This window comes from Rhinolophus sinicus, chromosome 18 (genome assembly GCF_057876585.1).
Source record: "Rhinolophus sinicus isolate RSI-liver-muscle chromosome 18, RSI-T2T, whole genome shotgun sequence".
In the NCBI taxonomy this organism is placed as follows: domain Eukaryota; kingdom Metazoa; phylum Chordata; class Mammalia; order Chiroptera; family Rhinolophidae; genus Rhinolophus; species Rhinolophus sinicus.
This window is the reverse complement of record NC_142518.1, coordinates 31,696,791-32,273,506: the sequence shown is the minus strand read 5'-3', so window position 1 is coordinate 32,273,506 and position 576,716 is coordinate 31,696,791. Positions and strand designations below refer to the sequence as shown.

At 37.9% G+C, this 576,716-nt stretch overlaps 3 protein-coding genes, 1 non-coding gene and 2 pseudogenes across 24 annotated transcripts; 2 read left to right on the top strand and 4 right to left on the bottom strand.

Annotated features, from left to right (window-relative positions):
• Positions 1-141,099: 141,099 nt before the first annotated feature.
• Positions 141,100-141,197, top strand: LOC141569771 (U6 spliceosomal RNA; annotated as a pseudogene).
• A 43,859-nt stretch (positions 141,198-185,056) lies between these two features.
• On the top strand, positions 185,057-546,587 carry CASK (calcium/calmodulin dependent serine protein kinase). Of its 14 annotated transcripts, XM_019747857.3 has the most exons (28): positions 185,057-185,249; positions 256,097-256,227; positions 307,133-307,238; positions 351,171-351,248; positions 356,329-356,401; positions 426,178-426,280; positions 432,907-433,082; positions 437,822-437,944; positions 448,132-448,215; positions 459,557-459,656; positions 463,355-463,372; positions 472,377-472,498; positions 490,447-490,524; positions 492,826-492,906; positions 499,125-499,313; positions 503,686-503,764; positions 509,591-509,676; positions 510,759-510,827; positions 513,511-513,579; positions 514,999-515,034; positions 516,737-516,933; positions 523,847-523,962; positions 530,029-530,109; positions 530,216-530,296; positions 533,399-533,601; positions 534,952-535,071; positions 540,998-541,081; positions 544,578-546,587. In XM_019747857.3, the coding sequence occupies exons 1-28, from the start codon at positions 185,191-185,193 to the stop codon at positions 544,752-544,754; spliced, it is 2,919 nt and encodes a 972-aa protein (XP_019603416.1). In that variant the 5' UTR covers positions 185,057-185,190; the 3' UTR covers positions 544,755-546,587. The 14 variants fall into 14 exon arrangements, with proteins under 14 accessions (XP_019603416.1, XP_019603427.1, XP_019603425.1 ...); XM_019747868.3 differs by lacking the exon at positions 534,952-535,071 and having other exon boundaries at positions 256,097-256,209; positions 530,044-530,109; XM_019747866.3 differs by lacking the exon at positions 534,952-535,071 and having other exon boundaries at positions 256,097-256,209.
• On the bottom strand, positions 370,112-374,924 carry GPR82 (G protein-coupled receptor 82). Of its 3 annotated transcripts, none has more exons than XM_088794923.1 (4): positions 374,557-374,924; positions 372,529-372,663; positions 372,082-372,151; positions 370,112-371,944 (listed from the first exon to the last, which is right to left on the bottom strand). In XM_088794923.1, exon 4 carries the CDS (start codon positions 371,908-371,910, stop codon positions 370,900-370,902), a length of 1,011 nt encoding a protein of 336 aa, XP_088651049.1. In that variant the 5' UTR covers positions 371,911-371,944; positions 372,082-372,151; positions 372,529-372,663; positions 374,557-374,924; the 3' UTR covers positions 370,112-370,899. The 3 variants fall into 3 exon arrangements, with proteins under 3 accessions (XP_088651049.1, XP_088651048.1, XP_019603438.3); XM_088794922.1 differs by having other exon boundaries at positions 372,529-372,650; XM_019747879.3 differs by lacking the exon at positions 372,529-372,663 and having other exon boundaries at positions 372,082-372,149.
• Positions 408,919-418,341, bottom strand: GPR34 (G protein-coupled receptor 34). 6 transcript variants are annotated; one of them, XM_019747876.3, is made up of 4 exons: positions 418,207-418,328; positions 417,467-417,559; positions 412,144-412,248; positions 408,919-411,484 (listed from the first exon to the last, which is right to left on the bottom strand). In XM_019747876.3, the coding sequence occupies exon 4, from the start codon at positions 411,400-411,402 to the stop codon at positions 410,272-410,274; it is 1,131 nt and encodes a 376-aa protein (XP_019603435.1). In that variant the 5' UTR covers positions 411,403-411,484; positions 412,144-412,248; positions 417,467-417,559; positions 418,207-418,328; the 3' UTR covers positions 408,919-410,271. The 6 variants fall into 6 exon arrangements, with proteins under 6 accessions (XP_019603435.1, XP_074179719.1, XP_019603436.1 ...); XM_074323618.2 differs by having other exon boundaries at positions 412,148-412,248; XM_019747877.3 differs by lacking the exon at positions 412,144-412,248.
• TRNAI-GAU (transfer RNA isoleucine (anticodon GAU)) lies at positions 505,869-505,942 on the bottom strand. Its single transcript has one exon. It is a non-coding gene; the product is annotated as a tRNA-Ile (tRNA).
• An 11,664-nt stretch (positions 546,588-558,251) lies between the features above and the next one.
• Positions 558,252-558,383, bottom strand: LOC141569815 (U4 spliceosomal RNA; annotated as a pseudogene).
• Positions 558,384-576,716: the final 18,333 nt, after the last annotated feature.

Sequence of the window (576,716 nt, the reverse complement as noted above, 5' to 3'; positions counted from 1 at the left end):
TGTCAAAATAAAACTTCTTACAGAAACTCATAGACACAGATAATAGTTTAGTGGTTGCCAGAGGGTAAGGGGGTGGGGGGTGGGGGGTGGGCAATGAGGGTAAGGGGGATCGAATATATGGTGATGGAAGGAGAACTGACTCTGGGTGGTGAACACACAATGGAATTTATAGATGATGTAATACAGAATTGTACACCTGAAATCTATATGATTTTACTAACAATTGTCACCCCAATAAATTTAATAAAATAAAATTTAAAAAAAAAAGAAAACTTCTTGAGACAAATGCCAGAGAATGAGGAAGAAGGAAGAAAAGGGAAAGTAACTGTCATGCAGGGACTCATGCGGGGTCTCAGCTCCTGCTCCCCACATAAGAACGCAGAACATGATGAGGCCAAAAAGGAACACCCACAGAGCCACAGATAGGGGAGTCATACCACTATAGTCTCGCTGGTGACTGCGTTGGAGACACAGGAAGCAGGAGCCACATGATCCACAACTTGCCGTCCGCTTCTCTCTGCCAACCAAACCCACTTGATAGCTGCAATCCGCTGTGCTAACTGCAATCCACTCTCGCTAGCTCAGCCACCATCTTCTTGCTAGCCCCCATTTTTCTGCTAGCGTAGCTATGGCAGTTATGTTAGTGGACAATGGCTCACTGGTTACAGCTGATGGCCATCCAATCACAGTTGATGGCCATTTACTACCCGAGTGAGCACCTTTCCACGTGAGAGCGAGAGCCTGGAAACTGCACTCCTGCCTCTGTCCCCACAGTAACACATATTGAGTATCTACAAAGTGCCAAAAGGTACAGTGCTAAACATCTAATATTAGTTATCTTACTTAAATTCTTTTATGCATCCTTATGAGAAAAGGTGTTATTTATACCATTTTACAGATGGAAAAACAAAGGCTCAGAGTGTGTAACTAATTTGAATAATATTATAGAGATAAAATGGTCAGAACCAGTGTTCCAATCCAACCTGCATCCAATAGTGAAGACCTCACTCTGATTTTACAACCTCAAACACACCTCCAGCTTAATTTTTAAGCACACTATAGAGTCAAAAAGATTTTCCTCTATTTTTTTTAATTAAAGTTTATTAGGATGACAATTGTTAGTAAAGTTACACAGATTTCAGGTGTACAATTCTGTATTACATCATCTATAAATCCCATTGTATGTTCACCACCCAGAGTCAGTTCTCCTTCCATCACCATATATTTGATCCCCCTTACCCGCATCTACCACCCCCTCCCCCCTTATCCCTCTGGTAACCACTAAACTATTGTCTGTGTCTATGAGGTTTTGTTTCTCATTTGTTTGTCTTGTTCTCTTGTTGTTTTTGGTTTATATACCACATATCAATGAAATCATATGGTTCTCTGCTTTTTCTGTCTGACTTTTATTTTGCTTAGCATTATAATCTCAAGATCCATCCATGTTGTCACAAATGGTCCTATTTCATCTTTTCTAACCCTGAATAGTATTCCATTGTGTATATAAACCACAACTTCTTTATCCATTCATCTATTGAAAGACATTTTGGTTGTTTCCATGTCTTGGCCATTGTAAATAAAGCTGCAATCAACATGGGAGCACACGTGTCTTTATGGATAAATGTTTTCAGATTTTTTTGGTAGATACCCAGGAGAGGGATTGCTGGGTCATATGGTAATTCTATTCGTAATTTTTTGATGAACCTCCACACTGCTGTCGTGCGGGAGACCCTGCTCTCCGTGCCATTTGTTGTGCGAGGCGGCCTGCGAGGTCTGTGGTCCCTCTCCCCACATAAGAACGCAGGACATGATGAGCCCAAAAAGGAACACCCACGGAGCCTAGGTAGGGGAGTCATACCACTATAGTCTCTCTGGCGGCTGGGTTGGAGACACAGGAAGCAAGAGCCGCATGATCCGCAACCTCCCGTCCACTTCTCTGTCAACCAACCAACCCCACTTGCTAGCTGCAATCCGCCATGCTAACTGCAATCCACTCTTGCTAGCTAAGCCACCATCTTCTTGCTAGCCCCAATTTTTCTGCTAGCATAGCCACAGCAGTTATATTAGTGGCCAATGGCTCACTGGTTACAGTTGACTGTCATCTAGTCAAAGCTGATGGCCATCTAATCACAGTTGATGGCCATTTACCACCTGAGCCAGCACATTTCCACATGAGGCCGAGAGCCTGGAAACTGCACTCCTGGCTCTGTGCCCACACTCCACCCCTACAGGGTCTCACCTCACAATCTACGCAACAAGCGTCTTCTGCAAGGGCCCCTGTGCAAGGAGCCTGGAGGTGAATGCAATATCCTGGGCACAGCAAGGGTTTCTCAGGGCACCACCAGTCTTTCTCGGCACAGCCAGACTTCCTGGGCTTCTTAGGGTACCACCAGTCTCCCCAGGCACAGCCAGGGCTCTCAGAGGACTGCCACTCTCTCTGGGCACAGCCAGACTTCCTGAACACAGCCAGAGTTTCTCATGGCACCAACAGTCCTTCTGGGAACAGCCAGACTTCCTGGGCTTCTTAGGGTACCACCAGTCTCCCCAGGCACAGCCAGGGCTCTCAGAGGACTGCCACTCTCTCTGGGCACAGCCAGGGCCTCTCACAGATTCTCAACAGGGGCCAGTCGAGACACGAAAGCAAACATCCGCCAGTTCCACTACATGATGGTACGTTCCCAAACAAACAGTCAAGCAGTCCATTAAATTAGGGATGGAGCCCATTCCCCACAGTCCAAGTCATTCACCAGGGCTGTCCTGGGAGTGAGGCATGACCTTTACCTCACCCTCAGCTCCCATGGAGAACTCAACAAGCATTTCCTCCTGGGACAAGTCCCACATCCCTAGTGCGTCAGCAAGTACTTCCCAGCCCAGAGGGCTGAAACAACCTTCGATTTCTCTGGCCTCTGCTGTTTGGGGAACACTCCACGTATTTCCACCCGTCCACGGGGATAGAGCTCTCCAGCAGGTGCTCCTCCTGGTCTTCCTGAGACTGAGTGTTCATACGTACAAACTGCTCCACCGCCCTTCGGAGAGCTTTGGCCGGCACCATACACTGCATACGAAACTGAGCTGCTTTTTTTTTTTTTAATTTATTGGGGTGGCAATTGTTAGTAAAATTACATAGATTTCAGGTTTACAATTCTGTATTACATCATCTATAAATCCCATTGTGTGTTCATCACCCAGAGTCAGTTCTCCTTCCATCACCATATATTCGATCCCCCTTACCCTCATCTCCCACCCCCCACCCCCCACCCCCTTTACCCTCTGGCAACCACTAAACTATTGTCTGTGTTTAATGAGTGTCTTCTCTCTTTTCACCTTAGTGAGTCTAGTCAAGGGTTTGTCAATTTTGTTAATCTTTTCAAAGAACCAGCTCTTTGTCATATTAATTTTTTCTATTGTCTTCTTGTTCTCTATTTCATTTACTTCTGCTCTGATTTTTGTAATTTCCTTTCTTCTGCTGACCTGGGGTTTCACTTGTTCTTCTTTTTCTAGTTCTTTAAGGTGTAACATGAGGCTATTTATTTGGGATTTTTCTTGTTTCTTGAGATAGGCCTGTAACGAGATAAATTTCCCTCTTAATACTGCTTTCGCTGCATCCCAAAAATTTTGGTAGGATGTATTTTCATTCTCATTTGTTTCTATGTATCTTTTGATCTCTCCTCTAACTTCTTCTTTGACCCGTCGTTCTTTAAAAGTATGTTGTTTAATCTCCATGTATTTGTTTTTTTTCCCGCTTTCTTTTGCAGTTGATATCCAATTTCAAAGCCTTGTGATCAGAGAATATGCTTGGTATTATTTCAATCTTCTTAAATTTGCTGAGACTGATTTTATGTCCCAATATATGGTCTATCCTTGAGAATGTTCCGTGTACACTAGAAAAGAATGTGTAGTCTGATGTTTTAGGATGAAATCCTCTATAAATGTCAATTTTGTCCATTTGATCTAATGTGTCATTTAGGGCTCCTATTTCGTTATTTATTTTCTGTTTGGATGATCTATCCATAGCTGTCAATGATGTATTTAAGTCCGCTAGTATAATTGTGTTTTGGTCAATTTCTCCCTTTAGTTCTGTTAGTACTTGCATGGTATTTTTCGGTGCTCCCAGTTTGGGGGCATAAATATTGATGACTGTTATGTCTTCTTGTTGTATAGTCCCCTTCACCATTATGAAATGTCCATCTTTGTCTCTTGTTGTCTTTTTCACCTTGAAGTCTGTTTCATCTGTTATCATTATGGCTGCACCTGATTTTCTCTGGGTACCATTTGCTTGGAGTGTCAATTTCCACCCTTTCACTTTGAGTCTATGCTTGTCCTTGTAGCTGAGATGTGTCTCTTAGAGACAACATATGGTTGGGTTTAATTTTTTGATCCAATCTGCTACTCTGTGCCTTTTTATTGGTGAGTTCAGTCCATTTACATTTAGGGTGATTATTGATATGTGACTTTATCCTGTCATTTTATCTTTAGTTTTCTGGTAAGGCTGTGCCTCCATTATTTCTTTGCCTATTTTTTTGTTGTCTATTATTTCTGTGTGGTGGTATTCTATGATGTTTGCCTCTGTTTCTTCTTTTATTACAGTATATATTTCAGTTCTGGATTTTTTTTGAGTCGTTACCCTTATGTTTATGTAAAGAAAGTTTGATATTTAGAGTATTCTATATTCTTCAGCATGCTTATTTCCTCCATTTCCATATTCCAGTTCAGGCCTTTACTCTCCCCCTTTTAATGTTTTGGTTGCCACAAATTGTCCCTATAAATGGTGGTCAAATAGCCTCCTTTAGTATTTCTTGTAGTGCAGGTCGTGTATTAGAAAATTCCCTCAGCTTCTGTATATCTGGAAAGGTCTTTATTCCTCCTTCATATCTAAAGGATATCTTTGCTGGATACATTATTCTTGGCTCATCATTTCTCTCTTTCAGTAGTTTGAATATTTGGTTCCACTCCCTCCTGGCTTGTAGAGTTTCTGCTGAAAAATCTGATGATAATCTAATGGGCTTTTCTTTGTAGGTTACTGTCTTCTGTTCCCTGGTTGCCTTGAGGATTCTTTCTTTGTCGTTGATTTTTGACAGTTTCAATACAAGGTGCCTTGGAGAAGGCCTGTTGGGGTTGAGGTAATTAGGTGTTCTATTTGCTTCTTTGATTTGAGGATCCAGTTCTTTCCACAAGTTTGGGAAGTTCTCATCGACTATTTGAATATACTCTGTGTTCCATTCTCTCTTTCTTCTCTTTCTGGTATGCCCATTATTCTTATATTGCTCTTTCTGATGGAGTCAGACAGTTCTTGTAGAGTTCTTTCATTTCTCTGAAGTCTCAAGTCTCTTTCTTCTTCTATTGTGTCATTTCCAGGTTTCTATCTTCGCTATCACTGATTCTTTCCTCCATCTCGTCAACTCTACTACCTAAGCTGGCTATTTCATTCTTAATTTCTTCTATTGTGTTCTTAATCTCCAGAAATTCTATTTGGTTCTTTTTTTAATATTTCTATCTCTTTGGCAAAATGTTCATGTAGTTCTTTAATTGTTTCTGAGTTCATTAAAGTGTCTTTCTGTGTTTTCTTCCATTATATTGAGTTTTTCACAACTGCAATCTTGAATTCTCTGTCATTTAAGTCACTTATTTCCATATTTTTAAATTCGTTTTTTGGAGACTTTTCACTATCTTTCTATGCTGTCTTGTTGCCTTGGTTTTCATGGCAATTATTTATTTATTATTTCTCTTCCTAGACATCTACAGGAGTGGGTTCTGTAACAGGTTGATAGGAAGAGGTCTTTCTTTTGTTTTCCATTACGTGTTTGTACAATGATTTATTTTCTCTCCGACTGCACCGTTTTCTTCCTCTCTCCCACTGTAGTGTTATGTTTTCTCTTCACTATTCCAGCTTCCCCCACAATGGGTGGATTCCCTGGAAGGTGACCTTCTCCTCTGTTAACAGTTTACCTGGGTCATAGGGCACCGCATCCCTGTGGGGATGCGGAGAGCTTTTGAAGTTCCAAAGCTCTTCCTGCACCAGTTTCAGAGCCTGTGTGTTTCAAGAGTTCTGTTTACCCCTGCAGGGATCCGCCAAGGTAGCTGGGGTAAGGGGCAGAGTGGCTTGTGAGAAGTGGCTCTGAGCAATGGCGGTGTCCACCATCACAGCCTATCCTGCACCCAAGGCTCCCTCCCCTTCGAGTCCATGGATTTGGGCTGCCGTGCTCAGAACTGCAAATATTCTGTTCTTTTGATCTGATTCTGCTACTGTTCCACCTCTAGCACCAGGAAGGTGAGGGTGGGGCAAGCTCTGGGGGAATGGGGAGGAGTCAGCTAGTCTCCGTTCCTATGCCTTTTGTCCTCTGCTTAGCAGTGAGGTCTTACACCACCATTTTTACCCTTCTTCCCTCAGTCTTTGCTCTGAGGTGTCTGCTGTGAGCGTTGGGTTTAGCCATGTTATATGCTGATCCCTCAGGCTTGACGTGGGCCATAAGGGGAATGCTAGCAGTTTGAATTCTTCCCTCTCCCACGACTGCTGTATCTCCAAGCTCTGAGCTCGGTCTGCGTCCTACAGCCAGCGCAGTCCATGTTTCTGTACTTCACCCTTCCCTCCTCCCCTGCTCACCGAATTTGCCCAGCTTAGATGATTTCAGTTGCACATCTCTTAGTCTTGCCTGTCTGCTGTGCAGGGAGTCCTTTGTGGAGTTATAGTTGTTGAATTTATTGTAAATTCCAGGGGGTTATTTCAAGTGGCTCACCTCATGCCGCCATTTCTATGATGTAATCTCAATTTTTGATGTTTGACTGCTGACAGCTTTCAAGCTTACCACTTCCCCTTCCCCTTCTGTGCATCTGGGCAAATCAATAAGAAAACCTGGCCACTTTCTCCTTTTGTGCTGGTCAACTATGTAAGCTCTGGTCCACGTGTGTGAACCCTCTCTCCAGCCCCATCTCCTAACCACCATTAAATTCCAAGCCAGTTTCTCCTCCCTGCTCTCAAGCCATTTTTGGACCTCCTTGGGGGCTTACCCTCCTCTCCCCACAACTCCTCTAATATAATATAATATAATCATATACAAGATTATATGAATAATCTTTTCAGATGCTCATGGTGTATGTGTGATATCATCAGTTTGAACATCAAAACCAACTTTTTGGTGGAGGTCAATCCTGTTTCCGTGATATGACCACAACACATACAATGGCCCCAACATAATAGAAGTTAATATATTGCTCAAATAACATTCCAAGTGGCTATTTCTCATCAATGGTTGGTTTTTCTCTATTTGCTGGTTTAGGGACCCAGGTTCCATCTATCTTGTAGCTCCAGTATTCCCTAGGACCTTATCTTCATTACCTGCATCTAACTGTGGAACGGGAATGAGAGCATGGAGAAGGTGCTACTGTTTCTTAAAAGTCTTGGTCCAGAATGACATATTTTAGTTCTGTTTGCATTTCATTCGTAACAACTAGTCATATGGCCACCCATCAATAATAGGAGTTTCTGGGAATGTGGTTGTGTGTGTCTTAATAACAAGTCTGTACTATGAAGGGGAACAAGAATTTTAGTATACAGCTAACCATTTTTGCCACAGGGACATAATCTAATCTACAGATGTCTGCGAACCTGAAAGGAATGTGGCCCTTTCTTCGCATGGGAGAGAATATGCATATGACAATCTGGCTTCCAGACTATGAAAAAACCATTTTTTAGGGTAGAGTTCTTGGGAATAGGTGTTTCGGGTGTTGTGGTAGCTTAATCTTTGCTTTTTCTTGAGCCCCTCCTTCTTGCTGCTTCTTCCTTTCCACTTTTCTCCTTTCACTGTCATGAATAAAGGCCAGAGTGGCAGGGGATAATGGGGTGGGGAGAGAGGAGCATGGATTGCTCTTGCTTGGCCATATTAACAGGGGTGTGGGTGAGGAGAGGAGAGCCAATCCATTCTCTTCTCTATTTCAAGTCCTAAGCCAAATTCCAGTGAGGCCTGTATGTGAAGGCTTTGGTTGCTGTTCATGTGGTCTTGAGCTTTCCAGCTACTTCAACAACTAATTCCAAACAACTAATTTTGAAATTAATTTGGTGATAAATATGCCTTCTATTGAGAAAAGAACTCAAAGAAATTTTTTTCTACTTTGGTCCTCCATGTTGATTCACACAGCTTCCACACTATCCTCTGCAATTTCTCTATTTTTCTTGAATTAATATATATATATATATGTGTGTGTATATATATATATATACATATATATATATGTGTGTGTGTGTATATATATACATATATACACACACATAATATATATATAATATATAATATATATAATATATATGTATATTATATATATTATATATATAATATACATATATATTATGATGGTCTAGGTGAGTTGATGATACCACGCAGATCATCCTTATGTTAGGGTGTTTGTTTTGGTTGTTATTCAAATAATTACTTCTGTGTTCATGCTTATGTACTGAATTTTAGCACTGTTCCATGAATCAAAATATCAATAGCAAGCTAAATAATATTGAAATGGGGTTGAGTGAGGGGAATCAGTGAGCCACAGGTCTTTCATACTCTCCCTTGGCATGTAGATTTAATATCACATCTGATCTAAATCCATACAGTAGTTAAACCTACCATGTGCTGTTTTCATTTTTTTGAAAAAAACTTCCTCAGACTCATCTTTCCAGGTCTCTTTTTCACTTTAATACCCTTTAAATGATTGAAAATAAGATTTCCCACTGAATGCCTTTTGTCACAAATAATAAATGATGGCTTCTGTCTCCTCTCCTCTCTGGTTCTGAACAGTGTTCAAAATAAGCCGGCTTTTTGCGGTGCATTTTTGCTGCTGTCAGGGGATTTGTGTAGGATGTGAGCTGAGCTATCGTAACTGCAGTGATTGGATAATGGCTCCTTCAGAGCTGTGTGCATAGCACAAACTATGGTGGGGCTTTTTTTGGTTCTTCCCCAAATAGCTGCAGTTCTTGTTTGGGGATTTAAAATGTTCATGTATTTCCAAGTAAGAAAAAGAATGGAAAAAAATTCTTGGTGATTTGTCATTTGGCAAATGAACCTTCATTACACTGGATGTGTGACTTTGGGCAAAACCTTTAACCCTTCTAAGCCTCAATTTATATATAAAATGAGGAGATTGATGCTGCATGAATCTTAAGGTTCTTTCCATGTATGAAATTCCATATTTGGGGTTCTAATACTATTTTTGGGGAGCCAAATGCTGGGTCAAATTGTCTTTAATAGCTTTTTTTTAAAATAGGGAATCTAAGAGAGGGATGGTATCCTTTTGTGCTCCATGTTCAGAAAGTAAACAAATGACATTCTCTCATGCTTAAAGTGTTCACTGCTCAATTCACTATGCTCTCCCCAAAACTCCGTCTTTTCCAGCATTCCCCATCTTGGGTAAGGCACTACATTTGCCCAGTTTCCCAATCTAGAAACTTCCAAGTTATCCCCAGTCCTCCCTGTCTGCTCCTTTTCCATCCCCTGACATTCGCTCTTGCAGCACTCAGCCACTGCTGTTATGGAATGGGCCCCTTGGAGGCTAGGCCCACCCTGCTGTCTAGGCTAGTCATGGAAGACAGAAATTCTTAGTGGAAAAATGCTTGCATCTAATAAGCCAGCCTGAACTCCCATCCCCGTTTTACCCCTTACAAGATCTAGATCTGTGACTTGGCCTAAGCTGAATGGGAGAGCTTGGTTTCTAGAATGCAGGACAGCCTGAGCCCCATATATGAGTTGTGGCACTACAACTTGCTAGCCTTATGACGTTTCTAAGCCATAGTATCTTCTCTGAAAAAAACAATTATAGTAATACTGCCCAGCTCTCAGGGATTTAACGTATATGAAGTGCTTAGACCAGTGCCTTGATGCATTATAAGTGCTCAATAAATGTTAATAAATGTTAGTAGTTATTGTTAGTGTTATTATGACAGGAAGCTCATTAGCAGCTTTAGCCTCTGTGTGCAGTGTGGCCTAGAATAAAACATTGCTGCCAAAAAACATCTCTCGGTATGGCCAGGTATTCACTGTGGAGATCGTGGCTACCATGAAGCCTTAGCTAACCTCTGCTGCTTTTCACTGTTTGATATGGTTCTGGTGAATTAATAGGCTTTGATTTCTCCATCTTTTTTTTTTTCAATTTATTGTGGTAACAATTGTTAGTAAAATTACGTAGATTTCAGGTGTACAATTCTGTATTACATCATCTATAAATCCCATTGTGTGTGCACTATCCAGAGTTAGTTCTCCTTCCATCACCATATATTTGATCCCCCTTACCCTCGTCTCCCACTCGCTACCCCCTTACCCTCTGGTAACCACTAAACTATTGTCTGTGTCTATGAGTTTCTGTTTCTCATTTGTTTGTCTTGTTTTTTTGTTGTTTTTGGTTTATATACCACATATCAGTGAAATCACATGGTTCTCTGCTTTTTCTGTCTGACTTATTTCGCTTAGCATCATATTCTCAAGATCCATCCATGTTGTCACAAATGTTCCTATATCATCTTTCTTACCGCCAAATAGCACTCCATTGTGTATATATACCACAACTTCTTTATCCATTCATATATTGAAGGACATTTTGGTTGTTTCCATGTCTTGGCCACCATAACCAAAGCTGCAATGAACATTGGAGCACATGTGTCTTTATGGATAAATGTTTTCAGATTTTTTTGGGTAGATACCCAGGAGAGGGATTGCTGGATCATATGGTAATTCTATTCGTAATCTTTTGAGGAACCTCCACACTGCCTTCCATAACGGCTGCACCAGTCTGCATTCCCACCAACAGTATATGAGGGTTCCTTTTTCTCCACAGCCTCTCCAATACTTGTTACTATTTGTCTTGTTGATGATAGCCATTCTGACTGGGGTGAGGTGATATTTCATTGTGGTTTTGATTTGCATTTCTCTGATGATTAGTGATGTTAACCATTTTTTCATATGTCTATTTGCAATTTGTATGTCATCTTTGGAGAAATGCCTCTTCAGGTTGTCTGCCCATTTTTCAATTGGGTTGTTTGTTGTTTTGTTGTTGAGTTTCATGAGTTCCTTGTATATTTTCGATACTAACCCCTTATCCGAGGCACTGTTTGCTAAACTCTTCTCACATTCAGTTGGTGGCCCCTTTATTTTGTTCATGGTTTCTTTTGCTGTGCAGAAGTTTTTAAGTTTCATGTAGTCCCATTCGTTTATTTCAGCTTTTACTTCCCTTGCCTTTGGAGTCAAATTCATAAAATGCTCTTTGAACCCAAGGTCCACAAGTTTAGTACCTATGTTTTCTTCTATGCAGTTTATTGTGTCAGGTCTTATGCATAAGTCTTTGATCCTTTTTGAATTAATTTTGGTACATGGTGACAGACAGAAGTCCAGTTTCATTCTTTTGCACATGGCTATGCAATTCTCCCAGCATCATTTATTGAAGAGGTTGTCTTTTCTCCATTGTATGTTTTTTGCTTCTTTGTCAAAAATTATCTGTCCATGTTTACGTGGTTTTATTTCTGAGTTCTCAATTCTATTCCATTGGTCTATATGTCTGTTTTTCTGCCAATACCATGCTGTTTTGATTATTGTAGCCCTGTAGAACAAGCTAAAGTCAGGGAGTCTGATACTTCCAGTATTGTTCTTTTCTCTTAAGATTGCTTTGGCTACTCGGGGTCTTTTTTGGTTCCAAACAAATCTGATCATTTTTTGTTCTATTTCTTTGAAATATGCCATTGGGATTTTGATGGGGATTGCATTAAATCTGTATATTGCTTTGGGTAATATGGCCATTTTAACTATGTTGATTCTTCCAATCCATGAGCACGGAATGTCTTTCCATTTCTTTGTGTCTTCTTCAATTTCTTTCAAAAATGTCTTACAGTTTTCAGCATATAGGTCTTTCACATCCTTGGTTAAGTTTCTTCCTAGGTATTTTATTCTTTCTGCTGCAATTGCAAAAGGAATTGTTTTCCATATTTCTTTTTCTGAGATTTCATTGTTAGTATATAGGAAAGCAACGGACTTTTGTATGTTGATTTTGTAGCCAGCAACTTTACTGTGTTCGTTGATTGTTTCCAATAGCTTTTTGGTGGAGTCTTTAGGGTTTTCTATATATAGCATCATGTCATCTGCAAAGAGTGATCATTTAACTTCTTCATTCCCAATTTGGATGCCTTTTATTTATTTCTCTTGCCTGATTGCTCTGGCAAGGACTTCCAACACTATGTTGAAAAGCAGAGGTGATAGGGGTCAGCCCTGTCATGTTCCTGAAAGTAGAGCAAAGGACTTTAGTGTTTCACCATTAATTATAAGATTAGCTGAGGGTTTGTCATATATGGCCTTTATTATGGTAAGGTACTTACCTTCTATACCTATTTTATTAAGTGTTTTAATCATAAAGGGATGTTGTGTCTTGTCAAATGCTTTTTCTGCATCAATTGATATAATCATATGATTTTTGTCCATTATTTTGTTTATGTGATGTATCACATTGATGGATTTACGGATGTTGAACCATCCTTGTGCCCTGGGAATGAACCCCACTTGGTCGTAATGAATAATCTTTTTAATGCATTGTTGTATTCGATTTGCCAGAATTTTGTTTAGGATTTTTGCATCCATATTCATCAGAGATACTTCTCTGTAGTTTTCTTTTTTTGTGTTGTCCTTACCAGGTTTTGGTATCAGGGTAATGTTGGCCTCATAAAATGAGTTAGGGAGTACTGTCTCTTCTTCAATTTTTTGGAAGAGTTTGAGCAGGATTGGTATTAGATCACCTTTGAAGGTTTGGTAGAATTCACTAGTGAAGCCATCTGGTCCTGGACTTTTGCTTTTGGGAAGGTTTGGGATGACTGATTCAATTTCGTTACTGGTGATCGGTCTGTTTAGATTTTCCAGTTCTTCATGGTTCAGCCTTGGAAGGCTATATGTTTCTAAGAACTTGTCCATTTCTTCTAGGTTATTGAATTTGGTGGCATATAGTCCTTCATAGAATTCTTGGATGATCCTTTGTATTTCTGTGGTGTCCGTGATAACTTCCCCTTTTTCATTTCTGATTTTCTTAATTAGTGTCTTCTCTCTTTTCACCTTAGTGAGTCTAGCCAAGGGTTTGTCAATTTTGTTAATCTTTTCAAAGAACCAGCTCTTTGTCACATTAATTTTTTCTATTGTCTTTCTGTTCTCTATTTCATTTAGTTCTGCTCTGATTTTTGTTATTTCCTTTCTTCTGCTGACCGTGGGTGTCATTTCTTTTTCTTTTTCTAGTTCTTAAGGTGTAACATGAGGCTATTTATTTCGGATTTTTCTTGTTTCTTGAGATAGGCCTGTAATGATATAAATTTCCCTCTTAGAACTCTTTTTGCTGCATCCAAAAAATTTTGGTAGCATGTACTTTCATTCTCGTTTGTTTCTATGTATCTTTTGATCTCTCCCCTAATTTCTTCTTTGACCCGGTTATTATTTAAAAGTCTGTTGTTGAATCTCCTTGTATTTGTGTATTTTCCTGCTTTCTTTTGGCAGTTGATATGCAATTTCAAAGCCTTGTTATCAGAGAATATGCTTGGTATGATTTCAGTCTTCTTTTCTTTTTTTTAATTTTATTTTATTAAATTTATCGGGGTGACAATTGTTAGTAAAATTACATAGATTTCAGGTGTACAATTCTGTATTACATCATCTATAAATCCCATTGTGTGTTCATCACCCAGAGTCAGTTCTCCTTCCATCACCATATATTCGATCTCCCTTACCCTCATCTCCCACCCCCCACCCCCTTTACCCTCTGGCCACCACTAAACTATTATCTGTGGATTTCAGTCTTCTTAAATTTGCTGAGGCTGATTTTATGTCCCAATATATGGTCTATTCTTGAGAATGTTCCGTGTACACTAGAAAAAAATGTATAGTCTTATGTTTTAGGATGAAGTGCTCTCTATATGCCCATTATATCCATTTCATATAATGAATCATTTAGGGCTGATATTTCATTATTTATTTTCTGTTTGGATGATCTATCCATAGCTGTCAATGATGTATTTAAGTCCCTAGTATAATTGTGGTTTTGTAAATGTCTCCCTTTAGTTCTGTTACAAGTTGCTTGGTGTATTTCGGTGCTCCCTGATTGGGGGCAAAAATATTGATGACTGTTATGTCTTCTTGTTGTACAGTCCCCTTCACCATTATGAAATGTCCATCTTTGTCTCTTGTTACCTTTTTCACCCTGAAGTCTGTTTCTTCTGATATCAGTATGGCTACACCTGTTTATCTCTGGATACCATTTGCTTGGAGTGTCAATTTCCACCCTTTCACTTTGAGTCTATGCTTGTCGTTGTAGCTGAGATGTGTCTCTTAGAGACAGCATATGGTTGGGATTAGTTTTTTTATCCAGTCTGCTACTCTGTGCCTTTTTATTGGTGAGTTCATTCCATTTATATTTAGGGTGATTATTGATATGTGAGGATTTCCTGTCATTCTATCTTTAGTTTTCTATTAAGACTGTGTCTCCATTGTTTCTTTGCCCTTTTGTTTGTGTCTATTATTTCTGTGTGGTGGTATTCTATGATGTCTCCCTGTGTTTCTACTTTTATTACAGTACATATTCCAGTTCTGAATTTTTTGAGTGTTTTCCCTTAAGTTTATGTAAAAGAAAGTTTGATATTTAGAGTATTCCATTTTCTTCAGCACGCTTACTTTCTCCATTCCCATATTCCGGTTCAGGCAACTAGTCTCCCCCTTTTTGTGTTTTGGTTGCCACAAATTGTCCCTGTTGATGGTGGTCTAATAGCCTCCTTTAGTATTTCTTGTAGTGCAGGTCATGTATTAGGAAATTCCTTCAGCTTCTGTATGTCTGGAGAGCTCTTTATTCCTCGTTCATATCTGAAGTGTAGCTCGGCTGGATATATTATTTTTGGCTCATAAATTCTCTCTTTCAATAGTTTCATATTTGGTTCCACTCCCTCCTGGCTTGTAGAGTTTCTGCTGAATAATTTGCTGATAATCTAATGGGCTTTCCTTTGTCAGTTACCGTCTTCTTTTCCCTGGGTGCCTTGAGGATTCTTTCTTTGTCCTTAATTTTTGACAGCTTCAATACAATGTGCCTTGGAGAAGGCCCATTAGGATTGAGGTAATTAGGTGTTGTATTTGCTTCTTGGATTTGAGGATCCAGTCGTGTCCACAAGTTTGGGAAGTTGTCATCGAGTAGTTGTTTGAATATATTCTCTGCTCCCTTCTTTCTTTCTTTTCCTTCTCGTATGCTGATTATTCTTATATTGCTCATTCTGATGAAGTCAGAAAGTTCTTGTGGAGTTCTTTCATTTCTTTAAGTCTCAAGTCTCTTTCTTCTTCCATCTGTGTAATTTCCAGGTTTCTATCTTCGATGTCACTGATTCTTTCCTCCACCTGGTCAACTCTGCTACCTCAGCTGGTTATTTCATTCTTAATTTCTTCTACTGAGTTCTTACTGTCCAGAAATTCTACTTGGTTCTTTCTTAGAATTTCAATCTCTTTCGTAAAATGCTCATTTTGTTTTTGGATTGTGTATCTCAGTTCATTAAACTGCCTTTCTGTGTTTTCTTGCATCTTGTTGAGTTTTTTCAGAACTGCAATCTTAAATTCTCTGTCATTTAAGTCACATATTTCTATGTCTTTAAGTTCCTTTTCTGGATACTTTTCACTTTCTTTCTGAGCTGTCTCATTATCTTGGTTTTCTTGGCAATTAATGATTTATTATTTCTCTTCCTAGACATCTACAGGAGTGGGTTCTGCCACAGGTTTATAGGAAGAAGTCTTTCTTTTGTTTTCCAGTAGATGTTGATAGAATATTTTATTTTCTATCCAACTGGAGCCTTTTGTTCTCTCTGACTCTGTAGTGTTATGTTTTCTCTGAACTATTCCAGCTTCTCATGTAATGTGGGGATTTTCTTGGGAGATGGGGTTCTCCTCTGTTAATAGTTCCCCTGGGTCACAGGGCGCAGTGTCCGTGTGGGTATGTGGAAAGCTTTTGAAGTTCCAAAGCTCTTCCTGTGCCACATTCCGGGCCCGTATGTTTCAGCAGTTCTGTTTACTCCTGCAGGGATCCGCACAGGTAGGTGGGTCCAGGAGCGGGGTGAGTTGTGAGAGGTGGCCCAGAGCAATTGCGGCTACCATTACCACAGCCAGTCCTGCTTCCACAGCTCCCTCCCCTTTGCTGGAACTAGTTGGGCTGCGAATCTGTGTCTGCAGTCTACAGTTCTCAGAATAGCAATTTTTTTCCTTTTAAGTTTTTTAAATTAATTAATTTTCAATTACAGTTGACATTCAGTATTTTCTTAGTTTCAGGTGTACAGCATCGTGGTTAGACATTTATGTAACTTATGAAGTGATCCCCCAATAAGTCTAGTACACATCTGACACCATATATATTTATTACAACATTACTGACTATATTCCCTATGCTGTACTTTACATCCCTGTGACTGTTTTGTAACTGCTAATTTGTATTTTTAAATCTCTTCACTTTTTTCACCCATCCCTTTAACACCCCTTGTATCTGGCAATTATCAGTTTGCTCTTCGTATCTAAGAGATTGTTTCTGTTTTGATCATTCATTTATTTTGTTTTTTGGAGTCCACATATAAGTAAAATCATATGGTATCTGTCTTTCTCTGTCTGGCTTATTCCACTTAGCACAATAACCTCTAGCTCCATCCTTGTTGTCACAAATGGAAAGATTTAATTCTTTTTTATGGCTGGGTAATACTCCATTCTGTATATGTATGGCATCTTCTTTATCCAATTGTCTATTTTTTAAAAAAATTTATTGGTATGACAATTGTCAGTAAAATTACGTAGATTTCAGGTGTACTATTCTGTATTACATCATCTATAAATCCCATTGTGTGTTCACCACCCAAATATTCTGTTCTTTTGATCTGACACTGCTACTGTTCCGCTTCTAGCACTGGGCAGGTGGGGGCGGGGCGAGCTCTGGGAGGGTAGGGAGGGGGTGGCTAGTCTCAGTGCCTACGGCTTTTGTTCTCTGCTTGGTTGTGAGGGCTTAAACCACCGTTTTCAGCCTTCTTCCCTCAGTCTTTTCTCTGAGGACTCTGCCGTGAGTGTTGGGTTCAGCCGTGTTATATGCTCTTTCCTGAGCCCTGTGAGCCATAAACGGAGCCCTAGCAGTCCGCGTTCTTCCCTCTCCTGCAGCTTCAGTAGTTCTGGGATTCAGTGAACTCGGAGCACTGAGCTAGGTCTGTGTCTTGCTCCCGCGCAGCTCCGTCTCCACACTTCTCCCTTCCCTCCTCCCCAACTCGCGCGATTCGCCCACCTTTAGGTGAATTCAGTAGTGGGCCTCTTCATCTTGCCTGTCTGCTGTGCAGGGAGTCCTTTGTGGAGTTATAGTTGTTCGATTAGTTGTAAATTCCAGGGGAGCTTTACAGAGGCTCACCTCATGCTGTCATTTTGTTTGGGTCTCCCATGCTGTTGTTTTTAATTTGTCTTTTTTTAATGTATTGATGTAGCTTCTCTTTCAATAAATTGTGAGTTTATATTTAGATCCTCACAGTCAGAGAGGTGCAGTACATTTCTCTCCTTGGATGCTGCGAGTTCATGCTACCATTTCCTGAGCTAGAACTTGATTGACTCTTCATTGAAAGTGAAGTGCATGTACCAGATATCTCCATAGCAACCTCTCTAATCTCACCAAGGGGAATCTACTCTCAAAGTAAACAGTACCCAATTCACTGAAGATTATGCAGGGGAAGCAGAGGAGAGACTTAATATTGCACGCCTTGCTGCAAATGACTTGAAATCTTCTTGAGATGTTTTGCTTACCTGCCAGCTCCTCTGTTTCCTGTCTGTGTTGCCCCAATGCCCAGGGTTTTCTTTCAGTTCTTCCCTATGTGTAGCACTTGATAGCACTAAGTTCTCCACAGACGTTGAATGTCCCTTTAATATCTCAGCCAGTTAGTGACCCTAATTTGTTAACAAGCCATGCCCTTTGAGGCTCTCACCCCCTACCCACCCCCAAAGGACTTATCAACATATTTTCTCATTAGGAGGGAGTGATTCTTATGTATCAGCTGCTAAGAGAACAACATTTTCTCCACATTGTTTCAAAAGCATTATGTAAATATTTTGGTAAAGTTAAAATGATGTTTCTTCAGATTCCCAGTTTTTCTCTGGGTGGGGAGTGCTTTCAGGATCAGCATTTGTAAGGGAGTGAGGGAAGCACGATTGGGCAGACAGAGAATTGAGCTGTGATGCAGTCAAAACAGAAGACTCTGCTGACTCTCTGGGGAGCTCTGAAACTGACATGACTCTTCAGAGTTGTCCCAAGTTGAATCAAGGAGGCTTGTCCTTTCTACCCCATACCCCAGAAGCAGTCTTTAGATGTGGCTGCCCTCAAGGGAATGGGAATAACTTTGGGCAGTTCCGGTCTACCAAGGGCAAATCCTGGAGAAGGACTCAGCTGGGAATATTCAGCAAGCAATACCCTTGGCAATGAATGCCTTGCTCTAAAGAGGGTTCTGGGTGGTTTTCTGAGGGGCTTTATTGTTTTTGAGATAGGCTTACATTGAAAATCTCTTTGACTCTAGAAGACACGTCATCAAAATGGCAGCATGAGGTGAGCCTCTGGAAATTAGCCCTAAAATTTACAACAAACTGAAAAACTGTAACTCCACAAAGGACTCCTTGCATAGCAGACAGGCAAGACTAAGAGATGTGCAAGTGAAATCATCTAAGCTGGGCAAATTGGGCGAGCCGGGGAGGAGAGAAGGGGCAAGTACAGAAACATGGACTGCGCTGGCTGTAGGATACAGACCGAGCTCAGAGCTTGGAGATACAGCAGTCGTGGGAGAGGGAAGAATTCAAACTGCTAGCATTCCCCTTATGGCCCACGTCAAGCCTGAGGGATCAGCATATAACATGGCTAAACCCAACGCTCACAGCAGACACCTCAGAGCAAAGACTGAGGGAAGAAGGGTAAAAATGGTGGTGTAAGACCTCACTGCTAAGCAGAGGACAAAAGGCATAGGAACGGAGACTAGCTGACCCCTCCCCATTCCCCCAGAGCTCGTCCCACCCTCACCTACCCAGTGATGCAGGTGAAACAGTAGCAGTGTCAGATCAAAAGAACAGAATATTTGCAGTTCTGGGCATGGCAGCCCACAGCCATGGACACGTGTCCCAACTAGTTCCATTGAAAGGGAGGGAGCCTTGGGTGCAGGATAGGCTGTGATGGTGGACACTGCCATTGCTCAGAGACACCTCTCACAATCCACTCTGACCCTGTCCCCAGCTATCTGGGCAGATCGCTGCAGAGGTAAACAGAGCACTTGAAACACACAGGCTCTGAAACTGGTGCAGGAAGAGCTTTGGAACTTCAAAAGCTCTCCATATCCACCCACGGAGGTGGTATCCTGCGACCCAGGTGTACTGTTCACAGAGGAGAAGCCCACCCTCCAGGGAATACCCCAATTGTGTGAAAAGCTGGAATAGTGCAGAGAAAACATAACACTACAGTGTGACAGAGAATAAAAGGCTGCAGTCGGAGATAAAATAAAACATTCTACCACCACCTACCGGAAAGCAAAAGAAAGTATCTTCCTATCAACCTGTTGCAGGACACGCTCTTATACATGTCTATGAAGCGAAATAATAATTCATTAATTGTCACGAATAACAAACATAACAAGGCAGCTCAGAAAAAAAAAAAAGTCTCCAGAAAATGAACTTAAAACATGGAAATATGTGACTTAAATGACAGAGAATTCAAGATTGCCATTATTAAAGAACTCAACGGGATGCAGACAACACAGACAGGCAGTTTAATGAACTCAGGAACACAATCAAAGAACAAAATGAACATTTTACCAAAGAGACTGAAGTCTTTAAAACAACCAAATAGAATTTCTGGAGGTTACGAACTCAGTAAAAGAATTGAAGAATGAAATAGCCAGCATATGTAATAGAGCTGACCATGTGCAGGAAAGAATAGGTGACACTGAAGATAGAAATATGGAAAAGACTGAGATGCAAGAAGAGAGATATTTGAGAGTTGAAGGAAATGAAAGAACACTACAAGAACTTTCTGACTCTATCAGAAAGAACAATCTAAGAATAATGGGCATACCAGAAGGAGAAGAAAGAGAGAAGGAAACAGAGAGTATATTCAAATAAAAACTCGACAAGAACCTCCCAAACTTGTGGAAAGAACTGGATCCTCAAATCCAAGAAGGAAATGGAACACCTAATTACCTCAACCACAAGAGGCTTTCTCCAGGGCACACTGTATTGAAGCTGTCAAAAATTAAGGACAAAGAAAGAATCCTGAATACAGCCAGGGAAAAGAAGACGGTAACCTACAAAGGAAAGCCCATTAGAATATCATCAGATTTTTCAGCAGAAACTCTACAAGCCAGGAGGGAGTGGAACCAAATATTCAAACTATTGAAAGAGAGAAATTATGAGCCAAGTATCATGTATCCAGCAAAGATATCCTTTAGCTATAAAGGAGGAATAAAGACCTTTCCAGACATACGGAAGCTGAGGGAATTTTCTAATACACAAACTGCACTACAAGAAATACTAAAGGAGGCTATTCCACCACCATCAATAGGGACAATTTGTGTCAACCAAAACATAAAAAAGGGGAGAGTAAAGGCCTAAACTGGAATATGGGAATGGAGAAAATAAGCATGCTGAAGAAAATGGAATACTCTAAATATCAAACTTTCCTTTACATAAACTAAAGGATAACCACTCAAAAAAATTCAGAACTGAAATATATACTGTAATAAAAGAAGAAACACAGGGAAACATCATAGAATACCACCACACAGAAATAACAGAGAACAACAAAAATGCAAAGAAACAATGGAGACACAGTCTTACCAGAAAACTGAAGATAGAATGACAGGAAATCCTCCCATATCAATAATCACCGTAAATGTAAATGGACTGAACTCACCAATAAAAAGGCACAGAGTAGCAGATTGGATCAAAAAACTAAACCCAACCATATGCTGTCTCCAAGAGACACATCTCAGCTACAAGGACAAGCATAGACCCAAAGTGAAAGGGTGGAAATTAACACTCCTAGCAAATGGTACCCAGAGAAAATCAGGTGTAGCCATAGTGAAATCAGATGAAATAGACTTGAGGGTGAAAAAGATAACAAGAGACAAAGATGGACATTGCATAATGGTTAAGGGGACTATACAAGAAGAAGACATAACAGTCATCAATATTTATGCCCCCAATCAGGGAGTACCGAAATATACCAAGCAACTACTAACAGAACTAAAGGGAGAAAGTGACCAAAACACAATTGTACGAGGCGACTTAAATACATCATTAACAGCTATGGATAGATCATCCAAACAGAAAATAAATAACAAAATAGCAGCCCTAAAGGACACATTAGATAAAATGGACATAATGGACTTATATAGAGCACTTCATCCTAAAACATCAGACTATACATTCTTTTCTAGTGTACATGGAACATTCTCAAAGATAGACCATATATTGGGACATAAAATCATCCTCAGCAAATTTAAGAAGACTAAAATCATACCAAGCATAATCTCTGATCGTTCTCTGATCTTTCAAATTGGATGTCAACTGCAAAAATAAAGCGGGGAAAAAAACAAATATACATGGAGATTAAACAACATACTTTTAAAGAACGACTGGGTAAAAGAAGAAATTAGAGAAGAGCTCAAAAGATACAGAGAAACAAATGACAATGAAAATACATCCTACCAAAATGTTTGGGATGCAGCGAAAGCAGTTTTAAGAGGGAAATTTATCTCATTACAGGCCTATCTCAAGAAACAAGAAAAGTCCCAAATACATAACCTCATGTTACACCTTAAAGAACTAGAAAAAGAAGAACAAGTGAAACCCAAAGTCAGCAGAAGAAAGGAAATAACAAAAATTAGAGCAGAACTAAATGAAATAGAGAACAAAAAGACAATAGAAAAAATCAATGGGACAAAGAGCTGGTTCTTTGAAAAGATTAACAAAATTGACAAACCCTTGACTAGACTCACTAAGATGAAAAGAGAGAAGACACTAATTAACAAAATCAGAAACGAAAAAGGGAAAGTTATCACGGACACCACAGAAATACAAAGGATCATCCAAGAATATATGAAGGACTATGTGCCACCAAATTCAACAACCTAGAAGAAATGGACAAGTTCTTAGAAACATATAGCTTTCCAAGGCTGAACCATGAAGAACTGGAAAATCTAAACAGACCGATCACCAGTAACGAAATTGAATCAGTCATCCCAAACCTTCCCAAAAGCAAAAGTCCAGGACCAGATGGCTTCACTAGTGAATTCTACCAAACCTGCTCAAACTCTTCCAAAAAAGTGAAGAAGAGACAGTACTCCCTAACACATTTTATGAGGCCAACATTACCCTGATACCAAAACCTGGTAAGGACAGCACAAAGAAAGAAAACTACAGACCAATATCTCTGATGAAACCCGATGCAAAAATCCTAAATAAAATTCTAGCAAATCGAATACAACAATGCAGTAAAAAGATTATTCATCACTGAATCACCTAGCCCTAACAATAACTTAGATTTTATATTCTTTCTGGAAAAAACAAACATAATAAAGAATTGATAAATCAAAAAAAAAAAAGACTATTCATCACGACCAAGTGGGGTTCATCCCCGGGGCACAAGGATGGTTCAACATCTGCAAATCCATCAATGTGATACATCACATAAACAAAATAAAAGACAAAAATCATATGATTATATCAATTGATGCAGACAGAGCATTTGAAAAGACACAATATCCATTTATGACTAAAATTCTTAATAAAATAGGTATAGAAGGAAAATACCTTAACATAATAAAGGCCATATATGAAAAGCCCTCAGCTAATCTCACAATTAATGGTGAAAAACTGAAGCCCTCTGCTCTACGTTCAGGAACACGACAGGGCTGTCCCCTATCACCTCTGTTTTCAACATAGTGTTGGAAGTCCTTGCCAGAGCAATCAGGCAAGAGAAAGAAATAAAAGGCATCCAAATTGGGAATGAAGAAGTTAAATTATCACTCTTTGCAGATGCCATGATGCTGTATATAGAAAACCCTAAAGACTCCACCAAAAAGCTATTAGAAACAATCAACTTAAAAGCTCTGCACAGCAAAAGAAAACATCGACAAAATAAAGAGGCCACCAACTGAATGGGAGAAGATATTTGCAAATAGTGCCTCCGATAAGGGGCTAATATCCAAAATATACAGGAACTCATGAAACTCAACAACAAAAAAACAAACAACCCAATTGGAAAATGGGCAGAGGACCTGAAGAGACATTTCTCCAAAGAGGACATTCAAATGGCAAATAGACATATGAAAAAATGCTCCATATCACTAATCATCAGAGAAGTGCAAACAAAAACCACAATGAGCTATCACCTCACCCCAGTCAGAATGGCTATCATCAACAAGACAAATAGTAACAAGTGTTGGAGAGGCTGTGGAGAAAAGGGAACACTCATACACTGTTGGTGGGAATGCAGACTGGTGCAGCCATTATGGAAGGCAATATGGAAGTTCCTCAAAAAATTACGAATAGAATTACCATATGACCCAGCAATCCCACCCGTGGGTATCTACCCAAAAAAATCTGAAAACATGTATACATAAAGACACGTGTGCTCCAATGTTCATTGCACCTTTGTTTACGGTGGCCAAGACATGGAAACAACCAAAATGTCCTTCGATAGATGAATGGATAAAGAAGTTGTGGAGAAAAAAGGAACCCTCATATACTGTTGGTGGGAATGCAGACTGGTGCAGCCGTTATGGAAGGCAGTGTGGAGGTTCCTCAAAAGATTACGAATAGAATTACCATATGACCCAGCAATCCCTCTCCTGCGTATCTACCCAAAAAATCTGAAAACATTTATACATAAAGACACATGTGCTCCAATGTTCATTACAGCTTTGTTTACGGTGGCCAAGACATGGAAACAACCAAAATGTCCTTCGTTAGATGAATGGATAAAGAAGTTGTGGTATATATACACAATGGAATACAATTCGGCGGTAAGAAAAGATGACATAGGAACATTTGTGGCAACATGGATGGATCTTAAGAGTGTACTGCTGAGCGAAATAAGTCAGACAGAAAAAGCAGAGAACCATGTGATTTCACTGATATGTGGTATGTAAACCAAAAACAACAAAAGAACAAGACAAACAAATGAGAAACAAAAAGTCATAGACACAGACAATAGTTTAGTGGTTACCAGAGGGTAAGGGGGGTAGGGGGTGGGAGATGAAAGTAAGGGGGATGAAATATATGGTGATGGAAGGAGAACTGACTCTGGGTGGTGAACACACAATGGGATTTATAGATGATGTATTACAGAATTGTACACCTTAAACCTATGTAAATTTACTAATAATTGTCACCCCAATAAACTTAAAGAGAAAATTGGGTCAGACCCTTCATTACATTTACACTTGATGGTCGATGACGGAACCATGCCATGTTTTATTTATTTGAATGAACTTGTGTAAGTAGGCCATTATAGTGCTCTATAAGGCCTGTAGCCTGAAGCCCACATGAAGAGTAAAAGTTCTATTGAATGTCTTGTCCAAGAGCTCAGTTATATATTTTGAGAAGAAAAATTTGTGCCTTGATCACTATCAATAATGTGTAGAATTCAGCAGGGATAAGGAATGTCTTGGTGAGGCCTTGTATTATTGCTTTAGTATGTGCTGAGGCAGGCATGACATTCATTTATACACTTGTGAGGCAACAGCTTCCCAGAGTTCTTTACCCCAAAGGGGATGACCTTGGACAATGAATTGTTGCCAGACAGCCAGACCACTGGTAATAGCCCATAAGTGTGTAAAATGAGCACATGGGGCCAATTGCTGGCCAGGGCATCCACTGCTAATATGATTGTCTGAAGTTCATTCAATTGTGCTGTAGTCTCATCCTTGATTGGGTAAAATCTGGCTAAGGGATGAAAAGCAGCAACTTTCCCACAAGCTCCATTGGATGTGACAATGGCAATACCATACATAAAGTATACAAACTCCCATTGTTTATTCAGTTGATCCCAAGGGGCTTCACAGTTAGCCAATAGAGTGTTAAAGAAAGGTGACCTCCTCTAGTACTATGTCACCTAGCAAAGAACTGAGAACTGGCGGGGCCATCCCCTCTTGCAGGTGGGATACACCAAAACACCCAGGTTTGGCTCCATCTGGTATCAAGGAAAGCTCAGTGGCCATTCCGATCTTGCAGGATGCTTCTTTTCTGACCCAAGACATAATGGTCAGCTGAGTACAGAGCATCACGTGCTCAAGTGCCTCTATCTTCAGAAAGGCCCAGTATGTGGCCAGTACTGTTTCTCTAATGGTGTATAGCATGTGGGTAAAGGAGAGCAGTTCCTTGCACGAGAAGGTGTTGGCAATTTATGACCATCATGGGGGGTCCAGAGGCTCCAGGAGGCACGAGAGGAGGTTGCTAAAGCATCTACAGAGAGGGAGTCTCGGGGGGGAGGGGCATTAACAGGAGTGCCTGTTTTATTGCAATTTGGACAGATTCTGGAGCTTTTCTTTGTAGGTAACCCCATTCAAAGTGGACCAATTTGTAAGTAACAGCATAAAAAACTTAAGTAAAATTTGTAAGTGAGAAATACATTGTATCCAGAACCCAAAAAGCCTAAAAGATGCTGGGCTTGTTTTAATGTTGTAGGTGCTGAGTAATTTCAATATTTGGTATAGGGGCCTCAATGGATGGAACCATGGAATTATGGTTGCAATAATCTACTGTAAGGTGCCATTCATTCTTTTCATGTTTAAGAATAGGCCAATTTGAGTTGTTAAATGGAGAAGTAGATTGGATAATCAACTCTTCTCTCAGTATAATGGGTTTCAATTATTGAAGACCCTGCTTTAATTAACAATAGGCCCCCAAACCAAACTCACCTTCATTTTGCATGGTTTGCCACAGCTGCAAAAGTGGAAACTATGAAAAGGCTCATTTAGTTTCCACAGCTGGTTGTTTGTATGATTACTTCACCCTATAAAGCATTCCAAAATCCAGACTCTGAGAAAGGGTGGTCTCTGAATTCACCAACAAGCTGTGTGTCAGCTTGTTTTCTGTTTCCTGCTATCCTTGTCTATGGTGGTCACTTCCAATTCCACTGGGAAATCACCATCCAAGGTAATTATTCCTTCCAAATGAGCTTGTAGTAGCCTTGGAAACTCAGGATGAGAAGGATTTTTAAAGGTGAAGAGAAAGGGGAGAGATTTTTTTCATTGTATGACTAATGCAACTTTCCTAAGGAGGAGACAGAAAGCTGATGACTCACTTTCTGCATTTGTTTCCTATTATAACATTTATTTATTGACATATGGCTAAGAGGTGTTGCCATTGATGAAGCCTTGGCCTACGGAATGAAGCCAGCCTAAAATTTTCAGCAGGGTGAAACTTCCAGCTCTTGAAATTGGGATCCAGACCAACAGCTTTTCATGGAGAACACCACTGACACAGGAAAGAAAGAAAAAGAACATTGCAAAAGTCAACCATGAAGGCTCAGGTTAAGTAAAAATAATGCTGACAAGAGCTTTTTTACATTTTTGCTTAATGTTTTCCTCTTGTTCTGCTGTTTGCATAATTTAGAGTATGGTAGTTAATTTTGAATTATGCAGGCTGCTTATTGTTCCTTTAGAAGATAAAGTAATAAAATAAAATAAAATACTGCCCCTGGAGTTGTACAGTTAAGAGGTATCCTTGCTGTATCTATTGTGTTATTTAATTCCCAACAAGGCCCAACCATTTAGGCTGCATGTTCTGCGTGTTTTGATGCTGGTTTTGTGTTTGTTTGTTTGTTTGTTTGTTTTTGACATTAGTTTTGACGTTGGCTCTAGTTGCCAACCTCCTTTCTCAGGAAAGTCATTTACATGGCCTATGTTTGCTGCTGGAAAATATGAGATCTCAAAACTAGGATTGCCAAAGAGCCTATTACTTGTTAAATAATGAAATTAATGCAGAGTTAATTTCGACAAAGCAATCACATCAAGTAGGAAACTCCTCTCTTCCTTCTGAGGATGCATGGAAGGGGCGGGAGGGGAACTATAGGCATAGGAACAGGCAAAACTGAATTTAAATCCTGGCTCTGCCACTTCATCACTCAGTAACTATTTGACCTTGAGCAACTTAACTTCTCTCTGAGTCTCAGTTTCCTCCTCTGGAAAATGAGGATGATAGGCAGATTCTCCAGAAAAATGGCGGCATGAGGTGAGCCTCTGTAAAGCTCCCCTGGAATTTACAAAGAAACGAACAACAAAAACTCCACAAAGGACTCCCTGCACAGCAAACAGGCAAGACGAAGAGGCCCACTACCTACTGAAATCACCTACAGGTGGGAGATTCGCGCAAGTGGAGGGAGGAGGAAAGGGAGAAGTGCGCGCAGGCGCAGGACGCAGACCTAGCTCAGTGCGCCAAGCTCGCTGCTTCCCGGAACTACCTACCGCAGCTGCGGGAGAGGGAAGAACTCGGACTGCTAGGGCTCCGCTTATGGGCCACAGGGCTGAGGGGGCAGCACATAACACAGCTGAACCCAACGCTCACGGCAGAGACCTCGGAGAAAAGACTGAGGAAAAAAGGCTGAAAATGGTGGTTTAAGCCCTCACTGCCAAGCAGAGAATGGAAGCCTTAGGCACTGAGACTAGCCGCCCCCTCCTTCTCCTTCCAGAGCTCGCCCCGCCCCCACCTGCCCGGTGCTAGAAGCAAAAGAGTAGCAGTGTCAGATCAAAACAACAAAAAATTTGCTGTTTTAAGAACTGTAGACCGTAGACAAAAATTCACAGCCCAACTAGTTCCGGCAAAGGGGAGGGAGCTGTGGAAGCAGGACCGGCTGTGGTGGTGGTCGCTGCCATTGCTCTGGGCCACCTCTCACAACTCAACCCGCCCCTGACCCCACTTATCTGGGCGGATCCCTGCAGGACTAAACAGAACTGCTGAAACATACGGGCTCTGAATCAGGAGCTGGAAGAGCTTTGGAACATCAAAAGCTCTCCGCATACCCACTGGGACACTGCGCCCTGTGACCTAGATGAACTATTAACAGAGGAGAAGCCCATCTCCCAGGGAATCCCCCCATTGTGTCAGAAGCTGTAATAGTGCAGAGAAAACATAGCACTACCGTGTGGGAGAAGAAAAATAAGTTGCAGTTGGAGAAATAATAAAACATTCTACCAACAAGTACTGGAAAACAAAACAAAGACCGCTTCCTATCAACCTGTTGCAGAAGTCACTCCTGTAGATGTCTAGGAAGAGAAATAGTAAACCAGTAATCGCCATGAACAACCAAGGCAACAAGATAGCTCAGAAAGAAAGTGAAAAATCTCCAGAGAAGGCACTTAAAGATACAGAAATATGTGACTTAAATGACAGAGAATTCAAGATTGCAGTTCTGAGAAAACTCAACGAGGTACAAGAAAACACAGATAGGCAGTTAAAGGAACTCAGAAACTCAATCAAAGAACAGCATGAGCATTTTACGAAAGAGATTGAAATTTTAAAAAAGAACCAAATAGAATTTCTGGAGATTAAGAACTCAATAGAAGAAATTAAGAATGAAATAACCAGCTTAGGTACTCGAGTTGACCAGATGGAGGAAAGCATCAGTAACATCGAAGATAGAAACATGGAAATGACACAGATGGAAGAAGAAAGAGACATGAGACTTAAAAGAAATGAAAGAACTCTACAAGAACTTTCTGACTCCATCAGAAAGAGCAATATAAGAATAATGGGCATACCACAAGGAGAAGAAAGAGAGAAGGGAACAGAGAACATATTCAGACAAATTGTTCACGAGAACTTCCCAAACTTGTGGACAGAACTGGACCCTCAAATCCAAGAAGCAAACAGAACACCTAGTTACCTCAATCCCAACAGGCCTTCTCCATGGCACATTGTATTGAAGCTGTCAAAAATCAATGACAAAGAAAGAATCCTCATGGCAGCCAGGGATAAGAAGACGGTAACTTACAAAGGAAAGTCCATTAGATTTTCATCAGATTTTTCAGCAGAAACTCTACAAGCCAGGAGGGAATGGAATCAAATATTCAAACTATTGAAAGAGAGAAATCATGAGCCAAGAATAATATATCCAGCAGAGATATCCTTAAGATATGAAGAAGGAATAAAGACCTTTCCAGACATACAGAAGCTGAGAGAATTTTCTAATACACGACCTGCACTACAAGAAATATTAAAGGAGGCTATTCGACCACCATCAACAGGGAAAATTTGTGGCAACCAAAACTCAAAAAGGGGGAAAGTAAAGGCCTGAACCGGAATATGGGAATGGAGAAAGTAAGCGTGCTGAAGAAAATGGAATACTCTAAATATCAAACTTTCTTTTACATAAACTTAAGGGTAACCACTCAAAATAAATCCAGAACTGAAATATATACTGAAATAAAAGAAGAAACAGAGGGAAACATCATAGAATACCACCACACAGAAATAATAGACAACAACAAAAAGGCAAAGAAACAATGGAGACACAGTCTTACCAGAAAACTAAAGATAGAATGACAGGAAATCCTCACATATCAATAATCACCCTAAATGTAAATGGACTGAACTCACCAATAAAAAGGCACAGAGTAGCAGATTGGATCAAAAAACTAAACCCAACCATATGCTGTCTCCAAGAGACACATCTCAGCTACAAGGACAAGCATAGACTCAAAGTGAAAGGGTGGAAATTGACACTCCAAGCAAACGGTACCCAGAGAAAATCAGGTGTAGCCATAATGATATCAGATGAAACAGACTTCACGGTGAAAAAGATAACAAGAGACAAAGATGGACATTTCATAATGGTGAAGGGGACTGTACAACAAGAAGACATAACAGTCATCAATATTTATGCCCCCAATCAGGGAGCACCAAAATACACCAAGCAAGTACTAACAGAACTAAAGGCAGAAATTGACCAAAAACAATTATACTAGGCGACTTCAATACATCATTCACAGCTATGGATAGATCATCCAAACAGAAAATAAATAACGAAATAGCAGCCCTAAATGACACATTAGATGAAATGGACATAATTGACATTTATAGAGCACTTCATCCTAAAACATCAGACTATACATTCTTTTCTAGTGTACACGGAACATTCTCAAGGATAGACCATATATTGGGACATAAAATCAGTCTCAACAAATGTAACAAGATTGAAATCATACCAAGCATATTCTCTGATCACAAGGCTTTGAAATTGGATATCATCTGCAAAAAGAAAGCGGGAAAATACATGCAGATTAAACAACATACTTTTAAAGAATGACTTGGTCAAAGAAGAAGTTAGAGGAGAGATCAAAAGATACATAGAAAAAAATGACAATGAAAATACATCCTACCAAAATTTTGGGATGCAGCGAAAGCAGTTTTAAGAGGGAAATTTATCTCATGACAGGCCTATCTCAAGAAACAAGAAAACTCCCAAATAAATAACCTCATGTTACACCTGAAAGAACTAGAAAAAGAAGAACTAGTAAAACCCAAGGTCAGCAGAAGAAAGGAAATAACAAAAATTAGAGCAGAACTAAATGAAATAGAGAACAAAAAGACAATAGAAAAAATTATTGTGACAAAGAGCTGGTTCTTTGAAAAGATTAACAAAATCGAAAAACCCTTGACTAGACTCACTAAGATGAAAAGAGAGAAGACACTAATTAACAAAATCAGAAACGAAAAAGGGGAAGTTATCACGGACACCACAGAAATACAAAGGATCATCCAAGAATACTATGAAGGACTATGTGCCACCAAATTCAACAACCTAGAAGAAATGGACAAGTTCTTAGAAACATATAGCTTTCCAAGGCTGAACCATGAAGAACTGGAAAATCTAAACAGACCGATCACCAGTAACGAAATTGAATCAGTCATCCCAAACCTTCCCAAAAGCAAAAGTCCAGGACCAGATGGCTTCACTAGTGAATTCTACCAAACCTTCAAAGAGGATCTAATACCAATCCTGCTCAAACTCTTCTAAAAAATTGAAGAAGAGACAGTACTCCCTAACTCATTTTATGAGGCCAACATTACCCTGATACAAAAACCTGGTAAGGACAGCACAAAGAAAGAAAACTACAGACCAATATCTCTGATGAAACCCGATGCAAAAATCCTAAATAAAATTCTAGCAAATCGAATACAACAATGCATTAAAAAGATTATTCATCACGACCAAGTGGGGTTCATCCCCGGGGCACAAGGATGGTTCAACATCCGCAAATCCATCAATGTGATACATCACATAAACAAAATAAAGGACAAAAATCATATGATTATATCAATTGATGCAGAAAAAGCATTTGACAAGATACAACATCCATTTATGATTAAAACACTTAATAAAATGGGTATAGAAGGAAAATACCTTAACATAATAAAGGCCATATATGACAAACCCTCTGCTAATCTCATAATTAATGGAGAAAAACTGAAGCCCTTTGCTCTACGTTCAGGAACACGACAGGGATGTCCCCTATCACCTCTGCTTTTCAACATAGTGTTGGAAGTCCTTGCCAGAGCAATCAGGCAAGAGAAATAAATAAAAGGCATCCAAATTGGGAATGAAGAAGTTAAATTATCACTCTTTGCAGATGACATGATGCTATATATAGAAAACCCTAAAGACTCCACCAAAAAGCTATTAGAAACAATCAACGAATACAGTAAAGTTGCCGGCTACAAAATCAACGCACAAAAGTCCATTGCCTTCCTATATACTAACAATGAAATCTCAGAAAAAGAAATACAAAAAACAATTCCTTTTGCAATTGCAGCAAAAAGAATAAAATACCTAGGAATAAACTTAAGCAAGGTTGTGAAAGACCTATATGCTGAAAACTATAAGACATTTTTGAAAGAAATTGAAGAAGACACAAAGAAATGGAAAGACATTCCATGCTCATGGATTGGAAGAATCAACATAGTTAAAATGGCCATATTACCCAAAGCAATATACAGATTCAATGCAATCCCCATCAAAATCCCAATGGCATATTTTAAAGAAATAGAACAAAAAATCATCAGATTTGTTTGGAACCACAAAAGACCCCGAATAGCCAAAGCAATCTTAAGAAAAAAGAACAGTGCTGGAGGTATAACACTGCCTGACTTTAGCTTGTACTACAGGGCTACAATAATCAAAACAGCATGGTATTGGCAGAAAAACAGACACATAGACCAATGGAATAGAATTGAGAACCCAGAAATAAAACCACATAAATATGGACAGATAATTTTTGACAAAGAAGCTAAAAACATACAATGGAGCAAAGACAGCCTCTTCAATAAATGGTGCTGGGAGAATTGGATAGCCACGTGCAAAAGAATGAAACTGGACTGCTATTTGTCACCATGTACCAAAGTTAATTCAAAATGGATCAAAGACTTAAGTATAAGACCTGACACAATAAACTGCATAGAAGAAAACATAGGTACTAAACTTATGGACCTTGGGTTCAAAGAGCATTTTATGAACTTGACTCCAAAGGCAATGGAAGTAAAAGCTAAAATAAACAAATGGGACTATATGAAACTTAAAAGCTTCTGCACAGCAAAAGAAACCATTGACAAAATAAAGAGGCCACCAACTGAATGGGAGAAGATTTTTGCAAACAGTGCCTCCGATAAGGGGCTAGTATCCAGAATATACAAGGAACTCATGCAACTCAACAACAAAAAAACAAACAACCCAATTGAAAAATGGGCAGAGGACTTGAAGAGACATTTCTCCAAAGAGGACATACAAATGGCAAATAGACATATGAAAAAATGCTCAACATCACTAATCATCAGAGAAATGCAAATCAAAACCACAATGAGATATCACCTCACCCCAGTCAGAATGGCTATCATCAACAAGACAAACAATAACAAATGTTGGAGAGGCTGTGGAGAAAAAGGAACCCTCATACACTGTTGGTGGAAATGCAGACTGGTGCAGCCGTTATGGAAGGCAGTGTGGAGGTTTCTCAAAGAATTACGAATAGAATTGCCATATGACCCAGCAATCCCTCTCCTGGGTATCTACCCAAAAAATCTGAAAACATTTAGAGATAAAGACACGTGTGCTCCAATGTTCATTGCAGCTTTGTTTACGGTGGCCAAGACATGGAAACAACCAAAATGTCCTTCGATAGATGAATGGATAAAGAAGTTGTGGTATATATACACAATGGAATACTATTCGGCAGTAAGAAAAGATGATATAGGAACATTTGTGACAACATGGATGGATCTTGAGAGAGTAATGCTGAGCGAAACAAGTCAGACAGAAAAAGCAGAGAACCATGTGATTTCACTGATATGTGGTATATAAACCAAAAACAACAAAAGAACAAGACAAACAAATGAGAAACAGAAACTCATAGACACAGACAATAGTTTAGTGGTTGCCACAGGGTAACGGGGGCGGGGGGTGGGGGGTGGGAGATGAGGGTAAGGGGGATCGAATATATGGTGATGGAAGGAGAACTGACTCTGGGTGGTGAACACACAATGGGATTTATAGATGATGTAATACAGAATTGTACACCTGAAATCTATGTAATTTTACTAACAATTGTCACCCCAATAAATTTAATTAAAAAAAAAAAAAATTCTAGCAAATCGAATACAACAATGCATTAAAAAGATTATTCATCACGACCAAGTGGGGTTCATCCCCGGGGCACAAGAATGGTTCAACATACTCAAATCCATCAATGTGATACATCACATAAACAAAATAATGGACAAAAATCATATGATTATATCAATTGATGCAGAAAAAGCATTTGACAAGATACAACATCCATTTATGATTAAAACACTTAGTAAAATAGGTATAGAAGGAAAATACCTTAACATAATAAAGTCCTTGTATGACAAGCCCTCAGCTAATCTCATAATTAATGGTGAAAAAGTGAAGCCCTTTGCTCTACGTTCAGGAACACAACAGGGCTGTCCCCTATCACCTCTGCTTTTCAACATAGTGTTGGAAGTCCTCGCCAGAGTAATCAGGCAAGAGAAAGAAATAAAAGGCATCCAAATTGGGAATGAAGAAGTTAAATTATCACTCTTTGCAGATGACATGATGCTATATATAGAAAACCCTAAAGACTCCACCAAAAAGCTATTAGAAACAATCAACGAATACAGTAAAGTTGCTGGCTACAAAATCAACGCACAAAAGTCCATTGCCTTCCAATATGCTAACAATGAAATCTCAGAAAAAAAAATACAAAAAACAATTCCTTTTGCAATTGCAGCGAAAGAATAAAATACCTAGGAATAAACTTAACCAAGGATGTGAAAGACCTATATGCTGAAAACTATAAGACATTTTTGAAAGAAATTGAAGAAGACACAAAGAAATGGAAAGACATTCCGTGCTCATGGATTGGAAGAATCAACATAGTTAAAATGGCCATATTACCCAAAGCAATATACAGATTCAATGCAATCCCCATCAAAATCCCAATGGCATATTTCAAAGAAATAGAACAAAAAATCATCAGATTTGTTTGGAAACACAAAAGACCCCGAATAGCCAAAGCAATCTTAAGAAAAAGGAACAATACTGGAAGTATCACACTTCCTGACTTTGGCTTGTACTACAGGGCTACAATAATCAAAACATCATGGTATTGGCAGAAAAAAAACAGACACATAGACCAATGGAATAGAATTGAGAACCCAGAAATAAAACCACATAAATATGGACAGATAATTTTTGACAAAGAAGCTAAGAACATACAATGGAGCAAAGACAGCCTCTTCAATAAATGGTGCTGGGAGAATTGGATAGCCACGTGCAAAAGAATGAAACTGGACTGCTATTTGTCACCATGTACCAAAGTTAATTCAAAATGGATCAAAGACTTAAGCATAAGACCTGACACAATAAACTGCATAGAAGAAAACATAGGTACTAAACTTATGGACCTTGGGTTCAAAGAGCATTTTATGAACTTGACTCCAAAGGCAATGGAAGTAAAAGCTAAAATAAACAAATGGGACTATATGAAACTTAAAAGCTTCTGCACAGCAAAAGAAACCATTGACAAAATAAAGAGGCCACCAACTGAATGGGAGAAGATTTTTGCAAACAGTGCCTCCGATAAGGGGCTAGTATCCAGAATATACAAGGAACTCATGCAACTCAACAACAAAAAAACAAACAACCCAATTGAAAAATGGGCAGAGGACTTGAAGAGACATTTCTCCAAAGAGGACATACAAATGGCAAATAGACATATGAAAAAATGCTCAACATCACTAATCATCAGAGAAATGCAAATCAAAACCACAATGAGATATCACCTCACCCCAGTCAGAATGGCTATCATCAACAAGACAAACAATAACAAATGTTGGAGAGGCTGTGGAGAAAAAGGAACCCTCATACACTGTTGGTGGAAATGCAGACTGGTGCAGCCGTTATGGAAGGCAGTGTGGAGGTTTCTCAAAGAATTACGAATAGAATTGCCATATGACCCAGCAATCCCTCTCCTGGGTATCTACCCAAAAAATCTGAAAACATTTAGAGATAAAGACACGTGTGCTCCAATGTTCATTGCAGCTTTGTTTACGGTGGCCAAGACATGGAAACAACCAAAATGTCCTTCGATAGATGAATGGATAAAGAAGTTGTGGTATATATACACAATGGAATACTATTCGGCAGTAAGAAAAGATGATATAGGAACATTTGTGACAACATGGATGGATCTTGAGAGAGTAATGCTGAGCGAAACAAGTCAGACAGAAAAAGCAGAGAACCATGTGATTTCACTGATATGTGGTATATAAACCAAAAACAACAAAAGAACAAGACAAACAAATGAGAAACAGAAACTCATAGACACAGACAATAGTTTAGTGGTTGCCACAGGGTAACGGGGGCGGGGGGTGGGGGGTGGGAGATGAGGGTAAGGGGGATCGAATATATGGTGATGGAAGGAGAACTGACTCTGGGTGGTGAACACACAATGGGATTTATAGATGATGTAATACAGAATTGTACACCTGAAATCTATGTAATTTTACTAACAATTGTCACCCCAATAAATTTAATTAAAAAAAAAAAAAATTCTAGCAAATCGAATACAACAATGCATTAAAAAGATTATTCATCACGACCAAGTGGGGTTCATCCCCGGGGCACAAGAATGGTTCAACATACTCAAATCCATCAATGTGATACATCACATAAACAAAATAATGGACAAAAATCATATGATTATATCAATTGATGCAGAAAAAGCATTTGACAAGATACAACATCCATTTATGATTAAAACACTTAGTAAAATAGGTATAGAAGGAAAATACCTTAACATAATAAAGTCCTTGTATGACAAGCCCTCAGCTAATCTCATAATTAATGGTGAAAAAGTGAAGCCCTTTGCTCTACGTTCAGGAACACAACAGGGCTGTCCCCTATCACCTCTGCTTTTCAACATAGTGTTGGAAGTCCTCGCCAGAGTAATCAGGCAAGAGAAAGAAATAAAAGGCATCCAAATTGGGAATGAAGAAGTTAAATTATCACTCTTTGCAGATGACATGATGCTATATATAGAAAACCCTAAAGACTCCACCAAAAAGCTATTAGAAACAATCAACGAATACAGTAAAGTTGCTGGCTACAAAATCAACGCACAAAAGTCCATTGCCTTCCAATATGCTAACAATGAAATCTCAGAAAAAAAAATACAAAAAACAATTCCTTTTGCAATTGCAGCGAAAGAATAAAATACCTAGGAATAAACTTAACCAAGGATGTGAAAGACCTATATGCTGAAAACTATAAGACATTTTTGAAAGAAATTGAAGAAGACACAAAGAAATGGAAAGACATTCCGTGCTCATGGATTGGAAGAATCAACATAGTTAAAATGGCCATATTACCCAAAGCAATATACAGATTCAATGCAATCCCCATCAAAATCCCAATGGCATATTTCAAAGAAATAGAACAAAAAATCATCAGATTTGTTTGGAAACACAAAAGACCCCGAATAGCCAAAGCAATCTTAAGAAAAAGGAACAATACTGGAAGTATCACACTTCCTGACTTTGGCTTGTACTACAGGGCTACAATAATCAAAACATCATGGTATTGGCAGAAAAAAAACAGACACATAGACCAATGGAATAGAATTGAGAACCCAGAAATAAAACCACATAAATATGGACAGATAATTTTTGACAAAGAAGCTAAGAACATACAATGGAGCAAAGACAGCCTCTTCAATAAATGGTGCTGGGAGAATTGGATAGCCACGTGCAAAAGAATGAAACTGGACTGCTATTTGTCACCATGTACCAAAGTTAATTCAAAATGGATCAAAGACTTAAGCATAAGACCTGACACAATAAACTGCATAGAAGAAAACATAGGTACTAAGCTTATGGACCTTGGGTTCAAAGAGCATTTTATGAACTTGACTCCAAAGGTAATGGAAGTAAAAGCTAAAATAAACGAATGGGACTATATGAAACTTAAAAGCTTCTGCACAGCAAAAGAAACCATTGACAAAATAAAGAGGCCACCAACTGAATGGGAGAAGATTTTTGCAAACAGTGCCTCCGATAAGGGGCTAGTATCCAGAATATACAAGGAACTCATGCAACTCAACAACAAAAAAACAAACAACCCAATTGAAAAATGGGCAGAGGACTTGAAGAGACATTTCTCCAAAGAGGACATACAAATGGCAAATAGACATATGAAAAAATGCTCAACATCACTAATCATCAGAGAAATGCAAATCAAAACCACAATGAGATATCACCTCTCCCGAGTCAGAATGGCTATCATCAACAAGACAAATAGTAACAAATGTTGGAGTGGCTGTGGAGAAAAAGGAACCCTCATACATTGTTGGTGGAAATGCAGACTGGTGCAGCCATTATGGAAGGCAGTGTGGAGGTTCCTCAAAAAATTACGAATAGAATTGCCATATGACCCAGCAATCCCTCTCCTGGGTATCTACCCAAAAAAATCTGAAAACATTTAGAGATAAAGACACGTGTGCTCCAATGTTCATTGCAGCTTTGTTTACAGTGGCCAAGACATGGAAACAACAAAATGTCCTTCGATAGATGAATGGATAAAGAAGTTGTGGTATATATACACAATGGAATACTATTCGGCAGTAAGAAAAGATGATATAGGAACATTTGTGACAACATGGATGGATCTTGAGAGAGTAATGCTGAGCGAAATAAATCAGACAGAAAAAGCAGAGAACCATGTGATTTCACTGATATGTGGTATATAAACCAAAAACAACAAAAGAACAAGACAAACAAATGAGAAACAGAAACTCATAGACACAGACAATAGTTTAGTGGTTGCCAGAGGGTAAGGGGGGTGGGGGGTGGGGGGTGGGAGATGAGGGTAAGGGTGATCGAATATATGGTGATGGAAGGAGAACTGACTCTGGGTGATGAACACACAATGGGATTTATAGATGATGTAATACAGAATTGTACACCTGAAATCTATGTGATTTTACTTACAATTGTCACCCCAATAAATTTAATTTAAAAAAAAAAGGTTGATATAAAGAGTCTGAAACGAATGTGTGTGTTCTTAGTCTTCCTGGGTTTGTCCCCTCTCCCACAATCCCATTCAAGCTGAGTCAGTTTTAAGTTCCTCACTTGCAGGAGGGGTAGGGAGAGGGACTAGACTGGACTGAAAGCTGAAATAATCTATAAGTTTCCTGGTTTTGGTTTCCAAAATCTTAATACCCTAGGGCCTATGAGAACTGAGAGCCTCTGGTATACAGAACAAAAGTTTGAGATAAAAAATTAAGGAAGAAAGATTTCAGGACCCAGACTAGAGCAAGATTCTTCTGGGCAGAGGTGAGGAGAGGGAGAAAACAGAGACACCAGACAATCGGGTAGTGTAGGCCCTGCACCTTGCTTCCCAGGAAGAAAAGACACTAGACATGAACCAGGACCTCTCCAGGGAGTGAAGGGTTTATCCTTCAAAGCAATCACACTTGTTTGTCCTAAACTATCTGGTCTAAAATGTGTTACATTCCTTCCTTTTTCTTAAACAAAGAACTTTTTCTTATTGACTTAGTCATTGTGCATTCATTGCCGTGAAGCTCCAGTGAGTAAAGCTCTCAGGTTCTTCCAAAATCTGTAGGGCCAATTGTCTGCATTCCATGGCCCTGGACTATTGTACTAATTGATGTTTGAATCTTATTCTTTCCATATTTTTTCATTTTGTCCCCTGATCCCAGGTAGTTTCTTATCTAATGTCCCTTCCTGCCTGTGGTCAGTTCATATGTCCCTCTATTGCAGCTCCTCTGCTTTATTCTCATTTGGTTTTACAAACTTTATGTGGCTTAGAAATGAAATTAAAATTTCTCAGAACCAATCATAGAATGAGGTAAACAGATTCTCAGTGAGGGACCAAGGGAGTTAGCAGTGAACTTCATAATATCTGTTATGACCGTGTTGTGGACTTTAATAGTGCCCCCCCAATCGGTGTGCTGAAGCCCTAACCCCCAGTGTGACTATTTGGAGACAGGGCCTATAAGGAGGTAATAAAGGTTAAGTGAGGTAACAGCGTGGAGCCCTAATCTGAAAGGACTTTGACCTTATAAGAAGAGAAGGAGACATCAGAGCTCCCTCTCTCTCTTTCTACACCCACACAGAAAAAAGGCTATGTAAGGACACAGAGAGAAGGTGAGGATCTGCAAGCCAGAAAGAGGTGCCTCACCATAAACCACCTTGATCTTGAACATCCAGCCTCCAGAACTGTAAGAAAATATATTTCTCTTGTTTAAGCCACCCAGTCTATGGTATTCTTTTTTTTTTTTTTTTTTTTTTTTTTTTGGCAGCCTGATCAGACTAATACAGACTGCATAAGAAGTTACTTTAGGAAATTCAAATAAACTGTAATAAAAGAAAAATTAATGGAGACACTCCATTATGTGACTTATTGAAAATATAAGGTCAAATTTCGGTGCCACAAGTGATCATCATGTGCATATTTGTGTATAAGTCCTTTTGATCAGTGTAAAGCACAAGTTATTAGTACTCTATTAATACAAATCTAAGTAGGAAAAAATACATTTGTACAAAGCCTTTTCACTGTCCATGTTTTAATTCAGTTCTAAATACATTCTTACAATTATCACCACTGGGTTTTCCCAATACACCATCAGGAAATGAAATCATTTTGGTTCTCATCGCAAGACCTTCCTGGAAAAGTGCAGAAAATGAACCCAAGCTCCAAGTATTGTCTGGCCACTTTATTTTCTTTTTTAAGAGAATAATACCAATGATTCAAAATAGGTATATTAAAATAAATGATATTAATCATTCAGAGGGGCCCCATCCTCACTGCCATGAATATGCCTTCTTGTTATTGTTTAGAAAGAAAATGGCTAATTAACCCTAGTCATTCATCACTTCACTCATAAAGAGAAAATAACAAACTTAATTTTCATCTGAATTTGTTCAGATAAAAGATGGCCAACTACAGAACACATGCCAAATCCAAATTCCAACTATAGCGTAGACCTAAGAAGGTTTTTAGATTTTTAAAAGAATGTAGACAATGATAATGGCAACAATGAAAATGAGGAGGAGGAGAAAGAAGATAGAAGTGGGGAAGGAAGTAGAAAAAGGAGGATTAGAAGGAGGAAAAGGGGAAGGGTAAAAGAAAGGCGACAGAAAAGGAGAGAAAGAGGAGGAGGAGAAAATATGCAACAGAAACCTTATGTGGCCCACAGAGCCTAAAATACTTACTGTCTGACCCTTTACAGAAAAAAAAAAATGCCTGATGGTATAATTATGCATTGACTTTTGGGCAAACTCTAGGAATGGTAGAATAATGGTATTTATATGAAATCACAAAATAGGGCTAAATGGACTCTGCACACATTCATTCCTCTTACAGTGGAAATACCAAATAATCAATCTCCACTGAAACAGTCTATGGAAAAGTGAAAATATGTGAGAAAAGTGTTTGTGGTTAATCATTGATATAACCCTGCCAATGCAGAAAGTAAGTCAATGGTTCCAACATCAGGGTAGGGAAGGGATACTGGGTAGAGAGGTACAAAGGGTCATGATACAAAGGGATCAATTAGTTGGAATTGATGGCAAATCAAAGAAAATTAGACCTAGCTGGACAATCAGCTCTAATGCATCTTTTGGAGCAAAAATTAATATTAAGACCAGGTATTTATTATATTATATTATATTATATTATATTATATTATATTAGGCTCAGTCTTACATTATAGTAAAATAAGATCGGTCTTATATGGATTAATTTTTGCTCCAAAAGTAGCAAAACATAGGTTTCAAGTGTACAATTCTGTAATACATCATCTACATATCACATTGTGTGTTCACCACCCAGAGTCAATTCTCCTTCCATCACCATATAGTTAATCCCGTTTACCCTCATCTACCACCCCTCTCCCCCCTTACCCTCTGGTAACCACTAAACTATTGTCTATGTCTATCAGTTTTTGTTTCTTTGTTTTTTGGTCTTGTTCCTTTGCTGCTTTCAGTTTTATATCCTTCATATCAGTGAAATCATATGGTTCTTGACTTTTTCTGTCTGACTTATTTCGCTTAGCATAATAATCTCAAGGTCCATCCATGTTGTTGCAAATGGCACTATTTCATATCTCCTTTTTCACTCTATATCTAGAACTTTATTTCTACTGAGAGTCTTGCTGAGCTAAGTATTTGAGAGTTGCCAGGCAGGCAAATAAATTCAGCTTTGTTTCAAACTGCCACTTAGTAGTCTATCTTATCCTTTACATCCCATTATAATGGGTTGTTTTCTCTAAAGCTCTCACTTAATGTCTATACCTCTCACTATTTTGGGGAAACTGTCTGTCATGGCAGTCCTCCTCTCCCAATAAGGACCACAATGACAATTTGACAATTGCACACTATTGGCTCCCGTGTGTTCCAGGAAATGGCGAGCCACATAAAATCCTCCACCTCAACACTAAACAATCGTTCCTCTTTGAAATGTCCCCAAACTGTTTGTTTGCCCCCTTGCAGCCAGCCAGAGACTGCTAAATATACCAAAAGACGATTAGAAAGTCTCCCCCACTTCCCAAAATCCCACCTTAGTACAATGCTTGCCAATTAGAAATTCTCAGTATTTCCTTACTTTCTGCTATAAAACTGATTCCTGTCTAACACCTTTGAACACCTGCTGAAACCAAGGTGACCTGAAGAAGAGTTCCCCTGCTGTAAGTTTATGAATAAACAGTCTATGTTAATTCTGCTTTGGATTTAGTTTTGTTTTTGACACTTTATTTTGACAGTTTTTCTAATGCTCAAATAATTAAGATGATACAATTGAGAAGGAGTATAAACCCAGTGGCTCTTTAGGATTATAAAACAAATCCCATTAAAGGAAACCAAAAGCCAAACTTTTAGTACTTCAGTTATGAAACAACCACAGATAGAGAAAAGATGAGGCAAAATTTAAAAACTTATGAATGTGAATTTTCAATCACCTCTCAAAACTATTCAAATTAGAGACATTTTACTCAAATCGTGGACAGTTAAGACTTCTTTCCCTCTGGACTCATCTAGAATTTCAACAAAGTCACTCAATTCCTATTTCCTTGTCCAATTACAGTTTCTCTGTCTTCTCAACCTCCTCTTTGTTTTTATGATCAAAGTGGCAGAGAATCACAGTGAGCAGCATACCCGCAGGCTGTCTTCTCTGCTACACCTCCACATCATGTCGCTGAAATTATGAAAGTTGCATCTAAAAGGAAGCCTTAAAGTACTTCCTTTGTACTAATCTGTAAGTAATTAGCAATAATTTAGCCCTAAACCTTGTTGTGGGTTCAACTGCATCCCCCAAAACAAATGTCAAAGTCCTAACCCTTAGTATCTGTGAACATGACCTTATTTGAAAATAAGGAATTTACAGATATAATCAAGTTAAGATGAAATCATATAGGATTTGGGTGGGCTCTATATCCAATGACTGGTGTCCTTATAAGCAGAAAGGGATTTGGAGAGAAAGAGACAGGGAAAAAGGCCATGTGACAATGGAGGCAGAGATTAGAGTGACGCAGCTGCAAGCCAAGGGAAGCCAAGCATTGCAGGCAACCACCAGAAGCTGGGGAAAAGACCTGGAATAGAGTTTCCTACAGAGCCTTTACCTCTGAAGGTGAACATGGCCCTGCAGACACTTTGATTTCAGATTTCTATCCTCCAGAACTGAGAGAGAACAAATTTCTGTTGCCTAAAGCCACTATATTTGTACTACTTGGTTTGAGCACCTCTAGGAAACTAATACAATCCTTTTAGATATTTGCACTTAAAAGACTTGCATACTGAATGACAACTATAATTTTACATAAATATACATGTATATTTATATATTTGTATGTATATTTTTACAGGAAGCGGAGTACAGCATTAGGAATAGAGACAGTGGAAATGTATTGGCTCTGTGCGAGGTCAGAGGGATAGTGGATAGGGGGAGGGGGTTCACACAGTGTGAGGGATATAAATGATAAACATCTAAGTTTTGCTTTGTCTTGTGCACCTGAAACTAATAAAATTTAAAAAAAAAAAGACTTGTAACTCTGATTGTAAGGTGAGTCAGCTAGTACGGAAGACTTTTGAAGGGACACAGCACCTATGAACAATCACCCTTAAGGTACATCGTGCATTTTAAGGCAAGAACCAAACCCTTGAAGGGCCAAAGGTATCAGTGTAGTCACCAGAGTTGTGAGGAGAGGGAGGAAAGGACATCTGAAGTGTTACCAAATGTTATTCACACCTGGTACCACTGCTCATACAGCTTGCTATCAATTATCAATTCAAGAACCCATCATTTATCTAAAAGGTAAAATTATCTTAGTTCCTTAAACTTCTTTACTTCTTTCTCTCTTCCTTTAACCATCTCACTAAGAAACTTCATTAGAGAATAGTCGAGGAGAGAGAAAAAAGTAGTCCATATAAACTATTAGTAACCATGGAAGGATTATTTATTGATAAACTCATTTGATTTTTTCACTGTATTTTTCCCTTCCCCAAAGAAAAGATTTGGGTATTTCTTTGTCTGGGGGATGGGGAGATAGTGTAGGCAAGTGGAGGAAGTGCTGTTACATGGCAGAAAGCCAGGCCGGAGAGATGTACATTTTTTGGTTTTTGTTTTCAAAGCCTTCAGATTCTTGAAGCTTAGGCTGTTACCCAGAAGCAGGTCCATCAGTTGAGGATTTGTGTGCAAGTGATTTAATAAGAATGTGCTCTCCAGCAAGGCCAAGAAGGAAGTGGGAAAAGCAGGACAGAGATGGGGAGGAAGCCAAGCAAGGGGGTGATTTCAGGCAAGTCCCTCGGACAATAACTGTATTCTGGCCCTGCAGGAGAACTCCTGAGTGTGAGTTACACCTCAGAGATGTCCAGCTCTTAGGCAAGGGAGCTGGGCTTTAATACTCCTAGGTGCAACCCCCGCAGTATAACATTTCTAAATGTATCTTAACTCTTGCATTTCATTTGTTTTTTTACTTTTTTTACATACAAAAAGTTGTACATAATTAATATATACAACTTGATGAGTCTGAAGATAATGATGCATCCATGAAACCATCGCCACAGTCTATGCCATAAAATTATCCATTACCTCCAAAGCTTTCTGCTCAAAAAACTAAAAATAAGACTACCATATGATCCAGCAATCCCACTTCCTGGTACATATCCAAAGGAATTGAAGTCAGGATCTCAAAGAGTTAAATGTGTGTTAACTCTTAACCCATTTGTCTTCTTTTTTTCTAATCTAGTGAGAGACAATTTGTCACGTGGGGAGCCTATGGGGTCTCTCCTCCCGCTGCCCACATAAGAACGCAGGACATGGTGAGGCCAAAAAGGAACACCCACGGAGCCATAGGTAGGGGAGTCATGCCACTATATTCTTGCTGGCAGTTGGGTTGGAGACACAGGAAACAGGAGCCACACAGTCCGCAACCCTCACTCTGCCGCTTGCTAACTCAGCCACCATCTTCTTGCTAGCCCCCATTTTCTGCTAGCATAGCCACAGCAGTTACATTAGTGGCCAATGGCTCACTGGTTACAGCTGACGGCCAACTAGCCACAGCTGATGGCCATCCAATCACAGTTGATGGCCATTTACTACCTGAGCCAGCACCTTTCCATGCGAGGCCAAGAGCCTAGAAACTGCACTCCTGGCTCTGTCCCCACACTCCAGCCCTACAGGGTCTTGCCTCACAATCTATGTGTGTCTTCCGTGAGGAACCCTGTGCAAGGAGCCTGGAGGTGAATGCAATATCCTGGACACAGCCAGTCTCTCTGGGCACAGCCAGGGCTCTCAGGACACCCTCAGTACTTCTGGGCACAGCCAGACTTCCTGGGCTCAGCCTGGGTTCTCACGGTACCACCAGTCTTCCTGGGCACAGCCAGTCTTTCTCACATATCTATGAGAAGGGAGTAGCAAGCAGCAGGGAAGAAAGTGTAGAGAGGCCATATCCGAATGAGACACATTCAGTGGATTTTAGTGATGAGGGCATTGTGCTAACCTTGGTAAGAGAAGGGTCCATCGATGGTTAGAAACTAGAAGCCACATGTCGTGTGGGACGTCATGCGGGAGACCCTGATAGCTGCACCATTTGTTGCGCAGGGTGGCCTGCAGGATCTTGGCTCCCGCTCCCCATATAAGAACGCAAGACACGGTGAAGCCAAAAAGGAACACCCACGGAGCCATAGGTAGGGGAGTCATACTACTATATTCTCGCTGGCGGCTGGGTTGGAGAAACAGGAAGCAGGAGCCACACTGTTCCCAACCCTCACTGCACCGCTTGCAGGCTCAGCCACCATCTTCTTGCTAGCCCCCATTTTCTGCGAGCGAAGCCATGGCAATTATATTAGTGGCCAATGGCTCACTGGTTACAGCTGACGGCCAACTAGCCACAGCGGATGGCCATCCAATCACAGTTGATGGCCATTTACTACCCGAGTGAGCACCTTTCCACGTGAGGCCAAGAGCCTGGAAACTGCACTCCTGGCTCTGTCCCCACACTCCGCCCCTACAGGGTCTCGCTTTTCAATAGCATCTTCCACGAGGGGCTCTGTGCGAGGAGCCTGGAGGTGAATGCAATATCCTGGACACAGCCAGGCTCTCTGGGCACAGCCCGGGTTTCTCAGGGCACCACCAGTCCTTCTGGGCACAGCCAGACTTCTTGGGTTTCTTAGGGTACCACTAGTCTCCCGGGGCACAGCCAGGGCCTCTCAGGGCACTACCACTCTCTCTGGGCACAGCCAGACTTCCTGGGCTCAGCCAGGGTTCTCACGGTACCACCAGTCTTTCTGGGCACAGCCAGTCTTCCTGGGACTGAGCTCTCGTATGCACAAGCTGCTTCATTGCCCTTTGGAAAGCTTTGGCCGGCACCATAGCCTGCTCACTGCGCCCTTTGTCATGCGGAGCAGCCTGCGGAGTCTCTGCTCCTTCTCCCCACATAACAACGCAGGACATGGTGAGGCCAAAAAGGAACACCCATGGAGCCATAGGTAGGGGAGTCATACCACTATATTCTCGCTGGCAGCTAGGTTGGAGATACAGGAAACAGGAGCCACACAGTCCGCAACCCTCACTCTGCTGCTTGTTAACTCAGCCACCATCTTCTTGCTAGCCCCCATTTTTCTGCTAGCCTAGCCACAGCAGTTATATTAGTGGCCAATGGCTCACTGGTTACAGCTGATGGCCAACTAGCCACAGCTGATGGCCATCCAATCACAGTTGATGGCCATTTACTACCTGAGCCAGCACCTTTCCATGTGAGACCAAGAGCCTGGAAACTGCACTCCTGGCTCTGTCCCCACACAATTCTACCTCATTGCATGATTTCCTCTCCCCTCCATTCTTCCCTGTTAATCCTCACTATCACTCTTTAAAATTTTCTTTCCTACCCCCTCGACATAGCTCAGACATATGTGCTCAATCATTCAACAGTCATTAATTGAGAGCTTGCTGTGTGCTAGTCACTGAATTAGGAGCTGGAGGTAGGAGACAAAACAAAGATAAACAAGGTTCAAACCCTCACCCAGCTCCCATCTCTGATGGTACCAGGATGTTGTAGCAACACTTCTAACTTTCTAATCAGATAGACAGAGTCCCTTACTTACAATTTTGAACCAATTCACTAACCTCTCTAAACCTCAGTTTTCATAAACTGTAAAATGGGGATACTAATTTATCCCTATAATGTCTACCCCCAAAGGTTTTTATAGAGATTAAACAATGTATGTAAAGCAAGTAGCACAATCTCTGGTACTTGAAAAGTACCCAGAAAAAAGTTTTGTTAATTGTGAGGAGTTTGGGGAAAAGGAGCCAACTGAACTCTCTGTTCACTTTCAAATAGTTGCACCAAAACAGCTATCACACAATGGAAAGAGTCATCACAAACTCAGAAGACCTTGGTTTTGAGTTTAACTCTAGTGCTTACCAGTGTCGTTGGACATGTAAACCACTTTCATCATTGTAGTAGATTTTTATTGATGGTTTAATGGCTTCCCAGAATCTGACCCCCTTTCACATTTGGCAGGGAACAGGGAGTCCCATTGTGTGAACCCTGGAGGAAGCAACTACAATAGCCACAAAGCCCAGCCCTTGCAGCTAGGACACAGGCACATGAACAGACTCAGCCAATCAGAGATCCCTGCTATGACTGAGCCAGAAATTGAGTACTCTGGCACAGTATAATCTATCAGTTGGTGGGAACAGTGACAGCAGCATCCAATGCCCCTGGCAGTTGTGCCAACAGAGGTAATGCAGGGTTCACAATCTTAAAAAATTCCCATGATACACTCTTCTCAAAAGAAGAGAATACCTATTTCACAGGGTTTGGGGGGAAATTAAATGTGGGGGGAAAAAATAATCACAGGTCCTGGAGCATAATAGATGCTTAATAAATGTTTCTTGAGTCTGTTCAGGAGGTTTTCCCAAGTTTCTCAAAAAATGGCTGAGAGATTCTGGGATGGCTCCACCTAAACATAGAATTCCCAAGGACTATTTTTTTCAACACTCATCCAAGTTACGTATTTCTCATTTCAGTTATGTATTTCTCCTTGTTCTCTATTCCAAGTTCAAAGTACACTTAACTGATATGCAGAAGAATTCAGTTCATTATCTCTAGTATTTGTACATTTTGTCTTGCTCTCTGGTTAAAAAGTAACTACTTTATCTAGTGCTTTCTGAAAGGAAAGATCAAAAGGCTTTGGAGATAATTTCCTGCTTCTAGTTTAAGGTCTAAATGAAGGAGAGAAAACTCACAGCCAGAGACACTGTCTCAGCAGCAGCTACAATGAAACACACAGCTAAGTGCTAGATGTGATCTGTGTCAGCAAATCTTGTCACAAAACAGTCTCGAGGGACAATGCTCTGTGCATATGAGCATTCACTATGAACTATTTCCCAACTCTCTTCCTTGGATCTATAAGACTTTTCGGGAGGAAATCTCTTTCATTTTTTCAGTTCCAGCCATCACCTCCAAGGTGGTGGCCCTCCAAGGCTACAATGACACATTTCCACACACATGTGGTGCTTCTTTACCTAGTTCCACCCACACCTCTACTCAGTACTTAAAACACTCAACTCATTATCTCCTACCTGGACCCTACACTTCTGCCCAAACCACTACCTCCTCTGAGATCTTTACTTTTATTTATGATACCACCATTCTCCCAGTCACCCAGGATCCAGTCCTTGGTGTTACTTCTATTCCTTTCTCCTCCTTCTTCTATAATTCATGCTTTGCATGAACATTCATATCCATCCCCTCCGTTCCATTCCTACTGCCACCACTCTGGTTGAGGCCCAACTGTTTTTTTAATCTCTAAATTAAAATAATAGCTCCCTAGTTAGCCTTTATCATTTCTACCTTCTTCTCTGGCTATGTGCTCCCCTCCTTAAAAACCTTAAATGACTGAACATTGCCTATGCAAGCCATCAAACATTTATTGCAAACCTAATTGTGCATAACACTATTCTAGGTGTTCTCTAAGATTCAATAATTGAAAAAGACAGACTTAAATTGACCAAAACACAATTATACTAGGGGACTAAATACATCATTGACAACTATGGATAGATCACCCAAACAGAAAATAAATAATGAAATAGCAGCCCTAAATGACACATTAGATGAAATGGACATACTTGACATATATAGAGCACTTCATCCTAAAACATCAGACTATACATTCTTTTCTAGTGTACATGAAACATTCTCAAGGATAGACCATATACTGGGACATAAAACCAGCCTCAGCATATTTAAGAAGATTGAAATCATACCAAGCATATTCTCTGATCACAAGGCTTTGAAATTGGATATCAACTGCAAAAAGAAAGCTGGAAAATACACAAATACATGGAGGTTAAACAACATACTTTTAAAGAACGACCGGGTCAAAGAACAAATTAGAGGAGAGATCAAAAGATACATAGAAAATGAGAAACAGAAACTCATAGACACAGATAATAGTTTAGTGGTTGCCAGAGGGTAAGGCGGGTGGGGAGTGGGGGGTGGGAGATGAGGGTAAGGGGGATCAAATATATGGTGATGGAAGGAGAACTGACTCTGGGTGATGAACACACAATGGGATATATAGATTATGTAATACAGAATTGTACACCTGAAATCTATGTAATTTTACTAACAATTGTCACCCCAATAAATTTAATAAAATAAATTTAAAAAAAAAAAGATACATAGAAACAAATGACAATGAATATACATCCTACCAAAATTTTTGGGATGCAGCGAAGGCAGTTTTAAGAGGGAAATTTATATCATTACAGGCCTATCTCAAGAAACAAGGAAACTCCCAAATAAATAACCTCATGTTACACCTTAAAGAACTAGACAAAGAAGAACAAGTGAAACCCAAGCTCAGCAGAAAAAAGGAAATAACAAAAATCAGAGCAGAACTAAATGAAATAGAGAACAAAAAGACAATAGAAAAAATTATTGTGACAAAGAGCTGGTTCTTTGAAAAGATTAACAAAATTGACAAACCCTTGGCTAGACTTACTAAGATAAAAAGAGAGAAGACACTGATTAACAAAATCAGAAACGTAAAAGGGGAAGTTATCACGGACACCACAGAAATACAAAGGATCATCCAAGAATACTATGAAGGACTATATGCCACCAAATTCAACAACCTAGAAGAAATGGACAAGTTCTTAGAAACATATAGCCTTCCAAGGCTGAACCATGAAGAACTGGAAAATCTAAACAGACCGATCACCAGTAACGAAATTGAATCAGTCATCCAAAACCTTCCCAAAAGCAAAAGTCCAGGACCAGATGGCTTCACTAGTGAATTCTACCAAACCTTCAAAGAGGATCTAATACCAATTCTGCACAAACTCTTCCAAAAAATTGAAGAAGAGACAGTACTCCCTAACTCATTCTATGAGGCCAACATTACCCTGATACCAAAACCTGGTAAGGATCACACAAAAAAAGAAAACTACAGACCAATATCTCTAATGAATACCGATGCAAAAATCCTAAATAAAATTCTAGCAAATCGAATACAACAATGCATTAAAAAGATTATTCATCACGACCAAGTGGGGTTCATCCCCGGGGCACAAGGATGGTTCAACATACGCAAATCCATCAATGTGATACATCACATAAACAAAATAAAGGACAAAAATCATATGATTATATCAATTGATGCAGAAAAAGCATTTGACAAGATACAACATCCATTTATGATTAAAACACTTAATAAAATGGGTATAGAAGGAAAATACCTTAACATAATAAAGGCCATATATGACAAACCCTCTGCTAATCTCATAATTAATGGAGAAAAACTGAAGCCCTTTGCTCTACGTTCAGGAACACGACAGGGATGTCCCCTATCACCTCTGCTTTTCAACATAGTGTTGGAAGTCCTTGCCAGAGCAATCAGGCAAGAGAAATAAATAAAAGGCATCCAAATTGGGAATGAAGAAGTTAAATTATCACTCTTTGCAGATGACATGATGCTATATATAGAAAACCCTAAAGACTCCACCAAAAAGCTATTAGAAACAATCAACGAATACAGTAAAGTTGCCGGCTACAAAATCAACGCACAAAAGTCCATTGCCTTCCTATATACTAACAATGAAATCTCAGAAAAAGAAATACGAAAAACAATTCCTTTTGCAATTGCAGCAAAAAGAATAAAATACCTAGGAATAAACTTAACCAAGGATGTGAAAGACCTATATGCTGAAAACTATAAGACATTTTTGAAAGAAATTGAAGAAGACACAAAGAAATGGAAAGACATTCCGTGCTCATGGATTGGAAGAATCAACATAGTTAAAATGGCCATATTACCCAAAGCAATATACAGATTCAATGCAATCCCCATCAAAATCCCAATGGCATATTTTAAAGAAATAGAACAAAAAATCATCAGATTTGTTTGGAACCACAAAAGACCCCGAATAGCCAAAGCAATCTTAAGGAAAAAGAACAATAATGGAGGTATCACACTTCCTGACTTTGGCTTGTACTACAGGGCTACAATAATCAAAACAGCATGGTATTGGCAGAAAAACAGACACATAGACCAATGGAATAGAATTGAGAACCCAGAAATAAAACCACATAAATATGGACAGATAATTTTTGACAAAGAAGCTAAAAACATACAATGGAGCAAAGACAGCCTCTTCAATAAATGGTGCTGGGAGAATTGGATAGCCATGTGCAAAAGAATGAAACTGGACTGCTATTTGTCACCATGTACCAAAGTTAATTCAAAATGGATCAAAGACTTAAGCATAAGACCTGACACAATAAACTGCATAGAAGAAAACATAGGTACTAAACTTATGGACCTTGGGTTCAAAGAGCATTTTATGAACTTGACTCCAAAGGCAATGGAAGTAAAAGCTAAAATAAACAAATGGGACTATATGAAACTTAAAAGCTTCTGCACAGCAAAAGAAACCATTGACAAAATAAAGAGGCCACCAACTGAATGGGAGAAGATTTTTGCAAACAGTGCCTCTGATAAGGGGCTAGTATCCAGAATATACAAGGAACTCATGCAACTCAACAACAAAAAAACAAACAACCCAATTGAAAAATGGGCAGAGGACTTGAAGAGACATTTCTCCAAAGAGGACATACAAATGGCAAATAGACATATGAAAAAATGCTCAACATCACTAATCATCAGAGAAATGCAAATCAAAACCACAATGAGATATCACCTCTCCCGAGTCAGAATGGCTATCATCAACAAGACAAATAGCAACAAATGTTGGAGAGGCTGTGGAGAAAAAGGAACCCTCATACACTGTTGGTGGGAATGCAGACTGGTACAGCCGTTATGGAAGGCAGTGTGGAGGTTCCTCAAAGAATTACGAATAGAATTGCCATATGACCCAGCAATCCCTCTTCTGGGTATCTACCCAAAAAATCTGAAAACATTTAGAGATAAAGACACGTGTGCTCCAATGTTCATTGCAGCTTTGTTTATGGTGGCCAAGACATGGAAACAACCAAAATGTCCTTCGATAGATGAATGGATAAAGAAGTTGTGGTATATATACACAATGGAATACTATTCGGCTGTAAGAAAAGATGATATAGGAACATTGTGACAACATGGATGGATCTTGAGAGAGTAATGCTGAGCAAAACAAGTCAGACAGAAAAAGCAGAGAACCATGTGATTTCACTGATATGTGGTATATAAACCAAAAACAACAAAAGAACAAGACAAACAAATGAGAAACAGAAACTCATAGACACAGACAATAGTTTAGTGGTTGCCAGAGGGTAAGGGGGGCGGGGGGTGGGGGGTGGGAGATGAGGGTAAGGGGGATCGAATATATGGTGATGGAAGGAGAACTGACTCTGGGTGATGAACACACAATGGGATTTATAGATGATGTAATACAGAATTGTACACCTGAAATCTATGTAATTTTACTAACAATTGTCACCCCAATAAATTTAATAAAAAAAAAAAAAAAAAAAAAAGATTCATAGAAAATGAGAAACAGAAACTCATAGACACAGATAATAGTTTAGTGGTTGCCAGAGGGTAAGGCGGGTGGGGGGTGGGGGGTGGGAGATGAGGGTAAGGGGGATCAAATATATGGTGATGGAAGGAGAACTGACTCTGGGTGATGAACACACAATGGGATTTATAGATTATGTAATACAGAATTGTACACCTGAATTCTATGTAATTTTACTAACAGTTGTCACCCCAATAAATTTAATAAAATAAATTTAAAAAAAAAAGATACATAGAAACAAATGACAATGAATATACATCCTACCAAAATTTTTGGGATGCAGCGAAGGCAGTTTTAAGAGGGAAATTTATATCATTACAGGCCTATCTCAAGAAACAAGGAAACTCCCAAATAAATAACCTCATGTTACACCTTAAAGAACTAGACAAAGAAGAACAAGTGAAACCCAAGCTCAGCAGAAAAAAGGAAATAACAAAAATCAGAGCAGAACTAAATGAAATAGAGAACAAAAAGACAATAGAAAAAATTATTGTGACAAAGAGCTGGTTCTTTGAAAAGATTAACAAAATTGACAAACCCTTGGCTAGACTTACTAAGATAAAAAGAGAGAAGACACTGATTAACAAAATCAGAAACGTAAAAGGGGAAGTTATCACGGACACCACAGAAATACAAAGGATCATCCAAGAATACTATGAAGGACTATATGCCACCAAATTCAACAACCTAGAAGAAATGGACAAGTTCTTAGAAACATATAGCCTTCCAAGGCTCAACCATGAAGAACTGGAAAATCTAAACAGACCTATTACCAGATGAGGGTAAGGGGGATCAAATATATGGTGATGGAAGGAGAACTGATTCTGGGTGGTGAACACACAATGGGATTTATAGATATGTAATACAGAATTGTACACCTGAAATCTATGTAATTTTGCTAACAATTGTCACCTCAATAAATTTGGGGAAAAAAAGTACTGAGAGATGAGCTGGGAAAAGTTAGGAAGTCATATAAAAGGGAAATTTGAATATGAAACTGAGAAGTTTATAATTCACTCCTTCCGCATTGTCTAATAGATTTGGGGCATTTTGCTTGTTTTTAAAGATTGAAGATGTTTGATCATGGAAGTTAACACAGTCAAAACTGTTAGTCTAAGTGATGCTTCATGGGAGATTTGGAGGGATTGTAATCAAAGAAGTTAGGAGCTTTTGCATTGTCCAGATCAGAAGCAATAAAGACCTGAACTAGGGCAGTAGTTGTAGAAATGAGGGGGAAAAAAAGGAAAATGCAAGAGGCATCATGAAGGTAAATCTGCAAGATTCAACAAATCATTCAAGGTAGACATACAAGGTCAAAGATTACGGAAAAGGAGAATCCAGGTTGACTTTGAAAATGGAAACTCCATTAATAAAAATATGGGTATTAGGATGTAGTCATGATTTAAGACGCTGTGGATAGGATGATGTATCAAATGTTAGCTTGGCATTTATGGTTATATCTGAGTCTCAGCAAGAAACAAAATTCATCCAGATTATTCAAATGAAGAGGCTTAATGATGGGACTGTTTACAGATGTTGTGAGAACAAACAATAGATGTTGAGACAGAGATAGCAACAATGGGTATTTGTTAGCACCCCTAATGCTGAAAAGACAAGGGAAAGGTATAGTACTATCAGAGCCTACTGAGAAATGGAGCCATGGAAGAATAGCTGTCTGGTGGGAACTGAGATTGAGGAGGTGTGCGAATATTGCACCAAAGCAAGGAAAGAGTGAGGGAGAAATATCCTGAGCTTTCTATTCCCTTCTGGTGCCTCCTATTGGAGATTTAGAGAGAAAGTTCCAGGGGCCAGCCTCCCTAAGCACAGAGGAAAGAGAAGAACAAAAAAGAAAACTGAGATAAAAATGAGAATAATACAGAGAAAAGGTCAACACAACAGTTTTCAAAAGTTTACCTTTAAATATTCTCTAGTGTGCTTATTTACTTCCCTGCCTCTATACATTTGTTCATGCTGTTCCCTCTGTCTGGAATATTTTCTATTTCTCTCTTGAAGTCCTACCTATTCTCCAAATCCTAAGCTCAAAAAATGCTTCCCCCATGAAGACTTTCCTGATTAGCTCCAATCAGAGGTGATCTTTCTTACCTCTAAATACCCAAACTCCTTGTACCATTGATTCCTGTGTTCCTTGAAGGCTATACCTTGAGTTAATTACTTATGTCCATCTTTTATTACCTTATAGAAAATAAGCTTGATAAGTATAAAAACCCTGTTTTGTTTATCATATTGCTTTAAAAGTCCACCATGTTGTTTTACTCATGGGAGGAACTCAACAAACAATTTTGGAATACATTAGTACGAATTTAACTCTTTGCTTTTATCCCAGCTATTTGGTTAGTAATTTCTCTTTAACTCCTTTATTCTTTCCTGTCTTGCGTATCCATTAATATAAGCTGCAGACCTCCCATCAAGCCTAAAAACAAAACAGAACAGCTCAAAAAATATCCAGGAGTTGGGAAATGGACATGGTTAGAGTAAATACTGAGTGGAAAACTTCCTGTTTCTTTTATTGAAGTTTTTAGCAGGAGCATCTAGTACAATGGTTACACAGAGTAAGCAAACAATAAATAGGTGGATGAATGGATGGATGGTTGAAAGAATGGTTGGGCAGGAACACTGTCAAAGAGTTTTTTCACTTCACAATTTAGTTTAGAGAGGCTGGATATCAATTCTGGTTCTTCATACCTTGAAGGCTAGGAGTGTAACGTTTTTATATATTCATTTTTAACATTCATTTCAATCTAACAGCTGAATATTAGGCAGGGCTCTAGAGATCTTACCTATTATGAAAATGAGTAGGTCCTGAGAGCCTGCCAAGTCAGAATGGGTTCAGGGTGAATGTTGAAAAGACAACTAACAGGGGTAACATCTATGTCTTCAGAAGAAGAAAGACTGAGCTACTCAGAGAGGAGTAGAAAGATCATTCCAGTGAAAGGAAACAGTGACTGCAGCAAAGATTGGTCTGTGTAGACTAATGAGTATGGTTGTATGCCTGGAGGCAATGCTACAAAATATTCAAAACGGGAAACCCTGGTAAATTGGGTTACTAAGCATAAAGGTAACTGTCAGCTGCTAGATTACCTTTCTGGCACTGAGAATGTTAGGTTAATAAGTTGAGAGAGATCTTTTCAGAAGTCCTCATCTAATGTTCTGCTTCTTTATTTCACTGCTCTCCTTATTGGCATTTGCACTCTGTATACAGCCTGCTTCAGATTTCTTTGTTTGTTTTCTTATTCTCATGAATCTTTGTATTCATCAGCAAATTCCCTAAATTTTGCTTTGTAAAGAAAGTAAAATTCTGACTTCCATCTGGTAGGCACTATACTCTAGGAAATGACTTCATGGCAACACTTTAAACTAGTCATTATACACAATAGAATGTGCATAAACTGCTGTCTTCATGAGTGTTAATTGTAACATGTCAATAAAAGACCCGGTTCCTAAGGCAGGCTGGCTGAGCTTCCTGCTACTGCCAAGTGCTGCAATGTTCAAGAGGGACATAATTTTTGACACTGACAGTTTAGAATTCAGTGATTGCCCTCACTAGTGTACTCAGAAAGACACAAAATAAGAAAAATATGCTAAATTTATTTAAAATGTATACCACCTGTGATAGGCAGAATAGTGAGGTGCATAGAGCACCAGATGGAAACATAGGATGAAACAAAGACCCTGTGTTTTAAGAATAGCAAGTGGCCCATTATGATTGAAATATTTAGGTACGGAAGTATTGGAGGATGAGGCAAGAAAGGTAAAATAGGACTGTATCCTTTGGGGGCTTGAGTACCAAGTGAGGAGCTGGTATTTAATTTCCCAGACAATGGGGAGACATAGATAGTAGGTTGTTGGTTTGGGGAGCAATTTAATGATATAATTAGAGCTGCTTAACTCATTATCAATGCATAGGCTAGATTGAATTAAGGAGATAGAGGAGACCAGAAAGCAAGTTAGGAAAGTATAAAAGAGACAGCAGGCTGACCAATAAAAATCTATCCATATGTTTCATGTCGTACAGTTGATGCTTGAGAGTGGCTCTCCAGATGGACTATATTAAACAGTACCCCCACATCCTGCATCTAGTTGGGACCATATGATTGATTCTTGCTAATGAAATGTGAGCAGAACTGATGCTCATCACTTCCAGATTAAAGAGGTTAAGTGTGCATGATTTTTATGCTTTCTTTTTCCACTATTTGCCAGCCTCTTTTTACCAGGCCAAATATAAAGCCACAAGATGGAAAAGCCATAAGATGGAAGCATAGATCTTTTCCACACACTTGAAAATTTTTAAAGGTATAGCAACCTGTCTGGGGCCACTTAGTTGAGTTATAACATGAGGTTCACAAGCCATAAATCATAGATTTCACTTGCAAGACAGCTAGTTTCTTTGTGCACAGAAAAGCTGGAAGCTACACTTTTGACAGTCTTATCTTTCTCTGTCCCAGGTCCATCTTACCATCTCCTACATTAACATCTTGTCGTAAGGAGGACCTGAATAGATAGTGTGCCTCAGTCATTAAAACCTTTGTAGAATTTACAGAATAATTGATTTTTTGTTCATTGATGATAGAATAAAGGGTCAATTAAACAGTTTGATGGTCAATCGGAAGGTCTCACTCTAAATACCTTCCTTATATTATCTGAACTTCAAGTATCTAGAGATTCATTTACTTGACACACAAATACATAAACACACACACACACATGTACACACTTTCATAGGTTAAACTTCAATGTGTCTGCCCTAACTTCTGAGAAAACCACATGGTCTGCAGCTCCACAGAGCTGAGCCAAAGTGGCCATCTACAATACCATTTATTGGTATAGTGAGTTGAGCAGGACAAGGAAGAGGGCCCAGATTGGTCAGGATATTAAAGACTCCGAGGCTTCAAGCCAAAATTCCCCAAGAAAATCAGAGTGCCTCACTCCATAAAGTGACTTGGAGAACACTGAGTACCTGACACGCTCATGGGAAGCAGAACTCTAAAGGAGGAAAAAAGCAGGTCAGAGTCGAGTCAGGACAGGCCCTTGAGTGAAGTGAAGATTATGCACAAAAAGATAAGAACTGAGAGAGAAAGAGATACTTGTTCATAGAACCATATCAATTGCTGATGTCTTTCCACTACTTCTAGTACATGGATATCCAAACAATAAATTCCCCCTTCTTCAAAGGTAACTTGAAGGAATGAGTTTAAAAGTCAAACTGGCACAACATTTAAACAAGCTTACGGAAAAAGCTCCCATAAGCTTAAGTCACCAATACTGATATTGCTTTAAATACTATCCCAATTTTTATCAATATACAGGAATCTATTTTTCACTTAGTTGTAACCAGTGTATACATCTTATTATTCATGCTTTTTCATTAACATTATTTTGTATGCATATTTCCAAGTAGCAACACACTCAACATAATTTTTCCATCTATGTATCATGCTCATATCTTCATGTCTAGTTTAAAATACTTGTTAGTTTTCTATGATTCATTATTATTAATAAACAGTGTTATAAACATCTTTGGACTAATTTCTCTTTTTTAAATTCATTGGATTTCTTCTCAATGGGGGGATAACCAGCTTAAAAGATACAAACAGTGTTTTCATTCTTATTATTTGGTGCCAAAATTATTCTTCATAAAGATGCACATTGTGTTCAAAATGCAAATAACCAGCTAAAAGCATACAATGGAGGAAAGACAGACTCTTCAATAAGTGGTTCTGGGAGAATTGGATAGCCACGTGCAAAAGAATGAAACTGGACTGCTATCTTTCCCCCTGTCCCAAAATTAATTCAAAATGGATCAAAGATTTAAGCACAACACATGACACAATAAACTGCATAGAAGAAAACATAGGTACTAAACTTATGGACCTTGGGTTCAAAGAGCATTTTATGAACTTGACTCCAAAGGCAATGGAAGTAAAAGCTGAAATAAATGATTGGAACTATATGAAACTTAAAGGCTTCTGCACAGCAAAAGAAACTATCGACAAAATGAAAAGGTAACCAAATGAATGGGACAAGATTTTTGCAAACAGTGCCTCCAATAAGGGACTAATATCGGAAATATACAAGGAATACATGAAACTCAACAACAAAAAAACAAACAACCCAATTGAAAAATGGGCAGAGGACTTGAAGAAACATTTCTCCAAAGAGGACATACAAATGGCAAATAGACATATGAAAAAATGCTCAACATCACTAATCATCAGAGAAATGCAAATCAAGACCACAATGAGATATCACCTCACCCGAGTCAGAATGGCTATCATCAACAAGACAAATAATAACAAATGTTGGAGAGGCTGTGGAGAAAAAGGAACCCTCATACACTGTTGGTGGGAATGCAGACTGGTACAGCCGTTATGGAAGGCAGTGTGGAGGTTTCTCAAAGAATTACGAATAGAATTGCCATATGACCCAGCAATCCCTCTTCTGGGTATCTACCAAAAAAATCTGAAAACATTTAGAGATAAAGACACGTGTGCTCCAATGTTCATTGCAGCTTTGTTTACGGTGGCCAAGACATGCAAACAACCAAAATGTCCTTCGATAGATGAATGGATAAAGAAGTTGTGGTATATATACACAATGGAATACTATTCGGCAGTAAGAAAAGATGATATAGGAACATTTGTGACAACATGGATGGATCTTGAGAGAGTAATGCTGAGCGAAATAAGTCAGACAGAAAAAGCAGAGAACCATGTGATTTCACTGATATGTGGTATATAAACCAAAAACAACAAAAGAACAAGACAAACAAATGAGAAACAGAAACTCATAGACACAGACAATAGTTTAGTGGTTGCCAGAGGGTAACGGGGGCGGGGGGTGGGGGGTGGGAGATGAGGGTAAAGGGGATCGAATATATGGTGATGGAAGGAGAACTGACTCTGGGTGATGAACACACAATGGGATTTATAGATGATGTAATACAGAATTGTACACCTGCAATCTATGTAATTTTACTAACAATTGTCACCCCAATAAATTTAATAAAAAAAATAAAGAAAGAAAGAAAGAAAGAAAGAAAGAAAGAAAGAAAGAAAGAAAGAAAGAAAGAAAGAAAGAAAGAAAGAAAAATGGGCAGAGGACCTGAAGAGACATTTCTCCAAAGAGGACATACAAATGGCAAAGAGACATATGAAAAAAGGCTCAACATCACTAATCAACAGAGAAATGCAAATCAAAACCACAATGATATATCACCTCACCCCAGTCAGAATGGCTATCATCAAGACAAATAGTAACAAGCATTGGAGAGGCTGTGGAGAAAAAGGAACCCTCATACACTGTTGGTGGGAATGCAGACTGGTGCAGCTGCTATAGAAGGCAATATGGAGGTTCCTCAAAAAATTACGAATAGAATAACCTTATGACCCAGCAATCCCACCCCTGGGTATCTACCCAAAAAATCTGAAAACATGTATACATAAAGACACGTGTGCTCCAATGTTCATTGCAGCTTTGTTTACGGTGGCCAAGACATGGAAACAACCAAAATGTCCTTCGATAGATGAATGGATAAAGAAGTTGTGGTATATATACACAATGGAATACTTTTTGGCAGTAAAAAAGATGATATAGGAATATTTGTGACAACATGGATGGATTTTGAGAGGATAATGCTAAGTGAAATAAGTCAGACAGAAAAAGCAGAGAACCGTATGATTTCACTGATATGTGGTATATAATCCAAAAACAACAAAACAGAAAGACAAACAAATGAGAAACAAAAACTCAGAGACACAGACAATAGTGTAGTGGTTACCAGAGGGTAAGGAGGGTAGGGGTGGGAGATGAGGGTAAGGGGGATCAAATATACAGTGATGGAAGGAGAAATGACTCTGGGTGGTGAACACACAATGGCATTTATAGATGATGTAATACAGAATTGTACACCTGAAATCTATGTAATTTTACTAACAATTGTCACCCCAATAAATTAAATATATATTTATTAATTAATTAATTTTAAAAATGCAAATAACCCAAATCCATAGCATTTAAAGGATTAGGGGCATCTATAAATCTATCCTAAGAATTACTCAAGGGCGGCCAATTGGTTCAGTTGGTTCGAGTTCGGTGATCATAACACCCAGGTCACCGGTTCAATTACCACATGGGCCAGTGACATGCACCCTCCACCACTAGATTGAAAAAAGAACAACTTGACTTGGGGCTGATGGGAAAAGCACACCGTCCCCCAATATTCCCCAATTAAAAAACAAAATCAAAGATACACATAATGATTTATGTAACAAGATGATTATCATAATGCAATTTATAACACTGAAAACACAAAACGAAACATTAAGACCACTGGGCAATGCCTAAATGAATTATGATATAATTGTAGATAAAGCATATATGTGGACTTATTATCAAAAAAATGTTTTCAAAGAATAATGAATGACATAAGAAATGCTTATGATATAAAGGCAAGTGAAAAATTCATTACCAACTCAATATGCAATATAACTTGAATTCTATAAAGAGAAAAAAATGATCTGCAAATATATGCATACAAAGACTGTAAACAAATACATTATGGCAACAGTAGTTATCTTTCAGTATAATCTTTTTATTAACATGGGTGCATTTTTTTTAATTAAAGTTTATTGGGGTGACAATTGTTAATAAAGTTACATAGATTTCAGGTGTACAATTCTGTATTACATCATCTATAAATCCCATTGTGTGTTCACCACCCAGAGTCAGTTCTCCTTCCATCACCACATATTTGATCCTCTTTACGCTCATCTACCAACCGCCTCCCCCCTTACTCTCTGGTAATCAATAAACTATTGTCTGTGCCTATGAGTTTTTGTTTCTCATTTGTTTGTCTTGTTTTTTGTTGTTTTTGGTTTATATACCACATATCAGTGAAATCACATGGTTCTCTACTTCTTCTGTCTGACTTATTTCGCTTAGAAGTATAGTCTCAAGATCCATCCATGTTGTCAAAAATGGTCCTATTTAATCTTTTCTAACCGCCAAATAGTATTCCATTGTGTATATATACCACAATTTCTTTATCCATTCATCTATCGAAGGACATTTTGGTTGTTTCCATGTCTTAGCCACCGTAAACAAAGCTGCAATGAACATTGGAGCACACGTGTCTTTATGGATAAATGTTTTCAGATTTTTTGGATAGATACCCAGGAGAGGGATTGCTGGGTCATATGGTAATTCTATTCATAATATTTTGAGGAACCTCCACACTGCCTATATAATGGCTGCACCAATCTGCATTCCCACCAACAGTGTATGAGGGTTCCTTTTTCTCCACAGCCTCTCCAACACTTGTTACTATTTGTCTTATTGATGATAGCCATTCTGACTGGGGTGAGGTGATAGCTCATTGTGGTTTTGATTTGCATTTCTCTGATGATTAGTGAAGTTGAGCCTTTTTTCATATGTCTCTTTGCCATTTGTATGTCCTCTTTGGAGAAATGTCACTTCAGGTCGTCTGCCCTATTTCAATTGGGTTGTTTGTTTTTCTGTTGTTGAGTTTCATGAGTTCCTTGTATATTTACGATATTAGCCCCTTATCGGAGGCACTGTTGGCAAAAGTCTTCTCCCATTCAGTTGGTGGCCTCTTTATTTTGTCGATCGTTTCTTTTGCTGTGCAGAAGATTTTAAGTGTCATGTAGTCCCATTCGTTTATTTTAGCTTTAACTTCCCTTGCCTTTGGAGTCAAATTCATAAAATTCTCTTTGAACCCAATGTTCGTAAGATTAGTACCTATGTTTCCTTCTATGCAGTTTATTGTGTCAGGTTTATGCTGAACTCTTTGATCCATTTTGAATTAATTTTCGTACATAGTGATAGATAGCAGTCCAATTTCATTATTTTGCGCGTGGCTTTCCAATTCTCCCAGCACCGTTTATTGAAGAGGCTGTCTTTTCTCCATTGTATCTTTTTGCTTCTTTGTCAGAAATTATCTGTCCATATCTATGTGGTTTTATTTCTGAGTTCTCAATTCTATTCCATTGGTCTACGTGTCTGTTTTTCTGGCAGTTCCATGCTGTTTTGATTATTGTAGCCCTGTAATACAACCTGAAGTCAGGGAACGTGATACCTCCAGTATTGTTCTTTTTCTTAAGATTGCTTTGGCTATTTGGGGTCTTTTGTGGTTCGAAACAAGTCTGATTATTTTTGTTCTATTTCCTTAAAAAATGCCATTGGGATTTTGATGGGGATTGCATTAAATGTTTATATTGCTTTGGGTAATATGGCCATTTTAACTATGTTGATTCTTCCAATCCATGAGCACGGAATGTCTTTCCATTTCTTTATGTCTTCTTCAATTTCTTTTAAAAACGTCTTATTTTTTCAGTATATAGGTCTTTCACATCCTTGGTTAACTTTATTCCTAGGCATTTTATTCTTTTTGCTGCAATTGCAAAAGGAATTGTTGTTGTTTTTTATTTCTGTGTCTGAAATTTCACTGTTAGTATATTGGAATGCAATGGAGTTTTGTACATTGATTTTGTAGCCAGCAAGTTTACTGTATTCATTGATTGTTTCTAATAGCTTTTTGGTGGAGTCTTTAGGGTTTACTATATATAGCATCATGTCATCTGCATAGTGACAATTTAACTTCTTAATTCCCAATTTGATGCCTTTTATTTCTGTCTCTTGTTGATTGCTCTGACAAGGACTTCTAACAATACATTGAAAAGCAGAGGTGATAGGGGACAGCCCTGTCGTGTTCCTGAACGTAGAGCAAAGAGCTTCAGTTTTTTATCGTTAATTATGAGATTAGCTCAGGGCTTGTCATATATGGCCTTTATTATGTTAAGGTATTTTCTTTCTATACCTATTTTATTAATTGTTTTAGTCATAAATGGATGTTGTATCTTGTCAAATGCTTTTTCTGCGTCAATTGATACAATCATGATTTTTGTCCTTTATTTTGTTTATGTGATGTATCACATTGATGAATTTGCATATGCTGAACCAAACTTGTGCCCCTGGGATGAACCCCACTTGGTCGTGATGAATAATCTTTTTAATGCATTGTTGCATTTGATTTGCTAGAATTTGGTTTATGATTTTTGCATCTGTATTCATCAGAGATATTGGTCTGTATTTCTCTTTATTTGTGTTATCCTTACCAGGTTTTGGCATCAGGGTAATATTGGCCTCATAAAATGAGTTAGGGAGTACTGTCTCTTCTTCAATTTCTTGGATGAGTTTGAGCAGGATTGGTATCAGTTCTTCTTTGAAAGTTTGGTAGAATTCACTAGGGAAGCCATCTGGTCCAGCACTTTTACTTTTGGGAAGGTTTTGGATGACTGATTCAATTTCTTTACTGGCGATCCGTCTGTTTAGATTTTCCAGTTCTTCATGGTTCAGCATAGGAAAGCTATATGTTTCTAAGAACTTCTCCATTTTTTCTAGGTTATTGAATTTGGTGGCATATAGTCCTTCATAGTATTCTTGGATGATCCTTTGTATATCTGTAGCATCCGTGAGAACTTCCCCTTTTTTATTTCTGATTTTGTTTATTAGTGTCTTCTCTCTTTTTATCTTAGTGAGTCTAGCCAAGAATTTGTCAATTTTGTTAATCTTTTCAAAGAACCGGCTCTTTGTCACAGTAATTTTTTCTATTGTCTTTTTGTTCTCTATTTCATTTACTTCTGCTTTGATTTTTATTATTTCCCTTCTTCTGCTGACTTTGGGGTTGATTTGTTCTTCTTTTTCTAGTTCTTCAAGGTGTAATGTGAGGTTATTTATTTGGGATTTTTCTTGTTTCTTGAGATAGGCCTGTAATGATATAAATTTCCCACGTAAAAGTGCTTCCGCTGTATCCCCAAAATTTTGGTAGAATGTATTTTCATTCTCATTTGTTTCTATGTATCTTTTGATCTCTCCTCTAACTTCATCTTTGACCCTGTCGTTCTTTAACAGTATGTTGTTTAATCTCCACATATTTGTGGTTCTTCCTGCTTTTTTTTTGCTTTGATATCCAATTTCAAAACCTTGAGGTCAGAGAATATGCTTGGTAAGATTTCAATCTTCTTAAATTTTCTGAGATTAGTTTTATGTCCCAATATATGGTCTATCCTTGAGAATCTTCAATGTACAGCTGAAAAAAATGTATAGTCTGATGTTGTAGGATGAAGTGCTCTATAAATGTCAATTATGTCCATTTCATCGAAAGTGTCATCTGAGCTGCTATTCATTATTTATTTTCTGTTTGGATGATCTTTCCATAGCTGTCATTGATGTACTTAGGTCCCGTAGTATAAGTGTGTTGTGGTCAATTTCTCCCTTTAGTTCTGTTAGTAGTTGCTTGGTATATTGCAGTGCTTCCTGATTGGGGGCATAAATATTGATGCTTGTTATGTCTTCTTGTTGTATAGTCCCATTTACCATTATGAAATGGACATTGTTACCTTTTGTTCTCTTGTTACCTTTTTCACCCTGAAGTCTGTTTCATCTGATATCAGTATGGCTATAACTGATTTTCTCTGGATACCATTTGCTTGGAGTGTCAATTTCCACCCTTTCACTTTTGACTCTATGCTTGTCCTTGTAGCTGAGATGTGTCTCTTGGAGACAACATATGGTTGGGTTTAGTTTTTTAATCCAATCTGCTACTCTGTGCCTTTTTATTGGTGAGTTCAGTCCATTTACATTTATGGTGATTATTGATATGTGAGGATTTCCTGTCATTCTATCTTTAGTTTTCTGGTAAGACTGTGTCTCCATTGTTTCTTTGCGTTTTCGTTGTTGTCTATTATTTCTGTGTGCTGCTATTCTATGATGTTTCCCTGTGTTTCTTCTTTTATTACAGTACATATTTCAGGTCTGGATTTTTTTTTTTAGTGTTACCCTTAAGTTTATGTAAAAGGAAGTTTGATATTTAGAGTATTCCATTTTCTTCACCACGCTTATTTTCCCCATTCCTATATTCCTGTTCAGGCATTTAGTCTCCCCCTTTTTATGTCTTGGTTGCCACAAATTGACCCTGTTGATGGTAGTCAAATAGCCTCCTTTAGTATTTCTTGTAGCACAGGTCGTGTATTAGAAAATTCCCTCAGCATCTGTATGTCTGGAAAGCTCTTTATGCCTCCTTCATATCTAAAGGATATCTTTCCTGGGTGTATTATTCTTGGCTCATAATTTCTCTTCAATAATTTGAATATTTGGTTCCACTCACTCTTGGCTTGTAGAGTTTCTGCTGAGAAATCTGATGATAATCTAATTGGCTTTCCTTTGTAGGTTACCTTCTTCTTTTCCCTGGCTGCCTTGAAGATTCTTTCTTTGTCGTTGATTTTTGACAGCTTCAATAAAATATGCCTTGTAGAAAGCCTGTTGGGATTGAGGTTATTAGGTGTTCTATTTGCTTCTTGGATTCGAGGATCCAGTTCTTTCCACAAGTTTCAGAAGTTCTCATCTAGTATTTGTTTGATATACTCTCTGTTCCCTTTTCTCTTTCTTCTCCTTCTGGTTTGCCCATTATTCTTATATTGCTCTTTCTGATGGAGTCAAAAAGTTCTTGTAGAGTTCTTTCATTTCTTTTAAGTCTCAAGTCTCATTCTTCCTCCATCCGTGTCATTTCCAGGTTTCTATCTTCTATGTCACTGATTCTTTCCTCCATCTGGTTAACTCTACTACCTAAGTTGGCTATTGCATTCTTAATTTCTTCTATTGAGTTCTTAATCTCCAGAAATTCTATTTGGTTCTTTTTTTAAATTTCAATGTCTTTCATAAAATGCTCATGTTGTTCTTTGATTGTGTTTCTGAGTTCATTAAACTGCCTTTCTGTGTTTTCTTGCATCTTGTTGAGTTTTTTCAGAACTGCAATTTTGAATTCTGTCATTTAAGTCACATATTTCCATATCTTTAAGTTCCTTTTCTGGAGACTTTTCACTTTCTTTCTGAGCTGTCTTGTTGCCTTGGTTATTCATGGCAATTAATGATTTATTATTTCTCTTCCTAGACATCTACAGGAGTGGGTTCTACAACAGGTTGATAGGAAGGGGTCTTTCTTTTGTTTTCCAATATGTATTTGTAGAATGCTTTATTTTCTCGCTGACTGCAGCCTTTCTTTCTCTCTCACACTGTAGTGTTATGTTTTCTCTGCACTATTCCAGCTTCTCACACAATGGGGGGATTTCCTGGAAGGTGGGCTTCTCCTCTGTTAACAGTTCACCTGGGTCATATGGCACTGCGTCCCTGTGGAGATGCGGAGAGCTTTTGAAGTTCCAAAGCTCTTCCTGTACCAGATTCAGAGTTCCTGTGTTTCAGCAGTTCTGTTTACTCCTGCAGGGATCCGCCAAGATAGGTAGGGACAGGGGCGGGGTGAGTTGTGAGAATTGGCTGGAGCAATGGCTGTGACCACCACCACAGTGGGTCCTACTTCCACAGCTCCCTCCCCTTTGCTGGAACTAGTTGGGCTGTGAATCTGTGTCTGTGGACCACAGTTCTCAGAACTGCAAATATTCTGTTCTTTTGATCTGACAATGCTACTGTTCCACTTCTAGCACCAGACAGGTGGGGGCGGGGCGAGCTCTGGGAGGGTAGGGAGGGGGCGGCTAGTCTCAATGCCTAAGCCTTCCGTTCTCTGCAGCAATGAGGGCTTAAACCACTGTTTTCAGGCTTCTTCCCTCAGTCTTTGTTCCGAGGTCTCTGTCCTGAACGTTGGGTTCAGCCGTATTATATGCTGTTCCCTCAGCCCTGTGAGCCATAAACAGAGCCCTAGCAGTCCGAGTTCTTCCCTCTCCCACAGCTGCAGTAGTTCCAGGATGCAGTGAGCTCGGAGCACTGAGCTAGGTCTGCGTCCTGCGCTGGGCGGCTCTGTCTCTGCACTCCTCCCTTCCCTTCTCCCCTGCTCGCACAATTTGCCCACCTTTAGGTGAATTCAGTAGTAAGACGCTTCATCTTGCCTGTCTGCTGTGCAGGGAGTCCTTTGTGGAGTGATAGTTTTTCAGTTTGTTGTAAATTCCAGGGAATATTTCCAGAGGTTCACCTCACGCCGCTATTTTGATGACTTATCCTGACATGTGTGCATTTTATAATCAAAAATAACAATGAATGTTATTTCAAAAAATAAATTATCAATATAGTGGAATTCGAGACACAAAATGATACAAAGTAATAGTGAAGCTAAAATAACTAAACAGACTACTGCTGAAACATAAGTGTGAACTTTTCTTCTAACTTAACATGAAAGTGTGTGTATATTAGAGCTGTTTGTACTAGGACTGAGGAACTAAGAAGATCTAGGATGCAGGAGAAAAATCTGAAAGCATGAGGAGGAAAGGTCTAGCGGACAAGCCCCAGTCCAGAGACTTTCTTTGGTCAATTAGCTCAAATCATAATTTTTTTACACTCAGAAGTTTGACATTTGTCATCACTATTATGATATAATAAAGAATATATCTGGTCTTTCCTGGCAGAGCTTCAAAAATCTTTGGAATTTTCTTATAGGAGTGTCTTATGTTTTATTAAGGAGCCCCTTTTATTCAGACCTGAGTTTATGCTAATGAAATAACCCATGGTAAGTCCCCTAGATAGCTTCAGGATGGGACTGGTAACCAGAAAGACCAAGTATATGATTCAAGGGTTGGAACTTTTATCCCCACCACACCCCACCTTTAGGGAGGGAAGGGGGACCAGAGATTGGGTTCCCTCATATGACTAATGATTTAATCCATCAAACCTGAGGCTGAGTAGAGCTTGGTGAATAAATTGATGTTCTTGGAAGGTGAGTGTCTTTATTCCACAAGGAGAGGGCATAGAATCTCTATGCAACCTGGTCCCCACACCTTGCCTATCCTTCTCTTCCATTTGGTTGTTCCTGAGTTGTATCCTCTCTAACAGAACTGTAATCATAAATATATCACTTTCAGTGAGTTCTGTGAGTCATTCTAGTGAATTATTAAACCTGAAGGAAAGAGTCATCGTAGGAACCCCCAAATGTGTAGCCGGCCAGGCAGAAGTATGTGTGGCTTGAGAACATCCACGACTTGTGGCTAGTATCTGAAGTAAGAGAAGCTTTGTGGGACTGAGCCCCATAACTTGCAGGATCTGGGCCAACTCCATGTAGTGTCAGAATTGAACTGAACTGTAGAACACCCAGTTGGTGTCAGAGAATTGCTGTCAGAATACAACCATCTACAAATACAAAGGACAAAACAGTTCTCAAATATATTTAAGGAGGAATTTTTAGTTAGGGTGATGCTAGCTGCTGAAGAGACAAATCCCATAATCTCAGTATGTGAATACAACAGAAGTTTACTGATTATATGAATTCCAAAATGTGCATTCCTAATTGAGTTGCCTTACACATGGTTACTCAAGAACGCAGGCTACTTCCATTTTGGGTCTCCTCCTCCTCCTGGGATCTCAGAGTTGTCCACACTCATCCAACAAATAGGAAACAAGCAGGGGAATTATACATGGGAAGTGTTTATGGGCCAGCCCTGGAATTTGCACATTCACCTTTTATTGCCTAGAACTTAAAAAACTTCTCACCAGAGAGGATCTTAGGAAATGTACTCTAGCTGTGAGTCCAAGAAGAGAAAATCGGTTTGATGAGCAAGCCAGTCTTTCTACCACAAAGATGTAAAATAATTTCTTTATTCCTGGAAACATTAATCACATAATCTAGATTTTAACCTGATTAACCTCAGTAGCCAAGAAAGGCAGCCATAATGAGGTAAGTTCTTCATTCCCAAGTGCCATTCTAAAATATTTCAAAATGGATCAGAATTAGTGTTGCAGTTCAGTACAAGAATGAATTCTTCAGCACCTAGTATCACCCAGATCCTATGATAAGCAAATGGGGTAGAAAGTTGACTAGATTTAGTCCTGCCCTGGAGGACTTTATCATCCAGTAGAGAAGCTTATGGGCCAATGAAACTTTCCATTCAGCTTTCATACATTAAAACTATATACAATCAATGCATACAGAAACTCCTTAACAAGTAAAAGAAGGACAGTTCAAAAGTAGAAATGTTTTATAACTGCTATATCAATAGTACACCTGAAATCTATGTAATTTTACTAACAATTGTCACCCCAATAAATTTAATAAAATAAAATAATAATAAAAAAATAGCACATTAAAAGTGAGCATATTCAAAGAAGTAGATGGACATATGGATGGGTGAATGGATAGATGTTCTGCTATAATTTCAGAGAAAATTATTTTAACTAATATAGTAAACTACATGACATAAGATTCAAAAAAGTATGGCTGACCTAAGGAAAAAAAAAATGGGAAAGGCCACTTTTTTAAAACAAGTAAATTCTTAGCTTCTAGAACAGGCAGTTCCCAGCACAGGCACTGGGTGTGTTTGGTTATGTCAATTATGTGGAACTCAGAGTGCATTTTTCCTTAGAAGCAATCTCATAAAAGGTTGTTTAGATTCCCAAACAAAAGCAGAACTATTTAACTGATAATGTATCTATCTGAATGGTTGCGATGCACTAAGGGTCCTATTTCAACTGTAACTGAGCACCGTCATTATTTCTATAAGAAAATGCATCTGGTCTTCAACTTAGACAACTGCTTCTACCATTACAGCCAAGAGAACAGCAGGTGAAGAAAGGGAGACACTGTAGTCTAGCTGTGGCTAAAGCAACAACAGATTTCTTAAGATACCAGAATTCAGCATGGAAGAAGTGAAGTTTCCAGCATAGAGGAAGTGGCAGGGGATAGATGTTTCTGGGTTTCTGTAGCTAGTTAACATCTGTTCTTCCAGTTTCTTTTGAAAGCCCAGAAGATCTCAGTGCACATTTTCACACAGCAAAACTCAGCTCTTTAGTTCAACCAGTCTACACCCTCCCTATAATCTTACACTTTCTCACTGCACTTATCTAAATTTCCTGTTCAGCACAGTCAGTAGAATTAAATGCTACAGAGAGCTAAAGTAAGGTAAAGTCCTAATTTTAACTGGAAAGTCCTAATTTTATAGAAATGGGGTGTAAAATTGAAGGACTCCATGCCTAGCATTGTATCTACTTTCTCCGTGGAGTTGTAGGTTTATTTCATCTATTGAAAGTAGAGGGGAAGAGCTGGGGTAGATGAATTGGCATGGGCAGTACAGGCCAGCTGAAGTTAGAGGCCATTGTTATCTTGACTCTGCCCCAAACATTGTACGACTTTCTTCAGCAGAGATTAGCAGCTTGGGTGTCAAAGTGAAAAACCCAGAAACATCTCAGTAGATTTTCATAAGAGAAGGTACATCTTGGAAAATCACTTCCCAAAAATATCCAAATTGGAGAGAAAGGGACAGATATATCTGAAAGGGAAAGAAGGATATACAGGGTTTTTCTTCACAGGCCACCTTCATTTGGTCTGTATGGGTCATCTTTCAATTCAGAGTTCCTTTATCAGATTTTTAATCTTCCCAAGCAACTTGAACCAATACCTCACAGCACATGACAGACTGATGGAAATAAAATGAAGCTATATATTTTTAATGAACTATTATATTGGGATGACATAATCTAAAAGAATTTATTTGGGTGAAAAATGCTTTGTTGGGGACTGTTGTAAATCTTTTGGTAGTTTCATATAACTAACAATTTTTTGGGAGAAACTGCTGAGCAAAAATGATCGAAGGTTTCCTTTTGGATTTTTTCCAGAAACAAATGAATATGACAGAATTATTATGAATAAAAAACTTGAAGAAAAGGTAGGTTACTCAAGGAATCTATATGAAAATTATGTAATTTTACTAACAATTGTCACCCCAATAAATTTAAAAAAAAGAAAAGAAAATTACTGTCAAATCAAATGACTCATTTGGAGAAAAAAACGAGTTCCAATTTGTAAATGGTTAATTTTAAATATTTTGTTTCCTTTTATATTTTTACATATATTTTTATACATGGAAAGATTAAATAAAATGTTAAATAAATTATAAGGCATAGGAATATAAGAAAAATTAATAAGATCACTAGTTAAGTACTATAATGTTGTAAAAAATTTGCATCTACTTATGTATTCTTCCCTAACCAATCCTCCTATCTCCCTACCAGAAGTATTTACTATCCTAAATTTTGTGTTCATCATTCTATTCCTTTTTTATAGTTTTATCAATTATATGTATATACACTTAAACACTATGTTACTGAGTTTCCTCATTTTTCAGTACTAAAAAGCTGTGTTTACCTGCACATAAACTCTTGGAAGTTGATTTTTTCACTTAAGATTATGCTTCCAAGAATAATCCATGTGCTTGCTTAGAGATATAGTTCAATATTTTTCACTGCTGTATAATATTTAATTTTATATACATACGAGTATAACACACTTTAATCCATCCTTCTGTGAATAAACATTTGGAGGTTTAAAGGATTTTTTCATGTGTGTTTATACCTTGGAGCACATATGAAAGATTTTATTTAGCGTATTTACATAAAAAGAATTGTCAGCTCATGGGATAAGTAAATGTTTAATTTTACAATATAAATGCTAAATTTTTTCAAGAATGGTTGCAGCAACTTATAATTCACCAACAATATATGAGCTTCCATCTAATCTTCCCCAGCACTCAGTATTGTCAGACTGCATTATTTTACAACTATAGTGGGTATAAATCATGTTTCATATTAATAGACAAAATAACATGGGTGAATCTCAGAAACAGTATGCTCAGTGAAAGAAGTCAAACACAAAAGATTAAATACTGTATGACTCCATTTATGTGAAACTCTAGAAAAGTTGACAGGAAACAGATTAGTGGTTGCCTGGAGATAGGAGGGGATCAATTGCAAAAGGACATTAGGAAACTTTTTAGGATGGTAGAACTGTTCTATATCTTGGTTGTGGTGAATGTTACATTAATGAATGCAATTACCAAAATTTATCAGGTTGTGCACCTAAAATGAGTGAACACTATTGTATGTAAAGTATACTTTGTATTTGTCAGCTCATGATGCCATAACAAAATACCACAGACTGGATGGCTCAAACAACAGAAATTCATTTACTCACAGTTTTGGAGACTAGAAGTCTAAGATCATGCTGCCATCAGGATTGGTTTCTGGTGAAGCCTCTCTTCCTGTAGAGAGCTGCTTTCCTCCTCATGTATGAAGAGAGAAGAAAGGAGGGAGGTGGGGAGGGAAGGAGAATAGAGATGGGGAGAGAGATAGTATTTCTTCCTCTTCTTTATGAGATGACAGCCTTATCAGATTGTGGCCTCACTCTTATGACCTCCTTTTACCTTCATTATTTCCTTAAAGACCCCATCTCAAAATACTATCATATTGGGGATTAGGGCTTCAACAAGAAGCCCTAATGTTGGGCTTCAGTCCATGACAAACCGTGATAAGAAGCTATAAATAAATAGACATATGAGAAAATGCTCAACATCACTAATCATCAGAGAAATGCAAATGAAAACCACAATGAGATATCACCTTACCCCAGAATGGCTATCATCAACAAGACAAATAGTAACAAGTCTTGGAGAGGCTGTGGAGAAAAAGGAACCCTCATACACTGTTGGTGGGAATGCAGATTGGTGCAGCTGCTATGGAAGGCAGTGTGGAGGTTCCTCAAAAAATTACAAATAGAATTACCATATGACCCAGCAATCCCTCTCCTGGGTATCTACCCAAAAAATCTGAAAACTTTTATACATAAAGACATGTGTACTCCAATGTTCATTGCAGCTTTGTTTACGGTGGCCAAGACATGGAAACAACCAAAATGTCCTTCAATAGATGAATGGATAAAGAAGTTGTGGTATATATACACAATGGAATACTATTCGGCGGTAAGAAACATGATATAGGAACATTTGTGACAACATGGATGGATCTTGAGAGTGTAATGCTGAGCGAAATAAGTCAGACAGAAAAAGCAGAGAACCATGTGATTTCACTGATATGTGGTATATAAACCGAAAACAACAAAAGAGCAAGACAAACAAATGAGAAACAGAAACTCATAGACACAGATAATAGTTTAGTGGTTACCAGAGGGTAAGGGGGGTAGGGGGTGGGAGATGAGGGTAAGGGGGATCAAATATATGGTGATGGAAGGAGAACTGACTCTGGGTGGTGAACACACAATGGGATTTATAGATGATGTAATACAGAATTGTACACCTGAAATCTATGTAATTTTACTAACAATTGTCACCCCAATAAAAAAAACCACCAAGCTAATTAAAGTCCAATTAACAATATTTATTTAATGGGACAGATAATATTTGATTTAAACCAAATTGTCATCTTAAACATAAGTGTGACACTGAATGATATGGCACAGATTTGTTTGTTTGCTGTTGTTGCCATTGTTTATGTCATACCTATATTTCGATACACCTGTGATAACTAAATCCTCCCACTTCTCTATTCAAACCCTGGGACATCTTCATTGTACATTGGTGATGTCATTTGGCTTCAACTGGGGCAAAGACATCAGGATCATTTACTTTCTCCAACTGCATCTGATTGCCTAGAGAATGCTAATAAAGCAACCCAGTGGTACTACATGTTTTATGCTAACTAATCACTGAAGCCAACACAAATTCTGAAATCTTATGACTATTCTCAGTTTAAAGGCAAATGTTCAGGTCATCCAAAACCTTTGCATTTTTTTAGATTATCATCTAAATGAAAACGTAAAACTTTATTCAGTTTTCATAGCCCTCATTTGGCCAATGAAATGCATCACTTCTGAACAAAAGCTTTAAGTGACATGGCATGGCTTTCCACATTCTTCTTTTCTTATGCTTTGCCAATCGGACATGTTCCAGATAGATGCTATAACAAGAGCTTGGGTCCTAGAATGAAGCAGAGCCACAGTTGACCCATAATGTAAATGTAATGTGAATGAGAAATAATCCTTTGTTGTAAAAATCTAAAATAAAAGACACAGATCTTGTAAAATAAGTCTGTAGATCTCATTTTAAGAAATATTGGCAAACAAAGCATTCACACTAGTATGTTTTAAAAGCCTTGGATATTCTGCCTCAGTCAACGTTTCCCAAATACCAAATACTCCCTCATTACTCCCCTGAGCAAGTCTTATATTTTCTTATCATTGAACTTTTTCTCATGGAATTATTTCTGCCTAGACATTCCTTTCCTCCCTCCTCACCTCTGTTCCTTATATATACTCAAATAATTCCTCTGCAGTTACTCCAGTGGAATAACTACTGTACTTTATACCTCTTTAATGACATGTATTACATCTTTCTTTCTGTTTTTACTTTTTTTTCTATGTATCTTATATTCCCTACTAGATTCTCTTTCTGAGACTTTCAGTGAGTCTTTTACATCCTTGTATCCTTGCCAGTGCCTAACATAATGTGTTCTTTATACTAAATGCTCAATAAACAGTTGTTTAATTAATGAGTTTATTTAATATTTATTAATAAATGTTAACAGCAACAACATTAAGATTAGTGGAGATGACAAATCCAGATCATGCAAGTTTCTTTGTAATGCAGCTTTAAAACTGCTGGCCTACAATGACTGATTAAGTTTTTGAACAGTTGTAAAACATTAGCTATGGAAAACGCCACAAAGACAAAACTAATTTATATGGTACTTACTTAAAATTCCACACAACTTGAGGCAAGAGATGAATCATTCTAAAAGCTCATTCTTATGAATTAATTAGTTAGCCCTATCTACCTATAGAACAAAATTAATTTGTAAGTGAATGTTGCCGGCAAAGTTTTTCAAAATGTAAACATTTTCAAAACCAGAACTATTTATTAAATTTCATAAGGAGATTCAAAAATAATGCAAAACAGTCCCCTTAAGCATCAAGATAATATTACATTAGCCAACTTTGGGAGGTGGAGGTAGTTCAAACAAGATGGGAAATACAAAGCCAGAGGATAGAAGAGGCTTTAGAGTCCAAAGCCTGCAACTCTTTGCCCTCCCATTCTTGCTTCAAAGCCCTTGATTGTTCTACAGTCAATTCCCCTCTAAACACTGACTTCTGGCTGTCTTGACCTTAGTTAATGACCAACCTGCTCTAAAACGTCCTGCCCCCATTCACTGTTAGCTTTACAAGAGTTGGAGCAGGAGCCAGAATAGAGAGCTCAGTCTTGCACTACATTTCCTAAAACACCTCACTGAAGCTAGCTGACACTCTGCTGCTCGGTGTTCACCCCCATAGTTACAGCTGGAGACTAATGCATCAACCCCCTTGGAGTCTCTGTTGATTCAGAACTGGGGAGATGGGATCCCAAATATTCGTGTTCTAGGGAAGGCCTGGGATTTAAACTGGGGCAGAAGGAAAGAGACACAGTATTTATAGGCAAAGAACCATCATGCACAAAGGTAGAGGCCACTGTTATATTTAGGAAGCCATCCATATGTTCAGTATGAATGGGGCATAGATGGAGATTAAGGAGTGATGAAAGACAAGGCTTGGAAATATCATGATCAGATTCTTATTTTGGAAAGGTCATTCTGGAATAGGAAGAGGCCAGGGAGATCAATTAGGAGGGGATTGCAATCATATGAATGAGAAGTGATGAAGGGAAAACAGGGACAGCAACAGTGAGGACAGAGAGAAGTGACAGATCTGAGGTGACAAAAGAGAAATTTATGAAGATACAATTTAAGAATTAATCGCTGTGGTGGGGGGGGGGAAGATGCCATGTTAAAACCAGGCTGAATGGTCAGGTGGACCAGAGCCAGTGTGTTATAAGGCACTGGATTCTGGATATGGCATGGGAATAATTTTCCTGTTACTGAAATCTGATACCATTTCAAATTGAATTTACTTCCCTGCCCTAAGTAATGGATCCTGGACATTTGCTATTCAATCCAAGTCCCAAACACTGTAACAGCTCTACTGCGCAATCACTTCAACTTCTGGCTCTTGATCCTTCTCCAATCTAAGTATCCGATGCACAGACCTCACCTGTGTTTCTGACCCATTGACTGTCCTGGCCCTTTCTCTACCTCAGATTAGGGAACAGAAGATGCTGATTTGCTTAAGTCAACGAAGGCCACCCCTGGAACTTGGAATAGAGTCTTATCTCCCCAACATACTTTATCTGTAACAGGGAAAGCTACAGTTAGAGGAAGGGGGAAAAGGTAATGTATCTCTTGTGAATATTCTCCTTCCTGCCAATTAAGATTCTACCGATTCTTCAGGTTAAGACTCAAATGCTACCTCTTTAAGGACGTCTTCCCAGACTCCACCAAACGTACCATCCTCCAAACTTAAAATGATTCTCCCTCTTTTATATTTTTAAAATTTTTTTCTAACTTATTGTTGGATACTTACATAGTCTATATTTTATAAGTCATTGAACTGAATGTTTTTCTATCTCCTACTAAATTATAAATACCCTGAAATTGAGAATTTTGTCTTCCTAATCTTTCATGTATTCATTCAACGAATATTTGAAAGATTGAATGAGCGAAGGAATTAATCTCTCTTTACTCCCCAGTGCATTATATATAACATTATCTTTCCTCAGCATATCTTCCCAGAATTATTAAAAGGCTAATTTTGATAGTAATGATGGTCACCTTCTTCTTCTGGGCTAAGAACAAAAGTGCAAATAGCAAAAAAAAGAAAAAGAAAAAAAGAATGAAAACAATAAAAAGAAGAGTTTGGAAGAGGGGCTTAGACTCAATAGTTCTTCCTCTTTCTTTCGCACTACTATTTCCAATTTTTAAAAGTAATTGCTTTGAACTGTTGATAAAAGTCCAAAGGCTTCAGAATTTTTATAGCCCAATTTAAGGTAAACAGTTCTTTTTAACCCTGTCAAATCTCTTCTCTATAAGTATTTTAAATATATTCACCTTTTTTCCTTCCCATCAATATAAGTGTATGAAAATGATTTTTAAATGATGGTATGTAATAGTTTGCCAATATGTGACACATATTTGAAACACTGTCATAATGGAATTTTTAAGTAATTAAAATTATTTCACGACTAATTAACAACAGTTTAAAACCCCATAAAGCATTCCAACTTAAGCATTTCTATTCATATTCCAGCTGCCAACTATTAAGTAGAACAGTACAAAAATAGAAGAGGGGAAGCCATTTCCTATTATACCCCCATTTTTTACTTATTTGGGGCAATAGCTTAACTCAGATTACTTCTCTTGATTAATAGCATTTAATATATAAAAATGACTATAAACATGCATTATGAATGGAGAAGAAACAGTTTTTTCTATTTAAAAACAAAGTGGAAATATCCTGGCTTTTATATTTATCTAAACAAAGGCCAATACTAGTTAGAAAAAAACATCTGTCTGAATAAAGTCAGAAAATTGCCAAGGACATACTTAACTACTTCTAAGCATGCCGTCAGAGCAGACCCACCCATGCACGTGTCCTGCAGTCCAGATGGAATGATAAAATTTTCCAGCCCCTCTGGCATTTATTTAAATGTTTAGCCATCCAGATACAAACCTCATCCAACAAAAGAGAATGACTGTTCCAAAAATAAGTGATTGAAGCCATCCTTTTACTTGTAGAAATAACAACTGTATTCTTCAGGCATTAAATCATTCTATGCTAATGCTGTTTCTGTTTTAGAATTTGAAGACCTTCAGTCGTTCAACAAACATCGATTGGGCCCTTGTCCTACATAAGCCCCTGTGCTAAATGCTGCAAGTATAGAAAGATGAATAAGACAGACACTTCCCTTCTTGGGTAAAGTGTCTTATTAAGAGGTGGAATTTAATTATGAATAACTATAACGCAATAGCAGGAAGTTATACAAGAAAAGAGAAAAGTTATTGGAGTAAGGATTTAAAACAAATGCTATGATGGTAAACAGAATGAGTGGTATCATTTGTAGTTGGGAATATTAAAGAAGAATTTCTGGCAGAATTAGTATTTGATACAGAATGTGAAAGTTGGTTAGGATTTCAAGAAGCATTATATGAGAACAAAGGAACAAAGACAGGAAACAAACAGTGTAAATGTGAGATGAATGACATTTTGCAATACTGTTTACATTATGTAGCTGATACTGTTGGCACCCAACACATATCCCCTTGGAACTAACTGTTCTCTACACACTACTCTCAGACACAGAGGCATGGGAGTTGGTTGGTAAGTTTCTCAGGTTCCTCACCTCTCAAATAGGATCCCTCTCTTAGAGGTCCTCCGCAAACCTGATCCCCAATTACCAACATTAACACACTCTGTATTGTCTATTTTCTTTTCCCTGTCTCACTTCCCTTTGTTCCCAGTAGATTTTTATTTTTGACATTACCTCTCAAATAAAATTCTCCACCACTCACACTTACTCATTAGATGTGTTTCTGGGGGAATCCAAACTGAAACACAATAGCTCAACCAAGCGAGAGATGTTATTGATGATTGACAAAATGATCTGTCTTTTACAAGTCACTAAAATAGAGCAATATTTTCCCAAACAGCAATCATTAAGCTACCTGTAACCACTGAGTTCCCCCTTTTGGATATTTACAATACACATTAGAATAATAATGGCATTGAAAAGTCCAGCAGCAAAACAGAAACCTATTTAACATTGTTTAAGATTAAAAAAAAAAAAACCTATAACACCCTCACTTGTTTCTTTTTACTTTTAAATAGACTTTACATTTTAGAGCAGTTTTAGGTTCACAACAAAATGAAACAGAAAGTACAGGAAGTTCACACACACACACACACACACACACACACACACACACACCTGCTTCCCAACATGCATAGCAAATAGAAAACAAAATAGCAATAATAAGTTCTCATCTATCAATAATTACTTTAAATGTAAATAGATTCAGCTCCCCAATCAAAAAGCACAGAGTGGCTAAATGAATCAAAAAACAAGATGCAGTAATATACTGTTTACAAGAAACTTGATTTAGATTGAAAGACACATGTAGGCTGAAAAGTGAGGGGATGAAAAAAATATTCCATGCAAATGGTACGCAAACGACATTTATATCAGACAAAATACAATTCAAATCAAAAATGTCTCTAGAGAAAAGTCATTACATAATAACAAAAGGGTCAATTCAACAGGAAGATATAACAATTGTAAATATATGCATACCCAACATTAGAGCACCTAAATACATAAAGCAAATATTGACAGACCTGAAGACAGAAATTAATAGCAACAGAATAATAATAGAGGACTTCAACAGCCCACTGAAAATAATGTATAGAACATTTAGACAGAAAATAATAAACAGCTGACTTAAACTGTACTTTACATCAAATAGATCTAATAGACATATACAGAACTTTTCGCCCAACAGCAAAAGAATTCACATTCTTCTCAAGTACACATGAAACATTCTCGAAGATGGATTACATGTTAGAACACAAACCAAACCTTAGCAAATTTAAAAAGATTGAAATCATTCCAAGTATCTTTTCCAACCACAATGGAATGAGACTAGAAATCAATAATAGCAAGAAAACAAGAAAATTCATGAATATGTGGAAATTAAATAACACACTCTCAGACAACCATTGGTTAAGAAGAAATCAAAAGATAGTTTTAATAGAGGAAAAACTGAGGGTTGCTAGATGGGCGGGGGGGTGGGGATAAGGGGGAAGGTGAGGGGTTTAGAAAATAGTCGGTAACCACAAGATGGCCACGGGGTTTTGAAAATTAATTTGGGGAACGTAATCAATAATGTAAAGATGTTGTAGGGTGTCCGATGGACACGTGTCCCATTTGGGAGACCACCTCAGGGGTGATGTAGATGCCTGATCTCTGCACTGTACACCTGAAGCTGAACAATAATGAATGCCAACTATAATTTTATATATATATATATATATATATATATATATATATATATATATATGGTTACAGGAAGTGGAGTACAGCATTAGGAATAGAGACAGTGGAAATGTAATGGCTCTGTGTGATGTCAGAGGGATAGTGGATGGGGGAAGGGGGGATCACACAGTGTGCAGGATATAAATGATAAACGTCTAAGTATTGCTTTGTCTTGTGCACCTGAAACTAATAAATATATATATATATATATATATATATATATATATATATATATATATATATATAATAAAAGACAGTTTTAAAAGTCCTTCAAGATCACAATATACCAAGTTATGGGATACAGCAAAAGCAGTACTAAGAGGAAAGTTTATAGTGATGAACACATAGATTAACAAAAAGAATCATTTCCAATAAACAACCAAACTTTCTACCTCAAGGAACTAGAAGAACAACAAACTATGCACAAAGTTAGCAGAAGGAAGGAAATAATAAAAATTACAGCACAAATAAATCAAATAAAGACCAGAAAAGAGGAAAAATAAACAAAACGAAGAGTTGATTTTTAAAAAATATAAACAGTCACCAAACTCTTAGTTAGATTAAGAAAAAAGAGAGAAGACCCAAATAAATAAAATCAGAAATTTAAAAAGGAGGCATTACAATAGATGCCTCAGAAATAAAAATGATCATAAGGAACTATTACGAACAATTATACACCAACAAATTGGATAACCCAGAATAAATGGATAAATTCTTAGAAACATACAACCTACCAAAGCTGAGTCAAGAAGAAACAGAAATCCTGAATAGACCAATAACAAGGAGATAGAATTGGTAATCAAAATCCTCTGAACAAAGAAAATCTCAGGGCCAAATGAGTTCACAAGTGAATTCTACCAAACATTCAAAGAAGAATTAATACCAATTCTTGTTTAACTCTTTTTAAAAATCTAAGAATAGGGAACACTTACAAACTCATTTTATGAGGCCAGCATTACCTAATACCAAAACCAGAGACAGAACAACAGTAAAAAAATTGAAACAATCGTACAAAATCTCCTCAAAAACAAAAGTCCAGGACCAGATGGCTTCACTAGTGAATTCTACCAAACATTCAAAGATGATTTAATACCTGTCCTCCTCAAACTCTTCCAAAAAATTGAAGAAAAGGCAATACATCCTAACTCATTTCATGAAGCCAACATTACCCTGATACCAAAATCTGCTAAGGATAATACAAAAAAAGAAGACTGCTGACCAATATCTGTGATTAATACAGATGCAAAAATCCTAAACAAAATACTATCAAATCGAATACAACAATACATTAGAAAGATTATACCTCACAATCAAGTAGGGTACATTCCAGGGTCACAAGGATGGCTCAAGATATGCAAATCAATCAATGTGATATACCACATGAACAAAGTTAGAGATAAAAATCATATGATTATATCAATAGATGCAGAAAAAGCATTTGACAAGATATAACATTCATTTATGATTAAAACACTTAATAAAATAGGTACAGAAGAAAAGTACCTCAACATAATAAAGGCCATATGTGACAAAACTTCAGCTAATATCATACTTATTGCTGAAAAACTAAAAGTTTTCCTTCTAAAACCAGGAATGTCCCCTGTCACCATTGTTATTTAACATACTACTTATTGGAAGTCCTAGCCAGAGCAATCAGGCAGAGAAAGAAATAAAAGTCACCCAAACTGGGAAGGAAGAATTTAAATTGTCACTTTTTGAAGACAACAAAATCCTTTATGTAGAAAACCCTAAAGACTCCACCAAAAAAGCTATTAGAAACAATAAATGAATATAGCAAATTTGCTGGATACAAAATCAATGTACAAAAATCCATTGCATTCCTATATATTAACAATGAAACTTCAGAAAAATAAATGAAAAAAACAATTCCTTTTGCAATTTCAATGAAAAGAATAAAGCACCTAGAAATAAACTTAACAAAGCATATGAAGAACCTATACACTGAAAACTATAAGACATTATTAAAAGAAACTGAAGACATAAAGAAATGGAAAAATCTTCTATGTTCATGGATTGGAAGAATAGACATAATTAAAATGGTCATATTACCCCAAGCAATATACAGATTTAGTGCAATCCCCATCAAAATCCCAATGGCCTTTTTTAAAGAAATAGAACCAGAAAAAGTCATCAGATTTGTATGGAATCACAAAAGACCCTGAATAGCCAAAGCAATCCCAAGAAAAAAGAACGAGGCTGGAGGTGTCACACTCCCTGACTTCAATTTGTACCACAAAGCGACAATAATCAAAACAGCATGGTATTGGCAGAAAAACAGACACACAGACCAATGGAACAGAATTGAAAACCCAGAAATAAACCTACATGTATGGGCAGAAATTTTTCAACAAAGGAGCCAAAAATATACAATGGAGAAAAGAAACCTTCTTCAATAAATGGTGTTGGGAAAATTGGAAAGCCACGTGCAAAAGAATGTAACTAGACTGCTGTCTGTCACCATATGCCAAAATTAACTCAAAATGAATCAGACTTAAACATAAGACTGGAAACAATAAATTGCATAGAAGAAAACATAGGTACTAAACTTACGGACCTTGGTTTCCAAGAGGATTTTATGAATTTGACTTCAAATGCAATGGTAATGAAAGCTAAAATATATGAATGGGACTGTATCAAACTATTCTGCAAAGCAAAAGAAACCATCAACAAAACAAAGAGGCAACCAACCATATGGGAGATGTTTGCAAACAACAACCTCTGATAAGGGGCTAATATCCAAAATATATAAATAACTCATACATCTCAAAAAATCCAATTAAAAAATGGGCAGAGGACCTGAAAATACACTTCTCCCAAGAAGTCATACAAATAGCCAACAGATACATGAAAAAAAATGCTCAACTTCACTAGCTATTAGGGAAATACAAATCAAAACCACAATGAGATATCACCTCACCCCAGTCAGAATGGCTATCAAGTAATAACAAGTGTTGGAGAGGCTGTGGCAAAAAGGAACCCTCATACACAGCTGGTGGGAATGCAAATTGGTACAGCCACTATGGAAAAAACTATGGAGGTTCCTCAAAAAATTAAGAATAGAATTACCATATGATTCAGCAATGCCTCTTTTGGGTATCTATGCAAAATCTCTGGAAACATTTATCATAAAGATTTATGTACCCTGATGTTCATTGTAGCATTATTCACGATGGCCAAGACATGGAAACAACCAAAGTGTCCTTCAATAGATGGTTGGATAAAGATGTGGTACATATATACAATGCAATGTTACTCAGCCATAAAAAAAGAATGAAACCTTGCCATCTGCAACAACATGGATGGGCCTAGCAGGTATTATGTTGAGTGAAATAAGTGAGACAGAGAAAGACAAATGTCGTATGATTTCACTCACATGTGGAATCTAATAAAAAAAAAAAAAAAAACAGAAACTGACTCATAGATACAGACAACAAACTGATGGTTGCCAGAGGGGTTTTGGGGGAATGGGTGAAAAAGGGGAAGGGATTAAGAAGTACAAATTGTTAGTTACAAAATAGTCATGGGGATATGTAAAGTACAGCATAAGGAATATAGTCAGTAACATTGTTATGTATGGTCTCACATGAGTACTAGATTTATTAGGGTGATCACTTTGTAAGCTATATAAATGTGTAATCACTATGTTGTACAACTGAAACTAATATAATATTGTATGTTAACTGTAATTGAAAACATTAAAAAATTTAAATTAAAAAAAAAAAAACATGAGACCTGAAACCATAAAAGTATTAGAAAAAAACATAGGGAGAAACCTTCTCGACACTGGTCTGGGCTATGATTTTTGGGGATATAACACCCAAAGCACAGGCAACAACAGCAAAAATAGACAAATAGGATTGCATCAAACTAAAAAGCTACTGCACAGCGAAGAAAATCAACAGAGTACAAAGGAAATCTAAATAATGGTGAAAATATTTCCAAGTTACATATCTGATAAGGGGCTAACATCCAAAATATAGAAGGAACTCATACAACTCAATAGCAAAACAAATAAATAACCCAATTAAAACATAGGTAAAGGACCTACGACATGTCTCAAAATAAGACATATAAATGGCCAAAGGTACATGAAATGGTGTTCCACATCGCTAATCATCACTGAAATATAAATCAAAACCACAATGAGATATCACCGCAAACTTGTTAGAATAGCTATTATCAAAAAGACAAATCTATCAAGTGATGGCAAAGTTGTGGAGAAAAGGGAATGCTTGTACACCATTGGTGGGAATGTAAAGTGGTACAGCCATCATGAAAAACAATATGGAGGTTCCAAAATAATTAAAAACAGAAGTACCTTATGATCCAGCAATACCACTTCTGGGTTGATAGCCAAAGGAAATGAAATCAGCACCTTGAAAATATATTTGCACTCCCATGTTCATTGCAGTATTATTCACAATAGCCAAGATATAGAAACACCCTAAATATCCACCGACAGATAAATGGACAAAGAAAATGTGTGTGTGTGTGTGTGTGTGTGTGTGTGTGTGTGTGTGTAATGAATTATTATTTAGCCTTTAAAAAGGAAGGAAATCTTGACGCAAAATTTCCTTGACGGAAGGAAATTTTCTACAACATGGATGAATCTGGAGGACACTACTAAGTGAAATAAGCTAAACATAGAAAGACAAATACTGCATGAACTCACTTATATGTGGAATCTAAAATGATCAAACTCATGGAAGCAGAGAATAGAATGATAATTGCCAGGGGCACAGGGAGGGGTAAGTGGGAAGATGTCGGTCAAAGGGTATAAAGTTTCAGTTATGCAAGATAAATAAGTTCTAAAGTACAGCAATGTGAATATAGTTCACAATACTGTATTGTATACTTGAAATTTGCTAAGAGGATAGATCTTAAGCATTCTTACCACAAAAAATTGTAACATGTGAGGTGATGGATACATTCATTAGCTTTATTGTGGTGATTATTTCATAATGCATACATAAATCGAAACATCAAGTCATAAGCTTTAATGAATATATAATTTATATTTGTCAATTACACCTCAGTAAAGATGGGAAAACTATAATAAAAGGAGATCATGAACAATCTTTTTAGAATGTAATTTGGCAATATTTATTTAATTGCACATACTTTTCTACTCAGAAATCCTATTTTTTGGACTCTATCACATAGAAATGAAAACACCAGTATGATAAACAAATCTCCAATATGTAAGAAATATATACAGAGATATTTACTGTGGTGATATTTGTAGTGGTGAAAAAAAGGGCAGCAAAATGTATGTCAATCAATTGTAGTACAGAATATTAGGCAGCCATAGAAGAAAATGATGCAAGTTCAATCAGAAAAGGAAGATTCAAGGAAATACATTACAAAGGTCCTGTTTTCATGGAACATTTCTTAACTCTGTATGTGTGCGTACATGTGTGTATAAAATTATATAATCATGGAGAAAGGTCTAAAAGAGTAAACACCAAGTTTTTTACATTGAATAACAAAGGTGTCAGTGAGAGGTGGGGTGGGTGTCAAAAAATTGAACAAAAATTATTTTTTCAAAAGTTTGACATGATTTAAAGAAACCGGCATATGTGATATTATCTCATTTAAGTAAAAGCACAGCTATGAATGTGCATGTGTAAATGTGAAAGGGTAGCCTCCCCAAACATTAATGGAGAGGTTTTGGGGTTGGTGAGATTTCAGAAAACTTTCTTTCGTACATTTTTCTAAATTATTTGAATTTTTCACAAGGCAAAAATCAAAACAATAAAGCTGTTTTCATTGTTAAGTGCAATAAACAATAATAAAGGTAGAAAGTTGAAGAGGTAAGAAGCCAAAGCAGAACTAGAAATTGAACCCTGGAGCATCCCAGAAATATGATAGGAAGACCACTGTCTTCTTTGATTGGATCCTGTCACCATGGCACCACAGTCAGAAGGATCCAAGATAATCTCCTCTATTGTTCCTTAAATCACCCTCACCTATATCTGAACCAGAGATGATTGACAATCTATACATGGATAATTATCCTTCATCCCGCTGATAAGCCAGGTGGAGAACCCAGGACATAGTGTTTCTGGCAGGCTCCCTTGCCTTGTCAGCTTTCTTTGGTTCCAGTTGGTATGGATCTGTGTAATTCTTTCCTTAGATTTGCTTATTCAAGATGACATCATGGTCCATTATGCCCAGGTACCAGGTTCCAGTATCCAATCTATCAACTTCTCTCAGTTTCTTGTGTCAGTGAAAACAACTCTGCCCCAGCTACCACCCACCCAGGCTATAAAACAGGTTTCAGGCTTTCACAGTGAATCATATTCCTGAGATGTTAATGAAGCCTAATTTTCCCAGACTGACATGTCTTTCCTTGAGGGTGACATCTCTCATTTTCCACCCACACAGCACCCATAAAAGTTCTTTAATCATCTTCAGTTCTGTTTGCTCTGAATAAGTCTTATTTGCAGTTCCTGATGGGAACATGGAGTAGGAGTGTGCTATCACTTTTCCTTTGCCCAATAGCAATAACTATTTTCTCTTTCCTAATAACTATTTCTGAGCTTTTCTTCAGCTTGAAGAAATGTGACTGAAATCATGTCACATTAACTCTGTTTCTTAATTCTCTCTACCTGTTTCCACTCTCATTTTGCTCAAGTTATAGACCTTGAAATCATCCTTAACTCCTCACTCTTTCACATCCCACATGCATTCCATTAGTAAATCCTTCTGGCTGTACTTTGTGCAACCTTAGTCATTAGAAAATGCAGATTAAAACAACAGTGAGATACAACTCCATACCCACTATAATGGCTAAAATAAATTATGCTGACAATACCAAATGCTGACGAGGTTGTAGAGCAACTGGAACTCTTATGTGTTGCTGTCAAGAATACAAACTGGTCCACCCTGGATAGAAAACAGTTTCGCAGTTTCTTATAAAGTTAAACAAAAACTTATCCTATATGCCAATCGCACTCCCAGATATTTATCCAAAATAAATGAAAATGTATGTTCATACAAAAACTTATACACAAATGTTTATAGCAACGTTATTCATAATCACCACAAACTGGCAACAATCCAAATGCCTTTCAGTTGGTGAATGGAGAAACAAACTGTGGTACATCTACAAAATGGAATTCTATTCAGCAATAAAAAGGAATAAACTATTAATTCACACAACACTAGGGATGAATGTCAAATGCATTTTGCTTAATGAAAGAAGCTGGATCCATAGGCTACCTAATGTATGACTCCATTTATGTGAAATTCTGGGAAAGACAAAAGTATAGGGACAGAAATATCTGAGCTTGGGGCTTAGAAGGATGGAGTGACCACAAAGAGCCAGCATGACACAATTTTTAGAATAATGGATCTGTTCAATATCATGACTATGGTGGTAGATATATGAATATATGAATTTGTCAAAATTCCCTGATCTAAGCCACCATTGACTTGCCCCTGGACTGCTACAATAGTCTCCTACTTTCTTACCTCCACTCCTGTCCACTTACAGTGCACATGGTAGCCAGAGTAACACTTTCAAACCTAAGTTATATCATGCCATACCCATAATCAATGGGCTTCAAATAAAAGCCAGTGTTCTTATTATAGTCTCCAAGGGTCTACACAATCTGACCCCTGCCTACTTCTATGGCATCATCACCAGTACTACCTCCCTCATATGCCAGCTTCACTGGCCTCTTTGCTTGTCCATGAACAGGCCAAAGACACTCCAACTTCAAGGTATTTACCTTTGCTGTTTCATCTCACTGGAATTTTCTTTGTCAAATACCTGCATGGTTTACTCCCTTGCTTAAAACTCTCTATAGCTCTCCATTGCCTACAGGATAAAATTCAATTCCTCAATGTGGCACTTAAGATCCTTTGTGATCTGGCCCATGCTCATTTCTACGTCTTAATCTGTCACACATTGAGTCCCAAACACAGTGAACTGTGTCTCTGAATTCTATCCACTTCCCCTTTTTCGCCTGGTGAATAAATATTTACTTGTTTTTTGAAACGCAGTTCAATCATCATTTTTAGATGAAACAAACAGCTCCCTCTTCATTCACCCACCGTTCCCTGCATGTGCTTCCTTGTTGGCATGTGTTTTTTATTAAATTGATTGGGGTAACATTGGTTAATAACATTATATTTTCAGGTCTACAAGATTATAATTCAACGTCTGTGTACTCTCTTGTGTGCTCCCCACATGAAATCTAGTTTCCTCTCTTTACCATATATTTGACCCCCTTTGCTCACTTTGCTCTCCCCTACCTACCCTCTTTCCCCTCTAGTAACCACCATTCTGTTGTCTGTATCTATGAGTTTGTTTTTGTTTGTTTTGTTAGTTTGTTTGTTACTTTTTATTTTACACATACAGGTGAAATCATATGGTTTTTGTCCTTTTCCATCTTACTTATTTCACTTGGCATGTGTTTTAATCAAGCTGTTCAGGTATTTCTTATGCATACTTAAGTTAAGAAACATTGGCCCAACATTTATTGTGTGTATTATATTTTATTATATGTCTATCTCCCCTTGCTGAACTGAAAAGCTCTGAAAATCTTTAATCTATCTCCACAGCCTAACACAATATATAACTACTCCCAGTAAGGGGTCCATAAATGTTAGATGAAAAAACACTTGAATGGATGTATGCCCATGCTTCCTTTCCTTCTACTGACAAAACAGACTTCTCTCCCTGTATTGACCACATGCCCAATCACAGATCAGAATGACACAGAAGTACAGTTTGGTCTGGCACATACTTGCCCTGTGTTGCTGTAACCAGACTGTAAGTCACCTTTCTTTTGTCTGCTGGCTCACTAGGCTGTTACAAACTTACTCACGTTGTTGTTTATTTCTATAGTATTTAGCCACAACACTTAGCCCCTAAAATATGAATTTGAAGGTTACATTTATTAAGTGTACAACCTTAGTGCAAAGGCCTATTGGGGTCATTGTAGATTTTTTTAACCTAGAGGAATTATTTCACTGACTAGTTTTCCATCTTTAATTAGAGGACACCATTTCTTAGATGTGGAAATTTTGATATATTTGTTCTGGGTTTTTGTTTTGTTTTTTTAATTGAGTTACTTCATGGCCACTGCTTATGATTGAAGTTCACTATTCTAGGAAATAGTGCTTTGAACAACATCTTTACCAATGTTGGTTTTCTATTGAATTTAATTTGTGCAAAGAGCTTTAAGCCGTAAAGTACTTGACCTTCACAGGTATTTACTGAAAGACAACATAGGTTCTCTCCACCCACCTGCCTTTTAGTAGTTCACAGCTGTTCCTTTCCTTGTAGGGATGATGTAGTGCTAATGCTGAACAAAGCCCTTGGCAATCAGGGTGCAGCACATATTTGCTCCTAGTAATACCATCAATCCAGAGAACTGCCTTGAGACTTGATTTCTTTCATCTAACAACTTACCACCACTGTTTCAACCACCAACTCCAACTCTAATGCTCTCCAGTAAAGCACAGAGCTAGAAGAAGTGGAAAGTGGAAGGGAGAGAAAGGGAGAAGAGAAAAGTGCCTTTCTGATTATTGTAAAGGGGATGAGCAATCATGAAGGAAAGGAGAGGGCTTCCCAGACATTTTGCTTGGAGTAATGTGCTCATGCCTACATCAGCCTGAATGTTTGGTTGATGTGGCCCAAGAGGAAGAAAAGATTTTTAACTGATCATGACTCACTTCCTGTCATGCAGGGTGTCAGGCAGGGTCTCAGCTCCAGCTCCCCACACAAGAACGCAGGAAGTGGTGAGTCCAAAAAGGAACACCCACGGAGCCATAGGTAGGGGAGTCATAACACTATAGTCTCACTGGAGGCTGGATTCACACGACATGCGACCTGCTGTCCGCTTTGCTGCCAACCGACCGACTCTCCTCGACTCCCCTCGACTTTCCTCTGTAGCCACAGCAGTTATATTAGTGGCCAATGGCTCAATGGTTACAGCTGACGGCCAACTTAGCCACAGCTGACAGCTATCTACTACCCGAGCCAGCACCTTTCCACATGAGGCCGAGAGCCTGGAAACTGTTCTCTGGGGCTCTGTCCCCACATTTCCATTCAGTTTACACTAATTAAGCTACCACCTACTTATTTTACCAGGAAAAAAAAAGTTTACAGCAAGATAGCCTTGGTTATCTGCACTGTTACAGTAATTTCTTTCTGTGAACCCCAAACTGCTATAAAATCCTAAAGGAATTGGGATCAAGAATCTCTAAAGTTGGGATATTATATATTAGTGGATTTTCTATCCCCAGCTGTGTTTACTCTAAGTCTTCCAAATAGATTTCTCTACTGGACATCAGGAGCACACACATCCCCTAAAGGGAGGAAACAGAATGAGTCAGAAGCATACCAATGCCATCTGACATTGTCCCTCTTGCATCTCCTTTATGTGGGCTTGAATAGGAGGGTATGGAACTCAGCTAAAACATGACACTGATTTTTCAAATTATTGCTGTATAGAATTCCTATTAAGACACTGTGGCTGAGACTGTTAATGTTACCCTAAATTCATTTACCTTGACTTGCATAGTGATAGCAATGGCACATGGTGACCCAGAATATGTTACCCAGCCTCCTCTGCAGGTAGATATGACAAAAGATCCAGTTCTGGTTAATGGAATATGAATAGAAGTATGTTCAACTTCCAGGTTGTGCTCTTATAGAGCGGGGCCTGCCCTCACCTTGCATTTGACCTCATTCCTATTGACTAGAATGTTAGCATAATGGTGGAAGCTGAAGCAAACATCTTGGACACAAGTTGGATCCAATGAATTAAAGGTGAAAGGGAAACAAACAAGACAGAAGATGCCTGGGCTATGATGATTGTGAAGCCACCATACCATACTTGAACCATCTACCCAGATTTTTATGTTAGAAAGAAACTTCTATCTTGTTCAAGCCACTATTAGTTTGAATTTCTCTGTTACAGCATATGTACCAATATTATAATTAGTATAGATACTTTCTTTTTGTTTTCTAAGTAGAATCAGTCCAGTAGCCATCAGAAGTAATGGAATTTGAGGTTAGACCAGAGCATGGTCAGTAATGGCAGTATAGGAGGAAAAGACAAGGTACTATATCTTAGATGGATGGACCAATGCCAGGACTTGAGGCAGGACCAAATTATCTCAGACAAAGGGAATGACAGCAGTCTCTGTGAGCAAGAAGGTGTGGGCGCCACAGCCTTTACTGGCTTGAGAGAAGGAAAAAAAAGGGGTGCGCCTAAGCCCCATGGCATGATGGGATTGGAATGCATCCTGAGGTTTCCCTTTCTTTATTGTAGGAGACATTAGATTCACTTGACTTCTACCTGTATCCCTTCTTGAGCAAAAATGACCAGGGTGGCCCAATTTAGGCCAATTTGAAGATCAAACTGAACAATAATAATAATAATAAATTACAACACATTGAAATTTTTAAAAAGTATCCACAAGTTGATAATGATACTTTAAAAAAGTAGAAAAAGCTCTTTTTTTGCAGAAGAATGTGAGCTAATAAACATAGAAAAATGGTAAAGATCGTAACCTGATTATTTATAACCACCATTGTAACAATTTATTCAGAACTTGGTGAAAAGTTGGTGCAGAACAGGATATTTACACAGTCTCACTTTTATGCTGCAGAGCACTTTCTAGAGTCAAAGGAGAAAAGATAAGATACAACAGAGAAATCTGGTGAGTATACCTCAACCAAGGGCTCAAATGTAGCACAATGAATAATGATAAAATGTGACACAATGTGCTTCCTATCAGGATGCACTGAGCAGGACACACTAACAAGTATTGCCAAAAATGTATAACCTGAATCTAATTATAAGGAAACAAACAAATCTAGGTTGTAGGACACTTCATAAGACAAATTGTCTGGATTCCTCCAAAGTGTAATTGTCATAAAGCTCCCCTCCCCCACCCAAAATGGCTAAAGGGATTGTTCTAGATTAAAGGAAACTAAAGACATGACAGCTAAGTGTAATTCATGGTCCTTGAAAGCATGTGTTATGATACGACAGAGAAGCAAGTCCATTTTCACTCTTCATATAGTCCCAGGGCACTCTCATGTATATCAATGGCTTGATTGCCATCTCTATGTGGTGCCAATTCCAAAATCTATGACTGCATCCCAGATCTCTCTCCTAAGCTTCAGACCCATATACCCGTTTGCCTAGATGACAGTTCTACTTGGACTCTACACTGTTCTCTCAAACTTCACATATCCAAATCTGAATTGGTGATGCATTCCCTTAAATCCTTCATCCCCTCCCTCAGTGAAAGGCACCATCGTTCACTCAGTTGTCCAACCCAGAAAGCTTAGCATCAACTGTGACTCTTCTCTCCCTTGTTCCCCACATCTGATCAATAATAAAACCTTGTAATTTCTGCTTCTTCTATATGAGATTGCACAATTAACTTCGCGAACTTAATTGTACGATCTTCGTATCTCCCAAATTTACCCACCTATTTCCATCCCTACTGTCAATTTCCGAGAACAGAACAGAAACACTCCCAAATAGATTACTGCCATTCCACTTTCTCCCTCTTTAAACCATTCGCCAAATTATAACCAGAATAAGTTTTCCAAACTGAAAATCAAATTCTAAGCTTCCCTTGCTTGAAACCTTTTAATGTATCCTCATTGCACTTGGATGAATTTCAGATTCCTTGGACTTAGAAAGTCCTACGTTATTGGACACTGCTAAACTTTTTCCAATTTATCTCTCACCAGCCAACCCTTCAAACTCTGTGCTCTAACAATATTGACCTTTCAATTTTTCAAAAATAACTTGCTCCTACCATGGGACTTGTCATACTATCTTGTGCATATTGACTGTTTACTCGTATGTATTCCTTCACCAGATTGTAAGCTCCATGAGGATAAGAACCGTGTCTATCTTCTTCACCACTTTGTCCTCGGCTCATATACAATGCCTGGTACATAGTAGTTGTTCAACAAACGTTTGTTCAGTGAATGGTGTGATTTTTCAGAGGTTTGACTATTTCACTATTCATTTATTCTGCTGAAGAAACTGAATTGGGATTTCCAAACGTACCTTTTCTCTTAATTTTGTTAGGGTGTTTGAGGGCCTACTTTCCCCTCCCAAGACTTAAACTGAGAAATGAGGCATAAGAAACAGATGGAAATAAATGTCAGTTTTATTACTAGCAGAGCTGACTTAAGAAACTCTCTTCAGAACTGCAGCCCAATAGACTGAACTAGACAGATGTAGGCCCTAACTGGACACCAGCATGTCTCCATCATAGGGGCACTAACCAGTAGAAAATATGTACATCCTGTGGTCAGGGTGTCTCCACAAGAGAGAACCTACGAAGAGCTAATGAAGTATGCTCAATGTCTTCTCCCAAACTCACCAATCAAGTAAGTTACTTTCCTCCTCTGAGAAGGATTGAATGAGAGGTGGGGAGGACAGAAGTATTACTCTAGCAGAAACTCCTAAATTCTTCAGTTGGTTGTTCACTTACTTTAATTGTGTCCTATTAATAATAATTTTTTAAAAAAACATATAAAGTTAAAAATTTGCCTCTGAGTATATCTGTAGCTACATTCCATAATGTGGGTTACCCTTAAGTTGTAAATGATAACTTTATTTATTTTTTGAAGCAAAGTAATTTAATAGAATAGCTTTAAATTTGAAATGTTTGGGGAGTTGCCCAAACTTTCATAGCAGTTATTTTCTACTTTTACTACTTCATGCCTAAGTGCATAGCCTGCATGTTTTCTGCTTTTTGAAATACACTGGAGTTTTCTTTGAGGCCTAAAAAAAATAATTTTTGTAATTAAGGTGTGGCTAATTGGAAAGAAAATACGTTCTATATAAGGTATAAAGTTCAACCTATTTTTACTTGTTTTTTTAATTTACTTTTTATTTGTTTATTTATTTTAATTTTTATTAGTTATTTTTTATTTGTTTATTTTTGTTTTGTTATTTAAATTTGACACATCCTCTTGTTTTTATGTTTTTTTCTGATAGAGTTATATTAAAGTCTCTAAAACACTATTAGATTTATTTGAGCTTGTTAATGAGTTTATGACAATTTCTGCTTTGTAAATATTGATATTAAATTATTTGGCACATAAAGTTCATAGTTGTTATATTTTTGCTTTGCATAATCCTTTTGCCTTGAATTCTACTTCGCTTAAAATTAATATTGCCACCTCTGCTTTCATTGTATTTGTAATTGCAAACAAACATTAATTTTTGTACACTTCTAATTTTTAAGATTTAGTATCTTTTTGTCTCTTATAAGCAAAATATAAATATCTTTTTTATTATAATTTAACCAGAGAATACTTCTACTTTACTTTTCTTTCTTTTTCTTTTTTTTAATTAACATTATTGGAGTGACAATTGTTAGTAAAGTTACATAGATTTCAGGTGTACAATTCTGTAATACAACATCTATATATATATCACATTGTGTGTTCACCACCCAGAGTCAGTTCTCTTTCCATCACCATATATTTGATCCCCTTTATCCTCATCTACCACCCCATACCCCTTACCCTCACTTCTTTTCAAATACAGTTGACATACAAACTCCGACAATTATGTTCATGAACACATCCTAGAAAAAGTGCTACATACCTCATTGCTGAATATCACTATGGTCACCTTGGAAGTACTCCCTTTGGGTAGCTATGCACCAACACCAGCACCTAATCCATCCTTCAAATCAATTGTGGAACTCTTTTTCTGGAATGGCCATCAGAGCTGCTGTCATATTACCCTTGATGTCCTGAGTGTCATCAAAACATCTTCCTTTCAATATTTCCTTTATCTTCGGGTAAAGGAAGAAGTCATTGGGAGCCAGATCAGGTGAGTAGGGAGGGTATCCCAATACAGTTATTTGTTTCCTGGTTAAAAACTCCCTCACAGACAGTGACGTGTGAGCTGGTGCATTGTCATGATGCAAGAGCCATGAATTGTTGGCAAAAAGTTCTGGTCATCTAACTTTTTCATGCAGCCTTTTCAGCACTTCCAAATAGTAAACTTGGTTAACCGTTTGTCCAGTTGGTACAAATTCATAATGAATAATCCCTCTGATATCAAAAAAGGTTAGCAACATTGTTGTAGCAAGGTCGTGAACTTAATTGTCAGCCCCCGTACACTATTATATTAGCTTCAGGTGTACAATATAGTGAATGGACATTTATATAACTTATGAAGTGATCATCACGATAAATCTAGTCCCCATCTGACACCATACATAGATATTACAATATTATTGACTATATTCCTTATGCTATACTTTACATCCCCATGACTACTTTGAATTATCAATTTGTACTTCTTAATCCCTTCACTTTTTCACCCATTCCCCCAACCCGCCTCTTATCTGGCAACCATCACTTTGTTCTCTGTATCTATGAGTTTGTTTCTCTTCATTTTGTTCTTTTATTTTGTTTTTCAGATTCCACACATAAGTGAAATCACATAGTATTTGCCTTTCTCTGCCTGACTTATTTCACTTATATACCCTCTAGGTCCATCCACGTGTTGCAAATGGTAAGATTTCGTTCTTTTTTATGGCTGAGTAATATTACATTGTGTACATGTATTTCTAGTTTAATAACAAGTTTTAATAATTTATATTTATTGTTTTTTATCAGCTTGTTCCTGTTTTGTTTGTTTATTTTGGTTTTAGATTCCACATATAAGTGAATCACATTGCATCTGTCTTTCTCTGACACTCCACTCAGCACATACCCGCCAGGTCCATCCATGACATCTGCGATGGCAAGAACCTATTCCTTTTCCTGGCCGAGCAATATTCCATTGTATATATGTACCACCTATTCTTTATCCATTCTTCCATCGACAGACATGCAGGCTGCCTCCACATCCTGACCATTGTAAACAATACTGCAATGAACATATGGATGCACACATACCCTCCAAGTAGAGTTTGGGTTTCTTTGGATAAATATCCTGATGTAGGATTACTGAGTCCTTCTTGTCTCTTGTTATAGCCTTTGTTTCTTTGTTTTAATTTATTGGGGTGACAATTGTTAGTATAATTACATAGATTTCAGGTGTTCAATTCTGTATTACATCATCTATAAATCTCATTGTGTGTTCACCACCCAGAGTCAGTTCTCCTTCCATCACCATATATTTGATCCCCCTTAGCCTCATCTCCCATCCGCCACCCCCGTTAACCTCTGGTAATAGCCTTTGTTTTAAAGTCTGTTTTGTCTGTATAAGTATTGCTACTCCAGATTTTTTGTTGTTTTCATTTCCATTTTCATGAAATATCTTTTTCCATGACTTTACTTTCTGTCTGTGTGTGTCTTTCAATTTGATATGAGTCTCTGGTAGGCAGCATAGGTAAGGATCTTGTTTTCTTATCCATTCAGCCCTCCTATGTCTTTTGATTGGAGCATTTAATCCATTTTATCCATTTACATTGAAAGTAATTATTCATAGATATGTAGCTATTGCCATTTTATTATTTATTTTATATATATATATATATATATATATATATATATATATATATATATATATATATATATATATATCTTAAAGAAGTCCCTCTAACATTTCTTGTAATACTGGTTTGGTGGTGATGTACTCCTTTAGCTTTTTTTTGCTTGGGAAACTCTTTACCTGTCCTTTGATTCTAAGTGGTAGCTTTTTTGGGTAGAGTAATCTTGGTTGCAGATCCTTGCTTTCCATCATGTTGAACATTTTGTGGCAATCCTTTCTGGCCTGCAAAGTTTCTGTTGAGAAATCAGCTGACAATCTTATGATAGCTCCCTTATAAGTTACAAGTTGCCTTTTTCTTGCTTCTCTTAGAATTATCTCATTGTCTTTAACCTCTGCCATTCTAAGTAGAATGTGTCTTGGTGTGGGCCTGTTTGGGATCATCTTGTTTGCAACTCTCTGCACTTCCTGGACTTGTATGTCTATTTCCTTCACCAGGTTAGGAGAGTTTTCAGTCATTATTTCTTCAAATAGGTTTTCAAGCCCTTGCTTTCTCTCTTCTCCTTCTGGTACTCCAATTACACAAGTCTTGATATGCTTGACGTTGCCCCAGAGGTCTCTTAAACAATCCTCATTTTTTTGGATTATTTTTTCTTTTTTCTGTTCTGATTGGGTGTTTTCTGCTACCTTGTCTTCCAAATTGCTGATTCAATCCTCTGCGTCATCTAGTCTACTGGTGATTCCTTCTAGTACATTCTTCATTTCAGTTATTGTATTCTTCACTTCTGACTGGTTCTTGTTTATGGTTTCTATGTCCTTTTTATGCTTGCTATCTGTTTGCTGAAGTTCTCACTAAGTTCCTTGAGTATCCTTATAACCATTGATTTGAACTCTGTATCTGGTAGGTTGCTTGCCTCCATTTTGTTTAGTTCTTTTTCTAGAGTTTTCTCCTGTTGTTTCATTTGGGATGTATTTCTTTATTTCCTCATTTTTGGAGGCCTTTCTGTTTGTTTCTATGTATTAGGTACATCTGCTACATCCCCTAGTCTTGGCCAGGTGGCCTTGTTTAGTAGGTGCCCTGTGGGGCCCAGTGGCACAGTCTCCATGGTCACCTGCACTGGGTACTCCAGGAGTGTCCTTTATTTGGGTTGTGTGTGCCCTCCTATTATAGCTGAGACTTGGTTGCTTTGGGTGCATCAGTGGGTGGGATTAACCCTCAGGCTGATTGGCTGTGGGGTTTGGCCATATCCACAGCTTACAGTTTGCTGTGCAGAGGGCTTACCCTACTGAGTGGGATTTGCCTCAGTGGGCTCTGGTGCCTGTTTAGACCGCCCTTTGTGTGTGCCACTTGTGGGGCAAATTGGGTGGTTCTCTGCTGTGCTCTGAATCCAACCTCTAAGTATGTTTTTTCTGGGGCCTCTTGGGAGGGGCTCTGGTGCAGACCCAGGTCAGCCACTGCCTGTGACCAGCCAGGGACTACCTGATAAGAACTACAACACAGTCCACACTTGTTTGCTGCCTGTGTTAACCCTGGAGGCACATGGGAGAGGCCACACTGTGAACTGAGTACAGCTGCCAGCAGTACCAGGTCTGCGGGAGCTTTGCAAAAAGCCTGGACAACCTGAAGCCTGCTGCCATCTGCCAGTTCTTTTAAGATTCAGCTGCTGAAAAAGCCTCATATGGTATGCAAGTTGGGTGAGGCAGGGTCTCGGATTCACTAGAGTGGGAATAGTTCTGGACACTAGGTTAATGTAAATTCTGCTTTGGTGCCTGTGCTGAGCCTGAAGCTACTCAGCAAAAGTCTCAGAGCACACTGAGGCCAATCGCTGCCCACTGGGGGCCTGCCAGGCTTTGACAGTGTTCCAAGAAAGAGTGCAATTTGGGTGGGGCTGGGTATTCTTGGAAAAAGTGCCTCCAGCACTGGAGGAGTTGGGTGGGGGTGGGGGTCCCAGTAAGTCAGCAGGGTGGAGCTGTGGAGCTCACTAGACCAATCAGATTCAGATTTGGATGTAAGCATAGGGAGTGGGTTCAACACGGGAAATATGGCACTCGCCTGCAGGCTGCACAGAAGGAGCACCTCCTCACAGGGAAATGGAGACTGTCCCCCAGCACTCAAGCAGAAGCAAAACAACTCAGTCAGCCCTCCGTATGTCTCTGACAACCCCTGAGTTACTGTCCCTCCTCTGAAACCCAATGTGAGTTCCTGAGAGTGAGAGAGTTTGTGGGCAGGCCTTTTAACAGGATGCCTGGGATTCCCGCCTCCTTCTGTCCCACCCAGGTGGTCAGAATCCCCACTGCTTTTCACAGCCAGAACCTCCATAGCTAAGATATCCCTCTTGATTCTCAACCACCACACGGAGGTTTGGGGTTAGCCAGTTCCGTGTCTCTGCCCCTCCTACCAGTCTTGACATGACTTTATGTGCTGAGTTATAAAACTTCTGTTCAGCCAGACTTCAGATGGTTCTCCAGGTTGATTGTTCTATAATTTAGTTGTAATTTTAATTTGTTCATGGAAGGAAGCAGTCACAGTGTTTATTCCACCATATTGAATCTCCAGCTATGTTTATTGTTATAACTGATGTTTCATTACTTTTATGCCATTTGTTAGTATTCTTGTTGTTCCTTAAAGACATGTATATTCTATGCAATTTTGTGTTTATCCCATTTAGTCACTTAGAAAATATAAACATAAACTTTTGCAATCCGTATAGTAAATGTTTACACAGGTGGAATAGACCTTCAAGTTATTTGTTTCAAAATGCAACATGGATGGCATATTTTCTGAGTCCATAATACTCATGTCTTTCTGTTGTCTTCATTCATAAATAAATATTGACTATTTGAACTAAATTTTTTCTCTCCAATTATTTTTGACATTGTCCTGTAGTCTTTCAGTCTTTACTTTAGTTAAAAACACTAGAGTTAGCCTGATTTTTCCTTCCTTTAGAAGTAAACTATTTAAATGACTAGATAGTTATAAGATATGTTTAAATCCTTATGATTAAAAATATGTCTAGACACATGCAAAAAGATGAAGCTGTATCACCTCCTTACACCACATACAAAAATAAATTCAAAATGGCTTAAAGATTTAAATGTAAGATCTGAAACCATAAAATTCCTAGAATAAAATATAGGAAGAAACTTCACAGACATTACCCGGAGTAAGATTTTTACTGATATATCCCCTCGAGCGAGGGAAGTAAGAGAAAAAATAAACATGTGGGATTACATCAAACTAAAAAGCTTTTTCACAGCAAAGGAAACCATCAATAAAACAAAAAGGGATCCTACTGATTGGGAAAAGATATTTGCCAATGATATATATATATGATAAGGGGTTAATATCACAAATTTATAAAAAACTCACTCAACTCAACTCCAAAAAAACAAACAACCCAATTAAAAAATGGGCAGAGGACATGAAGAGACACTTTTCTAAAAAGGACACACAGATGGCAAACAGACATATGAAGAAATGTTCAACCTCACTAACCATCAGAGAAATGCAAATAAAAACCTCAATGAGATACCACCTCACCCCAGTCAGGATGGCTATCATCAATAAATCAACAAACAACAAGTGCTGGCGTGGATGTGGAGAAAAGGGAACGCTGGTGCACTGTTGGTGGGAATGCAGATTGGTGCAGCCACTATGGAAAACAGTTTGGAGGTATCTCAAAAATCTGAAAATGGAACTACCTTATGATCCAGCAATCCCACTCCTAGGTATCTATCCGGAGAAATCCAAAACTCCAATTCAAAAATCTTTATGCACTCCTATGTTTATTGCAGCACTATACACAATAGCCAAGACCTGGAAACAACCGAAATGCCCATCAGTAGATGACTGGATTAAGAAACTGTGGTATATTTATACAATGGAGTATTACGCAGCCATAAAGAAGAAAGAAATCTTACCATTTGCAACAACATGGATGGACCTAGAGAATATTATGTTAAGTGAAATAAGGCAGAAAGAGAAAGACAAATACCATATGATCTCACTTATATGCGGAATATAAAGAAAAGAATAAGTGAATGAACTAATCAGAGACAGTTTTGGAAACATGGAGGAAAAACAGAGGGTTGCTAGAGGGGCGGGGGGGTGGGGATAAGGGGAAGGTGAGAGGTTTTGAAAAATAGTCGGTAACCACAAGATGGTCATGGGGGTTTGAAAATTAATTTGGGGAACGTACAGAGGGATAGTGGATGGGGGAGGGGGGTTCACACAGTGTGAGGGATATAAATGATAAATGTCTAAGTTTTGCTTTGTCTTGTGCACCTGAAACTAATTAAAAAACAAATTTTAAAAAAAATATATGTCTACATGAGGATTTATTTTTGTGCCTGGAGGATTCTGGACTTTCAATCTGCACAGTCAGATCTTTTATTGACTCATGAACATTTTCTTCAATAATGTCTGATTATTGCTTCTGTCCTAGTCATGCTGATCTTTTTCTCTACTGTATCTATAATTTTTAGGTTTGATAATTTTTCTTTTTACCCATGTCTTTTCATCTTTTTCTACTTGTTACCCACATTCTGGGAAAAATTGTTGTGCTTATTTTCTGCATTACCAATTCAATTTTTTAGTGTCAGTTCTGCTTTTTTCCATCTCTAGAAAGGAGTTTTGAATCCATTATTGCACTTCTAGTTCTCTTCCAATTTCTTTTTTAATTTTTTTCTTTATCTCAACCATTTCCTGGTTATTCTCCTACAGTTGTCTTCATTTCTACTACTACTTTCCCTAAGGCTTCTGCTCCTGTTTCATAGAAATTACATCTTCTTATAATTTTGAAGATATAATTTTCTATTGGTTTCAATAGTAAATCATTTCACCGTTGGCAATCTTTTCCTGAATCTTCAGAGTGTTGACAATCTTCTGTTGCTCTGCTGTATTTTTTTCACAGACCTCTATGTAAGTTATTTCTATTTACTCATCCCAAAAATGAAGAGAGACATAGTTTGACACAGTTCTTGCCAAAAGACAGACTTTTGTTGTCTTCATTTCCCCTGGGCATTGCTCACTTCACCTTCTGAGAGTTCAATTGTGTTAATGTGCATTATTCTTAATCTAATTTTCAGTACCCAGAAGATATTCATTTTGAGCAGCTCTGATGTACTAAGTTGGAATCTTCTCCCACTCCTATAGCTTGGTTTTATGATGCCCTAAATCAATAAAGAACATGGAAAACTATAATCACCAGCATGCACTATGGCAAGGATTCTTCTGGTTTCTTCAACTGCAGTGAGGTATTATCAATTCCCTCTTGACTTTCATGCAAATAGTTTTCTGGATGATTTCTGGTCTCTGCTAAATATAAGATATATACTAATAGAAAAGGATATAAGCAAGGAAGAGTGTTCTGGCTGTCTCATAAAAACTCCCAACTAGTAAGTGGATGGCTGCTGTGTCTTCTGCTAAGCTCAAACCCGACAATTTTGAGCCACCCAAACCCTCCATTTCATGAAGGTGTCATGAAATGGCCTCCTTTATCACATTGGCAGATTTTTTCTGTAACTGAAAGCAAAGCACCTGCAGATCACAAATTGTATTTTTCGAAGAAGTATATCACCCTTATAATTAGGTGAAATTCTAAACAGAATTGGCAAATGACAAAATGTTAGTTTGATTTTCTTTGTTATTGTGAGCTTTCACCTTTTCTGTGTTCATGATCATTTTACTGACAGGTTGAGATTATAGCTTCAGAGACCACCAGCCAGATACCACCTTAAGCCAGAAATTACACCTTGATTTTGACACATCATCCCCAACCTGTCCAAAAAAAAAGTAGCATTGAACCCTGATCATGCAACTTTTATTCACCAAGTTTAGCTTAGGATGACATTACATTTCCAAAAAGTTAATTCATCCTGAAAAGACAAAGTATTGATAGTATGGATTAAATCAAAATGCAGGCCACAGGCTCCCAAAAAGGAGTTCCAAAGATTCTCTGAGCCATGGTTGTATTGAAAGAATGAGTTGAAAAATACCCATGAAAGTATTCTGAAGAGAACTATTCTCATTTGTTTGCTGAAGTTCTAGTATTCTGTTAAAAATTCAACCACATTACTTCATAGCCCCCACCTCTACATAGGTGTTTCTTTCTCACTCAGATACTTTTCCCATTAACTGCCATTAATCAAGTATCCCTGTTGATGTTCCTAGACCTAATCTTTACTTTCCTTGGGATAAAAAAAATCTTACTTTTTTGAGTTGCCTGATTGTCTAAGGTTGGTGTGCCAGTGAGTAAGCTATTCTCTCAGCTCCAAACCCAACCTTCTATACTGTGCTTTATGATACTGCGACTGCAATTCTACAAATCACATTTCTGCTTGCCAGCTGTTCCCTTATAGTTTTTGCCCGCACAGAGTGCTAGAGAGAGAGATGCAAGGCTGGAGGAAGAAGAAGGGACATGCTCCTTCCTGTTTGCTTCTTGGGGTTTCCTATCTGCTTCCTGTTCCTGTGAGAGTAACCCCAACCTCACTTCTTAAACCCAGCAGTGGCAGTTCCTTTTTGCTGCAGCAGCTGAATCCAGTTTGCAGTTTATCCAACACTTGCAGAATGAGTTTCACCATGCCCCCATCCCAGAAACACTAGCACCAGTCCACCAGCACTACCTCCTCAGGTTTCTGAGTCCAGGAACCATGAGGCATTTTCTTTCAGCACAAAAACACCAGCACCAGCCAACAAGTGTCCCTTCCTCAAACACCTGTGTTTCAGCCTCATATTGTCTATCCTCTAGGTCTGTAAGTTTTAATAATTTCAACATCTTCCTTTTGTTCCCTCAGTGTTAGGTGTAATGCAGATTCTCTGGTCTTGCTCTCAGCGGGTGGACACAGGATATGGTGAGGCCAAAAAGGAACACCCACGGAGCCATGGGTAGGGGGTTCATACCACTATATTCTCACTGGTGGCTGGGTTGGAGATATAGGAAGCAGGATCAACATGATCCACAATCCACTCTTGCTAACCACAATCCACCAGCACCTTCTCTGCCAACCAACCACCTTGCCAGCATAGCCACTGCAGTTATATTAGTGGCTAATGGCTAACTGGTTACAGCTGATGGCCATCTACTACCCGAGCCAGGACCCTTCCATGAGAAGTCGAGAGCCTGGAAACTGCTCTCTGGGACTCCGTCCCCACATAGGGGTAGTAGCTATTTCCTGAAGTTATTCCCTCCATGATACCTTAAATATCTCCTTTTTCCCCTTCAGGTACTGTTATGGATTGAATTGTGTCCACCACCACCCCCCAAAAAAAAAAAAAAACAGATTTTGAAGTCCTAATTCCCAGTACCTGTAAATATGACCTTACTTGGAAATAGGATCTTTGAAGGTAAGCAAATTAAGGTAAGGTCATTAGGATGAGCCTTAATTCAATGATTGGTGTCCTTATAAAAAGGAGAAATCAGGACACAAACAAATATAGAGGGAAGACAATGTGAATACACAGGGAGAACACTATCTATGGGCCAAGGAAAGCCTGAGGTTATCAGAAACTAGGGGAGAGGCATGAAATAGATTCTCCTTCAGAAAAAAATCTACCTGATCAACACCTTGATTTCAGACCTCTGACCTCCAGAACTGTGAAACAATAAATTTCTGTTGTTTGAGCCAGCCAGTTTGTAGTACTTTGTTATGGCAGTCCCAGGAAACTAATACCGATACAAACTTAATTTTATATCTACTTAACAATTTTTATATTAAATTCTCCTGTTAAAATAACTGATGAGGTTTCTGTCTCCTGACTGGATCCTGTCTCTTGACTGAACCCTAACTGATATACTTGGGTCTCCCCCAGAAGCATACCCTGCAAAAAAGATATGAATGCAAGTACTTTATTTGAGAATAGTTTATTTTGGAGGTGATACCATGAAGAACTGGTAGGAGAGACAGAAAAGGGAAGTGAGGCAATACAGGGTGAGTTAATGAAGTTACTGCTGTGGACAATTAAGGCTTAAACCTACTGGGAAATTCTGGGTGACTCTATAGAACAGGGGAGTCCAAACTGCAGCCCGCGGGCCAACTGCGGCCCACAATCCATTTTTAATTGGCCCACAGCAAATTCCAAAAATATATTTAGTTTACTTAAATAAACCAGGTGAGGCAATACGTACTTCACCTCGAGTGAGTGGCCCAGCTGTTTGTGTATTTTACCGCATATGGCCCTTGGTAAAAAATGTTGAAAAAAGTTTGGACAACCCTGCTATAGAATGTGCCTCAGAATTGTCCCACACAAGGGGTGATGAAGCTGTAGTACTTCTCCACCAACTTCTGTCCTTCATTGTTTGAGGGCTAACCCTGGAAACATCAAGCATTTACAGCCTTCCTTGTACATACACCAAGTATGCTCCTGTGGCCAGAGAAAGCTCTTGGGCAGAGGGTCACTGCTGCTTACAGCAAAAAAAGCTGAAGGCATATACAGGAATGGTGAAAGCAAGAATAAACATAGGCACCAACAGCATCTGTTACACTGACTATTAAGTCTTTAAGGTCTACCTATTCAAAGCCCCAAAATGCCTTAAGGTGCACAGGAGATTATGAAATGTGGACACCTTTTACTTTGCTTAAGAACTGTAGTGAGGCAGGAGCACTACTGCCCTTGCAGATCAAAAGCATCAGCAGAGCTGCACAACACATTAGAATCAAGATCCCTTTGCACTTGCTGTCTGAACTTGTACAGTGCATGAAGGTAGATTATGAAGATATGTTTAAACTATTTGTTTATAGTCCTGAGACTGTAGCTTCTTTTCAATGTATTGACAGAACCACAGAATATAAGAACTGGAGGAAGTCTTAGAGATCATATAGTCTGAAAGTTAAACAATCTTTGTACAAACAAAATCTTGCAATATGAAAAAAAATTGATAAAAGTGGAATCACAATGGTTGACACTGTGAGGAGCAAGTGTTGAGGAAGCTTTACCTTCTGGGTACCCTCTCATCCACTGGCACCCCTGAAGAGAATTCAGAGAACCCCTAGTGCTCATATAGTCCAATTTAAAAAGCAGTGATCTATTCTAAACTTCTCATGCTAATGGAGAATTTTTTATTTTTCTCTCCCAAAGTCTACAAATTAATATCCATGTTATCTAACATTGACTTTAGATTTCTTTTTTTTTAAGCTAATCACACTAATTCAGAGTGGCTGAATGCTGCTAGTAAAAACAGGATTCACAAAGCAAATTATTTAGATTAAAATAAAAAGGTATGGGTTTCCGGAAAAATGGCGGCGTGAGGTGAGCCTCTGTAAAGCTCCCCTGGAATTTACAACGAATCGAACAACAAAAACTCCACAAAGGACTCCCTGCGCAGCAGACAGGCAACACGAAGAGGCCCACTACCGACTAAAATCACCTACAGGAGTAAACAGAACTGCTGAAACCTACGGGCTCTGAATCAGGAGCTGGAAGAGCTTTGGAACATCAAAAGATCTCCGCATACCCACCGGGACACTGCGCCCTGTGACTTAGATGAACTATTAACAGAGGAGAAGCCCGTCTCCCAGGGAATCCCCCCATTGTGTGAGAAGTTGGAATAGTGCAGAGAAAACATAGCACTACTGTGTGGGAGAAGGAAAATAAGTTGCAGTTGGAGAAATAATAAAACATTCTACCAACAAGTACTGGCAAACAAAAGAAAGACCGCTTTCTATCAGCCTGTTGCAGAAGCCACTCCTGTAGATGTCTAGGAAGAGAAATAGTAAACCAGTAATCGCCATGAATAACCAAGGCAACAAGATAACTCAGAAAGAAAGTGAAAAATCTCCAGAGAAGGCACTTAAAGATACAGAAATATGTGACTTAAATGACAGAGAATTCAAGATTGCAGTTCTGAAAAAACTCAACGAGATACAAGAAAACACAGATAGGCAGTTAAAGGAACTCAGAAACTCAATCAAAGAACAGCATGAGCATTTTACGAAAGAGATTGAAATCTTAAAAAAGAACCAAATAGAATTTCTGGAGATTAAGAACTCAATAGAAGAAATTAAGAATGAAATAACCAGCTTAGGTAGTAGAGTTGACCAGATGGAGGAAAGAATCAGTGACATCGAAGATAGAAACCTGGAAATGACACAGAGAGAAGAAGAAAGAGACTTGAGACTTAAAAGAAATGAAAGAACTCTACAAGAACTTTCTGACTCCATCAGAAAGAGCAATATAAGAATAATGGGCATACCAGAAGGAGAAGAAACAGAGAAGGGAACAGAGAATATATTCAAACAAATTGTCGATGAAAACTTCCCAAATTTGTGGACAGAACTGGACCCTCGAATCCAAGAAGCAAATAGAACACCTAGTTACCTCAATCCCAACAGGCCTTCTCCAAGGCACATTGTATTGAAGCTGTCTAAAATCAACGACAAAGAAAGAATCCTCAAGGCAGCCAGGGAAAAGAAGACGGTAACATACAAAGGAAAGCCCATTAGATTATCATCAGATTTTTCAGCAGAAACTCTACAAGCCAGGAGGGAGTGGAACCAAATATTCAAACTATTAAAAGAGAGAAATCATGAGCCAAGAATAATATATCCAGCAAAGATATCCTTTAGATATGAAGGAGGAATAAAGACCTTTCCAGACATACAGAAGCTGAGGGAATTTTCTAATACACGACCTGCACTACAAGAAATACTAAAGGAGGCTATTCGACCACCATCAACAGGGAAAATTTGTGGCAACCAAAACTCAAAAAGGGGGAGAGTAAAGGCCTGAACCGGAATATGGGAATGGAGAAAGTAAGCGTGCTGAAGATAATGGAATACTCTAAATATCAAACTTTCTTTTACATAAACTTAAGGGTAACCACTCAAAATAAATCCAGAATTGAAATATATACTGAAATAAAAGAAGAAACAGAGGGAATCATCATAGAATACCACCACACAGAAATAATAGACAACAACAAAAAGGCAAAGAAACAATGGAGACACAGCCTTACCAGAAAACTAAAGATAGAATGACAGGAAATCCTCACATATCAATAATCTCCCTAAATGTAAATGGACTGAACTCACCAATAAAAAGGCACAGAGTAGCAGATTGGATCAAAAAACTAAACCCAACCATATGCTGTCTCCAAGAGACACATCTCAGCTACAAGGACAAGCATAGACTCAAAGTGAAAGGGTGGAAATTGACACTCCAAGCAAATGGTACCCAGAGAAAATCAGGTGTAGCCATAATGATATCAGATGAAACAGACTTCAAGGTGAAAAAGATAACAAGAGATAAAGATGGACATTTCATAATGGTGAAGGGGACTGTACAACAAGAAGACATAACAGTCATCAATATTTATGCCCCCAATCAGGGAGCACCGAAATACACCAAGCAACTACTAACAGAACTAAAGGGAGAAATTGACCAAAACACAATTATACTAGGGGACTTAAATACATCATTGACAGCTATGGATAGATCATCCAAACAGAAAATAAATAACGAAATAGTAGCCCTAAATGACACATTAGATGAAATGGACATAATTGACATTTATAGAGCACTTCATCCTAAAACATCAGACTATACATTCTTTTCTGGTGTACACGGAACATTCTCAAGGATAGACCATATATTGGGACATAAAATCAGTCTCAACAAATTTAAGAAGATTGAAATCATACCATGCATATTCTCTGATCACAAGGCTTTGAAATTGGATATCAACTGTAAAAAGAAAGCGGGAAAAAACACAAATACATGGAGATTAAACAACATACTTTTAAAGAAGGACTGGGTCAAAGAAGAAATTAGAGGAGAGATCAAAAGATACATAGAAACAAATGACAATGAAAATACATCCTACCAAAATTTCTGGGATGCAGCGAAAGCAGTTTTAAGAGGGAAATTTATCTCATTACAGGCCTATCTCAAGAAACAAGAAAACTCCCAAATAAATAACCTCATGTTACACCTTAAAGAACTAGAAAAAGAAGAACAAGTAAAACCCAAGGTCAGCAGAAGAAAGGAAATAATAAAAATTAAAGCAGAAATAAATGAAATAGAGAACAAAAAGACAATAGAAAAAATTAATGTGACAAAGAGCTGGTTCTTTGAAAAGATTAACAAAATTGACAAACCCTTGGCTAGACTTACTAAGATAAAAAGAGAGAAGACACTGATTAACAAAATCAGAAACGTAAAAGGGGAAGTTATCACGGACACCACAGAAATACTAAGGATCATCCAAGAATACTATGAAGGACTATATGCCACCAAATTCAACAACCTAGAAGAAATGGACAAGTTCTTAGAAACATATAGCCTTCCAAGGCTGAACCATGAAGAACTGGAAAATCTCAACAGACCGATCACCAGTAACGAAATTGAATCAGTCATCCAAAACCTTCCCAAAAGCAAAAGTCCGGGACCAGATGGCTTCACTAGTGAATTCTACCAAACCTTCAAAGAGGATCTAATACCAATTCTGCACAAACTCTTCCAAAAAATTGAAGAAGAGACAGTACTCCCTAACTCATTTTATGAGGCCAACATTACCCTGATACCAAAACCTGGTAAGGACAGCACAAAAAAAGAAAACTACAGACCAATATCTCTAATGAATACCGATGCAAAAATCCTAAATAAAATCCTAGCAAATCGAATACAACAATGCATTAAAAAGATTATTCATCACGACCAAGTGGGGTTCATCCCCGGGGCACAAGGATGGTTCAACATACGAAAATCCATCAATGTGATACATCACATAAACAAAATAAAGGACAAAAATCATATGATTATATCAATTGATGTAGAAAAAGCATTCGACAAGATACAACATCCATTTATGATTAAAACACTTAATAAAATGGGTATAGAAGGAAAATACCTTAACATAATAAAGGCCATATATGACAAGCCCTCTGCTAATCTCATAATTAATGGAGAAAAGCTGAAGCCCTTTGCTCTACGTTCAGGAACACGACAGGGATGTCCCCTATCACCTCTGCTTTTCAACATAGTGTTGGAAGTCCTTGCCAGAGCAATCAGGCAAGAGAAAGAAACAAAAGGCATCCAAATTGGGAATGAAGAAGTTAAATTATCACTCTTTGCAGATGACATGATGCTATATATACAAAACCCTAAAGACTCCACCAAAAAGCTATTAGAAACAATCAACGAATACAGTAAAGTTGCCGGCTACAAAATCAACGCACAAAAGTCCATTGCCTTCCTATATACTCACAATGAAATCTCAGAAAAAGAAATACAAAAAACAATTCCTTTTGCAATTGCAGCAAAAAGAATAAAATACCTAGGAATACACTTAACCAAGGATGTGAAAGACCTATATGCTGAAAACTATAAGACATTTTTGAAAGAAATTGAAGAAGACACAAAGAAATGGAAAGACATTCCGTCTTTATGGATTGGAACAATCAACGTAGTTAAAATGGCCATATTCCCCAAAGCAATGTACAGATTTAATGCAATCCCCATCAAAATCCCAATGGCATATTTTAAAGAAATAGAACAAAAAATCATCAGATTTGTTTGGAACCACAAAAGACCCCGAATAGCCAAAGCAATCTTAAGAAAAAAGAACTATAATGGAGGTATCACACTTCATGACTTTGGCTTGTACTACAGGGCCACAATAATCAAAACAGCGTGGTATTGGCAGAAAAACAGACACATAGACCAATGGAATAGAATTGAGAACCCAGAAATAAAACCACATAAATATGGACAGATAATTTTTGACAAAGAAGCTAAAAACATACAATGGAGCAAAGACAGCCTCTTCAATAAATGGTGCTGGGAGAATTGGATAGCCACGTGCAAAAGAATGAAACTGGACTGCTATTTGTCACCATGTACCAAAGTTAATTCAAAATGGATCAAAGACTTAAGCATAAGACCTGACACAATAAACTGCATAGAAGAAAACATAGGTACTAAACTTATGGACCTTGGGTTCAAAGAGCATTTTATGAACTTGACTCCAAAGGCAATGGAAGTAAAAGCTAAAATAAACGAATGGGACTATATGAAACTTAAAAGCTTCTGCACAGCAAAAGAAACCATTGACAAAATAAAGAGGCCACCAACTGAATGGGAGAAGATTTTTGCTAACAGTGCCTCCGATAAGGGGCTAGTATCCAGAATATACAAGGAACTCATGCAACTCAACAACAAAAAAACAAACAACCCAATTGAAAAATGGGCAGAGGACTTGAAGAGACATTTCTCCAAAGAGGACATACAAATGGCAAATAAACATATGAAAAAATGCTCAACATCACTAATCATCAGAGAAATGCAAATCAAAACCACAATGAGATATCACCTCACCCCAGTCAGAATGGCTATCATCAACAAGACAAATAGTAACAAATGTTGGAGAGGTTGTGGAGAAAAAGGAACCCTCATACACTGTTGGTGGGAATGCAGACTGGTGCAGCCGTTATGGAAGGCAGTGTGGAGGTTCCTCAAAGAATTACGAATAGAATTGCCGTATGACCCAGCAATCCCTCTCCTGGGTATCTACCCAAAAAATCTGAAAACATTTAGAGATAAAGACACGTGTGCTCCAATGTTCATTGCAGCTTTGTTTACGGTGGCCAAGACATGGAAACAACCAAAATGTCCTTCGATAGATGAATGGATAAAGAAGTTGTGGTACATATACACAATGGAATACTATTCGGCAGTGAGAAAAGATGATATAGGAACATTTGTGACAACATGGATGGATCTTGAGAGAGTAATGCTGAGCGAAACAAGTCAGACAGAAAAAGCAGAGAACCATGTGATTTCACTGATATGTGTTATATAAACCAAAAACAACAAAAGAACAAGACAAACAAATGAGAAACAGAAACTCATAGACACGGACAATAGTTTAGTGGTTGCCAGAGGGTAAGGGGGTGGGGGGGGAAGGTGAGGTTAAGGGGGATCGAATATATGGTGATGGAAGAACTGACTCTGGGTGATGAACATACAATGGGATTTATAGATGATGTAATACAGAATTGTACACCTGAAATCTATGTAATTTTACTAACAATTGTCACCCCAATAAATTTAATTAAAAAAATAAAATAAAAAATAAAAAATAAAAAGGTATGATGACCATTCCCACTTAAAGTTTATTCCAATCACTTTAGACAATGGTTCTCAGTTTTTGTAAAAATGGGAAAATATCTCAGTGGAGGTGTGGAAATGAAGAGTGGATTAGCAGAAAGAACTGGGAGACACAGATGTAAGAATCAGTAAGCAGTTTTTTTTTCCTTTTCAAATAGTAGCTCTTTATTTTTTGTTTATTTTTATACTTTATTTATTTTGACATTCAACATTATTTTATGTTAATTTGAGGTGTACAGCATAGTGGTTAGACATTTATATAATTTAAGAGGTGATCCCCTGACTAGTCTACTACCCACCTGGCACTATACATAGTTATTACCATATTATTGACTATATTCTCTATGCTTTACTTTGCATCCCCATGAATATTTTATAACTACCAATTTGTATTTTTTAATCCCTTCCCCATTTTCCTTTACCCCCAACCCCTTCTCATCTGGCAACCATCAAAATGTTTTCTGTATCTATGAATTTCTCTTTTGTTGTTTGTTTATTTTATTCTTTAGATTCCACATACAAGCAAAATCGCCTTGCATCTGTGTTTCTCTGTCTGACAACTCCACTTAGCACAATACCCTCCAGGTCTACCATGCCACAGCAGATGGCAAAAACCCATTCCCCTTCATGGCCGAGCAATCTACCATTGTATATAGGTACCACCTATTCTTTATCCATTCATCCACTGACACCCAGGCTGCCTCCACATCTTGGCCATTGTAAACAATGCTGCAATGAACATATGGATGCACATATCCCTTCAAAGTAGCACTTTGGGTTTCTTCAGATAAATACGCAGAAGAGGAATTACTGGGTCCTTCTTTGACTGTCATAGCCTTTATTTTAAAGACTATTTTGTCTGGTATAAGTATTGCTACCCCAGCTTTTTTTCATTTCCATTCTGAAGAAATATCTTTTTCCGTCCCTTTACCTTTAGGCTGTGTGTGCCTTTCAATCTGGAGTCTCTTTTAGGCAGCATATGTAAGAGTCTTGTTTTCTTATCCATTCAGCCACCCTAAATATTTTGATTGGAGCATTTAATCCATTTACATTTAAATTAATAGTTGATAAAAAGTTTAATCTGAATTCAACGAGATGAAACAAACAGAGGTATCCAGACTGTGAAACACTTCACACTATAAAAGGCATGGATTTTTAAAAAATGTCAATGTCAAGAAAGACCAAACCTGTATTACATCATCTCCCTTACCCTCATCTCCCACCTAAAATCTATGTAATTTTACTAACAATTGTCACCCCAATAAATTTAATAAAATAAAATTTAAAAAAAATAAATAAAAATAAAGGTAATAAACAAGTTATGGCCAAAAAGAAAAAAAAAAGAAAGACCAAACCATTGCAAGGAACTGTTCCAGATTCTACGATAATAAAAAAACAGGCAATGCAGGAGCCTTGGGGCTGGGGAGATTACAAATAAGCTTCTGGGGACAATAAGGGCAATTTGAATATAGATGGTATGTCACTATTATTAAATAAATAAATAAATAAATAAATAAATAAATAAATAAATAAACAATTGTTGAAAGATAGTGATTGCCATTTTATTATTCATATGTTTTTATTTTTATTTTCCTCTTAAAGAACTCTAAGCTTCCATATGGTATTGGTTTGATGGTGATGAACTCCTTTGGTTTTTTTTCTTATCTGGGAAGCTATTTATCTGCCCTTTGATTCTAAATGATACCTTTGCTGGGTAGAGTAATATTAGTTGTAAGTCCTTGCCTTTCACCATTTTGATTATTTTGTGCCAATTCTTTCTTGCCTGCAAAGTTTCTGTTGAGAAAAAATTCAACAAGATGCAAAAAAACACAGAAAGGCAGTTTAATGAACTCAGAAACACAATCAAAAAACAACATGAACATTTTACCAAAGAGATTGAAATTTTAAAAAAGAACCAAATAGAATTTCTGGAGATTAAGAACTCAATAGAAGAAATTAAGAATGAAATAGTGAGCTTAGGTAGTAGAGTTGACCAGATGGAGGAAAGAATCAGTGACATCGAAGATAGAAACCTGGAAATGACATGAATGGAAGAAGAAAGAGACTTGAGACTTAAAAGAAATGAAAGAAATCTACAAGAACTTTTTTACTCCATCAGAAAGAGCAATATAAGAATAATGGGCATACCAGAAGGAGAAGAAAGAGAGAAGGGAACAGAGAATATATTCAAACAAATTGTCGATGAGAACTTCACAAACTTGTGGACAGAACTGAATCCTCAAATCCAAGAAGAAAATAGAACACCTAATTACCTCAATCCCAACAGGCCTTCTCCAAGGCATATTGTATTGAAGCTGTCTAAATCAACGACAAAGAAAGAATCTGCAAGGCAGCCATGGAAAAGAAGACGGTAACCTACAAAGGAAAGCCCATTAGATTATCATCAGATGTTTCAGCAGAAACTCTACAAGCCAGGAGGCAGTGGAACCAAATACTCAAACTACTGAAAGAGAGAAGAGCCAAGAATAATATATCCAGCAAAGATATCCTTTAGATATGAAGGAGGAAAAAGCCCTTTCCAGACATACAGAAGCTGAGAGAATTTTCTAATACACGACCTGCACTAGAAGAAATACTAAAGGAGGCTATCCGACCACCATCAACAGGGACAATTTGTGGCAACCACAACTCAAAAAGGGGGAGAGTAAAGGCCTGAACCGGAATATGGGAATGGAGAAAGTAAGCGTGCTGAAGAAAATGGAATACTCTAAATATCAAACTTTCTTTTACATAAACCTAAGGGTAAACACTCAAAAAAATCCAGAACTGAAATATGTACTGTAATAAAAGAAGAAACAGAGGGAAACATCATAGAATAACACCACACAGAAATAATAGACAACAACAAAAAGGCAAAGAAACAATGGAGACACAGCCTTACCAGAAAACTAAAGATAGAATGACAGGAAATCCTCACATATCAATAATCACCCTAAATGTAAATGGACTGAACTCACCAATAAAAAGGCACAGAGTAGCAGATTGGATCAAAAAACTAAACCCAACCATATGCTGTCTCCAAAAGACACATCTCAGCTCTAAGAACAGGCATAGACTCAAAGTGAAAGGGTGGAAATTGACACTCCAAGCAAATGGTATCCAGAGAAAATCAGTTATAGCCATACTGATATCAGATGAAACAGACTTCAGAGTGAAAAAGGTAACAAGAGACCAAGATGGACATTTCATAATGGTAAAGGGGAATATACAACAAGAAGACATAACAGTCATCAATATTTATGCCCCCAATCAGGGAGCACCGAAATATACCAAGCAACTACTAATAGAACTAAAGAGAGAAATTGACAAAAACACAATTATACTAGGGGACTTAAATACATAATTGACAGCTATGGATAGATCATCCAACAGAAAATAAATAATGAAATAGCAGCCCTAAATGACACATTAGATGAAATGGACATAATTGACATATATGGAGCACTTCATCCTAAAACATCAGACTACACATTTTTTTCTAGTGTCCATGGAACATTCTCATGATAGACCATACATTGAGACATAAAATCAGCCTAAGCAAATTTAAGAAGATTGAAATCATACCAAGTATATTCTTTCATTACAAGGCTTTGAAATTGGATATCAACTGCAAAAAGAAAGCAGGAAAAACCACAAATACACGGAAAATTGCCACTCAAAGAGCATTTTATGAATTTGACTCCAAAGGCAAGGGAAGTAAAAGTTAAAACAAATGAATGGGACTATATGAAACTTAAAAGCTTCTGCACAGCAAAAGAAACCATCGACAAAATAAAGAGGCAACAAACGAATGGGAGAAGATTTTTGCAAACAGTGCTTCTAATAAAGGGCTAATACCCAAAGTATACAAGGAACTCAAGAAACTCAACAACAGAAAAACAAACACACAATTGAAAAATGGGCAGACGACCTGAAGAGACATTTCTCTAAGAAGGACATACAAATGGCAAATAGACATATGAAAAAATGCTCAACATCACTAATCATCAGAGAAATGCAAATCAAAACCACAATGAGATATCACCTCACCCCAGTCAGAATGGCTACCATCACCAAGACAATAGTAACAAGTGTTGGAGAGGCTGTGGAGAAAGAGGAACCCTCATACACTGTTGGTGGGAATGCAGACTGGTGCAGACCTTATGGAAGGCAGTGTGGAGGCTCTTCAAAAAATTATGAATAGAATTACCATATGACCCAGCAATCCCTCTCCTGGGTATCTGCCCAAAATATCTGAAAACATTTATCCATAAAGACATGTGTGCTCCAATGTTCATTGCAGCTTTGTTTACGGTGGCCAAGACATGGAAACAACCAAAATGTCCTTCGATAGATGAATGGATAAAGAAATTGTGGTATATATACACAATGGAATACTATGCGGCGGTAAGAAAAGATGAAATAGGATCATTTGTGACAACATGGATGGATCTTGAGAATATAATGCTAAGCAAAATAAGTCAGACAGAAAAAGCAGAGAACCATATGATTTCAGTGATGTGTGGTATATAAACCAAAAACAACAAAAGAACAAGACAGACAAATGAGAAAGAAAAACTCACAGACACAGACAATAGTTTAGTGGTTACCAGAGAGTAAGGGGGTAGGGCGGGTGGGAGATGAGAGTAAGGGGGATCAAATATATGGTGATGGAAGGAGAACTGACTCTGGGTGGTGAACACACAATGAGATTTATAGATGATGTAATACAGAATTGTACACCTGAAATCTATGTAATTTTACTAAAAATTGTCACCCCAATAAACTTTAAAAAAAAATTAAAAAAATAAATAAATATAAGTAGAGTAAAAAAATATTCTCTCTTTGACTTTATTTTTGGCATTTATAATTCTGATGTGTCTTGGTGTGGGCCTCTTTGGGTTCATCTTGTTTGGAACTCTCTTTGCTTCCTGTGCTTATATGTCTATTTCCTTCACCAGGGTAGGGAAGTTTTCTGTCATTATTTTTTCAAAGCAAGTTTTAAATTCCTTTCTCTCTTTTCCTTCTGTTACCCCTATGATGAAATTGTTGGTACACTTCATGTTGTCCCAGAGGCCATATTTTGTGTGTGTGTGTTTTTGTGTGTGTGTGTTTTGTTTGTTTGTTTGTTTGTTTTTGTTTTGTTTTTTTTAATTTTCACTGATATGTGGTATATAAACCAAAAACAACAAAAGAACAAGACAAACAAGTGTGTGTGTTTTTTTATTCCTTTTTCTTGTTGCTGTTTTGAGTGTTTTTTACTACCTTATCTTCTGAATAGTTGATTCAGTCCTCTGCTTCATCTAATCTACTGTTGAGTCTCTCTAATGTATTCCTCATTTCAGTTATAGTATTCTTTATTTCTGACTGGTTCTTTTTTTATTCTTTTTATCTCAATTTTTATGTTTTCTATCTCCATGTTTATGTTTTCTATCTCTCTGTTGAAGTTCTCTCTGAGATCATTGAGCATCCTTATAACCAGTGTTTGGAACTCTGTGTCTGGTAGATTGCTTCTTTCCATTTTGTTTAGTTCTTTTTCTCAAACTTTGTTCTGTTGTTTTATTTGGGACATGTTTCTTTGCCTCCCCATTTTGGCTGCCTCCCTGTGTTTGTTTCTATGTATTAGGTAGGGCTGCTATGCCTCCTGGTCTTATTAGAATGGTCTTATGTAGTAGGTGTCCTGTGCGACCCAGTGGTACAGTCTCCCTGGTCATCAGAGCCGGGTGCTCCAGGTGTGTCCTTTGTATGGGTTTTGTGTGTCCTCCTATTGTAGTTGAGATTTGGTTGCTGTTTGCCCATCAATGGGAGGGATTGAACTTCAGGCTGACTGGATGTGAGTACTGGCCATCACTACAATGCAGGAGCTGTGGTGCAAGGGCTGACCCTACATAGCAGGTTCACTTTAGCAGGGTTCTGGTGTCTGTCCAGTCGGCCCTTTGGGTTTGTCATCCTTGGTAGTGGCCAAGTGATGGTCCACCTTGGTCTAAAGCTGGCCACCAGGCATGCCAGCCCTGGGGCTCCCTGGGAGAGCACCTGTTGTAGGCCAAGTTTAGCCACAGCCTGTGCACTGCCCATGGCCACCTGGTATGATCCACAAAGCAATCTACAGATGGCCACCACTTTCACTGGGCGTGGAGTTGCCATAAGAGGCCAATCTGTGAACCAAGGCCAGCCGTCGCTAGTGCAGAGTTTAGGGCTGCTCAGCCAGAGGTACGGGACACACTGAAGCCAGATGCTGCTTGTTTTAGGTTTGTGAACCTTTGAGAGATTTTATGAAAGTCCGCAGCATGAGCTAAGGTAGGTTGTATCAAAAAGCCACTAGGAGCAGTTTGGGTGTACCCGAAAGTTGGATTAGGCAGGGTCTCAGGGAATCAGTAGGCAGGACAAATGAAAGGTGATAGCCAATTTGATGGGGACTCAGATATGGGTCTGCAAGCAGGGAGGGGGAGGGTTCAACAAAGAAACAATGGCTTCTGCCACCTCCTCCCTCCAGGAAAAAGCCACCCCTCCAGCCCTCACCCGGACCTAGACGATTCAGTTCCTCCCTATAAGTCCCTGGCATCTTTTGAGCTGATGTCCCAGTGCTGGAGCTCAAAGTAAGTGAGTGCCTCAGTGAGTTAAGTCCATGCGTGGATCTTTTAAGAGGAATGCCTGGGACTGCAGTCTCCATAGTCTCACTCAGCCAAAATCTCCACTGGTTATCAAAGCCAGAAGTTATGGAAACCCTGGTCTGAGGAAGCTGTCGTGGGGCTCGGACCCCTCAGTCCTCCGGGGAGGACCTCTGCAGCTGACATGTCACTCCTGATTTTTAATGGTCACAGGTGGGTGTGGGATGAGCCTGTTCCATGTCTCTACCCCTCCTACCAGTCACAAGGTAGCTTCATCTGTATGTCCTTAGTTCTAAGGCTTCAGTTCAGCTAGACTTAAGGCTGAATCCTCAGTGATGGTTGTTCCTCAGTTTAGTTGTAACTGATGTGGTCCTGAGAGGAGGTTAGCATAGTATTTACGTACTCTGCCATCTTGACTGCAAATCCTAAAATTAGTAAGAAGTTCTTGAAGAAGGAGTAACTTAACATTGTATATGTGGATAAGCTCCCAGAAGTTATGAAGTCCACAATGAAAAGAACAGAAACCACAGGATGGGGCTTAGAGGACAATTAATGTATTTTATCCCCCCCCCAATATATTTATTTAGTGTAGCACAGTGATAAGTTAAGAATGCAAGTTAAATTAGTACACTGACTTTGGCCAAATGGTCTTAAGGTACTCTTTAACTATGCAATTCTAATGAATGGTGATGTAGATTCCACAGGGTTCCAAAGAACATAGATAGGGCCCCCTGTTGGGATCTTTACTAATAAAAAAAAACCCAAAAACTAAAAAACAAAACAAAACTGCTTTTTGCAAAGTTCCTTTTGAGGAATCCTTTGCTCATCCTCACTATTACCTATAGTCTGCATTTCCCCTTCATTTTCCTTGTAGCCAAGATGATAGGTACTGATTGTGATGAATTGTTGATTCACCTAGAGTCCCTGCCATTTTAATCTGCATAACTGCTTGTTTTCTTGGTAATGTTTATGGAATGCTAAGACTTCTTTCTATTAGAGCATTTTTTCCTAGATCCTCTGAGGATGGCTTTGTTCTGGACATAATTCTTTAATCTCATAATGTTTTTGGTTTTGTATTCATTGAACAATCATAATTTAGATCACTTGAAAAGGCTTACAGAAAGCATCAGTGATAGTTTTCATTATTTAACAGTTTTTCATAAAAATTCAATATGTTGGAATGCGTTCTTCACTGGCACTTCAATATACTCTATTTTAGAAAACTCACAATAATTATTGTGGGCTGGTCACCATTACTCAGGGTCAGCCTGGATGCAATAAATTGAAACTTGAATACTTTTGAGAATTCCAGTGGTGTTCCTCAGAGGGCTGAGAGTGTCTATCGAGAGACCCAAAGCAAGTCTTTCATCAAAATAGAAGGGATTGATCAAAATGGCGGCATGAGGTGAGCCTCTGTAAATCTCCCCTGGAATCTACAACTAATCAAACAACTATAACTCCACAAAGGACTCCCTGCACAGCAGACAGGCAGGAAGAAGATGACACTACTGAATTCACCTAAAGATGGGGGAATCGCACAAGCGGGGGAGAAGGGAAGGGAGACATGAGGGGACAAAGCCACGCAGGCACAGGACGCAGACCTAGCTCAGTGCTCCAAGCTCGCTGAATCCCGGAACTACCGCAGCTGCGGGAGAGGGAAGAACTCGGACTGCCGGAATCCGCTTATGGCCCACAGGGCTGAGGGGACAGCACATAAAAAGGCTGAACCCAACACTCACGGCAGAGACCTCGGAGAAAAGACTGAGGGAAGAAGGCTGAAAACAGTGATTTAAGACCTCAGTGCCGAGCAAACAACGGAAGCCATAGGCACTGAGACAAGCCGCCCACTCCCTACCCTCCCAGAGCTCAGCCCGCCCCCACATATCCAGTGCTAGAAGTGGAAGACTAGCAGTGTCAGATCAAAAGAACAGAATATTTGCTGTTCTGAGAACTGTGGACCAAAGACACAGATTCGCAGCCCAACTAGTTCGAGCAAAGGGGAGGGAGCTGTGGAAGCAGGACCGGCTGTGGTGGTGGTTGCCGCCATTGTTCTGGGCCACCTCTCACAACTCACCCTGCCCATGTCCCCACCTATCTGGGCAGATCCCTGAAGGAGTAAAAAGAACTGCTGAAACATACGAGCTCTGAATCTGGTGCAGGAAGAGCTTTGAAACTTCAGAAGCTCTCCGCATCCCCACAGGGACACGACGCCCTATGGCCAAGGAAAACTGTTAACAGAGGAGAAGCCCGTCTCCCAGGAAATACCCCATTGTGTGAAAAGCTGGAATGGTGCAGAGAAAACACAGCACTACCATGTGAGAGAGAAAAAAAAGCTGCAGTCCGAGAGAAAATAAAACATTCTACCAACAACTACTAGAAAACAAAAGAAAGACCTCTTCCAATTAACCTGTTGCAGAAGCCACTCCTGTAGATGTCTAGGAAGAAAAATAATAAATCATTAATTGTCATGAATAACCAAGGCAACAAGACAGCTCAGAAAGAAAGTGAAACGTCTCCAGAAAATGAACATAAAGATATGGAAATATGTGACATAAATGACAGAGAATTCAAAATTGCAGTTCTGAAAAACTCAACGAGACGCAACAAAACACAGAAAGGCAGTTTAATGAATTCAGAAACACAATCAAAGAACAACATGAACATTTTACCAAAGAGATTGAAATTTTTAAAAAGAACCAAATAGAATTTCTGGAGATTAAGAACTCAATAGAAGAAATTAAGAATAAAATAACCAGCTTAGGTAGTAGAGTTGACCAGATGGATGAAAGAATCGGTGAAATCGAAGATAGAAACCTGGAAATGACACGGATGAAAGAAGAAAGACACTTGAGACTTAAAAGAAATGAAACAAATCTACAACAACTTTCTGACTCCATCAGAAAGAGCAATATAAGAATAATGGGCATACCAGAATGCAAACAAAGAGAACGCAACAGAGAATGTATTCAAACAAATTGTCGATGAGAACTTCACAAACTTGTGGACAGAACTGGATCCCCGAATCTAAGAAGCAAATAGAACACCTAATTACCTCAATCCCAACAGGCCTTCTTCAAGGCATATTGTATGGAAGCTGTCTAAAATCAACGACAAAGAAAGAATCCTCAAGGCAGCCAGGGAAAAGAAGACGGCAACCTACAAAGGAAAGCCCATTAGATTATCATCAGATTTTTCAGCAGAAACTCTACAAGCCAGGAGGGAGTGGAACCAAACATTCAAACTATTGAAAGAGAGAAATTATGAGCCAAGAATAATATATCCAGCAAAGATATCCTTTAGATATGAAGGAGGAATAAAGATCTTTCCAGACATACAGAAGCTGAGGGAATTTTCTAATACACGACCTGCACTACAAGAAATATTAAAAAAGGGTATTCGACCACCATCAACAGGGACAATTTGTGGAAACCAAAACATAAAAATGGGGAGAGTAAAGGCCTGAACTGGTATATGGGAATGGAGAAAGAAAGCGTGCTGAAGAAAATGGAATACTCTAAATATCAAACTTTCTTTTACATAAACCTAAGGGTAAACACTCAAAAAAAAACGCAGAACTGAAATATATACTGTAATAAAAGAAGAAACAGAGGCAAACATCATAGAATACCACCACACAGAAATAATAGACAACAACAGAAAGGCAAAGAAACAATGGAGACACAGCCTTACCAGAAAACTAAAGATAGAATGACAGGAAATCCTCACATATCAATAATCACCCTAAATATAAATGGACTGAACTCACCAATAAAAAGGCACAGAGTAGCAGATTGGATCAAAAAACTAAACCCAACCATATGCTGTCTACAAGAGACACATCTCAGCTACAAGGACAAGCATAGACTCAAAGTGAAAGGGTGGAAATTGACACTCCAAGCAAACGGTACCCAGAGAAAATCAGGTGTAGCCATAATGATATCAGATGAAACAGACTTCAAGGTGAAAAAGATAACAAGAGACAAAGATGGACATTTCATAATGGTGAAGGAGACTGTACAACAAGAAGACATAACAGTCATCAATATTTATGCCGCCAATCAGGGAGCACCAAAATACACCAAGCAAGTACTAACAGAACTAAAGGCAGAAATTGACCAAAACACAATTATACTAGGGGACTTCAATACATCATTCACAGCTACGGCTAGATCATCCAAACAGAAAATAAATAACGAAATAGCAGCCCTAAATGTCCCATTAGATGAAATGGACATAATTGAAAATATAGAGCACTTAGTCCTAAAACATCAGACTACACATTTTATTCTAGTGTACATGGAACACTCTCAAGCATATACCATATATTGGGACATAAAGCTAACCTCAGCAAATTTCACAAGATTGAAATCATACCAAGCATATTCTCTGATCACAAGGCTTTGAAATTGGATATCAACTGCAAAACGAAAGCAGGAAAAACCACAAATACATGGAGGTTAAACAACATACTTTTAAAGAATGACCGGGTCAAAGAACAAATTAGAGGAGAGATCAAAAGATACATAGAAACAAATGAGAATGAAAATACATCCTACCAAAATTTTTGGGATGCAGCAAAAGCAGTTTTAAGACAGAAATTTATATCATTACAGGCCTATCTCAAGAAACACGAAAAATCCCCAATAAGTAACCTCATGTTACACCTTAAAAAACTAGAAAGAGAAGAACAAATGAAACCCACGGTCAGCAGAAAAAAGTAAATAATAAAAATCAGAGCAGAACTAAATTAAATAGAGAACAAAAAGACAATCGAAGAAATTAACGTGACAGAGCTGGTTCTTTGAAAAGATTACAAAATTGACAAACCCTTGGCTAGACTCACTAACATAAAAAGACAGAAGACACTAATAAACAAAATCAGAAATGAAAAAGGGGAAGTTATCACGGATGCCGCAGAAATACAAAGGATCATCCAAGAATATTATGAAAGACTACATGCCAACAAATTCAATAACCTACAAGAAAAGAACAAGTTCTTCGAAACATATAGCCTTCCAAGTCTCAACCATGTAGAACTGGAAAGTCTAAACAGACTGATCTCCAGTAACAAAATTGAATCGGTTATTCAATATCTTCCCTAAAGCAAATATCCGGGACCAGATGGCTTCACTAGTGAATTTTACCAAACCTTCAAAGAGAATCTGATACCAATCCTGCTCAAACTCTTCCAAAAATTTGAAGAACAGGCAGTACTCCTTAACTCATTTTATGAGGCCAACATTACCCTGACACCAAAACCTGGTAAAGACAACACAAAAAAGGAAAACTACAGTCCAATATCTCTGATGAATACAGATGCAAAAATCCTAAACAAAATTCTAGCAAAATGAATGTAACAATGCATTAAAAAGATTATTCACCACCACCAAGTGGGGTTCATCCCGGGGCACAATGATCGTTCAACATACGCAAATCCATCAATGTGATCCATCATATAAACAAAATAAAGGACAAAAATCATATGATGATATCAATTGATGCAGAAAAAGCATTTGACAAGATACAGCATCCATTTATGATTAAAACACTTAATAAAATAGGTATAGAAGGAAAACACCTTAACATAATAAAGGCCATATATGACAAACCCTCAGCTAATTTCATAATTAATAGTGAAAAACTGAAGCCCTTTGCTCTACGTTCAGGAACACGACAGGGCTGTCCCCTATCACCTCTGCTTTTCAACATAGTGTTGGAAGTCCTTGCCAGAGCAATCAGGCAAGAGAAAGAAATAAAGGCATTGAAATTGGGAATGAAGAAGTTAAATTGTCACTCTTTGCAGATGACTTGATGCCATATATAGAAAATCCTAAAGACTCCACCAAAATGCTATTAGAAACAATCAACGAATACAGTAAAGTTGCCGGCTACAAAATCAAAATACAAAAGTCCATTGCATTCCCATATACTAACAATGAAATCTCAGAAAAAGAAATACAAAAAACAATTCCTTTTGCAATTGCAGCAAAAAGAATAAAATACCTAGGAATAAACTTAACCAAGGATGTGAAAGACCTATATGCCGAAAACTATAATACATTTTTTTTAAAAATTGAAGAAGATACAAAGAAATGGAAAGACATTCCATGCTCATGGATTGGAAGAATCAACATAGTTAAAATTACCATATTACCCAAAGCAATATACGGATTTAATGCAATCCCCATCAAAATCCCAATGGCATTTTTTCTTTTTTCTTTTTTTAAATTTATTTTATTAAATTTATTGGGTTGACAATTGTTAGTTAAATTACATAGATTTCAGGTGTACAATTCTGTATTACATCATCTATAAATCCCATTGTGTGTTCATCACCCAGAGTCAGTTCTCCTTCCATCACCATATATTCGATCCCCCTTACCCTCATCTCCCACCCCCACCGCACACCCCCCTTACCCTCTGGCAACCACCAAACCATTGTCTGTGTCTATGAGTTTCTGTTTCTCATTTGTTTGTCTTGTTCTTTTGTTGCTTTTGGTTTATATACCACATATCAGTGAAATCACATGGTTCTCTGCTTTTTCTGTCTGACTTATTTCGCTCAGCATTACACTCTCAAGATCCATCCACGTTGTCACAAATGTTCCTATATTATCTTTTCCTACCGCCGAATAGTATTCCATTGTGTATACATACCACAACTTCTTCATCCATTCATCTATCGAAGGACATTTTGGTTGTTTCCATGTCTTGGCCACCGTAAACAAAGCTGCAATGAACATTGGAGCACACGTGTCTTTATGTATAAATGTTTTCAGACTTTTTGGGTAGATACCCAGGAGAGGGATTGCTGGATCATATGGCAATTCTATACGTAATTTTTTGAGGAACCTCCACACTGCCTTCCATAATGGCTGCACCAGTCTGCATTCCCACCAACAGTGTATGAGGGTTCCTTTTTCTCCACAGCCTCTCCAACATTTGTAACTATTTGTCTTGTTGACGATAGCCATTCTGACTGGGGTGAGGTGATATCTCATTGTGGTTTTGATTTGCATTTCTCTGTTGATTAGTGATGTTGAGCATTTTTTCATATGTCTATTTGCCATTTGTATGTCCTCTTTGGAGAAATGTCTCTTCAAGTCCTCTGCCAATGGCATTTTTTAAAGAAATAGTACAAAAAATCATCAGATTTGTTTGGAACCACAAAAGACCCCGAATACCCAAAGCAATCTTAAGAAAAAAGAACAATACTAGAGACATCACACTCCCTGAGTTTAGCTTGCACTACATGGCTTTAATATTCAAAAGAGCATGGTATTAGCATAAAAACAGGCACAAAGACCAATGGAATAGAATTGAGAACCCAGAAATAAAACCACATAAATATGCACAGACAATTTTTGACAAAGAAGCTAAAAACATACAATGGAGAAAAGTAAACCTTTTCAATAAATGGTGCTGGGAGAATTGGATGGCCACATGCAAAAGAATGAAACTGGACTGCTATCTGTCACCATGTACCAAAATTAATTCAAAATGGATCAAAGACTTATGCATAAGACCTGACTCAATAAACTGCATAGAAGAAAACATAGGTACTAAACTTATGGACCTTGGGTTCAAAGAGCATTTTATGAATTTGACACTAAAGGCAATGGAAGTAAAAGCTGAAATAAACGAATGGGACTATATGAAACTTAAAAGCTTCTGCACAGCAAAACAAACCATCGACAAAATAAAGAGGCAACAAACTGAATGGGAGAAGGTTTTTGCAAATAGTGCCTGCAATAAGGGGCTAATATCCAGAATATACAAGGAACTCATGCAACTCAACAACAAAAAAACAAGGAACCCAATTGAAAAATGGGCAGAGGACTTGAAGAGACATTTCTCCAAAGAGGACATACAAATGGCAAGTAGACATATGAAAAAATGCTCAACATCACTAGTCATCAGAGAAATGCAAATCAAAACCACAATGAGATATAACCTCACCACAGTTAGAATGGCTATCATCAACAAGACAAATAGTAACAAATGTTGGAAAGGCTGTGGCTAAAAAGAAACCCTCATACACTGTTGGTGGGAATGCAGACTGGTGCAGCTGCTATGGAAGGCAGTGTGGAGGTTCCTCAAAAAATTAAAAATAGTATTACCGTATGACCCAGCAATCTCTCTCCTGGGTATATACCCAAAAAATCTGAAAACATTTATCTATAAAGACACGTGTGCTCCAATGTTCATGGCAGCTTTGTTTACGGTGGCCAAGACATGGAAACAACCAAAATGTCCTTCGATAGATGAATGGATAAAGTAGCTGTGGTATACATACACAGTGGAATACTATTCGGCAATTAGAAAATATGAAATAGGACCTTTTGTGAGAACATGGACGTATCTTGAGATCATAATGCTAAGCAAAATAAGTCAGATAGAAAAAGCAGAGAACCATATGATTTCACTGATATGTGGTATATAAACCAAAAACAACAAAAGAAGAAGATAAACAAATGAGTAACAAAAACTCATAGACACAGACAGTAGTTTAGTGGTTACCAGAGTGTAAGGGGCAGAGGGGTAGTGGATGAGTGTTAAGGGGATCAATTATGTGGTGATGGAAGGAGAACTAACTCTGGGTGGTGAATACACAATGGGATTTATAGATGATGTAATACAGAATTGTACACCTGAAATCTATGACTTTACTAACAATTGTCACCCCAATAAACTTTAATTTAAAAAAAGATGGTGATCACTTCTTTAGGTATATAAATCTTGAATAACTATAATGTAACTTGAAACTAATATAATATTGTATGTTAGCTATATTTTTTAAAAAAATCTTAAAAATGAATGAAATTGGAACCTATCTTAGATCATATACAAAAATTAACTCAAAATGGGTCAAAGACTTAGTTAATGAGCTAAAATATAAACTCTTGTAAGAAAACATAGGGGAGAAGCTTCATGACATTGGATTTTGCAGTGGTTTCTTAAATATGACACGAAAAGCATAAGTGATAAAAAAATAATAGGTAAGTTTGATTTCACTTAAATTAAAAACTTTTGTGCATTGAAGGACACTATCAAGAGAGTAAAATACCAAAAAAAGAAATTTTTTTAAAAATTTATTGGGGTGACAATTGTTAGTAAAATTACATAGATTTCAGGTGTACAATTCTGTATTACATCATCTATAAATCCCATTGCTTGTTCACCACCCAGAGTCACTTCTCTTTCCATCACCATATATTTGATCCCCCTTACCCTCATCTCCCACCCCCCACCCCTTAAAAGAGAGAAAAAGGCCAACCCATAGAATGCGAGAAAATATTTGCAAATCCTATATCTATAAACACTTAATATCTAGAATATATAAAGAGCTCCTAAAACTCAACAACCCAAGACAAACAACCGAAGTTAAAAATGGGCAAAGTACTTGGATAAACATTTCTCCAAAGAAGATGTACAAATGACCAATCAGCACATAAAAAGATGTTCAACATCATTAGTCGTTTGGGAAATGCAAATTAAAACCACATTGAGATATACTTCACACTTATTAGGATTGTTATTTTAAAAAAGGAAAAATAGCAAGTGTTAGGATGTAGAGAAATTAGAAGTTTAGTACATTGCTGATGGTCATGTAAATGTTGCAGTTGCTGTGGAAAGCAGTTTGGCCTTTTCTCAAAAAATTAAACATAATATTACCACATGAGCCTGCAATTCCACAACTAGGTATTTACCCAAAAGAATTGAAATTGGGGAATCACACAGATACTTGTATGCAATATATGTAGCAGAATTATTCACAATAGCCAGAGTGGAAACAATGTAAGTGTTAATCAATAGATGAATAAATAAAATGTGGTATATACATGTGTCAGTATATTATTCAGCCATAGAAAGGAATGAAGTTCTGACACATTCTACAACACAGATGAATCTTGAAAATATTATGCTCAGTGAAATAAGTCAGACCTGAAAGGACAAATGTTGTATGTTTCCACTTTTATGAAATTTCTAGAATAGGTAAATTTATAGAGACAAAAAGTAAATTAGCAGTTACCTGAAAGGAGGGGGACGTGGGGAGTTATTTCTTAATGGTACACAGTTCATTTATTTTTTATTTTTTATTTTATTATTATTTTTTTATAGTTTATTTTTGAAATGGTGAAAGTGTTTTGGAAATGGATAGTGGTGATGGGTGCACACATTGTAAATATAACTAATGCCACTGAATTGAACACCTGAAAATTGCAAATTTTTTTTCCAGCACATTATTGCTAACATATTGTGAGATTTTAAAAAATTGTTTATTTTTTTCAGTCACAGTTTACATTCAGTATTATTTTATATGAGTTTCAGGTGTACAGCATAGTGGTTAGACATTTACATAATTTATGCAGTGATCCCCCTGGTTAGTCTAGTACCCCCCTGGCACTATGGTATACATTTACCACAGTAATAAAAAAAATGAAATACAGAAGCGATACTCTCACCTGGAGTCACTGTTGTAGACTGAATAATGCCTCAGACTCAAGATGCCCACACCCTAATCTCCAATATTGTACCTTGTATGTTATGTTATCTGACAAAAGGGACTTTACAGATGGATTAAGGTTAAGATTTTAAGATAGAGATTATTCTGGATTATCTGGGTGGGCCCAATTTAATCAGTTCAAAGTGGAAGAGAAAGGCAGTAGGGCAGGTCAGAGAGATGCTGTGGACAAAGTGGCAGGAGACGTTCAAAGTGTGGCAATGACTCGAACCATGTACCATTGATAGCTTTGAAGATAGGGGGAGGGATCTGTGAGCCAAGGAATACAGGAGATCTCTGGAAGCTGGGAACAGTCCTTAGCTGACTTACAGCAAGGAAATGGGAACTTAGTCCTATACCCACAACGAATTGAATTCTGCCAGCAACTTTATAATGCGACAGATTCTCCTTTAGAACTTTCAGAAAAGAACAGACCTGCAGACCCATTGATTTTAGCCTATTGAGACCTGTGTTGGACTTGCAGAACTGTAAAATAATAAATTTGTGTTTAAAAAAAGAGACTATTGTAGAGGTGGCTATTACTCTATGATTGGAAGATAGCCAGGGTCCTGAGGAGGGGTTTCATGGAGTAGTCAAAAAACAGAGAGCAAAACATCATCAAAAGTGTTGTAGCATATTGCTTTTTCAAAACATGGCTACAACAGTATCTCCCACACCATATTTTTCTCTGCAATGAGAACTTGCCACGCCCCCATCAAGAAGCCCCTCATCTTTACTGTGGTCTGGCCTTTGTGACTGACTTGGAACCAGTGGAATGTAATGAAAGTAATCCTGCATGACATCTAAGGCTACCATGTTTCCCTGAAAATAAGACCTAGTCGGACTATCAGGTCCAGTGCGTCTTTTGGAGCAAAAATTAATGTAAGACCCGGTCTTATATTACAGTAAAATAAGACCGGGTCTTATAATAATTTTTGCTCCAAAAGATGCACTGGAGCTGATTGTCCGGCTAGGTCTTATTTTCGGGGAAACATGGTGCGTCAAAAGAGAACATGGAGCTTCTGGCTGGTACCCTCGAAATACCCATTCTTTTCAGGACATTGTCTCTTGAAACCCAGGCTCCATGTCAAGCCACACAGACACACAGTAGGTGTTCCAGTTGATAGTTCCACCGGATCCCAACCTTGGAGTCATCCCAACCCAGGTGCCTGACGGGTGAATGAAGAAGTCTACAGATACTTCCAACCCACAGTAACTCGAGTCACCTTCAGCTGAACCTAAATTTATGAGCCCCCGAATTACAGCACACAGTCAAGCCATCCCGGACAGGCCCTGTCCAAATTCTTGACCCACAGACTGTGAGTGTTAAATGGTTATTATTTGGAGTGTCTTGTTACAGAGCAGTAGATAACAAGAATAAGTGTGAAAAAAGAAGAAATAGAATTTAATAGCAGCCCAGGGAGGCAATGGAGTGAAGAAGCACAGATCATTCTACAGTCTCTTGCTTGAGGGCTAAGGTAATGGTGATCCTAATTACTCATAGAATACGGATTACCAGGGATGAAGAAGAATCAAGGAAAGAAACATGATCATCCCTCTATGGAGCAGCATCAAAATAAGAGATCCCTTCTATATTTTTTTTAAATTAATGGGGTGATATTTGTTAGTAAAATTGCATAGATTTCAGGTATACAATTCTGTATTATATCATCTATAAATCCCATTGTGTGTTCACCACCCAGAGTCAGTTCTCCTTCCATCACCATATATTTGATCCCCCTTACCCTCATCTCCCACCCGCCATCCCACTTACCCTCTGGTAACCACTAAACTATTGTCTGTGTCTATGAGTTTTTGTTTCTCATTTGTTTGTCTTGTTCTTTTGTTGCTTTTGGTTATATATCACATATCAGTGAAATCACATGGTTCTCTGCTTTTTCTGTCTGACTTATTTCGCTCAGCATTACACTCTCACGATCCATCCATGTTGTCACAAATGTTCCTATATCATCTTTTCTTACCACCGAATAGTTTTCCATTGTGTATATATACCACAACTTCTTTATCCATTCATCTATCGAAGGACATTTTGGTTGTTTCCATGTCTTGGCCACCGTAAACAAAGCTGCAATGAACATTGGAGCACACGTGTCTTTATGTATAAATGTTTTCAGACTTTTTGGGTAGACACCCAGGAGAGGGATTGCTGGGTCATATGGCAATTCTATTCGTAATTTTTTGAGGAACCTCCACACTGCCTTCCATGATGGCTGCACCAGTCTGCATTCCCACCAACAGTGTATGAGGGTTCCTTTTTCTCCGCAGCCTCTCCAACACTTGTTACTATTTGTCTTGTTGACGATAGCCATTCTGACTGGGGTGAGGTGATATCTCATTGTGGTTTTGATTTGCATTTCTTTGATGATTAGTGATGTTGAGCATTTTTTCATATGTCTATTTGCCATTTGTATGTCCTCTTTGGAGAAATGTCTCTTCAAGTCCTCTGCCCATTTTTCAATTGGGTTCCTTGTTTTTTTGTTGTTGAGTTGCATGAGTTCCTTGCATATTCTGGATATTAGCCCCTTATTGCAGGCACTATTTGCAAAAATCTTCTCGCATTCAGTTGGTGGTCTCTTTATTTTGTCGATGGTTTGTTTTGCTGTGCAGAAGCTTTTAAGTTTCATATAGTCCCATTCGTTTATTTTAGCTTTTACTTCCATTGCCTTTGGAGTCAAATTCAAAAAATGCTCTTTGAACCCAAGGTCCATAAGTTTAGTACCTATGTTTTCTTCTATGCAGTTTATCGTGTCAGGTCTTGTGCTTAAGTCTTTGATTCATTTTGAATTAATTTTGCTACATAGTGACAGATAGCAGTCCAGTTTCATTCTTATGCACGTGGCTATCTAATTCTCCCAGCACCATTTATTGAAGAGGCTGTCTTTCCTCCATTGTATGTTTTTAGTTTCTTTGTCAAAAATCATCTGTCCATATTTATGTGGTTTTACTTCTGGGTTCTCAATTGTATTCCATTGGTCTATGTGTCTGTTTTTCTGCCAATACCATGCTGTTTTGATTATTGTAGCCCTGTAGAACAAGTCAAAGTCAGGAAGTGTGATACCTCCATTATTGTTCTTTTTTCTTAAGATTGCTTTGGCTATTCAGGGGTCTTTTGTGGTTCCAAACAAATCTGATGATTTTTTGTTCTATTTCTTTAAAATATGCCATTGGGATTTTGATGGGGATTGCATTGAATCTGTATATTGCTTTGGGTAATATGGCCATTTAAACTATATTGATTCTTCCAATCCATGAACACGGAATGTCTTTCCATTTCTCTGTGTCTGCTTCAATTTCTTTCAAAAATGTCTTATACTTTTCAGCATATAGGTCTTTCACATCCTTGGTTAAGTTTATTCCTAGGTATTTTATTCTGTTCGCTGCAATTGCAAAAGGAATTGTTTTTTGTATTTCTTTTTCTGAGATTTCATTGTTAGTATATGGGAATGCAATGGACTTTTGTACGTTGATTTTGTAGCCAGCAACTTTACTGTATTCATTGATTGTTTCTAATAGCTTTTTGGTAGAGTTTTTAGGGTTTTCTATATATGGCATTAAGTCATCTGCAAAGAGTGACAATTTAACTTCTTCATTCCCAATTTCAATGCCTTTTATTTCTTTCTCTTGCCTGATTGCTCTGGCAAGGACTTCCAACACTATGTTGAAAAGCAGAGGTGATAGGGGACAGCCCTGTCGTGTTCCTGAACGTTGAGCAAAGGGCTTCAGTTTTTCACCATAAATTATGAAATTAGCTGAGGGCTTGTCATATATGGCCTTTATTATGTTAAGGTATTTTCCTTCTATACCTATTTTATTAAGTGATTTAATCATAAATAGATATTGTAACGTGTCAAATGCTTTTTCTGCATCAATTGATATAATCATACGATTTTTGTCCTTTATTTTGTTTATGTTATGTATCTCATTGATGGATTTGTGGATGTTGAACCATCCTTGTGCCCTGGGGATGAACCCTACTGGGTCGTGATGAATAATCTTTTTAATGCATTGTTGTATTCAATTTACTATAATTCTGTTTAGGATTTTTGCATCTGTATTCATCAGAGATATTGATCTGTGATTCTCATTTTTTTGTGTTGTCCTTACCAAGTTTTAGTATCAGGGTAATGTTGACCTCATAAAATGGGTTAGCGAGTCCTGTCTCTTCTTCAATTTCTTGGAAGAGTTTGAGCAGGATTGGTATTAGATCACCTTTGAAGGTTTGGTAGAATTCACTAGTGAAGCCATCTGGTCCCAGATTTTGCTTTTGGGAATGTTTTGGATGACTGATACAATTTTGTTACTGGTGATCGGTCTATTTATATTTTCCAGTTCTTCATGGTTGAGCCTTGGAAGGCTATATGTTTCTAAGAACTTGTCCATTTCTTCTAGGTTATTGAATTTGGTGGTATATAGTCCTTCGTACTATTCTTGGATGGTCCTTTATATTTCTGTGGTGTCCGTGATAACTTCCCCTTTTTCATTTCTGATTTTGTTAGTTAGTGTCTTCTCTCTTTTTCTCTTAGTGAGTCTAGCCAAGGGTTTGTCAACTTTGTTAATCTTTTCAAAGAACCAGCTCTTTGTCACATTAATTTTTTCTATTGCCTTTTGTTCTCTACTTCATTTAGCTCTGCTTTGATTATTTCCTTTCTTCTGCTGACCTTGGGTTTCACTTGTTCTTCTTTTTCTAGTTCTTTAAGGTGTAGCATGAGGTTATTTATTTGGGAATTTTCTTGTTTCTTGAGATAGGCCTGTAATGAGATAAATTTCCCTCTTAAAACTGCTTTCGCTGCATCCCAAAAATTTTGGTAGGATGCATTCATTGTCATTTGTTTCTATGTATCTTTTGATCTCTCCTCTAATTTCTTCCTTGACTCGGTCGTTCTTTAAACATATGTTGTTTAATCTCCATGTATTTGTGGTTTTTCCCACTTTCTTTTTGCAGTTGATATCCAATTTCAAAGCCTCGTGATCAGAGAATATGCTTGGTATGATTTCAATCTTCTTAAATTTGCCAAGGCTGATTTTATGTCCCAATATATGGTCTATCCCTGAGAATGTTCCATGTACACTAGAAAAAATGTATAGCCTTACAAAAGTCCATTGCTTTCCTATATACTAACAATGAAGTGCACATTGGGAGCCATTATGGAAGGCAGTGTGGAAGTTCCTCAAAAAATTACGAATAGAATTACCATATGTCCCAGCAATCCCTCTCCTCAGTATCTACCCAAAAGATCTGAAAACATTTATACATAAAGACACGTGTGCTCCAAGTTCATTGCAGCTTTGTTTACGGTGGCCAAGACATGGAAACAACCAAAATGTCCTTCGATAGATGAATGGATAAAGAAGTTGTGGTATATATACACAATGTAAAAGTATTCGGCAGTAAGAAAAGATGATATAGGAACATTTGTGACAACATGGATGGATCGTGAGAGTGTAATGCTGAACGAAATAAGTCAGACAGAAAAAGCAGAGAACCATGTGATTTCACTGATATGTGGTATATAAACCAAAAACAACAAAAGAACAAGACAAATAAATGAGAAACAGAAATTCATAGACAATAGTTTAGTGGTTACCAAAGGGTACGGGGGGTGGGGGGTGGGAGAAGAGGGTAAGGGGGATCAAATATATGGTGATGGAAGAAGAACTGACTCTGGGTGGTGAACACTCAATGAGATTTATAGATGATGTAATACAGACTTGTACACCTGAAATCTATGTAATTTTACTAACGATTGTCACCCCAATAAATTTAAAAAATAAATTTAAAAAAAATGTATAGCCTGACGTTTTAGGATGAAGTGCTCTATATACATCAATTATGTCCATTTCATCTAATGTGTCATTTAGGGCTACTATTTCGTTATTTATTTTCTATTTGGATGATCTATCTACAGCTGTCAATAATGTATTTATGTCCCCTAGTATAATTGTGTTTTGGTCAATTTCACCCTTTAGTTCTATGAGTAGTTGCTTGGTATATTTCAGTGCTCCCTGGTTGGGGGCATAAATATTGATGACTGTTATGTCTTCTTGTTGTATAGTCCCTCTTTACCATTATCAAATGTCCAGTTTTGTCTCTTGTTACCATTTTCACCCTGAAGTCTGTTTCATCTGATATCATTATGGCTACACCTGATTTTGTCTGGATACCATTTGCTTGGAGTGTCAATTTCCACCCTTTCACTTTGAGTCTATGCTTGTCCTTGTAGCTGAGATGTGTCTCTTGGAGACAGCATATGGTTGGGTTTAGTTTTTGATGTAATCTGCTACACTGTGCCTTTTTATTGGTGAGTTCAGTCCATTTACATTTAGGGTGATTATTGATATGTGAGGATTTCCTGTCATTCTATCTTAGTTTTCTGGTAAGGCTGTGTCTGCATTGTTTCTTTGCCTATTTGTTGTTGTCTATTATTTCTGTGTAGTGCTATTCTATGATGTTTCCCTCTGTTTCTTCTTTTATACAGTATATATTTCAGTTCTGGGTTTTCTTTGAGTGGTTCCCCTTAAGTTTATGTAAAAGAAAGTTTGATATTTAGAGTATTCCATTTTCTTCAGCATGCCTACTTTCTCCATTCCCATATTCTGGTTCAGGCCTTTACTGTCCCCCTTTTTATGTTTTGGTTGCCACAATTGTCTCTGTTGATGGTGGTCGAATAGTCTCCTTTAGTATTTCCTGTAGCGCAGGTCATGTATTAGAAAATTCCCTCAGCTTCTGTATATCTGGAAAGGTCTTATTCCTCCTCCATATCTAAAGGATATCTTTGCTGGGTATATTATACTTGGCTCATAATTTCTCTCTTTCAATAGTAAGAATATTTGGTTACATTCCCTCGTGGCTTGTAGAGTTTCTGCTGAGAAATCTGATGATAATCTAATGGGCTTTCCTTTGTAGATTACCGTCTTCTTTTTCCTGTCTGCCTTGAAGATTCTTTCTTTGTCGTTGATTTTTGACAGCTTCAATACAATGTACCTTGGAGAAAACCTTTGGGGTTGAGGTAGTTAGGTGTTCTATTTGCTTCTTGGAATGGAGAATCCAGTTCTTTCAACAAGTTTGGGAATTTCTCATCGACTATTTGTTTGAATGTACTCTCCGTTCCCTTCTCTCTTTCTTCTCCTTCTGGTATGCCCATTATTCTTATATTGCTCTTTCTGATGGAGTCAGAAAGTTCTTGTAGAGTTCTTTCATTTCTTTTAAGGCTCTTTCTTCTTCCATCTGTGTCATTTCCAGGTTTCTATCTTCGATGTCACTGATTATTTCCTCCATCTGGACAACTCTATTACCTAAGCTGGCTACTTTATTCTTAATTTCTTCTATTGAGTTCTTAATCTCCAGAAATTCTATTTGGTTCTTTTTTAAAATTTCAATCTCTTTCGTAAAATGTTCATGTTGTTCTTTGATTGTGTTTCTGAGTTCATTGAACTGCCTTTCTGTGTTTTCTTGCATCTTGTTGAGTTTTTTCAGAACTGCAAGCTTGAATTCTCTGTCATTTAAGTCACATATTTCCATGTCTTTAAGTTCCTTTTCTGGAGATTTTTCACTTTCTTTCTGAGCTGTCTTGTTGCCTTGTTTATTCATGACAATTAATGATTTATTATTTCTCTTCTTAGACATCTACAGGAGTGGGTTCTGCAACAGGCTGATAGGAAGAGGTCTTTCTTTTGTTTTCCAGTACGTGTTGGTAGGATGTTTTATTTTCTCTCTGACTGCAGCCTTTTTTCTCTCTCACACTGTAGTGTTTTGTTTTCTCTGCACTATTCCAGCTTCTCACACAATGGGGGGATTCCCTGGGAGGTGGGCTTCTCCTCTGTAAACAGTTCGCCTGGGTCATAGGACATCGCGTCCCTGCTGGGATGCGTAGAGCTTTTGAAGTTCCAAAGCTCTTCCTGCACCAGTTTCAGAGCCCGTGTGTTTAAGCAGTTCTGTTTACTCCTGCAGTGATTCACCCAGATAGCTGGGGACAGGGGCAGGGTGAGTTGTGAGAGGTGGCCCAGAGCAATGGCGGCAACCACCACCACAGCCGGTCCTGCTTCCAAAGCTCCCTCCCCTTTGCTGGAACTAGTTGGGCTGCAAATCTGTGTCTGCGGTCCACAGTTCTCAGAACAGGAAATATTCTGTTTCCTTGATCTGACATTGCTACTGTTCCGCTTGTAGCACCGGGCAGGTGAGGGCAGGGCGAGCTCTGGCAGGGTAGGGTGGGGGCGGCTAGTCTCAGTGCCTATGGCTTCTGTTCTCTCCTAGGCAGTGAGAGCTTAAACCGCTGTTTTCAGCCTGCTTCCCTCAGTCTTTTCTCCGAGGTCTCTGCCATGAGCGTTGGGTTCAGCCGTGTTATATGCTGTCCCCTCAGCCCTGTGGGCCATAAACGGAGCCCTAGCAGTCTGAGTTCTTCCCTCTCCCACAGCTGCAGTAGTTCCGGGATTCAGCGAGCTCAGAGCACTGAGCAAAGTCTGCGTCCTGCACCCGTGCGGCTCCATCTCCCCACATCTCCATTCCCTCTTCCCCTGCTCGCACCTTTTTCCCAACTTTAGGTGAATTTGGTAGTGAGACTCTTCGTCTTGCCTGTCTGCTGTGCAGGGAATTCTTTGTGGAGTTATAGTTTTTCAGTTTGTTGTGAATTCTAGTGGAGATTTCCAGAGTTTCAACTCACGCCGCCATTTTGATGACATCTTGTGATCAGCAGCTTAAGTCCAGCAACCAACTTCATTCTTTTGCATGCTGATATCCAGTTGTCCCAACACCATTTGTTGAAGAGTCTCTTCTTTCCCCCATTGAATGATATTGGCACTATTGTTGAAAATCAATAGAACACTTCTCTATTCTAAAGCAAGTTTCATAGCATAATCACTACTTGTTTCTTCTTTAATTTTTCCCCTTTTATTCTCATCAGCCATGTTAATCCTATCCTCAGAACATCACAGTGGTTCCTCTAAATTATTGTCAAGACTGTACTTGACCAGTTCTGAGTGACCAGTGCTCAAGTCCCACCATAATGCCATGTAATTCTTCACTGTACTATACATTCTCCCCTGGTAGAGAATATCCTATTGACACACAGTCTATAAATTGTCCTCCTACTCCTCTTTCAATGGCTTTTTAAAAGGCCACCTACCCTCCTTTGTTACAATTCGTCAGAACTAGTGGGAAGAACATTTTCAGGCCCTGCCTCATATTTTTCTCTGAAAGGCATGGATTCTCATGGATTCCACTGTGGCCTCAAGTTAAAGACTCATTCATTCATTTATTTATTCGTCAACAAATACGTGTTAAATCCTTCTAAATGCCAAGCATTGAATTTCATGCTGGAATTTTCTATTGTCTGCCCAGTTTCTTTGGACGGATATTTCATTCAGGCTAGCTCTTTCGTTGTCTATTCCAGCTCTGCCCCATGGTTGTAGTGTATTAAGTGCTTTTGACTCTATGCCTACCTTTCCGCAAGTTCCTGACAGTCTACCCCGGGTTTGAACCCTGTGCCCACTGCTTGGCTAGAAACAGAGATCACATAATTTTCCTAAAAAATGTTACTTTTCTCTTCATGGTAATAAAAGTGGCTACCTTGTATTGACACCTACTATGTGCTGGATGTTGTGCTGGAGCACTTGCCAGGTTATCTCTAATGCTTATTTTGCCAATCGTTGTTCTAAGCATTGAGGATACAGTGGTGAAGCAAAACAAGGTTTCTGCCCAAAAGGAGTTTATGCTCTTTCACAGTCTTTGACATGATTCAGCAGGGTACAGAGAAGTTAAGTAACCTGCCCAAAACACACAGCTATTAAGTGACAGAGCTGGAATTTGAACCTAATTCTCTAATCCCAACAATTATACTCTCTCTATTAAATCAAGCTACCTCTTATGGTCTCACTCCAGGCAGTAACTCACATTTTCTAACACAAAATTTCTCAACACCAAAACTCTAACATTTTATAACTCTATTAAAAACTTGATGAATGATAACAACTGCAGAATGCATATTAGGGTACGTGTAATTTGGAGGTTAACTAGAAATTTTGTTTCAACCTTTATTGTTAATATCCTTTAAAATTATATTAGTTAACTTTCCTGATTTTATAAGTATAGTAATAGTGTTCCCTTAGACAATTCAGGGTTTTCTTTTATTGTAGAGTTATTATTCTAAGTAGCACTATAGATTCTCAGTGTATCACTAAGGAGAAAAAGAGCAAATTGGGTTAAAAATTCACTGATCCAAGGACATATACTGGAAGGTAATTTATAATTTTTTTATATCCTTGGTATAAATCTATTTTGTCTTTTGTCCTTTTTCTTTTTTCCTAAAAAGAGTAATTCTAAAAGAAATCTGTTCGAGTGTAAGTAAATACACCTTGAGTTCGTAGACAGTATTCTAGTCTTGGCTCTGCTCCAATGAGTGATAAACTTGTGCAACTTAAGTCTATAAAATAAAAGACAATGGATTGAGAGCAATACTGTTTGTGTAGTGCTTTACATTGTTCAATGAAATATTTGTATATTATCTGACTTGATCATAGCAACGACTTCATTATCCCAATTGTATATGTGCTTCAAATTAGGTTCAAGGACCTAATGATACAGACTTAATTTTAAACTTTATCTTCAGACTCCAACCCCATGCTCTTCCAGAGGTGAGAGGATCTCCAATGTCCCCTGCAATTCTAACAATCTAAAATTTTTACAGCCAGGCTCGTTGAGTTCTGATTAATCAAGGTTTTATTTACTCCAGCTCTATTTTATCATCTTTCTGAATATGTGCTAATATGTCCACCAGCATAAACAATATAATTATGGGAACATTTGTTGGAAATGTTGGGGTTCCTAGAAATCAAGAACATTTTACTTTACTTGCTTAGAAAATAGCTTAAGTATGAATAATTGATATTTATTGGACAATTACTTTGAGCCAGGCACTATTCCAACTACTTTATACATATTAACGCATTTAAATCTTCAAACAACCCTATGAAATAGATAGTATTATGATGCCCATATTTCAGATGATGAAAACTAAGGCACAATGAGGTTCAGCATCTTAACCATGGCCCCATGGTGTGTTAGATTGCATTATTTGCTAACAATTTTTCCTTCTTGCCTTCTGTTATCACTATGGAAGAAGTATTTTTCCCTGTTCTGTTGACATAGGCTTTTGCCAATTGAATGTTAGTTGGCATGACTCATGTAGAGATTTTAAATGTGCCTGTGTGGTTTGACTTTCTTTCTTGCACTTCTGCCATCCACCATGAGTAGCTTCTCCAGAATGAGGAGTTATCTACATATAGAAAACAGACCAAAACTCAACCTACAGCCTGGAACCAAGCCCAACTGATCCCAACAGAGCCACAGTCAATCCACTGGCTTGCAAGTGAGAAAAATATTAGAGATTTGATAGTTATATGTTGCACAGCATTATTTCAGCAAAATCGTGATTAATATTCACAGCTAAAATAAGGCACAACCAGAACTCAAACTACAAAACCTACATTTGATTTGAACCATTTCAAATCAATCCGAGCCACTGCTCTAAAGGTATTCAGCTCATGATACAGAGAAGATTAGCATGGCCCCTATGCAAGAATGACATGCAAATTTGTGAATCATTCCATATTTTTAATGTACAGCGTAGAGAATATAGTCAATAATATCAAAATAACTGTGTAGGGTAACAGACGGTTACTAGGCATCGTGGTAATCACTTCATAAGGTATATAAATGTTGAATCACTATGTTGTATACCTGAAACTATTATAATATTGCATATCAACTATAAATAAATAAATAAATATTCTCGGTTCACAACTATTTGACCTGGAATATAGGCTACCTGTGCTCAAAGTATTGCAACTTGAAAGCATGTCTAGGATATAAAGGGGATAATATTGCTACCATAAAGAGTACCTCAAGGCAGACAGGCTTGTGCTTATTTAAACTTTCTCTCACTTCACTAAAAATAACAGATAGGTTTTGCTCTTGGGGGCCACATAGCCCAATTCAATGTATTCTGTAAATTGACTTGGACAAAGAGATGGGTAGTCAATATCTTTCCTTAGATTTACTAATGGCTTTATTTTTCTTCTGTAATGGAATCATAAACTTGGGCAAGATATCTTGTTTTTATGATGCTGCACAAAGGACATGTGGTCTTGTAATGGTTCTTTCAAGTTTTTTTCTTCTGCTAGCACCTGAAACATTGCTATGAATTGTTTGATTCCATGTGGTAACTACAAAGTTCAATACTTGCCTCTGTCCTCTAGTCTGACTCGGCTTGTCTGTGTGGGGTCAAGTCGGATGGTGCCTTCACTCACAGATAATATCCCTGCCATGCCTAGATGCCTGGCTCCAGATTCCCTAAATCTTAGGTAATCAGGAATGTAAATCTATTCATTCACTCAGTAAATATTTATTGAGCATTTGCAGGATGTGACACTGTGCTAGACAGGCACTGAAATGTAATTTGCTATTTCTTCTACACCATAAATAGGTGACAAAAGAGGATGCAAAATTGAGATGTGGGCAGAGTGAGCCTGCAAAGCTTTCCTGCCTCTTCCCTTCACTTCTAGTGAGTCTTGGCACTGTCTCCCCTGACCCCCACCCTAGGTATCCTTCCAGTCTTTCCCAGCTCTTTCAGACCTCTGGCAACCCTCTTTCACCCCATACACTTATGCCCTTTTCAGGCAGAGGGTCTTTTACCTACCCCTTTAAACAATATTATTTCCCCCTTTACATGTGAATCAAATAGTCTTAACTCCAATTCAAGAATCTGACACTTAAGGACAGCTGATATTTCTGATATATGTAGATGGGGCATCACCATTGGTGAGATGAAGCTGCTGTTGACAATGTTTCAGAATACAGAGGCACAGAACATGGTATATTGTGGTATTCTCAGGCTGCCTTAACATCTTTTAGCTTCAATTCCCTCACTTATAAAATGAATACACACATAAAAGAACTCGAATGTCCACCAGCAAGATTAGTTAAAGAAAATATGGAATATACATACTTCAAGATTCTATGTAGCCATTTTTTAAATGAGGTAGACTTATATGAACTCACATGCTGAGATAACTGTAAGTTATTAAGAGTAAAAAGCAAGTCAGTATATGCATGATCCCATTTATAATACAAAACATGTATTATTAGGGCTTACTATAGTCAAGCGGAGTGCCTAACACAGGTCTTGACTATAGTAAGACCTAATAATATAGTTTCTCATTGTGTAAAACTTGTGCTACTAGACGTAGTAGAGATAATTTCAAGGATAGCTTTGGCAGGCCTCACACCCACCATTAAATAACATTAAGCCACGTAGTGGGAGCATTATACCCTGTATAATTCTTTGTAATCCTCTGAATACAACACTACCAAAGTTTCAACTAAGGGCTGGTCTTTAACAGCCTCTAACACTTGTTGATCTCCATTTTTTTTTCTTTTTTTCTTTTTTTTAGATAACACTTGCCTACTCAGAGCAACCACGTGCTCTGAGCAACCTCATGCTCTGAGCAGGCAAGTGTTATCTAGTTAGACTTTAGTAACTTTGTGCTGTTTTCATTGTATTTATGAGTATATCTATGGTTATCTTCTATTTAAGGCAAGTGATACAGGGTATTCATTTACGTATTGTAATGATAAACTGTTTACTCTTTTAAGAAGATGTAACTAAGACTTTTCTCCATTTAGATGTGTTAATTTTTAAAAATCTGAACTAGCAGGATAAGAGGTATACAAATATAACAAAAGTCAGTATTTATGACTAAAATATTAAACACTTCATTGTGCTAAATAAAGCAAATAGACCAAATAGCCATGAAACTGAACTTACCTGTCTACATACACCAACCATTTGTTAACCAGCTGATGCCAATGAGATAACACAAATAATACTTATTTTTATATAAACATAATTTAAACAATAAATTGTAAATAAAGTTTATACTGCTACTCAGGAACTCTAAGAAGAATGTAGTTAATAACATGATAATTGATGCTTATTTATCACTTAATACAAGCCAGACACTAGTCTAAGTATTTTACATACATTAACTAACTTTTTTATGTTACATATATTAATTAACTAAGTATTTTACAAATAAAACAACATTGTAAGATGGGTACCATTATCTCCATTCTACTGATGAGGAAATTGAGATGCAGAGAAGTTAAACAACATATCCAAGGTCACATAGATTGTAAGTCTGACTCCAGAATCTGTGCCCTTAATCATTATTCTGTACTACCTCTTGATAATAAAATTGCCCTAAATATTTGTGCAAATTCTCATTTTTCTTCCCAACTACTTACTGGAACTCCAGAAACTGAATCCCAACTTTCAGTTGACATGCCATTCATTACCTTGCCACCCATATTCTATTCTCAGAAAACCTGCTTTGTCTTCACCATAGAAGTGTTATGAGATCCCCATTCTAATCACAGGTGACTGGACCGAGGGTTTACAACCTGACTTTCTCCTGGGAATTTAGAATTGAAACACTAAGAAACTTAACTCAGAAATTGGGACACTGAAAGGCTGAATCTTGGAAATAAAATCAAGTAGAGACAGGGCAGGAGTCAGTGCCATGGCAAGCCAGTACCATGCGTGAGCTGGAGTTCTAGAGGTATGAAAAAGCCACAAGAAACAGGACCCAGAAACCCTGTCAAGAGAAGAAACTATGCTGTGGCTACACAAGAGTTGGCAGGACCCCCTACAGTGCCTGACATCCTAGTTCTCATTCCTCTGTGGCCTGGCCATAATCCAGTTCTCATCCTCCAGGAGCCGCGAGAATATAGCATTTGATATTCCAATCAATCCTGCTTCACTGCAAGCTAGAACGCATAGATTTCTATCTCTTGCTATCAAACATGCCTAAGCAGGAGTCAAGTTTCATACAGTAGATCTTCAGAAAAAACATGGAGTAATAGTAGGATCGGTGGTAATAAGGTGCCCTCAGTCCCAGGATGGGAAAATGGTAGTCCATGCACTGGTGGCAAAGCAACTGTTTAAGTCACAGCCAGCTGTCTTAAGGATCTCCAGATGAGTGCCTATCAAGGAGGAGGATTTGCAGGAGTTGGTAGCCAAATATAAGGATATCTGAGTGAGTTGGTTTCATCTTGTGGCTTAAATAAAGAATATCAAGAAAGAGAGAAATTCCTTCCAGAGTATCCAGCTGGAGGAAAGGAAGGAAAGGCAAGTCACTTGGGTAATTTTCATGGGCTGTTCTTCCTGTCTGTAGCAGTGTGGCCCTGGGCAATACTGGAAAGTCCCTAAGGTTTGAAATGGCTTCAACAGTAAACTATATCAGACTCTACTGAGTGATGCTTTCAAAAGTTGTTAGTAGGCCTGACAGTCATAAATAAATCATCTTGCAGAGATTATTTAAATTATATAGCATTGGTAATGATTATCAGGAATAATGAGTTTAATTGATTAGAAGAGTGTTTCTTTTTAAGATGATGTAATAACTGCCAGTGTTAGTTTGTTGTTTGAAGTGTACACCAGTGGGAATGATTTAAATTTTAAAGCATTTGATTTGCATTAGTTGTGAGAGACATTTTAAAATATGTAAACAGGATTGGTGTTCTCCTGTAGCCCTGGATTGCCCTGTCACTAAAAGATAAGGCTCTGGTTAATGTCCAAAGGTTCCTATTTTGAGGCAGTTACCTCAAGCAAATTCACAAAGGCCAGTTAGTTATTGGTTCTCGTCTACTGTCATGTAGGGTGTCAGCTCCCGCTCCCCGTACCAGAAGGCAGGATATGGTGAGGCCAAAAAGGAACACCAAAGGAGCCACAGATAGAGGAGTCATACCACTATATTCTCGCTGGTGGCTGGGTTGGAGATACAGGAAGCAGGAGCCACATGAGCCGCAATCCACCATCTGCTTCTCTGCCAACCAGCCAACCAGCCAACCAGCCAACCAGCCAACCAACCAACCAACCAACCAACCAACCAACCAACCAACCAACCAACCAACGTAGCCATGGCAGTTATATCAGTGGCTAATGGCTAACTGATAACAGCTAATGGCCAACTAGTCACAGCTGATGGCCATCTACTACCTGAGCCACCACCTTTCCATGTGAGGCCTAGAGCCTGGAAACTGTTCCCTGGGACTCTGTCCCCACACTCTACCCCTCCAGGGTCTTGCCTCACAATCTTCGCGACAAGCCTCTTCAGCGAGGGAGCCTGTGCCATATTAGCCTATAGGTACCTACAGGCAGAAAGAAATAGTAGTCATAGGAACCAACAATGGCAAATCCCTTCCATCTGGGAGGACATGCTAGTTTTTGTCCTGGGAAAGGAGGGTCGCTGCCACTGGCACCTTTCCTGGTTTGTGGTACCAGATCTTTATGGCACTGCTTGGGTCCCTTGCATAGTTTCAACATGTAGCAGAACAGGGGACCCCATAATAGGCCATAGTGAGAGCACATAGGTTCCCCGCAAAATCATCCCGACATCGGGACCTCCATATACCACAGTCACTTGCAGTAGCAACTCGGCTACCACCCCTGGCATCACTTGCAAATCATGGGTCAAACCAGCAAGCATGTCTTCCATGCTATGACACAATGCAGCAAAGAACATCCAGCCCACACGGCCAGCTGTACCCTTCCCCTCCTCTGGCAACCGCTCAGCCAGAACCTGCAGGGCCCTCTCCGTGGTGGCCGGAGAGCCATCCAAGTCCTCCCACCCCTGTCAGTGGTCCAACTCCTGAGAACAGTGGCTACTGGGCACCACACACTGTGTGGGGGCCACCTGTCCTCCTGCCCAGAGTCAGACACCATTCCTACCTGGCTGGAATCCTGCTTGCCGTGCCAGGCATCCTAGTAGATGAAGGCCTCTGAGTAAGACGTCTGCAACCCTCAGAGCCTATGCAAGCAGCAGACTACCAAAAAGCAGGCGACACCTGCTAAGGCCAACAGGGCGGCGTGCCATCCAGAGGCTGGAGAGGACCACCAATTCACCGAGGGGTCACGTTTCTCCCAGGCAGATTGCATTTCCTGCTCCTGGTGCCACTCCTTGTGGGCTTCCTGAGACTGAGTTTTCATATGCACAAACTGCTCCACCATCCTTTGGAGCGTTTTGGCCGGCACCATGCCCTGCTCACTGTGCCATGTGTCATGCAAGGTCTCTGGTCCCACTCCCCACACCAGAACGCAGGATATGGTGAGGCCAAAAAGGAACACCAATGGAGCCATAGATAGGGGAGTCATACTATTCTCACTGGCGGCTGGGTTGGAGATATAGGAAGCAGGATCCACATGAGCCACAATCCGCCATCTGCTTCTCTGCCTGCCAACCAACCGACTGACTGACCAACCAACCAACCAACCAACCAACCAACCAACCAACCAACCAACCAACCAACGTAGCCATGGCAGTTATCTCAGTGGCTAATGGCTAACCGGTAACAGCTGATGGCCATGTACTACTCGAGCCAGCACCTTTCCACGTGAGGCCGAGAGCCTGGAAACTGCTCTCTGGGACTCTGTCCCCACATCCATCCCAACCAAGGGGGAAATAAGAAAAGAGACCTTGCCACCAACCACTCCTCAGCCAGTTGAAGTCAGGCTGACATCCCCCAAATGCAGTGCACTATTACATAAGCCTGTCTTCCTGGTTCCTCCCTCCCCAACCCAACATGGACCAACCTGGAGACCCAGGGGTTAGTCTGTGGGGACACAGCCAAGACTGCATTTTCCAGGCTCTCGCCCTCACATGGAAAGGTGCTCACTCAAGTAGTAAATGGCCATCAACTGTGATTGGGTAGCCATCAGCTGTGGCTAGTTGGCCATCAGCTGTACCAGTGAGCCATTGGCCACTAATATAACTGCCGTGGCTATGCTAGCAGAAAATGGGGGCTAGCAAGAAGATGGTGGCTGGCAAGTGCTGGTTGCAGTTAGCAAGGAGTTGGTTGGTTGGCAGAGAAGTGGACGGCAGGTTGTAGATCGTGTGGCTCCTGCTTCCTGTGTCTCTAACCCAGCCGCCAGCAGGAATATAGTGATCTGACTCCCCTATCTATGGCTCCGTGGGTGTTCCTTTTTGGTCTCACTATATCCTGCGTTCTTAGGTGGAGAGCAGGACCAGAGACCCCACATGACACTGTCGTGTGGGGCGGCCTGTGGGGTCTCTGGTCCCGCTCCTCACATAAGAACGCAGGAAGTGGTGAGGCCAAAAAGGAACACCCACGGAGCCATAGATAGGCGAGTCATACCACTATACTCTCACTTGCGGCTGGGTTGGAGACACAGGAAGCAGGAACCACACTGTTCGCAACCCTCACTGTGCCGCATGCAGGCTCAGCCACCATCCTCTTGCTAGCCCCCATTCGCTGCTAGCATAGCCATGGCAGTTATATTAGTGGCCAATGGCTCACTGGTTACAGCTGACGGCCAACTAGCCACAGCTGATGGTCATCCAATCACAGTTGATGGCCATTTATTACTTGAGCCAGCACCTTTCCACATGAGCCTGAGAGCCTGGAAACTGCACTCCTGGCTCTGTCCCCACACACCTTGCATGACATATTCGAAATAACATTTCAATGAGTATGAATGGCAGTTATAGAGGTGTGCTGCTCATATCACCCTTCAAGAAAGAACTTGCTACTCAGCGCTAAGGAGCTCCATCAGCTGACAGCCTCCAGCTGTAACGCTTCAGGGTCCACTTCAGCTTTGGAGCTGAGGCCAAGCTTTTCTCAGGCAGCCCCATCCAATGACTCAGCATAGCAGAAGTCCAGGGACTGGCCGTTTCTGCCCAAAGTGAGACTCTAACAGCAACCTTTCTCCAGAGTTCGTGGTTGGGTGAAGATTTTGCTAGATCTGCTTCTCAACCTGCAAGTTTTTCCTGCCTAATCCTATTTCAGTCCCCTCTTATCTTTCATAAGCTTTACCCCTAATAAACCTATTGCACTCCTAACTCCATTTCCATGTTGACTTTGCAGAGGAACCACTGACACAATATGATTTTACTTTTAGCTGTTGCCATCCCTGAACCGAGACCAACACTATTTTCATGAGGAGTTGTTAGACAGGAAAAGAACTTGGATGGAAAATGTTCATAAAATCGTCCACTAGTGATTTTAAGTCATAACTGACCCAACATGCTGGAGGTCTGAGTCTCCTGGGATCCAAATGAGGAGACTGTTGTGAGCCTAGATGGATACAGTTGTGAGTCTGGCTGAACAGCACTATCTGGCTTCTACCGTGTTTCTCCAAAAATAAGAGCTACCCCAAAAATAAGCCCCAGTTAAGATTGTCAGCCAGATGGACACATTTAGCAAGTTATGACAATGTTCCAGAACATGACACAATTGTATTTGAGTAAATGTAGATTGTTGTACATGAAAAAATAAGATAGCCCCTGAAAATATGCCCTAATGCATCTTTTGGAGCAAAATTTGATATAAGATCTGGTCTTTTTTTTTTTTTTTTTTTAATTAAATTTATTGGGGTGACAATTGTTAGTAAAGTTACATAGATTTCAGGTGTACAATTCTGTATTACATTATATATAAATCCCATTGTGTGCTCACCACCCAGAGTCAGTTCTCCTTCCATCACCATATATTTGATCACCTTTACCCTTATCTACCACCCTCCTCCCCCCTTACCCTCTGGTAACCACTAAACTATTGTCTGTGTCTATGAGTTTTTGCTTCTCATTTGTTTGTCTTGTTCTTTTGTTGTTTTTGGTTTATATACCACATATCAGTGAAATCATATGGTTCTCTGCTTTTTCTGTCTGACTTATTTTGCTTAGCATTATATTCTCAAGATCCATCCATGTTGTCACAAATGGTCCTATTTCATCTTTTCTAACCACCGAATAGTATTCCATTGTGTATATATACCACAACTTCTTTATCCATTCACCTATCGAAGGACATTTTGGTTGTTTCCATGTCTTGGCCACTGTAAATAAAGCTGCAATGAACATTGGAGCACACGTAAGACCCGGTCTTATTTTCAGGTAAACACGGTATGCTGTGCTGGGTTCCTTGAGTTAAAATTAATGCTCTAATTGGATATGACTCAAATATTGGTCATTGGAATGAGAATGTTATGAAGGAGCCAAAAGAATTTAAAAACTCTGAATCCTGGGACTCCTTCAAAGCCCTGAGTCCTCTCAGCAGGACAAATGTGATGATCCCTCCAAATAAAAGGCCAAACCTGAGATGCAGCTGGGCTGGTTACAAGCAAAGACCACTGAAGCCCATCCTATGTGTCAAATACCAAACTAGGCACAGAAGACATAGCAAGGGAGAAAAAAATCCCTGCCCTCATTGGGCGTGCATTCTAGTGGGCAGGGTGGGTAGAGGGAGACAAATAATAAAAAGGTAAAGTATGTTGTATATTAAATGGTCATAAATGCTGTGGGAAAAAATAAAGCAGAGAAAGGGAATAGACTTTGGAAACAAGGCTACAATTTTAATAGGCTATCAGAGAAGGTCTCACTGGTAAGATGTCATTTGAGTAGGAGGTTCCTTAAGTGAGCCATGCATATGTAAAGAAAAACATTCTAGGCATAAAGAATAGAATTTGCAAAGACCCTGAGATAGAAATGTGCTTATCATACTTGGGAAATATCCAGAGTAGTAGGACATGAGCTTACAGAGACAGCTAAAGTCAGATCAGGTAAGGCCTTGTAGGCCACTATTAGAACTTTGACTTTAACTTTGATAAGAGTGAGGAGCTGTTGGAGCATTGTCATCAGAGGAGTGACATGATCTGGCTTATTTTAACAGATTCACTCTGACTGCTATGTGGATGTTAGACCATAAAGGAACTTGAGTGGAAGCAGGGAGGCCAGGAGAGAAATGACAAAATGACGACTTGGAACAAATGGGGTAGCAGTGTAGGTGAAAAAAAATGGTTGGATTCTGGATATATTTTGAAGTAGAAGCAATAGGATTTGCTGATTGATCGTATGTGTGGAGTATAAAAGAGAATTAAGGATCACTCCAGAAGTTTGGTCAGAGTAACTGGAAGGACAAAGTTATCATTTCTTGAGATGAAGGACACTGTAGGAGGAGCGGGTATAGAAGGAAGACCTGAAACTCCATTTGGGACGTGTTGCGTGTAATATGCCAATTACACCCAAGCAGACATGTCGAGGAGGCAGTTATAGCATCAGGAAATTCTTAGGATCTGTTCTTGACTCCAACCAACCCAGAAAACAGTCTATTTGAGTGATTGCTAGGCTTCAATTCAAAGGATGCCAACCCTGTCAAAAGGAAACCATTTTCATGATACATACCCCAACAAGAAAATCTTCCCCAGTTTTCTTCCTCCAGTGTTCCATATCTCAGTAAGTGCTAACACTATCCTGAAACCTTAGAAGTTACTATCCTCTCCTTAAATATACCCCCCACCATATACACATCCAATCAATCACTGAGTTCTATTTTTTCTCCCTCCTCTATATGTCTTAAGTCTATCTACTTTTTTTATCATTCCTATCCCTCTGGTCTAACTATCATCATTGTTCACTTAGACCACTGCACTAGCCTTCTTTCTGGTCTCCTGTGTTCTCTTACTTCCCTTCCATACATTCTCAATTCCACAAAGAAAGGGAAAGTTAACACATAAGTTTTCACAGCAGTGCCCAGCATGTCCCCCCTTCCCACCATCCCTTGGGCTCAAAATCTAGTGGGTGGGAGGGTTAGAAACTCCCATATAGTTGTGTAGGAATTTGCGTTGAATAGTGGCAAATAATGATAATTGACACATTTTTTAATTGAATAGTGACAAATAATGGTCATTGAATTTGTGGGAAAATAATAAATTGGTATGAGCATACTGGAAAGGGATAGAATAAGTTATGTGTTTTAGCTAGACAGTTCCTTGATATAAAGCTGAGTTTGATCACACAAAATAATATTTCTTTGCACATCTGCATCACAGTTGGTGATGTCAACCTGGCTCAATGGGCCTTTACCCTTTCATCTGTACATATACTCTGCCTGAGTCCTCCCTCCCCAACCCAAATGGATTGCTATTTATCCTTCAGATCTCAGTCTCAATGCTTTCCTCAAAGAAACCTTCTTTGACCCCAGATTAGATCAGTTACCCTTTATACCTGTTCTTAACGCCTTCGGCATGTCCTTTACAGCACTTATCTGAAGTGCAATTGTGCAATTACTCATTTAAGTCACTTTTTAATGTCTATCTCCTCTAGAGTGTAAGCACCTGAGCAGGGAATGTGCCTGTCTTGTCCACAGCAGATGAACAAGATACACCCTATATCCAAGGGCACAGCATGGGTTCTAGTATGTAGTATGTGCTCAGTATCTATGTGTTGACTGAATAAATGACTAGATATTTTGCAACAGTAATCTGGAATTTTTCCTTCCTTTCTCACACCCACCTTCAATCAGATAGCCAGCTCTGTGCTTCAGGGGAGGTAAGTGGCAGGGCAGAAAGTGGAGAAAGATTGCACATTTTTCTGGTTTTTGTTTTCTAAAAGCATCAGTCTTATGGGAAAGAATCATAGGTCTATACAGAGTTTCTTCAAGAAACATGTAGGGTAAAGGATTTCTCTCAGATTAGAAAAAAATTTCCCTAGACTGGCAGAGGTAAGTGTTGATGGGTTCTTAGAGCATGGAGGCCTGCACCTTACTTCTCAGCAATGCCTTGAGGAGGGAGCAAGACCCAAGAGAGGAATGGGTGCCACGTGGTCAGGGCCCACCTATGTCTCGGTGAAACCAATCACAGAGGACCAGATGGACACTTACACACAGACATACACACAGTGCCTTGACCCTGGGTGAGCTCCCAGGCATGGATAACAGCTTTATAGAAAGGGAAACCCCAAAATGACTGAGGTGACATTTTGGAAAAATGTAAAAGTCATTTCTTGCACGCATAGGTTTGCGGAATGAGATTTCTTAATATTACACCCTTGCTCTATCAAAGAAGTATTTATATAGTTTAGCTTTCATGTCATATGCAGTTTATTCTAGCCTAATAATTTAAAACTGGACCCCCATGAGTGGTATTGACAAAACCTTTTATACTTTGCAGTCACCTTTGTTCCTTGCAATAATAAATGAGATAGAAAAAACACGTATTACTCCCACCATCATCCCATTTTACAAGTGAAAAACCTAATTCAGAGAGATCAGATGAATGAACAAAAGGCACATAGCTATGCTAGAAGCAGAGTTGACCTTCTGACCAATAATTGCATAAATCCTTTATGTAATACCATGCTATCTCTATTAATTAACATGTTGATTTATAAGAATATTTCATTTCCTGACCACATTAAACAACTATGAGTTTTCTGTACTTTGGATTGATTTTTCCCAGCAAAGTTAATTTGCGTTTTTCCAAATTCAGTTACAATTTTCAAATATCCTTTATAGAACGGATGCCACATTATTTGTTAATTGTTGCTTAATTGTTCAATTTTCTTTTCTGTTGGTACAACTAAACTTTTTTTTTTCTTTTGGATAAAACACATTCTGCTAAAATTACCTGCTGTTGTTTGTGATTCTGGTGGTGATGCTGCCAGCTGGAGGGGAGGCAGCTTGAGTGACATTTTCATGTTTGATATCTTCAAAGTGGGGCCTGCAATTACTTCCCTCCATTTTAAATTTTATGGCACAGTGGGGCTACTCAGAGTGTACAATGTGGTCCTAAGGTTTTTTGATGTTCCCCCAAATTCTGAAACTTGTTTTATAATCATGACTGCACAAAAATTCTCAGTGGCTTAGCAGACTTACATGCTTACAAAGGAAGCTTGCTTCCGTGAAATGCTCATGGAATAAAAAATATTTTTTTAGTATACATCTATGTTAATGCCATCAGGAAGATGATCCCATGTTAGTCCTTCACCTTAACATTGTATGTTGTTATTACAAGAGCATTCCAAAGGCATTTGTCAAAAATGAAAATATGATGGGTAGCCAAGATGACTCAGTTGGTTAGAGCGCGAGCTCTGAACAGCAGGGTTGCCGTTTCGATTCCCACATGGTCCGGTGGGCTGAGCCTTCCACAACTAGATTGAAGACAACGAGCTGCTGCTGAGCTGCCAGAGGGACAGCTGGATGGCTCAGGTGGTTAGAGCGTGAGCTCTGAACACCAGGGCTGCCGGTTTGATTCCCACATGGGATGGTGGGCTGCGCCCCCTGCAACTAAACATTAAAAACGGCAACTGGATGTGGAGCCGAGCTGCGCCCTCCACAACTAGATTGAAGGACAATGACTTGGAGCTGATGGGCCCTGGAGAAACACACTCTTCCCCAATATTCCCAGATAAATAAAAATAAAAATATGATAAACCATTTCTTTCCAATATATGCATACAGAGAGACAAAAGGGGGGCCAGAGTACTGAACAGAAATGATTTTGTAAATACAAACATTGATCAGTGATAACTTGAACAATATGATAAAATCACTATGATAAAAGACCTGCTTTGTCTTGTTTTCCATTTTCATCCCAACAGTAAGCATGTGGTTTACAATGAAAACCAGTTTCACTGAGCACATGAGACAAAAGCATGATGGTGCAGAGAAGAGAATTCTGGGCCAAGAGGGCAGCCATGAGGGCTGTCAGCCCAGTTTTGTTGCTGGCTTGTCAGCAAATCATTAGCCTCTTTATATGTAAGAGTCTTATTTGTGAAATAAAGATTTCTCCACCTCTTCTTAATCAAGTGTAAATGGATGTTAGGAGGATTAATTGTACAGTTCCTTGAGCTCCAAGGGGAAAGTGAGGTGTGTAGGCAGCAGCTGAAGTCTTTTAACTGGATACTAATAGACCACTATACTAGCGGGTTGCCTGTACATTGACACTTTAGTTTCCTGATTTAGAAAAGTTAAGCCATCAAAAATGAACTTTTAAACAATCAATAGCTTTAGAGTAAAAATAATAAATATGAGCATTATTTATAATTATATTAGAAGATCTTCATTAATTAATCCATCAAGTTGACCAAGTATAAAAGCACCATCTAGAAATTTACTCCCCCCTTTTGAACCCTATATGAGAAATAGATATTATCCATGGACACATGTACACCAAATTCTTTTTTATGTCATACAAACAGCTCAGTGCATAAGATCTCATGTTACCATGTGGAACAGAATGCAAAATTATAAATATAAAATTTCAAAAAAATATTGTGTCCTAAAAAGTCAGCAATTTTTAAAATTAGACAAGCTATATTTGATCATTATACTGTTCTTATCATATTTTAATGAAAAATAATTGTTTTAATTTTCAGCCTTTTAAAAAACTAAACTAAGGCAGTAATATAAAAACTTAAGAAGTCTTAGCCAGCACACTTAAAACATTTATAGGATCTATCAGTTTTATCTCTCAGATAATTGTTACCATATAATCGCTGGTCTTATACCCCTCATAAACTTTCAAATTAAGCTTCTACACATTCTCCTGATTCATAATTTTGTTCTCATGGACACCACTGATATCAGTTAAAGTCAAGTCACCTAATGGCTTTCTCTTTAGGAAACTCACTACTAACTGTTCATCTTACTTAGAATGAATAATTTTCTTTATAAGACATTGAAAATGCACTAAATGCATACAAGGAGTGGATAATAAAGAACAATAACCAAATCAGAACATGGAATCCTCAGTCTAATCTTTGACTGAAAGAGGATTAGTTGTACCCTTCCTGGGTAATAGAATGAAACTTACCAAAACTCACATCCCTACTTGTAAAGTAAGATTTTGTCATTCACAACATAATAGTTAAGTTACTTACAAATTAATCAAAAATAGTTTTAAGGAAAAGGAAAAAAAATGTTTTCTTAGAATCAAGCAATGGCATTTAGTGAATGCCCTAAAAATGTAAAAGGGATATTAAGGTGTCATGTACATTCTTCTGCTTGGGGAAATTGGCTTCTGGGGAAAAGATAAGCATTGAATCAACTGGAACACAAATTAAATGATAGCAGTATAGTGTTAAAAGAAGGAAAATACTAATTTTTGTTTCCCATGGCCTCTATACAATCTCATCACTAGTTTATCTCACTGGACATAAGGATGCATATAGTATATTGGTTTCCTAGTGCAGCATAACAAGTTGTCACAAGCTGAGTGGCTTAGAACAACACACATTTATTATCTCACAGCTGTGTAGGTTAGAGCCTGGGCATAGTGTATCTGGATTTTCTGCTCAGGGTACCACCAGGCTGAAATCAAGGGCTTCTCACCTGGGCTCAGGGTGCCCTTCCAGGCTCACTGGTTGTTGGCAGAATTCAGTTCCTTGGAGTTGTAGGACTTAGTTCCCCATTTTGGAAATATTCTATTTGTTCTTCTTAATCCCTTTCCAGATAAGAAAAAGCTTTGCAAAAGGAGTTCATCACCACCAAACCAGTATTATAAGAAATGTTAAAGAGACTTCTGTAAGAAGAAGAAGCAGGAAAAAAAGATCAAAAGAGTGGAGTAAGTCAGACAGAGAAAGACAAATGCCATATGATTTCATTTATATGTGGACTTTAAAGAACGAAACAAACCAACAAACAAAACAGAAACAAACTCAGAGATACGTAGAACATTTTGAGGACTGCCAGATGGGAAGTGGGTTGGGGGGATGAGTGAAAAGGGGGAAGGGGTCAAGAAGTACAAACTGGAAGTTACAATAAAAAGAATGTAAATAAACAATGAAGCAGTGTAAGAAGTCTGATGGAACCAAGAGTGGAAATATGAGAAAATCATTTCAATGAAAGAAGTTACTACTTTTAGTTCATGCCAGGCAGGTAGAGTAGATTTAGTTTACTATCTTGAAACTTGTTTTCTATAAAGCTGATCTTTATACTTTTAACTAGAACATAGTAAATACTCATGTTTTTTCCTAAAGCAACTATAATTCTTGGGAGCTGAATCGGGTGTGAAGGCAGTCACTGATTTAATGGCAGAACATGGGATGGGAGAAGGAATTTAGACATCAGTCATTGTGCCCCACATGGTGCTTGTCTACTGCCAAGAAAACTAAGTTTATCCTCAAACCTTCAACATCAAGCCTGGGGCTTCTGGACAGCATCTGCATTAAAGACTTCCATGATTTGCACGCAGAAAATTCTCCAGATAGCAGTCTCTTTGAACCCCTCTCTTCTGAGGTTTTCTGGTGGTATTTAGAGTCACATGAGAGGGCCAGATGTGGGGAAAACAGTAACTGCAGAAAAAAAAAAAAACCAGGCCCAGAGGTCAGATAGGATGCTTCCCTTTTTCCTATTTGCTCTCTCCTTAAAAGTATCATTGCCTCCTTTCAGAGCCAAGAAATTGTGAGATTTAAATACAGGTGGATTGTGCCCTGTGTACCTAGGCTGACACCAGAGAGTGTCTAGCAAGTAAATTACTTGTTCTTTTATGCCTATGCTCTCCTCATAACTCTGCCTTTCCATTTTGCACCAGAATAGACCATCCAGAAGACCCTCACGAACCATTGGTAGTTTTCAACCTTATTGGGTGGACATTCTGCTCCAAAGTACTCTCCTCCAGCATTTCTTTTAAAAGGTCTTTCTTTTTCTTTTGAAAATAGAAAATTCCCCTGTAGGTGCAATGCCAACAATGGTTCAGGTCTCTGTTTACCCCTTAAATTGTATACATCATTTCTACCCACACTGTTTCTGAAGAACTCGGTTTCTGAAATGTGACCTTTATTTTTGTCCCTTTCTCTCCCTCCTAACCCTCAGGGGGTGAAAATTTAAGCAATTAAAGTCTGAAAGAAAAACTTTGCATTCCAGCTTTAAGATGAAATTATTTTGCTGCAGAAAGTGCCACTGCACTATACCTAAAAGTCATGACATATAATAGGACCTTCAAAGTTTTGTTGAAACAAATAACTCAATGTATTGTAGCCTCACAGTTCATAGGACAGTAGTAGCTTTATGGAATTCCATGTTTAATCAATCCACTGGGGACAAAGAAATCTTTTCAGTTTGGTCACTGACTGTTTATTTGGTGGGTTTACATTTTGAGAATCCAAATGAACTCTAAACATTTGCACTCACATTGCTTGGGCAAAATTAGGCAAAAGAAAGGAGACCATTAGGTCTTTTAAACACAGCAGTCAGGTAAGGCCATGGAGGGCTGCAGAGATTTAAACCTGGAGGCCATGTGTGCCAATTGTTGCATATTTAAAAATCCGAGAGGACAAAGGGTGCATGCATCTGTCATATCTAGGATGCTAGAAGGAGGAAACCCAACATTCAAATGAGAACAACGAAATCTATGCTTCATAGGAAGAAGATTTTGATTATGGGAGAATAAATAGCTTTGTGAATGTTTTGAAATTTTTTCTTTAATTATTTGCAACTAAAATCTCCACTGCTTATTATGAAATCTCTGCATTTGAGAGAGATTTTGAAAGTCTCAGGATTCTACTCAACTCTGCTGTCGTGTTTCTTAGGTTGTATATCGCAGAGAATATGAAAGCTACATATAGGAGTAAAAATTACAGAACAATTCATCAAAATAAAATATAGGTCAGGTATAGGCCTTAATTTGGGCTCCCCCAGAATCAGACCCTGAGACCAGGATTGGAGTATAAGTAGTTTATTTGGAAGGTGAATAAAACACCCAGTAGCAAGGTGGAGAGGTGGGACAGGGAAGGAAAAAGAGCCAACAAAGCTACCTGTTTTCACAGTGGGAATTTGAACTCATGTCCACTGGGAGCCAATGGAGCACATCCACCTCAGAGTTATTCTACCCAAGGGGCCAGGGAGCTGAAGTATTTATATACCAATTGCTGTCATTTATTGGCTGAACAACACTCCCAAGGGAGCATTAATTTCTTGAAACTTCTGGCCTGCTGCATGGTTGGCAAAGTCGACTCTGGAGGCCAGAGAAAACCTTCAGGCCTGTGTACTCGGAAGTCATAAGGGCGAAGGGATTTGGGCAGGGCACCATTAGCAACTGCTACTCTCTCATTGTCATTGCAGTTTTCCACTGAAATAGCGACTGTAACTGCATTTGTAAATCCTTATCCATGTCATTGCTGACCTCTAATCACCAGCCCTGCACATGGTAGCTCCTAAAACATACTGGTTGAATAAATCAACAAATGATTTATTCCATCCACTGTTATTATTATTACTGTGATTTCCAGGAAGCAGAATCTCATCACACAAGTTTGAAACTGTTTCCAAATTCGCTTACCTCCCAAAGCAGCAACTAAATAAAGTAAGCAGTATGGCCAAGGATGGGAAGAAATAGCAATTTGCGTACTGTAAGTGAGTGTGTAAATAGAAGCAAGCTTCCCAGAGACCAATTTGTCAATATTTATCAATATTCTAAAGGTACATATTTTCGCCTCCCCCCAACTCCGATTCAAGCCATTGTTTCTCAGTCTAGTTATGTAGGACACAGCCCCTGGCCCATGTTGGTATTATGAGCCTTGTACTCCACCCAGCTGAGGCAGTTGGTAGCCGGTCCTCGGTCACCGGCCAGCGGGCAGCTCTAGGCAGATCAGCTCCAGGGCTAGCCATTGTTCACGATCTTAGCTGTAGAGAGCGCAGCTCACTGGCCCATGTGGGAATCGAACCGGTGACCTCAGCATTAGGAGAACAGTCCTCTTACCACCTGAGCCACCGGGTGGCCCCAGGTACATATTTTGGAACTCAACAACTACACTAGCAGGAATTTATCTTACAGACACACTTGCATAACGGTACAGCGATATGTATATAAGGTGTCCACTGCACTGCAGCTCTCTTTGTAATAGTGAAACCCTGGAAAATAACTTAACTATACATCAACAGCATAATGGTTAAATAAATTATACTAAAGTCACACACAATGAAGTGCTGTGCATACCATGCAAGCATTAAAGGCACATAGTAAGCCCCCAATAAATGGGTGCTTGCTCAAGATGGGAAAATAAAAAATTTTGTTTTTCTTTTGGTTACAATGGACAGAAATTTAAACAAGCTTAAGCAGAAAAGGGCTTGGGCTGGGTCATGGTACCAAACAAAGAACATGGATAAGCTGGCCTTAGGTGACTGAACTCAGGGACTTTGGACACCCTCTTTCCACCCATCATTCCTGTATCTCTCTGTTTCATTCTTTGAGACATTCTTCAGGTGTCAGAGCCTGAGGCTGTAGCTGACTACTGATGGAAAGGGAGCTCTCTCCAGGGAAGGCCTCTAAGGGGTCTGTCTGGCTTTGACTCGTATACTCTGGACTAATTTCTGTGGCCAAAAAATGAGTGGTCAGTCCTGTGTCATTTACCCACTTACTGGGATGTGAAAAGGAGGCCTGCTACCAGCAGAAGTATGTAAAAGGAGTTCTTGGCAAACAAAAATCAAACCTGTTCATTTCTATTTTAGCAGTCATTATCATAGACAGAAATCACATATCCCTCCTTTATCCATGGTTTCACTTTCCGCAATTTCAGTTACCTGTGGTCAACCGTGGTCAAAAATATTAAATGGAAAATTCAAAAAATAAGCAATTCATAAGTTTTGAATTGTGCACCGTTCTGAATAGAGTGATGAAATATCTTGCTGGCCCACTCTGTCCCGCCCAGATGTGAAACATCCCTTTGTCCTGCCTATCTAAGCTGTGTACATTCCTTGCCCATTAATCACTTAGTAGCTGCCTAGGTGACCAGACAGACCACGTTCACATAACTTTTATTACACTATATTATTGTAATTGCTCTACTTTATTATTAATTATTGTTGTTAATCTCTTACTGTGTCTATAAATTAAACTTTATCATAGGTATATACGTATATGAAAAAAATAGTATATGAAGGTCAAACAATTAAGTTCGTGAACCTGTTGCGCGATGTTGCTAACTGTTTTTGATATTAGAGGGATTATTCATTATGAATTTGTACCAACTGGACAAACAGTTAACCAAGTTTACTATTTGGAAGTGCTGAAAAGGCTGTGTGAAAAAGTTAGATGACCTGAACTTTTTGCCAACAATTCATGGCTCTTGTATCACGACAATGCACCAGCTCACATGGCACTGTCTGTGAGGTAGTTTTTAGCCAGTAAACAAATAACTGTATTGGAACACTGTCTCCACTCACCTGATCTGGCCCCCAATGACTTCTTTCTTTACTCAATGATAAAAGAAATACTGAAAGGAAGATATTTTGATGACATTCACGACATCAAGGGTAACACAATGACAGCGCTGATGGCCATTCCAGAAAAAGTTCCAAAATTGCTTTGAAGGGTGGACTAGGTGCTGGCATCGGTGCATAGCTTTTCAAAGGGAGTACTTCAAAGGTGACCATAGTGATATTCAGCGATGAGGTATGTAGCACTTTTCCTAGGATGAGTTCGCGAACTTAGTTGTCAGACCTCAGATATAAGGTTCAGTACTATCTACGGTGTCAGGCATCCACTGGAGATCCTGGAATGTATCCCCCATGGATAAAGAGAGGACTACTGTAATAAAATTTAATGTTTAGAGCAGTTTTAAATATAGAGAAAAATTGAACAGAAAGTACAGAGTTCCTCCTATATACTCCCTCTCCCACCCTCTCACCGGTCCCACCCTCCAACCCCCATTTCCCTTACATTTGTTAAAAGTGACAAACCAATATATAAGCAATTAACCAATAGGTAACCTTATTATTTACTGAAGTCAATGGTTTACATTAGGGTTCATGCTTGGTGTTGTACAGTTATGGGTTTTGCCAAATGCATAATGTCATGGATCCACTATTAGAGTATCAAACAGAATAATTTCACCATCCTGAACACCCACTGTGGTCCATCTATTCATTCTTTCCTTCCACCCTTCCCCTAACCACTGATCTTTTCACTTTCCCTATAATTTTTACTGAAACACTGTTTTCAATAAACACCGGCAAAGGATTTGAAAAGTATAACATTTAGTTTAAACAAACTTTCCATGATTTTCAGAGCACAACATGGATACTGTTTCACAAACTGATACACTTGTGTGTGTGTGTGTGTGTCTGTGTGTGTGTGTGTTTTAATAGACAATTTCTATAGCAAGTTCTCACAAATCATCTTACCCCAATTTGCCTTTTCTCATCCTTCTGCAATTGAATACCCCTCTCCCTCGAGTTCTGGCAACTTTTCAGCTGCAAAACCCATTGCCTTTAGATTAATTTAGTGCCTGTTAATTAGAAATCAAAGCTGGTGTACTTGGCATGACACTAGATTATTGAATAGGTAACTTTGTGGCTTGGCAATGGGGGGGGGGGCTCTTCGGGAGGGTTTTGTTTGGTTTTCTTTTGATTTTACTTCCAATTTTATTCCCAATCCTAATTGCAGTGGGAACTGATTTAGCAGCTATAACATCACTCACAGCCTCATGACATTGCTAGCAATTTGTTTATTTCTTCTCTTCATTGCTTCTTTCAGTTCCCCCCAACCTAATTGGTCTTCTAAAGCATCTTGCTCAAAAACAAATAAGCAAAACAAAGATATATATATATATATATATATATATATTATACACATATTACATATATATGTGTATATGTAATATATGTATATTATATATATACACATATATGCATATATATAAAATGCAAAGATATATGTATATACACAAACTATATATATCATTTGTGTATATATATAATATATATATATATACATATATATATAGTTTGTATATACAGAGGGTGACAAAAAATGTATACACATTTTTAAGAAAGGAAAAAACTGTATTAATTGTAATACTCAATATATACCAATAACAAAAGATAAATACAAGTCACATTTGACTTCTGCAATTACAAGAGGTGCTCCAAGTGGTTACCATCAGCATCCAGACACTTCTGATTATGGCAAACTATTGCTTGAGATTAGATAACATCTCTTAAAATGTGTGTATATTTTTTGGCACCCACGGTATATATACAAACAAAACAAAGAGATATATAATGGTCACCTGTGACTATTTCATATATATATATATATATATATATATATATATATATATATATATATACCTATAACTAAGAATCCACACTGCATTCTTCATATTAAAAAGCACTTTGGGGATCGCCTTCATTTATACCAACAAATAAACATTTTCCCATGGCTTAAACAAAGGTATTGCTTTAACAGTCTATAAAGAGACTGGCAAAGTCTGATACTATATTAAAGTGCTGATGTTATCATGTTAAAAATTATACAGATAACACATAAAGATTATATTGGCTGAATAATTTGTTTAAAGACATTTCAGCACCACTTTATTACATTTTTTATTGGTGGTATGTTTAACAACGTTGAAAAGCTTCACAGTGGTTTTCATCACATGGTTCTCTGTGAAAGGGAGAGAGAAAACCAAGAATAATACTGTATTTTTTAAACCCATAGTAAACTTCTGAGTTCATGCAGCATAGATTTGGTGCATACTATGGCAAGTTGTCACAAATACAAAGGCATGGTCTGTGTCATAGATTGAATTCTTCAGAAGCAGACAGTGAGATGAAGTTTGGGGTACATGATGGTTATTAGGGATCGACACTTTGAAGGGAATGTCGGGGGTCAGGATTGGGCAGAGAGAGAAGTTGAATGCAATGCAAGTTTCACAGAGTCTACCCCAATCCGCAGGGAACACTGGAGCAAGAATTGTCCATCAGAATGGTCCTGAATATGGCTGAGACTCAATATCCAGAACCTGATCAGTCATTGATTGTGGGCTACCCAGGGAGAGGAATGATCTAGGGCCAAAGGGCTGTCTGCAGTGGAAGCACACCCCAAATAGGCTGACCACACTTCTTGCAGCTGGTCAGCAAATCGCTCAAGGGGATATGGGCAGCACATCTACATGTCTACTCATAGTCTGGGGGAAGACCACACCCAAGCATAATTGATCACAATGAGGGATAAGCTACGATAGGTGTGTGTGCAAGTTGTTTTGGAAGCACAGAGCAGAGTCTGGGCCAAGGAGGGTATCAAAAAAAAGCTTCCAAAAAGAGGTACTCCTTCAGCTATATATGAGCTAGGGGCTGAAGAAGTGGGGGAAGAGCTTATTTTAATCTGAAGCTCCCCAAGCTTTTACTTCATTTGGTACCTCACTGGATTGGGACGTAGATAAATTTAATTATTTCCCTTTCACAACAGGATTGAAATCAGTTATTCAAGATCATTTAAACACGGAGCCAGGAAGAAACTTCAGTAGTTTGGGGGGTCTGTATTTTAACTCAGGGACCAGACTCAAACAGTTCAAGTGAGTAAAATATTACAATCTGCTGAGGACAGCCTTAGTAGGGTAAAGGATTCTGGAAGCCATGCACTGAAGTTTAGTCATCAAAGATTGTGCTGCTTTTGTTTGTTGTACTCATATAATATGAAATCTCTAGCTTTGGGGAAAGATCCAGGTAACTAACTGAATGTTGCACAATTTTTATGAATTTTGGTATTCGTAAAAGGTAGACACAAACTAATAATTATCATCAAAACTGTACAGAGAAGGCCAAGATGGTGGAGTAGATAATCTCTGTGCTTGCCTCCTGTCATGACCACACTAAAATTAAAATTAAACTACAGAACAACCATCACTGAGAATCGCCTGAAGTCTAGCTGAATAGAAGTCCTATAACTAACGGTATACAGAAGAAGCCACCTTGAGACTGGTAGGAGGGGCAGAGACGAAGAACAGGCTGGACCCACACTTGTGTATGACCATTAAAAATTAGGAGGGCTATCTCAGCCGTGGAGGTTCCCCCCAGAGGAGTGAGGGGTTCCACCCCAACACTAGGTGCCAGGGAGAGAAGTCCCCATAAATTCTGCCTGTGAAAACCAGCAGAGATTCTGGTTGAGTGACATGGAGGGCAGCTGCAGTTCCAAGCACTCCTCTTAAAGGGATTGTGCGAGGACTTAGTCGCTGAAGGACTCACTCGCTCTGGGCTCCAGGGCGGGGTCAGCAGCTTGAAAGGCACCGGGAGGAACTGCATTGACTGCCTTCAGGGTAAGAGCTGCAGGGGAAGCTTTCTCCCAAACAGAAGTGCTGGCAGAAGCCATTGTTCCTTTGTTGAGCCCTCTCAGTGTGCAGATTTAGGTGAGTGTCATATCAGAGTCTCCATCAACCTGGCTAACATCGTAACATCAATGGATGAATGAATAAAAAAGCAGTGGTACATTTAAGAAACTGGAATATTACTCAGCCATAACAAATAATGAAATCTTTGTCTATGAGTTTCTGTTTCTCATTTGTTTGTCTTGTTCTTTTGTTGTTTTTGGTTTATATACCACATATCAGTGGTGAACACACAATGGGATTTATAGATGATGTAATACAGAATTGTACACCTGAAATCTATGTAATTTTACTAACAATTGTCACCCCAATAAATTTTTTAAAATAAATAAATAATGAAATCTTGCCATCTGCAACAACATGGATGAACTGAGAGTGCATTATGCTGAGTGGAGTAAGTCAAACAGAAAAAGACAAATGCCATATAATTTCACTTATATGTGAAACAACAAAATAAACAAAGAAAACAGAAACAAACTCATAGATACAGAGAACATTTTCAGGGTTGCCTGTTTGGAGGGGAGTTGGGGCTTGGTGAAAAGGGGGAGGGATTAAGAAGTAAAAATTGGTAGTTACAAAGTACTCATGGGGATGTAAAGTATAGCATAAGGAATATAGTCAATAATAGTATAAGAACTATGTATGGTGTCAGATGGGTATTAGATTTATCAGGGTGATAACCTGATAAGTTATATAAATGTCTAATCACTATGTTGTACACCTGAACCTAATATAATATTGTATGTCAACTGTAATTGAAAAATTAAAAAACTGTTTTAAAAAAAGAAAGAAAGTAAACTGTATAAAGAAAAAAAAACACCAAAAAGTGGCAAAGGTAATTATTACCACACATAAAGCTTGTTTCTCATCACTAAAATTTTCAGAAGCTAGTTCTAGTTCTCAGATTTTACTTAACGTGCTGAGAAGGCCACTGTATCTGTGTGTGACAATAATGACAACTATGGCTGGCTTCATGGGCTACCACCTATGCAATAGCACAGGACCCTGTGCTTAGAAGGGGGACCACACTTCATTAATGCTCACCTGTTGTTACTGTCTTAGAATTCTTAATTTTAGAATAAGGAACCTATTTTTTCACTTTCTCCTAGGCCCCACAAATTATGTAGTCAGGCCCGATTACAAACAATTGCTTAAATTAAGAAGCAGGTTTGCTTTCTGGCTCTATGCAAAAATCTAATTGTTACTACATATGAATTTGAATTTTAAGACCTGGACTGGAAACATTTTGCCTTTTTATCTTGTACTTTTGTTTAATTAGAAAACTACATAGTTATCATAGAACATTTAATAAGTAAAGTATAAGAAAATCACCCAGAAATATTCCTTCCTCGTGCCCCCTCTATGAATGCAGAGATATTATTAATAATATCTTTGATTAATCTCTCTGGACATGGAAAGGATATAGAGCAGACCCACAAGAATGCTGAAAATGTTTTTAGGAAAAAAAATGCTGAGAAATGGTTAGGGCAATGAGAACTTAAAGCTGAAATGGGTGTTTTCAACACAGCTCCAAGCAGTTAGTAAAAACCCACAGCTCAACTCTGCTCCTTGGGACTACCCACTCCCAAGTGTAAGCGTAGTGGGCAGGTTTCAGAGGGAACGGATATATTAGCAGTGTATTGTTCACCATTGCATCTCCAAGTCTAGAATGATACTCAAAAAACATTTGTTCAATTGCCACTGAATTGGAGGAAGATTTTGATGTGCAGAGAGGTAGTAGCACAACACTCAGGCTATAGGAACAAATAGGGTAAAGCTGGGAAAGAGGAGGTATGTTTGGAATAGACCAAGAAGAATGAAGCTGTGGTGGGCTGAATAATGTACCACAAAGATGACCATGTCCTAATCCCAGGAACCTGTGAATATGTTACCTGACATTGCAAAAGGGGCTTTGCAGTGTGATTAGGTTAAAGATTTTGAAAGGAGGAAATTATCCTGGTAGGCCCAATGTAATCACAAACTTCCTTATAAGAGGGAGGCAGAATGGTCAGACAGAGAAGGCAATATGATGATGGAAGAACAGAGGAAGAAGGTGGGGGAGGGAGGAGAAAGAAGAGAGAGAAAAGGGAGAGAGAGGAAGATGCTGTGATGCTGACTTTGAAAATGGATGATGGGCCATGGGCCAAAGGAGGCAAGAGGCTTCTAGAAGTTAGAAAGGCAAGGAAACAGATTATCCCTCAAAGCCTCCAGAAGGAACATAGTCTTGCCAACTCATTTTAGGACGTCTGACCTCTAGAACTATAAGAGGAAAAATATGTGTTGTTTTAAGTCACAAAGTTTGTGGTAATTTGTTACAGCAGCAATAGGAAACTATTACAAAAGCAGAAGTTTAACTCGGGGAAACAGGGCAAATAATTTTGGAAAGATCAAGTGTTCAAGTAAATGAAAATCTTTAATTTATAGTATAATGGTGAGTTAGTCTTAATACCCCCAGATATCAGGAAGGTAACATCACTGGGCATTTTCATTCATTAAAAAAATTGTGGCATCTTGTTCAGGAGGAATTTAAAAACTGGAGAAGTTTTATTTACTACTCTGGTATGGTTTCGGTGAACTCCCACTAAAAGCAGGGCCAATACTAGACATTTATGAGTTGCACAGATCACAAACAACCTTTCACTAGATTTGTTTGTATTTCCCTATGGTTGGAAAGGGTTTAGGAGCAGAGCCCAGGGGTTACTACAGGAGATATGTGTTAGAAAAATAGATAGCATCATTGGAGAAAGTCATTGCCTAGAGTTTGGATCTAGAATGATATGACTAGCTCCCCTGTTAAGGTATTCATCAACAGATTTATGGACAGGGGAAACAGGCAAATTCAGAAGAGAAAGGGAGGGCAAAAGTGGAATTGCCAAATATTACTTTTCCATCACTGTTGTCTCCCTTTTGCTATTGGAATCTTGCTGCTTTTGAAAATCCTAATTTCCGTAAATGACGGGTGAACACAAATATAATTTTTAACTAATAGTCCCTGGCACCTATTTTGTTAGTGGGAGAAATTAAAGTACTATTACTATAATATTTTACTTCTATAAGTAATGCTTTTTATAATCACCAATCCTGCTAATTTAACCTCCTAAATACATCTCTAATCTGTTCATTTCTCTACATAGCCTGACACCACCTATAACGGTGAGGGTACCAACAGGAAACATATGACACACTCAAATTACGATCATTGGAAGAAGAATTATTTACAAAGGGGGAGTGTAGAGAAACCACATGGAACAAAAATAGAGAAATTCTTGGCAGTAAGAGCAAAGCTATCACCACCCCTAGGCCTAAAGGGACCAGGGAACAGAGCAGTTACCTGGAAAGAGAGAGTCAGGCACAGAAGGTAGATTTTAAAGGAGTGTGGACTTCTGATGAGGAACATAGCCAGCCTGAGGCAACCAAGGAGGAAGGAAATAAATACCTTGACCTCATTCTCCTCCAAATTTCCAGTCTCATACAGGAGCTCCCCATTGGCCAAACTCAGCCAGAAGCTGGAGGGCATGGGATCGATCCTGTTTATGTAGTTCATACAGTTCAGCTTCCCAGGTCAGAAAACAGGATGGAGAAGGTGGAGAGTAAACTTGGAGGGGCAAAGAGTGAAAATCCAGCATATCACCTTCATACAATCTAATCTATCATCATCTCTCTACCAAACTAACGTCTAAGTGGTTTCTCACCATCCACTCTTGCTTCCCTCCAATATATTCTCCAAATCGCAGTTGAAGGGATCTTTTCAATATGCAAATATGATTAGAGCAAATCCCTGTTTAAAACCCATCAGCTGCTTCCCAAAGGAATCAAAATCCTTACCATGCCCCCCAGCTTCATCTGGGGTTGCTCTCCCCCTCATTCCCTTTGTTCCAACCACACAGGCCTTCTTTTGGTTTCTAAAATAAGCCACAAGGCCTTTGTAGGAGCTATATTTTTCGAACTGGACTTCTCCACCCCCAACCCAACCCTTGGCTGAGTCAATAACTCAGTAACTCTGCTGGGGAAGACTTATCTCTCCTCCCCCCACCCAGACTCCAAGTACAGGTTAAGTTCCCATTTTACACATATTAGTGACTTCTCTGACAGCACTTACCTTCATTTACCAGTCTACAGGCATCTTCTATGACCCTCTGATGATGCTGTCCTCCTCAGTTTTGTTCCCTCCTGGTGCCTCCAGTGCTCAGCACTGCGCTAGGCACTTAGTCAGCACAAAAAGTAAGCAAGAATGGCTAAATGACTAATATTAAAATTACTTAACAATTGAGTTTATTTCTTTGAATTCAAGCAGAAGCTAAAGTGGATATGGAAAAGAAAACTAATGTTAAAACCCAGTTGTGTAGGAACTTGCTAAAAACGCCATTTTTTCCTTGCCATAATGTGTTCTGTCCCTTCGTTTCTGAGAGCTATGATGCCTTCCATCATTCTCCTGTAACTGTTCCCTCCAGCAAAGCCTCAGTGCTTATCTCCCAGAGGAGGCAATACATCCCACAAGTCCCTGGTAAGGTACAATAAAACTGCCTCAGTGTTCCAGACATAAATGATGACTTAACTGGAAGTCTCTCCCCACCTCCTTCCTCAGCATTTGTCCTACCTCCCAGGTCACAAAGGATAAGGATTCATGACTCAGGAAATTTCAGCTTAGAGACCAGCTGCAGTGTTTATTCCTCTTAGTCAAAAGTCTAATATAGAAGAGATCATAGTGGTATACTTATTTGTGTATATGTTGATATGTAATGACTTTCAATGATGGGTTTTATAACTTCAAGTAACCCCAGGTTAAAAAATGACCCCTTATGTCTTAGAATTCTTTGAATTCTAAACATTCATGTTTAGTGGGTTTTTCCACAAGCCTATTACTAATTTAGTTGCCTTGATTGAACTATTCATAAGGAAATAGTCATCTTTCAGATAAGCCTGAGAGCCTTAAATTACTTTTATGTGATAAATCCACTCAAATGATATTCCTTGTCTCCTTAAAACATTCATTCCAAATTCGTGGATTCTAGTGTTCTTTTTAACATTTGCTATATTGCTTTCAGAAAAAGTAATTGTAAGGAAAATAGCTCACATGCTAAAGGGAAAGATAGTTTGCCCAGGTTTTACTTCTTATTGAAAGGATCACGTTGGATAGAGAAGCTACATTATGAAAATACCCAGAATTCTTTTCTACTCCTTTTTATATTCTCAACTTCATGGTCATGACGAATGTCTAGAGACTTTTACACCTTCTGGGAGTGCAGCTATAATTTGCTGGTTCAACTGCAAGCTATGTCTATCACCTCCATGTTACTTGGGTGTTTTTGAGCTTATGGCAAGGCTACATTCCTTCACTGGACCAAAGTTCTGTCCCTGTTTACTACCACTTAAGCAGGTAGTACTTCTGCCTACCTCCACATTCTTGCCACAGCTGCCTGGATTTTTCTACTTTGGCCTAGTGCAACAGTCCTCAAAATGCTATCAGCCTTGGTCGGCTCAACGGTATCAGCATGGAGCACTTTTTAATGTTACACTGGCTTTGCTCTGAAGTTCCTCCAAAGATTCAACAGGTCATAGCTTTGTCCCCAACCCCCAGCCCACAGGATCCTCCAGGCCCCAGAATCCTCTGGCCAGGGCATCTGTCTCCCTTTTTCCTCCTTTCCCTGGAAATAGTGCTCTCTGACTCACATCCACCAGTTACTTTATTTAGGCCAAAAGCAATCTGGGATTTAATTGGAACTCCAGGCTATAACCAAGGGCTTTATCTTGCCATTCTGTCCTGCCAAGAGGCTTGTAAGGCAGATACTCTACTAAAAATGTCTAGGTTCTGTCTCCACTTGGGTTTAAGGTGTTATCTTTGAGGGAGAAAGAAAGACATAGAATGTTTATAGAATAGAAATAAGGAAACCAAACTGCTATCTTGATTCCACACTTAGATACCGTTCTTGTTTGAGGGGAAGGGAAGGGAGAGGAACTGGCATAATTATGAAAGACAGGCCTTCGATCATGACTCTTGATGCCCACTGCTACCCACACTCCACTCTCAACTGGGTGCTCTGTGATTTCTCCAACCACAGTGACTGAACCCAGAAAGTGGTAGCTTGGTTCATTTGAAGACCTGGCTGAGTTGGGTAACAGTTTAGAGCACTAACTTTAGGCTCAGGAAATGGGCTTAAAATTCCATCTCCACCCATGAGATTGTGTCACCTTGGGCAAGTGACTTAGCCTCTCTAAAACTGAGTTTGGGACTTCCGGAAAAATGGCAGCGTGAGGTTAGCCTCTGTAAAGCTCCCCTGGAATTTACAAAGAATCGAACAACAAAAACTCCACAAAGGACTCCCTGCACAGCAGACAGGCAAGACGAAGAGCCCACTACCGAAGTCACCTACAGGTGGGAGATTCGCGCAAGCGGGGGAGGAGGAAAGGGAGAAATGCAGAGATGGAGTTATGCGGGTGCAGGACGCAGACCTAGCTCAGTGCTCCGAGCACGCTGCTTCCCGAAACTACCGCAGCTGCGGGAGAGGGAAGAACTCGGACTGCTAGGGCTCCGCTTATGGCCCACAGGGCTGAGGGGGCAGCATATAACTCAGCTGAACCCAACACTCACGGCAGAGACCTCAGAGAAAAGACTGAGGGAAGAAGGCTGAAAACAGTGGAATAAGCCCTGACTGCACAGCAGAGAATGGAAGCCTTAGGCACTGAGACTAGCCGCCCCCTCACTACCATACCAGAGCTCGCCCTGCCCCCACCGGCCCGGTGCTAGAAGCGAAACAGTAGCAGTGTCAGATCAAAAGAACAGAATATTTGCTGTTCTGAGAACTGTGGACCGCGGACACAGATTCGCAGCCCAACTAGTTCCGGCAAAGGGGAGGGAGCTGTGGAAGCAGGACCGGCTGTGGTGGTGGTCACCGCCATTGCTCTGGGCCACCTCTCACAACTCACCCCGCCCCTGGCCCAACCTATCTGGGCGGATCCCTGCAGGAGTAAACATACGGCTGAAACATACGGACTCTGAATCAGGAGCTGGAAAAGCTTTGGAACATCAAAAGCTGTCTGCATACCCACCGGGACACTGCGCCCTGTGACCTAGACGAACTATTAACAGAGGAAAAGCCCATCTCCCATGGAATACCCCCATTGTGTGAGAAGCTGGAATAGTGCAGAGAAAACACAGCACTACCGTGTGGGAGAAGAAAAATAAGCTGCAGTTGGAGAAAAAATAAAACATTCTACCAACAAGTACTGGAAAACAAAAGAAAGACCGCTTCCTATCAACCTATTGCAGAAGCCACTCCTGTAGATGTCCAGGAAGAGAAATAGTAAACCAGTAATCACCGGGAATAACCAAGGCAACAAGAAGCTCAGAAACAAAGTGAAAAATCTCCAGAAAAGGCACTTAAAGATACAGAAATATGTGACTTAAATGACAGAGAATTCAAGATTGCAGTTCTGAAAAAACTCAACGAGATACAAGAAAACACAGATAGGCAGTTAAATGAACTCAGAAACACAATCAAAGAACAGCATGAGCATTTTACAAAAGAGATTGAAATTTTAAAAAAGAACCAAATAGAATTTCTGGAGATTAAGAACTCAGTAGAAGAAATTAAGACTGAAATAACCAGCTTAGGTAGTAGAGTTGATCAGATGGAGGAAAGAATCAGTGACATCGAAGATAGAAACCTGGAAATTACACAGATGGAAGAAGAAAGAGACTTGAGACTTAAAAGAAATGAAAGAACTCTACAAGAACTTTCTGACTCCATCAGAAAGAGCAATATAAGAATAATGGGCATACCAGAAGGAGAAGAAAGAGAGAAGGGAACAGAGAATATATTCAAACAAATTGTCGATGAGAACTTCCCAAACTTGTGGACAGAACTGGACCCTTGAATCCAAGAAGCAAATAGAACACCTAGTTACCTCAATCCCAACAGGCCTTCTCCAAGGCACATTGTATTGAAGCTGTCTAAAATCAACGACAAAGAAAGAATCCTCGAGGCAGCCAGGGAAAAGTAGACGGTAACCCACAAAGGAAAACCCATTAGATAATCATCAGATATTTCAGCAGAAACTCTACAAGCCAGGAGGAGTGGAACCAAATATTCAAACTATTGAAAGAGAGAAATTATGAGCCAAGAATAATATGTCCAGCAAAGATATCCTTTAGATATGAAGGAGGAATAAAGACCTTTCCAGACATACAGAAGCTGAGGGAAATTTCTAATACACGACCTGCACTACAAGAAATACTAAAGGAGGCTATTCGACCACCATCAACAGGGAAAATTTGTGGCAACCAAAACTCAAGAAGGGGGAGAGTAAAGGCCTGAACCGGAATATGGGAATGGAGAAAGTAAGCGTGCTGAAGAAAATGGAATACTCTAAATATCAAACTTTCTTTTACATAAACTTAAGGGTAACCACTCAAAAAAAAATCCAGAACTGAAATATATACTGTAATAAAAGAAGAAACAGAGGGAAACATCATAGAATACCACCACACAGAAATAATAGACAACAAGAAAAAGGCAAAGAAACAATGGAGACACAGCCTTACCAGAAAACTAAAGATAGAATGACAGGAAATCCTCACATATCAATAATCACCCTAAATGTAAATGGACTGAACTGACCAATAAAAAGGCACAGAGTAGTAGATTGGATCAAAAAACTAAACCCAACCATATGCTGTCTCCAAGAGACACATCTCAGCTACAAGGACAAGCATAGACTCAAAGTGAAAGGGTGGAAATTGACACTCCAAGCAAATGGTACCCAGAGAAAATCAGGTGTAGCCATAATGATATCAGATGAAACAGACTTCACGGTGAAAAAGATAACAAGAGACAAAGATGGACATTTCATAATGGTGAAGGGGACTGTACAACAAGGAGACATAACAGTCATCAATATTTATGCCCCCAATCAGGGAACACCGAAATACACCAAGCAACTACCAACAGAACTAAAGGGAGAGATTGACCAAAACACAATTATACTAGGGGACGTAAATACATCATTGACAGCTATGGATAGATCATCCAAACAGAAAATAAATAACGAAATAGCAGCCCTAAATGACACATTAGATGAAATGGACATAATTGACATTTATAGAGCTCTTCATCCTAAAACATCAGACTATACATTCTTTTCTAGTGTACATGGAACATTCTCAAGGATAGACCATATATTGGGACATAAAATCAGTCTCATCAAATTTAAGAAGATTGAAATCATACCAAGCATATTCTCTGATCACAAGGCTTTGAAATTGGATATCATCTGCAAAAAGAAAGCGGGAAAAAACACAAATACATGGAGATTAAACAACATACTTTTAAAGAACGACTGGGTCAAAGAAGAAGTTAGAGGAGAGATCAAAAGATACATAGAAACAAGTGATAGTGAAAATACATCCTACCAAAATTTTTGGGATGCAGCGAAAGCAGTTTTAAGAGGGAAATTTATCTCATTACAGGCCTATCTCAAGAAACAAGAAAACTTCCAAATAAATAACCTCATGTTACACCTTAAAGAACTAGAAAAAGAAGAACAAGTAAAACCCAAGATCAGCAGAAGAAAGGTAATAACAAAAATTAGAGCAGGACTAAATGAAATAGAGAACAAAAAGACAATAGAAAAAATTAATGTGACAAAGAGCTGGTACTTTGAAAAGATTAACAAAATTGACAAACCCTTGGCTAGATTTACTAAGATAAAAAGAGAGAAGACACTAATTAACAAAATCAGAAACGTAAAAGGGGAAGTTATCACGGACACCACAGAAATACAAAGGATCATCCAAGAATACTATGAAGGACTATATGACACCAAATTCAACAACCTAGAAGAAATGGACAAGTTCTTAGAAACATATACCCTTCCGAGGCTGAACCATGAAGAACTGGAAAATCTAAACAGACCAATCACCACTAACGAAATTGAATCAGTCATCCAAAACCTTCCCAAAAGCAAAAGTCCAGGACCAGATGGCTTCACTAGTGAATTCTACCAAACCTGCTCAAACTCTTCCAAAAAAGTGAAGAAGAGACAGTACTCCCTAACTCATTTTATGAGGCCAACATTACCCTGATACCAAAACCTGGTAAGGACAGCACAAAGAAAGAAAACTACAGACCAATATCTCTGATGAATACCGATGTAAAAATCCTAAATAAAATTCTAGCAAATCGAATACAACAACGCATTAAAAAGATTATTCATCACGACCAAGTGGGGTTCATCCCCGGGGCACAAGGATGGTTCAACATATGCAAATCCATCAATGTGATATATCACATAAACAAAATAAAGGACAAAAATCATATGATTATATCAATTGATGCAGATAAAGCATCTGACAAGACACAACATCCATTTATGATTAAAACACTTAATAAAATAGGCATAGAAGGAAAATACCTTAACATAATAAAGGCCATATATGACAAGCCCTCAGCTAATCTCATAATTAATGGTGAAAAACTGAAGTCCTTTGCTCTACAGTCAGGAACACAACAGGGCTGTCCCCTATCACCTCTGCTTTTCAACATAGTGTTGGAAGTCCTTGCCAGAGCAATCAGGCAAGAGACAGAAATAAAAGGCATCCAAATTGGGAATGAAGAAGTTAAATTATCACTCTTTGCAGATGACATGATGCTATATATAGAGAACCCTAAAGACTCCACCAAAAAGCTATTAGAAACAATCAATGAATACAGTAAAGTTGCTGGCTACAAAATCAACGCACAAAAGTCCATTGCCTTCCGATATACTAACAATGAAATCTCAGAAAAAGAAATACAAAAAACAATTCCTTTTGCAATTGCAGCAAAAAGAATAAAATACCTAGGAATAAACTTAACCAAGGATGTGAAAGACCTATATGCTCAAAACTATAAGACATTTTTTAAAGAAATTGAAGACACAAAGAAATGGAAAGACATTCCGTGCTCATGGATTGGAAGAATCAACATAGTTAAAATGGCCATATTACCCAAAGCAATAGACAGATTCAATGCAATCCTTATCAAAATCCCAATGGCATTTTTTAAAGAAATAGAACAAAAAATCATCAGATTTGTTTGGAACCACAAAAGACCCCTGAATAGCCAAAGCAATCTTAAGAAAAAAGAACAATAATGGAGGTATCACACTTCCTGACTTTGGCTTGTACTACAGGGCTACAATAATCAAAACAGCATGGTATTGGCAGAAAAACAGACACACAGACCAATGGAATAGAATTGAGATCCCAGAAATAAAACCACATAAATATGGACAGATAATTTTTGACAAAGAAGCTAAAAACATACAATGGAGGAAAGACAGCCTCTTCAATAAATGGTGCTGGGAGAGTTGGATAGCCACGTGCAAAAGAATGAAACTGGACGCCGTTTGTCACCATGTAGCAAAGTTAATTCAAAATGAATCAAAGACTTAAGCATAAGACCTGACACAATAAACTGCATAGAAGAAAACATAGGTACTAAACTTATGGACCTTGGGTTCAAAGAGCATTTTATGAATTTGACTCCAAAGGCAATGGAAGTAAAAGCTAAAATAAACGAATGGGACTATATGAAACTTAAAAGCTTCTGCACAGCAAAAGAAACCATCGACAAAATAAAGAGGCAACCAACTGAATGGGAGAAGATTTTTGCAAATAGTGCCTCCGATAAGGGGCTAGTATCCAGAATATACAAAGTACTCATGCAATTCAACAACAAAGAAACAAACAACCCAATTGAAAAATGGGCAGAGGACTTGAAGAGACATTTCTCCAGAGGACATACAAATGGCCAATAGACATATGAAAAAATGCTCAACATCACTAATCATCAGAGAAACGCAAATCAAAACCACAATGAGATATCACCTCACCCCAGTCAGAATGGCTATCATCAAGAAGACAAATAGTAACAAGTGTTGGAGAGGCTGTGGAGAAAAAGGAACCCTCATACACTGTTGGTGGGAATGCAGACTGGTGCAGCCGTTATGGAAGGCAGTGTGGAGGTTCCTGAAAAAATTACAAATAGAATTGCCATATGACCCAGCAATCCCTCTCCTGGGTATCTACCCAAAAAATCTGAAAACATTTAGAGATAAAGACACGTGTGCTCCAATGTTCATTGCAGCTTTGTTTACGGTGGCCAAGACATGGAAACAACCAAAATGTCCTTCGATAGATGAATGGATAAAGAAGTTGTGGTATATATACACAATGGAATACTATTCGGCGGTAAGAAAAGATGATATAGGAACATTTGTGACAACATGGATGGATCTTGAGAGTGTAATGCTGAGCGAAATAAGTCAGACAGAAAAAGCAGAAACCGTGTGATTTCACTGATATGTGGTATATAAACCAAAAACAACAAAAGAACAAGACAAACAAATGAGAAACAGAAACCCATAGACACAGACAATAGTTTAGTGGTTGCCAGAGGGTAAGGGGGACGAGGGGTGGGGGATGGTAGATGAGGGTAAGGGGGATCAAATATATGGTAATGGAAGGAGAACTGACTCTGGGTGGTGAACACACAATGGGATTTATAGATGATGTAATACAGAATTGCACACCTGAAATCTATGTAATTTTATTAACAATTGTCACCCCAATAAATTTAATTAAAAAACAAAACGAAAACAAAAAAAACTGAGTTTGCTCTATAAAATGAGCACAATAAAAAGTTCTCTCGTAGAGTTGTTAAAAAGATTAAAGGGGGTGGCCGGTTATCTCAGTGGTTAGAGTTCAGTGCTCATAACACCAAGCTCGCCAGTTCGATTCACACATGAGCCAGTGAGCTGCACCCTCCACAACTAGATTGAAAACAACAGTTTGTGCTTGGATCTGAGTCAACAGTTGGTGGCCAGTTAGCTCAGTGGTTAGAGCGCAGTGCTCATAACACCAAGGTCACTGGTTTGATTCCCACATGGGCCAGTGAGCTGCCCCCTCCACAACTAGATTGAAAATGACTTGACTTGAAGCTGAGCTGTGCCCTCCACGGCTAGATTGAAAACGACTTGACATGGAACTAATGGGTCCTGGAAAAACACCGTTCCCTAATATTCCCCAATAAAAAAAAATTTTTTTTAAGATGAAAGGAGGTAAATCTTTTAATTATACATTTAAAATTTTTAAATTTCCAATTGTGTAAAATACATATGTATAAGAAATTTTACCATTTTAATCATTTTAAGTATACAGTGTTAAGTATATTCACATTATTGTACAATCAATCTCCAGAACTTTTTCATCTTGTAAAACTGAAACTCCACATTCGCTAAACACTAACTCCCCACTCTCTCTGCCCGCAGTCCCTTGCAACCACCGTTCTACTTTTTGTTTCTATGAGTTTACTCTTCATACCTCATATTTATGAAATCATACAGTATTTTATTTTTGTAACTAGCTTGTTTCACTTAGTATGACGTCTTCAAGCATGTGGAAAAAATCTTCCTTTTTAAGGCTGAATAATATTCCATTGTGTGTATACATGACATTTTATTTAACCTTTCATCTATGGATGGATATTTGGGTTGCTTCCATCTTTTGGCTGTTGTGAATAATGCTGCCATAAACATGGGTATACAAATATCTTTGAGACCCTGGTTTCAGTTCTTTTAGATATATACCCAGAAGGGGTATTGCTGGATCAAATGGTAGTTCTATTTTTAATGTTTTTGAGGAACTGCTATACTGTTTTACACAGTGGCTACACCAATTTACATTTGTACCAACAATACACAAGTGTTCCAGTTTCTCCACATCTTCACCAACACTTGTTATTTTTGTTCTAATAGCAGCCATCCCAATGAGTGTGAGATGATATCTTATTGTGGTTTTGATTTGCATTTCCCTAATGCTTAGTGAGGTTGAGCACCTTTTCATATGTTTTTTGGACACTTATATATCTTCTTGGGAGATATGATTATTCAAATCCTTTACCCATTTTTAAAATTTTTTATTAAAGTATAGTTGGCATACAATAGTGTATTAGTTTCAGGTGTACAACATAGTGATTCAACATTTATATACCTTATCATATGATCACCATACTAAGTCTAGTAATCATCTGTCACCGTGACAATTTATTACAATATTATTGACTATGTATACTGTGCTGCACATTACATCTCTGTGGGTTATTTATTTTATAACTGGAAGTTTAGACCTCTTATTCCCCTTCAGATTTTTCACCCATTTCTCCACCCCCAGTTATTTGTTTGGTTTTGTTGTTGTTAAGTTGTAGAAATTCTTCATATGTCCTTGATATTAACCACTTATCAGATAGATGACTTGCAAATATTTTCTCCCATTCTGTAAGTTACCTTTTCACTCTGTTGACTGCATCCTTCAATGCACAGAAGTTTTAATTTTGATATTTTATCAAAATATCAATTTATCTACTTTAACTTTTGTTGCCTGTACATTTGGTGCCAAATCCAAGAAATCAATGCCAAATCCAATGGCATGAAGCTTCTCCTCTATGTTTTCTTCTAAGCATGCTACAGTTTTAGGTCTTACACGTAGGTCTTTGATCCATTTTTAGTTAAATTTATATATGTTATAAGGTAAGAGTCCGACTTCATTCATTTGCATGCAGATATCCAGTTTTTTCCAACACCATTTATTGAAAAGACTGTCCTTTCCCTATTAAGTAGTCTTGGAACACTTGTGGAAATAATTACACATTTGTTTTTGTGATTATTTGATTTATATCTGCCTCTCTCACTAATTTATAACCTCTAAGAGGGCAAGAATCATGTTGATTTTGCTCACTATTTTACCCTCAGTGCTTAGTATATAATAAAGCCTCAATAAAGTTCAGTTGAATGAGCAAATAAATGCTTGAAAAACACTTAGCACAGTGCCTGGCACTAAATACAATTTTAATAAGCAGGAACTATTATTATTGTTGCTATTGCTATTCAACCCATTGTACCCTTTGCCTGAGGTACACTTTGCTTAATCTGAAAAAAAAATGAAAATAAATCTTACTGCTGCACAGAAACACAGGAGAGTCAATATTGGGGTGCACAATGATTCAGGCTTAGAAATCTGGCTTGGTTAAAACATTGACCCATCTCTTTTTACCTATCTAATCCTTGGCACATTACTCAACCTCTCTCCAAGTTTCAGTTTTCCCATCTGTAAAATGTGGGCAATAATATCTATCTCATAAAGTTTTTATGTGGATTAACTGAAATATGTGTAATGTCTGCATAGTGTCTTGCATTTATAATGAGCCGTCAATAAATGGTCCTTCTGTTATTTCTTTACAGATCATTAGAATCTCTATCCTTTTCTCTTAGTTTGGTTTGCTATTGTCTTTTAAAAGGTTACTTTCTTAGCTATTGTCTCCATTTACAAGACAATCTAAAATAGATAACAAGGGTAAATAAGCTTGAATGGGAAATACTTGATTAGACTACTTAAGGCAAAATATCGTTGAAGAGTTCCTATCAGCCCTCTTACCACAACCATCCTGTGAAAAAGTTAATAGTTTTTTTTCTTTTGACCAAAATGGAAAACATCTTATTAGTGCAGATCCTGACATTATAGGTTATCTCCATGAGAATTAAGATTTTTCAGGAAATGTGTCTCCTTCTTAAAAAAAAAAAAAAAAAAAAAAAAAGAAAGAAAGAAAGAACAAAAGAAAGAAAGAAAAGGAAGGTATGATTTATGAGAAAGTATGGTAAGAAGGAAATATCTCCTTAAGCGTTTTACAGACTCATACTGCCAGAAAAGACCCCCAGAAAGGATCTGCTCCATCTGTACCCTGAGGAGGGTAAATGATTAAACTTACCAGTGTTGATAGGCTTGTATTTCATATTAGTGACTTATTAATCACTTGACCTTTTCCTCAGTGCACTTAGCATAGTAAATTATACTTCTTTCTATTGAGCTTTGGGTGACTTACATGACTCTTTGCAACTTAACCAGATCTGGGCTCAATATAAGTCACCCATTGGACACACTGCAGCTGATTATGCATTTTTACCATGTAGTGTGACAGTTTAGTGGCAGCTTGGAAAGAAAGCACCAGGAAATACAGAAAAGGAAATTAAGGAGGAGGTACAAATTTAATTCCCCACTTTACCTTCAAAATCTCTCATAGCTAAGTCAGAAGGAAAAATTCTAAATGCTGTGTGAGATTTAAATTTGTTTTTTTTTTCTACACAAAATATAGCTCGTAGAACTAGTTTCAATTAGTAGAAATAAATCCAATGCCCCCTTTTCTGGCCCTGCTCTCTTGATACTTCTTCAGCTCTGATACTTTTGACTCTCCCTTCATCTGTGAAAATTGTATTTTTTCTGTTATGCATTTTCTTCCCAAGAATCCAACCACTTTAACTGTTTCTATTGGATCCTCAATCTCTTCCTAATTATGACTGATTCTCTAATCCAAATCAAGAAACATACAACTATTTATTTATTTAACAAACACATACGGAGTACTTACTATGTTCCAGACACTTTCTAGATTCAAGAGTTGAAGGAGAAAGGCTATAAACAAAACAAATAAAAGAGAATTCCAGGAAGTGATAAGGGCTATGAAGTCATTCATTCATTCATCATTCAACAAATGCCTTTTGAATACCTACTACATACCAGGCACTGTTCTAGATGCTGAGAATTCTCTTTCATAGACCTGAATTGGGCCTCTCCATGGTGAGCAAGATGGGACAAGGAGTTGGAGGCAGGAGCCCAGTGAATAAAGTGAGGCAACATCTAAGTATGGGTTGATGGTGTTGATTGGGGTGGAGACTGAAGAAGTCGAAAAGAAAGGCAGAATCCAAAAGAAATTTTGAAAGAAAAATTGACAGTCTAATTACTAGCTGAACATGGAGAAAGTAGAGTGCTAAGAAAAAGCCAATGCCAGCGCTTGGGTATCTAGGAGAACAGGGAGCCTTCCCATTATTCATTCTGCCCTTCTCCTATCAAAAAGTGTCCTGACTTTCCTTTGGGGACTTTTCCCATCCCTACATTCTCAGCCATGAGATTGACTCTCATGCCCAGCTTGAGGGTGGGGCCTGATTGGTTAAGTTATTCAGTGACTCATTCCATGACTACAGTGATTGGTTCAGGGAAGGTCATGTGCCTTAATACAAGTAAGAAAGAGTAAATCCTAGAACATGAGCAAGACCTACTGGACAAGACTCCTCTTTTCCTGGATGCTGATATATAAGACGGTGAAGTCTGGAAAAGTAGCAGTTATTTTGCTAACTTCAAGGGGAGAGCATGGAGCTTTGGGGGCCACCTTGTGAAACCTAAGGATGAAGGCAGTACCACAGAATGCACAATGATGAGACTGGGAGAAAGTGGATTTTCAGTGACATCATCTGAGTCCTAGATCAAGCCTCACATGAAGCTATTATACATCTCAACTTTTCAGTTACGTAAGCCAAGGATTCTCTGTACTGTTTAAGCTGGTTTAAGTTTTCTGTTACTTGTAACCAAAAGAATCCTGACTATTGCAGTCTCCATCAGCACATAGCAGAGTGTTGAGTCCCCAGGAGGCCAATGAGCACTTGTGATCTTAAGTGGCTCAATGAATGGATATCTTTTTATTTCATTTTGAGTTACAACATGTTCAGTGTATACAGGCACTGTGCTGTGTCCAAAGGCAATCTTGTTTCTACTGTCAAACAAAAGTTTCCAGTGACTTGTTCATTGATATTAAAGGAAGAAGGGTAAAATGAATCTTTAGACAGAGGTTTACAGAAGGAAACACATTTGTATTCATATCCTCTTCTGCTCCCTGAAGTGTTCTTTTGCATTTGTTATGGTTTCTCCACCCTAGTGATGAAGTCAGCCCTGGCTACTTTTTTCTTTTCAGTGAGCTTATTCAGAGGCCAGTGTTAGGGCAGTGGTTCTTAATTTTTAGGTGTACAAGACTCGTAAGGGAGCTTTTAAAAATATAGATCCCTGTGTTATCCTCCAGGAGATTTAGATTCAGTAAGTCTTGGGTAGGGCCCAGGAATCAAAAAGTTTTAACGTTTTTCATATGATCCCAGATGACATGGATGCAGTTGTCACTTTGAGAAACACCATTGACTTAGGTTGGGTTCCTCCAAAGCAGATCCTGATAAGGGGATTCATGAGCAAATGATTTATTAAGGAAGTACTCCCAGGAGAAACCTGTTAGGGAATGAGAGAGGTAGGAAAGGGAAGGGGAGGGAGCTAGGCAAAGTCCTGCGGAGGGTAGCTGCAACCTGATCCCACAGGGAAGCTCAGGATGTAAGTAACCCCTCAGAATTGTCCCCTCTCCTGGGGAAGGGAGCTGGGCTTTCACATTCCTGCACTAACAGCCAGATGGGGCAGACCTAAACTCCCAGGCACTTCCATGTAGGCAAAGTAATTCCAGTAGCTTGTGGAAAGTCCTCTGAAGTCACAGGCATGGGCTTCAGAAGCAAAAACATGCTGCAACTGGGGGAGGGGCACAGAGAAAGGTAAAACGGATAGGGGGGAATTTGAGTGGAGCACCTACAGTGTCATCTCCAACCATTTAAGGGACTTCAATATTTAGTACAGGAATATCTGCATTTTAAATGTAACTAAGGGAGAGAATAGTGTGCACCAAATGAAATGTGGGACCCTCAACAGAAGCAATTCTCAGGCTCTAAAGCTCCCTTCTCTAGAGAATGCACAAGCACTTTGGGAAAGGAGGAAAGTCTCCTCATACAATTATATTTTCCCTCTGATTTGCTTTCTTTTTTTTTTTTTTAAAAAAAAAAAGGTTTAGTACTCAAATCCTTAACAGTAGCAAATCTCTCAGCCTCTTGAGGGAGTGGTCAAGGATATGCACAAAACGTTTCTGAAGAGAAAATAGGCTGTGGGTCTCCACCCACCCCACACACTTTGGTAAATACTATCTTTTCTTTTTCTTTTTTTAAATTACCGCACTAAGAATTTTACCAGATGATTTCTAGAAGCTGACTTATGAACTAATTGGGCACTTCTGCTGTGCAGAGGAACAAAGACTTTTTTTTATTGGTCCTCAACTGAGCCATATACCTGTCTGATGGCGTTGGCTCATTCCGCACATGCTCAGTGGAACAGAAATCTTCATATTGAATACAACCTAGCACAGCGGCAACACCCAGAACCGCACTCCCTGGTTGACCCTGTGCATCCACTCCCTCTAGTTGAATTTTCATCCTGAATTGTCTAACATTTATAGGGAGTATAGGGAGCAGAGTAGGTCCTGTGGGCTTGACGGGAGGGGGAAGGAGGGAGCAATATACAAAGGGGCTTAAAGCCTGTTTGTTCCTGCCTTCCTGACCTCTCTCTAGGCTGTCTCGAGAGGGGGCAGGATCTGGGTCGATATTTGTTAAGTTTGGGCAGAATGCGGAAGAAGCTGTCTCTATAAATTGCCATTTGTTGTTGCACACCTTCGTGGACAGTTTTTGTTTGGTCCGTTACTTGTAGGTGGACGACCCCCCTTATCCAGCCCTCCTTTTCATTAAAGAACGACAGAGTGGCATTAAAAGCATTCGCCGCCTAGCACCGTCTAGAAGAGTGACAACCTCTCCACCTCTTGTTTTCCCATTCATTAGGACCCTTTCCCAGCAAAAACTGGGAAAGGCTTCCTGTGGTTACAAAGAAGGGGGTTAGAGCAACTGGGATTCCGAGCCTCTCGCCGCAGATAGCCAACAACATGCGTTCGGTCTTGGACCTTTTGTCCTGGCCCCTTCCGCGGCTTGGTCGCGGAGGTGACGACCCAGACCAGCCACCGCCTAAGCAGCTGCCACCCGCGCGCCCCGTGGGCCACCCCCCGCCCCTTCTAGATCCCCGGCACCCGCCCGTTCGCCGTGACGTGGCCCGCGGCGCGCGCATGCGCCACTCATCCCTGTTCCCTTTCCTTGGGCCACCGCCCCCCGACGGGCTGGAGTGGGCGGGGCCTGTGGGTGGAGAGGCAGCGCGGCTGTAGCGGGAGGAGGGCGTGTGTGCGCCGGGCGGGTGCGCCGAAAAGGCGAGCTGGTCGGCTGCTGAGGCGGAGGAGGAGGAGCTGAAGGCGGCGGCCACGGCTCCCGCCTGCAAGGAGAGCCAGTCCCGCGAAGCCCCCTCCCACTCCCAGGCAGGCGGCGGCGGCGGCGGCCGCGGCGGCGGCGGCGGCGGGAGGAGTAGAAGGAGGAGGGAGCGTCTCTGCCGCCGCCTCCTGGTCCCCAGCGCCGATCTGCCGCCGCCACCTCCCTCCGCGGCGATCCTCCCTCTATGGTCCTGCCGCGGCCCCTTCTGTAGCCCGAGCTGCCCCGCGCCGTGCCCGAGCCAGCCTCAACAGAGGGAGCGGTCGCGACCTCGCGGCCCGCGCGGGCTGACGAGCGGAGAGCCGGGCCGCGCGGTCCCAGAAGATTCGCACGCCGGGCAGCGCGGCCCGAGCAGCGCGAGGAGCAGCGGGCGGGCGGGCGGCGCCGGGCCCGGGCCGCCCTCGCTCCCGCGCCCCGGCCCGGCCGCCCGCGCCGGGGCAGTCGCCCGCAGAGGAAGGCGCCGCAGTCTCTGGGCCTCGCGCCCCACTCGAGCGTCCTCAGCACCGGGGGATCGCGAGTCCTGAGGGGAGGAGGCGAGCCAGGGGCCGGGCACTGAGCTCTTTGGCGCCCCCACCCCCGTTTTTGGAGCCCTCCACGCTGCGGCCGCTGTCCCCTCCGGACCATGGCCGACGACGACGTGCTGTTCGAGGATGTGTACGAGCTGTGCGAGGTGATCGGCAAGTGAGTCTTCACGCGAGGGAGCGGGAGTGTGGGAAAATGCATTTCAGTGATGCCCGGGTCCTCCCGTACCCGCACCCGCTCCGGGCCTGCCCCCTGCCCTCCCTCACCTCCACCGCCCTGGTCTTCCTCGCCCCCGAGCATTTATAGACGTGTACCTGGACCTCCTGCCGGGCGGGGGTCTGGGGAGTTCCCAGCGATCCGTGGAGGTGAACGAGCCGAGGTCGGCCACCCCTTGAGGCGTGGGGCCGGCTGAAATCTGCTGTCTGCATTTTATCTGACGGTTGCACAGGGACGTGGCCGAACCGATTTTATAGTAGCTTCCTGGGAACAGTTGGGATTATTGTTACCTTGTGTGTAGCACAGACCATTAACAAAAAGAGCAGCTTGCATTTCCTTTGCTTGCGTGGAAAGAAAGAGAACGTCCAGGGTTTTTAATTGTGGGGTGTGTGTCTATTGTGCAGCATATTAGATAGATGTCTTTGTGTTCACCCCATGCCCGGATCGGAGGGGGTCATTTGAGACGGTACGTTCTGTTTCAGCAAATTCCTCACCTGGTATAGACGAACGTGGAAAGAGTTGGGGGAATCCGAATTTTTAATGCCTCGTTATGCAATGACTGTTAAATCAGTGTTCAAGGCTTCCCTCGACTGTTGTTGGGATGGTGGTTAGCGTGGTAGAGCCGTCTGCTTTGAGTCACCGGGCTGGTCTAGAATATAGAACTGACAGTCCAAATGCTCATCCTTTCATCTGTGTTGTATAATTACACTAGGGAAAAGCAGGGAATCAGATTAATCACAGTGCTGATTGAGAATTAAATCTGCAGTTCCTCATCTAATTGTCCATTCCTTAAATCTGTTTTGAATAGTTTCCTTTTCATTCTTGTCAAACAGTATTCCAAGTGCACAATCCTCCTAATTTGCTCGTTTGGGAAATGCTGGCAATCTGAGGTTGATTTCGTAGTTCAACGTGTATTCTGTGGCTTTTGAAGTTGGGATAAAATTTAACAGCAATTCTTGTTTATTTATTAAGGATTACTAGATAGCTACCATTGAAATATTTCACCTCTTTTTGGAAGTGGTGCTTTATTGTCTATTTTAAGGTCTGTAGTTGGGAAATGAAACGAAGACCTTAGAGCAGTTGGCTCTCTTTTAAGTTGTCTTCAGGGCTGGATTTCAATTTAAGTGCTGATAACTCAGTTTTTCCCTTCCATGTTGAGGTATTACAGTGTTTCCTCACATGGTGAAATTGTGGGTAGAGCTTGCTACACACTTTCCTCAGACCCAGTTGATAGGAGGACATGTTACTCCTTGTCCCTATTGTTTGTTACATGACCAGACTGTCTACTATAAGAATATCCAAATGTGCCCCTGGTGAAGTAATTGTGGAAGTGCTCTAGAGCAGCGCTGTCCAAAAGATATATAATGTGAGTCACATGTAATTTTACATATGTAAATTTTGCATATGTAAATTTTCTAATAGCCACATTAAAATATTAAAAACAAACAGATGCAATTAATTTTAATACAATATTTTATTTAACCCAATAGATCCAAATTATTAAGATATTTTACAGCCTGTCATACTCAGTCTTTGAAATCCAATGTGTATTTTACACTAACAACACATCTCAATTCTGACACTAAGCTACATTTTCATAGGAAATACTTGATCTGTATTTAGGTTTCATAAAATTTGCATTTGCAAAATTAGATTCACATACCCAAGTTGTTCCAAACATACCTAAAAGTTTTCCAATAATGGAATCGAGTATCTTTCTAAATTTAAATTTAAATTAAATAAAATTCAGTTCCTTAGATGGACTAGCCACATTTCAAGTGCTCAATAGTCATATGTGAAATGTGAATAGCACAGTTCTAGACAGACAAATACGTAAAAAAAAAAAAAAATCCCCTTGGTTTCTTTATTCTTAGCACCCAGTGAAGGTGAATTAGGGTGTTTCCCCAAAGCCCCCAATGATTGTGTGTGTATGGGTGAATGATGTTTGTTATGTCTTAGTTATATTTTATTTAAATGAGCCAGCAAAGTCATAATTGGAATTTGTGAGATTAGAATGTTATGTTGTGATGATGGAATATAGCCATCATTGAATCAATGTTAGTTACTAGTTCTGATTCCTTAAGGTCTGGAAGAGTGACGATGTGATCTCTTTGAATAGCGAAAAGAAGTGGTCAGCATCACATTAGCACAACCAATATTCTGCTGACTTATAACTGATAGAATATTCTCAGGAAACACCTCTGATAGAAGTAAATTCATCTCTTCTGTTGCCTCAGAGCTGCATAAGGAGGGAGAGCAAGCTAATTTTGAGGTGATAGGTACTCTATGGATACCTTAACTAATGTGAATGTGAAATCTCATTCATATCCTACAAAATCTGACTTGGTCAGTGCCATTTATGTCATTCCATGAGATAATGAAATTCAAGGTAGCCTTTGTGGGAAAGCATGTAATGATAGTGTTCCTCACCCTGTGTAAAGGTTGAAGGTTTCTCCGATAAATTGTCTCAGCATATATTGATCTGGAAATTGAAATTCACTTGCGATTTTCTTACAGGAACCTTGACAGCATACATTTTAACTTAGAATTTGTTCAATTCTGGATTTAAACAGAAAGGCCTTGAAGATGTTCATTTGTACTGAAAACCTTTTTGTTGACTTCCATCCAAGTTCTCTGGAATTGTGGTTTTCTTTTATGCCAAATTAGTATCACAAGTTGGTTTTGACCCCTAGGTCTTAATAAGTTTAAATTTTCACTGAGATTCTTTAAAATGGATTTCACTTTTCAAGACCAGTTGACCACCTACTCACTCCCCTACCTCACTACTTATCTACCCGCTTGCTCATCCACTGTCTTCGAGAGAGTCATATGCCTGATTCATGATGAATATTGAAAGGATGTCATCTCTTTAAAAAAATTTAAATTTGTTCCCCCTGTGTTTATTTTTGAAAGTCTTACCAAAAAAGCTCCTTTGGATGCCTATTATTTCTATAGCATTTTCCTGTGTAACAGCTTTCAAGCCACTGAAACAAATCTCCAAAGATGGGACCTTATCATTGTCCCAAAACTTCTTGTCTTAAATGTAGCAATTACTGGAAAGGAAAAGTGTTATGCGAATATAGGTAATTGGCTAATTTTTGTCATGGTCATTCACTGTGTCTTTAGCAGATGTATAGTTTTTAGGTAAGTGTATAATCAGTAATATCACCCAAAGGAAATTTTAAGATGATTCATCCAAATTAAAACATAGAAATGCCTACTTCCTGTGAAAGAGAATAGCAAAATGCACACTGTTTTCACCTTGTCTAGGCTGAATATTTGTCTGAATATTTAGTAACCTGTAACTTCTGACTTTCCTGCTTTGGTAGGACATATACTAAAATTGGAATGCTGCAGCATGACCCCAGCTCAAGGATGACATGTAAGGCATGCTGTATTTGTGAGGCATGCTGTATTTGCTTACACTTCAAGAGCACTTATCATATTTAATTACAGTTACTTATTTATGGGTCTCTCTACCTAGCTAATAGAGAGCTTCTTGAGGGCAGGGAACATATCTTGCACACCTTTCTCCATTGCTTAACACAGTGTGTGCAATGTAAAAAAATCACTCATTAGCTGTGGAATGATTTGAATAGTTTTAATAAAATCTCATTAAAAGGCAAAAAGCATGTTTATCAACCTCAGAGAAATTATTGTCCCAAAAGACTATTAAAGTAGTGGTTCTCCACCTGGCTGCATATTAAAATTACTAGGGGAGCTTTCAAATAAGATCAATTGCTAAGGCCCTGTGTCAGAGCAATGAAGTCAGAATCTCTGGGAGTGTGTCCTGGTCATTGGTTTTTTTTTTTTAATTCTCTAAATGATTCTAATGTGCAGCTATGATTGAAAGTCATTGGTTTATATACGATATGCAATATTTGGGGACTGGCTTTTCACGGGCTTAGAACTTTTAAAAAGTAGTATGAACATTGTGGGGGGGAAGTATTGAAGCCAAAAGACCAAAACATGGATTTTATTTTCTCTATGCTGTGTTTCTGAGCCTTATTGTATAAGAATTCTGTTTCAGCCTGTGTTTGGCTTTGATTTCTTGGTTCTCTTAAGATTCACATTGACTCATGACACTTATCTAATGATAACATGGTGATTGTGTGATGTTTGGAACAACACAGAACAAGGATTGCTTCAGTAACAGTTGATGATGGCTGTCCATTAGAGTGACTCAGTTTAACAGTAAGAAATTTATTGGTTTAGTATGGTTTGTGTTTGCACATACACTCTATTAAGAGTATGGGTAAGTTACTTATATACTGTAAATTCCATACTTGTGATTCCAATAACAACACTGTTTACCAGAGAATTGAGTTAAATGCAGCCTTTATGTACATACTGGATTAATAATATGTAAGTATATAATTTAACGTAGAGAAAAATTCAGCTTTACTATTTATACTAATTACTATGGCTTTCACATATATCAATTGGCCCACTGATTTGGTTTTCTAGTACCACAAGGGCAAATATTATATTATGTTGGAACATCTTTCCTGGAAATTTTATTTAGATGTTGTAAGTGAACTAGTTTTTTAATGTTAGGAAAAAACCAAGTGTGACCCTAAAGGAAACTGGAATTGTCCAGAAATGAGTAGCTATTCCAAAGAAGTGCTTAATCGAGTAACGATCACATAACAAGGTGAAGGACACAATCACCAGCTAACCTGCTGGTGGCCCAGAAAGATCCAAGCCATGGGGGTTAAACTGAAGTTCCACAAGGAAAAACCTCTTAAACATGGGATGTGGGTTCCTACACATGGCCGGCCTTATTGGGAGTAGGTAGGCAGTGTTGATTCCTGGTGATAGAGTTTGATTCTGAGACCATTTTGGAGGGAACTGAACTATTTAGTTGCTTTTCTGCATTTGCACCACCTTCTCTGAGTCTCCTCATGTCCGCTTTTCACAGACTGCCTTAGGACTTGGAGTTTCTGGAAATGTGGTTTGCACATTGTCTTCATAAACACTTCCAGCGACTCCCTTACCTTCCATGACTATGACATGCTTCTATGTCCTTGACTTATGCAGCTCACTCCCCTCCATTTTCGCCTTGTATCTCCAACAGTTTCACCTGACAAACTATATCTCTAATGTTCTTTAAATTGTGTACCTGGACATTTCCTTTAAATTGAAAATTCACCATCTCCAGTTGTAGCTCTACTCTATAAATTAAAGAAGCAAGTATATCTTACTCTTTGAGATTGTTCTTGAATTACTGCATTTTTGTAAATGTTTTCACATTTTAAATGTGGCAGTACTGTTTAAGGGAACTTTAATGTAACAATGTTTAAAAGAAAAAAATATTTTACAACTTAACGCCTACTTCATCAGGGGAATTGACATGTTTGCCTTTTCATATTAGGCATTTTACATGTATTATCTCCTCTACTAGTACCCATTTTACAGAAAACACTTCAATTCAGAGATGGGTGACTAACTTGCCCAAGATTACATGGAATACCAACTGGTTCTCAAGTCCATTTATTTCATGCTGCGTTGAGGTTCTTAAAGTAAGGCACATGTCTTCATTTTCAGAGTTTATTTCCTGCAAATTTTAATTTTTCGACTTTCTAGTTAAATTTCTTATCTCTTTAGTGGAGGTTCCATACTACCATTCATTGTTTCATTGATTTTTCTTTTGTCTTTCTCTTTAATGAGTTATCACTGTTTGTCACTGATAAGTCTATGCATTCTTTAGTGATGAAAATATGGAATCTTGGCCACCCATCCAAAATATAATTTGTTTTGGAACTTTCTCTACCCCCTTTACCCGCCATGTTTTTCCTTCCAATTCCCCTGCCCTGAGAGAATAGTTGATTAATTACTCCTAACTTGCCAAACCAGAAGTAATGAGGTTTCAGAGACAGGTGTTTGTTACGAATGGTATGGGGTGGTTTCCACAGGGTAGTTATTCCTGTATCCTGTTATAAAAATACTAAAATTGTTCTATCTGACTGAAAACCATGTACTGAACCACAGCTGCTGAGTTGTGAACGTCTCAGCTGTCTGCCAGCACTACACACCTAAATAATCAAGTGACTGAATTACTACTGCAGAGCGGGTACGCAGAGCGGGTACCTGACCCCAGCCAACAAACTGATGGGGTGTGCAAGCTCTCACATTTTCGGTTTCATTTTTTAGTTGCAACTGACAGTGCAGATTCTAAAACCACCAACTATGACTCTGGATTTATGCTACAGGGTTCAAGGTGCTGTAAGACCTTCTCTCCATTCTTTCTGTCTTGGGGCTACCCAGTCTCTTGGTATCGTCTCTTTCAACTGAGTGAAATGTAATTACCCTGGTGGCCATTATGGTACTGTGGTATGATTGGTCATACAGCCCAAGTCAATATAGGGAGAGTCTCTGACTTTCTGTAACAGAAAGAGCCCAAATCAGTATAGGGAGAGTCTCTGACATTCTGTAACAGACAGATTTTGTTTCTGAAGCTAATTTGACTATTTTTCTATCACTTTCTCTATATCAAAGGTTTTTATTAAATAAATTGTAAAAATAACTTTAAAATATAGATGGTACAAAGTAAATAGTGAGTCTCTCTCCATTCTCCCACCATCCATAGCCCCATTCTCCAGAGGTAACCATTTTCAAGTTCTTATATATCTTTTTGAAAGTGTTTTATTTAAAAAGCAAAATGGGATCATATATGTATACTATACTAAAATATTCATTTTTTATTGAAAAGTGGTATATCTGATGACCTTTCCATATCCATTTATGTGTCCTACTCTGTCTCCCTTAAACTGCTGCCCAGTATTTCATGGTGTGGATTGGGACTTTGGCTTTGAATTGAGTGCAAGCCATTTCTAAGTAGACATTGCTGGAAATGCCAGACTGGAGTTTGGATGAGAGGTTTGGAATGACAGTAAAGATTTTGGAATTATCTGTGTGGAAGTGAAAGTATGAGTGAATGAGTTCTTGGGGGTTGACTAAACTGAGGGATTGTGGTTTGGAGTATAACTCGCAGAGTTAGAAGAATCAGGATAGCTGGGCATCACAGAAGTTCCAAAGTGAGGGGGAATCAATAATGTAAAACGACAACACACTCTGATTGAGGACCAAGAAAAGGCTTGTCTATAACAGAGAGACATTTAAAGCATCTATCAAAATGAATATGATGTTTAATGTTTAGTTCATGGTGTGACGGAAAAGCAAGGCTTCTTTCTGTGGATGTTGGTGATATACTATCTCTCTGAATCTTTCTCAGCCCCAACATACAAGTATTTAGGGTGGAAAAAAAAGAGTAGATATTTTTTCACTGTAATTATGTTTTACAGATTCTGATGGCTGGCTTTTAGGTAAAACCATTTGCTTTTCCTAAGATGAGGTATTTTTGATTCCTAAACTCGGTGCATAACTTTCAATTAAATGGAAACCTTTAATGAAATGACAAAGAAAATTTTAGATACTTTTTAAGTTCTTGATATTTGTCAAACCATTGTTATTTTCTTAAATTCTTCTCCGATAGGGTAAGGAATTCTTCCTCGTCTCAAGATTTTTGGTCCCAGTTGGATAAATGTAGTACTCCTCCCCTTTCACACTCCTCTTCCCTTCCCCCAACTAAATTTGTTCATTGGCTTTTTTTTACTTTCTACATCCATTCACCACAAGAATTTATTACTTTATTGCACTTAAGCCAATTTTTCGTATCTAAGTGAATATTATTTAATTTCAACCTCTTGTGTTCTATTACTGGGCTGTTGCACATTCTTTTTTTTTTTCAGTCTTTTTGGTTTTTTTAAATGCACTTTTTTTTTTGCTTACCATTATTTTAATATGTTAGACATTTATACCCCTCACACAGTGATAACCGCCCCCCCATCTACTACCCCTCTGACATTGTATATAGCTATTACAATACCATTGACTATATTCCCTATGCTGTACTTTATATCCTGTGAGTATAATTAAATATATATAATACATATTAAATTACATATTTAATTATAGTTGACATTCAATATTATTCTACTTCAGCTTCAGGTGTATAGCACAGTGGTCAGGCCTCTACACAGACCATGAGGTGGTTTCCCTAATAAGTCCAGTACCCATCTGGCACCCTACATAATCTTTACAACATTATTGATTATATCCCCCATAGTGTATTTCACATCCCTGTGACTACCAGTTTGTACTTTCTAATCCCTTCACCTTCTCCCCCATCCCCAGCACCCTCCCATCTAGCAGCCATCAGTTTTTTTCCCTATATCTCTGAGTCTACTTCTGTTTTGTTTGCTCGTTAGGCTTTTAATTTTAACCCTAAGTTTAGAGTATTCTTGTGTATTTTAATATAGGATGGAAGTGCTACCATTTAATGATATATAGATTTTAATGTTTTATTAAAACACTCTTGATGTTATTAATTCCGTTTCAGAGGTCTCTAGCCCACTATCATGTGCTGATTACCATTATACCGTGCTGTTTTATAGACTTTAATTTGTGTTTTTAGGAAACTTCATAGATTTTTGGCCTTTCTCCTTACACTTGGTATGTACTTTCCCCCAAAATATGGGTCAACATTGCTTTGTAGCTTGTAAGGCAGCCACCTAAGATCTGATCTGGTGACCTTTGGGCACAACATGGTCATTTTCCTCCTTATTTATAGAAGGAATGATAACTACTACTTCACAAGCCATTTGCATGGATTAGTGATTGTAAAGTGCAGCATAAGTATTTTTTATTTCTAGAATGTCTCTCAGATACTCAGATTACTTTTGGCAGCTATGTAGATAAGTTTCAACAGTTACCAAATGTGTGCTTTCTTAGTGCTTAAACACAGGCTCTATTACGTAAATGATATGGTGAAATGAACATTCTTTTCTACCCCATGCATAAAATTCTTAGTGGTGTTAACATTTATTCATTTGTTCATTTATGCATTCATTTTTAGCTGTGTGGCCCTGGGCAAATTAGTTGACCTCTCTGAGCCTCAGTTCCTTTATCTGTAAAATGAGGGTAATAGTATATACCTTGCAGGGGTGTTGTGAGGCATGAAGAACGTGATCTATGCAAAATGTCTAAAAGCTGTTGTTATTTTAATTGCCATTAATATTAATTATTCACCAAATATTTGACTTATCTAGCCTAAAGGAGCTCTCTGTCAATGAGAGAAGCTGACAAATAGTTCAAATCTAATCTAACTAGACCTGAAGTCCTGTTAAGGCCAGGGTCACATCTGACTTGTTCACGCGCTATCCTCAGCATAACTCAGTAACTGACACCTGGTAAGCACACGGGAGCTGCTGAAGGAGTGTGTTTAGTGAGCAGTCCATAAACTATGAGCACCTAGTTGAAGGAAGTTGGGGAAATCTTCACAGAGGATGTGAGGCAGGAATGACTTGTTGGTCTTCTTGGGTAACTCATTTAATCTTTTTAGGCCTGTTTCCTCATTTAGAAAAAGGAATAGAGCAGTACAGGTAGAGAAAATAAAGAAATCTTAAGGATGTTTTTAAACATATTTATCCTGTTTTATTTTTTTAAATTAATAAATCTTATTTTTAGAACAGTTTTAGGTTCACGGCTCCTATTTTAGTTTTAGTGACATAGGTAACATGTAAGAAATTCAAATAATAAGTATAAAGTTAAAGTTTTGAGGGACAACTTTAGGAATTCTTTTTTTTTCTTTTTGGTTCTCAAATTCCATGGCTTGAGTGCTCATTATATGCTGAACAAGGTGTTAAATGTTTGATATTTTTCTAATTTAACCTTGGCCACAACCCTTCTCTTTGAGGCAATCACTCCTTCCCCATTTTACAGATGAGGAAAAGGGAGATCAGTAACTTGCCCTGGGCAAAGTGGCAATAGGAAGTGGCAGCATTGGGCTTCACACCTGGGAATATGTGACCCATCTGAGCACCTGCTCTGCAGTACTTACTGCTTGTCATCTAGTATGAGCAGAGACAGGGTTTTTTTTCAAGATGTATTCCTAAGTATAAGACTCTAATATTTTGATTTTGGATGTTTTAGCAGATTAATAGAATGCCTTTTATTTTTGGTAACAGCTTTATTGTGATATAATTCACATACCATACAATTCACCCATTTGATGTGTACAATTCAGTGGTTTTTAGTATATTCACAGAGTTGTTCACCATCATCACAATAAATTTTTGAACATTTTCGTCACCCCAAAAAGAAACCTTGTATACTTTAGCTCTTACCTACCATCCCTCCCTAGCCCTAGGTAATAACGAATCTACTTTCTGTCTCTACGGATGTGCCTATTCTGGACATTTCACATAAATGGAATTATACACTATGTGGTCTTTTGTGACTGGTTTCTTTCTCTGAGTATAATGCTATGAAGGTTCATCCATGTTGTAGATGTATCAGTACCTCATTCCTTTTTAAGTCCCAATAATATTCCATTGTGTGGATACACCACATTTGTTGATGCGTTCATCAGTTGGGGAGCCATTTGGGTGGTTTTCACCTTTTGGCGATTATAAATAATCCTGCTATGGACATTCATGCGCACATTTTTGTGTGGACATATGTTTTTCTCTTGGAGTGGAATTGCTCTGTCAAATTGCAACTGTTTAACTTTTTGAGGAATGCCACTTTTCCAAAGTGGCTGCATCATTTTATATTTCTACCAGCAGTGTTTGAGGGTTAGAATGCTTTTTAATCAGGTGAGTACTATCAGAGTTTGCCTACAGAGTCTGTTCACATAAATGGGACATAAATTAAAGCAAATTTTATGAGTTGTTGGTCAAACTTTTATCTCATAGGTGTATCTGTAGTGATTTTCAACAATTTTAGGTAGTGTAGATGAAGGGTTGGCAAAATATCTAAACTACCAGCTAGTAAATATTTTAGGTTTTGCGGGCCATATAGCATCTGTCACAGCTATTCAACTCTGCCACTGTAGCGTGAAGACAACCATATGAGAACAAATGAGTGTGGCTGTTTTCCAGTAAAACTTTATTTGCAAAAATAGGTGGTGGCCTAGATTTGGCCCTTGGACTATATAGTTTGCTGATCCTGTTGTAGATTAAAAATGAAACTGGAGCTTATTGTCCAGTTCCCATTCTTGTTTACCCTCAAGGTTGGGATGTTCTTTCAGTGGTCTGAGTAGACCCATAGTGAGTAGGTTGTTTGTGCAAAATGTAAAGACACTGAGACTGGTCCATGGAACTGTTTTCACTGTTAAATGGGGGAAATGCTGTACATTTAATATTTTTCTTTCTTTTTTTAAAACTGCTTTTGGATTCTCTTTTTGATCCTAAGTTAAAGGGAAGAAACTCATCAAAATTCTTTTAAAATTGTCTGACTGGAGGCAATAGAAATGTGCAGTTCCTGAAAAAAATTATTTCCTTTATTGTCACTTATTGCCTATAGAATGGATAAAAATAGAGCTGAGAACATACTAGAAATTTTCAGAAATGGATGATTATTTAAAATATTGACTTTAATAAAGTTCGGAGTGGAATCACTAGCTAAATCTCCATCCCTAATTGGAGAATTGTGATGTGCCGTCTATGTATATTTTATGACTTCACCCAGATCCCCTGATAGAGTCATTGTTTGGGATTGGGGTGTGTGTGTGTGTGTGTGTGTGATATGTAAATAAAATTTCGAATTCTATTTTATGTCTGACATCCACTTTACTCAATATATTTTATGGTAGTAGACATATATACTATTTAGAGTGCTTTGTGTGTTTTTTTAATTGTCATTGCTTCTTAGGTACCTAGTATTCTTTGAGCTTATAGATTTCATAATTTGTTTGCAAGACTGTTCTAGATTATAATTATGTTAAAAGAGGAAATTTTGTATCACAGCTTTTGTCTTTGCATTTGGATATTTAACAGATGAATTAATTGTTCATAATGTGAAATTTCAGAACTGAAACAAGGAAAATGAGGTGGAACAATCCTAAAGTTGTAGTCTCTCATATGAGTGGGCACTGAATCTAAATTACCTAAATTTACAAAACAGCGTTTCATCTACTAGGTCACATTACATTTTCATGTGGAAGAGTGATCATATTGGAATCTATTTAGACCACTTCGATGAAAACACTTCTTAGTTTGGCTTCAGGGGACAGTCCTTGGACAGCATGATTTATATTGCATTATTTAGGTTAGATGATTTTGCTGAATTCCATCTGAGCCATTAGTTCCAAAGCAGAATGGTCAGCCTTTATTTATATAGAATCTTTACTGGTCTTCTTAGGCTTAATATAGCATCTTAACTGGGTTTTTGTTCCAACAGTAATATATGGCACTGAATTGGAAATTACCTTTTTAATAAATATTTTTTCTTTAATTTAGTCACTTGTAAAATAATTATATACTGGTAAAACAAAAAGGTGTTTTCACTGAGGTTTTTAATTATATTTCATATAAATTTTAAAAATTGTTACTGGAGTACTCAGATCACAGTTTAGAGTAATCTCACATTATAATCAATATACATAATACTTCTAAAAGCATGCTAATAAGAATGGAAAAAACCTCTACTGTATTGAAGGTTATGCTTCTTTCCTTCTTTCTTTTTTTAAACATGTCCCTCTTATAATGGATGTGAAAATGATTTGTATAAATATCTATTCAAATGAATACACTTTCATTATCATCATTGCAGAAAGAGCCTGTGAATCTGGAGAGGGATCTTCTAAGCTTGCTGCTCTACTTTTTGGCTTATGTCCATTAATGGTATTTCTCCCATTGTTGAGTGTTTTTATTGTACTACTGGGAGGGATCACCACACTTCGTAATCTATGACCCACTTGCACTAAAGGTCAAGTGTGCTTTAAATTGCCATCTGATTAAAGTTCAGCCTTCTTGGTTAGACTTGCCTGGGTGGCTTCAGAATTAGGTCCATAAATGTGAATATGGATTTGAAGATCTTAGAATGTTTTTCCCCATGAAGATGCATTCATAGACATAGTCCTGAGAAGATATGTATAAGTTAGATTTGATCGATACAGTTTAAAACTTATTAGGAAAAATAGCATTTTAAGGAAAATTTTTAAATGTGACAGATCACTACTTGCTTTGTTTTCCTCAGTTTCTTCATCTTGTAAAAGAAGGGTTGTAAAGGCTATATTATCTACCTCATGGGGTTCCTATGAACATAAAATTACACAATTCTTCAAAACTCTTAAACTACCTTACATATATTATTCAATTTTTTCGAAAGGAGGCACTTCTAATGAGAAATGAGATTTGTTGAATTTTCTTTGGTTTCTCAAGAATCATTTACTTTGTCTTTAAAACTGATTTTATTTTCTTGTTTGAATTCTAGAGCTTAATTCTTCTCAATTCTTTATAGGACTTAGAACATGTTAGGTGAAAATGTTGAGTAAAGAGATTTACGGATGAATTATGTGTATTTTACTGATGGGACAAAATTTACACTGAAGTCAAAGCAAAGAAAAAATCCTAACTAGTGTGTTTCCCCTTGCTTCTCTTTAAATTATTTAATTTTATTTGAGCTTTGAAGTTTGGAACGTACTACAAGTGATAAATTTTTGTGGCCAATCAGATGTGAACTTTGGCAGGTACTTAAAATGTTGACCTTCCTCTTGAGTAGTAAGGTCTAGAGCACTGACTCTCAAAGTGTGGACCTCATCCTGACCTGCAGCTGCAGCAGCATCCGGAAACTTGTTAGAAATGCAGATTATGGAGGCCCCACCCCAGCTGTAAAGATCGGAAGCCCTGAGGGTGGGGCTCAACACTCTCTTTTAACAGCCCCCAAGGGATTCTGAGGCACACTAAAGTTAGAGAACCACTGATTCAGAACACTCTAAATCAGGGCTTAGTAAACTATGGCCCATGGGCCAAATCAGCCCATTGTCTGGTTTTTGTAAGTAAAGTTTTTGGGACTACAGCCATTCTCATTCATTGAAATATCGCCTACGGCTACTTCCACACTACAAAGGCAGAGTTGAGTAGTAGCAGCAGAGACCATATGGCCCGCAAAGCCTCAGATAGTTATTTTCTGGCCCTTTACACACAAAAAACATTGCTGTTTCAATTTTTTTTAAAAAGTTTTCTGATCCCTGCTTGAGTTGAAGCCTTGGTACTATTTCTTCCCCGTAGTACTGAACTCCAAATATCCGAAATCAATAGGTAAACACCTATTTTTGCCTTTACACTTGGCCCTCTTATTTCTACAAACCCATTCCTCTCTCTGATCAAACTATTGTTCAGTTACTAGAGACTTCTGAATAAAAATAATATACTACTGTGCCCTTTCCTTCTGTGTTTGGTAATAGTAATAGCCTATTTAACAATTCTGTGACATTTCCTCACTGATTCTGCCCCGGTATGTCCTTGGTTTTTCTGTCCTCTGGAGTAACACAACTTAATTATCTATTATAGTCTTCATTTCTCGCAATTTTTACTGCCTTTTTATTTCCTCAAGAGAAAGCCCACCTTGGGACTGCTAAGCTTAGGAATTCATGGGAGCTGTTTGGTGTACTCTAAGCCATTGAAATAGTGCCATCCCATCTGGAAAATTTTTATCCTTGGCCTGGAGTGCTGTAGTCACTTGTACTTCACAAGAGCGTTTATGAGCACACAGATACTGAATATTGTGGGTAATCTTAGAATGGTTACCGGACGAGTTTTCATTAATTAACTGCTTCCCATAATCAAGGATGCCTATTTCTGTCCTTATTTGGAATATTATAATGCACTCTTGATATTCTTTTGTACTTGCTTTCAGTCAAGGTGATTGGGGTCAATGTCATATAAAGTATAAGAACTGAATTTTGACGTCTTTCTTGTTGTTGCACTTGGAATCTTTCTCTTTACCCACACCACTGAAGGAAGTGTAATAGCTTTTGAACAACAACCAAAAAAAAAAAGCCTTCTCACAGTCTCCATTAGTTCTAGTAGCAAGATTAGGCAAAAGTGTTGTTTTTGCAGCTGTGGTTCCATGGTTGTATATGACTGGTGTTTTCAGTTAAGAAACATGACTTGGCCAAATGATACCGAACTATATTACTGGTGAGTTTGTTTGGTCCATGATTTCATTCAGTAAATTTAGGTTGAATACATTGGTAGAGGATGCTGAGTAAGACACAGGAAATAGTGAGCTTGAAACTCAAAATGATTGAGTTAGACTTTCATTTAGGCTTTCCCAATCAACTTTATGCATACCTTTTGCCCTGCTTACTCATCGTGGAGGCGAGGTAACAATGAGAGGGGGTCAGGCAAAGGCCAACCCTCAGAATGTGGCTGCTTAGGTCTGTTGCCAAAAGTAACCCATCTGCAGGAGAATTTGAGCTTTACTGTTTTGTGCAATATAGTGTGGAAATGCAGTGTTGTTAAAAATCAAATTATTTATAGCAATGAATAAAATGTGAACTCTGTAAAAGAGAGCAGTGTTCTGCAGCCTTATTGTCCCAGTCAACACAATAGCCACCCACACGAATCATCTGAACAACCTCATCATTTCTGTTTTAGCTACCTGAAATAGGGGTCAGGTGTGGGTGGTGATGAAAGCTTGGGAAATCACGCCATACTTTAGGCAAGAGAAGTGCTCTGATGACTCACAGAGCTGGAGGTAAGCGTTAATAATTCCCTCTGTTCCTTGGCAGCTGGCTGTGCTTGGGAGCTGGGTGCTTCCTAGAAGAAACTGCTGGAGCAGAGTTCTGCCAAATATGTGGATTTTGAGCCATTTTAAAGGCTATAATGTTCAGACTCAGAATTTCTTAGTAGGCAGAGAGTGGTGTCATTTAAGGGTACTTATGCTGTAAGCATAAGGTTCATTATGAAATAGACACTGCAACAAGGCCTCCATGTGACATAAACTTATTGGAGCTTGTGTACGTTTAAAACCATATATTTCTTTAATATATATTTTAAGCTTCATTAGGTCAGGATTCATGGCTGTCATAGTCACTGCTGTATCTCTACATCTAGGGCAGCATCTGGCACATAGGCAACATTCATTATATAGTTGTTAAACCAGTTTAAAGAAGGGGAGGAAGTAGCTGAACATACTAGAAAAAATAAAATCTGGCCCATAATGCACAAAGTCAGGAGTTCATATTTTCATTTAGTGCTAAAATTTTGCTGCCTCAAAAACCATCTAATTCTCATAATGTTCCTTTGAAATAGGTTAGTAGATGCAGAATTGTACAGTATATGGTGAACATAATAGTGGAATCCTGAATAACACTTAGCTTCCCTAGTTGAGATCTGTAAGATCATTGCTGTAATTAAACTAAAAGAAGAAAGGAAGTTTCTAAAGTTGAAATGAAATGGAGAACTTTATAGTGAGTAAAATTACTAAAAGTTGTTTACCTGATCTAAAACTGCTTCCTCATTTGTGAAATAGAAAAAGTAGAATCTACCTGATAGGATTCTTACAAGGCTTAAATGAGACAGTGGGTACAAAGCACACTGTCTCATTTAAGTAGCCAAGTAGTTTCCTGGCTACTTGCAAGTGCTCAGTAAACACGAGTTGCTTTCATCATCAACAGTAAGTTTTGAGAGCATCCTAAAAGCCAGGTGTGGGGGCAGAGCCCCAGAAAGCAGTTTCCAGGCTCTCGGCCTCACATAGACAGGTGCTGGCTCAGGTAGTAAATGGCCAACTGTGATTGCATGGCCATCAGCTGTGGCTAGTTGGCCGTCAGCTGTAACCAGTGAGCCATTGGCCACTAATATAACTGCTGTGGCTACGCTAGGAGAGAGAAGGAAGAGAGAAAGAATGGGGGCTAGCAAGAAGATGGCGGCTGGGCTGGCAAGCGTGGATGGCGGTTTGCGGACAGTGTGGATCCAGCCTCCAGTGAGAGTATAGTGCCGCCAGAGAGAATATAGTGGTATGACTCCCCTACCTATGGCTCTGTGGGTGTTCCTTTTTGGCCTCACCATATCCTGCGTTATGTGGGGAGCGGGACCAGAGACCCCGCAGGGTCTCCCGCATGACACCAGGCTCTGTGCCAAGTACCTCCTCCTTCCAGGTGTTACACCAATGTCCCTTAACTCTCTCCTTGCTGTGTCACTCCTTGTCATGTGGGGTGGCCTGCGGGGTCTCTGGTCCCGCTCCCCACATAAAAACATAGGACACGGTGAGGCCAAAAAGGAACACCCACGGAGCCATAGGTAGGGGAGTCATACCACTATAGTCTCACTGGAGGCTGGATTCACACGACGTGCGACCTGCTGTCCACTTTTCTGCCAACCGACTGACTCCCCATTTGCTAACTGCATCTGCCTCTCTGCAGTCCACAATCCACACTCCGCTGCTTGCTAGCTCAGCCAACATCTTCTTGTTAGCCCCCATTTTCTGCTAGCATAGCCACAGCAGTTATATTAGTGGCCAATGGCTCACTGGTTACAGCTGACGGCCAACTAGCCACAGCTGACGGCCAGCTACTACCCGAGCCAGCACTTTTCCACATGAGGCCGAGAGCCTGGAAACTGCTCTCTGGGGCTCTGTCCCCACACTCCTGGTTCTATGTGGGGCATCTGGGATGAGTCATGAAGCTGGACTCCACCTTCAGTCACCTAGCCACTCCCACCTGACCTTCAGCAAAGGTAAGGGGACCAGATACTGAATCCTGCCATCTGCCTAATACTGCCACTAGCCAGATGTGGCTATTTAAGTTTCATTAAAATTAAGTAAAATTTCAAGTTTTTTCCCCAAAGAAGATTTATAAATGGCCAATAAACACATGAAAAGTTGCTCAACATTGTTAGTCATTAGGGAAATGCAAATCAAAACCACAGTGAGATACCATGTCACATGCACTAGGATGGCTGTAATAAAAAAGACGGACAAGAACAAATGCTAGTGAGAATGCGGAGAAATTGTATCTCTCATACACTGCTGGTGGGAATGTGAAACGTGCAACCACTGTAGAAAACACTGCTGCAGTTCCTCAAAAAGTTACAGTTTTTCTACAACCCAGCGATTCTACTCCTAGACATATACCTAAGAGAATTGAAAACATACATTCACACAAAAACATATGCATCAGTATTCATAGAAGCCTTATTCACAATAGCCAAAAGGTGGAAACAACCCAAATGTCCATTGAGTGACGCATGGATAAACAAAATGTGGTAGTTTTACACAGTGGAATATTATTCAGCCATAAAAGAAATGAGGTACTGACAGTTGCTACCACAAGGATGAATCTAAAAAGCATTATGCTAAGTGAAAGAAGTCGACCACAAAAGAGCACATATTGTATGATTCCATTTATATGAAATATCCAGAATGGGCAAATCTTTTGAGACAGAAGCCAGAGTAGTGGTTGCCAGGAGCTGGGGGAAAAAGAGGATGGGGAATGACTTCTAATGGGTATGGGGTATCTTTCTGAGATTATTAAAATGTTCTGGAATTAGGTGATGCTTGTTGACTGAGACACATTTGTTAACTATACTGAAAAAACACTGAATTGTATGCTTTAAAAGGGTGAACTTTATGTTATGTGTATTATATCTAAATGAAGATGCTATTTTTTAAAATGTAGTTCCTTATTTGCATCAAGCAGATTTCAAGTGCTCGATACTAGCTACAAGTGGCTAGTGGCTACACAGTGGACAGTACAGACTTAGAACATTCCCATCACCACAGAAAGTTCTCTTAGACAGTGATGACCTAGAGGAACTGAGTTTCTCAGTCTGGGACCAGAAAAGAAAAGAAAAGGAAAAGGAAAAAAAAAAGAAAAAGAAAAGAAAAGAAAAACCAGTCTAAAAATTGCAGAGACTGGAAGGCATTATGTAATTATGCCTTGGAAAAAAAGTTACTTTTGGATAATTTTAATCTTTGTTGCCTTCTGGCTATTCCACTGGGTGACCACAAGATTATTTTTTATTTAATTCTCAAAACAAACTCATGAAGCAGGTACTATTATTCTGAATTTTACAAGTGAATTAATTGAGGCTTTACTGAGTTTAAGAGGTTTGCATTGCTAGTGAGGGCAGAGCCAAGTTTCTAACCTAGGTTGTATTACTCCAAAGGTACTTCACTTCTGTGTTACATTGTTTCCCTCGTTTTATGGTATTTGGATTTCTTGCCATCCATCCTCCACTCCCCCTTTGTTGCTAGCCCAGTAGAGCTATTTATAGTATCTTAAACGCACAGTGCTTTTTGTGCCTCAGCAGACGCTAGCCAACCCTCCATCTTCCCCAACACTACATGTACCCCACTTACCTGAAAACAGCAGCTCAAATATCTCTTCCTTTGTGAAGCTATCCTATCCTTCCAGGTTAGCAGACTTTTTTGGTTTCCATTTCTGTAGTTAATTTCTAAATATTCCCCAAGTTAAAAGATATTTATCCACTAAGGAAGCAATTCTGTCAATCTGTTTTGGGGGCTGCGTGTCTCACCTGGTTGAGGTTTCATAACGGATTCTTGTTTGTGACACGTTGAGCCCTATTTATAGCTGCTGTGCTGGTGACTCGAACAAGGAAGTGGTCTTCTCGTCCAGGCCCATGGATTCCATGTATACATTACCTCCTTTCCACTACAAAGATCTGCAACCTCCATCCTCACTGCTATGGTACTTGACAGAACTTTGCTTTTTAATAGTTTCTGCTTAGGCTCTTTGCACTTGATAAAATAGTGCCATGTTTTCATATTTTTCTATCCACAAAAGTCAATCCTAAAAAAGATACCTGATTGAATTCTGGAGCTTTTTCATGGGTTGTCTGATTCTGAGGTCACCTTGTTCTAACTTTATGCTAACATCACTTTACTCTCTGGTTTGGGTAAAGCATGTCCTCCAGTATTTTCTGGACAAAGGTTGAATAGGAAGTAAATTTTGAGGTTGTATGTAGTATGCCGAACAAGATGTCCACATCCTATTTCCTAGAACATGTAAATATATTACTTTACATGGTAAAAGGGTCTTTGCAGATGTCATTAAGTTAAGAATTTTGAGGTGGGGAAATTATCCTTGATTACCCAGGTGAGCCCAGTGTAATCACAAGGGTCCTTAGAAGAGGAAGGCGGGAGGGTAAGAGTGAAAGGAGACATGACCATGGAACCAATCTGAGTTTGGAATGATAGACTTTAAAGATGGAGAAAGTAGCCATGAGCCAAGGAATGCAGACTGCCTCTAGAAGCTGGAAACGGCAAGGAAACAGATTCTTCCCTGATGCCTCCAGAAAGAACATGGCCAACACCTTGATTTTAGACTTCCAACCTCCAAAAGTATAAGAGAAAAAATATGTGTTCTCTTAAGCCACTAAGTTTGTGGTAATTTTTTACAACAGCAATAGCAATCTATGAATACTCCATGTAGGAAATGTCTTTATTATGCCCTTTGACTTGGTTGATAGTTTATGTAGACATAATATAGTTTATATAGATAATGTATAACTATAGAATTCTAGGTTGGAAATAATTTGCTCTCAGAGTTTTGAAGGCTCTGCTACATTGTTTTCTCTAAAGTTCCTAATATTATGTGACTTTTTTTCATGTTTCTCTTTGCCACCTTTTTAGACTTTTTCTTTATCCCTGGGGTTCTCAAATGTCATGATAATATACTTTGGTGTGGATCCTTTTTTATTGACTCTGTTGAGCACTCAGTGGGCCTTTCAATTTGAAGACTCATTTTCTTCAGTTCTGGAAAATTATCTTATATAGTTGGTAATTTCTTCCTTCCTATTTTTTTTTTTTTTTGGACTTCATATTACTTGGATTTTTACCCTCCAGTTTTATGTTTTCTCTCATATTTTCCATGTTTTCTCATTTTGTTTTACTTTCAACTTAAGGACCTAGGTCCCTTCAACTTATTTTCCAATTCTGTAATTAATTTCTAAGAGTTGATTTTCCCCCCTCTGATTGAGTCTGTTTCTTGGATGCTTTATCTAATGTCCTTAAAGAGAAGGAGAGGAAAGTGGAATTATAAATATTTTTACATTTTGTTTTCCCTATATTGTCTGTTTTTTCTTAGTCTTGGTACCTGTCATGTTAGAGGAATTCGAATGTATTTGGCAGGTTGTTTCTATTAAGGAAAAATGGATTGGAAACTCAGTGTTCATGAGTGGGGCTTGTTGACTCAAGCTTCATTCATTGTGGTGCAATTGGGACTGTGTGGAGGTGGGGGGTGAACCTAGGTATGTATGAGGAACTCCCTAATTGTCAGTTCTTTTTTCTTAAGCCAGTCAGTTTTTCTACATTGGACTTCTGGAATCCCTTGTGGGAGGGGATTTCGGGATAATAAGCTCACATCTGTTATTCAGAAGCCCAGCCTGCAAAGGGCTGGATCTTTCACCATTGGAGAGAAAAAACAGCAGTCTTTTACTTAGCCTTGTTTTCAGTAAGCAACCCATTTATGTTCTCAGTTGTGGCCAGTGTTCCTGAGTTCAGGGACCTTTGGTTCAGCCTCTCCAGAGAGTAATTTAAGTCTTCTGCTGTGTGGAGAAAAGGCAGTTGCCTGATCTCTGGTTGAGAAGAAGGAATCCAAGAGTCTTGCTGCTCTTTTAAAGGATTTTTCAGCACCCCCCTTTAAAAAAAATAAGTCCTCTATTTCCTTCAACTGTCTCTTGACATTTTCTTCAAATGTCTCTGCAATTCTTGAGTTTTTATCTCCTGCTTTTTCAGGGCCCTCAGAATGAACTGGCTGACCTGCTTCAGTTTAGATTCTTACTCTACAGGTACTTGGCAAAAAGAAGAAAGATAAAACCATGTTAGTTACCTCTTCCAAATGTTTTTCGTTTTAAATTTTATGGACAGCTCTCCTTTGCTATCAGATGGTCTCCCACTGTCTTGATCTTTTTGGTTTGTATCTTTTCTAATTCTTCACTCTCATGGTTTCTAGGGGGAGGTAGATAAATGCTTGTGTTCAGTCAGCTATGTGTAGTGCCTCCCTTGAAACCCTTTCTTGGATTTCCAATTACTTCTTGGACATCTGCTTCCACCATTAGAATATGAGCTTCGCAAAGGCAGGAAGGAGCAGGGGCTTTTATATCTCCAGCATTTGCATAATGTCCAGAGTGTAGTAGGATTATTATATGAATGAACTTTAAATGCGTGCCCCAACCCACACATTCAAAGTTCAGGCAGTTTACAAGTTGGCCTTGGCTTTTACTTTCTGCTTGTGCAGAAATTGCAAATCAAACAGTGAACTACTTCTGGTAGATAAGTTGGGAAGCTCTCCTTTTCCTTGATTCTTGCTTGTTTCTTATCCACAATGCACCGAATGCAAGGTCTCACATGTGTCCAGCCTTCCAGAACCCCAAGAATGTGTCAGAGCTTTAAGCCCCCTATGTCTGTCTCATCCCCCAGATCTCCCTTTTACACATTTGGCTGAAATCTTGTCACTAACCAGTATTGCAGGTTTAGGCAGCTGTGATGTTTGACTGTTTACTAATGATCCCTATTGTTTTCAACAGTGCGGCAGGGGGTGTCCCTTGGAGCTCCAAATCAGGTCAGCTCCCTTTAATGGCAGTGTCCACAAAGCTACAATGCCACAGACTTGTGTGTGCAGGGGATGGGGGTTTGGGGTGATGGAAGCAGCCCCAAGTTAAAATGCCGCAGACCCAGCTGGCCTTACCTAGGATCCTTAGTAACTGAGATCCTCACTGTACCATCAGAAGTCCTGCCCCCATCTTAGATTTTCAATGTATTTTTTATATCCATTTATAGTTTGATAGCTTTTCATTTATTATAAATACTTCCTCATGTCCTTGATAATTCATTATAAATAATTTCTGATGGCTGTGTATCATCTCATCATTTGGATGTCTCATAGTTATTTGATAATTCCCCTGTTGTTGGACTTCAGAGAATTACTTGTTTAATTTATCTCCCTTTCCCAACAGGCTCTGCAACTCAAAGTGTGTTGGGACTCTTTTGTTTTCTACTTCATCTTCAGTGCCTGACACAGTAATTTATGTTGAAAAAAGACTTTTCCCAAAATTTTGATATAACTAACACTTTGAGGAGTATCTTGCTGCCAAAGTTTTATCCAGATTTCAGATTATTTTCTAAGAATGGCGTTACAGAAATGAAATTGCCTGGTCAAAGGATATAGACGTTTTTAAGCCTCTTGACATAGGTCGCCAGATAGATCTCTAGAAAGTTCTACAAAAATGTCTTTCAGCAGCAAATGGTGTTCCTGTCTGTTGCACTGTGCATTTGGCAACATTGAACTTGCTAACTGCTTAAGTGTCATTGACTTAATGGTCAAAAAATGTTATCTCATTAAACTATTTTGTGTCTTTTTGATAACTAGTGAAAGTGCTCATTTTCCTCATGTTTAATTTTTTGTATTCCTCCTGTAAATGGGCCATTTTGGTTTTTCTTCCATTTTCTTAATGTTGCCTCGTCTTTTTCTTGCTAATTTATGTCAACTTTATATAGCAAACATATAAACCTATTATTGTCTTTCAAATATTTTTCAAGTTCACTTTTTTATTTTCCTGATAAGTGGATATGTGGAAACTGAAAATCATACAGAAGAAGCCTCTTTATTTGGTGTGATCAGATCTCATAGCTGGTCTGTTTAACAGGAAGGGGTATATTACAAAGCTTACTTTGTATTTTGAACATCAAAGCTTCGGAATACACATTAAGTAGCTAATCCTTTTATATTGGGCTGCCCTTTTCTATGACTTTGAGTCTTAATCGATTAGAAATCTGCTGTATATTTCTCTTTTACATCTCATCCAAAATGCACTGTCGTGCAGGGCGGCCTGGCGTGCAGGGTCTCTGGTCCCGCTCCCCACATAAGAACGCAGGATACGGTGAGGCCAAAAAGGAACACCCACGGAGCCATAGATAGAGGAGTCATACTACCATATTCTCGCTGGTGGCTGGGTTGGAGACACAGGAAGCAGGAGCCACACACTGTTCGCAAACCTCTCTGCGCCGCTTGCAGGCTCAGCCACCATCTTTTTGCTAGTCCCCATTTTCTGCTAGCGTAGCCACGGCAGTTATATTAGTGGCCAGTGGCTCACTGGTTACAGCTGACGGCCACTAGGCACAGCTGATGGCCATCCAATCACAGTTGATGGCCATTTACTACCTGAGTCAGCACCTTTCCACGTGAGGCCGAGAGCCTGGAAACTGCACTCCTTTGCTCTGCCCCACATGCACCATCAATGATCTCTAGTTTTGGTTTCTTTAAAGTAGAGTGACACCTTAATGAGCTATAATCAGTGAGGAATCCTTTCAGGTATTTTACAGATCCCCCCAGTCTTTTGCAGGTTTGTCATCCACATCTCACTCAGTACCATATCACCTTTATTTGGTCTTTCCAGCCAGTTCCTTTCTTTTTGTATTCCCGTTCAACTGATGTAACCTATAATTAAGAATTACAGTAACAGGTACACAACTAGGATGAAAAGGAACAAATTTGGGAATAAACATAAATAACTCTTGGTAAGTAAGCAACTTAATTTGTAGGGCTCATGGGCATGTGTACTACACAGTAGACTCTTAGCATAGTAGTCAGCATGCTGTGGGCATTCGTGAGATTCCTACACAGGGACTGGGGAATGGGACAGTCTGTAAAAGGGTTAGGTGGAGGTTGATTAGAAGAGCTTCTACTGTAGTCAAAATCTGTCAATCCTCCCTTTATTATTTCTGTAATTGTTTTGATGCTTAGAAGTCCTTTCCTTCCTGGGAGTCATGTAGAAATTCACTTACGTTGTCTCTTTGTCTTGATTTCTTATATTTAACTCTTTGATTCATCTGAAAAATTTTTTTCCAGTGTGGAGTAAGGATCTAAATAGATTTTCCATCCTCAAATAATGGGCCATTTTTTCTAGCATAGCAAGTGCTTTCTTAAAAGCGACTGATCAAAAGTGTCATTCTAGTTCTCCACAATTAGTCTGGTTTTAGGAGTGGAAGGTCAGTATCATCCTTGGGGTTAGGGCAAGGCAGGTAGAAAATAGAGTGGGATTTTATACACACTCACGGTAAGGAGAAAAAGAGAACTGGGAAATTGGGTAAGAACAAAGTTAGCAAGAAGTGGGTATTTTTCAAGGAACCCCTTTTAGAACCAAGGCCCTGCCTCTAATGGCGCTTTGAAGGGGCAGCTGGGCTCTATTTGGATACGAGTGAATTAAAGTAGTTTATTCACAGCGTAGTAAACATAAACAGTTAATAAGTAGTTTATTAATAAAGAGTATGCCAACAAGGAAGGAATTAAGCAAAGTCCTACAGATACTGTTAAACTCAAAAGCATAATTCACCCCCATCTATTTTGTCAGTTTCTGCTGGGAAATTCTTTATGATCATTTCTCAGTCCTTTGAATTATGGTGTGTTTTATGTAATGCCTTTCTCTGGAATAAATTGACCTCTCAGTGCAATTATTATTATTTTTTATTTATTGGGGTGACAATTATTAGTAAAGTTACATAGATTTCAGGTGTACAATTCTGTATTACATCATCTATAAATCCCATTGTGTGTTCACCACCCAGAGTCAGTTCTCCTTCCATCACCATATATTCGATCCCCCTTACCCTCATCTCCCACCCCCCACCCCACCCCTTACCCTCTGGTAACCACTAAACTATTGTCTGTGTCTATGAGTTTTTGTTTCTCATTTGTTTGTCTTGTTCTTTTGTTGTTTTTGGTTTATATACCACATATCAGTGAAATCACATGGTTCTCTGCTTTTTCTGTCTGACTTATTTCGCTCAGCATTACACTCTCAAGATCCATCCATGTTGTCACAAATGTTCCTATATCATCTTTTCTTACTGCCGAATAGTATTCCATTGTGTATATATACCACAACTTCTTCATCCATTCATCTATCGAAGGACATTTTGGTTGTTTCCATGTCTTGGCCACCGTAAACAAAGCTGCAATGAACATTGGAGCACACGTGTCTTCATGGATAAATGTTTTCAGATTTTTTGGGTAGACATCTAGGAGTGGGATTGCTGGGTCATATGGTAATTCTATTCGTAATTTTTTCAGGAACCTCCACACTGCCTTCCATAGTGTCTCAGTGCAATTATTGCTTTTTCTTAGGCCATAACATAGCATTAGGTCAATTAGTAAAATCCTGAGTTTAATACTGTTTAAGGCTGTGAACAGCTTACAAGTATTATGTGATAAATATGGGATTAATAAGAAACTGCTATGAAGCAAATGGTACTAGTGGAAATTTTTATTATACAGCGGTATTTATACTGGTTTTACATTGTAAAATGTTTTCTATTTAAATGACCACTGTATGAATTTTACTTTCAAAATATTATTGTTTGATGTTGATATGTTCTATTTAATCTTCCCAATGTTTATTTGTATTACAAGTCACTTCAAAGTGACTCATCAGCATTGTATTGAAGCAAAACAACCAACAAGCAATCAACATGGGAGATCTGTTTGAGCTGGAGGGCCTTATTCTCTTAAAGCTGTTTTCTTCCCTTGTTCTGGAAAGTACCAATTGCAAGCCCTTTTTCCCTCTCCCAGTTTTAGGTTATTGGGGTTCTTGCTAGTAAGCAGAGCATAGCACATGCAGCAAGTGTCCTCTAGTTTTTCAGACCATCTGGAGCTACCTGTGGCTGCTGTGTAGTCTAAAACTTCAGATGGCTTTATGATCTATTGGCAGGTGGCTAAATTGGAATCTTTGTGTCAGAGCTATAGTTTATCTTACTTTTTCATTCCAGAATAGAAGTGAAAAGTGAAATAGAGAAAGAAGGCATTGAAGGTTGTGATATTTTCTGTGAATTGGGGAAGTATTGACATTTCTCAGATGAATATGACTATAGATTGATGTTGTTACTGCTTTGGGTTTTTTCTTTAGAGTTATATTTCTTCACCTGGAATTAGCTGAGGAAAAGTGGCATTTGCAATGGATTGATGGTTTTGGTAGATTTGATTTTGTTTTCAGTACCTTCAGAGACATGGCTAAAACTAATTAGAAAAATATCACTGCTTTGTGTAAGTCTCAAAAAGAGTGTTGTTAAGCTTTTAATTCAATATCTGCTGAGCCTGCTGTGCCTGATACATTAAAATAAAACATTTTATGATTTACTGAAAAGGGTAAAATGGCCCTGATCTTAACCACTACCCCTTTTGAATCCAAGATGATTCTTCAAGGTGGTATGATCTACAATATTTAAGTGCATTTATCTTGGGAATGTACAGATGGATCATACCCAGTTTTATTTGCTTAAGTAGCAGATAAAGACTCCAGGAATTTTAAATATTTGAGTATTTGGTTAGGAATTTAACATTTGTGCAAAACAGCAGCAACAACAACATATGGACTCAGCTAGCCTGGAAAAAGATGAATGCCTCCTGGTCAGAAGCCAGGTGGGGGAAATTTATGAGAACCTGATTTGGGATTTACTTGTGGTGAAGAATTTGCCCTCTGTCATAGTCTGTTCAGGTTGTTATAACAAAAATACCATGAAGTAGGTGGCTTAAAACACGTTTATTTCTCACAGTTCTGAAATCTGGGAAGTCCAAGATCAAGGTGCTGGCAGATTTAGTGTCTGGTAAGGGCCTGATTCCTCTGTCCAATATTCTCATGTCCTCAACATGACAGATGAGGAAAGAGAGCTTTCTCTTTTATAAGGGCATTAACCCAATTGGTCAGGGCTCCACCCTTAAGGCCTAATCATCTCTCAAAGGCTCCACCTCCTACTGCCATCACATTGGGGATTAGGTTTGAACATATGAATTTTAGGGAGACACAAATAGCACTCTGATTTCTCTCCCATGAGACTGATCTTGACAATCATGTGGTATTTCGTTATGTTTTGCTACTTTTATTTCTCCACCATTTTCCTCAGAAGGTGGTAACTTCCAGTTTGGCAAAATCTAATAGAGATTATTAAGTAGCAGTATGTATAGGTAACTTAGTACAAGAGAATGTACAATATATTTTAAATCTTCTGGTTTTGCCTGTACAATTCTCTAAATCATCTCAGATGGTGCAACTTGGCCCATTATAGATAGTAAAAGCAAGGGAGAAAGATGTGAATATGACAGCTTCTAGCATCTCTCCTGATAGGGGGTGTATATGCCCAGTGTCAAAGGTATGCTTGCAGCATACCTGTTATATATAGTGCCTTTTAGAAAGTTACTGAGGCTTTATCCACATTAGCCAAGTAGGAGGATGGATTAGATGAAAGGATATATCTAGTACATTTATCTATGGCAGGTAGCTGTGTTTTTGAAAGAAGCTTTTATCTTCTCATCTAGCCAGAATGTTTTGATTTTTGACATGAAATTTGCTAACTCTGCTTGCATGTCTTTATTTGTTCATTTTTAAAACTAAGGTCCTTTAAGATGTGGCGAAAAGGTTGCACTGTTGGTGGGAATGTAAATTGGCACAGCCACTATGGAAAACAGTATGGAGGTTCCTCAAAAATTAAAAATAGAACTACCTTATGACCCAGCAATTCCACTTTTGGGTGTTTACCCAAAGAAAATGAAAACACTAATTTGAAAAGGCATATGCACCGCTATGTTTGTTGCATCACTATTTACAATATGAGCCAAAATATGAAAGCAACCTAGGTGTCCATTGATAGATGAATATATAAAGATGTGAGCTATATACATATATATATAGTATATTTTATGTAATATACATTATGTGTACTGTATTTCCTGGAAAATAAGACCTAGCCAGACAATCAGCTCTAATGTGTCTTTTGGAGCAAAAATTAATATAATACCCGGTCTTATTTTACTATAAGACCCGGTCTTATATAATATAATAAATATAATATAATATAAATACCGGGTCTTAATATTAATTTTTGCTCCAAAAGACGCATTAGAGCTGATTGTCCGGCTAGGTCTCATTTTCGGGGAATCATGGTATACACAAACACATGTACATACAGTGAAATATTACTCAGCTGTAAAAAAGAATGCAATCTTGCCATTGTGCAACAGCTTGGATGAACCTAGAGGGTATTATGCTAATAAGTGAAATAAGTCAGAGAAAGACAAATATCATACAATTTCACTTATATATGGAATCTAAAAAAACAAAACGAACAAACAAAAGAGAAACAGACTCATACATACAGAGAACAAACTGATGGTTGCCAGAGGGGAGAGTTTGGGGGAGGGGTGAAAAAGGTAAAGGGGAATAAGAGGGACAAACTTCCAGTTATAAAATAAATAAGCCACAGGGATGTGGTGTACAATACAGGGAACGTAATCAATAATATCATAATAACTTTGCCTGGTGATAGATGATTAATAGACTTACCATGATCACTTTGTTGTACACGTGAAACTAATCCAATACTGTAGTCCAAGTATAATAAAGGTTTTTAAAAATAAATTTTTAAAAGGTCTACAAACTAAGTAAGGTCCTTTAACATTTAGACATATTAATTTATAGCACTTGGGGAATGATCAGTTGTGCTAGCCACATATATGCCTTTTATTCTCTATAGTTGGAATCTGTTATATTTATATATTCAGTGTGTAAGGTATTCCAAAAGTGATCTGAGCAAGCTTGATCTTAAAGATGTCTTTGTAATTTGTTCCACATTGTTACTGTTCCCTTTGTAAAGTCTACTCAGTTTCCAAGCTTCTATAAGTTACATTCCTAGGCTTTCGGAATGGTTCTAAGTGGTTTCAGAGTGTTGAAAAGGAAATTCAAGTAAGCACTGGAAAAATTTAATGAATTTCAGCTGAGACTATGTATGTAGCACCTGTTTTAAAGACCACTGATAGTGAGATGTTAATGGGTACATTTTGTATGTTTACTAAAGCTTCTCTAAACATTGAAACTTCAATTATATTTTTATCCTGGGTAGTAAGACTTAGATCTCAGGGGTTATTTCACACCTCTTATTGTGGTTAAGGATCGTAGGTTATTCACTACTGTAGTAGTGACAAGTCGTTATATTTGGTAAGCAGTCAAATATTTGCTGATTTAATTAAGCTTGTCTAGTTATTTTTACCTTACTGTAAATTTTAGTCTGTAGAGTGGAAGAGATTTCTCCCCTTTGAGTTTAAAAAAATACACGTGTGATAAGTTCCCTCTCCCCCATAATGAAACTACTTTTTCTTTTAAAAAGATTAACCCACTAGGGTGAAAACTGAATTCTTCCATGAATGCTAATGTTATTTCTGCCTGGTGGAATTAAAGCTGTGGAAATAATTGGGATATATACCCTTGATCTTTTTGTGCTTCCCTCACCCAGTCCATTATTTCTTTGGTGTAAAATCAGAAGAATGAACCCTTAGTAGAATTCTCTATACTACTGCATAGGACAATATAACTGTGTTCTTGAAATGAATTTAATTTTAGATGTTAAGTATTTTTTTAATTGAAGTTTATTGGGGTGACAATTGTTAGCAGTTACATAGATTTAAGATGTACAATGTTGAGTATTTCTAATAGCAAATTATGCTAGTTGTAAAGAATAAATTATACATTGTAGACTTATTAATAATTTACATGTTCACAGTAATTTCAGGTTCAGTGTTTTTTTCACACTCATTTTGTATATGATCTTTTCACGTCAATCCTATGAGGTAAGTAGGTTTTCCTATTTTTTCCATCTCACAAATGAAAGAATATGAGGTTTTTTTGTTTGTTTGTTTTGAGGAAATATGACTAGCCCAGAGTTGTCGAATTATATAATTTGATCTGAGTTACTTGATAGGTGTAAAATCTTGACAATTTTTCTTCATTGTGAGGCCCGTAATTTTGTCTTTGAATCCTACAACTCTAGAGCTAGGAGAAACTGAATTGATACAAATGGAAAATAGGTTCTATATTGAGTGTCAGGTCAATAGATCAGTTGTAGTTGTTGAGACTTGAAGTTGAAACAGTTTTGTAGGTGTACCTCCAATTGCTTGGGAGAGAGTGCACTTATTTTTTAACCTTGCCTGAATTGGATGTGGAGGCACCATATTGATGGCAAATACATGGCAGTCAGGCTAAATAAACTTAAATTACCTGATATAGTTTTTTTATAGATTCTATTTTTACTGACATGAATTTGGAATAAATTTGGTTAATTCCTCACTGAGTTACAGGATTCTATGTGTATCAGTTAAGGAATTGAATTTCTCTATGTGGAACAGAAAACCCATAGAATAGTGCCATAAGTAAATTTGAGCTTATTTTTCACTCATGAAATGGGAATTCCAAAGTTAAGCATTCCAGGGCTGGTAGGGTGTCACCAAGGTACCATTAAGTGTCTTCTAGCCTTCTTCCCAGCCACCCTTAGTATGTACTCATTATTATAAGGTAGCTTCTGAGTCATCCCATCTGTGTCCTAGACAGTCAGGAAGATGGGGTGGGTGAGGGGGACAAAATGGTGCCTGCCAGATGAGTAAGCCATCTTTAAAGAACTTTCCTGTAAACCATATCCAGTGAAGTCTGCTTTTATATCATTGGCCAAACTACATCACATGGCTACTTCATGTATCACAAAGCTAAGATATGTATTTTTATTTGAGAGTAACAACTTTGGGCTTCTGATTGCAAGAAAGAAGGGGAGACGGATATTAGGTGGATGATTAACATTTTTGACTATTCCAATCCTTATTCAGTATTTTTCCCATACAAGGAACATGCTCACCCGCTCCTCAGTTGAAACACCTCCCAGTTACTGTATTCAGTCTCTAAGTTCTCAATTTCTTGGTGATCTGCACTCTTCCCCATTAGGTCTAGGTGTAGCTAATTGTGGTCTGGTGTCCCACAAACTGTGCCCTCCTCCATTGTTACATAGGTAGTAAAAGAATAGGATAACTATAGTAAAAGTTACCACCAAAAAAAATAGGGATTGAGAAAGACAACAGCGATCAAATCCTACTGAATGGGAAGAGCAAAGACTCCCTGTCCTGGCAATAGAGAAAATTCCTTCGATGGCCTATCTGGCAGTCCCTGCTTCTGCTCTCTAAGAGGATTTCCTTTGCCTAGGAAGTAAATTTGTGAGAGGAGTCCCAGCTCTCTTGAAGAGCTCTGTGATTGCTCTTCCCTGTAGATCAGAAATTTCCCTGGAGGTGGAAACTGTCACCACTGAATTGGCAAACCTAAATACAGCGGGGATAATTGGATTCTGAGGTGGCAGAGGCCAAGTGGCACTCAGTCACCAAAGGCAAGGTCAGCATGTTTTTATTAATGGACAGCAGGGTCAAAGCAGCAATCGGAATAATCTGAGTGATACAGGGGGATTTCTTTTGCTCCCAAACAGGCTCCTGACTGTTCTTTGGAGATTCTTTATTGTCCATTCTCCATGGCCCCATCTGAAGTAATTGTTGGGGAGCATAATTTTTGCGGGGAATTTCTGTTGGTGAAGGTTTGGGGCTATGAATTATTTTAGAGACTTAATACTTGCTGGCTGCTGCAGAGCAGTCTTGGGGTTTGTATAATATTATTTCTTCAAAACCTTAGAGCTTTTCTTATACTTTTGCTTTTAGTAAGCTCCATGGGGAAGAAGCCAGATGTAGACATAGTTTCTTAGCTTGAAAATTCTTCTGCTTACTGGCCTCTGTGCTCAGCCCTTTTCTGTAGCTTTTAAATTAATAGTCATCTGCCTTGAGGTAGGCAACATCCTTAAAACTGATTTTTGTTGGCTGGTTTTCTTCCTTGTCCTGAAGAGAACTCTTAAAACGGCTTGGGGCTGTGGTCTTATCCTGCTAAGACGGTTACTTCTCTGAGTTACTGCTTATAATCATCTCAATTTGAACTGCAAAGGCTGCTGATGTTTACAGCCCTACAAAGCTTCCAATTATGTGATTCTCAGTCAATCCATATTGATGACTGCAGGCATAGGATGGCTAGCTCTAGTTTGATTTGGTCTCTATAGGACTGGGCTCAAAAGCTGCAAGTAAAAGCCCTCATACACATACCCTGTTTCCCCGAAAATAAGACCTAGCCAGGCATTCAGCTCTAAGGCATCTTTTGGAGCAAAAATTAATATAAGACCTGGTCTTATTTTACTATAAGACCAGGTCTTATATAATAATATAATATAATATAATACAATACAATACAATACAATACAATACAATACAATACAATACAATACAATATAATATAATAATACTGGGTCTTATATTAATTTTTGCTCTAAAAGACACATTAGAGCTGATTGTCCAGCTAGGTCTTATTTTAGGGAAAACATGGTACAAAGTAAGTGTCTATCAATGGATGAATGCATAAAGAATATGTGATATGTGTGTGTGTGTGTGTATGTATACATATATACACATTACATGTATAATGAAATAAGTGCAACATTATTCATTATTCATTATAGTCAACATATGGAAACAGCCTAAGTGTCCATTAGTGGATGAATGGATATAGAAAATGCATACACACACACACACACACACACACACACACAATATATTGTTCAGCTCTAAATAAAAAAGAAGGAAATCCTGCTGTTTGTGACAATATGGATTAATCTGGAGGACGTTATGCTATGTGAAGTAAGCCAGACACAGATAGACAAATACTGCATTATCTCACTTAAATGTGGAATGTAAAATAATCAAACTCATAGAAGCAGAGAAGAATGGTTGATGCCAGGGGGTGGGGGAAATGAGATGTTGCTCAAAGGGTACAAATTTTCAGTTGTGCAGAATGCATAAGTTCTGGGGATCGAATCTACATTGGTGACTACAGTTAATACTGCATTATGTACTTGAAATTTGCTAAGAGAGTAGATCATAAATATTCTTCCCACAAAAAAAGATAATGGTAACTCTGTGACTTGATGGAAATCTTAATTGATTTGGTAATTTTACTTGGTAATTGTTTCACAATGTATATGTATACATATGAAATCATCACATGGTATACCTTTAATATATACAGTTTTTATTAATTATACCTCAGTAAAGCTGGGGGCAGGGAATACAACAATCCCTGGAGACAGGTGGTATTATCCTCACTTTATAGATATATGTAAACAAAGCCTCAGAGAGGTTTAAGTCACTCGATCAGGGTTACCAAGCTCTTGAGTGGTAAAGCTGGGAGCCTAAGGAAGTTTGCCTCTGTCATCTGAACTGTTCAGTCACCTTGCTATAATTATACAATTCTCTACCATTTAGGAATTTATTTAATAGCAGAAGTAATCACAATATATGTAAATCAAACCATCATGCCATATGCCTGAAACTTACACCGTGATGTATGTCGATTTTTTTCATAAAATTGGAAAAAAAATTTAAAATAGGGGAAGTACACCTGAAGCTGAAGCTGAAAAATAATGAATGTCAACTACAAGTTTGTATGTATATGTATGTATGTTTATATATATACATATATATGTATATATATGTACATATGTGTATATGTATGTAATTATAAGCAACGGAGTACAGTATTAGGAATAGAGACAGTGGAAATGTAATGGCTCTGTGCGATGTCAGAGGGTTAGTGGATGGGGAGGGGGGGTTCACACAATGGGAGGGATATAAAAGACTAACATCTAAGTATTATTTTATCATGTGCACCTGAAACTAATAAAAAGTAAAAAATCGAGGGAGGCGAGGAAAAATGGCGGCATGAGGTGAGCCTCTGTAAAGCTCCCCTGGAATTTACAATGAGTCGAACAACAATAACTCCACAAAGGACTCCCTGCACAGCAGACAGGCAAGACGAAGAGCCCACTACCGAAGTCACCTACAGGTGGGAGATTCGCGCAAGCGGAGGAGGAGGAAAGGGAGAAATGCAGAGATGGAGTTATGCGGGTGCAGGACGCAGACCTAGCTCAGTGCTCCGAGCTCGCTGCTTCCCGAAACTACCGCAGCTGTGGGAGAGGGAAGAACTCAGACTGCTAGGGCTCCGATTATAGCCCACAGGGCTGATGGGGCAGCATATAACTCAGCTGAACCCAACGCTCACGGCAGAGACCTCAGAGAAAAGGCTGAGGGAAGAAGGCTGAAAACGGTGGTTTAAGCCCTCACTGCCCAGCAGAGAATGGAAGCCTTAGGCACTGAGACTAGCCGCCCCCTCACTACCATACCAGAGCTCGCCCTGCCCCCACCGGCCCGGTGCTAGAAGCGAAACAGTAGCAGTGTCAGATCAAAAGAACAGAATATTTGCTGTTCTGAGAACTGTGGACCGCGCACACAGATTCGCAGCCCAACTAGTTCTGCAAAGGGGAGGAAGCTGTGGAAGCAGGACCGGCTGTGGTGGTGGTTGCCGCCATTGCTCTGGGCCACCTCTCACAACTCACCCCACCCCTGTCCCCACCTATCTGGGTGGATCCCTGCAGGAGTAAACATAACGGCTGAAACATACGGACTCTGAATCTGGTGCAGGAAGAGCTTTGGAACTTAAACAGATCTCCGCATACCCAAACGGACACTCCGTCCTGTGACCCAGGTGAACGATTAACAGAGGAGAAACCCATCTCCCAGGGAATCCCCCCATTGTGTGAGAAGCTGAAATAGTGCAGAGAAAACATAGCACTACCGTGAGAGAGAGAAAAAAAGGCTGCAGCCGGAGACAAAATAAAACATTCCACACAAGTACTAGAAAACAAAAGAAAGACCTCTTCCTATCAACCTGTTGCAGAAGCCACTCCTGTAGATGTCTAGGAAGAGAAATAATAAATCAGTAATTGCCATGAATAACCAAGGCAACAAGACAGCTCAGAAAGAAAGTGAAAAATCTCCAGAAAAGGAACTTAAACATATGGAAATCTGTGACTTAAATGACAGAGAATTCAAGATTGCAGTTCTGAAAAAACTCAAAGAGATGCAAGAAAACACAGAAAGACAGTTTAATAAACTCAGAAACACAAAGAACAACATGAGCACTTTACGAAAGAGATTCAAATTTTTAAAAAGAACCAAATAGAATTTCCGTCGGTTAAGAACTCAATAGAAGAAATTAAGAATAAAATAACCAGCTTAGGTAGTAGAGATGACCAGATGGAGGGTGGAATCAGTGACATGGAAGATAGAAACATGGAAATTACACAGATGGAAGAAGAACGAGACTTGAGACTTAAAAGAAATGAAAGAACTGTACAAGAACTTTCTGACTCCATCAGAAAGAGCAATATAAGAATAATGGGCATACCAGAAGGAGAAGAAAGAGAGAAGGGTACAGAGAACATATTCAGACAAATTGTTCATGAGAACTTCCCAAACTTGTGGCAGAACTGGACCCTCGAATCCAAGAAGAAAATAGAACACCTAGTTACCTCATCCCAACAGGTCTTCTCCAAGGCACATTGTATTGAAGCTGTCTAAAATCAATGACAAAGAAAGAATCCTCAAGGCAGCCAGGAAAAAGAAGACGGTAACCTACAAAGGAAAACCCATTAGATTATCATGAGATTTTTCAGCAGAAACGCTGCAAGCCAGGAGAGAGTGGAACCTAATATTCAAACTATTGAAAGAGAGAAATCATGAGCCAAGAATAATATATCCAGCAAAGATATCCTTTACATATGAAGGAGGAATAAAGACCTTTCCAGACATACAGAAAGTGAGGGAATTTTGTAATACACGACCTGCACTACAAGAAATACTAAAGGAGGCTATTCGACCACCATCAACAGGGACAATTTGTGTTAACCAAAATATAAAAAGGGGTAGAGTAAAGGCCTGAAATGGAATACAGGAATGGAGCAAGTAAGCATGCTGAAGAAAATGGAATACTCTAAATATCAAACTTTTTTTACATAAACTTAAGGATAACCGCTCAAAAAAATCCAAATCTGAAATATATACTGTAATAAAAGAAGAAACAGAGGGAAACATCATAGAATACCACCACACAGAAATAATGGACAATAACAAAAAGGCAAAGAAACAATGGAGACACAGCCTTAGCAGAAAACTAAAGACAGAATGACAGGAAATCCTCACATATCAATAATCACCCTAAATGTAAATGGACTGAACTCACCAATAAAAAGGCACAGAGTAGCAGATTGGATCAAAAAATGAAACCTAACCATATGCTACCTACAAGAGACACATCTCAGCTACAAGGACAAGCATAGACTCAAAGTGAAAGGGTGGAAATTGACACTCCAAGCAAATGGTACCCAGAGAAAATCAAGTGTAGACATAATGATATCAGATGAAACAGACTTCAGGGTGAAAAATATAACAAGAGACAAAGACGGACATTTCATAATGGTAAAGAGGACTATACAACAAGAAGACCAATATCGCTGATGAATACAGATGCAAAAATCCTAAACAAAGTTCTAGCAAATCAATTACAACAATGCATTAAAAAGATTATTCAACACGACCCAGTAGAGTTCATCACCAGGGTACGAGGATGGCTTAACATCCGCAATTCCATCAATGTGACACATCACATAAACAAAATAAAGGACAAAAATCATATGATTATATCAATTGATGCAGAAAAAGCATTTGACAAGATACAACATCCATTTATGATTAAAACACTTAATAAAATAGGTATAGAAGGAAAATACCTTAACATAATAAAAGTCATATATGACAATCCCTCAGCTAATCTCATAATTAATGGTGAAAAACTGAAGCCCTTTGCTCTACAGTCAGGAACACAACAGGGCTGTCTCCTATCATGATCTCTGCTTTTCAACATAGTGTTGGAAGTCCTTGCCAGAGCAATCAGCAAGAGAAAGAAATAAAAGGCATCCAAATTGGGAATGAAGAAGTTAAATTATCACTCTTTGCAGATGACATGATGCTATACATAGAAAATCCTAAAGACTCCACCAAAAAGCTATTAGAAACAATCAACGAATACAGTAAAGTTGCCGGCTACAAAATCAACGTACACAAGTCCATTGCATTCCTATATGCTAACATTGAAATCTCAGAAAAAGAAATACAAAAAACAAATCCTTTTGCAGTTGCAGCAAAAAGAATAAAATACCTAGGAATAAACATAACCGAGGATGTGAAAGACCTATATGCTGAAAACTATAAGACATTTTTGAAAGAAATTGAAGAAGACACAAAGAAATGGAAAGACATTCCATGCTCATGGATTGGAAGAATCAACATAGTTAAAATGGCCATATTACCCAAAGCAATATACAGATTTAATGCAATCCCCGTCAAAATCCCAATGGCATTTTTTAAAGAAATAGAACAAAAAATGATCAGAGTTATTTGGAACCGCAAAAGACCCCGAATAGCCAAAGCAATCTTAAGAAAAAAGAACGATACTGGAGGTATCACACTTCCTGACTTTGGCTTGTACTACAGGGCTACAATAATCAAAACAGCATGGTATTGGCAGAAAAACAGACACATAGACCAATGGAATAGAATTGAGAACCCAGAAATGCAACCACATAAATATGGACAACTAATTTTTGACAAAGAAGCTAAAAACATACAATGGAGCAAAGACAGCCTCTTCAATAAATGGTGCTGGGAGAATTGGATAGCCAAGTGCAAAACAATAAAACTGGACTGCTATCTGTCACCATGTACCAAAATTAATTCAAAATGTATCAACGACTTAAGCATAAGACCTGACACAATAAACTGCACAGAAGAAAACATAGGAACTAAACTTATGGACCTTGGGTTCAAAGAGCATTTTATGAATTTGACTCCAAAGGCAATGGAAGTAAAAGCGAAAATAAACGAATGGGACTATATGAAACTTAAAAGCTTCTGCACAGCAAAAGAAACCATTGACAAAATAAAGAGGCCACCAACTGAATGGGAGAAGATTTTTGCAAACAGTGCCTCCGATAAGGGGCTAGTATCCAGAATATACAATGAACTCATGATACTCAACAACAAAAAAAGAAACAACCCAATTGAAAAATGGGCAGAGGACCTGAAGAGACATTTCTCCAAAGAGGACATACAAATGGCAAATAGACATAGGAAAAAATGCTCAACATCACTAATCATCAGAGAAATGCAAATCAAAACCACAATGAGATATCACCTCACCCCAGTCAGAATGGCTATCATCAACAAGACAAATAGTAACGAGTGTTGGAGAGGCTGTGGACAAAAAGGAATCCTCATACACTGTTGGTGGGAATGCAGACTGGTGCAGCCGCTATGGAAGGCAGTGTGGAGGTTCCTCAAAAAATTACGAATAGAATTACCCTTTGAGCCAGCAATCCCTCTCCTGGGTATCTACCCAAAAAATCTGAAAACATTTATCCATAAAGTCACGTGTGCTCCAATGTTCATTGCAGCTTTGTTTACAGTGGCCAAGACATGGAAACAACCAAAATGTCCTTCGATAGATGAATGGATGAAGAAGTTGTGGTATGTATACACAATGGAATACTATTCGGCGGTAGGAAAAGATGATATAGGAACATTTGTGACAACATGGATGGATCTTGAGAGTGTAATGCTGAGCGAAATAAGTCAGACAGAAAAAGCAGAGAACCTTATGATTTCACTGATATGTGGTATATAAACCAAAAGCAACAAAAGAACAAGACAAACAAATGAGAAACAGAAACTCATAGACACAGACAATGGTTTGGTGGTTGCCAGAGGGTAAAGGGGGTGGGGGGTGGGGGGTGGGAGATGAGGGTAAGGGGGATCGAATATATGGTGATGGAAGGAGAACTGACTCTGGGTGATGAATACACAATGGGATTTATAGATGATGTAATACAGAATTGTACACCTGAAATCTATGTAATTTTACTAACAATTGTCACCCCAATAAATTTAATTTTTTAAAAAAAAGATGATATAGGAACATTTGTGACAACATGGATGGATCTTGAGAGTATAATGCTAAGCGAAATAAGTCAGACAGAAAAAGCAGAGAACCATATGATTTCACTGATGTGTGGTATATAAACCAAAAACAACAAAAGAACAAGACAAACAAATGAGAAACAAAAACTCACAGACACAGACAATAGTTTAGTGGTTACCAGAGGGTAAGCGGGTGGCGGGTGGGAGATGAGGGTAAGGGGGATCAAATATATGGTGATGGAAGGAGAACTGACTCTGGGTGGTGAACACACAATGGGATTTATTGATGATGTAATACAGAATTGTACGTCTTGAATCTATGTAATTTTACTAACAATTGTCACCCCAGTAAATTAAAAAAAAAAAACAAAAAAAAACTTTTGTCGCTGTCATGTATTTATAGAGTTACTCCAGAAGAAATATTTTTGATATTCTAATTCTGCATCACCTAACCAACTAGGAACAGGATGTTTTACACTTAATAGTGTAATCATTCAGCACAAAGGAAAATTTAGTCAATATATAGTGTTAACTTCACTTTTATAAGTGAAAATTGTTTTTAAACTAAATTTTGAATGAGATGCCTTCTACAAAATACAGTATTTTTCTCATATAAGTGAATGCTTACTATATACTAGTTAAAACGAAAACTGAAGTACTACAGAACATAAATAAAACACTTAAGGCAACTGAAGTCTGCAAAATTTCCTGATAAATACAACAGGTAAGTTTTCGATTCTGTAAAAGGGATAAAGATTGGTTAACTTCAGCAGGTGACCTTGGGCATTTGTCAGATTCAGGTGCAAGGTCGGGATGACATAGTGATTAAGAAAGTCATAGGCTTTAAATCTGGAATTTTTGGATTTGAATTCTGATTGAACCAGTTACTAGCTCTGGGGCTATAGCCAAGTTATTTAACTTCTCTGTATCTCAGTTTTCTCATCTGTAAAATGGGAATAAAGACACTGGCTGTCTTCTAAAGTAGTAATGAGAATTAGTTAATAATACCAGAAGGTCTTAGAAAAATGACTGGCACATAATGAGTGCTAGTACCTATAATACTAAGAATAAACTAATCATATATTTAAATATATACTTATATTAATACAGTACCTGTTGCTAATAATTTTATTGTTCTCATTGTAGCTCCTTTTGGAAGACTATGGTAAATGTGACATATGAATGGGTATTCCTTTTATGATTCTTTGATAAGTTCAGGACTTTGGGCCTATGGAAGCTTTTGACTACTTAGATATAAATATAAATATTTTAATCAGAATTAAATCAATATTAATGAGTTTTTTGTTGAGAAAGCATTTCTCAGCCCATATGGTTCCACTTAGCCAATTTATTTCCTTGGTCAACTTTCTGTACCATATAGTTAAAACGTTTTTGGGTTTTTTTTTCTGTTTTAGTATTTATTTTCCTGAAGGTATTTTTATTAGGATTGTTTTCTGTGTAAATCCTAAAACTAGGCTTTTAAAAATTTGGATGATTTTTGCTCTACCATTATAAGTTTCCTTTTGTACTGGAAATGTAACACGTGATTTTTTCCTCATCATTGTATACTAATATGCTAACCAATGTAGTTTTTTTAAAGGAAGCATTATTATGCCTTCCTGATTATTATGCTTCATTTCACATACATTCTTGTTTCCTTCGCAGTCCTTTCCGCCAACTTCCCCCACCCTTGATGTTGTTGTTAATACTACTTTCTTCAAAACATTTCAATAACTCTAGGGTCAAAGAACATAAGCAGAGGTGGATTGTGGCTCATTAAATGACTAGGAGTGAAGGTGTCCCCATAGTTATCTTTCTGATGACAAGGAGAGTAGCATGGCTAAGGCTGAGTGTAAACCAAGATGTTCTATATGGGGAGTTAAAGGGGGGAGAAAGAAGAAGGCTAAAGTGGTTTTGCAAATGCGCTAAAGAAACTGAGTCCTGAAGAGAGCAATACTCCAACAGGACAAGAAGGCCATAATGTTTAATTAGGCCGTAAAGGAGACTCACTTGAAAAACAAAAAGGATCAGTATGATTTTTTTCAAATATGCATTGTTTCTGATCAGTTCTACTCTAAGCAAAGATATAAGTACAGAATTTCATTTTTTAAAGAATGTGTTATTGAAACTATTCTCTTGCTTATCAGTGACCTCCTGGTTTAGGGTAAGAATCTCTCCAAGATTTTAGATAAAGCAATAAAAACAGATTTGCTCAAATAGGTTTAGCATGATGCACTGTGTTTGATAGTTTATTTAATGTTTTATTAAGATTGGAAAACAATAAGCATTGTATGTCTGAATCAAGTACTAGTGTAAACCAGTAAGCATCTGTTACCATTCCTGCTTGTCTCTGTTCTGTGAAAAGCAACATTACAGCAAGGTTGAGAGTATCTTGAGCAGTAGTTGAAATAGCCTTTGCTAATTCCACTGATCACCACAACCATCTTTATTTTCTGATCACTATAATACATTTTACCTGCTAAAGTTAAGATTTAAGCTGACTGATCTCTTTCAAAAAGAATTGGTCTTGATCAATCTTGTATTACCTGTAGTACATTTTTAGCCTAATGTTATTTCCTTAGCTGGTATTGAGATCCATTTTGCGTGTTCAAGAAATGAAAGCAGCAGATGTATATAGTACTTTGGATTGTTTGTATTACGGATCAGCTAAGTATTTGTGGTAAATCTGAGGTTAAAAAACGAGCTGAAAAATCCAGTCTGTTATATGGAAGTAACAAACTACAATCTTATTAAGAACAGTAACTGCATTTGTGTACTGTGGAAGTGCCACAATTTTTCCACAAATGGAAGGGTAATGGCTTTTTTGATGTGCTCCCCAAAAAGAATTGTGGTCCATCATTTTTTTCAACTGATAAACTGTTGTTCAGTGCTTTCAGTGTTATTTACTAATAATGTGACATCCAAAATAAAAATAGGACTGTGCAGTGGAACTCATTTCTTCTCTATTATAGCTGGCTCTGTGAAAGATGTTTGGAGAAACCCTAATTGCCTACAGCCCTACTATGAATTGCACACCAGATGTACTGTTTTAAAGTCTTGGTTCTTGGTATGCATTTTTCACCTTTTACTTCAGTACAAGCCTTTTGTTTGGAGCACTTAATGTTACATGGTATAAATGTCTTTCTAGGCAACATAATTGGATTCTCATTTTTATCCCCCGATGAAGAAAGCAAAGTCAGCATCAACTTTGCATTTTCTTCTAAAGCTGTTCCTTGAGTGAGGTCAGAGTTCGGTCAAGGTCAAAAATATTTCTTTCTTCTTTTGGCTAAAATTTAGTATTAGAATGACTAAATATTTTGGATAAAGAGCTCTTCTGAAATTTTATATTTTGGATAGTATTCAAATGGCTTCATTTCAATTCTTTTGTTTGTCATTGCTTCTGACAAAAGCACTTTTCTGTTTGCTTTTCCCTTATTTTACTCTTCAACTATGAAGTATTTGATCATATGAGGATATGGGAGGAAATAAGGAGTGAGCCCATGACCTCAGCTCATGTGTTAGATGTCTTATACAGAATTAGTTCTAGATGAGTCCCATGAAATGGATTTGAACTTTTTCAGCTGTTGGTAACATTTGTCCTTGTCAACAAATCTGCCCCCATCCTTCAGTCCTGTGGATTCTGATCTCAACTCTGGTTTGGCCCAAGAATGCCCATCTTCTCTTTGCAGTAGGGAGGTAAGTGGCTGACAGAGTGCTCTATGAGCTCCTCCTAGAGCAGCTGCCACGAAGAGCTTTCCTTCTGGAGTCTCTCTTTAAGGGACCAGCCACCTTTGAAGACTGTTTGTTTTGTCAGTGATTACTGGTAGCCAACACAGAGGAAGAGAGGGTCACTGGCCAGCTCCAAGTGAGGAGAGGGGATCTGGAATGGGAAGAGAGTCGGTGCCAAAAGCCAACTTTCTTGAATGCCTCATTTCACCCCAGGAGCGGCTCAGGGTCTGGCCTGAAAAGGATTAGCAAAAATTTCTTCCACTTATTTAGTTCACTTTTGTAATGATGCTTCAACAGCCAGGTCTTAGCTGCGAGGGGGATTTGGAGCTTCTGACCTTGATGTCATCGTGTTCTGGCCTGATTATCATAGCCCTAAGGAAGGTTGCCAACAAAGTCCAACATCACTTGACCAAGAGTTCTTAGTTTTTTTCTTCACCAAAACTTAATCTGAATTCATTTGCAGTTCATCAAGAGGAAAGTATCTGTTGGGTTATGAGATGGTGATGGCTCATCTACTTTGTACTACATGGGATAACAGTGCTAGACAGGAAAAATAGTCCAGAATCAGTCACATTTTGTTAGGCCTTTTGTATAAGGAGTACTTGTGGAAATTTTGACTTATTTAATTTGGAAATTATAAGATGTCTTCACTCTATGACATGCCTTAAGAAACAATGAATCTTTGTAAGAATTGCCATAGTACTAGGAATGAAAAAAATTAAAGACACTCAGTGTTAATTTCGTCCAAATATGTAAATGTAGTTTGTGTGGCAAGTAGAAAATTTTAGCTGTTAAATACTTCTTTTCCTTTTTACATGAATATTTATTTAAATTACTTATTAAAGTCTAATAACTAAGAAATAGACAGTACATGTGGACTGAACATAGCAACTTCCTTCCAAAGACTACATATGAAAAGGGGGGAAAAAAATAACTTTACATTGGAGAAACCTGACAAACACTTTAACCACGTGACCAATGTCAACATCAACCACAGTAAGTCATGTTGACAGCATAATACCTTTGATATGATGTGTTGAAAGTGGCACTTTACCTCTGTGGTCTTCCTTCCCAAAACATATAACTTCAGTCTGATCATTGGAAAAGCATCAGAGAAATTCCATTCAACAAAATTCTACAAATCACCTCAACAGTACTCCTCAAAACTGTCAAGATCATCAGAAACAAGGAGTCTGAGAAACTGTCACAGCCAAGAGCAGCCTAAGGAGACCTGACTAAATGCCATGTGGGATCCTGGATGGGATCCTGAAACAGACAAAGGACATTTAGGTTAAAAATTGAGGAAATCTGAATAAAGAATGGACTGCAGTTAATGCTGATGTATCAGTATTGATTCATTAATTGTAACAAATATACCATTCTAATGGAAGATGTTAATGATAGGGGAACTGCAGATAGGGTATATGGGAACTCTTTGAATTATCTTGTAATTTATCTGAAATTCCCAAACTGTTGTAAAAAATAAACTCTATTTTTTTAATTTATTGGGGTGACAATTGTTAGTAAAATTACATAGATTTCAGGTGTACAATTCTGTATTACATCATCTATAAATCCCATTGTGTGTTCATCACCCAGAGTCAGTTCTCCTTCCATCACCATATATTCGATCCCCCTTACCCTCATCTCCCACCCCCCACCCCCCACCCCCTTACCCTCTGGCAACCACCACCATTGTCTGTGTCTATGAGTTTCTGTTTCTCATCTGTTTGTCTTGTTCTTTTGTTGCTTTTAGTTTATATACCACATATCAGTGAAATCACATGGTTCTCTGCTTTTTCTGTCTGACTTATTTCGCTCAGCATTACACTCTCAAGATCCATCCATGTTGTCACAAAAGTTCCTATATCATCTTTTCTTACTGCCGAATAGTATTCCATTGTGTATATATACCACAACGTCTTTATCCATTCATCTATCGAAGGACATTTTGGTTGTTTCCATGTCTTGGCCACTGTAAACAAAGGTGCAATGAACATTGGAGCACACGTGTCTTTATGGATAAATGTTTTCAGATTTTTTGGGTAGATACCCAGGAGAGGGATTGCTGGCTCAAAGGGTAATTCTATTCGTAATTTTTTGAGGAACCTCCACACTGCCTTCCATAGCAGCTGCACCAGTCTGCATTCCCACCAACAGTGTATGAGGGTTCCTTTTTCTCCACAGCCTCTCCAACACTTGTTACTATTTTCTTGTTGATGATAGCCATTCTGACTGGGGTGAGGTGATATCTCATTGTGGTTTTGATTTGCATTTCTCTGATGATTAGTGATGTTGAGCATTTTTTCATATGTCTATTTGCCATTTCTGTGTCCTCTTTGGAGAAATGTCTCTTCAGGTCCTCTGCCCACTTTTCAATTGGGTTGTTTGTTTTTTTGGTGTTGAGTTTCATGAGTTCCTTATATATTTTGGATATTAGCCGCTTATCAGAGGCACTGTTTGCAAAAATCTTCTCCCATTCAGTTGGTTGCCTCTTTATTTTGTCGATGGTTTCTTTTGCTGTGCAGAAGCTTTTAAGTTTCATATACTACCATTCATTTATTTTAGTTTTTACTTCCCTTGCCTTTGGAGTCAAATTCATAAAATGCTCTTTGAACTCAAAGACCATAACTTTAGTACCTATGTTTTCTTCTAAGCAGTTTATTATTTCAGATCTTATGCTTAAGTCTTTGACCCATTTTGAATTCATTTTGGTACATGGTGACAGATAGCAGTCCAGTTTCATTCTTTTGCAGGAGGCTATCCAATTCTTCCAGCACCATTTATTGAAGAGGCTGTCTTTGCTCCATTGTATGTTTTTTGCTTCTTTGTCAAAATTATCTGTCCATATTTATGTGGTTTCATTTCTGGGTTCTCAATTCTATTCCATTGGTCTATGTGTCTGTTTTTCTGCCAATACCATGCTGTTTTGATTATTGTAGCCTTGTAGAACAAGCTAAAGTCAGGGAGTGTGATACCTCCAATATTGTTCTTTTTCCTTAAGATTGCTTTGGCTATTCGGGGTCTTTTGTGGTTCCAAACAAATCTGATGATTTTTGTTCTGTTTCTTTTAAAAATGCCATTGGTATTTTGATGGGGATTGCATTAATTCTGTATATTGCTTTGGGTAATATGGCTATTTTAACTATGTTGATTCTTCCAATCCATGAGCATGGAATGTCTTTCCAATTCTTTGTGTCTTCTTCAATTTCTTTTTAAAATGTCTTACAGTTTTCAGCATATAGATCTTTCACATCCTTGGTTAAGTTTATTCCTAGGTATTTTATTCTTTTTGCTGCAATTGCAAAAGGATTTGTTTTTTGTATTTCTTTTTCTGAGATTTCATTGTTTGTATATAGCAATGCAATGGACTTTTGTACATTGATTTTGTAGCCGGCCACATTACTGTATTCGTTGATTGTTTCTAATAGCTTTTTGGTGGAGTCTTTAGGGTTTTCTATATATAGCATCATATCATCTGCAAAGAGTGATAATTTAACCTCTTCATTCCCAATTTGGATGCCTTTTATTTCTTTCTCTTGCCTGAATGCTCTGGCAGGGACTTCCAAGACTATGTTGAAAAGCAGAGGTGATAGGTAACAGCCCTGTCGTGTTCCTGAATGTAGAGCAAAGGGCTTCAGTTTTTCACCATTAATTATGAGATTAGCAGAGGGCTTGTCATATATGACCTTTATTATGTTAAGGTCTTTTCCTTCTGTACCTATGTTATTAAGTGTTTTAATCGTAAGTGGATGTTGTATGTTGCCAAATGCTTTTTCTGCATCAATTGATATAATCATATGATTTTTGTCCTTTATTTTATTTATGTGATGTATCACATTGATGGATTTGTGGATGTTGAACCATCCTTGGGTCCCGGATGTCCCTTGTGTCCCTTTTGTCCCACTTGGTCGTGATGAATCATCTTTTGAATGCACTGTTGTATTCGATTAGCTAGAATTCTGCTTAGTATTTTTGCATCTCTATTCATCAGAGATATTGGTCTATAGTTTTCTTTATTTCTGTTGTCCCTTACCAGGTTTTGGTATCAGGGTAATGTTGGCTTTATAAGATGAGTTAGGTAGTACTGTCTCTTCTTCAATTTTTTGGAAAGTTTGAGCAGGATTGGTATTAGATCCTCTTTAAAGGTTTGGTAGAATGCCCTAGTGAAGCCATCTGGTCCAGGACTTTTGCTTTTGGGAACGTTTTGGATGACTGATTCAATTTCGTTGCTGGTGATTGGTCTGTATAGATTTTCCGGTTCTTCATGGTTCAGCCTAAGAAGGTATATGTTTCAAAGAACTTGTCCGTTTCTTTTAGGTTATTGAATTCGGTGGCAGATAGTCCTTCATAGTATTCTTGGATGATCCTTTGTATTTCTGTGGTATCCGTGATAACTTCCCCTTTTTCATTTCTGATTTTGTTAGTGTCTTCTCTCTTTTTATCTTAGTGAGTCTAGCCAAGGGTTTGTCCATTTTGTTAATCTATTCAAAGAACCAGCTCTTTGTCACATTAATTTTTTCTATTGTCTTTTTGTTCTCTATTTCATTTAGTTCTGCTCTGATTTTTGTTATTTCTTTTCTTCTGCTGACCTTGGGTTTCATTTGTTCTTCTTTTTCTCAGTCTTTAAGGTGTAACATGAGGTTATTTATTTGGGATTTTTCTTGTTTCTAGAGATAGGCCTGTAATGATATAAATCTTCCTCTTTAAACTGCTTTCTCTGCATCCTAAAAATTTTGGTAGGATGTATTTTCATTGTAGTTTGTTTCTATGTGTCTTTTGAACTCTCCTCTAATTTCTTCTTTGACCCGGTGAGTCTTTGAAAGTATGTTGTGTAATCTTCATGTATTTGTGATTCTTCATGCTTTCTTTTTGCAGTTGATATCCAATTTCAAAGCCTTATGATCAGAGAATATGCTTGGTATGATTTCAATCTTCTTAAATTTGATGAGGTTAGTTTTATGTCCCAGTATATGGTCTATCCTTGAGAATGTTCCATGTACACTAGAAAAGAACATATAGTCTGATGTTTTAGGATGAAGTGCTCTATATATGTCATTTATGTCCATTTCATCTAATGTGTCATTTAGGGCTGCTATTTCGTTATTTATTTTAGTTTGGATGATCTATCCATAGCTGTCAATGATGTATTTAAGTCCCCTAAGTATAATTGTGTTTTGGTCAACTTCTTCCTTTAGTTCTGTAAGTAGTTGCTTGGTATGTTTCGGTGCTCCTGGATTGGGGGCATAAATATTGATGACTGTTATGTCTTCTTGTTGTATGGTCCCCTTTACCGTTATGAAATGTCCATCTTTGTCTCCTGTTACCTTTTTCAGCCTGAAATCTGTTTCATCTGACATCAGTATGGCTACATCTGAATTTCTCTGGATACCATTTGCTTGGAGGGTCAATTTCCACCCTTTCACTTTGAGTCTATGCTTGTCCTTGTAGCTGAGATGTGTCTCTTGGAGACAGCATATGGTTGGGTTTAGTTTTTTCATCCAATCTGCTACTCTTTGCCTTTTTATTGGTGAGTTCAGTCCATTTACATTTAGGGTGATTCTTGACATGTGAGGATTTCCTGTCATTCTGTCTTCAGTTTTCTGCTAAGGCTGTGTCTGCATTGTTTCTTTGCCTTTTTGTTGTTGTCTGTTATTTCTGTGTGGTGGTATTCTATGATGTTTCCCTCTGTTTCTTCTTTTCTTACAGTACATATTTCAGTTCTGGATGTTTTTTGAGTGGTTACCCTTAAATTTATGTAAAAGAAAGTTTGATATTTAAAGTATTCTATTTTCTTCAGCATTCTTATTTTCTCCATTCCCATATTCCAATTCAGGCCTTTACTCTCCCCTTTTTTATGTTTTGGTTGCCACAAATTGTCCCTGTTGATGGTGGTCGAATAGCCTCCTTTAGTATTTCTTGTAGTGCAGGTCGTGTATTAGAAAATTTCCTCAGCTTCTGTATGTCTGGAAAGGTCTTTATTCCTCCTTCATATCTAAAGGATATCTTTGCTGGATATATTATTCTTGGCTCATAATTCCTCTGTTTCAATAGTTTGAATATTTGGTTCCATTCCCTCCTGGCTTGTAGAGTTTCTGCTGAAATATCTGAAGATAATCTAATGGGCTTTTCTTTGTATGTTACCGTCTTCTTTTCCCTGGCTGCCTTGAGGATTCTTTCTTTGTCGTTGATATTTGACAGCTTCCATACAATGTGCCTTGGAGAAGACCTGTTAGGATTGAGGTAATTAGGTGTTCTATTTGCTTCTTGGATTTGAGGATCCTGTTCTGTCCACAAGTTTGGGAAGTTCTCATCGACGATTTGTTTGAATATATTCTCTGTTCCCTTCAGTTTTTCTTCTCCTTCTGGTATGCCCGTTATTCTTATATTGCTCTTTCTGATGGGGTCAGAAAGTTCTTTTGGAGTTCTTTCATTTCTCTTAAGTCTCAAGTCTCTTTCTTCTTCTATCCGTGTAATTTCCAGGTTTCTATCTTCGATGTCACTGATTCTTTCCTCCATCTGGTCAACTCTGCTACCTAAGATGGCTATTTCATTCTTCATATCTTCTATTGAGTTCTTAATTTCCAGAAATTCTATTCGGTTCTTTTTTAAAATTTCAATCTCTTTCATAAAATGCTCGTTTTGTTCTTTGATTGTGTTTCTGAGTTCATTAAACTGCCTTTCTGTGTTTTCTTGCATCTCGTTGAGATTTTTCAGAACTGCAATCTTGAATTCTCTGTCATTTAAGTCACATATTTCCATATGTTTAAGTTCCTTTTCTGGAGACTTTTCACTTTCTTTCTGAGCTGTCTTGTTGCCTTGGTTATTCATGGCAATTACTGATTTATTATTTCTCTTCCTAGACATCTACAGGAGTGGCTTCTGCAACAGGTTGATAGGAAGAGGTCTTTCTTTTCTTTTCCAGTACTTGTTGGTAGAATGTTTTATTTTCTGTCTGACTGCAGCCTTTTTTTTCTCTGTCACACGGTAGTGCTATGTTTTCTCTGCACTATTCCAGCTTCTCACCCAGTGGGGGGATTCCCTCGAAGATGGGCTTCTCGTCTGTTAATAATTCTCTGGGTCACAGGGCGCAGTGTCCATGTGGGTACGCAAAGAGCTTTTGAAGTTCCAAAGCTCTTCCTGCACCAGATTCAGAGCCCGTATATTTCAGCAGTTCTGTTTACTCCTGCAGGGATCCACCCAGATAGCTGGGGACAGGGGTGGGGTGAGTTGTGAGAGGTGGCCCAGAGCAATGGCGGCAACCACCGCCACAGCTGGTCCTGCTTCGAAAGCTCCCTCCCCTTTGCCAGAACTATTTGGGCTTCAAATTTGTGTCTGCAGTCCACAGTTCTCAGAACAGGAAATACTCTGTTTCTTTGATCTGATACTGCTACTGTTCCGCTTCTAGCACCAGGCAGGTGGGGACCGGGGGAGCTCTGGGAGGGTTAGGAGGGGGCGGCTAGTCTCAGTGCCTAAAGTTTCCGTTCTCTGCTTGGCAGTGAGGGCTTTAACCACCGTTTTCATCCTTCTTCCCTCACTCTTTTCTCCGAGGTCTCTGCCGTGAGCGTTGGGTTCACCCTTGTTATGTGCTGTCCTCTTAACCCTGTGGGCCATAAACGGATCCCTAGCAGTCCGATTTCTTCCCTCTCCTGCAGGTCCTGTTGTTCCGGGATGCAGCGAGCTTGGAACACTGAGCTAGGTCTGCATCCTGCACCTGTGCGGCGCCATCTCTGCACTTCTTCCTTTCCTCCTCCCCCACTGTCGCGATTCGCCCACCTTTAGGTGAATTCAGTAGTGGGCATCTTCGTCTTGCCTATCTGCTGTGCAGGGAGTCCTTTGTGGAGTTATAGTTGTTCAATTTGTTGTAAATTCATGGGAGATTTACAGAGGCTCACCTCACGCCGCATTTTGATGACGTCCTCCAATAGACTCCTTTTTTTAAAGAGTGGTGTCATAAGATGTGCTCTGACTTTCTATTTACAATGATTTCTTGGTTACGAGGTGAATAAAATATTTTTGAAAAGCTAGAGGAATATAGGTAATGATATTTCATGAGATCTAGACTCTGATAATCCAGTATCAGTCCAGTATCAAGTACACTTCTTTATTCTAAGTAGAGTCAACATGCTGAATTTACCCATAACAGAATTGAAGAGGAACAAAACACAGTCATTTAGGATAATCTACAACCTTCACCCTGAACATGTTATGTGATTCAGATCAACACTGGGGAACATGTGAGGGCAACCTATTTCTATAAATTGCTATAAAATAAATATTTTAGTCTTTGCAGGCCATAAAGTTTCTGTCACAACCACTTAGCTCTACTGGTGTAGCAGAAAAGCAGTTGTAGACAATACATGTATGAATGCGTGTGGCTGTATTACAATAAAACTATTTACTGAAACAGGCGGCAGTCTCGATTTGGCTTGTGCCCTGTAGTTCTTTGACCCCTGACCTAAGTGATCCTGTTGCCCAGCTCTGTTAGGTATGCCATTATTTCTGCTTTAAGAATTCATAAAAGAATGCAGTCTGAGGAAGATAGAATAATATTGCTTTCAAGGAGAGTAGAAATGGCAGCAATGTAGGATTAGATGTACGTGGGTCACTGTGCCTTTAGAAGCTCCAAGGTGTGTGTTTGTGTGTGTGTGTGTGTGTGTGTGTGTGTGTCTGAATTTGTAGCAATTCACTAACCACATTCTTTTTAGGTTTAGTCTGATTATGGTCTTTTTGTTTGTTTGTTTCTTAACTGATTTTACTGTGATACGGTATTCAAAGTCCTCTAGGGAAACCCTATCGAACTTCTCTTTGAGTCCAAATTTCTGACCAGGGCTGAAAGTAGTATTTCCTAAAATGTGAGACAGATATTTTGGTAGGCTAAATGATTTTAGGTGATAACCCCCAACATATCCTTAAGTAAACAGTAATAAACAGGAAGAATTCACTATAGTGTTCTTTCAGTCTTTCTGATTAATAACTTTATTTGGTTTTAATATAGCATAAACAATCAACATAGCCTCTTTTTTTTCTTCCAGGTGAGAGTAGTCCTCAAGCTCATAGCATTTACAAGGAAAGCAACAGTACCTACCTAGAATTTTATAGTGCTATTATTTTAGTTCTATTTACTTTTAAGGTCACCATATATTTATGGTAAGGTAATACTGTTTTCTGTTAATTGAAGTGGTACAGTTTTTTAAAATTTATTTAAGTAAAAAGGGCCAATATACAGAAGATTTCCTAAAGGAAGAGATACAGATTGTGAGAGGGATTTGATGCAAGAGAGATTCTCCATTGCTGGCTTGAAGATGGATGGGGGCTGCCTGACAAGGAATGCAGGCAGGCTCTGGGAGCTCTGAGCCTGGCTAATGGCCAGGAGGGAGGTGGACCTTTAGTCCTATAGCCATAAGGAACTGAAGTCTGCCAACAACCTGAATGAGCTTGGAAGTGAATTCTTTCCCACAGCCTCCAGATAAGAGCCCAGCCCTGCTAACACCTTGATTTCAGCCTGTGAGATCCTAAGCAGAGAACTTATGTGAATCATCTGGACACCTATAGAAACTGATACCATGAATGGGCATTGTTTTAAGCTGTTAAATGTGTGATAATGTGTTGTGCAACAATAAAAAAAAACAAAAAACCTAATATAGCCGATAGGGTTCATTCTTATTTTTCTTCAATTAGAGAGCGTGCCCCCTCCCCCAGTACCACTTCTACCCCTAAGACAAAAGACTCAGTTCAGTAGTAGTCTGATTGTCGGTTTTCAGAGTACTTCTAGTATGGTTACAGTGATATCTCTTTTCTCTGGGTGTAGTATGGCTGGCTTGACAGAATTAGGTATTGCATAAGAATTTCTCAAAACTATTGTGCCTGGAGAAGTTAGTTCAACTTTCCTGTTTTTAGACTTTATATTTTTGTTGTTTGGGGAATATCATCCAGCATACAAGAATCAGAATCAAAACATTTTAACTTAGAGCATGGCAATGAGACAGGAAAAGAGAGTGTTGTCTATAGATTTTAAAAACTAAGATTTCTTGGGCATTCTCAGGATGACCAGAAGAAAGAAAAGAAATATTACATACCTAAGCAAGGCAAGAGGAAGACCAAAAAGGTGACAGGAGGCATACCTGTAGAAAGTGACTAAACTGGCTTCTCAATCTAGCCTATAAACCCAATTCCATGGGTCTTATTCTGTAGCTGGTCTTTGATCATAAAATTTCTTTGAATCCTCAGTCAGTCACATACTTATTGAATGTGTTTAATGTGTCTAATGGCACCTACTGATCATTTGCTGAGTCTTTCCCTTCTAAATTCACTTTTCCTTATTCTTGGCAATAATTGCTTGCACAGGATACAGCATGGATAGTGGAAAGCCAGTAGACATTACAGCCAGGCAGATTTTATGTTACAATCCTAGCTCTAGCCAGCAGATTAGACAATCTGGAAGAAATGGATAAACTCCTAGAAGCTTACAATCTTCCAAGACTGAATCAAGAAGAAACAGAAAATCTGAACCGACCAATTACTACTAATGAAATCGAATCAGTAATCAACAAGCTCCCAACAAACAAAAGTCCTGGATCAGATAGCTTCACAGGTGAATTTTACCAAACATTCAAAAAAGAATTAACACCTATTCTTCTCAAACTATTCCAAAAAATTCAAGAGGTGGGAACTCTCCCAAGCTCATTTTACGAGGCCACCATTATGCTGAATCCAAAACCAGACAAAGACGTTACAAAAAAAGAAAACTATACGCCAATATCCCTAATAAACATACATACAAAAATCCTCAACAAAATATTAATATTAGCATACCAAATTCAGCAATTCATTAAAAAGATCTTATACCACAATCAAGTGGGATTTATTCCTGGTATGTAAGGTTGTTTCAATATCTGCAAATCAATAATGTGATATACCACATAACTAAAATGAAATATAAAAATCATATGCTTATATCAATAGATGCAGAAAAAGCATTTGACAAAATCCAGCATCGATTTATGATAAAACCTCTCAGCAAAGTGGGAATAGAGGCCTTCAACATAATGAAGGCCATATATGACAAACCCACAGCTAATATCATATTCCATGGGAAAAAGCTGAAAGCATTCTTAAGATTAGGAACAAGACAAGGATGTCCACTTTCACCACTTTTATGTAACCTAGTACTGGAAGTCCTAGCCATAGCAGCGAGACAAGAAAAAGAAATAAAAGACATCCAAATAGGAAAAGAAGAAGTGAAACTGTGATTATTTGCAGATGACATGATACTATAATTAGAGAACCCCAAGGAGTCTACCAAAAAGCTATTAGAACTGATAAATGAATTTAGTAAAGTAGTAGGATACAAAATTAATATTCAGAAATCAGTTGCATTTTTATACACCAATAATGAACTATCAGAAAGAGAAATTAAGAAAACAATTCTATCTACAATTGCAACAACAAAAAATAAAATAACTAGGAATAAAATTAACCAAGTTAGTAAAAGACCTGTACTCAGAAAATTATAAGACATTGAAGAGAGAAATTAAAGAAGATACAAATAAATGGAAACATACCATGCTCATGGATAGGAAGAATTAATATAGTTAAAATGTTCATACTACCCAAAGCAATCTATAGATTCAATGCAATCCCTATCTAAATACCAATGGCATTTTTCACAGAACTAGAAAAAATAATCCTAAAATTTATATGGAACTATAAAAGACCCCGAATAGCCACAGCAATCAAACAGCATGGCATTGGCATAAAAACAGGCACATAGATCAATGGAACAGAATAGAGACCTGAGAAAGAAACTCATGCCTGTAGGGCCGTTTAATCTATGACAAAGGGGACAACAATATACAGTAGGGTAAACACAGTCTATTCAATAAATGGTGATGGGAAAACTGGACAGACACATACCAAAAAATGAAAGTGGACCGCCTTCTTACTCCATATACAAGAATAAACTCAAAATGAATTAAAGACTTTAAGACCCAAAACCATAAAACTCCTAGAAGAAAATATAGGAAGTAAACTCTCAGACATTACCCTTACTAATATTTTACTGATATATTTCCTCAGGCAAGGGAAACAAAAGAAAAAATAAAGAAATGGGACTACATCAAACTAAAAAGTTTTCACACAGCAAAGGAAACCATCAACAAAACAAAAAGACATCCTGCTGAATGGGAGAAGATATTTGTCAATGAGACATGTGAGAAGGACTTAATACCCAAAACTTATTAAAAATCTCATACAACTCAACACCAAAAAACAAACCATCCCGTTAACAAATGAGCAGAGGACCTGAATAGACATTTCTCCAAAGAGGACATACAGATGGCCAATATATATATGTATATTTTCACGGGTTTTAAAGTACAGCATAGGGAATATAGTCAATGTATTGTAATAGCTATATATGATGTCAGAGGGGTAGTAGACTTGGGTAGTAGACATCACTTTGTGAGAGTTGTAAATGCCTAATCACTATGTTGTTTTGTACACCTGAAACTAATTTTAAAAAAAGGAAGAAGAAAAAACATCTTGTTCTTTTATATGATCCCAACCCATCTGTTTTGTATCTATGCTAGATGTTCTTCATGCTTCATTCCTTAGTTCTTTTTTCCTATTGGTTCATATAAAATAAAGGGTTTTGTTAAAGGATAAGAAATAGTAATTGCATATGTATTGATGTTTTTATGAATTGATTAATAGTCATTGGTTAAAATGTTTCTAATTGTGTGATCTCATCCTATGTTTATTTACTGACTCAAGCTTGTGCTTAAAATTGTCAGTCTTCAATCCACCATTAATAGGAACCGTGAAGTTTCTTTGTCTTCTAAGACTTGAATGAGTTTATATACTTGTAATTTTACCAAAATAAAACAGGGATCATGTGGATAAAATAAGTAGTTTATTTCCATTTGGTTATATCTTGTAGTGGTCACGTATTGTAGTGATTGAGGCTTATATTTAATCTTGCCAGATCATACAAACTAAAATTTGGTTTAGTAAACTGTTTAAACATTAAAATAAGCAGAAAGATTGAGTTAATGTTGAGACAATCATTGTCACAGCTACAGCTCATTTTATCAACTTTTAGGTTGAAAAGTTTTCTGAATGTTAGGAGCTATGTTTCGTTCTCTGCCGTTATAAAATACTATTTTTGTAAAATACCTCAAATTTACAAGGCCTGTTTTAAATCATTAAAAAGTGTTTAAGAACAGATGTTAGTACATGTTAAAAGTAAAAGTCTGCTTTTTGAGTTTTAATTATGGTAGCATTAAAAGGATTTTGAGTTGGCAGTCAGCATCTCTAGTAAAACAAAAGAATTTATTTTTGAAGTATTAAAAAACTAACATGTTGCATGATTTTTACAACTTTTGTCTACCTTTCAGTAATTGACATTGAGAAATTAAATTTATTTCTATTAGATATGTGAAACTCTCTTCCAATAGATTAAAGAGCTATAAAAGCTATTAAAGAGCTATAAGTTTAGATTAACTGAAATATAATGTGTCTTAAAGATGAAACCCATCTGTGTGCATCCTAAAATGGATTTATTGGTCCATTTGTCCATCCAGAAAACATTTACTTGCGTCTTCACTAGCATGTCATGCATAGTTCTTCATGCTAGAGATACAGGATGGATAAGAGCACATCCCTGCCCTCAAAGAACTAGTAAACCAGTAGATCCTTTGTTAAAAAGCTGACTTTCAGTTATGCATAACCATATTTATGTAGATACTATAACCCCTAATTTTCTTCACTTTCTGTAATATGTAAGACCAAATAATGAGACTGTTATTTAAAATACCATTTCCCAGACAATGTGCCATGACTGAAATATGCTAAGTAGATGCTGGTATTTTGGATCTTTTTTTAGACTCGGGTAGGCTGTCAAGGTGAGTGAGTGAATGAATGCATATGCATGTGTATGTGTGCATACACACATGTGGGACAAAAGAAAGGCACCCCTCTTCTAGTATACTTTGGCTCGTTTGGTATTATTCAAACCCTAAAAGGTTGAGAAACATCAATTACTTGTTTGAGATCCTAAAATTCTGAGCCAGGAGTCATGGGAAATTTTATTATGGACCTAATAAGTTTAATGGCTACTATTTTTAACTGGACACATTGGATATAAAAGAACTGTAGCTTGTTCCCTAATGTTGAATAAAATAGACTCCTAACGCTAGCCAGAATGAAAGAAGTTGAAAATGCACAGACTCACATTTCTAGGACAAGGTGGTGTAGACTCACTTATCCCTGCCCCTCTCCTACAAATACAACTAAATGGCCTGGAAATTATTCAACTGGCAGCAATAAAAGGACTCTGAAAATTGAAACTAAGAAGTGTCGGGGGTAAGGGGGGTGGGGGGTGGGAGATGAGGGTAAGGGGGATCGAATATATGGTGATGGAAGGAGAACTGACTCTGGGTGATGAACACACAATGGGATTTATAGATGATGTAATACAGAATTGTACACCTGAAATCTATGTAATTTTACTAACAATTGTCACCCCAATAAATTTAATAAAATAAAATTTAAAAAGAAAAGTGTCGGAACCTCAGCACTTGAGGAATGACCATGTGGTGAGTTCACTGGGTTTTCTTTTTACCTTCTGTTTAGTCCTGGACTGGGTGCCAGAGAGACCTACTACCAGAACCACCAAAGGGCATAGAAAACAAAAACAAAACCCTGTTTTCTCGGGCCAGAAGACCAGGAGAGGGGAAGCCCAACAGAAACCTAGTCAGACTCCACACCAGGGGCCCGGTGGGCAGTCTGATCTGCCCGCATCCCCAGCAGGAACAGCAGAGCACCTGGGCATCCCAGCTCCTGCTCCACAACCTGGGCCCTGGTGGGTAGTTTGATCTGCCTGTAGCAGTAAAGACCTGACCATTTCATGTGACCATGCCGCAACCCTGGCCCCAGTTGTCTGGTCTACCAACAGCAACAACAAGAGCAAAGGTCAGGCAATACCAACCTCTGGTCCACAACCAGCCCTGGTGGGGGTCTGATCTGCAGACAGTGGTGGTGGTGGTGGTGGTGGTAGTATCAGTGGGAGCAGCAGCAGTAGCTGTGTGTCTCCCTGCATGCCACACCATGCAGAAGGAGACCCAGGCCCTGTAGCTTCTGACCCTCTCACTCTCAAAGTTACCCAGGGATAGCAAGTGGCCCCCCTGGGGCCACCTTTTGTCCCTGCAGATGGCGTCAGCAAGGATTGACTGGGAGCCCCCAGCAGTACCAGAAGAATGAAGTAGACCAAAATAGCATTGTAAAGTCTCAGAAAATGAAACTGTCATTGGAACTGACGCCCACAAAAGTAGTTTAGAACTTACACATTAAACCTAAACAGGGCAACTGCCTGCTAAAATAGAAGATCACATGATCAAGAGTCTCCTAACAATAACCAGAATATCCAGGATCCAATTGAAAAGCACTCATCATACCAAGCACCAGAGAGAAGACATTCAACTGAGGCCAGTCCCGAGTCGAGTCAGATATTGAAATTATCTCACGAGAGTTTTAATTCATTTGTCAAAAAATTACTTCAACAACCAGTTACAAATTTTCTTAAAACAAATGAAAACATAGAAGATCTCAGCAAAATAAAGCCAAGAGCATTTCCTAGTGAATTGGAATTGGAATGTGAAAGAAAGAAAGGGATCTAGAATGGCACCATATTTATTGGCTAAGCAACTGGAAGGAAATACGGAGTTGGCCTTCAACTGAGATAGGGAGGTGGGAGATCAGGAGTTCAGTTTCAGACATGTTGAGGGATATGATGGCCCTTTTTCTTCTTGTCCTCCATGCTCTATAGTGTGCCGTACTGTTTAAAATGAAGACCTTACATGAGCACTGAAATGTTGATTCGTCCTTGGGAAACTGGTCAAAAGTGAGCATTACTAATTTGCATACTCTATGTAACATACAGAAACTTGGGTTTCTTACCTAATGTGAAAAATTCCCCAACTGTTTGAATAGTCAGTTTTACTGTCTTGCTTAAACAGTTATATCCACTTATTTTATACTCTTATTTTCTGATTTTTTTCCACTAAAGCGGTTATTTTCCAGATCATCTACTTTACTTCTGTAGACCTAGAAACTGATTACTACAATTACGATTCAAAACCTATTTTCTGCTGCCCTGCACTGAGCTGGGTAATTGGGTGTAAATATGTATTTCCTTTGTGTGCTGTGCCTTTTTGTTAACTGTTTTTTGGTTAAAAGACCAGAGGTTGCATTATTGCCTGCTAAATATGCTTATATTAACAATTGTAAAAAGTAAATTACTTTGGGGAGTATTAATGAATAGATATTTAAATTGCATAGTTAAATCTTTTCCATCCTTCATGAAGCAAACAATTGAATTACTCCCATCTCTGTAAAAATTTAAACAACAATTTATATACCATGTTTGGGGGAGAATATTATTTCAGAAAAAAAGTTGTTTGAAATCTAAATGATTCATAGCCATTACAACTAAATAATTTGTATTTGTTGGTTATTTTAAATATTAAAATTTAAATCATGTTCAAAAGCATTTTTCAGGAAACGCTAAAGATTAATAGGTGCTGGTGGGTGATGAGAGTAGAGTGTGGTGGAGGAGATGCTTGTTTCTGAACTACAAGACTTGGCTGCTAATGTGCAATGTGAATATGGAGTGGAGGTGGGGAGTAGGTATTTTATATGATGTTTCCCAAGTTTACTTGACAGAGAAACTTATTCTTTAAGGACTCCACAAGATATCAATTTGGGAAACTCCAATTTAGAGTGTTAGCTAATTATTTTTGTTTCTGTGCTACTGTATAAATTTTGCATAATCCTGATGCAACTAAAATGAATAATAGAGAAAGGGGTATTGCTTGCTTTGAGATTTCTTTCACTAACTTATTTAATTTAATTAGACCATTTACTTTTATTAAATTCAGAAGTAGGTCTAACTTTTTATGGAGATCCATGAAACATGGTTCTGAATGGGATGGGATTAACAGTATTCTACAGAAGCATTATTGAAAAAATCTGTTAATGAAGACGGAAAATTCTGAGCTCAAATATTAATTCTCCTTCCCCCTCTTAGATGCAGAGTTGTAATTAATGGCAGGCCACAGTGCTATTATAGGATGGTGTAACATTTGGAAAACAATCTGTGTTAGTGACATTAACAGAACACATTCATTGTATAAATATGATTTACAATGTAATTTCATACTGCTAGACTTCCATAATTATTAGTTGCAGTTTATAAAGAGTAGATTATGCACATACAATTTGACAATTGTGATAATGTTAGTACTAGTTATAAATAATTAAGTTCATGAATACTAGTAGAAAAGGGCAGGAGTGAGTTTCTAAAAAGTTGTTTCTCTACTAACCATTTCCATTGGGCCAATTTCTGATATATAGTCCCACATTTCGAAAATAACAAAATGTGAATGTGCAGCTCTTAATTTAAAAGTGAAAATTACATTTGTCTAGTGCCAACCTTGAAAGGAATGGGGAGGAACCTCTTTGTTCGTGTCTAAGGTAGACCCTGCTAAGCACTTGTTCTTCATGTCTATATTTCTGCAAGATACTGTGTTCTAAAAACCTGCCTTTAGCTCTTCTTTCTTTCTGGGGGGATGTTTCCAGCAATTCCTTTGGGAGGGATTGGGGGGGTATGTTCATTTTTTCTGGGGCTCTGTCCTCTGTCCTTTTCGGTCTGTACTCTTTAGTACTCTCATTCACATCAATAGTTTCAGTTGCCTCCTGTTCACTCACACTTCCTAGGGAGTATGGAAACTGGGAACTTAGATTTTAGAGTTCAGTATGTCTAGGCTCCAATCCTGACTGTATCATTCAGTACTGTCTGGCCATAGGCAACCTGTCCTAGCCTCAGTTTCCTAATCTATAAAGTAGAACTAATAGTATATTAGGTATTATAATAAATAATGGTAAATTATGATAAATAATGAGGGAATATATATACCCTGTATATACCAGGGGTGCCAAATAAATGTATACAAGTGGACACTTTGGTCAGTGTTGCTCTAGCAATAGTTCATCATGATCGGAAGTGTCTGGACGCTGATGGTAACCACTGAGCACCTCTTGTAAATGCAGAAGTCAAACATGAGTTGTGTTCATCTTTTGTTATCGGTATATATTGAGTGTTATAATTTTAATACAGTTTTCCTTTCTTAAAATCTGTATACATTTTTTTGGCACCGTGTGTGTGTGTGTGTGTGTGTGTGTGGTAAAATTCTTAGCAGCATGCTTGGTACATATCTTGTAAATGGTAATTGAAGTTGTCTTCATCTACATGTTGACCCCGTCCTTGAACTTATCTGTTAAGTCATTCTTTAAACTCACCCCCACCACCCCATAGCTAATCATTTACTCTGTTTTCTTGTCAGTTTGTTTTCTTAAGTATCTATTAGTTGCCTCTACTGTATGGGTTTAGGTGTTTATCATCTCGTGTTTGGAGTAATGTAATAACTTTCTGACTGGCCCCCACCCACTTTTCAACCCATCCTCCAGTCTTTTGCCACAGTGATCTCTGGCCCCCTTTCTCCTTTTCCAGCTACTTCTCATCCTCCATTTTTTCATGCTAGCAATACCAAACTGCTTATAGTATCAGCACACACTGTGCTTTGCCTTGGCTCTAGGCTGTTGCACGTACTACCAGTTATTTGTGGAATCCTCCCCTTTCCCTTGTTGGCCTGAAAAACTCTTTTTTTTTTTTTTTTAATTAAATTTATTGGGGTGACAATTGTTAGTAAAATTACATAGATTTCAGGTATACAATTTTTTTTTAATTAAATTTATTGGGGTGACAATTGTTAGTAAAATTACATAGATTTCAGGTGTACAATTCTGTATTACATCATCTATCTTTCTAAGCCCTCCTTGGTGTCCCTGTTTCATAGGGGCCTTCTCTGACCACTTTCCTATCCACAGATAATAAACTCTTAGTATTGTGTTTCATTACTTTGTTCTATAACAGTATACTAAAATTAAGTATCTATACCAACAGCAGTCTATTAGATTGGGAGTTTTCTGAGGGCATGAATGCTTTATTAATCTTTTGTTGTTGTTGTTGTTCTTTGTATTTATGGTCTTTTTCCATTGGGAAAAATGAGGTAAACGAATAGGGTAAAATATCAATAGAAGTTTTTTAATGTCAGTGTGTCAATAGTTGTGAGAGTTCTTTATATATTTAGTTAAAAAGCCCTGAACATGTGCAACCAAGTCAGAGTTCTTACTTTGGAATATATTTATCTCACACTCCTTCATATGTTTTCTTTTTAATTTCTTTCCTCTTATGTCTACTCTTTTTTTTATCTGTTACAAAAATATTCCCACTTAGCACTCTGTTAGCTCATATATGCTCCATCATGTATGAGCTAACAGAGACCTAGAGTCCGTATCCCTCTACTTGGCTCTAACCAACCCCATCCCTTCAAACACACAGTCAAGTTTTCCAGAACTCTTGGATCAGTAGAGAGACTGCTGTGCATGCTCTGCAGTCCTCTCAGACAAGTAGTAAATGGTGAATGTATCATATGTAGACTCAGACCAGAGGATGGTGTGCTACATAAAATCTAAAGCAAAGTCTACTAAACTGTTCACTGAAGTATCAAGGTTTGACAGAGGTACTAATTATGCCATTACAAGTACTGAGTTAGTAAATGCTAATCTTAAAACTCTGAAGTATCAGCTTTGACAGTTGAGCCAGATGTGTTCTTAGCCTATTGGAGATCCATGCCAACTTTTTCAAATAAGCCTCCCCTTTCTATTTTCAAAGAACAATCGGAATTGTACTGAGTTTAATTCTTCTGTCAGGTCTCTTTTTTTTTTTTTTTAATTTATTGGGGTGACAATTGTTAGTAAAATTCCATAGATTTCAGGTGTACAATTCTGTACTACATCATCTATAAATCCCATTGTGTGTTCACCACCCAGAGTCAATTCTTCTTCCATCACCATATATTTGATCCCCCTTACCCTCATCTACTACCCCCACCCCCCTTACCCTCTGGTAACCACTAACCTATTGTCTGTGTATGAGTTTTTGTTTCTCATTTGTTTGTCTTGATCTTTCGTTGTTTTTGTTTTATATACCACATATCAGTGAAATCATAAGGTTCTCTGCTTTTTCTGTCTGACTTATTTCTCTTATCATAATAATCTCAAGATCCATCCATGTTGTCACAAATGGTCCTATTTCATCTTTTCTTACTGCCGAATAGTTTTCCATTGTGTATATATACCACAACTTCTTTATCCATTCATCTATCGAAGGACATTTTAGTTGTTTCCATGTCTTGGCCACCGTAAATAAAGCTGCAATGAACATTGGAGCACATGTGTCTTTATGGATAAATGTTTTCAGATTTTTGGGGTAGATACCCAGGAGAGGGATTGCTGGGTCATATGGTAATTCTATTCGTAATTTTTTGAGGAAACTCCACACTGCCTTCCATAGCGGCTGCACCAGTCTGCATTCCCACCAACAGTGTGTGAGGGTTCCTTTTTCTCCACAGCCTCTCCAACACTTGTTACTATTTGTCTTGTTGATAATAGCCATTCTGACTGGGGTGAGGTGATATCACATTGTGGTTTTGATTTGCGTTTCTCTGATGATTAGTGATGTTGAGCATTTTTTCATATGTCTATTTGCCATTTGTATGTCCTCTTTGGAGAAATGTCTCTTCAAGTCCTCTGCCCATTTTTAAATTGGGTTGTTTGGTTTTTTGTTGTTGAGTTGCATGAGTTCCTTGTATATTTTGGATATTAGCCCTTATCGGAGGCACTGTTTGCAAAAATCTTCTCCCATTCAGTTGGTTGGCTCTTTATTTTGTCGATTGTTTATTTTGCTGTGCAGAAGCTTTTAAGTTTGATATAGTACTTGGGGGCCATTTTAAACAGTGAAATCACCAACAAAGAGCACAAAATGCGAAAAATACATTAATGGATGGCAAAAAAGGGAGACTTGTTTATAGCTGGAGAGCTGAAACAAGTAGGCAGTTTCACCTTGTTCAACGTTAGCTGGTGACGGGCACATCAGGTGACTCAAATTTTTCACTGCTCTGCACACAACTGCCAATGACTATGAAAGTGCTGTGAGTATTGATTATGGGTTACAAATAAATTTTAGTAACGGAATTCACAGACATTTAATCTGCAAATGATGAGGATTGACTGTATATCAACTCTGTTGTGTGTGTGTGTGTGTGTGTGTGTGTGCGAATTTCTTTTTAGTCTTCAATACCCCCCCCCTTTTCTTTTGTTAATTGGTTGTTCTTGTTCAGTTTTCCTACATCTGTTGTGGTACATTGCACAATTCATTATAAATATAATGAAACTTTTAGGACTGTGATTTAGACAAGAAGTTCACCCCATTTATCAAAGTTCCTGAGACATAATGTGTTTTGTTTGTAAATCTCTTATATTATAGTTGTCACCCCAAAGTTTATGTGTAACAACTTAAAGTATCATTTTAAATTTAGTTCAGTCAGATGTAAAATTGCCATTTACATAATTCATGTTGACTTCATTAGGTTTGAGATGCAAACATTTTTTATTTATATTTATCAAGTTATTTAAAATAATTTGTATTATACAGATATGTATAAAACTTAAGACCTCCTTTGATTAGTGAGATCTTGGGAATGTACCTGTCAGCCATTAAAAATGTTATTTTTAACTGTTAAATAGATGTATTGGAGGAGTGTATAAAGTGTGTGTTTGTATGTATTATATATATATGTATATATTTTAAAGAATAATAAAATGAAAACTCATGAGTCTACCATCCATGTTGAGAATAGAATATTACTAGTACCTTTAAAAGCCCCTGTGTGCCCTTTCCCAATCACAACCACCCACCCCACCCCCCCTAACTACTACCCTGGCTTTTGAAGTAATCATTCCTTTTACATTTTAAAATAACTTTACCACCTATGTATGTATCTCTGAACAGTGTATTGTTTATTCTTTAAAAACTGAGTAGCAAGTGCAAACTTAACTGTGTAAGGAGAGGGCAATATTACCACTATTGTATGAAGACTTTCAGGAGAAGGAACCTGAACAGAAACTCTTATTCATAGTCTGGCTTCAGGTATCCTGAGAGCATATAGGAGCCCCTGCTGTGAAGTTGGTTGGCAAGGCCCCAGGTAAATCCCAGGACACTGGGCTCTTCACAGGCGGGATGGTGGTGCTGTAGTGCAGGGATGGTTATTGAACGTCCAGCAGGAATGCGGCCAGGGCATGCGCTGCTCTGCGTTTCCTGCTCTTTGGCTGCCCGAGCTCTCAGGAATAGGCCAAAGGAGAACACTGCGGTGGAGTGAAATGAGAGTCCTCTGCTGATCCAGGCTGCAGAGAAGAGCAGGAATCTAATCAGCCCCTGGTCAGTAAAAACAAAACGGAAGAACCTGGTCCTGGCTCACCTGGTCCTTCTGTTTTCAGGTTAAAAAGGTGACCAGTGTGGGAATCTGGGGCAGCTCTCAGTCTAGGCTGGTTAACCTCTGCCCGATAGATCGCTGTCAGCCTGAGGTCTCCCTTCCTTGTACTCCCAAGGGTTCCTTTTATGTGTCTTCTGTGTGGGATCTCCTATTTGCTGTCCCTTGTAATCCCATTTACTGGTCTACTCTCTTGTTTTGGCCAATACATCCTATAATTTCTTCAGAAACTATGTTTGAGCTCTTTCAGGTCTGCAAATGTCTTTATGATTATTGATTTTTCTGCTGGATGTAGAATTAAAGGTTAGAAAGAATTTTCCTTCATGGTTCTAAAGGTGTTGCTCTAGTGTCTTCTTGCTTCTCTAGTATTGCCATTGAGAGATTGGAAGCCCTTCTGGTCCCTGATCCATTGTGTGTGAACAATATCATCCTCCCCTCCCAGAGCACCCTTACCCCAACTTCTGGAAATTTGAAAATCTTCTGGCCCACAGTGTTCTTAAATTTCACAGTGGCATGTTTAGACATGGGTCTGTTATCTATTTTGCTGAGTATTTGGTGGGTCCTTTCAATTTGGGCAACTCAGGATCTAAATTCTGGGAAATTTTGTTAGATTATTCCTTTTAATTCCTTCCCTCCATTTACTTTGTTCCTTTGAATTCCTTCCCTCCATTTTCTTTGTTCTTTTGCTCTACTTTCTGGGAAATTTCCTCAACTTTATCTGCCAGCCTTTCTATTGAGTTTTAAATTTCTTCATGTCTTCATTTTTCAAAAGCCTTTTTTGTTTTGTTTTCTGAAAGTTCTGGTTTGGTTTCATAGTTATAGTATCTTTCTAAGGATATTAATGGTAGTTTGAAGTTTTCTTCTTGTTTGTTTTCTCTAAGTTGCTCTTAGTTGCTGTTTTGCTCTCTGTCTTCCAAATTGGAAACCTCCAGATGTCTTCGGGAGTTTGGCTGTCTACTCATGATTGGGAATAGGACAGTCCTTCTTGATCAGGCCACTTTTGCCTCCCAGGGGACATTTGATAATGTCTGGAGATATTTTTGCTTGTCAGAACTGGGTGAGGGAGTACTACTGGCATCTAGCAGGTAGAGGCTAGGGCTGCTGTTAAGCATCCTACAAAGCACAGGACATCCTCACACAACAAAGCACTATCTAGCCCAAAATGTCACTAGTGCCAAGATTGAAAAGCTGCAGTACAGGAACTGAAAGCAGACTGAGAGCTCTGAACTTGCAGGCAGAACTTGCTGACTTTGGGTTTCAAGTGAGGATAATCTGGTTGAACAATTTGAAGAACTTCCTGTCATTGTCTTTAGGTCTTTGCTTCTGGGATGGTTGGATATTCAATAGAATATCTTTCCTCTCCTGCCTGAAAGATAAAGATCTAGCTTCTAATATTCCCCCCTATTAAAGGGGAAAGGGGCTGGGACTGTCTGCATTCATTTTGTATGTGATCACATAATCCCCTTGCTTTCCATATAGTACCCAGTTCTTCAACTGCTTTGTGTCACTATTCTAAGACCCAATGTTTTACCCTCTCTAGAGAATGGACCTCTGTGAGGCTGAGGGTGGGGCAGTTACCCAGCGGCATGGGGTAAGGAGGGGCTCTAGGACTCTAACTGCTTCTCTAATAGATTTCATTCAAACCTTGTTGTTTTAGCCCCACCCTCTCCCTCTAGTTCCAGAGTTATCTACTGCTACCTGTTCAAATGTTTCTTGAGGAGTCTGTAGTGTAAATGGGTTTAGTTCTGAACTTTCCTTCTTTTCTCTTTACAGTTCAGCTTTCCCAGGTATGGTAAGCCAGTTACCGTTACTCCATCTGCCTTTTTACTTCACCAATTTGATTATTACTATTGTTGCCTCTCATTCTCCTAGTCCTTAAAAAAGAAAATTTAATGCCTTGGTATTGTTTTAGTGGGATTTGGGGAGGAAAATAAATTAGATGCATTGTGCTATATCTATCCTGTTACCTGGAAACCAACATACTGCATTCTAGGATAATTTTTTTTTTTAATCCTAGTCACCTTTTTGATATATTTACTTTTGGTCTCAGAATTGTTCATTTCCGAGACCTAACCTTCCTTCATATAAATGAAAACTACAGATTACTCTGTGTCTGAATAAAGACAAAGCTGCATTCTTTTCAAAACCTTAGAGGTGTTATAGCTCTATTCACTTGTAACATATTTTGGGTTTAATTGACCTTTTACTTAAAAACAGAATTCTGCAAGCAGCCACCTCAAGTAGAAACTTCTGTCACAATCATAGTCAATATTCGGTATTCTTAAAGAGTTGAATAAAGAACATATATTTCATAAAATCTGAAAAGCCATCAATTATCTTATTCCATTTTGATTAATACCTTGGCCAGAATTTTTGGAAACATGAGAAAGATAGTAGTTTATCATGATGGCTTACAACTATCTCTATCAATACTTCCCCCCACATAAATACTCAAGAACTGATGGTACCACAGACTAAAGAATTTAAGCATGAAATGTCAGCTGCGAAAAGAAGTTTAGGCGAGACTGAAACTTGGGCCTTCTGAATTTTTACTGCTCCTTAAACCGAGTCCTGCTAAAATTGTAGACACTATATACTCATTTAAATGTTTATCAGTTTCCATTGAGTTTCTAGTTGATGGATTGAATCATACAAAAACTTAAAGTATATTTCAGTGTCTTTTTAGTGTACTAAATTTGGTTCACCTTTGCTAACCCCCTGGCTGTCATTGAAGGACCGAAGACTCTTGAAAATGCTTTCCCTGTGACCTCTCTTTGGGTCATCAATAATTCATAGCTAACCTCATTTTCTTTGCCTCACATTATAAAATTAGCCTAAAGAATTGAGGCTTTGATTCTATTTTTATTCCCAGATTTAAATATGTTTCTGGTGGGTGTTTTTTTTTTTTGTCTTAGTATTCCCTTTTCACTCCCTTATCCCTTTTCACTCCCTTATCCCTGGCTTTCTTCACTTTACTATTATTAAAAGGGTGGAGGGAAAAGCTATGCTTTCTTCCTCACCTTTGTTCAAACAGGAAAAAGTAAAAAATTGACTCGATTGACCACAAATAATCCCACATACAGATCTTGGAAAGTTTCCAAAAAGATGGGGTGAATTGAAGCATACTATACAAGTGTATACAGAGTCCCGAGGGTTTATGTGTGGACAAAAACCAAAAACTGTTAAGCTTTTCTTGAAATTGCTATTGTTAGGATAAGTGATCACAAGTAAGACCTCCCAGATTGAGAGTGAAAACATTTGTGGGAGTCCTGTCTCACTTTGTTATATTGTTTTCTCACAGAGAAAAATCTTTGAATAGTTTTGAGTGATTATCAAAAAGGTCCTCTTTCTATAGAGTTCTGAAAGGTATATTATTCCCATTTCTTTTCGTTCCGATTTAGCTTTGTTAGGTTGCTTCAGGAGAAGAGATTTGAAGCTCTGGTGTAATTGATGTCCTGATGATGGCATGGTGAAATCAACTAATTTATGTGACCTCAGAGAAATGTTTAAGTCTGGGTTAGATTATATTCTTTTGCTTGTCCTCTAGTTGAAAGAAAAAGGACAAACTTATACTTTAAGACAAGCAGTATCATAAGTATCCTAGTATAAATGGAGAACCTGCTCTATCTGCTGTTTGACAACACGTATCTAGGTGTACTGTTTTTACCTGTAAAAGCAAATGTTTTGTTTCATTCTGTTCTTTTCCTGAGGAGGGGGAAAATACACACAGGTGTACACATACATGTGTGTATTTAGTGCCTTAAACCATACTAGCCTTCAAATAAACTACTGTAATACATTGGTATTGCATTCTATATTGTTCAGTAGTCTGTTCAAGCATGAACAAATCTATTTTTTTATCTTTAGATACTTATTTGATAACTATTAATCACAAGGAACAGTGTGTGCATGTATGCAAATATGTGCGATTTAATGCCTGGGCCTGAGCATTGGTGTTTTGCCAGTCATCCTAGTTAATTCAATTGTGTGGCCTGTATTGAGAGCCACCAGTTCAGATTGAGGAGAGGACTGGGTAAGCAATTGACTGGACCAGTGGTGCTTTGCTGGTAGAAATTACTTCCTTTCCTATGGCAGTTTAGAACAATTCTGATTTGAAGTTTGAGGAGGATGAAGGATTTCTCTGTGACTTCTCGTGGGACTGAAGAGCTTGTTAGAGACCAAATCATGCAGGACTTTCTCTTTGTCAAGTGCCTATTCAGGTGTTTTGCCCAGATTTTATTAAAGCACATTTTCTTTTATTTTACTTAGGAATGATTTATATATTTTAGTTCTTGATTAAATATATGTATTGCACATACCGTCTCTCTCTGGGATTTTAAGCAGAAACATAGTGCCAGATTTTCATTTTTAAAACATCACTGCAAGAATGAATAGGAGAAACAAATTTTTCAGATCAGGTAGAAAATGGTAGTAGCTTAGATTAAGGTGTGAGCCATGGAGAGAAGTGGACAGGATTAAGAGATATTTGAGATAAACTAAATAGGACTTGTTAGTGAAGATTAGAAAAGTGGTGGGTGCAATAAGAGGAAGTGGTCAAGAATAACTTAAGTTTCTAGTTCAAAATATAAAAGCCATGTATATTGCCAATGATTGACAGCTTCTTTTATTTAAGATGTTCATGTGGTCGGTTAGCTTAGTTGGTTAGAGCATGGTGCTAGTAATAATAGCACCAAGGTTGCCGGTTCGATCCCCGCATGGGCCACAAAAATAAATTTAACAATGTTTTTAGAAGTCTGATAAGATGTTCATAATATAGATAGAATATTATAAAGATTATTTGCCTTGAATATAAGAATACTATTTAGAATTTTTAAAAGTGATTTTAAAATGCAAATTTGTTTTCTGTTTTTCTTTTTTAATAACTTTAAATTATGAATTATAGAAAAATATGTTCAGAATTACATTACTTAAATTTGATTTGAAAGCTATAGCTAAAGTAGACAGTGAAAAATATTAGTAACATGTTGAAGGGAAATGGAAACTTAATAAAATCAATGAATTAAACTTGGCTTTTTTTTTTTTAGGGGTCCCTTCAGTGTTGTACGACGATGTATCAACAGGGAAACTGGGCAACAATTTGCTGTAAAAATTGTTGATGTAGCCAAGTTCACATCAAGTCCAGGGTTAAGTACAGAAGGTAAGAGATGGATTTCAAGTAAGTTATTTGATGTCTGGCTTTATTTCATCTCCCAAATCCATTTATCAACCTAACCTTCATCTGGGGGGTGGGGAAGCGGAGGGTGCAAATGTAGTGGGAAGTGGGTGGAGACAGTTTAAACTCCATTCTGGTTTGTCAGAATTCTAGAACATAGTATTTGAAAGATAGCCAGAGTGATTTATAGGGTTATAAAGTCATCTAGGATTGCTTATAGGCCTATGTTTTTTGACTAGGTAGAAAGTGAAATCAGACCATAGATTTTTTTAGAGTCTAATTTTGAGTCCTGTGGTATGGGACATGGGATGAGAAGTGTGGGAGGGGAAATAATGGCAAAGATATGATAATTGTAGAATCAAAAGATACTAAGATGAATTTTCTTCAGGTACCTAACTTACTACCTTTAGGAATATGATCTAGTAGAACTGAAAGACTCATATTCATATATCACGTTTGGCTTTGAAAGACTCGTATATCACATTTGGCTTTCGCGTAAGTCACTTATGGTGTATATGTGAAAATTTGAAAGATTTGTACTGTTAGGACTTGCAGGACTTAAAATTTTGTTTCAAAACATTGATATGGGTGATAATATTTATGTATCAATATTTATAAACAGTATGTAATCATATTAGTTATTTACTTTTTACAGTTTTTAAGCCCATAGTTTCATAGAGCCATGATTCACATATGCTCACACTTCACATGGCACAATTATTATATTAATTTTTCTAATTAGCCTGTCTTCTAACTTTAGGCTTTTTCACAGTCCAGTAGAAGACATATCCTGCTTTAGTCCTTTCCTTTTTAATCCCAAGAGCCATGCAGTCAATAGTTTAAATTGGGGAAGCTAAAGCAGACTAGCCTATTTATATTTTAACCAGTTATCTTACTTTGGGAAGTAGAAGTCCACATAGTATGAGCTCCAAGTTGATCTGTTCCTGCAGATCTTTTTTCAGGATCGTTACTTTTAAATACTTTTATAACCCTTTGAATTATTATTCATATATGATTATAAAAGATTCTTGGAGGTTGTTACTCATAAAGAATCACTAATTGATTTTTTTTAGTGCCCTAATCTTTAAAATCTTATGGTTAGATTTAGAGATTTTATATTTTATGGTTTCATATTCTGGAATTGGCTATTATTACTTTTGCATAAAAACTATTTTATAAATTTAGCAGAATTTAAAATTTACGTCTAAGCAGATTTTTACAACTAAATTATGTTTCTTAAAACTTTTTAACTACATTTAAGTTTATTATGCTGTATTTGATTTTCTATACCTCAGTTGTCAACTAATAAATAAAATCTTCAGTATTGAGATAATTTTGCATATACCTAATTTATTAAACTTATAGATGTTTTTAATCTTTATTTCTCTTAAATGTTCTGATATTGTTGATGAACTTAGTAAGATTCTAGTTTAAAATCATGTCTAAATCAATTACTCAATATACCTATATTACATTGATTTAGTTCAGCATTATACCTAATTTTGAATCTCTCCAGGCTAAAGAGAATTCTCAGAGAGACAATTAATTACTTTCTCAGCCGCCTGAGGTTGTTTATTGATAGATTTCTTCAGCAAGGGTTCTCTGGAGCTATAGACCCAGACTGCCGGTCTGAACCTGTTTTGATTGTTACCTAGTCAGAGAGTCAAACACCAAACTTAGAAGGAAAAAAAAGAAGGGATTGGAGACTTCCGGAAAAATGGCGGAGTGAGGTGAGCCTCTGTAAAGCTCCCCTGGAATTTACAAAGAATCGAACAACAAAAACTCCACAAAGGACTCCCTGCACAGCAGACAAGCAACACGAAGAGGCCCACTACCGACTGATATCACCTACAGGTGGGAGATTCGCGCGAGTGGAGGGAGGAGGAAAGGGAGAAGCGCGCAGAGACGGAACCGCGCGGGCGCAGGACGCAGACCTAGCTCAGTGTGCCGAGCTCGCTGCTTCCCGGAACTACCGCAGCTGCGGGAGATCGGACTGCTAGGGCTCCGCCAGGGCTCCACAGGGCTGAGGGGACAGCATATAACACGGCTGAACCCAACGCTCACGGCAGAGACCTCGGAGAAAAGACTGAGGGAAAAAGGCTGAAAACGGTGGTTTAAGCCCGCACTGCCGAACAGAGAACGGAGCCTTAGGCACTGAGACTAGCCGCCCCCTCCCTACCCTCCCAGAGCTCGCCCCGCCCCCACCTGCCCGGTGCTAGAAGCGAAACAGTAGCAGTGTCAGATCAAAACAACAGAAAATTTGCTGTTTTGAGATCTGTGGACCGCAAACACAAATTCACAGCCCAACTAGTTCCAGCAAAGGGGAGAGAGCAGTGGAAGCAGGACCGGCTGTGGTGGTGGTCGCCGCCATTGCTCTGGGCCACCTCTCACAACTCACCCCGCCCCTGACCCCACCTATCTGGGCGGATCCCTGCAGGAGTAAACAGAACTGCTGAAATATACGGGCTCTGAATCAGCAGCTGGAAGAGCTTTCGAACATCAAAAGCTCTCCGCATACCCACCGGGACACTGCGCCCTGTGACCTAGACGAACTATTAACAGAGGAGAAGCCCGTCTCCCAGGGAATCCCCCCATTGCGTGAGAAGTTGGAATAGTGCAGAGAAAACATAGCACTACTGTGTGGGAGAAGAAAAATAAGTTGCAGTTGGAGAAATAATAAAACATTCTACCAACAAGTACTGGCAAACAAAAGAAAGACCGCTTTCTATCAACCTGTTGCAGAAGTCACTCCTGTAGATGTCTAGGAAGAGAAATAGTAAACCAGTGATCGCCATGAATAACCAAGGCAACAAGATAGCTCAGAAAGAGAGTGAGGAGTCTCCAGAGAAGGCACTTAAAGATACAGAAATATGTGACTTAAATGACAGAGAATTCAGGATTGCAGTTCTGAAAAAAAACTCAACGAGATACAAGAAAACACAGATAGGCAGTTAAAGGAACTCAGAAACTCAATCAAAGAACAGCATGAACATTTTACGAAAGAGATTGAAATCTTAAAAAAGAACCAAATAGAATTTCTGGAGATTAAGAACTCAATAGAAGAAATTAAGAATGAAATAACCAGCTTAGGTAGTAGAGTTGACCAGATGGAGCAAAGAATCAGTGACATCGAAGATAGAAACCTGGAAATGACACAAATTGAAGAAGAAAGAGACTTGAGACTTAAAAGAAATGAAAGAACTCTACAAGAACTGTCTGACTCCATCAGAAAGAGCAATATAAGAATAATGGGTATACCAGAAGGAGAAGAAAGAGAGAAGGGAACAGAGAATATATTCAAACAAATTGTCGATGAGAACTTCCCAAATTTGTGGACAGAACTGGACCCTCGAATCCAAGAAGCAAATAGAACACCTAGTTACCTCAATCCCAACAGACCTTCTCCAAGGCACATTGTATTGAAGCTGTCTAAAATCAACGACAAAGAAAGAATCCTCAAGGCAGCCAGGGAAAAGAAGACGGTAACTAACTTACAAAGGAAAGCCCATTAGATTATCATCAGATTTCTCAGCAGAAACTCTACAAGCCAGGAGGGAGTGGAACCAAATATTCACACTATTGAAAGAGAGAAACCATGAGTCAAGAATAATATATCCAGCAAAGCTATCCTTTAGATATGAAGGAGGAATAAAGACCTTTCCAGACATACAGAAGCTGAGGGAATTTTCTGATACACGACCTGCACTACAAGAAATACTAAAGGAGGCCATTCGACCACCATCAACAGGGACAATTTGTGGCAAACAAAACTCAAAAAGGGGGAGAGTAAAGGCCTGAACCAGAATATGGGAATGGAGAAAGTAAGCGTGCTGAAGAAAATGGAATACTCTAAATATCAAACTTTCTTTTACATAAACTTAAGGGTAACCACTCAAAATAAATCCAGAATTGAAATACATACTGAAATAAAAAAAGAAACAGAGGGAAACATCATAGAATACCACCACACAGAAATAATAGACAACAACAAAGAGGCAAAGAAACAATGGAGACACAACCTTACCAGAAAACTAAGGATAGAATGACAGGAAATCCTCACATATCAATAATTACTCTAAATGTAAATGGACTGAACTCACCAATAAAAAGGCACAGAGTAGCAGATTGGATCAAAAAACTAAACCCAACCATATGCTGTCTCCAAGAGACACATCTCAGCTACAAGGACAAGCATAGACTCAAAGTGAAAGGGTGGAAATTGACACTCCAAGCAAATGGTACTCAGAGAAAATCAGGTGTAGCCATAATGATATCAGATGAAACAGACTTCAAGGTGAAAAAGATAACAAGAGACAAAGATGGACATTTCATAATGGTGAAGGGGACTGTACAACAAGGAGACATAACAGTCATCAATATTTATGCCCCCAATCAGGGAGCACCGAAATACACCAAGCAACTTCTAACAGAACTAAAGGGAGAAATTGACCAAAACACAATTATACTAGGGGACTTAAATACATCATTGACAGCTATGGCTAGATCATCCAAACAGAAAATAAATAACGAAATAGTAGCCCTAAATGACACATTAGATGAAATGGACATAATTGACATTTATAGAGCACTTCATCCTAAAACATCAGACTATACATTCTTTTCTAGTGTACATGGAACATTCTCAAGGATAGACCATATATTGGGACATAAAATCAGTCTCAACAAATTTAAGAAGATTGAAATCATACCATGCATATTCTCTGATCACAAGGCTTTGAAATTGGATATCAACTGTAAAAAGAAAGCGGGAAAAAACACAAATACATGGAGACTAAACAACATACTTTTAAAGAAGGACTGGGTCAAAGAAGAAATTAGAGGAGAGATCAAAAGATACATTGAAACAAATGACAATGAAAATACATCCTACCAAAATTTTTGGGATGCAGCGAAAGCAGTTTTAAGAGGGAAATTTATCTCATTACAGGCCTATCTCAAGAAACAAGAAAACTCCCAAATAAATAACCTCATGTTACACCTTAAAGAACTAGAAAAAGAAGAACAAGTAAAACCCAAGGTCAGCAGAAGAAAGGAAATAACAAAAATTAGAGCAGAACTAAATGAAATAGAGAACAAAAAGACAATAGAAAAAATTAATATGACAAAGAGCTGGTTCTTTGAAAAGATTAACAAAATTGACAAACCCTTGGCTAGACTTACTAAGATAAAAAGAGAGAAGACACTGATTAATAAAATCAGAAACGTAAAAGGGGAAGTTATCACGGCCACCACAGAAATACAAAGGATCATCCAAGAATACTATGAAGGACTATATGCCACCAAATTCAACAACCTAGAAGAAATGGACAAGTTCTTAGAAACATATAGCCTTCCAAGGCTGAACCATGAAGAACTGGAAAATCTAAACAGACCGATCACCAGTAACGAAATTGAATCAGTCATCCAAAACCTTCCCAAAAGCAAAAGTCCGGGACCAGATGGCTTCACTAGTGAATTCTACCAAACCTTCAAAGAGGATCTAATACCAATTCTGCACAAACTCTTCCAAAAAATTGAAGAAGAGACAGTACTCCCTAACTCATTTTATGAGGCCAACATTACCCTGATACCAAAACCTGGTAAGGACAGCACAAAAAAAGAAAACTACAGACCAATATCTCTAATGAATACCGATGCAAAAATCCTAAATAAAATTCTAGCAAATCGAATACAACAATGCATTAAAAAGATTATTCATCACGACCAAGTGGGGTTCATCCCCGGGGCACAAGGATGGTTCAACATACGCAAATCCATCAATGTGATACATCACATAAACAAAATAAAGGACAAAAATCATATGATTATATCAATTGATGCAGAAAAAGCATTTGACAAGATACAACATCCATTTATGATTAAAACACTTAACAAAATGGGTATAGAAGGAAAATACCTTAACATAATAAAGGCCATATATGACAAGCCCTCTGCTAATCTCATAATTAATGGAGAAAAACTGAAGCCCTTTGCTCTACGTTCAGGAACACGACAGGGATGTCCCCTATCACCTCTGCTTTTCAACATAGTGTTGGAAGTCCTTGCCAGAGCAATCAGGCAAGAGAAAGAAATAAAAGGCATCCAAATTGGGAATGAAGAAGTTAAATTATCACTCTTTGCAGATGACATGATGCTATATATAGAAAACCCTAAAGACTCCACCAAAAAGCTATTAGAAACAATCAACGAATACAGTAAAGTTGCTGGCTACAAAATCAACGCACAAAAGTCCATTGCCTTCCTATATACTAACAATGCAATCTCAGAAAAAGAAATACAAAAAACAATTCCTTTTGCAATTGCAGCAAAAAGAATAAAATACCTAGGAATAAACTTAACCAAGGATGTGAAAGACCTATATGCTGAAAACTATAAGACATTTTTGAAAGAAATTGAAGAAGACACAAAGAAATGGAAAGACATTCCGTGCTCATGGATTGGAAGAATCAACATAGTTAAAATGGCCATATTACCCAAAGCAATATACAGATTCAATGCAATCCCCATCAAAATCCCAATGGCATATTTTAAAGAAATAGAACAAAAAATCATCAGATTTGTTTGGAACCACAAAAGACCCCGAATAGCCAAAGCAATCTTAAGGAAAAAGAACAATAATGGAGGTATCACACTTCCTGACTTTGGCTTGTACTACAGGGCAACAATAATCAAAACAGCATGGTATTGGCAGAAAAACAGACACATAGACCAATGGAATAGAATTGAGAACCCAGAAATAAAACCACATAAATATGGACAGATAATTTTTGACAAAGAAGCTAAAAACATACAATGGAGCAAAGACAGCCTCTTCAATAAATGGTGCTGGGAGAATTGGATAGCCACGTGCAAAAGAATGAAACTGGACTGCTATTTGTCACCATGTACCAAAGTTAATTCAAAATGGATCAAAGACTTAAGCATAAGACCTGACACAATAAACTGCATAGAAGAAAACATAGGTACTAAACTTATGGACCTTGGGTTCAAAGAGCATTTTATGAACTTGACTCCAAAGGCAATGGAAGTAAAAGCTAAAATAAACAAATGGGACTATATGAAACTTAAAAGCTTCTGCACAGCAAAAGAAACCATTGACAAAATAAAGAGGCCACCAACTGAATGGGAGAAGATTTTTGCAAACAGTGCCTCCGATAAGGGGCTAGTATCCAGAATATACAAGGAACTCATGCAACTCAACAACAAAAAGACAAACAACCCAATTGAAAAATGGGCAGAGGACTTGAAGAGACATTTCTCCAAAGAGGACATACAAATGGCAAATAGACATATGAAAAAATGCTCAACATCACTAATCATCAGAGAAATGCAAATCAAAACCACAATGAGATATCACCTCACCCCAGTCAGAATGGCCATCATCAACAAGACAAATAGTAACAAGTGTTGGAGAGGCTGTGGAGAAAAAGGAACCCTCATACACTGTTGGTGGGAATGCAGACTGGTGCAGCCGTTATGGAAGGCAGTGTGGAGGTTTCTCAAAGAATTACGAATAGAATTGCCATATGACCCAGCAATCCCTCTTCTGGGTATCTACCCAAAAAATCTGAAAACATTTAGAGATAAAGACACGTGTGCTCCAATGTTCATTGCAGCTTTGTTTACGGTGGCCAAGACATGGAAACAACCAAAATGTCCTTCGATAGATGAATGGATAAAGAAGTTGTGGTATATATACACAATGGAATACTATTCGGCAGTAAGAAAAGATGATATAGGAACATTTGTGACAACATGGATGGATCTTGAGAGAGTAATGCTGAGTGAAACAAGTCAGACAGAAAAAGCAGAGAACCATGTGATTTCACTGATATGTGGTATATAAACCAAGAACAACAAAAGAACAAGACAAAAAAAGAAGGGATTGGCATGTAGTCCACGTCTCTTAATTTAAATCTTATCTTTACCTAGTATAATATATGGGAAATTATAGCTTGCTCCTTCATTAATGTGACTATATAAATGTCTTCAAGTCCTGTTCCGAAGACAAGGCCAGGTTTTTCCATTGATCCTGTGTGGTAGGGCCACAACCTATAGATATTAAATGATTTCCAGTTGACTTCTGTATATTACTCATGACTTTGTCTGATTTTCATCAGAGTTCAGTGTTATTCAAACGAAAACGTGCAATTGGTCCTTGATATTTATGGCACCAAAATGTAGCTTCCCCTTCTTGTTTAACATAATGACTCATAATAACCAAGAAGTAGAATCAAAATATCTCTATCTTTTCTTTCTTTCCTTTTTTATTTTTTTGTAATGGAGTTACCATATCTTCCACTACTCATGTTCACACTACTTTATTCTAATTTGGACACATTTAATATAAGATATATTATATATAAGATAATAAATTATTTCATTATATAAAACCTCTTTGAACAGTGTCTCCCACTCCCAACTTCTTTCAACTCTTTTCTAGTCACTACAGGCAAAACATTTTATCCCCTTTGCCCTTCCAGTCCATTTACAAATTGCTAGGGTCCAAAAATGACCTCCCTCATGGCTAAGCATAGGCGATACTATATCATGAAGAAACATATTTTAAAGTGAAATTTAACACAGCAAAAACGAATATATAAGTTCAAATAGGAATATCTAGAAATAATTGTATTTACCATTACATTCTATTCTAATTAAGACTGTGTCTCAATCAAAAGATAGTTTAAAATCTATTTTATTCTATATTCTTTCCTTCTCCTATTTTTCATTTTACCTTTGTCTTTGTGGTTTATTTGATCTTTGTCATTGCCTCAATATTTTTTCTTGTTTTCTTAGTGCATTTCCATTTAAATACATTATTGACTAAAATAAGTTTTGTAAAGGGTCACTTGGGAGCCTAAAATATCCTGTTTATTTGGATAGGTCATTATAATACAAAGACAAATAAAAAGCACCTACCCTTAAGAGACTTACAGTTTAACAGTCTCCAACCATTGCTTCTAACATTGGTTTTTTAAGAAAAACATGTAATAAATTCTAAATACACAATGTGCAAATTAGCTTTTGAAATGGAATGTCTACATTAGTTGGAGACCACTTATATATGTTTTTGTATTTTAAATTCCCATTGCTCTACTGAAGAGATGTTGTAATTATTTAAATACCTGTTCTCTATTTTTCCCATTAAAATCATAATTCTTTGTTCAATAGGGGTTCTTACAGATTGCAGAATATCGAAGAACCCCTTAAGTTATAAGCAGAATTATATATGTATGTTCATTTTTCCAGGAAGAGGGTCTATAGCTTTTGTCAAATTCCTACAAAGGTGTATTACTCCTAACTGGTGGAGAACTACATTTTTCACATGTATGAAAAAGTGAAATTGATGCTTACAAACATGAAATGAATAAGTGTCTATGAAATGAAATGTGGTTGATTTATATTAGGATATTATTTCTGATTGGGGGATATTTTTGTACTTACATACACAACTCCCATTAATGAAATTCCTTGACTATTATCTTAAACTTTTAATTAAACACATTTTATCTCTTACTCTGCTGAGCCACTAATTAAATTTGACTTTTTTGTTTTAAAAATAGGTATCAAAATTAATTCAGACAAATTGTTATAAGGAAATTTAAGGAAAATGTATAGAGATGGAAACTGAATTGACAGACTTCTGAGATCTTGAAGGGACTCAATTCTTTACTCAAGTCTTAATTTTAAAATTTCAAAAATGACAGTTTTTATTTTGGAATATAAATTGTCTTCTAGAAAGAATATAAATTATGTTCCAGTTTGCTTAGTCTCCAAGAATAGCTCATTCTGAAGGTCCCAGATAGCAGATGATGTCAGCAAAATTGGAAGAGTAAGGGCCTTCAACAGTTCTCATCTCCATAAAAACAAGGGGAAAACTGGCAAAAATTGTCATAATCAACTTTTTCAGAACCCTAGAAATTAACCAAAGGCAGCTATCCAAGAAGAATTTATTCAAGAAAGAAAGCTGATTATCAGTAAGAACAGTGAGCTTTGTGGCATTTTAACTTAGCCCATTCCCATTCCCCTCTCCCCAGCTCCACAGTAACCTTGAAAACGGACAGGTCACAATCATGGTGAAAACCTGGAGCATGGCTGCCTCCAGAGAAGGCAGAACAGAGATGGAACTCCTTCAAAGCCTCATGTCATTATTTGACTTTTCTGGTAGCTTCCTAGAAGACATCCACTTGCAAGGCTAGTCTTTATTTGGCCTGACTTGAAATTACCTGATGAAAAAAAACCTTTATTCCAAGGGAATTTGTTGAAAATTTTTAGAGGCTGTTATTTTACTTCACAGCTGAGGCAGTAGATAACAATTGGGGCAAACAAAAAGCTAACTGAGAAGTTTAAAAATAAAAGCTGGGTAATGAGGTGTTTATAGGGACCCTGAAAAGCTACAACGTACTTACGGGAATCAAGAAAGCAAATGCACATGTGTAGGATTGTATACATGCTCATAAAAAACATGAAAGACCTTAAGCAGTCAACTCTGGCTGACCTTCAGGCTGTGCAACCAGGAATTGAATGCTAAGGCAGCGTTGTCAACTCCCTAACTTAGACTTGAAGGTGTGCTACACACATAGAGCCCATGAACTAAGACTAAGCTAACCAAGCAGAGAATTAGTGGCCACAAACAACAAAGGATTCATACTTTAACAATTGGTCCCAAAATCTCACTAAAAAAGTACACAGGAACAAAAATAAACAACAAGAAATAACAACAAATCCTGGAGGAGCAGAATTCTGATTTCCAGAGTTGACACATTATTTAAAATATCTAGTCTTCAAGAGAAAGTTATATGATATGCAAATAAAGAAGAAATAGTGGCTCATTAGTGGGGGTTCGGGGGTGGGAAACAATCAATAATAACTGTTGCTGAACAGTCCCAGGTGTTGGACTTATTAGAAAAATAGTTTAAATCAGCCATTTTAAATGTGTTCAAAGAAATAAAGGAAACCATGTCTAAAAAACTAAGGCAAAAAGTATGAGAATGAGATATCTCACCAAATAGAAACTATCAGTTAGGGCACACAAAACACTTAACAAGGGACATTCGAGGAGCACCTAGCACAGGTGACCAGGGAGACTGCACTACAGGACCCCACGAGGACACCTAGTACATAAGGCCGCCCAGTAAAGACTGGGAGATGTAACAAATCTACCTAATACATAGAAACAAACACAGAGAGGCAGCCAAAATGAGAAAACAAAGAAATATGTTCCAAATGAAAGAACAGGAGAGAACCCCAGAAAAAGAACTAAATAAATTAGAGGCAAGAAACATAGCAGATAGGAAGTACAAAACAATGGTTATAAAGATGCTCAATGAACTTAGAGGAAGAATAAATGAACCCAGTGAGATCTTCAAAAAAGAGATAGGAAGCATGAAAAAGGACATAGAAACCATAAAAAACAACCACTCAGCATTGAAGAATACAATAACAAATGAAGAATATACTAGGAGGAATCACCAGCAGACTAGATAAAGCAGAGTATCGAAACAGTGATTTGAAAGCCAAGGTTGCAGGAAACACCCAATTCCAACAGCTAAAAAAAAAAGAATAAAAAAGTGAGGATAGTTCAAGAGACCTCTGGGACAACATCAAGCATAAAAACATGCATCTCATAGGAGTACCAGAAGAAGAACAGAGAAAGCAAGGGATTGAAAACATATTTCAAGAAATAATGACAGAAAACTTTCCCAACCTGGCGAATTAAGTAGAAATACAAGTCCAGGAAGCACAGAGACTCTCAAACAAGATGAACTCAAACAGGCTCACAGCAAGACACATTATAATTAAAGTGGCAAAAGTTAAAGACGAAGAATCCTAAAAGCAGCAAGAGAAAGGCAACTAGTTACTTACAAGGGAGCTTTCATACGATTGTCAGCATTTTCTCAACAGAAACTTTGCAGGCCAGAAGAAATTGGCAGGAAATATTCAAAGTGATGAAAAGCAGGGACCTACAACCAAGATTACTCTACTCAGCAAAGCTATCATTTAGAATCAAAGGACACGTAAAGAGTTTCCCAAACAAGAAGAAGCTAAAGGAGTTGATCACTACCAAACCAGTGTTACAAGGAATCTTAGAGGGATTTCTTTAGGATGAAGAGGAAAAAGACCAAAATATGAATAATAAAATGGCAATAACTGCATATCTATCAACAGTTACTTTAAATGTAAATGGATTAAATGTTCCACTCAAAAGATAGGGTGGCTGAATGGATAAGAAAACAAGACCTTTACATATGCTGCCTAAAAGAGACTTCAGATTGAAAGACACACAGACTTAAAGTAAAGGGATGGGAAAAAGATATTTCGTGGAAATGCAAAAGAAAACAAAAACAAAAGTGCTGTGGTAGCAATACTTACACCAGATAAATAGACTTTAAAACAAAGGCTATAACGAGACAAAGAAGGACCTCATAATCCCATATCAGGGTATTTATCCAAAGAAACCGAAAATGCTACTTCAAGGGGATGTGTGCATCCATGTGTTTATTGCAGCATTGTTTACAATGAACAAGATGCAGACTCAGCCTGGGTGTCTGTTGATGGATGAGTGGATAAGGAGTAGGTGGTACATATATACAGTGGAATCTTGCTCAGCCAGGAATGGGTTCTTGCCATCTGCAGTGGCATGGAAGGACATGGAGGGTATTGTGCTGAGTGGAGTATGTCAGACAGAGAAAGACAGATGCAATGTGATTTTGCTAATATGTGGAATCTACAAAACAATATAAAGAAACAAACTAAACAGAAACAAATTCATAGATACAGAGAACGTTTTGATGGTTGCCAGACAGGAGGGGGATACAGAGTGATTGGAAAAGGGGAAGAATTAAGAAGTACACATTGGCAGCCATTATGGAAGGCAGTGTGGAAGTTCCTCAAAAAATTACGAATAGAATTACCATATGACCCAGCAATCCCTCTCCTGGGTATCTACCCAAAAGATCTGAAAACATTTATACATAAAAACACGTGTGCTCCAATGTTCATTGCATCTTTGTTTACAGTCACCAAGACATGGAAACAACCAAAATGTCCTTCGATAGATGAATGGATAAAGAAGTTGTGGTATATATACACAATGGAATACTATTGGGCGGTAAGAAAAGATGATATAGGAACATTTGTGACACCATGGATGGATCTTGAGAGTGTAATGCTGAGCGAAATAAGTCAGACAGAAAAAGCAGAGAACCATATGATTTCACTGATATGTGGTATATAAACCAAAAACAACAAAAGAACAAGGCAAACAAATGAGACACAGAAACTCATAGACACAGACAATAGTTTAGTGGTTACCAGAGGGAAAGGGGGTTGGTGGGTGGGAGATGAGGGTAAGGGGGATCAAATATATGCTGATGGAAGGAGAACTGACTCTGGGTGGTGAACACTCAATGGGATTTATAGATGATGTAATACGGAATTGTACACCTGAAATCTATGTAATTTTACTAACAATTTTCACCCCAATAAAGTAAAAAAAAAAGGGGGATATCATATGGTTCTCTGCTTTCTCTGTCTGACTTATTTCGCTTAGCATTACACTCTCAAGATCCATCCATGTTGTCACAAATGTTCCTATATCATCTTTTCTTACCGCCGAATAGTATTCCATTGTGTATATATACCACAACTTCTTTATCCATTCATCTATCGAAGGACATTTTGGTTGTTTCCATGTCTTGGCCACCGTAAACAAAGCTGCAATGAACATTGGAGCACACATGTCTTTATCTCTAAATGTTTTCAGATTTTTTGGGTAGATACCCAGGAGAGGGATTGCTGGGTCATACGGCAATTCTATTTGTAATTGTTTCTCATAGCTTTTTGGTGGAGTCTTTAGGGTTTTCTAAATATAGCATCATGTCATCTGCAAAGAGTGATAATTTAACTTCTTCATTCCCAATTTGGATGCCTTTTATTTCTTTCTCTTGCCTGATTGCTCTGGCAAGGATTTCTAACACTATGTTGAAAGCAGAGGTGATAGGGGACAGCCCTGTCGTGTTCCTGAACGTAGAGCAAAGGGCTTCAGTTTTTCACCATTAATTATGAGATTAGCTGAGGTTATATCATATATGGCCTTTATTATGTTAAGGTATTTTCCTTCTATACCTATTATATTAAGTGTTTTAATCATAAATGGATGTTGTATCTTGTCAAATGCTTTTTCTGCATCAATTGACATAATCATATGCTTTTTGTCTTTTATTTTGTTTATGTGATGTATCACATTGATGGATTTGCAGATGTTGAACGATCCTTGTGCCCCAGGGATGAACCCCACTTGGTTGCGATGAATAATCTTTTTAATGCATTGTTGTGTTCGATTTGCTAGAATTTTGTTTAGGATTTTTGCATCTGTATTCATCAGAGATATTGGTCTGCGGTTTTCTCTTTTTGTGTTGTACTAACCAGGTTTTGGTATCAGGGTAATGTTGGCCTCATAAAACGAGTTAGGGAGTACTGCGTCTTCTTCAATTTTTGGAACAGTTTGAGCAGGATTGGTATTAGATCCTCTTTGAAGGTTTGGTAGAATTCACTAGTGAAGCCATCTGGTTCCGGACTTTTGCTTTTGGAAGGTTTTGGATGACTGATTCAATTTCGTTACTGGTGATCGGTCTGTTTATATTTTCCAGTTCTTCGTGGTTAAGCCTTGGAAGGCTATATGTTTCTAAGAACGTGTCCGTTTCTTGTAGGTTATTGAATTTGGTGGCATATAGTCCTTCATAGTATTCTTGGATGATCCTTTGTATTTCTGTGGTGGCCGTGATAACTTCCCCTTTTTCATTTCTGATTTTGTTAGTGTTTTCTCTCTTTTTATCTTAGTGAGTCTAGCCAAGGGTTTGTCAATTTTGTTAATCTTTTCAAAGAACCAGCTCTTTGTCACATTAATTTTTTCTGTTGTCTTTTTGTTCTCTATTTCATTTAGTTCTTCTCTAATTTTTGTTATTTCTTTTCTTCTGCTGACCTTGGGTTTCGCTTGTTCTTCTTTTTCTAGTTCTTTCAGGTGTAAAATGAGGTTACTTATTTGTGATTTTTATTGTTTCTTGAGATAGGCCTGTAATGATATAAATTTCCCTCTTAAAACTGCTTTCACTACATCCCAAAAATTTTGGTAGGATGTATTTTCATTCTCATTTGTTTCTATATGTCTTTTGATCTCTCCTTTAATTTGTTGTTTGACCCAGTCGTTCTTTAAATGTATGTTGTTTAATCTCCATGTATTTGTGTTTTTCCCTGCTTTCTTTTTGCAGTTGATATCCAATTTCAAAGCCTTGTGATCAGAGAATATGCTTGGTATGATTTCAGTCTTCTTAAATTTGCTGAGGCTGATTTTATGTCCCAATATATGGTCTATCTTTGAGAATGTTCCATGTACACTAGGAAAGAATGTATAGTCTGATGTTTTAGGATGAAGTGCTCTATATACGTCAATTATGTCCATTTCCTCTAATGTGTCTTTTTGGGCTGCTATTTCATTAGTTATTTTCTGTTTGGATTATGTGTCCATAGCTGGTAATGATGTATTTAAGTCCACTAGTGTAATTGTGTTTTGGTCAATTTCCCCTTTAGTTCTGTTAGTAGTTGCTTGGTATATTTCGGTGCTCCCTGATTGGGGTCATAAATATTGATGACTGTTATGACTTCTTGTTGTACAGACCCCTTTACCATTATGAAATGTCCATCTTTGTCTCTTGTTATCTTTTTCACCCAGAAGTCTGTTTCATCTGATATCATTATAGCTACACCTAATTTTCTCTGGGTACCATTTGCTTGGAGTGTCAATTTCCATCCTTTCACTTTGAGTCTATTCTTGTCCTTGTAGCTGAGATGTGTCTTGGAGACAGCATATGGTTGGGTTTAGTTTTTTGATCCGATCTGCTACTCTGTGCCTTTTTATTGGTGAGTTCAGTCCATTTACAATTAGGGTCATTATTGATATGTGAAGATTTCCTGTCATTCTATGTTTAGTTTTTTGTAAGGCTGTGTCTCCATTGTTTCTTTGCCTTTTTGTTGTTGTCTATTATTTTTGTGTGGTGGTATTCTATGATGTTTCCCTCTGTTTCTTTTATTATAGTATATATTTCAGTTCTGGATTTTTTTTTTGAGTGATATCCCTTAAGTTTATGTAAAAGGAACTTTTATATTCAGTGTATTCTATTTTCTTCAGCACGCTTACTTTCTCCATTCCCATATTCCGGTTCAGGCCTTTACTCTCCCCCTTTTTATATTTTGGTTTCCACAAATTGTCCCTGTTGGTGATGGTCGAATAGCCTCCTTTAGTATTTCTTATAGTGCAGGTCATGTATTAGAACATTCCCTCAGCTTCTGTATGTCTGGAAAGATCTTTATTTCTCCTTCATATCTAAAGGATATCTTTGCTGGATATATTATTCTTGGCTCATAATTCCCCTGTTTCAATAGTTTGAATATTTGGTTCCACTCCCTCCTGGCTTGTAGAGTTTCTGCTGAAAAATCTGAAGATAATCTAATGGGCTTTCCTTTGTAGGTTACCGTCTTCTTTTCCCTGGCTGCCTTGAGGATTCTTTCTTTGTCGTTGATTTTAGACAGCTTCAATACAATGTACCTTGGAAAAGGCATGTTGGGATTGAGGTAATTAGGTGTTCCATTTGCTTCTTGGATTCGAGGATCCAGTTCTGTCCACAAGTTTAGGAAGTTCTCATCAGCAAGTTGTTTGAATATATTCTCTGTTCCCTTCTCTCTTTCTTCTCCTTCTGGTATGCCCATTATTCTTATATTGCTCTTTCTGATGGAGTCAGAAAGTTCTTGTACAGTTCTTTCATTTCTTTTAAGTCTCAAGTCTCTTTCTTCTTCCATCCGTGTCATTTCCAGGTTTCTATCTTTGATGTCACTGATGTTTTCCTCCATCTTGTCAGCTCTACTACCGAAGCTGGTTATTTCAATCCTGTTTTCTTCTATTGAGTTTTTAATCTTCAGAAATTCTATTTGGTTCTTTTTTAAAATTTCAATCTGTTTCATAAAATGCGTATGTTGTTGTTTGATTGTGTTTCTGAGTTCCTTAAACTGCCGTTCTGTGTTTTCTTGCATCTTGTTGAGTTTTTTCAGAACTACAATCTTGAATTCTCTGTCATTTAAGTCACATATTTCCATATCTTTAAGTTCCTTTTCTGGAGATTTTTCACTTTCTTTCTGAGCTATCTTGTTGCCTTGGTTATTCATGGCAATTACTGATTTATTATTTCTCTTTCTAGACATCTATAGGAGTGGCTTCTGCAACAGGTTGATAGGAAGCGGTCTTTCTTTTGTTTTCCAGTACTTGGTAGAATGTTTTATTTTCTCTCCTACTGCAGCCTTTTTTTCTCTCTCTCACATGGTAGTGCTATGTTTTCTCTTTACTATTCCAGCTTCTCACACAATAGGGTGATTCCCTGGGAGATGGGCTTCTCCTCTGTAAATAGTTTGCCTGGGTCACAGGGTGCAGTGTCCATATGGGTATGCGGAGAGCTTTTGAAGTTCTAAAGCTCTTCCTGCACCAGATTCAGAGCCCATATGTTTCAGCACTTCTGTTTACTCCTACAGGGATCCACCCGGATAGGTGGGGTCAGGGGCAAGGTGAGTTGTGAGAGGTGGCCCAGAGCAATGGCGACGACCACCACCACAGCCTGTCCTGCTTCCACAGCTCCCTCCCCTTTGCCGGAACTAGTTGGGCTGCGAATCTGTGTCTGTGGTCCACAGTTCTCAGAACAGGAAATATTCTCTTCTTTTGATATGACACTGCTACTGTTCCGCTTCTAGCACCGGGCAGGTGGGGGCAGGGCGAGCTCTGGGAGGGAAGGAAGGGGGCGGCTAGTCTCAGTGCCTAAGGCTTCCTTTCTCTGCTTGGCAGTGAGGGCTTAAACCACCGTTTTCAGCCTTCTTCCCTCAGTCTTTTCTCCGAGGTCTCTGCCATGAGCGTTGGGTTCAGCCATGTTATATGCTGCCCCCTCAGCCCTGTGGGCCATAAGCGTAGCCCCAGCAGTCTGTGTTCTTCCCTCTCCCGCTCCTACAGCAGTTCCAGGATGCAGCGAGCTCAGAGCACTGAGCTAGGTCTGCTTCCTGCGCCCGCTCGGCTCCGTCTCTGCATTTCTCCTTTCTCCCCTCCCCCTCTCGCGCAATTCGCCCACCTTTAATAGTGGGCCTCTTCATCTTGCACGTCTGCTCTGCAGGGAGTCCTTTGTGGAGTTATTGTTGTTCGATTTGTTATAAATTCCACGGGAGCTTTACAGAGGCTCACCTCACGCCGCCATTTTCATGACGTCCGCTTGATGGAATCTTTCAAGAAGCAGAATTATTTAATTTTGATGATGTCCAGTTTACCATTTTTTACTTTCGTGGGTCATTGTTTTTATATCTTAAAATTTTACCTACATCAAATTTGTGAAGATTTTCTTCTACATTTTCTTATAGAATTGTAGTTTTAGCTATTATTCTAGGTTTATGCTTTGTTTTGACATAAGAGTTGTGTATGGTGTAAAGTAAGAGTTGAGATTTATTGATAGCCAGTTGTTCCAGAAGCATTTGTTGAAAAAGCTACCCTTTCCCTATTGAGTTGTTTTGGCACCTTTACCAAAAGTAATATGTTGGTTATTTCTGTGCTTTCTATTCTGATCTATAGGTCTATCTTTATATCAGACCCAGAGTGTCCAGATTACTCTATATTACATTTTAAAATATGGTAGCCTAAATCCTATATTTATTTTAAAAAGCATTGAGGCTGTTCTGGGCCCTTTACATTTACCTAAAAAATGAGTAAGTTTGTCAATTTCTGCAAAAAAAAGCATAGGATTTTGGGCTGGGGTTACTTTGAGTTAATATATATAAATTTAAGGAGAAGGGAAATCTTTACAGTCTTCCAGTCCATGAATGTAGTATATTTCTCCATTTATGTAGCTCTTTACTTTCATTTTACAATATTGTGTAGTTTAAGAATGCATGTTACATTAAATTTTAGGGCCTCATGGTTTTTGTTTGTTTTTTTTCTTTTTTCTTTTTGTTTTTAGTATAGTAGTTCCAGGTGTACAAAACAACGTATAAATGTAGGTCTGTTCCAAAACTCTGTATTCTGTTCCACTGACCTGTTGGTCTATCTTTAGGGCAATACTACACCCTGTCTTGATTAACACAATTTCATAAGTCTTGAGGTAATTATCTGTACTACAACTTCATTCTATGTTATCAAAATTGTTTATGCTTTTCTAGGTCCTTTACATTTCCATATGAATTTTAGAGTTAGTTTTTCAACTTCTGTGGGGGAAAAAAAGCCTCCTAGAATTTTGATGGGAATTATGTTGAATACAGATAGCCTTACCTTTGCATGGTACTGTGTTAATTGAAACATGCATGTTGTAACCAAAGACCTCACCTTGCATGGTTCTAATATGCCCACTTTTCAGTTAACACAGTACTGTGCAAAGTAAATACAGTCTTATATGCAATAATTTGGGGATAACTGCTATGGTCCAAATGTTTATGCTCCCCAAATCCATATGTTAAAATTCTAATGGCCCGTCTTATGGTATTTGAAAGTGAGGCCTTTGGGAGGAGATTAGGTCATGAGAGTGGAGCCCTAATGAATGGTATCAGTGCTCTTATAAAAGAGACAACACAGAAATCCCTAGCCTCCTTCCATCATGTGAATGCACCAGGAAGAGGGCTTTCACCAGAACATGACCATGCTGGTGCCTTAATCTTGGACTTCCCAGCCTTCAGAATTGTGAGGAATAAATTTATGTTGCTTGTATACTACCCAGCCTATAGCATTTTTTTTATAGCAGCATAAATGGGCTAAGATACCGACAATATTAATAATACAGTCTTCTAACCCATCAACCCAATATCTCTCTTTTATTTGTGTTTTCTTTAATATCTCTCAGCAACATTTTATAGTTTTTGATGTAAAAGTGTTTTTTACATATTTTGTGAGAGTTATCTCTATTTCATATATCTGGTGCTATTGTAAATGGTCCATTACATATAATTGATTTTTTATATATGTCTTGTATTCTGCAGTCTTGCTAAACTCAGTAGTTCTAGTAGCTTTTTTATAAGTTCCATCTGATATTCTACATGAATATCAATTATATCATCTTTAGTACAATCATCATTATGTCTTCCTTCCCAATCTAGATTCCTCTTGTGTAGTTTTCTTGCCTTATTGCACTGGCTAGAACATCCAGTATAACCTCCAGTCGAATAGAAGTCATAAGAGCAAACATTGTCTTATTCCTGATCTTGGAAAACATTTTGATCTTTTATCATTAAGTGTTATGTTAGCTGTATGCTATTTGTGGATGTCCTTTTTTAGGTTGAAGAAGTTCCCTTTTATTTCTAATTTGCTGGGAGTTTTTGTCAACAATTGGATATTGGATTTTGTCAAAACCTTTTTCTAACTTTATCAAGGTGATCATTTGTATTTTTCTCTTCAGTTTATATTGACTGATTTTGCAGTGATAAACCAACCTGTATTTCTGGATATTTTTATGTATTGGATATTTATCTATTTTATCTGTATTTATCTATTGGACATTTGTGTGTAGTTTTCTTGTAGTTTCTTTATCTGGTTTTGATACCAAGGAAATGGTGACCTTGTGGTATGAATTGGGATGTGTTCCTTCCTTTTAGGTTTGTTTGATTGTTTTGTGTGGTTTTTTTTTGGGGGGGTGAGGTTTGTGTAGCATTGTTATTACTGTTGACCTTGAACAACATGGGGGTTAGGAGCGCCAACCCACCATGCTGTCAAAAATTTGCATAAAACTTAAGTCGACCCTCTGCATAGGTGGATCCTGAATCTAGGATCAAAAATATAGTTGACCCTTGAACAAGGCAGGTTTGAACTGTGTGAGTCTACTTATACATGCATTGACCCAGGCAGTTCAAATCCATGTTGTTCAAAGGTCAACTGTATTTGTTTATTATATGTTTTGGTAGAATTCATCAGTGAAGCCATTTGGGTCTGAAGTTTTCTGTGAGGTATGGTTTTTAACTAAAAATTCTATTTTTAATACAGTATAGAACTAGTCAGTTTATTCCTTCTTGAGTTTGATAGTTTGTGTCTTCCATAGAAGTTGTACATTTTATCTAAGTTGGTGAATTTATTGGCATGAAGTTATTTGTAACATTTATCATCCTTGTTATGTCTAAAACCTTTAGTGATGTCACCTTTCTTTGTCCTTAGTATTGTCAACTCACATCTTTTCTCTCTTTTTTATAATCCTGATCAGTCTGGCTAGAAGTTTATTAATTTCATTGACCTATTTCTAGAACCAGTATCCTAGAAATTATATTTGCCTATCATTTTTCTATTTCATTTATTCCTGCTTTGGGCCTTATTTTTTCCCTTTTTTGGCCTTATTTTAATTCAATTTGCTTACCTGTTTTTTAGTTTCTTAACTTGTAAACTAAGATCATTGAATTGAGATTTTTCTTCTTTTCTAATGTAGGTGTTTAATGCTATAAATTTCCCCCTAAGTGCTGCTTTAGTGACATTCCATATTTTTATTCAGTTCAGAAGTCTTTCTGTTTTTCCTTTTGGTTTCTGCTATGAGCCACAGGCTATTTAGAAGTGTGTTATTTAATTTCCAAATATGTTAACTCAAATATTGTGTTCTACTTTCATTTTATTATGAACAGAGAACATATTTTTTATGACTTGAATCCTTTTAAATTTATTGGGACTTTTTTATGGATTTTTTCTTTTTTAAATTAAACGTATTAGGGTAATTTGATAACATTATATAATTTTCAGGTGAAGATTATAATTTGACATCTGTGTAGTCTGTTGCGTGCTCATCTGAGACTTTTTTTTAGTAGCCCAGTATATGGCCTATCTTGGTAAATGTTCCATGTGCCATTAAGTAAAAGGTGTAATCGCTCTTGTGTGTAGTGTTCTATGAATATTAATTATTTCAAATTAGCTAATAGTATTGTTCAACTCTTCTATATCCTCATTGATTTTCTGCCTATTTTTTCTTTTTATCAACTGTGTGTTTGTCTATTTCTTCATGTACTTCTGTTTTTTTTTTTGTCTTTCATGTATTTTGAAGCTCGGTTATTAGTTGCATATACATTATATGCCCTCTTGATGAGTTGACCACGTTGTTACTATGAACTGACCTTTTATTTTTGTTATTCCTTTATGAAGTCTTTTTTTCTCTGACTGCTTTTAAAATTGTATCCCTGGTTTTATGCAGTTTGTTGATGATGTGTTTTGAGGTTCTTTGAGCTCCTTGTATGTGTGGGTTTACAGTTTATATAACATTTGGGGAAAATTTGGACACTATTTTTTCTGTCTCCACCTGCCTCTCCTCTCCTTTCGAGGCTCCAATGTTAGACCCCTTAAGATTGTCCCACATGTCATTGAGCTTCTATATTTTAATTTCAGTCTTTTTTCTCTCTTGAGAAATGTTCATTACATTTGGGGAAGATCTGTTGCTCTGTCTTAAGGTTTATTGATTTTTTTCCATGTATTTTTTAACTCTAAAAGCTCCTTTTTGTTCTTTTTTATTTCTTCTATTTCTTTTCTTATTCTGTTCATAATTTCTTTTAAATCCTTCAGTATATTCCTAAGCTATTTTGAAGATCATGCCTTGTATTGGCTTCATATCTGTTGTTTATAGATCTGTTTGTATTGATTAGCTTTTCTTTTAGTTATGTTTTGCAATTTTCTGCTTTCTTTATTAGTCCAGATCTAGAGTAGCCTTTATTCCAGGACTTAATTTAGTACCAGTACTTAGATGTGACCTTTCTAAGGTCTCTACTGATTGTCTTTAGTGTTCAGCAAAGTGACTGGTGAGAACTCCACTGTCTCCTTGCTCTCTTTGTCCAGCCTCATGGAGTTTCAACCTATGCATGCAGAAATTATTATTAAGATAAAGACCCATAGTGTTCTTTGTGAATATTTTTGGAGTTTTTTCTATACCTAGCTCTTTTGTCTCTAGTACTCTGAATATTCCATTTCTTTCTCATCCTCCCTAAACTGTGATCTCTGTCTCCTCAACTCAGTAACACTGCCATGCACTGCCCTGATTCCCCTCCTTGGGCTGCGAACTGGAAAATCCTTCCAGGAAAAAGTCAGGCCTATCTTCAGTCATTCACTCCATTAATTTCCTTTACCGTAGGAATCATAGTTCTTTACTGCTTGTTGTCCCAAAGACTGAAAAATATTCAGTTTTCTAGTTCAGTGGGAAAAGAAAATTCTATTCCAATTAAACTTTCATGGTTTAGTGGTTACCAGAGTGTAAGGGGGGAGGGGGGTGGTAGATGAGGGTAAGGGGGATCAAATATATGGTGATGGAAGGCGAACTGACTCTGGGTGATGAACACACAATGGGATTTATAGATGATGTAATACAGAATTATACACCTGAAATCTTTCATGGTTAGAAGCAGAAGTCATTATCTTGTCTTTAATGTGAATTTAAAGAATTATAGTGACTTCACTTTCAGATAGGGACAGAATGTTACAGAATTTTGTTAAATATAATGATAGAACTTAGCTTATTTTAACTGATGCTTTGGTTGGAAGACTATTGCTATATTTCTCGTGTGGTTAAGAAAGAAAGATTGTGAAGTTGAAATAGAAGGATAGAGTTTTACAGTGACAAATTAATAATACAATAATATACCAACAATAGCTAACATTTATTTAGCATTTTAGCGGTGTGTGGCACCTTGCTAAGAGGTGTATCAGTTCTCATTACAGTCTTATTATATAGTTTCTATATTATGCCCATTTTATAGATGAAGGAATTGAAGCTTATAAGAGTTTAAGTAACTTGTTTAAGCTCAGATATCAATCAAGGAAATGGCAGAGCCCACCTTCAAACTCAGTTCTGTCAAACTTCCAAGGCTGTGTTGTTCATCCTCACTATGCTATGCTGCCTTCAAAATAGATGGATGGGCAACTGGACTACTATAGAATCAGTTTCAGAATTGGGAGTCTGGGATTTAATACTTTTGGGGCCCATTTCCATGTTTGGTACAGCAGTCTTTCTTGGGTCACATTTTCACTGCTTTTAACTTCAAAAGGTCAAGTCAGGTATCTTTTAAGCAACACTTATGAGGAGGTTCTGATAGCATCTTCCTTTATCTGCACATGATTGGAAATCTACAGAGAGTTTGGTGATTGGAAACCTTGTCATTGACCATCATTTTTATTGTAACTCTGCATTAAAACAATTTTTAAGAATGAAGAACTACCATGAGAACCGAATTACATGACTAGAAAATTGGTGGCTAGTGAAAAATTTCTTCAAAATAATTCTTCTCTTCGTGGTTTAAGCCACCAGCTTAGTATATTATCAGGTTATTTGTTTCATTTTGATTTTTATTTCTAGGTACTGGGGTTTTTTAATTTGATTTATTTTTTTAATTATGTAAAACATTTACATGGTTCCAAAGGCAAACTATAAAAAAAAGACATGTATTTTCTACCCCTGTTAACTCCCTCCTCCATAAGTAATTATTTTTGTTACCTTTTGGTTTATTCTTCATTGTCTTTTCTTAAAAATTACAAATGTGTATATGTCTGTACACTTCTTTCTTGCATAAAAGGTGGCATATACTACACACTATTCTGCATCTTCTTTTTTCACTAAATAATTTATATCCTAAAGTTCACTCCATATAACAAAATATACAGATTGTCCTTGTTTCTTTATATTCCATTGGGTTTGTGTTCTTTAAAATCTTACTTGGTAAACATTTATTATCTAATACATACCATCTATTGAGCGTAGTGCATGGCATTTTGGAGTAAATCAGGTGTGTAATATATAGTCTTCACCCTCAAGAAACTTAGGGAATTTTTAAATACTTTTAAAAATATATACCTCTCCCTAATATACAGTAGCTGATCCAGTCATACTTATTTTTATTTTTACCCGTCTACTTTTAGAAAACACTGAGTAGGTTTTTGTCATCTTTTGTTTCTCCATTTAATGTCATTTCAGTATTTGTAAGCATCCTAGTGAATGCATTCCAACATATAATTATTTACATATCTGATCATGAAAAAATGTGGCAGAGAAGTAGCCACACAAAAGAAGAAGCCTCACATAAACCTTTTTTAGTTCAGAAAATTAATTCCATGCTTACGTGAATATATGTCATGTGAATATATGCTATTTCTAAATATTCCCTATTAATTTCAGTCTCTATAAAGTCAGGCTATACCATATAGCCTGGATTACTATAATTATACTGTCCTTTTAAAAGCCCAGCACCCCTTTCTTCCCTGTATTACTCTAACCACTATTTTTTGTGCCAGGATCCTATTCTGTACCTCACCTCTCTGCACTGTTCTCCAATATTCCTTATTTCTTTGACAGCCCCACCTCATAAGGTGCTGAACTTCCCTTTATAGACTTAAGCCACAGCCATGTGGGAGTACCAGCCCAGACTTTTGAAAGCAACTCATCTACGGTACTTCGTCACAGCAGTGGTCAGATCTGTGCTAGGCAGTGCCCTTCCTATCTGTGTTCTTATCTCTCCTGGGAGTATTGTCTTCACTCTGTCTCAGGGTCCTGGGTTGGACTTTGCTTTTTCTTCTTTCCTTTTTCTTTTTTTTTAATTCTCCTCCCAGCTCTTCTATCCTGAACCTGTTACCTAGTCACTCCTAAAATCTTCATATGACACCCTCTTTCCCTTTTTCCTCCCCTTTTTCTACCTGCCCTTTCAGTTTCCCAATCTCTTTTCACTCACTATACCTCAGAATGTATTTTTATGCTTCCTCATGCATTGGAGGTTGCAACAAGGTTAAATGGCTGAAATCAGTGAAGGAACATGTTTCAAGAAGTTTCATATGATTTCATTACATAAGTGTAGATTTGGTAATCTGCACCTACCACAGCGATTAAAGCATTTCCTACCGTGAAGGTTTCTGAGAAAATTAATACTATGTAAGAAGTAGCCTCACAAAAACCTCTTTTAATTCAGAAAATTAATTCCATGCTCACGAAGTCAGCATTTTCTCTCCGCAGGCATTATAACTAATGACATTAATGAGACCCATGCCATATTTTTTTTTTAAATGAGGACAGAATAAAAATGGGTAAAACTTAAAAATTTAAAAGGGAGTTATTTCCAGTGGTCTGTTTGAACATTGTAATTAACCAAGAAATAAAATAAGAGAAAAACAATTTTAATTGTGGTTTTTAGTACTCCATTACCAGTGGATCAAATCACTTATAAGTTGGGATAGTGTAAAATGAGTGCTTATGTTAAAGTGAGAGAACCATCAGCCTATAAAACAAAGCCTCATGTAGGGTATCAGATGGACATGTGTCCCATTGGGGAGACCACCTCAGGGATGATGTAGATGCCTGATCTCTGCATTGTACACCTGAAGCTGAACAATAATGAATGCCAACTATAATTTTATATAAATATATATGTATGTATATGTATATATTTGTATGTATATGGTTACAGGAAGCGGAGTACAGCATTAGGAATAGAGACAGTGGAAATGTAATGGCTCTGTGCGATGTCAGAGGGATAGTGGATGGGGGGAGGAGGGTTCACACAGTGTGAGGGATATAAATGATAAACGTCTAAGTTTTGCTTTGTCTTGTGCACCTGAAACTAATAAAATTATATATATATAAAAACAAAGCCTCGTATTTAGTTAACAGTATCCAAGACCTTATCTTAGAATGTCTTATCACCGTTTAGACAATATTTTTTACATTTCTATTATTTTAACAAAAGATTTTTTTCTTTTAACATTATAGAAAAGAATACAGGTTACGTTGCCTAATAAAGTTTAAACAATGAATGAAACAGCTTGAGATTGCTTCCTTTTGTTGGTGGTGAATATGCCTTTGCAGCCCCAGCGCATCACATCAGCTTTGTTATCCTTTGTAAGGAGCTTTATAATTTGGAATATATAAAATAACTATTTCCAAAAAAGAGAATAGCCATGACTGGTATTGAACGTCTTACAAAGCAAGCTTATCAGTGATCCCTTGTGTCACCTTAGTAGTTTTAGTTAGAAAGATGGACTTCCTAAGAACACTAGCTCACAGCTATACTCTTTTGTGTCTTCTATGACTTTAAGGTTTTTTGTTGTTTTATTTTAAATGTGTGTGTGTTTCCATGTGTATAGATATAAATAAATATCCAGCAAATGGTAGGTTGACACCTGTGTAAGAAACTGAACCTAGCTTCAACAATTCTAAAGTTCAGTATATCATAGGGAATTGGTAGAAGACTGCTACTGATTGAATATTTTTTCCTGAGTCACTTGAAAATCATTGTTACACATTTTTTCTTAATATATGGGTAATTTATGCTCTGTAAATTGGAGTGCATCTTGGAGCACAAGAAATGGGTTACGGCACAATGAAAAAAGTATGTCATATACTTTATAAATGAAAATTCCAAAAACCGATAACTATATGTTTCCCATCTTTAACATATTTGTGTATTTTTTTTGTAGTGGCTGTTATAGCAAGTAACACTTACTTTTCCCTCATAGTAAAGTTTTTGTTCTGTTTAGTTTTTAAATTTGTAAATGTTCAAAAGCTCACTCACCTTAACTCTACTTACGTCTTCCCTTTCTTCGATAATCATAAATGTGTGGTTTTTGATGGATTAAATATTAAGTTGTATTCTGGTTATTTATATATTTGAGTTTTACTTTTATCTAAGTAATATATGCATGTAGGTTTTAAAAAATAAATCATACTACCTCTATTAACAACAACAGATACTTTCTGACATAATTCATTCCAACCCCACCAGTCTGTTATCTGAGGCAACCACTTTAAGCAATTTTTTTTTTGCTGTTTCTTTTGTAACTAACGAGATACGTTTATTACTATTTCTTGATTTCATAGTTTTAGATACTACCAGTTATTGACTTACTGCTATGAAAGATGTGTCTCTCTTATGTTGCTACCCCCGTCCCTCCTCATCTTCCCTCCCCCATTTTTATAACATTTATATTTGAGACATTGGTGTAATATGATTATATTTCTTGTGTAATTTATTGCTATACCTGGAATAAATAGTTGACTTATTTTTTTATTGCTTTATTTTTCTAATTCATCCCCAGACTTTCCCACTGAGCTATACAACTTCTCTCAGTACATTTAACCCTATTGGATAATTTATCATATTTCTCTTTTTTTTTCCTTGACAACAGAGCCTTTTATCTATATCTGTTTCGTTCTAAATTAGTTGTCGTCTTGTTCTGTTGAACTGTCATCATGGGAATTCTCTTTGCCTTTCATCTGTGCTGGATTCCCTGTTTCCTAGATTTCCTAGACTTGGGTTCATATCATACTTACCAGCTGTGTGGCTTGAGCAAGTCACATAACCTCTCTGTGCCTAAGTTTTCTCATCTAAAAATTGGGCACACTAATCTTAGCTATTTCTAGAGTTAATGAAAAGATTGATTAATATAAGTAAAGCACTTAGAATAGTGCCTGCCTCTTTTTCTTTTTCTGAAAACTTTATTATTCTCTTTACTCCGATACCCCAAAATTTCACAATGCCACTCTTTAGTGCAAGCCCTTTTAAAAGTCATTATGCTGGGTTCTTGGAAATCTTTTTAAATCTGGAAGTTCATTGTTCTTCAGTTCAGAGAAAAAGTTTCTGTATTTCTTAGATTAGTTCCTTCCCTCCAGTTTCTCTGTTCTTTCTTTCTAGAGTTGCTGTTATTCAAATAATATCAGGGTTCACAGGCTTGATCTTTATCTGTAACCTTTTCTTCCCTATTTCCATGTCTTTTTCTTTTTCTTCTACTTTGAGTATTTCCACAACTTGACCTTCCAATGCTTCTATTTGAGTCTCCTGTTTTGGCTTTCATTTTGTATTTTCAAGGGTTTTTTTTTCTCCCCCTGAGTGTTTCTCTTTTAAATTATTAGTATTATATAGGTTCCTGGGTTTCGTATGATTCTTATCTATCTCAAAATAATATATTTTTTGAAATTATCTTTGCCTTCTTTATGTAGGAAATGGTTTCCTCAGAAATATTTTTTTCTATTTATTTGTTCTAGTCTCTTTCTTTTTAGAGACTTTCCTCAAATGTTTGGTGATTCTTGGCTGTTCTTTTATTTTTAAGAAGGAAATATTAAGTAGTTGCCTGGAAACTCTGTATATAGGTAACTTAATTATAGGTGATACAACAAGGAATGGACCATTTTTCAAGAGCCCCGTGGATGTCAGTATCTGTAGGTCTTTTGTTCTTAAGCAGGTCAGTTTGACAGAGAACAATCTTCCAATCTTATACCTTGGGCTAAGGGTGTGTGTATTTGGAGGGCGGGGGGTGCCGGTACACAGGCATAAGCCTTATTGCAATGGTTCCAGGAGCAACCTCAGGGAAGGAGGCTGAGGGTCTTTATTTTAATATGCTTATTTAACATGCAAACTTTACAAATAATCCTCCTAAGTACAGCACCTCATTTTGACCTGAGCTATGAGTCTGATGTCCAAAGTCTTCAAAGAGTGGGGGAGGGATAATTTGCTTGGTGAAGCATATCTGTTTGTGTAAAGGTTGAGCCAGTCGTCCTGTTGTCTGCTTCACTGTGCACCTGCCTTCAAAGATACCTGATGCTTCCTTTTCCTTAAACCTTTCTTGGGGACATTTTGGTAGGTATATCAGCTTGCTTGTTACTGGCTTGCCTTGTTGCAAGCCTGGTGTATTAGTTCAGGTTCTACAAAAATCAGATGCCAAGAAAGGATTAGATATGCAAGAAATATATTGGGAAATTAGCTGTGAGTGAAAATGAAAGGGGAGGGAGGTGGAGGAGGCTGGGAGAGCCAGCACAGATTATCTGCATAATCTGACTCCTTTGGAGGAGAAAGGGTAGGGAAAATCTGAGACTAAGGTGCAGTTCCAAGCAAGTTTTGGTGAGGACTATTGGAAGTCCCTGAGCCAATGTTAGCCATCCGAGTCCCATATTCATAGAAATGAGCCTGCCTTAGTATTCCTGCTGCTGTTAGTCACTGGCTGAGTGTAGCCTGGGGAAGCATGATGTTCGTGGGAACACAGTGATGGATTCATAGTCCTGCATGTGGGGTTGTCACTTATTCGCAATCCCTGCAGTTAGAGATTGACAGTAGCATCTTCTTAATGGCTGCCACATTTGGATTTCAACTTTCTCTGATCTGCTAACTTTGTCCCTTTACTTTCTGTCATCCAAGATTTTGTTTACCTACCTAGTGTGCTGCTACCTCCTCTCTCATTCTCTTTATCTTTCTGGGTCTATGCCTTGTTTAATGCCTTTGCTAAAATATTAGTTGGGCTTCAAGAGGTAACAGAAAATTGCATACATTTAGACCACGATGTTTAAGTGGAAGTATTGGTTTACTTATTCATACAGTTGAATTATGATTCCTAAATCATTATGTATTATATATTTATTATAGTGTGTGACTCTCTGGTTAACCTCTCCTACAATATAGCCCTTTCTGGTCACATAGTGATCACCATTTGGAACTTTCTGGGAGCAACAGGAGCGAAAGATAAAGACATAAGCAAGGGCCAGTTCACCGTGGTTCTGATTCTTCACTGTGGAGAACAATTGTAGGAGAGGAAGGTAAAGGTATTGCTTATTTAGAGCAGTGATTGATCTTTGGGCCCCTTCTTCAGTGAATCTAATCCAGTAGGTATGGGGTGTGGGCCAGGAACCTTTAAAAAAAAAATAAATACTGTAATGATTCTGAAAAGCTCCTAATGGACCAATAAACCATGTTGAAAAGGAATAGGGTTTGAGTGTGGGATGGGGGAACTATAATCAGACATGATTGAATTTTCATTTTAGAAAGAATTCTTTGTAGTATGAGGAAGAGATTTGAGTATTTTTACAGTAATCTAAACAAGATAAATGATGGCCTCAACTAACTTCCAAGTGACAATTGGGATGGACAAAGAGAAACAGAATCATGAATTCTTAGAGTAGAATCAGGTAACCTGGTTAGTATTTGAATATCTTCTGCATGGGAGGTTTGTCTATTTTCCCCCGTTATTTATTTGTTTAATCTTTATATCAATATTTTTTTCAGCTCTTTTTTGTCTTTCCTCTCCTTATGGTATTGTTATTATGTATATATGTGTTAATGGTGTCCCACATTTCTCTGAGGCTCTGTTCATGGTTTCTTCATTCTATTTTCCTCTGTGTTCTTCAGATTGCATAATCTCTATTAGTCTGTCCTCAAGTTTGTTGATTCTGCCAGCCCAAATCTACTTTTGAGCCCTTCTAGTAGGTTTTTCATTTTGGTTGTTATATTTTTAACTCCAGAATATGCATTTTGTTCTTATTTATCATTTCTGTCTCTTTACTGATATTTTCTATTTAATGAGACATTGTGTCACACCTTTCTTTAATTCCTTAAACATGAATTTCCTTTAGTTCTGTTAAAATATTTATAATAGCTGCTTTGAAATCTTTTCTGCTAAGTCCAACGTCTGGGCCCCCTCAAAGGTGGTTTGTATTTTCTGCTTTTTTTTCCGAAACCTATATAAGGTTCACACTTCTGGTTTTTGTCTCATAGCTTTTTGTTATAGCAGCTCTGAATGCTGCTATCCCTCCCACACTCCAGGGCTGGTTGTTCTTGTTTGCTTGTATATTTTTTTAGTGATTTTTCTGGATTAGGTCTGTGCAACCTCTGATGTCCCTCTCCAGAGGGGTCAGCTTTGGGCATAAGCACAACCTTCCTGACCGTCAGGAATGACTGGCTTTAACTGGCCTCTCTTTGACTGTCTCTTCCCCTGATCTCCCATTAAGATGATCTACTTCTATTGGTATCACAATGTGTTAAGTGCTAGCTGATTCCTCTGTTTTTGATAATGCCCTGTGGTATAATTTGTGCCATAGTCTGATGCAATTCAAGTTGAGCCCCTTGTCAGAGGCAGGGTTTGCTAGTCTGTGCTTCTTACTATATCCTCTGCTTAGCAGAATCTCTTCACTGTGGAGCAAGAGCTGGGGAGAATAGGGAATTCACTCCTCACTGGCTGTTCTTCCCAGATCCTCCTTATGGAGCAGTACTTTGTGTTTTTGGAGGGGGCAGGATGATGCCCCATTCTGGCTGCTACTTCCACACCCAAAGTCAGGGAGGATGACATCTGCCAGTGTTCACCAGGTGCTAAATGTTCTTGAACTAGTTCTTATACCTAGGAAGTTGAAGGAGATGGGAGATGCCACTCGGCTGCCAAGCCCACCTGTCGTGCAGGGTGTCATGCGGAGTCTCTGGTCCCACTCCCCACATAAGAACGCAGGACATGGTGAGGCCAAAAAGGAACACCCACGGAGCCATAGATAGGGGAGTCATACCACTATAGTCTTGCTGGTGGCTGGGTTAGAGACACAGGAAGCAGGAGCCACACGATCTACAACCTGCCATCCGCTTCTCTGCCAACCAACCTCACTTGCTAACTGCAGTCCACTGTGCTAACTGCAATCTGCTTGCTAGCTCAGCTGCCATCTTCTTGCCAGCCCCCCATCTTCTGCTAGTGTAGCCACAGTAGTTATATTAGTGGCCAGTGGCTCACTGGTTACAGCTGACGGCCAACTAACCACAGTTGATGGTCATCCAATCACAGTTGATGGCTATTTATTACCTGAGCCAGCACCTTTCCACGTGAGGCTGAGAGCCTGGAAACAGCACTCCTGGCTCTGTCCCCACACCACCTCTGTAGCTCTCTTGCAGCAACAGAACAGTGAAGGGAAAGGGGGACTACACTCTTTACCAGCTACCCCATCCAGATAATCTGTATTTAGCTGGAGTTGGGGGTGGGAGAATAGGTACTGCCATCTGGCTTCTATCACCCACTCAACATAGGCCTTCCATAGCATGGAACTGTGGAAAATAGGAGCTACCCATGTTCACCAGCTGCAAGAGCTACCATAAATATCTCTTCCACCTCAAGGAGCTGATCTGCCACTCAGCTGCTGGCCTTTAGAACAGGCCCTCCATAAGGCAGAGCTGTGGGGACACTGATGCCCCCCAACCCTGAATGATGAACAGCCTCCCATTATCCTTATCAAGTTTCTGTAGATTTTATTGAATAAGGACTTCTCAGTTTATTGTGAGCCTTTTGATCAATCTCTAAGGACTTTGAATGATTATTAATTCTGACCAGCTAAATATATGTCTCTGGGGGCAGAGGACGTTTCCCTGAGCTCACACATTCTAGAAGCCCTGCCTAGTCATTGTATTTTTTAATGATTCTGTATCTTATAGCAAACTAGTTGTTCAAAAATGTAATCAGGTGACTTGAAAGGACTAGACTAACATTTTTTAAAGGCATTATGATTTTATTACTGAAATTTGCTCTGATTGAACTTTAATCATGATTTTATACTTCAGTTTTTAGAAATAATACAAAGAAATAGCTTACCTATAAAGTTCATTTTCAGAATTGAGTAGTTGTAGACCTAAGAAGCAGTACAGCATGTTAACAGCATAGGTACTGTCTGGTTCAAATCCTTGCTCTGCGGCTTACTAGTTCTGTAGGTGAGTTACTTAACTGCTCTCTGCCTCAGGTTTCTCTTATATAAAATGAGTATCTTCTGCCTTTTAGGGTTGTAGTGAGGGTTAAATGAGTGGAAACATCTAAAATAGAGCCTGACTCATAAAAGGAATGAGAAAATGTTAGTTAATGATTATTGTTCTTGTTAGACATGTCAAAGGCAAATAAAAATCTCATCTGCGTATTGTATTATATTATTGAGACCAATAATATTTTTATCTGTAGCCAGAGATATTGGTGATATAACTTATATAACTAGCTATAATATGATCCGTAGTGTTCTCTAGTGGAAGAAAATTAGATGTGCTCTTTTCATAAACAAGCTTCTTTTGGAGTTGTGAGCATTTAACCTAATAAAATTATTCCTGAATAATTAGCCAAAGACAAGTTCCACATATATAAATGGATTTCAGAAATAGGTTAAATTTATATGAAACTTTAAATCTTAATTATTTTTTAAAACAAGACTTTTTGGCCATGTAATTTATGATATTAAATAATGCAGTATATACACTATACAGTGACATAGAAGTGTTAGGTATATATTACATTTGTTTAAAGTTACTGCATTCAGTAGTGGGAGTACCTTGAAGTTTTTTATTCAAGTCATGGTAATATACACTACAGGATAACATTAACACCCAGTTATCTGCAAGTAGATAGCATTTTTTTGGGGTGGGGGGATCATTCTCTGAAAATTCTTTAGTCAGTGTGGATGTTCTACCTGGAGTTGATTGCCTCAAATGTTGGACATTTTTAAGAGTCCTCTTCCAGTAGAGTGTGGGGTAACAGAAAGACTGCTAGATTGGGAATCAAAGACCTGGGTTCATCTTCCAGTTTTACTGCGAACTAGCTGTGTGACTTTGGGCACGTCACTTGCCTTTCTAAGGCATCATTTCTCTTAAGAGTAAAATGTAAGGATAGAGAGGCACATGTGATGATGACTCTCTTACTGTCCCTCCCATTTTTATTACTCTCTGATCAGTGATCCATATGTGTTGATGTGAAACAGAAGATGTAATAGATATTGGTTGAATGAGTTCTGAGTGTTTGGTGCTGCCTTCAGTAGAGTTCACAGGAGTGTAACTCACCAGCAGTAGTACAATTTGGTGAATGCTGAGATACTGGGGCTTATATAGAGGGGTGTTGTTAGATCACAGCAGGGTGTGCCTACCTTAATTAGGAGGAGAATGCTAAGGAGAATTTTGAGGCAAAGTATAAGTGGAATTTTCATGAATGAGTTCGGATGTAGCAGCAGAGGAGGAAACACATGGAGTCGAACAGAGGGAGCAACATTTTCAGGAGCATAGAGAGCATGGCAGGTGGTACAAAAGCTGCAGGTAGGTCAGGAGGGGGTCAGTGAGGAAAGGAATGTAACGTGTGTAACATCCAAACAAAAGTAAACCTATATTACCTGACTAAGAAGCAGGAAAACTAGGTTCCATTTCCATTTATGTTGTTAAATAGCTCTGAGGACCCCAGTTATTTGACTTAAAATGACATTTTTGGAAGGCTTTCAAAGCCAAGTTGAGGGATTATAACATCTTGGTGTATGGAATGAAGAACAATGAAAGTTTTTGGAGTAATACCATAATACCTTGTTTTAGAGTAAAACTATGAGGACACTTTGATGAGTAGAATGAAAAGAAGGAAGTAGAGGCAAAGAAACCTATTAAAAGATCTTCAGTGTGATCCAGACAAGAATCTGTGGAGGCTGAAACTAGGGGAAAAGCAATAGGGGCATCATTTTGACAGGTGTTGCAGAAATAGAATGGACAGGTTTTGGCAGCTGCATATAGGAAGTGGAAGAGCAGTAGTAGCTGGTCAGAGGATGTCTGGAAGAAGAATGATGCTGGTAGTCAGTAGGCCACACACATGTAGCCATGTAGATTCTGTTTTACTTTTTTTAACCAGTGTCATTATTATTAGACACTTCAACTGTACCTGGTTTTTACTTTTCCAAATAATCCTATGATCAACTTCAGATTCAGTTCTTTATGACCTGTACTACATGCTTCCAAAAAAAACTTTATAAATGAAAAATGTCAAGGTAAAAGTAGGTTTAGAACTCTATAGTAGTGTGGTTAAATAATTGGATGTTCAATTCACAGCATAAGTAGGGATAACTCGTGACAACAAAAACATAAAAGGGGAGAGAGTAAAGGTCTGAATCTGCAAAGGGAAATGGACGTAAGAAGCCTGCTGAAGAAAAAGGACAACTGTATATATGAAACTTTCTTTTACATGAACTTAATGGTAAACACTCAAAAACAAGAAATCCAGAGCTGAGATATACAACGTACAAAAAGAAGAACCAGGGAAAAAATCATAGAATACGACCACATTAAAATAACAGACAGCAACAAAAAGGCAAAGAAACAATGGAGACACCAAGATACCAGAAAACAAAACAAAATGGATATAGGAAATCCTTATATATTAATAATCACCTGAAATGTAAGTGGACTGAACTCACCAATAAAAAGGCACAGAGTAGCAGATTGGATCAAAAAACAAAACCCAACCATATGCTGCCTCCAATAGATGTAGCTCAGCTACAAGGACAAATATAGACTCAAAGTGAAAGGGTGGAAATCGATACTCCAAGCAAAGAGCATCCAGAGAAAAGTGGATATATCCATACTTACATCAGACGAAACAGACTTCAGGATGAAAAAGGTAACAACAGACAAAGATAGACATTTCCTAATGGTAAAGGGAACGATACAACAAGTAAACATAACACTTGTCAATATATATGCCCCCAATCAGCACCAAAATATACAAAGCAAATACTAACAGAACTAAAGGAAGAAACTGACCAAAACACAATCATAGTAGGAGACCTAATACATCATTGACAGCTATGGATAAGTCATCCAAACAGAAAATAACTAACGAAATAGCAGCCCTAAGTGACACATTAAACCAAGTGGACAAAATTGACATTTATAGAACACGTCATCCTAGAACACCAGACTATACATTCTTTTCTAGTGTACATGGAACATTCTCAAGGATAGACCATATATTGGGACATAAAATCAGCCTCAGCAAATTTGAGAAGATTGAAATCATACCAAGCATATTCTCTGATCACAAGCCTTTGAAATTGGATATCAACTGCAAAAAGAAGGAAAAAACACAAATACATGGAGATTAAACAACATACTTTTAAAGAATGACTGGGTCAAACAACAAATTAGAGGAGAGATCAAAAGACATATAGAAACAAATGAGAATGAAAATACATCCTATCAACATTTTTGGGATGCAGCAAAAGCAGTAATAAGAGGGAAATTTATATCTTTACAGGCCTATCTCAAGAAAGAAGAAAAATCCCAGATAAACAACCTAACATTATACCTGAAAGAACTAGAAAAAGAAGAACAAATGAAACCCAAAGTCAACAGATGGAGGAAAATAATAAAAATCAGAGGAGAACTAAATGAAATAGAGAATAAAAAACAATAGAAAAAATTAATGCAGCAAAGAGCTGGTTCTTTGAAAATATTAATAAAATTGACAAACCCTTGGCTAGAGTCACTAAGAAAAAAAGAGAAAAGACAAATAAAATCAGAAATGAAAGAGGGTAACTTATCACAGATGCCACAGAAATAGAAAAGATCATACAAGAATACTATGAAGGACTATATGCTACCAAATTCAATAACCTAAAAGAAATGGGCAAGTTCTTAGAAACATATAGCCTTCCTATACTGAATCACGGAGAACTGGAAAATCCATAAAGAGATCCATCAACAATAAGGAAATTGAATCAGTCAATCAAAATTTTCCCAAAAAAAAAGTCCAGGACCAGATGGCTTCGCTAGTGAATTCTAGTAAACATTCGAAGAGGATCTACCACCTGTCCTTCTCAAACTCTTCCAAAAAATTGAAGAAGAGACAGTACTCCCTAACTCATTTTATGAGGCCAACATTACCCTGATACTAAAACCTGATAAGAACAGCACAAAAAAAGAAAACTACAGACCAATATCTCTTATGAATACAGATGCAAAAATCCTGAACAAAATTCTAGCAAATTGAATACAACAATGCATTAAAAAGATTATTCATCACAACCAAGTGGGGTTCATCCCCGGGGCACAAGGATGGTTCAACATCTGCAAATCCATCAATGTGATACACCATATAAACAAAATAAAAGATAAAAATCATATGATTATATCAATAGATGCAGAAAAAACATTTGACAAGATACAACATCCATTTATGATTAAAACACTTAATAAAGTGGGTATAGAAGGAAAATACCTTAACATAATGAAGGCCATATATGACAAACCCTCAGCTAATATAATAAGGTGAAAAACTGAAGCCTTTTGCTCTACATTCAGGAACAAGATACGGTTGTGCCCTATCACCACTGTTATTCAACATAGTATTGGAAGTCTTAGCCAGAGCAATCAGGCAAGAGAAAGAAATAAAAGGCATCCTAATTGGGAATGAAGAAGTTAAATTGTCACTTTTTGCAGACGACATGATTCTTTATATAGAAAACTCAAACACTCCACCAAAAAACTATTAGAAACAATAAATGAATAGAGTAAAGTAGCTGGATACAAAATCAATGTACAAAAATCCATTGCATTCCTATATACTAACAATGAAACTTCACAAAAAGAAATTTAAAAAAACAATTCCTTTTGCAATTGCAACAAAAAGAATAAAATACCTAGGAATAAACTTAACAAAGGATGTGAAGAACCTATACACTGAAAATTATAAGACATTATTAAAAGAAATTGAAGAAGACACAAAGAAATGGAAAGACATTCCATGTTCTTGGATTAGAAGAATCAACACAGTTAAAATGGCCATATTACTCAAAGCAATATACAGATTTAATGCAATATCCATCAAAATCCCAATGGCATTTTTTTTAAAGAAATAGAACAAAAAATCATCAGATTTGTATGGAACCACAAAAGACCCTGAATAGCCAAAGCAATGTTAAGAAAAAAGAATAAGGCTGGAGGTACCACACTCCCTGACTTCAGCCTGTACTACAGAGGAACAATAATCAAAACAGTGTGGTATTGGTAGAAAAACAGACACACAGACCAATGGAATAGAATTGAGAACTCAGAAATAAACCCACATAAATATGGACAGATAATTTTCAACAAAGGAGCCAAAAACATACAATGGAGAAAAGAAAGCCTCCTCAATATATGGTGCTGGGAAAATTGGAAAGTCACATGCAAAAGAATAAAACTAGATTGCTATCTGTAACCATATAGAAAATTTAACTCAAAATGGATCAAAGACCTAAACATAAGACCTGAAACAATAAACTGCATAGAAGAAAGCATAGGTATTAAACTTACGGACCTTGGGTTCAAAGAGCATTTTATGAATTTGACCTCAAAGGCAAGGGAAGTGAAAGTGGAAATAAATGAATGGGACTATATTAAACTAAAAAGATTCTGCACAGCAAAAGAAACCATCAACAAAACTAAGAGACAGCCAACTGAATGGGAGAAGATGTTTGCAAACAACACCTCCGATAAGGGTCTAATATCCAAAATATATAAGGAACTCATACAACTCAACAAAAATTAAATCAAATTAAAAAATAGGCCAAGGACATGAACAGACACTTCTCCCAAGAAAACGTACAAATGGCCAACAAACACATGAGAAAATGCTCAGTTTCACTAGCTCTTAGGGAAGTGCAAATCAAAACCACAATGAGATATAACCTCACACCTGTTAGAATGGCTATCATCAACAAGACAAATAGTAACAAGTGTTGGAGAGGCTGTGGAGAAAAAGGAACCCTCAGACACTGTTGGTGGGAATGTAGATTGGTGCAGCCTCTATGGAAGGCAGTGTGGAGGTTCCTCAAAAAATTAAGAGTAGAATTACCATATGATCCAGGAGTCCCTCTCCTGGGTATATACCCAAAATATCTGAAAGCATTTACCCATAAAGTCATATGTACTCCAATGTTCATTGCAGCTTTATTTATGGTGGCCAAGACATGGAAACAATCAAAGTGTCCTTCGATAGATGATTGGATAAAGAAGATGTGGTAGGTATATATACACAATGGAATACTACTTTGCCATAAGAAAAGATGAAGTACTGCCATTTGTGACATCATAGATGGATCTTGAGATTATTATGCTAAGCGAAATAAATGAGACAGAAAAAGTCAAGAACCATTTGACTTCAGTTATCATGTAGGATATAAAACTGAAAGCAACAAAGGAACGAGACAAACAAGTGAAAACTCATAGACACAGACAACGGTCTAGTGGTTACCAGAGGGTAAGGGGGGGAGTGGGAATGGTAGAATAGGGAAAAGGGGGTCAAATATATGGTGATGGAAGGAGAACTGACTCTGGCTGGTGAGCACACAATGTGATATATAGATGATGTATTATAGAAATGGATACTTGAAACTTATGTCATTTTACTAACCATTGTCACCCCAATAAATTTAATTTTTAAAAAATAAAATAATTGGATGTTTACATTACCAACTTCTTGTCATCAGACTTGGTTTGATTGACATTTGGTAAATGTAGGAAAGAATTATTTCCACCAAAATTGTCAAAGGAAAAGGAAACAAAACTGTATATGCTTGGTGTCACTCACCATGGCAAGCAGTTTCTCATACTTTATTAATCATCCAGGGCAAACTACAACCCGGTATGGGAGCTATTTTCTTACTCTTTCCCTTTTATAGATGAGGGAACTGATGTTCTAAGGTTATACAGCTACTAAGTGATGGAGACAAAATTTAAAGACAGGCCTTTTGACTACATGTCTGTTATATAATAAGTGCATCCCTGCAAAAGATTGTTAGCATTTGAAAGTGTAAGTGCCAGATCTGTGGAAATACGGTGCCTGGAACTGAGGGTAGCTTCACAGGACACAGAACTTTCAGTGCTACAAGCGCAAAGTCCCTGGCAAACATGGATGAATTGGTACCCTTTATGGAAAAGTCACATATATGAAATAAACCATTATCTAGAATTACCTAAATAAGGTATTGGTTGTCTTTGTTTCCCATAATACTGAGACATGAATTAGGCCTTTTGTTACTACTAAGTGACGATTCTTAAGTATAGATGGGTGAAGGCCCTGCTTGACTTCCTTCTACTTGTTTTCACTGGCTCTGAACATCCTGTCTTGCTGGGATTGCACTCAGTTGTGTGTGATTCAGAAGCTAGAAGCCTCTGCTTCTATCTTAAAAGCAAACATATTTTACCCACATGCAAGTTTGATGAAATGGTAGAAGAGCTATTGAGAAAAAAATCGAGAAAGAAGGCAGGTTGATTATGAATGTACATTCTTTAAAGAGTAAGGAAATATATTTTCTAGAAGCAAAAAACATACAATGGAGAAAAGACAGCCTCTTCAATAAATGGTGCTGGGAGAATTGGGAAGCCACATGCAACAGAATGAAACTGGACTGTTATCTGTCACCTGTACCAAAATTAATTCAAAATGGATCAAAGACCTAAGCATAAGACCTGAAACAATAAACTGCATAGAAGAAAACATAGGTACTAAACTTATGGACCTTGGGTTCAAAGAACATTTTATGAATTTGACTCCAAAGGCAAGGGAAGTAAAAGCTAAAATAAATGAATGGGACCATATGAAACTTAAAAGCTTCTGCACAGCAAAAGAAACCATCGACAAAATAAAGAGGCAACCAACTGAATGGCAGAAGATGTTTGCAAACAGTGCCTCCGATAAGGGGCTAATATCCAAAATATACAAGAAACTCATGCAACTCAACAAAAAAAAACCAAACAACCCAATTGAAAAATAGGCAGAGGACCTGAAGAGACTTTTCTCCAAAGAGGACATACAAATGGCAAATAGACATATGAAAAACTGTTCAACATCACTAATCATCAGAGAAATGCAAATAAAAACCACAATGAGATACCACCTCACCCCAGCCAGAAGGGCTATCATCAACAAGACAAATAGTAACAAGTTTTGGAGAGGCTGTGGAGAAAAAGGAACCCTCATACACTGTTGGTGGGAATGCTGACTGTTGCAGCTGCTATGGAAGGCAGTGTGGAGGTTCCTCAAAATATAAAAATAGGATTGCCATATGACCCAGCAATCCCACTCCTAGGTATCTACCAAAAAAATCTGAAAACATTTATCCATAAAGACACGTGTGCTCCAATGTTCATTGCAGCTTTGTTTACGGTGGCCAAGACATGGAAACAACCAAAATGTCCTTCGATAGATGAATGGATAAAGAAGTTGTGGTATATATACACAATGGAATACTATTCGGCGGTAAGAAAAGATAATATAGGAACATTTGTGACAACATGGATGGATCTTGAGAGTATAATGCTAAGCGAAATAAGTCAGACAGAAAAAGCAGAGAACCATACGATTGCACTGATATGTGGTATATGAACCAAAAACAACAAAAGAACAAGACAAACAAATGAGAAACAAAAACTCATAGACACAGACAATAGTTTAGTGGTTACCAGAGGGGAAGGGGGAAGGGGGGTGGGAGATGAGGGTAAAGGGGATCAACTATATGGTGATGGAAGGAGAACTGACTCTGGGTGGTGAACACACAATGGTATTTATAGATGATGTAATACAGAATTGTACACCTGAAATCTATGTAACTTTACTAACAATTGTCACCCCAATATACTTTAATAAAAAAAAATATATATATATATTTTTTTTTTCTGGCATTCAACCTACAACAAATGGGGAAAACCCTTAGCATAAATATAGAACATATTTATGTGTGTAAACATTATACTCTAATAAGTAAACAGTTTGTATTGTTTTGATATCAAGATGGGAAGCAGGAAATTGGGCCACATGGACTGTCCCCAAGGGAACTTTCTGTAATTTTTCAAAAAAGAAGAAAAACATACTCTATCGTGGTTTCATGCGTTTCACACAGTAAAGTTCTAGGTTTGGGGCAGAGGCTAAAATGATATGGGGAATACACTTATGTTTTTTGGTCTAACTATTGGTGATCCTCAAAATGTGCCCATTATTTGGGTATACATGGAAGCACTAGCTTCTGTGGCTTTCCAGTCTCAACAGTGCTCTGTTGGCCTCAAGAAGATGGCTTAGGTGATTGCCTGTCATGATCTTCATCCTTGGACATCAGTATCTAGATAAGTCTCTTGGGTTTTTGTGCTTCCCTTAAATTTTACTGTAAAGTCTTTTGGGGCAGAACATCTATTACTTTAACAGATTTATAAAGTTGTTTCTGGCCCCAAATCAGTTAAATATTGCTGATCTAGATAGCTGCCACATTTTCAGGTACTTAAAGATGCTGCCTCTTGGTTTTGTAGAAAAAACTAAATGAAGACAGTGTATTCTAGGGGTAAAGCAGTGTATTATTTGCTTAAAATTTTATTGAAACGAGAAATACAGCCTTTTCAGAATTCCCTATTTCTGAGTCCATGAGTTTCACTGTGTACAAAAAGTGTCCTCTCTGCCACTTTCAGCTACTATCGGTGATTCCACTTTGGTACAAAAAAATTCTACTACTATTCTTTGAAGCTTCTTGATCAGTTTTTTTTTTTTTTTTTAATTAAGATTACATGGCAAGCTGTTTAAATTCACACACCTGTTAACCATTTGCAAACTATCTTTACAAATCAGGAGTTTGGCAGTAGACTGACAAAATAAAATATAAAAATAATTTGATGGTTGAGGCCATGAGCCTGCAAGATTATCCATAATCCCTGATTTCAAATTGTTATTTATCAAAACAGCTTATTATTGGGCCGGCCCGGTAGCTCAGGCGGTTGGAGCTCCATGCTCCTAACTCCGAAGGCTGCCGGTTCGATTCCCACATGGGCCAGTGGGCTCTCAACCACCAGGATGCCAGTTCAATTCCTCAAGTCCCGCAGGGGATGGTGGGCAGCGCCCCCTGCAACTAAGATTGAACATGGCACCTTGAGCTGAGCTGCCTCCCGGATGGCTCAGTTGTTGGTTGGAGCGCGGGCTCTCAACCACAAGGTTGCTGGTTCGACTCCCACAAGGGATGGTGGGCTGTGCCCCCTGCAACTAGCAACGGCAACTGGACCTGGAGCTGAGCTGCGCCCTCCACAACTAAGACTGAAAAGACAACAACTTGACTTGGAAAAAAGTCCTGGAAGTGCACACTGTTCCCCAATAAAGTCCTGTTCCCTTTCCCCAATAAAAAAAAAAAAGCTTATTATTTTTATTCATCCTTTGCAAAACAAGCGTCACACATTGGTACTTACTTTTTACTGTAAACTTGTTTTATACTAGTTTTATGAGACTTGTTGACAAGATTCTACTGCTGGATGGGGAAACCCATATTACTTTTTTTTAACTTCGATAATTATTTCATTAGGCCATACAGAATCTTGGCCACAGTCATTCATTTATTTATATATTAAAACAGACTACAAATTGCTTTCTGGGGAAACTTTCGTTCCTGCTGGTAGTATTTCCTGGGCTGGCCCCACCCTAGAGGAAGGAGGTGTGGGGGGAAGTGGGTAATAAGAAAGCCTATCCTGCCACATATACTCGTAGAACTCCTCAGCTATCAGTAAATAAAGAAAAAGAGAATGTAAATATATAATAGATAGATAACACAATTACGAGAGTATAAAATACAGGTTTGTGAGTAACATTTTTGACTTAGACATATTAGTTGAATCCCTGACTTGTTGCAATAACTTTTCTTTTTAAACTTTATTGAATAAAAATTTGTGCACAATAAAATGAGCCTGTTTAAGTGTACAGATCAATGTTTTAGCAAGTATATACACTATCATCCCACAAAGTTCCTTCATGCTCCTAACATGTATGTTTTTTAAGGCTTTAATATTAAAAAGTAATTGAAGTATCAACTGGTATTTCTCCAATTTTGTTTTACAAAGTTAAGAGTACCATTTTGAAATAGGTGTCTGGTTTTTATGATAGAAAAATGCCCCATCTTCCTCCCTTTTTGTAAAGCTTTTTGGTTTACATTTCCCAAAATGAAATGCAACAGAGGAATCGTGCCTTCTAGAGATGTATTTCTATTTTTATCATGTAAAAATATGACCTTAATGGTGGTCATTCATATATTTGAAAATAACTCTAATGCTGGAACTTTATTTGATTTAGATTTCAGTCACCTCTGCCTTTTCCTTTTATGAATATAATTAACATCTTTCTATTTTACTAGTTGAGTCTAAAACAGATTTTCACCAAATTTATGGTTGAGTAACAACTTGAATAGAGGACTCAGTTATAGCTTCTAAAAGACAAGTAATTTGATTTCTTTTTAACCTAATGTTGGCTTTCATCCACAAATGCCTTTTAAGCAAGTGTTCTCCTTTCAGGACATTTTAACACCTCAGAAGATAAATATTAATAAAGATCATTGAATTGGTCGCCTGTAATGTTTCTTAATATCTAATTAGTAAGCTCAATGATTTACTTCAATATTGATAAGAAATGACCTGGAGTTTTTCAAATGTAAAGCCCTAGGAAATAAATGGCACTTTAGATAATTATTTACTAAACCCATCCGAATGAAGAGTAAGAGGGGAAACAAGTAGTTCTCACAATGATTGGCTTTATTATGTTTTACAGTTGATAATTGTTTACAGATATAATGTTGAGTTTAGTTTAAATTTGGTATTCAACTGGGCAAGCTGCTTTAATATATACATTGCACCTATCAGAACTGAAAATTCCTTGGGAAATATAGTACCAAAACCCTAAATGCTTAATGCAGAAAAGATTGATTTCTAACTAATACTTTTGCCTACTTAAGAAAAAATTTTACATCAAACAAACATTCTCAATTAACAGTACACTGCTTCCTTTCTTTATTCACTTGATAGATAAGATTTTAGGCCATAGGATTTTTTAATGGGCAAGAATTCAAAGAAATTAGAAGTTGCTTGGATTTCTTTGTATGTGAAAAAAGATAATAAAATGTATAGGGTGGTAGTAAAATGTGTAAAAACATCAAAGAAATAATTAGTTTGCAGTTAACCCAGATTGGTGTGTGGGCCTGTCTGGGCCTCTGGTCATCCACTAGTTGAGAAGGTCAGCTCTCCTGATTTATAGGAAGATAGCCTCATTAAAGTCAACCTGACCTGTATTATTGCCAAAGACAGCTGGGATCTTTAGTCTTCAAATTGGTTATTAGTCAGCAGTGTAGCTTAGCAACAGAATTTGACTTTGCTATAATACTATAATCCTTCCAAGGTTCTGCTTGGATTCCTTTCTTAAAACATGGTCATTAATTTCAGTACACCAAGGAAAAAATATTGAGTCAATAATGACTTTCATTTACTTATTTTATTAATATTGATTCAAATGAACACATTAGTACTTGTCCTAATTATTTCTATGACTAGATTAGAATATTCTTTACAAGCATTTGGAGGGTCAGCTCTTAGTGAAATTTTTTTGTGTGTGTGAATTTTAACTATTGAGTTTCTAACACAACCTGGAAATTATTTGGAAATGAATGAGAATACTTATGTATTTGTCAGGAAAAGATTAGTGTCTAGTTTCTGGTCATCACTGGTGACAGTGCAGCTGAAGTAAGCTGGTTCTGTAGGAGTCTTGATAACTTTTCACACAAGTCGGTGTTACCACATTAACACTGTTGTGTGATTGGATCTTATGCCTGGATCATAACAACTGCATAACCCCAGGAGGCATTGTGGTGCGATATAAAGAGCACTGGACTTCGGTTATTAGTCCTGCTTCTTCTACTTACTGTTTGTGATTTCAGCAACTTGTTTATCTCACTGAACCTGAGGCCTCAGTTTCTTCCTCTGTAAAGTGGGAATAGATATATTTAATATTTAACTCAAAGGGTTATTATAAATATTAAATGAGGACTTACACAGTGCCACTTAAAATCTCAAATGTTGTATTGTAAACTCTCATAAGTTGCCCTGCATAGTCTAAGGTCAGTCAATAAATTTTGAAGTGTACAAAGGGCACTGTAAAGTGGATGTTGACTACCCTTTGCGTGTTTGGTAGGTTAAGCAAGATAAAATCATTAAAAACTGCTGAACAAATAAAGGGTGTAGATTAAGAATGTTGAAGAAATTCCAGTGATGGATTTGGGTTATTAAAGAAGCTGTAGCATTTCCCTCTATGGAAATGTTTTTAAAAAACACATCTATTTGAGTTTAAATTTTTTTTTTGAGTGACTGAATGACTTTACAAATATCTGTATAAGAAATGCAGAAGAACTCATATTGGGAGAGGATAAGAATTAAAGCAAGTCTATTTATCTAGAGCTGCACCATTCCAATTTGGTAGCCTCTAACCACATGTGGCTATGGAGCACTTGAAATATGGCCGACCAAATTGCAATGTGCCATAAGTATAACACACACACTGGGTCACAAAAAACTTAGTACAAAAAGAGAATATAACACATTTCATTAATAATTTTAATATGTTATATGTTGAAATAATAATACTTTCGATATATTGGATTGCATAAAATGTGTAAAAACAAATTTTCCCTGTTTTTACTTTTAATGTGACTACTGAAATTTTTAAATTATGTATGTGGCTTGTATTATAGATATTTCTATAGGACACTGCTGATCTAAATCTTTATTGAATGGTTCTGGGCAAGCTAACTCTTAAATTTAGATCTCTTATATACTGAGGTTGAGATTGCTAACCCAGTGCTAAGAATGTCAAATCATTCCTTCAATCGTATTTGTAAATACCCAGATTATTTTTGACCCAAAGTCAAATTAATTTGTTACAGAATTGTGGCACTCTGAAATTAGCATCCAACTTTTAAAAGACATTATAAAGGATTCTATTACAATAACAACTAATAGTGAAATGAACTAATAGTTCACTATAATGAACTAATAGTGAATAAATGCTTCCAGAAAACTTCTTTTTAAAGCATTTTAGGCCCAACTTTCTTAGGAAACTAGTAGTAGTGCAAATAGGAATAAGAGTAGGAGGAGGAGTTCTTATGCCATATAGCAGTTTGATTTAATTTGTGTGTTTCTCCAATTTTGGTCAGAAAATTAAATATTACTTTCCATATTACTAAAAGTGCCCCTTGTAAAGGGAAATAAATTGATTAAATATAGGCACATAGTTAAATATAAGGGCACTAAACATAGAAACAGATTATTTTTAAAATCTTTTAAAATTTCGCTGAGAAATTACAAAGTGAAAGAAAAAGTACAAGGGACAATGGAGTTACCAGTTACTGTAGACAAAGCAGCGCTTTCAAGCAGCATGGTAACTCTGGGTCAGGTCCCTCACAGGAATGTTCTGTGCTAGTATCTCAAAGTAGTCAGATAACCACTATTTCAAATCAGTTATTACCATCTACTTTCTAATTCCTTCCTACCCTGCTTCATGAGTTGATTTGTAGGCAAATACAGGCATACCTTGGAGATATTGTAGGTTCGGTTCCAGACTACCGCCATAAAGCAAGTTGTAATCTTTTTGCTGGCAGAGGATCTTGCCCTCAATTTATAAAAAACACAACATCTTTGAAGTGCAGTAAAGCAAAGCACAATAAAACAAGGTACGCCTCTACTATTTTTAGTTTGCTATATCAGCAAGGAATTAATAGCACTTAATACATATATCTTTAATTCGCATTCGCATCTAAAAGAAACATTTTGAGTTTAATGTTCTTGGAATCTATAGTTAGAATGCATACATAATGTATTTGTGTTTTTTAAACGATGATTTCCTATTTGGGCTTTTTAATACACCCATTTAATCAATATTTGGATTATGGAAAATAGTGCCACAATTATCCTAGGTGTAAGCCATCTTTTGCATTATTGCCCTTGTAATTTCAAATACATTTCATGTTGTTAGTTTTTGTTATTCAATCAGTGTTCTGATTTTAGTCCCTGAAATGTTAGATTTGATGACATTTAAATGGTTTAAATCTTTGAAGCCAGTGTCCCCAGCAATTCTGCCTTCATTTTGAGGGTGGTTAGATGATAGAGACTAGACCAGCAGTTACATGAAATGGGGAAAATAAAAAATAAACTGAAAATAGGAGAAAGACCAGTTTTCACTGTGGCAAACACTCAATCTCTGTTTACTTCTTGACTCCAATGTCAGAGCATTGAGTTAAAATCAGTTTTTATAACAGAATAGAAACAAATAGAAAGAGAGAAACTAAGGTGAAAACAGAGGCATGAAAAGGGTGACTTCTAATAAAATGAGAAGGTAGAGACAAACAAAAATGGGTAATAAAACTCCTAAGCTTTTCATAGCATCAAGAGGCAGAACATTCTTGAAGGGAAGAGAAAAACTGTGCAGGCATCTGATTTATGTGATCTGGCTTCAGCCTGGCCCTCCAGCACACTTGTCAAAAGCTTTCCTCATAGTTATGAATTCCCAGCACAAAACCCACACCTGATTCACACCTCTCCTCCCCTGCATGTCCTTTCCAACCACTTTTAGAGATGGAGACCATCTTTCGTGTACCTCTGATCTCTTCCTTTACAGTGAACACTGAGCCACCTTGCCGCACCCGTAGTGCTGTACTCTACACAGTCCTTTCACATCCATTTTCTCATTTGAATCTTATCACTGCCCTCTGAAGTCGATTTGGAAGACTCTGCAGGTCCCGCATCACTTATCACCCTCCCCATTTCATTTGCAGTAAGGAAGGTATTGGTAGAGCTTGGCAGTCAGCTGGTATACGAGTATAGCAGTGACTGAGACAGGACCGGCACCAAGTTTTCCCGACTCCAGTTCCTGTTGGGCTTTTCATCACTGCCACTTATGAACACACAGTGTTCCCTTTAAAACAACAGCAAAAACAGACAACCAAATCAAACCTTCTTTGACCCTGCTAGTCCTTTCCTACTGCCAGATTCTTCTAATCTGATCATGTCTAAACCTGGCATGGTGGAGTTGGACAGGAAAGGGCTCAAACCTACCCCTTTGTGATAGCTATGTGATCTTGAACACATTTCTAAGCCTGTTTCCTCATCTGTAAAATAACTACCTCACAGGGTTATTGGGACAGTATATAACAATGACTATGTTAAGTAATTAGCCCAGTGAGAGACACGATAACTTGTAACTTATTATTACATAATGGTCTCCTGCATACTGACCTCCAACCTCACTTCTCCACAAAACTTGATCTTGCCCGGAATGCTAATGGTCTTTTCTGGCTGAATCTTAACAGCCTTTTCTCCGCCTTCTCCAACTGCTCATGCTTCAATTCCCTCTATTCCCTTGACTTTCTTAATATTGTCTTATTGATTCTTCCTTTTCTGGTGGTTTCTGTTTCTCTAATTTACTGACTTCTTTTCCTCATTCTTCCTTTACATAAGTCTTCTACAGTTCCCTCTGCAGCCATTGGTCTTGTTGACAAGACTAGGTTGAATTAATAAATCAGAGAGGAAATAATGTTATCTCTTTTGCTTTAGGCAGTATATCCTTAGCCTTTGTTCTTTACCTGTCTCCCTTCTACTTCCAAGTATAAAAATGTCATATTGGATTTTATTCATCTGCAAACATAAAACCCCAGCACTATTAACATAGGAAGGCTTTAATTCCCTTGTTCCATGTAGACATGGCAGATGATACCTATGCCCAAACTTTTCATGTGATGATGGTGATGATGATGATGATAATGATGATATTAGGTTGGTGCAAAAGTAATTGCAGTTTAAAAGGTTAAAAATAATTGCAAAAACCACAATTACTTTTGCACCAACCTAATATTAACATTTTTCCAAATAGTATTACAGAACTTACACACTAGTCTTACTTTCATTATCTGAATTTGTTCTTCAAAATAACACAGTAGGGTAGTGTCCTGAATTATCCAACACATTTCATAGATGAGGTAAAAAAAAATTTCTGACTTTGATGCTGGGAGTAGTGTCTTTTCTGTCTAAACCACACTTTTTTTTGCTCCCTATTCCATATAACTTCCCCGATGTATGTCTATAAATGCTAGATTTTAGGCTAAAGAATAGATATTCTTAGCCAATTTAGGGAAAACTAAGAAAAAGGGGTAAAATTCAAAATAGCAAATTGAGTTACTTATTGGAAGATCAAGAAAGAGTTATAAATTTCAAAAGTTGATTATAAGAGTTTGGGGAAAATATTTGTGCTATTTACATTTTTATTAATAAGAGCTGACTATAATGTATATAGATGTAAGCTGGCAAAAAAAATGCGGAAAAGTTATGTCAGGATTTTAATGGGTAAAAAGTTAGGCTTAGCTTAAATGGGGGATTTCATCTTTTTAGTGAGAGAAGTCTTCATGTTACCATAGATCACATCCATTCATTCATCATTCACTCTGATTGTCTCTTGTTCCTACCTAATAAAGTATGTTGTGTGTTTGTTTTGCAGATCTAAAGCGGGAAGCCAGTATCTGTCATATGCTGAAACATCCCCACATTGTAGAGTTATTGGAGACATATAGCTCAGATGGAATGCTTTACATGGTTTTTGAATTGTGAGTGTACATTTTATTTTCTTAAGGGTTAAAGTTTTAAGCAACATTGGTTTTGGATAATGCTAATACTTTCCTCTTAAAATTTAACAATAGTTGTGAACTTATCTGTTTAGAAAGACCTTAAGTAACAAAAATAAAAGGATTATCTCATCTTAAGATTTACAATGGCTGAGGAAGCAGAAGTTGGTTGTATTTTATTACTCTCACATTTTTAGCGTGCTTTAGAGAAGAGGCTCTAAAAAGAAAGAGTTCAAAGAGGGGAGGGGAGGAGGCCCCAAAATAGAAAATTCTGACCACAGGAGTCTTAGTGAAAAGAAGTGGGATAGAAATAGAGTCCTTCATGTAACAAGCCTCTAGCAACTAAAAACAAGTAATAACAGGCTCAACTTCCTCTTTTCATATAATCACCATATTGGCATATGGAGGAAAGTTTATAGGTAACAGTGTATCTTGATTTCAATAAGCCACTTGACATGTTTCTCACAGAATTATTGTTGGTAAGATGGAGGATTATGAGCTAAGGATCAGACAACTTGGGAAGTTCTAGAGCTGGTTGGCTGATTGTGTCCAAAGAGATTGTATAAAGCTTTATGGGATGGCATCCTATTCTGTTCAAATTTTTTTAATCAGTGACATTGATTAGGGTCTCCCATAAGGTGGTAATCAAGGGGTTAGCTGGGGCTGAAGTCATTTAAAGGCTCTCACTACTGGGGATGGCCCTGCTTCCAAGCTCACTCACATGGTTGTTGGCAGCAGGCTATATGACTGAGAGCCTTAGTTCCTCATGAGCTGTTTGCCTGAGGCCACCCTGGGTTCCTTGTAACTAGTACTCTCCACAGAGCAGCTCACAACATGGCAGCTGGCTTCATCAGAGTGAGCAAGCAAGAGGGCAAGAGTACGAACAAGATGGAAGTCAATCTTAGAACCTAATCTCAGAAAGCATACACCATCACTTCTGCCATATTCTGTTAGTTAGCAATAAGTCACTAGATCCAGCCCACACACAAGGGGAGAGGATTAAACAAGGGTGTGAATACCAGGAGGTGGTGACCACTGGGAGCCATGTCAGAAGCTGCCCCCCACAGAGGGCTAGCCAATACATTGAATTTCTAGATCAAAATTTTAAAATATTTTATAAGTTTATAGCAAAGGAGCTGAAACAAAGAAGATAAAATTTAAGACCAAGTAATATAAACTCATTCATTCAAATATAAAACTGTAAGAAAGATCACTGTGAACTTAGTTGTAACTGCTATGTGAAAAAGATGTAAACGTTTTAGTTGTTTCAATAGCTTTAAAAGCCCTGAATGGAACCTTTGGCTACATTAATTAGAAGTACCGTATATATTATTCAGAACCAAGCCACACTCCCACTGTATTGTATACTACTAATTCTCCTGAAGTGTTCATAGTAAGCAGAACACTGGCATGCTTCAAGAAGGGGATAACCAGAGTGAGAAGGAGACTAGACATTCTGTCACAGAGTCACAGCCTTCAAAATCTTTGTCAGCAAACCTACTAGAAGAAGTTTTAAAACCATGTACTTGCTCCCATTTTTTAAGTTGATACACAAAACTTTTATTGTGAGCTTGTAATTTTCAGTTTTGTATATCCTTTTAAATATATTTTCTTCAAAACTGTAGAGCTGCACCTTTATCTCATTCCATTTTTGGAAAATGCCTGCTATGTGACCTAAATGGCAAAACTAGTCATCACTGTCAACCCAGTCAGCCAAATCAGACTCGCTTTCTGTCAGAAAAAATTCTGACTTCATTTTTCAAATAAAATTAAAGTCTTAATAGACAACCCTGTGACAATCATGTTACTATTGATTTCTAATTCTAAAATAGATAAGACTTTGCCATGAATATGTTGTCTGGATGAAATAAGATGGCTCTCCCCTTTCTTTCCCAAGCTATGTTTTGCTCTCAAGGTTCCCTCCCTCCCTTAGATTTGTATTCCCCAGTTGTCTCTTTGAAGCTAAGCAGACTTCTCAGGATAGGTGAGTGGTTTGTCAGTTGAGATGGGTTCCTGGGAGTGGAGATGTAAAAGGAAAATCAGCAGATCACAGACTTGTTTTCAGATCGACCCAATTATGGCAAATGAAGATATGGAAATTGATTGCCTTAAAAATATCCTAAGCCCTTGGAAAGACTTTGGGTATTCTCAGATACTGGAGTCCCGGTTTGAAAACCACTGGCATGGAAGAGCTACTGAAAAGACTGGGAGGCTTTAGTTACCCAAGAATCTATTGATTTTCTTTTTCTGCTAAAAGAATTCTCAAAGCAGAAGCCCACGATAAAACATAATGGATGTCCTCAGTTATTTGAAAGATTGTTGTCTGTTAAGAGGATTATATGTTTTTTCAGTGTAGGGTCAGGGTTGTAAGTAGAATTAACAAGTGGCAGGTAGATTTCACCACTAAGCAAAGAAGGCCTCTTTAATGATTAGACTGAGTAAATGAAACGGCTGTCTCGGAGTATGCATTCCTCACTAGAAATGCTCAAGCTGAAGCTGGATCCATCTAAGGGGCTAAAGATAAGGCTTTAATTTTAGACTAGAGAGGGCCTCCAACGTCCCTTCCAAATTTAAGATATTATAATTCTTTTAGTCACTTTTCCTAGTTAAATTTTATTCTTTATTCAAGAAATCTGTTTCTGTCCATATTTTTATTCACTGAGAAAACTGAAAAATAGGTTTCATCGTATGCTATAAAGTAATGAGCATGGAAAGCAAAATTTGAAAATTAGCCTAAATTTCACCCTGTTTGCTATTTGTTTCAAAAAGGTCTAAGTGACAATATAGTAGAGAGAAGATGGTCTTTGGTGTCATAAAACTTGGTTTAGTATCTGAACTCTGTCACTTTTACTCATTATTTGACTTTGGCCAAGTCTTTTAGCTTCTCTGAGCCTCAGTTTTCTTACGTTTAAAATCTTCATAAGATTATGAGAACTAGATGAGAAAACTATGTGAATTTACTTTATGTAAAATGATAAAGTGCCCTACAACTGTAAAGTTTTGTTCTCAGTAGATTGAACAGGTTACTTTAGTTTCTCTGTTGAATCTATATAGGATTTTATATAGCTCATTTTATATAATTCAGTTGTGATTGAATTAATTCCTCCATGGCTATGTATTGAGATGAAGCCTCATTAAAACTGCATATTTACCAGTCACTTAAAACCAGTCTTAACCCAAATCACTAGAACATGGATTTCTATTTGAAATTTTTTAACCTTTTATTTTGGGAATTTTCAAATAAAAAGAGAGTAGTATAATGAACCTCAGTGTACCTGTCATCCAGCTCAACCATTATCAACATTTTGCCATTCTTTTTCTACCTATCCTTTACTGTTGTCTTTGTCTCCTGGATATTTCAACCGTGCATACTCCTCTTTGTATTTCTAACAGATAAGGACTTTAAAAAAATATGACCATAATACTATTATCATGCCTAGCAAAATCAAGTGTCTTAATATCATATCATATTCAGTTGATTTTCAGTTTTATCTGATTGAACATGAATTTTAAAGGACATATTTCTAAATTTAGAATTGTTTTATTTGCTCTAGGGATCTGGAAGTAGATTATAAATTAAAACAGTTAAAATAACTTAGTTATTTCTCAAAACGGCCAGAAACAAACTAGAAATATAAAATTGTTCTTTGTATCATGATTTTTCATAAATTCATCCCAGTATTTTTGCATTCTCTTTGATCTCCTGGGTTTAAAACAAACACAAAGGAACCCAAACTATCCATTACTGTAAGATTTAAGGACCTGTGGATCAAAGAGCAAAGCAGTAAGTTTGTGTGTGCCTCCACCTACTGGCTAGGTAAGAGATTGCTTATCTATAGCTGCATGTAGATGAAGCTATTCCAGAAGTAGTTCCATATTTCTGGCAATAGAATAGAATTACCCCCAGTACACGGGGACTCATTGTGCAGGTTATGCATAATCTGGATCCTTTCCACAGTTTTTTGACATGACACCAATACAGAGTGGACAAGGAAAGGGGAAACAAATAAAATAAGGTCAGTTGACTCTGCTAATTTGTTGGCTACTTGGAAACAGCTCTGATAATTTTTTTTCCCTTTTTCCGCCTCCCCCCGCCCCTGCACTCCGGTTCAAGCCGTTGCTTCTCAGTCTAGTTGTGTAGAACACAGCTCCCTGGCCCATGCTGGTATTATGAGCCTTGTGCTCCCCCCCTCCGCGGAGGCAGTTGGTCGAGGGTCAGAGGTTGGCGGCTCTCGCCGGCTGCCGGCCGCTCACACTGGATACTAGCCACTCCTGGCAGCCCACGGCAGCACACAGCAGCCCACAGCAGCTCACGCCGACCTCCCGCTGCTCACGGTAGCCAAGTTCCAGGGAGAGCCGTTGTTCACAATCTTAGCTGTAGAAGGTGCAGCTCACTGTCCCATGTGGGAATCAAACCGGTGACCTTGGCATTAGGAGCATGGCGCTCCAACCACCTGAGCCACCGGGCCGGCCCAGCTCTGATAATTTTGATGGAGAAAAAGCTAGACCAAGCAATAGATTTGGGTTATCAATGAGTTTCTTAATATGGTATCCATATCTGTCTTTGCCACAAACTATAACTAGCTCTCCCTTGTTTTTTCCTAAACTGAAGTCATGAAATTATATAGCCTAATCATGTTACATATGTTAGAAAATCCTTGGAATGAGTTGCTACCCATTTAATTACAAAGGGTTTATAAGTCTAAAGCATACTCAAATACAGAGACTCACAGAACCAAAGTTTTTGGGCTGGAAAAGATTAGAACAAGTAGATTTCAAAACTTAGCATTGGAAAATCCTGAGTAGAGCTTCTTAAATAAGCTTATACCCAGACCCCACCCCTAGATTATCAGTTTCAACAAATGTGGGTCCTAAAGCGGGAGGTCAAGAGACGCTTGACCTTTAAAGTGGGGGTAATATTATTTAGAGACTATGTTGTCACTTTCCCCAACACACTTAGTAGTTCATTGGAAATCTGCATATGTTTGCACTATATCCATTGCTTTGCGATTACACTTAAATTTGGATTTGTCTATAGCAATTTACTGAAACATTTTTTTTAATGGAGGTTCAATTTTGAAGACAGAGCTGTGTTTTGTCGTCCCCCCAAAAAAATAAACTTTAAATGTTTATTTCTAAGTATCACATCCAAGCTTGTCTTTAGTAGTGTCTGATACTTGAATTAAGTTATAAATCCTAAATTGGCTGGCCAAGGAATTTTAATTACCTTATTATAGAATGATTACATATGCCACGGGGAGGCTTTTACCATAATTAAATATGGATTTAAAACATATCTGACATGAAAACAGTAGTTTGTATCTTCTAAAATAATATTAGCAGTTTGTGTTTTTGAGCCCACAATGGAGATAAATAGACTGAAGGAGCTTTTATTATTTTTTTTTTTTAATTTGCCTTTTGGTTTGGTGTTTATGCTTGGGGAAGGGAGTGTTTGTGGTGGAATTCATTTATACTGATAAGAGTGGAACTGATTACTACTTACCAGCAAACTTGCCACATAGAGGAAGATATATTTGTTTCATATCAAGCAAGAAAAATTTAGACTATAGCATTTTAATTTATATGAAGATCTGAACATATTTTTATAGCTAGTCTTATCTGATCTATTCCGATTTTTCATTTTTGTGTGTAATGACATGAATTGATATTCATTTATTCAGCACATGTTTATTGAATGCCTACTTAAGTGCTGGGTAATAGGAAATGGCTGGAAAATATTGTTTGGTCCTAGTAAACATTAGAAACTTGATACTTAAGGTAATTCAATAAGATAAGATATATGAAAGCACCTAGCTGGGTGACTATGTAGGCCTTTGGCAAGTACTAGTTGAGAGAAAAAAACTTCTGTATCATTATGAACATTTTAAAATTAAACATTTCTCTACAGTATGAGGAATATAATCAATAATGTTGTAAAGACTATGTAGGGTATCAGATGAGTACTAGACTTACCGGGAGTATCACTTCGTAGATTATATAAATGCCTAACCACTGCACTGTACACCTGAAACTAATGTAAAATAATATTTAAAAAATAATTAACCAAGAAAATAAAATTAAACATTTCTCTTGACTAGCTTTACCACTATATTAAATGTATAGTTGCATTTTAGTTTTAAGAACTATGTGTCCTCTTAGTGAAGAGGATTCATAGGACTCAGCATATAGTCATATTCAAAGCTATGATTTATTACAGCTGAAGGATATAAAGCAAAAGCAATAAAAGGAAAAGGTGCATGGGTTGAAGTCCAGGGGCAACCAGGCACAAGCTTCCAAGAGTCTTCTGCCAACAACCAGTTGCGACAGTACATGTGAAACGTTGTCAACCAGGGAAGCTCGTTAGAGACTCAGCACCCAGGGTTTTTATTGAGGGCTTGTCATGTAGGCACCCTCTGCCTGGCACATACCAAATTCCAGACTCCCAGAAAGAAAGCAGGTGTTTAGGATAAATCATATTGTTTGCAAAAATAGTTTAGACACAGTGAGCCACTCTTTTCAGTTACGAAGGAAAGAATCCATCCAAGTTCCCAGATGCCAATCAAAAGCCAACCTTGTAAGCAGGCCTTTCGAGCTTTTCAAAAGATAGTAGTTTGAGCCTGCTATGTTAATTCTTTTCTGCACAAACTAAAACAGAGACAAATAGGAGGGTTTTGAGTTGATAAACTCCTGGATCTGCAAACAAAATATAATTACCTATAAAGATAATTGCAGAGTTTGAGCTTTTTTTAACTTTTAACTGTAATTACTATATCATTTTGACATCTATTGAAAAAAAAATTTTGCCCAATAAAATTTTGTGCCCAATTTTTGTATAAAATAGATCCTAGATTGAGAGGTTACAGTATAGAATAGATTTTAAGTTTTGAATGCCACATTTGAAAACAAGCTACATTCTGATGACTGCTATCTCAAAAACGCACTTGAAATTGTCACTCTGGTAATTTTTTTTAGTATATGAAAGCTGATCTTCAACCACTAATATAATTTTGAATAAATTTATATACACATAAAATAGGAAGAAAATTCAGTTCACATTCTGTTGTTTAAAAGAAGTAATTTGTTCATTTAAAAATAAAAATTATAAGTAGTTTTTAGTGTCAGCAACCTTTATAATACACATACTTTATAACTTAGAAATTATGGAAAATTATGATAAAAGTACCACCATTTGCAAAAGTGAATCACAGTGAACATTTCAGAACATTTCCTTATACTTGTACTCATCACAATTGCACTAAATTGAGATCATTTTATATATGCATTTTGTTTCCTGATTCTTTTCACTTAATAATTTTAAGCATTTTGAAATACCACTAAATATTTTTTAGATACAGTGTTTTAATGGCTCTATTAAGATGTCTAAACTATACGCATGTGACATATTTAATTTAATAATTTCCCTATTGGGACATTATTGGATATTCACTCTGTTTTCTGTTTTTCCCTATTAAAAATAATGTTATGATTAACAGTATTCTTGTACATAAATCCTTGTTTACACCCTCTGATTGCTTTATTTCCTCAAAATAAGTTTTTAGAAGTAGAATTACTGGGTAAAAGAATATATGAATATGTATAAACACCTGCATCACACATAGAATTAATCTTTTTATAGGCTACATTACATTTAGAAAAATGCATAAACAGAACTATACAGCTTAAGGGATTATTGTAAAGTGAACAACCATGTAACTACAACCCAGGTCAAGAAATGTAAAAACCTGCCAGCATGTCAACAGCCCTTACATTCCCCTTTCTGATCACAACCCCTTGCCTCTCTCAGAATTATCTTTAATCTAGACTTCACTTCCATGCTTTTATGTCTATACCATCCAAATAGGTATCCCTGAATAATATAATTGAGTGTTATCTGTCCTATTTAAATGGTATCATACAGTATACACGTTTTTGCTCTGTGAGATTGATCCAAGTTGCTTTGTGCTCCTTCATTTCTGACCCATTACCTATAGTCTCTACCTCTCTAAGGTGATCCAGGTCCTGGGTTTCCTGGCTCTGCCCCTGCTTAAAAACCTGTTGTTGGTGCTTATTAACAGCACCTTTCTTTTATTCTCATGGTTGCTTATTACCTCTGCTGCACACCCTTGCTAATACTTAGCATTGTTAGAATTTTTTATTTTTGCCAATTAGTGTGTAGTAGAATCTCACTGTGGTTTTTCCTCATTACTCTTCCCTAATTGACACCTAGTGACCCATCTCATCATTCTTAAAATGGCATTTTTTAATTAACAGAAGTTTGTAATTTTAATATAGTCTGATTTATCAATCTTGTCTTTTATGGTTAGTGTTTTTGTGCCTTGTTTAAGAAATGTTTACCACTCTGAGATTATGAAGATAGCCTTCTATGTATCATCATCCATCTGGAATTGACACGGTGTGAGGGAGCAGTCCAATTTCATTTTTTTCCACGTGGATATTCAATAGTCTCAGCAAAATTACTGAAAAAACTGCTCTGCCATACCACTTTTGCCATAAATCAAGCATCTATACATGTGCGATTGTTTCCAGCCTCTGTGCTGGTCCATTGGCCTGGCATTGTGCTGAGAGCACCTTGTCTTATTTACTATAGCTTATAAGGCAGGGCCTTCCTCCTCACTCTTCAGACATGTCTTGAGGGATGTACTTGTCTGTGCACTTTTCATATATATTTTAGAATCAGATTGTCAATTTCCATACACAAAAAAAAAAAGCCTGTTGGGATTTTGCCTTGAATTATTATATCACATCTTAGCAAACGAAGAATAATTGACATGTTTACCATATTAAGTCTTCCAATTCATGAACATGGTGTCTATCTTCCCATTTATTTAGGTCTTTGATTTCTGTCAATAATGTTTTATGCTTTTCTCTGCAGAGGTTATATACATCTTTTGTTAGATTTATTCTTAGGTATTTGCTTTTATTTTTTATTTTTTTCCTTCCGGAGTTATTTATTTTTCTTATTTTTATTTGAAACACTGGGATGGAGAGAGAATTAAAAAGAAGATCTCCCATTTTTGACACATATTATTAACTTTCTTTTCTTTTTTTTTTAAATTAAATTTCACTGGGGTGACAATTGTTAGTAAAGTTACATAGATTTCAGGTGTACAATTCTGTATTACATCATCTATATATCACATTGTGTGTTCACCACCCAGAGTCAGTTCTCTTTCCATCACCATATATTTGAGGTATTTGCGTTTAAAGGTAGATCCGTCTCTCTCACTCTCCTCTCTTTCTCTCCTTCCTTGTAGTGACTTTGTATTCCTTTCTATTCATCAAGCTTCATCAATCCCATTAATTTATCTGTAGAATTATTTGGATTTTAGGCATACCTGATCATATCACCTGTGTGTGAAAAGGATTTTATTTATTCCTTTCCAATTCTTTACATTTTGTCTCTTTTTCTAGCTTTTACTGCAGTGGATTAACATCCAGAACAATGGTGATAGCAGTTTTCTATGTTTATTTCTGATCTTAGAGTTTGCTAAGCATGAATGGATGGTGAATGTTATCATCCATACACTTTATTTTCTGTGTATGTTGAAATGATCATATGATTTTCTTCTTTAATCTATTAAAGCAATGAATTTCATTGATTCTTCAGTTAACCAAATTTGGTCATGATGTCTAATCCTTCTAATCCTTTTTATATATTGCTGGATTTGGTTTGTTTTTATTGTTTAGACTTTTTGCATTATGGGAAGTTTGTACTATAATTTTCATGCACTGCCCATATCAGCTTTTCATCTGTAGATTATGCTTGTCTTATAAAATGAATTAAGGAAAGTTCTATTGTTTTTTGTTGTTGTTCCCTTTTCATGATTGGTAGAACTCATCTATAAACCTATCCAGGACAGACTTTCTTGAGAGACGGGTTATCACTGCTGATTTAATTCCTTAAATATTTATAAAAATATTAAGGTTTTCTATTACTGTGTCATTTTTGGTGAATTGTATTTTGCTAAGATTTAGTGCATTTTATCTGAATTTAAACAATTTTGGCATAAAGTGGTTTATAATATCTCTGCAGGATCTTTTTCATTCTTGATACTGGTAATTTGTGCCTTTTCTTTTTCTTTCTCAGCCTTGCCAGGCATTTATTAGTTTTTTAAACAATCACTTTTAGCTTCATAAATTCTTTTTACTGCGTGTTTATGTTCTATTTCAGTAATTTCTGCTTGTTGTGATTTGCATCCTTCTACTTTGGGTTTAATTCTCTGGGTTATTTTTTTTTTCCTTCCTTTTAATTTTAACCTTTTTGTATCCTTTTAGATGTGTCTCTTGTTAAAGGCATATAGTTAAGTTGTTTCTTATTCTAGACTTTCAATCTTTGTCTTCTATTTCAAGCACTTAATCCATTTACATTTAATTATATTTGGGGATAGTTTGATTTACATCTGTGGTCTTTTTATGTGCTTTCTGTTTGGACCACCTATTGCATGTTTCTTTTCCTTGCCTTCCCTGATTTATCAGGACCAACTGAATACTTTTTATCATTCTGTTTTTCCTCTATTAATTTGGAGGTTTATGTACTCTTTTCTATTATCTTGGTGTGTACCCCAGAAATAACAGTATGACTTCCTAATTCATCTTATTCTAATATTGATACCGTTGTTGTCTTCCTGAATAGTACAAGCACTGTAGAACACATAAATTTCATATAATGCCATCCTTGACTTACAGGCTATTGTTTTCATATATTCATATTACTTTTGTGTGTATAAATACATAAGTTACATGTATTTATATCACTAAATTATTTTATTATCTTTATGCATTTAGATATACCCTCAATTTGTCCTTTCTTTGTTCTTTATCTTTTCAACATTTCTAAGGTTTTATCTGGATTCATTTTCCTTGTGTCAGTCTGCTGAGTGCAAACTCTCCTTTTTTGTTAGTTTTGGAATTTCTTTATACCCCCTTCAGTCTTGAAGGACATTCACTGACTAGAGAATTCTAGGTTGGCATTTTCTTTCCATTAGATATCATTCTACTGTCTTCTGACTTCCATTGATATTGAGAATTCAGCTAACAATCTGTCACTTGTCTGAGGGTAATCTGTCTTTATTTCTCAGGGTATTAAAAACAATGTTTTCTTCATCTTTTTTTTCTGTAGTTTTCTCTGTGATGTGTCGTGGGGGTGTGTGTGTGTGTGTTAATCCTGCGTTAGGCTCTTTAAGTCTCTTGAATCCATGTATTGATATTATTCATGATTATGGAAAATTCTCAGCAATTATCTCTTCAAATATTGCCTCTACCTCTTTCTTTCATCACCTTTGTGACCCAATTAAGCATAGATATAGGTATACCTTATGATATTCTCCATATCTTCTACCTTCTTTTCTGTATTATGCATGTTTATCCTTTTAAAATCTATATTACTTTTTATTATTTTCATTTTGAAAAAAATCATGCTCAGCTTTTATGTTCTGAGACATAGTAAGCTTCATTATTTAATAATCTGTGTTGGATAATTTCGGCATATGAAGTCCCTGCGGGTATGTTTTTATTGTCTTGTCATTTTTGCTGGTCCTTGATCAAGATCTCTTATTCTCTCATGTACCTGATTCATTTTGACTGTGTGCTGGAAATTATTTTGAAAATTACTGGTCGAGAATGATGCTGTCTTCCTCCACAGAGGACTTTTATTCACCTTCAGGCACTATCATTTAAGGACTGTCTTAATTAAGATTCAAGGCTTAGATTTTCAGAGCACTCCAAGGTAAAAACAGATTGCAAGTATGTGAAGGGGCTGACTACTTCCAGTTTATCCCTAGCTCTTTAGGATCCTAGCTCAATGTTGGAGAGTAGTTTATCAGATTCCCTGAATTCTGACTTGTTTTCCTTTAGAAATCTTTTGTATAAACAAATGTCACCAGGCCAAAAGGGACTCTGATTCTTGAGTTCTGTGTTCCCATTCTTTCCCAGATTTCAGCCCACATTCCTGACAATTTGGTTAGTACTTGGATGCCTTCAGGAAGTTTTTTATCCAGCTTTTTTGTTGTCTTCAATGGGAGACATCCCCTGGCAGAAGTCTAGCAATATAGTTAAAACTGCTTTTACATAGTGTCATACTACTTTCCGTAAAGATTATACCAATTTATATTCACACCAGTGGTAGATGAGAGCACCCAAGTTTACAGATTGATAGGTAACAATGATGTTTAGGTTTTATTGTTATTTATTTTGTTACTAGTGTGGTCAAATATTTTTAAGGTATGTTTACCCATTTCTTTTTCATATGTTCACTTTTTTCAGTTTTTAACCATTTTGTAAGAATTCTTTATTCATTAAGGATATTTACCTTTTTAATGTATTTGCAAATATTTTCCCCAAATTTGCCTGTTTAACTTTGTTTATGGTATTGGATTTTTTGTGTATTTATTTTTTAAATATGGAGAAGTTTATAATCCTGTCAGAGAAAGAAGTTACAAATAAGCAAGAGTGGGCGCTAGAATGAACCTGTGGTGCCAGATTGGAGTTGAAAATGGAAGTATGACCTCATGTTTAGTTTAATACATGTACATACACATGTGTACATATCTGTGTATGTATGCATACATGTGTGCATGTGTACACACAGATAGATACAGGAACAGATATATGTGCATGGGTTAGTACATATATCTCTTAGCTCTGTCCACTGAGAGAGCCTCGAAGCAGTGAAACCTCAGTAGTAATGAGCACACCCACACCCAGATCGTCATTTCTAACTGTTGTTCTCTAATAGAAGGAGCCACACTCCTTAGAAATATGATTATTCTAGGACTGGGGTAGAGAAAATACAAGATGAGCCTAGAGCATTTTATAGTGCCTGAAAGTAAAGAAGTGCTCAAAAAAACAAAAAGATGAGGTACATTAAAGTGTCACAGGAACCAACCTGAAAGAGTTCCCAGTGTCCAAACCTGGAACAACTGAGGCAACAAAATAAATAATAATAGTATCGGATTGTAACCCAAAATATAAAATAAAGATAGTAAGTACATACTGATGTAAATAAATTTTAAAATGGGAGAGAAGGAAAAATACCTTCCTTATAGAGTTCCAAATGATATCTGTGGATATCTCCCCCCCCCCCCCAGGAGATGCAGATAATCCCCCTTCCGCCTTAAGTGTGGGCTGAACTTTTAAAGAACAGAGCTTGGAAAGGGGAACATAGTAACTCTACAGTGAAGAAACTTGGCTGACCCTCCCTTAACCAAAGAATCAAGTTATTAGGTTGGTGCAAAAGTAATTGCGGTTTTTGCAATTATTTTTAACCTTTTAAACCGCAATTACTTTTGCACCGACCTAATATCACTAGTGATAAGTCATGTGGATGTCATGTGCCCCCCTAAGGTGATATGATGAGAAAAGCACTTCATCTCTGTGGTATCCTTCCCCAAACACCCACAACCCTCAATTAAAAATGGAAAGGAAAAAAACCTTCAGGCAGATCCAAATTGAAGAGCATTCTATAAAATACTCTGTCAAAGTCATGAAAAACAAGGAAAGACTGAGAAATTGTCACAGACCAGAGAGGACTAAGGAGACTTGACACAATACAATGTGGTATCCTGCATGGGATCCCAGAACAAAGAAAGTACATTAGGCAACAAACTGGTGAAGTCAAAATACAGTCTGGAGTTTAATTAACAGTAACATACCAGTGTTACTCTCTTAGTGTTGACAAATGTACTATAGTTACCTAAGATGTTAACATTAGGGGAAGTTGACTGAGGGGAATACAGGAACTTTCTGTACTACCTTTCCAATTTTTATGTAAGTCTAAGATTATTCTAAAATAAAAACTTGTCTTTAATCAAAATAAAACAAACAAGGGTCAGCTGGATGGCTCAGTTGGTTAGAGCGTGAGCTCTGAACAACAGGGTTGCCGGTTCAATTCCCACATGGGCCAGTGAGCTGTGCCCTCCACAACTAGATTGAAGACAATGAGCTGCCGCTGAGCTGCCAATGAGCTGCCAGACGGGCAGCCAGATGGCTCAGTTGGTTAGAACGCAAGCTCTCAACAACAAGGTTGCAGGTTCAATTCCTGCCTGGGATGGTGGGCTGCGCCCCCTGCAACTAAAGATTGAAAACGGCAACTGGACTTGGAGCTGAGCTGCGCCTTCCACAACTAGATTGAAGGACAATGACTTGCAGCTGATGGGCCCTGGAGAAATGCGCTGTTCCCCAATATTCCCCAATAAAGTTAAAAAATAAAATAAAATAAAACAAACAAAACTGAAAATATGAGTTTATACTATCATTTCCAGTTAAAGTAAAAATTGCAGATTTTTATTTTTAAGACATTTATTAGATGATAAGGAATTGTTCATTTTTAACATGTAATTTTATTATTGCGGTTATTGTACTGAAAGAGTCCTTACCTTCTAGAGATAAGTACTGAAATATTTATGTATTAAGTGATATTGATGTCTGGGATTTGCCTCAAAATCAGGTGAGGGGGTGAGCAGTGGGTTCTGGGTTGAAGTATAGGTAAAACAAGATTAGCCGGTGAGTTGTAGTTTTTCATTGTCGGAGCAGGGTGATAGATATATAATACGGTTTCATTACTCTATGCTTTCTATTTTTGAAAATTTCTTTAATATAAAGTTTTTTAAGTGAGAAAGAAATTACACAGTTTTTACTTAACTTTTTAAATTTTATATTGTACATCTTTTCTCTGAAAATCTGCGTTCCTTGACACATTAACATGCTTACTTCATCCTATCAGTTTAAATATATAATAAAAGACTACTGAATGCAGATTAGAATTTTTCTTTTTTAAATGTATTGGGGTGACAATTGTTAGTGAAATTACATACATTTCAGGTGTACAATTCTGTGTTACATCATCTATAAATCCCATTGTGTGTTCACCACCCAGAGTCAGTTCTCCTTCCATCACCATATATTTGATCCCCCTTACCCTCATCTACCACCCCCCGCCCCCCTTACCCTCCGGTAACCACTAAACTATTGTCTGCGTCTATGAGTTTTTGTTTCTCATTTGTTTGTCTTGTTCTTTTGTTGTTTTTGGTTTATATACCACATATCAGTGACATCATATGGTTCTCTGCTTTTTCTGTCTGACTTATTTCGCTTAGCATTATAATCTCAAGATCCATCCATGTCGTCACAAATGTTCCTATATCATCTTTTCTTACCGCCGAATAGTATTCCATTGTGTATCTATACCACAACTTCTTTATCCATTCATCTATCGAAGGACATTTTGGTTGTTTCCATGTCTTGGCCACCGTAAACAAAGCTGCAATGAACATTGGAGCACACGTGTCTTTATGTATAAATGTTTTCAGATTTTTTGGGTAGATACCCAGGAGAGGGATTGCTGGGCCATATGGCAATTCTATTCGTAATTTTTTGAGGAACCTCCACACTGCCTTCCATAACGGCTGCACCAGTCTGCATTCCCTCCAGTAGTGTATGAGGGTTCCTTTTTCTCCACAGCCTCTCCAACACTTGTTACTATTTGTCTTGTTGATGATAGCCATTCTGATTGGGGTGAGGTGATATCTCATTGTGATTTTGATTTGCATTTCTCTGATGATTAGTGATGTTGAGCATTTTTTCATATGTCTATTTGCCATTTGTGTGTCCTCTTTGGAGAAATGTCTTTTCAGGTCCTCTGCCCATTTGCAGATTAGAATTTCTTTGCCCTTCTTTTCATCCTCAGAGTGTATCGCACTAGGGATGCACGATCAAAACACTGAATTTTAACATCACTTAAGTAATTCTTCTCTTTGTGATTATGCCACAAGCTTGATATAGAATTAGGTTTGTTTATTTCAGTTTGTTTGTTTTTAATACAGTTTTTATTGAGATAATTGTAGATTCACCTGCAGCTATAAGAAGTAATATAGAGAGACCCTTGTAGACAGTGCCCAGTTTCCCCCACTGTTAATATTTTGCAAAACTAGTATAATACACAACCAGGATATTGATACACTCTGCTGATTTTATTCAGATATCTGCATCAGTTGATTTTAATTTTAGGGATTGCCTCTTTTTTTCCCTGTTGATTCAATTTTGGTTTTAGATTATGAAAAACATGTACATGATTGCAAAGTCAAACTTATGAATAGGGTTCATTCAAAAAGGTCTGGCTTGTATCCCTGTCCCCATTCACTTCCTACCTTAGAGCAAATTATTTTTTTAACTAGTTTCAATTTTATTTTCCATTATTTCTGTTTGAAAATATAAGAGAATATGTACGTATTTATGTTTTTATGCCACCTCTCTTCTTACACACTCTGATATACTCTCTTTTAAACCTTGTTATTTTTTATTTAACACTATGAAAACAACGGGATTCTCTCCATAGCAGTATGTGGACATCTTCTTCATTCTTTTTTATTCCTGCATAGCACTCCATTATGGATATAGAATAGTTCATTAAGCCAGTCCCTGATTGATGGACATTGGATCATTTCCAGTCTTCTGTTACAGTAATAAACTTGCGCATATATCATTTCACACTATTGCTAATGTCAAATTCCTTCCATAGATGTTGTACCACTTTGCATTCCCACCAGTACAGTATGAGAGTTGTAGACTTTAATTTTAAATTGTCATCTAAAGAAATGAACTGATCTCTCAGTCATATTAATTAGTAAATGCCTTATTCTAAAACTGCTTATATGTATAAATCTGGACAGAGAGTCATAGATAAATTCTGATTTATTTTTATGGCCCTCATCTGTATCTGTGGACTTGACCAGAATGGATTTCATATTATTGCGAGGTCATTGGGCCTAAGAGAATTTGTAGCACTCAGAAATAAAGATAAGGTCATTTGTCCCTCCATCAATTGTTGACTTGAGTCAGTAGACAGTGTCTTTAAATATTAGTATGGGGATGTAAAAAATATATTAGTTCTATCTTTTCTATACTCCTGAAAGTATGGCCTATCTTAAAGATATTCTTCATATTTCTCATGCACATCATCAAGGGCTTAAGAGGTTTACAAGAAATAGGGGTAAAATCTTGATAGGCCTTTAATGACGTGACAGGAGTTTTGGATTTTATCTTAAAGATGTGCATGCCATCACAAGCAAAATTATTTGATCAGATTTCCATTTTAAAAGCATTCTTTGGCTATAGTATTGCCCTAGGGTTGGATTTGGATGTGAGGAGAATTAGGAAGCAATTGCAGTAATTTAATATGAACATGGATGGCCAGGATAAATAAGTATCAGTAGAGATGATTGGAAGTTACTAGACCCTGAAGATATTTGGTAATTAGAATAGACAAAATTTGATAATTGGATAAAGGAAGTAAGCAAGCAGGAGTAAAAGTTGACTCTGGTCACTGGCTTGAGCACCTAATATATGATGGTGCCTGGAAATAAATGGTGAAATACGTTTTGGGCATGTTGAGTTTGAAGTTTATGTGAGACATCTGAGTGTAGTTGCTCAAGATGAGGTTGGATATGTAGATTAGGAGCGCAGAGAGAGGGAGCTTACATAGAGACAGAGATTCGGGGATGGTTGCTATTTAGATGGTTTAGAAGAGTATATAGAGAGAGGGAGATGAAAAGAGAACTTGAGGACTAAAGGTCTCCCAAAATTGAAAAGTTATAGAACAGGAGGAATAGCTGAAGAGATGGAAGGGAAATCATGACAGCAAGGTGTCACAGAAGCCAGGTAGAGTATATCAAGAACAATATGGTGGGGAAATGAAGGGTTTGGGCATTTCTTAGTTCCATGCTTCACTAAACTCCCTTATTCTTCAACCAGTGTCCAGTGCGTATGCTCTGCAGGGCTCCCATTCTGTCTCAGTTCTGAGACATGTTCCCTATTTGCTATCTCTTGGTATCATTTTGCTGTCATTTGGTATCCCTATTTGGTAGCTCATTCCCTTAGTGAGAGAGACAGTGAATGAAATATTAGAGGACAAATGGATTGACCTGTACTATTGTCCTAGCTCTATCACCAACTTTATTCATTTAGTAATTTTGTTTCTTAATGCCTATTATCTGTGAGATACAGCTAGAAGATCAGGCTAGAGATAGATAGACATGGAAACAATTACAATGAGAGGGAGGGAGAAAGGAAGAGAAAGAGCCTTCATAGAGGAGGTGATACTGAGACTTAAAGGTTGACCAGGAGTTTGCCAAGTGGTAATGGCAGGGATGAAACAAGACAAAAGTAGTAAAGATGTAAAGATATACAAATCTCATGAAATTTAAAGAAAGAAAACAGAATGAAGCCAGGCCTCATACGAACTAGAAAGAAAGACCTCAGGAACCGAAGTCACTACTCCCTTGATCCCTCAGTGGTTTTCATCTGCTTTGCTCTGGAAAGACCAGCTTTCTCTGTTTACACAGGGGCTTGCACATAACCCCAAAACATGCTCCCTGGTTCCCAAATCTTCATAACCTTCAAGGCCAAGTTATTTCTGCTTCTCTTACTTCACATTCCAGACAGACAAGCAGACAGAATACAAATGAATGAGTGAGTGAATTTATCTGATTGTTTCAGTTTCCCCCTTCTTTTCTAGAACCCTAAGTATCCTAAATCGTTGACCTGATCCCTATGGATAACCTCCTCTTGAATCACGGATCTGTTCCATGTCCAACCAGGGAAAATAAAAGTCCACTACTCTTTCCATGCTTGGGCTGGGGTTCTAGGTAGGGGAGTTTAATAGAGTATGGAAGGCAAATTGACTATATGAGTAGTAGGAAAGGAGGTAAGCATTACAGGCAGAGCAAAGAGCATGTGGAATGGCCAGAAATGTGAGTCAGCTTATATGGTTGGGGCACTGTTAACAATGTGGTGGGCTATTGATTACTTTGGAGCAAAGTACAAGATCAGAGAAGGACTGGCGATGAGTTTGGACATGCAATAATAAAAACCACTCATGACGTGTGTACTGCATGCTACACCTTATGTTTTTTATTGTCTCTTAATTTCTCTCAACAACCCACGAAGGTTAATTACTATGCCCATTTTACAAATGAGAAAAGTGCATCTTAGGCAGTTGTGACTTGCTCATAGTCACAAAACTGGTGTACCGTAGCTAGGATTCCAACCGTCACTCTTAATTGCTCTGATGTCTAGGGCTTTTGATGCCATGTTAAGGATTTTCATTCATCCATTTACAAATATTTATTGAATGCCTACAATGTGCCAAGCGCTGTTCTAGGTGCTCAGGATTGAACAATAAGTAATTCAAAATCCATGCCTACATGGAAGTTGTATTCTAGTGGAAAAGACAAACTAACTAATAAATATGTGATAATAATAGTGAGTAGTGATAATTGCTATGGAGGACAAGGCCAAGGCCAGGTAAGGGCTATAGAGTGATTAGGATGCTACTTCAGATAGGGTGTTCACAGAAGCCCTATCTGAGGAGGTGACATTTGATCAGACTGTAAATTTTATTCTGTAGGTGAGGGAAATAATTTACCACAATACTATAATCAGATTAGAGAGAGACCCATAGAGTTGATATGAAAAATGTAGTAAAGGGTCAAAACTAAAGTCAGTAAAGAATTTCAGGCAAGATGGAATTTGGAGTTCAACTTTTTCATTGTAATAGTGACTGACACCCCCCCCCCCCCATCCAGAGAAGGGACCCGAACTGGAGTCCACCTCACCACCTGAAATCTGGAATGGGACAGAGACCCTCAGCATCAAACAGTGGCTGAGAAAAGCTCTAGCCATCATCTATAATGGTATCGCTCAGGGAATCAGATGGAGAAAAACAAAAACAAGAAATCCCCATTTAGGATTAGTGTTCAAATGAAAATTTCAAAGTACACAAGGAAAAACTAACATCCTGAAACAAACTAAACAGATAGGAAATTTGGTCCAAAAGAAATGGACATAATAAGAAAACAATCTGAAAGGGACTTCAAAGTCCTCAACAATATTAAGGGAGTGGGTAACATCCATAGAACAAGAGGCTGCTGTTTCATTTGGTAAATGTTGAAAAATCTTTAAGGGAGCTTGTGCATGTGTGCACTGTGTGTTCTCTTTGGGAATAATATGGCCAAGTTGAAAGACAGTATTGAAGAACCAGTATAGAAGAAAGCACAGTTAGACTGAGATGGGATGGTAGGTATGAAAGTGAAGCTAAGAGTCAGGGAGATCAGATTAGAAGTATCCAACAAACACGTGAACAGGAATTTTTATAGAAGTAGAGCATGGAGGGAATGATGAAGAGGAAAGGCCTTACTCAAAGAGATAATCGCTAAAAACTTTACCAAATTGAAAAAAGACTGTCCCCTCAAGGGAGAAACAAGGTTTGGGGAAGAAAATTACTAATTAACTTTTGAATCATCTGAGTTTGTAGTGATTGTGAGGCACACAGCTGCCCAGAAGAATCTGGGCTAGAGATGGAGTTTAGGAGTCATTACCATTAAGACCAGGCCCATTTCACCTGTTGGCACCTCATTTTCTACCCAACCAGCTTGTGAGAATGAAATTAAATGTGAAAGTACTCATAATCAAAACATTAGATAGTCTTACAATCACCTTCATTGTCATTGTCATAAATTCTATGTATTGTAGAGCTTCAGGATTGGAGGTTAAGAACTCAGGATTCTGGAGCCAGATTGCTTAGGTTCAAATCCCAGCTCTGCTACTTTCTAACTGTGTGACCTTGGACAAGTTATAAAACATTTGTCTTAAACCTCAATTTCCTCATCTGCAAAATAGTAACAGCCAGCATGTGACGATCGCGTGAAAAATCCTTGTGTTGTTATGAGGATTAAATAAGTTATTACATGTAAAGCACTTAAAATGGCACTTGGTGTGTAGTTAAATACTCATTAAATCTTTGCTATTAGCTATTAACTTATGTGCATTTAACAGGAATCTTCAGTATCTTATCTCAGAAGAGGGACTAATGTGAAAATCATAGGCCATAAGGGCTATGTGTCTTCCTGTAATACTCAAAGGATCTGTTTAGTTAACTGCTGACTTTTATTTGTCTACATACAGAGTTTTTGTTTGCAAATTGGTCATGATGTTATTTGAACATTCGAGAACTCCTGTTTTTTTTCTGTCATGTTTGAAACTTGTACATAATTTATGGGCATATGGAATCTTCTCATGAGGGCAGAGTATAATTCCATTTTTCTTGCTAAGTTGGAACAATTCAATCTTGGGCAGATACCTATGCTCTATGCTTCTGTTTTTGTTTGTATCTATACAGCTATAATTTTATTTAAAAAAAATAACTTTTTCATGTTCAGTAGGAACTTGCCTAGAAGTAAGAATTATACCAGCTAGTTTGATTTCAGAGTACAAATGGCAGTAAAAGGAGAACAGAAAATGAATAAACTGTGTGGTTAGTTTTTAATCCGGGGTGTGTTTGTTTAAGATGAGATATTTTTCCAGATTAGCCTACCTTCCTCATCTGCGAGACCACATCAGGGTTTGGCATGATTGTTTACAGTTCTTTAGGTGTTCTGAGAGACAGATAAACGGGGGACATGCCAGAAATCAAAGTGTCAAAGAATAACCTTAAATCTTTGAATTCCGCAAATGGCTACAAGGACCATGGAGTTTTCGTATCTACAGCATTTGAAGGTGTACTCCCTCCCATAGGCCAGGGGCTTTGCTGTTAGTGGGGGCAGGGACTGCCTCCGAATGAAAAGAAGGTGCTGAAGAGCACGAGGGAGAACTGTATTGTAGGGAAACGAGTCAGAAGGAAGAGCTAGACAGACTTAGGAAGAATCATATGTAACATGTTTCCCCAAAAATAAGACCAGGTCTCATATTAAGTTTTGCTCCAGAAGATGCATTAGGGCTTAGGTTCAGGCATGTCATCCTGAAAAATCATGCTAGGGCTTATTTCTGATTGGGTCTTATTTTCGGGGAAACATGGTACTCACCCACACCAGAGTTATAAGAACTTAGGCAGATTAGAAAGTAAACTGATGCAGTGCAGTGCTCATGACTGATTTGGTTTTGAGTGGCAGTGGTTCTATCCCGGCTCTCACCTGCAAAAGTAAGTGGGACTAGACCAGAGGTCTAAGAAACTTAAAAACAAAGAAATAAATCACAAAATGTGCTTAAACTAGCTGAATTAACACATCCAGAATTTGCAGTAATTTTTTGAAAAGCTCCATGAAGAAGTAGAATATCACTGTCCTCTCAACAACCCACATAAGTCCATGTTAGGACAAAGGAAAAATATACCCTCCTCCTTAAAAAAGGTGAGCAGAAAGCATGGAGTTATACAAGGGGCTGAGAATCAAGAGGCTGAGGTTCTAGTCCCAACTGCCATTAATTAGTTACTAACCTAAAGCCAAGTCTTTTCATTAAACTTCCATTTCTAAATTCTGTGATGTGACTCATGGTGATTTATATCTGAAGACCCCTCTCCCTCTCCCCCACCCTTCAGAGCCTTAACTGAAAGAGAGCGAATACGCATGTGTATATGTGAATGTTGAAGGTTGGGGAGGTGGATGTTTGGCTGTAAGGATTACTGAGAATACTGAGGGCTAAGAGTAAAGTTCCTACATACCAAACATAACAGGGGTTGTTGCTCCCAGCTGTCTTCCTTTCTTTTCTGGGAATTTCAGGACATATTAACATGAACAACCATCTCCTATCTTAGGATCATTTGCTATTTCTTGTAGCTGTGGTTTCCTCATCCACCAGGAGGCACCATTGTCAAACAATGTTGATTAGGGGTCAAGAGATCTTGGTCCTTTAAGCAATTAGACAGAACAAATGTTGGAACAAAGAAAACGGTAGTGAGTATAGCACCCTGGAAATGGTGACAAATGAACCTTTGATATCTAGACCGGCATTAGAACAATCTTCAGTTTCTAAAACTTGATAAACAATATCTTAGACTACATGTCAGTTTTAGAGGTGCAGATGCTTTCAAGCCCTTTTTTCCCCAAAAAAATAAGAATTCTGTGGGTATCAAGAGACCTTAGAGATTACTAAACCAAATCCTATCATTTTATTGAGGAGTCATTATGAACCCAGAAAGGTTAAATGGCATGATCAAGGTCCCACGAGCAGTTAAAGGTAGACTTGAGAATAGAACCCATATGTAGAGGATATTTCTCATTGTTTTTGGCTATCCAACAACTGAACCTTGTTCCAGTATTTGGAGAATTTCCTATCTTGAGAGTCTCGATAGAAGACAAAGCTGACCTTCTACTTGTAGACACTAAAAAATGCTAGATATTTGCTCTCCTTGACAGTTAGGATATGGGCATATGACCCGTGATGTAATAATAGCTAGTGACAAAACAGGGACCATGTAGAACTCTCAGGTAGGGGGATATAGGATGAGGGCTTCCAACACCTAATATTAGCAGGGACAGTGTTGCAAGCTGCTGCAGCTGGTGTCTGACAGCTGCAGTGGTACCCTCATCAGATCAGTTCAGGGTTTTTTGTTTGTTTTGCTTTTAATTAAAGTTTATTGGGGTGACAATTCTTAGTAAAGTTACATAGATTTCAGGTGTACAATTCTGTAATACATCATCTATAAATCCCATTGTGTGTTCACCACAGTTCAGGGTTTTGTTTCTGACTGCGTAGCACCAGTCTTGATTTTACAGGCCTCCCTACCATTCTGAGCAATCCAGTGTTCTATTAATAAATTCTCTTTCTGCTTAAATCATCCAGAGTTGGTTTCTGTTTCTTGTAACTAAGACCTTTAACTGAGTCAGCATTAAGGAACAGGAATGAGTAGAGGAGGAGTGGCAGAAGACAATTATTCTAAGAAGAGGAATCAGTGTCCTTGTTAAGTGGTTGTAAAATCTGCAGTTGGATAGGAACTCTTCAACCTTGGAATATCACCCATGGTCTAGAAAGGCTGTAAGATTAGGCATGGAGCTGGGGGCAGGGTAAAAAAGGAGGGAAGGCCAAGGGCCAGATATCCCAAGATGCCATGTTCTGGTGAAGAATTCTGAGGAACCCAAGAATTTTTAATATAACCTAACCTTCCAGGTTCTTATGAATATATGTGTTTCAGGGTAAAGGGGTAGAACATATTTAGCAATTTGTAAAGTTTGATATGTAACTTTTAAATATTTTGACACATGGTACCATGAGTTCAGTCCCTGCAAATGTTAGGGGAGGGCCTAAACTAAGGGAAATCATGCACAGCATGTAAGCCAAAACAAGTTTGAATCTGTACCCTGCTAGTCCCAGGCAAGGTTGTGAGGTAGAAGAATTTGTTTGATGCACTCTGCCTTCCCTCTCGATAACTTTGCCCTGCTTGGTCTCCGTGTGTCTACTCATCCTTAGTTGAAGACCTTGGTACATTCATTCCCTCAGTGAGCTATAAGAAATTCCGTTCAGGTGTTACCTAATCTACAGCCCCCACTAGTGGGGGTTGTCTTCTTAGGCACTACTAAGTATTCTCAGACCCACAAAACTACCATAGGCCATACTTGGCTTCACATCCACTTAGAGGGATACAGGACAGGAAACACTGCTTGCCAGCCAGGCAGCGCTACATTCCTCTTCAGTAGGAGTCCTTTCAGCAGGATGTACAATGAAGTGCAGTAAATGTAATAGGGGAAAGAGGGATTTTTAAATAGTGTTGAAAAAACCAATTATCAATTCAGATGTCAATTTAGATCCAACCCTCCTCCCAAAAAAGGACACCACAGGCAGAATAGAGTTTATATAAACAAATCAAATCATAGGAAATCCAGACAAAAAATAAAATTATTTAACGGATCTTTGAGGAGCTTTTATTAACTTCAAAGGACTGGTATTCACAAAGGAAAACGTCAGTAGATTTAACTAAAATTGGAAAAACTAGAAAATTAATTTATGTCAATATAGACGTAAAATGGTTACATTCTACTGAACATAGTTAAAGAGGGTTCACACCAATGGAAGGGACAATACTAAGCTTCATATACAAATGGGCAAGGACAGAAATAGATAGTTCCCACCAAAAGAAAATAAAGAAGAATTAAAGTTCTTTTTTTCTAATCACTAGAGATTGATTTGTATATGCAAAGATTAAAAGCATTTATCAGCAAACTTATTAACTACAGAAAGTTCCTTTAAACCGTATCAACAATACAGCATTCATATGTATTATCTGGGGGATGGGGATGGAAGCTCTGCATTTTGAAGATTCCCCTAAGTGGTTCTGGAGTATGGGGCCCCCATGACAGGCATAAAAATGGATTTGTTATACAGAGCCCTCCCTGTGCTATGATTTTTACTTACTTAGCTGTAATCTCTTATGTTCCATTAAGTAATTTCAACCCTTGAGCAGAAGTTAGAACTTTCCTTCTTTGTAACTTGAACATTTTAAGGAGGACAATGCATGGACTCTGAAGTCAGACTGCTTGAGTTTGAATACTGGCTCTGCCACTTGCTAGCTGTGTGATCTCTTGGGCAAGTTACTTAACCTTTGCTGTCTCTCAGTTTTCTCATAAGTAAAATAGGAGTGATAATAACACCTACCTCATAGATTTATTGTAACCATTCAATGAATTAATGCGTGTAAAGCACTTAGAAAATGCCTTTTACATAGTAAGCACTCAATAAATGCTAGTTTTAATTATTCATCACAACAAAATAAGATTATTTCTGGTTTTGAACTATATATAAAAGAAATCAGACAATTAGTGTTCTGCTGTGTCTGCTTCTTTCACTCTGGTTTATCTTTAGGAGTCAGCCAAATTCCTTTGTGTAGCTGTAATTTCTTTTCTTTGCTGTGTAGTACTCTATTATATGAATATACCTATGCTTTATCCATTCTACCACTCATGGACATTGGGGTTGTTGGACACTTGGTGGCGGCTGGTGAACAGTGCTGCTGTGAACAGTCAGACACACATCTCTTGCTTCACATAAGCATATCTTTATTTGACAAGACCATCTTTACCCAATACTCTGCAGTCATCTCTTTGTCATCAATCAAGCATCCATATATTTATGGCTCTGTTTCTAGTAGGGTTTCCAGGTGGGAATTCTCACCCATTCTCGGGAATTTTTTTTCATTTTTCCGTTTCCGAATCCCGAGAAAAGTTGGTCAGGAAATCAGGAAAATCGGCTCCTTGAACCCAGGTGGTTGGTAGTATCGGCCGTCACTTTGTAGAAACTATTCATCGTGGAGAACAGAAAACAGTTTATATCTCGGGATTCGGGAACAGGAAAGCAAAAAAAAAAATTCCTGAGAATGGGCGGGAATTCCCGCCTGGAAACCCTGATATCTAGGTTCTCTGTTATGTTTTACTGTCCTGTTCATCTTAGTGTTAATAGCATGCAGTCTTAGTTACTAAGCTTTATATAATTTTGAAGTCAAGTAGAGCAAATCTTCCCACCTTAACATTCTCCCAAAATATCTTGGATCTTCTTGTCCTTTTGCAATTCCATACACATTTTAGATTCTTCTTGACATTTTCACAAAACCTGTTGGCATTTTGATTAGAATTCCATTCAATTTATGCCTCAATTTGGGAAAGATTGGCTGTTTATAATATTGAGTCTTCCAGGTTGTAAACAGTATATTTTTCTCTCCGTTTATTCTACTTAATTAATTTATCTTATTTTTTTCTCCCTAGAAGTTCTATACATCTTTCTGTTATATTTATTTCTCCATTCTTAAAAAACTTCCTTTAAAAAATTTCATTTCAGGGTGGCCGGTTAGCTTAGTTGTTTAGAGTGTGGTGCTGATAGCACCAAAGTTGCCGGTTCGATTCCCCGCATGGGCCACTGTGAGCTGCACCCTCCTTAAAAAAAAAAAAAAAAAAAAAAAAAGTATCATTTCACTTATGATCAGCTTTTGCTAAATTCCAATTAATTCTAATTTTTCTTTTGATTATTTTGGATATTCTATATATGCAATTGTACCATCTGTAAATAATGACAGTTTGTTTCTTCCTTTTCAATTTTTATACATTTTATTTCTTTATCTTGCCGTTACTACATTGGCTGGGACCTCCAGAATATTGGTGAATATGAGTTGTCAGAGTGGACATTTTTGTATGTCAAATATTCAGAGCTATATTAATTGAATTCCGAATGTTCAAACAGTTTTACATTATTCTGGTAAACCCAGCTTGGTCCTGATATAATTTTTATATATTGCTATTTTGGTTTGCTAATGTTTTGTTTGGGTTATTTGCATCAATGTTCATTAGTGAGATTGTCCTTTAATTTTCTCATGCTGTCCTTAATGGGTTTTGGTATCTAGGTTAAGCCAGCTTCATAAAATGAATTGGAGACTGTTCCTGCTTTTAATTCATTTTATTTCTCCTCAAAATGTACAGTAGAATTTGTCAGAAATTCCATCTCGGCCTACAGTTTTCTATGCCAGAAGGTTTTAAATTACTGATTCAGTTCCTTTAATCAGTAAAGAATTATTTGGATTTTCTAATTCTTTTTGTGTTCTTTTTTATGAGTTTTATTTTTCTGGGACTTTGTCCATTTCATATAAATTTTCAAATTTGTGGTGTAGAGTTTCAATACCATCTTTTTAATGTTGGTAGGATATGAAATGATAACTCCTTTTTCATTCTTAATATTGGCTTCTATGTGTGTGTTCTCTCTTTTTTTAAATCAGTCTTGCCAAAGAGTCATCATTTCACAGGGAACAACTGTTAGTTTTGTTTATCCTTCTAATATCTGTTTGTTTTCCATTTCATTAATTTCTTTTCTTATTTCCTTCTAATTTGTTTGAGTTTAATTGATGATCTTTATGTAACTTATGGAGAATGGATGCTTAGTTCATAAATTTTCAGCCTTTCTTCTTTTCTAATATATGCATTTACAACAGTAAATTTCCCTCTAAGAACTACTTTACCTGCATTTTATGTTTTAATGTGTTTATGTTTATTATTCAGTTTTAGATATTTTCTTATTTTCTAATGATTTATTTTTGATATCTGTGTAATAAAGGTACAAGGTGTGATCAAACAATACAGTGAATGTTTAAATAAAAAAACTAATTACAGTAGAAGACATAATTGCCATTAATCCTCCTCAAAATACTCACCCTCACTTCGAACACACTTATCCCATCATTCTTGCCACTTTCTGAAGTAGTTCTGGAAGTCCTCTTTCAGTGTCTTCAATTGTGCTGTCATGGCTGCCTCGATGTTGCATGGTGCCAGATCCAGTGAATAAGGTGGATGAGGACACACCATAATGTTTTTATTTAACAGAAATTGCTGTACCAGAAGTGATGTGTGACACGGAGTGTTGTCATGATGGAGGATGATTTATGGCACACGTTCAAACACAGCTACTCTCAACCCTAGTTCACACCTGACTGACTGCACCATACTGTTACTAAGGCTCCAAGTGACACTTCCTATATTGAAGATCCCTGCCTTTCTATTGGATGGCACTCAGCAGCAGCATTCACCATATTTTCTGATCACAACAGAAACACTCTGTGTCACACATCGCTTCTGGTATGGCAATTTCTGTCAAATATAAACATTATGGTGTGTCCTCATTCACCTTATTCACCAGATCTGGCACCATGCGACTTCTCGCTCTTCTCCAAAATCAAAATGAATGTGAAAGGTAAATGTTTTGAATCAGTTCAAGACATCGCGGCAGCCACGACTCGAAACTAAAGACACAAAAGAGGACTTCCAGAACTGCTTTAGAAAATGGCAAAAACAATGGGATAAGTGTGTTCGAAGTGAGGGGGAATATTTTGAGGGGTTTTAATGGCAATGTGTCTTTTACTGTAATAAATTCTTTTATTTAAACATTTCACCATATTTTTTGATCACACCTCATATGTTCAATTTCCAAACGTTGTGTATTTTCTAGCTCGATTTTATTAATCTTTTCAAAGAACCTGTTTTTTACTTTTCTCTTGCTCTGTGTTGTTTGATTTTTCTTCATTAATCTCTACTCATTATTATTTCCTTCTATCTTCATTGGATTAAATTTGCTGTTCTTTTACAAATTTTTCTTCTGATGGTATCTCACTGACTAGCTTTTCCTATTTGCTAATATTTGACATCAATATTTGTAATATTTTCATTAAATTTCAGTAATTTAAAGTTTTAAAACATAAATTATGGATACAAACTGCTTTGTAAATACTATTTAAGCTGCATTCTGATTCAGTATTTTTTCTTTTTTTAACATTTAGAACTGCTTTTCATATGACAATGGTGGTAGTACCTGTTTATTTTTTAAAAGTAAAAAGAAAAAAAGAAAAAATTCCAAATACAGTCCTACCTACCCATTGTTTAACACCCTATTATAATATCCAAAAACTATTCAGTGCATCTGCATATATACATATATGTGTATTAAATGTTTATACATCCTAACATACCGTGAACATCTTTCTAAATAAATATACTTCTATAGCATCATTTTAATGGCAGCATAATATTCTACTCTGTGGGTTTACCACAATTTATTTAACCGTTCTCCTATTGCTGGGCATTTAGGTTGTTTCTGACTTCTCCCTATTATAAATAGCTATGATAAACCCTGCTCATTAAAACTTGACAAACATCCCTGATTATTTCCCTTGGAATGAAATTATTGGGTCAAAGGACATGCAAATTTTTAAGGCTTTTGTCAAGCACTATAAAATTACCCTCCAGAAAGGTTGTATTGATGTGTTTTTCCATCAATAGTAGATTACCTGATACAACAAAAGTTTCTCCAACACTGAGGTGTGTGTGTGTGTGTGTGTGTGTGTGTGTGTGTGTGTGTGTGTAACATTTCTACTTGAAAGAATGACTAACAGACAAACCACAGTCATTCAGACTTGGGTATGTGACAGACGTTTAATCAAAAATGAACAAAGTGAGCCTGCTACTTCAAGGGAAACACCCCATAGCAGTTGTCGCCAGTGATGAAATTGTAATTTTCAAGTCAAAATTAGAATTTGGGAAAACTCATATCTGCCACCATGAGCTTAACAGCTTCCCAGGTTTTAAAGAATGTTTCTAATGTAATCAGTGGTGGTATTAATAGATGTGGGTTTTGATATGTAATCAAATGTGTCAATATTTGGAAAAATCTGTGTAACTCAGTGCACCAATATTTTTCAAATGACTAATGAATTATGTTACAAAATCATGCACAGGTAAAAAAAAATTTATTCAAAGAAGAAGACAGAACAATGGATTATAGTATAATAGTACAAAAAGTTCACTGATGTGGTTTCAGATTTCATATTGCAATTTACCTTTAAGAAACTACCACTTCTTGAGTCTTGGTGTAGTATCAGAGAAGAATATTCACAAATATCTGTAAGGGCTATTAAAATATACCTCCTTCTTCCAATTATATATGTGTGAGGCCAGATTTTCTGCATTTACTTCAACCAACTAACATTGTAACAGATTGGATGTAGAAGCAGATATGAGAATTTAGCTGTCTTTTATTAAACCAGAAATAAAGCAGATTTGCAAAATGTAAAACAATGTCACTCTTCTCATTAAATTATTTTGTTTTAGGATATATATTTTCTTTTTTTAAAATTAAAGTTTATTGGGGTGACAATTGTTAGTAAAGTTACATAGATTTTAGGTGTACAATTCTGTATTACATCATCTATAAATCCCATTGTGTGTTCACCACCCAGAGTCAGTTCTCCTTCCATCACCATATATTTGATCCCCTTTACCCTCATCTACCACCCCCCTCCCCCCTTACCCTCTGGTAACCACTAAACTATTGTCTGTGTCTGTGACTTTTTGTTTCTCATTTGTTCATCTTGTTCTTTTGTTGTTTTGGGTTTATATACCACATATCAGTGAAATCATATGGTTCTCTGCTTTTTCTGTCTGACTTATTTCGCTTAGCATTATAATCTCAAGATCCATCCATGTTGTCACAAATGGTCCTATTTCATCTTTTCTTACCGCTGAATAGTATTATTCCATTGTGTGTATATACCACAACTTCTTTATCCATTCATCTATCGAAGGACATTTTGGTTGTTTCCATGGATATATAGTTCTTTTCCATGAAAAATATTATTTCTGTTAACATGTAATGGGTTTACTATTTTTAAATAAATGTTTTTTACATTTCTGGATTTAAATTTTTGATACAGTAAATATTGATAGATAAAACCCACACAAACACAATCCCTTTGGGCTTCTCAATAATCTTTAAGAGTAGAAAAGAGCCCTGACATCAGAAAGTTAGAGAACTTAGTGGTTGTCCTAGAAATTGCAGTATGCCTCCTGACTTACATGTTATTGTTGTCAAGTATTTTTATTTAAAATCAATCCATTCTTTCTCTCAGAATACTTGTTTTATATGGTCTCTCTCTCCAGAGAGAGGGTGAGAAAATGGTTGTTTTATCCAGTCATTGTTCATTTAGATTCATCTACAGTCATGCACTGCATAACACCGTTTCAGTCAAGGACAGACCACATATACGACAGTGGTATACCATAAAACCTAGGTATGTAGGTTGTATACCACCCAGGTTTGTGTAAGTACATTCTATGGTTTTCGTAAAATGTTAAAATTACCCAACAAAGTATTTCTCAGAACATATCCCATTGTTAAGTGGTGCATGACTGTACATATTTACCACATTTTTTCATGCCTTGCTGCATCTGAGTGTTTATTTGACTTTAGTTTTCTTCTACATGAGGACTACCCTTTTGTATTTCCTTTAGGGATAGGTATGCTGGTAGCAAATTCTTTTTTTTTTCTCTTACCTGAAATAATATTTTTACCTTCATTCTTTAAGGGTTTATTTGGTGGAAAGAGAATATTAGGTTGGCAGTTATATTGATTTAAGATAACTTTCCACTGTATTCTGTAATTATAGATTTTTTAATTTATCTTGCTTGATATTTATTGGGCTTGTCAAATCAGTGAATTGGTATCTTTAATTATTTCTGGGTAATTATCAGCTGTTGTATTTTCAGTATTGCTTCTGCTTCATTTTTTTCACTTTTGAAACATCAATAAAATTTATGCTGACCTTCTCACTGTAATCCTTTGTTTCTTATGCTCACTTTTATATCTTCCATGTTTTGTCTCTCTGTGCTTCAACCTGATAACATTTTTTCAGGTAACTGATTTTCTCTTCAATTATCTAATCTGCTTAAGTTCCTAATTTTGGTATTATACTTTTCCATTCTGAAATTTCTATTTGCTGCTTTTTCAAATCTATACTGTCACATTTTATAATTTCTTGTTTCTTGCTGAAGTTTTTAAGTTCAGCTCTTATCTCCATGGTAAGCATTGGGGGTTTTCTATGCAACCAATAAGACATACCAGAATGTTTTCTGTACCCTAGTTTTCAAAATGTAGCTCTTTATGGCCACACCCCAGAGCGTGGTGTGTTTTATTAGGGCCTAAGACTTCGGCAGGTTCTTCTGGGGTCTGCCAAAAGAATAGCTCTGTCTCTCCTTTTGGATCACCCTGGTACAAAAGCAGTTGGACCCTTTCAGTCTCAGTCTGACTGATCCCCGAGTTCCCTAGAAGTACAGCTACCACCCCCTCCACAGCTGCCTTCTTTCCATAGCCCACTCCCTACCTCCAGGACAGAAGCAGCACTTGCTCACTACTTTTACACTCATTATACTGTTAGTTCTTTATAGCTTTAAAAAAAAATTTTCATTTCATCCAATTTTTGTAGTTATTTTTGTTTGTTTATTTTGTTCTTTTTGTTTTTTAAGTTTTTCATTATATTTATTGGGGTGACATTGCTTAGTAAAATTACATAGGTTTCAAGTGTACATTTCTATAATATATCATCTATATATTGCATTGTGTGTTCGCCACTCAGAATCAGTTCTCCTTCTATCACCATATATTTGACCCCCTTTTCCCTCTTCTACCACCGTCCCTCCCCCGTTATCCTCTGGTAACCACTAAACTATTGCCTGTGTCTGTGAGTTTTTGTTTCTTTGTCTTACTTGTTTGTTGCTTTTGGTTTTATATCCCACACATGAGTGAAGTCATATGGTTCTCAACTTTTTCTATCTGACTCATTTCATTTAGCACGATAATCTGAAAATCCATCCATGTTGTCGCAAATGACAGTATTTCACATTTTCTTACAGCCAAGTAATATTCCATTGTGTATATATACCACATCTTCTTTATCCAATCATCTATTGAAAGACACTTTGGTTGTTTTCATGTCTTGGCCACCATGAATAACGCTGCAATGAATATCAGGGTACATATATCTTTACGGAAAAATGTTTTCAGAGTTTTTGCATAGATACCCAGAAGAGGCACTGCTGAGTCATATGGTAATTCTATTCTTAATTTTTTGAGGAACCTCCGTAGTGTTTTCTATCGTGGCTGTACCAATTTACTTTCCCACCAGCACTGTATGAGGGTTCCTTTTGCTCCACAGCCTCTCCAACATTTGTTATAATATTACTTGTATTGTTGATAACAGCCATTCTAACAGGTGTGAGATCGTATCTCATTGTAGTTTTGATGGATTTCCCTAATAGTTAATGAAGTTGAGCATCTTTTCATATATCCATCGCTGTTTGGGTGTCTTCTTGGGAGAAGTGTCTGTTCAGGTCCTCTGCCCATTTTTTAATTGGATTGTTTGGTTTTTTGTTGTTGAGTTGTATGAGTTATTTATATACTTGGCTATTAGCTCCTTATCGGAGGTGTTGTTTGCAAATATCTTCTCCTATTCAGTTGGTTGCCTCTCTGGTTTGTTGATGGTTTCTTTTGCAGTGCAGCTTTTTAGTTTGATACAATCCCATTCATTTATTTTAGCTTTTACTTCTCTTGCCCTTGAGGTCAAATTAATGAAATCTTCTCTCAACCCAAGGTCCATAAGTTTAGTACCTATGCATTCTTCTATGTAATTTATTGTTTCAGGTCTTATGTTTAGGTCTTTGATCCATTTTGAGTTAATTTTGGTACATGGTGACAGATAGCAGTCTAGTTTCATTCTTTTGCTCATGTCTTTCCAGTTTTTCCAGCACCATTTATTGAAGAGGCTTTCTTTTCTCCATTGTGGAGTCTTTAGGGATTTCTATATAAAGAATCCTGTCATCTGCAAAAAGTGACAATTTAACTTCTTAATTTCCAATTTGGATGCCTTTTATTTCTTTCTCTTGCCTGATGGCTCTGGCTAGGACTTCCAATACTATGATGAATAACAGTGGTGAAAGGGGGCATCGCTGTCTTATTCCCAATTTTAGAGGAAAAGCTTTCAGATTTTCACCCTTAAGTATTATATTAGCTGAGGATTTGTCATAATATGGCCTTTATTGTGTTGAGGTACTTTCCCTTCTATACCCATTTTATTAAGTATTTTAATCATAAATGTTGACAGGTGTTGTATCTTGTCAAATGCTTTTTCTGCATCTATTGATATAATCATATGATTTTTATCTTTTATTTTGTTTATGTAGTGTATCACATGGATTGATTTGCGTATGTTGAACCATCCTTATGACCCTAGAATGAAGTCCACTTTATCATGATGTATAATCTTTTTAATGCATTCTTGTATTTGATTTACTAGTATTTTGTTTAGGATTTTTGCATCTGTATTCATCAGAAATATTGGTGTATAGTTTTCTTTTTTTATGTTATCCTTACCAGGTTTTGGTATCAGGGTAATGTTGGCCTCACAAAATCAGTTAGAAAGTATTGCCTCTTCTTAAATTTTTTGGGAGCGTTTGAGGAGGACAGGTATTAAATCCTCTTTGGGCGGGCCCGGTGGCTCAGGCGGTTAGAGCTCCGTGCTCCTGACTCCGAAGGCTGCCGGTTCGATTCCCACATGGGCCAGTGGGCTCTCAACCACAAGGTTGCCAGTTCAATTCCTCGACTCCCGCAAGGGATGGTGGGCAGCGCCCCCTGCAACTAAGATTGAACACGGCACCTTGAGCTGAGCTGCCGCTGAGCTCCCGGATGGCTCGGTTGGAGCGCGTCCTCTCAACCACAAGGTTGCCGGTTCGACTCCCGCAAGGGATGGTGGGCTGTGCCCCCTGCAACTAGCAACGGCAACTGGACCTGGAGCTGAGCTGTGCCCTCCACAACTAAGACTGAAAGGACAACAACTTGAAGCTGAACAGAACCTTCCATAACTAAGATTGAAAGAACAACAACTTGACTTGGAGAAAAAGTCCTGGAAGTGCACACTGTTCCCCAATAAAGTCTTGTTCCCCTTCCCCAATAAAATCTTTTTTTAAAAAAATCCTCTTTGAATGTTTGGTAGAATTCACTAGTGAAGCCATTTGGTCCTGGACTTTTGCTTTTGGGGAAGTTTTGGATGATTCTATTTCGATTTTCAAGTTCTTCGTGATTCAGTCTTAGGGGAGTTATATATTTCTAAGAACTTGTCCATTTCTTCTAGGTTATTGGATTTGGTTGTATATAGTCCTTCATAGTATTCTTGTATGATCCTTTGTATTTCTGTAGTATCCGTCGTAACGCCGCCTCTTTCATTTCTAATTTTGTTTATTTGTGTCTTTTCTCTGTTTTCCTTAGTGAGTCTAGCCAAAGTTTTGTCAATTTTATTAATCTTTTCAAAGAACCAGCTCTTTGTTATAATAATTTTTTTTCTCTCTATTTCATTTAGTTCTGCTCTAATTTGTATTATTTTCTTCTGCTGACTTTGGGTTTCATTTGTTCTTCTTTTTCTAGTTTTTTAAGATGTAATATTAGGTTGTTTATTTGGGATTTTTCTTCTTTCTTGAGATAGGCCTGTAGTGATACAAATTTCCTTCTTAATACTGCTTTTGCCACATCCCAATAATTTTGGTATGGTATATTTTCATTCTCATTTGTTTCTGTGTATCTTTTGATCGCTCCTTTTATTTCTTCTTTGACCCAGTCATTCTTTTATAGCAATTGTTTAATCTCCATGTATTTGTGGTTTCTCCCCCCTTTGTTTTTACATTTAATTTCCAATTCCAAAGCATTGTGGTTGGGGAATATGCTTGGTATTATTTCAGTCTTCTTAAATTTGCTGAGGCTAGTTTTGTGTCCCAACATATAGTCTATCCTCAGAATGTTTCATGAGCACTAAAAAACAATGTACAGTTTGGTGTTCCAGGATGAAATGCTCTGTAAATGTCAATTATGTCCATTTCATCTAATATGTCATTTAAGGCTAATATTTCCTTACTGATTTTCTGTTTGGATGATCTATCCATAGTTGTCAGTGTCTATTTAGGTCCCCTAGTATAATTGTGTTTTTGTCAGTTTCTCCCTTTAGTTCTGTTAGCAGTTGCTTTATATGTTTTGGTGCTACCTAATTGGGACATACATATTGATAAGTGTTATGTCGTCTTGTTGTATTGTCCCCTTTATCATTAAGAAATGTCCATCTTTGTCTCCCTTTTATATCCTGAAGTTTGTTTCGTCAAATATGACTATGGATACACCGACTTTTCTCTAGATGCCCTTTGCTTGGTGTATCGATTTCTACCCTTTCGCTTTAAGTCTACATTTGTCCTTGTAACTGAGATGTGTCTCTTACAGGCAGCATATTGTTGGTCTTTTTTTATTATTTAAATTTATTGGGGTGACAATGGTTAGTAAAATTACATAGATTTCAGGTGTACAATTCTGTATTACATCATCTATAAATCCCATTGTGTGTTCATCACCCAGAGTCAGTTCTCCTTCCATCACCATATATTTGATCCCCCTTACCCTCATCTCCCACCCCCCACCCTCCTTACCCTCTGGTTTTGTTTTTTTAATACAGTCTGCTAGTCTGTACCTTTTTATTAGTGAGTTCAGTCCATTTACATTTAGCTTGATTATTGATGCATGAGGATTTCCTATAGCCATTTTATATTTTGTTTTCTGGTAGCTCAGTGTCTCCATTGTTTCTTTGCCTTTGTGTTTCTGTCTTGGTGGTATTCTACGATTTTTTTCCTCTGTTTACTCTTTTTTTCTGTTATGTGTCTCAGTTATGGTTTGTTGGGTTTTTTTGAGTGATTACCATGAAATTTATGTACAAGAAAGCTTCACATATACAGGAGTCCTTTTCTTCAGCATGCATCTTATCTCTATTCCCCTTTGCAAATTCTGACCTTTATTCCCTCCCTTTTATGTTTTTATTGTCACAAATTATCCCTATTTATGCTGTGAGTTGATTTCTGAGTTGCAATAGCAAATTGTCTTCTTTTTTTTAATGCTTTTATCTTCTTTACCCTTTATGTTATGTTTAAGTGTATAATGCCTATTCTGTGTAAGGGTTGCCATCTCCTGCTTCTGTCTGTCTGCTAGTAATCTTGCTCATAGTTTTGTATTATTTTATCTTTTTGTTTCAGGTTGAATAGCCTCCTTCAGTATTTCCTATAATGCAGGCCTTGTGGTGGAAAATTACCTCAGCTTCTGTATATCTGGAAAGGTCTTTATTCCTCCTTCATGTCTAAAGGATAACTTTGCAGGATGTATTCTTGGCTGGTAATTTCTCTCTTTAAATAGTTTGAATATTGGATTCTACTCCCTCCTGGCTTGTAGAGTTTCTGCTGAAAAGTCTTTCCTTTGTAGATTACTGTCCTCTTTTCCCTGGCTGCCTTGAGAATTCTTTCTTTGTCATTAATTTTTGACAGCTTCAATATAATGTGCCTTGGAGAAGGCCTGTTAAGATTGAGGTAATTAGATGTTCTGTTTGCTTCTTGGACTCAAGGATCCAGTTTTTTCCATGGGTTTGGTAAGTTCTCAACGACTGTTTATTGAATAGACTCTCTATGCCCTTCTCCCTCTCTTCTCCTTGTGGTATGCCCATTATTCTTATATTACTCTTTCTGATGGAGTCAGATAGTTCTTGTAGAGTCCTTTCATTTCTTTTAACTCACAAGTCTCTTTCTTCTACTATCTGCCTCATTTCCAGATTTCTATCTTCGATATCACTAATTCTTTCCTCCATCTGGTCAGCTCTATTTTCTAAGCTGCCTATTTCATTCTTCATCTATTTTATTGAGCTCTTCAGCTTCATAATTTCTATTTAGTTCTTTTTAAAAATGTCAATCTCTTTGGTGAAATATTCATTTTGTTCTTTGATTTTATGAGTTCATTAACTGCCTATCTGAGTTTTCTTGCGTCTCATTGAGTTTCTTCAGAATTGCAATCTTGAATTCTCTGGCATTTGAGTCACATATTTCCATATCTTTAAGTTTATTTTCTGGAGGTTTTTCATTTTCTTTTTGAGCTGCCTTGTCACCTTGGTTATTCATGGCAATTAATGGATTATTTATCTTCCTGAGTATCTACGGGAGTGGATTCTGCAGCAGGATATGAAGAGGTCTTTCTTTTGCTTTCCAGTAGTTGGCATTGGAGCATTTTATTTTCCCTTGCAGCTGTTCCAGCATCTTGCACTGTGGGAGATTTCCTGGGGAGGTGGGCTTCCCCTCCCTGACCAGGTCACCTAGGTCTCAGGGCACCACCCCTGTGTGAGGGTATGGTGGGTAATGGGGTTCTAGGCATCTGAAATCCCAGTGCTGCCCCTGCAGCCAGATGCAAAGCTGTGCGCCCTGGGTGTCCCCACTGTGATCAGCACAAAACATGGAGGTTGGGTGGGCTGGAAAAGGTGGCTGGTGTGTTTGTGGATTTGTTCTCTTCTGAGTAATGGCAACTGCCAGACCACTTTGGTCTGTCTTACCCCTGTAGCCTCTCCCTCATCATTGGAATTAGCGGCACTGTGCATCTGCTGCTCAGGAACTGTCTCTTCAGTTCTCGGGACTGTAGATATTCTGCTCTTTAATCTGATACTACTACCGTTTTCTGTTTTGTTTTTTCTGGGACACACTACTAATACTGTAATGGTGTGGGAGAGGCAAGGCTCTGTGGCTTTGTTTTCTGCCTGGCAGTGAGGGCTGGTAGACTACAGTTGTCACACTTCTGTATTCAGTCCCTGCCCTGATGTCTCTGTCCCGATTGTTGGGTTCATCCGTATTATACACTGATCCCTCAGGCAGAATTGCTGGGGCCAGAGAATATACCTGCAGTCTCAATTCTCCCTTCTCCTCTCCTGGGACCACAGTGAGCTCCAGGCTGCGTCCCACAGCCTCCGTCTTTGTACTTCTCCCTTCCCACCTCCCCTGTTCATCCTGATTTGCCCACCTTCAGACATTTCAATGCACAGATCTCTCAGACATGTTTGTGTGTTGCATAGGGAATCCTTCATTGAATTATAACTGTTCGATTGGCTGTAACTTCAAGGGGAAATACCAAGGAGCACCCCTCACACCACCATGTTTCTGACGTCACACCTCTTTTTGTTGTTCTTTTTGGTCTCCGTCAGAGAAAATGCTGGTCAGAGAAATCTAGGTTTGGTCTGTTCTTTACACTGTTCCTCAAAGAATAATTTGCAGATGTGTGGCAATCTACCAACTTTTACCAGTCTATTGTAAGTATAGAAATTGAGAGTAAGCATTTAGAAACTGTTAGAGCAAGTTGATATTGCTGTGAAATCATAGCACATGATTTTGTATTTTATAAAATATTTATAATGTATCTGAGGAAAAAAGACTAGTTTTCTGCCACAGTTAATTTGAGAAGCATTTTCATATTATTGGGTGCTGGTCTCCTACAAGCCCCCTCCTTCTCTGGCTTTTACACAATACATCATAGAGGAGGCTATAACCTCTCCTATACCCTCTTAGGTTAAGTTTCTGACAAATGACAGATTAATAAGAGAAAAGATTTATTTCATATGCATGCATTAGGGCAGGTGGGGCCACACAGAAAAAAAAAAGTGAAAACCACAAAAAAGGCAATTAGACCCAGAGGCTTATATGCCATTTTAACAAAATGTGATAAAATGTGGAGAAGAGACTATACAAAGAAAGGGTGGTGGTGAGTTTGGTCGTCAGGGGTTGGGGGTAGGTTGTGGGAAGATGAGCACGAAATGTACAGCAAATAAGAGTTGTTTAGTAAGGTTTGTTGTGTAGATAAGAGTAGTTCTTCTCTTCCTGGTGCTTGAGAGGGGAACAGCTTTACAAAAGGAAATGTATGCCCTGCTTGGGGGCATAATGGAGGAGAGCAAAGAATTCTTCCTGTGTCTGCTGTTTTTCAATTGCTTTCAGCTCAAAATAATCCTATACCAAAGAGACCTATTTTGGAGTGTCATATTCTGATCCCTTCAACATACAGCCAGCCATACCTTGTGTCACCAGACCTGTGATCTATTTTGCTTGTTTGGTGCATTTGTTTTTGGATATTTTTTAAAATTATATAAGTAATGCATGTGTGCTTTAAAAATGGATTAATTTTTTAATTCAGATAAAAAGGAGGAACTGCTAAGATCATTCATAATCCCATCACTTCTCAGAATTCTAAGTAAACCTCCCACAGTTTTTCCCTGCATCTAGTATGGAAGCATTCCCCATACTCGTCCATAGCAGGGCTTCTTTTCTCTCTCGTTTCACTCGCTCAGAATGAAACCAACTGGAAAAATTCAGAAAATGCTTTTTAAAGCTTCTTGGTCATCCCCGAAACATCCTAAGATAGGAAGCCAAAGAGAAGAGCAATAAAAGAAGCTTTATAGTTGTTTTTAGAAGCATTATATTATCAAATAAAGTTTATCAAGATTTTTTTTTGATTTTTTTTAAATTTATTGGGGTAACAATTGTTAGTGAAATTACATAGATTTCAGGTGTTATCAAGAATTTTGACATCAAACTATTTGTTCAAGGTTATTATATTGGGATTGTATATATTATGAATATGTATATTTTAAATTTATGTGATGAGCGAAATTTGCATAAATAGCAGGCTTTTTAGTTTTTATTTCTGTATCTCACAAAATTTAAAATTAGTAGACTGCCTCTTTAATAGCAATTAATGTTATGAATAATTGATTAAATAGCTTTAATAATAGAAAATTACTTTCACAGTAATGACTTACGTTCATACTAACTCCTCAAAAATCATGCCTACATATTTTAAAAGTTAACACAGGTGATTTTGTTTGAACCTCCTGGTTATGAACCATTATATTAAAAATTGTATAATGGCAAAAGGAGCCCATTTATAATAGCAACTGAAAATATAAAATGCCTCAAGGGAAAAACCCAATGGTTCCATATATGGAACCAATATGAAGAGAACTTTAAAACTATAACTTAGAGACATGAAAGGAAATGGAGAGGCATATCATGTTCATGGATGAAATTATAAAAATGTTATTTTCTAGAAGTTAACCTATAACTTTAATACCATCTCAGCTAAAATCTAAAGTATTTTTTAGCATTTAACAAACTGATTTTAAAGTTTAGCTCGGAGGAAAAAAAATGATGAGAAAATGTTGACGAAGAATAATAACGAAATGAGACACATTTTGCCAAATATTAAAATATACTATTACAGTACTGAAAATGGTATGGTACCAGATACAAGAATAGACAGGACAGTGGAAAAGTATAGAAACCTGAAACTACCCGTGTGTGTATGTGCATGTGTAGAGATTGTCATTTCAAATACTAGTGTTTCAGATGTGACCAGAAAAATGGATTGATCCATGTTGGTAATTATAGCACAGGGCAGTAAATAATTTCCAGTTATGTCTCACTAACTAGTTTTCTCCATAGGTTGGCCTCTCACCACCTTACTACCTTCTCTTACCCAAAAGACTCTTTGTTTCCCTCTTCCTGGTGCCTCCAGTAAAACATTCATTTAGCTCTCAGGACAGCTCCCAGATTCTTATTGCTTTATTATGCAACCAATTTAGCTCTATCCTTTGCCTAACTCCTTTCTCATCTGAGTTGAATAGTGCTTATCCTCACGTTTCACAATTAAAATGGAAAGCAGATGAACAAAACTGTAATTTTGTCTCTGCGAGGTGTATTGGTTGGTTGATCTGGTCCTCTTAGATCAACCAACCAGCTTAAGCTGCAGCCAGCTTTAAAAATAGTATTTTTTCTCCCCACCATGCAAAGAAATGAAGAATATTCGGCCTTTCTAGTAATCCAGGAAATACAAATTAAAGTACTCATGCATGACTTTTTTTCCTGCTATCTGATTGGCAAAATGTTTTTTAAAATAGTCATTCTAATGGAGGCAAGATAGAGGAAAGCACACTTTCACACTCGGTAGTGGCAGCATAAATTGTTAAAATATTTCCAGTAGTGTGTGTATCAAAAGTATTATTGCATATGCCTCTTGACCTAACAGCTCCACTTGTAGGACTTTTACTATAGCAGATGATCAGGGTCATTCGCAATAATGCATGATCGTGTTCATCTGGGCTTTATTTCTGATGGTGGAAAATGGGCACTGCTATACTTCAGAGTAGACTAGGGCATCATAAAAATTATTTAGAGAAGAATCCTATTTGACATTGGAAAATGTTCATTAGCCGTGAAATGGAAACTAGGTAAAATTTGTAAAGCCTTGTATAAACGTGAAAGTATTTTCATTTACATAAAAACACACCAAGATTTAAATAACATAATCAACTATTCATTAAATATTTACTGTGTGCTCAGTCTTCTGCTGGATATTGTGGGGGAGAGGTATGTTGAAAGTATAAAATATTGTTGTTCTTTGGGACTTTACCCTATTGTTAAACTGTTGAGCTTGAATATGTGCATTTGGTCCTTGCACACCCTGTAAGTATACCTCTAGATAATAGAAAAAGCACTGAACATAGATAGACAGGGATTTGAATGCTGCCCTTGTCACATACTTGTTCACTCACTTAGATAAATTATTTGACAATGAGGATACTGACCTCATGGGTTGATTGTAAGAATAAAGGGAGATATAAGCAGGAGTGCTACCCATGATGCTTGGTAAATAGTGATATTAGTAAAGATTACTAATTATTATTATAACTATTTAGTAATTATTAGTAATAGTAATGATTAGTTAGTTACTTTCCCTTCTAGAAATTTCTGTTTCCTCAGTATAGTACCAGCAGCAGATACATTGAAGCCTGAGCTACTGAATAAACAAATAAATGAGATACTGGATTTGAAAACACTTTATAAGCCTTAAAGCATTATGAAAATGTTAGTTAACTATTAATATTTGAATAATTTCATTAATATTTGTAATAATCTGGCAAAAGTTTCATGTTTACATATATATGTTTGTATGTAAATGCTAAACGTTATGATATGGGATTTTTGTACAATTTAAGCAAAAGAAGGGCTTATTTTAAAAAAAAGAAGGGCTTATTGTGGCTGATAATCATTTAGAGGGTTCTTGGGGGAAGGTGGGGTTAGAGTGGAACCTTGAATTAAGGTAGATTTTGAATATGAGAAGCAACAGATACAGAAGCATGTGGCCAGAAAAGGAAAGAAAGAAAATGTAATATTCAGAGAGTAGTAATAAGACCAGTGTGCTTAGAGAGTGAAGTATTCTTGAAAAGTCATTAGAACAGGATAGGTAGAAGTGGCAAGGTGTGGCCAAGACACGAGAACTTACTGATCTGGTGAGAAATAGAGAACCATTTTAAGTTTGGGGACAAGATAGTGACACTGTGTCACCAACACATCACTCTGTTACAATATGTTTGTTGCAATTAACTTTAGTAATAAAACTGTAAACAAAAATAAATTATGGATTAGCTAATTCTTTTTTTCCTTGCACGGTATATAGCTTAAATTCCCATTTAGTGGTGATAATTATGGCTAATGTTTTAGAATCCTTGATGTATTCTTAAAATATCACATGACATGACTAGATATAGGTAATTTCAGAATTTGACTCAAAAATATTCCCATAGTCCCCCAGCATTGCCCTTTTTTGAGACTCCTTGTTGTGATAACCTAAAGAAAATTCAATCTTCCATACCTTATATTATTTGATGCTACCATTTCCTTGTTCTTCCTGTTTCTTTCCCTGTAGATTTTCAGTGTTAAGATTATAATGTCCTTTATAATTTATGTCTATTGTTCACTGAAAGATAGGAGATTCAACTAATTTATTACAATCATTAGCTGTAAGTCAACTAATAACTTAGTTATAATGTATTCGCTTTCAGTGTTTTCTTCCTGGAATATCCTCTTTTCTTACATTCTTTTTCACATTTCTCTACAGTATGGATGGAGCTGATCTGTGTTTTGAAATCGTAAAACGAGCTGATGCTGGTTTTGTATACAGTGAAGCTGTAGCCAGGTATGTAATTTGTACCAATTTCCCAGAGGTCAAGATGCAAGTAAAAGAAGGAAATGACCCAAAAAAATCATATGCAGTGGACTGTTCTTTGAATTGATGAGGCGCAAACTGCTGCTCTCCTACAGAGAGCATTTCTGTTTTAGTGTGCATTCGTGGAACCAAATAGTGACTGGAAATGCAAAATACAGAACAATGAATTTATCTATTAATATGTGTTTACAGTTTTACATCAATATTGCTATCTTTCCCATTTCTGATGACTTCTATACAAGGAAGGATTTGATAGCTCAGGAACCATGTAGAATTAGGCTTGGGCTTTTTGTTCATGTTTGATTCTTGTTTTTTGACAGACGAGCCTCATTAGTTCTTCATTTTGCCTTTTACTGACAGCAAATTGTTATGTGACCAGTTAATCTGAGGAAAAGCACGGAGCAGTAGAAAGAACAGTACAGTTTTTCTGTTGAATATATTTGCTTCAGGCCTTTGTGTGACCTCAAATGATGACCAGTCAAATGATGGCCATTGTTCTAAGTGGAAGAGTTGTTGTAAAGAACTAATGGCTCAAAATAAGGAGCAAATATGAGAAATCACAGGAACTATGCACTGGGCCACTTGTTTATAGATTTAGAGCAATACAGCTTTCTGCTTTGGTGACAATTATATCATAGATATCCAGCCCAGTGGGTTGCCTTTTTAATACATGGAATATATACATTAATGGGGTACAGCATCTCTCCTCAGTCACCAACCATAATATGTTGAAGGATGTAAACCCACACAGCCATTAGGATTTATTAAAACTTTCTACCATTTCAGAAACAGTTACCATGAAATGATTGTAACTTCTTCTCTCCCATCATTCATTTTATAATTATGGCATTATGGACAGATATAGCTGGAAACAGCTTAGAAGAGTACCTAATACAACTCTGAGCTCAGAGTGGCTTCACTTTCTTCAATCATTGCTCTGCCTTCTCCTACCTGAGGAGCAAGGGCTCCAGTCTCAGGAGACCGAGCAGTCATAGCGGCAGCACAAGGTAAAGAATATACTCAATTTCAGATAGCTGCTGTTTTGTACTACTGGAGCTAGGGAGAAGAAGCAAGTGAAAGTTTATATTATTAACTATAATTACTTCAAATTCCTGATGTATTCATGTTAGAACTGACGCTAAATATTCTCTTTTCTTTCGAGTTATGCTTGTTCAAGCACATTCTAAGGTTCTTTAATCCCATTTTTCTGCTGTTTTGAGTTCTTATCATAATTTAAAATTTTTATTCTTCAGAATTAAAAAGCATTGTTTAATACCAAAAACAGTCAATGCCGTCATGATTTTTCTTATGGCAATAGTGGTAAACCACTGTATGCAACTACATGAAACTCTCAGACTTTTGCATATTATTGTTTGTATTTATTTCTGCAAGAATTTGAAGCAACTTGCTTTTTGTACTTTCCCATATTGATATCTTTCAACGGCAGCATCAAGTAGGGAAAATAAAAACTCTCAATGTTGATTTTATAAATTAGTGAAGCTTGGTGGAGGAAGATGGCTTTTTCCGTGTTGAACCACAACACTGGGGTACCTGGCATATATGCTGGCAGGGTTGATGTTAAACCAGTACCACTTTTACTGTGTTCCCACTCATCCATATTGCTTTTCCTTAACTTCGAGCCTGTCTCTGCCACTGGGCTGGGTATTGGGATAGGGAGAATAGTAGAGTGTAGAGGTGATGTCATACAGTGAAATGACTTGGGGTCTCTCCAAATCTCGAGTTTTATAAAAAAGATAGATGTTTATGTAAATCCAGGTGAAAGGCTGTTGATTTTTAAATCCACCTATATTTGCTGTTAAAGTGGTGATTTTATAAAAGGAACTTTTCACAATTGACCAGAAAAGAGTACCATTTGGAACCAGTAAGTGACACTGCAAAAAGAAAGGTTTGGCACAATTTATTAAAAACCCTTCCTGCAAATGACCAAAGTGGGGGTGGCTCAGAAAGTATTATTAGGTATGTTCCCTATTGCAGAGGATCAATGACCATGTAACGGGGCACACAGAGCCTTCCTTTTGGTTAGACAGTTCAACCAGATGACTTCTAACCTTCCTTCCTTCTCTTCGATTCTGCAATTCATCGTTGGGAAATTCAGCTTATATCAGTATTCTAATGACACCAATTGCAAGAAGACTCTGAGACACCAAGTCATCAAATTGATAATGTTTTTATCCAACTGGCTGAGCTTCAAGAGGAGCAGCAAAGCATGGCTAAAATAAAACTGCGTTCAGTCCTTACAACCCAATTAGCGATTACCTCTGTTCTTTCAAGGGTGACGAGTTGTGGAGTGAGCTAACATACAGGATCAAGTTATCAAATCTAAGTCTCACAAATCAGAGAGATATTCTTACCTAGTACAAAGCTTTACTGAATAATTACAAGGATACAGGCAATCAAAAGGCTCAGCTGAAGCAGAAAGAGGTCTGGGCCTTCAAGGGCAGCTTGCCACATCATGCCTTCCCACATCAGAAATGCACCTGTGCCCCAAAATAGGTGAGGTCTCTAGATGAGAATTGTGGGATTACACACACAGAGGGGAGCATTTCAGTTATGAAACCTCTCCATTGTATACCAAGTAAGTTGTGGAGCTTACATGACATCCTCCACAAGGCCATCCATGCCTCAAAGATCCTGGGTTCTGTTTATCACAGGTAATCCTTAGCCAGGAACATTCTGTTAAGGGCATTTCAGAGGTAAGGTCTCTTCTGCCTAGCAAAGAGCATTAATCATTTTACCCAGGGTTGACAAAGAAAGTATATTGAGTCACCTCCCTTCTTTTCTTCCACCACCCCTGAACTGCCTCCTTACAAAGGAAGTGAATGGATTGCTTGCCAGCTCTTTCCTTCCACAGAGTTTTCATCATTCCTGATCCTTAGGGAAGATGGAGACAAAAATATATTGCTAATCCACCCCTGGGTGGATTTTGGTGCTCTCATTATTCTGCTTGTTTGCACACTATTCACATGCATAGCCTCCAAGGGTCATGACTGGCAGGGTGGAGAAAGATCAGTTTAAATTGGTTATATCTGGGGAGAAAACAATTCTACCCCCACACACACACATACACACCCCAGAAATTCTGATGTGTATGTATATTTGGATCATATAATTGAATACTCTGATATTCAGATTTTAAAATGCTCATTCAGTGAGTAGTTTTTTAATGAGGCTTTGAGATAGGAATTTTCTTTAGGCTAAAGATATAAGCAGCCATCTTAGTACCATGTATCCAAAGTAGTTCATACTGAAGGTGTAAGCTGTGCCTACATTTCTTAGTTTAAACTTACCTACTACAGTGTTCACATAGGTGCACACATAGATTGTTCCTAAATCTTCGACTAAGTGTAACAATAATAATAAAATTGTAATAATATTGACTTAACTTTTATAGCATGATTTAGAGTGTACAAAGCACTTTCACATTTGTTGTTTCTGACATTTCAGGGGGTCACAGATCCTCCAAAGACTGATGTGAACCAGGAAAGGGCCACACCACCAAGTTAAGAACCCCTAATTCAAACAGAAACTTAATTACAGGCTTCAGTGGCCCACTGTGACCACAACCCCTTCTTTGTGCATTTGCAAAGTAAGAAAAATGGAACATCTACATCTAAGGGCTGCGTGAGCCTAGCTCTCTGTTGAGAGAGCCCAGTTGTGAGGAGACAATAAGTACAGGAACAAAGTCTGGGTTTGTTTGTTTGTTTGTTTGTTTGTTTGTTTGTTTTCCTACCTATTAAAAATGGAAACTTCTGGTCAATAGTAATACATGAAATAATGTATATGGTAATTAGAGGGACATTCATATTGAGTTTGGTTAGATAGTAACATACCAAAGAGGGAATTTGATGGAAATGTCTTTTAATTGTAAAGCAGGAATGGGGAAATTTTTTTCTTTTGTCTTGAGTCACAAGCACAAGCACAAGGCCATTTATAGGTACTATTAAATCATTTTGTTTTTATTTTAAAGTATGTGGTACATAAGATCTGGAAAGACAAAACAAAATTCAATAAATTCTGTGCAATAAATAATGTTAAGTATATTGCATTTCTGTGTCATAGATGATTGGGGAAAGAAAAGGGGGAAATGAGAAAGGAAGAGGGAAAAAGGAAAAAAGAGAAAGATATGAAGGCAGTAAAATGCAGAGGAAGAAAGCAGTAAAATGGCAGAAACAACAAATGTGAATTTGTTGCATTTCGTCTTTGATTTGGAAGATGAAAAAGTCACTCAGAAAGAAATAGCGGGATTACAGAAGAAGAACTTTAGAGTTGAGGGAAGGAAGTCAAATAAGTTCTGAAGGAATACTAAATAAACTACTCTTGTCACACCCTAGTGCTAGTGGACCCACTTTTTAAAGATTGTTCTTCAAAATGCTGACTCTTGCTGGACCCAGTGGGAAGCTTCAGCAGACCCTTGCCGGCCACGTGAGGAGTCTGATTTCCTAGAACTTAGGCCCAGTACAAAGTCTGCTTTGTTCAGGGATGTCCCAAATAAAACTCGATTATGTTGCAAAAATGAAATTGTAGGCAGAGGGGGTTCTCCCCTCTTGTTCCTCCTTAAAGCTAAATGGACATAAGGCAGAGAGCCAGCCTCTGCTGGCAGATAAAGCGATAGTCAGAAACCTTGGTATATCTCTGACCACTGTTCACTTAATAGCAATCCAACATAACTACATGAGTGGTATTAACTGAGTGTCAGAGAATTGGGTTTTTTCATGTTTTAAGCTTGAATTTTTAGTTTGCAGAGCTATTTTTCTTATAAACTGTGTGAAATTCTTTTGACTTATAGATATCTTAGAAAGATTTCTTCATGAAGCTCATGAACGTATGAGTCTGCCAACTTTTCATTCTTAAGCCTCACATTCCACCTATCTTGTCTACTCAAATGAAAAGTGTCCACAGGCGGCGAATATGAAGATAGGAGTTACATATCATCAATTACATACAAAGTAGTTATTATATACAACTGTGTAGTAAGTTTGAAAAATAAAAGTTTTTTTTACAGCTTTAGATTTCTTTTGTTTTTCTACAGTCATTACATGAGACAGATATTGGAAGCTCTACGCTATTGTCATGATAATAACATAATTCACAGGGATGTGAAGGTAAGTCATTTTTATCACTAACTTTAATAGTTGAAACTTATGATATGAATCAAAAATTTTTCTTTAATCTTAGGGAGAGCATCTTAAATTTTACTTACAAATAAAATTTTATATAACTGCTTTATATTTGGGGAGTCACTGTACTAATTCTTAAAGCAGCATTTTTATAATTTCGGTTTCCTTATTTTTATTAAAATATACATGCATTCTGAAATTCTGTTATTCTTCTTTTGACGTGTGTTGTGTGAGAGAGAGCAATGAAAAATCCAACAAATAGGAAAAACCAAATAATATCCTATGCTAAGTTAATTGGGGGGCGGTGAGAATTTGGCTTATATAGTAAAAGTTCATCATACACTTATATTTTTGTAATGTTGCAATGTAGAACAGTTAGCATTTTATTTCTTTGCAAATAGTTTTTAAAAATAGTCTGAAATCATAATTATAGGTGTAATACAGTTTATACCCTTAGAAATAGGAATATTACCATTATTCAGTCTTTCTTCCTGTTTGATCCCAGTATTAAGTCCATGAGAGCTGTCAGTCCCTGACTCCTAACAGTGTCAGGCAAAACATGAAGACATGCAAGAAAAGAAACCAGTGGGTTGCTGATCCCCAGCCCCTTCCAAGGCCTCGAATCACTAAGAGCCCCTGAGGTCTCTCTGGCCCTGTTGTCCCCTTTCGCACTCTGATATTTTGTCACTGGCCTCTCTCACCTGCAGCATCCACAGACGTGGTGCTCTCCTTCCCTCAAGACATATTATCAAAGGCCTGGCTTTTTCTGTGTATTTTAATGGTTAAGAAAATCAAGTAGAGTTTAGTTAAATTCTCTGTAATGTTTGGGAAATTTTCACTGAAATTCTTATGGTTAAAAGCTGAGGAAAAGTACGAGCAATTCCAAGACAGTCCAGTGACAAGTTATAATAGCAAATGAAAAAACTCCAATGAGAAATGTACAAAATACACATTAGTGTAAAATTTGTTGTAAAATATCTTATTCATGCTTTTCAAATGTGATGATAGGAAAATAATGCTATTGTTATCAACAGTCAACACTGAACAACCTAACAGATACCTAGCACTTTTATTTAAACAGTGTTCTTCAGTTATGCAAACAAAGAGAATATGAAGTGTGAAAAGATAAAAGGGGGGAATTGCAATGATAGTAGCATGTTATTCTTTTGCATTAAATTAATATAAGAAAGTGCATATGGACAGAGTAAAATATATTTCCTTATATATTTTACAAACTGTATACAAGACAAAAATACCATTTGAAAACTTAAAATGGGTAAAACAGATTCTCCGTTCATGTAATAGCATTGTGTTAAAAATGCCTTTGCTCGAGAGTCCATTTTATTTTGAATCTGTTCTTGAAAGTTAATTATATCAATATCATATAATAAATAATGATTGACAATATATTCTATTGTAATTCTTTCAATAATATATTCAGCTTTTGAATATCTAGGCTGTTTGATATGACAATCCAAAGCCAAATAAAATCCCAAAGTAGCTATATTTGACTTTCTTATATATCTTCTGATTGATTTATTCAAATATTTGAGTGCCTACTTCATGTAGAATACTGTGCTTGGAGCCCTAGAGCTATTATGGTCTCAGTAGGGAGATATGAGGCAGTGTATCTGTTAACTACTGCTTCGGATCAACACACCCCAAAATCCAGTGACTTCAAGCAACCATCACCATTTATTTGCTCACAATTACGCAGTTTGGGCAGAGCTTGATGCGGCCTGCTCAATTCTGTTTCACAGGCTGTGGGCTGAGGTGACATGGCTAGTATCCATGAAGGCTCCATTCATTTTTCTGATATCTCAGCTGAAGTGACTAGAACAGCTGGGAGCTAGCTGGGGCCTTTTCATAATCGTTCATTCATGGTCTCTCTCTCTATCTCTATCTCTCCCTTGCTTTTCTCCCTCTCTTCCCCTCTCCTCCTCCTGCCTCTCCCTCCCTCCATCTTTCTCTCTCCCTGTCTCAAGCCCTTTCTCTCTCTCTCTCTCTCTCTCTCTCTCTCTCTCTCTCTCTCTCTCTCTCTCTCTCTCTCTCCTTATCTTTCTCTCACTGTTTCTGCCCCTCCCTGTCTCTGTCCTGTCTCTTGTCTCTCTCTTTCTCCAAAAGAGTAAAAATGAAAGTTGCCAGATCTCTTGAAGCATAGGCTTGAATTGGTACTGTGTCCTCTGCATTCTTAGTCAAAAGGTCACAATCCTAGCCTAGACGCAAAAGGAGAAAAAATAGATTGCGCCTTTGGTTATAGGAGCAGCATATGTGCACAGGGATGGTAAAATTTGGTTGTGGCCACTGTCACAGGCAAAACGAATAATTATTGTCCACAGTGGAAGGTGGGAAATATCACTAAAAGACAAAGTCGGGGAAACTTCATGGAGGAGGCCATGTTTGAGCCTGGTCTCAAGTCATGTGGGAGTTACATGGAGACAAGAGGATATTTCAAACAAAAGGAACAGTGTGTGCAAAGGTTCAAGATCAGTTTTGCATGGGATTTTATTCAATTAGCTTATTATCTCTAAGGCACATGCCAAATAATTTTGAGGAAGCACCCAGAAACATGCTGAGGAAGGGGAGACAGAAATAATTCTCAAACTACAAATTAATACAGAGAAACCACTAGAAAAGGCATTATTGTTCATTTGGCAAGTGAACTCAACACAGAGCACACATTAATGAGATTCTTTACATTTTGGTACCTGAAATTTATACTTTTTGCATGGGTAGGTGGAATACTCACATTTAGCTACTTGGTAATTTTTAATTTAGGAGTATTTTTCTTAAGACATTCATCCAAACAATATGTATTTGTTACCCACCTTGGCTGTTCATCTCCTTGAAGGAAATAATTCAATCAAGACACAGAATTTTGTACAGCATGAACAGTAGGAGTTTACTAGTAAAAGAAAGTACACTTCCAGACTTGGAGTGGGCTGACCCAGGAGAGGGAAGCAGCCCTGCCTTACATTGAATGAAGGCTTTTATTGCCTCCCCCTTCTCCCTTCTCTTATCTCTCTCTCCCTGAGGTGCCTGGTCCTCTGGCATTTAGCAATGCATTTCTTTGATTTGGGGGCATGAGTAAATATATCCCTTTGATTCAAGAGCTGAGTAAACACATTTGCTTAATTTTGGGGAATATGTAAACACATCCCTTAGAGGTCTGTGAAGAACCTGGAATCCTGTTGGGCTAGTGAGGTATTGGTGACTAACAGGATGTGTTGATAAGCAGGATGTCCTCTCTTCTAATGCATTTCTTTGATTTAGGGGCTTGGGTAAACACATCCCCTTGGTTTGGGGGGATATATAAACACATCCCTTAGAGGTATGTGAAAGAAAATCTGGAATCCTGTTGGGCTAGTAAAGTTTTGGTGACAAACAGGATGGGTTCCCCCTTCTCTGACTTTCAACAACACATCTCTTTGGTTTAGAAGTACGTGTAAGACTGGAGTCCTGCTGGGCAGCTGCCAGGCGTCTTGACCCACATAGGAGCTGCAGCAAGGGGCTTTCTAATGGGGCTAAATTTCTCCTTCTGCTCATTTCTATCTATCTACCCTACCATATTGACTGCCTACTGTGTGTAAGACACTATTCTAGGAACTGGAGCTACATCAGTGAACAAAACAGACAAAATCACTGCCTCCTTGAGCTGACTTGTGTAGTTCAGGGAGACAGACACTAATCAATGAGCATAAATAAATCAACTATATAGTAGGTTAGAGGGTGAAAAGGACTACAGAAAAAAAATAGAGTGGTCAAAGGAATAGGGACTGCAAGAGAAGGGGTTGCAATTTTAAATAGGGTGATCAAAGCAGGCCACATTGTGAAGATGACATCTGAGTAAGAACTTGAAGGAGAAGAGAGAGTGCGCTAACTGATACGAAAGGAAGAGTGCTCTGGCTAAAAGGAACAGCCAGTGTAGATGTGCTAAGGCAGGAACATAACTGGCCTGTGGGGTTAGGGATGCCGACCTCACCCACCCACCCCCAGCACAGTCAAAAATCCTACTATAACTTTACAGTCGGCCCTTCACAGGTGAGGATTCAACCAATCATGGATTAAAAATAGTATTTTCAATCTGCAGTTGGGAAACTCCAGCTGGGAAAGTGAAAATACTGTTTTCGATCCGCAGTTGGTTGGATCTGCAGATGCGAAACCCATGGGTATGGAAGGGCCCACTGTATTTATTGAAAACGTTTTCTATGTAAATGGACCCACGCAGTTCAAACCCATGTTGTTCAAAGGTCAAGTGTAAGTTGTTTTGTTGGTAATACACTGAATAGGGACTCAAGGGCAGATGCAGGAAAACAAGAAATGGAACAGAGTGGTAGCAGTGGAGGTGGCAAAAAAGTAGATTCCAGATATATTTTGAAGGTTGTGTCAACAGGATTTGCTAATATAATTTTGGTAACTTAGTTAACCCAAAGTAGTTTCATTCAGGACCTTGTTATAGGTGATTTCCAATGTAGTGGTCATTATGAAACTTTAATAACAATACATTTCACGTGACTAATAATGTAAAATTTCACTTGAGGTGTTGTTAATATTTCTGCTAATAAAGCAGCCTGTTAGCTTTTCTTCACATTCAGATATGTAGTCAATGACTTGAATGTAAGTAGGTTTTGGTTTCTGTAGTTAAAGTATTTTTTGTCAAATTTTCTTCCATTATACTTAGTACAGAAGATAGAAAAGCATTGCAATGTTTCATTCCTTTTAAGAAAAAAGTAGATTATTTGATTACCTGTTCCATCTAGCCAAGAATATTCTCATATTTTCTCCCTCCCTCCCCAGCTCTCGCTCATAATTCTTGGCATTGATCCAAAAGCATTAGGGTTCCCAAAGGTCCTAGCATTATATTGATTAATAATACTTTTTTCTTTATTTAGTAGGCATTTCTTTTTGAAATCATCATAATTGAGTCTAAGATCTTTTTGTTATATCAAGTTAGATTTGAGTATATGATGCCACATAACCTGTAATGGAATGGCTTGCTTTGAAGAAGCCGTTTCACATGAAATTGAAAAAAAAAAAATAGTAATTGTGTAATCCTTTGAAATTTGGGGAAGTGTGTTATCATAGTACAGCGTCTCCCAACAGCTAATGATATTTTAGGCTTGAGTACTTTGTTGTGGGAGGCTGTCCTTTGTATTTTTGCCTCTACCTAGTCTGTACCCACTAGATGCCAATAGCATTTCCCCCCAATTGTGGCAATCAGAAATGTCTCCAGACATTGACAAATGGCCCCTGGGGCACAAAAATCACCCATGGTTAAGACCCACTGTCATACTACAATGTTATCTTTCTCGTGCTTTGCCTCCATACTGACATTCATTAAGGCATGCATGAAAATTCCTATTTTTCCTGTCACCTTCTTCCATTTTATTCCTCTTTTTCTTGTGAAAGGATGTGAAAACTTTCCTTATATTTCAGTATTTTTTTCTTTTTTTTCTCTCACCTCTTACAGTAAAAAGTACTTTAGAAAGAAATAGTACAGTTGTCAAGATAAATGTAACTCCTAGTTCCTTGCCTGCCTCATTGGCTCTGTTAAGCACTGAGAGTTGGTGGAGTTCTCTTGTATCTCCTAACTCCTGGAGACAGCCTCACAATGCGTCACCTAGGCGTCGACAGACAAGCAATCCTTAGACCTTTCTGTGTCTCTGACCTATGGATGTACAATTTTCATAACTGAAGTTGAAGTTAAGCAGCTTCTCTGCAAACTGCTACACACAGTCACTTTCTATTCTGAGTGGGGCCTGTGTCCAGGAGGTTTGGGGGCTCAGTTTTTAGTTCTCAGAATTGGGCAAAAACCGTAGTCACACAGACACTCAGTCAGAAGTTTCCGCCCAGTGTTAATGTGTGTGCTTCCTTTAAATGGTTTTCCTCACTAACCCATGAACACGCCTGGCTACTCTTTGGTCCCTTTCTGATCTCAGTTCTTCTTTCACCTGCTTCAGGCCAGACTCGATTATAAACAGGCTTTCATCATCATACTAGTTGCCATGGTATTGTGGATTTCTTAACAATATTTCTTCCTCTATTGCTCTTGGTTGGTGATGTTTCTTTTACATTTCTTACCACAGCTCCTAAAAGTCCCTGGTGTTGTATAAAGATACTGAAATTCTCATTAAACTGAAAATTTATTTTGTTCTTTATGATAAGAAGCATACTGGTTAATCTGCATTACCTTTGTAAGGTTGTTGAGCATAATGTGCATGTTCAACTTGAATGTGGGGTTGTAATAATTGTACTTAGAAAAATGTCATGAATTATAAGATCATCTTAATTTTATCTTGTATTTCTAACTGCTGTGCTTCTCTCTCCCACCCCACCCTGCAAAAAAAGAAAAACCAACTCCTTGATTTCAAAAGAAAAAGGAGTTGCTTAGTAGACATGAATCCTTTCACTGCTCCTCTCCTTCTGAGCCAGGGTAGCAAGATATAGCCAAAGCGATTTTTTTCTGTCAGGTGTAAGACCTTTCTAGCTGTAGTAACTCTTCCCACTGATGTCAATTCAATTGGAATTTGGGGGCCGTCAGAGGAAGGTCCATGGCATTAGGCTGCACAATTGAAATGCTTGGCAAATGACCAGTGTTGCTCTGTGCTCCCTCCCTTTGTGGTTTGCAAGCAAGGTTGCCTTTCAGCTTGTCTTCCCACATCTTTTCATAACAACTCCACCCTACACATTGCAAGAAAGTCAGGGATAGACTACAGGAGTCCTTACCAAACCAGAACAGAATTGACATCCTCCGCTTCTACCCAGGGAGTAGAAACTCACTTCCAGGTTGAGTAGCCTATCCTTAATAGTTTATGTTCCTAATTAATAGTTTGAATGCTGCCTTAATGAGAGGTATGTATATGGAAAGGATAAAACTGGAAATAAACATTTGTCATGCCTGTTTTAAGATATAATCTCGTTATTCTGGGGGGTTGGGGGCAGGGTCAAAAAGGTGAAGGGATTAAGAAGTACAAATTGGTAATTACAAATTAGTCATGGGGTTGCAAAGTAAAGCATAGGGAATATAGTCAATGATATTGTAATAATTATGTATAGTGTCAGGTGGGTACTAGACCAGTCAGGGGGATCACTTCTTAAATTATATGGATGTCTAACCACTATGTTGTACACCTGAAATTAATATAAAATAATAATGAATGTCAACTATAACTGAAAAATGTGAAGGACAATAAGTGATCCAAATTGCCAGATATAAAACAAATAAATCACAGGAATGTCATGTACACCCTGGGGCATACAGTCGATAATATTGTGATGGCATAGTATGGTGTCAGATGGTTGCTGGACTTATCATGGTGATCACTTCTTTAGGTATATAAATGTTGAATAACTATGGTGTACCCCTGAAACTAATATAATATTGTATGTTAGCTATATTTTTAATAAAAACTTAAATATACAAAAACAAACACAAAAACATTTTTATTGTGATATAATTTGCATACCATACAATTAAACTATTTAAAGCATATATTTCAATGGCTTTTTAATATTCACAGGTATGTGCAAACATCATCACAGTCAATTTCAAAACATTACATCACCTCAAAGAAACCCAATACTGTTGAGCTATAGTTCACCCCTCACCATTCACCCCTTTATTGCCCTTCCTGCTCAGCCCTAAGTAACCACTAATCTACTTTTTGTCTCTATAGATTTTTCCTATTCTGGGCACTTCATGTAAATGGAATAATATAAATATGTGGTCTTTTGTGTAGCTTCTTTGACTTAGCGTAATATTTGCAAGTTGCCCATGTTATAGCATGTGTCAGTACTTCATTCCTTTTTGTGGCCAGTTAATATTCCATTGTATGGATAGAACACATTTTGTTCATCCATTCATCAGTTAATGGACATTTGGATTGTGTCCACTTTTTGGCTATGGTGAAAAATGATGCAATAAACATCCATGTAAATAAACAGCTCTATATAAGTTTTTGTGTAGACAAATGTTTTCATTCATCTTGGGCAAATGCTTAGGAGTAGAATTGCTGGGTCATATGTTAACTCAGGGGTTAATCATTTCAGGAACTGCCAAAAATGTTTTTAAACATGGCTGCACCACTTTACATTTCTACCAGCTATGTATATCCTCATCATCGCTTGCTATTACTTGGCTTTTTAATCTATCCATCCTAATGAGTGTGAAGGAATATCTCATTGTGGTTTTGATTTGCATATTGTGCATCTTTCCAGCTGCTTATTGGCCATTTGTATGTCTTCTTTGGAGAAATAGCTATTCAGGTCCTTTGCCCATTTTTAAACTGGGTTGTCTTTTTATTACTGAGTTATATCAGTTCTTTATGTAGTCTAAATACAAGTACTTTAATATATGATTTGAAAATACTACCTCCCATGCTATGGGCTGTCTTTTCATTTTATTGAGAATGTCCTTTGAAACACAAAAGTTTTTAATTTTGATGAAGCCCAGTTTATCTATTCTTCCTTTTGTTGCTCATGCTTTTGGTGTCATATCTAAGAAGCCATTGCCAAAATTGAGGTCATAAATATTTACCCTTGTGTTTTCTAAGAGTGTTATAGCTTTGGTTTAATTTAGTTTAGTTCTTTGGTCTATTTTTAGTTAATTTTTGTATATGGTGTGAGGTAAGGGTCCAACTTCTTTTGCATGTGACTATACAGTTGTCCCAGCACCATTTGTTGAAAAGACTATTCTTTACCCATTGAATAGTCTTGGCATCTTTGTCAAAAATAAGTTTACTATAGACACATGAATTTATTTCTGGACTCTCAATTCTATTCCACTGATTTATACTTCTATTCTTATGCCCATACCACACAGTCTTCATTACTGTTGTTTTGTAGTAAGTTTTGAAATCAGGAATGTGACTCTTCAAACTTTACTTCTCTTCTTCAAATTCTTTTGGCCATTCTGAGCCCCATGAAATTTCATATGAATTTTTAAATCATCTTGGCAATTTCTCCAAAGAAGTCATCTTGGATTTTGATAGGGATTGCATTGAATCTGTAGATAATTTGGGGGAATATGCCATCTTAACAATACTAAATCTTATAATCTATGAAGATGGGATATCTTTCCATTTATTTAGATATTCTTTCATTTCTTCCAACCATGTTTTGTAGGTTTCAGAGTATAAATTTTGTGTTTTTGTTAAGTTTATACCTAAATATTTTATTCTTTTTGATGCTATTGTCAGTGAAATACTTCAAATATTTCCATTTCTGTTTATTGCTAATATAAAGAAAAGCTATTTTGTTGTTGCTTATTTATCTAGCATCCAGCCACGTTAGCTTTTTTTGTCTTTATTGAATTACTTGAATTTTCTAAATACGTAATTATATAACCTGCAAAAAAAAGACAATTTCATCATTTCTTTTCATGTATTTAAATTGTCTTTTTGTTCATTTTTCTTTCCAATTGCATTAGCTAGAGCAGTGTTGAATAACAGTGATGAAAAGAGGCACCCTCTCTTGGTCATTATTTAATGACACTGGCTTTAGAATTTCTCTTTGCTGTTTAGTTTGAGTAAAAGGGAAGTATAGTACTTAAAAAGTGTGTATTCTGGAGTCAGACAGTGTAAGTCTGAATCATAAGTTATTTACTAGATTTGTAACCTTAAAGAACTTAGCTAACCTCTCTGTTCCTCAGCTGTAAAGTGAGCGTAAGAACAACACTGACTTACAGGGTTGTTGTAATGATTACGTTATTCCCCTGTCTTCTGACTTTCAGGGTGGCAAATGAGAAGTCTGATTTTAGTCTAGATTCTCTTAGTAAGTTAGCTTGTTTTTTCTCTGTCTGGAATTTTGAAAGCTTTAAAAAAGTTTTCCATGGAATTTAGGAATTTCGCCAGGCTAATCCTGCCTGAAACTTGGTGTGCCCTTTCGATCTGAAAATGTTTGAGATTCTACTGGCGGTGGAAGAAAGGCAATGACCTCAGACTCCTGTACTTGGCCATGATATCATTCATATATGAGTGCAAAAATTTTTTTTTTAATTCTAGGCAATGATAATATCAATTATTGACAATAATGTGGAACAAAGGGAACTTTATGCTGACAGGAGTCAAAATTGCCAAAGCCTCTTTTCATATTATGGAATAGAGTGAAAGAAATGAACACCTGTGACCCACAAATCCACTCCAGGGTGTATATCTTAGAGGGTACTGGCCCATGAGCACCAGAACACTGGCTTTGTACAAGCAGCACTGTTACGATAGCAAAAAAACGAAAACTGGAAACCACCCAAATTTCACCAGCAGAAGAATGAATCCATAAATTGTGTTTTATTCATGACAATGCTACACAGCAGTGAAAAAGAAGGAACTGTAGTGTGCGCAGTCTGGACAATCTTGGGAACATCACATTGAGGGGGAAAAGGCAGAGGACAGAAGGATATACACAAAATTACTCAATTGCATGAGGTTTGAAAACATGCAAACTAAACAATGTCATGTTTAGGGCCACAAGCATGTAGTACAACAATAAAGAACGGCAAGAGAATGATAAATGAACAAAAACTAAGGGGCGTGACTGCCTACCATGTTTCCCCAAAAATAAGACCTAGCCGACAATCAGCTCTAATGCATCTTTTGGAGCAAAAATTAATATAAGACCCAGTCTCATATTGTATTATATAAGACCCAGTGTTCTGTTCTGTTCTGTTCTATTCTATTCTATTCTATTCTATTCTATTCTATTCTATTCTATTCTATTCTATTCTATTCTATTCTATATTAAAGACCCAATCTTATATTATAGTAAAATAAGATCGGGTCTTATATTAATTTTTGCTCCGAAAGACGCATTAGAGCTGATTGTCTGGCTCAGTCTTATTTTCAGGGAAACACGGTATGAGGGACGGAGGGTCAGGGATGGGACCTGGGAGGATTCTTAGAGGGCTTCAAAGTTGACGTGCGAGGTCTGACAACTAAGTTCACGAACTTGTTGCAACAGTGTTGCTAACCTTTTTTTGATATCAAAGGGATTATTCATTATGAATTTGTACCAACTGAATAAACAGTTAACCAAGTTTACTATTTGGAAGTGCTGAAAAGGCTGCATAAAGAAGTTAAGATAACCTGAACTTTTCGCCAATCCATGGCTCTTGCATCATGACAACGTACCAGCTCACACAGCATTGTCTGTGAGGCAGTTTTTAGCCAGCAAACAAATAATTGTTGGAACACCCTCCCTCCTCACGTGATCTGGCCCCCAATGACTTCTTTCTTTACCCAAAGATAAAGGAAATATTGAAAGGAAGACATTTTGATGACATTCAGGACATCAAGGGTAGTATGATGACAGCTCTGATGGCCATTCCAGAAAAAGAGTTCCAAAATTGCTTTGAAGGGTGGACTAGGCACTGGCGTCAGTGCGTAGCTTCCCAAGGGGAGTACTTCGAAGGTGACCATAGTGATATTCAGGTATGTAGCACTTTTCTAGGATGAGTTCGTGAACTTAATTGTCCGACCACGTAAGGTCCTGTTTCTTAAGCTAGGTGGTGGGCACACAAGGGTTCCTATATTGTTCCTCTTTATACCTTATGCATTTTCACAAATACTCTTATTAGTCTCACTATTAAACTAAGGAAAGAGGGTTTACTGTGAAAGGAGGCAGTAGCTGGAGGGGCATGTGGGCTCGGGGTGATGGCGTACGCAAGGTGGGAGTGGTAGAAGTGGTCCAGCTAGGTGCACTGTTTGTAGAGAATTTAAAACAGAATAAAACCAACTAAAAGTGAAAAAAAGAAGGAGAAGAAGGAGAGGAAGAGGAGGAGGAGGAGGAGGAGGAGGAGGAGGAGGAAAAGGGGAAGGGGAAGGAGGAGGAGGAGAAATAATCTTGTTGCCCTAAATAAAAATTTGGGGTTTCTGAAGCTGTGTTTGACTATAACTCACAAACACATTAAAAACACTGCTTTTCTGAAATCCACACTTTAAAGTTAGGGTAAATTTGGAAAGTGATATTTCATATAAAATATTTAAATGACATTAAACATCAAAAAATTCAACATGATTTACAATCACCTGTTCAGGAAAGCATCTGTGGTGTAAAGCTAAAGATGGTAAGTTTAATAAGCTCAGTACAGAGAATGAAAATGCAAGTTTTCTGTCAGAATGAGTAACTTAAAGAGAAATTGCATAACTCTATTTCTTTTCTAAATGCAGGAAACTGACAATATCTTTTTTTTTTAATTTATTGGGGTGACAATTGTTAGTAAAATTACATAGATTTCAGGTGTACAATTCTGTATTACATCATCTATAAATCCCATTGTGTGTTCACCACCCAGAGTCAGTATTATCTTTTTTTATTTAAAAGTAGTAGCAATGTAAAGTGATTTTTTTAACTAATAATCTTTAGAAGTTTATATACATATAATCCTAAATGCAGTGAGATTTAATGCAATATAGCTTATGTTAAATGAAAACTACTGATCATCTTCTCAGCTCCTCTTAGTCTAATGAATTTTGGTTTTAAAACTTGTGTAAGAATAAAAGCACTGGTAAAACTACTGGTATAACTGATGTCTCAGGAACTCTACTGGTCAACTTTGAGTTACTCTGTGTTTATCATGTCTATGAAATTTCAAGATTGGACACCTCTGTTTACATCCAGCGCTCAGGGAGTCACCTGGAGTTGCCGGGTCTGTCTTTGTTTCAGCAAATCAATCAGCCAGAAATCAGATTGCTACTATAAAAGAATAGGTGTACATTGTAAATATTTGAAGCCAGCATGTGTTTTTTTCAGACTTTTCTCTGAACATTTTCTTCTCTCAGTTAAGCATTGAAGTAAAAAATAGAAAACTGTTTGTTTTCTATTCTTTTTAAATTAAAATTATGCAGATGTGTTGTAAAAACCTCTAGTGATTTTAAACACATGGCTCTTGGGGAATCTGTACAGTGAATTGTTTCTACATTTTTAATTCAGGAACAAAACATGCTCTGAGATTAAAGGCTTGGAAGTAAGTACTGTGTGAACTTACTTGAAACTTCTTTTTGAGCACTGAAGAAATTACCATGTAGAGAATAAATGAGTTTTTAAGTGGTCTCTAATCAAGTAGCAGGTTACAGTTAATGTTTATTCAACTTCAATTTTATTCAACTGTTTTTGTTTGGTTCTTATCTGAGCAGAGAATGCAAATACCCTGGGAGTAGAAACGGAAAACAGACTGTAGCTCCAAAGGTGCTTATGGTCTCTTTGGGAAGATAAAACACATATTTTGTTTAATTATAATGTATGTAATTCAGAATATAGTCACCATCATTTGTCTTACTGACAAGATTACATAGAAGAAAGAAGTGATCATTAAGAAATGCTTACTTTTTAAATATTTACTTAGGTATTAGGGAAAATCTGGGTAACTTACTTAACTATGCACTTCAGTTTTTCATCACTAAATTGGCGTACTTTAGGGTGGTGATGATTAAAATAATACAAGTAAAGCATGTAAGTAAAGTGCCTAGCACATAGCAAGTGCTTAGTAAATGATAGCTACTCATAATAATAACATGATCTGATTTAATAACAGTACCTATGAATTATGTAGTATTTTTCCATTCTACAAATGAAGAAATTAACACTTAAAGAGGGTAAGTTGCCTATGATTGTCTGGCTAAATAAGAGATGGAGCTAGGATTGAATCAAGGGATTCTAATAATAATTCCAGAGACCAGTCTCTCAACAATGATACTTTTAAACTGCCTTATCATTCATTCGTTTATTTCACAAAAATTAATTGAACATATGTACATGCCAGGTACTGTTTGTCATTAATAACATTATTTATATTGAACGCAGAGGAAAATATACAAAATGTGATGGAGATTGGCATGTAATGACATTGTATTGGCTTTTTACTTTGACAAAGCCTAATCCAAATATTTAACTATATTTATAAATAATATCTGCTTAATAAATGCTAAAATCAATGAATATTGCTTCTCCTAGTAACATGAGCCAGATAATACCAAATAAATTATTTATAAAACCTTGGATTTTTACACTGTGTTATTCATACATTTAGATAGGACTTAAGTGAAGAAATTTCTTACTCGCTTTTTTCTTTTACTTATTTTTAAAGTTATCAACAAAACACTATCCATAGGTGAGCTCTTGTGTTCTAACTACTCACAGCAGAAAAGTCATAAACCATTTGCTTCTTTATCCTCAGTCTTGAAATATTGTGTTCTGAATAGAAGCATCCACAGTTGAGTTTAAATAGGAAATGGTCAGTTGGTTTCATATGCAGTGAAATCCTTTTAATATGCTTGACTTTTTCCTCTGAAAGTCTCTGCCATCTCAACTTTCAGTATAGGTGGAACTGTAAAGTGAGTTTTATGATTATTTATTTATTTATTTTTAAAAACCAAAGAGGTTTTCTGGGTGCCTATTATTAACCAAGCTATGATCTGTTGATCATGTAGTTTAGTGTCCTCAATAAAATCATATGAATACTTTTCTATTTGGTGGTGGTTTCCATTCAGAAGTCAACCATAGGGTTGTATATGTGGTGAATCAGATTTTGAAAAGAGATTATATAGTGTCTTCTTGAACGTTTTATCTAAGAAAAGAAATATAATGGGGTCTGTGCTACTTCTGGCTGATGCAAGACAGGTGAGGATGTTTTTTATTTCGATTAAATAATTCAGTTGCTTGCAATCCTGTCTTTGGTGTAGAACAAAAAAAATCGGTTTAAAAATGCTATATGGAAGGAAGCAAACTATTAGTAGAATCTGAATGACCAAAAGATGCCTTTTCACAGAACTGTAAGTCAAATCTTTCTCCATAATGGATGTACAGGTCCTTATTTTTCTCAGATGGCTGACAAAAGAGTAGTATGATGTTAGTACGACCAGAAATGAAAATCCAATAAATGTGGTTCCAATGAGACCTGCAATCTGAGAGATCATGGCTCCTAGTTCCATCTTCCGGTTATAACACAGGATCTCTTCTCCTTCCGTAGCCTCTACAACTGAGTAGTATATAATAACTGGCATAATTACTCCTAGTACAACTCCCCATATGTAAACACATAGTTTTCTAGCAAAGTTGGGCTGGCGGAATTTTTTCAGTAAATGGCCATAAAATATTTTCTCGTACCATGAAGTGGTCTCTTGTGTGGAATCCTTTTTCATTAAGGTAGCATAGCGGCTTATGGCAATCCAACTTAGAATTAAGAGGCTGACAAACATACTTATATGCATGGATAGAGTTCCCAAAAAATTGACCACTCTGCATTGTGTTGATCGATATTCCCATTGCAAGCCTTTCAGGAAATAGACACCCATGAAAGGCATAGCACTGCACACAAGTAAGTTTGCAGTCACAAGATGTGCTAGGTAGATGTGAGTTGAAGTTTTCTTACCTATTTTTGTTAAAAATACCCATTGAGAGAGAGAATTTCCGAAGAGACCAATGATACAAAGGAAGATGTAAATGATTGGTAAAGCCATGGAGGAGATCATGGATGGTTGAATACATGTTGAGTTGTTATTCATTTATATCAGATTTTCTTGAATTTTGTCACAGGAGCTAGAACAGAATTACAGATATTTAATATAAAATTATAGATGGTATTTAAACTGAATGGTTTGTTGTTTTTTTAAGCATTGAATGAAACAAAATAGGAACATAAATGTGTTGGATGGAAAGTATAGATGCCGTCTCACCTTTTCTAATCACGATTGTCCGGTTGAAATAATAGCAAAAAGTTGATTATCGTGGATAGTACCTTTGTCTAAAAAACAAAATTTGATACAAACAGTTAAATGCCTGAGATTTCTCAGTTTATGCTAGAGGAATTTATAGTTCTTATATAGATTGTAAAGCAATTTGTAAATGACAATTGACTTTTGCCTAGAAAGGAAATTTTTTCAAAAATAAGGCACATGTAAGCAGTACATACTGGCCAAAGGAAAGTGTTGCAAAAGCATTTTGTGGCCTCATTAATAGAGAGAAGACTGATTTTTTATTATCACCTTAATTGTACATAAATACTTTTCAAAATGGTGCCTTTTCACGGGTAGGTTAAAGCATTTCTCCATAATCTAATACTATTAGAAGAGTGTCTCTTCATATTTCAGAAGTAAACTTAATTCGGGGGCGGTCGGTTAGCTCAGTTGGTTAGAGCGCAGTGCTCTCTTAGCAGGGTTGCCGGTTTGATCCCCGCATAAGCCACTGTGAGCTGCGCCCTCCACAGCTAGATTGAAACAACTACTTGACTTGGAGCTGATGGGTCCTGGAAAAACACACTTGAAATAAATAAAAGTTTTTTAAAAAAAAAGAAGTAAACTTAATTCTACACAAACAAATACTCAGGCAAGATCCTGAATTGAACAGAATGAAAGTGTAGTAACCAAGTATAAACAACAAAATCCTAGGGTCTTTCCCAAAGGGCATCAGTTATTTCATATTGCAATTATTTAATGCTTAACTATCATATTTCAATAAAAAGTTTACTTTAAAATTCTATGTCAAAACTGTAGTTGCTGTACTTGTTGGTTAGAACGCCTTCATGTGTCTTTTTGTGTAATTGAGTATCTTGCTTTTTCAGAGAATATGTTTTTAGAAGCTATTTTAATCACAGCATAAATGCAGGTGTGGTTTTTGCTTTTTTATGTCTTATTTTTAAATCTTTCTTCTAAGGGTACACATGAAGTGTTGAAGAGTCACATAAAAACTCCTTTTCCTTCTTATTGTTCTCATTTCCTCATTTCTTTCAGGTGGGAATAATAAAAGTTATTGGATTCTGGCCAGATAAGAAGCATGAGCTCTATTCAGAATGTGCCACACTCTGTGTTTTTCACCATAGCTTTCTAGGTACCGCATTCTTCACTCTTTTATAATCTAGAGTGGGGATTCTCAGTCTTATTTTTTTAAATCATATTCTCTCTTTTGATAAACACAAAATTTTTACCATAAACTGCCTTCTGAAATTCTTATATGCCCCCAGCCCTTCAGGGCTATTTCACTCTCTACCCCTCCTCAGAATCATGGTTATAGTTTAGCATCTTGGTTATAGAAATAGTGTATGTGAAAAAACAATCCCTATTATATGTTTGAAATAACTTTTTAAACCAAACAATATCCACCCAAAGACTTGAAAGTTTGAGGGCTGTGCAGTGTCTCTAGGTTCAAATACCAAGACTCTTAGTGTCTACCAGTGTCTTTATCATTTTATTTTATTTCTTTGCAATTTTTATTGAGAAAATAGTCCAAATGCTTCACAGTGAATGTATTTGAATCCACAGTCTGGCAAATTGGAATTTGGTTGTAGTTAGTGTATATCCAGTTGTAAATGTATAAAAACCTAATCTGTAACTTGACTGATTTTTAAATCAGTCAACTAAAAAGTGAAATTAGCCAGTTTATTTCTTAAGAAAAATTTACCTGGTCAAAGTAGACTTTTATTTTCCATAATGAATAGAGCTTCCTTTTATGATGATATTAAAGAAAATACTAGCCCCTGCCTTATGTAGATAATGCATTGCATACTAAAATCTGTAAAGGTGATAGTGCTTATGTATTAATAGATAATATTCCTTTTCTTAACTAGACCACCTCATACAGCAGCTCGTATCTCATAGTACTCATTACCATTGCCTTGCTTTTCTCTTTCACATTAGCAAATGCTTCAGAACAGAAGGGAGGTAAAAAGACTCACAGATTCTACCATTATCAGACAGATGACATTGAGACTCTATAGGAGCTTCACTGTAACACAAACAACTAGCTCACATCTTTAGCTTCCCAAACATCAAACTTGTGTCTCCTATGTACCTCTCCTTTAAAAATAAACTTTAAATGATCAAACCACTAGATAATTCTTTTCTAAAATTTGGAAAATACTGTAAAGCTTAAGAAATCAAATAAAAATCACAAGATACATATGCAGAATTGCTCTCCAGAAAATGTCTACAAGTGTGCATTTTCCTCAGCAGTGTCTGTCTTGAGTCACTCATGCACACATTGTGTCTCTGAAAATCTGACAAATGAAACTAGTTCTACAACTTTAACTTCAGTTGATAACGATTATCTACATAATTAGTATGCTGATTTTCTTAATGATCAAAATTTAAACATTTTAGTTCTGTTAGAATTATACAGAGTTCAATTTTAAGCTAACAGTAAGTGATCAGTCTTACCTGTACAAGTAGTTTATGCCAATCAAGGCCTGGGTATTCAGGCCAGTGATGCTAAACTTCAGACTGAAAATTCTCTTCCAGTATCCTTCAGTGTTTGTCAGTGTGAACAGATTCTTATATGACACCAACAACAGTGGTGTTTTTAAAAAAAAAAAAAAAAAAAAGGAAATTAAACAGTATGAAGAAACTCAATAGTTATGGTAAATGTAGCAGTGCCTCCTCAAAACAACTCATTTCTCTATTTCTGTCATGGGAGGAAGTTGGTTGACCATATATATACTTCCTTGTGATTATTTCATGACCCGGTTACACCTCAGTTAGCTTTATTAGCATGCTTGACTGAAGTTAAGTTTAGAGGTTTAATCCCCATGGCTAGTTTTATAAACACAGTGATAGAGGGAACCACTCTGTATTGACCCAATAAAATGTTGGTAAAAACTTATCTGTAAAGTCATTTGTGGATGGCTTACTAGCAATGCAACTTTATCAAGAATAAAGAGAAACAAAACTCAAAGTTTTCTTACCTGCAGCAGCTTACTGGAATCAAATACCATAGAGCTAGAATAGAACTTCATGATCACATATGGGTATAAACCCTTTGTTTTAAGGACAAAGAGGTGAAGCCCAGCACGGCACACTGTAAGTACAGACTGCACTCAGGGGTTTGGGTCCCAACTTGGTTACTAAGAACTAACCATTCCTACTTCGAATTGCCCTGTGCTGCCTCCATTCAGATTTAACGTTGATTTAGAGCATTTCATAATGGATTTGGGGAATCCTGGAAAGTACTAGAATCTGAAGACCAAATATGCTTCCGACAAAATGAATAGTTAAGATATAATGTACTGTGAAACCAGTTTTACATATAGAATTGTTTAACGAGTCTGAACTAGTCACTAAATGAAAGTCAAGTGCGTGCAGCTGGGGAACCAGACCTGCGTCATGCACTACCCTTTCTTGGAAGTTAAACCAGTGGGAGTCTGAGAATGGGAACATAATTCTAATCTCATCAAATCTGAGTTATCAGTAAATCTTCATTTAAAATTAATACAAGTACTTTACCATTTCCCAGTGCTTACCTTATATCATGTTTATTGCATAAATTCTCCCTAATGTCTGCTAATATTTGTCTCTAAAACAAAATTGAGAACTACCTTAGTGTCTGGATTTTGTTCTGCTTCTGCTCATCTTCGCCATGCTTGCCATCATTTAATTAAGAACAGCAATTCACCCAGATTATATGTCCACAGTGGCAGAGTAATTTGGCCTCTGGAATTTGTATCATTTTTACTTCAACAATTTTTCATGTAGGAAGGAATTACTTAGAACAAAAAAAAAAGTTTGAAGTAATTTAGAGAAGAAAGAAAAGAATGCCGTTTATAAGTGATTGAAAGATGATTTTAATATTACCGTTTTGAGGCTGAAGCACCTTTGGTCCAAAAAAAGAATGTCCTTGTTCTCCACAACTTTTCCTCCATAGTCCCCAAACTCACTAAATGATACCATCACTTCTTTAGTTATTCAAGCCAAAAACTTAGGAATTATCCTTGGTTCCATTCTTTCCTTCACATTTCACTCCACTTGCTGCTACTGTAGTTTCTACCACCCCTACCGCTGATAAGGAGACATTTGGTCCTATCCAAACGTCCATGAGCATATTTGGTCCATGCCAACTGGTACTTGATATTTGGTCCTGTCAAAAACGTCCACACTTAGGAAACATCCCTGGATTCAAACAGCCTATAATGTTTATTTATACTTTGGGTTTATAGGATGAATACATTAAAAAATACTATCATGTTTTATTGGTCCAATAATTGTGTTGTGGCTGTATTGCAAGTAATAACCCTTCTAGCCTCAGCAGCCTAGCTGGTCTTGGCACATAGGGTTAGGTAGATGGGTTGGTGTGAACCAAATATCTCTGTTTTGGACAGGACCAAATATCATACAAGGCTACCACCACCAGTATTAGCCACATTTAATGAAAGCTTATTATGTGTCAGGCATCCTGCTGTGTGCTTTACATGCATGTCTTATTTAATCTTCACAATACCCTGTGAAATAAATACTATAAAATAAATATCTTCATTTTAAAGGTGGGGAAAACTGAACCTCAGAAAGGTCAGATAAGTTGCCCAAGGTCACACAGCCTTCTATCCTCACAGCATGGTGGCAGGTTCCCTCCAAAGCAAGTGATTCAAGAGAACAAGGCCATATAGCTGCAGTGCCTCTTTAAAAATATATATAGCCTCTGAAGTCAACACTGTCACCTTTGCAGTATTCTGTTGGTCACACAGAGCCAGTATGGGAGGGGTAGATATCAGGAGGTGATGAGCGTTGGTAGCCATCTTGGAAGCTGGCTACCACAGATGTCAACCATTGAACTAAGAAAGAGTTGGAAGTGCTGCTTAAAATGATTGTCAGACAACTGATAGTTTATCAGGCAAGAATGCCTGAATAAGTGTAATTTTTGCCATTTCTTCCCCTATTTTGACTTCTAATGCTTTCTATTTTTCTTAAGCAGTACAATTCATTTAACAAATATTTATTGGAGTTTCTACTATGTTTCTAGTGGTGTGTGGTAGTCACAGAAGAAGTATATTAGCCACAAGCTAACTTAGGGTCTCTGGATATTTGAGGGATTCCATAAGCAAGCCAAGAATTCAGTTTAATATATGATGTGTGGTACAGACTTTAAATGCTCTTTGAGTTAGAAAAGGCTGAAAACAGTAAATCAGAAGGAACTGGAAGGAAAAAGAAGAGAACTCATGGTGAGCAACAATTCTGTGCTGGTCCTGGGCAAGGCTTTTTACATATAAGAACCCTGGTGATGGGTAGTGGTGGTCCCATTTTACGTATGAGGAAACTGAGTCTTAAGGAAGTTAAGTAGCATGCCCACAGTAACATAACTAGTAAGTTAATTTTAAAGCATATGTCATTTTTTTCAACCTCACCCTCTGCCTTAGAAAGCAGAAATTATTGTTTTTTTCTCAAGGGTCAATAAGGGTACCTTATGATACTTATGGTAAGTAAACTGGGATCAAGTTTTGAATTATTTTAACTTCATCAGACAGGGTTTCCTGATCGAGGCTGTCAAGTAGCAGGATTGACTGGAAGAAATCAAGCCCAATTTTTTCCTATCTTTGAAAACTTTGGACTTCGTTAAGCTAATTTATCTCATCGATATCAGTATAAATTCTTTATGATTTAAGTGATTTGGAGTTCTTTGATTGAAATATAAAGAAATTTTTATTTATATTTTTCTAAGATACTAAGAAAAGCTTAAATGTTAGAGAATACGAGAGTAACAAAAATATAACTTGTCAGGCAAATTTTTCAAGAATAGCAACTTTTCTGTAAAAGTGGCTCTTGGGACTTTTCTCATTTGAGTCACCAATAGTTTTCTTTGATTCTCATTCATCTTTCCCATCCTTCTCCTCTTCAAAGTTCTGCTTTTGTTGTCCAAGTCCAAATGCTCTTGCCTAATAGTTCTAATTATTTCCTATAATATCTGTCAAATACTGATCTCCTAAGTGTTCTCCTCTGACCCTTACGATTTACTCCTTGAGGTGTTAAGAGTAGTTCCCCAAAATATAAGTCCTGCCTTGTGCTAAGTTTCCTGCTTTTGAGATAATTGTGTGAATATCGACTTTGTTTTTTACTCCAGCCCCAGAATTCCTTTGGAGTGGTTCAGTAAGAATGGCTCAAAGGGCAGGCATGTGGTAATTTTTTTTGACACTCCATGGTTAGCTGTATACAGCAGGGGTACATGAGAGCTTTTCTAAATCACATGGATTACTGGGGTTAGGATTAGCGTCCCTTATTGACTTCCCTCAGAGCCAGAACCCAGAGGACACAGGACAGCTCAGTTATACCTGAACCTTTGTGCTTCAACTAAACAGTTATTTTAGGCTATCCAAGCTAGTAACTAAACTGACTACAGTTGGGCTTTTAGTAGTTTCTGACCAATCATGAGCTCATGGCACTGGGAGGCTGGTGTGCAGGAAGGGAAGACATACCTTCTATAGTCCACACTAGAACAGCACATTCAAAAAATAATTATTTCTCCAAAGGGCAGAGGTTGGGTGGGAAGGTACAGTGGAAGCCTTTATCCAGTTCAGTGCATACCCACGCCAGTGGTTGTTTTTAGGAGGATTGAAGCACAGACCTGGTACTTGAAGTTGTGCTTTGTTCAAGGTTCGCTGAGCCCCCTGCTCTCTTCAGGATGTGGTGTCGGGCCACAGTCCTATCGTCAGTAGTACTTCTCTCAGCCCTAACCACCTGCTGTGAGCAGCTGTAATCAGGGCCCTACCACCCATACTCGGGGTGTGAAGAAGAACCTCTACTTGCTTCTAAGAGTGGGTTTCTCAGCAAACCACAGAAGTATTTCCCTCAAGAACTATTAAAAACAGCAGAAATTACAGTCCAAAGTTTGGAAATTTATAGTACAGAAAATTGATTAGCTTTGTTTTAAAAAGGTCTAATGACAAAACATAAATGGACCTGCTAATCAGAGTTTCACCATACTTCATCTTTGGCTTTTGTCTTTTCATACAGGCTTAAATGCACTGGATAGACATTGTCTTCTAGAAATGCACACCACAGAAACACTGTAGCAGTGGCAGTGGCAGTCGTAAGAATTGGAATGACCTCAGAGGTGGCAGTTGGAAAATAGATGGGAAATTAGCAGGCTTAGGGAAGGGAAGAAACTTTAGCATTGGGTTAGATGAGGCAAAAAAAAATTTTTGAGGACAGCCGAGTTTTGAATTTCAACATCCTTGAGTCAGTCAGTTTTGTTCATATCGTGCTTCAGAACCTACCATTCTTTTTTCTTTTTTTTTCTTTTTTTTTACAGGTTCTTAGAAAAGCCAAAAGTAGATAAAGGAGTAAAGCATTTGAGCATAGAATTCTAAAAATAATTTAGGCCATCATATCACCATAGGTACAAACCACATATACCTATACCCTTGAAAACAACCACTTGAATTGCAATGGGGTTTAGAGAATTTAAAAGGCATTGTATATACCTGGCCATTACCAATCACTTCTTTTGCATTTCTAGATAACATTGTCTTGAGGTTAAGTCCCCTGCTCCATGTCACTTCCTGTCCTTCAAAAGACAAAAAGAGAGCTGGCAAGGGAAAATGAGGAAGAGTTGGGTTTATGAAATGTTGCCTCCTGTACCTGTTAGTGTCTATATTCATTTTCTCTTATTAAGAGCCCCAAGTACTGAAGTAGCAAGTTTTGCTGAGAATCCCTTTTACAAAATTTGTAGTAATAATAAATGGCAGCCACTGGTATGCTTTTATATAAACTCATTTAATTTAAAAATTATCGCTGAAATAGATACTATTATTACTATCATTTTCTGGAAAGGAGATTTAGGTCCATAGAAGATAAATAGCTTGCCAACGGTAATATAATTGGTATATTGTGGGGCCTAGATTTGAACCCAGGTAGTCTGACTTCAGAGCCCATATTCTTAGCTGCTACCAGCATCAAATTTATTGTTTTGGATAAGGTGACAAAGTATCCCCCCCTCCATCGTGACCAAAAATGTATCTCACTTATATACCTATTTCCAGTTTTCAATCTGGAAATTTATTAATTTCTGCCAGCTCCCCATTGTAAAGATATTTCTTCCTCTTTGTAATTGATAAGTAATCTGAGGGTCATATTTTGAGACTATGAATATAGTGTTTCCCTTTCACGCGATGAATTTTAGCATTCATTGATGATCCTCGCCTAAATCAGCTCTTATGTTGGTGGTTGCATCTTGATAGTCTTTGAATGAATGGAGATATTTTAGGCTTGAAGTAGTCATCATAAGGCATCACTCTAAAGAAATCTTGGTATTTAGGTATTTCTCAAATTGCACTATACGTGGCATAGCTTCTAACATTGTCATGTTGTCTCTTCTTTCTTTTCCTCCATCCAAAACCAGCCTAAAATGTATTTTTACTAAATCTGCAAATAAAGTATTGAAGCCAGGAAATGTAAGTTCTCTGGAGTTTTATATCTCCAGAAATATCTGGTAGAGAAAATTGGAAAGAAGAAACGACAGTTAAATTTTAACTCAGAGAAAGTCTGTAAGAGACTCATTTCTTTGTTGGTGCTTTGTCCAGCAGAGGGCAATGTATTACCAGCCATAGTTAAATCTCTTGTTATCAAAGGCCTAAGCATAGTAGAAAATAGTACTATTTTCCAGCCAGAAACTTGAAACAATTTAAAAGTTTAGTTTTTTTAAGCTCTAACAAAATGATATTTTTCTTTATTTTAGTAGCTGAAAAACACTTTAAACGTTACAGAATAAAAGTAATTGTATGGACAATGGATTTCTGTCCTTAAGATGAAAACCCAGTGTCACTGGTCTGCCTTTAATAGGATATATCCTTTGGGGAATTGTTTTGTTTTGTTTTGTTTTGTTTTGTTTTGTACTAGTTTCTATCACAGAGTCACCTTTGTAAAACCTTCGCAACTATAATTATCCTACTGGTAAAAAGAAAGTCTGACATTTGTGTATGTGAAAGCTTTTGTCATATCTTTTAGTTTTTCTTTAATTATTTTTTTAGTCATAGCAATTCATAGACAGTTTTAAAAGTCAAATAATACTAAAAGGCTGGTAATAAAAATATGTCATGTCTATTAATAAATGTAATATAGGGCTGCTGGTTGGCTCAATGGTTAGAGCGCCGCGCTCATAACACCAAGGTCACCGGTTCGATTCCCATATGGGCCAGTGAGTTGTGCCCTCCATGACTAGATTGAAAACAACAACTTGACATGGAGCTGATGGGTCCTGGAAAAACACACTGTTCCCCAATATTCCCCAATAAAAATTTACAATAAATAAATAAATGTAATATAAAGCATATTTTATCTAATGAAGAAAGTATAGGAAAAATCACCTTCATCCTCCACTGTAGTCATTTCCTCCTGTCAACAAACTGCAGATCCCTCCATCGTCAACCCCCTAACCGGTTGCCTCATTTTTCAGCTATCTCCATCAGGGGGAGCATATGCTTGTTTTTATCTCTAAGAACACATGGTTTGTTACCAAATCTTCAACAACCCTGCCACTCTCCACCCTGCAGTAATTTCGAAAATTCTTCTCTCTCTCTCTCTCTCTCTCTCTCACACACACACACACACACACACACACACACACACACACTGAACACTATCAAGTAAAATAATTCCAAGCATTGTATTTTTTGGTAATAAAATTAACTATATTCGTTGTCACCTTTTTAGAAATCAGTGGTACACATACTTTTCATTTATATGCATCATTCATCTATTGCTGCATACCAAGCCACCCCCCGACTTGGTGGCTTATGATAACAACCATCTTTTCACTGTCAATTCTGCCATTTGTTTTGGGCTCAGCTGGGCAGTTCTTCTGTCAGTCTCACCTCAAGTCATTCATTTAGCTTCTTAGTTATCTGGCAGCTCAGCTGAGCATCTGTCTCCATGTGACTTTTCCCCTGGGTTTATTTACAACATGATGGTCTCGGGATTCCAAGAGGGCAAAACTGGAAGCTGCAAGGCCTCTTGAGGTCTTTCTCAGATGTCATACAATGTCCACCACATTTTATTGTCCAAAACAAGTCACAGCACCTGCCCAGATTCAAGAGGTGGACAAAGACTTCACCTCTGGATGGGAGGAGCTACAGAGAATGTTAATACCATGTTTTATCTACAATATATATTTTTATTAATTAGCTTCAGATGTATAAAACAATGTAATAGTTAGATATTTATCATTTATATCCCTCACACAGTGATAACCCCCTTCCCCATTCTATTACCCCTCTGACATCATATATAGCTGTTACAGTTCCACTGACTCTATTCCTTATGCTGTACTCCACAACTACTATATATTTTTTTAATGTTCATGCAATTGTAAAGTTCTAATGAGCTTTTTATATTTTTCTCTCAAAGTGCAGTGCATTGGCTCTTTCCTTGGGGATTAATATAGTGTGTATACCTCAGTGACCATTGTTTCTTGGATAATATTTCAAAAAGAAAAGTTAGGTTTACTTTGCAAAGGGATGCCCGCTGTGTCCCACCGTGGTCTTGGAGTTTTCTTTTCAATTTGGTTGCTCTTCTAAGTAACGTGATGAAATTTTGTGCTGTCCCACTCTGTTCTGCCCAGGACGTGAATTATCCCTTTTTCCAGCATCTCCACACTGTCTACACTCCCCACCCATTAGTCACTTAGTAGCCATCTTGGTTATCAGACAGATTATCAGAGAAAGGGAGAGAGTGAGACCATATTCACATGTCTTTAATGCAGTATGTTATGATTATCCTGTTTTTTGTTAGTTACTGTTGTTAATCTCTTACTGTGCCTAATTTATAAACTACACTTTATCGTAGGTATGCATTATAGGAAAAAAACATAGTTTATAGAGGGTTCAGTACTATCTGTGGTTTCAGGCATCCACTGGGGATCTTGGAACGTATCCCCCACAGATAAGTTCAGGACCAGTGTAGAATGATGATCATTCTTGCTTTTCCCCTTGGTAGCATTCCCCCCCACACCATGCTAGGTTGTACTCATTTCTCAAAGTTTCATTATTTTCAGGATCACAAATGCAAACTATCAGAGCATGAGACCCATGTTTACTTACTTAGCTGACTTCTCTCACTACTTGCCACATATATTTGGAACTCTGTAATCCCTCCTGACAAGAGCTGACCCTGTGTGTTCCAGTGTTTTTCAAGCCTCACTGGCCACAAAGGGGAACTGAATATGAACATGCATGCAAACCTCATCAGTTCCTTTTGCAGCCAGCTAAAAGTTTTTTTAATATAGAGGAAACAGTATTTTTCTTTTGACTACAAACTGAATATCCACAGACATGAAGCATTTTTGCTTCTGACAGATCAGGGGGTACACAAAAGAAGAGGGCACTAAATTGTGAGAAAGGTAATTAAAAGAGAAAGTAGGGAAACAAAGAGACAAAACTGAATTGGAGAAGAGAAAGAGATGCTACTGAGTATAGGAAAGGAAAACAGCTGAGGTAGGGGCTACTGGGGGGTACTGGAAAGTCTTGGCAAGTAATAGAACACAAGAAGAGGCAGGAAATCTAGAAAGGAAATGTCTGTAACAGGAAAGCGCTTATACCTGTGTTGCCAGCACTATTAATGGAAGGCAATAAGATCTTTCAGTCCAGAAGTTTGCCACCGGATAAAATATGAAAATATAACACATCAGAGTGATTACCATTTCCACTTGAGTTCATACTATTGAGCCAGGTTTACAGCGAAGGTGCCATGTCCCTATCTCAGGATGCAATGTGGTGACCTGTTCGACCACTCTAATTACACAGAACAAAGCCCAGAACACCTAACATAAATGTCACAAAGCTCCCAGAATCCACCAACTTGTTTTAGATATAGTTTAAACAATCTCTCTAGCAATAAATATTAATGAATGCCTACTATGTGCTGAGCAAGGGACATTGGACAAATTCACTACAAAAGAAGATTCAGGGAAACTGCTTGGGGACCATGGACCATATTATAGCAAGCAGCCTCCTTCCCCTAGCAGCACACATCTTAGTACAGCTGAGGGTGTTACTGTATTTGGCACATGATCTCAGGTGGCCTCCGGTTCCCAGTCATTATAAAGCCACTGAACATTCTATAAAACCCAAAACTACTATTAAAAGGATCTACAGAACATCTAATCCAAACTGTATTAAATGCTTGAAATGCTTTGCTACCTTCCCAGCCTTCTGGGGATCCATGCTATATTGAAACAGTTCTACTAGCAAATAATTCACTGGCTTTCTACTCCGTTTGAGATCTGTAATTATTAGAAAACCTTCTCGGGCCAACCCGGTGGCTCAAGTGGTTGGAGCACCGTGCTCCTAATGCCCAAGGTCGCCAGTTCGATTCCCACATGGGCCAGTAAGCTGCGCCATCTACAGCTAAGATTGTGAACAACAGCTCTCCCTGGAGCTGGGCTGCTGTGTGCTGCCAGGAGCGGCTGGTGGCCAGCAGCCAGCGAGAGCAGCCATGAGCTGCTGTGAGTGGCCAACCGACAACTGGAGACCGACTGCCTCAGCTGGGGGAAGCGCAAGGCTCATAATACCAGCATGGGCCAGGGAACTGTGTCCTACACAACTAGACTGAGAAACAACGGCTTGGACCGGAGTGCGGGGAAGAGGGAGGTAGAAGAAAGAGGGGGGAGAAAAAAACCTTCTCTTACAGTCTGTTGAAACACTCTGATTGCAACTCCCATCCTTCACTGATCCTCTTTCTGCCTGCTCCCCAAGGCTACACACACATTTTTGCTCTAATGTCATTCCTTTAGTCTTAACGCTTTAAGGCTAAATAATCCCATTCTTTCAACTGTCTTTCTAGCATCCTGCAAGGTGCCTTCATTCTCCTCTTCTACATGCTCAAGTTTCAGAGTATGGTTCTGAGCAGCACAAAATAAAATGAAAGCTAAAGTTAAATTACCCTTTATGAGTTATTTCCTCCCCATCTCATTTGATCCAGTTCGGCTTGGCTTCCACTGCATATCTTCCTAGTTCTGATGCTTACCTTCAGCTTCTTACCATCCCATTTTATGTATTTCCCCTGCTTTCCCATGGCATTTGAGTATTTGAATACCATACATTGAATGTTTTCTACTGGCCAGGTATATTTATTAACTTAGTTAGCCCTCATAACAACACTATGAGTTATTTGCTCCTATTGTATTCTCAGTAGAGGAAAGAGAGCTTGTCCAAGGTTACATAGTAAGTGATGGAGCCAGAAACTGAACTCAGACCACCTGGTTCCAACAGTCTAGCCTCTCTTTTAACCTGTCTGTTATGTTGCCTCTCAGTTCATTATTTAATAATATTTAATGTCACTGGGCTAAAAAGACCTATTAGATCCAGCTCCACCATAACCCTTGCCATAGCCATACGAATGGGATGAAAACATTCCTGGTCCATTGGTCAAGACTCTTCCCCTGGACTGTGTTTGGATGGGCAATACCAACATCTGCCTAGTCCCCCTCCTCCCTTTTTTTATCTAATTTTCCTTCACCCCTAGTGAATGGCCAAGCTTTTTCTTTAAATATATTCACATATTTAACAGGTCAACTCCTGGTCTATGGGATTTTCTGTGCTTTAAAATCGTTTGCATATCTGTACTCAGATGTTTGAAATTTGTAATTTAACTCTCAGAAAACATTTCTATGTCCTCAAGGAACACCTCATTTGGATTCCTATGCACTATTTATTACTGAAATGCCAAGCTGTCTAATCATAAGATCTGCAGATTCTTTAGCTTGGTATTTGAGGGGTGTATATCAAAGGGCCAGTGTTGATCTAGAGTGATTAGAAAATGTGTTACTTTGCTTATGGTATCTGGCAAAAGAAACCATAAACAAAGTAAAAGACAAGTCTCATACTGATAGAAGTTATTTGCAACCCATATAAACAATAAGAGATTAGATCCACAGTATATAAAGAACTTTTTCAACAATTTGAAAGAAAAAGAAAAAGAATAGACAAATAACTTGGATGACATCAAAAAAAATGGTGTGTGAGGTGAGCCTCTTAAAATCTCTCCTGGAATTTACAACAAACTGAACAACTATAACAACAAAGGACTTCCTGTGCAGCAGACAGGCAAGACTAAGTGGCACACTACTGAAATCATCTAAAGGTGGGCAAATTGCGCAAGCGGGAGAGAAGGGAAGGGAGAACTGCGGAGACGGAGCCGTGCAGGCGCAGGACGCAGACCTAGCTCAGTGCTTCGAGCTCGCTGCATTCCGGAACTACCGCAGCTGCAGGAGAGGGAAGAACTCGGACTGCTAGGGCTCCGTTTATGACCCACAGGGCTGAAGGGACAGCATATAACACAGCTGAACCCAACACTCACGGCAGACATCTCGGAGTAACGACTGAGGGAACAAGGCTGAAAACGGTGGTTTAAGGCCCCACTGCCGAGCAGAGAACAGAAACCGTAAGCACTGAGACTAGCCATCCCCTTCCTACCTTCCCAGAGCTCGCCCCGCCCCCACCTGCCCAGTGCTAGAAGCAAAACAGTAGCAGTGTCAGGTCAAAAGAACAACATTTGCAGTTTTCAGGCCTGTTGCCCACAGACACGGACTTGCAACTCAACTAGTTCCGGCAAAGGGGAGGGAGCCGTGGAAGCAGAACTGGCTGTGGATATGATTGCTACCATTGCTCTGGGCCACCTCTCACAACCCACCCTGCCCCTGTCTCCACCTATCCGCACAGATCCCTTCAGGAATAAACAGAGCTGCTGAAACACACAGGCTCTGAATCTGGTGCAGGAAGAGCTTTGGAACTTCAGAAGCTCTCCACATCCCCTCATGGACGCAGCACACTATGACCCAGGCGAACTGTTCACAGAGGAGAAGCCCACCTTCCAGGGAATACCCCCACTGTGTGAGAAGCTGGAATAGTGCAGGGAAGCTATAACATTACACTATGAAAGAGAATAAAAGGCTGCAGTCAGAGAGAAAATAAAACATTCTACCAACACGTACTGGAAAACAAAAGAAAGACCTCTTCCTATCAACCTGTTGCAGAACCCACTCCTGTAGATGTCTAGGAAAATAAATAATCATTAATTGCCATGATTAACCAGGTAACAAGGCAGCTCAGAAAGAAAATTAAAAGTCTCTAGAACATGAACTTAAAGACATGGAAATATGTGACTCAAATGACAGAGAAGTCAAGACTGCAGTTCTTAAAAACCTCAGCAAGATGCAAGAAAACAGAGACAGGACGTTTAATGAACTCAGAAACACAATGAAAGAACAAAATGAACATTTTACCAAAGAGATTGAAATTTTAAAAAAGAATCGGATAGAATTTCTGGAGATTAAAAATTCAATAAAAGAAATTAAGAATGAAATAGCCATCTTAGGTAGTAGAGTTGACCACATGGAGGAAAGAATCACTGACATCAAAGATAAAAATATGGAAATGACACAGATAAAAGAAGAAAGATACTTGTGACTTAAAAGAAATGAAAGAACTCTACCAGAACTTTGTGACTCCATCAGAAAGAGCACTATAAGAATAATGGGCATACCAGAAGGAGAAGAAAGAGAGAAGGGTACAGAGAGTACATTCAAACAAAGAGTCAACGAGAACTTCCCAATCTTCTGGAAAGAATTGGATCCTCAAATCCAAGAAGCAAATAGAACACCTAATTACCTCAACCCCAACAGGCCTTCTCCAAGGCACATTGTATTGAAGCTTTCTAAAATCAACGACAAAGAAAGAATCCTCAAGGTAGCCAGGGAAAAGAAGACAGTAACCTACAAAGGAAAGCCCATTAGATTATCACCAGATTTCTCAACAGAAACTCTACAAGCCAGGAGGGAGTGGAACCAAATATTCAAACTATTGCAAGAGAGATATTATGAGCCAAGAATAATACATCCAGCAAAGATATCCTTTAGATATGAAGGAGGAATAAAGATCTTTCCAGACATACAGAAGCTGAGGGAATTTTCTAATACACGACCTGCACTACAAGAAATACTAAAGGAGGCTATTCAACAACATCAACAGGCACAATTTGTGGTAATCAAAATATAAAAAGGGGGAGAGTAAAGGCCTGAAATGGAACATGGGAATGGAGAAAGTAGGCATGCTGAAGAAAATGGAATAGTCTAAATATCAAACTTTCTTTTACATAAACTTAAGGGTAACCACTCAAAAAAAATCCAGAACTGAAATATATACTGTAATAAAAGAAGAAACAGAGGGAAACATCACAGAATACCAACACAGAGAAATAATAGACAACAACAAAAAGGCAAAGAAAGAAACAATGGAGACAGTCTTACCAGAAAACCAAACATAGAATGATAGCAAGTCCTCACATATCAATAATCACCCTAAATGTAAATGGACGGAACTCACCAATGAAAAGGCACAGAGTAGCAGATTGGATCTAAAACTAAACCCAACAATATGCTGCCTCCAAGAGACACATCTCAGCTACAAGGACAAACAGACTCAGGGTGAAAGGGTGGAAACTGACACTCCAAGTAAATGGTATCCAGAGAAAATCAGGTGTAGTAGTCATACTGATATCAGATGAAACAGATTTCAGGATTAAATGCGTAACGAGAGAAAGATGGACATTTCGTAATGACAAGGAGGACTATACAAGAAGACATAACAGTCATCAATATTTATGCCCCAAATCAGGGAGCACCAAAATATACCAAGCAACTACTAACAGAACTAAAGGGAGAAATTGGCCAAAACACAATTATACTAGGGGACCTAAATACATCATTGACAGTTATGGATACATCATCCAAACAAAAAATAAAGAAACAAAAAGCAGCCCTAAATGACATATTAGATGAAATGGACATAATTGACATTTATAGAGCACTTCTTCCTAGAACATCAGCCTATACATTTTTTTCTAGTGTACATGGAACATTCTCAAGGATACACCATATGCTGAGACATAAAACTAGCCACAGCAAATTTGAGAAGATTGAAATCATACCAAGCATATTCTCTGATCACTAGGCTTTGAAATTGGATATCAACTGCCTAAAGAAAGCAGAAAAATACCACAAATATGTGGAGATGAAATAACATACTTTTAAAGAATGACCGGGTCAAAGAGGAAATAAGAGGAGAGATCAAAAGATACATAAAAACAAATGAGAATGAAAATACATCGTATCAAAATTTGGGGGTTGTAGCAAAAGCAGTTTTAAGAGGGACATTTATATCATTACAGGCCTATCTCAAGAAACTGGGTTATTTATCTGGGTTATTTATCCCAGATAAATAACCTCACATTACACCTTAAAGAACTAGTAAAAGAAGAACAAATGAAACCCAAGGTAAGCAGAAGGAAGGAAATAATAAAAATCAGAGCAGAACTAAATGAAATAGAGAACAAAACGACAATAGAAAAAATTACTGTGACAAAGAACTGGGTATTTGAAAAGATTAATAAAATTGAAAATCCCTTGGCTAGACTCTCTACGATAAAAAGAGAGAAGACACTAATAAACAAAATCAGAAATGAAAGAGGGGGAGTTATCACAGATGCCACAGAAAGACAAAGGATCATCCAAGAATGCTGTGAAGAACTACATGCCACCAAATTCAATAACCTGGAAGAAATGGACAAGTTCTTAGAAACATATAGCCTTCTTAGGCTGAATCCCGAAGAATTGAAAAATCTAAATAGACTGATCACCAGTAAGGAAATTGAATCAGTCATCCAAAACCTTCCCAAAAGCAAAAGTCCGGAACCAGATGGCTTCACTAGTGAATTCTAACAAACCTTCAAAGGGGATCTAATACCAATCCTGCTCAAACTCTTACACAAAATTGAAGAAGAGACAGTACTCCCTAACTCATTTTATGAGGCCAACATTACCCTGATACCAAAACCTGGTAAGGATAACTCAAAAAAAGAAAACTACAAACCAATATCTCTTATGAATACAGATGCAAAAATCCTAAACAAAATTCTAGCAAATCATCCCAGGGGCACAAGGATGGTTCAACATATGCAAATCCATCAATGTGATATATCATGTAAACAAAATAAAGGACAAAAATCATATGATTATATCAATTGATGCAGAAAAACCATTTGACAAGATACAACATCCCTTTATGATTAAAACACTTAATAAAATAGGTATAGAAGGAAAATACCTTAACATAATAAAGGCCATATGTGAAAAACCCTCAGCTAATAAAAGTAACAGTGAAAAACTGGAGCCCTTTGTTCTACATTCAGGAACACGACAGGGCTGTAACCTATCACCTCTGCTTTTCAACATAGTGTTGGAAGTCCTCACAGAGCAATCAGGCAAGAGAAAGAAATAAAAGGCATCCAAATTGGGAATGAAGAAGTTAAATTATCACTCTTTGCAGATGACATGATGCTATATATAGAAAACCCTAAAGACTCCACCAAAAAGCTATAGAAACAATAAACGAATACAGTAAAGTCGCCAGCTACAAAATTCCATTGCACCATACAAAAGTCCTTTGCATTCCTATATACTAACAATGAAATCTCAGAAAAAGAAATTTAAAAAAACAATTCATTTTGCAATTGCAGCAAAAAGAATAAAATACCTAAGAATAAACTGAACCAAGGATATGAAAGATCTGTATGCTGAAATCATAAGACATTTTTAAAAGTAATTGAAGAAGACATAAAGAAATGGAAAGACATTCTGTGCTCATGGATTGGGAGAATCAACATAGTTAAAATGGCCATATCACCCAAAGCAATATACAAATGTAATGCAATCCCCATCAAAATCCCAATGGCATTTTTTAAAGAAATGAAACAAAAAATCATCAGATTTGTATGGAACCATAAAAGACACCAAATAGCCCAAGCAATCTTAAGAAAAAAGAACAATGCTGTAGGTATCACACTCCCTGACTTTAGCTTGTACTACAGGGCAACAATAATCAAAACAGCATGGTATTGGCAGAAAAACAGACACATAGAACAATGGAATAGAATTGAGAACCCAGAAATAAAACCACATAAATATGGACAGATAATTTTTGACAAAGAAGCTAAAAACATACAATGGAGGAAAGACAGCCTCTTCAATAAATGGTGCTGGGAGAATTGGATAGCCACGTGCAAAAGAATGAAACTGGACTGCTATTTGTCACCATGTACCAAAGTTAATTCAAAATGGATCAAAGACTTAAGCATAAGACCTGACACAATAAACAGCGTAGAAGAAAACATAGGTACTAAACTTACGGACCTTGGGTTCAAAGAGCATTTTATGAATTTGACTCCAAAGGCAATGGAAGAAAAGCGAAAATAAACGAATGGGACTATATGAAACTTAAAAGCTTCTGCACAGCAAAAGAAACCATCGACAAAATAAAGAGGCCACCAACTGAATGGGAGAAGATTTTTGCAAACAGTTCCTCCAATAAGGGGCTAATATCCAGAATATACAAGGAACTCATGCAGCTCAACAACAAAAAAACAAACAACCCAATTGAAAAATGGGCAGAGGACCTGAAGAGACATTTCTCCAAAGAGGACATACAAATGGCAAGTAGACATATGAAAAAATGCTCAACATCACTAATCATCAGAGAAATGCAAATCAAAACCACAATGAGATATCACCTCACCCCAGTTAGAATGGCTATCATCAACAAGACAAATAGTAACAAGTGTTGGAGAGGCTGTGGAGAAAAAGGAACCCTCATACACTGTTGGTGGGATTGCAGACTGGTGCAGCCGTTAAGGAAGGCAGTGTGGAGGTTCCTGAAAAAATTACGAATAGAATTACCATATGACCCAGCAATCCCTCTCCTGGGTATCTACCCAAAAAATCTGAAAACATTTATACATAAAGACACGTGTGCTCCAATGTTCACTGCAGCTTTATTTACAGTGGCCAAGACATGGAAACAACCAGAATGTCCTTCAATAAATGAATGGATAAAGAAGTTGTGGTATATATACACAATGGAATACTATTCGGCGGTCAGAAAAGATGACATAGGAACATTTGTGACAACATGGATGGATCTTGAGAGTGTAATGCTGAGTGAACTAAGTCAGACAGAAAAAGCAGAGAACCATATGATTTCACTGATATGTGGTATATAAACCAAAAACAACAAAAGAACAGACAAACAAATGAGAAACAGAAACTCATAGACACAGACAATAGTTTAGTGGTTACCAGAGGGTAAGGGGGGTGGGGGGTGGGAGATGAGGGTAAGGGGGATCAAATATATGGTGATGGAAGGAGAACTGACTCTGGGTGGTGAACACACAATGGGATTTATAGATGATGTAATACAGAATTGTACACCTGATATCTATGTAATTTTACTAACAGTTGTCACCCCAATAAATTTTAAAAAAAATGGAAGTAAGACCTAAGCATAAGACCTGAAAGAATACACTGCATAGAAGAAAACATAGGTACTAAACTTATGGACCTTGGGTTTAAAGACCATTTTATGAATTTGACTCCAAAGGCAGCGGAAGTAAAAGCTAAAATAAATGAATGGGACTATATCAAACTTAAAAGCTCTGCACAGCAAAAGAAACCATCAGCAAAATAAAGAGGCAACCAACTGAATGGGAAAAGATTTTTGCAAACAGTGCCTCCGATAAGGGGCTAATATCCAAAATATACAAGGAACTCACACAACTCAGTAACAAAAGAACAAATAACCCAATTGAAAAATGGTCAGAGGACCTGAACCTGAAGAGACATTTCTCCAAAGAGGACATGCAACTGCACATACAAATGGCAAATAGACATATAAAAAATGCTCAACATCACAAATCATCAGAGAAATGTAAATAAAAACCACAATGAGATATCACCTCACCCCAGTCAGAATGGCTATCATCAACAAGACACATGGTAACAAGTGTTGGAGCGGCTGTGGAGAAAAAGGAATGCAGATTGGTGCAGCCACTATGGAAGGCAGTGTGGAGGTTCCTCAAAAAATTAAGAATCGAATTACCATATGACCCAGCAATCCCTCTCCTGGGTATCTACCAAAAAAATCTGAAAACATTTATCCGTAAAGATATGTGTGCCCCAATGTTTATTGCAGCTTTACTTATGGTGGCCAAGGCATGGAAACAACCAAAATGTCCTTCGATAGATGAATGGATAAAGAAGTTGTGGTATATATACACAATGGAATACTATTCGGTGGTAAGAAAATATGAAATAGTACCATTTGTGACACCATGGATTGATCTTGAGATTATAGTGCTAAGCAAAATAAGTCAGACAGAAAAAGTTGAGAACCATATGATTTCATTGATATGTGGTATATAAAACTGAAAACAACAAAAGAACAGGACAAACAAAGGAACAAAAACTCATAGACTTAGATAATAGCTTAGGGGTTACCAGAGGGTATTGGGGGAGGGTGACTCTAGAAGAGGGTAAACGGGGTCTAAGATATGGTGATGGAAAGAGAACTGACTCTGTGTGGTGAACACACAAGGTGAGATGTAGATAATGTATTACAGAATTGTACACCTGAAATCTATGTAATTTTACTAACAATTGTCACCCCAATAAACTTTAATTTTAAAAAAAAGAAAAAAAAGAATAAAAGATACGCAACTCATTAAGGTGCAAAGGGGGAGAGGTGTAGATAGTAGCAGGTCATTTACCCAAGAAGAAACTTGAACGGGGGAGAAAAAAACATGAGATGATGCTCCACTTCACTTGTAGTCAGGGAGGTGCAAATTCAAACCACAGGGAGATGGCATTTCACACCTACCAGATTGGCAAAAGTTACTAAATCTGACAAAACCAAGCATTGGTGAGAATGTGGATAAACAGGAACTCATATCTTACTAGTGCTGGGATAGGTGTATAAATTGATTAAATTATTTTGGAGAGAAATTCATCACAATGAGATAAACTGAAGATCTGCGTATCATACTACCAAATATTTCTACTTCTTGTTGTCAACCATAGAGAAATTACACACATGTTTGCAGGGCAGACAAGAGATCTCACTTGAGCATGTGTGTCTAATAGCGAAAAAGTGGAAACCACCTAACAGCTCATTCTTAGGAGAAATGGAGAATTGAACTATTTATTTTTTTGCACATATGAAAAGAACACTGCACATCAGAGGAAATGAATGAATGAGCACTATATGTATCAACGTAAACAAAATTTTTTAATAATTGTTTTATTTTTCAATTACAGTTGACATACAATATTATATTAGCTTCTGGTATACAACATAGTGATTAAACGTTTATGTAACTTAGGAAGTGATCACCATGATAAATCTAGTACCCATCTGACACCACACACAGTTACTACAATATTATTGACTACATTTCTTATGCTATACCTTACATCCCCATGATTATTTTGAAATTACCAATTTGTACTTCTTAATCTCTTCCCCCTGTTCACCCAGCTTCCCAACCCCCACTCCTATCTGGCAACCACCAGTTTGTTCTCTATATCTGTGAGTCTGTTTCTGTTTTGTTTGTTTGCTTATCTTGTTCTTTAGATTCCATATGTAAGAGAGATCATATGGCATTTGTCTTTCTCTGTCTTACTTACTACACTCAGCACAATACTCTCTAGGTCCATCCATGTAGCTGCAGATGGCAAGATTTCATTCATTTTTATGGCTGAGTAATATTCCATTTTGTACATGTGTACCACCTCTTCTTTTATCCATTCATCCATTGATGGACACCCAGGATGCCTCCATATCTTGGCTATTGTAAACAGCGCTGCAATGAACATATGGATACACGTGTCCCCTTGAAGTAGCGTTTTGTGTTTCTTCAGATAAATATCCGGAAGTGGGATTACTGGGTCCTTCTTTGTCTCTTGTTATAGCCTTTGTTTTAAAGTCTATTTTGTCTGGTATAAGTGTTTCTATTCCAGCTTTTTTGTTTGTTTGTTTCCATTTTCATGAAATACCTTTTTCAATCCCTTTAGTTTCAGTCTGTGTGTGTCTTTTGATCTGAAGTGAGTCTTGTGTAGGCAGCATATGTAAGAGTTTTGTTTTCTTATCCATTCAGCCACCCTATGTCTTTTGATTGCAGCATTTAATCCATTTACATTCAATGTAGTTATTGATAGATATGCAGTTATTGCCATTTTATTAATCATATTTTTTATCTTGTTTCTTCTTCTTAAAGTCCCTTTCACATTTCTTATAATACTGGTTTGGTGGTGGTGATCTCCTTTATCTTTTTCTTGTCTGGGAACCTCTTTATCTGTCCTTCGATTCTAAATGGTAGCTTTGCTGGGTAGAGTAATCTTGGATGTAGGTCCTTTCTTATCATCAGGTTGAATATTTTGTGCCAGTCCCTCTGGCCCTGAACGTTTCTGTTGAGAAATCACCTGACAGTCTTATGGGAGCTCCCGTATAGGTAACTAACTGCTTTTCTCTTGCTACTTTTAAGGTTCTCTCTTTGTCTTTAACTTTTGGCATTTTAATTATGGTGTGTCTTGGTGTGGGCCTCTTTGGGTTCATCTTGTTTTGGACTTTGCACTTCCTGGACGTTTATGTCTATTTCCTTTACCAGGTTAGGAAAGTTCTTCATTATTATTTATATATATATATATATATTATAATTATATATATATTTTATTAGTTTCAGGTGTACAAGACAAAGTAATACTTAGACGTTTATCATTTATATCCCTCACACTGTGTGAATCCTCCTCCCCCCATCCACTATCCCTCTGACATCGCACAGAGCCATTACATTTCCACTGTCTCTATTCCTAATGCTGTACTCCGCTTCTTGTAAGTATATACATACACACACACACACACACACACACACACATATACATATAAACTTGTAGTTGACATTCGTTATTGTTCAGCTTCAGCTGCAGGTGTACAATGCAGCGATCAGGCATCTACATCATCCCTGAGGTGGTCTCCCTAATGAGACAAGTGTCCATCAGATACCCTGCAAAATCTTTATAACATTATTGATTACATTCCCCAAATTGATTTTTAAAACCCCGTGACCATCTTGTGGTTACTGACTGTTTTCTAATCCCCTCACCTTCCCCCTTATCCCCATCCCCCCTCCCATCTAGCAAGCCTCAGTTTTTCCTCTATGTCTCCAAAACTGTTTCTGTTCAGTTCATTCACTTATTCTTTTCTTTAGATTCCACATATAAGTGAGATCATATGGTATTTGTCTTTCTCTGTCTGACTTATTTCGCTTAATATAATGTTCTCTAGGTCCATCCATGTTGTTGCAAATGGTAAGATTTCTTTCTTCTTTATGGCTGCGTAATACTCCATTGTATAAATGCACCACAGTTTCTTAATCCAGTCATCTACCGATGGGCATTTCAGTTGTTTCCATGTCTTGGCTATTGTGTATAATGCTGCAATAAATATAGGAGTGCATAAAGATTTTTGAATTTGAGTTTTGGATTTCTCCGGATAGATACCTAGGAGTGGGATTGCTGGATCATAAGGTAGTTCCATTTTCAGATTTTTGAGCCATCTCCATACTGTTTTCCATAGTGGCTGCACCAATCTGCAATCCCACCAGCAGTGCACCAGGGTTCCCTTTTCTCCACATCCGCGCCAGCACTTGTTGTTTGTTGGTTTATTGATGATAGCCATTTTGACTGGGGTGAGGTGGTATCTCATTGTGGTTTTTATTTGCATTTCTCTGATGGTTAGTGAGGTTGAGCATTTTTTCATGTCTGTTTGCCATCTATATGTCCTTTTTAGAAAAATGTCTCTTCATGTCCTCTGCCCATTTTTTAATTGCATTGTTTGCTTTTTTGGAGTTGAGTTGAGTGAGTTTTTTATAAATTTGTGATATTAACCCCTTATCAGATATATCATTGGCAAATATCTTTTCCCATTCAGTAGGATCCCTTTTTGTTTTATTGATGGTTTCCTTTGCTGTGAAAAAACTTTTTAGTTTGATGTAATCCCACGTGTTTATTTTTTCTCTTACTTCCCTTGCATGAGGGGATATATCAGTAAAAATCTTACTCCGGGTAATGTCTGTGAACTTCCTATATTTTCTTCTAGGAATTTTATGGTTTCAGATCTTACATTTAAGTCTTTAAGCCATTTTGAATTTATTTTTGTATATGGTGTAAGGAGGTGGTCCAGCTTCATTTTTTTTGCATGTGTCTGTCCAGGTTTCCCAGCACCATTTATTGAATAGACTGTCTTTACCCCACCGTACATTCTTTCTTCCATTGTCGTAGATTAAATGGCCATATAGGCATGGATTTATTTCTGGACTCTCTATTCTGTTCCATTGATCCATGTGTCTGTTTTTATGCCAGTACCATGCTGTTTTGATTACTGTAGCCTTGTAGTATAATTTGATGTCAGGTATCGTTATACCTCCCACTTTGTTCTTATTTCTCAAGATTGCTGAGGCTATCCGGGGTCTTTTATGGTCCCAAATAAATTTTAGGATTATATGTTCTATTTCTGTGGAAAACGTTGTTGGTAGTTTGATAGGAATTGCATTGAATATGTATATTGCCTTAAGCAATATGGACATTTTAACTATATTAATTCTTCCTATTCATGAACATGATATGTGTTTCCATCTATTTGTATTTTCTTTCATTTCTTTTTTCAATGTCTTATGATTTTCTGAGTACAGATCTTTTACTTCTTCGGTTAAATTTATTCCCAGGTATTTTATAATCTTTGAAGCAATTGTAAATGGGATAGTTTTTTTAATTTCTCTTTCTGATGTTTTATTATTGGTATATACAAATGCAACTGATTTCTGAATATTAATTTTGTATCCTGCTACTTTACTAAATTCATCTATCAGCTCTAATAGTTTCTTGGTGGTCTTTAGGGTTATCTATATATATAGTATCATGTCATCTGCATATAATGACAATTTTACTTCCTTCTTACCAATTTGGATGCCTTTTATTTATTTTTCGTGTCTGATTGTTGTGGCTAGAACTTCCAGCACTATGTTGAATAGAAGTGGAGAAAGTGGGCAACCTTGCCTTGTTCCTGATCTTAAGGGGAATGGTTTTAGCTTTTCCCCATTGAGTATGATGTTAGCTGTGGGTTTATCATATATGGCCTTTATTATGTTGAGATATGATCCCTCTATTCCCACTTTCTTAAGGGTTTTTATCGTAAGTGGCTGCTGGATTTTATCAATGCTTTTTCTGCATCTATTGATATGATCATGTGATTTTTATTTTTCATTTTGTTAATGTGGTGTATCACATTAATTGATTAGCGGATGTTGAACCACCCTTGCATACCAGGGATGAATCCCATTTGATCATGGTGTATGATCTTTTTAATGTATTGCTGAATTCTGTTCGCTAATATTTTGTTGAGGATTTTTGCATCTATGTTTATTAGCGATATCAGCCTGTGGTTTTCCTTTTTTGTGGTGTCTATGTCTTATTTTGGGATCATGGTGATAGTGGCTTCGTAAAAACTGTTTGGGAGCCTTCCCTCCTTCTGGATTTTTTGGAAGAGCTTGAGGAGAATAGGTGATAATTCTTTTTTGAACGTTTTGTAAAATTCACCTGTAAAGCCATCTGGTCCAGGGCTTTTGTTTGTTGGGAGATTGTTGATTACTGATTCAATTTCCCTGGTGGTAATCAGTCTATTCAGGTTTTCTGTTTCTTCTTGAGTTAGCCTTGGAAGGTTGTACGCCTCTAGAAAATTATCCATTTCTGTCGCGCCCAGCGCAACACGGGCAGTGAGGGTGCGAGAAGGGGTGGTTTGGGTTAAGTTTTTAAGAAAGAAACAGAGACTTAATGCAGTTAAATCTCTCCAAAGGCCAAGGGTCTCTCAGTCTCAGAGGACTGGAGCCCAGAATAAGGCGGACTGGGGGTTTTTATTGAATAGGTATACAAAAACAAGAGAAAGCAACATTGTTTCTTACATGGTCTCTGAAACTCACACATCATAACAGAAAAATGTTTATCTCAATCACCCTTTGTCAGTCAACAGCTGAAGCACAAGGTCCCACAATGTCTTAATTAAGGTATGTACCTTCTCAGGGTCAAGTCTCTCATTTTGTAACAGTTCCGTTGACCTAAGTGGAGAGAACTGATCTTTATTGTTTTTGTAACTTCTCTCACAAACAGGTGCCAGGGAAAAGCCAGAGCCGGCAACAGCTTTTCCCAGGCAGGGGGAAGGGGAGGCAAGGCCCCTTTCCATATTTTTCTAAGGCAGCTCATTGGGTGTCCCCACTCGGTTCCACCTGGCTTAGGTTGTATCTCCCATGAGATATCTTACCCATCTTTGGCTGCAAACCTTCTTTTGGAGACTAGACAGAGAGACATAAGGTGTAAACATAAGGATGGAACAAAGTCCCAGAAAGGCACAGTCTCACAGACTCTTCTTTACTTAAGGAAAGGCACGGGGGGGACAGTTGGCTAGGCTGTTGTGTGACTACACATTTCTTCCAGATTGTCAAATTTTTGACATATAGTTGCTCATAGTAATTTCTTACATTTTTTCGTATTTCTGCATTGTCTGTTGTCACTTCTCCTCTTTCATTTCTGATTTTATTAATTTGGGTCCTCTCTGTCTTTTTTTTATGAGTATGGCTAAAAGTTTGTCGATTTTGTTTATCTTCTCTAATAAACAACTCTTGGATTCATTGATCTTTTATATTGTTTTTCTGTTTTCCATTTCATTTATTTCCGCTCTGATCTTTATTATCTCCTTCCTTGTACTCCCTTTGGGCTTATTTTGCTGTTCTTTTTCCAGATCCCTTAAGTGTCAAGATAAACTGTTGATTAGTGATGTTTCTTGTTTCTTTAGGTAGGCCTGCAATGCTATGAATTTCCCTCTTAGGACTCCTTTTGCACATCCCATAGATTTTGGGTCATCTTGTTTTCATTTTCGTTTGTCTCGAGATATCTTTTGATTTCTTCCTTGATCTCCTGGTTGACCCATTCATTACTTAGTAACATGTTATTCAGCCTCCATGAATTGGTGTGTCTTCCAGTTCTTTTCCTGTAGTTCATTTCTAATTTCATAGCACTGTGGTCAGAGAAGACAATTGGTATGATTTCAATTTTCTTAAATTTATCAAGACTTGTTTAGTGGACTAACATACAGTCTATGTTGGAAAATGTTCCACGTGCGCTTGAGAAGAACGTGTATTCTGCAGCTTTGAAGTGAAATGCTCTGAAAATATCGATTAAATCCAAGTGGTCCAATGTGTCATTTAAGGCCGTTGTTTCCATATTGATTTTCTGTGTGGAAGACCTGTCCCTTGTTGTCAGAGGTGTGTTGAAGTCCCCTACTATGATAGTGTTACTGTTGATCTCTGTCTTTATGTCAGCCAATATCTGTTTTATATATTTAGGTGCTCTTATGTTGGGTGCATAGATGTTTACTAGGGTTATGTCCTATTGTCGGATCGATCCCTTTATTATTATATAGTGCCCAACTTTGTCTTTTAATATGTTTTTCATTTTAAAGTCATTTTCTCAGATATAAGTATTGCTACTCCAACTTTTTTTCTCATTTCCATGTGCATGAAATATCTTACTCCAACCCTTCACTTTCAGCCTGTGTGTGTCTTTTGATCTGAGGTGAGTCTCTTGTATACAGCATATACAAGGGTCTTGCTTTCTGATCCACTCAGCCACCCTGTGTCTCTTGATTGGAGCATTTAATCCATTTACATTTAAAGTGATTATTGATAGGTACATAGTTATTGCCATTTTTAAATTTGTAGTTAGATTGTTTTCATCTTCTATTTACAGAAGTCCTTTTAGTATTTCTTGAAATGCTGGCTTAGTAGTAATAAATTCCTTTAGCTTATTCTTTTCTGGGAAGCTCTTTATCTCTCCATCAACTTTAAATGATAGCCTTGCTGGATAAAGCAATCTAGGTTGTAGGCCTTTGTTTTCCATCACTTTGAGTATCTCCTGCCACTTCCTCCGGGCCTTCAATGTTTCTGTGGAAAAGTCATTTGATAGTCTTATGGGAGTTCCCTTGTATGTAACCCTCTGTCTTTCTCTTGCTGCTTTTAGGATTCTTTCTTTGTCTTTAACCTTTGCCATTTTAACTATAATGTGTCTTGGTGTGGACCTGTTTGGGTTTATCCTGGTTGGAACTCTCTGCACTTCCTGGGCTTGTATGCTGGTTTCCTTCATCAGGTTAGGGAAGTTTTCAGACATTATTACTTCAAATATGTTCTCTACCCCTTGCTTCCTCTCTTCACCTTCTGGTATTCCTATGATGCTCATGTTGTTGCACTTGATGTTATCCCAGAGGTCTCTTAAACCATCTTCATTGTTTTTTCTTCTTTTATCTTTCTGCTCTTCTGTTTGGGTGATCTCTGCTAACTTGTCTTCTAAGTCGCTGATTCAATCCTCTACTTCATCTAACCTGCTGTTAATTCCTTCAAGTGAGTTCTTTATTTCAGTAATTGTGTTCTTTAGTTTTAACTGATTGTTCATTATGATTTCTCCATCCTTTATGTCGTTTCTAAGCTCCTTAAACATTCTTATCATCAGTGTTCTGAACTCTGTCTCTGATAGGTTGGTTACCTCTGTTTCGTTTGGTTCCATTTCTGGAGGTTTCTTGTGTTCTTTTATTTGGGACATGTTTCTTTGTTTCCCCATTCTGGCTGACTCTCTGTGTTTGCTTCGATGTATTAGGTAGATCCCCTAGAGTTCTTAGTTCTTGCTGGGTTATCTTATGTAGTGTGTGTCCTTTATATTTGACTTGCACTACTTCGTTCTCCTCTGCGTGTGCTCCAAAGGTGACTCTTGCATTGTGTATATTGTCCTGTTAAAGAAGATCTTTAATTGCTTTTCGCTTGTGAGTAGGTGGGGTTAACTCCTAGGCTGACTAGTTGTGAGACTTGGCTCTGCCCACCACAGGGTGTTTTGCTGCGTGAGGGTTGACCACTTAAATGTGGTTTGGCCTCTATGGGCTCTTGTGCCTGTAGAGAATTCCCTCTGGGTGTGTCACTTATAAGTCAAACCCAATAGTACTCTGGTTTGGTCTGGAGTTGGCCTCTGGGTGTGTTGAATCTTGTGCCTCTTAAGCTGGGCCCTGGTAGGGCAATTTCAGAACAAAGCAAATCACCAAGCACAACAACAACAAAGAAAAAAATCAAATACATTCACATGTGAAAACAACCAACAACCCACACTCAACACAGGCAAAGATATCAAAGATATAAAGACAAAACAAAACCAAAAAAAGCAGCGCCAGTCTTGGCTTAAGCCCACCAAGTAATCTCCAGGTTGTCCTCTGCTGTTCCAAAGAGTCCTCTGTGTATTGTGCAGGCAGAGCCGGTCACCTCGTGCCCAGAGTGACGGTGGGACTGCAGATTTAGATGCGTGGGGCTGAGGGGTCTGGATGGTAGTTTCTACAAAGTCAGTGCAGTTTCTGCCCTTGCCTGCACATATGTGTACTGAAAGTAGTACCACCAGCCCTGTGCCCAGTTCTTCTGAGTCTTAGGACACTTAGGGGTGTGTGTGTGTGTGTGTGTGTGTGTGTGTGTGTGTGTGTGTGGCGGGTGGGAGATTTCTGAGCTGCTGAAAGCCCAGAGCTGCATCTGCTACCTACTGCTGATCCCTGGGAGTGCCTCCGCAGTTGTAATTGCCGTGCCCTAGGCAGTCCAGAAAAGATGGGGTCTGGGGTTGGAGGGGTCTTGTCTCTCCCAGCCCAGCCATGTCACACTCTTCCCGCAGGCCAGAAAAGGTGGTGGCTGAGCGTGAGGAATCTCTTCTCTCCTAGCCCAGCAAAAATCACACTCTTCCCAGCCTCTTCCCTGGGTTAGAGCTGCAAGCCAGTCTTCCCAGAGCCTGAGCACTAAGGCTCTTCTGTAATCTGACACTACTCAGTTCAGGGCCCAGTTTAAGTCTCTGGAAGGGCGGGGGTAGGATTGGAAGAGTGTAGGGAGGGGCCCAGGTATGGAGTTTGTGTCCTTTGTCCGACCTAGGTCCCAGCTGGAGTTCTCAGCTGAGGTTATTGCCTCAAATGCTAGATATGCTGCCCCCTCGGTGGGAGAGATCAGCTGTGGGATGCAGGGAAAGAGCCCACCTCCTGACTTTTATGTTATCTGTTCCGTCCTGGGATCCCCTATGTCCCTGCAGCTGCGGATGCCGGCTGCGTTTCCACCGCCACAGATGCGGGGCCATGTCCCCACAGCCGCAGGTGCAGGCCACGTCTCCACAGCCTCGGATGCGGGCTGCATCTCCACTCCGCTCCCTTCCCTCTTCCCCTGCTCGCCCAATTTGCCAACCTTCAAGTAATCCTTGCACGAGTCTCTTAGCAGTTCTGCGTGATGAGCAGAGAGTCCTTTAATGGGTTATAGATGTCCCATTTGTAATAAGATCCAGAGGAGAACTCAAAAAGTGTGCCCCGCTGCTGCCATTCCTATGACATCAATCATTATTTCTTCAAGTAGGTTTTCAGTTCCTCGCTCTCTCTCTTCTTCTTCCAGTACCGCTATGTGCAAATGTTACGCTTGATGTTGTCCCAGAGGCCCCTTAAACTATCTTGGTTTTTTGGATTTATTTTTTCTTTTGCTGTCATGATTGGGTGTTTTCTGCTACCTTATCTTCCACATCACCCATTTGATCCTCTGCTTCATCTAATCTACTGTTGATTCCCTCTAATATATTCTTTATTTCAGTTACTGTATTCTTCATTTTTGACTGTTTCTTTTTTATGTTTTCTGTCTCCATTTTTACGTTTCCTATCTCTTTGTATAAGTTCTCCCTGAGATCACTGAGCATTCTTATAACCAGTGTTTGGAACTCTGCACCTGGTAGATTGCTTGTCTCCATTTTGTGTAGCTCTTTTTCTGGAGTTTTGTTCTGTTCTTTCATTTGAAACATGTCTCTTTGTCTCCCTATTTTGGCTGCCTCCTTATGTATTTTTCTTTGTGTTAGGTAGAGCTGCTGTGTCTCCCAGTCTTAGTAGAGTGGCCTTATGTAGTAGGTATCTTCTGGGGCCCAGTGGCACAATTTCCCTGGTCACCTAAGCCAACTGTTCCAGGTGTGTCCTTTGTGTGGGTTGTGTGTGCCCTCCTGTTGTAGTTGAGCCTTGATTGCTGTCAGGCACATCAGTTGGAGGATTGACCCTCAGGTTGATTGGTTGTGAGGACTGCCCATGACTACAGTGGAAGAGCTGTTATGCAGGGGCTGACCCTATGGATCAGGATTCACTTTAGCAGGGCTCTGGTGCCTGCCCAGTCTGCCCTTTGGGTGTGTCATTTGTGGAGGTGGTTGGGTCTAAAGCTGGCCACCAGGTATGTTGATTCTGGGGCCCCTTGGGAGGGGCTCTGTTGCAGGCCAAGTTTAGCTGCTGCCTGTGCCCTACCTGGGAATACTTGGTATGTGCTACAAAGTAATCTGCAGGTGATTGCCACTTGTGTTAGTCTTGGAGGTGCCTGGGAGAGGCAAAGCTGCAAACTGAGGCAGGTTGCCACTAGTGTCGGGCTTGCAGCTGCTTAGCAAGAGGTATGGGACACGCCAAAGCCAGATGCAGCTTGTTTGGGGCTTGTGAACCTTTGAGAGATTTTAGGGAAGTCTGCAGCATGAACCAAGACACCAAGCTGAACATAAACATAATTTGAGTGAAAAAAAAAGTTTACAAAGGGGTATCATAGTAAGATACTATTTGTGTAAATTTTTAAAACAACAACTAAGACATATTGTTTACACATGCGTATGTTATAAAAGCATAAAAATATATATCACAATGATATATACTAACTTCAGGAAAGAGAGTACCTTGGGATGAGCTTTAGTATAGATGAACTTTTTGATTATTTGTGGATACAAGATTACAGTTAAGCATATAGGGCCAAAACGTTAACATCTGTTCAGTTTGGGTGATGAGCGCTTAACTGCCCGTTAAGTTCTGTTTTCCCTTTTTCGTATGCATGAAATGTTTTATAAAAAAACATTTTTATATATTTTGTATATTTGAAATGTTTTATAAAAAGCGATTACATGTGGAATTACCAAACCATAATATAACTATAACAGCTAATTGTTGCTCCTGAAACAACTGGCGTGGCTTACTAAAGCAAAAAGTGATTCCATGCATCATCAACACCTGTATCCAAACCATAATTAGAAACCTTTTCCAGAGCTCATCTTTTGATAGTTCTTTATGTATCTCCTGGGCCAGAAGCAAAATTAATAAGGGTAAGATACTCTTATTTGATTTCTTTTTTTTTCTTCTGCTCAACCTGAATCCGTTTGTACTGGATTATTGTCCATGTTTCAGGCGGAGCTTTCACAGAATGTACAAATGTGTGATAGCTAGAAAACTAGTCTTTAAGATTTTGGTTTTATGACATCACACAATTTTGATGAGTGATAAACAGAATTTTTTGTCCCAACTATATACTAATGCCAATTTATGTTTTTTAAAAAACAAAAAACATCTCAGTAATTACTATTGTGCTTGGGCAAAATGAAAGGAAAATAAAAAGCATTGTCTTAACAGAGATAATGTCTATGGAATAAAAGTCTACCAACTTGCATCCCTTCATATGTAAAGTACAGTTGATACTTACATCACAGTGCAATGAAGAGTAAATGATAATAACGCATGTCAAGCACCTTGCATAGTAAAAGGCCTGTAAATACGTGTTTTACTTTGCTTCCCATTTCCTTGCATGTGAACTCGATGAGGGGAAATAAGAAACAAGGTAGAAGTTTATGACAAACCTAGTACTTGCTTGCCAGTTCTGAGTCTATTGTTACCACCACCCAATCAGCCCTCCTCATCTTCATCTGAAAATTAGACAACTGAGGCAGTACAGCAGCCACTTACAGGAATGTGTTTTCAACTGGGTCATGTAGCTATAAAAAAAGACACTGCATCAACCAATATGAGAATGTGCCTTAGTTTCTATCTCGAGTTGACATAATTCAGATTGTATTCTGGGTTTCAAATGCTTTCTTCTGATCAAAAGTACAGGTTTCTTTACAAGTTCATGGTGTCTTCTGGTGCCTGACATAAAAAACTCTACAGTAAATGTCATATCTGTTGTGAATATTTTCCAACTTTGTGCTTTTGCTTTTATTTTTATGGTTTTTGACCAAAAAAAAAAAAGAATCTACTTCTTTTAGTTCAAATCTATGCATTTTTCCTGTGGTTATTTCTAGTTTTATTAATAGAAAGTTCTTTCCCATTCACAGATGAGTTAGTCGCTTACATATTTTTAAATCTTCTAATGGTTTCATTATTTACATTTAACTCTTAGATCCACTTATAATATGTTGTGTATGTGTGTGAAACAATGTGAAACTATGAATTGGCTTTTTATTTTAAATTAGCACAGCGCTGTTTGTTAGTCCATTCCTTCCTTCCCTGATGCTTTTTGTGGCGTCTCCTTTATTTGCAGTGATCGTCTCTGAGGGAAGAAAGTGTACCAGTCACTCGGGAAACTTAAAAATTTCACTCAACCTCACTTTACAACATTCTAGCACATCTCAAATTAACAAAATCTTAGGTTTCCCTCTGAATTGTTCCTGCTCCTACCCTTTTGAGAGCCATTAATTTGAATATAATCTTCTCACGTGCCATTGAGGGTCTGCTTAGAGATGTGTATTCTGGTCCACTGATAAGTTTATCCTTGTATCTGCTCCACAATGTTCTCCTTATTAAAGGATAAAAATATATTTTAATATCTGGTAAAATAAATTTCCATTTGTATATATTTTTGAACTTTTATTTATTTAAGTGTGTTTTTCCAGGACCCATCAGCTCCAAGTCAAGTAGTTGTTTCAATCTAGTTGTGGAGGGCGCAGCTCACAGTGGCCCATGTGGGGATCAAACGGCAACCTTGTTGTTAAGAGCACCACGCTCTAACCCACTGAGCTAACTGCTGCCCCTCCATTTATATTTTGAAAGGCTAAAAAATAATTAGTCTGTTAACATGTTTCTGCAAAACCCAGGTTGCCTGTTGAGAGAACTCAATTTCATGCTGTTTTTTTCTTGTGGATAACTTTCAGTAAGGCTTTGCCTCAAAGAGTTGTAATTATATTAGTTCTGCTTTTATATCAGCAGGACTGAAAAGTCCATTTTAAAGAGAAGTTGAAGATAAAACCTTCTGTACTAGAACAAAATTTTCTTTTTCTAGTGACCTGATCTTAGAAATCCAACCGCCATCAAACCCAGCTCTCCACAGAGTACTTTTTCAAAACTAACAGCAATACTCAGCATTTAGGTCTCACTCTGGCAGCCAGGCAATTAATTTTGCCCTTGTTTGGTTTTGCACACATGGGGTGTTATTTAGAAACTTGTTCTGAAAATCTTTTGCAAGATGAGAATACAGTACTTCTGAATTTCCTTCTTCTGTATACTTCTAGAACTAAACCTGAGGTTGGGGAGGTAGGGACAGTGTTTGTTGCTTGCATACATTAATGCTTAGTAAGAAATAAAAGGTTATATATAGTAAATAGCCTTAAATTTGTTAAGTCAGCATCATGTTGTTCTGAAAATTTAGAAACATTCTCAAGATTCAGGTTACTCAAAGGCATGTTGTTAGTGAAACTTCTGTCACTAAACAAAATCTGTTATGAGCTTATAAGCAGGTTGACTTTTATCAAAATCTATCTTATCACGAATATTACACCAATAATTAACTCAATGTACTTTTTAATTTTTTAAAGAATGCCATTGTGCAGGGTTTTATAGGAATCATCTCATTTAATGAAATTATGAGACAGCTTCTAGAACTATGAGTGTTTTTCTTTTACTAGTCCATAAAACTAATAATAATAAAAATGTAATTTAACCACTCAAACTGTATGTTTACAATAGACACATGTAGGGATATAAAATATTTACCAGTAATGTAAAAGAATAATTTTGAGAACATGAGGGAACATCAGTATTATCATGATATTTAAAATCATATAAACAGATCTGCTGAATTTCAGTTAGGTGGTATTTGTAAACTTTGTCAAAGCAAGGTAATATAAACTTTATTACTTTTTTCTGACCCCTCTATTTTTTCTGCAAATTTGCATTTTCTCTGCAAATTTGCATTTTCTCAAATGTTTCTCATTTTTTAAATATAATTCTGCTTTGACCTATTCTTTATTCAACCAATTGTATGCACTTATTGAAACATGGCTAACTGAGCACTAATTGTATATAAGCCAAATCTCATTAAAATAAATTCAACCCTAACAAAATTCTTCATACTCCTGAATATCGGTTTCTCAGTCAGTGGCCTACCTGAAGTTTGAAGAAGTATTTTGATTATAAATAATTGTCATACTCTGACAGAAACTTATGAATGGATCCTTGGAGTTTGTCATAATAGGCTTTTACATATTCAGTCAATGGCATCCTGCTTCTGTGTGTGACCAAAGAACAAATGCCAGCCGAACTTTTGAGAGTGGTTGCCTTAATGACATCTCCTGATTACAACTGTATGATGTTCTGCCATGTTTCCCCGAAAATAAGACCTAGCCAGATAATCAGCTCTAATGCGTCTTTTGGAGCAAAAATTAATATAAGATCCAGTATTATATTATATATTATATTATACCCGGTCTTATAGTAAAATAAGACCGGGTCTTGTATTAATTTTTGCTCCAAAAGATGCATTAGAGCTGATTGTCTGGCTAGGTCTTATTTTCGGGGAAACATGGTATGCAGCTATGTCCAGACACGTTGACTAGGAAAAAAATGAAATACACTTCTTCGATTCTGTTAAGCACCCTTTCCTCCCGCCTCCCTGTCTCGTTCAGCCATCCACTCATTCGCTCATTCATTGAATTGTTCAACAAATATGTATTGACCTCTTGTGTATCAGGCAAGGCACTGAACTCTGGGGAGTCAGTGATGAATAAGATCCTTTTCTCTTAGAGCTTACTCTCCATTTATTTTTGAACATACATGAAAATTTCAGAATTTGCACCTTTTAATTCTAGTCTACAGGTTTTCTTTATTATTATGAAATATTTCAAACCCTCAGAAATATACCAAAAATAACATAACAAATACCCACATGCTACCACACAAGTTTAACAGACATTAACATTTTGCCACGTTCGCTTCAAATCTCTCCAGATATAACCATTAACTTCCAGTTGATATGCACATAGTGTATATTACCGTGCATTTTTTTTTATTTTTATTGCATATCTATAGATCCATAAAGAATACGGTACTGTTTTATGTGTTTTTGCATTTTACATAAATGATTTCATACACTTTTGCAGTTTGTTTTTCATTCAATGTTGTCTTTGAGAATTCTCCATGTTGATACATGCTGGTATAGTTTATTTCATTGAAATGCTGTATAGTATCCCATTTTGTGAATAAGCCACAGTTAATTTCTCCATTCCTTTGCTGATGCATAATCACTTAGGCTGTTTCCAATTGTTTAGTATTATGAACAGTAGTTCACTGAGCATCATTACGTATGTTTTCTTGTGTGCGTGTTTCAGTGGTTCTGTAAGATGTATACCTAGTAGCGGACTTTCTGGGTCATAGGGTGTGCACATCTTCAATTTCACTCTGTCAAAGTGTGGTTCAAGGTGGCTGAATTATTTATAAATGTGTTTTAAGTAAGGTGCAGTTTTAAGTCCTGTTGCTAGGCTATTGAATTCTAAGCTCATCTGTTCTTTGATTTTACTATACAGTGCTTAAATTCTTTCCATTTTATCTAGGCAGTGATAGATGGTGGGTGATTTCATTTTTTATTTGAAGTTTATTATCATTTCATCTGTTATAGAGGCTTAGGCATCAGTGAATTACAGTGGCAAACTTACAAGCTTTTTAAATGACAATCAACATGTTTTCTGACACTTTAAGTCGGTTCTCAATCATTTAGCTTACTTTTAAACACACTTAAAGTTAGTATTAGGTGCTTAATTTTGAGTAACTACTTTAGTGACTTGAGAAACTATGACATTTTCTTTAATTCTGTTGTTAAAGTCATAAATTTCACTTAACTTTATAATCTGTGTCAACAGTGTTAGCTTAATAGTATTATTTTGAAAATATTTTACATACAGAATTAAAATCTAGTGATGAACATAAGCTTTTCTTTTTCTTGAAATATTTTATAGTTAAGCAAATGAAATGTCAAAAGCAGGAAAATAGCTTTGAGAAGATCTGAGCTTTGTAAATGTTAGAGCTTTGTTTTGTAACTTTTAGTTCTCCAAGGAATTAAGAGGTTTTTAATATGTTCACCTCAGATGCTTTAAGAAGTAGCCTGAATTTTAGCTGCCGCAGGCCCCTCGTGCAGGGAGTATCCTGGTTTAAATTCTGACGTGCTTTCACTCCTGCTCGATTCCCCTTGAAATCGTCTAGAAAGAAGTTGGCACATTATTTTGCGGATATTACTAGACATCAGGAAATACATGACTGGATCTAAGCAGCTATTGAAAGATGAAAAAACCAGCATGATCTCATTGGTTTTGTGAACGATTTCCTTCCAATAACAAGATGGCACATTTAGCTGTGAAGAAATATAGACAAATCGGAAGGCATGATATGGAACAAAACATATGGTAAAAATTATAAGCACAATAAAGGAATTCCGGGCTGTAGTGGCATATTTACCAGAATTAGGAAATTTTGACCTCCTTTTAGAAATCCTCAATAGATTCTTACCGATCTTAATATATGAAAGGATTATCAGTAGGAAAATTAGCCAGAACATAACTACAAGAATTAAATTAAAAATTGCTTCTCCTTTTGCATCCTGCTTATCTCTATAATGGAAACACATTGTGGAATTATGACCTCCGTTCTTAAGAGTTAAAATAATCATCATTAAAAATCCAACAAGAGCAACTGTCCATACCGTGCAGCAAACATAAATACTTTGTTTGGTTGTTATTGCCTTCCGTTGTTGAATAGACCGATTGATTTTTATGTAGCGATCCAAACTAATGAATCCAAGCAAAATAATGCTAATGTACATGTTCATATAAAATAGTGTTCCCACAACCTTGCAAAGAATCACACCTAGTGTCCACTTGTTTTGGTTAATGTGATACATTATTCGGAAAGGGAGGCAGAAGATAAGTAAGAGGTCTGCAATGGCTACATTAAGGAGGTAAATCTGAATGGAATTTCTTTTGCGGTGGATACCCAGAAATACATAGAGGGCAATTATATTTCCAACCAGTCCCACAATGAAAATCACAGAGTAGAATGCTATTAACACACTAGAGAGTAATTTTTCATCCATGGAACAGGCAGTAGAATTTGATGCTGAAACATGTGATGATTGGATGCTGTGGTTAGTTATAAAGCGTGCTCCCTGGGAGGAGTAGGGCCAGCTGCTGACTGAAGTAGTTGTCATCGTTATGATACGACTTCTCATCGTCTTCAGTAGGGATCAAAAAGTGAAGGTGCCAAATGGCATGTTCCTCATGTGTAGCTTTTATAAGGTCTTCAGATTTTTCCTACAACAGAATGCCAAACATTGAGTCATCTCTTATTTTAATAAGTCACTTGAACACCAAGCATAAATAATACATGGTTTCTTTTCAAACACTGTGAGAAACTTTACTTTCATCCTACTTTGGACCATTTGAATATCGACACTATGTATGTAGCAGCATTATGGTATCACAAAACAAACAGCAAATATAGTAGTATCTTATGGAATGTCCTGCTCTAACCTTTCCTTTGGCTGTGGTATATGTTCAAGGTTTGTTTTATTTATTATATTTAAATAACTGAACTATGAAATCATCTTCCTTTAGGGAAGTTGTTATGGGAATAGAGATGGAGGTGAACAGAAATGACATGTCATATTTTTCAAAGATGAGCATCAGTTTCCCTAAAGGTAGTTACAGCCTTAAGTGAGCTGGGCCCACTGCCGGCCCCTAGCCAGCTTCCTGCCTTAACTGCTTCCCTCATATGTGGTGTTCATTTATTTTGACACATGTCGCCACATGGTATGTGACAGATAAACTGTGGCAGTCTCTCGTTCCATGGTAGGAATAGAGGAAAGGGTCCTAGATTTCTTCCTTTTCAACCTATGACCAAATGAGGCGTATTAAAATCACCTGCCTACAGGGGCATGCAATTAACATAACAGACTGAGAGAGCACAGCACCTGCCTCCTAGGCAGACTTGTACCACTGCACAGGAGAGCGAAGTAGCCCAACGAAACCAAGTCAGGTGGCAGCACTGCCACTGAGTCCGGTCAAAGTCTTCGGACCTAGAAGCATAGAGCATAGAGTGATAATGTAGATGGGAAACAGATGTGCATCCAAGACTTTGAAAGTAACTAACTGCAGCTCAAATAATGCCCTGAGTTAGGTAATTGGAGACTAGAACCTTGTAAGAAGATAGTGTGTGGATTCCACTTGCTTGTGACAGCAGAGAATGTTAGCAGTGCTACTTGTTATTGGCCCTTTCCTGGGCATTGCCTGCTATGCTATAAAGAGCTCAGTCTGAGAGGTCATCATCAAGAGCTAGAAGACATGAGGAGAGAGTTCCAGGAGGTCTCACCACATTCCTTTCTAAGTGTGACTGCCCTTTTTCTCTATAGCAGCCTCTTAGCAGGTATAGCATCAAGACATTCAGAGCAAGGTTATCAAAATCGGACGTAACTTTACTAACAATTGTCACCCCAGTAAACTTTAATTTAAAAAAACTAGACCTGGGCCGGCCCAGTGGCTCAGGCGGTTAGAGCTCCATGCTCCTAACTCCGAAGGCTGCCAGTTCGATTCCCACATGGGCCAGTGTGCTCTCAACCACAAGGTTGCCAGTTCAATTCCTCGAGTCCCGCAAGGGATGGTGGGCTCCGCCCCCTGCAACTAAGATTGAACACAGCACCTTGAGCTGAGCTGCCGCTGAGCTCCTGGATGGCTCAGTTGGTTGGAGCGCGTCCTCTCAACCACAAGGTTGCCGTTTTGACTCCCACAAGGGATGGTGGGCTGCGCCCCCTGCAACTAGAAAACGGCAACTGGACCTGGAGCTGAGCTGCGCCCTCCACAACTAAGACTGAAAGGACAACAACTTGACTTGGAAAAAAGTCCTGGAAGTACACACTCTTCCCCCCAATAAAGTCCTGTTTCCCTTCCCCAATAAAATCTTTAAAAAAAATAAATAAACTAGACCTAACTAACTGTGACCTTGGGAAAACAATTTAATCTTTTCTAAGCCTCAGTTTTCTTGTTTGTAGAAATGAAAACTGCATGTGAAGAACTTAACCTTGGCATATAAGTGCTTGATGAAAGTTAGCTTTTTAAAAAACACCTTTTGATTAATCTCATTTTAGTAAATATAGAGGGTGTCAAAAAATATATACACATTTTAAGAAAGGAATAAACTGTATTAAAATTTTAATACAGTGAATGCTAGCATCATTTGATTAATGCCATCTTTTTTTTCTGGTTTCTTAAAATTTTAAGATTTTTTTTAAATTTATTGGGGTGACAATTGTTAGTAAAATTACATAGATTTCAGGTGTACAATGCTGTATTACATCATCTATAAATCCCATTGTGTGTTCACCACCCAGAGTCAGTTCTCCTTCCATCACCATATATTTGATCCCCCTTACCCTCATGTCCCACCCCCCACCCCCCTAGCCCTCTGGTAACCACTAAACTGTTGTCTGTGTCTATGAGTTTTTGTTTCTCATTTGTTTGTCTTGTTCTTTTGTTGTTTTGGTTTATATACCACATATCGGTGAAATCATATGGTTCTCTGCTTTTTCTGTCTGACTTATTTCGCTTAGCATTATATTCTCAAGAGCCATCTATGTTGTCACAAATGTCCCTATGTCATCTTTTCTTACCACCGAATAGTATTCCATTGTGTATATATACCACAACTTCTTTATCCATTCATCTATCGAAGGACATTTGGTTGTTTCCATGTCTTGATTAATGCCATCTTTTGAGCGAACATCATACTACACATTGCTATGTAATTCAATTCAACTTTGAAAAGTAATACATAGATAACATCTCTTAAAATGCGTATGCATCTTTTTCGCACCCCCTGTATTTCATACCTGGCTAAGTACTGCTTGGAAAACAGGTGAAATAAGACAGAGACCCTGGTCTCGATAAACATTTTTGCAGGCATGTGTATTCAAGCTCTGAATGCTGTAATGTAAAGTGGATTTGAATTACAGTAATTAATTTCCTGATTTGGCATTATACACAAAGAGAAATATTTGGAAGAACTTGGCCTTTCTTTACCTATAATTTGATCAAGAAGAAACCATTTTGGTAGAGGATAAAATTCAGGGTTTAAAATTTTGTAATGGGAGAGAATTGTTTACAGGGAAGAGGAACTGGTAAAGAGGAAGTTATGTAATCCTTAGTAAGAGCCTTTCCACAGGGTTCAGGGCAGTGGAGGGAAGGAGGCAGGAGAACAGTCTGTCTAGTCTGCCGTGTGCCTCAACTGCAGGAAGACAGATTTCATAAAGTTGATAGAAACTTTCAGGCATGTTTTTTGCATTATGTAATTCTAAAAGGAAAGGGCAATCTAGGAAGAATGGCAGGCTGCCAGAAATGAAACTGATAATGCAATCTGAATTATCAGGAAGGGGAAATGGGCTCCTGTAGAGGGACCTACGTTGTGTGGTTACATAGGGAGCTGGTGGAGGCTCAGGTTTTATAGAAACATCTCATAGCCACTGATGAAAGGGAACTGAGGCATGACAAGTGATGTGATTTTGAGAGTTTGGATGGCTGAAATGACTTTAAAAACTATAGTGGTGTTTGTTTTTTTCCTTCTCCCATGCTATATTTTAAACTCCGTTAGGGTTAAGAACCAAGTCTATTTTGTTTGCCTCTGTGTACCAAGTGCTTAGCACAATAAATATTCTTGAACGAAGGAGGCAATTTAGTAGAAAAGTATGTAATGTTCTACATGTGGATATTAAAATCAACTGCTTAAGTACAGGAAGACCTTTAGCTTCATTAACAGAAATACAATTGCAATTGACTGCAGTTGCCATATCGGTAATGTGATGTGGCAGCAACAAAAACTAACCCCTTCTTTGGTTGGATTCATAGATATGAAGTGTCTGAAATGAAGATTGTTACTGCTAATCTGGTTCTGTCCCAAACTGGAAAGGTTCCACCTGGAATCCAGTGTTTCATCCTCAGCAGGACACTTAGAAAAGGCCACAGAGCCAATGGGGAGAAAAGCCCAAATCCAGTCATAGGGGTGAGTTAAAGGAAATAGGCACCTTATCCTGGAGATGTGAACACGTTAGAAGGCCGGAAGAAACGCATTTTACCTAGTGATAAGTGTCTTCAAAAAGCAGAACAAAAACCACTGAGTAGAAATGGCACAGACAGATGTTGCCTCCTTTTGAGGAAATGCTTTTTTAGAATGAAATGATCTATTTGGGGAGGCAATAAGGCTCTTCCCACCAGAAATTGTCAAGATTTTCACCAACTAGATACCTTGTAGAAGAGATTCTCATTGTTTCTCAATCCTGGCTGCATGTTAGAATCCCCTTGAGGACTTCTTCAAGATACCAGTGCCTGGCTTCCTCTCCATATCTTCTGATTTAATTGGTCTGGAATGGGTCCTAGGCAAGGGTTTCCTTTAAAAACTCCTCAGGGGATTCTAATGAGCATTCAGAATTGAATCCTTGAGCTAGACAGCTGAACCATCAACTAATATTTATTTAGCGTTTATTGTGTGCCTGGCAGTGTATTAAGCATAGTTGTGTTATTTCATTTACATAATCCTTATAATACCATGTTAGGAAGGTATTACAAAAGAGGTCATGAAAGATCAAGAGGTTAGGATCTTTCCCCATGACCACATGACCACACAGCTCTTAACTGGCAGTACCCAAGTTGGGACTCAGATCTGTCTAGTTTTTAGAGCCTAAGATCCTTTTCACCCAATCTCACTCCTCCTAATCACATACAATCAGCGTTTTCTTTATTATTGAAGAGTTCTGTAAGCAGTATTTTCACATGAGTCCTTTAACATAATCCACATTAGCAATTTTAAGAAGAAATTATGCCATCTAGCTTCACTCTTGGAAAAGGCATTAATCTTTTTATATGCTATGTCCATTATAGTTAGTAATTAAGTACAATTTATAGAATCACAAATCATTCATCAGAATGTTTGGCACTTCCCCCAGAGCATATCTTTTCTAACTTACTTCTAGGCCTGATAGCCTTAATCAAGATGTTTCTAGAAAGCTGTTAGCACAAAGGACATATCCTGAAACCATTTGCCTCGCCTCTAATCTGCAAATAAATAAACAATAGTTGGACAAGATTGCCAATAAACCTTTCTGAGTTTGGTTTATTTTCAAGTGTAAAGAGAATAAAGCAAAAGCAATTCATTTCTTTCAATAGTCATAGTAGCCATCATTTAGAACCATATATTAAATGACTAGTGTCCAGTCATTTATTAACAAATTAACAGGTTAGATTCTGTTTTAAATTTAATGGCTGATTTTTGCCTCCTTTACAATGTACCAATCACTCACTGTTCGTAAGGCGATTTATTGGTGTCTTAAAAAACCACTTACTTTCCTTCGATAGATGAATGGATAAAGAAGTTGTGGTATATATACACAATGGAATACTATTCGGCGGTAAGAAAAGATGAAATAGGACCATTTGTGACAACATGGATGGATCTTGAGAATATAATGCTAAGCGAAATAAGTCAGACAGAAAAAGCAGAGAACATATGATTTCACTGATATGTGGTATATAAACCAAAACAACAAAAGAACAAGACAAACAAATGAGAAACAAAAACTCATAGACACAGACAATAGTTTAGTGGTTACCAGAGGGTAAGGGGGGAGAGGGGTGGGAGATGAGGGTAAAGGGGATCAAATATATGGTGATGGAAGGAGAACTGAATCTGGGTGGTGAACACACAATGGGATTTATAGATGATGAAATACAGCATTGTACACCTGAAGTCTATGTAACTTTACTAACAATTGTCACCCCAATAAACTTTAATTTAAAAAAAACTAAAATCCAAGAAAACTTTACATAAATAAAAGAAGACCTTAATCAGGAGAAAATAAATAAACAAAATAAAAACCACTTACTTAATTTGTTAAGAATGGCTAGTGAAGACAGGAAACAAACCACTGTGTTCACAAAGTAGACTAATTTCCCATTAGAATTACTTGTGACTCATATGCTATACTGAAGTAGTCACAATGGTTTCCTGATAACAGATGATAACCGATTTCATAGTGTTGTTACTTGGCAAATCCTGAAGTTTGCAACCCTGTGTTCGTGTAGTAATGGACCCACCACCACCACCACCCTCCCCTTGCCAATATTTTTCAACTGGTTCATGTAGGAGCTTCATGAACGCAACAGATTCCACTGTGGCCTACAATGAGCAAAGCTTTTTAAATGCAGTTTGGGTATGTTTGTGGAAACATCACACTGCTATGTTAAAATACATACCTATTTGGCAATGGTAGCAACCTTTCACTGTTTGTAGTTTGACTTGATAATGACTGAATCATTCAGTCCATGCTTCAAAAACTGCATTAAATGCTGCATACAGAATGAAAATTGAAAGCATCTTACTTTGGAAATAATACTATTAGTAGTACATTAGGTTTTGTTATAAATATAACTATGTCTGAAAACACATTTTTTTAATTTTAGGTAGTTGAATTAACTAAAGTGTATTTTGCTTTTGCTTTTCTCTAATATTCACCTTATTTACTTCTGAAACACAAAACTTAAAGTTCAATTGGTCTGGTAATTACTATAAAATAGTAACAGTATAATAAAGAAAATACTATCATTGAAAATAGGGAGACAGCGTAATTTAATAAAATCAGTAAGTTATAGATCATTTATAATACATTGAAAATAAAATTTGTTGTATATGAAAACTTTTAATTGATTGAAGTACGTCTGCAAGTCTTTATGGCAATATACAAAATGTAATCAATGTGACAATATTGGTAGTATGAGCTTAAATACCTCCAGTGTCCTAAAGTACTTCAAGTAACTAAGACACAGCCACATTTTAAAAGTCAAGTCAAAGCAGAAGAGGCATCATTCAGCCCATTTACTCAAGGTTCTAAAACCAAAGTGTCACCATGAAGCAGGTTTCACTTTTAGTATTCAGATAATCACATTTTAACTAAAATAAAGGATCATTTATGTAGTTAAAATCAAGGAATACTCACAGTTCAAGCTCTCTGAAGTAAAAGGAGCTGAACCCCAAGCTTCCCTAGACACAGAGACTTGTCTTGGTTTGTCAGCTAGGTTCCTCCATCCGGTCGAGGTCCAATTGGTTAGGGTTTTCTTTTTTTATGTTTGCGTGTGGTAATAGGTTTTTTTCCCCTTTTTTTTTTCCTTTTTCAATATGACAACCCTCAGACTCCTTCTGAAAATATTTAAAAGTCCCATATCTAAGCAGAAATATGCATTTTCTATTTTTCATAAGAAATGATATGTAAAAATGCTATATGGACTTTTAAAACACAAGCACTGACTTTCTGTTCTTTTCTGTATTGGTTTTAGAAATTTAGTTCTTCACATAAAATGGCATTCCTGTACTGACTGATACTAACAGTAGTAATGAATTATTTTATTCTTTAATTTTTTTAAGTTTTATTTTCTATATATAATATTTTAGTATATTTTCATGTATTCCTTTAAGACCTTGGATTTATTTTTTAAAACAATCTTATAACTTTAGGACTAGATGAGACTTGTGATGGTATTCTCCCTATTTTGTCACTGTGATAAATTCTCCCAAGTAAAGTGAAATATCTCCTATATTTTTAAAAAATGATGAAGGAATTCTGCAGTTTTTGTTTTCATCCTAATCTAATATTTAACCACTGTCTGTCCATTTATGTAATTACTGGCCCTGCAATTTAATGTCATTTTCCTTTTTTTGGTTGTCATTTGAAATGAGGAAAAGTTAGTTTGTATTTTCCCCATAATTGTTACCCAGCAGCTTTGTTTACACTAAATAATATTTAACTTATTGGGTTTTATCTAACTCTAATTATTTCTGGTACATACACTTTTCTGAACATCATATTCTCCAGAGCTTTTAGTTTGTTATAAATATGATACATGGGATAGAATATTTTTAAATTACTAGAATAAATTATTTTGTAGCTCTTAACTCACCTCCTAGAACCTCTGAGAAGGAAGATTACTGTATTAGTCTGGCAAGAATTTTGTGTGTGTGTGTGTGTGTTACAAACAAAACAAAACAAAACAGAAAAAAAGCACATAACGTTAAATTTTACCATCTTAATAATTTTTAAATATACAGTTCAGTAGTGTTAAGTATATGTTGTTGTTTTAAGTATATATTGTTGTTTTTCATCTTGCAAAACCGAAGCTCTATACCCCCTAAGCACTAATTCCTCCTCCCTCTTTCCCCCATCCCCAGGAACCATCTTTCTACTTTCTATGATTTTGACTAGTTTAGATGATTTTGAGCGGAATCATGTATTGTTTGGCCTTTTATGGCTGGCTTATTTCTTTTAGCATAATGTCACCAAGATTCACCTATGCTGTTGCATGTGACAGGATTTCCTTCTCCCCCCCCCCCCCGCCTTTTTTCCGTGCCCCACCCCCACTCTGGTTCAAGCCGTTGTTTCTCAGTCTAGTTGTGTAGGACACAGCTCCCTGGCCCATGTATTATGAGCTTTGCGCTACCCACCACCCCCCCCGGCGGAGGCAGTCAGTCACCAGTCACAGTGGCTCATGGCCACTCTCGCTAGCTGCCGGCCACTCATGATGGCTGCCAGCCACTCACACCAGTGGCAGCACACAGTAGCCCGTGGCAACCTCAGCTGCTCATGGCAGCCCAGCTCCAGGGAGAGCTGTTGTTCACAATCTTAGCTGTAGAGGGCACAACTCACTGGCCCATGTGGGAATCGAACCAGTAACCTCGGCATTAGGAGCACAGCGCTCCAACCACCTGAGCCACCAGGCCGGCTCAGAACCTCCTTCTTTTAAGGCTGCATAATATTCCATTGTATGTCCACATTTTCTTTATCCATTCATCTGTGATGGATGTTTGAGTTGCTTCCACCTTTTGGCAATTGTGAATAATTCTGCAGTAAACATGGGTGTGCAGATATCTTTTCAAGATCCTGGCAGTGTTTTTTTAATGACCAAATAGGTGTTTATATATTAGCTTTCTATTTCATAAAATTGAATATAAATATCTTCTATGTTGTGGTAGTTATTTTTCCACACCTAAGCCATCCCTTTTCTTTTTTTTTTTCTTTTCTTTTTTAAATTAAATTTATTGGGGTGACAATTGTTAGTAAAATTACATAGATTTCAGGTGTACAATTCTGTATTACATCATCTATAAATCCCATTGTGTGTTCATCACCCAGAGTCAGTTCTCCTTCCATCACCATATATTCGATCCCCCTTACCCTCATCTACCACCCCCCACCCCCCGCCATCCCTTTTCAAAATACTAATTTTGTTTTTTCAGTCTTCAGTTCCCTGGCCCTAATGTGACCAGATTTGAGTGTAATCTTTTTCTAGTTTTTCCTTTGTGTGAGCTTTTTCCTATTCATTCTGAACTTTATACTTTTTGTCTATATTCTTACCTCATTCCTATATATCCCCTTCCCCTCACCCTTCTGCTTCCTCCTTTGTTGGTATCTTAGCTTTTTATTTATATAAAGATAAAAGTAAAAAGGAAGAACTAAATGGATATGCTTGTTTGGTGCCCTCTATTACTGATATCACTGTCCTCTCTTTATCTAAATCCCAACCCTGGTTAAATTCAGCTCACCACTTACTTACTCCAGGCCTGAACCCTGCCAGCTCAAATGAGGACTGCTAGGTTCAAACACATAATCGTGCTAATCGGTCTCCCTACAGATTTGTGACCACAAACTTCAAGTGGGCCCCTGAGCTGCCAGCAGTCTTGCTATATTTCCTTAGTCTCAAAGGATGGTTCCCAGGCCAATAGCATCAACATCACTCAGGACCTTGTTAGAAATGCAGATTCTTGACCTCATCCCAGACCTTATGAATCAGAAACTCTAGGGGGTGGAGGCCAGCAAATCTGTGATTCTGATGCTAATGTTTGAGAACCACTGCCTTAGTCAATTCATGTTCCTGTTCTTTGAAAATACTTTTTCACTTCGTCACTCTTCTCAAACTGCCAACAGCCCCCACCCCTTTCCTACTCCCACCTGATGGTCATTTTCTATTTCAAAGTAAATGGAAAATAGAAGCGCTGAGAAGAGTACTTCCTCATCTTCCTATGCACACATCCGTCTGCCATCTACAGGTGCCCCAGTACCCCGCCTTCTTCGCTGTCACCAGGGCCAGTCCCTCACCCCATTTGTGCATTACACCCCATCCCTTCTCTCTCCTGGGGTCATTTTTCCTCTGTACAGGATCTTTCTTTTAAAGAGAGCACACAAATGTCTCTCTTTAAAAAATGAAACAACAACAAAACCTCCCTGAAAATCTCTACGTGTTCCTATGGAGCATATTTTTATGTGAAAATTTTGAGAATTTACATGTATTTTCTTATTTTCAGAAAAAAAAAGAATGGAAGGATAAACCAAAAACAAATACAAATAGTTACTTATGAGGTGGGAGAGATTGGGAATGAGGAGAGGAGACAAAAACTAGACCTCTCTGACTGGTGTCTATGTACCGTTTTGACTTGGGAACTATGTACATATTTTATATAATTAAAACACCAAATTAGGTCAAAATGTAATTAAAACAAATTGACCTCATTGTGTAACAAATTGAAAGTATAACCATAAGGAGAATTCTTTTAAGTGACTTTAAAATAGGGTGGGTTGTTTGTTTTTACGTAATTTTAGAATTACGGAAAAGTTAAATAGTAAAAACAATTCCAGATAGCCTTTCACTCAAATTCTCCATACATTAACCTTTTTCTACTTCGTTTTATTTTTCTCAATCTCTCACTCTTATCTCTTTACTACCTATCTATATATTTCCTTAAAATAAAACATTCTCTTAATAGCCACAATAAAATTATCAAAATTAGGGAATGTATATTGAAAGAATACTATCATGTAATCTCTAGAACTTGTTCCAATTTCAATTATTTTAATAATATCCTTTATAGCAAAAATAAAAACAAGATCATGTGTTGCATTTTAGCTGTTAAATCTCTTAGGTCTCCTTTAATCCCTTTAATCTGAACAGTATTTGAAGAACCTGGGCGGGTTACTTTCTTGCATGCCCCTCAGTTTGGGTTTGTCTGATGTTTCCTCATAATTAGATCCAGTTACATCCTTTGGCCGAAACACCACAGGAGTGTTACTGAGTTCTGCTCAGTGAAGGAAGCACATGCTATCAGTCCCATCTCTAGCAATAGTAACTTTGGTAATAGTGTCTGCCAGGTTTCTCCTCTGTAAAATTACTATTGTACCTTTTGTAATTAGTAAGTATCCTGTGGTGAGCTACTTTGAGATTTCATAAATATCCTGTCACTCTTCAAACTTTCACCCACTAGTTAGCATCCTTTGTTGGTTCTAACCTGAATCAGTTAAGATGGTGATAATTGCCAGATGGTGATTTTCTAATGCCAGAATTTCGTATACATTTATTAATTAATATTCTACATAAAGGAAAGCTTTTTCTCCCTCCGCCATTTATTTACTTATTTATATCAGCATAGACTCATGAATTCTTACTTTATTCAACAGTAAAACAGTATTTTAACCAGGAATCCCTATTAGGTTATATCCTAAGGACAAAAAAAAAACACAAAGAAATCTTAAACAGCATACGGTTTTTGTTTTTGCTAGTAATATAAGCATTGTTATTTTTAAACTTTTTTATACACACACTAAAGGATAAAGCAAATGAGTAATTATGTTAATGTCATCAGGTACCAACATTACTTGACAAAAATCGAAGAAGTAAAGACTCTATAATTGAGCAGGAAGAAGCATCAGTATGAACTGGTGGTTTATTTTTCTCCTCCTAAGAAATATATATGTTTTTTAGCTCTGTCCACTGAAAAGTCAAAACTGATAATCCAGTAGTAATGATATACTTAATACCCATATCATGGATTTATATACCTTTCTCCACTAAACAGAAATGGGACTGTTTGGAGAAATGGCTGGTTCCAGATCTGGAGCAAGAAATAAAAAAGATAAGCCTCGAACATCTTGTGCCTAAAAGCAAGGAAGTGATCAGACGCCTAGAGTCTTACAAAAAGACGTAAGAGCTGACTTAAAGGGGTTCCCACTGGCCAAAAATGGGACAATTTGAGCGTCAAAATGAATAATGGCTGCAACTTATCAAACCACATCAAATATATAAAAATCTATAAGTTCATAATAATATAAAGAACTCTTCATTGTTCACCTTTGGAGGTTGCCTAAAACCAACTTATTATTCTGAAAATAGTTCATAGCAGCTTTACTCATACTATCCAAAAACTGGAAACATCCCAAATGTCCATCAATAGAATGGACTAACTAGTATATTCCTGCAGCAGAATACTTGCTTGGCAATAAAAAGAAATGATCTACTGATCACAACAAAATAGATGAGTCTCAGAAACATGCTGAACAAGAGAAGCCTTACGTGAAAGAGTATATACCATATGGCTTTGTGTATATGAAGTTCTAGCAGACAAAACAAACTTATGGTGAAAAATATCAGAATAATGGTTTGTACTGGGAGCATGGCAGCAGATATTGAATGGGAAGGGGATGAGGGAGATTTCTGGAATGAAGATAACATCTTGATAGGGATTTGGGTTGTCAAAACTCTCTAATGGTACTCTTGAAATTTGTGCATTTCACAGTATGTAAACTTTACCTTAAACATAATTTTAAATAAATATTAAACTAATGATATGTGTGCTGAAGTGCAGTGGAAAGATGAATTAAATGGTTGGATAGAGGGATGAATAGATATTTGATAAAGCAAATGTAGCATAATGTTAATTGTAGAATCTATGTGGTGAATATGTCTATTGTACAATTCTTTCATTTTTCTCTAAATTTGATAGTTTTCATAACAAACTGTTGGAGAGAACCTCCATTTTGAAATCCGTAATTATGGAGCTAGGCATCAATGGCTGCTAAAATAGATACACCACCTATGAAGTATTATTGCAAAAAAACTAAAATTGAATGTGAATCTAATCAAGTTTCTATATATGACTACCAATTTGCAGGAAATACAGGAAATTGAGGAACATATTAAATGAAACAACGTAGGTACCATTAGCCATGTCCAGATCATAGGGGATTCCACAGGGGAAATTACCTAGTATCCTATCAAATTGATGGCATAAATATTTTTAAAGAAGGTGTAAGGAGGATATGTTCCAGAGTAAGAGACTTAAGTGATATAATCATCAAATACAATGTATGGACCTTAAATACTATTTTGAACTAACCAACTGTAAAAAGACATTTTTGAGACAGTCAAGGAAAAATGAATATAGATCTGTATTAGATGATGTTAAAGAATTGTTAATTTTATCGGATGTGATAATGATATTGGGTTTTTTTTAGAATCGTCTGTTAGAAATACTGAACTATTAACAGGTGAAATGATATGACTTGTTTTAAAATACTTCAGCCAAAAAATAGTAAATGGAGATAGATGAAGCAAGAATGGCAATAACTGTTAAAGCTGGGTGACAGGTACATGGATGTTTATTAAGCTATTGTCTCCAATTGTAAATATTAAAAAGTTTTTTAAAAAAGAAACTTCCTCGGCTTTACATTCTCTTCTAGTTACATCCCATTTCTCTATTCCTAGTATTCTAAAGTTTTGGAAGATATCTGAATTTACTATCTCTGTATCATCTTTCCCATTCTCTATCTCCGTCATGGAAAAATGCTGCTATAAATATTCATGGTTCTTGTGTGAATGTAAGTTCTTATTTATCTGGGATAAATACATAAATTTTCAGTTGCTGGGTTGTATGGTAGTTGCATGTTTAGTTTTTTAAAAAACTGCCAAACTGTTATCCAGAGTGGCTTATATTCTTACTAGCAATGTATCAGTGATCCAGTTGCCACATTCTCACCAGCATTTGGTGGAGTCATTTCTTAAAAATAAATCAACTTATTTAAACAAAAAAATAAAAATGAAAGAATAAAACATTCTCAATCTCTCTTGAACCTGGTCCAATGGGAATTTTTTTGGTCTCTATTATACCACTAAAACCCCTTTTATCAAGGTCACTAGTGACATCGAAATTGCCAAATCTAATGGTCACTTCTCAGTTATCTTAAATGACCTCTCAGTAACATTTCAGGACACCGAACTCCTCTGATTTTCCTCCTGTTTCACTGTCTAGGCATTCTGTTTCCTTTGCTAGAGTGTTCGCATTTTTCTAACCTCAAACATTGTTGTGCACTAGGTCTCAATCCTCCGACCTCTTCTCTTCTCTATCAGTAGTCACTCCCTAAGCAATTTAATGTGTTACCTTAAGCTGTAAATGTGGTTAATCCCAAATTTATACCTCTAATCCCAGCCTTCCCTCTCCCATTTTATACACTCCCACACTCAATTTGTATGAAACCAAATTCTTGATCCCTCTAACAAACTCCTCCCTATTTCCAATTTCAGTAAATAGCATCTTCATTTTCACTTAGTTGCCCAAAACAAAATCCTAGTAGTCATACTTGACTTATCTTTTTCTCACACCCCATATCCAGCAGCATTCCTGTCAGCTTTACCTTCAGAATATTTTGGCAGGAGGTGTAAAATATATTTTTCCTTAAACAAAGGTAGACTGTTGCTCAAAGGAAGAGAATATTGCTTAAAAGGCAGAAAATGTATCTGTCTTTCTTGAACATCCATGCTTCCTGAGTAATTATTTTTTAATTATAGTTGACGTATAATATATTAGTTTCAGGGGTACAATACAGAAATTAGAATCCTGAGTAATTCTTAACACCATACCCTAATCTTTGAAGCAAATAATACCTGAAAAATGTTGGCTAGAACAGGTAAGTCTTTGGAGAAATCAGCCAGAAGTAAGAATAGGGCAAATAATTCAAGCATCCAAAATAATTCCAGAAGTTTTTAATGTATTACTATATTGTTGTGTTACTCAGTTTTGCGTAAATTGTTCATCTTCAATTAATCCTTATCTTTAGTTTGTTTTTTATTTGTTTGTCTTGTTTTCTTTTCAGCCGCACTGTGTTCTCCTCGCCTCAAAAGAAAACTCGGCACCTGTTAAACTTGGGGGCTTCGGGGTAGCTATTCAATTGGGGGAGTCTGGACTTGTAGCTGGAGGTAAGAACACGTTTTTTTAAATAACCTTCAAAACCTAGTCACTTTCAGGCTGGTGTAAAACTCTCAAACTAAATGTTAATCTATCTGCAGTGTTTCATGCTCCATTCCACCCAACCCTACTCCACCACCTAAAAGTGCCATCATATAGTTTTGAATTTAATAACTCTGTAGTCATAGCTAAAATTTTAGTCCCTTAATTTTAGTGTCTTTTTACTTTGTATCCCCATCACTTAGTAACAGAAAAGAGAGCCAACATACAGAGATTAAAACAGTGTTGGAAGAAGATGGTACTTGAGGCAAAGTGACTTTTAAAGTGGAACTGACCACATAAAGTCAAATCTAAAATGTGTGGATTAACCACATAAAATTCAGGTTTACATCTATGGCTAATTTTTAATTTCATACTGTTTTCCTCTTTCCATTTGTCAAAGAATCCTACTCAAGCCATAATCTGTGTATTTGGGGAAAGCAAGCAGATGTGAATGCAGACTGATTTTATTATTAGCCAAAGCAGAACATAATAGAAAATTCCCATGCCAGAAAACAAAGAAGAAAAGTTAAAACAGAAACTTTCTTCACCAGTGTACATAGGCGGATGCTAATTACAGATTCAAGTATTTGGTTTTCTGTTTTTTGCTTTGAATAGACTCCAACTCAGAATGCTGTCCTATTTTTAGCTCTCTTTCTGAGTTTTGCAAAGTATTTAGTTCCCCATTCTACAAATTATCAGTCTTCTAGTCACTGCCTCCTATTTTCTATCTCCACATACTGCCAGCCTTCACAAAGAGGAAAAATATGAAAAATGTCAACAGAACCTTTTTAAACTTATCATCTTTCAAGAATGCTTGTATTAAATTCAAACACCTGACAAATGATAAATATCAAAGTAATAATCTGTTCCACAGGTTATTTCATTTCATTTCATTCACTATTATTAAAACAGAAAAGCAGTGTTAACACAGACCATCTTCTGTAAAATGAGCCATGAGTCATAGTTGTATTCTTTAAATCATTATTTCACCACATTGCCCTCTAAAATTAGATTAGATTTAAATTTTCTTCTAGTTTTGCATTTTCTTCCAGCTAATCATTTCCAATAATCTGAAAAACTGCAAGTTGAATATAGCTTCAAAAAGTGATTTTTTTTCCTAATTCAAAACTTTTCACCTGTGATTAGAAGAATGACCAAAGGGTCAGATAGTAAAGTATAGTTTAATCATAGAATGATTGAATGTCAGGATTCAAAGGGGCCTTAACTTCTCCAGTCTTGTAACTAATGAATGAATTCTCTCATAAAATTCCCAGCAAAAGCTTGAGCGCTAGTTTAATTCTTCAGATGGCAAAAAATTCACTATGTCCCAGCACAGTTCATTCCATTTTTGGAAAGCTCCTTAAGTACCGAAATGTTCATCCTTGCATTGAATAGAAATCTCTCTTCCTGTAACTTCCACCCAGGGGTCCTAATTCTGACTTTTAGAGCCACACTGAACAGTTTTAATCCTTCCACATGATAGCCATTTTGATGTTTGTAGATAACTGTCATTTTCCTCGAAGTCTTGTCCAAGTCAGCTTGCATAGGTTAAATTAGCCATTCTGCATATAAACTGGGTCAGACTCTCCTCACTATGCACAAAGTATGAAGCCAGGACTGAACACAACTACAGGTACAGTCCAGCACACAGGAACTTGGGGCTATCACTTCTTTTGCTGTGGGTCTTAAATCCCTATCAGGGTCCCTGAGTTGAATTAGCTTTTTGGACAACCACATAACACTGCTCGCTCAAATTAATCTTGTAATCAACTACAAATCCAAAGTTGTTGTTATTGTTTTTAAATAATTGTTGCTGTTAAACTGACATTCAAATATGGTATTTGTACAGATCACCCCTGTGTTAAGACTACACAGTTATAACAAATAAATTCTGATGATTACATCCCCAAGGTTGATGGAATAAAATTAAATGAAACTAATCCTTTTATCTGTTATACAAGGTGTAATCAAACAATACAGTGAATGTTTAAATAAAAAATGTATTATAGTAAAAGACACATTGCCATTAAAACCCCTCAAAATACTCCCCTTCACTTCGAACACACCCCATTGTTCTTGCCACTTTCTGAAGCAGTTCTGGAAGTCCTCTTTCTTGAGTGTCTTTAGTTGCCCTGTCATGGCTGCCTCGATGTCCTGAATCGATTCAAAACGTTTCCCTTTCATGGTCATTTTGACTTTGGGGAAGAGCCAGAAGTTGCACAGTGCCAGATTCAATGAATAAAGTGGATGAGGACACATCGTAATGTTTATATTTGACAGAAATTGTCGTACCAGAAGTGATGTGTGACATGGAGCATTGTCAAGATGGAGGATGATTTACAGCACACTTTAAAACACACCTTCTCTCAACAGTAGTTCACACGTGACTGACTGCACCAAACAGGTTGAAACTTGTCCCACACTGTTACTAAGGTTCGATGTGCCACTACCCATATTGAAGATCTCTGCCTTTGCATTCGGCAGCAGCGTTCACTGTAGTTTTTTATCACAACCGAAAGGCTCCATGTCACAAATCACTTCTGGCTCCATGTCACACGTCGCTTCTGGTACAGCAATTTCTGTCTAATAAAAACATTACAGTGAGTCCTCATCCACCTTGTTCACTGTATCTGGCACCATGCAACTTCTGGCTCTTCCCCAAAGTCAAAATGACCATGAAAGGTAAACGTTTGAATCAATTCAGGACATCGAAGCAGCCACGACAGCACAACTAAAGATACTCACGAAAGAGGACTTCCAGAACTGCTTCAGAAAGTAGCAAGAATGATGGCATAAGTGTGTTTGAAACAAGGGGGAGTATTTTGAGGGGGATTAATGGTAATGTGTCTTACAGTAATACATTTTTTAGTTTAAACATTCACTGTATTTTTTGATCAAAAATACTGGCCATATAGAATGACTTTGTTTCTCTTAGTCTGGATCTGCATCCTATTAGTATGCAGAAAGGCATGGCTTCATATTTTATTGTGCATCTTGATTTTGGGGGAAAACAGATTCATTAATTTACCTGGACATTTTCTACATTTTAATCTATTTTATGAAAGTCCAGGAACCTTCCTCCTTAATTGCATATTTTTAAAGGTGATTTTGAACTAACAGTGTGTGAGCCATGCAAAATTTATTTTTCTCAGTACTTCTAGAATTAAAATACTTTTTGATGATTGAAATGTTGTCATTTCTTAACCTTTCCTTACAGTCTTGAAATAACTACTTCAAGCATTACAATGTCTTTAAAAATATGATATGTGTACTTAAGAGATAAATGATTTCTCTTATTAAAAGCTTTCCTGTTGTTTCGGGTGCTTTTGAAAATTTTGCTAGTATTTATCAGTTAATCTGCTAGCATTTAACAGAAAGCTATTTTCCTGTCAGTTGGAATCTTTGGTCACGCAGTCCTCCAAATAGAAAGGAATTTCCTCCTTTATATGTTCCATATAGTAAAAAACATTTACATATATTTACACTTCTCCTATCTGAAACTCAGCTATTTGGAAAACTCACTTATCCAGAAGATAACTGGGAACCTAGAAAATCATTATAATAGCAGTATTCTCTTTCCTCCCTTTAAAACCCACTGGTTATCCTCTCAAGTGAGAATGTGAAGACACTCTCTCTGAGGCTGACATGCTCCCTTTTTTTCAAAAAGATTTGTGGATTTGTTCCTTTATACCTTGCACCTGCTATTCACCCTGGTTGAAATGCCTTTTGTCATTTTATCTAGCCAGTTAACTCTTACTGTTCTTAAAGCCTGAGCTAACAATCATCTCATCTTAAAAGCAGGCTGAACTTCACCATCTCAAGTTCGGTAACCTACTCCTTCTCTCCCATATTACCATACCTATCTGAGTTACATACCTCCATGTATCATTTGATGTAGGGATTTATAATCATATCAAAGACTAAGCTTTGTGAGTGTCCAGGGGGACCATGGCTTGTCCCTCTGTACGTCCACAGCACCTATCATGATGTCTAGGACCTAGCAGGCACTTCAGAAGTTGTTATTAAATGAAATATTCTGGTTGCTAATTAGTTTCTGGTTAATAGCAGGTTTTATGCAACAAATTATGAGGCTGGAGTGAGCAAAGTGAGAGCAAAGAAATGAAAGCCTAACAAAAAAATCTGTTGATCAAATACCAAAACTGGGAAAGCACAGCAGCCTTTTAATACTGAAGTCCCTGAGAATGTTTCCTGTTCTATAGCATAGTTCTTTAATTGATATCCACAATGACAATTCTGAGTCATCAAGAAAAGGTTAAATTGAATACCTCTGAAGTCCCTGAGAATGTTTCCTGTTCTATAGCATAGTTCTTTAATTGATATCCGCAATGACAATTCTGAGTCATCAAGAAAAGGTTAAATTACGTGCAGCATCTTGTGTAAAAGAAGTCAGGAAATTGTAGGAAGGTAGCCATCCAACAGTGTTAAAAGTAAAAAGGTTTGGGTGCATAAAGATTCAAGTCTTACAGTAGTGAATATGTAGCTATTCAGAACAATTCCCTCCCTGGGGTTCTAGGTAATGAGGTCTTATTATATTATCAGAAAACATACCATGTAAGTATTTAAATGTATATCTGATGTATGTCATATACAGTGACATTTAATTTGGTTTCGTAATTGACTTCCTGTTCTTAGAATTTTGTGGTCAAAGTCATGAAAATCAAGTGACTACAAAGAAGGAAAAGTTTTAAGAGATTGCAAACAAGGAGTTTGGGGAGATCAGTGTAGGTTAATTTCTGTCCTTTTACATTCCATCCATCTGCACAAAATTAAAAAGATCATTCCTATATATTCTTTCTACCATCGTCTTTCTATCATCTATGAGCAAATTCTTGAACCAAAAGACATGCATCTTCCTCTAGGATAAATACTAATTCTCCACATCAGGGTAGTCTTCAATCCAGATAAATGGACAGAACCTCCTCAGGAAGGCTGGGGCTGGCCATGGTGGCTCTGACTAATCCCAAAGTGAGGCCCCCATTTTGAGCTGCTTGGCCCTTTTTTTCGTGGGAAGGAGGAGGAGGTAAGTTGAGTTTCAAAGCATTATGCAAACTGTCAGCAGGTACCCTGATGTCTTAATCTGCTCGTCCCTACTCATGCCAGCTCCTGACCATCAGAACAAGGTGAATTTCCAACATCCCCGCTCTGCCCAGGCTGTTAATGACGTAGGAGGCTTAGGTCTCATCACTTCATCTTCTTTATGTTACTTGAGGAAGCAAAAGGGGGCAGTACAGAAATAAAAATGTTTCCTTCTAACCAGCAGAGTTTTCACTGATCTACTACTGCACATTTTAAATGAAAATATTTTCATTCTCTGAATCCTGAACTTAATCTCTTTTATTATGAGGAAGGGAGGGGAATCATAATGATCGGTAGCAAGGGAAATCCCCTGCACACACACTGAGAGCTGCTTTATCTGTCTCCATCCCAAATGAGTTTGACAATCACTAATAGGACTTTATGATACAGTCTCTCTAGCTGGATTAGAAGATCTCTACAGTCTTTTTAAACTCTGAACCACAGTTCTGAGCTCTAGATAAGGTATTATGCAACATTCAAAATAGAAATAAAAAACTATCTTGGAGTCAATATGATGAGAGAGAGAGAGAGGAGGGGGCTGGGCCTGCATACAGCTGAAAGAGCTCCCAAGTCTGATGGGCAGTGCCCCCTCCCACAATAATTGCCCTACAGGGTACAAGCCTTTCATTCTACAATAGTAGAAAAGACTCCCTTTGGGATACTGAAAGATGCTTACTAGCATGTAAACAACTGCTATCAGATTCTTTCCCAAAAGATGGTTTTGATAGGGAAAAAAGAAAATTCTTTAAAGAAGATGAAGGTCAAAAAGGATTGAATGGGGGCAGCTTCATCACTTTGTTTTATGTTATGCGTTTGCCTCATTCTCTTCAAATGTTAGCACTAGGAGGAAGCTTTAAAAATCCTATTATAATAAAATACTACTAACCATTGTTAATGGCTGTAGCCAACTCCTAAAATCAACTGAACAAGACTTCAGATTCACATTCATATTCCAAATAAAAGTTCTCAGCATTAGGTTTAGTTTGAGAATTTCCATTTGGCAGTCAAAAGTAATCTTTTCCTCCACAGATTTTTTTTTCATTCCTCCCCAACCCGTCCCCTCCCTGCCCCTGCCCAGAGTAGGCCCTCCCATTCTTTCCTGGGCAGCTGCAGACTTTGCCTATTGACTCTTCCACCTGCCTCTGCTCTATATTTTTAATGATTTTCAAACATGTGAAAATTAGAAAATTTAAACAACTTCTTCATGAAGCAAAAAGTAGGTAAATAATTACCGTGTGCTCTGCTGAATTCAATAAGAAGTACCAATGGTAGGAAACAAAGTACCTATCCTGGGCTCTATTTTCAAGAGGTGATCAGATAAATAATTTATTTCTTTCTGTGAACTTGATTTTATGGAAGAGGGGAGAGGTGGTGAGAGAATATATTGTTAAACTTTTTGTTCAGACTGTTATTGTTCTATTATTTTCCGTTTTCAAATAGGGGGAAAAGCCCATCTTATGTAAACATTTTTTCCTTGATGTTATTGTTTTAAATGTAGGACGTGTTGGAACACCTCATTTTATGGCCCCAGAAGTTGTCAAAAGAGAGCCTTATGGAAAACCTGTAGATGTCTGGGGTTGTGGCGTGATCCTTTTTATCCTGCTCAGTGGTTGTTTGCCTTTTTATGGAACCAAGGAAAGATTGTTTGAAGGCATTATTAAAGGAAAATATAAGGTAATATATTATGAATGTTTTACTTTTTCCATTGAGATTCAATTATTCTGAAAAATGTGCTTTGGAGTAATTATCTGTCTTTGAATTGCTTAATGATTGCCATGTAGTTACCAAGTCAGAGAAGTTCTTTGCTCCTATCATTGACCCGCTAGCCTCGGTAGGCAACATAGGCCTCAAGTAAATTTGAGTCTATCAGCTGAATTGTCATCGAGTTGAAAGAGAGGTAGTGGCTTTAAAACAACCATTGCCTTGCCCCTCCCTTCTCCTTCCCTCTCTGCGACAGCTGAAGTCCGTCCCATGTTTGGATTCCGACTCTGTTTTCAGGCTAGAAAACAGGGACCCTCATCCTCTTTGATATAGTGTGAAAACCAGAGACCAGATGGATGTGCCCCTTTCCCCCACGTACCAGTCGACAGTTTAAGAGTCCTGGGCCCTCAGCGTCACAAACCATACTACAAATCAAATGTATTTTACCACAAATACATTCTTGCAAAACTGCTCATTTAGCTAGGTGAAAGAACGTGTTTGGTTAGTGCCCTACTGATTTCAAGTAAAATTTTAGTTCAGGGAAAGAATTTGAAATGGTACTTGGAATTTATTGTGGTAGAATTTAACTTTTTATTTTACCGTGAGTAAGGTATTTGTGACAGACCTGGGCCCAGATTTAAAAAGTATCCATTAGCTGTCTGGTGACCAAACCCATTTATTCAGGCTAAAGTAGAAAATGAATTTCTTTGACCCTTTTTTGTGTAACTTGAGGAAAGGGCTTCATTTTTAAAGCTTTTTGCTTAATTTGTAAAGCTAAAATAGAAATTTCATCCAGGTAATTTTAGTAATTCTTTATTTTATATTTAGTGTCTATCAGCCTTTATTTGTTTTGCTTTATCACACGTTATTGCATTTTATGTAGTCATCCAGCACAGCTGAAAATTCTGTCATTTACATTCCAGGATAATCTGAAATGCCAGTATCACAACTGCAGCCCATAATATAATTTAGAGCCATCTTGGTGTGACTTAAACATTCACATTTTTCTTTGGCTAATGTGGATTGGTAATTACTTGTACTATTCATAGACTTCTGGTTAGTAAATTATTAATTTCATTATTCAAAAAGTAAAATGTCATTACTGGCATTGTGACTAGCTATATCAAAAAGACCTAAGGAATTCTTGTAAATCAATAAGCTTAAAGTTGTTCTCCCTACCCCGGCTTTTTTGCCCTACATCACCACGTATGGCTGACAGAATGGAGTGCTGTATATGGGAAGTATGGGGGAGTGTGTCTGGATATCAGACCAGGGCAGCTTATGTCGAGGAAGTTCATTTTCCTCCCATTATTACTAAAATCTGTACTTTCTACTCAGCAGAATCACTGTTTCATTTTCAGCCATGCCTGGCAACATAAAACCAAACACACTGGTTTATAAAACACTAAACTCCAAAACTGTGAGGCCCCTAAAGTCTTCTTTTCAATTCCTCAGTAATGTTAGAATTTTATATGGGACTTGGAAAAAAGTAAAGAAAAACAGAAGAAAAAGAAAAGAAAGGTAAAGTAAGGTAGTTTGAGCTGCAGCCTTATTCTTCTAAGCCAAAACTGAAGCTTATGGAGATAAAAAAGTGAGACTTTTATACTTTGTTTTTTGGCCTGTGCACCATCAGCTTATAAAGGTATACAGGTTGTCTTTTATTTTATTTGAATTAAAATATATGCCAAAACTCTGTTGACAGACAAAGACGTTTTAAGTATAGGTTTTTCTGCTTCTGTTAGAGTCAGTTGGCCACTGGGGAATAAAATCAATCCTTTCAAGGTAACTCAGTATCTCAGGAAACTGCTTATAAATCATCATCCCGCTCCAATCCCAGGAAATTGTGAGCAGCTATCAGGAATGCACACCGTGGCTTTCTGGTTGAATTTTGCCAAGTGAAATTACAGATACTAACATATGAAAATAAACACAATTAGTAATGCATCAGCATAATAATAATACTAGCAATAAGGATGGTTAACTCATACATAGCACTTACTTTGTGCCAGGAACTGTTCTAAGCACTTATATTAACTCATTTCATCCTCACAGTGACTTATGATGTAAGTACCATATAATAAAATCTTCCACCTGCCTTTTTGAGTTATAAGCATTTGCTAATAATAGAATTCTTCTTTTGTGTTTGTTCAGTTCCTAACTTCCCTGTTTCTAAGACAATGTGCTTCATTCCAACAGCTTCTGGTATTTGATTTTGTCTATATTTAAAGCATTGGGTAGTTTGTTTGTTTTTTTCTTTGTAAGAAACTTGGACTGTTCACACATGTCTAAAAATTGAATTATTTTTAAATTCCCTAGTCTTAGTATTATGGTAAGTTAGATGGATGGTGGCAGCTGTATCATAATTTCTGTACCTGGAGGTTTGAAGCTTTGAGGTTAACAACTTATTTACTCTTTTACTTTGTTTACCTCACCTCTTGTTTATATTCATGGCTCTTCCTACAAAAGCCCCAGGTTTTCAGCAGCTCAGTTTGAAACATAGATCCATCTCTACCATCAATGATGAACCTGGCTTATCTTTTTTAAGAAAAAATACTGTGCTATGATTCTTTCAGCATTTATTTTTACATTTTTTATCGAGAATTTTCAAACAAAAACAATAGAGGTAACAGTATAATGAATCCCCAGCTTCAATACTTATCAACATGTTTATCCATATTCCACATACTACTAGATTATTTTGAAGCAGATCTCCAAAATATCATTTCATCATTCTTGTGGTTCTTAACACAAGAACTATTTTTATCGCTTCTCGGCCTTTTGGCTAAGATCAAGTGAAGAACTATTTTAAAAATCCTTGATCTCTATGGGTATTTTCAAGAAAATTTTGATGATAACTTCTAAATGTAGTTCATTTAAATTGTTGGTTTATAAACTATTACTGGTTTTAAGTAATTGTAACTTTTCATTCTCATTTGCTAGCTTACTTGATCTTCTAAAGTAGATGTGAGAGAATACTATTTAACGGGAATATGTGCTAACATTTAATTTCAATAAAATTTTTTATAAAGGACAAAAATATATTTTCCAAAGTATATAAAAGATACAGTATCATCTTATATCATTGTTAACTCATGGCCAGATGGTGTATATCTACACAGCAGAAGTCTAAACTGGGTGGTTTTTGTATTTAAATAAGTGGCTGCTATTACAGCCTTGTTTTGTTCCCCCTTTATATACTCAACCTCCCAAATTAATTTCAGCTACTCTTCTCAGCTGAAGAAAGAGAAAACCCTAGACTGGGCTCCGTCATTAAAAAAGAAGGGGGAGTATACTTCTCAACTTCTACTCACTTCAGAAATCTTACCACCACTTTCAGAGGATTTCTCAACCTCATTCCCAAAGACCAGTGATTCAGACTTTAAAGAGTGCATCAGCTTTAGGATCGAGAGGAAGGAGCAAGGCTATCTATCTAAGCCTCCTCTAATCACTCACCTTATTTCAAACTGGTCGATTGATCACACTTTCAGTAGGATGACAATATTTCAACAGTCTCCTGGCATTAATTTTAATGGGCTCTGACAAGCAGAAGTGACTATCGTGTGGAATTCTGCCTGTTAGAAAAAGAAAATGGAACACCCTCCAATTTTAAGAGTTATCCCTAACATGGAGACATTTTCTACTCCCCATCTACAAGTACAAAGCCTCACATTAGCCAGACAAAATTGTAATGATTCATATGTACTGTGATGCAAGTTGTGATTTCATTTGGCTTTAAATTGTTGTGGACTTTATTCTCCATCTTTCTCCTTTAGAAGGTGACATAGGTTCTGCCAGTTAAAGCAATGGCATTGCCTAAAGCTCCTGGCACCCGGCCACTTACTTAAGCTCACCGATCAGCTTCCTGATATTAAATAGGGAACGAGACTGTACTCGTCTCTATATTCCTGTCCCCACTTGCCTTCCCAACCCTAAGCCCAAAGTATTCCTGTGCCCTTGTTTTCTGGTTCCTGGTCTGAGACTTACCCCTTTTCCCAGGAGACTTCCAGTTCTTATCCTCACAGATCCAGAATCTTCCTCACAAGTCCTGTGTCTTTTGAACAACTCGTACTTTTTTTTGTTTGGTCAGTTTATCTTGTGGCTTAGTTGTCTCTAAAAGGGGGACAAAAGTAATCTTCACTAAGGACAATATACAAGTGAATTGGTTATTTTGTAGGGCTTATGGTCATAATATATTTTTTCCAAATACTGAAATTGATATACAGTGACCAAAATAGCCTATTAATAACTTTGCATAGCTTCATAATTACTGCTAATCCCAATATTTAAAAAGAAAATATTAAAAATATTTCTTTAAAACTTTTAACTTTTAAATGTTTTTTAGTCCTTCTTTCTAAGTCAAACAAGTCTAGCCCCTTTAGCTAAGGTAGAAACTGGAATCATGAACAGTCCATTTTTCCATTATTAAAAATATTTAACTTACGGAACAAGAACATATGTAAGCAATATTGACTGTTGCAAAAATCTCATACAATGAGCAACCACACAAAAAAATTGCATTTGTCCTCTTTTCCTTAGAACACAAACCTTTTTTTTAATGTGGTGTTTTTTTAAAAACAAACCTTTAGAATCAGATTTCTGTTCTTTGCTCTGAGAATTTCATTGACATTGCAATGGTATAGGACTATTCAATAACAGTAAATGTTAACTTTTCACTGAAAATAGCTATGTCATTTTCCTTCCCTCCTCTTCAGATGAATCCAAGGCAGTGGAGCCATATCTCTGAAAGTGCCAAAGACCTAGTGCGTCGCATGCTGATGCTGGATCCAGCTGAAAGGATCACTGTTTATGAAGCACTGAATCACCCCTGGCTTAAGGTACATGAGCTCATAGATGGCCTTCTACACTTAACACTTAACACTTCCAGTGACAGGAATGTGTTGGCTCTCTAAGGTGCCCTTTCCACGTAATCTTTTTTTCTGAGCATTTTTCATTACATTTTTGTTCCTCTGGTTTGCTGTTTCTGCACATCCTCTGTCAAAATATCTGAGTCAAGTGACATTCCGCTATCAGACAGAGGGTACAAAAGCAGATTGAGACAGAATATATCAGGAAGAAAGGCCTTTTTGTTCTCTACCAATACGTGTTCCAAAGATGTGCAACATGAATAACTGAAATAGTACTGTATTAAAATACATTGATTATCTTTATTTTGGGTGTGACTGCGTGGTTTGTAGCATTATTTTTATTTCAATAGATACAAATAGGGATTTACTGTCCTAGGGAAAAGGCAGATTTTTAAAATTCTTTTTTCTATACCTTCTTGCCAGTGAATTTAAAGAAAATTGCAACTTGGGACTTCCATTAAACAGTACTATTTGACGACAACATTACACAGTTCAATAATTCATGAAATTCTAACTTTACAGGTGAGAAAACTAAGGCTCAGAGAATCTTGCCCCAAGTCACAGAAGTTGACAGCGGTGGAACCAGGGTTTTAATTCTGCCTGTACATGAGATCCCACCCTTTTCACATACTTAAGGACGTCGCTCCAGCCATTTTCCCCTTTCCTGTGTGATCAGTTTCCTACCTCTGTTGAATCTAACATGCTACAATTTATTTTTATTATACACACACATACATCTTCTGCTGACCCGACTACTGCCTCCAGCTTCTATTACTCTTCTCTGCTCTCCTTGACAGCAAAAGTCCTAGAAAGAGTTGTCTGTGCTGACTTTCTCCAGTTTCTCCCATCCCTTCTTGAACCCACTCTAGTGGGTTGCAATCCTACCAACTCCACTAAAACAGCTCTTGTCAAGTCACTAATGACCTTCACATTGCTCACATCCAGTGGTCAGATCTCAGGCTTTCTACCTCTTGGCATCTCAGCAACAGTGGACATCCATCCACCTGAAACACTGTTTTCTTTTGGTTTCAGGGCACCTCACTCTCCTGGTTTCCCTTCTGCCTCTGTGCCTGCTTCTTCTCAGATCGTGCTGATTCTTCCGCATCTCCCCTCACCCCACCCACCTCTTCACAGTGCAGTGCTACAGGCCTCTGTCCTTGTTCCTTTTCTCTGTTTACACTCAGGCCCTTGGAGACCTCACTTAATTTTAATGGCTTTAAATGCTGTCTGTACACTAATGTCTCCTGAATTTATACCTTCTGGTCAGGCCCCTCCCCTGGTGTATTCTTTCTTAATCTTATATATATAATTTTGCTCCCTGATACCGCTCTGATTTCACTCCTTATTGTTCTCTTCTCTCATTCTCTTCCCCTCATATTGTCCTCTGACAGCTGACATATTCTTGCCTCAGCACCCCTGTTAGTCATGCCCTTTCCCTAGAACACTCTTCCCCAGGATATCTTCATGGCTTATTCCCCTACCTTCTTCACGTCTTTGCTTAGATATAAGCTTCTTAGTAAGCTCTTCCCTGAGCACCCAACTTAAAATTTGGGAGAAGGAATGCCCCCTGCTGCCAGTATTCCCTATCCCCCTTCCCTGCCTTAGTTTTCTCCATAGCATTTGTCACCATAAGGCATACTTATATTTTACTTGTTGTCTGTTTATCTCCATAAAATATAAGCTGCATAAGGGTGGGAGTTGGGGGCTATTGGTTCACTTCTGTATAGCACCCTAGAGAGTGTCGGGCTCACTCTCTAGTAGGTGTAGTAGGTGCTCAATAAGTATTAATTATTTAATGCATGAACAAATGGATGTTCATTATATTATATCATGCTACATCCCCAGAGATTATGCAAAACAATAAAATGTATTAAAACATATGTTAATAATATATCTTAGTGGCAATGGCTTGAACAATAATGTTGCAGAATAATTTTGAGATTCCAATGGATCTTGATTCTCCTTAAGAATATTACTTCTCAAATCTGCATTCCATCCTCTGATATTCAGTTCTAGTTACTCTTGACTTGACATGTCCGGTTCTAGTTATTCCTGATTTCCCCTAGAAAAGAGTCGGTACAGTTCTTAGATACTTTCTTAGTACAGGAATACCTTGTTTTATGGCGCTTTGCCTTATTGCACTTCACAGATACTGCATTTTTTCAGAAATTGAAAGTAAGACCCTCCACCAGCAAAAAGATTATGACTTGTTAAAGCTCAGATGATGCCTAGCATTTTTTTAGCAATAAAGTATTTTTAATTAAGGTATAAATGTTGTTTTTTTAGGAATAATGCTATTGCACACTTAATAGACTACTGCAGTACAGTGTAAACATCATTTATATGCACCAGGAAGCCAAAAAATTCATGTGACTTGCTTTATCATGGTGATCTGAAACTGAACCTGCAGTATCTCCGAGGTCTGTCTGTATTTCTCCCAGAAATGAACACTCCTGTTTCTGGGAGACATTCCTATTTCTCCTTTGCCTTTCGCAGTTTCTCCATAATGGGGATCTTTTGTTCATTAGAAGCTAATTTAAATGGCAAATAACAATGAAAATGGCAGCCAGAGTAATCGTTGTTAAGATCCTTTAGAAAATTTGGCTTTCATTATCATGCTTATCTTGACTAATAACATTTATTTTTAGAAACCCTTGTGCCTGCAATGGTTCTCATTTGAAATAACCTGAGCTTAATACATAATATCGATTTCTGGCCCCAGAAAGACAGAAGACAGAAATGTCAATAACTTAAATGAAAAAGGTCCAGAAACTGAGGTCAGCGTCGTGTGTCATATAGGAACTACAGTTTACCTTCACTGCTTATGTGTCATCTGAAGATGGAAGAATTCAATGAGAATGTTATCTAGCTGATGAGAACAGACTTGTTATATTTAAATACTTGTCCATGTAAACTTGTAAATCATTGCTGTGGATGTAGTGGTATTAATTTAGTAATGGCTAAAATTTAAGCTATGGTTTAAATATGAAAAACTGCTGAATAACTGCAAAGTGAAGGAATAAGATGATGAAAATCTTTCTAATGCAGAATGCCCAAAGTCATAATACCATTGCTTTATGTCAAAAAAAAAAAAAAAAAAAAAAAAAAAACCCCACAAAAATAAGAAGAATTATTTCTTTGGTGAAAAAAAAAATGATGTCCTTTCAATCATTTCATATCAAAAAAGAATTTCATGGGATGGCCAGTTAGCTCAGTTGGTTAGAGCGTGGTGCTGATAACACCAAGGTGGCTGGTTCGATCCCCGCATGGACCACTGTGAGCTGTGCCCTCCTTAAAAAAAAGTAAAAAATAAAACGGATATTTAAAAAAAAAAAAAAAAGAATTTCAGTAAATATACCAAGTAATATGTGAATGTCTCATGGTTGTTAAATCATACCAGTGTTTAACACCTTTATCTGTCTAAATTAGTGATGCTTGCTGTGAATATTCATTCCAACAAAATTAGGACCAACTAAAATTGTACTTTCCTCAGAGATGGCTGAGCTCTTTTCACAACTTTTGTAGCATTAACATGTAGACCCTAAAGTATATTACTGTACTAAAACGTGAAAAGAGTATTTCTGTCAGGCTAAATCAATTTGAATTTTGGAAAAAATCAACCAACACACTAATTAAATGTATATTCAGCAGCTAGTGTGTAAAAAGGACAATGAATCAAGTATTTCATTAAAATGTAAGGCACATTCTGTAGAAATTTTTCTGAATTCATGTGACATTACTGTTAATTTCAGGTAGGATTAGTCCAGAACAATTTGTTTTTGTTCTTGTGTCTCATTTATAATGCCTTAGGGTTCTGTTATTGTTTGCTGTTAAGAGATTCCTTAATAGATAGTTTTTGAATCTCATGATTTCATCTGCTTAGAAAATATCAGAAATCATAATTTTATAAACAAACATTTTTTACTATGCCCTTATCTCTCCACTTCACTTTAGTGAATGGTGAGCAGAAAAGGTGTTCACTGGAAATAGAGTTCACAGTCTGCTATGGACTAAACTTCCCAATCTATTACAGAAAAGCATAGTTAGGCTATGAAATGGATTTTCAAATGATAGTAATATAACATGAAGACACAGAAGGAGAACCTCAAAGAGTCACATGTGAGATGCACCACACAGGAGTACAGAAGTACAGGCTCAGGAAGACTAATGAGGAACGTGAAAGATCACTAAACTGGAGCTCCAGGGAAGGCTGCACGTGTTAGTGGGACTGAAGTGGGCCATGAGCTCCATGTGGGAAGTACAGGAGAGCACGGGCAAAGCATCACAAAGTGTTCAGTGCGTGGTAGGGGCAGGAAGCAAACTGGCATAATATAGTAGTCCTCCCTTATTCTAGAAGGATACGTTCCTAGACCCCCAGTAGATACCTGAAACCGCGGATAGTACTGAAACCTATATATACTATGTTTTGTCCTATACATACATACCTATGCTAAAGTCTAATTTATAAATTAGGCACAGTAAGAGATTAACAACAATAATTAATAACATAAAACAGTTGATCTGATGACCAGGGTGGCTACTAAGTGATTAATGTGCAGGAAGCATATAGAGCATGGATATGCTGTACAAAGGAATGATTCACATCCAGGGTAGGACAGAGTGGGATGGCGCGAGATTTCATCACACTACTCAGAATGCACACAATTCAAAACTTATGAATTGATTATTTCTGGAATTTTCCATTTAATATTTTTGGACCATGGTTGACAGCGAGTAACTAAAACCATGGAAAGTGAAACCATAGATAAGGTTTCTGTACAAATGTCAGCTATTTGAAGGATTGTAGCAGTAGCAGCCTGGAAATTTTTGTTTGAGTGAAGACGATATACAGTCTAGAATGCAAAACTAAGTACTTTGGATATTAGGATATAGAGAGTAAAAAGCTGCTGCCAGCTTTTGTGCAATGGTACAGTGCAAGCAGCATGCTTATATAATTCCTTTGGACACTGTGAGCAGGTGGGTTGCCTGTCGGATGCAAGCAGAAGATGCAAAGAGATCTTATAGAAGCTGTGGGTGGGTGTCCAATCAGGAGGCGACAGGGGCCTGGACCAGGGAGTAAAAGTGGGAGCGGGAAAGAGGTACCCGGACTGAGAGATTTTAAGGAAAGAAAATTGACGGGGCTCAGCGAGTGATTCGAGGTATTTAGAATTAAGAAACCCATAGGAGGGTTAAACACGTAGAGTGAAAGTGATGTATTTTAAACTTTTACTTTTGAAATAATTTCAGACTCACACAAAAGTGGCACAAATAGTACAGAGTTCCCACGTACTCTTCACCGTTCTTCCCCCAATGATAACATCTTATAAACCATAACACAATGATCAAAACTAAGAAATCAGCATTGGAGCACTACTGTTAACTAAACTACAGGCTTTTGAACTTCACCAGTTTTTATATGTATTCCTTTTTGTGTGTGTATGTGTGAATAGTTCTATGAAATTTTATCACATGTATAGAATTGTATAACCACCACCATGATCAGCATATAGAACTGTTCTGTCACCTCTCATGCTAATAATCATATCCTCCTCCCGACCCTAACCCCTAGTAACTACTGACCCATTGTTCATAACTATAATTTTTGTCCATTCGAGAGTATAATAAAAATGAAATTATACAATATATAAGTGCTTAGGGAAAACTCACTTCTGTGTGTTTCTCCTTTGCTCTTACACTACTACCACACTCACAACACTTCTGACATCAGATGTATGTGCCAAGCAATTCTTTTGACACCAGCAGGGTGTCCTACATTTCAATTCAATTCTGACACTGCCTGGAGTTAATGCAGACCCCACAGGTTAAGGGCTCAGTCCCACAAGACTGCTCCCCACTTCAGATGCCATTTGCAAGTAGTAGGTCCCCATGTTACTCACAACTTGTATCCAACTTGGCTACAAATTGGAGTTTTCCATGACCCCCCCCTTCCCTTGGATTTGATTATTTGCTAGAACAACTCACAGAACTCAGGGAAACACTTTATGTCAATTAAACATCACCAGGCATAACAATTAAAATTTATAATCCATAATCAGTAACAGCAATCCATTAAAAGATCCCATTGCTTCTAAAATAGCAATTTTATCCTTCTCTCTGCTAATTATTTGATAAATTCTTATGTCTTCTGTATTTGTGAACCTGTTTTGGGGTTGTTTTTTTAACTTTTATTTATTAGTGTGTTCTTCCAGGACCCATCGGCTCCAAGTCAAGTAGTTGTTTCAATCTAGTTGTGGAGGGCACAGCTCACAGTGACCCATGTGGGGATCGGACCGGCAACCTTGTTAAAAGCACCACACTCTAACCAGCTGAGCTAACCAGCTGCCCCCTGTGAACCTATTTTGGCTCAGTGCAGGGAAAGGAGGTTAAGTCCCTAAAGATAATGAACTCATTTCCAAGGTATTTAGCATAGACTCTAGCAGAGTTGAAACTTGTAGTCATTTTGACATTGAGTGTTGTGTGTATACTCAAGAAAGATATAATTTTGCTCTCCAGTGGAACTCTTGTTACTTTTTAGTCATTAATATAGAAAGTAAATTTTTGAAGTGTTTGTATTCATTCCTTAGGAGTTTTCACTGATAATATGGCGAAATTTTGAAAGGGCTAACTGTAAAATTCTACATTTAAATTCAAAAATAAATTATGTAAGTACATGACACCAAAACATTGATTTTAGAAGTGGCTCATATGGAAACAAGAATTTTAGTTACAAAATAATAATAATAATAATAATAATAATAATAATATCACCTTGAACTGAATTTACAAATATTATGTAGTGTCCAGATCAAGAAAAGTTAAAGGGCCACTTCTCTCCATACTAATTAATCTTCATCTGGTATAATGCATCTCATTTTTCTCAACTATGTAATAGGGTAATAATGATGTGTACTTCATAGGATTGCTGTGAGAAATGAGTAATATAAACATTTAAATCACTAGAACAGTGTCTGGCATATAATAAGACCTCAGTAAATGCTAGCTATGATGATGACAATTATGTCCAGTTTGAGCCATTATGTGCCGTTTGAGCATTATTCTACTATCTTATGTAGTTGTTTTAAAAAATAAATGGGATAATGCCTGTGAAAGTCCCAAATTCAGTGCCTGGAACATACTGTAGTTAAGTACTAACTTAATACTTACTACCTTCTAAATGTTTATGACCCCCCAGAAAAATTATTCCCAGCCCAGACCTCTCCTGAACTCTGGGCTTATTTGTCCAAGTACCTACTTGAATCTCCACTTCAACTTTAGGTATCTCAAGCATAACATATCCAAAACTAAAGCCCTGATCTCATTCCCATCTCACCATACCCCCCCCAAAAAAAAAAAATCTATTCTGCCTTCAGTCTTCTTCTTCATTTCATTTGGTGTCAGATTTCCAGTTGTTCACACTGAAAACCTTGGTATTGCCCTTGACTCCTCTCTTTCTCTCACACCCCCCATCCAATTCGTCAGAAAATCCTGTTCTCTCTACCTTCAAAATATATTCAGAATTAGGAACTTCGGTTCTTTGTAAGACACTGTAAAAGAATGAAAAGACAAGCCACAGGGCAGCTGGTTAGCTCAGATGGTTAGAGCGCGGTGCTCTTAACAACAAGGTTGCGGGTTCGATCGCCACATGGGCCTCTGTGAGCTGCGCCCTCCACAACTAGATTGAAACAACTACTTGACTTGGAGCTGATGGGTCCTGGAAAACCACACTTAAAACATAAATTTAGGGAAAAAAAGAAAAGACAAACCACAAATTGGGAGTAAATATTTGCAAATTATATATCTGATAAAGGACTTATGCCCAGAATATATAAAGAATTCTTAAAATTCAGTAAGAAAACACACAACCCAAGTTTTAATATGGGAAAGGATTTCAACAGACACTTCAACAAAGAAGACAAATGGATGTCAGATAAGCTCACACAAGTTGCTCAACATCCTTAATTATTAGGGAAATACAAATGAATGCCACAATGAGACATCTATACACACATGTATCAGAATGGCTAAAATCAAAAAGACTAACCACACCAAGTATTGGTGAAGATATAGAACAACTGGAACTGATACACTGCTCTGGAGATGTAAAATGGTGCAACCACTTTGAAAAACAGTTTGGCAATTTCTTAAAAAGTTAAACATACTCTTATAATATGACCCAGTCATTCTACTCCTAAGTATTTACCTAAGAAAAATGAAATATATGTCCATACAAAGACTGGTACATTAATGTTGGTAGCAGTTTTATCTCTGATAGCCAAAAATTGGAACCCCAGGGTCCATCAACAGATGAATGGATTAAAAAATTGTGACGTATCCTTGGAATATGGATCCTTGGAATGGAATACCACTCAGCAATAAAAAGGAATGAACTATTAATACAGCAATGTGGATAAAGTTCAGAATCCTTATGCTGAGTGAAAGAAGCTGGACAATAATGAGTACATACTGTATGATTCCATTTATTAAAATTCTAGGAAATGTAAACCAATCTGTAGTGATAGAAAGTAGGTCAGTGGTTACCTGGGGACTGGGATGGGGATGGCATAGGAACATGAGGAAACTTTTGAGAGTGATGGATTATTCGTTATCTTGATTGTGGTGATGGTTTTATGGTTATATACATATGTCAAAACTTATCTAATTATACATTTTAAATGTGCAGTTTTTATATGTTAATTATACCTCAGTAAAAGTTTTTGGGGAAAACAAAACAAAACATATTCAGTCTACCTCCTTTTACCCTTTTTATTGTTTCCGTCTGATTTCATCCATCATCTCTCCCCTGGATTACTGTAGTAGCCTCCAAACTGGTCTTCCTGCTTTTTTTTTTTTTTCAGTCCTTGTCCCCTTCCAATCTAATCTCAACACAACCAGCAGAGTGTTCCTTTAAAGCTGTCAGATCATGTCACTCCAGCTTGAAACCCTCCAATGTCTCCCTCTTCCACTCAGAATAAAAGCCAAAGGCCCTTTAAGGCCTATTCCCAGCCTTATCTTCTCTCTGAGCTAACCTACTCTTTACTCCACACACAAGGCTCTCCTCGCTAGTTGTCAAATTCCAGGCACACTCCCTCCTTTGAGTCTGCATTGGTTGTTCTCTCTGCCTAGAACACTCACTCACCTCTTTTGGACGTGACTTTCTCAACTGGACCTACTTTGGCCACCCTATTTTAAGTTGTAGTGTACCCAGTCCCTCTTATTCTGCTTTATTATTTGCTTTATTCTGTAGCACTTTTAACATACTCTACGATTTAGCTTTGTTGGTTTTGTTTACTTATGTATTCCAAGTACATAAGAACAATGCCTGGCACATAGCAGGCTCTCAAGAAATATTTCTGAAATTAATACTGATAGCATATAAATCTTTAGGGTACATTGACAAATTAGAATAGAACCAAAGGGGAAGATAGAAGAATGACAAAAGAGCTCTGACATATGCATGAGGAATAGTTGAGGTGACTGGAGACATTATCACAGAATAGATTTAGTGGAAGCATGATTCTCCCTCTTAACTACTGAAGGGTTATTATATGGAAGAGGTGATGCCCAAACAAGCCAGATATGGGCCCAGGCTGAGTAAGAACTTTCTCACTTTCTTAAAATTGTAGTGGTCTGCCATAAAGAAATGATCCACTATTGGACAAGGTCATACAGAATGGTCTTCCATCCATCGGGGATGGAAGGGGATCCCACATGGGGAAATGGTTGAATTAGATGGCCTTGAAGTTTGTTCTAGTTCAAGATACTGTGATTTTTAAAAAAAATCCAGTTATTCCTAATAACTCAGAATGCTGAATAAGTTGTGCAGTTAATTTTTCAAATGCTTATTTTACCTGACAAGATCATATCAAAGGTAACTTCATACCTTCATCACATTATGATTAATTATTTTAGCCATATATCTGACCCATTATTTCGTCCCTTTATTATTGCTAAAAATAAAACATTATTTTACTATTAGTTTTGACCTTCATATGCCTTGTTTGAGAATGTTTACCAGTATCATGGAATAAAATCTCCAGTCTCCTAGGATTCAATCTAAGTTTTACATTTAATAATTAGGACTTTATTGTTTGTTTTAGGTTAAGCTTCTTCACTTTTTTATACAGTTATAAGTGTTGATTATCTTTCTTCTTTTATAGGAGAGGGATCGTTATGCCTACAAGATTCATCTTCCAGAAACAGTAGAGCAACTGAGGAAATTCAATGCAAGGAGGAAACTAAAGGTAAATTAAAGAAATCATCAAAAAGCCAGACAGATACAGTTGATGATCATGGTTTTATTCTGTTTCAGGGCCCATAAATATATCCTGGTGTTGGCCATTATTTTTCTTATAGCTAAATTCTCACTTCCAAAAATTACCATCTTTTCAATAAGATTTTGGTTTTTTAAATCATGTAAAGTAATATCTAAGTATGAATCCAAACAATAAGTTATAATAAATGGAAGATTAATGATATTTTATATGTTATTTTTAAAATTCATAGCAGAGATAAAATTGCTTTAAAAACTAATTTACTATTATTATCCATTATTTTCTTTTAATTAAAGTTTATCGGGGTGACAATTGTTAGTAAAATTACATAGATTTCAGGTGTACAATTCTGTATTACATCATCTATAAATCACATTGTGTGTTCACCACCTAGAGTCAGTTCTCCTTCCATCACCATATATTTGATCCCCCTTACCCTCATCTACCACCCCCCACACCCCTTACCCTCTGGTAACCACTAAACTATTATCTGTGTCTATGAGTTTCTGTTTCTCATTTGTTTGTCTTGTTCTTTTGTTGTTTACATAAATCTAGGTCATGTTTTCTCAAACAAATATTTGACAAAAAAATGTAGTTTAGTTCAATGGAAACAATACCGAATTAGAATTGGAACTAGAATTGAACAACCATCAGAAAGCAGTAAAAATCCCCACTACCTTGGGATACTAGAAAATGTTTTCAAATTACTTTTCTTATCTTTTCTTTGTTCTTTCTAGGTACGTTTCTCCTTTTACTACTCTCCCTATCCTCCACCTCACACACACACACAAAATTAGTAATTACCCCATATAGGGAGCCCATTTGACTTTAAAAAATTTTTTTAAATACTCAGTATAAAATAATGGAGTCTTTTCAGCAGTAGGCAAACATTTTATAGAATAGCATTTCTCCCCTCCCCCTCAAAAGAGGATACTCTATTCTTTTACGGTCTTAAAATAAACTTATGTTTGGCTTGCTTTTGATAACTGTAAAAAAAATTTAACTCTTTCCTCTATGTGGTTGATTGGATAGTAGTCCCTCTTAGCCACACAACTCCTGCCAACTATAAAACTTTTATTTGTATTTTCAGATATGTCATAAGTTGCAATAATATTGTTCATTATTATTCAATCCTTGAAATATGTGAATAGTTGTGTATAACTCTAGATTTATAAGAACATTTATATGAATTTTAGGAAAACTATATAGGCCACAGTATTATCCTATACAGCTGAACTTTCCAACATAGTAGCCACAAGCCACATGTAGCAATTTAAGTTAAAATTAATTCAAAGGTCAGTTCCTCAGTCACACTAGTACATTTCGAGTGCTCGGTAACCATATGTGGCTAGTGGCTACTATATTGGATAACGCACATACAGGACATTTCTATCATTGCAGAAAGTTCTCTTGGACAGCTCTGCTACACAGAGCCAGGGAAATTTTATTTTAAAGATTTTATTGGGGAAGGGGAACAGGACTTTATTGGGGAACAGTGTGTACGTACTTCCAGGATTTTTTCCAAGTCAAGTTGTTGCCCTTCCAATCGTAGTTGTGGAGGGCGCAGCTCAGCTCCAGGTCCAGTTGCCATTGTTAGTTGCAGGGGGCGCAGCCCACCATCCCTTGTGGGAGTCGAGGAATTGAACCGGCAACCTTGTGGTTGAGAGCCCACTGGTCCATGTGGGAATCAAACCGGCAGCCTTCGGCGTTAGGTGCGTGGAGCTCCAAGCAGCTGAAGCACCGGGCTGGCCCCAGAGCAAGGGAAATTTTAACATGCCATTGTTGGGTGATGGTTATTCCCAGTCAAGTCTTTCTCCCAGTTGTTTTTAGAGCAGAGATTCAAACTGGCTCTTCTCTCTTTGCTTTAAAAGTCTTTGGCAAAAATAGTTATTAATATGGCGCCCCAAGAAGTTTCCCAGGACTTTTATTTCTTTGTTTTGGTATACACCCAAACCAGTGTCGCCTACAAAAGAAAAAATCTTATTATCCAAAGTGAATTTTGGTCAGCTGTTTTTAAAGTTAGTTTCCTCCCTACCCCACAACCCCCGCAAAGAATCCATTAATTATGCTTCTTTTTCAGTTCTTCCCTAAAGTCTTCGTAACTCTAATGCTGCTTTGGCCTATGTGACATTACTCTCTTTGGGGCTGAACGTTTCATTGACCAAATACAGGGCTCAGGTTTGCTCCATCACAAGAAACATACGCTGTATTTCTCCCAGTGCCACAAAATCAGACTTGGGCCTAAAATAGCCAAAGTGGTGACTAAGATTCATTTGGACAGGGCCAAGCTGTCACAGCAGAAAGGGGTCATGTGAATTTACCACATCCCTTTGGAAGGATATTTAAAGTTTCAAGACCCACCAAACAATCTAGAATTAGGAACATCAGCATTTACTGTTTTTCCTTCTGCCACGGCTGTGTTCCTTTGAGTGATTCAGCCACTCTGGTTAAAGCATGTTACACTTACCCTCCTCAGGGAACTAATTCTCCTCATTCTGCCTCTCCTGTAAGCTTCTAGAACAGAGATTGCAATTTCCCTGGCTTCCAGAGCCCACCACACAATTTATTTTCACAAACGAACGGCTAGGCACCCATCCTTCTATCCAGACACTATTTTCAAGCTTCTCAAATGGTGGGCAGCAACTAAATTTTTATGACTCCCTTTGAAATGATTAAAAAGAAAGTTCTCAGAAAGCAGGAGAAAATTACTTTTGTTACTTAGAGGTAGGACATTTTTATTGTTGGTGGCAAGAAGAAAGAGAAGGAATACAGTATTATGGGAAGGAGTGGGCTCTGGACCTACATTGCCTGGGGTGAATCCTGGCTCTGACACACGTTGTATAACTTTGAACAAGCTTAAATTCTCTGTGTCTCAACTTCCTTATCATAATGATAATAGCTAACTCATAGGGTTGTAAGGTTTTAATGAATTAATATTACAGCAATTAGCATACTACCTGTTAGTCATAAGTGCTCCATCGAGATTATTGGCTATTAATATTATTATTGTTTTTATTTGTTTTATTATGATTTTAGTGTTAATAACTTTGATTTGGTACTCTATTTATAAATAACTGTAATTCTTCAGTGGACACTCCACACCATTTTAACTTTTTTCCCAGTCATTGACGTTAACATTTTGAGGTTTTTTTAAAGGCTATTTAAAAATGTGTAGACCACGAAAACTTTCACTGGATAATCTCTATTTCTGTATTTCTTCCAAAATATTAATAACTATGCTTAGATTTTTCTGACCATTTAGATCATTTTCCTTCACAGTATCTAGAAAGAAAGGATCTTATACTTGTGATATAGCATTCACTTCTCTTCCATTATTCTCCTCTAGTATCATATCCATTGTGTGATATACATTCTTTAGAGCACTGGCTTTCCAAGTGCAATTCCCCAGACCAGCAGCATCACCATCACTTAGGAACTTAATAAAAATACAAACACTCAGGCTCAAGTGCAGTCAGGCAAGAAAACAAAATAAAAGGCATCCAGATTGGAAAGAAAGTAAAATTGCCTTTGTTTACATGATGACATGATCCTGTATATAGAAAATCCTAAGGAATCTTCAAAAAGAAACTATTAGAAATAACATGTTTAGCAAGGTCATAGGATATGAGATCAATATATAAAATTGAATTGTGTTTCTATATATGAGCAATGAACAATCTTAAAATTAAACAATTCCACTCACAATAGCATCAAAAAGGATGAACTACTTAAGAACAAATTTAACAAAAGAAGTATAAGCCTTATAAACTAACATTGCTGAGAGAAATTAAAGAGAATCTAACTAAATGGAGCGATATTTAATGTTCGTGAATCGGAAGACTCAATAGTATTAAAATAATAGTTCTTTCCAAATTGATCTATAGATTCAACACAATCCCTATCAAAGTTTTAGCAGATATTGTCAAACTGATCCCAAAATTTATATGGAAATGCAAAGGACCTAGAATAGCCAAAACAATCTGTAAGAAAGAACAAAGTTGGAAGACTCATACTTTCCAATTTCAACACTTACTATAAAGCTACAGGCATCAGGACACTGTGATGCCAGTATGGTATGAGGATAGGCATGTAGATTGTGGAGCAGAATTAAGAGTTCAGGAATAAACACATATATGTGGTCAGTTGATTTTCAACAAAAGTTGCCAAGGCAATTCAATGGGGAAGGTAAAGTCTTTTCAACAACTGGTGCTGGGGCAGTTTGATATCCACATACAGTAAAAGACATAAAAGGCTACCTATTGGATGATTCCATTAATTTGTAATATAGAGAATAGGTATTTATATCTATAAATCCATAGAGAGAAAAAGCAAATTGGTAATTTCCTGGCACTGAGTAGTGACTGCTTAATAGGTATAGGGATTGGGGTGGGTGGGAGATATAAAGATGTTTTGGAAACTAGACAGAAGTGGTGGCCACATAGCATTTTGAATCTATTAAATATCACTGAATCGTACCCTTTAAAATGGTGACTTTTATGTTATGTAGATTTCACATAACCCACATTTTTTAAGCCATGAGACAAAATATTCTTAAATACTGGCTTTCACTTTGGCACACTTGAAGGATATGCCGCGGTACCATAGTAACAGTGGCTAACTACACCACTCAGCTCACCCAAGATGTCACCCCTCCCTCCCTCAGCCCTAGGCATGCAGGAGGTTAGAGGGGTGCATCTTTATTGGAAAGCCCCTTAGGTGACTGTGATATGTCCACCTTATTGAGAGTTACTACTCTAAAGAACAAACTGTAATGGTTCCAGAAAAATCCATCATATGTGCTTACGACTATAATTCAATGACAAGGAGATCGCTTCCAGTTTTTCATGGCCATAAATACTGTTGCATTGGCTATTTTCATTAATAAATCTTTGTACAGCTCTGATTATATTCTTAGGGTAAGTTCTCTGCTACTGAAATTGTTGGCATCAAAGTTTATACATGTACTTAAGGGTTTTTTTGGGGGTTTTTTTTATTGGGGAATATTGGGGAACAGTGTGTTTCTCCAGGGCCCATCGGCTCCAAGTTGTTGTCCTTCAGTCTAGTTGTGGAGGGCGCAGCTCAGCCCCAAGTCCAGTTGCCGGTTTCAATCTTTAGTTGCAGGGGGCACAGCCCACAATCCCATGTGGGGAATTGAACTGGCAACCTTGTTGTTGAGAGCTCGCGCTCTAACCAACTGAGCCATCCAGCCGCCCCAAGATTTTTTATCTCTGTAACTAACTTGCCCTCCAAAAGGTTTTTACCCAAACAGGTATTTTTGATGGTGAATTTATTGTTTTCACAATTGAACCTTTTTCTCATTCAGTAAGTTTTGTAAAACTAGTCTATGCCAAAATATAACACATTATTCATTTTACTTTGCTGAAATTTCAAGATGATTACTTATGACTGGTTATAGTAGTATCAATACTAAACAGTCAGAAATTGTTCCTTTCCATATTTGTACTTTGATTTTGGCATTTAATCTCTTCAGCAGGCTGCAGGAGACAACAAATCCCTAATGAGAAAATTATTTGGATAATTAGAAGCATTAACATCATTTTCAGACTGTGTTTCAAACTGTAGATTTAAAAAAGTTTATGGAACCCTGCATGTGATTTGAATTATTATCACACACTTCTTTTTATTTTTCTTTATGTCATTATTTTATTTTTGCATCTGTAAATTACGATGGAAAATTTTTTCCCCATTTTGGTTACCAGACATTTCATATGTTGGGGTTCTTTTTTTTTCACTCTTTTATTTCATACTAAGCTCTAGAATTTCAATATTTCAGTTTTTAAAAATCCTTTAGAAACAATACTTTCTTTAATAAACTACATAGGCCTGAGCAGGGGACTAGATATGAAGATCATATTTTCTCAAACTGAGGGGGAAAAGCCCCGTTTGAGAAAATGCATGGGACAGGCTGTGCAGTCTAGGCTGTCTAGAAAATCTGTGCTCTGTGTGTTCCTTAAGGAGCCACACCTGTACTCACCCTGGCTGTCCTCTACTTGAAGGAGTTGCTGAGCAAGGGTAGGATGGAAAGGTGGGGAGAGCACTAGGGGCGTGTCTGTGAGGGTCTGAGCATGTCTACCTAGGGAAGAGGCTCAGGAGGGAATCTGTTCTAGAAATCATGCCTTTTGCTTCATGAGTTATTTCTATGTCTAGAGAGCAGATTTCCCCACAGTGAAGTATGTTGAAGAAATTCTATATAAATAGAAGCAAGATTCTTTATTTGGGTAAGTTTATTGCAATCAGTTCAGGACATGGTGAGTTGAATCCATGTGATTCAATTTAAGGGAAATCATTTGTTCCTTGTATATATAGAAAGTGAGGGAGATTTCTGATGACTTTCTATAATTTTCCTTTATTGATTTTGCAAATTGCAAAAGTATAGCCTGCATGCTTCTCTGACTTACTCATTGGTCTCTTGGATTCCTGAGCTTTGCAGAACTAGAAAAAGGTTGTTTAAGGAATCCTGTTTTCCAGTACTTTATAGAGCTGCACTATCCAATGCAGTAGCCACTAGCCATATGTAGCTACTTAGATTTTAATTTTAATTTATTAATATTAAATAAAATTTTGAATTTGATTTCTCAGTTGCAGTAGCCACATTTCAAGTGCTCAGTACCCCATGTGGCTTATGACCACTGTATTGGATAACACAGGTATAGAACATTTCTCTCACTGCAGAAAGTTCTAGTATTGTACAACACCGCTGTCTGGAGTATTGGCACCTCTGAGAGCAATGATTACGCCTGTGCAGCACCTTTTGAAAGGTCAACCAGGAAGCTCTAATAGCTGCCTTTTGGCATTTGTCCCCTTTCTATTAATTCGACGAGAACTAACTTAAGGATTTCTCAAGGACCTTTGTGCCCTAATAAAAGCCAACATTTATGTAGTCTTTTCATGTCATGAGGGTTTGTGTAGAGGCAGTAGGTTAGCATAGCAGTTGTGGGCTCCAGCTACTCAGAGCAGTAAATCTAGTATCTGAAAGGCATCTTTGAGTCTAAAAACTGAAAACTATTATTCTGATATGAGCAGTTGCATAAATCATAATTAAAGTGATTTTGATCCTCCTACATTGATTTTACAAAGCAGTTCTATTAATTTGATTCTGAAACGTAGAATTTATTACTTCCTAAGTTAGGCAGTGTGGCTTCTAAAGACCATCTTTATAAAGTACTTTTTCATAGACTAAAAGGATTCCTAAGATATCTATGCCATGCAATTGCTCTTAACTATAGCCATGTCTACTACGCTTATAAATCTCATTTTTAGTTTTCTTCAGAGAAGATAGCATGGCCTCCTTCATTAGTATATCCTGACTTAATGTTATGAAATTCCAGGTTTTAGACCTGTGTTTAGGTTATGCTTGAGTATCATATCTATATAGGCTATGCTGACTATGATAACTTCATAGTCTCTCCATATAGTTACAGCCAAATGATAACTTTGGCTGTAATTATGTGGAGAGAGATCAAAAGTTCTGATTGAATCTATGATCTCATCATCTAGGACTTAATTCTTAAATGTAATCGACCCAAATCCTTTAACATCTCTACCTTGAAATGATTTTCTAGCCTTTTAGTTACCTCTGTTCAGCCTCACCCTTTCCAAGTTTAAGGCTTTGAGTTCAGTGTTCTGCATCCTATTAAGATGACCCTCTCTTGAATTCTGTGTCACATTCATATTTGTATGTCCCTGTGCTGGGCTTTTCCCCCTCAGTATATTATATTATAACTATGTGTTACCTTGCCATTTGGGTACAATGCCAGTTATTCTACATCTTATACTTGTGTATTTTGTATTTAGACTTGTTAAAGTGTACCTGCCCTGTGTCTATCAAGCTTCATGGTGCTTGTTTCTGAGCTCAGTTAGGGGGCACCAAAAAGGGAGTACACATTGGTTTTTTTGCTGTTGTCTTCAAGTCAGTTATACGTGTGTTCAACTCCTGTGTTCCTTACTTAATAATTTTGTTGCCTTCTTAAGTTCATTTAGTAGTTTAACATAGCAGAAGTCTGAGCTAACCCATTTCTTGTTTTCCACTTCCTTAAATGAGACACACAATCATCTAGCTGAGAGCATTCCATTTTGATGTTTGGCATATGAACTATAATTATGATTAAGTTAAGAATTAATTCCTTGTAGTTCTCTTTTTCTTTGCATTTAGAATCTGCCTTCTCCTTTCTAGGTTAATTGGCTTAGAAAATTGCATCTTTAGTATTAGTTATCTTAACAGCTTGTGAATAGTCTCCTTAACTCGAAATTGATATGTTTTACTCTCAGAACATACTAAAGTATACCTACTAAATTAGATAGAAAACTTATTTATTAAGGATTTAATAAAGTAGGAAGTTTGAAGAACTACTTGTATAAGATCTGAGCTCTTTAATAGTAGTAATGTAGTACAAGGGGTTAGCAAACTCCTGCCTGGAAGTCAAATCTAGCCCACCACCGATTTTTATATATAAAGTTTTACTGGAACACAGCATGAACATTCATGCACATATTGTCTATGGCTGCTTTTCACACTACAATGGCAGAGTTGAGTCATTGCCTTCAAGCCTAAAATATTTACTGTCTGACCCTTTACAGACAAAGATTGTTGACACCTAGAATAGTAAAAACCCTTGAACTGTGGAGCATAGTTAGAGGACCTCAATTCTGCCTACTACTGATTCTATCTCAAAGTTGGCAGCAACCTTAACAGGTTGCTAAGCCTCTCTGAACCTGTTTCCTCATCAACAGAATGAGTCTCTTAGAATGAATCATCTCTAAAGTTGACTCCAATTCTAATAAAATTCTCAAAATCCATAAAGTGTTTTGGAACCATTTTGCCGTATTACCTAATAGCTTTGTGTTGAAAATTCAAACCACATGCAGTCACTGAGTTTAAAGAACTAAATAAACAAAACTGCTAGCCATAAAACAGATAAATTAGGAACTTGCTACTATTATTTCAAAAGAATTTACCTCTCAGGGCTTTTTTAAATAGTGCTTTTCTAGTAGTATAAGTATTTCTAGATCTTTGACTACAGTAGTAACTAGAACAGGCCTTGAAACATAAAACTACCATATACCAGAGGGAAAGGGGGGATGGGGAAGTTGAAGAGGGCAAAGGGAGTCAAATATATGGTGAAAGAGGGAAACTTAACTTTGAATGATGACCATACAATACAATATACTGATAATGTATTATAATATTGTACACTTGAAACTTATATAATCTAAGTAACCAATGTCACCCCAATAAATTTAATTTAAAAAAGAAACTCAATTGAATCTTCATTTGGAAATAAAAATAAAACATCTCTAAAATTTTAATCTCAGTGTGTGGGAAGCATATGATTTGATTTGTAAAAATTCCATTCCCACCCACTTTTTAGGGAACATGTATAATACGTAAAGTGAAATAAGCTTCTACTGTAGAAAGAAGAACTCAGCATTCAGTACTGTTTTTTATCGTGGTAGCTGACCATAAAATTCCACATAAGAACCTCTCCTGCATTAACCCTAGACTTTTGCAAATCTAAAAAGTTGCCTGGCACGGTATCAAGATCACTTTTCTGCTTTTTGCTCTTCCCTTTCTGCAGTCTGTCTCTTTTTCAATTTCTGTTTATAGAAAGAAACCCTAACATGCCCCCCAAAAAAATTTAATTTTGTGGAAATGTATTTCTATTACTGTTTCCATGTATTTAATAAATGCCTACACACATGAAAGATTTATCTTCCTTTTCAAAAAATAATCCAAGAGTTCAATATTTAAAATTTAGACTTAAGATTACTTCAGTGAACTGATACTTAGACTACCTAAATGAGCAATTCTTCCTAGACCAGAAAAAGGCTGTGCTCATGTTCTAGCAGTAGATTAGTAGGGTTAGTAATCATTTGCATTTACAAAATGCTTTACAGTTTACAAAGCATTTTCATATACATAATGACTTTTGACAATCCTATAAGGTAAGTTAAGTCGGTTTTACTATTCTCACTTTACAAAGGAGAAAACCCCAAAAGGTTAAATGATTGACTCAAGTAACATCACGCAGCTGGAAAGTGCCAGAGCCAAGGAACACACCCAGATATTTTGCCCTACACCTAACACTCGCAGAATTGAACACTTTTACAAAATAACTGTTAGCGTTCTTCTTGTTACTGAAGCAATAATTCCCAACGTTTTTCCACCCAGCGTCCTAAGGGATGTCCTGCACTCAATATGTCAGTGATTCTCAACTAGGAATCAGGGCAGGCTATGCATGTGGTTTAAAAGAGTCACGTGTAGTTGATTCTGCTCTGTGGCCTGATTGAGAAATACTATACAGGAGTAACACATAGTCATTGTTAACAAAAAGAAAGGGGGGCTTTAAAGAAAAATGACTCATATTCCTACTTCCCAGAGATAATTAATACTACAAACAGTTTGGTGTATATGTTCAGCCTTTTATATCTATATTAATCTTTTATTCCAAAATAAGATCATAATGTAGATTGTTTTAAAACCTTTTTTTTTTTTAAGATTTTATTGGGGAAGGGGAACAGGACTTTATTGGGGAACAGTGTGTACTTCCAGGCCTTTTTTTTTTTCCAAGTCAAGTTGTTGTCCTTTCAATCTTAGTTGTGGAGGGTGCTATTCAGCTTCAAGTTGTTGTCCTTTCAGTCTTAGTTGTGGAGGGCGCAGCTCAGCTCCAGCTCCAGCCACCGTTTTCTAGTTGCAGGGGGCACAGCCCACCATCCCTTGCAGGAGTCGAACCGGCAACCTTGTGGTTGAGAGCCCACACTCCAACCAACTGAGCCATCCGGGAGGCAGCTCAGCTCAAGGTGCCATGTTCAATCTTAGTTTCAGGGGGCACTGCCCACCATCCCTTGTGGGACTCGAGGAATCGAACTGTCAACCTTGTGGTTGAGAGCCCACTGGCCCATGTGGGAATCCAACCGGCAGCCTTCGGAGTTAGGAGCATGGAGCTCTAACCGCCTGAGCCACTGGGCCGGCCCTAAAACCTTCTTTATGTAGTTCATCACAAGCCTCTTTCCATTTCATTAGACATCCTTCTGCATCATCATTTTATAGAGACATTGTGTGGTACGTGTTTGAATTCAAGATGTAATTGGTTTCATATACTTTTGCACCTCCAACAGTATTATTCTGGCATATGCATACATGATTGATTTGAAGAAATCCAAAATTATTTAAAAGCTACCCCTTTTCTAGCTGTCATCTGTGTATTTGACTTTCTGAGTAATCCTTAAATAACCATTTGTTAACTTTTTATATTTATATATTTGTTTTAATGTTTTTTCATCTCTGCTTTAGGGTGCAGTACTAGCAGCTGTGTCAAGTCACAAATTCAACTCATTCTATGGGGATCCCCCTGAAGAGTTGCCAGATTTCTCAGAAGACCCTACCTCCTCAGGTAATTGGATCATTCATTCATCAGTGTGAATCATTTGGTATCTACATCCTTTCTCCTCCATTGTGAATAAACTTTTTTCTGTGACTCTACTCAGCTCCTCCAAGGGATGGTAAGGAAGTTTGTCAGCAACCAAATCCCATCTACATATGTCTGGTTCCTTTTAATTTTAATACCAAAGTTGCTCTCCCCTCCTGCTCCAAAACCAACATTTCATTTTTTTCTTTTTACCTCAGAAATACTTCTTCCCTTTTTCCCTACTTCAGACCTAATGTCGCACTTCATCCAATCCAACGTTGTAGTCGATTTTTTGGAATCTTTCTGATTGTCTTCTGCCTCAACAAAATGTTCTGATGTAAGATTTTCCCCACATCAACCATAACAGAGCAGACTTTGGGACAACATTGCTTTTAATTGAATCTTTCAATGTAAATCTTATGAGTTATCTCTTGAAACAATTTACAAGTTCTCTTTTTATAAAGTCTATAACACAGGTATACAAGCATTCAAGGGAGAAGAACATAGAAGAGTTACCTATGTTGACTAAATGAATGTAGATATTCCTGAAAAAACCCACCAGTGTTCACAAAATTATATTATAAAATGCTCAGATTTTCATCAAGTATCATTCACTAACAATCCATAGGATCCATATATATGTACATGTAAATGCATGTATGTGTGTTACAGTTTTTTTATTTTATTTATGTATTTCTTTATTAATTTAACTCCTGCATCATATGTCCTCTGCCCTAGGTTTTTCTTTTTTATTAGAGTCCCTCAGTATTTGCCATGTAGTTGACATGATACTGTTGATTTGATTTTTGTACTCTTGGACTGGCTCATTCAATATTCATGTATTACCATTGGAATCAAGGCCAGGCCATTCCTAAACATGAGTTGTTTGTCCTTCACAATTAGCAATATAAAAGGAATGGATGTGCTAATAATGCTTCTTTCCTGTTGGAACCATGAGCATTTGTCAGTATTTATGCTTCTTCCTTCATCTGTTTATACACATATGTGCACATACACCTTCACATACACATACACATACACAGAGAGAGTTTCTTACAAATTGGCATGTGTTTATATCTTGTACAAAATAACTGGATTAAGTTTTCCATTCCAGCAGCTATATAGTTCCTCATTTTGACTTTTACCAATTGGGATGTGAGTCTTCCTCTTTTGAGTGAAGGTGATTTCCAAAAACATTCAGAAATGGGAATCTTAGAGAAGAGACTCTGAGGAGAAGACCTTGCTGTTTTCCTCTTGTTCTGACTCAGTAATTACCCAGAGCCCTTACCACATGAAAGGCAAGGCCATGGTTGAGTTTATAGGTATGTTCCCCAGTGCTCCCTATTGTTTCATATCTTTCCTCCTGGTCATTTTGTTCCCTTCACCTGTAGCTTTTTGTTGTTGTTTGTTAGCTAGGAACCTCTTTCTTCTCTCCTCATACTTAGATTACACTTGACCCTATCTAGGGGGAGTGGTTCCAGTAATGATTTTATATTGTGCTGTGACTACATGATATAGTTGCATATTTGGAATATATTTAATACCATTTTCACCTTTAGAAATGGGCCTACAGAGCAGTATGATCCTTGCAATAGCTTCACAGACCTGATCTTTAATGTTGCCCCTTAATATGTGCCTCTGCCTAGTAAGTAAGAGTTTAATGAGCTCTTAAGTGTTCCTTTCTGTGAAAAGTTGGGTTTTTCTTTTAGGGAAAGAAATTGTCTATAGTTATAGACATGCTTATTTTCTATTAAATGCATTTTTATTGCCCAATTTTTTCTGTTTTTTAGTATAACTTCTAAATGATATGGCTGAAATAGTTTCTGATAACAGTACTTGCTTTTTAAACAAACAAAAAAAAAAGAAATGTCTTACACTGTCTTACAGGTAGCCTGAAAGCCTTCAAATGTGTTGCTCACAATTTCGCGTTTCTTCTTCCCTTTCTTGCAGTCACACACTATTTTTTTTTTTTTTTTTGTCTTTTAAAAAAATTTTCTGGATCTTAATGATTTTGTAAGTAGCCTATATCTTCATTTGATATGCTAAAGGTCTGTCTCTGAAATATCTTTAAGTAGCACTGTCCAGCTGCTACAGATAAAATATAGATGAATTATTATGCAATGTACATGCCTGATCACCTACCCTAAATGACGAGAAAGTTTGTATATACTCAGAAGTCAAAGAGGAAAGAAAATTTTGAATAAAATTTTAATATTTCCCTAACTTTCACATAGCTATCAGGAATTATTTGTATGTTCCTAAAATTAATTTTTAATTCCTAAGCCATTTAAAGGGAGGCATTATAATATTTTATCAGCATAATTTATCAAATAGCTATCTGCCAGCAAGTTTCCTGTTCTGCAACCAACAGTAATGGTTGTATGGTCAGTTGCAAAAAGACCTATTATGTATTTTACCTGGATTCACATAAGAACTTTACAGTTTCATAAATTAACACATCTATATTTTTATTTTATTTTTACTTTTTTAATATTTTCATTAATTTTCAAACCTAAATTCTTCTCTGTTTAATTCTAATCTTTAAATTCTGCATCATTTATTTTAAGTTCCCTACATTATCATTTTCACTGTCTTCCTTTTTAAATTGGCATGGGTTTGTTTTACAGTACAAAACACAAAGCACTTTTCATCATTTCCCGAAAGTTCTTTCAAGCCCATGGCAAAAAAAGAAAACTGATCATAGAGCATGTGCTTGTAGGGAGCGAGTGAGAGCATACGGAAGGAGGGGTTAGAGAGAGAACAGTGTAAGGTGACCAACTACCCTTTCTTGAGATGGACTGTCCGTTTTTCATCTTTAAATAAAGCCTTTTCTGTTCTTTCTATGAAATGATGATAAATGGTAGGTTGTGAGATATATTTAATGACCTTCTTTGACAAAATTAAAAGCTGACAATCCTATTTCGGTCCCCCCAAAATTCTATTTAAAATTACAATTTAAAAATGAATTTAAAACAAACTAGCTTCCTAATTTGTCATATATGTTCAGGTATGCTGTTTACATTCTAAAACAATTTTTTTTATTTTTTAAATTTATTGGGGTGACAATTGTTAGTAAAATTACATAGATTTCAGGTGTACAATTCTGTATTACATCATCTATAAATCCCATTGTGTGTGTTCACCACCTAAAACAATTTTTATAAAAGAGATTTTTTTCTTTTTTTGCATTTGATGCTTTTTATTTTATTTTTTATTAAATTTATTGGGGTGACAATGGTTAGTAAAATGATATAGATTTCAAGTGTACAATTCTGTAATACATCATCTATATGTCACATTGTGTGCTCACCACCCAGTCAGTTCTCCTTCCATCACCATATATTTGGTTATTGCAATTAGTCTGTTATACATTCACTGTAATTTGTTGAGTTTAATCTTATGATAAACAGTACATTGACGCTCTGTTACTTAATAGTCCAAAGTGGAAATATTCTGTTCTCATATTTCAAATCAAAGAAGTCAGAATCAGAACCCAGTGTTTTGACAACTGAAACCCTGAACAGTCCCAGTGAATGTGCTCATGGAACACAGGGGCTCACTTTGGGCTCAGCTGGGGAACCACGCTTCCTGGGCTCATCTACTGGGCCCAACTGTGGCTTGATAACCTGCTTGCTCTAAAATCATACTGTTTGTTGTTTGTCCATATGCTGCCTTCCTCCTAGGACTTCTAGCAGCAGAAAGTAGGTATCCCTTTGTTTTCCTCTAAGGTTTAATCTTTTATGCAGAAGTGTTTGGCTTTGCATGGTTTATAATCAGCTTGACTTTTTCCTTGGCTGTTTGTGTTTAGATGTTTAATTATGAATTTTAACACTGCCTGATCATAAACTAAAAACTTAGATATGTTGATTTCCTGAAGCATTGTTATACAAATAATATTAACTTCTCACTTCTTTCATAAGAGGAAAAAGAGGCAGTGTTAAAATTTTAACTGTACTTAATATTATTTCACATCTCAATTTCAAGCATAAATACATTAAATCTGGGGAGAGGGTAACATTTTATTTTGTAGTTTGCTTTCAAGAAAACTGTCAGGGTAAGTGAATTTTCCTTCGACAATTACATAATCTATAAGCAGTTTTTATTACTCTCTGTTACTATTTTCAGTTTATTAATATGGCGCTATGAAATAAACTCCTGAATTCATGTCTCTTAAGTTTTACCATCAGAAAGAATATTGATAAAGAATAATGTAATGGCTAGATTTATATTACAAAGGGATATAATTTGAGTATGTGAGAATATAAAGTAAAAAGTATGGTAGAAATTACACACACATGCACAAATGAATACAAGTAAAACTAAGGCAATCTGAGTAAGATGGTTGGATTGCATCCATGTCAGTATTCCAGTTGTAATATTATACTGTAGTTTTGTCAAATGTCACCAGTGGGGAAACTGAGCAAAGTATACAAGGGATCTCTGTATTATTTCTACAACTGCATATGAATCTATAATTATCTCAATAATAATTTCAATTAAAACAAAAGGATAAACTTTACCTTAACATTGTGCTTCCTGGAGGAAAAATATATAAGAAACAAAGATAAATTAGAAAATCTGGAAGCTAATAATTGAATTCATTGTCCCATTTTGTTGCATTAATTACTTGTAGCTCAAATTGCTGCAGATTTAATACAGTCATGCATGGATTAACAATGGGGATACGTTCTCAGAAATGTATCATTAGGCAATTTCATCGTTGTGCGGACATCATAGAGTGCACTTACACAAACCTAGGTGTAATAGTGTGTGCTATACTTTTATGTGACTGGTGGCACAGTAGGTTTGTTTACACCAGCATCACCACAAACACATGAGTAATACGTTGCACTATGACATTATGACAGCTGTGACGTCACTAAGCAATAGGAATTTTTCAGCTCCATTATAATCTTATGGAAGCACCATTGTATATGTGGTCTGTTGTTGACCAATACATCGTGAACTAGCATATGACTGTATAAAAATATCACAGTATATTAGTTATCTGTTGCTATGCAATGAATAACTGCAAAGCAGCATTTAGCATCTCAGTTTCCATGAGTCAGGAATCTGGGCATGGCTTAGCTGGGGGCCTCTGGCTCAAGATCTCATGAGACTGCAGTCAAGCCTTCGTTCGGAGCTGTGATCTCATGTGAAGGCCCAACTGCAGGGCAATCCTCTTCTAAACTCACTCACATGGTTGCTGACAGGCTTCAGATCCTCACTCGCTATTGGACCTCTCCGTAGGGCTGGCCACAACACAGAAGCTTGCTTCCCTCAGCATGAATGATCAGAGAAGGAGGGCGAAAGTAAGAGAGAGAGGGCCCAAGACAGAAGCCATAGTCTAGAATCTCATCTCAGAAGTGACATCCTATCTCTTCTGCCCTATTCTGTTCATTACAAGTGAGGTAGTAAGTCCAGCCCACACTCCAGGGCAGGGATTGATTATACAAGGGCATGAATACCAGGAGGCAGGGATCTTGGGGGCCATCTTAGAGGCTGCCTGCCACATAAAAGTTAATGACTGTTGAAGTGTAAGGCTCTTCCCATATGTAACTGCTTTTGTTTCTCCAGATTTAGCACCCCTCTCCTTTTAAAAAACACAAAGTCAGCAGACCTATCAAGTCATTTGGGAATGAAAGCATCTTGGAGGTAGCAGGTAGTGCTTTTCCTTAGTTGTGAAGCTTTATTTGAATGGGCATTAACAACCAGCAGAATGTTATTTCAAGTATTTTGACAAATTTGTGCCCAATGATGTTATTGTTTGGAAACAGAGACTATTTTAACAAGCATAACGGTATTAGAATTATAGCATCTGTACGCTAACAGAATATATTTGGAGAGTTTACTTCTTTTAACTAATAAATTTTAAGTTATCTGTACTATAATCTATACATAAAGAATCTAAAGCATTTATCACCATGTATAAGTTTTAATAACTTCAATTAGATACAGCTCAGCTGCTTAAATCCAAAATACAATTTCCATTACAGAATTGCTTATTGCTTATAACTTGATTGATAGCCAGAATTTGCTTTGTACAGTGGGAATAAAAGGTGTTGTCCAGGGGGTAGGGGTAGAGGGAAGAGATTGGTTGCAAAGGAACATGAGGGAACTCTTTTTTTTTTTTTTTAATTGGGGAATATTGGGGAACAGTGTGTTTCTCCAGGGCCCATCAGCTCCACATCGTTATCCTTCAATCTAATTGTGGAGGGTGCAGCTCAGCTCCAAATCCAGTTGCCGTTTTCAATCTTTAGTTCCAGGGGGCGCAGCCCACCATCCCATGCGGGAATTGAATTGGCAACCTTGTTGTTGAGAGCTCTCGCTCTAACCAACTGAGTGAGCCATCCCGCCGCCCCTCCGGGCAGCTCAGTGGCAGCTCATTGTCTTCAATCTAGTTGTGGAGGGCACAGCTCACTGGCCCATCTGGGAATGGAACGGGCAACCCTGCTGTTCAGAGCTCATGTTCTAACCAACTGAGCCATCTGGCCGCCCTGAGGGAACTCTTTTTGAAGTAATGAAAATGTACACTTAAATTGGGGAATTTTAACTTAATAAATTATACCTTAGCAGATTTTTTTTTTAATGCTATTGTGCTTGCAAAGAGGGGGCTTTGACTGAGTGGGTGATATGAATGTCTGTGTAGAGATTCAGTGTTGTAGAAATAGGATTGCTAACATGGTAGGAAAGAGAGGTTACTAATAACTCTTCAGACGAAGCTAGACTAGATTCAGATGCTGAATTTTCTCAGTGATACTAGCTTTTATAACTATACATATAATTTTTTAAATATACATATACAAATCTTTGTTACTGAAAAAACTGCATACATGGGTAGGCAGTGTATATATTTATCAAAACTCATTGAATGGTACACTTAAGATTTGTATATTTCGCTCTACGTAAATTTTACCTGAAAAAGAGAGAAATATTAAAATCCATGCTAAAGTGTTTAGGGGTGAAGTGTACTGATGTTGCAAATATCACAAACTGTTAGCAATTGTAGAATCTAGGTGGTGAGTACAATTCTTTCAATGTTATATGTTTGAAATTTTTCATAGTAAAACATAGAGGGAAATAGTTTTAAGACAGACCCACCCTACTTTGAGAACTTTTTTGTTTAAACATTCTACTATTTATTTTTCTGTCCTCCCTTCAGGTTATTTTTACTCAGTCAACTTTTTTATGAAATTTTTTCACTCTTGTAATGAAATTCTTTTAGACTCAATGTTTTTATTGACCTTAAAAGCATATTCCTCTTTAAAGAAATAGACTCAGGGACAGTTTTACAACATTTGACAGATTTATGCCTTTTTTGACTATTATTTCATAATAGCAGCAGAAAACTTTTGAGAAACTTGTTTGTATCAGTGAGATTTTTTAGAAAAAATAGAAATGTTCACAGTTAAAATGTTCGATTATCAACCTAATTTTTAGATACAAACTTATTACCAAATGAGTCATGCAGAAATTAAAGTACTGTTCTGAAGGCAAGGCTTGATTGCTTTCTAATAAATTTATCATTGTGAAAGTTTGGACCAAAGTCTCAGAAAATAAACCTTATATGGTAAATAGAATTGAGATTAAAGAGAGAATAGAAATTAGGTATCATCTCATTACCAAATGCAAATTATTCAGCTGCCTTGTTGAGGGTGCGATATGGTTTCAGGGGGCGCCAGTCTAGAGTGGATTGTTAGAGACCTGAGTTCTAGGTCTCACTCTTCTGCTCACTGCTGTGGCCCCAGGGTCATTTAACCCTGCTGAGCCTCTGATTTTTCAAATATAAAAATACTTACTTGCAGGACAGGGTTATTGTGGAATCATATAAGGTAATAAGTATAAAAGCACTTTGGAAATCATAAACTGTTATACAAATACAAGTATTAAAATAATCTTCACTATGACTTTAAGGAAACTGCTATAAAATTAAATGTTTTCTGTGATTTTGTTATAATACTTTTATTTTTAATTTTTCAGAATTTGCTCAGGAAAAATCATTTTAATTAAACATGTTTTTATTGTGTTTTTTTGTACAAAGCACTCTGCAAGTGAAGCCTGGAATGCAAATGTGAATAGGATACCTACATCCTGCCATTAAATAAATTGGCCTCTAAGGAGGTGAACTCGTGCTCTTTATTTATTGATTTTCTTCAAGGTAGTTACAAGTTTATACAAAGGTCTTATAGAAAAAAACACCCTATTCAGTTTTTGAGAAAAGTGAAGAGTTCTTTCAGATATGACAGTAATGATCAACAAAATAAATATTAGTAGCAGCTTAAGTGTGTGTGTGTGTGTGTGTGTGTGTTGTATTAATTATTACTGCTGCCTCTGTGTTTAAAACAAATAGCAATGGGAAAGCCCTAGAAATGTCTTTGTATACATTTATATTTTATAATGAATTGGAAAAATTATGGGACTTTTTGATGGACTTGATACTGAACTACAGAAATCAATTACACACGCCTATCAGACTAAGAATGTATTCTGTGGTTCTGCTGGTCATACCCAAAGAAAGAAATAACAGAACTAGAAGAGGTGTCAATGGAAAGTGTTAAAATTATCAAGGGTGAAGAAAGATTTTGAAGTTAGACCAAAAATGTGTTCACTTTTAAACGAGGAAGGAAAAATTGATTAAAAACCAATTTTCCTACCTAATTACAGAAACTTAAAATTAGGGGCACATTTCAGAGTTTGCAATAGGCAACTTGAGTACAGCTATGGAAATGCTTCCTTTCGTGATTGGAAATTCACAAAGTTAATCACATTAGAGTACAAGATAAGACTATAAATCAGTTCAGAAAAGGTAACAGATTCAAGGAGGTTAAATAGAACTGTTGACCTGCTGGGTCTTGCCTCCTGGAAACATAGGCTAATAGATGCCTTTGTGCTTTCCAACAAAGCATCCCCTGGGCCCTTACAAGCAGATTAGACCCTAGGTGAAGGTGTTGAATTCCTGCTCATCCATCTCCTCTCTGAGGCTCTAGGAAGCCTTCTTCAATGCCACTTTGTTTTTACCTCCTCTATGTCACATTTACATCAGGGTATAGAATAGGCTGTGCACTTTACACAGCAGCCTGAAAGTCCCTTCCTCGAGGCCAGAGATTACACCTGTTTTCTCTGAAGCCCCTGCCTAGCATCTGGCAAAAAGCAGGAACGTTCAATAAAGGTTTTGGTTATTGCCTGACCCGATAGGGTTCAAGTTCTTTTTTCACCTCCACATCCATGCATAAACCACGTGTAGCTTCTTGTTAAAGGTTTCCCCTGTGTTTCCTGGTATGTCCAATTAGTAAGTCAGTTAAAGCATAGACTTCGGAGACAGACACACCGGAATTGAGTCCTGACTCCGCCACTTAGAGCTGTGACCTTCCTTGGCCTCTCTGAAGCGCAGTTCCCTGTCTGGAAAAGTCGGGTAATATATCTACCTTACTGTGTTGTCCTGGGGATGTGCCTGGCACATAATAAATAAACACTCAAGAATTGGGAGCTGCTGTTATTATGATGTTTCTTTAGTACTGAATTAATTCAGTGAATACTTTGTGGATGTTATAAAATGAATCAAATATAGACCTGCCTTATGGACCTCACATGAGACAGAGAAAAGAATAGTGAGCAAGTGCACACATAGGGTTACCAGTGGAGTGTGTTAGTGGGACAGGAATAACAGAGCTTTGGGAGTTCACAGACCAACAAATGATACGTCCCTGGTCTGGTACAGCCCAAGTTACTTCACAGCCATTACACTTGCCATCTTAGTATTTGCTAGATACAGTGTCGTTTTATTTTAATCTTATAGTATTAATAAACTGCTACCTAGACTATATCAGCATCAGCGATGCTGGAAAGAAACAATAAAAACTAGATAAGATTTCACTAAGATAACTGAGTGAAAATGATAACTAGGTTTCTGATATACGTTGAATTTTTTTAATATACAGAAAAAATTTTCACTAGTATTTTTTTATTGTAGTTTCATAAGTTCAGAAGTTTAGAACTGACTTTAGTAATTTTATAAACCTGGTACCATTTAATTGTGTGGTTGATAGTGTGTTGGTGTCAGAAATTCAGTGGGACATTTGGGACTAATTTCTTCACATCATCTCTTGCTTTCTAAGGCTCTCAGTAAGGGATGACGAATGAGCTGGCTTTGATCTAATTTCCAGGTTTTCTTTCCTACTCAGAACAAAGTAAAAATCTTGAAAGAGTAGGTTGAAGGAAGTCGATTAGATTAATCTTTTCAGGAATAGCAGGGGAAATGCGAACTGATTTCCACCTTATAGGTAAGTGTAATTATTCAAAATTTAAAAGCATCCACAGTCCCTTCAACAGTGAATGGTTAAACTATGGTACATCCATGCCATGGACTATGACCCAACATTAAAAAGGATTAAACTATTGGTACATGCAACAACCTGGATGAATCGCCAGAGAATTATGATGGGTCAAAAAAGCCAATCCCAAAAGGTTACACACTGTATGTTTTCATTTATTTAGCACACTTGAAATGACAAAATTTTAGAAATGAAGAACAAATTAGTAGTTGTTAGGGGTTAGGAGGGGTTGGATAGTTGGGAAATGAGTGTGACTATAAAGGGGCAACAGGAAGGATCCTTGTGGTGACAGAAATATTCTGTAGCTTGACTTGTATCAGTGTCAGTATCTCGGTTGTGGTGTTGTATGAGTTTCACAAGATGTTACCTCACCATTGGGGGAAATCGGGTGAAGGTACATGATGAGAGATCTCTGTATTATTTCCTTCAACTGCATGTGAATCTGCAATGATCTCAAAATAAATAGTCATAAAGTTTTTAAAAATTAGCCACAGTAATTCCCACATGGATAACCACTTGACTTGTGGCTTAAGCTCCAAATCTTTAATATAATTAAATAGTACTGCACAAAGCAGTTGCTTATATAGCAACTTTTATTTTCTAGTGTGGAAAACTTGGAACATATGGATGAGAACAAAATGAAGTATAAATAGGAAAATAAAGATAATTCCTGTTACCCTTTTGGTGTATTTCATTCTGGTTTTTTTCTGAGTTTGTGTATGTGTATTTTTTTCAATCATAATTGGGAATATGTAGTTTATGTGGTTTTCTATTCTGCTTTCTTGAATTTTATATCATGAGGTTTTTTCTATGTCTTTAAAATTCTTCAAAAACAATTTTCATTTGGCTATATATTCCATTATATGGATGGTCTATAATTTATGCAATCATTCTCTATCAGCTATTTTTCCATCTTATATGATAAATATCCTTATAAATAAATATTTTTCTACATTTTCTATTTTTTTCTTAAGTTGGGTGTTTGTAAATGGTATTTCTGAAAGTGCATGAGCATTTTTAAGGCTCTTGGGTGTATGTTACCAGATTGCTTTCTGAAACAGTGGTACTCATTTACATTCTCACCAATAAGTGTATGCAAATGGATAAAGTCCAAGACCAGAAGTAATTAGAAACAGCACAGAGTTCTAGAACAGAAAGATTCGAGATTTTTATCTTTATCTAAAGCAGGGTTTCTATTGACATTTTAGGCTGCATAATTCTTTCTTGGGGGTAGGGAGCTGTCCTTGGCATTGTAGAATGTTTAATAGCATCCCAGGTCTCTACCCACTAGATGACAGTAGCACAACCTGTTCCCCACCACCACAATTGTGACAACCAAAAATGTCTCCAGCCATTGCCAAATGTCCCCCCTGGGGAGCAAAATCGCCTCTGGTTGAAAACTACTGATCCAAGACTTAATTGTGTAATGAGGCTCTTATTGTTAGAATTTCTCTAACACCATGTATGCTAATATTCTGAAGCCTCGCCTCTCAGAGTTCTTTTCTTTCTCTGGAGTATGTATGTATGTACAAGTTGTCTGCAGAATACATAGCCTAATCATTTCTTTAAGTCTGTGTAAGTGACTTCGTTACTATTCAGTATGTATCTTGCCAGCTGATACCTCTCAGAATTCCTGGTTATAAAAGGAAATGTAAAGAAAGTGACCACACTACCATTTGCTTTGCCATGCAAAAATGATCTGCCCTAATATTTAATATGATATTTGGAAGTGTCAATCAGTGTACTTACCCTTTGTCTTTGTCTTCTGAATAAAAAAAGGCCCAATGGACTGAGAACAACTTGGTTCTTTTGACTTTATATGCAAAGGAAGGAAAAAGAATGGACTAGGATATTTGTTAACTTAAGTTTGAGCCTTAAAAATCCTAAGAAGCCTGTTTTACACCACAGGAGCTCCCGTTTTGAAGGTTTGTCCCTAAGATCTACAGTTAGCTTTACCTTCCTTCTGTTCTTGATGGAATGCATGTGTGTGAAAGGTTCACCTGTGTTATTTCTGTAATACTGCAAAACATCATGGGGTCATGGAACCCACATTCTTCTGATGTATATAACTTGCTGCACCCAGATCTTCTAACTCAATTAGAGTTGATGAATTTCCTTAATTCGCGTAAGACAAGCTTCCATTTACTTTGAAAAATGAGGAGCATACAATACATTATTAAGAACGTAAACTCACTGAAAATACTCTCTCCTTCAGTGATATGAAACTCATTTAAGTCTATCCTTCACTACAGATACTAACCTTTGAAGTTCTGTTTGTTAGTCCATTGTTCCGAAGTGCAAGATTTAGGTTACAAAGGTTAGTTTGACATTGACTTTCTGTACTGGCTGTTTCTTTTCTGTTTGTTCCCCTTAGGAGCAGTCTCACAGGTGCTAGACAGCCTGGAAGAAATTCATGCACTTACAGACTGCAGTGAAAAGGACTTAGATTTTCTACACAGTGTTTTCCAGGATCAGCATCTTCACACACTACTAGATGTAAGTCTTTCTTTTCATTAATTTTTTGGTAAGTTGAATGTTTAGCATACCGTTTTTACTTTACATGAATTTGCAGATGTCCATCATAACAGTCCTTTTCAGTTGCCTTAAGTCTGAGAGAAATGTGGGAAATCATCCATCACAGATTCATAATTGAAATAAAGTGCTATGTTGTATATAGCACAAATGCAATACAGCCTAACAAGTCACAGTGAAAAATTATGTGTATGTATGTGTGTGTATCTCTGTTAAAAGAATCCATTGACCTTAGCTTTGATTACTTTTTATTGCTTTAAACATTGTTTTAAAACACTGCACCTCAAGCATGAATATAGGAGAGAGAAAAGACAGTAAGATATTGTGCAATGGACTGTGTTCACACATTTCATATTTATTATTGCCAGTTTTCATAGACTCAGTGTCTTCTTAAAACATAAGAATATACTCCAATATTAAATTTGACAGGCTACATTGACAGCGGATTGAGATGCAAAGAAAAATCAGAAGCTGACAATTCACATGTACCTTCATTTCAGTCACATTTAAGGAAAATGCCTTTCTGAGAGAACTTGGTCCACTTCAGCAGTGAAAAGTTTCTTAGCGTATATTAGTCTACTAGTACATATTAGTCTTTTTACAAGAAAAATGTTCCTTAAGAGAATGATATTTGCTTTGGGGTGCCTGTAATTTTTGGTGTCAACTCTGATCAATGCACCATATGATGCAAATTAAAGGAAAATTTTCCAGAATGGATTCTACAGAATATTGCTCTGGGAGATGGTGATGGGTGTTACCATTGGGGGGGGAGTGATCTTAAATTTATTGGCTAAATTATTGATTGACTAAATAAGTGTGGGAAATGCTACGTACTTTATTCCCTTTGTATAGATTTACAATGGATGTTAGTATATTAACACCCCTGATATGTCCTGTAGCAAAGAAATCTGATTAAGAGTATTTTTCAAACTAATTTTGGCACAGAACTTTTATTCACAATCCTGTCAAATTAATGAGGACTAGTTTGGGGAAAACTAAGCTGAGAGTGTTGCATTACATTTCAACTTCCCCCTAAGCGCAGTCATAGGAATCTAACTAGCAATTGTTTCTTTCCATAAATTTGGTCAAATCAAATTAATTATCAAATTTTTAAAATTAGTTTGACTTTTTTATTTTATTCTTGCTCACATCACCGTCTAATGCAAGTGGATGAGGGAGGTCTCTTCCACATAGTCATTCATGGATTCAGGTATCTTCCACTGCCATCCCCCAGGGCTTTGGAATCTTCCACTGCATTCTTTACACCCAGCTAGCTAATGAAAGAAAATGGAGACTTTTTCAGGGTCAAGGCTGGAAATGGGCTATATCACTTTTGCCCACATTCCATTAGCAAGTACTAGTTACATGCCTACGCAGCTGCAAAAGAGCTGGGAAACATAGTTTTTAAAAGTAAAATAAGCCATATAGAGAAAGACAAATACTGCATGGTATCACTTACACGTAGAATCTTAGGGGGGGAAAATGGAAACAGAGTAGAATTGTAGAATGATGGTTGCCCCTGGCTGCGGGGATAGGGGAAATGGAGAAAAGTTGGTAAAAGGGTACAGACTTTCAGTTATAAGATGAATCAGGCCTGAGAATCTAAAGTAGCACATGGTGACTATAGTTGACAATACTGTATTGTGTGATTGAAATTTGCTAAGAGAGTAGACTTAAGTGTTCTCATCCAAAAAAAAAATATGTGAGGTGACGGATGTGTTAATTAACTTGATTGTGGAAATCCTCTTATAATTGTATTTGTCAATTTTGCCTCATAAAGCTAAAAATGTGCTCAGGAAGATAAGGAAATAGCTCTTCTCTTTAGTGTAATTTATCTCAAGTAATTTGAGGACATTTCAGATTAAGTTCATTTCAAATAACTGTTACTTAGGTACCAAAAACCTTTGAAATTCGTTCTATTTTATGGATAATTGCTAGCATTCCTCCTTCTTCTCCTCCTCCTTCTTTTTCATCATCATCATCATGGTTGTCATTGTTATGTGCTATTTGAAGCAAAGTTTGACCTCTATTCATTGGTTGTTTAAATATCTATTGTTCTTTCATTGCTTCATATGATGCAGAAAGTTTTCCCAATTGTCAATTTCCCATAGAAGTCAACCCTTTACTAGAACTCGTATGCAGGATATATGACAGAAACTGCAGCAGAGCATGGAGATTTGGGTTATTTAAGTATAGTCAGTGGTTAGGTCTTTGCTAAGATTCACTGACCTTCTTTAGATCAAGGACTTCTTGTCATTTAAAGGCTCAGAGAAGCCCAAATTGGTTTTTGAAGTTGCATTTTTCTTACTAACGTAACAACGTGTCTGAGCACTGCAAGCATGAAACCGCAGGGGAAATGCAAGAACATTGCTAGTTTTTACAAGGAGGGGAGGATGGTCGGACACAGACTGGACTGTGGAGCTGAGCCAGGCTGCCAGTTATTGCCCAATGATGAACTTCGCAGACCTCACTGGAAACATTTATTTTTGAATAACTGCTGCATTCTTGGGTAGACACTGTTACAACTTCAGAAGAGACTCAGATTTTAGTGAGGAAAAACATGCTTAAACTTCTCTTGGATGTTTATGAATTGTAAAGTTGTATCTGCAGTATCAGCATCTGCTCCTTGAAAAGGAGATGGGGGACTGAAAATGAATTGTGCCCAGTAAAGTGACACCATGTCTGCAGAATTTGGCAGACAAGTGCTGCATGGGAACCCCTTTTCCCTCCTGAAATGACTGGACAGGGTTGGGATGCATTTGGTTCTGAAGAACGAAACTGAGCTGTCCTTCAATGAAAGCTTAATCATGAATGACCTAAGCCATCATTAGAATATGCCCTCATAACCAACAGCCCATAAATACAGTTCATTAAGCTCTTGTTGCAGAGCTAACAGACTGCATTACCAATAATGTAATCAATGAAGAATTCAAGTGGCTGCCACATACAGAAATCTAGCTATTAAATTTTTTTTTAATTTCTTTTTTATTGGGGAACAGTGTGCCCTTCCAGGACCCATCAGCTCCTTGTCAAGTCATTGCCTTCAATCTAGTTGGGGGGGGGGGGCGCAGCTCACTGGCCCATGTGGGAATCGAACCGACGACCTTGGTGTGAGCACTGCGCTCTAACCACTGAGCCAACCAGCCGCCCCATTAAATTCTTTTTAATTTAAATTAATATTTAAATGTTTAGAGTAGGCACAAAAAAGGAACATGATATGACCAACTCTTGAGAAGAAGCTTTTCCAACTTTGACCATTAGTTTTTCTTCATTCTAATGTTCTATATCCCAAGCTTAGATTTGCATTGTTTCGGTTTTTTGTTTCGTTTTGTTTTGTTTTCAGTTTTTATTAAATTTATTGGGGTGACATTGGTTAGTAAAATTACATAGGTTTCAAGTGTACAATTCTATAATACATCATCTGTATATCACATTGTGTGTTCACCACCTGAAGTCAGTTCTCCTTCCATCACCATATATTTGACCCCCTTTACCGTCTTCTACATCCCCCTCCCCCCTTTCCCTCTGGTAACTACTTATTGTTTTGTTTTTGCAAAATCAACGTTGCTTCCTTTTTAAGGATTCCAAGTAGTGACACCTAATGCCACAGCTTTGTGGACCATGGATTGATTGTTACTGAGCCATGTTATGAAATATCTTTATTACATTTAAATAATTCCTATTAATTCAATGATACTCTAAATAGCTAAGTTTGAAGCCACAATTTTTAAGCTGACGAAAAGAACTAGTATTAAGTTCCTATGGAAGACTAAAAGTTCATCAAGTACTTTATTTTTTCTAATTGTACTTTTAAAACAATAACAAGCTCAAAATTCGAGGAAACATTGTTAGCATTTGTTTGGAGGAAACAAAACATCTGTCAGGTTGAAAGAATTTACAGTAAAACCAAAGAAGAAATACTGTGGTTCCACTGAAGGGGGAAATGCTTCTTATTTAAATTCTAGTAAAATATACCTAGTTTAATCTGTAGTTACAAATAGATCCAGAATCTCTAAATATTTGCTACCCAACCAGTTCCACCTGCTGCTCCACAAGACATGCTGCTTGCTCATCATTTTGTGGGAAGAAATAGAGGCTTGAGGAGGAGCTGTGCTTGGCCCAGCTTATTCCAGTGTGTCTACTTTCAGAAATTAAAAGCACTGTGCAGAGATGATCTGTGTATGAAATACATAGATCAATTGTAGTACGATAGAATTTGATAAAGCTGCCATAACAAAGTACCACAAACTGGGAGGCTTAAAATAGTAAAAATGATTCTCTCACAGTTCTGGAGGTCAGAAATCCTAAATGAATGTGCAGTAGGGCCATGCTCCCTCCAAAGCCTCCAGGGAAGAATCCTTCCTTGCCTCTTCCAGCTCCTAGTAGTTGCCAGCCCTCCTTGGTGTTTCTTGGCTTGTAAATGCATCACTCCAATCTCTGCATTCATCTTCATATGGAGTTCTCCTCTGTATGTGTGACTCTGTGTCTACACATGTCCTTCTATAAGGACATCAGTCATTGGATTTAGGGGCCACCCTGCTCCAGTATGACCTCATCTTAATTATATCTGTGAAGACCCTATTTCCAAATAAGGTCACATTCTGAGGTTCTGGGTAGACATTAATTTTGAGGGGACAGTATTCAGCCCAGTACAGCATGGAAAACTGACTTTGCCCAGAACTGATTCTTCAGGTGTGAGTGTGAATTACCCACATCTAATATAAAATAGTGAAATGTGACCCTGTTGTTCCTTAATCAGGCTTTCTTGGGAATTGGTGTTAAACTATAATTGTATCTTTTAATGATATTTTGAATCAGTTTTGGGCTGGAACTTGTATGTGATAAATTGGATGGTCAGATGATGGACGTATTTTTGATGGACTGAAAAATCAAGTTTATTTTTAGATAAAAAGCATTTTGCAAGTGTTACTTGGTGGTGATTCTCAGTCTTCTCAATTTCTTATGGAAATGTTCTTATTACAGAATAAATGTTTATTTTGTAAGTCAACAGTGTTCTAAAACATTGTTAAATGACATTTATCTGTCTCTGCCAAACTCTGACAACTAAGTTTTAAACATTTACCCACCATCTGTCATACATCCGAACAGCTGTTAACATTTATTACATACTGCTGTTTCCATAGTAAATGTGATACCCCACCTAATTAAGATTATTTTTGTGGGAAATCCTAAAATTATTTTTTCTAAAAATATAATCAGTGATTAGATTAATAAAACAAAAATTAACTGCAGTAACAACTCAATTTAGCAGTTTTATATTAATTTATAAGTAGATTTTTATAATAGATCAAGTAATAGTTTTAAATATTGCATTAGAAATAAACATATCTGGAATCCTCCATATTTAATATTACTGACATCTATTTTTATAATTGTTTACTGTTTAGGGAAAGTTAGAGAGATTTTCTATCTGACCTGGAGTTAGCACTGGAAAATTACAACTCTTGATTTACTATTTTGCTTTTTTGAGATGATATTAAATTAGTAGTCATATTTGGGAACAGCATATTTTTAGAACTTAGAAGTTTCCTAAAGGGAAAAAAATGGAACTTCTGCAGTAATTTGATGTTTTTGAGCCAGTTGGGGTCTGAGAAATAAGTTGATACACTGTTAAATTTGGATGTTTAAATAGATTACCAGTCAGGAAATGCCAAAGTTAAGTTTCCCATGAATTTATAGTCCAGTCGACTGGCACTTAAATGTCTGGAATAATAAAGCCTATCTGAGGACCTTCAAAGACTGAGCTACTGGTACCTTCTCAGGGTCCCATGCCGTCTTAAGAATCCGCTTTGGCAAATATGAAACCAGCTGGACAGTGGGCCAGTGGTGGTGGTTCTTGTATTGCTTACCTCCTGGGGCTGGAGATTGAAGTGCGCTGCTGCTCACTTTGGGTACTGGGCTCTCTCATTCCACTGTTACTAACTGGATGGGCAAAATCTCCCATATCTGTTTCCATCAGTGTATGGCAGTATCAGTGTCAGTAGAAAAGTACCACTTAAAACAAAATTCCGGGGGTAAAGAGAGCTAGCGATATCATATGTCCTGAATATTTTCAAAGTAGTTTTTCTTCATTCTTAATGTAGATATCAATAAACTTAACTCCCTCCCCCCCAAGAGCTACTAAGGTATATGGTCATTTGTTAAGCAGCAATAGAAAACTAATACAAGCAGAAACAAAACAAGGACTGTCCACTCCTACCACCTCTATTCAACATTGTACTGGAGATTCTGGCCAGTGCAGTAAGGCAAGAAAAAGAAATTCAAGGCATGCAGATTAGAAAGGAAGAAGTAATACCATCTTCTTGCAGAGAAATTTTTTTAACTTTTTATTTTAATTGGGGACTATCGGGGAACAGTGTGTTTCTCCAGGGTCCAGCAGCTACAAGTCGTTGTCCTTCAGTCTAGTTGTGGAGGGTGCAGCTCAGCTCCAAGTCCAGTCACCGTTTCAGAGCTCATGCTCTAACCAACTAAGCCATCCGGCCACCCCTCCGGCAGCTCAGCGGCAGCTCGTTGTCTTCAATCTAGTTGTGGAGGGTGCAGCCCACCGGCCCATGTGGGAATCGAACCGGCAACCCTGCCGTTCAGAGCTCATGCTCTAACCAACTGAGCCATCCGGCCACCTGAGAAATAGTCTTGTATGTAGAAAATCCTAAGGAATCTATGAATGATCTACTAGAACTAATGGCAAGTTTATCAAGATTTCAGGGTACAAGATCAATATATAAAAATTAACTATACTTCTATATACAAGTATTGAATCATGTGAAAATAAAATTAAAGAAATTCACAATGCTATCAAAAAGAGTAAAATATTTAGTGGATGGCACAAAAGAAGTATAGGGCATGTACACTAAAAACTACAAATGTTGCTGAAAGAAAATCTAAATAAATGGAGAGAGATATCATATTGTTGGATTAGAGGACTCGATATAGTTAAGATGGCAGTTTTCCCCATATTGATCTGTAGAGTCAATGTAACCTTTATCAACATCCCCACAGATTTTTCTTTTTGTAGAAGTTGACAAGCTGATCTTAAAATTTGTATGGAAATGACAAAACAGTTTTGAAAACAGAAAAACAGTTGGAGAACTGATTTCAAAGGTTACTATAATGCTACAGTAATGAAAATAGTATGGTATTGGTGTAAAGATAGACATAGATCAATGGAACAGAATAGAGTTCAGAAATAAATCCTTGTATGAGGGTTTGTTTATTTATTATTTATTATCAATTAATTTTCAACAAAGGTGCCAAAGCAATTCAGTGGGGAAGGAATAGTGTTTTGTTTTTTAAACATGGTACTGGAACAACTGGATGTCCATATGGCAGAGAAATGAACTTAGACCCTTAACCTCACACCATACACAAAAATTTCCACAAGATGGATCATAGATCCATTGTAAACTTAAAACTATAAAACTTTTAAAATATAGGAGTAAATTTTCATTACCTTGGATTAGGCAGAGAGTTCTTAGATATAACACAACGGAACTTTCAGAAATGAAGGAAATGTTCTAAAACTGGATTGAGATGATGGTTGTATAACTGTATGAATTTACCAAAAATCATCATCCACTTACACAGGGACATTGTACAGTTTATAAATGATATCTCAATTAAATCTTTTAAAAGTGAAAAAATGAAAAGTAACATATTTCTTTTTATTTAAGAAAATCTGTTTTACCCTTTTTGTGTTATTTTAAGGGAAAGCACTGTTGGCAGTTTCTTCCATGTGCTATGGGTTATTGTGTACTGTGGATCCCATAGTGTCATTTAGAATCCATTGCTGCCACTACAAACATCGGTTTCCAGTGTCTCCTGGCATTGTCCCTGTGTCCTAACACCTGTCTAGCAAAGCCAAGCTGCCTGCCCTCTGCAGTGCTCACAGAGCCCACTGAAAGGGTCATTCCAGTAGCTTTCACAGGGTCATTACACTGATTTCCCCATCTCAATATTTACTTCTATGGCTAACACTTTACTTTTTACTGACTTTAAAATGTTGAATTTGTTCTTCTTTCCCAAGAACTGTTTTATTAACCAACATGTAGTTGTGCCCTGTGGAAGAACTCCAAATTATCTTTTTTGTTTAAAAACATGATGAATTACATAGTTTTATGTATTTTGCAATGGGGGGGTACCTTCTCAAAAGGACAGCTTTTAGTTTATTCTTTTAGTTAATTTCTTCTACATTCAAATACATGTTTGTCATTTCCCAAAGTTCACAGCTTTTCTGTAGATTTTATTTGACATAATATCAATCTTTTTGTCTTTTTCTGTGGTAAAATGTGCATAACATAAAATTTACCATTGTGAATTTTTAACTGGACTGGACATTTAATTTTTAAATGTCCAGTTCAGTGGCATTGAGTGCATTCACACTGTTGTGCAACTGTCACCACCATGCACCTCCAGAAGTTTTTCAGCTTCCCCAAATGAAACTCTGTACCCCTTAAACACCAACTCACCATTTCCTTCTCTCCCAGCCTCTGGCAGCCACCATTCTACTTTCTGTCTCAGCGAATTTGACTACTGTAGGTACCTCACATTATAAGTGGAATCATACCATATTTGTTCTTTTGTGACTGGCTTATTTCACCTAACATAGTGTGCTCAAGGTTCATTCATGTTGTAGCATGTGTCAGAATTTCCTTCCTTTTAAAGACTGAAAAATATTTCATTGTGTATACCACATTTTGTTGTTTCATTCATCCAATGTCAGTGTTTTATGGTAGACAGTTATGTAATAGGAGAAACCAAATTTTCAAAGTAAAGCTGTCTGGTAGTAGGGAATTCAGCCTTATTAGTTCCATCCCCAGGCAATTGCTCTATCTGGGCTCCAAGTTAGCTCCTATATTCTACATCTTTGTAAAAGGAAGGTGTGGTTTTCACTGAAAGTATTATTAACTACAGGAGTCCCTCTAGTTCCCTCATTTGTTCAGATGAATTACTCCTTAAAACAGGGATTGGAATTTACTCTGAAATACCAAGAATAATGAATCGGCTTATCCACGGTACCAGTGTTTCCCACCGGGTGCCATTCTCTTTTTATGACATCACAGCCAACCTTACCAGAAGGCAAAGGAATGTTCAAAAAGCCTTCAGAGTGCTGCAAGCACTGATTCTTCTTCATGCTATTTTCAAGGAAAGGAGGGGATTTCCCCCTAGAAAGGAATGCAGTATAGGCTTTTTCCTCATGCTTTCTTTTGTTTGCTCAAGAATAAGCATTATGATTTGTTTCTTACAGGGTTCAAAGGAATTCAGTTAAAGAACATTCAATGGGATTGGCTTGCAGCATTCACAATCCAAGAACTTAGCTGTTTCTTCTCTTTGTGGCCCTTCAAACATTATACCATAAAACCACTTCTGCTAGACTGTTTTTGTTTTCTTCTCTCTTAACTTTCCACAACAGAAATTCATTTTTGCTACAGCTACTTGTACCAAAGCTTGGTGTTTACCTATGCAAAATAAAAGTCATATCATAAGTCAGAAATTATTGTACTGCATCTGTAATTACATAAAATAGTATATGACAGACACACCTAATGTAAATGTTTTCTTTTAAAGCAGCAAATTATTAATAGTATATTCATTTAGTGTAAATATCATTTAAATATTATTGCAGAAGAGCTCATTAGGAAATGAGGTTTTAACACTTTAAAAATGTTTTTAGTGTGTGTTTTTTTTAATAATTGTTTTTTTAGTTTCAGGTGTTATTGGGTTTTTTTAATAGAAAAGAAATTTATATCATAGTGAAATTTCTCAGTTGGGCAAACTCTTGTATCTAGTATTAAAAAGTGCCCCATTTCAGAAAGTTTTTTATTAAAAGCAAAATAAACCCTGCTATTTCATCTATATAGGCTTTTTCCTCATGCTTTCTTTTGTTTGCTCAAGAATAAACATTATGATTTGTTTCTTACAGGGTTCAATTTTAGCGTTATTTGGCAACTGCAAAAGGCCTAGAGAACAGTCAAGTTAGGTCATCTGAGGCCAGGGTTTGAGTTTCTCAGAAAGAGCTGACAGAAATCCGCCACAGTAGCTTAACACTGTTAGTCCACCAAAGGGACAGTCTTTTTAGATTGAACTAAAAGGTCAAGGAAGTCTTAATTTCCTAAATTCAAAACTAAATCCCCGTAAGTACAATGTTCTAATGGGACTTAAAAGCAGGTCTATACACAGACAAATAAAACGTAAGCCAAGCAAGCCTCCTTAGGGGTACCTTCGCTTACATAATCCCAAGTATTTTTTACAACTCTTTCATGAAATCTTCAGATGGCCCAGATACACTAATTTTTAGTTTCCTATTTGCTGTCAGAAGAAAACTGTCATAATGGATTTAGTTACAGTAGCATATTACTAAGCCAGCGGGCCCCTTTTTAAGATTTCAAGTAATCACCCCATCGTAATTTTCTAAAACTTTTTTTTAATTAAAGTTTATTGGGATGACAATTGTTAGTAAAGTTACATAGATTTCAGGTGTACAATTCTGTAATACATTATTTATAACTTGATTTAAGCTAGCATTGCACTGCTGTACTCTTAGGCTAAAGCTTTCCTGGGATGTCTAACTCAAGGGCTTCCAGGAACATTCTTATTGGCCACTAAATACAATATGCAGTATATCGGGTGTCCATTTCTGACTTGAATTGCCCAATATAAGCTGGACCATAGTATTGGTAGCAGCCCTGAACCTTCCTCCAGAGAAAGTCTAAATGCCAAAGTGAGACTCCTGCTACTTTAGTACGGTCACTAGATTTGTGGAGTTGATGCCCGTTTTTTAAATGTAAGAAACAAGTTTAGTTTAAGAGTTATAAAATTTAGCTATTTACACGTTTTCAGAACTTCTAGAGGGAAAGTTAGCACGTAGTACAAATGGTGAAGGATAATGTGCAAATAAAATGGAAGTTCACTCTTCAGATGAATGTGGCTTTATCTCCATCCAGATGAAGAATCATCTGCATGACAAATCTTTGAGTGCTTTCTTCAGCTATTTGTTAAAAACTGATTTTCAGAAATTTTGTAGAATCTAAATTTTTAGGAAAAACAATTTTTAGTGCTGATAAGTAGGCATTTTTGTATCTCATAAAAAAGAAAAAATGTCCTAGGTGATTTTAATTTTTTTGTAAATCATAATATCCCAATGACGCATAATTGTTCATAGATTTGTAAGATGGGCAGGTTATGTCAGTTCCTCCCAAAGTTTAATTATAGCTCCTTAAATTTTTGAAAATGCCATTTTAAATTTTGTAGTGTGTTTCTTTCACACTTATATTTCTCATCATGCAATCTTTAAGCCGCTGTTAAATATACTGCTCTTTTCCTAGTTTGGACTGTGTCATGTTTAATGATGCCAAAGATATTTAAAAGGGCGTTTTCATATTTTTAACCAAGAGACAGCAAGTTTATATATAAACTTGAGCAGGAGACAAATAGATTTTAGATCTCAGAAGATTTCTCCGATCTCTAATTTCTGAAAATCAGCTCCAGTGCAGTAGTTGGATATCAGTTCCTTATATTTTAGTAATAAATCTTCTTTCCCTAACATTTTGCTGGGTTTCAAATGTATTTTTTTAATTCTGTTGGATATGACTGATCTGCTGGGTTCACTGAAAAGATGTGACATTGGAACTTTGTTCCTAATCACATAGGTTCTTCAAAACAATGTAGTCTTAATAAGATAGTCTCTATTTCCAGTATAAGTTATTTCAATTCCATCATTGTTGTGCAGTGTAAACTTGTGATCTGTGTTATTATCTGTTTTACTAGGGTCACAGGCACATTTCATTACATACTTTGTAACTATTTGACTCTTGAACACTTCAGTTCTTCTCCAGCAAGGAGCTTCTTCAGTATCTTCAGGGTTCCCTGCAACTCTACAAATCCATTCATTATTTAGCCCATGTCTGCAGTCTAGTTACAAAAGTTACAATCTTTCTCAACAAATATACCTTCTGGTCCTTGGATTTGGTTTTCTCTGTACTAAAAACCTAGTGGGACACATAACCCAGTGACAGTAACTTTACAGGTTCTCTGCCAGCCGTCACATTTTAAATGTTGATCTTGCTAAAAGCTGGGTATAAACTATGAGCAAAACAAAGGTTTCTATTTGAGGACTAGAAATCAGAGAAGACAGTGAGATATAATGAAGTATGGTAACACATGAAACGATTTAGTGTTTTGAATGTAAATAAAAAGTGACATATAAACTGATTTCATCGTCTTTATGTTTGAAAGTACAATCTCAGGAGAGTTGAATTTAACGTTACCACTCACTTTATTCTGCTTTGTTTAAAACACCCCGTCTCAAATACAGAATGTTCCCTCCTAATGGAACTGTGCTCGTGCTCCTTGACAGAAAGATAAAGCGTGTCTGTAGCTGTGTGTGGTCATACCTGACCCAGTGCCAGAGACTGGCCGAGAGCAGGCCTGCCTGTGAGGGAGACAGTGTGAAACAGTCTGTTCCCCTTGCAGCTGTTCATATTTCCTCATTTTGCCTTTTTCTTTAAATAAAAAGTGCTGAGGCTGGGTAAATATAATTTCATTTGAAAGAGAAAACAAACAATAATCAATTCATTCTTGTTTTCTCTCTGGGGATAATTTATTAATATTCTTCCCTCCCTCCCTCTGCCTCACCCTCCATACCTCAGCTTTACAAATACACGTGATATCTTCAAATTTCAGGAAAGCAAATAGCAAAGGAAATATATTTTGTCATTTCAATCAACCTTGAATTTAAGCTTCTAGAACAGCCAGATGCAGCTCTCAGGCCAAATCCAGCCAGCCACCTGTTCTTGTAAGTAAAGTTTTATTGTAACCCAGCCATGCCTATTCACTTATGAGTTGTTAATGGCTGTCTTCTCATACACAGCAGGATTGAGTGGTTGTGACAGAGTTCAAATGGCCTTCAAAGCCTGAAATATTTACCATCTGGCCCTAAAAGGATTAGGATTCTAACATTATTTAACAGGGCAAGGCTTATAGTTGATTGGTAGATATCCTTCAAGTCATATTTAGTGTATTTTTTTCCTACAACCTGTAAATGGCATTTTCTACAGTTCTTTCCCCAAGTATTTGCTAAGATATCTCCCTGACATGAGACTTTGTGTATTACTGAATTCTAATCTGGTACAAAAGAAAGGACAGCTCACCAGGCGGCCACGATCTAGTCACTGCTGCTCTGGCTGCAGGACCCTGAGCTTGTCACTTTGCCTCACTGGACCTCAGCTTTCTCCTTCTTAAAATGGAGGATTTGAATCATGTTAATATCTAAGATCCCTTCTACCTTGAAAACTTGTGAAGTAAGCCATACTTGAAACATACAAAACAAAAAACAAAAAAATTAAATGTGGTCAAAATATAATTTCTTAATTTTGCAGGAAATTTTTTAACTACACAAGCAGGACTGAAGATAAATGATATCTGGCTCCTAAAGAAACAGGCTAAGAAATAAGTATTCCCACTGTTTATTTTTATGTTACTCTGAATTTTTTAAAAAGTATGTCTATTTATAGTTCCTATGCACCAGCTCAAATACTCATTTGTTTTTTAAAGAAACATGTATTAAACATCTACTGTGTACTCAGTCCCATGCTTAAGTACTGTTACAGAATATCAAAGAATTCAAGAGTCTGTTTGTGGAAAAAAGAAAGAAGTGCTTAAACAGCATGTTCTATAATCTTGTCCCTCATGCAGCCATTGCCCCCCTTGTCTGTTAATGCCTTCGGTGTGGCAGACATCCAGATGTTGACCCTGTCCTGGGTTGCTTCTGCCCCCAGCTGTTACCGCACAGCTACTTAACTTCTGGGTCCACTTACTCTGTGCAGACAGCTTTCTTGGGCAGGTTCCATCAAGAAGGCTCCAGCCAGATTACTTTCTGAGACAGCAACTTGACTCAGTGAGAAACACACACATTCTGGCCCCAGCATACAACACCAGTGTGGACTGCCCTCATCCTGCCATCAAGGGCTGCCCCTGGTAGCCTCCAGCCAGGAAAGAGGCAACAGTCCCTTTTCACTTGGAACCCCAAACACCACATATCAAGCTGCCCCCAAGCACTTTCTCACACCGGGCTCCTTCCTGGTGCACGAAGACAGGCCTTGTAAGTTGCTGCAACTCAGCAAGCATCCCTCCAAAGAATGAGATAGTGAGCTCTCCTTGCTGGCACCTCCAGTTTCCGTGCTTGATTCTTTTGGAGCATCCACCATCCTTCACTTGCACGAGGAAGGGGGCAACTCCCTCTCCTTTCTTCCCCATCAGGAAGGGAAAGGGAAAATCAAATACATGCTCTCCTCATCCTGTGATTCCTACAGATTCCAGGCTTCAGCTTCTGTAGGCAGAATGGGTGCTGGGATGAGTGTGGAAGGACCATTTTGGCCACCTTTCAGCAAGCCCTAGAGGGATGATCTGGCAGTTTCCTAGCCCACTTAGTGCCACTTACTTCCTACTGGCCTTGCCTCTGGACTTTAGCTGAAAGTCCAAAACAGACAAAGTCCCAAATCACATTATTCTGTATATTCTTTATACATAATGGACTCAGGGAGGAGGTAAAGTGTGCTAAGAAAGAGAAGCTGAAGCTTTCATTTGTTCTCAAAATCCAACCACCTATCACTTGCCCCCAGACCTTAACAAAACTCCACCTGGATTTGAACTTCGAACCCTGAATTTCACCTCATAGGCAACATACAATATGAAGATGACCCATAGGAATGAGAAGTTGAAAAGCTGCATATTTCTGACTCCTGTTTTAAAAACTTTTAAGTTACATTGCGTTCAAATTTCCATCCGTTGATGACTTTTTATTTACCTGTTTCACCATGTTTCTCAAACACTTTGTATTATGGGTATTCTTAAAATATTTTGAGTCCCTAAGGCAAAAATACAGTCACAGAAATTGAGGGGGAAAATGAAGGTTGGCATGTTATACATACACATAACTTGGTGCTGCTCACTGAGATCCTCTCCAGTTGATACTGCTGGAGCCCAAACTACTCTCCGGTCCCCAAAGGGACCAAGCTGCCATACGTTTCTGGTCCTTTGGTTATACATGTCTTTGGAATTTGTGAGTTCTTTGAGGACAAGAATTCTCATCCTTTTCATCTTCATAACCCTAGTAAATAGAACCCGAATGCCTAGTGTATAGTAAGACCTCAATAAATATTCAATGCGTGGATGCATGGATGCATGGATGGATGGGTGGATCAACAAGGGGTCCCTCCTTCCCATTGATAGTAGCCTGAGCCCCTTCCCTGCCCCTTCCTGCCTTGGCTCTTATTTCCCTTTTTGGTTAATGAGCGGGCAGTGGAGATTCACCATCTATTCTTAGCCACATGGACACCACCCATTTCATCCAGTGCCTGCCTTAAGAGCTCCAGTCCTGTGCTCTTCCTCGGAGCTGGAGGGGCAGAGCCCAGTGCCCCCAATTCAGGCAGAAGGCCCTTTTTTTTAATTGCTTCTTACTGTATCTGCCTTTGATAGTAAGCATCCCACCTCGCCCTCATCCCACCACTAGTTCAGTTGAACTTTGGGTGAGTGTGTGATGAACTGGATCAGGCCAGACCAAAGGAACAGAGGAAAACTTAATCTGAGCACTTTCCACAGAGCAGGGCCTTGAAAGCATCTGCAACCTGTGACATTCTAAGGCCAGAATGGTGGTTCTCACTTTACTTAGCTCTATGTCTCGGTTCTCTCATCTGTAAAGATGGGAAGTAGGGGTGTCAACTTTATAGAGTTGTTTGAGGTTAAATGAAGAATATAGGTGAAGAACTTTAAGTAGTACCTAGCATCTAATAAGTGCTCAATAAAAGCAATTGTCATTGTTATTATTAGTACTACACCTCTTACTCTCAGAACTTAACACTGGGCATAAAGATTTACAGCTACCTAAAGAGTTTGTTAAAGCACAGATTTCTGGACCCCCTTTTCAAATTCTGATTCACTAAGTCTGAAGTGAGGCCAAGGAATCTGTATGTTTAATCACCATTCCAGCTGATTATGCTATGAGTCTTCAAGAAACCACACTGACATAAGACCTAGGGAACCGTATTTGGCATAGTAAAACCAAGCCAAAAATAAAAAGTCTCCTGACAGAGAGAGAGCAATTCTGGGAGCTGTGGAATTTTTGTTGCTTTGTGAGTAAAAACAAATGTGCATTTATTAAATGTGTAAATAAGAACTAATCCTAATCATACTTGAAGTTTTTGAAAGTAATGCTAGTAATAGCCCTTCGTGAAAAAAAAGGCAATACTTTTTGTGATGAAATGAGGTATTATAAAGTGATAGTGCCGTCAGTATGTAAAGCCTTGAGTTAAATTTGCTTTTTTTTCAGAGTAGCATTCAAAAGTTTTAAAAATATTTTTATTATTCATGTAGCTTTTTTAATTGTGTTTAATTATCAATATTATGACATGTCAGGTGATGACTGTATTTTTTACGTGTTGTGTATTTTAAATGTTTTTTATTTAACTTATGGTTCTTTACTTGGGAAGGGGGTCTCCTGTTTTTTGCTGTATATGTACAGTATTGCTTTCATCTCTATAGACTAATCTAGGAGCCTAACACTGTGTATAACATCGTTTCTATGGGAAAATATATTCCCTAGTTCCAAAATCCAAAATTTACAATCTTTAGAAATAGAAACCAGTCAGAGGATGGAGACTTCCCACCTGTATTGTACAGAGATTTGGGCAAACTTTGGTGGAACAGCCACACATCACTAGCTGTCTAAATGTTAATATAATATTTTAAATAGACCAGCGTTTTACTAACCTACTTACACCATACAGGTTTCTGTTTTAGTAGTGCTTTCTTAATGCCATCATTTAAAAATAGTCACTACTCTATCCTCATATTGTTTTCATTAGGCATTTTTAAAATAAATTTATTTATTTGTCATTAGGCATTTATTTGTTTGTTGTTAGGCATTTTTATGTATGGTGTAGCCTAAATATCTACAAATCGTAAACCTTTGTCTTACATGAGTATCAACAAATCTAACTGTAATCTGAAGAATGCTTAGTCAATATTTGACCTCTCAACTAGCATAGTTGTGCATAGTAGGGGAGGTAAAAAAAGACAAAACCAAAACCAACCCCCCTAAAATCCCCACCTGTTTTAGAGAAGTTAGGAAATAGAAGTGGCAGACTAGCCAAGATCATTTTTAACTTGTCACTTTTCAAAGCAGATTGTTGAATGAGACATTTCATCTAAGGTAGAAAGTAATATTTTAATTGCATTTTCTACACTATAGAGATTTTTCTCTAATGAATTAATTTTCTTCAGAAAGTTAAATTTTGGATCATTTAGGTGTGTGGGGTTTTTAAAATAGATTTATATTCTTTCACAGTCTTCTCATACTCTGAATTTCAAATACAAAAGGAAAAAAAGTTTATGTCCATGATTTCCTGTGGAGAATGCCAGCACTGATACTGTTAATGACCAGCCCTAGTAAAATAAGCATAAATCTTTTGCGAGAACATTCCTTCCTAGAAGGAGTTGGGTTTGCCCTTTCCCAAGATTTAGATTTCCGTGAAAATTCTTTTAGGCATCTTGGCCAGAAACAGTTCTTTAATTTTACTCTGTATTCATCTTATTAAATGTTGCTTATATCAGAGGAAAACAATACTGTGATTACTAAAATATTGATGAATTTAAAATAAGGAAATTGCCACATTGACAGAATTTTGGACCATCTATTCAAATATGATTTTAAAGAAAGGTATGCATACAGCTCGTCTTCTGACAAGTTTCCTTGAATAAGAGATGATTAACAAGAAGATCCCACTGAAATCGTCAGCCATTTTAAGATGAAAATATTGTTTGGTGAAATAATAAATATGAAGCTCTGGATTTTAGCAAAGACTGATAAATGTTAATTGGATTTTCTCCTTTGCTTTTAGCTGTATGACAAAATTAACACAAAGTCTTCACCACAAATCAGGAATCCTCCGAGTGATGCAGTACAGAGAGCCAAAGAGGTAAGTGATATATTTTGTAAATGTATCAGGGTATCACATTTGCTACCTTTATTGAAAACATTTCTCCTGCACAGGAAGAGGCAGTTTCCTTAGAATCACAGTTGGACCATTATACTCAGATTTAATATTTCTAAGTTGATCACTGAGTATTTGCATAGAGAAAAGAAAAAAATCTCAGCAGCAGCATTGTCTAGATTTCTGGTTCTGGTTCTGCTGTGTAAACTTGAACACGTTAACATATCAATTTTGCTTCTCTTTTTTAAAAAAATTATTTTACTGCACTTGGTGGAAATAGGCATGCTCTGAAAATTTGAGTTGCTTTTTTAAGGTGGTAATGTTTGAAAGTTAATTAAATATCTACATCAACTAAGTTCAGATATAAGTCATTTTTATAAATTGTCAGTGTACATCTGTCATAGACGTTTTAAAACTTTTTTAATATAGACACATAACATTGCAAAAAGTTTGGAAAATAAAAATTCATTTATAACCCCATCACCCTAACACAGTAATTTTCATTTGCATATCCTTTTCCAGTCACTACCATTTGCATATAAATTTTCATATAGTTTCAATCAAAATGTATCTTTCATTTACCTAACATTACATAATGAGCATTTTTCCATGTGTCTACTTGGTCTTTGTATATATAAATTCTAATGACAGCATAATTTTTCTTTGTTATTACTAAATTATAATGAATTAGCAATTCCTCTATTGTTAGACACCTAGGGGTTTTTTTTCACTTGTTGATGTTATAAAAGTCTTTTTGCAAATATTTCCCTTTGAAAAAAATGTTTCTTATAAAGTGAGATTACTAAGTAAAAGAATATGAAAGACAGAATTCCCTCCCTATCAGATTTTAAACCCATACTGGAAAATATCGTATATTCACTGAGAAACAAGACCAGGGATGTGGGGTCTGCTAGGCCTGCCCATGTGGTCAGGACACCAGCCTGGAGCAGTTCTAACTTAGGAGACCACACGTCAGTGTTTAAAATCATAGACTGTGAAAGTAGTAGGGGACCAGAGAGAGTATATGGTTTCATCCTTTCATTTCACTGGTAGAAAAACTCAAAGCATAAAATACACCAAAAGTTGGCTTATCATCATTAAACCGTATGAATTACCAGCATAACCAGTCACTTGGTAAAGATGCATTTAGATAAGAAAGAAACCATGTAGTTTCTGTCTGTTCATTCATTCTACCTTGAGGAGGTGGTTCGATAGCACAATAAGTATGCTGCTGAAATCTAAGCCTTAGGCTAAATGACTTCATAATATCCCTTCCTGCCCCAGTATTAAGAGTCTCCAACTTGAAGTGATAGGTTCCTACTGGATGGATGACTTTTGTGCCCCTGACATCCAGTCCTGCTGAAGCAATCCTTGGTTGGATCCACTTTTGGGACTGAGTGCAATGTGTATAACCAACCACTCTGTGAGTCCAACCACCTGCTGTTAAGAATCTAACAGTATGTTTACTCTGAAAGAGAACAAAGGCTTTCCCCAGGGCCAATATCACATAACCAAATTTTAAATGGGTAAAGTCCATCCTGGTGTTGAGGAATAACTTTTGAAGAACAACTTCCCTTGAAAACAACCATTTCACCTGTACAGAGAAAATGTTAACACCTATAATTAGTGAAGAAAATTTGAGTAGAAAGAGAAAAGTTTGGGTTTTTGGTTTTTTTAATTATTCTCTTGGATTCCCTGACAATTAATCCTAGGAACCATTGGCAGAGGTGTGGTTCTTTCTATGTGGGGAGATGTGTATGGAAGATAACATTGATTCTGCCAGGTTGCAAGGAAAATTATCTGTGTTTTTCTTCTTTAAATTGTTTTTATTTGATCTATGTCATTTTAATCATTCTAAAAGGAATTGACAGTTTTGTTAATATAAAAGAAAGCTGTTATTAAGTTTTATTAGATTCATTTTGGTGGTGAGTTTGGAAAAAAGGTTTGTGGAGATATTTTTCCATTAACTGAATTAAAGTTACTTACACCTGTAATAAATATGTGCTGTGGACTTGTTTTGTTTTGTGTTTTTCAATAACCCTTTGGGTTATAGTTGGATAATATAGGCAGAGTCTATTACAGCAATTTGTTTTATTTTTGTTGCTATCAATACAGTTCTCTCATATATTAATAACCTTTGAATAAAATGATGAATTTTTCCAAAATAATTGTTTTGCCTGCCATTAAAAACTCATTCATAGTTTTTAACTTAAAAGAACTCTATATTTTTAAAATCTGACATCCTGTTTTCACTATTATATAGCTTGCTTATTTTTTATGTTTCAGGTATTGGAAGAAATTTCATGTTACCCTGAGAATAATGATGCAAAGGAACTAAAACGTATTTTAACACAACCTCATTTCATGGTAAGTAACTATTAAACTTCCATAGAACTAAAACCTTATTTTCAGAAGAAGTTTATAATATTTTTTTTAATTTTTATTAAAGTATAGTTGGCATACAATATTATATTAGTTTCAGGTGTACAACATAGTGATTCAATATTTATATACCTTGCAATGTGATCACCACAATAAGTCTAGTAACCATCTGTCACCGTGCAAAGTTATTCCCTGTGCTGTATATTACATCCCCATGGCTTATTTATTTTATAACTGGAAATTTGTACTTCTTATTCCCCTTAACCTTTAAAAACAGCTTGTAATATTCCTCATAAAACAGCCATCCTCATCAAATGCATTTTTATATGTATAATATCAGACTGTTAAGATTACAGTACCAACTAATACCAAATACATTAAGATTCGTTTGTTTACTTTGTGTCACAGTTGTAAATATGCTATTTTGAGGTGACTCTTCAAAGACTGCATTGTCATCAGACAAGAGATTTGCTTCCTGATAAGACAGTCCCTAAGTCACTGGAACTGTTTGTGTTACTTAAACCACAGGAGCTCAGATTGGAGACAGTTTTCACTAACAAAGAATTCTCTGAACCTAGGTGATATATTGGAAGAGTTATATCTCCTGACAATGCAAAACTCCTGTTTTCTTCATTCATTTCTACTATATGGAAAATAAGGATAACACCTGTATTTGGCAGATTATTATAAAACTAAATGGTTAAGCAGAACTCAAAATAGATAAGATACCTTTCTGTAGAAGAAGGTCCATAGTTGTCTACTTAACTGCAGTTCGAAGGCACAATTACAGATGGAAATTCATGTTGAATATAACATTTTTAAAACATTAGCCACATCAGTATATGTGGAATATATATGGAGGGTGGAAAATCCAGGTGACTGCCCATTGGGAGAAAATCTGACTTAAATCTATGTTATTACTACTATTGAGGTGATATTTTTAAAATAACAATAGCAGTATATAATAGGTGAATCATATCAGTTACTGTGAGTTTTGATGTACATGATACTTTATGATACAATGTTTTTAAAACTTTTACCCAGTCATTGAAATAGAATATTTCCTCAAAGTGACCACCTAAAAAGAAGCAATTACTGTATTCACCCTAACTCTCCCACCTAAACATGAAAGGCTGAATTCAAGTATAATCCTTGAGAATATTTGACTTGATTCCATGTGATAGCTGCACTCTCCAGTTACAGGAAGCCAGGTTCAGTCTAAACTTGTTTGTATTCACCTATGTCACATTCTAATACATGCCAGCCTGCTGGCGCAGACCCCTTCCCCAGTGAATGGGCACATCTCACTTCAGCTTGCATATTCTTATTGAATTTATTATCTCATTTAATTGTTATTATCTGTTTCATAGACAAGGAAAATGAAGACACACCTTAGTAGTATCCTCAAGTTTGAGAAATCACAAATATCAGGAGTTAATTACCCCTACTTAATATTATTGTGTTCCCTGATTGTTTCATATGTGTAGGCCACGTTTCCCTAGATTATAACTAATTCCCCTTTAGCCATCATGTCTTATATAGTGTAAAAGTGGTTAAAGCTAGATTCAGGTGGACCTGGGATTGAACTCCACCTTGCCACCTCCAGTTCTGTGAACTCTGACTCTCTCTGAGCCAACCTCATGGAGTTGGAATAAGAATTAAGTAGATGGCACATCTACCGTGCTTAGCGCAGTACCTGACATGTGCTAGATGCCTAATAAATGTCAACTGATGAACATTATTAGTTACTCCATGGTGTCCGATCATGTGTAGGGTCCATAGTATATTCTCAGTAAAACACTGACTAGGTTAGGAACGTGCCCATTAGCAGATAGGTTAGCGTTGCCTCAACTATTCTGTGCAGTGTGGTTTCCATAGATAGAAATCTGCATGTTTTAGACAGACATGTCTATCTATAAACTGCTAAGTAACCTCAGCTCAAGTCAGAGAATGACATACGACCATTTGAAACCAGAAGACCTTTCAGATTTGCTATCAACAAAATAAAGAAATTACCATACACCCAAATAAGAGCCGTTTTTAAGGTTAAGAAATTTTTCAAAATAATTAATTCTCTGATAGCCCTATGTCTGACAACTTACCTACGTTTGAAGCCTTGATTTATTTTGCTTTTCTGAAGTCAGAAGTTAATATGTGCATTGCTCTTGGTAAACATTTTCAGAAATAATAATTCTTATAATTTCTGAATACCTAGCTAGATGCTTAAAAGACATTTTCATTCATTCGTCAAATACATAAATGCCTACTATGTGCCAGACACTGTGCTGGGCACTGAGGAGAGTGGTGAATAGGACAAACAAGGTCCCTGCCCTCATGGAACTTCCATTCTAGTGGGGGTGGGGTGGGAGTGGAGAGGTGAGCTAGAGACAGACAGTGAGCATGTAAACTAACAAGATAATTTCATATGAACTATGAAATTATGAAGAAACTATGAAGAAAAGAAAGGATAATGGGGCAGAGATGACAGTAAAGTGGGAGCTACTTTAGATAGTCAGGGAGAAACCCCTGTGAGAAGTGAGTTGAGATTTGTTAGATGAAAGAACCAACCTTCTGATGGTCCAAACCTGGGGAAGAGCAACTGCAAAGGCCCAGTCCAGAGGCAGGAAGGACCTTTGTAGGTCCAAGGTACAGAAGTAAGGCCGTTCTAGCTGGGATATAGTAAACAAGGGAGCAAGTGGTACAAGAAAATCTAGAAGAGGTTGGCAGAGGCCCCACCATGTAGGGCCTTTCAGGCCATTGTAAGGAATCTGGATTTTCTCCTGATTGCAGTGGGATGGCACTGAGTGATTATAAGCAGGAAATATTATCAGATCTGTGCTTTAGAGATTGTTAGGGCTGGTGTGTAGAGAATGGACTGTAGAGGGGATGAGAGTTAAAAGGAAGAGACCAATTAAGAGACTGTTGTGAGAGGTGGTAAAAGCTTGGAGAAGGATGGGGGTGGTGGGAAATGGGCAGATTGAGATCCTACAGTAGAGATGGTTGAATGCAACAGGACTTGCTGATGGTAGGGATGTGAGGTGGTGTGACTAACCCCTTTTACAGTTCAGAGAGGAAACTGTGCCCTAGAAAGGTAAAGAGGCTTGCTTGAGGTCACCCACCTAGTAAGTAGCCTCCTTGAGATTCAGAACCTAGATCTTGCTGGCTCCAAAGCCCATGCTCTTAAAAGTGGGTTGACTTGTAATGAGGATCCATTTTCTTGTAAATTTAACTTGAGCTCATTGGTCATTCCCAAATAAGCATATGTTTAGATCATGTCCTATGTGGGAAATATAATTCTGAGCTATATATACTATGTTAAATAAACTTTTAAATGCTGGGACTTCATATCTTATAAGCATTTTAAAATCATGGTTTCAAAATCATGGTATTTTTAAAGAAATATTAATAGCTAAAGGGAAATATTTTAATGCTTATAAGATGTTTTAATTATACCAAGGTTTGGGAATTGTTCTTAGTTTATTTATAATTTCACACTTACTTGTTCAATTATCTGGCTTTTTCTTTACTTCCTGATCATTAAAACATGAGGGCTTAACATTGAATTACCTGACACTTAAAAATACAGATAATTGTAAATATTTACAGTAATTAAAGGAAGAGTAAATAAGTAGATTTAAATGATTTTTTAAAGTCTATATTCTAAAGGTCATGGTAAAAAATGTTATCACACTAATCCCTTTTTTAGTTATTCCATTTGAAAGATTGATTTTTTAAAAAGAACAAATCCTTTGCTTATTACAATTGTAAAATAATAAAACATTAAGGATAAAGATAAATATTAATAGAATAATTAGTTTTTTTCTTTAAGAAATCAGATTGGAACAGAAGATTTTAAAAGTAAATTTGTATCCTACTTTCCCCAAAAACAAGATGGTTAAAATCACCTTAGGTTGTCATGAAAACTACATTAAGTGGTAAATTTTATGATTTGTAATTAAAAAGCCAGCGGAACCACTTTGTGAACCTAAAATTCATATTTTTCTTATTCATTTTAAAATAGTCAGTTTTTTTCACTCTCATCTGAAGTTGTTAGTTGTCTTGTCCATATCCTTACTGCAGTACAAAGTGTTTCTTTCCTATTACATGATTCTTATGTAGTTTAAAATAACAGGTATTTCAGCTTAGTAACAATTGCTCAATCATACCTCATAACGTATTTGAAGAAAAATATTCAAACTTTGATTTTCCTATTTTTTAGTGGGCATACTCGTTTTTAATGGCTTTTTAAACCACCTGTAAATAACCCTTTTTTTTTCTGTTCACATATGCATTGGAGCTTTAGATTAAATTTTATTTTCTGGTAACCATCTTTTACAATGGCAAATTGTGGTTAATATCAAGTATGACCTTATTTGGTGACATAAGTTGAGCATTTTTCTTTTAAAAGTCAATTGAGGTATTATTTTGTGATTGTGGGTTTATTCTTGCTTATAAGTGATACATTAGACACAAGTGTTTGCTTACATATTTAAAAGGATGAATAGAAATCATTTGCAAAAAACAGCATAAACACTTTCTCCAACCCATGTAACTGACATTGTAACCTGATAAAAACTTGGTTCTCTGTGTTTACCTGACTATATATCCTCCAGTCATACAAAGCATGATTTTTTAAATTTACTAATTATGGAAGACACGGCTATTAGTTGATACAATTGACATATCTTTAGCAAATGAAGTTTTCGGTTTGTCTATTATTGGTTCTTGATTTTTACCCTAAATCTTACTCTCTTAAGTGGTCACAATTAAACCAGAAAAAGAGGGATTTACCCACACAGCACAACCTCCACACTTGGACTTGGGGTACCAGTGCAGTGTGTAGTCAGGCAACCGTCAGGAAACCAAGGACCCCAGGGCCATTGTAGAGCCCTCCTCTCAAGCTGCATTGTTTAGTGCCCCTCGGGGCCCCTCACCAAGATGCCAGTTTAGACCAGCTCTCTGAGATCCTGGAAATACCTGCCATTTCGTTAGAAACCCAAATGCATATACTGCTCCAAGTATATGCTGTATTGATGACAAATCAACACCATCTTCTTTATGATTTGACTGCGTTGTTACTTTATTTTTGGCTCATATGCATGCCTTTACAATTAAAATAGCCAAGTCATAACTTTGATAAGCCTTCTAATTAAATAACTTAATTTGAGATGCTAATTATACTTTTAAAGCAATTTTAATTGCATTTCATTATCTCCAGATATTTCATCACCACATAGATCACAGATTAAATTGAATTTATAGTTAGCACACAAGAAAATATCTGTGTAAAGCTCCAAACATACTGATATTCAGCAATAAAACTCTCTTTGAAGTTCAAATGTTCAAGCCTATTAAAAACTTTTTGTGATAGCACCAAATGTACAGTAAATGGAAGAATATCCTTTTTTAGGGAAACAAGGGATATTTGTTATCCAGTTTCACCGAGATGACATATGCAGATATCAATACAAAGAAATCACTTTTTCTTTGTTAACAGGTTTTTCAAAAAGAAGTCATAATAATAAAAGTCAACTTATTTTTCTTTTAGTCAAGTGCTCCAAAAAATATAAATGAATAAAAATATTAGATAGTTTTAGATTTTGAGCTCCATATCGTATATGATATTTCGGAAAATTACATTTTTTTCAGGTGCACTTGTGTTTTATTTTTATTTCTTTTACTAAGTCATATGTTATAAATTCTCTTCATCCTTCGGATTGTATAAGAGTTATTGTTAATGCCACCAATGAAAGATATTTGCTCAATGCACAAATTATTGCACTGATTCTTTTTTAATTTGTTTCCATTATAAGGCCCAGCACAAATTTGCCACCTCTATTTACAGATGATTCTTTCTGCTAAATTATTTGAAATTGCATTATGTCAGCCTTTATTTGAACAAGTTAGTTGGTACTTTCTCATAGCGTCAGACAACACCTCTAACCCAGGTAATCAACAAACACACCCATTCATTGATTTTTCTCATTCATTCATTTGTTCATTCAATTTTTGAATCCATCTGTCATGATTATTTGTCACAAAGAAATCAGGATATGGTTGTATCTAGGTGTAATGTGTTTTGAGTTATCTGTAGATGAGAGATAACTTTGAGAGGTAAATAATAATTTTATATATGTTTATATAATAGATTTCTGCTAGAATAGTACTGTTATTGATATTTCACTTCCTTCATAAAATACCAGGCCTTACTTCAGACTCACGATGTAGTGGCACATGAAGTTTACAGCGATGAAGCATTGAGGGTCACACCTCCTCCCACTTCGCCCTATTTAAATGGTGATTCTCCAGAAAGCGCCAACGGAGACATGGATATGGAGAATGTGACCAGAGTTCGGTTGGTCCAGTTCCAAAAGAACACAGATGAACCAATGGTGAGTGGGAAAAGAAAATGTTTTCTATACTCTCATAAAATCCCAGCATGAGTTAGAGCACCTAACTTCAACCTGTACTACTAGGAAGTGGGGAGGGGAGGAGGGCATGGATAGTTTCAAAGAAATCACTTCCCAGATCCTCATTTCACCACCATCACCACTACCACCACCCATAATTGTTATGCTGACATCATGTCTGAGGCATATTGGTTTTCCTTCCCACCTTTCCTTTCACAATTGCTATTCAACTTTACAAAGAGAGAGAGAGAGACATATCTGGTACTTTACGCCAGAGTGTGAAAACCTCTGGGGCAGCAAAGAAAGGGACAATTTGAAATGTTGTTATTGGTTTAAAGTGCATGTCCAATGACATTGTAAAAAAACATCCTTTTATAAGTCCCGTGGTCTCCAGATCTTTTGCCTTCAACAAAATTAGAGGAAGACTACTTCAGAAGGCATTCAAAGAGTTGAGTAACATTGCTAAAATAAAATTCCTTCCATTCACATCTATGAATTAATTTTCTCAGTGCTTAGGAATAGGATTGGAATTGAATAGATGCTGACCCCAGCTCATTCTCATAGAATTAACATAGGTTGAGAAGATCAAAGAAAGGCTCCTTGATGTTAACTGAACAAAAGCAGGGTGCCAGGTGGGTAGGATGGAGTGGAGACCACCCAGGGAAACCAAGTAGCATGTGTAGAAACGCTGGTAGTAAAAAGCCTCTTAACATAGTTTCAAAATGAAAGGAAGGCACCACAGTTGAACTGTAGAAAACAAGGTGAGTGGCAGGAACGGGACCACACAAATGTTGAAAGACATGTTAAGGAGTCTGTTTTTTATCTTAAAATCATCAGGAAGCTATTAAAGAGTTTTAAGCAGGGAGATAAGATCAGATTTTTATTTGAGAAATAATGACTCTAGAGAATGGGTTAGAGGGGAACAAGAGTGGATATGGAAGACCAGTTATACAGGGGAGAGATGATGGAAGTGTGAACTAGAGGGATGGATATCAAATGGAAAGAAGTGAATGGATTTAACAAAAAAGTAAAATCAAGAGACCTTGATAATGGATTGACCGTGCAGATGAGGGAGAAGCAAGTATCAAGGATGACCCTAAACTCTAGGCTTTCACAACTAGATAAACAATGATGCTACCTACTGAGACGGAATATTGGGAAAGTTCCAAGTTTGGGGGAGGAATCATATGTTTAGGGGGAAAAAATTCAAATTTAATGCATTTGTATCTTTTCCTCAGAGCACAGGAAGGGGATATTGGGATATAGAGAAACAAAGACCTACTTAATAAAGTTGCCCAGTTGCTCTCCACATTAAAGGAAGAGTTACAGAGCAGTGATTCTATGACTGCGATTTCTAGAGAGCCCTCAACTGTAGACATTTCAGGTTATAATTCTCATTTACTGTTCTTTGCCAGTTATACTTTATTATCCCAGCATTTGCAGCAGGCAGGGGATATGCAAATCACCTCACCCCTTCTGGTGCTCTCCAAGCAAAACCTTTGGCATAAGAGCACGGGCAGTAGCAGCTTTGGGGTTCCTTGGGCAAATCACTTCATGTCAGTGGGCCTCAGTTTGCTCATATTTTGCTTAGCAAGTATTGCCAAAAGCATACTTGAGTAAAAAATCCTCAAGATCCCGCCCAGCTCTGAAAGTCTAATATTCATTCATTTTTATATATTCATTCACTCATTTAGCAAATGTTTGTTAAGTGCCTACTGTGTGTAGATACCTATATTAGACGTCAGTGACGTAGTGGCAGATAAGACATGGGTCCTTCCTGGAGCTCACTTTCCACAGGGCTGCCTACATCAAACAAGCAAATAAGCAGTTTAGCACTGTGTGTTTAACAACAGTCATGACAGAGCTATACAGGAGAGAAGTCTGTGTCAGAGGCAGGAAGAAGGGGTGATCAGCCAAGCAAAGCAGACAGGAAAGTGAAATTGACCACAGGAAGGCGGCACAGAAGTGTCTTGTGATCCTCATATTCTAAAGCAGTCCAATGACAGTTACTTGGCCTTTTGTATGAAGACTGAAACATATACTGAGGGAATGCGTAAAACTACATCCCTGAGTTACTTTTTTCAGAAAGTATCAAATGGCCTTGAATCTCCCCTAAAGTCTCCTTAAAGAAGCCTTTCTCTCTTCTGTCTTCTATGACCCTAGTGAAGGTGTATATTTCTTCTCCTATCGACTGGGTGCCATAAAAATGGGAATTATTTTATGGAAAACATATACCTTCAATACTATAGTTCTCTGTTACATTTGCTACAGCTTCATTTGCTTGCTTTGCTGTCTTATTCAAAGCATTACATTACTATGCAAGATATACCCGTATGTTCTCTTTTTGCTTTTTGGAACTTCTACAATGTGTCCAACTATGCTAGGTCCACCCCCCAAGGATGATATGCTCCCATTACACCCTTGTTTTCCCATTTGTAACATCGCTCTTGTAATCATTTCTCTATTGATTGGAACTTTCTTAGTTGAAAGTGATAAAGACCAAACTTGAACAATCGGGGAAAGGCTTATGTAAACAAGGAAAGGCCAGGAGTTTACCCCAAGCTGAGGATGGTTCAGGAGTAGGCACCCAACCCAAACTGGGCCAATCCTTGCCCTAGAATTTGGGAACTTGGGGACAGAGGGAGCATGAGTCAATTCCTCTCTGCAGAGAAATTTCTGGGGCAGACAGAATGGTGATTGTTAACTCCAGTTGGTTTGCGGTGAACTTACCCTAGCCATGAGCGACCCTGTCTGTCTCATGCACTTGTGCCTAGCAGAGTATTTGCCACATAAAGGTTCACAGTAATGTTGGCTGAATGAATACACTGATTTATTAATTTCAAGGATGGAACCCCCATCGTACTATCATTTCTCTTATGAAATTACACATTAATTTACAACATTTTTCCAGGAACACCTCTCTTGGTAACCATACCTGTTGATTGAATGTATAAGTTGGAAATGAAACAAGTCTTGCCTGCCACTTCTAAGAACTACAAAATAGGAACCATGCAAGGTTATATTTTGTAGAATTGTACAAATTCAGACAGAGTCTAGATGATCAAATCTCAAATGTTTTCATGAAGCTTTCTAACAGAGTGTTATTCTCCAATGAAGAAGATAAGACAGAGTCCCCTTACCCTTAATCATCTCAAATTCAAGACCAGTTTTCACCAAGAGCACTTTTTAAAAATGTAAATGTCTGGGCTCCATTCCAGACTTCTTGAATCTAAATCCAAAGAGTGAGTTTAAAAGTCAGTATTATTTAAAATGCCCCCATGTGATTCTTAGAATCAACCAGGTCTAGTGCAAAAATATGTTTATGAAAGCTTGTCTTATACTCATAATGATGAATTATTAGAAAACCAAAAGCAATCTATTTCATAGAATAGTATTCTGACATTAAATATATGGAGCTTCTGGCCAGATTTACCCTCTCACTTGAAACCACCAAAAAAAATTTTAAACAGACAAAATTACATGAGAGAACACTTTTCGATATTGAACATCAAGCAACAAAGGACAGTGATCCCTAAGAGACAGGAAGCAAACAAGATGAGCCCGATGATTGCCCCACCTTACTGACTTGAGAGTTTCCAGGCCCCAGCACAGAGAGGGGGAACTGAGGCAGAGCAGACAGACTCCCTGAATGAAGGAGACAGAACTGAAAATCTGGGGAGACCAAGGCATCTAAAGTTCATAGGAAAGAGTATTGAAGAAGAGAGGGCTGCACAGAGAGAGAACCCCAGAGATCTATAGAGGATCCCCTTCAGGTATTATTCTGAATAGTGATCAGCACATTTATGAGAGAAAACTACCCAGAGCCAAGGAAAGACCACCCAAAAGGATTAGAGAGAACAGTGCCCAACACTGACTGCCTGTTCCCACCCGCCAAACTGGAAAAACCAATTTGTGGGGCATTGTGGAGAGTGCTCAGGAAGGTTTTGCCTCAGTAATGAGGAATAATTAGCCCTACACAGAGAATTGCTCCAGACTTGCCTAACGAATCATGAAAGCAAGACCCAAAGGATCAAACTTTCTAAGTAACTGAACTGCGTCCCAGAACAAAGCTTAAGAATATTTATAGGAATAAAAATAGCATCTAGCATGCAACAAGGCAAAATTCACAATGTCTGGCATCTAATCAAAGATTACTATTATTATAGCAATCAAAATACCAAAATACCAAAAATAATTTGTCATGGCGTGGTGGGGTAATGGTTTTCCCCTCCATTTTCCATATTTTCTCTACTGTTTTCCTAACTTTTGTAATTAGAATTATCTACAGCAAAATCACAAATATAGAAACAAGTACCATCTCATAGTAATTCTATTTTTACTTAACTTTTTACAGGGAATCACTTTGAAAATGAATGAGCTAAATCATTGTATTGTTGCAAGAATTATGCATGGGGGCATGATTCACAGGCAAGGTAAGTTTTACAGATAATTCTTTCTCTCTTTTCTTAACTTTTTTTTCCCTGTGGGCTAGTGGAGAAAGTGTTTTTTATGATCCATATAAAAGATCTGTTAAATTTATGTTCCGTATAGATGATCTATCTTTGGTTCTAATCACTGTTGGCCTCCATTTGTTCTTACTCATCTGCACATGCTCCAGCCTGTAGATAATGGAGGGAGGGTATATTACAGTTCTGTTGCTGGGGCATCTCTGAATCACTGTTTAGATCCTGACTTAGAGACCGTGGAGAATAAAGTAGAGTGCCCTATCGAGCCCCACGATATATGGAAGACATCTATTCTGGGATATAAGGTATATATTTAAAAAGTTAAATGACAGTTCAAGAATTGCTCTCTCTCATCCATTTGGGAACAAGATGTACTATTTATAAATTAGGAGATTAGAGTTTGATAAATAATATAAAAATTCAGTGGTAAAATAAAAGATATGAAATCTATGATTAAGTTCTTAATGCCTGCTACAGTAAAGTACAGTCATTCTGGGTAGGGAATTCACTAAGAACTGAAGTAGACTAAGAATGATTTTTTGAGAAAGTGGAACATTCATTAAGCTTCGGGTGGGCAGGATTTGGACATGTAGGGTTAGGCTCCTCTTTGAAAGAAAGGGCTGAGTTATATGCACTAGTATTTAGAGTCTGATCCAAAAATGGTTCTCCTGTCCAAAAATTAGACTTCCTTTCTTTGCTATCAGGTTATTTTTGTATTTAATACCTCTTTCCTTAACCCCAGAGAGCAAGAAGTAGCACCGTAAGCATTTTAGTGCCTTCCTGTCCTCTTAGAGATGACTGCTGTGTACACAGATGGTGTCTGACGTTACTGCTGCCTTCGGGGAGCCTTTATGGGCTTAGGGAGTGGACAGCACTCACACAGGAGGATGTTTGGTTTTAGATTCCAGTATGATTTTTTATTATTTTTCATAATTTGCTGTAAATTTAGTAAAGTCACAATATCATTATTTATTTAATCTCTTATATTACTGCACTTTCTAGACCCTGCCATCTCTAATAGAAGTGGTATGGTGGACATCTTGTCTTAGTCTTGTTTTTAAAAGGTAGCTTTCCAATTTTTTTCCACGAAAAATAACATTTACTGTCGATTTTTAGTAGATAGCTTTTATTAGGGCTGAGGAAGTTCCCTTATATTCTTAGTTGCTGAGCATTTTAATTATGATAGGGTTTTGAATTTTATCAAGTTTTGTCTGTGCATGTGCTGAGATAATCATTTGGTGTTATTTTCTTTTTATCTATTGTGGTAAATGACTTTTAAAGATTTCCTAATGATAAACCCCCTTTGCGTTTCTCACATAAACCCAACTTAGTCATTATGTATTATCTTTTGTATGTACTGCTCCATTTTATGTGCTAATGTTTTGTTTAGGATTTTGTATTTGCAATTATAATTGAGACTGGCCTGTAGTTAATTTTCCTTTCTGTGTTTCTCTGTCTGGTTTTAGTATCAAAGTCACATTGGGTTCATAGAATGACTTAGAGAGCCTTTTTTCTTCATGACTTCTTTAAAAGACTTTGTATGATATTGGAATGATTCGTACCTTGAAAGTTTGGTAGAACTTGCCTATAAAACTATCAGGGCCTAGTGTTTTGTTTGGTTTTATTGTTGTTTCGTTTTGTTCTGTTTTAAAAGATTTTTTTTTACAACTGCCTCAATTTCTTTAACATTCATAAGGCTACTCAGGCTTTCTATATCTTGAGTGAGTTTTGGTAAATTACATTTTCCTTAAAAATCTTAAATTTTTAAAAATTATTTCAGTAAGCTTCTTCATAGTGTTCTGTTATCTTTTAATTCTCTGTCATCTCTGTAATTATGTCCCCTCGTTCATTCCTAATATCACTTATTTGTGCCTTGTCCATTGTGCCTTGTCCATTTTCTCTTGATCAACTTTGCCAGAGGTTTGTTCAGAAGCCAACTTTGGGTTCTGTTAATTGTATGTTTATTTTCTATTTCATTGTTTTATGACCTAATTTTTATTATCTCCTTCTTTCTTTCTGTTGGTTTTATTTAACTTTTTTTTTTTTTTTTTAAGGAGGGCACAGCTCACAGTGGCCCATGCAGGGATCGAACCGGCAACCTTGGTGTTATCAGCACCACGCTCTAACCAACTGAGCTAACCAGCCACCCCTTTATTTAACTTTTTTTAAACACTCATTCATTTATTCCAGTCTTTCTTCATTTCTAATACATGCATTTAAGACTAAATTCTACCTCTAAATACTGTTTTATCTGTATCCCACCAGTTTTGATATGAAGAATTTTTATTGTAATTCAGTTCTAAGTATTTTTAAATTTCTATTGTGATATTTTTCATCGACCCATAAGTTATTTAGAAGTGTTTTTGACATACAACATTTAAGAGGATTTTCTGTATTTTTTTCATGATTTACTTCTAGCTTAATTGCATTGTGGTCGGAGAATGTGGTCTGTATGACACCATTTCTTTGAGGTTTGTTGAGACTTGCTTTGTGGTATAGCACTTTAATCATTTTTGTAAATGATCCGTGTGTACTTAAGAAGAATATTTATTCTTTAATTGTATGCAGAGTTCTCTATATGATGATTGGCTTGGGGTTAATTTTTTGTTCAAATCATCTATATCATGACAAATTTTTTTGTCTGTTTGACCTATCAATAATTGTTGAAATATCTCATTATCATAGTAGAGTTTTTCAGTTTCTACCTATAGATCTTTCTCCATTTTGGCTTTATGTATTTGAAGCTGTTTTATTAGATGCATAGAAGTGCCTGGTAAATATTTCTATCCTGAATAATACTTTCTACTTAAAACCCATTTTATCTAATATCAATGACATTACTCCAGCTTTATTTTAGTTTTTGGTAGTATGTCTTCTTTCATCTTTTTATTTCCAACCATTCTATGCTTGTATGCTTTAGTGAGTCTCTTCCAAACATTTACAAAGCTGAGTTTTTCATTTTTTAATGCACCCTGATGATGACTATATTTTAATGAGCGAGGTTAGTCCATTAATATTTATTGTGATTTCTGTCATCGTACTTTTTTATTTCTATTCACTCCATTTTTCAGTTGATCTCCTTGTTGATTTTTTTGTTTCATTTTTTTCCACTGATAGTTTAGAATTTCAACACTGTATTTCTATTGTTTAGGTGGTTACCTTAAATTTTTTTCATGCATATTTAAATTTACATATAGTAAAGTGAAACAGTGTCTTACTCCCATTCCCAAAGAATACAAAGATATTGAAACAGTAATTTGATCACACTCCTGACATACATTATTCTTTCCTAGGTCTGTCCTGTTTTAAATCCACAAGTTTGAAATTACCATTAAAATATATGACCATTTTTGTTTGGATTTACAGAAATGTTTATGACTTTATTTGTTCACCCTTCCTTCTCACATCTCAGACCATCCATTGGGGAACATTTTCCTTCTTCCTAAAATATATCTTCAGAAGTTCCTTTAGTGCTAGTCTCTTGTTGGTAGTGTTTATTATAAATATTTTACTTCAGCCTCAATATTAAAGATTACTTTTGCTGAGAGTGCAGTTTTAGGTTGATGGTAACCATTGTCTTTTGGCATCCGTTGTTTGATATTGAGAAGTCTGATGTCACTACAATTGTCCTTGTTTTATAGGTGATCTCTCCTTTCTCTCTGGATGTTTTAAGAGCCTTGTCTTTGATGTTCTGTAGTTTCATTACCTCCCAGCATGGATTTCTTTTTATTTATCCTGTTTGGGACACATTATTCTTCCGGGATCTCTGTAATCATGTTTTCATCAGTTCAAGAAAATTTGCAGCTCTTATTTCTTCAAATATTGCCTTTTCTCCATGCTCTCTATTCTCTCCTTCTGAATTCTAGGTAGATGTAAGTTCAGCATTCCCTCCATATCTCTTAATATCTTTGTTCTATTTTATTTATTTCTTGTTTCCTATTTTCCTTATTTTGCTATTTCTCTGACTGGCAGTCTAGATAGTTTATTTGGTTGTATATTCCAGTTCACTAAAACTCTCTATCTGAACTCCTGTTTAACTCATCCATTCATTGACTTATATCACCAGTTATATTTTTCTTTCCTAGAAGTACTACTAGACATTTGTTCTTATTTTTATTTTCCAGTCTGTCTGTTCATGCCTGATAATCTCTTGTTGCTTGCTCATCTTTGCCATTGGGTCCTTTATTTTTTTCTAATATCTAATATATAGCTATTTTATATTCTGTTATCTGACCATTCAAGTATCTATCCTCCTTGAGGATCGAAATCTGTTTTTCCTGTTTCTGATGACTCGCATAGTAGTTTGCCTATTGTATGTCTGGTGATCTTTGATTTTGAGCTCATTGCTTGTTCTAATCAATGGAAGGCCTGTGGGCCGAAACTGGGTGCACTTTCCTCCAGAGAAGGTTTGTTCCTTGTTCTGCCAGTTGCCATGGAGTGCCACTGTTCTGGGTCTTGGCTCCCCACGAAGTCCTAGGCTCAGTTTCTCTTAACTTTCTGTTAACCCAATGCTCAGAATCCAGCTAGCAGGCATTGCTGCTATGGCATTCACCCTTCCCACTATTTCCTTCTACCCTTAGTTTGCCACCACTCTGGATCTAACTCATGGGGTTCTTTGCATGAAGGGGAGGGTAGGGATGAAAGTAGGAAGTGTTCTTAGGGATTTGCACTCCTTTTGTGAGACCAGTAACATTTCAAGAGGTGTGTCCTAGGCAAGATACAGTTGTGAGAAATTCTTTGACTGACCAATCAGCCATATTGGAAGCAGAAGCCTCCAAATTTGGGTTTTTGTATTATGTTAATTTTCAAACATAAATAGAGGACAGTGCAGTGAGTTCAAGTGGAGAAAAGCACAGTGATCGCCCATGTACCCGTAATCCAGCTAGAATTATTGTTAATTCATGGCCACACTGGTTTCATCTGTACTTGCCCAACTGCCCACCCCCTGGATTATTTTGAAGCAAATCCTAGGTGTCTTATTTTATTTATATACATTTTAGAATATGCCTCTAAAAGATACTGTGAGCTTTTCATAATATCAGGTCAGTATATAAACATGTGCACAATTTATAAATAAGGAGGTAAAATTTTACATAACATTCTATTTAAGCATTGGTTCTCGGTCACTTTTTCCAGTTAAAAGTATTACAGGATGCTGAAATGCCTACCAAATTATTATAAAAAGATTGCAATATGTCGAATATACGTTTATTATTACATAAGTATTATCATATCACAATTCTTTGAAAAGCAATAGCCATTGTATCATATTTGGTAGATAATAATGATAATAATAATAACAGGAAATACTTAAATGGTACTTACTATGTGCCAAAAACTGTTCTGAACCCTCATATGTATTAAACTCATTTAATCCTCACAACAATCCTATGAGATTGGTACTATTTTCATTTTCATTTTACAAATGTGAAAACGGAGACACGGAGGGTTTTCAGAAACTTACCCAAGATCTTAAAGCTAGTAAGTGCTGAAGCTGGGATTTTAACCCACACAGGCTGGATCTAGAAGCTGTTCTTTTAAAGCCCTATACACACTGCCTCTCTCAGAAAAATAAGCAGATTTCCACAGCCATCTTTCAAAACTGTGTCTTCCATAAGTAGATGTATCTGTTTTGGTCAGTTTACTACTTAAGCCGAACTTGTACCTGTTTCTGAAATATTGGCCTTCAATATTCAGCTTAATTTTAAAAAATTATTTACATTGCTGCCTTTGGATTTTATTATTATAAAAGTGTATATTACTTCATGTTTATAATTGTGTGTAATTTCTTAGGTACACTTCATGTTGGTGATGAAATTCGAGAAATCAATGGCATCAGTGTGGCCAACCAAACAGTGGAACAGCTGCAAAAAATGCTTGTGAGTAAATGAAAGTGTCTTTTTCTTTGTCTAAGTTTGACTTTCAGTTTGTCAGCTTGTTTTTTAATGCACAAATAAGGGATGTTTGTAACCAGAGTGTCTCTGGTACCATCATTTGTGTTTCAACTTATGTAACATTCATAAAAACTGACAATTAGGAAAATGTTTACATGCAACAGAGTTTGGAAACATTTTGCCCATCTTTAGCAGTGTGGGCTTTTCACACTCTCCTGTCATTCTTTATCTGCTGTTTCTTACCGGGCAAATGTCTAAAGAAAACCTTTCCAGTTGTGCATACCTGTGAACTAGTTTCTCACTGACTTCAACTCTGCTGACATCAACAATGTCACAAACCTCGCTCCTATTCAAGCTGACTCATAGCCAGCTCTATTGGATTTGTCCACAGCAGAGCTTAGAGAAAAGTCATAGTAGACTAGGCCATTTCTGACCATAGGTATCCAAAGTCTGTGTTCAAATTTGGCTTTGGATTAAAAAAAAAAAAAAAAAAAAAAAAAAAGCAGAAGGACAGGCCCTAGTGAGCAGAGGGAAATGTTTTGGACATCTCGTCCTGGACCTACTTCCCACCGCAATGTGTAATAGCAGCCTCCCGTGTTACAAATATCTGTTAAATGTGAAATAAGCACACAGACTCACTATAGTGAAAAACAAGGTCAAAATTATGAAATAAAAAGCAAATTTTATGGAGTATACCATCATAATGTAGTCTACCAAATATAATTTTTATGTAATTACTTGTTTTATTGTACAGTTTGATTTATAGTCTCTTATGAAAGACATGTCACTTAGAGTTTTTTGTATTCATGTCTCTAAAACGGTAACTGTCAGTAGTCTGTTAAACCACTGCTACAGGAACAAGGCGATCAGCCTTAACTTTGCAGGGCTTCTTCCAGGAACAACTTGATTGTTACTGTGAGCAGTCCCTGCTTTATAACTCGGTTTTGTTTTAGGCCCGTGTCCTCTCAGCTGGCTTGCATTAATTGCCCTCACACATTTTGAGTGGTTTCTTATGTGTTTTGTGTGCAACATTTGTGTGTTAAGAGAGCTCTCTTTTCTTCCTCCAGCGGGAAATGCGAGGAAGTATCACCTTCAAGATTGTGCCAAGTTACCGCACTCAGTCATCGTCCTGTGAGGTAATAGCTCTAACCAAACTCCCCATCTCCTCTGGGTTCTTAACTAACTGTCTGCTGATGGCTGAATGTTTTGGCTTTCTGGGAAATTGTTTCTGCCTGTGCTGTTGATCACTGCACACCAATTTTACAACAAAGATAACGGAACAGAGTAGGTCCCATCCACCTACTCAGCCCTACTTCCATGGGGATCTCCTCAGCACTTGAACTTTCTGCAGGCCAGAATTAAAGCAAAATATAGAGAAGCTACACATAATAACATAAGGCTTATTAAAGAACAAGTAGAGTCTCTGAGGGGGAAAAAATAATGATCATAATTACAGTAATATTTCCAGGAAGTACATTCACTTCCCTTGTTAAGAAATCACATAAATAGTTCTTCTTTCCAAGAATCTGAGAAGCAATCTATTTCTGTCAAGATGGAGTGGTTCAAATAATTGTGACAGGTCTCTAGAGGGGTATCTGTGAGGAATTGATAACTGGCATTATTCGAGGAATATAGGCTTTTGCAACCTTTTGTGAAATTACTTAAACTTATAATGATACATGATTTCATAAACAAGTAAGTTTTCTAGAGTAATACAACTGCAGAGTTTCTTTCTTATAATAGGCTTAGCCTATAAAAATTGTAACTTTTCCAACCAGTATTACTCAGTTTTATGTTGGTTATTAGGTTGAGATTAAAAACTCTATTCCTTTTATGTTTGGAAATACAAACTGGCATAAATGGTATCATCCTTCAGTTATCACACATTCAGCGGGAGTATTATTTTTTGAAGCCTGTTCTTTCATGTGCATCTTCCAAGTATGTGTACATCAATATGAAGTACACATTTCCTTAAGACTGACGGGTAACTTACTGGAAGTCGTCTAGAAAATTGAATTTGTACTTAGGAGAAGTTGAGGGAGAAATTATAATGCTTTTTTCAGTCTCTAGTAGTGCTGTAAATTTCACACGAAAAATCAGAGGCTTTGTGTTTTTTTCTAGACCTATTGAAGATATATATAAGAATTTGTAGTTTTGTCAAATATATTTTCAGTAAGCCATGACAATTGGGGTTTCTGTTTATATCAGGTCTTGAGCTCCTCTTGGTGGCTTTTTATGGAACTTCAAGTAATACTGTATTTCAAAAGACGATGCAAAACTATTTCTGCTCCAGGATTCGTAGTTTTGCGATTTGTTACCTAGAACACAAACGTGGCTGGGAAAGAGAATGGCATACACACACTTTATGTAAAGCATTTTAATAATCTAAACTCACAGATGGTCCTCGTGCCATTTCTCATCTTTGAAGAAATTTAGTAAATACATTGATTTTTGTCTTTTTGGCTAACTAACCAGAAGCTACTGTTAGTTATTAATATAACATAGGTTTCTCTTGTGATTTTTTTTAAGTAGTTGAACTAGTTTTTGGGGTGGAAGCAGTATTACAGATGTAAATTCTACATTATTGAGTAAGAAGAGCCCCCCTCTTACTTTCTTTACCTCTGTCTGAATAGAAGGAAAAATGATACTCTCCTCCCAGCCCCACCCAACCTGTTTGACCCTCCTGTGCTGTGGCAGAATTCAAGCCCGTGGTTGGACTTTTCCCAGCTGGGGCAGTACTTCCCAAAGGAAGACTCTCTGGCCCCCTGCATCAGCATCTGCCCTGGCCCTTGATAAAAGAGAGGATCCTTGCCCCTCACCCTGGCCCTTCTGACTAGAGTCTCTGGGGGTGGCACCTAGAGATCAGTCTGCTCACTCACATTTGAGAATGCTCATCTAAGGGATCCCATTATTTAAAAGGCTAATGATTTCCAGAAGTTTTCTTTAAATCTTCTAGGAAAAACAAAACAAAAACATGTCTTTTGAGCAGACATGCACATTTCAAAGGTTTCAAAGAACTCTACTAAACCAAAAAATGTAAAACTCTTTCTCCCTCTTCTTGGCCTTATCATTAAAGTTGATTTGGACAATAAGGGAATGGAGCTTGGAAAGGGCTTTGAGTGTGTCGATTAGTATAGAGAGTGCAACTGAGGAGCATGGATCTAGGGCTGTGGCCCCTGGCTTCTTTGCCGGAAATGTAATATTTTTAAAGGCTCAAGATTATTGTTTTAATCAATCTGCTAAAATGATCTAACGAATAAAGGTTTCTTCTCTGATGTGTATGTTATCTTTTACCCTTATTAGTAATATTTGCCCTAGAAAGATTTCAAGGTGATTACAATGTGAGAAGTTTTTTTTTAGATTTGTTTCATTTCAAATTGAGTTATTCAGTAATTTTTGACATTGAGATACCTAAAAACTACTAAATGCTTTTCAAAACTAATTTTTAATAAAGATTAGGCAGTTGGGATCTTCAGCACAATAATTTATAGTAATATTTGTCATTTTACAGTACTTGATAGGATTTTAATATCAAGTCACTCTTCTGGGTCTCACTTAAAGAAAGCAAAGGTTAGAGAATGTTGGAGACAGGAAAGAAATGCTTAATGAATGACACGGTCATCACTTACAATATGTGAATCTGTAAACGGCAAAGTTTTTCTCATACTTCTGTGAAATCATGCAAGTAAGTCAGTATGGCACCTTTGCAGCTAAAACCTCAGAGGAAATGGTTGTCAGACTGTGGTTGTGACTGTTGATGTAAATATCTCTGTTTCTGTGCTGGTGTTCTGTGTTAATGAACCTTGTGTCTTATTTCAGAGAGATTCCCCCTCCACTTCCAGACAGTCCCCAGCTAATGGTCATAGCAGCACTAACAATTCTGTTTCGGTAAGAACTCTAGTTTCACACGGCAAAGTGTGACAATTTTGTTGGTGCCACCTGCCATAAGTGTTCTAGTTACATGTGTTCAGTGGAAATACTGTCTTCTGCCGATATACGAGGCTACTACAGCTACAATGCAGTTTACTCCCAGGAAATCTTTTTCAATATTTTCTTCTCAATAAAATCCCTTCCATTAGTTAAATTTGAAGAAATGTAGTTCAAGACGGCTGTGGTCGTTCTCAAAATATTTCTCTGTCATCCCGCTAGTATTTATGACTTTGCTCAAACTTATGCAAAGGACGTAAATGGAAATTTGTGGAAATTTCTAAATATTTTTTTTAGTTTGAGGAAGATAAAGAAATGTACGGATTTTGCAGAGTAGGCATTTGGGTCTTCTCGGGCTTCGTAGTTGTCTATTCTGAGTGATATCAGCAACATGTTTTAGTTTCCGCTATCTAAGTTTACGAATTGGTGTGCCCTCTGTTATTGTGGTACGTGCACATATTTTTGTGAATTTTAAGCCTTGCCTGGATATGAAAAGCAAAAGGAACTGGCTTCACACTGCACTTAAGCCACGCTGTTATCACATCTTTAACACAAAGTACTTTATATTTTGATTTGAACTTGGAATTTTACATTTTTTTCAGAACCATCCATTTTGAAATATAAAAAGAACTGTTTTTCACTTATTTAAACAAATGGAAGCACTTACAGGTGCAAGTATGCAATATTTTGGGGTAACAAAATCTTCCATAAGTTGCTGATATTGCTGTTAAAATTATTGAGAGTTCTAAGAGTGCAGCAGTATCACTTTTTTTACTATTAATTTGCCCTTTAAAAATATATCAACTTTTTTATCAAGTAAAATTTTAAATAATTTAGACCATCTCAAATGGAATGATATCAGTAAGTGAAATTATGGAAGAAAATTTCCTATGACTTTTATTTTCAACTTTAAAATAGGCTACCAAAGGAATTCATTTGTAACAGTTAACATTTAATACTTTTAAGATGGTGAAAATCCATATAACCGTTGAATTTTTCAAAATCTAAATGGTTGCAGTGACTAAGTTGAAAAGTGCAACAGCTCTTTTTAGTTTGGGTTGTTTTTGTTTTTGTTTTTGTTTTAATAGGCTGTTTCACTCGCAGTGGCTTTTGTGTTGAAGATGCTGAGTTGTTTCTTAAGAACACATTTTCTCTCTGCTTAAACTTACCTGCTTTCTTCAGCTTGCTGCTAAATGGCCTGGGTTTGATTTTTTTTTTTTTTAATAACATTTCTGAGAAATGGAATAATGTATATTATCTCTTTACAACTTAAATCTAGCTCATTTTTTTAAACCATATTGTAACAGAACACACAAATTACCTTGTACTCTTGAAAAAGTAAATGAAAATTTTTTCTCCTGGGTTGGCTTTATTCTACAGGACTTGCCATCAACTACCCAACCAAAAGGACGACAGGTGAATAGATATCCTCTATAGAAACTTCTCTAAACTGAGCTGCTAATAGCCAATCCTTTATTAACCCTTTCCATCCCATAATGTCTGCATTTTGGACCATAACATTTGAGCATTGAGAGCTTGTACCATTTCATTTTAACACATTAAACATGACTAATTCTCTATAAAGATTTCCCCTTCACATCTTTGTAGTTGTGATGGTTATTGTAATTTCAACCTGACAATCTTACGTCGATAGATAAGAATTCAGCCTTTCAGGGGTCTTATGGGCCTGCCTCTGGGGTGGAAAAAATTGTTTAAATGTTACAGATTTCTTAGAATTCTAAGACTAACTAAAATGTACATGCTGATGAACATTTTTAAGCAATAATTTTCTGAAATTTAAAGGCTTTTTCTGAATTTGTATTTGCATGTGTATTTATAAAAGCCATTTACCATGAAAACCAAGAACATAAATATCCTGGCTTTACGTCCTCACATGCCTCTGTTAGTTCAAACATGAAAAGCTAACTGCTGCCTAACAGTGGCAGGGAACTGTCAATTTGCCAGCTCCACCGAAGTATGGATTTTAGGTACAAATGCAGAGACTTATTAATTTTATAGGCTGGATCTCTGAAAAAAAGAAACTTAAACAGAATAATTACACAATAGTTCCAAAGCCTTCAGGTTGGTTTTACAGTGACTTAAGCATTAATATTCAAATTTAATTTCAAGAGATAGAATTTTTATGGGATTTTTCTTGAAATGTGGTATTAAAAAATAATCAGGTTTCGAGTTAAGATTTGCATAAGTTAACACATGATAGAATTCACCCACAGTTTAGTATTAAGACTACATAAGTGATACAGCATTGGACACCCAGCACTTTATTTTGAAGCATTTAGAATTCCAGTAATTCATAAAGTGCTGCCATATGATAACCCCTTTTATGCTAGTCTCTTTCCTTTTATAATATTTATTAATTATATTTACGTATCATAAAGCTCAGAGCCTTGAAGTATGTATGCATTTCTTGAAGCTCTGTGCTGATTTCAAGTGTTACATTGGCAAAGCTAGGATTCAAATTCATTTTCCTTCTCTAAGACTTGTAAAATACAAATATAAAGCCTAAATCATTTTTTAAAAATAAGATTATTTCTAAATACTTTTTTAAATTGTTTGAATTACATTGAAGTTTATCGGCAGTGTGTAGACACACTGCCAGTTGTCATGTAGACATTTTACAGCAAGATACCGCCAACATGGTGTTGTTGCTAATTTTGTACCATGTGCCGCTTTATGGTTAAAACGTACCTTGAATGCTTGTGTTTATGGTTTAAAGGGTGCTGCATGATCATGACAACTTATCCATAGCATCAACTAAATATATGCAGATTTTAAAATGGTAAGCATAGATCTCTATAATTATAGGCCTATTCTGTTACAGTAAAAGCAGAAATTAAGTCTTTATTTTTAGTAAACAAGTATCTTAAGTGTTCCTTCCAAATAAAAACAGCAAAGATTTAAACTTGCATACATCAAAGGCAGTACATTGTTTCTAGTGGTAGCAGTTTTTTGTGTCGTATTTCCATGCTTCATTTTTGCCTTCACCATCTAATGTCCTGTTTGTATTGTAAGTGTCGGTGTGTGGTTATTAGCTTAGAGCTAACGGTCTTCTTTCACATCACCATGGCATCTGTACTTACAAACTCCTGTTTTATAGATCTATGTAAGAGCACAATTTGAATATGATCCAGCCAAGGATGACCTCATCCCCTGCAAGGAAGCTGGTATTCGATTCAGAGTTGGTGACATTATCCAGATTATTAGTAAGGATGATCACAATTGGTGGCAGGGTAAACTGGAAAACTCCAAAAATGGAACTGCAGGTCTCATTCCTTCTCCTGAACTTCAGGAATGGTATGTCTTTGTTGTTTTGTTTTGTTTTATAATAAAAACAAAACCCTTCCCATCCATTTCTCAACTTTATATTATTGTTTTACAGTGTGAAACTTGTTTGATATATTCCTTGCTCTACTAGTCAAACGAAATTGAAACTAGTCATCCAAGAATTCTACATCCTCAGCATCTAGTGAGCTCCTACTTACACAGCCAGATCTTTGTTTCACATCAGGAGAGGAAAGTCTAGAGAGAGGTTGAGTGACTAGCCTTCGTTCCCTGTCACATCACGGTCTCTTAGCAGAGCCCTCCACTCCTGTATGCCGTTTCAATTCTTTTAGAATTGCAGTTTTTTAAATGTACCCTCTCCTTGCCCCTCCACATGCTCCCACCACCCCCATTCCACTCCACCACCAGCAAAAAACTCAAATGCTGTGATTCAGTGGCACTCAGTGTATTTGAAGATAAAATGTTTCACTGCTAGGAGAAAAAAAGGTAGTCAGAAGCTTACTTCTTTACCTAAACACCTTGCCAGGTCTTTAAAAAATTCATGTCTGTTAGAAAGTTTGAGCTTTGAAAGCAGCTTAAAGTCAGACAGTTTTTAGACAGTAGTTTTAACTGAGAGGAGTTACAGATTTCTATATATCTTGATAAAATCTATTTCTGCTGCTGTTAAACAATTTGCTTAGTTGAACTATTTTTTGGAAAATGTTGATGGTTTTACCTTTGTTGGTCCTTTGGCAATAAATTAGAAATCTAGTGCAAAAGAGATAACTTCATATCTGTGTTTTGTTTCATGTGACAAAAAATAACCATTAGGCATTGTGCCAGTTCCTCCCAAAATATTTGAACCTAGCTAAAAGAGACAAAAGGCACTGAACTCATAGACATTCGTAACTGTTCTTTCACCCATGTTTCTCACTAATTAAAGAGATTTCTCAGTTAATCACTTTTGCTTGATTGCCTCTTTTAGCTCTCCCAAGTTTCCCCAAAATATTCTTAAATTTAGAATGTTGGAGTTGATATGACCTTCAGATGCCCTCATTTTACAGGAGGATTTGTGGGCCCGGGTAGAGGAAGTAACAGCCTTCCACCCGGCATAGTCTTTCAGACTGATCTTCAAGAAACAGTTTAAGCATTAGTAGGAGAAATCATTTTGATGATGATGTTATGTTATTACTGATGTTTACCTTTTACAAAATGTGTTCTTGAATGTTACCATACATATATGATGAGCATTTACTGAAAATGATTTCGTAGATTCCAGACCTCTTCCCCCAAATCATGTTATGTGTATAAATCATGCTTCACCAATATCTAGAACTCCGAATCCTCTGGAGCAATCCTGAGAAATGGCAGTGGAAAAAGCAAATTTGCTTTCTGTTTCCTGTAATGGTAGACTAGGCTATTTGAATCAGTCTTCCTGCTGAATAAAATGAAATGTGCTGCAGAAAATATGTTTTTGAAAATTACCTTAAAAGCATTGAGTGGCTGAAAAGGTATTGGGGAACTCAGTGACCAATCTTTATATGAAAACCATTAATCAGAACAATAAAAATTAGAGCACCAAATTGGCCCATTTTGCCAGGAGGCCATTCCTGTTACTGAAAACTTCTCGGCCAAAGGACCAAGGTTAAGTAAGACTCAAGGCCTGTACCAGAGTCTGTTAGAAGACCCTTCCCACATTATTAGGACTGCAAAAGGCTATAACCTCAGGTTAAGAGCAAGCAGATAAGTATGCCCTTAACTGTCCTTCAACACCAGGCGACCAAAGAGAAGGGTACCTTGTCACTGAGCAAAGCAAAAGACAAAAGTAAAAGGAGAACAGAGTTCCTCTGAAAAAACTGTGGCCACTGGTCCACCTTCAATGGATTTGCACACAGGTACATGTAGCCTGGGACAGCCAGGGAAACTCCAGCCATGCACCTTATTTTAGGTTTCCCCTTTACTAATAGTTCCAAATATGTATTAGAAACAAAAAGAAAATCTCGGGGGGGGGGGTGAAAAACACTTTTATCTTAGGCTTCATCTTAGAGCTCGTCCTAATCCCCCACATAAATTTTTTCAAGGAGAGTGACCAGCAAGTCAAAATAGCCAGGCACACAAGGAAACAAGTGAGACCTGACAGAGAGGCCCAACTGAAATGACAGCACGAAAAAACCCAAACCCCCTTCCTATATTGGAATTAGCAAACAAGGTTTTTAAACAACTGTGCTGATTAGCAGGTTTTTTTAAATCAATAACCTTGAAAAATATCTTCAGAGAACAGGAAAAAATTTAATGGCATAGCAGATTTTAAAAAGAACCAAAAGGAACTTTCAAGAAAAAAAGGCAGCAACAAAATCTCTGGCCACACACCTATTAGGATGGCAAAAAATTTTTAAAGTTTCATCAACAGATAAATGGATAAACAAATGAAATCATATCTATACAATGGGATTCTGTTAAGCAATTTAAAGGAATGAACTGTTGATACACACAATGTGGGTGAAATTCAAAATTATTATGCTGAGTTTCCAGGCAAAAAATAAAATATATTACATGATTCCATTTATATAAAATTCCAGAAAATGCAAAACTAATCTATAGTGACAGTGGTTGCCTGAGGACCCCGAGGAAGGAGGGAGGGATTACAGAGGGACATAAGAAAATTCCTGGGGTGATGGAAAGGTTTGTTATCTTGATTGTAGTGATGTATTCATGGGATATGTCAAAACTAATGAAACTGTACACTTTGAATTTATTCAGTTCATTGCAAAAAAACTGAACTCAATAAGTTGCCAAAACGATAGAGGGAGAAAGGGATTCTAACTGGAATGCTGAGGAAGAGGCCCACTGGGCAGTATGTGCCCTGAGACCTGAGTAGGACTTTGGGGGTACAGGAAGGTATTCCTGGCTGAGGGAAAAGAGCAGAGTCCCTTGTTGGAAAACTTTAGTGCTCTCTAGAATGTTGGTGGGTATGCAATACTAATGAGAAAGATTTGAAACAACACTATCAGCCAGACCCTGAAGTTTTGTTCAAATAAGTTGGTACAACTGATGTTTTTTACATTCTGTAGATGAGAAATCAGTTTTTGTGGACCCAAATGCTACCTTATTTATCCTTGTTAAATTTCATCTTGCTTGACCAGGCTTATCATTCTAGTCCTTTGATATGTTTTGAGCCCCTGAATCCATCATCCCTTCCCTTGCCTCAGCATTAAAATGTTAAACTTGTTTGAAATTTCCCTCCAGGTTGACCTAAATCCTAACACAGTTTCCCTCCACTTACCGAGCTAAAAGAAATAACATTCATTTCTTGAGTAGCTGGTAAAAATCCATTTTATTCCTCTATCATTATACCACATATGGCCACGCCACAAGTTTTTACTGGGAACTTTTTGTTTTTATTTTTTAAGCTTAAAAATATTTATTATAAGATACTTTGTACACTATAACATAAGCTTCACAAGGTCAGGACTTTGTCTTTTTTTAACCTGTCAAAAATTCCTTGGTTCTGTTTATGTTTCCAAAGATCCTATACCTCACAGAAGCTGTAGTTATGACTAAGAGTACATATGGGCTTGTACTAGAAGAATCCCCAAAGCAAAGACTTCATCAGCCTCCTCTGTATGACACATAATATATGGAGAATCACTTTAATAATTTTGCTGAGAGTTCACAGTATTTCCCAATAAATGTCTTTCTCCTAACCTAAAATAAAGAATAAATAAAAATACCACCCCTGATGAAGAAGAGTCATGAGGACAGTCTCTTCAAGAAAACAGAGAACACTTCCCAACTCATTTCATGATGCCAGCATTCCCTAATACCAAAATTCAATAAAGGCAGTTCAAGAAAAGAAAACTACAGACCAGTATCCCTCATAAACATATTTGTAAAAATTCTCAGCAAAATATTAACAAATTGAATCCAACAATATATAGAAAGGATAATACATTTTGACCCAATAGAGTTTGTACTGGAAATGCGTGGCTGGTTCAGCATTTGAAATCCACCATATTAACAGACTAAAGAAGAAAGTCCACTTGGTCATATCAATAGATGCAGAAAAATCATTTAATAAAATTCAGTATCCACTCATGATTAAAACTCTCACAAACTGTGAATTGAAGGGAACTTCCTTAACCTGACTGAGAGCATCCACAGTAAACCTACAGCAAACATTGGAATGGAAAAAAAACATTACAGGTGATATGATTCTGTATGTAGAAATTCAAAGAAATCTATAAACAATTGGACTTAATCTGAGAGTTTAACAAAATGACTGATATAAAATCAATATATAAAAGTCAATTATATTCCTATTTACCAGCAAAAAACAGAAAACAAAAATTTTAACATACCATACATAACACTACCTGCAAAACTGTAATACTATAAAGTATTATTGCAAAAAATACAGAACTTAAATTTGATCAGGCCTCTAGATCTGATTACATATTTGCAGGAAATACAAAAGACAGAAGGACTTACTGAAAACACCACAGGGATGAAATCAGAAAATCCAGACTTGGAAACTACAGAACGAACAACCAGTTTCTGCAACAAACAAATTGCAAGAAGAAAAAGAAAAGAGGCAAGGAGCGATTTAAAGGGAATTTAAGAATATTTAAGGAGGAAATGATACAAGCTTAGATTGGTTTCAAAATAATCTGCAGTGGGTAGGTTGTAAATACAACAAAATAAGCTATGAGTTAATAAATTTTGAAGCTGGGTTTTAAATATTTGAGGTTCATTACACTATTCTCTACTCTTGTGTATGTTTGAAATTTTCAATAGAACAAAATGTTTTAAAATACCATTTATAAGACCTCTTTTTTGAAAAAAAATGAACAACCTAGGAACAAATCTAACAAAGATGTTCAAGACACTTACAGGATAAATTATAAAATGTATTGAGACATGAAAGAAGACCTAAATCAGTGGAGAGACATACTGTATTCATGGACTGGATGACTCAATATTGTAAAGAAGTCTACTCCTCCCAGATTGATTCATAGATTCAATGCAATCCCAACCAAAATCCCAACCATTTTGAAATTGACAAGCTAATTTTAGAGTTTTCATGGAAATGCACAGTATCAGGAGTAGCCAAGATGCTCTTCCAGAAGAATAAGGAGGGAGCTCTTACTCCACCTGATACCAAGACGTATAAAGCTACAGTAATTAAGATATTAAAGGATGGGAATGGAGGTGCTCTAATAGACCAATTGAAGAGAACTCCAAAACACTCCCATACATAAAGAGTCACTGGTGAGGAATGGATATTTTTCCATAAGTCGTGCTGGGACAATTGGGGTATCTATCTGTTGGGGAGGGGAAGGAAGGAAGGAAGGAAGGAAGGAAGGAAGGAAGGAAGGAAGGAAGGAAGGAAGGAAGGAAGGAAATCGGCCCCTAACTTCACACCATGTACAAAAATCAGTTCCAGTATATTAAGAACCAAAATGTGAAAGACAAAATTATAAAACCTTGAGAAGGTAATATTGGAGTATATCTTCAGGGACAAAGAAAAATACTTCCCATAAAAGAAAAGATAGCTAAATTTGACTAAATTAACGCTAATAAATTATATTCACCAAAAGATACCATAAAAAGAGTAAAAAGGCAAGCCACAAAGTGGAAGAAGATATCCACATGTATAACTAACAAAGGTGTAATATCCAAGCCATATAAAAAATTCCTACAAATCAATGAGAAAAAGACAGACAACTGGATAGGAAAATAAGTCAAAAGACTGGAACAGGCACTTTACAAAAGAGGAAAGCCAATAGCCAATAAACACGAGAAGGAGCTCAATCTCATTAATAATCAGTAAAATGCAAACTCAGAACACAGTGTTATTCCGTTACTTGCCCACCATGATGGCTAAAATTAAAGACTGATAATACCAAGTGTTGACAAAGAAGGGACTCTCATACCCTGCTGGTGGGAGTGAAAATCAGTACAACCTCTTTGGAAAATAATGTGTCATTTTCAATAGCATTGTATGGCTTTCTGATAGTGATTTTGGATTCTCCTTATATGTGGCTCACTAGGGGACCCCTGGTTAATCCATAAGCAAAACCTTCTATGGCAATATCACACAATTTGCTTAAACTAAATCTAAGAGAGCAACTTTTTAACATTTGTACATATGTTACAGATGCTGAATATTATAATCATGTAGAACAAAATTATAATTTTCTGATTGCAATTCTAACTGTGGGTTTAATCATAGCATTTGTTTCTATCTCATAGACTAGAATCACCATGTGGTAGTAGTACCACATATTAAGCATCTGCTGTGTCTGCCACTGTGCTAGGGACATTGTTAGCATTTTTTGTTATAATCCATCCAAAAGGCTCTAAGAGGTTAAGGAATTTGCCAATAGAAGGTACTGGCTAAGAGCATAGGCTCTGGTGCCAGACTAGACTGCCCTCACTCTTGTACTTACTAGCTGTATGATTTGAGGCAAATGACTTAACCTCTCAGTCCTTCCATTCCCTCATCTGTAAAGCAGTAACACAATTTCATGTGTTTAGAAAGATTGAATTAATACATGTAAATTTCCCAGAAAAGCACCAAACACTAAATCGATAAAAGCTACTAAGTGATAGAGCCAGGATTAAAAACAGACCTGTCTCAACTCAAAAATCCCATGCTCTTTTCACTATATGTCAGGACCATATGTTTGGGCTTCTTATCTGTGTTATCAGTTAGTATATGCTCAAGGAACACAATGTCATTTTATTGTAAGCCTGTGTTTTTAAAACATTTCTAGGAAATTGTCATGAAAGCCAAAGAACAACCTTTATCTGAATGACGTGAAAAAATTTGTGAGGAGTATGTTCACACAGGTTCATGTAAACTTTTCATGAGTGATTTTTCTCTTTTATCAACATAAAACTATACATTAGTTTTTTTTCCCCCCTCTCTTTCTTTGTGTGCTAGGCGAGTAGCTTGCATCGCCATGGAGAAGACCAAACAGGAGCAGCAGGCCAGCTGTACTTGGTTTGGCAAGAAAAAGAAGCAGTACAAAGATAAATATTTGGCAAAGCACAATGCAGGTAGGGAAAAGTACAACTTTTACAAGGCCGGTTATATATCTCAAAAACCGAAATAGATGTCACATCTCAATTCAGTCTTCAGAGTTCTCTATCCCAAAATTCTACCATATGAGATCTTCATCAGCTTGCAACAACATTAAGAAACCCCTACCTTCAATTATGTTGGTTATTTGCCAGATATTTTACAGAGCTATACTTTATAGGAAGAAAATGCTGTTTGGAAATAGTAGTTTCTGGAACAAAAAGAACCTAGTACATTAAGTCCTCCCCTGAGAAATGAGAGCTTGAGCGTTTGCTAAGTCACCAGGATTCTTGCCTCCTTGCTGAGATTGGTCTTGAGCAAATACCCTTGCTCCTGGCTCCTCTCTGGCCCTTGGACTTGGCCCTAGGACACATTTCAAAGGGCAAAGCTGTGCTCTTAATAGAGAGCTATGCTGCAAATGGTTCGGTGACTGGTTTGAAAAAGCACAAATGACATTGGATACTAACTTGGTTTGGTCAGTTTCTGTGACTTGGCTTCTTCCCTCATGGTATTTCCTTGGCTCCTCAAAGACCAGGAGCATTATCTTGGCCTTCCCTTCCTCGTACATTTGTCTATATAGAAGCTTGCATCAACTTAAGACAAAATATTCACTTGTTTGCTAAAAATTGAAATGAATACCAAAAAAGCATGATCTGTCATTGCAGTAGAATTCCCAGAAGACTCACAGGATATAACTTAAATTAAAGAAAGTACATGATAATATATAGAGTGGTATTTACTTATTTTCAATAGCTTCTTAATATGACTCCTTTTATAAAGAAGTTTTTCTGAGGAATTGCAAGTTCCAACATTGGCATTAGATTCATTCCCAAGGTTCCAGAAATCACTCCAAAAATCAAACATGTGACAAAACAAAAAATCAAGCTAATACTGTCATGTAGACCCAATTTGACAATATCACGTTCCTGGCAAACATGAAATGCATTTCTCTATGTAGAATGTTATAACACATGTTATTAGCATTAATAGGAAAAATTATTTAGAAATTCTGAATGGTTCACTTCTTATTCAGAGAGTAAAAGTAAACATTTTGAAGTACTGTATAATGTGGAATTAATGTGAGTGGCCACATGTGTTAATTTTAAATGGTTCAGTTAAATGAAGAGTCTGTCCCTTCACATTAGGTACATTGTACCACATTTTGATTTCCAATAAATTATCATTTCTGATTATATGCCATTACAGAGCACTAGTCTGATAATAGCTGTTTTGGTTTGTTTTATAAAGGGAAGAAATATTTAAAGCAAGTTAAACATAATTTAGCAACTATTAATTGTAAATGCTCAAGGAGTATATACTACCTGAAGAAATTCACTGTAGTATCAGCAAATATTTAACACAAAATACCAATGGTTATTGCCAAGGCTCCGTTCCATAGTCACCATCTTTAGTTCCATCTGCTTCTAAGAGGCTCACAAGATGTGTTCACATTTATATATATATATAGATAGATAGATATATAGATATAGATAGATATATATATAGATATATATATAGATATATATCCTTGCAATTTTTACAATAATTTTAAATGATATAGATAGTTGCCATTAAAATTAATTTAAACATAGAAAAGTAAAAAAAATGACTGATTAAGTCTGTCAATTCATCATGAACTTTATACTATACTAATGGAGGGCACATAGACATGAGTATTCAGTTTGCCAATACTCTAATTCAGCTCTGAGGAAAAATACAAAACCAATTGATTAAAAAACTAGAACATCTAAAAGAATCCATTGAATTGTTCACTATCAAATTTAGCTATCAAGAATTTTGCCAGAGAACCTGAAACTGAAGCTAAATAATATTGAATGTCAATGTCAACTATAATTAAATATGTGTGTGTGTGCGTGTGTGTGTGTGTGTGTGTGTGCGCGTGCGTGTGTGTGTGTGTGTGTGTGTGTGTGTGTGTGTGTGTGTATGGTCAAGGGATATGGAGTACGGCATAGGGAATAGAGTCAATGGAATTGTAACAGCTATATATGATGTCAGAGGGGTAGTAGATTGTGGGAGGGGGGTTATCACTTTGTGAGGGGTGTAAATGTCTAACTATTACATTGTTTCACACACCTGAAACTAATGGGGGGAAAGGTGCCAGAGAATCAGCATCCAGTCTGGCGGCCAGTCTTTTCCACAGTTCCCTTTTTCCATGCTTTGACCGCTGGGGCATCACTGATCTTCCATTGTTTCCGTTCTCCTGATTCATCATAGGTGATGCTCCGTGGTCCGGCAAATGCACCTGTAAGCTTAATGGGCAACCTGAGATAGGACCAGGAATTAGCACACCTGAGTAACCCTGCAACTTGCACAAATCATTTGTTTCCTGTGGGCCTCAAAAAGGGGGGATCACTTAGTCAATCAAGGATATAGTTTCTAATCTAAAATTCAGTGGATCTCAGGTTCTTTCATCACTGGACCTGACAAATGGGTATCATTTAATGAAGCCAAGTACTCGTTCACTTCCCTTATCTCAGGCTTTAGCTCTGGTAAATATTGCCTATCAAGTTTGAAGGGTATTGCCCTTGATTAAGAAGGCAGGAACCTCAAAGGGATAGAATAGAATTGCTTTTTCTCTTTTGACATTATACCTCCTATCCAAAACCATGGACTTGGCTAAGTTCTTGTAAACTTAGAACTAAAAAGTTGGGGGAGACCCACCACCACCACTTTTTTGTTATCGTTGGCATTTTCCTAAGCAGTAGTTTTCTGGGCCTCTTATTACCATATCCTCTGTCCTTTCAAGGGAAGGCAACCCAGATTTTAATGTTAAATATCTGATATTCAAATGTGATAACTAATTAAAATTATTTTAAACACCGTGTGTGTATGGGGAAAACAAAAACTTTGAGTGTGCACTCAGCCCAGTGTTGCCAGTGTGCAGTGTCTTTTCTAATTGGTGGTTTGTACAGTATTTGAAGATATTTCTAGCTTTCCAAAACTGAGGCAAGGAATCAATGTTAAAGGCTCATTTACAAAAAACATTCAACTGGAAAGTAGTTACCTAAATACTTAAAAAGTTTCATGAATATTGAATAGCTTACCAGGAAATCCAGGTAATATGAACGAACTATGCCAGACAGTATTTCTGAAGCCTTGGGAATAGATTTGATTATGTAGTGTTTACAGCAAATACATTTTCTGCAATGCATAAAAGTTTTTAGCCACATAAATTTGATGGGAAAAGCATTGTCATGCTGCTAGAAGAACTATAATCTTGAGGCATCGATGTTCCTCAGCCTTAGGATATCCAAAATCAGTTCGAGATCAAGTTACTAATGGAAACTGAAAAAAAGTATTCCTTAATTCGTTTTTTATGTTAGTCTTGAGCAGAGATGTTTGAATATCCTGAGTTACCCTATTTACATACATCATATAAACATAGAGGATTTCTACAATGCCATTCATAGGTGTGTTTAAGTTATGCTTAATGCCACAAATTAGTACTGTTGGCTTTAAAAAGCTATAATTTTTTTTCTTTAATACAGAGAACTCTAAAGACAGCAAAAAGTGGCCCATAATCTCACTGCCCTGTGTTTTCCCACATCCACAGGGCAGTAATAGGCACACGTGATTAGAAATTGCAAATAGCACAGGAAGGTACAAAACAAAAAACAAAAGGCTTCCACACCTGCACTCCCTGAAGAAGGTTTCCTGTAACTATTCCCAGACAAAATTTCTATGTGCATGCTAGTATATAAAACCCACTGGCTTTTATATAAGGATATTGTTGAACTTTTATTAAAATGAGTTTGTTTCTTAATGTGGTTTATTTGCCTCATGTTTAGAATATTGCATGGTAAAGTTTCTTTTGTGCATATTATACTTTTATTTTACTAATATATTAAAAGCCATATTTCAATGACCCCTGTACATTTTTCATGCTGTCTTACTCCCAATGGCCTCTGTGCATGTAAGTAACCTGTTGAGTGACTATGCCTCTTTGTTTTTGACGGTTTCCTTTCACTAAGTCCTTTTTTTAATGAGCGAACATCTTGAAACCTTTAAAAGTCCAGTCTTTAAGTGTTCTCCTTATATTCCTTGTATGTCTTATTTTAAAATATCCTTTTTTTTTATTGTTTCTCAATCCTACGACCATGTGGTTGATTTCATTTAGACCAGAGTAACTTCTTCATGCTACTTGTTTATGGTTAAGATATTGATGTGCCACATATCTGTTCATCTGTTTGTGGTGTTGATGGTTGATATCTGACTCATTCTTATGTGTTTTTAAAAAATGACAAGTCTTAATTCAGTAGGATTGGAGCTAGGGCTCCGTAGAGGACAAGGTGTGTGTATACCATTCAGAAAACTTGTGTCATCATCATCTTGCTCTTTTGTGAGATGCTCGATTATTTTTATATATTAAAATATATCTGCTTGTTGATGCATCTCTTTCATAAGCATACTTTTTCTTGATGGAAAATATCACTGAGGGCAGTAGGTATAAAAAACAATGCCATCAGCACTCCTGCTTTTATTTTTGCAACTCTTGTCACTCCATTACCACTGTAGCAGACTAGCTAGGTTTACTATGAAGAGAACCTCCTGTTCATTTTAATTTTGTGAGTCTGCCATTCTAAACACAGAAAGCATTTCTTGGTTTTTAGCTGTTGATAGAGAATATGCTTTAAAGGCTTTCAGTCAACCTTTATGGAATCAAGTTATCAAAACACAACAAATGCATAAATACCCATTAACATGCACTAACCCTTATTTTAACATATTGTATTTCTTTTTCTTAATATTTTGGGAATGATCCTTTGTTTGTTTGTTTGTTTGTTTCTGATCTGTTGCATTCCAGAGTATCCTATTTTGTATTTTAAGGTTCTTTGCTACTGGGAAGATCACAAATGTTAAGGACTGAGCTAATATTTGGCCATACTGTTTCAGAGAAGTAGAAGCTTCTCTTAGTGACTGACTGAAGCTCCCAAGATTCCTTTATTACACCAGGGAATCAATTCTATAGAATTTATTTCAACTCCTCTAAAATCCAGAGCTTATTTCATATTCTTCAAAAAAGAAATTGCAGTGTGTGCCTGACAACATTTAGTTATTACTATGCAGAAAAATATTACGGGAAGCATAGATGCATGGTTTTAGCCTTTTCGTGAGAATTTTCAAATGTGCAAGAATTGGACTACCTTGAACTTCAACAGGAATGGTCATCCTCTTGGGAAAGTCTTTGTAATAGTTTGGTTAAGAGGCAGGTTTCCAAAAAATATTTTTTAAAGTATTTCTTCTCAGTCTGGAATGATTCAAGAACTCCCTTTTGCAAAGGTTTCCAAGCTCAGACTCTGCTTCATGCTTCTTTCCATTCTATTCATCCTGATTTACTGTACACAGGTTGACAAAGTTTGGGGCCCAGGAAAGCATGTACCCCTACTTACATTCCCAAGACTTTCCATCAAATGGTTAGCTGGGTTACAATAAAACTGTGACATGCTCATTTTAAAAGCTTGTAAAATCATAGTTACCGAATTTGACTTTGAAAGAATCTAGCATGCTACCTTCTGCAACTCTGTTGAAAGAAAGAACCATGAAGTTAAAGACCAGCTGTCCATGCATCTCTCATCCATCCCTAGCAATAATGGTGTTAGCCTCTTTCTTGGTTAACTTTAGTTGCATTCATGCTATATTCATGTTGGTCACTGTCTGCAGACTTTTTTCTTTTCAGTATTGCTAATATCTTAGAATTGCAAAAATCTGAACAGCATGTGGTTTTGAATGAATTCATACGATTTGTTGGATACTGCATGAAAAGATATGCAGTATCTTTTAGAACTGGACTTTTATGCATGTGCTCAGTGTATCTTTGGATGCCCCTGGTTCTAAAGTGCATTTTCATGGGCTTAAAAATGAAATTTTCTCTCAAAAGGTTATATAACTTAAATATAAGTTGGATTTATATTTTTTGAGACATGGTTTTACTATTACTTTGGTTTTGCCACTAAAATTATAATTTACTTACATGAAATAGCCCTTCTGTAAATTTACCTTTCTTCTAAATCTTTGCATTTTAGTGTTTGATCAATTAGATCTTGTTACATATGAAGAAGTAGTAAAACTGCCAGCATTCAAAAGGAAAACACTAGTCTTATTAGGTAAGTTTGATTGTGGAAGTGGCTTTCTTATTCTCATCTTCAAAACATTTTGTGAATATAATTAACAATTGTCAATTTTAACTTCCTTTTCAAAAAAATGACACAGGTGCACATGGTGTTGGGAGAAGACACATAAAAAACACCCTCATCACAAAGCACCCAGACCGGTTTGCATACCCTATTCCACGTAAGCCATGTCTCACTCTCTTTTAATTATATTTTTCCTAGTACTTTTTTAATATTGTAATTTCCATATTTTTTCTGATTACATAAGTAATAACTGTTCGCTATAGGAAATTTGGAAGATCTTAAAAAGAACAAAGAAGAAAATGATTTAATATTTTCAACCCCACTACCCCAATAGATATTTCGTTGTATACCCTTCCAGGCTTCTCAGTATAGATATGTTTAGTGTATGTATTTGTTTGTCATTGTTTTTTAACAAAATTGGGCACATTTCATTCTGTTTGTAACCTAATTTTTCCAACAGTATGTCATAAACATTACCCAGATGAATTATTCTCCAGAAAAATAGGTTTTAATGATAGAACAGTTTTCTTTGATATAACAATATTTTCCTTACTCAGTACCTAAATGGTTGACTTCTATCACTTTTAAAACCCAGTCAATGTGCTATCAGTTATTTATTATAAAGAATTTAAATCTGTAATATTTTTATTCCCCTTATTTTCTATTTTATCCTTAACCTCTTGCCCTCTTTGTTTCCTCAACTATAAAATGAAGTAACTCTAGAGATATAAAGAAGATTTGAGATCATGTGAAGCACTTAGCAGATACTGGATAAATAGTAGTCATCTTGCTGCTAAAGTAGCTTGCTTTTAAAGAATACTGTTGCTGGCCTCAGTCATGTCTACTCTTTGAAATATTTGGCCCCAGTTATATATATATATATGTTTACCTACTGAGATGACTGAAGATAGGACAGCATCTACATAGTATGGCATTTCTTCAGCTTTTCGTGTGCCTAGAGAAAGAGTTCTTTTTTATCTATTTATTTTTAATTGGGGAACAGTGTGTTTCTCCAGGGCCAATCAGCTCCAAGTCATGGTCCTTCAATCTAGTTGTAGAGGGTGCAGCTCAGCTCCAAGTCCAGTCGCGGTTTTCAATCTGTTTTCAATCTTTAGTTGCAGGGGGTGCAGCCCACCATCCCATGCAGCAATTGAACCAGCAACCTTGCTGTTAAGAGCTCGTGCTCTAACCAACTGAGCCATCTGGCCGCCCCTCCGGGAGCTCAGCAGCAGCTCGTTGTCTTCAATCTAGTTGTGGAGGAGGCAGCTCATTGGCCCATGTGGGAATCGAACCAGCAACTCTGTTGTTCAGAGCTCATGCTCTAACCAGCTGAGCCAGCCAGCCACCCCAAAAGTTCTTTTTTAAAACATCCACATTTTGATGTCCATGAGCACTTGGAAGTTCTAATAGCCTAGTTGGGGCAGGAGAGGGGGACTTCCCCATGGGTTTAGACCCATGCACAGCAAAGCATAGCATAAATTTGTCCTTGCCACCCAAGGAAGCAAGGAAAGAAGGAAGAAAGGAAATTGAAAGGGAAGGGAATGAAAGGGAAATGAAGGGAAAAGAAGGAAAGGAAAGGAAAAGGAAGGGAAGGAAAAGAGAGGAGAAAGAGGAGGGAGGAAAGAGAGGGAGAAGAAAGAGGTGATGGGGAAAGAAAATTAAAACCAATATTCCTGGCTTGTCTAGAAAAAAATTTCCTAAAGTATGTTTTATAGAATACTGGTCCTGTTAGTATCCCACAGAACTAGGACCTACTGCAGATATTTTAGTCTACACTCACTTAGGTCAGGAGTCAGCAAACCTTTTTTATAAAGGACCAGATAGTAAATATTTGAGGCTTTGAGGGCCACATTGTCTCTGTCACAACTACTCAGCTCTGCCATTGCAGCATGATTAGTCACAGACAATGGGCATGGCTGTGAACAAATGGGCATGGCTGTATTCCAATAAAATTTTATTTACAAAATCAGGCAGCAGGCCGCATTTGGCCCATAGGCCATAGTTTGCCATCTCCTGGTTTAGGTCTTTCTTAACTACTATGGCCACATTTGGCTAAGGTCACTGTGTTTTCAATATAGTATGCCTTTTGCTGTATTCTAACATTCTCCTTTTGCAAGATGCTGTAGACTAGCACTATACGATAGAACTTTCTCTTGTTCAGTATCTGCACTGTCCAGTACAATAGCCATTAGCCACATGTGGCTGTTGAACCCTGGAAATGTGGCTAATGAGGCTAGGAACTGAATTTTTAATTTTTAATTATTTAAATTTAGATAGCCATATGTGGTTTTCCATTTTTTCAATTCTTTTTTTCCCTATGCCTAACTGCATTAAGGCATACAATGAGTTGTGTTACTCTTGGATCATTTAGTGTCTTTCTCCTATGGTGACTCATGAAGGAATGAGATAGATCTGATCTAAACACTGAAAGATTCACCAAACCAAACAACTCACTCGCTATTGTGGTCTGATGTCACACAGATAAATATGACTTCTAAAGTTTACTTCTACAAAGCTACTGGGGGTGGGAACAGGGCATAAGACATATACTAAAGAATCCAGGGCCGGCCCGGTGGCTCAGGCGGTTAGAGCTCCATGCTCCTAACTCCGAAGGCTGCCAGTTAGATTCCCACATGGGCCAGTGGGCTCTCAACCACAAGGTTGCCAGTTCAATTCCTCAAGTCCCGCAAGGGATGGTGGGCTCTGCCCCCTGCAACCAAGATTGAACATGGCACCTTGAGCTGAGCTGCCTCCCGGATGGCTCAGTTGTTGGTTGGAACGCGGGCTCTCAACCACAAGGTTGCCAGTTCAATTCCTCGACTCCCGTAAGGGATGGTGGGCAGCGCCCCCTGCAACTAAGATTGAACACGGCACCTTGAGCTGAGCTGCCGCTGAGCTCCCGGATGGCTCAGTTGGTTGGAGCCTGTCCTCTCAACCACAAGGTTGCCGGTTTGACTCCCGCAAGGGATGGTGGGCTGTGCCCCCTGCAACTAGCAACGGCAACTGGACCTGGAGCTGAGCTGCGCCCTCCACAACTAAGACTGAAAGAACAACAACTTGAAGCTGAACAGAACCCTCCACAACTAAGATTGAAAGGACAACAATTTGACCATTGTTCCCCAATAAAAGTCCTGTTCCCCCCCCAAAAAAAAAAAAAAATCCATAGCTTCTAAGAAGAGATTGGGTTTGGGTAGGTCCATTGGGAATGTAGGCTCATAAGCTCAGCCATTTAAACTTCTCTTAACATGTGACTTTGCAGATACAACCAGACCTCCAAAGAAAGATGAAGAAAATGGAAAGAATTATTACTTTGTATCTCATGACCAAATGATGCAAGACATCTCTAATAATGAATACTTGGAGTATGGCAGTCACGAGGATGCGATGTATGGGACAAAACTAGAGACCATCCGGAAGATCCATGAGCAGGGGCTGATTGCAATACTGGACGTGGAGCCCCAGGTAGTGCCCAGCCACATCTAGCCCCCTGCCATCCTGCCCGCATGCTAAGTTCAGGTCCTGAAATCAAAAATGCCATCAGAACGTCATGGTCACATAATAATTTAATAAACTACCAGAAAGTATCAGTAATGAAGGCATCATGGGTTAACAGTCTAGACTGCAAACTGACTAATCGTTGGACTCAGTGAACACACCATGTATATAGGAAGAGAGACTATTCTTTTATGAGACTCATTATACTCAGAAGCTCAATAAAGTACCTGATTGGGTCTGTGCCTGCCAGAAATCCTACAGTACTCTAACTTCAGAATGAGACTCTGGCACTTGTTATTCCAACAACCACCTTTCCTCCCTGGGTATAGCTCACGCTGGACCATCTGAGCCTCTGCCAGCATCTTATGTTAATCCCCAGCAAAAAACTCTGATCCTGGGGCATGGGTCTGAAACACAGCACTAGCTTTATGAAAGCAAGCGTGAGTGAGCCTGGCTATGGGGGTGGGGGATGTCCAACGGAGCTGGGATGGAGCCTCGTGGTGGTTGTCAGCCTCTGCCATCTCTTTACTGAGGACAATGCCTGAACCTGAGCTAAAGCTAAGAGGGATATGGAGAACTTGCAGAGGACTCAGAGCCAGGCGCAAAGATGATTAGATAATTTGTAGATAAGTTCTATGCTAGAAGCAATGGGAATTACTAAACTTCCAAAGGAGAAAGCCGAAGGCCTTTACATCAAAAATACAGACAACCTATTTTTTCATCTCTGAGGGCAATCCCAGTGGAAGTGGGACTTAAAGCTCAGTAGGAAGGATTTGGGAGTTGTAAACATCAGGGCAGGTTACAGGAGAGGCTTCTGCGTGCCCTGTGACTCACGGGCCTGCCATTTCTAAGACCTATCTGTACCAAAAGTCCCTTAGCATTTAGAATCAGCCTGCCACCTGCTGAAATGGTAGACCAGCTCCCTTAAAGTGGGCTCCATTTCATCAGGGGGTAACCTGGCTGTCCCAGGCAGGGAAGATCCTTGTTCAGGGCCACTGTGTGAGACTTGGTCCCCTAGCCATCCCCAGAGGGAGGATGGAACCTGCGTAGCCAGAGTCTATGTGACCTGGGGCCTAATGGTTCAGTTACTCGGCTCCAAGACCCTAACATCAGGGCCAGTGGGTTCACCCATTTCCGCTTCACAGCACCTGATGGGCTTCTTGAACTTGGGATCTGGTTAAGGGGCTGGGGAGGGAAGCACCAGTAGGATGAACGCTATCCAGTTGACTTAACAATTAACATGGACCTGTATAGAACTAAATATATGATGTGTGACGCAGATTGATTTTTGTTTAACTACTAATCCCTCCTCACTAGGGATTGGAAAAACCTTCTGGCCAGGGGTGGCTAGAGGCAAAGTCTCAATCCTGGTCCTGGTCTTCGGCATCCTCTCCTTGGGTTCCACACTGGTCTTCACCTGAACGTCGTTTTCTGCTGGTAGTAATGTCTCTAGCAGTATGCTGGCTGCAGGGCTCCTCAGACCCCCTCTGCATTACCTAAGTCCACTTGTGAGGGCTTTCTGCCTTACCTGCTGCTGCTGCCGCTGCTGCCAACTCCACCGCTGCTGCTGCTGCTGCCGCCACCGCTCCACTCCGAGCGTCCAGCTCTCCCTGTGCCCTTGCCCTTGCACAGTCATGCATTGCTCTGCACTGCTGAGCGGGAGACACCTCTCTCAGCCTTATCAGGATGTCCACAGCAGTCACTTTTACGTGTGGCACTGGGCACCACAACACCCCTCGCCCTGGGCTGGGCACTCTCCCTGCTCCCCCTGACTGCTGGATGAGCTCACTGCACTCTCTCCTGCTTCCTGTGTCCCCAGCTCTCAGAACCGTGATCTCTCAGGGCCACCCACCCCTGACTGCAGGCCATAGGCTCCGTTCTCTGCCTGAGCCTCTCTGGGCCTGCGGCCCTGGGGACAGGGATCACTCGGGTCTTGCTCTTCTCGTTGGTCTGGTTGACCAGTCTGGTCCCAGGCTCTCCCACTCGGGACCACGCATGCCCTGTCTAGACTCATGTGCAGTTCTGCTCTCACACTGACTGTTCTGTCCATCGGTACTGCTGCAAATGCCCACAGAGTCTGCACCTACTGGGCTTCGCCTTGGGGCTTCTCTGCCTTTAGCCCACTCTCTCCCCAAGCTCAGTAAGGCCTGTATCCTGCCTTCAGGATGCCCGTGGCCATGACCGACTTGCTGTCACGCAGAACCTCATTGCTCCAAGGAGGCTCTCTCCTTAAGACATTTTTCTCCACGCCCCTTTCCCCCAGCCCCAGCCTGTTAGGTTACCCCCTCTACTGTGTCTCATGGACAGTTTGATTCAACCAGCTTGTCTTCAGCACTTACTATATTCCAAGCATTGTGCCAGGAGCTAAGAATACACATAAGAAGGCAAGCTGGTGAGGATGAAATTCCTTCCTCTACGTATATCACAAACTGTCCATAACGGGAGAAATGCCATGTGGCATTTTTAAAAACCCTTTCACTTCTACCACTGCTGACACTACTTCCACTACATATGGAGCATATAAAGACCACCTGACACTAGCATTCAGCTCGTTTAGTTCAGGTCAATACTTCGTTCCATCTTAACTTATTTTAGACAGTTCAGGCCAAATTGAACACATGTCAAATAATACTGTATGATAAGACATTGTGGTCCAACTTGAAACCTAGAGGACCATTATAAAGACATTAAACTAGAAGAAAATTTATAACCTGGCTTTTTAAAATAATAATAATAATAGATTGTATTCCTGTAGTGCTCTGTATTTCCCCAAGCGTTAGAACTTCTTACCTAATCCTTATAACCCTAAAATAAAGATATCAGTATCTACTTTTGTAGATGAAGAAACCAAGGCTTAACATAATTATGACTTGACCAAGGTTTTACAGCCGATTGAAAATGAGGTTTGAACTTAAACAGTGTTGGTTTGGGTTTTACTTTTTTTACAATAAATCCCAGCCTCCTTTCACTGTGTCGTCCTAGAAGAGTTAACCCTGAGAATCCTTCAGCTGGTCCACCTGCATGTAGTGGTACAATTTAAATCTGGGTTGGTTTGTTTGTCTATAGTTAGAAAAAATCTAGAAGGCAGTCAAGCCTGAGAAAAACTATGGGACTTATTTCTCATGGAAACATCCATGGCTCAGAAAATAATCTATGTCCCTACAGCTGAAACTAATAACTCCACTGTGTAATCAAAACTTATTGTGATGGTTTTAAATTTTAATTTTATTCTGATTTATCCATTTGTTACATTAAAAAGTTAAGAGTAGCAGAATATCTGTGATTTTGCTTCTATCCACAAAGGGAAAGGTTGTCATCAAGGTGTAGCTGCAGTCTTGTTAGGAATCTGTACTATAAAACAACAGCCAGGTTCTGGACCAGGGGCTGTTTTGTGAAATCAGCTGGCTCTCTTAAGATGGTTTCCGGGGTCACTGTGCGTTTCCTTAAACCGTTAGATTTTTGTACCAAATGACTCAGGTGCTTGCTGTTATGTATTTTAAGTTTGCAAACCAAATAAGTCTTCAAATTATCTGCATCTCAGATACTTGGTCAAATGAGTTTTTATTCCTTGAGCATGGTAACCTGAGATTAATTATTGACCACAGATGAGACATAAAATCAATTTATCTCCCCAAAAGAAAACTAAAGAATTAACTTTTAAGTGTTAAATTAATGTTCCTTTGGCTGTTTGAATCCAGTGTATTTTCAGTGATCTTGCTAGATTCTCCCTATTCTCTGGGATTCAGAAAAGAGATATTTGCCTGTGAATATTAACAAATTTGTGTCTCATCTTAAGTCGGAAAGGAAACGTGTTTAGAGATCATTTTAAAGTCACATGTTAGCAGCCTATGGGAGGGGAATCATTGTGAAGCAATTCCATTTCCTGTCCCTGAAGTGACCCTGAACCGCGGGCAAGCTGAGACTGCACAAAAAATGGCACCCATCCATTTGAGACCCATAACTAAAGCAGAGGATGAGAACAGAGACCTTCAAGAATAACTGAGGAAAAATGTGAAGACATAAGGGTAATTAGACAAGAAAATCTCAGTCAGGATTTGAGGCATCTTATAATTTTTGAAAATATAATAATATGGGATAGAAATAGAAAATTAAAGCCATGAAAAGGAAGAGGAAGCAAATACGCTAACCACAGAGGCTACAGTAGTTACTGTGGTAAACAGGACATTTAGCTCTAAACTTCCTGGCAACCAGGACAAAAGGGGGAGTGTCATGGAGCATGTAATTCTCATCTAATAGAAGTATGCCAGTTCTTTCCTTGGAATTAATTGCTAAAGGAACATAACCTGATTCTTAGGCACAAAAGCCATTAGGCAGTGTGATGAGTACAGTCTCCCTTGACAGTTTCATGCAGTCAGTGCGGAATGACCTTCATGTCTTTATGGGTAGAAACAAAGGATGTACATGCAGCACAGAGAAGGGTAATCTGCAGGGAGGTAATGTTTTCTGAGTAGTGTGTTTTCTGGTATTGCAATGTGGTAGAAGGCTAGAACTTAAAATATTCAAAGAATTGGGTGGCTATCAGGCTAGGGTCACCGAGCAGAGAAAAAAACCATTTCATGCCTAAGGTGTCATCAACCTTATCCATGGGTTCCATTCAGCATCTAGGCTGTGTAGACTTCCATCTGTCACTGGGAGTAGTTTTAGGGATGGAAGCAAGGGTAGGAACTGTGCATTAGGAATTTTTTCCCATCTCAATTGCCCAGAAGCCGGCTGTGGGTGGGTGTGGAGTGATGAGGAGCCTTATGTCTCAACTGACCTGTAATCACCTGATTTACAAGCACAGGAAGGACAAAAGAAAAGGCCCAAGATAATACTGACAAAAAGGACCATTCTAAGGGAAAATTCCTGTTAAGCTTGATTGAGCTATATATGGACTTTTTCATGTTTATTCCTTGCTAAAGCCTTCAGTCACAAAAAGATTGGCAAAGAGAATGCCATTTAACCTCTTTCAAACGTAAACATAGGCAAGCTTGAAGAGCTTTCTCACAAGAGGAATCTGAGCCACTGACTTTCACATTTAAAGCACTTTGATGGACAGGTAAAACAATGTGCCAGGTTCCCTTAACCCATAAGGAGATACTGTGTAACTAAAATTCACAAACGTAATCCTAATGAAAGCGAACTTGCACACACACAAAAGAAGTCAAAACCTTTATTATCCAATTTGCCTCTTACGTTCCTGTATATTCATAGAGGTCAAGAGTGTCCCTTCAGCCATGAAAGCATAGTGAACTGTAGTCAAACCTGCCTCAAAAGGCGAAATGGATTTTGTACAAATTATATGTACTGTCTTACATTTTCATTTTATCATAAAGACAATTTATGTGAGGTTCCTTTTGAGGCATGAGGGCGACAACTGAACAAGATGCACCCCTGCCTTCAAGAGGCTTACCCTCCAGTATCCTGGCACTTGCGTTCCCAGTGTGATGGGTACTATAGGTGCATACGTGCAAGTGCGTCCGGAGCGTGCAAGTGCGTCCGGAGCACATAGAAGGGGCACCTGACCTCAGCTCAGAGCTCACACAGGACTTTCCAGAGAAAAGAATATCAGTACTCTGTTCAGTAAACACTCAGCCAAGCAAAAGGGACAGTGGGGGCAGGGACGAGGGGATGAAGGATCCAGGCAGAGGGAGTAGGAAGAAAAAAGGACAGGAAGCCAGAGAGAGCTGGGGCCTTCCTGGAACTGAAAGTAGTTCAGCAAGGCCAGTGTATGGAGGGCGGAGAGAGGCTGACTACTAAGCCTGAGTCAGCTCCTGAGAGAAGGATCTGACATTTATACTAAGGGCTGTGCTTTTTAGCCCAGGGCCAAGAGGGAGCTGTTGAAGGGTTTAAAGCAGAGGAGTGATACGTTGGGATTTGCATTTCTGAAAGATCATTTTGTATGGATTGGAACAGAGCAAAACTGGAGACAGAGCGATTTAGTCTAATTGCTACTACAACAAGCCAGGCAAAAAAGTGTTAATATAAGACCCGGTCTTATTTTACTATAATATAAGACCGGGTCTTTATAATGTTATATAAGACCCGGTCTTATGTTACTTTTTGCTCCAAAAGACACATTAGAGCCGATTGTCCGGCTAGGTCTTATTTTCAGGGAAACACCAACATAATCAGTGTTAACTTTTCTGAAGAGAAATAAGTCAGATTGATTCATGAGATACATAAGAATACGGCAAAACAGTTGAAAGGCCATTTAGAAAGCAAAATGTGGATAACAGAATAGACATGTTAAATTCTTGTATAAAGGACAGCAAGATTTTTACCCCTGATGGCTACAAATTGATTATATGCCGGTCAGTTGTGAATTGTGTGCCTGTGTATGTTGAGATTTGTTCCAGAGAGGGGAGTTTGTAACCTCTAGGAGTGTCATGTCCTCATGGGGAGGAGCTGAAGCAGTAATCCCTTACCAGAATCAACTTTTGCACCATCAGATGTCAGCTTTACACTACCCTGTTTCCCTGAAAATAAGACCTAGCCGGACACTCGGCTCTAATGCGTCTTTTGGAGCAAAAAGTAATATAAGACCCAGTCTTATTTTATATTATAAAGACCTGGTCTTATAGTAAAATAAGACCGGATCTTATATTAATTTTTGCTCCAAAAGACACGTTAGAGCCGATTGTCCGGCTAGGTCTTATTTTCGCAGAAACACAGTATGTGCATGCAAACTTATAGCTTTCATAGTTAGAGGCTTTTGATGGCCTGAGGAGGGAAATGAAAGGGGCTTCAGAGGTCCCTCCCCTTTGAATGCAGTGTCTCCTCATGGGTCTACGAATTGCCCACAGCCACACAGCTCCTTTAGTGGCACCAGACTCCAGCCCTGGACAGGGTCTCCCTTCCCCATGAGCTCTCAGGGGTCTTTCATCAGGGCAACTCATAAGCTGCGAACACAGCCTCACAGTAACAGTGGCCAGGATTTGCCAATCCTTGTTAGCAATTTAAAATGTGAAGTGGGCTCTAGATCTGTGGTAAGCCAGCCTGCTGGTCCCAATCTACCCCAAAATGCATTTCCTATAAACTGAAATTCAGGCTACAATTAATAACCGGTTTAAATGAACATTAACCAACATAATCAGTGTTAACTTTTCTGAAGAAAAATAAGATTGATTCATGAGATGCATAAGAAAAATGTCCAGTTTGTCACCTTTTATGTGCTGATGGCTATTGTCTATCCTTTGGAACAAAAGGAGTAATGTAAGTCATCTATAAAGTTGGTAAATTTAATAATGCCTTGCCAAAAATTTGAATCAAGGGCTTTTTCAGTTGTGTCAATTTTGACTCATTTGAAAGTTACATTACTTATTTCTTCTAAGTCTCAATTTTTTTTTTTTTTTCTACACAGGCACTGAAGGTCCTGAGAACTGCCGAGTTTGCTCCTTTTGTTGTTTTTATTGCCGCACCAACTATTACTCCAGGTTTGAATGAGGTAAGAATTGATCAGTTTCTCCCCAAATAAGCACACCCACCACAGTAAGGATCCATTTGCGTTGTACATTCAAGCCAAAGCCCCACCTCATTGGGACAACTAAGTGAAGTTCTGCTTTGTACTTGATGCTGGCCATGAAGATTTCCAGAGTTTGAGGTCCTCTTTCAGTATTAGAAATTAAGCTGTATACAAAGGTGTGGTTCTTCTGAGATCAGCGTCATTAGGCAAATTCAAGCCTTAGTCCCCAGCACAGACAGCTTATGACATCCTGATCAGTAAGTCTACTTTTAAAGTCAGAGTTTAAAAACACTCACCACTCCAGCCCAGAGGCTTTCCTGGCAGCTCCCACCCTCCAGGGCTGCCAGCTCACTCCTCTCCTGATCGGGACTGCTAAGAAAGTGGCAGCCCCAAGCCCAGCTCTGGGCCAAGGCTTGCTTTGCCTGAAGCGAGCTGTTAAGAAATCCAGGACCTTGGTGGGGCTGCCCAGGTCCCCCTAGGCAGAATCTGGAGTGGAACCCATTGCAGAATTTCTGTCTAGGCCTCTGGAGACTACCAAACCTAGGAATAAGCTCTGTCCCCTGTTAGGCTAACTCAAGTCAGCAACTGCCACAGATGGTGACTGCGAGAGTTGGCTGCCCACATCTTCTACCAGGCTGATTTAGAAGGCCTTATACTGCTGGGCAGATAAGAAGGTAGTTATGGTGTGTGTTGGTGCTTGGTGTTTACCTGCTGTAGGAAGAGACTCCTACACAAATTATCCTGAAGAACATTACTTCTGCAGGGTCTTGGCTCTATTCAGTAAACATGGGCCTAAATGTTCGAGCTTATGACAACAAAATCAAAGCTTGGAAATTTTCACTTTGTGTACCTTTAAGGAAGATTAAATATTTAGATTTCTATGTTACTTATATTTTCAGTCATTATTTTTTATCGTTTCATTTGCAAAAGGTGTATTCCTCTGTAAATTCCATTTTTTAAATTTTATTTAATACGCAAACGTGTTTGAAACTCCACATTATGGTTAGCTCTTATCCTTTGGTTGCCATGTATTTTTCTTGAATTATCGTCTTTGCTTTGTTTTTTTATTTGTTTTTCTTTTTTTTTTTACCTGTTTTCCTGCCCTTTTTACTAATTTTCCATAGCTGCCAAAATGGTGCAGAAAATTGCCTGTAAGTACCAGCTAGGAGGTGATGAAATACACCCTTATTTATTTTCATAGATTTAGAATGTAGACATTTTGTTACCACAAATCCTTGCTTTTGCTGGTAGAATGAAGGCATTTTGTTTTCACTGAGTTAAATCCTGCTCACATGTAAGTCAAGCCCACAGACAAGCTGTTGTCAAGGAAGAAACTGTGACAAATATAGCTTCATCTTATAAGATCCTTAAGAGGGAGCTTTATTTTTCTATAAAGAGAGCTGCATTAAAAATTGATGCTCTCAGCCATAAATTTTCTTGAACGTTTTCATCTGCCCAGCTTTCTGAGCAAATCATAAGCTCTCCTAGTGGTTTTTGAAGCCCAGGACCAAATATTGCAGTAGAATCCCTTAGCCCAGAGAGTGACATGGTAGAAATTGTTCCTTCTCATACTGGTAGGGAGCACTCCTGTCTTTGGGTGAGTGCATGTTTCCTAAAATGCAGCTTTGGCATTGTGTTTATTGTAAAGCCACAGTGAAAATACTATGCTTTTTAAGTGCAAGCAGAAAGTGTATTGATATGACCTTAGAAGGTGATGAGTAACTGAGGTCTTATCGACACTGTAGTAGTTATCACCTAACATCCAAAGCATGCCATGTCCTGCTTTGAAATTCTGGTAGGAGATGACAAAATAGGTAGGACACTTTCATTGACTTCCCAACTTCCCTGGTGTCCGTCCATCCCCACTGCAGTGCCATGATGGAATCAATCGAATGTCACTTTGGATCCCCCTTCCAGAAAGCTTCCCCCACAGGCACATCAGGAAGAGTCTCTTACAAATAACAGATGGGCCTCAGAGACGAGGAGGGTCCTAAGTCAGCGCTGGGTGCCACGGCTCCCAGGTCCCTGAAAGCACCACATCTTGTAGTTTTTCTGGAGATCCATCTCTGTCATCATGGGCCCCCATTTCCTAGTAGAATTGCTCTGTCTCTTGATTATAGATTTAACACTCATCAAATCCTGTAATGGCCAGTATTAGTCTCCCAAGTGCTTGTTTTTTCAGTAACATTTTATTAAGTACTTACTATGTGCAAGGCATAATGCCAAGTGCTGGGCACAGCGATGACCAGGCACACAAGACAAGGTTATGCTCTGTTGAGGAGAGAGATATTAATCAAATAAACAGGTATTTAATTGTACCTATATATATTTAAGACTCAGCCCAATAGCTCACCTACCTAGTGTTGGAGGAGAGGGAGGCAGTTAATTTGACTTACAAAGATCCCTGGTTTCAAATTCGAACTTGTCCATTGAAAGTTCAGCATAACAAGATCTGACCTGTGAAAATGCAGAGGCAGACTTAAGAGGTCCCTGTCTTAAAAGAACTGCCATCCTGAGGCTAAAGTTAGACTCACTGACAAACTAGGAACCCGGAATTTCCTCCTACTGTGCGCTCACCCTGGTGAAAGTTCTCAAAATCTGTAGCAAGCTATGGGAGTTAAGGAACGTCCTTTACTGCAGCAAAGCTCCCTAGAGTTCAGTGGCTGCTTTTCTTCAGAGTGTTTTCCCTAAGAGGTGTGGGCTTTTATGAACAATGACATTTGGCCATTTCCAATACAGACCAATTGGAGGGGATTCTTCAGATGCCAGTTGCTGTTGTATCTGGGAAATGGCCTTATTTCATTGATTATTTGTAACATCCAAAAAGCTTTTGCCTCTGGCTTCCACTGCTGTTGAGTGAGGGCCGTTATATGTAATTGAATTCCTGGAACATGTTGAATCTCTAAATAGAAAAGAGAAAAATGCAACTTAATTCGTTGTCCGGAGGCCGGGGCTTCTTGGTGCAAATGCAGCTGGGCTCTGGGGCCCAGTGCAAGTGAGTGCAGCGGACCAAGGGAAGGCGGAGGTAGGGCTCCGACCTCACCACCAAAGCCCTCCCGCCAAACGGGAGAGTGGTCCCAGATGGGGCAGGCCTGGCTTAGAGGAATGAGGACAGAACAGCTGGAGCTATGCTAGTCGGTCCCCAGCTGACCCTGGGATGAGCACAGCCAGACCCGGTAGGGCAATGTGTTTGCTGAAGAGTGTGTTTTCTCTGGTCTGTCCGGTTTGGTGTGGAGTCCCCTGTTGCATGGTGAGCAGTCTGGGTTGTAAGCAGTATTTCTGTAACCCTGCCATCCCGGGCACCGTCGTCTCCTCTGTCACGAAGCGGACTTGGCCTCAAGCCCACATGCGGCACATCATGGTCTGGCCTTCTGTTTCTGACACTGGGACGAGCAGAAATGGGAAAAGAGGAAGAATCCAGCTGACTTCTTTCTTCTCTTTGCTTTTCCCTTCTCCACTGCCCACCCCTACCATTTAGGATGAATCTCTTCAGCGTCTGCAGAAGGAGTCTGATATCTTACAGAGAACATATGCACACTACTTCGATCTCACAATTATCAACAATGAAATTGATGAGACAATCAGACATCTGGAGGAAGCCGTCGAGCTCGTGTGCACAGCCCCGCAGTGGGTCCCAGTCTCCTGGGTTTATTAGGCCTCTCCCCAGATATGACACATAACTGGGAGCCACCTCATACATGGAAACGCCTCTTTGTTATCGGCCTTGTGTCAGCAGGTTGTGGTCCCTAGAGACTACCTAGTTGTAGTGTGACCTACATTTATAATTATTGTCATGTCAGAATAGGTAGGAGGAGAAAAACAATTACACACTAATTTAAAGAGACAGTATCTTTTTTAATCAGTTATCCTAAACTTTAATAAAATGTATCTTTAAATGTATGTATTATTCAATCCTTTGGAATGTTATATTTTTGGAAATCATAGCTTTTTATTTCCAAGGCCCCTAAAAACTGCACAAAATAGATGCTGCTTTCTATAATCTATTTTAATAATAATAAACAATGATTCTGTTACCTTGACTGGGGGTGGAACACTACATTCTTTTTAGAGTCTGATTTTATGAATTGGAATATCTTTCTTTCCTTTATTTATTTTAAATAATCAGTCTAGTGATTACAAAACAGTCATAAATTTTTAAAGGCCTTTTTTCTCTCTCTTTTTTTTTAGAATAGTATTTTTTTTAAGTCCTTTATGTAACATCCAGATAATGTGATACTGTCTCTTTGAAGCACCCTGTAAACCTTTTAGAGATTTGAAGTTGGGTCTTGACTCTTAATGCATGTGGACAGTCGCGAGCGTTTATGCCTTCGGTGTGTCTGTGTTGGACAAAACGATCTGTAATCTACAGCCAAGTACATTCCGTTCACGGGGCACACCCAGGGGAATAAGAATCAAATGCTATTATGACTAAGTTGTAAACCTATGCACATCCCTTGCATTTTGGGCAACTTTATAAAAAAAACTGATTTTTATTAATAATAATCATGTAGTGAAATGTGTTTGTAATTTTGTCTCAATTTAATTTGTTGTAAGGTGGGAGGGGGAATTGCTGGTTTCACCATTTCAGATCTGTGTTGTCTGAGAGTACTAACGTTTTAATTAAGCAAAGAAATGAGGATTTTTAATACGTATGTAATTGTTTTAAAGCACCCATTTTAAGAGAATATACTGTGCAATGAAGAAACCAGTTTAGGCATTTGCTATAAACTGAATTATTCCAAAAGAATAATCAATCTATAACAGCCCTGTAAATTCCTTTAAAATGATAACAGGACAGTTTGACCAATTTTTTTTAAATATACTTCCTTTTATGTGTTCAATAATTAAATGCCTTTGGGTCCTTCATTTCATTATAGGTTTGTTCAGATTCACAAGCCGATAATCGTCTAGATTTTATAATCCATTAGATGCTCATTGAACCATCGAAGGCCCAGGAGTGACTATCAGTTGGCAGGACAACAAAATACTCTGCCAGAGCACAGCTCAGACCATGCGTGGCTCCCAGAGCACATGCAATGCACCCAAGGGCCACCAGTGCACTAGAGGCCATCTGTGGTTTCTCCTTCCTCTTGCTATATCCCTTGGCACAGGAGAATCATCTTTCCTTGTTGCTTTAGAGACATTAACCATCTCATCATCCTTCCATGAGGTCACATCCTTCCAATATAGGAGATTCAGGCTGGGGTTTTCCAACTCTTGGCCAGAGGTCAGTGGAAGGTTTTTCATTAAAGTATCAGGGTGTGTGCAGTGGTTCTATTAACCTGTGATCTTTGAAAAAGTACCATCGTGTTTGCTTCTTGTCGGTTAGATGGCCTCGTTGCTTTGTGCCTTGGCAGGATGTGCAGGGTGTGTTCGGAGCTGAACAGCTACTCTTGAAGGACCACACAGAGAAGACATTTGTATACTCTTCAAACCGTGTCATCCCCCCAACACCTACTCTTATTAAACAGTGCTGATTTTTTTCCTCCGATGTTGTCCTTTGTCAGTGACCAGATGAGTCTGCAACTTATTAACAAGATGTTGAGTGAACTGCTTCTGTTGGGGCCCCACAGCAGGGTGACCAAACCACCAAACCCGAGACACCCGGGATGGAGAGAGAAACCCCAAGAGTTGTTTAGGGCTGTGTTAGGATTGATTCAAATCTGATGCCAAGGCCAGATAGTCATTCCCGTGATGGTACTCACCACAATCCAGGCTCTTCTCAGTGTGAAAGGGCCCACTCTACCTCTTTTCCAATGAAGCACAAGAAGAACACAGCTAATACTTGGGGAACAGAAATTTCCTCCCTCTGGTAGAAACGCCCACACCTCCACTTGCCCTTTTAGACCAAATCTCCAGAGATGCTGAGAGTGCCTGGCTTAAGCCATCTGCCATGTTGATAAACGTGGATCAAGCAAAGAAAGAGAAGAAAAATGCCGAATTAAATCTGTGGTCCTAGAATTGAGAAGCATTGTAGCACCAGTCCTCCCTTCTCGATGGCTTTATGCGTCCTTGGGGAAGCACACAGGTAGGCATTGTTCTTGCCATTGTGCAGATGGCAGAACTCCTGCACCCAGAACTCATTCTGTCTGATTTCTCAAAGAGGTCATCTGTTCCATTCCACTGATACACGTCTTCTCTAAAGCAGTGTCTTTATGACCTAGCAGCAAATACTTAAATATCTGAATTCAGAGTAATTTCAGTACATTGCTGCTGCTGCTACTACATTACAATTGTCCACTAAGCTGTCAGAAAAATGCTAAAGAGCTTCTTTATTCCTTCTATCAGCAAAATCATCTTCTTTTCCTTTTAAATACCAGAGAGAATGATTAGATTACTAAATCTTATCACCGGTCAAATGAGGCGTATCCTGAGGGTTCTCAACCCCACCCCAACCCCACTCCCCACAGCAAAAAGGGGTTTTTTTTAATATGTTGAATTATTTGTTTAAAAGAAGAAATGTCCTTATTTTCTAGTCATAATGCAGTAATTACTTTGCACATGCATTATATTCAATTTTAACACTAAAAAGGAAAATGTCACTCAGTTCACCTGGAAGTTTCCTAGTGTCAAAATAATATGGTAGCCCTTAAAATGCAATTAAATGTATCTCCTGTCAGGTGGGATGGTTTAAAATATTTGCTCAGAGAGGAAAAGAAATGGATGACCTACTTCTTGCTTTTTGCATTCAGGAGGCATCTTCCAAGCCCATCCTATTGGTGGCGGAATATGTAAAGATGCTGTAAAGCTCTCAGCGCACGAAGAAGGCAGTAAGTGGTCCTCTTCCCCAGGTCCAATTCCATCTCCCACTGCTGGAGCCAGCAGGTCCAGTGCTATGATTGTCTTTTTAAAGACTTGTCTCATTACTGCAGAGGAGGGTTTTTGTTTGTTTTTAAATCATTTGTACTTATATGTTCATTAAGGCTTCGAGTTCATTCCTTGAAAAAGAGTAGCCATTAGAGCCACACTTTGGGAAACTGACAGGGGAGATGCCCAGAGTAGACACTGCCCCTTCAGGACTCGCAGCCCAAAGCAATCTCACTAATGTGATGTCCTTTTCTTCATTTCAGGTCAGTCTCTAAACTTGGTGCAGAGAAAACATGCTGCTAAAGCTAGCCAGAAATTTTTTGACTAATAAATTCTTAATTATAATGCCTCCCACGCTGTCTCCTTGGAAAGAGGAGAAGGCACCTTGCAATTGGCATTCCAAAACAAGCCCCTTAATGTCCTCATCCCTCCTACTTGTTTCCTACCATCAAACGTGTGTGTGTGTGTTTGCGCATGTGTGTTGCGCGGCAAGGGGAGGTTGTTGTTCCAGAACTGAACACAGCCTCCTAATTCCATCCTCTTTACAAGGGCTTATGCTACTGAGGCTGATTATGGCATGTCATAGGTTAAAGGTCCCTGTGCACTTTTCTCTTGTTCTGCACTTCCTAATTAATTCTCCTCTTAGAAGGATGTTTTGCTTCTCCCTGCAGTTTACACAAGGGCTACAAGCTTTAATCATGAATCATTTCATTTGGTAGAATTTTACTCCTCTTACCCCTTTCGAAGTAAGGGTTTCCTCTCCATTTGGTGTCTTCAGTTACAGGACTATGGTCGTAAGGCTTCATGCTTGATTGGCTTTGCCCACACTCCCATATCAGTTTGCCTTAAATTTGGAGCAATTGGAAGTCTCAGGTCTTCCAGCTTAGTGAAGTTTCGCTGTGACATGCATCCAGGAAGTAGAAGACAGGGGGAAGTATATGTTCATCAATCCACATCCCTTTTATCTGGTCTTTTCTCTGCCACTCTTGGGCTGCAGAAGGTGGGCAGACCCAGCCCACAGAGGGAGGAGGAGGAGGAGGGCCGTGCCATCTCTAGGACAGGCACTGCCAAGTCTTAGCTCTTCAGGGGAGAGTTGAAAAGCCAGAGCTCCCACCACCTCTCACCTGACCCTCCATCAACTCTCTTGAACCTGTGCAAATGGACCAAGCAAAAGAAAATGGAAAGAGATGTTTGTCACCACACCTCATTTCTGGCCCCAAGCACAACTCCATATCTGTATGCTCAGAAACTCAGAACTTCGGTGCCACTTACGCGTTAGCTCCATTCTCTCTGACGCGTGGCGGAGGGACCATGTCAGTGTTCTCACCAATAGAGGTCTGGCGGTGACGGTCTCGGGACCCAGAGGATGTGCAATCTCTTAAAAGGAGTTCTGCTTGGGAGTAGAAATAGGCGTTCCTCCACAGTGAGCGGCCCCTCCTATTTTTTTTCATTTTGAAGAGACCAAGAATTAGGGGAATTGATTTCCAGTCTCAGCTGTGTCCTGGAGTGGCACCCGTGCAGGCAGGTGGGAAAGCTGCAGGGGCAGCAGGCAGGGTTACTGATGTGAAGGCCACACGAGCCTCACGTGCTCAGACCAGAGCATCACGTTTAATTGCAATGCAGGCGCGGCGCCATTCAAACTCAGTTCTGGGGTTGTTTTGCATAAAGTTTTGCCAACGTGTTCTTTTTTCTGTATGTATAATTGCCTTTTTATAAAAGGTTTTGAAGTATTGTCTCAGTGATAAAAAGAGAGCAATGTTAATGGTTGTTGTATATTTCACCGTATCCAATTGTAAGTATTTGCAGGGTACAGCAAAGCCTTAGCGTGCAAGAGTGTTTGTGCAGGAGGTGTCCTTCAACACCCAGGAGGTGAAGGGATCGGAAAGGTTCGGATTCTCTGTAAATGTCCCGCTTTTCTTTCTCTCTGTGCGTATCTATTTACATGCCTTAGCACATGCCCTCCCGCCCTGATCCCTTTGCCCTGTCGTCAGAACTACCAGAACGCTGGTGCACTGCCAGTACAGTACAAGTCAATGGAACCCTAATCAGTTATCTCTTGTGTGACAGGGGAGGAAGAGAAACTCCATAGTATTCCTTGTAGAATATACATACTTGTAGGATGCTGTGTAATGGGAAAACATAGAATTGGGTTTTTGTCATTTCAAAGTTGGAGAAATGTATGAATAAAATGTATAAAACACAAAAAGGCAATTGTCTCCTCAGATTACAAGCCAAACAACTTGGGGACAAACCATACGAGGTTTAGAGGGAAAGGGAGTTCCTCTCGCTCCCACACAGGCCAGGGGCAGAAGGCAGCTCCCAGGCTCCCGGGGTCCACCCGGGTAGTCTCCCTCTTCAGCATGGCTGGTGCAGACAGTGCCACGAAAGCTGTTCAATTTTAGTTGCTTGCATTTGGATGCAGATTTGAAGTAGCTTCAGGTTTTTAAAAAAAAAGAGGGGAAAAAAATCCAAGTAGTGACAGCTCCTAGAAATAGAAGTCTAAATTGATTTGAGTGGTGTAGGCGCCCAGCATGGAAAACATGTCCTTTGTTTGACACTTGCATAGAAAGCCTGGGGAGGAAGCCTGCTGCCCTTGGTGTTAGGCGGTTTGCTTTGGTCTCTCGCTGGAGTCTGGGACACGGCCCCTCATGTGCCTCAATGACCTACTTTACACCCTCCCCTCCCTGCCCTTGCACTGGCTCTGCCCAAGCAAAGCATCATGGTGGCTTCAAACACCCACACTTGCATGTGTCCAAACACACACACCCCCAGTGTGCTCACAGCTTAAGCTAAGAAGATCCATATTAAGGAAGCAAACTAAGAGCAATTAATTGCTTTACCCAAGTAAACGTCACCCTACCAGACGATATAGAAGAGTCTAGATCACATTCAGACATAAGAAATTGATTCTGATTTAGAGAATCCCAAGTCATCTTTCTGCAGACTTCCGACCCTCGATGTAGAGAGCACCAAAGGCATAATGCTACCGTGAAGCTCATTTTCTACACTTTCATGGCATTGAAAACACATCCAGCATGCCAATATTAAGCAGGTAGAAAGGAATAGAAACATGTATTTCTGTATTTTTCCCAGTTTACTGTAATATGATAAACTGAATAACACTAAGGTACCATTCTATGAACTACTGCCACAGAGACTGGGAATCTGCAGGAATGTAACGAGATTGGTGTGGGGTAATAAACAGTGACCTTGAGTTCAAGGTCACTGAGGGTAGTAACCTTAAGTATCCTGAGGTACCAAGCCCCCTAAAGGACAATATAGTAGTGCAAGCTACATAGCAACTCCAGGAGAGAATGTTCCAGAAGGTGGCATCAAGCAATGAGCACAAGACATGGGGCCTGCAGCCAAAATCCCATGGTTATGGCAGTGTTGGGGATCCTGCACCCACCTCACCTGCTCTCTATGCTCCTCTCCCATCTTAACCTTTCAGGGTGTGGTGCCCAGAAACAGTTTTGCCATTGCTCTATTCGTGTCCCAGAAGGCAACTTTATCTCCCACTCCCCATGGCAACTTGCCCTGCAGAGAATTTGGCTCCCTTCCACCACCAGCAAGGTTTTGTGAATAACTTGAGAGGGGACAGCCTGTTGGGGCCTCCCATGTGGCTCCAGGCCCTCGAGATGCTAAGCTGAGGGTGGAGATGGGGAAATAAAGACTGCGCACAAAGCTGGTGGTGGAGACTCAGTCACACAAATCAACACCTTACCCCAGAATTTCCTCTAGAACTTTCTGTGGTGGTGGAAATATTCTCTTTGTTGTTTGGCGTGGTGGTTACATAGGTATCTACAACTGTCTAAATATGTCGAACTGAACACCTAAGATCTGTGCATTTTATTGTATATATAAAATATACTTCAGTTACAAAAAAGTAAAACCATATGATCATCTTCACAGCTGCCAAAAGAAAAACTGACAAACGTCAACACCCAATTCTAATTTAAAAAAACAAGAAGTCTTAAAAATAAGATAGAAAATATCCTAACAGATAAAGGATAACTGTTTCAACCCACAGCCAACATAATCTACTGAAAAATGACACAATAAAGGCATTAAAATGGCCATTATCTTTTTTTTTTTTTTAATGAGGCTGCAGCTCACAGTGGCCCATGTGGGGATCTAACCGGCAACCTTGGGGTTATTAGTACCACGCTCTAACCAACTGAGCTAACCAGCCACCCCCTGGCCATTATCTTTTAAATTACCTAAATAATACATGATCTTCATAGAGTGATTAGAAAATAAGAACGGGGCGGACGGATGGCTCAGTTGGTTGGAGCGCAAGCTCTGGGCAACCGGGCTGCTGGTTCGATTCCCACATGGGCCAGGGAGCTGCACCCTCCACAACTAGAATGAAGTCAATGAGCTGCCGCTCAACTCCCAGTTGGCCAGATGGCTCAGTTGGAGGGCGGGCTCTCAACCACAAGGTTGCCGGTTCAACTCCTCGACTCCCACAAGGGATGGTGGGCTCCGCCCCATGCAACTAAGATTGAACACAGCACCTTGAGCTGAGCTGCAGCCGAGCTCCCAGATGGCTCAGTTGGTTGGAGTGCGTCCTCTTAACCACAAGGTTGCCAGTTCAACTCCCGCATGGAATGGTGGGCTGTGCCCCACCCTGCAACTAACAACGGCAACTGGACCTGGAGCTGAGCAGCGCCCTCCACAACTAAGATTGAAAGGACTTGACTTGGAAACTTCCCAGAAGTACACACTGTTCCCCAATAAAGTCCTGTTCTCCTTCCCCAATAAAAAAATCTTTAGAAGAAAATACGAATAATAAAAAGTAGATATTCAACCAAATTTTACCACTCAGAGACAACTGCTATAAATACTCTGTGTCCCTGAAACTAATACAAAATAATATTGAATGTCAACTACAATTTTAAAAAAATACTAAACGCACTACTCCATGACTTATTTAACATACACTCCTCCCTCTATGATTATTTAATATTGCTTTCAAAGTATTGCCCAGAAACAGAACAAAGAAGTATAAACATTGAAAAAGACAAAATTATCTATATTTGCTAATAATATCATTGTATGCCTTAAAATGCAAAGAGAACAACTGGACATCCATTCAAGTTAATAAAGAGCAGATACAAAAACACAGAACTCAATAGTATTCTTATGTATTAGCAATAAAGTTGCAAATTTTTAATGGTAAAAGGATGCCATCCTCAATTACAACACGTTTCTTGAAAACGACAAAATTCATGGGATTTACGTGGAAGAAAATAAGATAAAGCCACACAGAGCATATAAATGACTTGAATAGTAGAGAGGAATGTTCCTGGATGAAAGAACTAAATATTTTAATAGCATCAATGCTTTCTAAATTAGTGTGTGGGTTTAATACAATACCAAATCAAAATCTAGACAATTGTTTTTGGAGCTTTACAAAGTAACTGTTCATCTAGAAGAAAAACAGTGGGGGTTTTTTGTTTGTTTAATTTGAATTAAAGGAAATACTAGGGAAAAAAGAATAAATGAGGGGTGAGTAGCCCTTCCAGATTTTAATCTATTCTAAAACTAAGACAGTTAAGACACCATACACCAAAATTAGTTTCAGACAAAGAGTTCAATATAAAAATTAAATGATAAAATTGAAAAGAATATAGAATTAAGTGTCAGTAAAACCCTGGAAGAGAGTAACTTTTTAAGTTTATACAGGAGAAAGAAGTTACAAAGATTTGATCCCATAAAAACAAACTTTTATATGATAAAAGTTGTAGACCACAAATTCAGAAAGACATTTTGCAGCAAATGTGATATGTGAAGAGTTAATGTATTTGTTATATAATGAACTTATATAAGCTGGGTAAAAATATTAACATCCCAATACATAAACAAAGGACATGAATATTTAACAGACTATAAATAGAGCTACTATTAAAAAACAAACATTGATCAAATATATGGTGATGGAAGGAGAACTGACTCAGGGTGGTGAACACACAATGTGATATATAGGTGATGTATTACAAAATTGTACACTTGAAACCTATGTAACTTTACTAACAATTGTCACCCCAATAAACTTTCATTGAAACAACAAAATTGGGGCAGCCTCTTGGCTCAGTGGTTAGAGCGCTGTGATCATAACACTGAGGTCACCGGTTCGATTCCCACGTGGACCAGTGAACTGTGCCCTCCACAACTAGATTGAAAACAACAGCTTGACCTGGAGCTGAGCTGCACCCTCTACAACTAGAACAACTAGATTGAAAACAACAACTTGACATGGAGGTGATGGGTCCTGGAAAAACACACTATTCCCCAATATTTTTTTTTTTAATGGTGAATTTAAAAAAAATAAAAACATTGAAAAATATCTCAATGATCAAGGAAATACCACTTAAAAATGTTCAACAATCTTTGAAACAATCTGTTATATTGACCTATTAATAATTAGCATATTCTTAAAAATATAATAACCAAAGCTAGTGTGTGTGTGTTGATGAAATTGGTATTTTCAACCATTGACCATAGCACTGGGAATAATATGGTGACATCTACCAAGAACCATAAAAATTAAAGTTCGTATTTTTCATACAATAATTATATTTCTCTGGACCAATTTTAATTTTAAAAATCTAAAGATAATAAAGGCAGCCAGTGACATTTACTGAGTAGTTACTCTGATGTTCCAGGCCCTGAGGGCTTTGCACACCTTAGTGTATCTCCTTCCTCAGCCATCTGACCAAGAGACCTTAACTATAAAGGAATATTTCCAAATTCAAACAGTGGTGGTAAGGTAATAAATACATTCTTTTCTTTATTTTACGATTTTATTTGTAATAGTTTTAAAGTCTCTCAAACTCATTACCTTGCTCCCTTAGCTCAGGTGGCTATTGGGGCAACATGGCAGGGACAATTCTGTGGTTGTCTCTACATCTGCACATTGTGTTCCCCTCCCCAACTCCAACCCTAGAGCTAAGTGGCATGAGGTGGTAGCACAGTAAGTCCAAGCTTCGTACAGTCCAAATGCCACCTCTTCAACCTGTGTGTCTTGGGCACCTGGCCTAACCTCCCACGCTCAGTTTTCCTGAGGATAAAATACAGAGAAGCACATCTATCTGATAGGCTGCCTGTAAACATTAAGTGAGGGGAGCATGCAACTGATGGGGACTTACTCGGCCCCCTTCCTCCTCCCTGAAACTTTTCTATATTCCTCTTCCTCTCCTTTCATATGTATATGCCTAACACATACACTCCTGATTGTACTAGACCGTTTTAGTGGAACACTGATGACATTTTTTATTTTAATTGCATTCATGTATACATAATTACATGTATAATGATTTCAGCTATCATTGCTCAAGTGAAGCTAAGGTAGATGGAATCTATTTACAGTTTCTAAAGTGAATCAACCTGAGCAAAACCTGAGCATTCCACAGATGGCTGTCCAAAGGGCACTCGCCAGAAGATATGGCATGGCAGTGGTGAAGGCTGGGAGCAATGCAGGCAGGCGCCAACAGCCCTCCAAGTCTGCGTTGGCCCTGTGACTGGGCCTGGCTGCTGCCATCAGGCCCTGATTCCTTGAGAGCCTGAGAACCTCTCACTTCCCTGGGAAGAGAGCCTTCTCCAGCCAAATGGACCTGGACGGGAAAGATCATACAGTGGCAAAGAGAGAAAAAGAGGCAGCGTGAAGTCAAAACACACGTCATAACCAGTCACAAAATTCAGTCCGAATAATTTATTCCCCCTAATAAGTGCTTTGGATTTCTGCCCAAGAACTCAAGCTGTCGGCTCCAGCTCACTGAGCTACACAGGTCATTTGTCTAAACCAACTACAATGGCAGACTTGTACTAGGTTGAAAAGAATAAACATCTTAAGGGGAGAGTAGCCAAACCAGAAAATAAAGCATATTAGAGAGCTTAGTTCAAGTAATAAAGGCAGTGTGCTGAGAGAGACAAAGAAACCCAAAAAACAGAATGCAGATCTCAGAAACACAAGTATGTGAAAAATTGAATATGACAAAGATGGGACTTCAGTGCACTGGTGAAATCATGGACTATTCTATTAAATTATCCATATGGAAAAATTTTAACTTAGTTCCCTACCTCACCATATATAAGCCATGGATGGCTGAAACACCTAACAATGAAGTATTTATATATATTTTTATGACTTCAGAGCAAAGAAGGATTTCTTAAACAAAACCCGAAATGTATAAACCATGAAAGAAAATAATTGATAAAATTAAATTCATTTAAATTAAAAACTGAAAATTTCAGGGTGCCCGGTTAGCGCAGTAGATTAGAGCACAGTGCTCATAACACAAACATCGCTGGTTCGATTCCCACATGGGCCAGTGAGCTGCACCCTCCACAACTAGATTGAAAATGACTTGACTTGGAGCTGAGCTGAGCCCTCCACAACTAGACTGAAAACAACGACTTGACTTGGTGCTGATGGGTCCTGGAAAAACATACTGTTCCCCAATATTCTCCAATAAAAAAATTAAAAAATAAAAACTAAAAATTTCTATTTACAAAAGACACCATAAACAAACTGAAGAAGATAAGCCACAGACCTGGAGATGATGCTAGTGGCACACATAACTGACAGAATTAGCATCTATAGTTATAAAGAACTTCTAAAAATCACTTTTAATTTTTTTTTTCAATTTTTATTGGGGAATATTGGGGAACAGTGTGTTTTTCCACAACTCATCAGCTCCAAGTCAAGTTGTTGTTTTCAATCTAGTTGTGGAGGGCGCAGCTCACTGGCCCATGTGGGAATCAAACCGGCGACCTGGATGTTATGAGCACTGCGCTCTAACCAACTGAGCCAACCTAAAAATCACTTTTAAAAAGAAAACAAATGAGCAAAGATATGAACAGACAACTCACGGAAGATAAAATCTGGTCTTTCTTGAAACTCACAAATAATCAGGAAAATTAGAAATTAAAATCTTAATAAGGGATTTCACATTCCACTAATAGCAGACTGTAATTTGGACCAACCCTCATACTTAAGACAACTAAAATAGCTGATTGAAATATTTGAAACTTCTGTTTGGAGATGTTAGCAAACTGACAAGACAGTGAAGAATTATGGGGCCAGGATCTGGAAGAAAACTAACACCCAAGGGAGTAAGTGAGCATTTAGGGCCACTTCTCCTCGGGATAGTTGCCCCCTCCAGAGAAGGCCAAGACGCTGAGCAGCACTTGCTACCGCTTCTCAGGGGTGGGGGAAGGGACTGCAGTCAGAGCATGTCTGGGGGTTGGGGGGAGGTGAAGAGGGGCTAGTGAACGTCCCTCAGTGGGACCCTGAAAGACTGTCTCCTTGGGATAAGTGTGAACCACTGCTCAGCTTCAACCCTTCTCAAGCCCTGACTGATTGCTTGTACCCAGATGCCTGAAGAAGAAAATGTCCTTAATCTCTGGCAGAAGATAACATCAATCCTAGGCTTCAAATATTTTCTACAAGTGATTTAGCAGATACAATGTATGACAAACAACAAAAATAGCTAGGCACATGAGGAGAAAATGGGTAACAATAATATCTTGTGTTTTAAATCTACATAGAATTGAAATACATGTTAACTCTGACATTTAAGTTGAGGAGGAGGTAAATAAAGTTAATATGCCTTAAGGTCTTTACACCATCAAGGAAGGGGCATTGGCATTAATTAATGCTAGACTTAGTCAAGTTTAGAAGCAAGTTTAGAGTAGGCACTAAAAGAAAAATATAAGTATGTGTAACTGCCAAACTAATAGAAGGTGGAATAATAAAAAAAATGCTAAGTCAAGCCAAAAGAAGGCAAGAAAGAAGAGACTAATATAGAACAGGAGGGATAAATTGAAGGCCCTTAGTAAGAAGGTAAATGTAAACCCAAATATATATATATTTTTAATTTCATTAAATGCAAATAGACTAAATGTTCCAATTAAAAGAGATAGATGGTCTAGACTTATAAGAGACGCATCTTAAGCATCAGATAGAGAAAGGTTTAAAATAAAAGAGCAAAAAAGATACATTATGAAAACACTAACCAGAGGTGGCCAGTTTGCTCAGTCGGTTAGAGCGTGGTGCTGCTAACACCAAGGTTGCCAGTTCAATCCCCGCATGGGCCACTGATCTATAGAGCGTTGAATCTATAAACCCGTTTGGTCCATACATTGACATCTCTACAACTAGATTTTACATTCATGACTATTCTATATTTCTCCCATTATTTAGGTCTTCTTTTGAGTTTTTCAATAATGTTTTTTAAACTATAAACTACATAGACTTTAAGGCAAAACGCATTACTAAAAATCCTAGGTATGGGAGAAATATAGAATAGTCATGAATGAAAGATGCAATATTGTAAAGATGTCTATTGTTAATTGTAGAGATGTCAATCTATGGACCAAACTGGTCTATAGATTCAATGCGATATAATTCAATTAGCAATAATCACGCCTTGGATAAACCTCATTGGCTACGATACTGCCACTGCGCAAAGCTTATGCGATATAATTCAAAATTTCAAGTTTTGCTTGTTTTGTTTTGTCTTGTTTTGTTTTGTTTTGTTTTGTTTGTGGAATTTGACAAACTGATTATAAAATCTACATGGAAATTCTAAGGACAAAATCATCAAGGCAATCTTGAAGAAGAACAAGGTGTGAGAACCTCCTTTAACCACTTTTAAGACTTATTATAAGGCTACAGTATGCAAACTAGTGTGGTATTGGCACGAGGATAGGTATATAGACCAATGGAATAAAACAGAGAGCCCAGAAACAGTCCCAGCATATTTGGACACTAGCAGAGCAGTGGGCAGTGGGGAAAGGATGGTCTTTTCAATAAATAATATGAGGACAATTGGATAACCATGTGGAAAAAAATAAACCTGGATCCCTACTTTACATCATACACACAAATCAACTCTTGGAAGAATATAGGTCTAAATGTGAAAGGCGAAATAGTACAGCTACAAAATAGTATTCTAGAATATCCTCATGACTTAGGATAGGAAAAGATGATTTAAACAAGACACAGAAAGCACAAACAATAAAGAAAGAGATGGATAAATTACACTATTAAATTTAGGATCTTGGGGCCAGCCCGGTGGCTCAGGCAGTTGGAGCTCCATGCTCCTAACGTCGAAAGCTGCCGGTTCGATTCCCACATGGGCCAGTGGGTTCTCAACCACAAGGTTACTGGTTCAACTCCTCTACTCCCGCAAGGGATGGTGGGCCACGTCCCCTGCAACTAACAACGGCAACTGGACCTGGAGCTGAGCTGTGCCCTCCACAACTAAGATTGAAAGGACAACAACTTGACTTGGGGAAAAAGAAAAAGTCCTGGAAATACCCCCTGTTCCCCAATAAAGTCCTGTTCCCCTTCCCCACTAAAATCTTCAAAAAAAAATTTAGGATCTTAAGAATGAATTAAGACTGTCAAAAGACACGATTAAGAAGCTGCAAATGGAAGCAACAGAATGGGAAAAAAATATTGCGAAATATATGTGTCAAAGGACCGGTTTTCTAAAATCAGTAAGATGGACAACCCAGTGGGAAAAAACATGAGACTTGAACAGGCACTTCACAAAAGTGGATATCCAACTGGCCAGTAAACATATGGAAATATTCTCAACCTCATTAGTATCAGGGAAATGTACGTTAAAACTTTCAGATACCACTATGCACTCAACACACTGGTGGTGTCATATAATAGCAAGGGCAGGTAAAGATGTAGAGCAGTGGGGACTTTATACATGGAGGAAGAGAATGTAAACTGGCAAACAGTTCAGCATTATCAACTAAGGTTAAAATACGAACACCACATAACCCAGTTGTTCCACTACGAGATACATATCCGAACAAAATGCACACAGTTGTACACCAAGAGACATGTACAAGAGTATTAATAGCAGCATTATTCCTAAGAACCCCATAGTGGAAATAACCCAAGTGTCATCAGCAGTAGAATGAATAAATTAGTTGTGGTACAGTTTTCCCCCCAATATGCAAAAGTAGAGCATTCCTATGAAACCTTTTGTAAACTGAAATGGTGTAAAGCAGAGAAGCAATTACCTGAGGACACATCTTGCTAATAAACACACAAAATAAAGCAAGGCAAAGCACAGATGCTTGCAGACACAGTTTAAAGCTATAGTGCTTGATGCTAAGATGCTGAGTGTAGTTTCCAGGTGAAGGAGTTTGGCAGGGCCACTTTCGCTATATCTATAATGGCTTCACTGCAAAAAAACGCTGAACACTATTTCACTCTTCGCCTTTTTTTGTAAAAGTGGAAATCCTCTTCAGATTTCTTTCGGTTAACAAAAACGGGTACTAATGTAGGTCTTTCATAAAAGCGAAGAGGTAAAGCAAACTTTCGAAAAGTGGGGGAATACCTGTATATCCATAAAATGGAATACTATATAGCAAGGAAGAAGAGCAAACTAGATAGCCACACAAAACAGCATAGATAAATCTCACAAAAATAATGTTGGATAAAAGAAGCAGACACAAAAGAATACAGTCGGGATGATTCCATTTTTATAAACTCCAAAAACAAGCAAAACTGTAGTGTTCAAAGATGCATGCTATAATGAAAAGCTAGGGAGTAATTACCAAAAAAGCCAGGCTAGTGCTTACCTCTGGAGGGGAGACGAAGGGGGAGAGATTGGGAAGAGCTTTAGGAAGATGCAGGTTTCTAGATCTGGGTGGTGGTTGCCTGAGTATTTATTTGATGATAAATGATTGAACTGTACATGTTTTCTGTGTGTTTCTCCATAGGAAGAGACCTATTAACTTTGAGTACTATGCCTGTTAGTAAGTTACATCCCGGCTCCAAACCCACCCTTCTATACTCGCTTTGTGATCTAGACCCTGGGGCTGTGCCAACCATATTTGTTTTGCCAGCTGCTCCCTGTTAGGCTCAGCCAATAGGGGTTACTAGAGGGAGACAGGCAGGCTGGAGGAGGAAAGGGACGTGCTTAGGCCTGCTTGCTTCCCGCTCCCGTGAGCAGAACCCCACAATGCCTCTTCACCAGGGAAGCAGCACTGCTTTCTTGTAGCAGCAGCTAAGTCTAGTTTGCAGTTTCTCCAACTTGCAGAACCAGTTCCATTGTGCCGCCTTCCTCCAGCAGTCCAGTGGCCCCTCCTTAGAGATCTGCGTTTTACCCCCATGGGGCCTGAGGGGGCCCAAAAGTTTTGCCTTTTGGGATATTGATTTTAATCTGGTAATAGAGGAACAGAAGACTCTGAAAGAAACTTTGCCCCTCCCCTCTTTCCTGCCTAAGAGATTTCAGAGAGAGAAAAAACCTGCTTCAGGAAGATCTTAGGATACTGACCTTAGCCTGACTAGACTAATATGAATTAAGTATGGTAAATACGAAGGCTTCAGGCTGGGGCCTGTTAGCCAGATACCCTCTGTGTCCCATTGTTTGAGTTGCCTAGCAAGAATTTGCCTGCCTTGACTGGTGCAGCCGTTATGGAAAGCAGTGTGGAGGTTCCTGAAAAAATTACGAATAGAATTACCATATGACCCAGCAATCCCTCTCCTGGGTATCTACCCAAAAAATCTGAAAACATTTATACATAAAGACACATGTGCTCCAATGTTCATTGCAGCTTTGTTTACAGTGGCCAAGACATGGAAACCAAAATGTCCTTCAATAGATGAATGGATAAAGAAGTTGTGGTATATATACACAATGGAATACTATTTGGCGGTAAGAAAAGATGATATAGAAACATTTGTGACAACATGGATGGATCTTGAGAGTATAATGCTAAGCGAAATAAGTCAGACAAAAAAAGCAGAGAACCATATGATTTCACTGATATGTGGTATATAAACCAAAAACAACAAAAGAACAAGACAAACAAATGAGAAACAGAAACTCATAGACACAGACAATAGTTTAGTGGTTACCAGAGGGTAAGGGGGGTGGGGGGTGGCAGATGAGGGTAAGGGGGATCAAATATATGGTGATGGAAGGAGAACTGACTCTGGGTGATGAACACACAATGGGATTTATAGATGATGTAATACAGAATTGTACACCTGAAATCTATGTAATTTTACTAACAATTGTTGCCCCAATAAATTTAAAAAGAAAAAAAGAATTTGCCTGCCTTGTATGTTCCAATCTTCCTCAACTACCTGTAAATTGCCCATTCTCACTTTTGAAATCTAAGACCCCGTTCTCCCCACCCACTTTTCTCCTTTGTCTAAATTGTCAGATATATTCATTGCTACCTCACTGTCTTTGGAATTTTCATGTATATGTGAATTTCCCATGCACATGTATTAAAATTTTGATTTTCTCCTGTTAATTTGTCTCTGCTAATTTGATTATTAGCCCAGTTAGAACTTCAAAGGTGGGAGGGAAAGTATTGTTTTCTTTTAGCCCCCACAATTCTTAACTGGGCAGGTCATGGTTGGTAGCCACACCCCAGGCATATAACTTCTTTAGTAAAAGGCTTATCTTTGCCCTAAGCAAGCCCTGTCCATTGTTTCTGTGCATGTACTAGGTTAACACACCTTTGAAATGCCTCTTCAGATCCCTCCTTCTAAAGAGTGATCACCCTCAAGAAAACACATAATCTTGCTAACAATACTGTAATCCGTTCCCCACCTTGCTTTCTCCCACTTTCAAGTAATCTTCCTTACATTCCCTCCTTAATTCCAAATGGGTAAAAGAAGCTGCAAACTGTCCTTTGTTGGAAGCATTTTTCTCAATCTATTGAGATCTTCTTCCATATCTTCCAGATGTATCCTCTGTTTGTTTCAAATAAATTATAAAAATTCTCTATAATAGATTTAGACGTTCTTATGTCAACATTGGTGCTCTGGCAGCCCTCTTGGATGAAGAGCTAACGAGGAGAATAGAAACACACACAGTGGAGAAATAATGCAGGAGGAAGCTGAGTCCTTACGAGCTTTGTGGAGCATAGCTGCCGCACATGCTCCAGCTTTTGAAGGGTAGCAGAATAGACCACCCCAAAATACGCCCTTTGCTGTAAGGATTATTTTGAGCTGATTATTTTGAGAAACAGCAGATGAGGGAGGAGCTATTACCCTTTTGTGAGGGACATTTACATTTGTAAAGAAAATTTCCATTTGTAAGGTTGTCTCCCTCTCTGTACCTAGAAGAGAAGAATAGCTCTAAATCACAAGAAAATCTTATCAATGGAGAAGGCAGGGATTTAAATCTGCATAGCAACCTTACCCTTCTTTACTGTGCTTTTCCTGGTCACCTCCCACAACTGACCTTCCTTCCCTCCACCCTGCTCCGCTTTATTTCCTTTGTCTTTAGCTGAAGATGCTATTTAAACTGGTTGGGCCACCTCAGGGAGTTAGTTTCCCTGCTTCTCTCCTATTTATACATATTATTAAACTTCTGGAGTTTTTTTTCTTCCCCTGCTAATCTGTCTTTTATCACAAGGGTCTCAGCTAAGAACTCAGAAGGGTAAAGGGAACACGATTTTTTTACTTCCCTGTAACTTTTCCCCCTGAGACTTTATCATAAATGAAAAATAAACTGCTTTGTTTAAGCCACTGATATTTGGGGGTTTATGTTACAGCTGAGCCCAATCCTACTTGAGACTCAACTGGTGACTCACATTTCCTTGACTGGCACCAAGTGCTTCACAGCTATTTCTACTCTTCATTCCTCACAATAGCTCTTGGAGGTAAAAAGCATTTTCCCAATGAAAAAATGGAAGCTTCGGCACTCAGTGGTGAGGTGAAACAAGTGATGCTGGTTTTGTCTTTACAGAACGCTGTTCCTGCAGTTGCTGTATTAATCACAATGAGTAAGCCCTGTGATGTTGATGGGGAAACTAACCTTAAAATGGTTCCCTGCCACGTGGAACTGACCTAAAATGGTGGCCCGAGTGGAGATGATGGGTAATCTGACCTTAAAATGGTTCCCTGCCACGTGGAACTGAGCTAAAATGGTGGCCCCAGCGGAGAGAGAGGTCACCAGCCTAAGCCCCAGCCCACTTCCATATAACCCCCTCCAAGCCACACCTTGAGCCAATCAGCAGATGACACCTACCCCTTCCCCTACTCAAGGAAGTCCCCAACCCATAAAAACCTGCTCAAAACCTTGCTAGGGGGCTCAGTCTTTTGGGTAGGATCCCGCTGAGCCCACCAGCATAATAAAGCTGTGTTCTCCCTGATCTCTGCGTGCCGCTTGAGTTTCTCGGTCCTTGTCATTTTTCTGCAACATTTGGTTCCCTGACCAGGAAACTCAACCGCGCTGGCCCCTTGCGCCACCGGTGTGGGGCGAGAGGAGGGCCGTGGAGCGACAGGGAACCCTAGAAGGGTATAGGCGCGCCCTGCCGATTTCGGCAGACCCCGAACCGGACCTTCCCCGGGTGACCGTGGCCCACGCCTCCCCAGCTGGACCCGCTGAGAGGGACCGGGGACAACCAGCCGGATCCTCCCGTCGGACCAGGTAAGGCCCAGGGCCACTGTCCAAGTCAGTCCTGTCGCACGTGACAGAAGGGGAGCCTGATCACCTCCCGCTGAGCCCTACTTCGGACTCCAGTTAGGGCCATTCCGGGGGAGGACGTCTTTCCTCCCTGAATGAGTGTGTGTGTGCTTAGTCCCGAATGAGATTCTGTGTAGATCCACGGCCTGTCGGCTACGGAACCTGAATGAGCCCAAAGCTACATTTCCGTGGGAGCGTCGTAAGGCATAACGGTGATTCGCACTCTCCGGGTGCGACCTGGCCTGGGGTTTATACGGGCACACCTTTGCCAAGACATACCCTAAGTTCCCATGATGGAAACGGCCAGGCGGGCGCCTGATTGAAACCCTTCCCTTGTCCGCGTGGCACTGAACATCATGGGAGGGAAACACAGAAAGCCCACGGTTCTAGATTGCATGTTAAAGAATTTCAGGAAAGGTTTCGGGGGCGACTACAGGGTCAAAATGACTCCTGGATGTCTCCACACTTTATGTGAGCTGGAGCAGCCAGGTTTTGATGTGGGATGGCCCCCAAAAGGCACTCTTGACGTCCCCACGATTCGCCGAGTCTACGTCGCTGTCACCGGGACCCCAGGACATCCCGACCAGTTCCCTTATGTTGACTCGTGGTTAGAAATAGCTCGAACCCTTCCTCCTTGGGTATGGTTTTGCTCCAATAGTAAGGGATAGTCCAGGATCTACGTTGCACGGAACCCACGGGGCCGCACCCAGAAGTACATGGCTAAGGCCATTTACCAGGGGGACCCCAGTGAAGAGCCGCCACCACCTCCCTACGCAACACGGCCAATGGCTGGTGCTGCCCCGCCACTTCCAGACATTCTGCTTCCAGCCTCGGCCTCCCCGTGGTCCCAACCCAATCAGCCCGGAGCCGGACTTCATAGGATTAGCGGGAATTGAGTCGGACTAAAGAGGACCAGGCTCATTCAAACTCAGCCCCCACAAGCCCACGGTTGACTTAGATGTAGGGGGCCAAACAGTAACTTTTATGGTAAATACTGAAGCAGAACACTCAGTAGTAACCACGCTGGTGGCACCACTCGGGGACCGCAGAGTCACCATAATGGGAGCCACCAGGGATCAAGCTAAGAGCCAACCGTTCTGCCAGCCTCGGACTTGTAAATTGGGAGGACACACTGTGTCGCATGAGTTCTTCTACTTACCAGACTGCCCAATCCCGCTCCTGGGATGCGACCTCCTTACCAAGTTAGGGAGGCAGATCTCCTTCGAACCATCAGTTCAGGCCACCATGTCACTGCAGCCCCCGTCAGAGGGACTTATTCTGTCTATCACACCACCCCGAAGGAAAAAGAATGGAGGCTTTACAGACCAGCAGTGTAGAACAGAACCCGGAAGCATACAGGGCCGATTTCCCAGAGGTTTGGGCTGAAGATAACCCACCTGGGCTAGCAAAACATAAGGCCCCAGTTTTGGTGGAACTGAGACCTGGAGCTCAACCCCAATGGCTACGCCAATACCCCATCTCCAGGGAAGCTCGGGCAGGGATTCAAAAACACCTCGCCCATCTCAGAGCAGCAGGGATACTCGTGGAGTGCCAGTCGCCATGGAATATGCCCCTCCTGCTGGTAAGGAAGCCTAATGGAGAATACCAGTCAGCACAAGATTTGAGAGCGGTAAACCAAGCCACAGTCTCCCTACACCTGTAGTCCCAAATCCGTATACTCTCCTCAGTCAGCTGCCCCCAGAGACCGGATGGTTCATCTGCCTGGACCAGAAAGATGCATTTTTCTGCATTCGGTTGGCGCCCCAGAGCCAATCACTGTTCGTCTTTGAATGGACTGAACCTGATACCGGCCGATAGCTCTAGCTGACATAGACTTGGCTCCCACAGGGCTTCAAGAACTCCCCAATCCTCTTTGGGGAAGCCCTAGCCTCAGATTTAGCCACCTTCCCTCAAGAAGAATACCGCTGCACTCTATTACAATATGTGGATGATCTGCTCTTAGCCTGTGCCACTGAAACCGAGTGCCAAACCACGATGCAGGCACTCCTGTCCCACTTAGCCAAGACGGGGTATAGTCTCCTGGAAGAAAGCCCAGCTCTGCAGAGAACAAGTACAATACTTGGGCTTTATCATCTCCAAAGGACAGCAGGCCCTCAGCACCGAGCAGAAGAAAGTCATCACTCCCTCCCTCGGCCCACCAACCGGAGAGCGCTCTGTGAGTTCCTCGGAGCCGCCGGCTTCTGCTGGATCTGGATCCCTGGCTTTTCGGCAATAGCCCAGCCCTTATATGAGGCTCTAACTGGTGAAGAAAAGGCCCCCGTTATATGGACAGAAGATCAAGATAACGCCTTCCAGCAGCTAAAGAGCTCACTTGGACAGGCCTCAGCCCTCGGGTTACCTGATGCTGAGAGGCCATTCCACTTATTCATCCATGAGAGAAACAAAGTAGCCTTAGGACTGCTGGCCCAAACAGTTGGACCGTGGCTCCGTCCCTTCGCCTACCTCTCAAAGAAACCAGACCCGGTAGCAGCGGGTTGGCCACCATGCCTGCAGGCCCTGTGATTCTCATCAGACAGGCAGATAAGCTCACCTTAGGCCAGAGAATCATAGTTAAAGTACCCCACTCAGTCACCACCTTAATGAACAGTCAAGGACCCTGATGCCTGTCAAATGCACGGCTGACTCAGTATCAGGGGCTACTCCTGGAAAACCCTCAGATCTCGGTAGAAACTGTGCGTGCCCTGAACCCCCAGCCAGTTTCCTGCCAACCGAGGAAGGGGATCCAGAACATGACTGTATAGAAGTTATCAATGAGGTCTACGCCACCAGACCTGACCTCCGGGACAGCCCACACCCTAACCCAGACCTTACTCTGTATACTGACGGCAGCAGCTTCCTGAAGGACGGAAAACGTCATGAGGGGTATGCGGTAACTACCACGGATGAGGTACTCGAGGCAGGGGCACTTCCATCCAGATGGTCGGCCCAACGGGCAGAACTATGGGCACTAATAAGAGCCCTCACTCTATCCGAGAGCCGAAAAGTCAACATCTACACCGACTCTCAGTATGCCTTTGCTACCGTCCATATCCATGGGGCTATATACAAAGAAAGAGGCCTTCTGACCGCGGAGGGAAAAACTATTAAAAATAAACAAGAAATCCTTAAGCTCCTTCAAGCTATTTGGCTTCCCCAGCAGGTTGTGGTTATCCATTGTCGGGGCCACCAGAGGGGCAACGAGCCCTCTGCAGTCGGGAACAGGCTCACCGACACCACAGCCAAATCAGCGGTGATGGGAAGCCCTAATAAACTACTCTTGGTCACTGACACTACCACCATATCCCTCCTGCGGTACACAGAAGAAGAACTCAGATGGGCAAGATCAGAAGGGGCCACCAGGTTGCCACAAGGGTGGTGGCAACTACCCGACGGAAGACTCTTCATCGTGGCCCTGCTGGGTCCTCAAGTAACCGCTGAATACCACAAGTTAACCCACTTAGGAAAAACTGTTCTCGAAGGCCTCCTAGCCAAAAACTTCTACATTAGCTGGCTGTCAGTTCTTTGCAAGTCCATCAGAGAATGCTGCCTCACTTGTGCAAAGAACAATCCAAAGTCCGGCCCCAGCCCCATTCCCAGGATCCAAAGGAGCGGAGCTGCACCTTTTGAAGACCTCGAAGTCGACTTCACCAACATGACAAGATGCCGTGGTATTAAGTATTTACTGGTCTTGGTCTGTACCTACTCCGGGTGGGTCAAAGCTTTCCCCACTCAGACTAAAAAAAGCCGCGAAGTAGCTAAGGTCTTCCTCAGGGAAATTATCCCCCGTTATAGGATTCCACTTTCTATACATAGTGACAATGGGCCAGCCTTCATAGCAGAGCTTCTCCAGACGGTAGCCAGAGCTATGGGCATCAACTGGAGGCTCCATACAGCATACCGACCACAAAGCTCAGGGAAAGTTGAACGCATGAACCGTACCCTCAAGGAGACATTGGCTAAACTCCACCAGGAGACCTCCCTAGGGTGGGTGGACCTCCTATCACTAGCAGTCCTTCGGGCGCGCTGCACCCCTGGCAAATCTGGATTCTCTCCCTTCAAAATTATGTTTGGGAGGCCCCCTCCCCTGCTAATCAGTCTCCCTGGCGACATTTGCCAGCTGAGGTTCTCCAGCCTCCAAAACCAGATGGCCGCGCTAGGCAAGGTCCTCACAGATGTACGTGCTTACATTCTGGAAAGGGCCCCCATTTCCCTCGGTACCCCAGTATATCCCTTTACCCCAAGAGATCAGGTCTGGGTCAAAGATTGGAAACACGAACCCCTCTGGCCCAAGTGGACAGGCCCTCATACTGTAATACTCGTTACTCCCACCGCTCTTAAAGTTTCAGGCATTGTCCCGTGGATCCATCACACCCGGGTTAAAGGAGCCCAGCCAGAGACCGACGCCTGGACCGCCCAGCCTGACCCGGCCTGTCCACTCTGTCTGACCCTCAAGAAACAGCCCGGATGAGCCTCGCCATCGTCTGCCCGACCTCAGTCTTCGCTGTTATTGAACTCCTATTGTTTCTAGCCTTTGCTGGTTTCATTGCATCCTCCCCACCGAGCCAGTCACCACTGGAAAAGGGATTGTTAGGGTTCTACTTCCTGTTCTGGGCTGCTTGCCTCCTCATCCTAACCTGTCTTAGGCAGCAACCATGATTTGGCTTTTCTCATACTATCTCTTCCCCAGGAAGGAGTCCTGACCTCCCCTTCCTGTCCCTCAGGCTGCTGGGGAAAATTCGCTGGCCACCCAACCTTCTCGTACTTACGTTTCATAGACACCTCTGTCACCCTTCAGGCTACAGCCCGGATCCTTGCCCTACGGGGTTATCGTCCTCTTAGCTAATATGATGATCTCTAAGTTGTTACCACTTACGATCATCAACAGGGGGACATGTTGGGGAAACTGACCTTAAAATGGTTCCCTGCCATGTGGAACCGACCGAAAATGGTGGCCCGAGTGGAGAGAGAGGTCACCAGCCTAAGCCCCAGCCCACTTCCACATAACCCCCTCCAAGCCACACCCCGAGCCAATCACCAGAAAACACCTACCCCTTCCCCGACTCGAGGAAGTCCCCAACCCATAAAAACCTGCTCAAAACCTTGCTAGGGCTCTCAGTCTTTGGGAAGGATGCCACTGAGCCTGCTGGCGTAATACAGCTGACTCTCCTAACTCTCTGAGTGCCACTTGGGTTCTTTCCGGTCTTGGATTCTGCAACAATGTCAGCCATGTGCCAGGGAAACCAGAAAGCATAAGTCCTTCTTCGTCGGCCATAACCTGAAATTAGTGAAGTGCTGTGGTGGGTTCATCCATCTGGAGACCAGAGGATACTACTTACAAGGGCCAAGGAACATGCCAGGGAAACACGCAATGCCACTTCTCAGCTTGAGATAGAAACATTTGAAACCCCTAGGGGAGCTTTGATATACTCTGTATAATAGGCAGTGTTCTGTTTTGCTGATGCATGTATTTTAAAACTACCATGTTTCCCCGAAAATAAGACCTAACTGGAAAATAAGCCTTACCATTATTTTTCAGGCGGACATCCCCTGAACATAAGCCCTAATGTGTCTTTTGGAGCACATCTTAATATAAAACCCGGTCTTATTTTCGGGGAAACACGGTAGAGAAAGCAAAAAATGTCAGCAAAGAAAATTACTAGTGAAGAGCAGGGAAAAGCCCCAAAAAATGTGACCATGTTTAATAGTGAAGATTGTTTTCCTTATTAGTAAAATTTTTTTGGAGAATGAGGGGGATGGAGACCAATACCATGCCAGGAATACAAAAGATCTTGAAAACACCCTTCACCTTGAAAATCAAGGATCAACATGTTGGAATCTTTTCTTTTTTTTTTTCAAGATAATATTTTTATTTATTTATTTGTTTTTTATTTGAGAAAGTGTGTTTCTCCAGGGCCCATCAGCTCCTCGTTGTCCTTCAATCTAGTTGTGGAGGGCGCAGCTCAGCTCCAAGTCCAGCCACCGTTTTCAATCTTTAGTTGCAGGGAGCGCGGCCCACCATCCCATATGGGAATTGAACCTGAAACCTTGTTGAGAGCTCATGCTCTAACCAACTGGGCCATCTGCCACTCCTGGAATCTTTTTTTAATTGAAGTATTTATTGAGATAATTGCAGATTCACACGCAGTTGTAAGAAATAATAGAAATCTCATATAGGCTTTTCCTAGATTCCCCCAAAGTTAACATTTTTGCAAAACTAGAATACGGAGGGGGGGGGGATTATCACTGTGTGAGGGATATAAATGATAAATGTTTAACTATTACATTGTTTTGTACACCTGAAACTAATAAACTGTTTTGAAAAATGAAAGCAATTACACAGTTGAGAAAAAAAACTAGAGTACAATATCACAACTAGGTTACTGACATTTAATCAATCCATCCTACTGATCTTACTCAGATTTCTTGTTTTCCTTGTGTGTGTGTGTGTGTGTGTGTGTGTGTGTGTGTGTGTATCTAGTTCTGTACAATTTTGTCACCTGTGTAGGCACATGTATCCATCACCACAGTCAAGATATTGAATGATTCCATTACAAGGATCCTTCCTGTTACCCTTTATAACCACACTCACCTCCCTCCTGCCCCAGTCCCTATCCCCTGGCCACCACTAATGTGTTCTCCATTTCTAAAATGTTGTCATTTCAAAAATCTTATGTAAATGGAATCATATAGTATGTAACTTTTGGGATTGGCTTTTTTTCATTTGACATAATTCCCCAGAGATTCATCCAAGTTGTGTGTATCAATAGCTTATTCCTTTTTATTGCTCAGTAGTATCCCATGGTATGGATCTACCATATTTTTTTTAATCTAGTCAACCACTGAAAGACATAAAGCTGCTATAAACACTCATGTACAAGATTTTGTGTGAACGTAAGTTTTCGTTTACTGGGATAAAGACCATTTAATGACCAGGTGTACAAATGCTGAGTCATATGATAGTTGCACGTTTAATTTTGGAAGAAATTGCCAAACTTCTTCTAGAGTGTCTATGTCCTTTTACAGTCCCATCAGCAATGTATGAGTAATCCAGTTTCTCCTCATCCTTGTCAGCATTTGGTGTTGTCACTGTATTTCAGCCATTCTCATAGGTGTGTGTTGTTATTATGGTTTTAATTTGCATTTGTCTGATGGCTAATGAGTTGAACATCCTTCCATGTGCTTATTTGCCATCTATATGTCCTTTTCAGTAAAATATCTGTTCATGCTTTTGGCCCATTTTCTAATTACATTGTTTGTGTTTTCACTGTTGAGATTTGAGATTTCTTTGTGGAATAAAATATTTACAAATTTTTCTTTGCAAATATTTTCTCCCAGGCTGTAGCTTGTCCTTTCATTGTCTTCACATGGGCTTTTACAAAAAACGAAAAAATCTTTTACTTTTAATGAGATCGAATTTATCCATTTTTCCTTTTATGGATTGTCCTAACGGTGTCAAGTCTAAGAACTCTTTGCCGAGTCCTAGGTCCCAAAGATTTTTTACTTTTGTTCTAAAAGTTTTATAATTTTATATTTTACATTTAATTCCAAGATTCATTTTGAGTTAATTATTATATAAGGTATGAAGTTTAGGCCGAGGTTCATTTTTTTGCCTATGGATGTCCAATTGTTCCAGCAACATTTGTTGAAGAGTGTATCCTTCCTCCAGTAAAATGCTTGTGCCCTTTTGTCAAAAATTGGCTGAGTCTATTCGTGTGGGTCTATTTCTGTGTCCTCTACTCTGTTCATTGAGCTCTTTCTATGTTCCTCTCTCTTTTACAATACCATACTGTCTTGATTACTGTAGCTATGTAGTAAAACTTAAATATCACATAGAATGATTCCTCCCACTTTATTCTTCTTTGTCAAGATTGGTTTAGCTATTTATTCTAGGGCCTGTGCCTTTCTGTATAAATTTTAAAATAAGCTTGTCTGTGTTTACAAATAATCTTGCTGAGATTGTGATAGAAATTTTCAGTCCTTTCCTCTGAACTTCAACTCTTAGCTCCAGAAGAGATAAGTTCCCAGAGGTGAAAAGCATGGCATCACCATCTAGAGAGGAAAGTTTACTCTGGGTCTGGAGCTTACAGACCTGTATTCAAATCCTAATTTTGCCACTTACTAGCTGTGGACCTTTGGCAAATCACTTAATTTTCTAAGCCCTAGTTTCTACATCTGTAAAATAGGATAACAATACCTAAATGAAATAATTAGATGGTTAGGCACTGAGTATCTGAAACATAATAGGTAGTCAATAATGGTAACCATTTGAATTTCCAGAGCAACAGGTATTTTGGAATAGAATTAGGAACATTTTATAAAGGCAGTTATATATAACATTAGGAACAGGGAACAGAGGTGATATAACAGGGTTAATCCTAAATGATCACAATCTCTGTAATCATTTACCCTTTTTTTTTCACGTTATTGGATGCTTTTATTGGCTTTTTAATAGATATCACTGTGAGACACCAGGAGGGTCATTCAAAGACATTCTCTTTATTAATTATTAACTTATTAAATGAAACAGCCATTAGTGCTTTGCAGGCCTCTCAGGAGCTCCACACTCATTAGCCACCTGGGCTGCACATACCACTTCACCTTGCCTCTTTAGGCGGATCAAAGAGCACCTCGATTCCAACTGCTAATTGCCCAGGTGCTCTTCGAAATGCCCAATCTTGCTTCTTTTGATCTAATGAGGTCTAACAGGATATAAAAAAGGCAAGTCCACTTTCTGGTGGTGATGCAAGAAAATTAATTGGCTGGGAGAAGAATAATCAACAAATGAAATGGAGTCCTGCACTTGACTTTCAATCCCACATTCTTTGAGAACAAACAAGGAATCAAACTAATCTATGACTGGCTTTCAAATGTTCATGACTGTAAAAAAAAAAATGTTCACGATTGTGATCCACAGTGAGAGATATATTTTTATATTGTGATCTAGTACACACACACATACACACACACACAGACACCCAAATGAAGCAAACGTTTAATGAAATTATATATATTTTTTACAATCTGTGATGCATGCTGAAGTTTCCCCTGTCTGCTCTGTCACTACTATTTTTTAATGCTGGATGCCACTACCGATGCCATGACCAGCTAATGACAAGGTCATATAGGCTCAGAGAGAACTGTTAGGCCACTGGGAACCACAGAGGTAAGCCCTCCACAGGCCTCCCTGCAGCTTGGTGTCTCACTCAGTCTGGCTGTGAACAAAAGCTCTCTTTTTCTCCTCTCAGGATCATAGTTGTAAAAGTCAGCAACATTTCAAGGGAACTCCCCTGAAAATTGCAAATGTTTGTATGAGTGTTTCTAAATTTTCTCTTCCTGGAACACAAATAGAAGGAATATGAGTAACATTCATTCAGCAACTGAAGTTGGCCAGGCGCACCGTCGAGGGGGCCATGTTTCACTTCAGCTTTGTACCACAGGCTTCAGGGAGACAGACAGGGGCTGCTCAGGACTCCTTCTCAAATCAGCCCAGCCCCTGTGTGCATGTGTGAGTGTGTGTGTGTGTGTGTGTGTGTGTGTGTGTGTGTGTGTGTGTGTGTAGAGGGGGCAGAAAGCAGAGATCCAGTTGCTATTACTGCTTAAAACATAAAAATACCACCTCCCCTGGTATGATTCCTGTCTCCTTCAGCCTTTCCTGACCACACTGGCCACACAAGGCCCCTCTGTCCACATCACCCAGAAGAGCTAGTAGGTACAGAGACACTCCCTGGCCAACAGAGTGAATAGGGTGGAGATGGAGCTCAGACTTCTGGAACCTGGAAACCCAAGCAGTTTCTGCTCCCTAGGGTGGAGACTTGTGTGGGCCTCCAGGAAAGACTGTCCTCTGCTCTGTGAAGCCATCAGACTCGGTGCACATAGAAAGGCAGGGCCCACCCCTTGCTCTTGGGGGTACACTTGAACACAGTCTCAGAAAGGGAAGTGAACTGTCCTATTTGATAACAGAGAAAGGGAATATTTTTCAAAATAAAAAAAAGTTAATCATACATGTAACATTTAAAAAGGAGGGGGAATTGCTTTATGTTTTATCAGTGTTGTGTCTCCCAGTCCCCCAGACTTCGGAGTGTTTTTGGAGAGAAAGATTACTTGACTCTGAGTAACTTTAGGTTACCTGGTGTCCCCAAAACTATTGTTTGTTTTTTTGGAACTCTGAGCAGCAATTTTCAGGCAACGTGGACTGGGGTGAAGAAGGGGCTGGCAAGCAGACAGGCAGACGGGCTGAGGGTCTGGACTTGACTGGTCTCTTCAGCTCTGACAGACCCCACTGTGAGACTGTGTGTGACATATGATGGGGCACGCTGCAGACGGGCAAGACCAGCCTCTGTTCCCGTGTGGGGCTGAGGAAGTGGGCCTTAGACTGGGAGACAGGAAAAAGTCCTCTCTGGGAGTTTGGTTTCAAAAACACAGGAAGGCCTGGGCTTTCCCAGTGCTTGCGGGTTGTAGAGGAATTTAAACCAGCTCAGGTACAGAGGCCTCTGAGGGTGCTGGCATCTGGGGGTTCTGCCAACAACCACATACAGCTGTGGTCAGAGGGACTACTTACTTCTCTTGCATTATACCCAACCCTTTGGAAAAGTCTCCTTTGCTACTCAGCTGGTGTGCTCTTCTGTGCTGTGACGGACTCAGTAGAAGGGCCTAAGCTGTCCTTAGGCCGGAGGGTCAAAGGGGAGAGTAGGGTTCCCTCCCTTAAAGTCTGGGTGAAGATGGCAGAGGGGGCCAACAGCCAAGGACAGTTGTGCCCAGAAGACAGTGTCCTCTGGAGGGCAGCATTGTGGTGGCCTAACAAAGAGGTGGGTGGGCCTGAGGGCTGTTGACCAATCCTTGTGAAACCAAGGCCCAGCCGGCAGAGAGTCCTCTTAAAAACAGCCAGGGGGCTTTGTGAAAGGGAATTTTCCAGTGATTAAGCTTCTGGGAATTTGAGTCTTTGTGTGGAAAACATTTTTTAAAGGGGAAAATATGAGTCTTTTGTCTCTACGTTTTCTCTCCCCTTCCTTTTATTTTATTTTATTTTTTTAAAATTAATTAATTTGTTTTTTTATCAGTTTCAAGTGTACAAAACAATGTAATAGACATTTATCATTTATATCCCTCACACAGTGATAATCCCCCTCCCTCCTCCCCTTCCTTGAAAGAACCAATATAATGAGGTCGTGGTGTTCCTATTGGCTGGAGCAAATACTGTCTTCAAGGCCTACTTGGGGTGCTGGGAGGAGAGAAAGACTGGGGTTAGTGACCCGTTCACCAGATTTCGCCCTCAAGCGTCTATTTCTTCTGACAGTTCTGAGAAGCCCAGGCTTGATTCTATCAGGAGAGATGCCTGGAGCCACAAGTACTTTGGAGCATTGCTAGTGTTCACCAGTATTCCCAGTTCTCTCCTTCTGGGCACGCGGGAGGACCACACGTCCTGTCTTGGTGAAGTTAAGTGTGGCTGTGTGACATTTTGGGCCAATGAAACCTGAGAAGTAACATGTATTACATCTAGGTGGAAGCTTTAAGAGTAATGCATGATTCTCCCAAGCTTTCCTTCTCTATTGCAGCAGAGTCCGTGTTTGGATAATAATGTCCTAAAATAGCAGCTCCTTCATCAGCTTGGTTCTCTGAGTGGCTCCAATGAGCAGAGCCCCCTAATAAGCCCATTTTGGACATGTTGCATAAACAAGAAATAACCCTCAGGAAGCCACTGAAAATTGGCGGGGGAGGGAGCATTTGTTACCACAGCATAAAGTGATCCATCCTGACAAGTATGCATAGTTTTCCTCAGCAGAATGCATAGTACCTTAATATTTCCCAAAATACTAATTAGCCAATGATGGGGTGAGAAAATAAATTCAAAACTGGGAACTCTCCACTCCCCTTTCTCTCATGAGAGCTCATAATGGTCACAATTCACTGGGAACTCATTCCAGGCAACTCTGGATCTGTTTGACAGTAACTCCCACATTCCCAGAATTCTACTGGGCTAGGTAGCTCTATAAAAATCTGTCTCCCTGGAGGCTATTTCAGTGTTGATACTTGCTCAAAAACATTCAGCCAAACAAATGTTCCTTAAAAAGCTGGCCACCTAACCACCCAGGCAGAACTGGAGCAGCATTTTGAGGCTGGCTCTCAGGAACCCGCTCTAAATAAAAGGAAGGACATTCCTCCCAAGGCAGCATCTTGTTCCTCAGTAACGCAGGCTGAATGTCTGCCGTGGGCTTCCGTGGTTACCCAAACGCAAAGATCTGGTCTCCACAATTCTCGTGATCCTCACTCAGTTCCCATGGCCACAACACATGGTTTGAACAAACATTTCTGACCTCATCTGGTTCTCACATTTGGAAAGTAAGACATTT

Excerpts from the sequence above, each read along its gene's own strand:
- CASK (XM_019747857.3), top strand. The coding sequence starts at position 185,191 with ATGGCCGACGACGACGTGCTGTTCGAGGATGTGTACGAGCTGTGCGAG. Across the intron at positions 356,402-426,177 it reads TAATTCACAGGGATGTGAAG|CCGCACTGTGTTCTCCTCGC; the intron begins GTAAGTCATTTT and ends TTTTCTTTTCAG. Across the intron at positions 503,765-509,590 it reads GGGCATGATTCACAGGCAAG|GTACACTTCATGTTGGTGAT; the intron begins GTAAGTTTTACA and ends GTAATTTCTTAG.
- GPR82 (XM_088794923.1), bottom strand. The coding sequence starts at position 371,910 with ATGAATAACAACTCAACATGTATTCAACCATCCATGATCTCCTCCATG.
- GPR34 (XM_019747878.2), bottom strand. The coding sequence starts at position 411,402 with ATGAGAAGTCGTATCATAACGATGACAACTACTTCAGTCAGCAGCTGG.